The 526,367-nt window shown below is 38.6% G+C and overlaps 1 protein-coding gene across 8 annotated transcripts; it reads left to right on the plus strand.

Annotated features, from left to right (window-relative positions):
- The first annotated feature begins 25,513 nt into the window (after positions 1-25,513).
- On the plus strand, positions 25,514-476,609 carry MYT1L (myelin transcription factor 1 like). Of its 8 annotated transcripts, none has more exons than XM_063442206.1 (25): positions 30,125-30,275; positions 171,634-171,806; positions 221,245-221,352; positions 287,063-287,144; positions 314,401-314,455; positions 314,639-314,672; positions 314,962-315,024; positions 356,556-356,893; positions 383,357-384,328; positions 399,708-399,842; positions 401,720-401,810; positions 402,409-402,516; positions 403,863-404,074; positions 405,130-405,380; positions 431,794-432,030; positions 440,945-441,063; positions 443,078-443,146; positions 450,622-450,684; positions 451,495-451,578; positions 464,909-465,130; positions 468,351-468,442; positions 470,377-470,480; positions 471,726-471,785; positions 473,087-473,230; positions 473,597-476,609. In XM_063442206.1, the coding sequence occupies exons 5-25, from the start codon at positions 314,401-314,403 to the stop codon at positions 473,735-473,737; spliced, it is 3,594 nt and encodes a 1,197-aa protein (XP_063298276.1). In that variant the 5' UTR covers positions 30,125-30,275; positions 171,634-171,806; positions 221,245-221,352; positions 287,063-287,144; the 3' UTR covers positions 473,738-476,609. The 8 variants fall into 8 exon arrangements, with proteins under 8 accessions (XP_063298274.1, XP_063298272.1, XP_063298276.1 ...); XM_063442207.1 differs by having other exon boundaries at positions 171,634-171,801; XM_063442204.1 differs by lacking the exons at positions 30,125-30,275; positions 221,245-221,352 and adding an exon at positions 25,514-25,547 and having other exon boundaries at positions 171,634-171,801.
- The last annotated feature ends 49,758 nt before the right edge of the window (positions 476,610-526,367 follow it).

The following is a 526,367-nucleotide window of genomic DNA, read 5'->3' on the forward strand; positions in this document are numbered from 1 at the left end:
TGTGTGTGTGACTGTGTGTGTGAGTGGCTATGTGCCTGGGACTGTGTACATGTGGCTGTATTTTACAGTATATGTGTATTATTGTGTGCATCTGACTGTGGGCCTGTATGCATGTGACACTGCAAAGACAGCCACACACAAAGACAGCCACACACACACACATAGCCATACACATAGTGCAAAACTTAGATAAACACAATTGGTTAAAAAGTGGAATAAGGTTTCTTACCTGGGATCTACTGGGGCTGCTGGGCAGGCAGGCAGGCATGGGGGTGGACAGGCAGTGAGGGAACGCTAAGTGTAAGCTCTCCCTGCTCAGCTCCCTCGCGTGCCAGAGTGATGCTGGAGCCGGAGTGATGTCATATTCTGGCTCCCGGCATCACTGCGGGGAGCTGAGCAGAGAGAGATATCACTCAGTGCTCCCTCACCGCGGGCACGAGTTTGACATGACTGCTTTAGAGTCTTATTGGAAATGTATAATTATTGATTTGAATATTAGATTCAGTTATACAATAATATTTTTTAAGGACATTGTAATCGATAAATGGCCTTTCAAATTTTGACTGTAAAAAAACATAAATAATTGTTTTTAAAACAAGATGTTTCCACTAAGTTTCCACTCACAATTCCACGAGCTAGTGGGCTGCTCGCTGTCATAAAACATTAGCGACTGAGCTGCAATGTGGGCATCCCCACATAAGCAGCAGAAGGGTCTCTTATAATTATTATAACTCAGGGGGACCTAATATCCCAGCGAGCCTCCATCCATAGGTGGCAATCTAATATGTATTATAACCTGGGAAGGCCTAATGACAGTGACAGTGTGTGGGGGCTACAATTAAATAGAAAAGAGGAGTCAATATCCCATTGTACATTGTTCAGGTCCACGGTCCACCTACTCTGGGTGACAAGGGGTCCCCATGCTCTTAGACAACCCCTGATAAAAAAACAAATATAAAGGGGCAATAAATATAGTACAATAAAATGTATTTTTATAATAATAATAAAAATATATATATAAATATATATATATTGATATGACATATCACTACCCTGACGAAAGTCCCATTAGAGGACTGAAATGTCGAATCTTTTTATGTATATATCTATGCTGTCATAACGTTTTTAATTCTTTCATGCTAAATAAATAAAGAATTGTTGGATTTAAATACCATAAGTGCCTTTTATAGTTGTGTGTGTGTATCTGTTCTGAAGGTATCCAGCCATGTTATATGAAAAATAGAGACATTTATTGAAGAAGATACAAAATACAAGAAACATTGTTAATAGGACAAGGATGTCTGAGTCTCCTTCAAAGTAGGCACCTTGGGACCTCACACTGTTCTCCCAGTCTCTCTTCTACTGTTCAAAACACTCTGCAAAATCCTATGTTAGAATTTACCTGAATCTCATCGACGGTCTGAAATCTTTTCCCTTTCAGAGGTGATTTTAGTTTTAGGGAAAAGCCAGAAGTCACAGGGTGTTAAATCTTTCAACAGACTCTCGACCATCTTTGAAGCGATTGTGCCACACTTTTAATTGCGCAGCACTCATTGCATCATCCCCGAAAACCTTCTGAATCATTCAAATAGTTTCCGCTGAGTAATGTTCTAGCTTAACAAAAATGTTTATGCAGATTTGTTGCTCTACTTGCTCAGTAATTTTGAATACGATGGTCACACATTACACATGCTCACTCAACTTCATCTAGTTGGAATTATTCATGCACGCACAACTCTCCTTGGTTGCCAGGTAACATCGATGAACTGTTTTTGTTAACAATGGCTATACTTTTTCCAGACAGACCTTGTATATATGGTGTATGTACAGCTGCAGGGTAACCACATATCCCACCCAGAGCAGAGACTGAACAGTACTGGAAGAATATCTGGAAGAAATAATCATCACATAACACCAAGGCCCAGTGGCTACTAGACCTGAAAGCACACCACAGACAGGAACCAGTCACCTTCACAGTCAGAGATATCTAGCAAAGAGTAACCCACAATAATTTCTTCAGTCCCAGGACCTTACCTGATCCACACCTACTGGATAAAGAAATGAACAATGCTGCAAGAGACTCCCACCCGGACGGCTAACACAAGGCAGAACAATACTGGTCATGGAGGACCCTCACAAGGAGGCACACCATCTAACTACTGACCAATCACCTGTCTACTCACAACATGAAAGGTCATATCAGGCATCATAGGCATCCTAGCCTCATGATTGATGAGCATATGACTCAGGTCATGAACAATTCTCAGAAGGGTACCGGAAAAAACACAGAGGATCTAAACACTAACTTCTAGCAGACCAAGCAGTCACATGGGATTCTAAGACCAGACAGACCAATCTGTGCACGGCCTTGATTGACTACAAGAAAACCACAAGGCCACACACCTGGATACTGGAATTCTTGGCTCTCTACAAGGTCAACAAGACAATAAGAGCCTTTAATCAAGTACTTGATAGGCAAGTGGAAAACAACTCTAGAATCCAAGGACCAGGCCCAGGACAGTAACACAAGTGAATAGCAAATGTAGCATGAACCAAGGTGATGCACTATCCCCACTGCTGTTCAGCATAGGCCTCAACCTCCTTAGCCAGATCATCAAGAAGAGGAAATACTGATACAGGTTCAAGAGTAAAGCTATCATCAGCCACCTACACCAAGCTGTATGTCAAGAATGAGCCAAATTACAGGTGAGTGAGATTAGAAAGTGCAAAATTGCGCAGGCAGGCTACTGAAAATGGGAACAAACCTTGAATCCGGGTGCTACAGTCACAAAGTGTGAGGTATATATAGTTACCATAATGTTGGGAAAAGCATAAAACTCACATGAAAGAGAAAAATATAAAGGATCATTGTGCAAAACTTAGATAAACACAATTGGTTAAAAAGTGGAATAAGGAACATTCACAAAAATAGTGGCACAATTGAACAAAATCAATATGTGCAAAAGTGCTTGTGCCTCACTCAGGCTTAGTCCCCAGGAATACCAGTCCACAGTAGATATCTCTGGATACCAGAAAGGCTTCATCCAGCGACCTATGGTGATCAAGAGTTAGGAGTCAGTTATTTTGATAATGCTGTGCTGGAGTCCTTTCGGGGGTATTATTCTACTCAAAGTGTTTAATCTTTCTTACGACTTCTTTAGGAGTTTGTGATTCATTCTTCAGTATCCGGCATTTAAATATGCCGGGCTGCGTCTCTTCAGTGTGTCTGTGCATGCGCAGAGACGCACAAACGGGACGTTATTACGCCCCGTCATCATCTACCACGCATGCGCATTCCGCTTTTGAACGCAAACAAACTTTATTGATCTAAGCAAGAACGGACAACCTTGGGCTTATATTTTTAAGTTGAAGTATCGTACCAAATGCTAACATAAAACATTAGTGTCCACAACTTTTTTCTCTATTTTTTTAATGCTTTTCCCAACATCATGGTGACTATATCTACCTCACACTTTGTGACTATGGTGCCCTGTACTGTATTCTAACTTTGTTTTTATACAGTTCTTTTGCACTTGTATGTCAAGAATGACCTGGGCATTAACTCACTGATCCACCCTAACTAGGGTATACATCGTTCAGGCTAGATACATGTGGGTGGATGATAGTAAAGAGATGGCAGATGATCAGGACAGAAGGAGTTCAATTACCAGAAGTCCAAACAGGAGATGAAGAGAACAGCTACAAGTACCTGGGGTTTCGATAAATACATGGCGGGCGGCAGAGTTCCTGTCAGATGCGGCAAGGGAGCTGTGTGATCTCTGCTCTGCTCTGCTCCCACGCGCGCTGTTTGCTGATGCCGGGAGCCGGAATATGATGTCATATTCTAGATCCCGGTATCAGTAGACAGCCTGCGAGGGAGCAGAGAGAACACATCTCCATCGCTGCGTCTGACAGGAACTCTGCCGCTCGCCGCACTGAATCCCCACAATCCAGGTAGGGAGGCTGGGTGGACATTTAATATTAATTTTTTGTGTGTGTCTGTAAGTGTATGCGTGTGTGTGTGTGTCTGAATGTGTATGTGTGTGTCTGTAAGTGTATGTGTGTCTGTGTTTGTCTGTGAGTGTATGTGTTTGTGTCTATAAGTATGTGTGTCTGTGTGTGTCTGAGTGTATGTGTGTGTGTGGCTGTAGGTGTATGTGTGTGTCTGTATGTGTCTGTAAGCGTATGTGTCTGTAAGCTTATGTGTGTCTCAGTGTATGTATGTGTGTGTGTCTGTGAGTGTGTGTTTCTGAGTGTATGTGTTTGGCTGTCTACTGATGCTCTCGTCATCAGCAAATGGCGCGAGAGGGAGCAGAGCAGAGAGACCACAGCTCCCTCGCCGTGTCTGACAGGAACTCTGCCTCCAGCTGGGTGGGGGGGGGTTCATTAGGTGGTCAGAGGGCAACCTCTTGGGCCCCCCTTTGATAGGGGGAACACTGAGGGCACAGCATCTAGGCGGCCCACGGTCAGAGGGGTCATGGCTGAGGCCGGACCCCCTACAGTAAGGGGCCCAGTCGCAGCTGCGACCAATGCAACCGTGGTAGGTACACCACTGCAAGGAACTAAGTCAGGACAGCAGTACAGGACCTTAAAATCAGGAACTATTGTTAGCACTTAAGTGGCCTGAGGCATCTGGACCCACAAAGTTACACCCGTTGAGGAATTTTGTATCTATTTTAATGAATGCATGTCCTTTTGCAGAGCACACTAGGTAGCTTTAGTTCTTCTAACAGGCACCATTTACCAATCCACAAAAAAAGATCTCTTACACTGTGAATTTGGATTTTAAAATGACTTGTTTTATTTCAGTATATATAGTAGTAGAGTTTAAGAGGATATTTTTCCCATATATTGGAAGACTATAGTGTCAGGAATACAAACATGTATTCCTAACACTGTAGTGCTGGTGTGGCTGTGGCGTTAAAAGGTGCGTTTATTCACCTTTTTTTCCTTTTCGCACTGGTCTGCTGCTGCTGGCCTGTCTCCATGGCTGAGATCATCAGTCTTCCCATAGGAACTCAATGGAAGGCTTTTGCGCATATACGGCAAAACGCCATGCTGTGCCAATCATCATCTCCTCATAATCAATTAATTAATGTGCTCTATGGGAGATGTTTATCGTCTCCATGCAGAGTGTGGAGATGCTAAACATAGGAGATACACTCTGTGCAGTATTGAACTAAGAGGAAACTCTAACGGTTGTCTGAGAGATTGCCACTAAAGGTATTACTATACAGCAATATAGCAATAATTTCTCTGAAAAGGCAGTGTTTACATTGAAAAGGCTGCAGAGACAAACTATAGACACCAGAACAACTGTGATTCTCATTTGGTCCATACAACTTGTTTCCCGATGGCAGCTGCTATTCACGTGACAAATAATATGCACAATTCAAATGCAACTTTGTTCATTTAGCAATATTGCTTCTTCCCAAAGTCTGCAGTTCGTAAAATGTTTTACTCCAAGGAAGGACACTGACATTTATAGCAAGCAATTAGTATTCACAGACATTGTACTCAAGGGCACCTTCTAATTAAAGGAATATCTTCCTGTGACACGATGATATGTACCACCTATGGATTAATTAGTAATGCAAACATATGCAACTGCAGGACACACATTGCTAATTAGCCGTGCTACACAAAACATATTGTCATTCTTTTTCAGATATCCTGCTTTGTATACATAGCCAAAAACTATTTAGGTTGCAGAATGAGTAACTGACATGTTTTCATTCAATACAACCGCAAATGAAAATAGTTAAAATGAACAATAAGAATGCCCTTCTCAGTTTAGGTACCATAGAATACATTGAAACAATCATACCCATAATGTAATTATGAAGGGTTGCTTCTTCAATATGAAAAGTGGCAAAGTTGCCAGGGTTGGTCAGAGGATAAAGTGCTTGATTTTATACCAAGTGAGCTGGTAATCAGACTTGTGTATAACAGGAACTCTTCTAATTTGTGTTTGCTGTACTTTATATTCAATCTATTCAGTTTATATTTACTATAATTGTGTAAATTAGTATAATAGATGAATTTTGTGTCACACAGATACAGATACGCATGGATGCAAAAGCACACACATACACATGTAAACGCACACACGGACACAGACACGACAAGACACACACACCATTGAACCGTGTATTGTAGGAAAATAATGAAATGTGCCAATGAGAGGTTTTGTAGACATTTAACCTCCGTGAGCAATTGCCTTCTAGGCACAAAATCGATTAGTAAATTGCCGTCCCTCTATGCAGTTTATTAATCTGAATTTATTTTTATTCATTAAAGCAACATTCATTTCTGGAAAGCATGATTGTGTCCGCATTATTGTTCCCATTGGAGAAAGACGCCTACTGCAGAATGTGTTCCTTTATTTTAGGATGGCAACAGGACATACTTTTTCCAGCTACTCAGAAATAGGTGGGAATTACTCACCTGGGCAGCAAGCGCAAAAAGCTGGTTTGTCAGCTCCATTCTGTAAGTTACATATTTGTGTGCTACATTGACATGCTGCATAGATTGGGTCAACATTATGAAAAATGTGGCCCACAAACATCTGCAGTGTCAAAAATAAGTAAGGGGCTCAGGGTGCTTACTCGATATACCATTAATAACAGCACCTACTACCGTAAATCTAACAATGGATAGCTGACACTACAAGCATTAGCATCCTTTGACTTGTAGGGTCATTCAGTCCTTTATTTATCCTGTATATTTTTACAATTAGTTTTTTGTTTATTTCTTAGAGATATTGTGTTTGTAGCGTGTGGCTTAGTAATAGAGTATGATTTTGTATAAGGGGTGTCCTCGAAGGCACACTAGACTCTCACTCGGTAATAGGAGTAATAGCCTTTTTTGCATTGTTTCCCTTTCCTCTATACTCTTTAAGCACATTGTCACTAGGTAAACATTGTGTCAATAAAATATCTGGGCAATTTCTATCATACGAGAGTTACTATCTTGCTACACTACTAAGATTTGTTCAAACAGGGAGGACTGCATTTTTCATTTTAATTTTCTTATTTTATCCACCCTTGTATATTTTTTTATGACATAATAAAAGTTACGTTTTACTAAAACACAATTTTTGGTAGATTTTTTTCTTTAGTTTGTTTGCCATTTAAAAAAACAAAAAAGGTAATTTGTATCGAACAGATTTATGTTGCTTTTTGTATTTCAGCAAAATTGAAAAAGAGATCAGTGCTATTTTTATTCATCATCTATTTTTATATAATAAATCATAATTACTAGTGTTCTGACCACATTCCCCATATTGTTCAGCCAACATCTCATGTGAAATTGGTGGGTAATACAAAAATGGTGCGGTAGGGATATGGACTCAATTATTTACATTAACAAGGTGCTCTAATTAAAAAAATAGATGGTGGTATACATCAAAACATTCAAACAAACTGGATGGGTGGTGTGTTGTCCCATGCTTGTGACATATATACTTTTTGTTATATAATTGCAACAAAATAAAAATGTTAATACCCAAAAGAAGGGATTTTAGACTTTAAAAAAAAAATGTCTGCATTGTTCTGATTTAACTGCATTTGTTACAAAGAAATGCTGCACAATCACTAATGGGATTGTTAACAATCCATATTAAAGTGTTTTACAAAAAGAATACAGTGTGTACATTACAAGCATGTATCAATATGCAAATAAATTGAGATGATTTTTTGGGCTGCATCCCATAAGATAAATAACATGCTACTTTTTTACCTAAGCTACTAAAACCAACAAATTAATTCTAATAAGACAAATTACATTGCATATTAAATATTAATAAATAAAAATAAAGTAACATGCAGATAAAATATTCCCTAAAATTAGATCAGTCTCCAAACAACATTGCAGGTTCGAACAGAGCAATTTAGTACATGTTCACAGGCATATTGTATATAGCCACTTGTACCAATTAATGCATATTAACACTCTTTAGTTTACAGGGGCCTTTGCAAATGGGCCCCATAGTGTAAGTAACAATTTACTAAATCCCAAGCGCAACTGTTTTAGATAATTAGCATGCTAACTTTGTGGTCCCACACGTTCGCTAACATTGTCGTAGTGCTAGCCTGATTTTGTCCAAATGCAGCTCTTTCTTATATTAATAGGATATGGTTACTTTCTGTTAAAGGAAGAAACACAACTAATTATTTCTTAGCTAACATGTGGCACCCAACACAGTTATATGACTCGTTCTGGAACAGAAAAACTGCTCCATTACCTCTGCTGTCAGCAGAACACTATCCCACTGCTCTACATTGAAACAGCCAACATCTGCTGATTTTATAAATCACTGCATACTACTCTGAATATAATGTAGAGGCATGAGCACCAAGATTCATTAATACGTAAAATTAAAATGGAAATGCTGTTGCTTTAGTAGAATGAGGATCATAACTCTAAAGCACAGGTGGTTAATTCCAGTGCTTAAAGAAGGTTAACAAAGCCGGAATTAACTTTGGTCTTTTAGATGTTGTATTTGGCAGTGAAAACTAGCTTTGGCGTTGCGGATGTTCACGTTCTATGTTTCCCATGATGCAAAGTAAAAGCAAAGTCTAGCTGAATTTTATGACACATAGAGTTCTCAAACATCTGTAGTCTTGAAGATAGCCATCACTGCAGTAGGATTTCCAAAAACTATTGTCTCAATGCGCATCAGCTGCATCACCCATCATTTACCTAGTACACCTTGTCACTCATATTTCCCCAACACCTATCCTCATCTGTCTGCTTGGAACTCGATTCTAAATTGTTGTGGCATTATATTATACTAGGTTTACTTGGTTTTACTTATGTCTAAATCTATCAAAATATACCTTATCATAACCAAAATAAATATTACGCTTGCAGCCCGGAGGCAGGGTGAATAAATTCACAGGTTCTGACCATGGCGCATGTTAGGGGTAGGATAGCTGATCATTTTTTCATGCCCATGGCTTACAATTCTATGAAATTCTTCTATAAAATATAGACCCTGTGGGCTTTATAGTCTCACATTTGATGCTGGTCTATCAATGGCTGTTTCGCTTACCGTATATACTCGAGTATAAGTCGAGTTTTTCAGCAAATTTTTTGTGCTGAAAAACCCCAACTCGACTTATACTCGAGTTATTGTCTGTATTATGGCAATTTACATTGCCATAATACAGACCAGGACTGCCGGGCTCATTACAAGCCCAGCGGTCCTGTTGGGGGCTGGCAGAGAGCAGTAACTTACCTTTCCTGCAGCTCCTGTCAGCTCCCTTCTCTCTCCTCCGGTCCGGCCAGCTCCTCTGTCAGCTCCCACTGTAAGTCTCGCGAGAGCCGCGAGAGACCGCGAGACTTACAGTGGGAGCTGACAGAGGAGCTGGCCGGACCGGAGGAGAGAGAAGGGAGCTGACAGGAGCTGCAGGAAAGGTAAGTTACTGCTCTCTGCCAGCCCCCTCCTAAACAGCCATTCCACTGGACCACCAGGGAATGAGAGCCCCCCTCCCTGGCCATGAATCAAGCAGGGAGGGGGGACGAAAATAAAAAGAAATAAAAAAATATTACAATAAAAAAAATTTAATTCAAATAAAATAAAAATTAAATAATAAAATAAAAAAATACTTAAATAATTTGTTTTAAAAAATATTAAAATAAAAAATTAAAAGATTAAAATAAAAAGATTAAAATAACAAATTTTAAAATAATAAAAATGCCCTTCCCCCACCCAGTTCACACACACAAACACACACTCATACAAACACTCACTCTGCATTATATACACACACACACTCTGCATTATATACACACACACACACTCATACAAACTATCTGCATTATACACACACACTCATACAAACACACACACACACTCTGCATTATATATACACACACACACTCTGCAATCACACAAACACACACACTCTGCATTATATACACACAGAGTGTGCACATATAATGCAGAGTGTGTGTTTGTATGAGTGTGTTTGTATGAGTGTGTGTGTAATGCAGAGTGTGTGTTTGTATGAGTGTGTGTGTATATAATGCAGTGTTTGGATGAGTGTGTGTGTATATAATTATAAAAATCACAGAATTTCATAGCCCCAAGTTTTACCCTCGACTTATCCAAGAGGCATAGTATATTTCACAATTGTTGGTCACAAAACTGCACTCGACTTATACATGAGATCGACTTATACACGAGTATATACGGTATTCTTTTTTAGTATTTTTGCTATTTTGTTCTTGCTCTTCAGTTTCTTTATTTTTTGATTAGTAAACAATGTGTTCACAGCAGGAGTACAGGTCATGGGGTGTACTTTGTTGATGGTATTTTAATGCCCTTGGTTTTCGAGGAAATACGTTGCTTGCTTAATTACCTTGATTTTACTTTGTTCACTGCATTCTTCTATTCTTGAATAGAAAAAAAAAACACCAAAAAATATTAAACCAGTAAAAAAAAAATATTGGGGAGCTTGTAAAGGGGAAAATGACAGAGAAATGTAAGAAGAAATATATCTGGCTTTATTAAAGGACTACTAAATTGGCCATTTCATAAATTAAGCTTGTTACCCTTCCCCAACTGTCATTCAAATAACTGGTCCTGTTACTTCCTGGTTTGTTTAGGTCAGTGGAGCTAAACTCAAGAGGCAGCAAATGCCCAGAGCACCTGCCTTGCAAAGACTTCTCATTGAGCTGCATTGGGAAGTCTGTGATTGGACAGCTACAGAAAGTCTGGTCTGGGTGGAGGGTTTGCAAAGGATGCAGAAAACAGATCTAAATAATTAAATGTTTGCATATTTTAACTGGGGTATATCTACTAAACATTAATTTTAAAAATTGTCAGTGGAATGTTCATTGAATGTTATGAAACACATAGTGATTGGGACCTCTTTAACTATGGACAGGGACGCTAAATCTTTAGGAATACAGGTTTGTATTCTTAACTCTTTAGTGCTCCTTTAACTTTTGCCTTTCCTTTCAGTTAAGCTTTTTTTCTTTTCTACCTAAATATTTATCTCTTATTTTTAGTCTACAGAAAAATAAAATGATAAAACAAATGAGATTACCAAATTGTTAGTTTCGTAGCAATCAAATGTTGGCTCAGGGGGGACACACATGCAAGAAACCACCTTGATAGGTAAGTTTAATGAAATGTTTGCACTATATATAAACACCATGTTTTGATATTTTATTTGATCTTGAAAATGTTGGTTGTTGTTTTATATAGTGAATATATATATATATATATATATATATATATATAATAGGATTAATAATGTTGCATACACTTATACACACCGTGTACATACAAAGCACAAAATGTTCATTCTTATTGACATCAATCTCACGTGAAAAATATGAGACCGTCTTTCATATGAATATGCTGCTCATGTCATTTCTAATGGGGTACATATATATAGAGAGATTGCGTAATTATTTTGAGGAATCAGATCAAGACTTGACTTATGCAATATACGCAAAACACATTATGTGCATTCACAAAGCATCCAGTTTCAAATGTTTGAATCACCAATTCTAGGTGAAAAATACGGGTTATCTGTTACATCCTATGGCTATATTATGATGTTGGAAAGTGCGGATCACTTGATAGAGTTGCCAATTAATATTTTCTCTCTCAATGCATATGTACAATCAAGAAATACAGCTCTATGTACAATGGTAAAACAAAGTATAAGCAGAACTTACTTGTCCCATTGTGTAGGTAGTCATCTTTAAACAGAACTCAAATGAATTTCAGGTACATCACTAGAAAAAATTCTGAGAAGTATCCCATACACAGAACCAATCCTAAATTAAATACTAGACAGGCTTCATTATTGAAGAGAAATCTTGAAGAGATACAGTCTCAATTTGCACCTCATAACAGTGACTGTCGAAGATGCTAATTTGTTCACTGCGATACAGTTGTTACAGCATTAGACATTTGTGCTCATGATTCCAGGGGCAACTTTAACTGGGCTTTAAGGGAAAGGTGACAACGAACAATTACCGTTTAGCTTTTTTAATGGGCTACTTGCAGCTATGCAATTATAAGGCACTCCGAGGACATTTAATCTGGGTCCAGATGATGTGGTGTACTAGACGATTTCTGGAAATTATCAAATTTATAATAACTGAATGCATTAATGGCTTTTTCAAAGCAAAAATGTCTGGATTGTCTGTCTAGATTAGAACATACAAAACCTGCTTCCACAATTTAATAATCAATATTTTTATTAACTATATGTATTTATTTCATTTAGCAGAGAACAAAATTTAAAACATGGAACAGGCTCAATATGCTACATCCGTGATCAGACTTCCTGATGTAACAATGCTTCAGTGATTACAAATTTTCTGTAATAATGGCTTTTCGGCAAAAGTAGTTCTTAGAGATATGACATGTAACCATTACTGAGAATTACTGAAGGATTTCACAATTAAATATAAAATTGGGATGGAAAAGGTGTAGTGGAAAATTATTGTGTGTTACAATGCCCACATTGGATAATATTGAAAATGTTAGAACTTCAAATGATATTGCACTCTTGGATGTCAGCCATTATTGATTAAAACGGACAGAAGTAGTAAATAATTATATGTGTCTCAATTGCTATTAATAGTGAGGGGTGCCATTTGTACATATGTGGCTAGTATCTACTATACTGCTGCTAAAAATTGCATTTTGTAAAGTAAGAATTACATGTTAAATTCTTTACAGTATCTAAAATATTCCAAACACTTATAGGCTCTCTGAAGAATGACATTATCTCAGTTTAAAGAAGCTTTTACCTGACACAGTGGGTATGATTTATCAAAGTGTTCTGTTCCAAAGAGTGGTATAATGTACTAAAAGTGGGCCGATCACTGTGAAAACCAGTCAAACTAGCAGACACATTCAATTGATGACTCCTCCCCTTTTATATTTCGCACCACTTTCTGAACAGATAACTTTGACACTTCTCCAGTGAGTTAATCAAGATGCATCAAGCCAGTTCCCATAATAAAAATAATACATGACCCATATTTCAGATACAAATATACTAGACATAAAAGTAGGATTAAATAATCCAGGAAGGCAGAAAATGTTAGTTGAAAATGAACCTGCTATTTTACCCACCTGTCCCAATTTGGTTATATAGAGAGTGTCTGGCTGGTCTTTTCATGGTGATCATCCTATATCACCTTTTTTGCTAAACTCTTCTGGATGGATCTTTTGTTTGAGAAGATCAGATGTTTCTATGTAATTCAGATACCCAGATGAATGCTTAGAACTAGAACTAAACATGTATGCAGTAAGGAAAACACACATGTTTATGGCTCAGATGCAACCAAGACTAATCACCACAATAATGGGATACAAGTTATAGGATTCACAACACAATGAAGCGTAAGTTGTAATCCCCTTTGGTCACCAAACATCAAGATTGTCACCATAACTAGGAATATTAGCTATTTTCACTGAAGAAGATCAAAGTTTGACAAACAAATCTGCAAGACAGGTGAGCATGCTAGTTTTATCTTTATTCATATAACAATTACCTTGGACTTTATTTGTATTATAATAATGAAAAACATCTGAATTGTTTGCATTCATTCAGCCACTTGTCATTAAATTATATCCAAATCTACTGAGCTACTTTATGTGGTAGCAGAGTACTAAATAACTCAGGCACTCTTAAAGAGGACTATTCAAACTGTCATTGTAGAACTCTATATTTGCCATATTGATTTTTCTGTGCTACCTATAGGTGAGGAATAGAGCAGAAGCAAATAAGAAGTAGACGTGTGCACTGCCGCAAAAAAAATCTGCATCTGAAAATAATATAAAAATTTGGGACGGACGAATTTCGTGCATGTGGTGGTTCGACTCATCAGAATTTAATCTGCCCCAAAAAATTCAGAAACAATTTAGAAAATAGGCCCATCTTCCTGTGCATTTACCTACCATTTGGTTCACTGATCAAGCAAGACAAAATAACCAATTGAGGGAAAAAGAAGAGCACCAGTAAAAAACTGCCTCTGTCAGCCTGCCTTCTTACATAGAAACATAGAATGTGACAGCAGATAAGAACAATTCGGCCCATCTAGTCTGCCCAATTTTCTAAATACTTTAGTATTAGTCCCTGACCTTCTCTTATATCTTGGATAGCCTTATGCCTATCCCACGCATGCTTAAACTCCTTTACTGTGTAACCTCTACCACCTTAGCTGGAAGGCTATGCATCCACTACCCTCTCACTACCCTCTCAGTAAAGTAATACTTCCTGATATTATTTTTAAATCTTTGCCCCTCTAATTTAAGACTGTGTCCTCTTGCTGTGGTAGTATTTCATATTTTAAATATAGTCTCCTCCTTTACTGTGTTGATTCCCTTTATGTATTTAAATGTTTCTATCATATCCCCTCTGTCTCGTCTTTCCTCCAAGCTATACATGTTAAGATCCTTTAACCTTTCCTTGTAAGTTTTATGCTTTCATCCATGAACCAGTTTAGTAGCCCTTCTCTGAACTCTTTCTAAAGTATCAATATCCTTCTGGAGATATTGCGTACAATACTCCAAGTGAGGTCTCACCAGTGTTCTATACAATAGCATGAACACCTCCCTCTTTCTACTGCTAATACCTCTCCCTATACAACCAAGCATTCTGCTAGCATTTCTTGCTACTCTATTACACTGTCTGCATACTTTTAAGTCATCTGAAATAATCACCCCTAAATCCCTTTCCTCAGATGTTGAGGTTAGGACTCTATCAAATATTCTATACTCTTGCACATATCCACATTAAATGTCAGTTGCCACAGCTCTGACCAATTTTCTAGTTTACCTAAATCATTTGCTATTTGGTTTATCCCTCCTGGAACATCAACCCTGTTACATATTTTTGTATCATCAGCAAAAAGACATACCTTACCATCAAGACCTTCTGCAATATCACTAATAAAAATATTAAAGAAAATGGGCCCAAGTACAGATCCCTGAGGTACCCCGCTGGTAACAAGACCTTGCTTCGAATATACTCCATTGACTACAACCCTCTATTGCCTGTCACTCAGCCACTGCCTAACCCATTTAACATAGAGCATTTTGCTTCCATCTCTTCCACAGGTAAATGATGCAAATGCAACTGGCAATCCACTTGATCTAAAAGAAATCATGATTCATCAGACCAGGCAACCTTACTCCATACTAACATCAAAAGTGAAAGCACTTTTGGTAGTGGACAGGGGCCATCATGGGCACTCTGACTGGACTGTGGCTACTCAGCCCCATATGCATTGTGTGGTCTAACACAATTCTATCATGGCCAGCATTAGGTTTTTCAGAACTTTCAGTTACAGTAGCTCTTCTGTATGATTGGACCAGATGAGCTAGCCTTCGATCTCCATGTGCATCAATGAGCCGTTGGCACCCATGACCCTGGCACTTGTCTGCTTTTAGTAGGTATTAACCACTGCATACTGGGAACACCCCACAAGACTTTCTGTTACAGAGATGCCCTAACCCAGTCATCTCGCCATCACTATTTGGTACTTGTCAAAGTCACTCCAATTTTTTCGCTTGCCCATTTTCACTATTTTTAACAAAGAAAATTCAAGGACTGACTTTTCATTGACTGCCTAATACATTCAACCTTTTGTCAGATGCCATTGTAATGATATAATCAATGTTATTCACTTCATCTGTCAGTGGTTTTAATGTCGTGGCTGGTCAGTAAATATTATGTATATAATTTGTAGTACACTGTCTGGTCCTCTTGGTTTGTCTGATTTTTTTCCCAAGTCAGTTCTTCTGTACTGAAATTCTGCCGAGCAGAACAACCATATGGGCAAAATTCTGCCATCTGAAAAATCATTTTATTATTGGAAAAAATGGTCCAGCTGAACTGAATTTTCTCACTGTGCACAACTCTAGTCATTCTGTCATGATGTCATAATATGTGCAAAATCAGAAAGCACAAGAGGTCAGTTTAATAAATGGTTGCTTGGCAGCACTGCTATAGTCAAATCCATAATTGAGCAACTTTATGGGTTAGAATCTTTGAAGATCGCCTTGAAGACAGCAATGCCAGTAAAATAAAAGAAAAAGAAAAAGTGTTTTAAGAAATATTTTTTTTTATTTCTTTACCGTGGGACCATGTAACGTGAGACACTGAATACAAACTTTACTTATGAGGTGGGTTTGTAATCTTTTAAACAAAGTTCTTTAGGAATCTCCATTGGCATTGCTATGGGGTGGCTTTGAGGGCCGAAGCTCCGGATGTGGGTCTGTTCAGTTCCTGTCTCTACAGTTGATGGAGCAGGCAAAAGGACATCAGTGTTTTTGATTTTTAATTTTACATCACTCAGCTTCTTCTTGAATCAGTCTCCTATAAAAAGAAAGATGAGTAAGAGAGAGCTCCACCAAGCTACTTAAGGGGAGGTATACCTCCCAAGGGGCTGTTGCGAGGGGAACTTAACTTTGCTGTATGACCCTCTATAAATTAGGTGGTATTAGGGGATTACATTGAATACCTAGAGAGCATCAGCAGCTGATGTTCATGGGAACAGAGGAGAGGACACGCATAGAGAGGCAGGGATATGTCATGGATTATCCCCACCTCTCTGTTAGCGTGGGGGTCATCAGGTTTTTAATTTGGTATCAACCCCCAGATATTTCTTGCACCTAGAAATGTCCTGTGGATATCTATATAATTATAGTATTCAGCTATATATATATATATATATATATAGTTAAATAAAGTAAAGCAAGCTGCACTCACGGACTTTATGAATTCAAATGGTGTTTATTCCATCGAAGGTAGAAAAAAGAAGATCGACGTTTCGGTCCACACAGGGACCTTCCTCAAGATCAAGTGATAGGTATCACTTGATCTTGAGGAAGGTCCCTGTGTGGACCGAAACGTCGATCTTCTTTTTTCTACCTTCGATGGAATAAACACCATTTGAATTCATAAAGTCCGTGAGTGCAGCTTGCTTTACTTTATTTAACTACAATTTACCTCCCTGGAAGTTTGGCACCCGGCAGGCCTCTTAAGGCACAACTTTATACCTTGAGCGTGAGTGCTGAGAACTTTTGTATTTATATATATATATATATATATATATATTTTTTTTTTTTTTAAACAGTCCTCAGTCCCCTGTACATCTATTTTGTCAGCATTGATACATAACGTAATCTGTAATCTTTCTTTATCAGATTATGCCAGATGAGAGAAAAGCCTTATTGAAATGCATATGAGCTGTATCATACATGAGAAGACCACTAGGTCCATGCTGCATGTTGCAGAGATCTTTTGAAACAATGCCTCTGCTCTACAATATATATCACACCAATGAGAAGGTAAAAAGTATAAATAGTGTATGACCTGGGACAGGAACTCTCAGAGTGAGTACAAGAGGGAAACATCAGTACCTGCACCTGACAGATGCTGCTGACAAACAGCATAGCAGCAACAGCAAAAGTCCTGGCTCTGCTGGTATTATAGATCCCAAGACAGAATGTTAGCAATTGCCTTCTGGAAGAGAATGACAGGCTTGTGTATTAGTGTAACAATATTTTATTCTTTGCCTGGTGTAGGGAAACCCCCTATCTCCAGTCTTTCCACAAACTAAACAGTGACAGTCATTCTGTCCCAAAAGTAAGCAAAAAAAAAAAAATGAATAACATTTTTTTTCTTAAAAAAAAATATAACATGCTATCCATTCTGCTACCTTAGTGCATTTTTTTTTTAGTTATACCAGGTAAGCCAGGTACCCCTGCCCCGGCATTAGTAAAAGCTGCATGGAGCTGGGAAATCAGCTTTTACTGATGCCGGCAGAAAATAACTGGTGCCCACAGATGGGGTTCCACTCCAGCTATCTCAAGTTAAGGCAAGGGAGGCTGGGGGGACCTTACTGTGAAACATCTCCACCCCTAAACACCGGACATTATTTAGATGGACAAAATATGGTGAAAATGACCTAATCACAACTGTATTGGCAATTCTCATATTTACTAGACAGTGTGTGGGTTAATTATTTGGTACCTGACCAAAACTTGCTAGTCATCCATCACATTAAATAGTTAAAGGAAAAATACATTAATAAATAAAAAGTCCAAGACCCCATATTAAGCCTATCTACTCTATGGACAGCCATTGAATCCAGTTCTAAACATAATGGTCACTGGGTGAGGGACTTTTGAATTAATAATGGGGGGGGGGGGATGTGGACAGTAATCCCTTGATGCCACCAATGGCCAGCAGGTGTGGGCTATTTAATAAAATAAATGGGGAGACATCTTAATGTCCTTCCTATCCCCACCCATGGTCAGCGTGTTTTAAAGTGAGGACCTAATGTCTTCCCCCAGACCTCCACCCCTGGAAGCCTGTGTAATTTTGTAATAATATAATTTTTAGGGTGAGGACCTAGTGTCCCCTCCTACACCCCACCCATGAGTGGGGGCTTAAATTAACCAAACAAGGGGAGGTGGACAAGATATTGAAAACAATACACACGCAACATTGTTGTTTAGCAATTTATTCCATGTGCAAGCTGTATATGCTGTGTTCAAAGTAAACTATTCATGTTATTTTCCATGAAGACATATCTGTTCTGTTCTTTTATTTTATATATTTTGCTACGTAACCTATAGTGGAGGAGTAAAAAAGAAAAGTGTATAACGCGCCTAAAGATTAGTATATACAAAAATATACATACATATATTTGACAAATATATCTGAAGTAGATGGTAAACACAAATTAAAAATAAATAAAAGGTAATATTGCAATACAGTAAATCAATCCAAAAAAAGAATGAATATAGCTATACACAGTCCACTCACATTAGAATGAGCTATGACAGAGCTCGGCTGTAATGCGCTTGGACGGTACAATCCCCGTCTCAGGATATGTGGTTATGGTAGGTTATGGTCCAGATGTTTCCAAAGTGCAATAGTGTTGTTGTTATGGAGAGAGAAAATATAGCAACAAATGGTGAAGTAAGTACTAGTAATTGGATAAAAATAAATAGTAATGTACTTACAATTGCTAGAGCATAAAGCCTGCTCTAGTGTAAACAGCTTGGGTGGTATAATCCCCACCAAGGATGTACAGGATCCAGGGAGTAAATAAAAGTAGTTGAAATATAAAAGTAATCTATAAAAAGTGCTTTAATATATAACAAACAAGTATAAAATCATAACAAGTAAGACTTTTACTTTTTACTTCATACTTGTTATGATTTTATACTTGTTTGTTATATATTAAAGTACTTTTTATAGATTACTTTTATATTTCAACTACTTTTATTTACTCCCTGGATCCTGTACATCCTTGGTGGGGATTATACCACCCAAGCTGTTTACACTAGAGCAGGCTTTATGCTCTCAATAGATAGAGGATTCCGGATACAGTTAATATACAGACCCCCAGGTGATGGAAAGAGATTTCTTCAGGAACTCTCAGACCTTTTGGCTGGCCTAATCCTTGAACACCCCAGATGGCTTATATTGGGAGACTTCAACACTTGAATTGATGACAGCCTATCCCTGCTTGGGCAGGATCTCCTCAGCTTGATGAGTGCACTCAGCTTCACACAAATTGTTGCCACCTCCACCCACAGAAAATGTCATACACTTAATCTAGTATTCCAGTCTAGACTAGAAGTGTCACCAGTAACTGTATATCCAGTTGTTTGGTCAGACCACCACTCCATTCACTTCTCAATCTTATCACAATCAGCAAGACTCCAACCTCAGAACCTGGTCAAACACCGATCATTAAAAGGGGTAACACCATTGGATGTAACATTCCATATGAATCTAAGTGCACTAATGGGCACCTGTGAAAACCCCAGCTCCTTTGTCCGACTCTACAACAAAACCATGAGAGATACCCTAGAAAGCATTGCACCAACACGCATACGCCCTGTCAAAACCCACAACAATGCACCATGGTTTGATAGCACCATCAGAGAAATTAACAGAAATTAACAGGAGAGAAAGTGGCGCAGGACACATGATCCTGAGGATAAAACTGCTCTTACCAAACATCTAAACAAATATCAATTCAAGATAACTCAGAAAAAAATCTTAATTTTTATCACGTAAAATTGCACTCTCTCACAATAGACCCAGGCAACTGTTTCGCACAGTAGAAAGGCTCTGCAAACCAGCATGCATGCATATCCCCACCAACTTTTCTCAAGATAAGTGTGAAGCATTAGCGATCTTCTTCAGAGACAAGATTTCCTCAATCCGAGCCTTTATCACAGCAGGCAAAAAAGTTACACACCAGAACCACTACAAATGGAATGCTAGATTGCCTCAGTTTATAGTCCACTTTTACAAATGTGGATATAAAGGGAGTTAAAAGAACCATGCAAAAGTTACACCCTACTACATGTGACTTAGACCCTGCTCCAACTCAGCTGAAATCTGCATGTATTGAAACACTCGCCCCAGCTCTCACAAAAATAGTGCAGTGTTCACTAAAACCTGGAGACTTCCCAGATCCTCTAAAAGAAGCTGTGGTAAAACCACTCCTAAAGAAACCTTTATTAGACCCAGACTACATGCCTAATTACAGACCAGTATCCACCCTTCCATTTCTGGGGAAAATAATTGAAAAGGTAGTGGCAACTCAACTGCAGGCCCATCTATTGAGCTTGAACATCTTTGATCTTTTCCAGTCAGGTTCCATATGCACAGCGCTAGTCCGAGTGCTAAATGATCTCTTATATTTTATAAATGATGGTGAACATATTTATAAAATATAAATATATAAAATTGGCTTGCTAACCTTTAAAGCAATAAGCAATCAAGACCAACAGTACCTGAAAGAGCTCCTGACACCCTACATTCCATCCAGTTCACTTCGGTCAGCCAACAAATCCTGCAGTCGACTGCAGCTGGTGCTCACTGAGTGCAACCTCTGCCAGTGTCAAGAATAAAGACGGACTCAGGTTCCAGGGCATTCAGCCACGCTGCTCCTACCTTCTGGAACTATTTACCATGTGCAATCAGAGAGGTACCATCCTTACAGACTTTTTAAAAAAAGCCCACCTCTTCCATCAGGCATTCAATCAGCTCATCTGACCATCAGAAGCTTCGATCTATCTATGTCTTTATGTTTGTATACTTGTAAAGTGCTTTGAGTCTCACAGGGAGAAAAGTGCTATAACAATTGCAAATTATTATTAGATTATTATTATTATTAATATCCAAATAACCAGCCATTTACTGGACACCCAAAATTATGGTTTGCCCATGAACCGGTGGTAATATATTATGTCTGGACTCAACCTTCAACATTGCACTGTAGAGAGCACCAGATGGATTTTTTTCCCCCCCATGTAAATGGGTAGACATTAGGCTGTTAGAGTAGGACCTGTCAAAGATGGGGTACATTGACGTTATGGCAGGCTTATGCAATGTATGATCATATACTATAACAAAACCCCCATTATTTTTGCCTAGATTATGTGTTTAAAAAAAAAAAAACTAATAACATTTGTGAGCTTTAAAGTTGCTGTTTAGTGGATGAGTGAGTGCGCTGGATCTTGTGTATTGTATGAATTGGCCCCAGCATCACCCCTTTTCTGCATATTCAGGTAAGTGGTGAGTGCATCCCCCCGGTTGTGTATATATATATATATATACATATATATATATATATATAAAATATATAATTGCTATTATCTATGTAATATATGTTTAATATATTGTGACACCTCCTTACATTAAAAAGAATATAATCACAAATATTGAACCATACAACAGAAATGAAGAATAAATGTTTTAAGTACAATTGATATGTGACTATGAGAATCCTTTTAAATATTTTGCTAATTTATATTTCATCCATTTGCTAGAGTGCATCCGTCCGAAGAGAGGCTGGGGTTTTCAGACTTTATTCCAAGAGACACGTGAATCCAGTGGAAAGAATATATATGCCTTTCTGGAGCCAGACTAATAGGTTGGTACTTAATGTCAGCACACTGAGGTTGAAATACCTTGACAGACCGGTAAAGGAATGCTATCCTCTGGTGTTATGTATTGCTATTACAGCCTGTGCTTCAACAAAGACCGTACAAAGGGGGTAACATGGAATTTTAACCCCCCGACTGGCAGAAGGGTCCAGTAAAGCAAGAACTCATCAAATAATGCCATCTGTTCTTCCAACTGTATAAGCAGCACTTTCCCAATGCTGAACTATAATGAGGAGTACTAATTAACACATCCTGCATTGCTGGATTAGACAAATCCATGCAGATTAACCAATTCAATTATTTTTCAGCTAGCAAAATAAATGTGGTTTTCCTAAAAATGTTCTAAAAAAAAAGAAGAAAGAAAAAGAAAAAAAGAGAAAAAAATACATTATTCACTTTTATTCTCCTGACCCGTCTTCCTTCCTGCTCCTAGTTATTACATGTGCGTTCAATCCCTGTGCCTTTCTGTGGGCGTTGTTTTGATGCAGCAGTTACATAATATTCGGTGGGTGTCATATTTCACATTATAGCGACCACTAACACCCAGGAGACATGTCCTCAAATGATACTGTATGGCTGGCTGTGTGAAAAACCTATCTATCTCCCCTGTCTCCTAGAGACTAAGAAAAAAATGCAACCTTCCAATTTTAACATCTCTTCCCCCCCCCCCCCCCCCACCCCCTTCCCCTTTCTAATAGACAGTAAAACTGATTTCCATTCTTTTGCTTGGCAGAACATACGATGCGGCAGCCAATCAGGGGAAACAGGAGCACACACGTCAAGGAGGTTTTTGTTTTTTTTTCGCTGTCTTCTTGCACAGTCGACTGCAGCTGGTGCTCACTGAGTGCAACCTCCATTAAGAGAAGTTCTATTGATTCGCACTGCAGCATCTCAGCTTCAGACAGGGCGAGATGGGAGAGAGAGAGACAGGGAGAGAGAGAGAAAGAGAGAGAGAGAGAGAGATATTCTGAACGCTGCTAAGGGTTTAGAGGGATCTTATATTCTGTTCATCAAGAGCACCTCTTGCATTTCTAGATAACATAGGAGGGGTGGTAGGAAAATTTGCACAGTAATTGTTGGAAAAGCAAAATTAAATCAATAATATTGTATGTAGGTTTAACCACTGCATCCTAGGCTAAGAGGTTTAAACTATATGGTAAATATCAGGATTGCTTTCTGTTTTGTTTTGTTTTATGTTTTTTTTTTATTTTTATTAAAATGATCTAATTGCTGTTTGTTGTAATAATGCTTTGTAAATGCACTTCTATATATAGTATTTTAGTTATCTGGGTGTGAATATTTCTTGCATACAGAACAATAAAACATATATATGCTTGGAAAAAATAACCCTAGATCTATTTATTTTAGTATTCCTTTTGAAACTGTACACCTTTGTTAAATGTTTCCCAAACCTTGTCCGTATTACATGTATTGTATTCTGTATGCACTTGTCTGTTGATCTATTGAGATCCCTTTGTATTATAAGTACAATGTGTTTCTGATCATAGTTTAGACAGGGTCTGCATGCCAGTTTGACAGTATGTGTCTGTGTCTGTTTTGTTTATAAACTGTGTATATAGGTTTGTTTGTAGATATCCATGATGATATATTTCACATACATTTTGGTGGATGAATATATATATTTTGTGTATCATTCACAAAATTGATTATATATGTTTGTGTGAATAAATCTTTTGTTTACACATGTGCATGCATGTGCAATAGTCTGTGTGTCTGCCTGTATTTATTTTCCTTTCTTTCTTTCTTTCTTTCTTTCTTTCTTTCTTTCTTTCTTTCTTTCTTTCTTTCTTTCTTTTATTCTGTCTGTCCATCTATCAATTTTCTATCTGTCTGCCCATCCAATTACTGTCTGTCTATCTATCTATTCATCTATTCTTCTGTCTGTCCATCTGTCTGTCTATTTATCTATCTGTCTGTCCGTCCATCCAATCACTATCTGTCTGTCTATCTATTTATCTGTCTGTCTCTCCATCAAATCACTATCTGTCTGTCTATCTGTCTATCTATCTGTCCATCCAATCACTATCTGTCTGTCTGTCTATCTATCTATCTGTCCGTCCAATCACTATCTGTCTGTCTGTCTATCTATCTATCTGTCCGTCCAATCACTGTCTGTCTGTCTGTCTATCTATCTATCTGTCTCTGTCTGTCTGACCATATACACATACATGCACAGTACTGACTACAGTGACTTAACTGGGCTGTGGTTACTGTATTTCATTAATGAGCTGAGATATCACTAAAATTAAGGAAAAACAACGCTAGCACTGTAGGTTAGTAACAAATGTCTAGGCGTCAAGCCATTATTAGCAGAGGCTATATTGAGCATGCTTGCCAGACAAGCAGCAAGGATGAGCTTTAGTTCCGCCCAGACATGTGCCCTGCCATTTTCATTTTAATCAGTCTGCTCAGGATGGCTGCTGATTCCTTTTGCAGGACAGCCCCCTGGGAACCTAGGTGGATGTTTGAGGGTAGCTACTGCCGCCTCAATGCAGCATTCCACATCAGATAGAGAGAGAGAGGAATAGAGGGAGAGAGGGAGAGTGGGAGAGAGGGAGAGAGGGAGAGAAGGATAGTATAGAGAGCGAATAGGCAGTCAATGGAGCAGACTGCAGACTGCAGACTCAGGGCAGAATGCTCTAATTACACAATGTATCCCTTTTTATTAAAAAAAGGGCAGCAGAACATCCCTCTGCATCAGATTACACACAAAAACTCATACATACCCATACATGTCTGGATGAAGCATGTTTGTAAGTGTATGAACAAGAGCTGACAATCTATTTTTTTTTAGTATAATGCTTCTACAGAGATAATACAGAAGGACACATTGTTGCTGAAATAGCTTTACACATATAATACATCTATTAAATGCAAATGAACACAATCTCGTTACATTTCTACCTACTGAAAGCACAGCAGGTTAAAAGACAGAAAAATCCCCCACCCCCGTAGTCGTTCCCCCACCCCCTTCGTGCAACCTGGAAATATATCACATTTAAGGGGCAGACATAACAAATAACTGGTTGGGGTGGTATACCTGATTTAGCAGGAGACTTTGATTCCTAGGACTGACAACCTTATTATGCACCAAGCTTATTATTGATATTATTTTGCTCTCCGTTGCCATGGCCACCTTGTGAGAGACATTCAATTTTCTCTCTTCCATCATCATTATCCATGAGGCCATCTGTTGTGGAAAATGAATTCAGCCTCATTTGCATGACTGATAAGCTATTTTTTTTTTATCTATTTAACAGAAGGTCATATGCCGGGGATTTAGAGCTGGTGAAAAAAAAAATTGAGAAAAAAAAAAAAACATATCGAGAGGATGAGTGGGAGTGCGTGCATTAGAGGATGTATGTGAAAGTAAAGCAGATCCCTCAGGCCTGCCTGCCTATCGTACTGCATTTGTCATTCCTTGCAGGGCGACATTTTTCCCTTAAGCTTCTGCACAGTAAAAGGAGAGACACACACACAGAAAGAAACAGGGAGAGAGAGAGAGAAAGAGAGAGAGAGATATTATCCCTTGGAAGCTGATTTTTTTTATTTCTCCATATTGGTGGGTGCAATTTTATTCTTCTATCACGGAATACGGGTTCTTTATTGATATTTCTTTGGAGGAAAATAAAAAACAAAAACCAACATGAATATTCCTATGGTATGCTGATTCACACTATCTGCCTGATCCAGATATTGAAAAGGCTTTTAGATGGTGTTTTATTCTTGTGGATGGAATGTATGTAACTTTTAAGTTAGCATTTTTTGCATGTTGCTGTATACTTTGATAGCATTTGACTCGTACAGGCAAGCATGCTTTGACTTTGAGGCAAGCAGTTTTTCTAATTTAATGTGTGGTAGAGACCTGAACTTTCATATTGCATTGAAGTAGGGTTGCAGGACTGCACTTTGCTTAAATTAAGAGTGTGGGGGGAGGGAAGGGGGGTGAGGGGGAGAGCGTTAATCTGCAAGCATTCTGCTATTAAGTTTCCTCTGTAAAAAACTATTTACAAATATATATATTATTTTTCTTAATAATTTTTTTCTTTGTTTTTGTAAATCTCCTATTTCTAAAAAATTCACAATATGCAAAGAATTGTCTGTTAACAGCCACTTTGATTTGCTTTTACACTAGAAATGCTTTAATTATGAAATTGCACTTTTTAATGGCATAAACCTCTGACAATCAAAAGTGTCCTTACTTGATGTGCAAATTGAACATAGCAAATAAATATGTTTAATCATCCGGATGGGGCGGATTTCAAAGTTAAACAGGCACAATTCACCAATTTATTCTTTTAAACGCCTTTATGTGCAATTATTTTAGGTTTTATATATGTAGTATTTGAACTATTGTATAATGACGTTGATTATTATTATTTATTTTTTTACTCTGTTAAGTATAAGATACATTTTTACATGTCACAAAGTCTCTGTTAAATACATGATCCCCCTCCTTAAAAAAAAACAAAACAAAAGTTAATTACCAAGCTAAGATTCCTCCTTACCACCCTGACATTTGACTGCTGCTAATTCACTGATTAATCTCATTAATGTGATTATAGTTGGATTTGGACTTGGCTGCCATTGTTCTGTAGACACTGCTATTCAGTGTTCAGTGCTTGCCACCTCTCTGCTTTGCTGTGTTTTTTTGCTTCTAGTCTGGTATATTAGCCTGCTGTTCAGCTACCTTGACTCTTTCACTTCAGCACTAGGAGCTGTTCATTTCTAATAGCAATGCAACACTGTGTTCAGACTCATGCTACTGACTTTTAATGCATTTTGAAGTCTAAAGCCAGTAACTCACTGAAATCATTTGCTTTAAGAAGGGAACTTTGCTACATTTTCAACTGATACTCCATCGTTCTAATTTATTTTACACCTATTTTCGTCACACTGGATATATACAGACTGTAGTTAAGGAAAAAAATCCATTATAGAAGCATTACAACTGTACACAACATAAGGTGAGACTCACGAATGTGCCTGTCTGATCACTTTTTAGGATCATGTTTCATATGTTTGTTATAGGCTATTAACACTTTTCACAACAATATGTTGTGAAATAATTGCTTATTATTCATTTATCCAGCCAGCTTAACTTGGATGTCACTGTACTTAAAAAGGGCACTATTCAGTTTATTGTGTTACTAGAGAGATCTAATCAGAATAACTTTTCAAACTTCGACTTTCTGATCTTTCACCTTAATTACTAAACTAAAGAATTAACGTAGACATACATAGACATAGACATAGACAATGGACAGCAGGCTGTAGCACTGATTAAAATATGACACTAATAAACGGAACACATGTTTACTTAAAAAAAAAAAAGTTTTACTGATGTGACATAATTTATAATCATTTAAAAATAGACAATTTGTTCCATAAATGATATCCCATTTACAGTACGATAGGAGGCAGGCTATTATTTCAGAATCATTTTAAATTTAAACCATTTATAATTAATAAATGATTAGGAATACCAAAACTATTTAAATTAATCTAACATGTTTTTTTGCTTAACACTAGAATCCAGTATATGAAATATACTAGTCAAATATATATATATTAAAGTAAATTACTAATTTAAGGCCATAGTAGCCACACTAAAAACATAGCTGACATAGAGATTTTTTAAATTGACTTTGAATTCTTACTTTAGAAAAATAACACTCTGTTGTATTGTTTACCAGTGAAAATGTATTCACATTTATTAATGTTTACGTATTTTCTTTCTAATTTGCTTGATTGTATTTTTGTGTCTCATTATTTATTTAATCCCCTCCTTACAGTGTGATACTTCATTTTTTTTTTTGCATGTTCATTTTTCCTTCTCTCTTTAAACTTTTATGACCTTACTTCTAATGATGAACAGTTGTCTTGTTTATAAAATAGCATATTTCTGATATTCCCACCTACCCCATTGGTGATTTGTTCCTTGTCTGCATCTACCATTCCATCACTCCACCTACTGCTTCCCCCCATGTTTCCAAGTCACATATTCCTTACTACAAATTTTCCTTGACTATCTTGGGTTAGATTCCTGCATGTCAATCATTTCCCTGTCTAAACTTAACATGATAATATCTTACCACTGTTTTCTTCTACTGCTCTAATAAAGTCAACGTCCATACAATTTGTGATTGAATAATCATAGTTTCTGTATTTGACTTCACAGAGTCATTGTGAAAAACAAAGAGTATGGTATTGCATTCTCTATTTGCAATACTATGCCCAGTCCAATTTTACATTTAATGGTCTTTGATGCCTGAATCACCAAAAGTGTTATAACAAAAGTGGACAAATGTTAGTCCCGCTCTAGTTGTTCATGAACTATAACTCTCATTATCCTTTGCCAGCCCTTGGCCAGTAAATCTTCACAAATGCATTTGTGCAGCATTTGGAGTCTACATTTTGTTCACCCCTGCATTATAAATAGTGTAGCTAACGCAGCTCATGTAAGAAATAAACTATACATGTTATCATAACAAAAGTTTATTGGTATAGTCCGAGGAAAAGTTATATAATAACATAATATTCATGATAAGAGCTGGGTCACGCTGTGATACCATCTGTGATTCCATCTAATATCAAACCATTCAGATTTTATCAGATGTATTATGTAAACATTGGGATTGAGATATCTTGCTCTCTGTCTTTTGCATGATGTTGTCCTACACACCTTAAGCTTCTATTTTTGTCTGATACTGCAGAGTTGTTGTGTCAAATAGTTGCCAGGAGGGGCATTGTATCTTAAATGTCTACGCATAAATTACCTACAGGTGCATACCCTTCATATCCATGCAAAAACAAACTTAGATGCATGAGCTACCTTCTGTGCTTTATAAATTGGTATTGTTCCATATCTTACATAACAGATCAGGTTTGCAATATGTGCTCATCTTTCTGATGATGAACTACAGACAAATGTATGCAAGACAAATGTAGAAACTGGGGAACAAAAATAAATAAATAAAAATCTGAACTTATGAAAAGCTACAGCATATAAGTAAAGAACATGCACCGGGACATGCCTCTACAGTGTTAAGGACGGCTAATTTGAATTTCTAGGACTTTTAATCATCTGTGCCTTAACCACTTAAAGACCAATGGTATTCCCTATTATGATATGGGGCACAAAGATTTATTGTTAGAGTGTAATATTGTGTTGTTGTTTTTTGTTGTTGTTGTTTTTTTTTTATCAGGAGTTCTGCAGAGACTGTTGTGATGGTATATGATTCCACTGCTTTATAACGGGTTAACTGCTTAGTGTAAAAACCCTATGATTCTTTCCTACTTTATAAAAAATTATCTTGATGAGTGAGCTTCCTATCACTGATTGTTGTGTAACTTAAGGCACACAATGAGACAATGCAGAAAGTTAAATTATTCTTCACTTTATTTTACTGCAATATTTCTGAGTCGTTTGTGTTGGTTATTTATTTTATATTTTTTTGTTCTTTGATTTTTTTTTTTGCTGGTGGTTAATAGTATTATCAGGTATTGATAGACAAATAAGCTCTATATACTTCTTGTAAGATTCCAAACTATTTACATTTTTCATTGTAGCATTACAATTGTTGGCATATACTCTCCCACATGAACTGCATTTGCTGGCACATTGTGGTACTTGATACAATTTGTAAAACACATTCATATATCATAACAAAATAGACTATATACAGTATAGAGTATGAGAAGGATAGACAGACGCGTAGGAACATGTATAATGCAAATAAAATGTGTTCTAAATCTGAAAAATGTCAATCAAATAATTTATTTTCTCTCTTAAGACTGATATTTTCATTTATTCCATATACAAACATATTTTTTTTACTTGCACTGTACACTGTAATCTGCAGCACTATTAGTGCCAAATAATGTATGCACATATTTGCCTTACAATACCTGCTCATGGACACATTTGTTATTGTTACAAATAGCAACAAACTCCACACAACTCAAGCAATGAATATGGTATTAAGAGTTCCCGTCTATTCCAATATATACTGTACTGCACACGCTACACAGTCTGCTCCAGAGACTTAGAGGCCTGTGGGTACAATGTAAGAAGCATACAGCACACATCCCTATATTTGTCTGGCTGTGCAGTAAAGCTAAATGAAAAAAAAAAAAGAAAAAAGAAAAAAAAAAGGAGTGTTGGAGACCTTTTTTTTTTTAAAAGCAGATCTTGCGAAATACACTCAAAAAACAAAAAACAAGCATACACTGGGATTTGGGAAAGGACACGTTTGGTTCTGCTCAGAAGATGTCAGACAGAGACAGGGTAAGTCAGTGAAACGCTACTGGTGTTACTCTGCAGCAGTAATGTGGTCTCTAAGGGAGCTAGTGCTTCATGCATACTACACAGCTAAGCTTATTGCCTCACAGACAGTCTGCCGCTCTCATAATAGAGGATACAGCTGATGCATCAACCTCAGCACTGCACGCATGCCCATCTTTTCTCGGCATTTAGTGGTGTCAACTCGTTATTAATATCTAGCTTTGACTCCAGGTTCATTACGTCCTTGTCTAAAATCATCATTACTATTGTCCATGTGGCAAAACAATTAGCATACTGATGAGCAGCGATCTTGTTTCTGAATATCAGCTGGAAGAAACTGTGGAAGAGAGAAAGAGAGAGAGAGAGATAGAGAGAGAGAAGATGTGTAGTGAAAAGTTGATTGGATGAATGAAGAGATATGGTGCTCGTTCCAAACCATTAGAAGAGTTTTTAGTTGTCATGGAACAGGTTTGTCAATTTTCTTGGTTTATTTCTTACGATGGGGAAGCTACAGTGTTGTCTGCAGCTAAATTAATGCTTATCAGATCACGGCCTAGCTGAAGTGGTAAAATTGGACTCTTGTCATCTAAAAATTATCCTGGTCAGCGTCTGTGCAGTTCTGCACCCTTTAATTCCCGTGCAGGTAAATATATCTTTTGTTTTTTGCCTTTGTTGTGCTTTGTTGGACTTTTGTTTTCTTTGTTACCAATCAGTGGTGATTGTTGTGTTCTTATAGTCAGGACTCATAATACTCATATACTAATTTGAATACATGTTAACTTTCAGTCTCGTTGTAATGAACTTTATGTTGGCAGATACATATACAAAGAGAATATGTTGTTAACGTAGCTATATAAGCAGTTGCTGTACTGAGAGCACCAAGTGGATCTGGCTAGCCTAGCAATGGCTGAATATCTTTTTTTTTTTTTTTTCTTTTTTCTTGTCTAGACAATAGAAGTTGTAATGTATTTTCACCATCACCAGTGATTGCAATCTGACAGTCATTTAATCATCATACAGCATTTGAAGTAGATCTTTCACAGATGGCATTGTTCAATGTAATAGTGAATGTTTAGTATTTTCTTTTTTTATGTTAGTGAGCAGTAAATTGACTTCAATAACGTTCAGTTTTTTGGGTTTTTTTTGGAGGTGGGAAAGTGTGCTGTGCAATACAGATTGTTTACAGCTTTTTAACATCCATGGTCTGCATTCTCCTGAAGTACATTGTCACAGACTGTTTTGCATCCAACTGTAGTCTGTTCATGCAGACATTTTTAAACTGATTGACCTAATTTGAAAGTACTGCATGCTTGGAAGTGTATACGTAAAACTTGTTTTGCCTCTTTGCACATATTGCTTATCTGCCTATCGTATATGTCTATTCTTCTGTCTATCTTCCCCTTTGTCTGTCTGTCTGTTTGTCTGTCTATCTATCTATCTATCTATCTATCATCCTTTAGTCACAATCTAAGTGTTTTTCAAAACTGTTATGTTTCATAGTTTTTTTTGCGTTTAACCAAACCTCATTTACATTTTATGAGCAAAACTAAACAACACATTATACAGAAGCATATATGTGATAGGGCGATGTGAATATCCAGTAATATAGAGCAGCATGCACAGTACTATAGAGAAATCCCCAGAAACTTAGGTTTGCTTGTTAATTGTCAAATAATGCTTGTTTTAAAATGCTATAGATCAATCTATTTTAGCTGAAGAAGAACATATATATGTGTTAGTATCTTTATAGTGAATGGCCAACAATAAGAATGGCAAAAGCGTATCAGGACTACCCTTTAGTTTAGTATTAGTAATTGCCTCCTTAATAGTAAAATATGCTGAATTATACAGCAGAGGTTAATTTGTATACAGTCAGTCATTCTCTTCTAAATAATATGTTATAGCTGAACTTTGTGTCTGTACATTACACGCTGCTTGTGTGAGTTTAACTAATATGATTAGCAGATATTCTAAAACGATTCATACGTGATAATGGAGGACAAAGAACTATATTGCTCTAAGAGCTATATTGGAGTCTAGCAACAATATATAGGTCTTATAGTGAATCCAGTGGCACAAACACCATAATATATCAAATATTTAAGATGTTAATAGTATATTAGTGACAAATATGACTTCATCTGTATGAATTGTGTATCTGAATTGAAATAAATAGTTTTATACAATTTATTTATATATTTGATGTTTGTTATTTTAGTAGCTTTACAAACATTGGACACACTTGTTTGCTGCAGAATTTGAATGATGAGAGATATGAAGTCCACAGGACATTTGTACAGTATATTTACATGAACTTGAGTTATCCCCTTCTGGATAATCATCAAGCTTTGAAGACCCATTGATAATTCTTGACACTTCTACAGTGGAATTACAATTCTATTCAGACACTGAATACTGCATTGGATCTAACAGCTCATAATATACACAAGCCATATATTGAGAGATATCAGATCATGCTGGAATGGTGGGGGGCATGGGGGATGGGGAAGAAGTTGGATGCTAGATATATTTTCTAGCTAAGATAGAATTTGATGTAGGATTGAGGTAGATAAGCACAGCATGATCTCCTTAGCTGCATTATAACACCTCTCCCATTGTGTGAGAGCAGATTTTTAATTGTACTCTCTATAACATCTTTTGCCTTGAAGTGTTATAGGGGAGTTCATGCAAAAATAGTCAGAGATAGGCTGTCCAATTTCAGTGACATTTTGTATAGATCAGTAAATTGTATCTTTTGTACATATCTGCTTGGAAGATACAATACGTCCACTGCCTTATAACAATGCCAGCAAAACTGACTTTGGAAATAATCAAGGCTGCAGGCAACCCATAGAGAGCTATTAAATCAAGTCTGCCATAGAGCTGTCTGGTAGTCTGTGAACATTCTCTGGAATCAATGCTCTATCTGCTAATAGACCTTTTGCATCGTTGAAATTCCCACCTGCCTTATGCATCTGGGCAATTGGCTTCTCCTAAATAAATTTAATGCTGTATGTTCTAATCTCCTCACTGCCAGAGGGGGCTGATGCGCACACAGGATTAAATTTCAGGCCCTTTGGTTCAGCATCTACAAATTGATTACAGGTCATATCCAATCACCTGTAACATATATGTGACTGATTAAAAAAAAAAATCGAAAGACAAGAAAATCATTGGCCCTAATTTTGTCTGTTTGCATACCACCAACAATTTAACTGCAATAATGTGAAGGAAAAAATAAAGCAATATATATATATATATATATATATATATATATATATATATATATATATATATATTTATTTTTTTTATGGATATTTAAAAAAATAGTAAATGAACTAATTTTAATATTTAATTTATTTGAAACAGATGGTCTTCTTTATTCTCAAAACATAATGTACGCTGTGAAGGATATCAATATGTTTGTAGCCTAGTTTCATAGGCGAGGAAGGAAGAAAAAGCTTGCTCAGCGTCTGTCTGTGTTATGTAGAGATCTAGTTAGTTCTGTAAGATTTATGTTCCCTTTCATTTGAACGGTAAAAGCCTGGCTGCACTGGTTCACTGTTTTCTATACTGCGTAGTGCATTCTTTACTCCATCGGGAATATAAACAATGATTGGAATATGTCAATTAAATATTTTAGAGCAAAAAAAGTCAAGAAAAAAAATCAAGAATTGGGGTAATTCAGGGACATACTGAAGGGAACACGTTCTGCAATGTTTACTAGATTTGCTTAAACCTTTACACGTAAAACAAACATAACATCATACTGCAAAGTCTGGAAAGATACAAATATCCATATTAATATTGGATGCTTCTTGGTCATTTTAATGTTTAATAATTCCTGTTTTCTTGTATTTTTTTGCTGTTTTTTGCAAATGCTTAAATGCATTTGTTTCTTTTCTTTTCAGACCTGCTCTCAATAAGAAGTAAGAAAAATCCACCCAATCTTACTATTGGAGTTGTGTTAGACAGGGTACAAATACATAGATTTAAGGAGACCAAGAAACTTTCCAGTTCTCCCACTACATTTCCATAGGTCTACTGATCTAGACCTATTGCTCATTGATTGTGAGTTCAAGCTTGCATAAGAACTTAGGGAGAGTAGTTGCTATTGGTTGAGGGTCATATTCAATTAGTTAGCCCTTGTTGGTAGTATAACACATCTATTGATGCTGAAATAACTTTAATTGCACATCAAAGCAGTCTATTGGGATATCGGTTTGATTTGTCCCAGAAATAAATATATATACAAGCTAAATATTATCTTATTTATATTTATTTCTTACTTTGTAACGTATTTTGAAAAAGATGTGCTTACTAATAAATTATGTTTTAGCATTTTATATAAGTGTTTCTTGTCCTACCTAGTCTACTTACTTACACCATCTCAGGCTAATGACAATCATTCCATGTAGAAGTACTAGATCTACAACAGAGTTTAGTTCTGTCTTCCATGTGTTCTACTGTAAACAACATTTGTTTACACTTTTTTTTAGCTCACTAAAGTTTAATGTTGGGCTGAAATGAACACATGGGTCTTTTTGAGCTGGACTCTCATTTAGATGTTTAGAGCCACTACAGCCCACAAACCATTCCCTTTTGCTGATGAACAACCAACATAGGATGTACCTTGAGCAGGCCACATTGCTGTATAATTATAAAGTAATGAGACGCCTGATGAACAGGATCTATAGTGTGTCCACAGAATCTTAGATAGGGGATAACCCTTGAATATATAATAAATGTAGAGACTGGGGGTGGACCCGAGCCCAAAAGAGCTCAGGGGCACCAAGAAAGATTCTATGAGTCTACTCTTTGTGGACTGAAAATAAAAAACACCTTTATTATAGGGTACAAATTCCCCAAAAGAAGTAAAGGAAACTTATAAATAATGCTAACACATCTAATAAATTAGTGGGAGGTGGTAATATGTACATCAGAGAAAGGAGTGAGCAATTGAATCTTACACAATCCACTACTTGAAACCGTATAGTCAGGGGTTTCTTTTAAGTGTAAATGTGGTTAGTGTAGAAGATAGACAATAATCACGGCTTTAGCGGACTACAAGGCCTTTAGAAGTGATAAGAACAAAATAGTATCCCTTATGAGTAGACCTGTTAACTTAGTCACTAGTAGGATTGATACAGATAGACATTGAAGCCTTAGACAAAGTATCAATTATATCCAGAACTTGCAAGTCTTATGTGATAGATCGCTATTACTTCTAATTACTGAGCTTCACCACAGTGCCTGAGATGAGATTGTCTATGTAAGGGGTTAAATGCCCAAAAATGGCTTAGTATATTGTTTTACAGACGAGTATATAATAATAGAGTTCTGCAGAACTTTAGAACTTGTGATCTCTCCAAGTGATTCTGTAGCATAGCTTAAGAAAACTGATATTCATGCTATTGCTTCTATTGAAAAGCCACTAAGTTTCACTCTAGTGTCTAAAATAAGCTATCCATATACGGAGCTAAATGCCCCCAAGTGGTTAGTATATCGCTTATATAGACCCTAGAAAGCTCATTCAGAAATTAAAGAACTAATGATCTCTCGAAAAAAATCCTGTAGCACAGCCTTAAGGAGCAAGTATTCACATTGTTACCCCTATTGAAGAGTTACTAAATGAAACATCCTGGCCATTAACTATGAGAAGCACCAAATTGCTCTAATCTGATATCAGCATCAGTCTCCTATATTCTCATCCACCTCCCTCCACCTAGTGAACACACACAAAGTGCTGGTGATCGTTAAAAAAGCATAACCTAACGCACGTTTCGGCGCTATGCAAGTGCCTTTCTCAAAGGTAAATGTGACACTGCCGCCAGCTCATTTTTATATCTCTTTACTTTTGGCCCGGTAGCCAATCACAGGGCGCATCTATTCGGATTCACTCGCACCAGAATTAGGATGGGCGGTCTATGCGTCATAGCTCCGCCCATCCACGTCATTGGGGGCGTGTATAGATGCTGCCGTCCATGTGATGCAGTTTATATCATGACCTAAAAAGGTATGGGGTTACGGGGCAACCTTCTTGCGCTTAGTGCATCTATTGTGACGGACGGATTACATCCCAAATATGGGATTGCAAAGCATCCTTGCTGTACATGATGCACTTATTCGGAGGAGCAATATAGGACACCATTTCGATCCCTGAGATATATATATAGAGGGCGTCTGCATATATATATATAACTAGCACTCCCAATTGTATGTTAAACTTATTCATATCTTGAAAACCCAGTATTTTACTGGGAATACGCAAAAAAGATAATCACATAATGGTTGTCCTAGGGATATGTGTTATACAAATGGTTGATTGAGGTGCAGTATAACTAGTTCGTGATTACATTTTTAAGGGTACAGTCACTTAAAAGAATCATATTGACTGTACAGTAACTTAAAGGAATCATGGAGACCTCTAGTTGTTAGCCCTTTGTGATATCAGAATCACAAAGGGTTATGGCCATAAGAAGAGACATTCTTCTAAGGAAGGAATGTATAGAGGTAACAGAGTATCATAGGATACCAGTATACATTAATTATTATTTAATGTTATAAGCGGTTTTGTTATCCTCATATTTATTTGTCCTTATCTTGTATCTCTGTCATATGGTCCAAGAATGAAAATATACACTTAATGTAGGTTCCCATTAAGCTCATATACTGCCCTATTACATAATTGGGAGTGTAATCAATATGCTAAGAAAGTGTCACAATACGAGTTAGCTTGTGTTAAGTATTGTAACCCTCATATATCTTTGGTGTAGAATTATGTCACGAGTAAACAAACTCTTTATACAATTATACATATTTACAAATTTACAATTATGGATATCCTTAAGGTACACTCAACTAATGAAGGGAGTGAATGTGAACCCCTCGTTGAGTCCTTTGGGTGATAAGGTGTCTAGTTTGTGGATCCAGTAACATTCCCTTCTTTAGAGGGCCTGGTCCAGATCACCACCTCTCCTGCCCATCTGGATCTTCTCGATGCCTGCAAATTTGATGCAGCGGGGTGTGTCCATATGTTGGGACCTAACATGTCTGGCTACTGGGGTGTCCCTACTTGATGTCACTGAGTGGACATGTTCCATTATTCGTTTTTTGAATGGACGTATCGTTTTGCCAACGTATTTCATTCCACATTTACATGTTAGTAAGTAGACCATTCCAGACGTATTGCAATTAAAAAATTGTTTTATGGGGATTGAAGTGGTATCAGTCGAATCAGTGATTTGTTTAGATCCCTTAGCGATGAAAACACACGCTACACACCTCCCACATTGATATGTGCCCTGCACCGTTAGCCAGTTCTTAGATGTATGCCTAGATGTAGATAGGTGGCTGGGTACTAATATGTCTTTTATATTTCTACCTCTCCTGGCCGTGACAGACACTCTCGAGGGGATGATGTCCCTTAGGTGTGAGTCTTGTGTCAAGAGTGGCCAGAATCGGCTTAAGATCTTTTTTGCTTCCTCCCAGCCCGCATCATAGTTGGCTATACATCTAATTTGTTTATCCGTATTCGTTTTGTTGTTTTGCAGAAGTATTTCACGGTCACTATCTAGTGCCCTTTGGTAGGCTTGTTTCAGGCATTTTTTAGGGTACCCTCTTTCTCTAAATCTTTCTCTTAGTATCCTGGCTTTTATCTTGAAATCCTCAGTTGATGAGCAATTTCTTCTTAGCCTGAGGTACTGTCCCACTGGAATGCCTCTTTTCAGAGGAGTGGGATGATAGCTCTCCCATCTAAGCATATTGTTTGTTGAAGTGGGTTTGCGGAAGAGGGTAGTGTTGATCTTCAGGGATTCGGATATTGTAAATGTACAGTCAAGGAAATTGAGGGCTTGATCACCGAATTCCATGGTAAACTTCAAGTTTATATTGTTCACATTCAATATTGCTACAAATTCTTCAAAGTCTTGTCTGGTTCCTGTCCATATAACTAGGATATCATCTATGTACCGTTTCCATGCATAGATGAAGTCCATATAATGTGAATTTTGTGCAGAGAACACAACCTCACTTTCCCACCAACCCAGGTGCAGGTTGGCATACGCAGGGGCACAAGATGTCCCCATAGCGGTCCCCTGCACCTGGTGGTAGTATTTGTTCTGAAATAAGAAAAAATTGTGAGTCAAGATGAATTTCAGTAGGTCTAGTACAAACTTTGTATGGGTGTCATGTTCTGGACCTCTTTTTTCCAGAAAATAACCCACATGGTCTAGCCCACTTGAGTGTGGGATAGATGAATATAGGCCCTCTACGTCCAGGCTACAGAGTACTGACCCTCTTGGTACTGTCAATGATTTCAAGTATTTTAGAGTATCCTTTGTGTCCTTGAGGTAGGAGGGTAAAGTTTCTACATATGGTCTTAGAATTTTGTCCACATATTTGCTCCCCTTGCTAGTGAGATTATTGGACCCTGAAACAATGGGTCTAGCTGTAAGTGTTTCATATTGTTTGTGGATTTTAGGGAGGCCATAAAAAGTTGAGGTTGTTGGACATTTTATAAAGATACAACCATATTCCTCTTTCGTCAAGATGCCATCGTCAAATGCTTGATCCAGAAGTTTTTTGTACTCCATTTGGTATTTGGTGGATGGGTCACTGGTCAGTACTCTATAGGTCTCATTGTCCAGGAGGATATTTTCAATTGTTTGTACATAGTGCGGTCTGTTCATTACCACAATGTTACCGCCTTTATCCGCCGGCTTGATGATGATGTTGTCATTCTCTTTTAAGCTGCAGAGTGCTTTCCATTCTGTCTTGGATAGGTTACCTTTAGGTTTCATAGTAAGCATATCCGTGTTGATCAATTTTATCATGTTGGTGGTGGATTCTACAAACATGTCAATATTCTTGAACTCCCTTATGTTCGGGGTAAATTTACTCTTAGGACGCAGGTTTGTGTATGGAGTAGATATAACCGTATCATCATTATCCTCTAATAAGGTAACCAGTTCCTGTAGGCATTGGTACTCTCTTAGGTTAAATCCCAGTTCTTTCACCCTTTTTTCATCTTTAAGTTTAAAGAATTTATGTAGGGCTAGTCTTCTGCCAAACAGATTGACGTCCTTAATCCATTCAAAATGGTTGAATGGGGGGATTGGGACAAAAGAGAGTCCTCTCATCAGAACTTCTATTTGGATGGAGGTAAGAGTGATGTCTGATAGGTTAACTACTCTCATATCCTTGTTTAATATCTCCTGCGTGCCCTGCCCCTGTTCCTGGTTTGTCTGTAGTTCTGTGTTTCCCCCTCCCGAGGGGACTGACCTAAAAAAGTCACTCCTTTTTTGAGGATTCCTTTATTGCCCTGTTGTTTCCGATTACTACTGGTAGTGGGGGTTGGTTCACTATCTGTGTCGGACGTTTCATATTCGGATGTTTCGTAGTGGTCTGAATCCATCCTCATAGTTTTTTTGGGGGCATTTAGCTCCTTATATGGATAGCTTATTTTAGACACTAGAGTGAAACTTAGTGGCTTTTCAATAGAAGCAATAGAATGAATATCAGTTTTCTTAAGCTATGCTACAGAATCACTTGGAGAGATCACAAGTTCTAAAATTCTGCAGAACTCTATTATTATATACTCGTCTGTAAAACAATATACTAAGCCATTTTTGGGCATTTAACCCCTTACATAGACAATCTCATCTCAGGCACTGTGGTGAAGCTCAGTAATTAGAAGTAATAGCGATCTATCACATAAGACTTGCAAGTTCTGGATATAATTGATACTTTGTCTAAGGCTTCAATGTCTATCTGTATCAATCCTACTAGTGACTAAGTTAACAGGTCTACTCATAAGGGATACTATTTTGTTCTTATCTCTTCTAAAGGCCTTGTAGTCCGCTAAAGCCGTGATTATTGTCTATCTTCTACACTAACCACATTTACACTTAAAAGAAACCCCTGACTATACGGTTTCAAGTAGTGGATTGTGTAAGATTCAATTGCTCACTCCTTTCTCTGATGTACATATTACCACCTCCCACTAATTTATTAGATGTGTTAGCATTATTTATAAGTTTCCTTTACTTCTTTTGGGGAATTTGTACCCTATAATAAAGGTGTTTTTTATTTTCAGTCCACAAAGAGTAGACTCATAGAATCTTTCTTGGTGCCCCTGAGCTCTTTTGGGCTCGGGTCCACCCCCAGTCTCCACATTGCTGTATAACATACAAAAATAATGATTAAGAACAAGCAATACTACATCATCTTATAACAAAGAACAAGGGCTACTGAACCAGACTTGGTAGGGTTTGAGGTGTTTATCCAAAGAACCCTGGGTACTGAAAGATGACAAACCAAATCATCCCCCACATTTAAAAAACAAACAAACAATAGACTAAGAGAGGCAATGAATAAGGCTTAATAATATAATTATATAAATGTAAAAAATAAAACAGATATTGAGTAAGAATGGCATGTTTTAATGGCTCACTAATGATTACGATTAGTGTCAATATGCGTGGCATAACATTTAGTCATTCATCATATAAATTTGCATGAACCTCTTCCTGTTTAAGAGCTAGAAATTGCAGTACGTTTTCTTTTTTGTTATCATTCAGCTTTGCATGATGCAGGTATGTACCTGGGTATAACTCATTTAAAAACATTTCATAACTTCATCATTGATAACTTCTTCGTCCATCAGTTGAGTGATTGATAATCAGTTTGATAATCAGTGAAATATTATCAAAATGCCCTAGATTGAGTCCAACATTTATCTAGTCTGTGACTTAACTCAAGACTTCAAATTGGTAGTAACATGCAGGCCTTGAGTTGCTTCAAATTTATCCCTAGCTTTACAAAATAGAGGAACTCAACATCGATTTCAACTCAAACTGTCTTGGTCTCAGTAGGCAAACGACTCAAGAGATGTTTTCTTGTGACATAGTGCAAATTGGTGCCTTAATTAAACAGACAATATACGAATACATCTGCTTGGAAATTTCCATTTTGGACCTGTTCAAATAGCTGCCATAGCTGCCTCCATTTAGTAAACCCGTGTGGGAGTAGTTACCTTTATTTCTTTAATATTCTTCTTGACAAACAATACAAACTTAAACATGTTTATTGGAAGGTAATAATAGAAACAAGAGAGAGTTTTGAAGCTGTGCACTTTCAAATTTCTCCTGTGAGGTAAGGCAAACTAGTACTTTATTTAAATTGCAAATATACTAACATACATTTGCCAAGAAATTTCCATTGTGGGAAATATGTCCTGTGTTCAGTAGAACTCTATGCAATTAATTACTAGATTTATGCATGGTTAAAAAAGGTGTTCATTCCAAATGGAATCGGGCTAAAAATGTTTTAGTTTGGTTGGACCCAATTCTATCCATGTAGTGTTTTGGATCCGATGAATTTTGCACATGCAGTTGTTTTGGGAAAAAATTATTTGGATGAACTCAAATTATTTCTTCCTCTTTGCAATAATAACTGCTTTTTTTTTTTTTGCATAATTTTTACTTATTAAATATATAATAATCATATATAGATTTTGTACTGCTCCTCATTTTTCCCATCAATTAGTACCTTCTCACTTGATCTGTAAACAAAATCAACATTTAGTGGCTGTCCCCTAACCATTAATATGTTTTTTTAAATTTATTTTCGGCGCCACACCCAGAATTTTGAATCACAAAACAAAACGTCTTGTTCATTGCTCATTTAGATTGTTTTGTTATATGTCAATATGACGTTTAGAACGTTTAGAATATGAATGAATCACTAAACATCCACAATTCAGACAAATCACAATTTTTTTTCTAAACTGGATGCACAAGTCTACCAGTTACCCATTTATTTCTCTAATGCTTTTAAAAAACAAATCTAACAAACTCAGTTGTACAGATACAATATTTATTAGGAAGTGATATGAACAAGAGAGACCAGGAGATAAGGAGGATGAATCTAAAGACATGAAAGAAGACATATATCCACATCTACCAATATATATTTATATATAATATATAGGACTTACAATTCCTATACAGTCCTGTTCTATTAGCTGGACCTTAATAGTTACTCATCACTGCAAGCCTGGAGAGTACATGACACATTTCTACTCATCAGGGTTACATTTTTACTCACCAGGGTATTAATTAGACCAAGTATAATGGCCACCTAATAGGTGAACTATATGCTATCACTTTCTAATCCCTTTTCTGTAAGGTTGTGTTTAATTGTATAGTTATTAATTATTTGTCATACGTGTGGTATCACTATATAGCACATCGGGACATTAAGCTGGAGCCGACACACAGCATACTGATTTTTAAAAAAAACATTAATCATTATATCAATCCAGCATCCTTTGGGAATGTCATACACTTTATAGACTTTCTTTAATTTGTAAAAAGTTTGATCTACCCCTCCAGACTATTTCAGATATCACTATTGAGCAGATTAAATAGAATTAGTCCACAAGTCTACAAGCTACATCCCCGGTAATCCATTCTTACATTAAACATAATCAAAGGAACACGATCGTGTTAGGAATACACTACTAATACCATCCCTCTCCTCTATCCTTTTCCTCACCTGGTCGCTTACCAACCATGAAAGGGTTAAATAACCCTTTTTTCACTTACCCAACTGCAATTATTTCAATCACAGGGTCTATAAGGTGAAGTGGTCTGGATGCCTATAGAGTCCCTTTTATATGCCACTAATGTTACAGTCTGATCCTTAATATATCTTTAAGTGTTTACCTGACAAATACACACTTATTCCTTAACTGTCTTGTTATTTAGATATTCACTCTTAACCCCTTAAGGACCAAACTTCTGGAATAAAAGGGAATCATGACATGTCACACATGTCATGTGTCCTTAAGGGGTTAAAGGGACACTATAGTCACCTGAACAACTTTAGCTCAATGAAGTAGTTTTGGTGTATAGAACATGCCCCTGCAGCCTCACTGCTCAATCCTCTGCCATTTAGGAGTTAAATTCCTTTGTTTATGAACCCTAGTCACACCTCCCTGCATGTGACTTGCACAGCCTTCCATAAACACGTCCTGTAAAGAGAGCCCTATTTAGGCTTTCCTTATTGCAAGTTCTGCTTAATTAAGATTTACTTAACCCCTGCTATGGTAATAGCTTGCTAGACCCCGCAAGGGCCTCCTGTATGTGATCAAAGATTTAGAGATTTAGAGAAATTTAGAGATTGAGATACATTTATTTAAGGTAAATTACATCTGTTTGAAAGGGAAACCAGTTTTTTTTCCATGCAGGCTCTGTCAATCATAGCCAGGGGAGGTGTGGCTAGGGCTGCATAAACAGAAACAAAGTGATTTAACTCCTAAATGACAGTAAATTGAGCAGTGAAATTGCAGGGGAATGATCTATACACTAAAACTGCTTTATTTAGCTAAAGTCATTTAGGTGACTATAGTGTTCCTTTAAGAATAGTTTTATATTAAGTAATCTTTTATTATCTGCATGGTAACATTACATTTGGTATGTTGGTCTGCAAATTACCTTCCCACATATCTATTCTCCCAATCCCCTAAACAAATATGTGCATATAATGGATGTGTGTCCAAAGCAGATTATTGAGTATTAGAGCACATTTGATCAGCCCTTTTTAATACTTGCCATTACAATTTCAAAGTCTGTATTTTTAATCTTAAAGAAAACATCAATGTTTAAAAATGTATATTCTAATGCATATGGGCAACATATTAAGTAAATAGCGCATTTTCAATATTTTAAAAATCCATTTATATCCTGTATTACTGCCATAAATTGAAGAATTTCGTTTTGCAGCTAATTCTGATTAGCCTACAATTTTGCCCTTCACTAACTTGCTGACTTTCAAGTTAGTGCAGAGCATGAGAAATACATTTTAGACTTGTGCATTTAATTTCAAACAAATTTAATTTAAATGTGTCTGCATTTTGGGTGATCAGCTGAATTCCATGTATTATATATTTAGTAAACATATAATGCTTAAATATAGTTTTGTTTCTGCTCCTCCTCTTTTTCCTTCTAATGGTTATTCTTCTCACTTAGCGCTGGGCATGGTAACTAAATATTAGACTTTTGCATTTAGTTTGAAACGAATTTTGATTTGTACAAATCGTGGCCAATCAGGGAGTCATATGAATTCCATTGGTTTGAAAAGGCATATGGACTAATCATATGACATACAAAATGGACAATGCACACACAGTTTTGTTTGCGTCATGATTTGGAGTTTGATCCTTGGACCCATAAAACAATATATTTTTTGGGAAACAAGATGATTTATGATTAGGGAACAGGAACTAAATTCTATTGTTATTCACAGATCAATTAAGAAGTGACCAACATAGGAAAGAAAGGAGGATAAATAAATATATAATACATATTATATATTTATAGAAACATAGATAGAAACATAGAATGTGACGGCAGATAAGAACCATTCGGCCCATCTAGTCTGCCCAATTTTTGAAATACTTTCATTAGTCTCTGGCCTTATCTTATAGTTAGGATCGCCTTATGCCTATCCCACGCATGCTTAAACTCCTTTACTGTGTTAACCTCTACCACTTCAGCTGGAAGGCTATTCCATGTATCCACTACCCTCTCAGTAAAGTAATACTTCCTGATATTATTTTTAAACCTTTGTCTCTCTAATTTAAGACTATGTCCTCTTGTTGTGGTAGTTTTTCTTCTTTTAAATATAGTCTCCTCTTTTACTGTGTTCATTCCTTTCATGTATTTAAATGTTTCTATCATATCCCCCCTGTCTCGTCTTTCCTCCAAGCTATACATGTTAAGATCCTTTAACCTTTCCTGGTAAGTTTTATCCTGCAATCCATGAACCAGGTTTGTAGCCCTTCTCTGAACTCTCTCTAAGGTATCAATATCCTTCTGAAGATACGGTCTCCAGTACTGCGTACAATACTCCAAGTGAGGTCTCACCAGTGTTCTGTACAATGGCATGAGCACTTCCCTCTTTCTACTGCTAATACCTCTCCCTATACAACCAAGCATTCTGCTAGCATTTACTGCTGCTCTATTACATTGTCTGCCTACCTTTAAGTCATCAGAAATAATCACCCCTAAATCCCTTTCCTCAGATGTGGAGGTTAGGACTCTTTCAAATATTTGTACTCTGCCCTTGGGTTTTTACGTCCAAGATGCATTATCTTGCACTTATCCACATTAAATGTCAGTTGCCACAACTCTGTTTAGTTCTCTTTTACTGTTCATCCTGTTTTTTTCCTCTATTGATCACTTGATCTGTTAACCAAGGGTGTGAAATTGTGCCTCTCAGTGCCCTGCAAAATGTATACATAATATTTATATTTTGCAGGACACCGATTGGAAAATTTTCACCCCCTTTTGGTTCATCGGAATCATTTTCCCGAAAAGATTACATAGACAAAATGTTACCTTAGTTGAAACACCATATGAACTAATTTCAGACCACTCAAATTAAATGTTTTTTCTGGATGAATTGTTATTATTATTACTATTATTTCCATCATGCAAAAATCTAATAACTATATATGATACTATTAGTATAGTTTATCTTCATTTTGGTTTTTTTTAGGCAAGAGTTAGGATGTTAAGTTGTTTTCTCTTTTTTTTTGTACAGGGGTGGCTTAAAGGATAAGGTGCATCACAGATGTATCGATAGGAATACAGATATGTATTCCTAACGCAACAGTGTTCCTTTAATTTAGATCAGTAACAAGCAGGATTAAAATGGCAATGGCTCCCTCTAATCTAATATTTTTGCCTGAGATTAGGGTTCCTGAATTGCATTATTAGCCGTTCATCACGGGGAATAATTGCACGGATGACGTCACCGTCCATGCCATATGGATTCTAAAGAATGATCTGCCCACTCAAATAGCATACAGATCATGTAATATGTACATATGTAATAAAAAACAATTACAAACTGGCCACTGTTCATATTTATCAGACTTCTTTATATAAATGTGGTTATTAAAATTGGTAATCCTAAACCATCAGCTAGGTTTTACCTGTCATAGAAACCGGAAGATAATTTTGAGAATGGACAGTGTGCGCACTGCTCAAAACACATAACGTCAAATCTATTACTCATCTCTATTAACAGTAAAGCTCTAATAGAGTTTGTAAAATTTTATTTAGATTAGTTTTTCTGATTTTCCTTGACTTGCAGTTTTTTTATGGGCTGCTCTGGACATGAAAGTCTATGTTTTTTGTGTTTGTGTTGTAAAATATCATATTTTCATACTAATGGTTTTGTTACTTTTATGAATAGGTAAAAAACAAGCCCTGCTTGAGCGTTCTTTATTTTCTTATACTGTTGCCTTTTATTTGTTTGGCTAGCAACAGTGCTTCATTTGAGAGAGAAGCACCCATAATGTAACAAAATAAATGTATTTGTTCAGCCTCCTGGGACATACTAATATGCCTGTTTACTAAAATGATCATCTCATGAACAAGTTAATGGAGATTAAACTGACATTTTATTTCCCCAAAATCTGATGTTTCCCTGTGTCTTTGTGAGCGTAATGCTATAACTTCAATAGGTATTACAAATGATATGTACAGGGATCCTTGAATTCAATGTATGACATGAAGATTCAATGTTCCCTCAACAGATCAAAAAGTTTTGAAAGTGTGAACGAAATACCTCGAATAAGCTCAAATGGAGCTTGTAATAAATAAATGTATTTAAAAATTAAAATAAACATATATATATATATATATTAAACTATAATTATACATTTGTAATGTGTTGAATGTTTCTATACAATGTTATAATGATTTTATAGGTGTATGCTAAACTATGCATTCACTTGCGCAATTTCAATGATACTCTTTCAGTTTACTCAGTTTACTACACAGATACTCTCTCTCATAGAAGGGCCTTTATTTTTTTATTTTTTTGGGGGGTGGATTTCTGTCAAGGGTAAATATTATTTTGATAGATGTTAGCCAATGGGTTGTTTAATTTCATGTTTTTATTTCATTTCATTTCATTTATTGCATTTCAAAGTATATTGATTGGGTTACAAGTTTTAAGCCAAGCTTGTTTTCAATTACTCATTATTTAAATTTGAGCACCTTTTAGAAAAACGCCTGGTATTGTGTTGGCTGTTGAAAAAACAATTCAACCTACTTGTTGTTTACTGTGTCTAGGAATCACTATTGATTAAAGGGACACTATAGTCACCAGAACAACTTTAACTTATTGAATTTGTTCTGGTGAGTAGAATCATTACCTTCACGCTTTTTGCTGTAAACACTGTCTTTTCAGAGAAAATTTAGTTTTTACATTGCAACTTCACTGGCCACTCCTCAGATAGCTGTTAGAGATCCTTCCTGGGTCATGGCTGCCTAAAATGCATCCAAACATTCAGTATCTCCTCACTCTGCATGCAGACACTGAACTCTCCTCATAGAGATTCATTGATTCAATTCATCTCTATGAGGAGATGCTGATTGGCCAGGACTGTGTTTGAATTGTGCTGGCTCTGCCCCTGATCTGCCTCTTTGTCAGTCTCAGCCAATCCTATGGGAAAGCATTGTGATTGGATCAGGCTACCACTTCTGATGATGTCAGCAGACTGCTTGTTTTTTTTTAGGCAAACAGCATGCAGATCTACAGCTTCTGGCTTGAATACAGTAAGATGTTTACTATATTTATGGAGGCATGAGAGGCCCAGGGGGGCTAGATGGTGATTTTAACACTGTAGGGTCAGGAATACTTGTTTGTGTTCCAGACCCTATAGTGATCCTTTCATTTTCTATGGAGTGTCGACTTCCGTTTGAAAATATTGCTAGAATTAAATTAGAAATTGATTACATGTTGTTAAAGTATTTTCAATCCTTGCTTGGCTTTTTGACTTTTGCCGGAAGAATTATGCCAATGAGAAGGATATTTTGTAGGTAAATGGCTTTGGCTTGATCTGGTAAGAAGTTACCTTCTCATTATGTTTGTGTAAATGTGGCCATTAAAAGCATCTGTTAGTATGGAAAAGTTTTTTTAAAAGACCACAAAAGAAGAATTGCAATATTTTGTAGATGCTTCTTGATCTATTGGTTTAGATATATTTTGTTATAATAAATGGGGAGCTGGTGCTTGGCCAAAGGAATGACTTGAGGCAAGTTTAACACATAATTTTATATTATGGAGCTTTTTCCTATTGTTTTAGCCATTTGGATTTGGGGAAAGGATTTAGCAAGCAAAAGGATTTTATTTAATTGTGATAAGATTTTGGTGGTAAAGGTTATTAATTCTTTGCATGGAAAATCAGAGATCGTGGTTAATTTGTTAAGAAATGTTGTGTTATTATGTTTGCGTTGCAATATTTGTAAGCAGGTAATACTAGATTTAGTGTTAACAAATGGAGATTTGGTATCAGATATTACTGTAAGTGAATGTTTAGGATCCAGTGATCATCAGTCAGTGTGGTTTAATATAAGAACAGTGACTTAGTCACATCACACAAAAACAAAAGTTTTAGACTTTAAAAAGACTTTTCTAAAATTAGAATATGTGTAAAAGAGTCATTATCAGACTGGAACAGTTTAAATTAAGTCCAAGAGAAATGGGATTATTTAAAAGCTGCACTACAGAAGGCAACAGAAAATTGCATTAGGCTTGTCAGTAAAAGCAAAAAAAAATAAGAAACCACTGTGGTACTCCGCAGATGTGGCCAAAATAGTAAAAAAATAAAAGTTAGCATTTAGTAATTACGCTAAACAAAATTATAAATGCAACACTTTTGTTTTTATCTTAGGTCTTTGAGTTCAGCTCATGAAAAATGGGGGCAAAAACAAAAGTGTTGCGTTTATAATTTTGTTCAGTATATAAAAAAACCCAGAGTGAGGAAGATGGACAGATCTATAAGATTAGGCAAAAAGAGGCTAAGCAAGTTATAAGAGCTTCCAAATCACACACAGAAAAGAAAATAGCACAGTCAGTAAAAAAAGGGGACAACACATTATTTAGATACATAGATGAGAAAAGGAAAGTAAAACAAACATTAGTTAGATTCAAAACAAAAGAAGGAAGGTATGTAGAAGAGGATAAAGGTCTAGCTGACTGCCTCGAAGAATATTTTTGTTCAGTATTTACAGATGAAAACAAAGGAAGTTACATGTGAGTTTACAGAGGAAGGTTCTAAATAGGTTCTATTTCAACTGTCAAAAGTAAAGACAAATAAGTCAATGGGGCCTGATGGAATATAGCCAAAGTTATTAAGAGAGCTTAGTGGTGTACTAGCAAAACCATAAACAGATTTATTTAACCAATCATTGTTAACAGGAGTAGTCCCAGAAGATTGGAAGTTAGAGAATGTTGTGCCCATTCACAAGAAAGGTAGTAGGGTGGAGTCAGGCAATTATAGGTCAGTAAGCCTTACTTCAGTAGTAGGGAAAGTAATGTATAGGATTATTGAATATCTAAAATCACATGGATTTCAAGATCAGAGACAACATGGGTTTACTTCAGGGAGATCATGCCAAACTAATCTTATTGATTTTTTTTGATTGGGTAACTAAATAATAGATCATGGTGGTGCTGTAGACATTGCTTACCTAGATTTCAGTAAGGCTTTTGACACTGTTGCACATAGGAGGATTATCAATAAGCTGCAATCTCTAAGTTTGGAATCCAATATAGATGAATGGGTAAGGCAGTGGCTGAGTATCGGGCAACAGAGGATTGTAGTCAATGGAGCATATTCAAAGCATGATCTTGTGGGTACCTCAGGGATCTGTACTTTGACCCATTCTCTTTAATATTTTTATCAGTGATATTGCAGAAGGTCTTGATGGTCAGGTATGTCTTTTTGCTGATGATACTAAGATATGTAACAGGGTTGATGTTCCAGAAGGGATAAGCCAAATGGCAAATAATTTAGGTAAACTAGAAAAATTGTCAGAGCTGTGGCAACTGACATTTAATCTGGATAAATGCAAGATAATGCATCTTGGACGTAAAAACCCACGCGCGGAGTACAGAATATTTGATAGAGTCCTAACCTCAACATCTGACGAAAGGGATTAAGGGGTAATTATTTCAGATTACTTAAAGGTAGGCAGACAGTGTATTGCATGCAGTCCTGGAGACCATGTGTCCAGAAGGATATTGATACTTTGGAGAGAGTTCAGAGAAGGACTACTAAACTGTTCATGAATTACAGGATAAAACTTACAAGGAAAGGTTAAAGGATCTTAACATGTATAGCTTGGAGGAAAGACAAGACAGGGAGGATATGATAGAAACATTTAAATACATAAAGGAAATCAACACACTAAAGGAGGAGACTATAGTTAAAAGAAGAACAACTTCCACAACAAGAGGACATAGTCTTAAATTAGAGGGGCAAAGGTTTCAAAATAATATTAGGAAGTATTACTTTACTGAAGGGTGGTGGATGCATGGAATAGTATTTAGAAAATTGAGCAGACTAGATGGGCCGAATGGTTCTTATCTGCCGTCACATTCTATGTTTCTATGTTACATTTGATCGTTGTTTGTTTTCAAAGTTAACCCCTTAAGGGCTGCGGACGTACTAGGTAAATAAGAGCTTATGAGCTGTCCTATGCACTTACCCAATCGCCGTTGTTCCCCCGTCGGCGATCGTTGTTGTTCCCGATCTGTGGGGACTGCCTGACAGCCCAGACAGTCCCCCTCGGCAAATTAGGCCCCTGATCGCTCTGAGGCTTCCATAGTCCTGGTGGACTGCCTAAACTGATCTGAATCTGCTAAAATAAAATAAAATAAGTTAATAATAAAATATATATATATATATATAAATATATATATCTTATATATATAATGTTATACTAAGTGTATTTTTATATAAATATATACATATATTAATATAAAAATAATATGTATAATAACTATAGATTTATTATATAACTATATATTAACTATATAATAACTATATATATATTATAATATATAAATAATAAGTAAATAAAAATCAATTTAAATATGTAAAAATAATAATATTTTTTTTATATATATGTTTATATATATAAAGGAAAAAGAGTCCTTGCACACAAGCTAAATATAGCAAAAGTACTTTGCCCGGTGCCAGCCGAGGTTCAATTATCCAAAGAAAAACAATACATGGGGCTGCACTCACGGTTGGAGATTTAAAATCTTCAATGCTTTATTTCATTCATTTAAAAAGATCTTTTTTAATGAATGAAATAAAGCATTGTTTTTTCTTTGTTTTTCTTTGTATTTTGATATTAATATATATATATATATTTATATCAAAATGCACTTAAAATGAAATTATTTATATCTTTATGTATATATAAATAAAAATAATACAAAATATATATCCATATACATAATTACATTAATAATTTCATAATATAGATGTAGACTTCAAATATATTAATATATGTATATATATTTAAATTATATGTGCATATTTATGTAATATTTTTACATAATTAAGTAATTTTATTGATTGCAATTTGAGGGACCTGTCTGACAACCCAGTGTTAGCACTGTATTTAACCCTGTAACCTTCCATGACACCCTAAAACCTGTACATGGGGGGTACTGTTTTACTCGGGAGACTTCGTTGAACACAAATATTGTGTTTCAAAACAGTAAAACATATCACAGCGATGATATTGTCAGTGAAAGTGAAGTTTTTGCATTTTTCAAACTCAAACAGCACTTTCACTGATGATATCATTGTTGTGATAGGTTTTACTGTTTGAAACACTAATATTTGTGTTCAGCGACGCCTCCCGAGTATAACAGTGACCCCCATGTAAAGGTTTTATAGTGTTTTTGAAAGTTATAGGGTCAAATATAAGGCGTTAATTTGCCAGAATGGTTATGTTGCCTTTGAGAGTGTATGGTAGCCCAGGAATGAGAATTACCCCCATGATGGCATACCAATTGCAAAAGAAGACAGTTCAGTCTTTCTTAGTAGTCACTTAGTTAGAAACACTGGCCAAAGTTAGTGTTCATAATTGTTTTTTGCATTTTTAACACACAAACAAATATAAATGCTAACTTTGGCTAGTGTTTGTGACTAAGTGGCTACTATAAAAGACTGGTCATACCCCATATTGAATACCCTGGGTTGTCTACTTTAAAAAAAATATGTACATGTGAGGTGTGATTCAGAGATTTATGACAGATAACAGTGTTACAATGTCACCATTGATAAATTTTACAAAAATGTATTTTGAAACAGCAATGTCCTACCTTTACTTACTGCCCTATAACTTGCAAAAAAAAGCTAAGAACGTGTGAGCATTGGGTATTTCTAAACTCAGGACAAAATTTAGAAACTATTTAGCACGGGTGTTTTTTAGCGGTTGTAGATGCATAACAGATTTTGAGGGTCAAAGTTATAAAAAGTGTCTTTTTTTTTAATTTGACAATTTTTATTTTTCGATTTCTTCGACTTCAGTCGTGGGGATGGGAGGGGTACAGAAGAAGAAAAAGGGGGGGAAAGGGGAGGTAGCATTTAAGATCAATACGTACAAGTTTCAGGTCAGTAACATTTCAATGCTTACAATTTGTTGGTAATTCACAGTTTACATACATTAATGGTTGTTTCAAAGCATGACCTATGATCATGCTCTACCCGGTGCCCGCCTTCTTTCTCGTTTTCTGAATGTCGGGTGTGGGGGGTATGTCTCGAAGTGACATTGAGACTGTGCCTTGCTCCTGCTGTTTGGTTTATTGCGGGGTGTGGGCGATGGTCAAGAGGTGGGGGGTGGGGTGGGGTGCAGGAGCAGTGTATGTTGGGAGGTGTTGTAAAGGTGACCTCATTTCATGTGCAGTTGTGTCTCCAGTCAAGGAGGTTTTGGTTTCTGTCAGTTATGTGTGTTGCGTTTTGTTTCTGTTCATTTTGTTTCTGTTCAGGTTCGTGTTGTCCCAGCATTCCCATGCTGATTTACGCGCCATAGTCTCATAGTGTTTAGTAGTTTCAATCACTTCGATACATTGTTCGATATGGGGACTAGATGTTTGTTTCCACTGCCTGTTGATGACTGCGAGGGCCGCAAATATGATGTGGTACAGTAGGTACCTACGGCTTTTTTGTGGGATATTCGGGAGTAAAAGCAGTAGGAACGTTTCCGGTAGTTGGGGTAGTTGTACGTTTGTACATTGTGTTGCCAGATCAGACACTTGCCGCCAGTATCGAGTGAGCTTCGGGCAGTGCCACCAGATATGTATCATGGTTCCTCGGGCCACTTGGCATCTCCAGCAGACATCCGACATGTTGGGACTAAGTACCATCGGTAGAGTATCTTTCGGGATAGTTCTAGGTGGGTTGTGCAAAGTGTCAGATTTTGTGGGCTTTGAAGATGTCATGTCACTGTTCATTTTGGAGTGGGTGTCCAATGTCTTTTTCCCACGCTAGTTTGAAGGATGGAGGTTGCTATTGGGGTAGGGTGTGTTCGGAGGCATAGATCGTAGATATAAGTTTTATGGCTGGTTTGGTTCTTGTGCAGATCAGATCAGGTATGACGATTCGAAGTGCTTCGAGCAGGAGTGCAGGTGTGAGCAGTGTTGTTTCACCCAATCTTTTCCTATATCTGTGCCAGATCGAGAGAGTTAGTGCAGTAGTTGGTAGTAATTCTGAGTGTTTCGGTCTGTGTGTTTTAAGCAGCCAGGCCAGTAGTGGCAGGGAGAGATCATGTGCATAGTTTTTTTCTAGAGTGACCCATGCCATCGGGTCTTTTCGGTAAGATGCTGCGACCAGTGGAGTTATTTGAGCTGCACGGTAGTATCCCGCCACATCAGGCATTCCCATTCCTCCTTGGTCGAATGAGTGGTACATCGTGGATTTTGCTACTCTCGGTTTCATGTTTTCCCATACATGGGCATTTAGGAGGTTTTGTAGGTCCGGTAGTTACTTCGTGGGTAGTTTAAGTGGGAGTGTGCAGAATAAGTATTGTATCTTCGGTAGGACTACCATTTTCACTGAGGCTATTCGGCCTGTCCATGAGATGTATTTCCCTTTCCACCCTTGTAGAATGGATTTGATTTCGCTGAGCAGTTTAGCGTAGTTTGCCTTAAAGAGTGTGTTTGGTGTAGGTGTAAAGTTTACCCCTAGGAACTTTATGTGGTCACGTCTCCAGTCATAATCAAAGTTAGCTTTTAGGGCCGCCAGGTCATGGGCCGGGATATTAATCCCTAGGGCGAGGGTCTTTGCAATGTTCAACTTGTAGTATGAACATTTGCTGTATTGGGACAAGATCATGTGAAAATTGGGCAAGGATATATGTGGTTGTTCTAGAGATAGAAGGATGTCATCCGCAAACAGGGATAGCTTATATTCTCGACCCTTGGCCTGGGCCCCAAGGATGTTTGGGTCGTCGCGTATTCACTGTGTTAAGGGTTCTAGAGCTATTAGGTAGAGTAGTGGAGAGAGTGGGCAGCCTTGTCTGGAGCCGTTGGAAATGGTGAACATTTTAGATATGAATCCCCCATTTACAACTCTGGCTGTCGGTGTGGAATATAATGCTGTAATTAGCGATAGAAATTGGGGTGGGATTTCCGTAGGACTGCTAGCAGAAATGGCCAGTGGAGCCTATCAAAGGCCTTCTCCGCATCTAGGGATAGGAGGATGCTAGGGGCCTTTTTTTCTTGCATCCCGTATAGAAGATTTAGAGCCATCAGCTCCTTGTCTGCCTCCCACAAACCCCACTTGGTCTTCCCCGATGATTGTGGGGATGATGGGCGCTAGCCTATTGGAGAAAATGTTGGCAATGAGTTTGATGTCTGTTTTTAACAAAGAGATGGGCCGTAGGTTTTGACACTTGTTCAGGGCTTTCCCGGGTTTGGGGAGGGTGGCAACATGTGTCATTAGCATTTCTGTCAGCATTGTCCCTGTCTGTAGGACGTGATCGAATAGGTTTTTTAAGCGTGGGGCAAGGATGGGTACAAATTGTTTATAGTATGAGTTAGTTAGGCCGTCTAGGCCGGGTGATTTTCCGGGCGGAATGGATCGAATTGTGTCTAGTATTTCTTGTGTGGTAATCGGATGGGTGGTGCTTTGTTGTGTGGTCGATAGTTTGGGTAGCGCTATAGGTTGCAAAAAGTTGTCTATTTCCTGTGTGGTGGGTTGGTGTAGTGCTGGGTCCGTGTTGAGGTTGTAAAGGGAGTGGTAATAGTCAGCCATGTTGTCGTTTATGTCTTGTGGATTGTGAGTCTATTCCCCTGAGGATGTGAGAAGATATGGGATTTTGGAGTTGGCCTGTTTTTGCCTGAGTAGTGTGGCTAGGTGTTTCCCTGCTCTGTTTCCTTGGGTATATGTCTTCAGTTTTAGTTTTGTGAGAATGTGGGCTGTTTTCTCCAGAGTCAGAGTGTTAATTTGGGTGGTAATATTTTTGATGGTTTCGGCATGTGTGTCAGATGGGTTTAGGAGGTGTGCATTTGTCGTATATCGTAGTCTTCTTAGTAGATCTGTATGTTCCTTGTTGCGTTGTCGCTTGAGGAAAGATGCCTGGTTAATCAGTAAGCCTCTCATGACCGTTTTATGGGCCTGCCAGATGGAGGCAGTGGAGGCCTCGGATCCGACGTTGCATTGAAAGTAGTCTTGCATGTGTTGTGTTAGTGTTGCCGTGAATGTTGCATCGTGCAGGAGCGTATCGTTGAGGCACCACGGAGGCCATCCTCTGTGTTGGTAGTGGTCGTGTAGGGTCATAGTTACCGGCGCATGGTCCGACCATACTATATTCCCTATGGAACAGTCGTCGACCTGCGGAAGTAAAGAGCCTGATATAAGGATGTGGTCGATTCTGGAATAAATTTTTTGGACGTGGGAGAAAAAGGTGTACTCTCATTCACTTGGGTGGTTGGTCCTCCAGTAGTCATACAGACTGAAGTCCTGGATGAGTTTCGTAAAAGCTGTGTTATGGGATTTGAGCTTGAGGTGCCTAACAGAGTTGCTAGGAGTTGTTGAGTCTATGCGGGAGTCCATGGTGTGGTTGAAGTCCCCACATATGATCGTGGGAGTTTTTGGGCCAGCTGGTAATTTGGTAAGGACCTTGTGTAGAAAATTACGCTGTTGGTCGTTTGGGCTGTATAGGCATACTAGTATAAAGGGGTTGGTGTTGATTATGCAGTGCAGGATCACATATCTGCCTTGGCTGTCTTTTGTGATGTGGAGTGTTTGCACCATTAGGGACTTGTGTAGTAGGATGGAGACCCCTTTGGACTTGGATGAGTGTGTGGCATGGTATTGTGTGGGATAGTCTTTGGTGGCAAATGTAGGGGTGCGGTTGGTGACGAAGTGTGTTTCTTGTATGCAAGCTATATCTGCTTTGGTGTGTTTCAGGTCATCTTGCAGTATGCGTCGTTTGTGTGGCCTGTTAAGGCCTTTGGTGTTGTGTGAGTAGATAATTATTGCAGGGATGTTGCACTACGGGTTTTTTATAGTAGTCCTCCTTTCCATCCTGATAGGCATTTCTTGGCTTGTGACGGTTGTGTTGGGGTGTAGGGTTGAGGGAGAGGGGGATAGGGCTGGGTGCGGTGGGGGCTATATACAAAGACCGTATCGGTCTGGTACTCTGGTCGTACCATGGGGGTTAGGAGTAGAAACTTCCAAATGGGTGGCTAAATGGGCTCCAATTCGGATTTGTAACAAGGCAGGAATAACATTTAAAGAATAACATAACATTAAAGTACAGTATTGTAATAGGCATTGTAACGTGTAGACTTGCGCAAGTATCAAGTTAATAGCATACACGGGGTAGTATCTGATTGTATGTAGCCGTCCATTGACTATCTTTGTCATAGTGGGCATTATTAGTTAGGGGGTTCAGGCCATGTGCCCCGAGTCATCAGTCCAAGCCAGTGCCTGCATTGTTCCCTGCTTCATAGACGCTAACTTCTAATGTTGCGTGGCCGGGCTAGTTGGTCCTAGGTTAGTCTAAGTGTGGGTCTGCTATATTCCCCCATCACACACACAGGGTCTGGCCAGTTTGGAACACCACCTAAGAAGGCGATAGCGCTCCTCTGGCTCATGACCATTAGGGTTCCCCTGTACTCAGTCACCCCAGGGTGTCCCCCATGATGCTTCGTGGGCGGTTGTAGGTGCGCTATAAGTGTATGTTTTTTTTTTTTTATAAACCAACACTGAGGCCTGTGTCAAAAGTCAGCCACCCTGTGGACTCTGTCAATAAGAAGCATGTCCGCAGGGATGTCTGGGGCATAGGTGTGCAACAGGCTCCTCACATATACTTGCAGGTCCTCTGGTGAGACAGATTCAGGGACCCCTCGCAACCTTAAGTTGTTTCTGTGCGCTCTGTCTTCGTAATACGCCATGCGGGCCTCCATTTCGCCCATTTAATTTTGCAGAGTTTGCATATAGCCTGATAGATCAGCTTGTTCAGACACCAGATTTTGGCATTGTAGTTCCACTGAGGCGGTTCTGGTAGAGAGGTCTCGCACTTCTTTTTTTATCTGGTCTGCCGTGGATTGCCATGTGTGGATCAGCTTTGTTACCATTGCATCCATAGCCCTCTCAAAGTGCCCTCGTGTGAGGCATTCTGAGGTCTGGGAGGCACCCGATATTTTCGAGGGTGAGATGGTGTCCAGGTCCCCGGCGCCATCTTGTAGCGCGGCCTACGTGTTCTCTTGTATGGCGGATGTTTTTTGTCCGAAAAAGCTAATCTTTTCCGCCTTCGAGGTGGATTTCTTTGATTTAGATGTCGACATACTGTGCTCTGTAATTTGTTTTATTCCTGCGGGATTATTTACGATGTTTTAGGAACCCATGTGCCGGAGTTGATTCCTATGCGGCCATCTCGCAATATGTGTGAGTATAGTAAATATGTAAGAGGAAAATTACAGCTAAACACAAACACGAAATGTAAAAGAAATATAAAAACAGCCCTGGTCCTTAACCCCTTAAGACCGGAGGGCGTACTATTACGTCCTTTTAAAAGTGTCTCTAAACGCCGCAGGACGTAATAGTACGCCCTCCGGTTTTTAGTAACTTACCCGGTCGCCGGCGGTCCCACGCCGGCGATCGCGGTTGGGGGGACTCCCAGGGAGCCCCCCCCCCCCGTGGCAGATCTTCCTCCTCCGGTCCCTCCCGGTCATGTGAGAGTGAGGTCCTTGCGAGGACCTCACAATCACATGGCCGGGATAGCTGGCTGCAGCAATGCCAGCAGGGGGACTAACTGTAATGACAGTTAGTCCCCCTGCTGGCTGAAAATCAAATAAAATAATGTTAAAAGTGTAAAAAAAATATATACTTAGATCATATATATATATATATATATGATCTAAGTATATATATACACATATACACACACACACATACACCGTCTAGGTGTATTTTAATATTAATATATATATAATTATATATATATATATATATATATATATATATATATATATATATATATATATATATATATATATATATATATATTAATATCAAATTACACGTAGACTGATACTGATTAAATATATATATATAATTATTGTTATATATATATTTATACATAATATAAAAAATAAATATGTAAATACGTAAAAAAAAAATAAAATAAAAAAAATAATTAAAAATAAAATATTAAAAAATATATAGATGTGTTTTATTTCGTTCTAACTGTATTGTGATATTAATATATATATATATATATATATATATTTATATCAAAATACACATAGAACGAAATAATATATATATCTATATACATAAATATATACGTATATATCACTATATATATACCTATATATAAATACAAATATTAAAAAAAATTATATATATAATAGTTAGTGGGAACTAGAGTGTGTCTGCAGACCCAGGAGGGCATAACCCTTGTATGTGTACAAAATAGAAAAAACGTGAACCCAAGCTGTGGGGCAGCTTCAGGAGCACTGGAGAGGGGTACTGCAGGGATGATTCTAACCAATATGGCAGACTTAAAAATTCAACTTTATTATGGGCACCATAACCACTGTATGGTCCCAGACAAATATATACAAATAGAGAAAGGAAACTTAATATCCCACAACCACTATGAACCAAATGGGGAAAGCACAAACAAAATAAGTTGTACCTACATAAATGGCTATAGGAACCTGTGAACGCTAGCCCTGCTATATACTGCCTTTGAGTGGAGAAAGGCTGAGAATGTATAAGCAGAGGCTGGGTAACAGGTATAGCATAGTGCAGAGTTATGCTCTTGGTGGCAGCTGACCTCTAAGACAGGGATAGATGAGTGAAGAGAGCTCTAGAATGACAAGAACAGGTTGAACCAAACGGTTCAGTCCAAGTGGTGGATCGCTGTGAGTCAATAATAGAGCACACTCAATCCTGTCTATAAAGGAATCGGATGTTGCCTTTGAAAGAGTCTATACTCCGTACTGGAATAGCTCACAAGCACTTAGACAGCCGGAGGTCGCCAACTTCTTTATTTTAAACACACGATTTGATGTGATCACCAGGGGAAACACTTTCAGCACCTACTGAGCTAACAAGTAGCTCTTTAGCTACTCTATCTACTTCAGTGCAGAATCTTTTTTCACTTGGACTGAACCGTTTGGTTCAACCTGTTCTTGTCATTCTAGAGCTCTCTTCACTCATCTATCCCTGTCTTAGAGGTCAGCTGCCACCAAGAGCATAACTCTGCACTATGCTATACCTGTTACCCAGCCTCTGCTTATACATTCTCAGCCTTTCTCCACTCAAAGGCAGTATATAGCAGGGCTAGCGTTCACAGGTTCCTATAGCCATTTATGTAGGTACAACCTATTTTGTTTGTGCTTTCCCCATTTGGTTCATAGTGGTTGTGGGATATTAAGTTTCCTTTCTCTATTTGTATATATTTGTCTGGGACCATACAGTGGTTATGGTGCCCATAATAAAGTTGAATTTTTAAGTCTGCCATATTGGTTAGAATCATCCCTGCAGTACCCCTCTCCAGTGCTCCTGAAGCTGCCCCACAGCTTGGGTTCACGTTTTTTATATATATATATATATATATACACGTATATATACACATATGTATATATATACATATATTAATTCTACACATATATTTATGTAATAATTTTACATAATTAGGTATCCTAATTAATTACAATTAGCGGGACCTGCCTGACCACCCATGCCGAAAGTATAGGGAATTTAATTTGCTAGAACTATATTTAACCCTATAACTTTCCAAGACACCATAAAACCTGTACATGGGGGGTACTGTTTTACTCGGGAGACTTCGCTGAACACAAATATTAGTGTTTCAAAACAGTAAAATGTATTACAACGATGATATCGCCAGTAAAAGTGACATTTTTTGCATTTTTCACGCACAAACAGCACTTACACGGACGATATTATTGCTGCAATACTTTTTACTGTTTTGAAACACAAATATTTGTGTTCAGCGAAGTCTCCCGAGTACAACAGTACCCCTCATGTACAGGTTTTATGGTGTTTTCAAAAATTACAGCGTCAAATATAAGGCTTGTGTTTCATTTTTTTCACATTAAAATTCGCCAGATTGGAGGGGCGTGGCTACGCAACGATCCAAGATGGACGCGTAAACCACGAGCTCCTGCATAAGAGACTACCAACAGCGACTATAAACACATAAGAACGGCGAAAACGAGTTCCCAACGGACCCACCTCAGTACCTGGTCCATATGGCATACCGATCAACTAAGAAGCAGAAACAGAAACCGGCTGCAATGCAGATTTCGGCTCTCACCTCGCCGCCAAAAAAAATCCAAGATGGCGCCGACGGGCCGTCCTCTCCTGCTTCTTGCTCAGACAGGAGTGACAGCACATCTATCTCTGCACATACCTCAGCACCAGCCACAGACTCCTCAATACAAAGGATGCTGTTAGAATTGAAAAGTTCTATGCAGCTTGAATTCTCTAAACTGGCAAGGGACATCAAGGCTGATATCCAGGCAATAGGTGAGCGCACAGCACACTTAGAGGACAAGACTGACGAAATTATATCTGCACATAACACACTGGCAGAGGCATATTCAGACATTACTGCCAAACTTGAATTCCTGACAGACAAAGTGGCAGATCATGAGGACAGGGACAGAAGGAGCAATGTCAGAATCAGGGGTATCCCTGAAGATGTATCCCCACAGGACTTAGCATCCTTTGCAGCGGACCTTTTCCATGCTGTGTCCCCAGAACTGTCCCCAGCGGAGTTACTACTAGACAGGATACATCGCCTCCCACGGCCAAGAAACCTCCCGACAACTCTCCCAAGAGACACTATAGCTAAATTCCACTATTATACATCTAAAGATAAGATCATGAGAGCCTCACGGCTACTCAAGGAACTACCAGGCGCCTTTGCAAAGATACAGCTATACACGGATCTCTCGGCTGCTACTCTCTTGAAGAGGAAAGCCTTAGCGCCCATAACAACGGCCCTAAGGAGTGAGAATATCATGTACAGATGGGGATTCCCAGCCAGATTGCTCATACGGAGGAATGGTACCGAGAGACATATCCTCAACGCAGAAGAAGGCCGCAAGCTACTCAAAGAATGGAATATCCCACACAATGCTCCGACCGACAACGTCCAGCAGCGACAGACGCACCGTTCACCTGCACAGATTTCCAGGGACTGGAACACCATCCCTACGGCCAAGTGATTATACAACTCCTGGATAGACTTGTCTGGGACATAGTATACAACGAATATGAACAAATGACCACAAACAAAGTAAAATGAACGTCGCTCTCCAGTCGCGACCCACTGAAAAGAACTGTCGCAAACCGAACTTTCACCCATACCGGGATGTAGCCCATTAGCCACAGGCTACCACCCCAGGTCGTATATGTTCAAATATGTTCTGTTATATATGTTTTATTGAATGTTACCAAATGCTATGCCATAGAGATTGGCGTTGCCCAGGCCATATACTATTCCTCTCAGTTAAAAATACCAGTTCATGCCTGGCAATTGAAACGACTGCATAAAATCTTTAGAGCATCAGTCTCCTGCAGGTTCGTAAACGACCTCCCCCACCAGGCCACTACCGGCCTTGTATATGCCGTCCATACGTTTTCGTATCTTCCCTGACGGCCTACTGTACATAGTTAATGTTATTTTATCGTTTTTATGTTTTACCAATGTATTCCAATTGTCACACATTACAACAACCTATTTTGTATCCATAGAGCACAACACAGGTGCCCAACCGATAATCGATTTATCTATAGTTTATCCCACTACGTTTCCAACTGTCACTCATAAAGCTACGGCACATGGTCAACTAAATCTATTGCTATTGGTGATGCCCCCCTGTAACCGCATAATACAACATATACCCTGCGCTAAAAAGCCCACTAGAAGAAAAGGTGTAACTGGGAAACCCACAAAATGGGACTGCATACTATATACTGAGACCCCCCTCAAGATTATAACATGACCCTTACAGTCTTCTCCTTAAACGCTAAAGGTCTCAACACGCCCCACAAGAGGCGACTAGCCTTGACAGAAGCTAAGAAATCTAATGCATTAGTAGCTTTCTACCAGGAAACACATTTTAAATGGGGCCACAGACCCAAGTTTAATTCAACCCTTTTTCCCCATGACTTTCACTCGTGCTACAAAAAGAAAGCAAGGGGTGTCTCCACCCTAATTAGCAAAGACGTGTCCTTCTCCCTGGTGAAAAAAATAGGAGACAAGAGAGGGAGGTATTTGATTATTCAATGTTATCTCAACAACAACCCATATACTCTGATAAACATTTATGGACCTAATGATAACCAACATGATTTTATTGTGCGAATATTCAGCCTACTTTCCTTATACCAATTTGGAGATGTTATCATAGGGGGTGACACTAATTTCCTGCTAAACGCCACTATGGACACTTCAGCACACCGTCAAACCCACTCTAAAGCTGCCAAACATTTAACAACGCAGACCTCCAAAATTGTTCAGACCGTCCTCAGTCATGACTTTGTAGACCCCTGGAGAATACTCCACCCTACTGATATAGATTATACTTTTCATTCAGCAGTACATAACACATACACAAGAATAGACAGATTTTTGATACCCGCTAAACTTATAGACAAAATTCAGAGAGCCGTGATAGGACCCATAACATGGTCAGACCATGCACCCATTTCACTAGACATTTCAGAACAGTATCCATCTAAAGGTCGAGGCGCATGGAGACTCAATGACACATTACTTACAAACCACGACACAACACTCACCATACAAAAAGATATAGAAGCCTATTTTGCAGACAATCTTCCAGAAGATACCAGCATAGAAACAGTATGGCAGGCCCACAAGGCCGTCATCAGAGGCACGCTTATCAAGTTAGCCAGCTACCAACAGAAGCAACGCAAACAAAGATATATTAAGCTTATAAATGACATTACAGATCTCACGCATAAAAACAAACTGCAACCATCCAGAGACACTCAAAAGCAACTAACCTTACTGCAAAAAGATCTCCAGCATCTAGAGCTAGAAAAAACTACATACCTCCTGCAGAGATATAAGCATAAGTTCTTCTCTAACGGGAACAAGGCAGGGGCGCTACTAGCTGCACAACTCAGAACTCGTTCCCACAAATCGAAAATTGCTCATTTACTGAATTCCCAGGGAGCTAAAATAATAGACCCACAAAAAATAGTAGACGAATTTGCGTCCTACTACGGCTCTCTGTATAATCTCGCAGACGACTCTGCAACAGTCCAACCCTCCCCAACCTCTATTGCAGACTTTCTTCACACTATAGATGTCCCCACTCTACAGACCAATGACCTAGACGCCCTATGTTCACCATTCACCACAGAAGAAATAGAGAAAACCATTAGGGAACTACCCAAACACAAAGCACCAGGACCGGACGGGTTTACCAACCTTTATTACCAGACGTTCACTAAACTTCTCACACCACACCTGACTACCTTCTATAATGCATGCTATTCTTCGGGGCACATACCCAGTGATATGTTAGTAGCCCATATATCGACGTTACCCAAACCGGGTAAACCTCCAATCCTATGTCAAAACTTTCGGCCCATCTCACTCATCAACACAGATGTCAAACTATATGCCAAACTTTTAGCCAACAGACTCTCTCGAATCCTACCCACATTGGTCCATAACGACCAATCCGGGTTTGTTAAGGGCAGACAGGGCTCCGATAACACCAGGAAAGTCCTCAACATCCTCTCCCACATGCACGAATCACATACCCAGGGTCTAGTCCTGGCTCTTGACGCGGAAAAGGCCTTTGACAGGGTCAACTGGGAGTACATGCAACAAGTTCTACGCAAATTTGGATTCCCAGAGGGCCTTGTCAGGGGCATTATGGCCCTATATAATAACCCGAAGGCTAGAGTGTCTAACTTTGGTTTCCTCTCCAGACCGTTCAATATTACTAACGGCACCAGACAGGGGTGTCCTCTATCTCCCCTGCTGTTTATCTTGTCTCTAGAACCGCTAGCTTCCAAAATCAGACATCACGACATAATCACAGGCATCAAAATCAAAGGCCGCACATTTTGTCTTTCTATGTTTGCAGATGATATCCTACTTACAATGCGTACGCCCGACAAATCAGTCCCAGCGCTAATACAATTGCTCCACCAATTTGGACAAATGTCTTATTACAAGCTTAATCAGAACAAAACGCAAGCTCTCCCGATTAATCTACCCAATACACTAAAAACGCAACTCAAAAATACTTATTCATTTGACTGGAGATCGACTGACCTTACCTACCTGGGTGTAAAGCTCGGACCCTCTCCCGCAGACACATTTGCCCTCAATCTCCAGCCACTGATACCACTATGTAAAACACACACCCAACAATGGAAAGCAGTGAAACTCTCCTGGTTAGGCAGAATAAATACCGTGAAAATGATACTATTACCAAAAATCTTGTACAAATTTCGGATGTTGCCGATCTATGTCAAGCCGATATTTTATAAACAACTCCAGACAGTACTCTCCTCCTACATATGGGAAAAGCGTAAACCACGCTTAGCTATGTCGCTTCTTCAGAAGCGCACAGGTCATGGGGGTCTAGGATTTCCAGATATGTCCAAATACCACAAAGCGTCTTTTCTGGAAGCCGCAATCAAACTTCACTCCCCCAGGGGAACCTTTCAATGGGCGGACATGGAACATGACACCGCACCGGGAAAATCACTGCTACCAATCCTGTGGACACCGAAACTGATGAGACCACACACAACCCACATGTATCAGACCTCTATCCTCACTATCAAAAATTGGGACAATTTACATCACACTAGGGTAGTACCTAACAAATTCCATCATAGAGCACCGATTTCAGCACTAAGCTCACTAGCCCCAGCACTGACAATGAACACATGGATAAAACAAGGTGTTAACCACATTGGGGACACATTCCACAAACACAAGCTCATGTCTTTCCCAGACCTCCAACGGAAGTATGGACTAGCAAACTCAGCCGTCTTCCAATATCTCCAACTTAAAAGCATCACCACCCAACATGTGCTTACACGATCAGACATTGCGCTACACGACCATCATTCGATTGACCTCATATATGACAGATGCTGGCGGGCTCCAACGAAACCTAAGTCACTATCTATATGTTACAACTCACTACTGGACATGGCAGACAATCTACCCTTCCCTTTTGAAAGACAGTGGCAAACAGAGTACGAAGACTCTCCTACTGGAGACACTTGGCTAAGGTCCCTTAACGCGCTCAAAGGCCTTACAAACTGTCACTCACACACAGAAGCACACAAAAAAATGATTTATAGGTGGTATCTGACGCCAAGCAGACTACATAAAATCTACCCCACGGTACCAGCAACTTGTTGGAGATGTGCAAAAGCTGACGGCACGATGCTACATATTTGGTGGGATTGCCCACTCCTAACACCACTTTGGCAGCATGTACGAGATATCCTCCGATGCTTTAAGGTAGACGATCTCACCCTCAGCCCATCAACTTGTTTGTTTTTGTTACTTCCCTAACTCTAACAAAACCCATCAGACAAGTGGTGACCCTCACCATAATGGCTGCGAGGAACCTCATAGCGTTAGAATGGAAAAAACCCACTTGCCCCACCAAACAACAATTGATGGATAAAATCCATCAATACTTCATATATGAATGCATGTCAGTAACCTCACAGACACAACACAAAATACTCCAAGATACATGGAAACCATGGGCAAACATGTATACCAAACAATACCAATAATACCCCACTTTTTATTTCTGCTTTTACTTTCACTCGTTCTTTTACTTTTATTTACACCTTTATCCATGTATCCCAGCAATATCATGGGAAATACATGTTATATGAAGACAAATCAGATTAAGATTCCATGACCAAGCACTAACGACCCTACATGGAAAAAGCTGAGAGAGGTACCGATACAGAAGGGTAACAGGGGATAATAGGTCCCCACACTGATAACTGCTCTCAAATCACTCTAATGCTTTTTGGATCGAACAAACAGGAACACAAAGAGTTACAATGTGACAATAACTGTTGTAGGCCCTGGTTACTACCCTCTTTCCCCTCCCCCTCAGTTAATCCTTACCTCACTCTTACGACGAAGTTACTCCCCACATAAAGAAGTTTCACATGACACAACAGGGATGATAGACAGACCAGTATACAGCAGAAATGTATTGAAAAGGATGTATGTATGTAAAATCGTAACTTGTCATATGGAATAATGCATGTTCCCATGAAAACCTATGTCGTATCTCCCTTGATCCCCCCCCCTCCCTTCTTCATTTTCTGTACCCTATACCCACTTACCCTGATGTTTCACAAAACAATAAAATTTAAGTATTAAAAAAAAAAAATTCGCCAGATTGCTTACGTTGCCTTTATGACCCTATGGTAGCCCAAGAATGAAAATTACCCCTATGATGGCATACTATTTGCAATAGTAGACAACCCAAGGTATTGCAAATGGGGTATGTCCAGTCTTTTTTAGTAGCCACTTAGTCACAAACACTGGCCAAAACTGGCGTTTTTTGCATTTTTCACACACAAACAAATACTAACGCTAACTTTGGCCAGTGTTTGTGACCAAATGGCTACTAAAAAAGACTGGACATCCCTTATTTGCAATACCTTGGGTCGTCTACTATTGCAAATGGTATGCCATTATGGGTATAAATTTAATTCCTGGGCTACTATACAGTCTCAAAGGCAACGTAACCAATCTGGCGAATTTCATTTTCAAATGTAACACGCTATATTTGACCCTGTAACTTCCCAAAACACCATAAAACCTGTACATAGGGGGTACTGTTTTACACGTAAGACTTTGCTGAATACAAATATGTGTATATTATTGCAGTAAAAGCAAACAGTATTATGACATTGACAGTTAAAATGTCATGTAGAACTAAAAAAATAAACAAAAATCTTATTTTCTCCCATTTTTTTCATATTAAATTATACTTCATAGCTAAATATTTGATATTAAATGAAAGCCCTGTTTCCCCTGAATAAAATGATATATAATAAGGGGGGGTGCATTTAATATGAAAGAGGTGAATTACGGTTGGACAGACATATAGCGCAAATGCCAGGTTTTGTTTACATTTTGTTTCGTTCACAACTTGTACATTTGGCTGCGGTGTTAAGGGGTTAATAGTAAGAAAATTTAAAAAATGGTCTGGTCACTTAGGGGTTAAATATTAATCTGGTGGATTAGTAAATCAAAAACGGATCTAGAAAAAAATATTTCTGTTAGAGGACAAGGCTGCTTGTCTAGTAGCCTTGGTTTGGGAATAGATGTTGTTAAGACCAAAGTTGAATGGCCCTTTCTTAATGCTTTTTTCAGGTTTGCTTCTGACTTGATTCCAGTTTGTTTGTGTATTAAAGTTATAACATTTACCCATCTCTTCACAATCTTTTGGGATTTGTGCAGCTACTGAGGTGTCCAATTTAAGTTTATCAGAAGAAGTAATTCAGAGAATTGGTAGATGGAAATCTGATCATGATAAGATTTATGTTAGCCAACATTGCTTTAATCACTCTTTTAAATTTACAGATCTATTGAAAGTATTGTGGGTAGTGGGACATTAATTAATAAAAAGGGCCCAGAAGAGGGCTTAAGACAACATTTTCAGAATCAATCTTGGATATAGTTTTAAGTCATGCATAATTTACAGGTGGGATGTTAGCGGATTAAAATGGTCAAATGTCATTAATAGTATTAATGAATGTTCCATCTCCAAGCTTCTATCTTGCATGCTAGCTGTTTGAAGTCATTACTTATAATTCAAATTCTTAAAAATGTTTTTATTTCCATTCAAAGTTTGTTTCCAGGATCATGTTTGGTTTGGTCAGAAATGATCCCTCGTCTCACCTTGCTCAACAGGTGTAATTTGCATGCGTTAGAGCGAACTAGGAAGAAAATCAATCTAGCAGATAGGTAGCTCACTCTTTGGAATGCACAATTGGGCTTTCCATTTAAAAATATGTAATAATTGTAGATTATGCTAGCTTTAGTGTACCTATAATCTTAATTTTATTAATGACAGGAGGCGAGTATTTGCTTAAGTCTCTCTTTACTAGAACTCCACAGCAGCACAGAAAAAACAACCAATCAGAAAAAAGTTAGGTACTATAAAACTCCTCTCCCCATGCTTCATTTCCTCTTTCAAGCTGCGACAAAACAGAATAAAAGGCAGAGAACATCATGGGGAAGAAACGAAGTCCTAGATACGATGAAATAACGACGTCCACCATCCGAGAGTAACCGTCAAACTAGATAGTGTTGATGGACTGTAAACTGAAACGAGAGAAAAACAGAATCGAACAGGTTGATTATCCAATGAAATGTACTCTAAATAAACATGCAGGTACCCAATGTAGCAACCGAATTAACCTTAATATGTAGATATCCCAACCTACTTATGAAAAAACAGACATAAGAAACAAGCGAGAGGTAGCAGAGACAACAAACAGAGTTGCATACGTACCTGATAATCCAAACTATAACATTAAACAAGGGAGGGACAAGAATGGGTGGGAAATACTCGCCTCCTGTCATTAATAAAATTAAGATTATAGGTACACTAAAGCTAGCATAATCTACAATTTTATAACATGACAGGAGGCTTCGTATTTGCTGTTTCAAAGCTCAGTTCACCAATCCAACGCTGTTTGTGTCGCTGGTATCAATTCCAGGAAATATCAGAGTAATCCTAATTGGATATTCCAAGTACGATAAACGAAAGCAGACGGATCAAAGAAGATGCCAGCCGACGAAGCATCTCAAATACGGAAAAAAAGTACCATCCGCTGGTAAATCCATTGTACGTGGCGTTGCGACCCGTTTCCTAGTAGTCGGTTGAGGAGCTGGCCAGCTGACCTATTAGCCATATTCCCGTAGGGATGTCATATCGAAGGTCAATCTCGGACTTAGGGTCGCGAGAAGAAACAGCCACCATGTCTTAACTCATGATCCGTAAGGCGGCTTCTCCGATCGTGCCAGGGTCATTCGGTGATGCGGCCTTGCAGGTAGATCTCCAATCTCAAGGAATGCGCCTAAGTCCGCCACCAAAGTCGCAACAGAAAACTGAGGAGGATCTTCCATTCCTTCCTGTCTTACCCGGTGAGATGTCACATCCGAGAATAAATTCATAATGCAGGTAAGAGTGTGGCCAAACCAGCCGTATTCTAAGTGATCCCAATATTCCAAATGGACTGTGTAATCCTCGGACACAGCAGAGAAAAGATTCCAAAGAACCTCCATTCAAGGTTCCGAACTGAACTTGTGTGGAGGAAACGGTGGTCGACTACTCTGGGAGTAGTGAATCCCAGAAATCTTCAAAGGGATAGGAAAAGCAAACCGGAACGCAGATTTCCATCCAGAAAAATGCCCTCGCCCAAGAGTGAAAGATGTCTGTGTAGGAGTCGGGGCACATCAGGCACCTCCCTAAAGTCTCGTATGTCTCCTCGACAGTAGGTGAAAAGTAGGTTAGCGCGAATCCAACCAAACGTCTCCCGTTAGGGATAAATAGAGCAGAGGCGGAGGGTCCTCCATCTCCGAACCATGTCCACCAGGTACGCGCTCCGAGGAGACAGGGCAGTCCTGCCATCTTAACCCAAGGTCTCACCATGTTGTCAATATGTACAGTTTTACCTTCAGACCAGGTAACAGTCCTCCTTAATCCTGTCACCCGAGCAAGGCAGGGCCCGTTTGCTCCATGAAGGCCTCCGTATCTCCTGACATGGGAGAGACTGTCTTTGCAGTTTGTTCGTAATGGACTGGATATCCAAAACAGAAAGTAATTCTCTGTATTATATCGTGCAGAATATACCAAAAAAACTGCACACTCGTAATACCGGAGGACCATCCTTTAGCCGCACCATCTCCAGGAGTGTGCGTAAATAAGTGGGAGTCTCCCCCCGTTATACCTCTGTGAGTATTTCTCGCGTGTTACAGTGGTCAGGATCCAATAGGTCCATTACCGGAGATAGAATAGAGGGATCCCGTCCAAAAATGTATATATTGCATGACCAGGCAGTCCTCTAGAACGAAGTCAGTAGCATGGATGTTAGCTCTAATTGAATGCAGGAGGGACGCCCGTGTATGCAGTCCTCAAAGACTTGCACAGGTACAAGCCTGTGTGATGAACAAATGGGGCGTTGAGTGTATGAGAGAGCCGCGCTCTCTACTAATGAGATCGCATACCGCAATACGACCGGGTGCTAGCCCGAGTTGGCCGCACCCTAATAACCAACAGCAGAGTTTACCTCTGTGACCGGTTCTCTCTATGAGAATGTGTCCTCCCACCTGTCCTCTGTATCCAGTCCAGTATCAGGTTGAGGTCGAGGGAGGGGGTTGCGCCCTCTAAAACAAATCAGTATCTGGTTCTGTATATGAGAGGGATACGTCCTCTGTTCCTGAAAATAAATATACTTGGATCGAGGTGATGGAGGGCCGCACCCTCCTGTGATGCAAACTAGTGTCCCTAGAGACTCAAGGTGACTAAACTGCAGGGCACACCTCTTATAAATGTCAGCATAAGGCTGAGGGCAATCTCCGGAAACAACGATGGAAAACTATCAACCGACTATCCGGATCCCGTGCGCGCGCGCGGGGTCCAGGTAGACCGTTGGTAGTCTGAGGAAAGCTGGAGACGTTCTCCGCAATCCACGAGTGCCCGGGAGGTCGGAGGAGGTCAAATCAGGCCTCGCGACGACCCGAGCAAAAAGGAAAAGGAAGTCATGAAAAAAAAACAAAAGGCAACAATTAACGAAGATAAGAGAAAGAAACACCAATTCTATCTCCGATAGAAGGCAAATAGCAGGCCGGAAGGTGACAAAGGTAAATCCCACTGGACAGGGCCAGGAGCGAACCCAACGTGGGAAAAAAAAACTACCGACACCTATAAGGATTCCGGGAGGCAGATACGGAGTAGCTGGCAAAGACAAGGAAAAAACACGCTATCTCCTGAAGGGTCTGGGTATCGGTCCTTGGAGACGTGTCGTCGCCGGTTTGGAGTAAACCGTGGGTGTGTCCGGGGTCTTTATAAGAAACTTGCCCTACAGGCATGAGGTTTAGGGCCTTCACCCTTCCCACCATATTCAGATGGCGGTAAACTGGTGTCCACTTGAACATTATGGCAATGGTGTTGGTCTGGACACCTGCCTATCACCATGTCACTGGCGGCCACTGGGTTTTCCTCAATGATATTCCCCCAGGCCTGCGGCCAAAAAGGGGTTCGGTAACAATAGTGCAGGCCCGTGAGTAGGCCAAAGGAACGGACACAGAATGGCTAGCCAAACAAATAGGCACAGACATAGCAGGCCATTCAAGTAGGTACCGACCTAGCAGGCCATTCAATGGGGCACAGACATAGCAGGCCGTTTAAATGGGCACGGACCGAGCAGGCCGTTTAAATGGGCACAGACATAGCAGGCCGTTTTAATGGGCACAGACATAGCAGGCCGTTTTAATGGGCACAGACATGGCAGGCCGTTTTAATGGGCACAAACATGGTAGGCTGTTCTTATGGGCACAGACATAGCAGGCCGTTCTTATGGGCACAGACATAGCAGGCCGTTCTTATGGGCACAGACATAGCAGGCCGTTCTTATGGGCACAGACATAGCAGGCCGTTCTTATGGGCACAGACATAGCAGGCCAATCTTATGGGCACAGACATAGCAGTCCAATCTTATGGGCACAGACATAGCAGGCCAATCTTATGGGCACAGACATAGCAGGCCAATCTTATGGGCACAGACATAGCAGGCCAATCTTATGGGCACAGACATAGCAGGCCAATCAATGGGTGGTGTATTACCAGTATATTATTATTATCATGTATTTATATAGCGCCTTCCAATTCCGTAGCGCATTACAAAGGGTATTGAACGAGTAACGGGGGCCTCTGAGTTCGGGTAGAGGTCCCTAAAAATAGTACATCCTCATGGCATCCTGTGACATAGGACCCTTATACACCAACCCTTAGACATTGTGGTGCCGTGTGAGTAACCCGAACCGGGACTGGCAGCCCCTAAATGCCCAGCAGGCAAACAGTGGAATGCCAGCTGTAGTGGGTATAAGCGGAAGTTGTCCCAGTGACCCTCATGTCAATGAATGTAAGATACGCTGAGCGATACTCTCCTTAAACTGGGAATCGGTATGCACATGCCCACACAGGTCCGTTTGACATCTCTTAGCATCATCATAGGTTACCATCATATCACCTTTGTAACCATGGACCCTCCAGGAGTAGGGTTAAATAGCGAACTCAGTGGCTCTCCCCACGACCTGACTAAATGTATAGTAACAGCGTAGACCGGTCTCCCATACCAAGTAGTCAGAGCCCGGTCCAGGCATGTTTATATGTGTCGTGGACAGGGAATCCATACCAGAGTAGACTCATCTGATTCCTCATAACTGGGCCAGAAAAATATATACTGAGAAGCACACGAATCCTAGAATAGCTGGCGCCGCGTACGCCATGTACAGAGACCTGAACTGAGTTTCCAATAAACCTGTAAGTCGCAGTAATCGTATATATCCTGATAGCAGAACTCGCAGTAATCTGTGATATACCCTGTCAGCCAAACACACAGCAAACTGAGCGACATAATAGGTCCTGGTCCACCATGCGATAATGGGCCAGGCGTCGGCCTTGACACAGTAGCTATGGTGCATGTAGGGTACAGGCTCCCATAGGAAGTAAGCGTATGGAGTACGCCTACAGCGACAAAAAACAAAAAAGGGGCCTGTGCCATAGACAGAGCAGTACATGGATACTGCCTATAGGCATGTACTCCAGCCCAGTAAAAAATAAATATAAATCTATACATCCCAACATCTATACACACATGCACACACACAAATCTACATATATACAAATACATACACCCACATATACATACATCAACCTGGATATAAAATCTCATGTGAAAAACTGTCACTACATAGTCCCCTAAACAGAAGGTGCAAACACAAGCTGAATGCAGTCACCTAATGAAAAAAACAAACTGACATGCAGCATGGTAACAGAAACGGGTGGAGGCAGACCTCCAACGTGGCAAGTAATGACGTGTACCGACGGGGGAGGGGCCGCGAACAGTTGCACTCTCTCCCGGTCGGACTCTCCCCCGCCCGGTCGGACACACGAGGTCCGCGGGCGGAGGCGGCCGCGGTGAGCGGCCACGAGGGAAAGAAGATCCGGCCGCTGGGTACTTGGGGAAGCGCACACGAGTACCCCCGCAGCCGGCAAAGTACATGGGACCGCCGGAGATGAAATCCGCGGTCCCGGAGCTCGGGGGTCGAAGGAGGCAGATGAAGTAAGCCTCCTGAAGCCCCCGAGCGGCACACACACCGCCAGGAAAAGGCGGAAGCACATAGCATTAAAAATGGGGATACATAATCCAAGGGAAACGGACGGGGAGGGGGGGGGGGCACAAGTCCAAGAAAAGAACAGTAAGGACCCCAAAGACCCCCCACAAATATATAGGAACTTCAACGAAGTTGCAGGGACAAAGAAATCACATAAGACATAAAACAGCATGATTGGAACAAATCCAGCAAGGGCAGAAAATGTAAATACCTAAGAATAAAATCTCACATGAAAATAAATAAACGGATTACTGAAGATAAATATATCTATGACAAAATACCACAAGTGCAACCTACAAAAAAGAATCTAAAATACTGAATATAAGCAATAAAATCCCAAAGCCACCCACTATAAGCAGGAGGCAGTGGTACTCTGACCTGTACTGATGCGGAGCAGCAAAGAAAGAGGAAATGAAGCATGGGGAGAGGAGTTTTATAGTACCTAACTTTTTTCTGATTGGTTGTTTTTTCTGTGCTGCTGTGGAGTTCTAGTAAAGAGAGACTTAAGCAAATACGAAGCCTCCTGTCATGTTATAAAATTGTAATATAATTTGTATATATTTTTTATAGTTATGTGTTAATGATCTAATTTAAGATTGGTATTACTTTATTATTTAATTGTCCTGGTACATTATTGGGGTAAGGTTATTCTCATTTTATAGGGAGAATAGACTTGTATTGTGAGTTGAATGGTGATCAGTTTTTCTTAGCTGATTGGCTATTGAGTTTGGTTTCAAATATCAGGTTAATGTAGCTTTTTACATTTAAACCCTAATAAACGTTACCGCAGCCTTACCATAATCGTTAATTTGTTTCTGGCGTGTTTTTCTTTATTATTCCATGTAGCGTGCACTGCATAGGTCAGTTAAAAACAATATACAAAGCACATAAAACCTCCTCCAAATTAATTTATCATAAACAAAAATCTAATAGAAGCACTCACTCAATAACTAAATAAATATTAAACAACACATTTTTGTTTGTTGAAACACTGCTATGGCCAGCACTTTATGTTTTTATACCCTAGCATGTAAGGTGGCAATGCTATGAAAGCAATAAGCTATAAGAGATTATGAAGGTAACTGACAATAAGCATGTGTCCTTGCTATGCATTGTATCCAAATCTTTAAATATCACTGGCTAATATTCTCTTTTTATGTCTAGGTACAATGATTAGACATTGTAGATGCATATGTTGTATTCCATTTACTGACCTTTTACATCATCCTACTTGTTAATATTACACATACACAATTTGAAGTTATGCAATAGAGGAAATATTTCCATTTGAATCCTCTATATTTTTCACCTGTGCCTTGTGTGAGTTGCACAGAAAGCACATGGACTGGAGTACATAGAATTCCTTAAATTGTAATTTTACAACTTGTAACTTAAGTAAACCTAACGGAAACAAAAAATATATATAATTTAACAAATGGCAACAATTTATGATGTGCAATGTTTTTAACATGATTTTAAATGGAAAACAAGTGTTAAAATATATAAACTATTACCTTCGCTAAAAACTGTCTGCTAAAGCAGGATGACTGTTTAATTTGATTGCCTTTCCCGATTAAACTCAAGACCTTTTTTTCAAGGAATGAACTGCCCAACTAGTTCTTATCTTGTTGGAATTGGGTACTTCTATGAACCATGAAATATTCGGCACTGGAAATTGCACGTGGAATGTTCCTGGTAGTTTAATATTTACCATTGATCTCTATTTAGTGAACAACCCACATGCTACCAAAATACACAAATGCTGTGTGTTCTTTAACCCCTTAAGGACGGAGGACGATTCAGGACCGTCATCGGCATTTTTGCGTTGCCGACCGGTGACGGTCCTGAACCGTCCTAACCGTCCAATGTACTTACCCGATCGCCGTCGTTCCCCCGGCGGCGATCGGCGGTGCTCCCGGTGTGGGGAGACTGCCTGCAGCCCAGACAGTCTCCCCATGGCGGTTTAGGACCCCTGTGGCCATGTGATCGCCCAACAGGGCGACCACATGGTCACAATAGGTGTCCTAGTCTCTGCCTGCAGGGGGACTGTCTGTGCTGACAGGCAGTCTCCCTGCAACTGTAAAATAAAAAAAATTTAAAGTTATAGTTAATAAAAAAAAATAATATTATATATGTGTATATATATGATATATAGACATATATTATACCTATATAATATATGTCTATATATCATATATATAATGTCATGCTAAGTGTATTTTTATATTAATATGTACATATATTAATATAAAAATACACTTATAATTAATTTACACACGTATATATATATAATATATATATAATAACTATATATATTGTATATATATATTATTATAAAATACGAATAATAAATAATTTGAATTAAATTAAAAAAATTAAAAATAATAATAAAAATTAAAAAAATTATATATCTATACGAAATTTTATTCTAACTGTATTTTGATATTAATATATATATATATATTTATATCAAAATACACTTAGAATGAAATTGTATATATATCTATGTATATATAAATAAATAAAAAGAATGCGAACTATTCATTTGTCCATATACAAAATTACATAAATAATTATATAAATATACACGTAGACTTCAAATATATAAATATGCATATATATTTAAATTCTACGTGCGTATTTATGTAATATTTTTACATAATTAAGTTATTTTATTGATTGCAATTTAAGGGACCTGCCTGCCAACCCAGGCCGAAAGTACAGAGAATTTAATTTGCTATCACTGTATTTTACCCTGTAACGTTCTACGACACCCTAAAACCTGTACATGGGGGGTACTGTTTTACTCGGGAGACTTCGCTGAACACAAATATTAGTGATTCAAAACAGTAAAACATATCACAGCGATGATATTGTCAGTGAAAGTGACTTTTTTTTGCATTTTTCACACACAAACAGCACTTTTACTGATGATATAATTGTTGTGATACATTTTCCAGTTTTGAAACACTAATATTTGTGTTCAGCAAAGTCTCCTGAGTAGAACAGGACCCCCCATGTACAGGTTTTATAGCGTTTTTGAAAGTTACAGGGTCAGATATATGGGTCAAATATTTTTACATTGAAAATGGCCAGGTTGGTTACGTTGCCTTTGAGAGCGTATGGTAGCCCAGGAATGAGAATTACCCCCATGATGGCATACCATTTGCAAAAGAAGACAACCCAAGGTATTGCAAATGGGTATGTCCAGTCTTTTTTAGTAACCACTTAGTCACAAACACTGGCCAAAATTAGCGTTCAATTTAGTTTTTTACTTTTTTCACACACAAACAAATATGAACGCTAACTTTGGCCAGTGTTTGCGACTAAGTGGCTACTAAAAAAGTCTGGACATACCCCATATTGAATACCCTGGGTTGTCTACTTTAAAAAACATATGTACATGTGCGGTGTTATTCAGAGATTTATGACAGATAATAATGTTACAATGTCACTATTGATACATTTTAAAAATGTATGTTTTGAAACCGCAATATCCTACTTGTACTTATAGCCCTATAACATGCAAAAAAATAGCAAAAAGCATGTAAACACTGGGTATTTTTGAACTCAGGACAACATTTTGAATCTATTTAGCAGTTTTTTTCATTCGCTTTTGTAGATGAGTAAAAGATTTTTCAATTTTTCATCATATTTTTTCATTTTTTTAAAATTAAATGACATGAGATTATATAAATAGTGGTATGTAAAGAAAGCCCCTTTTTGCCTGAAAAAAACAATATATAATTTGTATGGGAACAGTAAATGAGAGAGCGGAAAATTACAGCTAAACACAAACACCACAAAAGTGTCAAAAAGATGCCTGGTCGCAAATGTACAACATCGCAAAAAAAGTCCGGTCCTTAAGGGGTTAAAACTCCTCCACTAGTCCTCTCCTTCCAAAACAATACAATGGCAATACTTAGCATTAATTTCTATTTTTCACATTTCAGATGAAAAAATAAGCTATATATATATATATATATATATATATATATATATATATATATATATAAAATTTCATGTTATAAAGTTAGTTATCTTACATAAGATAATGTAAGTCATGAAAACCTTTTTGATTTAAAATACTAATGTTCTTAAAGGTGACAATTTCTTTAGGTATCAGTTGACACTTAATCCTGTCGTTCACAGTTTTACAATTAGCACAGAGAGATATATCATTTATTACCAGAGAAGAGCTGAGCTCATTGAGGCTTCTATGCTAAATTGGGAATTGTAAAGAATTGACATGCGGTTTACACATATTAGACCAAAAAAGTTGAGCTGGGAAAACTGATGACCAGAATAATTTATCCAATGTGTCAATCTAAGCCTAAATTGCACAGTTCCATTGCTAAATCTTCACAATGTTCTGTCTAGTAAACAAACTCCATACTTAGAATTAAAGTTACGAGAATTACATTTAAAGCCAAAATGCAATATTTATCATGATGCAAAATATCTATAATCTTGCATGTTAGTAAACATATTTTCTCCTACATTCAATCCTTCCCCTGCAAACATAACAACATTTTCCTTTGTTCATAGATGTAGTGAGCATGTTACCACTTTCTAAAGTAAATGTACAGCAAATCGAAATTGGTGCCTCTTATACACGAATATATGAATGGTAGACATTGTGTGCATACTCGGCATATGTACGTCCTCTTCATTTCAAAGGGAGAAACAACAAGCATCCAATTTAATTTCCATTGGGATATCAGTGTTCAGTGGTGTGGGGTACCAACATCATGCTATTAAACTCATGGAAATGAATGCTGAGGACAATCTGCAAGAAAGGCATATTTCAATATGTGCATATCATATTAAAGGGACTACTAAACACTATAAGCTCTGTTATCACTTATGTAATGTGTGAGTTTTCCACTTGTCACTTGGCTGTGGATCCAAGTTTTGAATCCTCAAAGAGGACTTGACGAAGATTGGAGAAACACTCCTTGACATATAACCACTACTATACGTTATAGTGCTTATGTTGTTTTGACTGTGCTGTTTATAGAAGAACTATGACTGGAAGTCATCATAGAGCAGTTTTTTTTTTCTAAACCAGTCCTCATAGGCCCAGCAACAGTTCAGGTTTTGTGAGAATATCCTTTATATAGAAAAGTAAAAGCATTCATCCTGGACTCTTGCTGATAACTGATGTTAACTGTTTTGGGAACCGCTGGTCTAGAAAAAGCATATGGAAAAAGCAATATTCTTCTTTCTCCTCTTCATTTGCAGTGTTTGCCCTGGCTTTGCATTGTCTGAACTGGATTAAAATGTCATACTGTTTTGTAAATAGCTTGTTAGAAGCTGAAAAAAGCCTCCTGTGTGTGATTAAAGTTTATTGAACAGAGCTGGAGATAAAAACATCTAAAATTAACACACTGTGCTATCATATCTGATTAAACATTAAACCATTAAACCATTGTGGGCTGTATGAGTAACAGCCAGGGTATGAGTGGCTAGGGCCTCATGAACAGAAACAAAAGTGATTGAACTTCTAAATGGCAAAGAACTGAGCAGTGAGACTGCAGTGGGCTGATCTATACATTAAAGCATTAAAACGGCTTCATTAAGTTAAGGTTACTTGTCCTTGTAGGAAAAAGGTAGTTGATCTTCAATGTTCTTTTCAACTATGTAAATTCAATCTATTTGATCCATTTTGAAGTGTATAAAAAAACACAAGCAATAAGGAATGTCCCTTTGCTATTTTGCAATAATGTTAATTGTGTAATTTTATAATGGCTTGCAAAGTAAAATATTCGCTAGCATACACCATTTGCTACAGGCATAATGTAAGGTTTATACCTTAAAATGTATTTAAGCCAAACTATTATTTAAATCATGCCTTTTGCAGAGGACCAGCGTACTCCTTTTAAATCTGTTTGGGTTTTTTGTTCTCATCTACAATGCTTGTTTTTCCAATATAACTGACATTTTACCGTATATACTCGAGTATAAGCCGACCCGAATATAAGCCGAGGCCCCTAATTTTACCCCCAAAAACTGGGAAAACGTATTGACTCGAGTATAAGACTAGGGTGAGAAATGCAGCAGTAAATCTCTAAATAAAATTAGATCCTAAAAAAATTATATTAATTGAATATTTATTTACAGTGTGTGTGTATGAGTGCAGTGTGTGTGTATGAGAATGCAGTGTGTGTATGAGTGCAGTGTGTGTATGAATGCAGTGTGTGTGTATGAGTGCAGTGTGTGTATGAGTGCAGTGTGTGTATGAGTGCAGTGTGTGTGTATGAGTGCAGTGTGTGTGTATGAATGCAGTGTGTGTGTATGAGTGCAGTGTGTGTGAGTGCAGTGTGTGTATGAGTGCAGTGTGTGTGTATGAGTGCAGTGTGTGTATGAGTGCAGTGTGTGTGTATGAGTGCAGTGTGTGTGTATGAGTGCAGTGTGTGTGTAAGAGTGCAGTGTGTGTGTATATGAATGCAGTGTGTGTATGAGTGCAGTATGTGTGAGTGCAGTGTGTGTATGAGTGGTATGAGTGCAGTGTGTGTGTATGAGTGCAGTGTGTATGAATACAGTGTGTATGAGTGCAGTGTGTGTATGAGTGCAGTGTGTGTGTGTGTGTGATGCAGTGTGTATGAATGCAGTGTGTGTGTGTGTGTGTGTGTGATGCAGTGTGTATGAATGCAGTGTGTGTGTGTGTGTGTGTGTGATGCAGTGTGTATGAATGCAGTGTGTGTATGAGCGCAGTGTGTGTGTGTGATGCAGTGTGTGTATGAATGCAGTGTGTGTGTGTGTGAGTGCAGTGTGTATGAATGCAGTGTTTGAGTGTGTGATGCAGAGCATTGGTGGGGGTGGGCATTTTTATTATTTTTGTATTATTTTATTTTAATAGTTTTTTGTTATATTATTTTTTTTTATTATTATTATTTTATTATTTATTTTATTTATTATTAATATTTTTTATAATTTTTTTCGTCCCCCCTCCCTGCTTGATACATGGCAGGGAGGGGGGCTCTCCTTCCCTGGTGGTCCAGTGGCATTGGCAGTTCAGTGGGGGGAGGGAGGCTGTCAGAGAGCACTTACCTCTCCTGCAGCTCCTGTCAGCTCCCTTCACCTCCGCGCCGGTCCTTGCAGCTCTTCTGTCAGCTCACAGTGTAAATCTCGTGCGAGCCGCACTATGACCCCGCGGCTCTTGCGAGACTTACACTGGGAGCTAACAGAGGTGCTGAAAGGACTGGCGCGGAGGAGAAGGGAGCTGACAGGAGCTGCAGGAGAGGTAAGCGCTCGCTGCCAGCCCCCAGTCTGTATTATGGCAATGTAAATTGCCATAATACAGACACTGACTCGAGTATAAGCCGAGTTGGGGTTTTTCAGCACAAAAAATGTGCTGAAAAACTCAGCTTATACTCGAGTATATACGGTATGTGTTATCTCCTACATTTCAATAATCATTTCTTTTTTTATTGAGTTTCGAGGGGGAGGGGGGATTCTGTCTGGATAGTGGCTAAGAATGAAATGATCCGGTGATAACATCTTCCTCTAGTAACATGGTTTGGGCTCTTACATAATGTACGTGTTTCCATAGATACCAGTCTATTTTTGATCAGTAGGTTATGATAGGTTACGCTAATCCTATATTCTTGTGATGTATCTCTGCCTTTCAAATTGGGATGAAATGTGATTAATAATGAATGGAATTCTATGTCTTTATTTACAGCCTATACATGATTTGAGCAGGCCCTGTATGTTTGATATGAATTCTTGGTTTGTTTTAAAAGTACCTCAATAGCTTTGACAGGGACTCATATTCACACTACCAATGATAGTTTTAACCTGTCCTGTACTGTAAGTTCTTTGGGATAATATTTTACAGGAATAAAACAATCCTCTCTATTTGTGACAGTTGATTGGAGAGGAGATCCTTATACAAGTATAGTCCACCTCACAACAATCGGAGTAGTTAGATGAGAGGATAAGGAGTACATTCTCTAAATCGATAGTTCTCAATCATGCCCTTTATGATGGCTCAACTGTGTTTTTTTGGGAATTGCCTACATTCAAAGTGAATTCAAAGAAAATTTAAAATGTAAAAATGTAATAGAACAGGAAAATTTCTCCAATTCAAATATGATTTCAACTAATCAATCTGGTGCCTAAAATAAATATTCATGTTAAAAATTCACTTTAAATTGATTTAAAATTTCAATTAGTAGACCTGTTAATTATTTTTCAGGTAAATTGCAATTCATCCAAATATATGCCTATTGGCAGATTATTATTATTATTATCATTTTATTATTTATATAGCGCCAACAAATTCCATAGCGCTGTACAATGGGTGGACTAACAGACACATAATTGAGATCAGACCACTGGATGCACAGGAACAGAGGGGGTTGAGGGCCCTGCTCAATGAGCTTACACGCTAGAGGGAGTGGGTTATAGTGACAGAAAGGGTTAAAGTAGGGGAATTAAATAGTTTGTTAGAGAAGGGTTTATTGAGTGCTTGGTAGGTCATTTTTGACAGTTGCAGGAAAGGAGTGGGGTGGGGGATGAGAAGCCTGCTGACAGTTTAATTGATACGCTTTAATGAAGAAGTGAGTTTTCAAAGATTTTTTGAAGGAGTGGAGGCTGGGTGAAAGTCTGATTGAGGAGGGAAGGGAGTTCCACAGAATTGGTGCAGCCCTAGAGAAGTCTTGAAGGCAAGCGTCAGAGGTGGGAATCTGGGCAGAGGATAGGCGTAGGTCTTGGGCTGAGTGCAGGGGTCTCGATGGAACATACGTGTGTATGAGGGAGGATAGGTATGTTGGAGCAGCATTATGTAGGGATTTGTAAGCAAGCGCATACACTATTTTATAGAACCCCATCAGAGGTCATAAGTACTTACCTAACTGCTTACAGATGAACCCCTGAATGTGACCTTTTATAAAGTGTTTTCTATAAAAAGCAAGAAAGTAATTGAACTAACAGTAGGTCATCATACTTACACTGACCTAAAGATTAATAGCTAAAGCAAAGCCTAGTTATAGGTTTTATCTTAGATTTTAGTTTTAAGTTAGCTTAGGTTTTAGTTATAGGTTAGTAATTCGCCTAGTGTGCTGGATCTTGGGGCTATAAACAATCAAACAGCAAACCAAACACAGGAACTCCAGAAAAGGTATGCTGTAATGAGTTGGAAACTAAAAAGGGTATACTTCAAATGTGAAACATTAAAAGGACAAAATGGTCTGGTGAGCATAAAATAAAACTTGGCCTGAAAAGCAATGACGGTCCTTCTGCTGTTTGAAGGACAGGAAAAAAAGTAGTCTGACAGGGCACAAGGACCTACTTATAATTTTGTTTTCTTATCCTATCTGCTGATGGCACTGCCAGGGTTTGCCAGGAAAAACACATTTACAATGTTAATTAGTTTCATTCTTGTTTAAATAAACCCAGGTATTGCATCAAGTTAACTGAGATATCTATTTTTGATCTATCTATCTATTTATTTAGGATTTATATCACACTTAAGCTGGTCTAGTCCTGCTTCCATGTGTTAGGAAAATATAAGACACAAAGTAAAAAACAAACAAAAAAAAAACAGACATATATGGAAAAAACAAAGAGGGCTGGAAGAGGTTAGTACTGATGGTGGAATATTCAACATACTCAACAACAGAATTTCTCTAATGTTTATGGGCAGGTTTCTAGGGCTCTGCTTTTTGTACTAATGTAGGTAAATATCATATTTTTTCATCTTGATTAGGTTCTGGTTGATTAGGTTGATTAGGACATGAAGCACAAGGCAATAAATATATAAAACATAAATATAGATATGTATTTAGATATATGTAGGTATTGTGTTCACCAATGGTGAATTGCAATTTGGATTATGGTAAAGTGTCTGCAGGATGTAATGCAGAGAGCTAGTATAATTTCACGAATAAACATGTTATGTGTATAATATGTGTAATATGTATTTCTGGGAAGTCCTCCATGTAGGGCAATCATCAGGAGCATTCTTCTAGCTTCTATGGTTATTACACAATAAATACATTGTATGGTGCCCACATATTTATGGATGTATATGATAGCCACAGAACTTCTCTATCAACTCAATACCCATCAATGCATAATAAAATTACATCAGGGTTTGCTCTAGTACATATTTGGTCTCTGAAACAGTCAATAAGAATAAAGTATGCATAAGAAGAGATCTTTAAAAGCAAAACACTACTATACTGCATTACTCTTGCAATAATTTTGATCATTATTCTGTTTTTGTCGAATTTCAAAAGCCCTAAAAATTGAGCTCAATTATGTATTTTTTTACAGTTCATTCATTGTGTTCATGGGCAGTTATAATTGAGCTGTGAGTCTCAGTACTGCAAAATACTCAGCCTTATCAAGATGATATGAATAATTATTGTAGTGGCTCGGCATGAAATAAACATTCTATTGTATTGAAAGCTAGATTTTTTTTATTATTAGTTTTTTACTTGTCTGTAAATCTAGTGGGTTTTCATGATGCAGAATGAGAGATGTTCTTGTGCCTGAACCATGACATTTTAGATGACTGGTAACTATTGAGCTAAGTAGTTAAGTACTTAATTATGTGACCCAAATAATTGAGGCAGCTATTTATAGACACTTTTGATGTACCATAAATTAAATGGGTACAAGAAAACAGAAGATAATTATTTAATGTTGTTTAATTATTTTTATTTTATTTATTGTTGCACAAATAGCTATTATTCATCACTCATTTCCAGCAACAATTATGAAACTGACTAAAAGAAGAAGGAATGATATACGTCATCATTATATGGGTAATTTGCAGGAGATGGCATTTCAGATTGTGCATGGGTCATTTAATAACAAAATAGGATAGGAGGTTCTCCAGCATAGTTTGCAGCTGCTTCCATTTGAATTTGATGAGTATTGTTTTTTAATGCATCATATTTACAGTCGGTCAGTAAAGAAAACAAGAACAGTGGCATGGAAGCACGCATCACTACATTTAGATCTATATAGCAAAAATGAAGGTGCACTCCTGGACTTAGTAAAGTGCTTCTGATTTATTGTGCAACAAAAAAAAATGATCAACGTTTTGACCTATATCTATATATATATATACTAAGCAGCCACAACATTAAAACCACTGATGGATGAGGTGATTAACATTGATTATATCATTACAATGGCACCTGTCAATGGATGGGATATATTAGGCAGCAAGTGGACAGCGAGTTCTTGAATTTCATGTGTTGGAAGCAGTAAAAATTGGCAAGCGAAAAAATCTGATTGACTTTGACATGGGCCACATAGTGAAGGCTAGTTGTCTCAGAGCACCTTTTGTGAGGTTTTCCTGGTATGCAGTGTTTAGTATCTACTAAACGTGGTGCAAATAGGTACAACCGAGAAAGTGGTGTCAAGGTCATGGGCCCCCACGGCTCATAGATTTACATTTGTAAAGAAGGCTAGCCTGTCCGGTCCGATCATAAAGAAGAGCTACTGGAGCTGAAATTGCTGAAAAAAATATCATGCTTGCCATAATTGAAAGGAGTCATTACACACAGTGAATTGCAGTTTGCTGTGTATGGGGTTGAGTAGCCTCAGTCCATTCAAAGTGCCCGTAAGAACCCCTGACAACCGCCCATAGTTCCTTGAAAAAACTGAAACATGAAGAAATGTAAGAAGGTTGCCTGGTCTGATGAATCACATTTTCATTTAGATCAGGTGGATGGCTGGGTGTTTGTGCTGGACAATAAGAAGAAGGCAGTGTTATGATCTGGGTCCTGGTTTTCATGCAGATGTTTCTTTGACATGTCCCAACTACCTAGAGATTGTTGCAGACCTAATTCATCCTTTCTGATAATGATGCTCCCTGATGGGAGTGGCCACTTTCAGCAGGATAATGTACCTTACCGCACTGCAAAAATTGTTCAGGAATTGTTTGATAAACATGAGAAAGAGTTCAAGTTGTTGACTTGGCCTCCAAATTACCAGATCTCAATCCTCGCAACTTGCAGGACCTAAAGGATCTGCTGCTAATACTTTGTTGCCAGATGCCATAGGACAGGCTCAGAGGTCTTGTGGAGTCCATGACTTGATGCATTAGAGCAGTTTTGGCAGAACGAGGGAGACCTACATGTTATTAGGCAGGTGGTTTTAATGCTGTGTCCAATCAGTGTATATACTATGATTTAGCAGATATAATCTTATAAACTCATGCTCATTTTTTAAGAACAGTTGGTGAACGTTTCTGTCTTTCAAGCCACAATCAACCACCTATAAATATGTTAACAACCTCACTATCAACCTCAAGCAAATAAATTAATAGATACAATGAAAATCAAATCTATTCCTTCAATATGACCCATATGAACATTACCATTTTTCCTCTCATGTGGGATTTTTTGAAGTCTTTTTTTTAACTTCACATTTGCCATATTGGTTCACAATGCCTTGTGGTTTAACTTCAAAGTACCTGTTCTTGCTGCCCTCTCATCTAAATAACATGTTATCCATGATGACATGATCCTTTGACATTTGGTTTCTTTCCTTGTTTTTGTAAAATCTATATACCTAGACATTAACTCATACTTCATTTTGCTAACGTCAGCCACTCTTAGGGCTGGTATACCCATCTTTCCTTAGTTTATCTATTGCCATCCTTGTGTTTAGATGCATTACTAATCTCTTCATGTCATGTCACAAAAATCCTGCCACTTGCATTTATAGCTTTGTCTCTGTCAACAGACTTGAAAGAGCCTGGATGGTGCACCCAACAGCTATAAGTGTTATACATATGTTTGTTACAAATGCACAAGTACAAGGCCATCCCTTTCTATTATCTGAATTTTGCAGAAGTTCCTCTACTTTTGCATCAGTAAACTAGGAAATTAAAGCTTTGAAGACGTCAATTAGTCACGTGACTGACAAAGTAAAATATGAAAATATATTATGTTTAACATAAGAAGCAATGGGCCTCATTATATACTGATGAAGATAACAGGTAATTTTAGATATATCTGATAATACATGTACAATGAAAAGAATAAAATAGTATAGAAGATAACTTTTTTTTTTAAGTTATCAGAGAGAACCAGAAATGTGAACAGTACATTACAAAGTATATTTTCTGGAAATGTGTTTCCCATACTCAAAGTGTTATGGGAGTGCTAATGGAATGCAATTGTGGTATAGAGCTGTAGATGAGAAAAACCTTTTTAACATATGATGGGCTATTAGTCTTGAATAATATAAAAATCTATAACAGGTGGTTCTTTACAAATTATTGCTAATGCAATGAGAAGCATTTCTTTTACATGAAATCTTGTCCATCTTATATTATAGAGGGTTGTTGATAGAGTGACATTCCCAAATACTGTGCCTCGTGACTAAAGATACATTCTGGCTGAAATGTTCTGAAAGTGGAGCACTCTCATTTGTAACCAGTGCAATATTCCTGCAGACTGATCTATATTAATCACTATGGCTCACTCTATGGGTTTTACTTTATGTATTGTATACCAAAGACATTGATCGCATTTTAGCCTGCAGTAAACTCTTTCAAGTCTTATGTTTCCAATTGTCCTGAATATTGATTGGTGAATATCCCCCAAAACATGTAAATAACATTGATTATGAGAAACTTGTGTAGGTACTCAAACCAATGGCCAGTATTTGGACATCAGCATTACTGTGGTTATAAGTATCATGGGCAACCTGGAAAAGGTCATTGTATTTGCTACTCTCTTTTGGGTGAGATGGGTGAGAATAAGATATATATATATATATATATATATATATATATATAAAATCTAGCGCACTCTAATAGTTTTATTTAAAAATACCTCACCTAGGAAAAAAAATAATGGGTGTTTAGTTTCAGTATATGATCATACATTGCATAAGCCTGCCATAACGTTAATGCACCACATTCTTGGCAGGTCCTACTCTAGCCACCTAATGCCTGCTCTTATGGGATTAATCTACTTACTTGGAAAATACTTCCTCCTGGGACTCTCCGGAGGTCAAGGCTAAATAATGAGTCTTGGACTCCCAAATATATAAATGATATATATATATATATATATATATATATATATATATATATATATATATATATATATATCAGTTGGTAAATTCCCTGAATACAGAGCCTGTACAAAAATACAAGGTCACAGGTTCAAATCCTGGCAGCGTCACATCAGCCCTTCAGGTCAATAAAGTGAGTCCAATCAATTGGGTAAAAATTACATCTATTATTATTCATCAGCCGATTCAGTTAATTCCGAGAGCGTGCACTGAAAAGTGCTTTGAGTTTCACTGCGAGAAAGATGCTATATAAATACGAGTTATTTTATATAATATATTATATATAATAATATATAGGTGCATATAGATAACTAGAATATATATATTTTCTGATGGCATGTGAGGTTTAGAAGAGGTATCTGGAATTTGTTATACATATTTACAAATAGAATTCAGCAATGGTTAAGGTGTTCTCATTTATATGAAATCTGCAAAATATACTTATGTCAAATTGTGCATATGTAACTGTACGTTGACAGTAAGAATCAGCACCTTGTTTCTGATGTATATATATAGTTCTTGAGCCAGGTCTCCATGGACTTTAAATGAAGGCAAATTCAGAAAAAACAGATCAATAATTAGTTATATATTTATAGTGAACATGATACCTAGAATAGTTTGTTATATATATATATATATATATATATATATATATATGTATATATATATATATATATATATGTATATATATATATATATATATATATATACATATATATATATAGTGATAAATCACTAAATATTTTTTTAAAGCTGTATAAAAACACATTTTTGAGAAACACTGTACATCCATATCAGTCTGTGGGCGCTTTCTTACCTTTAGAGGTTAAGTCCCAAAGTGGGAACTCCCATTCCTTGCCCTGCTGACACTATCACTGGCTGCCCATTAAGGGTTATAGCATGCACCATTGTAAAATTATTTAATCTTTAAGGTAAGATTGTTATTATTTCTCATACTAGACATTTTTTTTTCCTTTATAGATAAACAATGGTCACATAGAGTCTCCATAATAGGAGAAGTGGTAGATTATTGCTTACCATGACTTTTCAATAGGTAGAATTGTATTCCCCAATGTATTAATTAAATAGATAATACATTAAAAAGTAAGAAAAAACTATGAAAGAAAACCTTTAAAGTTCCTAAAATGTCTACAGTTGTCGACACAAGAGTCAGCAATAAAAAGGCCAGAAAGATGCTTCACCAATCAGGTACCTCTCATTCTGGTCTACATTTTTTTTTCTTATCAAACCCCTCAGCAGGACTTTATGGAATAAGTCATTTATCTCTCAAACTCAGTTCTACTCACCATACAGGATTAGAGTAACTGCTTAGGAAGTTAAAATTAACCATACAACAGCTGCTATCAGTTAACACACAGCCCTGTTCACAGTTTCGTGAGCTTTGCTGTGCACTGAACTGGGCAAGGAAGAGGTCCTTCCTTATTGTACACGCTTGATATTTTAATGCAAGAGGCGAAGCCTTTCAACACAGCTGCTTAAGTAAATTTTTCATTCTGTAACAGTCATTTTTTTTTTGAGAATTAACTGAATAAGTTAAAACAACATAATACAATGTGTATATAAGAGATCTTTGAAAAAATCCAGGGGCACCAACATGGTTAATTTGCTTAAAGAGGCATGACAGACATATATCGTGAATATCCTTTCTATTTGAGGTGCCATAAGGTTGTCTATGGTGCTGATTGTTTTTCCCAGTAATGTGAACGCTATCAACAAAAGCTTTGTCCATCTTTGATCCATCCTAAAATAATTTATCTCTAAACAAAGTTTGGTATATAATTGGTAGAGCTGGATAACTGGCAAAAGATCCTCAATCTAGACTGTTAAACACACACACACACACAAACACACACACACACTCTTTTCTGTCCAATTCATTATAAACAAGCTCAGTGAGGTTTAAGCCTGAGTACTGTAGATGACATTTCATGATTTGGAACTTACTATTTTGTTCTTTTCTTCTAAGGCAGTTCTGGCATAGCCTGGAGGATAGTCCTGTTAAACCTAGACTGTATTTGGTCATCATTTTGCTATTGGCTGAAGCCCTGACAAACTAGGCATATACCAGTGAGAATTACACAATTCTATAGTAGATTTTTAGTTTTTTTTGCAAATCACCAACTCTGAACCAAGCAAAAGATCCCCAGACCATCACACTTACTCCTCGATGTTTGACATTTGGTGTCAAACATGGTGTCAATTAGAAACCACTTTTCACCTACAGTACCAAAACTCTGTGCAATCAGTGGACATTTTAAACTTGTTTATTGGTCCATGTAATGCCGTTTTACAGTTTCCAGTAGTGCATTAGGATGCTTCATTACGCAGGCAATACAATTTTTCTGATTTTTGCTATGTTAGCAATGGTTTTCTTATTGACACTTGAACTGACAAACTTGCAGTTTGAAGTCTTTATGTCAAAAAGTGATAAACTATGCTTGATGTTTTCGTTTTGTGAGCTGCTTATCATGCAAGATGCAGAGACTCAGAAACTTGTCTTCTGTTGTGGTATTGGGTCTTTGTGGCTTTGGGTATGCTAGAATTCTTGTCACAGTTTCCTCCATTGCCCATGTGTCCATGTGTATCTATTGTGATGATATAGGAAACTCTACCATCTAACAACTTGGCATTCTTTTCAATCTTTCCAAAGGAAAAATGGCAAAGAATGCCAATAAATATTTTAGGGTTATATTAATTCATCTTCTTTGTTAATTGCTTTTTCTTGCAATCATGATAGCAACGTACTACTTCATACAGTGCCTTACTGTCCAAATAGTGATTAAAAGGTTGTAGTACTGCATTCTGTTCCAACTTTTCCTTTGTGCAGAAAAATGATTTGTAAGTAATCAACAAAAGTTAGGATAGTTACAGGAATTGTTAAAGCGGTTCTGTTACTCCCTCACCTACCCACTCTTAAATGAGTATTTCATAAAGATAAGATTTTTATGTTTATTTTTTTTACAGCCTAGTGCATTTTTTTTAAAAAAAAGTTCTTATGGCCTGCTCTGTTTATTTAACTACAATCACACACAAGAGGCTACTGCAAGCTCAGTCAGGCAAGTAATAGAGTGGGACGTAAGAAATTCTAAATTAAACACACTGTGCAATAAGGGAAGTTAAAACCTTTGTGGTGTTTAGGGAGGCTGTGTGTCTACACTGAAACCAATTCATTAAGCTAAAGTTGCTTTGTTACTTGAGTACACATTTAAGAATGTTGGGCTTCATTTACATACAAGGACTTGGTGGAGTAGTGTTATTTCTATAGAATATAATACTCTTGTTAACAGCTCCGTATAGGTTAGATCCATCATCTGAATGTTAATGTGTTAGTTGGTGGCTCTATTACATACAGAGCTGCCAACAAACACATTATATCTGTGTGTGAGTACCGTCACTACCAAGTCCTTGTATGCAAATGACACTTTATATCATTAATTATAGTTAATGAACCAGAAAAAGCCCATCACAGTTATTTAGTTTGTATAATATTTCAGCATCCTGAAAATATGACATTTGTTGGTTCATGTATTGTATTTTCCCAATAGGTGAAAATGTCATGCTCTAAGCTCCTTCATATGACGTGACAGTGCAATATGTCTGCACATTCTGTTCAAGTAATGTAATACAGTACTTAAAGCATTTGCATTCAGACTCCAAGACTAAGTACAAAGAGCTAAGGACACACCAAAAAAAAAAAAATCAATGCGTCAAATTATAATTGTTTGGAATTAATTTTTGATTCTATAATTGTCCATATTAATTCATATTATTACGGTGATGTAGTAATTTTTGTGATATATATATATATTTAGACTTTTCTCAAAATCAACATTGATAAATGATTATATGACTTATTGCACATTTTTTTACATTATACAGCATCATAAATATTAGCACAGTGATCACTTAGAGACCAGCATAAAATATCACATAAAACAAAAAGACTAACAAAAAGCCATCACCGAATTTAGAGCACAAGATCAATTATTTCCTTTATCGTTAATCTATATATCTTCAGTTCCATTTTTTCTTTATTTAATTTTTCCCTTTTTATATGTCAACATATATATCCGAAATTGGTTCAAATATTAGAATCTATCTAAGGAGAGGATTGCCCAAATAATCCCTTATATTTTTTTAGCCAGTCCCAATACCATTGTTTTTTCTTCGAGATAAGGATCAAATTATTGATCAGCTCATATTCCATTGATATTTGAAACATGACCTGATCAATCAATAGTCGTTTATCAAAAAAGAAGTTGCAGGTTTTGTTGTATTGTAACTTCTGGTGGTTTATTTGGTGCTTGATGTATAATAATTTGAATAGTGTTTACATTATGAAGATAAGCTGTGAGTTATTATATTACTCCTCTTTGAATTGTACTGTAATCAACAAGGAATTTGGCTCACATAGGTATTGCAGGGTCCTGGCATTTTACTGTTCAGGATATTTGTTAATGTGTGCAGAAACATGTGCGAAGAATTTTAGTGGTCACGAATGCCTTACGTGCTCATGATTTCAAGGCATTCTTATCGCTGCCTGTAAATATTTTTACTCGTTTTTTTTTTTACCTATTGTAGTGAGAGCTTTGATCACAGGCATCCGATTGTCCCTTTGTATAAATTAAACTTTGTAACATTACACCCAGCTAATGCAACAGAAAAAATGTTTGGCCTGGTGTGGTTTCATTACTCAATTAAATTGAAAAATGTATTGATTTTCCAGAAAAATAAAAATAAAAAATAGTTTTGTCCGATTTGGGTCTCATCTATGGGATTTTTCAGACAGATTTGATTCATGCAATCATTTTAGGAAAAAATGATACGGTAGAACCGAACTATAAATAGTATTTATATATTTTGCATTACACTTTTTAATGCATTTTGGTTCACATATCAAAAGATATTGTTATATATATATATATATATGTTATATATATATATATATATATATATATATATATATATATATACATATATATACATTGTTTGTCTTCACAGATCAACTGAGAATTTACCAATAGAGGGGAAAAAAACTGTAAAAAATATATAATATTTATATTTACTGCTCCTCCTTTTTACCCTGTACTGATCACTTCTCACATTATCTGTGAGTAAAATCGACATTCAGTGAATGTCTCCTACCCATCAATCATCGTTTTGTCACCACGTATGGGACTCAGAATCACAAAACATACTAAATGGTTGGTTCACTCCTTGTTTCATTTGTTAAGTTATTTAGTCATGTGATGATTTAGAGTTATGGAACTGAAATGATTTGCCGATTGCCCAAACTTCCTCCAAACTATGTTTTGTTTGAAACAGAATACACAAGCCTAGTATTTAAAATTGTATATTTTTTTTCATATAAATATCCTTTTTTTTATATAGAAAATTATTGATGCCCGAATGTCCCTTTTTATATTCTACACTTAAAAAAAATAATATTGAGCTGCTAATATTTTTTAAGCAACATAATAATACAATTAAAAAATTAAACAAAGTCTGTTTAGATCTATTCTCAGATTTCGTTATTTCAGCCCTAATTAGTTTGTCATCTTACCATATTTCATTTCGTAGTGAATAAACTCTATGTAATGTTAATGTAATTTGTGTGAATTTATTTATTCTATCCATGATCACATACTATTTCTTAGTAGGAACATTTAAATGTCATTCCCTCACTGTGCATTTTCCTCTGTGTATGATTGTTACAGCACATTTTACTATTCTCTTTTTGCCTTGGAAACAAGAGTAAACAGTGAAAACCAGAGAGCTTATTTTCCCCAGGTGCCACTGCAGGAAGCAAGCCACAGCAGCATGGTAACCTCTGGGGAATGCACACTGACGTCAGCATTCACCTTAGCTTCTCAGTGTCCCGTTGACTTGCATGGAGACGTGAATGCTAGCAATAAACATCGATATCCCTGTATTCATTAGCAGTATCCAGGTCCAGAGAACCTGTTAGTGTTAATTCAAATTAAAAACTTATTTTACTGGAAAAGACTTGGGCAAAACAAAGCTTTCAGTTTAAATGATCAATGAAAGGATCGATTAGTACAAAAAAAGATTAAGAAAAACATTAAAGAAATGTTATGTTGCATGGTTTATTTTTGTTGTGCAACTGCATGTTATTTATTCTATGATTTATGAAGGACTAATAAATAAGTGCAGTTTTAAGGTAAAATGACATAGAAAAATAATGATGACAATCATAAATAAATATTCAAGACATTTTTGTCTACATTCCCTGTTAGTCATAATTCTTTAGGTGCTATAAAGTTAAGCAACACAGTAGATTTCAAAGTTTTTTCAAATAGTAGTAATTGTGCAACCAGTTCGGTAGGGTTATCATCAACACAGCATTGATTGAAACAAATTCAGCTTTAGCTTGATATAAATAACATGTTAATATTAGGCAAATTGTTTGACTGGCAAGTTAAATTGCAGTTAATTTGTTTCCAAATGTCCACAAAGTCAATTAACAACTGTCAAAGTTTCTGATTTGAAATGGAAATTCTTAGAGTAGAACCAAAAGTGTGATAGTGTATTACCAAAGTGTTCTAATTTATAGTTACCATTTGAAGAACATACTTTACATGCACAAGCCAGGAATTGCTCAAATTAGGGAACAACTGTTTTAAAAACAATTACGGAGTTCTCATGGACAATCTGTGACATCATGACAAAAGCGAAATAGTATGGAAAAAGCAACTTGAAACATTATCATCAATATATTAACCGTAGTCAATTCAATATTTGCTGAATTATTATAATTAAATACATATTGAAAAGAACCTTAAGATTTATGTGCCTTATTAAATATCTAAAACAGAAATGGCTGATTGAGGCACTCAGCTTCTCTGTTCCCCTGCTACCTTGAAATCAGAGGCTTTAGGTAGCTATGCACTGATTGAGAATTTTCGATAGCAGCAAAGTGATAATTTTGATTGTGTTCAGCCCAGCTGTTGGCCTGTCAAGCAGATTAATAGTTATAAATGTACGTGGTGCGTCGGTAATAAAAAAAAGTGTGAATTTCAAACTCTGTAAGAATATTACCCTGCTCATTTCCTTTTATTATTATCAATGATATGCTTTGTTTACCATATTTGCTAAAAACAAAAAGTGATTTACGCATTGAAGATAGTTGCTGCTTAAGGATACAAAAAATATCCTTTATATATATATATATATATATATATATAATATATATCCTTAATATAAAAGCAAGCTGTACAATAAAAATAAATATTAGGAAAAGAGAAGAATGTAGGTTTCAAAAACTAGGAAGGCAACTCACCAAAACTGTATCTGTACATATTAGTGAATCGTAGAAGCGTGTCTAAAAAAAGGACATTTGGCAACTATTTATGGAGATGAATATGAGGACAAATATATGGGGATGAGTAAAACAAAAAAGGCTGAAGTTGGCAAAAGTGTGCAAATGTAGGAGGTTTGAGAGGAGAAGGTGAGTTTGAGAGAAAATATTAGCTATGAATGTAAATGATGAGAAACCCATTTTAGGACATAGCTGGGCACGATGTGTAAACCAGATTTATCTCCCAGACCCAGATAAGAGATATGAGCCAACTTCCCATATATGCTAAAAATGCACATTGAATATGCATGTGTTATACTGGATACATATGAGTTATGTATACAAGTCTTTTAAACAAAGACAGACATTTATTGTATTTACAAATGTCAACGCATTTAACCATACCAATAATAAATGAAACTGATGATGGACATTTTTATAATTACAGTGTCTGTGATTAACAGCATTTTCTGCATTTAACCAAGAGACTATTTTTACTTGAGAGATACTTTAAAAGATCACTTAAGGTACCCAGACCACTTTATCTCAATGAAATGTTCTGGGTGAAGCGGTCCTCTAGTTTTAAACCTGTAATGTAAAACATTGCCATTTGGTAGATGTGGCATTGCTTACATTTCGGGGATAAATCTGGCATAAGTTGTTAGGTAAGTTGTCGAACCATTTAAAATGGTATGACAATTGCATCGGGAGGGCATCTGTGGGCTGTTATAGTAGTTGTGTTGTATATATAAATAGAATCATAAAACCCATCTCTTTAGGAAAGCTTATGGCCTCCAAGACTAACCCTTACCTCACATACCTGTCTCTTGCCCTCTCCTAAAGGGCAGCCCACCTTATTTGATTGTAAATTCCTGTCCTAATGTGTTTTACACCCCACCTCCTATAGAATGTAAGCTCGTTTGAGCAGGGTCCTCTTCAACCTATTGTTCCTGTAAGTTTATTTGTAATTGTCCTATTTATAGTTAAATCCCCCTCTCATAATATTGTAAAGCGCTACGGAATCTGTTGGCGCTATATAAATGGCAATAATAAATAAATAAATAAATCATAAAAGAGACAAATCGAGTCTATATATACATAATGATGATTCACCGCAGGTTGAGTGGCTAATGAATGGCTCAAGAACCTCTTGAGGGTGGAATGAAAATTATCAAAGCTGCAAATAGCTTCTGCCCACCCGCATAATTCTCAAAATTCATAGGCAGTCTGGGACATGTAAGCCAAGATAAGTAGCACCCACCCTGCACTGTGCCACCCACACTGTAAATTATAGAAAATAATGAAGAACATGATCAGTTTCTAGAGAATGCAATATTTACATGACATAAACACTTGTTTCTTAAGCATTTCCCTTTGGTAATAACTGCAGCGTGATCTAATCTGATTGGAAGTTGATTGTCGGAGCCCGGGAGGGGGGAAGCATTTGTTCATACTACAGACACTAAAGATGGTAGAAACACTTGTCTGGGATATTAGTTAGTAGCACAGGGGATTGAACAGGCAATGAAATAGTAGATACGTTCCTAATCAGACTGAGATATCTGAGAAGTTTCGAACATGTAGCACAATAGCAAAGTCAAAGGAATACAAATTTAAAACAGTGAATAAGAATGGAGCAAATAGCTGAAACAGGGGAACTTGCCAAGTTTCAGGATTTGTAAGGCCTGGAACTTTCGAGAGATAGGTTAGCAATTTATTTTTAAAGTCGTTTTAGCATAAGTAAGCAAGGTATGCTGGGATGCATCAATGGTGCTTTGTACATTAACGCGCAAGGTTAAAGGGACACTATAGTCACCAGAACAACTATAACTTATTGAATTTGTTCTGGTGAGTAGAATCATTGCCTTTAGGCTTTTTGCTGTAAACGCTGTCTTTTCAGAGAAAATGCAGTGTTTACATTACAGCCTAGTGATAACTTCACTGGCCACTCCTTAGATGGCTGTTAGAGATCCTTCCTGGGTCATGGCTGCCTAAAATACATCCAAACATTCAGTGCCTCCTCCCTCTGCATGCAGACACTGAACTTTCCTCATAGAGATTCATTGATGCAATTCATCTCTATGAGGAGATGCTGATTGACCAGGGCTGTGTTTGAATTGTGCTGGCTCTGCCCCTGATCTGCCTCCTTGTCAGTCTCAGCCAATCCTATGGGGAAGCACTGTGTTTGGATCAGGCTACCACTTCTGGTGATGATTTGTTTTAGGCAAACAGCATGCATAGTTACAGCTTCTGACTTGAATACAGTAAAATGTCCCATAACACTATGGGATCAGGAATACATGTTTGTGTTCCTGACCCTATAGTGATCCTTTAACAGTGGGATAGCTCTTTTCAAAGTAATTCTTAAGACATGAGTGTGCATGAGTGTGCATGAGTATGTGACACAGTATGGCCATGAAGAAGAACAAAATGCATGTATAATACCAAACATTCTTCAACAAGTAGGCCTGTTAATGTGCAAAACATGGGCATAAAAGCTTATAAATCCTTATCAAGACTGCATGTAACACACTGCTATTCAGTGATTAGAGGATTCTGAGGTTTTGGGATTATATGAAAACTGTCAAAAAAAGAATGCTGTTTGTTACAATGTATCTCAAAATGCATTTTGCCTTTAATTGGTGCGCAATGTGGTCATCAACTATCCAAATCAAGGCAGAGCCGGATTACCCATTAGGTGACATAGGAGATCACATAGGGCCAGGGCTGAATGTATGCAAATGTGCACCTGCAATGGGCATTTGTATTTTATAGCATTTAAGGTTGTTTCTCGGATTACATTTTGGGTAAGCTATAAACTGTGAAATTAAAGATATGACTTATTAAGACAATATAACACAAGCAACAACATTAGATGAATTATAACTGATAATTCATTGCAATTCAATTCAAACTGCAGGATCTGAAATGTGCTGACATATAAAATAGTGATATAAAATAAGTAAATTACAAATTGCTTTTGCAAAATGGCTGTTTTGTAATTTTTGCATTTAGTCGCGTCTTTTGGCTTTTTTTTTCTCTTTTGTAACATAAAGTCGCCTTGCTCACAACATTCCTCATTAGTGATGAGCAGATTGAGAAAGATCTGGTTTGCAGAGAGATTCAAGAATTCTTTCAAGAGATTCTAATATTCATGCATAATTTGGGGGACCATCTGTGTATTGTAACAAGAAAATGTGCTGGGCTCAACCTGAAATGCATTGAATCTCTGACCTTACTTAGTATGAGGTAGGCCTAGAACAATTTGCAAGGAGTTTAGTCATGACTTGGTCCCAAGTCACAGATGGCATTGTTGATGTTCACTAACTTCATGGACATAAATGTGCATGTAGCATGTGCTAATACAAAGATTTAGGGCTGGAAAATGAAACACTGAGGAGAAACAGAACTATGAAAGCAAAGGATTTGAAAAAGGGGGGAATGAGAAAGAAGGAACAGAGAATAAGAATGAAGATATACCTGAGATCTAATTTGGATCCAAAAGGGAAAAGGAGAGGGTTGAAAAGAAAAAGGAAGCTGGATGGGGTTTAGAAGTAAAGGGATAAAGGGGAAAAAAACTTAAAGGGACTCTCTAGTGCCAGGAAAACAATCAGTTTTCCTGGCACTGCAGGTCCCCTCTCCCTCCCACCACCCATCCCCGGTTGCTGAAGGGGTGAAAACCCCTTCAGTGACTTACCTGAGACCCCCGCCGATGTCCCTTGGCGGTGGTTTTGGGTCGCCGCCGCTCCTCCTCCTCTTATGAAGCAGGAAGTGCCCTCTAGTGGCTGTCTAGTAGAGGATGAGTTAACCCTGCAAGGTAATTATTGCAGTTTATGAAAACTGCAATAATTACAGTTGCAGGGTTAAGGGTAGTGGGAGTTGGCACCCATACCACTCCAAAGGTCAATCTGAGATGGAAGCGTTTTATAAGGGTAATGAGAAGGTCTAACACAAAGCAACTGAATGAATAAAAGGTGGCAGACAAAAAAAGAAAGATGGCACAGTGAATAAATTGGCATTTGTGACTCAGGGTCCTGTGGCAGCAGTGCCTCTTGTGACCTTAATTGTGACAGTGCTATTTAATAAAGTGTAAAGGAAAATAATTCACCCCATGAGAAAAACAAAACAATGCACACTGTTCTCTTTTGTAGCAAAAAACAAATCAAGCAAAAATAAATCAATAAATAAAAAAGCAGGTTAGCAGTGATCCCCCTTTAAGCTTTAATTTAAAAGTATTATATTTGAAAAATATAATACTCATTACAATTCAAAAATATATATTTTGCCTCCACTCTATGGCAATAATTATTCATTTATAGTTTATAGTTTGTTGAAATGTATGTTTTCGTATTTTAGGTGTTATTTATAACAATGTTTTTTTTTTAATTATGACCTAAAAATTTAGATTTAGTTCTGAGCCAGATGATGAGAATTTCTGGAGTGAACTGCAGGGCTCCTATTTCAGTCCTGGGTACCCATGCTGTCAGGATGGAGTCACATGGTTGCTTTTGAAAATTCCATTATTTAGGCTAGTAGCTGATTATTTACTTGGTATTTCTTGCTCATTCTCCATGCAGCAATGTGGTGATTATGTTTTTAGTCTGTTGTTTATTCTCTCGGTTCCCTTATCTCTCTTCGCCAGCTTCCTCCTGACACATCAGGAGCACAGCAATGGAACACTAGGGATACAGCTAGGGAGAGATATTGAGGACCAGCAGAATGAAGTCCAAGGTCGTGTTGGTTAACCTTGATATTCCAGATGTTTCTTAACTAAATTTCCCATAATGTAGGTTTCAAATTATGGAAGATGTACTTTGGAAACATATGAAGTTCCAGTGATATCCATCACTGCTTTAAGTTAAAACCCTTTTTGTTATTTCATGTATCCAATAAACGCGCTTCTGTTCTGAAAGGGTGTGTGGATTTTTAATTGCATTAGACAATATTTTACCGAGTATTGATTCTAACAAGGTTTAGAAACATGCTGCATGAATAATTATGGAGCCTTGGGCAGAATGACTTAATTTTAAGTTTTTTTTTATTTCACTTACATAATAAAGTCTTTATTCAGGGTTCTTTTTCCGTCAAAGGGTGTCTGTGCATGTATCTTATTGACCACCACAGGTGAAGGATACCTCAATTTCAGCAGCATGGAGCTATGAAATTGTTTTTCAGTAATAAAAAAATATATATATTTTATTTGTAAACTTGCTTGCAACGTGTCTAGTGAGGAGTACAGAGCATATCATTTCTAAACTGGTGCTATACTGTTTTTGCATGATAGGATGCAAGAATGTGGCATAAACATTCATTTACTAAACTTTTTGGGTTGCCACTAAATATTAGCTGAAGGTTTGCTATTTGTATTTAAAGGAGCATCCTTAAAAATTAGTTTATGTTAATTTATAATGTTTGTTATGCAGTGAGCAGAACAAGCAAGCTTAGATGCCGGACTAACTGAGGATCTGCCTGAACTGCATGTTATACAGGAGATTAAAAGGCCAGTAGCATTTTCTGATGAAAAAAACTGATTACCTTTTTAAATGAGTAGTACATGAAACTTGTGCTTTACTGGTCCAGTTGTTTTGCCAACCCGAGTAAGTGCCTACTGTCCTTGGACCACAGGGACACCAGCTTGGAGATCAATCACAAAGTGGCCATTTTAAAAATCTACTTCCTCCCCTTACATTAAATTCATATTAACTCTGGTAAACCACAAGAGCATATATAATGTTATACCCTGTTAAAGTCCAGGGATGGCTTATATTCTTTTTATGTGGCTCACTTTCATTATGGGATAAACTTGGACTGTTCAACTTTTCAGAGACAAATAAATGTATACATATAACATTAATGAATCTATCCATCACTCTTTTGGATTACAAATTGCATATAACACAATACAAGGCAATTTGTTTACACAAGACTCTGCCACACAAAGGGTTTAATCAGTTAAAGCATATGGGGACAAATGAAAAGTACAGCCAATGCACATAAACATAAAAACCAATATATTCTGCATGTATTCATTTTTAGTTTAATCCCTAGAGCAAACTAGTTCGAAACGCTTTGCATCACTTTTGGTGTCAATTGTGATTAAAGTGTGTGTATCTCTGTGTGTAGAAGTGCATGTTAGTGTGTAGCTGTGTTGGGCAGTGTGGATATCTGTTTCTGTGGTACTGTGAATCTGTGTGTGGCTGTGTAAGTGTATATCTGTATCTGTCACAGTTATTGAAATGTGTGTGTGTGTCAATGTGTGTATCTGCTCATTGATGCATGTGGGGAGCAAAGGCTAGCCTGTCTGGTCCAGTCAAGCAGAAGAGCTACTGTAGTTCTAACTGCTGATAAACTTAATGCAGGAAATGTTTGAAAGGTGTCAGAATTCACAGTGCATTACAGTTTTTTGTGTATAGGGCTGTGTAGCTGCAGACCAGTCAGAGTGTCCATGATGACCCCTGTCGTTACTGAAAGCACCTTAATTTGGGATGTGAGCAGTGGCATACTAAGTGTGGGGGTGGGAGGAGGGATCCATCCCGGGTGGCACTAGGTAGGTGGGTGCCATGACCAGGGCCAGCCTTAGGATGTGTGAGCTGTGCGGTCGCACAGTTTGCCATGGCAGCTGGGGCGCCATGCGGCCAACACAGCTCACACATGCAGATTCCTCTGAACTTGAAAATAGGCTGCACGTAAGAAAAATGGAGTGCAGCTAATCGGCAGTGGGGCGGAGCCAAATAAACAGTGGGGGCTGGACATCGAGGGAAAGCAGGAAGAACTCTACAGGGAGGGTCCTCAGTGCATCCACTCCTCCTTCAGCCCATAGTGTCTGTAAGTAAGACAGAGAGAGAGAGACAGTGTGTTTGTGTGTGTGTATGTGTGGGACTGTCTGCCTGTGAGTGTGTATGTGTATGTGTGTGTGACTGTCTGCCTGTAACTTTGTCTGTGTGACTCTATGTGTGTGTGTGACTGTCATCCTGTAACTTTGTGTGTGACTGTCTGCCTGTAACTGTGTGTGTATGACTGTCTGCCTGTAACTCTTTGTGTGTGTGTGTGTGTGTGTGTGTGTGTGACTGACTGTCTGCCTGTAACTGTGTCTGTTTGACTCTTGTGTGTGACTGTCTGCCTGTAACTGTGTGTGTGACTGTCTGCCTGTGACTTTGGGTGTGTGTCTATGTGACTCTGTGTGTGTGACTGTCTGCCTGTAACTGTGTGTGGGGATGTCTGCCTGTGACTCTGTGTGTGTGTGACTCTGTGTGTGTGTCTATGTGACCCTGTTTTGTAGAAGAGGGGCTGAGCAGGGGATTTGTGGAAGGGGGGTGCAGAGGTTTTGTGGAATGGGGTCAGGACATGTGTTTTGTAGAACGGTGGGCAGGAGAGGGTCTTTTCAAAGTTTACACATTTGTGCAATTTAAAAAAATAAAACATTTAAAAAAATATTGCGGGAGATTTTTACATTTGAAATTTTACATTTGGGGGTAGAGGATCCTTCCCGGGTTCCAAATGCTCTAGGTACGCCCCTGGATGTGAGTATCAAACCTGGAACATTAAGCAATGTAAAAAGGTTGTGTGGTCAGATGAATCACATTTTCTTTTAGATCAGGTGGATGACAAGGTGCATGTACATCATTTACCTGGGGAAGAATGCACAATGGGAAGAAGGTAGGCCAGTGGGGGCATTGTTATGCTTTGGGCAATGTTCTACTCGGAAACCATGGGTTCTGGCATTCACATGGATGTTAGTTTAATGTGCACTAAATATTGCTCCCACTGGGAATGAGACTCCTTATTTGTCTTTGAGCATTTCAGTTTCCTGTAATTTCTATTGTGTGACTACCTAGTGAAAGTTACATATGTCTGAACTTTGTTTTAAAGCTGAGTGTATGTTTGCTGTGGAAATTACATGGCAACTTTATTATGTCTTCTGTTAAATTTTACTTGGTAAGATTTTGATGGATTTGGGGTTTCATTGTCTAAATAAGGTGTAGGCAACCTTTGACTCCAGATGTTTACAGCCATCATCCATAATGCTCTTACAGCCATCATGCAGCAAGCCTCAGGGGAGATGTAGTCTACAACATCTGGAGTGCTGGTCTCCAGGTGAATGTACTTTTTATGTGCAATATATATGCCTCTTCTCTCCTGTTCACTTTCTGTATTAAGTTATCTAACTACTCATCTACAATTCCCATTGCTAGAAATCCTTCTTTATTTTTAATTATGTAATCATTTTCTTAGACTTACCATATGAGGCTCTCTTCAATGTGTAGAACAAATACAACATTATTTTAGTTTGCAGGTATTCTTTGTCTGTCCTTTCCTGGTGTAATATAGCTTGAGAATCCATGGTCATTTATTCCATTGTCATGTTTTTAATTAGTTAGGAATATGTTATCCCTCACACTGATATCAAATTCTGTCAAGAATAGCTCAACATGTGTCATATGCTTATAATAAATATACAATTTTCATGGAGTACTTTTTTCAGTAACCTTATTATAAGTTAGGTGATTTGTTTGTGGTTGTCTTAGCTCAGTCTTTTGGTGACCCTGGTCTTTGCCTCCATTACAAGTGATCTAGATGAATAGATACGTTTTCAGATTGCTCTTTGTTACTAAAAACATGGCCAGGTTTCTTTCTTTTGCGTCTCTGGACTTTGTCTCTTATCTTTTATTTAGTTTAAAACCCCATGCTTTTTTTATTTTTATACTGTATCCATGAATAAATTCTTTGTTAATGATATTGTAGCATACATTCTCACTCAATACTAGTTTCTGGGGCATCTATTTAATTCTTGAAGGCTGAGAAGTAATAAGGCTACTACATGTGTATTCTTTCATGCATTCCCCAATAGCACATGACTATCATTTCAGTTACTTGAAATATGTAAAGGATCCTCAGCATACAGCAATGAAAATATACAGGTGGTTTATTCAGCCATCGAAATAAAAAGGCAATGTTTCAACACAATAGGTGCTTCCTCAATTTGCTTCCACCAGCAACAAAAATAAGGATTCACAGACAGGCATACCATCCATTATTACTGAGTGAATTGCAATCATTAATTTCCCATTTTTTTCCCAGTCTCATCTTATAAAGTTTCCTTAGGCAGTATAGTTTACTATTTTTAAAGGACCGACAAGAACATTTTTGACCAAGCCTTATACTATATCAAATAAATAAAGCTATACAACATTACATGCTAAACATTGCGTTAAATGATGGCCACTCTATTTCTTGGGTCGCGTTATGCTGCTGCATATGATTGCAATATAAAATATTCATGTAAATAGTTGTTATGCTCTTATGAACCATCTTATACAAAACAATTTTAAAACATAATTATGTGATGTGGTTGTTGGGAAGAATATTAGGGTTAAAAGCAAGTTCATGTTGTTTATGCTTTGATAGTACTTTAGTTCCATGCTTGTTATCTTGGTCTGGAGAGGATACGTTTTTGGCTGTCTGGTTTGTTACATTTAATAGCTTGTGCGTCACCAATGCATGGAATGATTAGTTCATAGCTTTATGGTTTCAAGATACTGTTTTCTAAGGTTTTGGATCACTGCCTATGCAATTATCTGTATTGAGTGGATCAATACTGAAGGACATTTCATGGTCTGCATATACCTTGTTGATATATGTCATTACCTTGTCTTCTACTTGTGAGTCCTGAAATGCCCTCCTTAATAAACTCGTTTGGCTTTTAGACTGATGTGGAAACTATGAATGGTACGAATTCAAGAGTGGAGGGATTGTGATTTGAAAACAATATGGATAAAATTTATTCATTTCCTTTTTGACTGTGTAATCTCAATTACTGCCTTCGTTATAATGCCTTGCACTAAATATAAAGCACTCAAGCACAGAAAAGAAATGTGTTTCATAGAGATGTCCTGAATAGTTCACCGGCGAATAGTTCCTGGCAAAAATAGCTTGTTCGCGTTCGCCACGGATGGCGAACATATGCTTTGTTCGGTCCGCCCCCTATTCATCATCATTGAGTAAACTTTGACCCTGTACCTCACAGTCAGCAGACACACTCCAGCCAATCAGCAGCAGACCCTCCCTCCCAGACCCTTCCACCTCCTGGACATCATCCATTTTAGATTTATTAGATTCATTCGGAAGCTGCATTCTTTTTTTTCTTTTTTTTTAAGACAGAAGTGTGTTATATTTGAGCATGCTAAGCTGAACGTGCGTATATCATGGCTAGTTGCACTGAGGGTATGAGTATATAGCAGTACATTGTTGTGAAAGATGGCTGTCATGTTTAGGGTGTAGCTTGCACGTTATCAACTGTGCATTAATATCAGCAGCTCCACCACTAGTTATAAATCAAGTGTGAGTCGCCCCGTGAGATGAGACTAGTGAATAACATAATACATGAACGGTTAAGGTAAAGGCATGTAAGGAACTACGACAATAAACTCTTTAGGAGGTGAAATAATTACATGTTTAAACGCTTGCTACGTTATGATTAGTTAATTTGCAGAGAGCAGTTCATGGGATCAAAGGCATGGTGTGGAGGATCGGCTATAGTGGGACATGCTTGGCAGACTGCTGTTTACTGCTTGAGCTCATCCGATCCCTTCTGGGCGCCAGGTGCAGACCCTGGGAGTCCCTGATCCCTGGAACAACAAAGGCAAGTCTCTGGCTGAGTGCCGGGTTCACGGCTTGAGGTGGTGGAAGCTTGTTTTGTCGGGTGGTCGGATCTGTCCCGGTGGTGCTTCACGTCCGGTGTGGGATTGTGGTGGCTTAAGGTGGAGGCGAGTGCTTGACGTGGGGCAGGCTCTGCATTTCTGTTTGTGCCTCCGGTCCCGTCTTCGGTCCCGTCCCAGGATCGGGAGATCGTCCGCCTCTCCCGCCAGGTGAGCACCAGGCTACACTTGCCATGCGGAGGTAAATAAGACTCTGTCGAGTTGCTGACCGCTATTAAGCATGTCGGGTCGGTCAGGAAGGAGCAACATTGCTGGGTCATCCCCTTCTGGGGTGAAAATCGCTTGTTGATAGCTGCTTAAAGTGAGATATTGAGGGAGCTCACTAGTGTTGTCGCGAACCCGAAATTTTCGGTTCGCGAATGGCGAACGCGAACTTCCGCAAATGTTCGCGAACCGGCGAACCGCGCGAACCGCCATTGACTTCAATGGGCAGGCGAATTTTAAAAACAACAGGGACTCTTTCTGGCCACAATAGTGATGGAAAAGTTGTTTCAAGGGGACTAACACCTGGACTGTGGCATGCCAGAGGGGGATCCATGGCAAAACTCCCATGGAAAATTGCACAGTTGATGCAGAGTCTGCTTTTAATCCATAAAGGGCAGAAATCACCTAACATTGACACCTGTCCTCAAAGCCCAGCCCTGATACACACTGACACAGAGCAGAATAGAGACTGTTCCCCCTACATAGGGTCACTTGGCAGATATGGATTGACACCTGTCCTCAAAACCCCTGATACACACTGACACAGAGCAGAATAGGGACTATTCCCCCTACATAGGGTCACTTGGCAGATATGGATTGACACCTGTCCTCAAAACCCCTGATACACACTGACACAGAGCAGAATAGGGACTGTTCCTCCTACATAGGGTCACTTGGCAGATATGGATTGACACCTGTCCTCAAAACCCCTGATACACACTGACACAGAGCAGAATAGGGACTGTTCCCCCTACATAGGGTCACTTGGCAGATATGGATTGACACCTGTCCTCAAAACCCCTGATACACACTGACACAGAGCAGAATAGAGACTGTTCCCTGTTCACAGAGACCATGATACACACTGACACAGAGCAGAATAGAGACTGTTCACCGTCCACAGAGACCATGATACACACTGACACAGAGCAGAATAGGGACTGTTCCCCCTACATAGGATCACTTGGCAGATATGGATTGACACCTGTCCTCAAAACCCCTGATACACACTGACACAGAGCAGAATAGAGACTGTTCCCTGTCCACAGAGACCATGATACACACTGACACAGAGCAGAATAGAGACTGTTCACCGTCCACAGAGACCATGATACACACTGACACAGAGCAGAATAGGGACTGTTCCCCCTACATAGGGTCACTTGGCAGATATGGATTGACACCTGTCCTCAAAACCCCTGATACACACTGACACAGAGCAGAATAGAGACTGTTCCCCCTACATAGGGTCACTTGGCAGATATGGATTGACACCTGTCCTCAAAACCCCTGATACACACTGACACAGAGCAGAATAGAGACTGTTCACCGTCCACAGAGACCATGATACACACTGACACAGAGCAGAATAGAGACTGTTCACCGTCCACAGAGACCATGATACACACTGACACAGAGCAGAATAGAGACTGTTCCCTGTCCACAGAGACCATGATACACACTGACACAGAGCAGAATAGGGACTCTTACCCCTACATAGGGTCACTTGGCAGATATGGATTGACAAATCCCTGACAAACAGCTACCACATGCAAGGAAGGCAGCAGGGGCGCAAATTACCCACTCCCGACGCGGGAAGGTAGTGACGACAAATAACAATACAGGACTCTTTAGAGGCCCTGTAATTGTAATCAGTCCACTTGAAATCCTTTAACTTTGATCAATTGGAGGGAAGTCTGGTGCAGAGCCACTGACCCATGTGCAGGGCCAGCCTTAGGCCTTTGGGCGCCCTGTGCAAGAAATCTTCACCCTGTCACACCCATGTGCAAGAAATCTTCACCCTGTCACACACACACACACAGGCAGACAGCCATACACACGCACACACACAACTGCAACTGACTAGGTTTGTCACCTCCTCAAAAGGACGCATGAGCCTACAGGCATTGCACATGAGCGTCCAGTAACGTGGCAAAAAAATTCCCAGCTCCCCAGAGGCTGTCCTAGCACCCCGGTAATACAAATATTCATTAACAGCTTTTTCTTGTTGGAGCAGGCGGTCGAACATTAGGAGTGTTCAATTCCAACGTGTAGGGCTGTCGCAAATCAAGCGCCTCACTGGCATGTTGTTTCGCCGCTGGATATCGGCAAAGTGAGCCATGGCCGTGTAGGAATGCCTGAAATGGCCACACACCTTCCTGGCCTGCTTCAGGATGTCCTGTAAGCCTGTGTACTTATGCACAAAGCGTTGTACGATCAGATTACACACATGTGCCATGCACGGCACATGTGTCAACTTGCCCAACTTCAATGCCGCTATCAAATTTTTTCCGTTGTCACACACCACTTTGCCGATATCCAGTTGCTGCGGAGTCAGCCACTTTTCCACCTGTGCGTTCAGGGTGGACAGGAGTGCTTGTCCGGTGTGACTCTCTGCTTTCAAGCAAGTCAAACCCAAGACGGCGTGACACTGCCGTATCCGGGATGTGGAATAGTACCTGGGGAGCTGGGGGGGTGCCGTTGATGTGGAGCAAGAAGCAGCGGCACAAGAGGACTCAGCCGAGGAGGTTATGGAAGAGGATGGAGTAGGAGGAGTAGAGGAGGTGGCAGCAGGACTGCCTGCAATTCGTGGCGGTGTCACCAACTCCTCTGCAATGCCACGCATTCCTTGCTTGTCAGCCGTCAGCAGGTTTACCCAATGCGCAGTGTAGGTGATATACCTGCCCTGACCATGCTTTGCAGACCAGGTATCAGTGGTCAGATGGACCCTTGCCCCAACACTGTGTGCCAGACATGCCATGACTTCCTTTTGCACAATCGAGTACAAGTTGGGGATTGCCTTTTGTGAAAAGAAATTCCGGCCGGGTACCTTCCACTGCGGTGTCCCAATAGCTACAAATTCTTTGAACGCCTCAGACTCAACCAGATTGTATGGTAAAAGCTGGCGGGCTAATAGTTCGGACAAGCCAGCTGTCAGACGCTGGGCAAGGGGGTGACTTGGTGACATTGGCTTCTTACGCACAAACATGTCCTTGACAGACACATGACTGTGGGCAGATGAGCGGGAACTGCTCAAGGCGGGAGACGGAGTGGCGGATGGTTGAGAGGGGGCAAGAAGGACAGCAGTGGTTGACGTGGCTGAAGATGCTGGACCAGGAGGAGGATGGCGGCTTAGAGTAGGCGTGCTGCTTGTACTCATGTGTCGATCCCATCGGCGTTTGTGATGTGAGATCATGTGCCTACGCAAAGCAGTTGTACCTAGGTGGGTGTTGGACCTCCCACGACTCAGTTTCCTTTGGCACAGGTTGCAAATGGCATCGCTGTTGTCAGAGGCAGACACACAAAAAAAATGCCACACTGCTGAGCTCTGCAATGACGGCATTCTGGTGGTGGGCACAGCATGCGTTGATTGGCGTGCTGTCGGGCTGACCCCGGGTGCCGATGCATGCTGTCTGACTGTGCCACTAGCTCCTTGCGATGACCCCCCCCTGCTTCCAACTCGTCTCCTCCTCCTCTCTGTCTCCCCCTCTGAACTTTCGCCCTGTTCTTCTTCTTGCCGAGCGGGCACCCACGTGACATCAATCGACGCATCGTCATCATCAACCGTTTCGCTTGTATCTGACAACTCAGAAAAGGAAGCAGCAGCGGGTACAACATCATCATCATCACACCGTACCTCCATGTGTTTAATGCTGCCTGCCTGAGACATATCCCTGTTATCTACATCCTCTAGCAATAATGGTTGCGCATCACTCATTTCTTCAAACGGGTGTGTGAATAACTCCTCTGACATACCAAGTAAAGCAGCTGTGGTGCTAGTTTTGGTGGTGGTGGCAGGCGGGTGAGTGCTATCTTGAGAGGTGCCTGAAGCTAAGCTGGAGGAGGATGGTGCGTCAAGGTTTTCCGAGCGGAGGCTGTACAAGATTGGGTGTCCTGTGTTAGCCAGTCAACTAAGTCCTCAGAACTTTTCAAGTTCAGGGTACGTGGCTTCTGAAAACTGGGCATTATTCTAGGGTAAAAGGGAATCACAGCACCACGACCACGACGGCCCCTGCGGGGTGGCCTGCCTCTGCCTGTCATTTTTTGGGGCATTAGTGGTACTATGCGTGCAAGCTACTGTGAGACCAGATATGATTGGCAATGTGCACTGGAACAGTTCTGCAGAGCACACGCTGAAGGAAGGACTGACAGAGCCGCTTGAAGACAAGTAACTGCTATTCAATCTATAACAGTGAAAAACAAATTTTGGTTTTAAAAGCACGCTATAGAGACACCAGATATGATTGGCAATGTGCACTGGAACAGTTCTGCAGAGCACACACTGTAGGCCTGAGACACCCGCTTGAAGACAAGTAACTGCTATTCAATCTATAACAGTGAAAAACAAATTTTGGTTTTAAAAGCACGCTATAGAGACACCAAATATGATTGGCAACTGTCAAAGCACGCTGGAACAGGTCTACAGAGCACACGCTGAAGTAGGCCTGACACCCAGACGCTTGCAGACAACTAACTGCTCTTCTATTACAGTGAAAAAAAAATATTTATTTTAAATGTAATGCTTAACCAATTGTTAAAACAGATATGAGTGGTGGCACTGGGCAAGTAGGCACAGTATCCAATGTGAACCTCACACAGAAGCTGGCAGGCAGGCAACTGCTCTTCTATTACAGTGGAAACAAAATTTTGGTTGTAAAAGCACGCTATAGAGACACAAGATATGAGTGGCAACTGTCAAAGCACGCTGGCAGGGTTGTGCAGGGCACACGCTGAAGGAAGGCCTGACAGAGCTGCTTGAAGGACACTGACTGTCTGCTATTAGCTTACACTGGAAACCTTTTTTCTTTGTAAAAACACGCTAAAGAGACACCAGATATGATTGGCAACTGTCAAAGCACGCTGGCACAGGTCTGCAGAGCACACGCTGAAGTAGGCCTGACACCCAGATGCTTGCAGACAACTAACTGATCTTCTATTACAGTGAAAAATAAATGATTTCTTTAAAATCTTTTACATTTAAAATAAATATAGTATCCAGTTCACAGTATCCAATGTGAACCTCACACAGAAGCTGGCAGGCAGGCAACTGCTCTTCTATTACAGTGAAAAAAAATATTTATTTTAAATCTAAAGCTTAACCAATTGTTAAAACAGATATGAGTGGTGGCACTGGGCAAGTGGGCACAGTATCCAATGTGAACCTCACACAGAAGCTGGCAGGCAGGCAACTGCTCTTCTATTACAGTGAAAAAATATATATTTATTTTAAATGTAAAGCTTAACCTATTGTTAAAACAGATATGAGTGGTGGCACTGGGCAAATAGGCACAGTATCCAATGTGAACCTCACACAGAAGCTGGCAGGCAGGCACCTGCAATTACATTACACAGGAAAAAAAAAAAGCAGCCCGATGTTATAGCCCTAAAAAGGGCTTTTTGGGGTGCTGTCCTTACAGCAGAGATCAGATGAGTCCTTCAGGATTGTAGTGGACACTGAATACCCTAGCCTAGCTATCAATTTCCCTATCTAATCAGCAGCAGATAAACTTTCCCTCCTCTCACTAAGCATGCATCTTCCGAATGAATCGAAAATGGATGCTTGGAGGCAGGTTGGAGGGTGTGGAAGTGTCAGGATCGGGACAGGGATCCAACACGCAGAGTACAAAGAGTGGAAAGGTACGTATACCGGGCCTTAGAATGGCCGGACTAACGTACCGAGAGTAATAGAGAATAGTCAGAGACAAGCCGAGGTCGAGGGAACGAGAAGACAGATAAGCGAGAGACAAGCCGGGTCAAGGGATAACAGAGATAAGCAGGGTAGTACAACAAGCCGAGTCAAAACCAATAGAGCAAACTAGAATACCAGAGCACTGAGTGACTAGACAAGCTAGAACCACGACAGGGCAATGAGCTGAAGTGAGAAGTAAGCTTAAATACCCTGGCTCCGGATGGTAGACACGCCTCTGACAAGTACCGATTGGATATCGGACACTTGAGTGGCAGGTCGCTCGTGATAGCGTCATGACGTCACGTATTGAGCGTACCGCTAGAAAAGGACGTGGATTCCTCGCGGTCGGTGTTTAAGTGACTGGATGAACCGCGAGGAACGAAGGAAACAGTTCGTTTGGACGGATAAACTACTAAGTCTCTACCTCTTTTAGAGGTAGAGACCTCAGGTACCCTGACAGTACCCCCCCTCTCAGATACGCCCACCGGGCGGAAGGAACCGGGGCGAGATGGAAAGCGGAGGTGAAATGCTCTGCGAAGGCGAGAAGCATGAACGTCCTCCTGAGGTACCCAACTCCTCTCCTCAGGACCATATCCCCTCCAGTTGACCAGATATTGCAATTTTCCCCTTGAAATTCTGGAATCAATGATGGAGCTGACCTCGTACTCCTCCCGACCCTCCACCTGAACAGGACGAGGTGAGGAAACCTTAGAGGAGAATTTGTTGCAAATAAGAGGTTTCAACAAGGAGACATGAAAAGAGTTAGGAATGCGTAAGGCAGGTGGCAGAGCAAGGCGATACGCAACCGGGTTGATACGAGTGAGAACCCTGTAAGGACCTATGTAGCGAGGAGCAAATTTCATAGATGGAACTTTTAGGCGAATATTCTTAGTGCTCAGCCACACCCTATCCCCAGGAACGAAGACCGGAGCCGCTCTTCTATGCTTGTCAGCGTGTCTCTTGAACAACGAGGAATTATGTAACAGAATTTGCCGAGTCTGATCCCATAATTTCTTCAGGTTGGCGACATGATCATCAACCGACGGTATCCCCTGAGAAGAGGAAACCGAAGGAAAAATTGAAGGATGAAAGCCATAGTTCATGAAGAAAGGGCTAGAGCGAGTTGAATCACAAACAAGGTTATTGTGTGCGAACTCCGCCCAAGGAATCAAACCGACCCAATCGTCCTGGTGTTCGGAAACAAAGCAACGTAGATACTGCTCGATCTTTTGATTGGTGCGTTCAGCAGCTCCGTTAGACTGAGGGTGATAGGCAGAGGAGAAGTTCAATTTGATTCCCATTTGAGAACAAAAGGATCTCCAGAAACGTGAGACAAATTGAGAACCTCTATCAGAAACAATCTCCGAAGGAATCCCATGTAGGCGAAAAACTTCTCTCGCAAAAATCTCTGCCAATTCAGGAGAAGTCGGAAGTTTAGGTAATGGCACGAAATGGGCCATCTTTGTAAATCTATCCACCACCGTGAGAATAACAGTCTGTCTCTTGGAAGCAGGTAAATCTACGATAAAGTCTATGGACAAACAGGACCAAGGTTTCTCAGGAATGTCCAAGGGGTGTAACAGGCCACAAGGAGATGTATGGGGTTGCTTAGTCTTGGCACAAGTCTCACAAGCTGCGACGAACTCCTCAATATCTTTTCGTAGTGAAGGCCACCAGAAATCCTTGGATATCAGAGAGTATGTCTTGCGAATACCAGGATGTCCAGCTACTTTACTTTCGTGAAAACATTGTAAGAGTTCCAGTTGGAGTTCAGGGGGGACAAAGTTTCTTCCCTCAGGAGTGTTTCCGGGTGCCAGATGTTGTGACTTCAAGATCTGGTCAAGTAGCGGAGAATGGATCTTGAGACTGGTATTAGCAATAATATTGCATTTGGGTACAATGGAGGACAAAAGTGGTTCAACTGAAGCAGACGGCTCATATTGGCGAGATAGCGCATCGGCTTTAGAATTTTTTGACCCAGGTCTGTAAGTCAGAACGTAATTGAAATGGGTAAGAAATAACGACCAACGAGCCTGTCTGGAGGACAAACGCTTGGCCTCTCCGATATAAGACAAATTTTTGTGGTCCGTTAGAATGGTAACAGGATGTAATGTACCTTCCAATAAATGTCTCCACTCTTTCAAAGCCTTGATAACCGCTAGTAATTCTCTGTCACCAATGTCATATCTGCTCTCTGTACCAGACAATTTTTTAGAGAAAAATCCACATGGATGTAATGGTTTATCAACACCCAACCTTTGAGATAGGACAGCACCTAAACCAGTCTCTGATGCGTCTACCTCAAGTAGAAAAGGCAGGGAAGTGTCGGGGTGAACTAAAATTGGAGCGGAAGCGAAAAGCTCCTTGAGAGTTTTGAACGCAAGAAGAGCTTCAGTAGTCCAATTCTTAGTATCAGCCCCCTGTTTGGTCATGTTGGTGATAGGTGCGATAATTGAAGAATAACCCTTAATAAAGCGCCTATAATAATTAGAAAAACCAATAAATCTCTGTACGGCTTTAAGACCTTTGGGTAGAGGCCACTCTAGAATGGACTGGAGCTTATCCGGATCCATCTTAAATCCCTCCCCCGAGATCACATAGCCGAGAAAGGTTACCTGGGTTTGATCAAAGCTACATTTCTCCAACTTGCAGTACAAGCCATGTTGAAGAAGCTTGTGCAAAACCCTCCTGACTTGCTTGTGATGAGTCTCAATCTCACTAGAATGTATGAGTATATCATCTAGGTATACAATGACGCAATCTTGCTGAAATTCCCTAAGAACCTCATTTATCAGATCCTGGAATACAGCTGGTGCATTGCATAACCCAAAAGGCATGACTGTATATTCATAGTGGCCATATCGAGTATTGAATGCCGTCATCCACTCATGTCCCTGCTGGATTCTCACCAAGTTATATGCCCCTCTGAGATCCAATTTGGTGAAAATTGTAGAGCCCTTCAAACGATCGAAGAGTTCGGTGATCAAGGGAATCGGGTAGGCATTTTTAATGGTTATCTTATTTAGGCCTCGATAATCAATACAAGGTCTTAAAGAACCATCCTTCTTTTTAACAAAAAAAAATCCAGCCCCGGCAGGAGAGGAGGACCTCCTAATGAATCCCTTGTCTAAATTTTCGTGAATATACTCCTCTAGAACTGAGTTCTCTTTCGTAGATAACGGGTATACATGACCTCTGGGCGGCATGGTACCAGGGAGTAGGTTAATTTTGCAATCAAAGGACCTGTGTGGGGGTAAGGTATCGGCTTTCTTTTTGTCAAACACTGCCTTTAAATCTAGATACTGAGACGGAATTTGTGTCTCTGTAGGATTGTCAGAGTTAGTCGAGGTGTTGGTTAAGCAGAGAGGTGAGACCTTCCGCAAGCATTTCTCTTGACAATTCTGTCCCCATGAAACTATCTCCCCTGACTCCCAATTAATAATAGGGTTATGTCTCCTCAACCAGGAGTACCCCAGGACTATGGGAATAGACGGAGAAGAAATGAGCAGTAAGGATATGTCCTCTCTATGTAGGATGCCAGCAGTTAAGTTAATCGGTATGGTCTCACGGAAAATGACAGGCTCAAGTAACGGTCTACCATCGATGGCCTCAACAGCCAGTGGTGTCTCTTTTAACTGGGATGGAATAGCATGCTTGGCAGCAAAACCCTGATCTATAAAGCTCTCAGCAGCTCCAGAATCGATTAGTGCCATAGTCTTGACTACTCCCTTTTCCCATTTTAAAGAAACGGGTAACAGAAGCCTGAACTCTTTGTAGTTGTGAATAGAGGACAAAGTAGAAACACCCAAGGCCTGTCCTCTAGAGAAACTTAGGTGCGAGCGTTTCCCGAACGATTAGGACAATTTAGGCGTAAATGACCTCTGACTCCACAATACATACATAAACCCTCCCTTCTTCTGTACTGTCTCTCCCTCTCTGTGAGATGAGTACTGCCTATCTGCATAGGTTCAGAAATACGTAAGTCCTCGAACTCAGAATTTTGAAAGGTAGGCGCTAGTTTAAAGGAGGGTCTACGGGTCCTATCTCGAGTGTTCTGCCTCTCTCTTAGGCGTTCATCAATACGAGATATAAAGGAAATTAAATCCTCCAAATTCTCAGGGAGTTCTCTAGTAGCAACCTCGTCAAGAATTACATCTGATAACCCATTCAGAAACACATCTATATAAGCCTGTTCGTTCCACTTAACTTCTGCCGCCAAGGACCTGAACTCTAGTGCATAATCCACTAGTGTTCGATCGTCCTGTCTAAGGCGCAACAGTAATCTAGCTGCATTGACCTTTCTACCAGGAGGGTCAAAAGTTCTTCTAAACGCAGCTACAAAGGCATTATAATTATAGACTAGTGGATTATCATTCTCCCATAAAGGATTGGCCCATCTCAGAGCTTTCTCAATGAGTAAAGTAATAAGAAATCCAACCTTCGCTCTATCTGTAGGATAAGAGCGGGGTTGTAATTCGAAATGGATGCTAATCTGGTTCAGAAAGCCACGACACTTTTCCGGTGACCCGCCATAACGTACTGGTGGGGTAATACGGGAAGAAGCACCTACAGTGGCTACCTCTAGACCTGAGACTGCAGGAGAAATAGAAGGAGTACGTGTCTCCTCAGGTGGGTTACTAGCACGAGACAAAAGTGCCTGTAGTGCTAGAGCCATCTGATCCATCCTATGCTCCATGGCGTCAAACCTGGGATCAGAAGAACCAAGCTGACTGTTTGTACCTGCAGGATCCATTGGCCCTGTCGTAATGTCAGGATCGGGACAGGGATCCAACACGCAGAGTACAAAGAGTGGAAAGGTACGTATACCGGGCCTTAGAATGGCCGGACTAACGTACCGAGAGTAATAGAGAATAGTCAGAGACAAGCCGAGGTCGAGGGAACGAGAAGACAGATAAGCGAGAGACAAGCCGGGTCAAGGGATAACAGAGATAAGCAGGGTAGTACAACAAGCCGAGTCAAAACCAATAGAGCAAACTAGAATACCAGAGCACTGAGTGACTAGACAAGCTAGAACCACGACAGGGCAATGAGCTGAAGTGAGAAGTAAGCTTAAATACCCTGGCTCCGGATGGTAGACACGCCTCTGACAAGTACCGATTGGATATCGGACACTTGAGTGGCAGGTCGCTCGTGATAGCGTCATGACGTCACGTATTGAGCGTACCGCTAGAAAAGGACGTGGATTCCTCGCGGTCGGTGTTTAAGTGACTGGATGAACCGCGAGGAACGAAGGAAACAGTTCGTTTGGACGGATAAACTACTAAGTCTCTACCTCTTTTAGAGGTATAGACCTCAGGTACCCTGACAGGAAGGGAGGGAGTGCTGCTGATTGGCTGGAATGTGTCTGCTGACCGAGAGGCACAGGGTCAAAGTTTGCCCAATGATGACGAAGAGGGGGCGGATCGAACTGTTGTGTCCGCCCGCCGCGAACACGCTAATTTCGCTGGGAACTGTTCGCCGGCGGACAATTCGGTACATCACTAGAGCTCACACGAAGTGTGTCTTTCCTCCATGACAGCTAGACCCCGCCCCCCGGAAGCTGCATTCTTAGTGAGAAGAGGGACAGTGTAGCTACTGCTGCTGATTTAATAGGGAAATCGATAGCTAGGCTAGTGTATTCAGTGTCCACTACAGCCCTGAAGGACTCTTCTGATCTGTGCTGTAAGGACAGCTCCCCAAAAAGCCCTTTTTACATTAAAAGAAAACTAGAAATTTGACTGTGAAATAATAGCAGTCAGTTTCCTTCACACGTGTGCATTTCAGGGCCTGCCAGGGCACAGTGTCACACCAGTGCAACTCATATCTGGTGTAACAGTAGTGTACATAAAAAAAAAAATACAATTTTGACTGTAATAGATTGAATAGCAGTTATATGTCTGCAAGCGTGTGTGTCAGGCCTACAGCGTCTACTCTGCCAACTTCTGCCAGTGCACAGTGCCACTCATATCTGTTGTCACAGTAGCTTGCACGCATAGTACCACTAATTGAAAAAAAAATGACAGGTAGAGGCAGGTCACCCCGCAGGGGCCGTCGTGGTTGTGGTGCTGTGATTCCCTTTGGCCCTAGAATAATGCCCAGTGTTCAGAGGCCACATACCCTGAACTTGAAAAGTTCTGAGGACATAGTTGACTGGCTAACACAGGAAACCCAATCTTCTACAGCTTCTGCTCGGAACATCGACGCACCATCTCAGTCAGGCAGCATTACACACATACGGTGAGATGATGATGATGTTGTACCCGCTTCTGCTTCCTTTGCTGAGTTGTCAGATACAAGTGAAGCGGTTGATGATGACGATGCGTCCGTGGATGTCAAGTGGGTGCCCGCTAGAAGAGAAGAAGAACAGGGGGAAAGTTCAGATTGGGAGACAGAGAGGAGGAGGAGGAGACGAGTTAGAAGCAGGAGGAGGTCGTCGCAAGGAGCTAGTGGCACAGTCAGACAGCATGCATCGGCACCCGGGGTCAGCCAGACAGCACGCCAATCAACGCATGCTGTTGCCACCACCAGAATGTCGTCATTGCAGAGCTCAGCAGTGTGGCATTTTTTTTGTGTGTCTGCCTCTGACAACAGCGATGCCATTTGCAACCTGTGCCAAGAGAAACTGAGTCGTGGGAAGTCCAACACCCACCTAGGTACAACTGCTTTGCGAAGGCCCATGATCGCACATCACAAACGCCAATGGGATCAACACATGAGTACAAGCAGCACACAAACTCAAAGCCGCCATCCTCCTCCTGGTCCAGCATCTTCAGCCACGTCAACCACTGCTGTCCTTCTTGCCCCCTCTCAACCATCCGCCACTCCGTCTCTCGCCTTGAGCAGTTCCTGCTCATCTGCCCACAGTCAGGTGTCTGTCAAGGACATGTTTGAGGGTTAGAAGCCAATGTCACAAAGTCACCCCCTTGCCCGGCATCTGACAGCTGGCTTGTCTGAACTCTTAGCCCATCAGCTTTTACCATACAAGCTTGTGGAGTCTGAGGCGTTCCAAAAATGTGTGAGAGGCAACGCAGAGAGAGGAGTCTGAAGAAGAGGAGTCAGAGGAGGAAAGTGGCTTTGAGGAGGTGGAAGACCAAACACAGCAGGCGTCCCAGGGGGCTTGTTGTCACCTTTCGGGGACCCTTGATGTTGTACGTGGCTGGGTGGAGGAAGAGACCTTCAATGACATCAGTGAGGACAAGGAATGGGACATGGCTAGCTTGGTATCCAACCTTGTGCAAATGGGGAGTTTGCGGTTGTGCAAATGGACTGTTTGCGGTTGTTTGCGGTGTGTTAAACGGGCAGTTTGGTCTGTCACTGTGAAGCAGGCATATTCCTTACACTACCTGATCAATACAACATCATACCTGATGTTTTAAAGCAGGTTATTCCAAACAATTTAGGAATGTTAGGTGATGCCCTTTATGGATTAAAACCAGACTCTGCATCAACTATGTAATTTTGCATGGGAGTTTTGCCATGGATCCCCCTCCGGCATGCCACAGTCCAGGTGTTAGTCCCCTTGAAACAACTTTTCCATCACTATTGTGACCAGAAAGAGTCCCTGTGGGTTTTAAAATTCGCCTGCCCATTGAAGTCTATGGCGGTTCGCCCGGTTCGCCCGTTCGCGAACATTTGCGGAACTTCGCGTTCGCCGTTCGCGAACCGAAAATTTTATGTTCGTGACATCACTACCAGGAACGGCTTATTTCTAACCTTGCTGGTAAATGTTTGCCATTTGCTGTCATCATAAAAAAAAAAACAGGCAGAACTTGTAGTGGCTTCTTCTTACGGGTTTTCAACCTTGTCTGTATTTTGTACCATCTGACTGTCTATAACTTCTCCTTGCAAAGATAGCGACCACTGATAAAGCGACTCACTGATAAAGTACAGAAATACATGCTGTATAAGTTGTCACCATAGCAACCACAACAGGTCATAATTCAATTTTTTCAGAAATGCATGAATGGCCTATTTTTGTAAAACATTGCATTTGTTACTTAATACATGAATGTGTCTGTTATGTACTATATATAAGTAAAATGGGGGTCATTTTGCTGTTGCTGTAATATATATTCATGGTATGAATGCTAATATTGTCTTCTCAGCATGAAGAAAGTATTCACATTGTTTGTAAGTGTGGTGGATACAAGAATCCAAGTCACATTCTTGATATATTTTAAAAACAAGGAGGGAAAATGGAAAAGTTTGTACTTTATGCATTAGAGAAAACCCAAAGACCGACAGTGAAAGCTTCAGTGAAGTCTCCTTTTGTAGTCTATGATATCTACCTGTCAGCCTAGCAAATAAAGAATTATATGATAAAATTTACATGTTTATTTAAAAAAAAAATGTAATAAAAATCTAACAGCTTGATTATGTGAACCTCTATATCTCTCGATCATGAGACTTGCAAATCACACACTCTGCAAATGCATCATGCTCTCTATTAATATCAGGTCTGGGGATTTATTTACCAATTTATTTGTTTTTGTTTTTTATTTGAAAATTTAAAATCTTCCTTTATTGGAAATTTTGAGCAATGTAGAACCGTAACACATAAGTGATGGGTGAAAATTAAAAATTACAACACATAAAGTACAGGTGAAAATAAGAGGGAGAGAGTGCAATAGAGCAGAGAAATGGTGGTGTTTAAAAAAAAAAAAAAAAATAATTTATCTTGCTAGTAGAGTCCTTAAAACTAGAGAATGTTAAATCAGTAGAATTGTCCCTATGTTATATTTCTATGGGAATGCCATTAATTAGAAGATAGGAATTATTAAAGGATAGCTGACTGGGGTTTTCGATTACCTGAACTGACCATGTTCAATAAATGAAAACTTGAACTTAGAGATTTCGCGAACATAAAGTTTTCCGTTCGCGAATGGCGAACGCGAATTTCCGCAAATGTTCGCGAACGGGCGAACCGGGCGAACCGCCATAGACTTCAATAGGCAGGCGAATTTTAAAACCCACAGGGACTCTTTCTGACCACAATAGTGATGGAAAAGTTGTTTCAAGGGGACTGGACTGTGGCATGCCGGAGGGGGATCCATGGCAAAACTCCCATGGAAAATTACATAGTTGATGCAGAGTCTGGTTTTAATCCATAAAGGGCATAAATCACCTAACATTCCTAAATTGTTTGGAATAACGTGCTTTAAAACATCAGGTATGATGTTGTATCGATCAGGTAATGTAAGGGTTACGCCCGCTTCACAGTGACAGACCAAACTCCCCATTTAACGCACCGCAAACACCGCAAACTGTTGTCAGAAGCAGACACACCAAAAAAATGCAACACTGCTGAGCTCTGCAATGACGGCATTCTGGTGGTGGCAATAGCATGCGTTGATTGGCTTGCTGTCTGGCTGACCCCGGGTGCCGATGCATGCTGTCTGACTGTGCCACTAGCTCCTTGCGACGACCTCCCCCTGCTTCCAACTCGTCTCCTCCTGCTCTCTGTCTCCCCATCTGAACTTTCCCCCTGTTCTTCTTCTCTTCTAGCCGGCACCCACGTGACATCCATGGATGCATCGTCATCATCAACTGCTTCACTTGTATCTGACAACTCAGCAAAGGAAGCAGCAGCGGGTACAACATCATCATCATCACACCTTTGTAATGCTGCCTGACTGAGACATATCCCTGTTATCTACATCCTCTGGCAATAATGGTTGCGCATCACTCATTTCTTCCAATTGATGTGTAAATAACTCCTCTGACAGATCAAGTGAAGCGGCTGTGGTGCTAGTGTTGGTGGTGGCGGCAGGTGGGCGAGTGGTAACTTGAGAGGTGCCCGAAGCTAAGCTGGAGGAGGATGGTGCGTCAAGGTTCCGAGCGGAAGCTGTAGAAGATTGGGTGTCCTGTGTTAGCCAGTCAACTATGTCCTCAGAACTTTTCGAGTTCAGGGTACGTGGCCTCTGAACACTGGGCATTATTCTAGGGCCAAAGGGAATCACAGCACCACAACCACGATGGCCCCTGCGGGGTGGCCTGCCTCTGCCTGTCATTTTTTTTTATTAGTGGTACTACTGTGGCAAGCTACTGTGACAACAGATATGATTGGCACTGTGCACTGGCAGAATTTGGCAGAGTAGACGCTGTAGGCCTGACACACACGCTTGCAGACAACTAACTGCTATTCAATCTATTACAGTCAAAATTGTATTTTTTTTTTAAATGTACACTACTGTTACACCAGATATGAGTTGCACTGGTGTGACACTGTGCCCTGGCAGGCCCTGAAACGCACACGTGTGAAAGAAACTGACTGCTATTATTTCACAGTCAAATTTCTAGTTTTTTTTTTTTTTAATATACACTACTGTTATACCAGATATGAGTTGCACTGGTGTGACATTGTGCCCTGGCAGGCCCTGATATGCACACGTGTGAAGGAAACTGCTTGCTATTATTTCACAGTCAAATTTCTTGTTTTGTTTTAATGTACACTACTGTTACACCAGATATGAGTTTCACTGGTGTGACACTGTACCCTGGCAGGCCCTGAAACGCACACGTGTGAAGGAAACTGACTGCTATTATATTACAGTCAAAAAAGTGTTGTTTTTTTAAATGCAAGCTATTGTGACACCAGATATGAGTGGTGGCACTGGGCAAGAGTGCACAGTATACGCTGTGAGCCTGACACACACGCTGGCAGGCAGGCAACTGCAATTAGATTACACAGGAAAAAAAAAGCAGACTGATGTTCTAGCCCTAAAAAGGGCTTTTTGGGGTGCTGTCCTTACAGCAGAGATCAGATGAGTCCTTCAGGACTGTAGTGGACACTGAATACACTAGCCTAGCTATTGATTTTCCTATTAAGTCAGCAGCAGCTACACTGTCCCTCCTCTCACTAAGAATGCAGCTTCCGGGGGGCGGGGCCTGGCCAGCATGGCGGATGGACGTGCATGAAGTGAGCTCCCTGCATACAGCCTGCAAAGTGAGACCCACAGAGGGAATAATACCTTTGGACGTTGCTCACTGAACACTTACCTGTTCCTGAACACCAGGGAGCTTACCCAATCAAGTTTGTAGCAGCCTATGACTACGCACTGTCCTGCGGCCTATCTGCTCTGGGGGTTCTGTGGCAGGGAGAAGCGGCCGATCTCCCGGCCTGGAGCTCTCATCGTGTCTGCACCTCATATCTACAGCCCCGTTTCCCCCCCCCCCGCTCTGGACCGGTGGGGGTTATCCCGGTCCCCACCAGGGAAAGGCTAAAGTAACCCACAAGGCTAAATGGCCACTACTCACCCTGACAAAACAAGCCATCGTGTCACAGCTAAGATGGCCGCCACTCCGACAGAGCAATCAAGCCCACCCTGGGAAGCTGGAGGGCTGGGGGGTGACCAGGCATCTTCTTCCACAGTGGACTGGGCTCAGGGAGCAAGGGTGCTGATGCGCCGACCTGCTGACCCTCGTGGTCTGAGCGATACTTCAACAATAAAGAATTTAAAAAAAAAAGAATGCAGCTTCCGAATGAATCTAAAATGGATGCTGTCCAGGAGGTGGGAGGGACTGGGAGGGAGGGTCTGCTGCTGATCGGCTGGAATGTGTCTGCTGACTGTGGGGTACAGGGTCAAAGTTTACTCAATGATGACGAATAGGGGGTGGACCGAACATCGCATATGTTCGCCCGCCGTGGTGAACGCGAACAAGCTATGTTTGCCGGGAACTATTTGCCAGCGAACTATTCGGGACATCTCTACTTGAACTTAATAGTTGTCCAGAATATAGAAATGGTATACCATTTGCAAAAGTAGACAGTATAGACAGCCCACAGTTAGTGTTCATATTCATTTTTTTGCATTTTTCACACACAAGCAAATATAAACACTAACTTTGGCCAGTGTTTGTGACTACATGGCTACTAAAAAGACTGGACATATCCCATATTGAATACCCTGGGTTGTCTACTTTTGCAAATGGTATGCTATTATTGGGGTAATTCTAATTTCTGGGCTACGATACAGTGTCAAATGCAACATAACCAGTCTGGCAAATCTCAATGTGTATAAACTGAAAAAATAACCATACTTCATTTGACACTGTAACTTTCTAAACCCCATAAAACCTGTACTTTGGGGGTACCGTTGTACTTGTGCGACATTGCTAAATACAAATATGTGCGTTTTATTGTAGTAAAAACTAGAACTATTATGACATTCACAGTTAAAATGCCATGCAGAACTAAAACATTTTTTAAAAAAATCTAAATTTTTCACACTTTTATAGATTTTATTCATAATAAATCGTTTATATATAAATAGTTCATGTGAAATAAAAGCCCTGTTTCTCCTGAACAAAATGATATATAATAAGTGTGGGTGCACATAATATGAAAGAGGTGAGTTATGGTTGAACAGACATATAGTGCAAATTCCACTTTTTTGTTTACGTTTTGTTTTAATGACAACTTGTATAATTGGCTCCATCCTTAAGGGGTTAAGTTGTAGTTCCTGGTAACCGAGCAGAGGATGTAAGGCTATAAAATATTAATGTTGAAAAGGGAAATTCCAATACATCTTCAATCTTGGTCAAAGAACTTAAAATATCACTTTTTAGTTCAGAACAATATCAGGAAATCACTCAGGAGGGTAGTGAAGATAGTGTCACTGTCTGTTAAGTCTCTGTGGATTCTGTGGATTTCACCTACTGGATTTAAAGTTTCACTGTTAAAAGCTCTTGGGTCAAAGCATAAAAATTTAAATCCCTTGTTGTTTGCTCCTTCTTTTCATTTTCTTTACAAACATGGGTGTACAATTATTTTGCACAATCTATTGTTCATCACTGCTTATAAGACAAGTGCAGTTTGAATAAAATGTGGTTTGTCCAAATCAATTAATCCGAAAAAAACAAAAATTGGGTTTCATCTACGTGGCATTTTTTGGTTCAGTCAAATTTCTTTTATTCAAAATGTCTCTTATGCATTTAGAGAAAGACAATTTGAAAAATTTGAGCGAAATTGTGTGAAAATGCATCATTAATGTACTGCAAACTATATACATATATATACATCTTTGGGATTTATTTTGTCATACACTGTTAAGCGCATTTTTGCTCCATTTGATTTACAGATCAGGTAAGAAGAAGTGACCAATAGAGGGAATCAAAGGAGAAACATTAAAAAAAATCTATATGTGCATATTTTTATTTGATATATTTTTTAAAGTATATAATATATAAATATAGTTTTTCATTGCTCTTTAGTTTTCCCTCTCTATTGGTCACTTCTCACTTGATCTTTAAATAAAAGAAACGTTTACAGGGTTATTCAATAAAAAGAAAACCTAATATGAATTTTAAGTGAATTTCAAATTTAAGGTCAAAGAAGCCAAATTCGCTGCAAAGCTGACTTAGAGAATGGTTCCAGTTCGATATTTATTCCTTGAATTTGAAATTCACTTTGAATTCACCTTGAATTCATACTTTAGTTAATAACCTTGTTAGTGACTGTCTCCTAGGTGATCTTTCAATCATAAAACAAATAAAATAACTAATTCATTCCTAGTTTTCTTTGTTTTATGATTTGGTCATTTGGTGATTTGGAACGGCAGAGTTTGGATGAATCATAATTTGTTTAAAATAGAATGAACAAGTCCACTGCTTATGAATCACATTCTTTTTCTTTAGTTTCTTTTGGTAGGCGAGATGGTTCTTAGTAGTTCTGATGTCTATGGGTAGGAAATTCTAGGAGTTGAAAGGAGGAGGCAGTCAAATATCTTGAATTATTTAAATAAGCAATCGTCAGAAACATTAAATGTAACAAATATGTAATAAACAAATATAAATTAAAATATGAGATGACAGCATGTCCACCTACCCTTAGGTCATTAATACAACCCCACCTGAAGCCCATTGGGCGGATAGTTGGTAGTGTACAGTAGGTGTTACACTACTGTAACAAGCACCTCCAGTCTTCCCACTCTATTCTTCGATTTGCCCTGCTTGTGGACACTACCACAAGAATGACAAAGCTACGATTTAATGCGAACACTCAGGATTCATTGCTAGTATGCCGGTATCTGAACAGAGTGACATCAGTCACTATGTTCCTCTACTCCCTTACCAGAGCTAATGGAGTTACCATCACAACACCAGTGTACTGTCAAGGTCCTGACAGTGAAAAGGATAATGAGCTATTGCTCCCCCCAGAGTCTCAATTGAACTTAAAAATAAAGTTTGCATCCAAAAAGGAAACAAAAATAATAACTTACTCATACTGGCTGTCTGCCTTTAAATGTACATTTAATTTTTCTTTATGTATAATTGTATGAATTGCATCACTGGACTCTATTACACTGTAAGGGGAACCACTGCCCACCTTTCACACCTCCTTTCTTTTTCCTTCATTTTTCTTATTTTTCTCTCCCACATACCTCCCACCTATATCTGTCTGTCTCTTCTGTCATTTTCGCTTAGTATTCTACAGGGCCGTGCTTTCACACACACCCCCTCTTCACTGATTACAATTATCACACGAGCTGCATGAAATGTCTTGAGATGATTTTAAATTCTACTGTAAAACGCAGGCAAGTATAACATTCCTTTGTATTCAATATTACTGTTATACTGGCAAATTCTGCTTGCCTGGCAATGTACACAATTCAAATAACATTTATTTTACATATCTACTTGATGCCATTACGCTGAAATTCGTTTTTCTTGTGTTTTTTTATTTTTCTTGTAGGTTTTTGTTTCACCCATCTAACTCATTTTCTCAATACTAACTCTGTCATTGACCCTCGTCAACTTGGCTTTATCTACCTCCATTCTACTAAACTGCCCTTACCAACTTGACCAGTGACTTAATCACTGTTAAATCTATAGGTCATTACACTCTCTTAATTATTCTTGACCTCTCTGCTACCTTTGATATTGTTGACCACTTTCTTCTTCTTCAAACCCTCCACAACTTTGGACTCCCTGACATTGTACTTTCTTGGTTTCCATCCTATCTTTCTGTACAGTCATTTAGTGTCTCTTTCTCTGGTTCCACATCCGCCCTCCTGCCTATCTCAGTTGGTGTTCCCCAGGACTCTGTTCTTTGTCCTTTTGTATTCTCAATTTACACTGTCTCTCTCTGTCACTTCAGTAACTCTTTTGGATTTCATTTCCATCTATATGATGCCAATCCTCAGATTTACCTCTCCTCCTCAATGTCTCTTCCGCCCTCATGGAACATTAGAAACTGCCTCTCTTTCATCTCTAACTGGATTTCCTCCTGTTTTCTAAAACTTCATCTTTCTAAAACTGAACCTCTCATGTTTACCCCCTCAAATAGTCCTCCTTCATCAATCTCTCTGTGTGTAACTGGGACACCTACCCAAACCCCCCAAGCTCGCTCCCCTGGTGTTATTTTTGACTCAGGTCTTATCTGTAGCGGAGAGGTAGTATTATCCATAGTATCTCCACTGGGTAACAGGAAGAGCATAAAATAATCCAGGCAAAATAAGTACAGCATACAGTAATCCCGGTAGCATTGTATAAATCCTTCCTTCCCAAGAACTAGACGAGACATCGGCTGGGAGTCAACTGAGCTTTTAATCACAGGTCACAGTATTTATGTGGTTTCCCCATGCAAGTGGTTTCCCTACTGACATTACAGGGGTTGTACAGTAGGGGACTGCATGGGGTCCTTAACAACCCGGACATTTCTCCCATCATGCACTGCTGCACGAGAGGGATACTCCCACTAGAATATCCAGTTAAGTGGATTATCCCTCCATGCAGCAGAACTGGCATTTCACACAAAAATATATAACTTTCACATTATTCATCTTATATTAACGATTGACCATTCGGTAGATAGCTGGGGTCTGAGCACACATTTCGTGAAAGTACTGCTCAGATCCCAGCATAAATAACCGCCGCACGAAACACATATTATTTTACATTCACCTTAAAAGTACCGATTGCAAATAGGGGAACAAACTACCAAGGGCCTGTACTCCAGAATGGCCTGGAAGTTCAGCGGTATTCATGCCGTCGAGTAGCTGATTTTAGTTCCAGGCGCTCGACGACCAAATACCGCTGGGCTAACAAAGGATCCAAGATGGCCGACCACCGGGTGGTAGGTAGCCGAACGGCGGCCACCCTGAATCTCAATAATTACCGAAAGATACATTGTTACAATATTTAATGGGAGCCACACGACCTCCTGTGTGTGGTCTCCCATTCGGTATTTTGTTCGTTTCACAAACAGTGTTGAAATTCACTGTTTGTGAAACTACTGTATGAATGCTGGTGGCTTTCTTGCCGCCAGCATATGAATGCTCTCGTTCGCACAGTATACATATACATGTATTCACTTGGTTCTAACAGTCTTAAAGGTATAGCATCCCATTACATAAAAAGGCAGTCTTAAGTGGCTAGTTTTGCCACACTATCTTTACTCCTCTCATCCCCAAATCCTGTAATTTCCACCTTAAAAATATTTCCCGCATTCACCCTTTTTAAACTCAAGATACTTATTCATGCAAACATCATTTGCTACTCCCTACTCACTGGCCCTCCAAATATCAGAATTGCCCCTCTTCGGTCTGTAATGAATGCTGCAGTCAGGCTCATCGTCATGACTGACTCTCATACCTCACTTCTTTGCCAATCATTACATTGCCTTCTGGTATTAAAATCCTCTTAAGGATTTAATTCAAATTGGTAACATTAACCTACAAAGCCCTCTAACTTCACTCCTCACTACATTAATTCTTTACTCAACAGTTACACCCCTTCTCTTTCCCTTAGCTCTGCAAATGACCTTCTCTTGACATCTGCTTGTTCCTACACTGCCAACTCACATCTGCAGGATTTTTCAAAGGCTGACCCATTCATTTGGAATCTGCTACCCTCATCAATTCCCTCACCTACTTAGCATAGATCACTCTCTCTCCTGCCACTGTTAGGTTCTTACACACACCACTTTTAGCAGCTTATTTGGCATATTATCAATCAAGTCCTACCCTCCTCTGGCACTCTGATATTTCTCTTAACCCTCATAGATTGTAAGCAGGGCCTTCTTCACCTCTTCTGTATTTAAATTACTAAATATGCCTATTTTATAATAGTAAAGCACTGTGGAATATTTTAGCACTATATAAAATATGATAATTATAATACTAATACTAATAATAATAATAATATTTAATTCAATAAACCTCAACTGTAGAGCTATCAATGAAACTACAAAGTATTGAGTAATAAGTCCTGTTTCAATTGGTGCGATATAAAATGCAAATTCTAAATACTAAAAGGAGCAAAATAAGACATATTCAGTGTTCCACAGATCATGATCCATTAAAGATAAAAGTTCAATGGGTCACTGTAGATGGTAGGATGCAAGGTTGAAAAGCCAGAGAACAACAAGTATCAAGGCTTTGCTTCATAACAAATAAACATTATAGCCTGGTGATTTACAGTGGTTCTGATGGAAATACCACCAAAGGCTGGTTTTCATGTCATATGAATGAGGCAATCAACGTGCTTGTCCTGTCTCAAGGGTTGGTGTTGATGATGTGTCATAAAAACTCAGTGTGGTGCTGTGTGCTCTGAGAGCAGACCTGTTTTGACGTGAGCAAACTCTAGTATGAGGATTTGGTACCAGGTTTGTAAAAAACATTTAGTTGTACTTACTTTTCACTTTAGAATTAATGTTCTAAGTAGTGAATTGTGGGATATTAATGTTATAAAATGTGTTCTACTACACAACACCTAGTAAGTGTCTTTTAAAAGAACTGCATCTGTGTTATTGCGCAAAGCTGGGTTCTATTCAAACACATCAAGTGCATTTAACAACTGGGGCATTAAAACCCAGAAGTCACTCACTTATAGCGTGACAGAAATTGTAATGATATTGCCAGGTCACATAAAGCAAGACAAACAATTAAAAAACAGCTGGAACTTATATACACATTGATTTATGTAGCCTATTGAGAAACCCAATTTCTGGTGGACACAGATATTCAGTCACCAAAAACAAACCTAAAAGGAGATCAGCAATGATCCACATAGGCCATCAAGGAAAATACAAGTGTAGGAATTAAAAGCATAGTTAAGAGAATGAAGCATTGAGCACCAAAACAAGTTAAACATGTAGAAGCTAAAATGGAAACTTGTAGCCCAGTGGAAGAGACTAGATGGGTGCTATCAGCTTTCAAATATTCAAACTGTACTGTGGAGAATCTATTATCACAGGTATGTGCCTGAAAAGCAAGAAGCCAATGAAACAGGAACCTATTAACTAACAGTGATCAATATCACAAAACAATTGTAAAACTCGCATATGTAGCTCCTGTTTGAAGAGCATATTTATCACAGTGGTGGGGGTGTTGTGTGAAAGGTTCAGTATCCTTCCAACTTGACTGACTTGAAAGCGATACAATGTGTGATGCAATATTTAGTTCCAAACATGGTAAAGAAGGGTTCAGTTTGTATTATTTTGAAAATGAAACCAATCTTGTGCATATACTTCTTTGAGACAGAAGGATTAAAGATTCAGACTTGTACCTTTTATGTGAGTTTATTGAATGCAATGGTAATTTGCTGAATTAGTAAATCACCAAACATTATGCATGAGTTTTATGTGTGGAAAACGTTAAGATATGATCCATTATTCTCTCTTTCAAACCCAAACTTAATGCAAATGTACTCTATCAAATATGTGATCTCATAAAAAAAAAAAAAAATACACAAACTATGCAGAATTCCTGTCACCCTGATAAATGAATCCCCTGAGGTTCATGAATTTATTACAGCTGATAAATGTGATCTTGCAGTGAGTCCCATGGATAAGACATTATTGAATGTCACTCTTTCTGGTTTGTTTGATAAGGGGATGAAAATGAGGATTCAAAAGAAGTCAAAATTGAAAAGTGAAGAGTTAACCTAGCTGTCTGCAATGTGGAACTGTTGGAATTGCACCAGACTTGTAATAAAGTAGAAACGATATATTATCAGCATAAAAAGACATGTTTTATAATAAATTAGAAAACACAAGCCTACACAGATGCACAGCTTTATAGTATAACAAACACATTTTATATTATCATTTGTTCTGTGAAAATCCCTGAATATTTGCTTTACGACTTAAAGGAACACTCAGGGCACCAATACAACTTTAATGCATTTGACATATTTGACTTCATTAATATGCTCTATTTTTTGCATGCTCAAATCTTTTTAGTTTTTGCACAATATAAGAATAAATGTTTTGCAGAATGCTTCACCATAAGCCTGCCTCCTTAGCCGAACCCCCTTTTGCTATAAAGACATAGTGTCAGCACCGACAGCACTGAGTAAGCTGCTTTTAATTCACAACCTGGCTGCAAACGGCCTGAGAAACTATAAACAGGTAGTGATTTATTTACTATATATCTCCCTGTGTGTTCTCTCATTCTAATACAGATTGCTTTGTAGTTCAGATCATTCAGTAGTGCTAGTGGCTGAGCTTTGTGCAATAAGGAAGTATTTTTTCTGTAATAAAGGCAGGCTTATGTGCCTCCTACATACATTTGTTTTTCTTTATGCAAAATACAGCATATTAATGAAGACATAACCTATCAAATGCATTAAAGTTGTATTGATCTCCAGAGAGTCCCTTTAATTTATTTTAATATAATTCCATTTCACCTTTAGTTTTCTGCTTTTTTCAACATAGTTTATAAGAACAGTAGGAAATGTAAAAAAAAGTCATATTTAATAGTACAAATGTTATTCATTACTCCAGCTTTTCTAACTACAAACTCAGAATTAAAAAAAAATGGAAAATAAAAGTTAGATTGATATTCTCCACCTTCTATAAGTTCATTAAATTATGATTATTACTATTATGTGTGCCATAGAAAGAAACATCTAGCTTTATTTTGTACATTTTGTGTTATACTCTTTTATACTATATTATTGTAGTGTAAACATAGAACCTTCTTTATAGATGCTATTTTTACAGGCATTACTTTCTTCTGTCAAAATCACTATGTGATTTTAGTGATAGAATATCCTAGAGGTCATTTGTTATATGTTAGTTTACAGAGGAAGAGGTTCTATTTCAACTGTCAAAGGTAAAGACAAATAAGTCAGTGGGGCCTGATGGAATACACCCAAAGTTATTAAAAGAGCTTAGTGGTGTTCTAGCAAAACCATTAACAGATTTCTTTAACCAATCATTGTAAACAGGAGTAGTCCCAGAAGATTGGAAGTTAGCGAATGTTGTACCAATTCACAAGAAATTTAGTAGGGAGGAGTTGGCAACTATAGGCCAGTAAGCCTTACTTCAGTAGTGGGGAAAGTAATGGAAACCATGTTAAAGGATAGGATTGTTGAACACACATGGATTTCAAGATCAGAGACAACATGGGTTTACTTCAGGTAGATCATGCCAAAGTAATCTTATTGATTTTTTTTGATTGGGTAACTAAAATAATAGATCAGGGTGGTGCAGTAGACATTGCTTACCTACATTTCAGTAAGGCTTTTGACCCTGTTGCACATATAAGGCTTATCAATACACTGCAATCTTTAAGTTTGGATTCCAATATTGTTGAATGGATAAGGCAGTAGCTGAGTGACAGGCAACAGAGGATTGTAATCAATGGAGTATATTCAAATCATGGTCTTGTCACCAGTGGGGTACCTCAGGGATCTGCACTTGGACCCATTCTCTTTAATATTTTTATTAGTGATATTGCAGAAGGTCTTGATGGTGTTGATGATACTAAGATATGTAACAGGGTTGATGTTCCAGGAGGGATAAGCTAAATGGCAAAGGATTTAGGTAAACAAGAAAAATGGTCAGAGTTGTGGCCGCTGACATTTAATGTGGATAAGTACAAGATAATGCATCTTGGACGTAAAAACCCAAAGGCAGAGTACAGAATATTTGATAGAGTCCTAACCTCAACATCTGAGCAAAGGGATTTAGGGGTAATTATTTCAGATGACTTAAAGGTAGGCAGACAATGAAATAGAGCAGCAGGAAATGCTAGCAGAATGCTTGGTTGTTTAGGGAGAAGTATTAGCTGTAGAAAGAGGGAAGTGCTCATGCCATTGTACAGAACATTGGTGAGACCTTCCTTGGAGTATTGTACACAGTACAGAAGGATAATGATACTTTAGAGAGGGTTCAGAGAAGGGCTACTAAACTGGTGCATGGATTGCAGGATAAAACTTACAAGGAAAAGTTAAACGAACTTAACATGCATATCTTGGAGGAAAGACGAGATAGGGGGATATGAGAGAAACATTTAATTAAATAAAGGGAATCAACAAAGTAAAGGAGAAGACTATATTTAATACTGCCACAACAAGAGGACAAAGACTTAAATTAAAGGAGCAAAGGTTTAACATAATATCAGGAAGTATAAGATGCATGGAATAGCCTTCCAGCTGAAGTGGTAGAGGTTAACACAGTAAAGGAGTTTAAGCATGTGTGGGGTAGGTATAAGGCTATCCTAGCTATAAAATAAGGCCAGGGACTAATGAAAGTATTTAGAAAATTGGGCAGACTAGATGGGCCGAATGGTTCTTATCTGCCGTCACATTGTATGTTTCTATCTATGTTTCTAAATATATAATATGTATTATATATTTATTTATCCTCCTTTCTTTCCTATGTTGGTCACTTCTTAATTGATCTGTGAATAACAATAGAATTTAGTTCCTGTTCCCTAATCATAAATCATCTTGTTTCCCAAAAAATATATTGTTTTATGGGTCCAAGGATCAAACTCCAAATCATGACGCATGATTCTTATCTGTTGTCACATTCTATGTTTCTATTTTTAATAGTTAAGTTACGAACATTTGAGTAAATATGGAGAAACAATTAAGTGCAGAAGCTAGCTACTGTTTTGAGGCAGGGATAAGGAGCAAAAAAAGAGTGAGTGAGACAAAATTAATAATTACTTAGGAGCACAAAAAGATATAAAGTTACTATACAATAAAAACAACTGCCTTTCTACCTCATCCGTCATATTTCTATAGTCATAGACTTGTTAGCTTTTTTTCCACTTTTGGTAAGCCACCAAGTTAGACAAGAGTAGTAGATTCAGAAATGTGTGTATTAATCTTCATATTTTTGTAAGGTATATCATTATATTGATATTTGACACAAATTTCAGATCAGGTGGCACATAACTAACAATACCTCCTTACATCTAGACCTCTCAATGCCCACAAGAATTACACCAGCATCACGTTATAATGACAGGGCTTACTTTAATATGACTGGTCACGTTGAGTGTATAAGGTTCAGGTTGAAGTATGCTTGGTTTCCTGTTCCATTATATGACAATCTCGGACGAGCCCCCCAAAAATTATTAGTTTTCTTCCACTTGTGGTAAAACAAACAAAAAAAAAATAGACCAATGCAGCTGATTGATAAATGTATTGTTCTTAGCACAGAAAGGAAAACCTGTGATCATTAAGAGAATTCACTACATAATTCTGTCTGAGAATGTTTCCCTTGGCAATAGCTATATATACTTACGTGGCAAATCCTTATGTATACATTTTATTGGCTAAAATGTGGCAGAGTAATGCTAGTTCATGATCACAAACACAAATTCTAAACAAAAAATTTAATTGTTTCTTTAAATAGTTTCCTGTGCTTTTGATGTCTGAGAATGATAAGCAGATAAGAACTGCTAAGCGATAATCACAAATCACTTCCTCAAAATATTCTCGTATATATTTGTCTATATTCACTTATCTACCTCCACTTTGCCCACAGTAGTTCTAAAGAATAAAAAGTAGACCAAAGTTTGCTACGCAATATTAATTGCATTAAATACTTACATTAGTGTGTCTCAAGTTCCCATAACCGTGTACCCTCTCTCCCCTCCAACATGTTCCCCTTTCTAAAAAGGTTTCAAACTTATCTTTGAAAAAACATCTTCTTGCACAAATAACACATTTCATAAAAGTTAAGCACACATCATTATAAAATAATCCAATGGATTAAATAAAATAGATGTCAGGGCTGCAAGCTCTGGGTTTTGCCTACTCCAACCAGATTATCATAGACTAGCCTCGAATGCAACATTTTTGTAAAATATTACATCTATGTTAGGACATAGCACATATAATTTATATAAAATAAATTGTTTAATTCAAAAGATTATTATTATTTTTTTTAATTTTGAGTGTCCTGTTTAAATGTAAAGCACAGTCTCTGTGTTACAAATGTGTTAACAGTGAACCAAAAAGCACAGTTGTCCATTGAGGGCTCCTTGGAAATTAACTGGGCAGTTTTATCATTGAATATTTTTCTTAGGGGCCAGATATTGTGTGATATGCCATGTTATATTTACCTCCTGCCAATAAAGTCAATGCAAATAGTTCATTTTTTTCTGTTATATTATGCTGTTGACTGCTCAGTGTAATTAATTTTTACGTGGCAGCTGACATTAGCAGTTTACAGCCCAAGTCACTTGGGATCTGTCCATTTGACTTATTTATGAATGACCTTTCTATCAATGTCATTTTCTCCACTGGACTGACCAGTAGATTGAGTGCATATGATATTAATTTTCTTATTACATAAATGTAAATTTCATTAAACATTTTTATTTTTCTCTGCACATATTTTAGATAAAAAATATGTGTTTTGCTAAAAAAAAGTGTTGTTTTTTTTTTAAATATTGCTTTTGTAAAGATTTTTTTTTATGTATCCCATCATTCACTAAATATTATATATGATTGATATACATGATGACAGCTTTAAATGGAAATGTTGATTACAGATGATTATGGTGATTTAAAAATAAAAGAGTTTTGAGATTTATTTTTTTATTCTTTTTTTAAAATATGAGGCACAGGTTAGTTATTCCAGGGCCCTCTTTAACCTTGTACTGCAGAGAGCTCCAGATGGAATTTGTTTCCCCAAGTAAGTGGGTTAATCTCATAAGAGCAGACCTTAGGTTGTTAGAGTAGGACCTGCCAAAGATAGGGTACATTGATGTTGTGGCCGGGTTCTGCAATGTATGATCATATATTTTAACTAAACCCCCCATTATTTTTGCCTAGATTAGGTGTTTTAAAAAAAAAACTAATAAAATATGTGAGCTTTGAAGTTGCTGTTTAGTGGATGTGTGAGTTCGCCTGATCTTGTGTATTGTACTTAACAGTTTGTACACATTTGGAAATAAACATAGCATTCTACTAGCAACTTTATTACAGTCCCATGATCTATTGTAGGACATGATATGTGCAACCGAAACTCTTAAGACTTTGCTACATTTAACGTTACATTGATTCTTCTCTTAAATCACTTTTGCTGTTAATTGTCAGCTGGATCCAGTATTATGACTGAGTAATTTCATTGGGCACTCTAAACACCATAACCACAGCATATGACTGCAGTGATTATGGTGTCAACTGTCTCCCGATGCCATCCAAAGTCAAATACATTGGCTGTGCATGTTGGTTCCTGCACTCAGCCAATGAATGCCATCCTTATATGAACTTACTTGATACTGCTAACTTCCACCATAACAATAGTCCAAGCAAATGGCCTAGGGACCTTCAGTTTATGTTAAAAACCCTCAAAAATAGATTTGACACAGTACTGTAGTGAACTGTTCGGATTATCATGCTTAAGAAGCCCTTTTACTCAACAACGTATTATTCACATTATATGTTCAAACTTGTAATGTAAATGTTTTGAAGCCTTCTCACGGCACCATGCTTGATGCGCTACCAAGCACTTTGTTGTAATTTTAGACGTTACATATTTGTGAGGTGTGAAAAATAAAATTAACTGCAGAAATCCACACCTTATTATCCTGCAACAAGGTTCATCCATTCTAGCTCTCTGCTGGCCATTATTTTAAAGGGACACTATAGTCACCAGAACAACTTCAGGCTTTTTTCATGCAAACACTGCCTTTTCAGGTGGGTTAAACACTATAGGGTCATGAATACATGTTTGTGTTCCTGACCCTATAGTGTTCCTTTAACCCCTTAAGGACCAAACTTCTGGAATAAAAGGGAATCATGACATGTCACACATGTCATGTGTCCTTAAAGGGTTAAACTCTGTGTTTTGCACCTAGCAGTCGGCACAGATGAAGCATACACAGAAAACAAGAAATGAAACAACATTTCTACTTCTCCATTTAATTTGCAATAATTGCCCTGGCTTTGCCTTGTCTGAACTGGATTATGATGTAACTCACAAACTTGTTAATACAAATTTTAAAGAAAAAGGTAGCATGTCTTAAAAAACACAAGTTCTAAGTAATTCCATAGTTTTTTCAATAGTATTGTAATTACTTTTAGATATCTAACCTTTTTGTGCTGATATTTAGAGATGTCGCGAACATAAAATTTTCCGTTCGCAAACGGCGAACGCGAACTTTCGCAAATGTTCGCGAACGGGCGAACCGGGCGAACCGCCATAGACTTCAGTAGGCAGGCGAATTTTAAAACCCACAGGGACTCTTTATGGCCACAATAGTGATGGAAAAGTTGTTTCAAGGGGACTAACACCTGGACTGTGGCATGCCGGAGGGGGATCCATGGCAAAACTCCTATGGAAAATTACATAGTTGATGCAGAGTCTGGTTTTAATCCATAAAGGGCATAAATCACCTAACATTCCTAAATTGTTTGGAATAAAGTGCTTTAAAACATCAGGTATGATGTTGTATCGATCAGGTAGTGTAAGGGTTACACCTGCTTCACAGTGACAGACCAAACTTCCCGTTTAATGCACCGCAAACAACCGCAAACAGTCCATTTGCACAACCGCAAACTCCCCATTTGCACAAGGTTGGATACCAAGCTAGCCATGTCCCGTTCCTTGTCCTCACTGATGACAACATCATCATCATCACACCGTACGTCCATGTGTGTAATGCTGCCTGACTGAGACATATCCCTGTTATCTACATCCTCTGGCAATAATGGTTGCGCATCACTAATTTCTTCCAACTGATGTGTAAATAACTCCTCTGACAGATCAAGTGAAGTGGCTGTGGTGATAGTGTTGGTGGTGGCGGCAGGTGGGTGGGCGAGTGGTAACTTGAGAGGAGCCCGCAGCTAAGCTGGAGCAGGATAGTGTGTCAAGGTTCCGAGCGGAAGCTGTAGAAGATTGGGTGTCCTGTGTTAGCCAGTCAACTATGTCTTCAGAACTTTTCGAGTTCAGGGTACGTGGCCTCTGAACACTGGGCATTATTCTAGGGCCAAAGGGAATCACAGCACCACGACCACGACGGCCCCTGCGGGGTGGCCTGCCTCTGCCTGTCATTTTTTTTTGATTAGTGGTACTATGCGTGCAAGCTACTGTGACAACAGAAATGAGTGGCACTGTGCACTGGCAGAAGTTGGCAGAGTAGACGCTGTAGGCCTGACACACACGCTTGCAGACAACTAACTGCTATTCAATCTATTACAGTCAAAATTTTATTTTTTTGTTTTAAATGTACACTACTGTTACAAAAGATATGAGTTGCACTGTGTGACACTGTGCCCTGGCATGCCCTGAAATGCACACGTGTGAAGGAAACTGACTGCTATTATTTCACAGTCAAATTTCTAGTTTTTTTAATGTACACTACTGTTAAACCAGATATGAGTTGCACTGGTGTGACACTGTGCCCTGGCAGGCCCTGAAACGCACACGTGTGAAGGAAACTGACTGCTATTATATTACAGTCAAAACTTTTTTTTTTTTTAAATGCAAGCTATTGTGACACCAGATAGGAGTAGTGGCACTGGGCAAGTGGGCACAGTATACACTGTGATTCTGACACACATGCTGGCAGGCAGGCAACTGCAATTAGATTACACAGGAAAAAAAAAAGCAGACTGATGTTCTAGCCCTAAAAAGGGCTTTTTGGGGTGCTGTCCTTACAGCAGAGATCAGATGAGTCCTTCAGGACTGTAGTGGACACTGAATACACTAGCCTAGCTATCGATTTCCATATTAAATCAGCAGCAGCTACACTGTCCCTCCTCTCACTAAGAATGCAGCTTCCGGGGGGCGGGGCCTAGCTGTCATGGAGGAAAGACGCACTTCGTGTGAGCTCCCTCAATATCTCACTTTAAGCAGCTATCAACAAGCGAATTTCACCCCAGAAGGGGATGACCCAGCAATGTTGCTCCCACCTGACCGACCCGACATGCTTAATAGTGGTCAGCAACTCGACAGAGTCTTACTTACCTCTGCGTGGCAAGTGTGGCCTGGTGCTCACTGGGCGGGAGAGGCGGCCGATCTCCCGATCCTGGCATGCCCAGGAGCAGCTACTTCCCGGCAGGAGCTCCGTTACCCCCCCTTGGACCGGTGGGGGTTATCCCAGTCCGCCCCTGAGAGGCTGTCTGGAACTAATGGACGCATAGAGCACAGCCGCCCCAGGCTGACATACTCATCTGCGACTCGCCCAATATGGCGGCAGCCGCGTGTCCTCCTGGTACCAGCAAAGCATGGCAGGATATTGAGTCTAAGCTGGACAGACTCTTTAATCAATTTTGGAAGCAAATAACAAGCAGGAAGTCCCAACAAGCTCCACCACAGCCCCAACAAGCTCCACCACAGCTAAGCGAAGCAGTCCCCATTAAAATCCACCAACGCAAAAGGCGTCGAAGACGGGACCGGAGGCAAAAACAGAAATTCAGAGCCTGCCCCACGACAAGCACTCACCTCCACCTTAAGCCACCACAATCCTGCACTGGACGTGAAGCACCACCGGGACAGATCTGACCACCCGACAAAACAAGCTTCCACCACCTCAAGCCATGAACCCGGCACTCAGCCAGAGACTTGCCTTTGTTGGTCCAGGTATCAGGGCCTCCCAGGGTTTGCACCTGGTGCCCAGAAGGGATCGGATGAGCACAAGCAGTAAACAGCAGCCTGCCAAGCATGTCCCACTATAGCCGATCCTCCACACCATGCCTTTGATCACATGAACTGCTCTCTGCACATTAACTAATCGTAAAGTAGCAAGCGTTTAAACATGTCATTATTTCACCTCCTAAAGAGTTTATTGTCATAGTTCCTTACATGCCTTTACCTTAACCGTTCATGTATTATGTTATTCACTAGTCTCATCTCATGAGGCGACTCACACTTGATTTATAACTAGTGGTGGAGCTGCTGATATAAATACACAGTTGATAACGTGCAAGCTACACCCGAAACATGACAGCCATCTTTCACAACAATGTACTGCTATATACTCATACCCTCAGTGCAATTAGCCATGATATACGCACGTTCAGCCTAGCATGCTCAAATATAACACACTTCTGTCTAAAAAAAAAAAAAAAAAAATAATGCAGCTTCCGAATGAATCTAAAATGGATGCCGTCCAGGAGGTGGGAGGGTCTAGGAGGGAGGGTCTGCTGCTGATTGGCTGGAATGTGTCTGCTGACTGTGGTGTACAGGGTCAAAGTTTACTCAATTATGATGAATAGGGGGCGGACCGAACATCGCATATGTTCGCCGTCCGTGGCAAACGCGAACAAGCTATGTTCGCCAGGAACTATTCGCCAGCGAACTATTCGGGACATCTCTACTGATATTTTGTTCTTTTGCGGTGAGCCACCCTATCCATGTTTTCAAATCAAGAGCGAGAGGAGGTTCTTTAGGACCCTGAGTTTCCTGGAATTATTGTAAAATCAAGGCAATGAATCTCAGAACTCAATAACTCATGAGTCAAGTTGTATACAATGGCTATATGAAAATGAAAGGTTATTATTAAAGCCAAAGAATACCCAATGCATTTCTGTGAATAATAATAGTAAGATTATGGATCTTTACCGGTATCATTTGGCTTAAGTGGATAGTAGTGTTTTAATGTATATTCCTTTTTTTCTGATCCTGACAATGATACAGATCAGCAATATTATGGATATAATTAATATGCAACAGGTCAGGTTTAGAAGGCAATTGTGTAAATCGATTCTAGCAGACATACATTGGTGTAAACATCCAAAATAATACATACACATTACACAATATTATTGCAATTGTAACACTGTTTATACCAATTGCAAATGCACCCACACTAACTAAAGTTATCAGATGTGATTTAAAACTCTGGACATTAAATAGGTTGCAGTTAAATAGTCAAAGAACTAATGTTGCTGTTTTTGTGTGACTTCAACTTCCTGAAACAGATACCATTGCTTGGGGAGACTTAGGGCTAGGTTTAGAGGGGGGACCTCAACAAAGTAAATATCATTGGACTTACAAGTCCCAGCACCATAAAGATAGGTACCATTAACTCTAAGTCTCTTCATTCCTAACCCCAAACTCCCTGACCTTAAACATCCTACTTTTATTTATAAGTCCTATTTAATCTAAACCATAAATGGCTACCCACATCCTAAATTAACCGTAGGGACTTAGTGATGTACTTTTCAATTGCCATCCTTTTTATGCAGTGGTTTAATGCCAATATGTTTATATGTAAGCAGAATAATTAGTACAAGGCTATATTTATAGGACCAATTTCATATCAATAAGCAGTCAACTCCAAGTCCAGCAAATCAAAGACAGTGTCCATCTTTTATTCACCATATTAGTGCTTAAAATCAAAATCATCCTGTTGGAACTACTCTATACAATTCCCCTTGAGCTATGCTAAAGCTTCACAGTCAACACATATTGTACTTATTTTATTAGCATTATTGTTATATTTTATTTATACAGTGCCATCACATTCCAAACACTGTCCAAACACTGTCCATGTGTACAATTGGTACAAATAAAAACACAGTACAATATAACTAAGCGACACTACAACATTGAACAAACAAATACAGGTGAAAAGTCTCTATTCCCATGGGAACTTAAAAAACTACATAGGCAGGGGGTTGAGGAACAGGAGGTGGAGACTACAAGGGTGAGAATAATATTAATTAAGAGTGTGATGAGGGGATTGGGATTTACTCAGTAAAACAATATGCTTCCCTGACCAAAAATGTCTTCAAAAAGCTTTTAAAAGAAGGCGACTATGGTTTCCCCTATGGTCTGGCAGTGCAGAAAAGTGTGTTACAGAGGAAATGTATAGATTTGTTGATTGTCCTGTAGTCTTGCATGGGATGAGTTGATAATAGAAGCTGCAATGAGCAGGTAGTTGTTAGATCTTATGGGATGGGATGGGCTGGAGCATATTTGTTAATTAGTGAGAATAGGTGGTGAGGAGGAGTGCCAGTAAGGGCTTTATAGATCAGAGTACATCTTTAATTCTGCTTTGGATGGGGAGCAATCAAGAGAATCTCATAGATGTGCAGCAGATACACAGTACTATACTTGTGGTTTATAAAGTATAGACATATTTAAAGACGGACTTGTTTTAAACCAGACACCACTTTTGCTTTGCTGGACCTGGAGTTGACTGTTTGCAGTAAGCCACAGTAGAAAGGTTGATGACCCATATAGCTCCACGACAACAGTACATACTGTATATTTAATTTTTAGGCAAAATAAGTATGCAACATAGTAAACATTGAGTTTCCTTGTGGTGCAATCACGTTTTTAATGATTACGTTTAGAGGCAGGCATTTATTATTAGTAGTATATCGTGTAAATATATTCTGCAGCATTTTACAACAAAAATGAGATATTTTGAAGAAAACCCTGTTCAAACAAGCTTACAACCTGTGATAAGTGGAACATTAGGTGCCTTGCCCAGGAACACTTACTGAGGTGGCCTTATCAGGATTCAAGCCCCAATTTCCCAGTTCTAAGGCAATGATGTTAACACTACTCTAACCAGCTAACTTGTTTAAAAAACATATTTTTAAAGTTGATCTTTTCTATGAATAACATCTATGCAATTCTGCCTAATTCTGGAAAAAAATTACTCGGTTCATTAAGACATTTTTTAGCTGATATATGCTACTTATTTATGGCTCAGTGTTTCCTACCACATGGACACACTTTCCACTGCATGGGAAAAACTGTCTGCCTTAAAATGCACAGTGTTCACGCAACGTTCCTTAACCCTTTGTTGGCTTTGTGCTCGATCTGTGAATCTTGCTGCAGGCTCTAAATCAGGCTGAAGGAATGAAAAAACATGACCAGTACAAATACCTGAACAGAATCAGCACTAAGGAATAATCCACTTGTGAGTATTCTAATATCTTTGGGCTGTTAATCATTCAGGGGTGCTAAATCTAGTAAAAGTGAAAGCTACATTAAATTGCCAAGGTAATGTAGGAACATTATGGAGCTTTGGTCTGAACTGAGTATACATAAAATAATGAATTCAGTAATAACTGCACAAACAGAAATCAGGAAAAAAATGTCATCTCATTTGAAATTTTAAACCAATTTCAACCCACTTATTTAAACTCATTTTCTGCTGTTAAAGAGACCTTGTCATGTGTGTAACTAAATAGCAATGTATTGTAGGCTGATTAATACTCTACCCTATATATTAGCTAGCTAGGTAGTTAGCAAATGAATAGATTTGTTGATGTAATGAAAAAAAAAATATTGACATTCCATTCCAGAACTATATGTTTAAGCAGGACAATGAAGCTCTTCAATTAATATTTAAAGACATATCGGAGAAGATGTCAGGTTAGATGTGTGTGAAAGACTTCTGCATAGCTTCCTCTTGTGGTCAGAGTGAAACTGACAGTCAGACAAAATATTTTAGCTAAAAGGACTTAAGGACTTAAATATATCACTCATGAATTAAAGAGCACCGGCTTGCTTGGGTATAGTAGGCTTGCACACAGCAGAACACATTGTACCGGAACAATGTAGAAAATACTATACTTTATTATTGCCAACAGTTAATCGAACCATACAATAAAGATATGTTTTTTTAAATAAAATCACTTACGCATTTCGCTCTGTTACTCAATTACTTTGATAAAACCCCACAGTGAAATGCGTTAATGACTTTTATTAAATATTTTTTTATTACAATAGTACCATTTCAATACCTTTATTTTAGAAATAGATATTTTAAATGTATTTACTGTATGTGGGTATCGTGCTAAAATCCAGAATTTTTTTATATTCTGTTGCTATTTTTAGTAAGCTATACGGCTAGTAATGCCTTCAGGATCCTCACAAACACCTATAGGCAGGCTATTCAACCATTTTTATTTATATATTTTGTCACACCTAATGAATGTCAGTAAAACTGTAGTTTTTGCTTTTATACAATCATCCCAGACCCTGTGTGACATATTGGAAGATAAAGGACGCCGTCTACAGTCTAAAGTGTTTCAATCCCCTAAAAATTTCTATAAATGTATAATAATAATTATTGTAATAATTATAACAATTATAATATTTTACATTTGTGTAAAAAGCAGTGTATGCACAAATTTGTTGTTTTATTATATGTTTATGTACTAGTACTGCATCCATTATTTCAGATAAATGTTATGCTAATATATATATAATATGTGTTTGGTAGTGAAGAAGTTAAGGATCTCTACAGTAAACTGAGAACCCTGTGTACTTTATAGCTAATGGGAAATAAGCTTCTATAAAATTATATAGCTAGTTAAATAAAAAAAACATTAGCATAACAGAAATGACACATAGCCAAGAATAAACAAAATGTAATGTAATGTACGAAGAAGTAAGTAGAAGTATAGATTAGGGTTTTGCAGTGGATGTAATCTATTTGGATTTTGCCAAAGCATTTGAAACGGTTCCTCACAATAGGTTAGTCATTAAACTAAAATAAATTGGTCTAGATGATTATTCTTGTTCTTGGGTATAAAACTGGCTTAAGGATAGAGTACAACGAGTTGTCATTAATGGTACATTTTAAGGCTGGACAAAAGTGGTAAATGGTGTCCCTCAGGGTTCTGCTACTATTCCGCTACTATTTAACATATCTAAAAATGATCTTGAGATACGCATTGAAAGCCAGTTTCAGTATTTGTAGATGACACAAAACTTTGTAAAGTAATAAAATGTGAACAGGATATTGCTTTGCTGCAGAGGGATTTGGATAGATTGGGGGACTGGACACTAAAATGGCATATGAAATTTATCGTAGAGAATGCAAAGTTATGCACTTTGTGGTCAACAATGCACAATCAACTTACACCCTAAATGGTAGTGAATTATGGATAACCACAAATGAGAAGGATTTAGGAATTGTTATAGACAACAAATTAGGCAGCTATATGCAATGTTAATCTGCAGTTGCTGAGGCCAGTAAGGTTTTGTCATGTATAAATAGGGGCATAAATTCTCAGGATGAAAATATAATTTTGCCTCTTTATAAATTGCTGGTGAGACCCCACCTTGAATATGCTGTGCAATTGTGGGCACCTGTTCTAAAGAAGGATAGCATGGCACTAGAAAGAGTGCAGAGACAAGCTACAAAATTGATAAAAGGAATGGAGCATTTTAGTTACCAAGAAAGTTAAAAATCTCTTTAGTTTGGAAAAACGGCGCCTGAGAGGGGATATGATAACATTATAGAAATATATTCGGGGTCAGTACAAACCATTATCTGGCAATCTATTCATAAGCAGGGCTATACATAGGACATGAGGTCACACATCTAGGCTGGAAGAAAGGAGATGCCAACTAAGGCAAATAAATGTTTTTTTTACAGTAAGAGCAATAAGGATATGGAATGCTCTGCCTGAATAGGTGGTTTTATCAGAGTCCATACAGATGTTTAAACTGCAATTGGATAAATACTTGCAAAAACATAACATACAGGGATATCATTTCTCATTAGTGGGGTAATAGCTGCTTGATCCAAGGAGACATCTGACTGCTATTTTGGGGTCAAGAAGGAAATTTTTCCTAGTTTGTTGCAAAATTGGAAGTGCTTCAGACTAGTTTTTTTTGCCTTCTTTGGATCAACAGCAAAAACATAGGAAGGCCGAACTTGATGGATGCAAGTCTATTTTCAGCTATGTAACTATGTAACTATGTAATGGGTTTTGAGGGTGGCTGAATTTTAACCTTGTCCCTGCTCTAAGATTAGTATAAAATGTGTAAAAATTTGTAAATTTGAGTAATCTTGAGAACACAAGATTTTGCTAAACTTCTGTATAGAAACCAAACACTCACATTTTACAATTCTATATCACTACTAGTACTATTGCCACAACTCCTACTTTTATACACACAAACAAAACCATACAAAAACATTGTTACTTAACTGTCATACACACCACACATGCACTTTCTCAAATAGATAAAAGAGATAAAGTCAAATGACACTGCACAAAAAATTACTCTTGTGTTTTTGTTTTTCTAAGTTAAGATACAGATTAGATTAGATTAACTAATGTAGCAAAGAACACCCAATAACAAAATTGGAAACTACAACATACATTTCTTTTCCCCACTTCTATCCCAGCTACTACTCTCCATTGCACTGTAGATGCATATTTAGTTTATATATTATAAAAAGGTGATACATATAATCCAATTCCAACACCAAACACCACTTACTCAGTGACCTTATATCTTTGCAATTAATTTATGTTTCATGCCTGTCATATGCATCACATTGCCCATTATTTATTGGACAGCAGAAATTAATGAATTCCTGATGCCCAACCAAAGAGCTGGATAATGACACCATATCTCCTTATTCTGAACATCAAATTGATTCCACCACTCTGATGCTTATGTAATCTGTAAACGTAAGTCACATCTGCCATTCATGATCCCACCCTTTATCTTTCCATGCTACTGTCTATAAAAGAAGTAGTAAAACAATGTTGAAATACCCTACATACCTTAAACTGATCAGACAGATACAACTTCCCAAATACAAAATATAATGGAATATTGGGGAAGCCCCAGGTGACTAGACTTCTCCTTTGACTAAAAAAAAGACCTTTCTGCTTTAAACCTGCATGTCACCAGTAGAGCAGGTTAGTTTACCTCCTGAAATTTATCCTGGTTTAGATTTTTTTCCCACTAAGCTCCAATTTTACCCTTCAAACCTCACATAAATCATCCCTTCCAAATTTATCTCATTCAACTTCCTCCCGCTTTATCTAATTCATATATGTCCAGACGTATCTTGGTTCTCCATAATTAGATACAATTTTGACCAAGAGTATTTTCAATTCCTTATTTGATCTTTATTTACCTTCATAGAAAAATAGAAACATAGAATGTGACGGCAGATAAGAACCATTCGGCCCATCTAGTCTGCCCAATTTTCTAAATACTTTCATTAGTCCCTGGCCTTATCTTATAGTTAGGATAGCCTTATGCCTATCCCACGCATGCTTAAACTCCTTTACTGTGTTAACCTCTACCACTTCAGCTGGAAGGCTATTCCATGCATCCACTACCCTCTCAGTAAAGCTTTTGTTTATCAATGTATATGCTTTAATATAACTATCCTCTTGCTACCTTACTTCTAAATGTCTAATTAAGGAACTGAAACTATATAAAATACCAATTCCTGGTTTTTCAGTATAGCTGATAAATGTTGTGTAGTTGTTCAAATATGTAGCTCAGAGGCTGGAGGGAGAGCAAGTATGACCCACCCTTCAAGACCAACAATGACATATGCTGTCATAATAAACTGGTCCTTAAAGATCCTTTTCTTATTTAAAATATCTAACTTACAATGAAAATCAAGCTTCAAGAACGTGGTTGGAAATGGGTTGCATCAACCAGACCATAACAATGGCATTAAAAATTATGTTGTCATGAAGAAGTTACATTTATCATACAATGCAATCTTCAGTATTTTTAGAATGGATAGGGTATGTGCTCATGAGAGCTATTTCTTGTCTGTGGTCCTTTATTAAATAACAATGTGTTATATCTATGGTAGTTAAAATGTATGCATCATTGTATCTCTAGGTTACAAGATTTCAGTGTACTTCATTTGCTATCAAATACGTGATGACAAACATGATGAAAGTAATTGACCGAGAAGCTCACTCAGCCAAAACCTACTGAATTTATTTTGTTCCAAATGTGAGTCATTTCATATTTTTAACCATTTAAGAAAGTGGAAACATTTGACCCCTTAAATTGAGAATACCAATAAATAGGGTAATATGACCTCAACCTAGTAAAATATGAGATACACCACTAACACATTGATCTGTGCAAGATGCTAGCTCTTAAAAAAAGCAGCGACATTCAAATGCTAATAGCTGAAATGTATCTGTGTTGTGTCACTGCAATGCAATGAGTGATAGGGAGAGAAATGTTTACCTATAGGCTTAGCCTTGAGTAGACTGCAACCGACCAGCTTTAATATGAGTGATATCATTGATATATATTTTTACAACAGTTGTAAAGTAACAGTGATGCGATGCTAATTAATTGGACTAGAATGATTCCCTAACAAAGTTCTCAAGTTCTTTGCTTTTTTACTTTTTTTTTCTTTGTCAATAGCCGTTGCTTTTTCTCCCAGGTAACTGAAGACCCTCACAAGCCACTGTTTGAAAAATACGAGGTGCATGCTATAGATTCATTGTTAGCACTCCAGTGTTATCTTTAATTCCCTCACTGTCTCAGTTATTTACAATATTTCAGAACTAAAACTGTCAAATAAATATATTCACATCCACTGTCACAGTTTATATTTTCATGTCCCCTGATTTTGTGTCTTTTCTTCTACTTGACCTTGGCCTGTTCATAACTCCTCTTTGACTGTTCTCAGACATTTGTTTTGACTACACTTTGTGCTAGGCTGGCCACTCTTCTGTCCTGTCTCTATCTATTTTTGCATGTTAGAGTTGGGTTTGCTTTGAGAAAGTGAAGATCTTCAAATTCTTTATAGCCAGTAGAGGTGCATTCTTGGTAAAATTGCAATGTTTTCATTATATTAATATATAGTTGATCTGGTACTTATATTGTTTTCTAGGTGATATATAGGAATTAGGATGTGATGGATAGTTTTACTTCAATTAGACAATTATTAGATTTGTGACACTAATACATATATTACAAACAATGCAAGTATAATACTACTCCCCATTGACTGTTATCAGCAATAACAAGTCGCAGTATATATTTTGATTTGTATGTAAACCAGTGTCTGTATGCTACTGTTCCAGACAGTGCCCTTACATGACCTTCAGATTCTTAGTCTGCTTGCACAAGAAGGTTTTTTATGCCCTTGACTATGTTCAAATTTACACAGAAAATTTGTATCAGATCTTTTTTGAGTCATGAAATGTATGTGTTGTCTGGTATGTAAAGTAGCATATAAATGTGAATTTTTCTACTTCATTTCTATATTGTTTACATAATGTTTAGGATAATGGCTTCCATAGATTCATACTTGAAGTAAAATATGTGTAATGTATTTACTAAACACTGAACTGAAGTGAATCGGTAAAAGAATTGTAGATTGTAGGCAAACATTTATTGTGCAATTCAGCTTTCAATTTACTAGAATTCAGTGTTCAGCGAGTAAACTCCTATAAATCAAAAACTGCAGTGTTATATATGCTTTAAATGTGACTATGCATAGCATTATTTGTATGTCAATATCACAAACAAGACTTTTTTGTATGATGACCCGATGAGCAATCATAACGACACAGACCTTATAAATTCTTAAAGTGGCTTGGTCGCCTTAAGCTTTCTTTGCATTTATCAGTTAAGAAAATCAATTCCCAGGAGACAATATTCCCACCTATTAAAGAGCTAGAATATTGTATTGTTATTACCACTTTAATACAATGCAATATATGGAATTTTTTACATTCTGCATGATGGTGCAATAAATAAATATGGAAATAATGAAACCTGATAACAAACCCACATTAGGTAAAATAATTTGAGGATGTATCATTTTTAAAGACTGAGTACTTTACTAGTAATTTGTGGTTTAATTGGTATTGCCTGTCTCTGTTCTTCTAGGGCAGAAGACAGATTAGTTTTAAGAGATACTCCTGTTTCTCCTTGGCTGCAAGCTTACAAAACGAGATTCTTACTCTAAATTAGTCACGTGGTTCCATTCATGATACATTTTGCACACTCCATTGGTGTTTGATTCAGGGATGTGGAATAGATTGGTGCTCATCAGTCCTTGGCTGACTTATTTTCAATCGATTCTCTTGCTCAATTACGTACGTCATCAAAATAGGTCTTGTTAATAATCTTTGATTAAATGTGTAGCCTTGAAAGAAGGTAACATATTTTACTGTTTATAATTATCCCACTATATCATGTGAGGACATTCTTAAAGGAACATGCTGATTATTTTTTTTTTTATGTATTTTAATTAATTGGTGTGCTTCTATTCAGATTATTGCCTTCATCCTTTGTCAGCACTGAAAAGATTAACATAGAAACATAGAATGTGACGGCAGATGAGAACCATTCGGCCCATCTCGTCTGCCCAATTTTCTAAATACTTTCATTAGTCCCTGGCATTATCTTATAGTTAGGATAGCCTTATGCCTATCCCACGCATGCTTAAACTCCTTTACTGTGTTAACCTCTACCACTTCAGCTGGAAGGCTATTCCATGCATCCACTACCCTCTCAGTAAAGTAATATTCCGGATATTATTTTTAAACCTTTGTCCCTCTAATTTAAGACTATGTCCTCTTGTTGTGGTAGTTTTTCTTCTTTTAAATATAGTCTCCTCCTTTACTGTGTTGATTCCCTTTATGTATTTAAATGTTTCTATCATATCCCCCCTGTCTCGTCTTTCCTCCAAGCTATACATGTTAAGATCCTTTAACCTTTCATGGTAAGTTTTATCCTGCAATCCATGAACTAGTTTAGTAGCCCTTCTCTTAACTCTCTCTAAAGTATCAATATCCTTCTGGAGATACGGTCTTCAGTACTGCATACAATACTCCAAGTGAGGTCTCACCAGTGTTCTGTACAATGGCATGAGCACTCCATTAAAGGAAAACTGTCACTTCTCTGAAATTTAAACCATTTAATAAAACATTAAAAATAATTTATAACTTCAGTTATTTTTTCAGATTAGGCAAAACCAAGACAAACATTGCAAAAAATGAGGACACAGACATATTGTTTCTCGTCTTGTGTGAATGCTATCTCTATGTTGACTGCCAGGTGACCAATTTGTTAAAACTAGGGTTAAGTAAACATAATATAAAAAATATTGAAAAATGACAATAGCCCTTTAATCTCAATTTTATTCCAGCTGTTCTGCTAGAGCTCTGATCTCCCACCTGTGAGGTAATCTACTACTGATAATATGTGTCTAATCAGATATTTCTCATAGAAAAGCATTAGGACACATAATGCACGTGTGGCAATTGCCATGATTCACCAAAAATGCTTCAATGGAACGAAAAGTAAAATTAGTTATTTATTATTGTGATTGTTGAGTTATTGTAACTGTGCAATTGCAATACTAGCTAACCAATGGGGAACCAGTTATTTAAATGTACATAATACTGATTTAATTAACTATCTACATTATAATTATAGTATACAAGAATTAAAGACTTTGCGTTGCACTCTGTAGATCTCTGAATATATGTATATATCTGAGAGAAAACAAAGTGTATATATCTACCTATTAAAGGGAACCTTCAATGTACTGTAGTGATTGTGGTGCTCATTGTGAGGAGTCAAACTGTTTTGGAACAGTGTGACTTCTTACCTGGGGTTCGAAAAACACCATTCCCTGTTTCTACTACATCAGTTTGAGAGTTGGAGCTCCTTCTTAGGAGTTTCTGTTATCTTTGTTGAACTAAGCCCTGCAGTGCAGGCCAGTTCATTGTCCGAGAGTATCTGGGTCTTGCTTTTGAGCCAATGAGCTTGGCACTGCCAGTGCTTATTTATTTTATTTTATTTTATTTATAAAATATTTTACCAGGAAAGATACATTCAGATTTCTCTTGTTTTCAAGTATGTCCTGGGTCCACAAAACATTGCATTGTTACATTAGGGTATAATAAAATACAAAAACAATATTAATACACAATATATACAAAATTTAACATAGAACAGGTAGGAAATATATAATCAACCATGACAGGTGCATTCTGTTTTGAGGTATGTAGAGAGGGATCTCTTAAAGGACTTTAGGTGTAGGGAAGATTTTAAATTGTGCGGGAGGTCATTCCACAATTGCGGTGCTCTGTAGGAGAAGGAGGATCGGGCAGCTTACTTTTTGTATTGAGGTAGACTAAATAAAGTGTTGGTACTGGATCGGAGGTTATAGGATGTGGGAACAGCCGAGGAGAGCATTTTGTTCAGGTAGGGTGGGAGTTTCCCAGAAAAGCTCTTAAACACAAGGCTGGAAAGATGAAGGGTGCGTCTGGATTCCAGGGACAGTCAGTTTAGTTCTTTTAGCGTGTCACAATGGTGGGTCCTGAAATTACATTGTAGCACAAATCGGCAGAACGAGTTATACAATGTATTGAGTTTATTAATGTGGGATTGTGATGCAGATGCATATACTACATCCCCATAATCAATGATTGGCATCAGCATTTGCTGTACAATCATTTGCTTTACTGTAGGGCTTAGGCAGGATTTGTTTCTGTACAGGGCACCTAGTTTTGGATAAAGTTTAGATGCAAGTTTTTCTATGTGGAGACCAAAAGATAGATTGGGGTCTAACAACATACCCAAGTATTTGAAAGAGTGGACTGCGGTCAATGTGCCATTTGAATTTTTTTGATAGATAGGTGGGAATTGTGTAATTTGTGTAATTTAGGTACTGTTCCAAAGATCATTGTGACAGTTTTGTCAGTGTTTAGGAAGAGTTTGTTTTTTGTGATCCCCTTTTCTACCTCTGTAAACTGGTCTTGGAGCACAGCCTCAAGCTGCGGTAGATCGGATTTGCTTGCATAGATTACTGTGTCATCTGCGTACATGTGTACATTTAAGGATTTGCAGACATTAGGCAGATCATTTTCTAAATAATGTAAATAGTAGGGGGCCGAGAATGGATCCTTGGGGAACACCACACGTGGCTGGGAGAGGGAGAGGGAGCGGGTCGCTGTCAGAAATGGACACATATTGCGAGCCATCCGATACATACAATCGAAACCAGGTTTCCAGCTCTCTGGCTAAGGTATTGAAGGCACTGATTGATGTCTGGTGGACTCCAGATAAGAATTAAAACTGTTCTAAAAGATGGGTTGCATGCACTCCTGGCCCCATATCCACAGAGCACCTTAGTGCTTATGGTACTGATAGTGGTATTTTAATCAATTAGGAATACAATATGAGATTTCCCACTTGCTCAAATTCTTTTCATATTCATACAAAGAAGTACAACAAATCACTAGGAATTAATTTATAAAAGGTAATGATGTGCCTCATATAGTTGCTCTGGAAATGTATTGACCCTTTAGTGTCTTAGGACATGTGAAGTGTGTTAAGTAAAATAGAATCATGAAGAGTGGAGATTACATTCTTAAGACAGCTATATGTCACTATATGATAACATACCACTTGGACATGCCTGATTGAATCTCTCTGCTCACAACCTACTCAAGCCACTGACTCACGTCAGCTAATCCTCTGCTTCTGTGACTGTAAATTATTTAAAGTTATTACTGGCTCCAGTTTGATTATAGTACTCCTGGTTTTTATGTTTTATAATGAGATGATTTGCTTACGTGAAATAAAAATGTATAGTTTTTAAAGTTGAATATTGATTGATTACGTTTAAACAGCACTGTTTGATAATAGAAAAATAAATAGCATTTATGTAGACATCAAAATAAAAATAAAATTAACTTGGAGATTCATTTCAGTTCGAACTGCAATTTGTCTGAATTTGGGAAAATTAGGTGATCGGTCAAATTCCCAAACTCTGTGACAAAATGGCCCCAAGTGCAGAACTGATTGAAACACACAATGGCTGAGCATGTTCGTTTTGGTTTGTGATTATGGATTCCATTCTTAGCGTAAAAAAAAAGAGATGATTGAAGGAGAAAACAATATAATTGACGTCCAGAAGACATGAAGTGAAGTGATCAATACAGGGGGAAAAAAATGGAAGCGTGGTTAAAAACAATATAACATAATAGTATATTATATATTTTATAAATATATAATCTATAAACATTTAAATATCTTTACTGCTCCTCCTCTTTTTTTCTCCATTGATTACCTTTTATTACTTGTTTTGTAAACTAAATGGCAGGAAAAGACTCCTATCATTGTACCACAAAATATATACATACTATTATATTATGTTTTTTGTGCCTTTTTGGTTCACCTGATTTGTTTTTCAAACTGGGTTTTCAGTATAGAATTTCTGTCGAGACAAATCAAACTTTGGGAAAATGGTTAGTCTGTGCTGAATTTTCTTACCATGCACAAATCTACAAATCATATACATTTAAAAGTCATGTATATATTTAAAGGAGTTTGATTTTATGTGTAATGGATTTAAGCTAACACAACAGATTTTAATATGCATATATCCACAAAGCACAAGACTTATTTCTAGACTTTTGTTTTCTAGTTTTGATTTATCCAGTAGTAACAACTGGTAGCTTCTTGAGGTCAAGAAAAAGTAATTGGCAGATCTCTGTCAGACAGCCATATCCAGTGAGAAATTGATAGGGTTAAATATTTAAATAGGAAGTGAAGTGTGGGAACAAGGGTCATATTTATAGCTTGAATTCTACTGAGCACATATAGGTGAATTATGGACCACACAGTTAATAAGGGTTAAGATAGAAAGAGTGATATTGAGATAATCTACAACACAAGCAAGTAATGGCATCATTAACTAGAGGTTAACAGCTACTGATTGCAACTTATGAACAGATAACAGAGAAGAGCAATTAGATCACATAATAAGATGGCTCCTTAAATTTGGAAGAACTATTTCTAAATTATGGAAGAAAGAATCCAGAAATTCTGTATACTTGACCAACTCGGTATTCTGCATATAATAATGTTAAAAATGTCTGCCTATGATTTAAAAGGTATTTACTCTCTTTTATGGTAATAGCTATCTATCAGAGCCCTCACTCTTCCTCTATATTCTCTCCTAGCATAGTAGCAGGCATCATTTAGTGCATGCACTTTCTATTCTTTACTTGTGCGAATCACATTTTTTCAGAATGTTGGTCGACTGGCAATTCTTTGACATTCAGTAACTCCAAAACACAATATGGAAAAATCATGAATAAAAAATAAATAAAAAAAGTTAATGAATGAGCCATTTTGTTTATGTCGTGATTCAGAGTACTGTACAAGGCACTAGAAAAAGAGGAACAGAATAGGTAAAGAGTTAATTTTTTGAGAGGTAAAGAAGCAGCTTAGTTTGCCATGATGGACAAGAGGTCTGATCATAGTGTGCAATTTCTGCCAAGCTACTGGTTTGATTTCTGTCAAGCCACTGCAAATGCTACTTACACCAACTTTGATTTGCTGTTTTAGAGGTTTTACTGATCAAGTTTTTTTAAAATTTCTTGTGAGAACTGAATAGATTATTTGATTTGCAATGTGCTTCAGTGACACTTCTTATGCATTGCACATTGCAATACAGCATGTGACAGTTTACTGCACAAGTGAACCCTACCTGCATCCGTGGCAGATCATTATTTTGAATTCTAGAAACTGCAAAAAGAAAATCCTTTTTTTTCTGACTGTTCAGTATAGTGTGCTGCTGGAGCAGTAGTGTTGCAGGCAGGGTACTGTGCCATTGAAGAAAAAAACATTTTTTATTTCTCGTGAAAGACAGAGGAGATAATTAATTTGATTTTTCAGTTGCACTGTGTTGCAGAGCACCTTGAAATGCACTGTTTGAAGTGTAGTGTTTAATCTTAAAGTGAAACACAATAAAGCTACAGTAGAAGTCAATCCAGGAAGCAACAACCCACTTTTAACACAAATATTTATTTTGGATTAAGATGTGTTAATTTACAAAATACACATTCATATTCCTATTTATATTAATACTAAAAAACAACCTACCGTATATACTCGAGTATAAGCCGAGTTTTTCAGCCCATTTTTTGGGCTGAAAAACCCCAACTCGGCTTATACTCGAGTCAAGGTCTGTATTATGGCAATTTACATTGCCATAATACAGACTGGGGGGAGAGGGGGCTGGCAGAGCTGTAACTTACCTGTTCTGCAGCTCCTGTCAGCTCTCTCCTCCTCCGCGCCGTCCGGTCAGCACCTCGGTCAGCTCCCAGTGTAAATCTCGCGAGAGCCGCGGCTCTCGCGAGACTTACACTGGGAGCTGACAGAGGGAGCTGCACGGACGGCGCAGAGGAGGAGAGAGCTGACAGGAGCTGCAGAACAGGTAAGTTACAGCTCTGCCAGCCCCCCTCTCCCCCCCACTGAACTGCCACTGGACCACCAGGGAAGGAGAGCCCCCCTCCCTGCCATATATCAAGCAGGGAGGGGGGACGAAAAATAAATAAATAAATAAAATAAGAAATATAATAAAAAATAATAATAATAATAAAAAAAAAATAATAATAAAAAAGGGGGTATAAGGACCACTGTGGGAGGGGGGGGAGAAAAGGAACACTATGGGAGGGAGGGGGGATAAGGACCACTATGGGAGGGAGGGAGGGGGGGGATAAGGACCACTATGGGAGGGAGGGGGATAAGGACCATTATGGGAGGGAGGGGGGGATAAGGACCATTATGGGAGGGAGGGGGGGATAAGGACCACTATGGGAGGGAGGGGGGGGATAAGGACCACTATGGGAGGGAGGGGGGGGATAAGGACCACTAGGGGAGGGGAGGGGGAAGTAAGGACAACTAGGGGAGGGGACGGGGAAGTAAGGACCACTAGGGGAGGGTAAGGACCACTAGGGGAGGGGTGAGTCAGGACCACTGGGGGAGGGGGGTGAAGGAACACGGGGGTGGGGAGGTAAGGACCACTGAGGGAGGAGGAGGGGAGGTCAGGACATATGGGGTGGAGGCAAATATCCTTGCACCGGCCCTGCACACACTGCATTCATACACTGCATTCATACACACACTGCACTCATACACACACACACGCTGCACTCATACACACGCTGCACTTATACACACGCTGCACTCATACACACACACGCTGCACTCATACACACACTGCACTCATACACACACGCTGCACTCATACACACACACGCTGCACTCATACGCACACACTGCATTCATTATACACACACTGTAAATAAATATTCAATTAATATATTTTTTTTAGGATCTAATTTTATTTAGAAATTTACCAGTAGCTGCTGCATTTCCCACCCTAGTCTTATACTCGAGTCAATAAGTTTTCCCAGTTTTTTGGGGAAAAATTAGGGGCCTCGGCTTATATTCGGGTCGGCTTATACTCGAGTATATACGGTAATCCTAATTCAATAAATACATTGCGGGAGGGTAGAGATTGCAGAAAATCAGACAAATGGTGGCAATTTGTGAGAGAGCAAGCAGGTACCAATCTGTTCATTTGGGTTCATGGTAACTGGTAGATCTACTAACATAGTCAAAGCCCTGCAAGATGATTCCTTTGCAGGTGTTCATTATTCTGCACATATCCTACATCTTCTTGTGAAGGGTGTCATTCCTGTAGACAAAACAAAGATGCCAGTCATACATGATTGCCAGGGATTCCCAGTGTAGTGTGAAACTCAGCCAACTCTTGAGACAGGAACAAAAGAAAACGGGTTTTTTGACACTGTCTACAACAGGATGTTAGCCCACAGTGGAACTCCACATCAGACATGCTGAAAATCAGTTTGGAACAGCAGAGGGCAGTCGGTAGTCTATCTGGCAACCAGAACATTGGCATTGGGTACATCATGAGAATTAGACAAAATAGTGCAGCTAGACATGTGACAGAAAACTTGAGCCACCTTAATGGCAGTTTGGGTCAGGTCATCTTCTTGTTCACCTACCTCATAAAGTCGATACCTTCGTGAAAAATACCTTTTTCCTGGTGGAACACTCCAGACTTGTCTGCGTGAAAGAGTTGTTAACTGTCCTAAATAGTGATGTCGCGAACATAAAATTTTCCGTTCGCAAATGCGAACTTCCGCAAATGTTCACGAACGGGTGAACCGGGCGAACCGCCATAGACTTCAATAGGCAGGCAAATTTTAAAACCCACAGGGACTCTTTCTGGCCACAATAGTGATGGAAAAGTTGTTTCAAGGGGACTAACACCTGGACTGTGGCATGCCAGAGGGGGATCCATGGCAAAACTCCCATGGAAAATTACATAGTTGATGCAGAGTCTGGTTTTATTCCATATAGGGCATAAATCACCTAACATTCCTAAATTGTTTGGAATAACGTGCTTTAAAACATCAGGTATGATGTTGTATCGATCAGGTAGTGTAAGGGTTACGCCCGCTTCACAGTGACAGACCAAACTCCCCATTTACAACAACCGCAAACAGTCCATTTGCACAACCGCAAACTCCCCATTTGCACAAGGTTGGATACCAAGCTAGCCATGTCCCGTTCCTTGTCCTCACTGATGTCATTGAAGGTCTCTTCCTCCACCCAGCCACGTACAACACCAAGGGTCCCCGAAAGGTGACAACAAGCCCCCTGTATTTTTTTTTTTTTTAAATGTACACTACTGTTACACCAGATATGAGTTGCACTGGTGTGACACTGTGCCCTGGCAGGCCCTGAAAAGCACACGTGTGAAGGAAAATGACTGCTATTATTTCACAGTCAAATTTCTAGTTTTTTTTTTTTAATGTACACTACTGTTACGCCAGATATGAGTTGCACTGGTGTGACACTGTGCCCTGGCAGGCCCTGAAACGCACACGTGTGAAGGAAACTGACTGCTATTATATTACAGTCCCAATATTTTTTTTTAAATGCAAGCTATTGTGACACCAGATATGAGTGGTGGCACTGGGCAAGTGGGCACAGTATACGATGTGAGCCTGACACACACGCTGGCAGGCAGGCAACTGCAATTAGATTACACAAGAAAAAAAAAAGCAGACTGATGTTCTAGCCCTAAAAAGGGCTGTTTGGGGTGCTGTCCTTACAGCAGAGATCAAATGAGTCCTTCAGGACTGTAGTGGACACTGAATACACTAGCCTAGCTATCAATTTCCCTATTAAATCAGCAGCAGCTACACTGTCCCTCCTCTCACTAAGAATTCAGCTTCCGGGGGGCGGGGCCTAGCTGTCATGGAGGAAAGACGCACTTCGTGTGAGCTCCCTTAATATCTCACTTTAAGCAGCTATCAACAAGCGAATTTCACCCCAGAAGGGGATGACCCAGCAATGTTGCTCCTACCTGACCGACCCGACATGCTTAATAGCGGTCAGCAACTCGACAGAGTCTTACTTACCTCTGCGTAGCAAGTGTGGCCTGGTGCTCACCGGGTGGGAGAGGCGGACAATCTCCCGATCCTGGGATGCCCAAGAGCAGCTACTTCCCTGCAGGAGCTCCGGTACCCCCCTCCTCGGACCAGTGGGGGTTATCCCAGTCCACCCCTGAGAGGCTGTCTGGAGCTAATGACGCACAGAGCACAGCCGCCCAGGCTGACATACTCATCTGCGACTCTCCCAATATGGCGGCAGCAAAGCATGGCAGGATATTGAGTCTAAGCTGGACAGACTCTTTAATCAATTTTGGAAGCAAATAACAAGCAGGAAGCCCAAACAAGCTCCACCACAGCCCCAACAAGCTCCACCACAGCTAAGCAAAGCAGTCCCCATTAAAATCCACTAACGCAAAAGGAGTCGAAGATGGGACCAGAGGTACAAACCGAAATGCAGAGCCTGCCCCAAGTCAAGAACTCGCCTCCACCTTAAGCCACCACAATCCCGCACCGGACGTGAAGCACCACCGGGACAGATCCGACCACCCGACAAAACAAGCTTCCACCACCTCAAGCCGCGAGCCCGGCACTCAGGCAGATACTTGCCTTTGTTGTTCCAGGTATCAGGGACTCCCAGGGTCTGCACCTGGCGCCCAGAAGGGATCGGATGAGCACAAGCAGTAAACAGCAGCCTGCCAAGCATGTCCCACTATAGCCGATCCTTCACACCATGCCTTTGATCACATGAACTGCTCTCTGCACATTAACTAATCGTAAAGTAGCAAGCATTTAAACATGTCATTATTTCACCTCCTAAAGAGTTTATTGTCGTAGTTCCTTACATGCCTTTACCTTCACCATTCATGTATTATGTTATTCACTAGTCTCATCTCATGGGGCGACTCACACTTGATTTATAACTAGTGGTGGAGCTGCTGATATAAATACACAGTTGATAACGTGCAAGCTACACCCTAAACATGACAGCCATCTTTCACAACAATGTACTGCTATATACTCATACCCTCAGTGCAACTAGCCATGATATACACACGTTCAGCCTAGCATGCTAAAATATAACACACTTCTGTCTAAAAAAAAATAATAAAAAAAAAATAATAAAAAAAAGAATGCAGCTTCAGAATTAATCTATATTGTATGCTTTCTAGGAGGTGGGAGGGTCTGGGAGAGAGGGTCTGCTGCTGATTGGCTGGAATGTGTCTGCTGACTGTGAGGTACAGGGTCAAAGTTTACTCAATTATGACGAATAGGGGGCGGACCGAACATCGCATATGTTCGCCAACCGTGGCGAACGCGAACAAGCTATGTTCGCCAGGAACTATTCGCCAGCGAACCGTTTGGGAAATCACTAGTCCTAAACTGTTGCTAACTGCCCTGTGTGAGCCTTGAATTAATGGGAAACCTGCACTCTAATTTAACATTCTGAAATACTGGAGGGTCAGACATATAGACAGGACCCATGGTCTGACAGACCTGACATGTCTGCTACTCTCACCAGCAGTGACAGCAGCAACTCAACCCCAACACAGAACAATGGAGCATCAGTGATTTGGGCAGAAACTCTAGGCAGTATAGTGCAAGCAAGTTAAGCATCAAATAGCCAAAACAGAGTAATGCCTTTGTCTGCTAATGTTGATCCTCTAAATTACTGGGATGTAAAAAAGAGTGTGTGACTAGCTTTCTGTCTGCTTGCTTAGCAGCTATTGTCATGACCATTAATTGAGGTGTCATCAGCTGTTAGCTGAGATCCAGTTGTATACTCACCTCTTCCTTAAAAGTTGCTATACAATTTCTGAAAGTATTCTAAGAATGCAAATTGCCATCAATTTCAAAGTTTATTTCTAATTTTTATAAAATATTCTGAAATATGATGGTGGTGGTGATGGTGTTAGTGGTCAAATAGGTCTGGTATGCCTAGTGCAACACACAGGGATGAGGGAGTCTGACTTGAAGTGAAGAGCTCAAAAACTGGGTATAGGCAGAAATTTCACCAAAAACTGTCTGAAATGTGAAGTATTGTGATTAACACTGTAAATCCCGTGTCATGGATCCAGGAGCTAGTTCACTTAAAAAAGGCTGTTAGTGGTGTTTGTAATGTTTTCATGCGTCTTTCATTGTAGTGGTTTAACTCTGTCTGGTGTCTTGCGATGTGACTACGCCTGCTACCTCCACAGATGCAGTTGGTATAAGCTGATAGGGCACTGTATTTTTTCCAGTCTGAAGGATAGTCACTCAGGCTACATACTCCCATTTTCCCTAATACAAGATTGCAATAACATTATAAATAATAATAAAATAAAAATCAAATAAAAAAACATAATATATTTTTTATAAAACTAGTAAGCGCAGTACATTTTTTTTATACAGATATACTAATATAATTATGGCATTGCAAAAAATTCCTGATATTGCTAAGTCTATATATTGCTAGATTAGGTAATAGCATAGCCATCTGTGCATTGCTGTACACTAACATGTGCATTTTGGTGTCATTCTGGTTTGTCCAAATAGATTTTGCCAAAGCAGTTGAACAAATAGATAAATTTCGGTGCATCCAAATGTTTTTTTTTTTTTTTATATATGAATCGAAGAGGACAAACCAAGTTTTATTGCTGTGCATAATGATCTTACATGAATGAGATGGTAGTGAAGTATAGAACAATATAGAATAGACATGTCGGTGGAGGTGTGGAAGGAAATGGTATAAGACTGTGTTGCATGGAGGACATATATATCTAAAGCCATAAGGAAGAGTAGATCAATGAAATTAAGCAGACAGAAATTAATAAGAGATATATTCTAAAATCCCACGTTGCAAAGTGTGATGTAACACATTGCAATAGGATATAATCATAATTAACCATCTGGTGAAATTGATTGGGAGGTCACTAACCTTGTAGCAGACCATGTTCCAGACTGCCTGAGATTGTTGGGAATCTCACCTCTAGATTGCAATTGCAATATCCAGTGACAGCCATTCATTCTGTTGCCCTCTTTTTAGTAGCAGGTGGCTAAATCTTCTGGAACACAATGTCTCTTCTCATCTGGTATATCACTAATGCCAGAACGAAGGGAGTCCTGGTGTGGTTGTGTTTATGTGTCCATGTGTACATGTGAACGGCATAAAGGAATTCTCCAGACCCCTAAAGCACTTTAGCTTGATGAAATTCATTATCCGTGAAGAGTGTTTCCTCTTTTTTTTCAGACATACTCTTCACAGAAAATGCAGAATTTCAATGGAAATTAACCTTGTTTCATCCCCCCTACCTCCCAAATGTCAATCAAACAACTGGTCTTGTTACTTCCTGGTTTGTTTAGCTCATTGGAGCTAAAGTCATGAAAAGGCAATTGCCCAGAGCACCTGTCTTGCAAACACTTCTCATTGAGCTTCATTCTGGGATTGCACAGCCACAGGTAGTCTGGGCTGGGGAATAAGGGAAGGGCTTGCAAAGGAGGTAGGCACGATATGTGCAGTATTTGCAAACAGTTTTAAATATAACTCCAATTTAAAAAAAATGCATAATTAAATACATGCATGTTTTCAATGGGATTTATCTACTTTATTTGGGTAGTGGAGTGTCACTTTATTTCATTACACTTGGGAACATACTGGACTCACATTCCAGTCTGGGTTTTGTCGCTTTCTGGAAATATATATTTATTTGTGAATCTCACATCATGCTCAGGCTAATTTTTGTGCATTATCCTTTCAGATGCATGGCATTACACCTCTGATCACTCATCTGTATAAATATTCTAACCTAAGCTATGCATCTCCACAGTTAATGTGACTTTGTTAGTTAAAATCATCATTTATTCTCAAAAGAATATTCTAAATGGACCAAATCAAAATGTCCAAGATGTGTGAATCAAACGTGATATTTCCATAAATATAAGATATGAGTATTCATGAAACTCAGTATGTCATCAGGAGAATGATTATAGTATAGACCCCTAGTGATACATTCTGCTTACTAGAAAAGAATTCTCAACCATTGTAATTATTAGTTGCCCAATTAATACCTGCATAGAGCATCAAGCTTCAATAAGGTTAAATAACAGTGAGGAGGCTGGATGCATGATGACTGTTAATGGGCAATATAAAAAATTTTTTTCTATCTAAGGTCCTTTACCATTGAGAAGATATATACTGACATCTAGAGGGACTGGAAGTATTGAAGATATCTTTATTTTACTTCTATTGCTTGAATTTTGCAAATGCAGCATTCATTTACAGAAATTAAAATGGTATACAAATGTGCATATACATACATAAATATACATGTAATATGACTACTTTTGTGGCATAAAAAAGACACTTAAAATAATGATATCATTTTTAGAATATATTTGAGAACATATTTTAACAGCAAACAGTGCTGATGGACATATTATGTAGTGTAGTATTTTGTTAGCATAATTCGCAAACACTATATTTGCAATGAGAGAAGTGCAATGTGATAAAAAAAAAGTGTAACATAAGCTTTCACTAATCTTTAAACTGTGGTGAACCAACTTTGAAAATGTAGATCACAATACCACAGTTGAAGAAAAATTTCGGAACTCATCTGGTTTTCTCCTGCCTATAAATGTTAGCCCCCATTTTGGAATGAATTCATCAAGTCACCACAATTTGCCTCTGAGGTTGTTCACCAAGAGAATTCTAGAAAATTGTTTACTCATCTCTAACTTATCTTCTGTAATATAATTTTTCATATCTATTCTGATTCATAGAATAGGTAATATACTGGTGCATGTATTTAGTAGACATATATAGAATATGTTGCTTTATGAAAGAGTAACTATAGTGCCAGGAAAACTATAGCTCCCTATAGTGCCCCCTCTCTTGTGCCCCCCAGCCCCTGTGGTGCAGAAGGGGTTTAGTGCTGGTTCATGCTCCGCCTTTGCTCGGGGAGACCTAAAGCACATACGTGGCAAATGTCACGTTAGCATTAGTACTTACCCACTAGTAAAGCATTGAATAATGTTTTAAAATTACAGCTTCCATGATGCTCTGTCATTCTAAAGGCATGCAAAGCATCATGGGAGTTGTTATTTTGCAACACTGAGGGTTTAACATTTTGGGCACCCCTGCTCTACACCCTATGATAAACCTATATGTACATGGATTTAAGGTAGTTTATATAACAAATATCATAAGGTTAGATGGTTCAGCATTTAAATAAATAAAACAATATGTGTGAAATACAGTGCCTTTAATATTTTAATGAAAGGCTTTTCGAGCTTTTTACATTATTTAAATCATGTCTTTATGAAATTCTCTGATGTTTACATGACAACAAGGCGTTCTATCAAATGAGTTGTTGTGGACTTTACTATATTGTTTTCTTGTTTATCTTTTGTATATTTTATTTAGAAGTTATGTCATTATTTAAGGAGTTATTATTTGTAAAGTCTCAGGATAACATTAATTAACCCTCTAACATTAAAACTAAATGTATTTATTTTCAAAATTAGAGTATTCCTCAATGTGCTCAGACTACTCCTCCCCTCTTGTTTAACCCCTTAAGGACAAAGCTTAAGCTTACTTGTTTTGTACTTAGGGACACAAGCAAGTACAAAACTTACTATTTACTATTTTTCTCATTCCTTACACTGACACATATTATATATTGAACTTAAAAAGCTTTAATTTGATGTGAAATATACTGATCGACCACAACATTAAAACCATTAACAGGTGAAGTGAATAATATTGGGTTGAAAGCAGGAAAAATGGGCAAGCAAAATGATTTGAGTGGCTTTGATAAGTCAAAGAGTGATGGCTATATTACTGGGTGAAAGCATCTAGCATCCCCAAAACAGCAAGTCTTGTGGGTTGTTCCAGGTATGCAGTGGTTAGTACGTACTAAAAGTCGTTCAAGGCTCATCAATGCATGTGGGGGTGAGGGGGGGTGGGGGGCAAAAGCTAGCCAGTCTGGTCTGATCACACAGACGAGCTACTGTAGCTCCAATAGCTGAAAAACATACTGCTGGCCACGATGAAGCATGTAAGCTCATTGAGCTCTGTTCCTGTGTGTCCAACTCGTCTGGTTACAAATACATGTCTCTTAGTTCACCCATTCTACAGCGCTGCAGACTGTGTTGGTACTTTATAAATAATAATACGGTACTTTAAATGTGAGTGAACAGCTAGAGCATTCTCTCTTTGTTATAGTTGTATATTTTGCATTTTGGCTCATCTTTCTTAATTCAATCTACACTAACATGTAAATGACAGACCCTCACTTAAAAAAGTCCTCCATAGCACTACTTCCTCTTCTACTTCCAGCTTTATTCCAACCTATCTCTTTTTGGTCTCCTGACATCTTAAGACTCTCCATCTATCTTATAATTGTGAAGTTCTCTGGAAGATCTGCAGTTGTTAAAGGAACACTATAGTCACCTAAATTACTTTAGCTAAATAAAGCAGTTTTAGTGTATAGATCATTCCCCTGCAATTTCACTGCTCAATTCACTGTCATTTAGGAGTTAAATCACTTTGTTTCTGTTTATGCAGCCCTAGCCACACCTCCCCTGGCTCCCGTGATTGACAGAGCCTGCATGAAAAAAAACTGGTTTCACTTTCAAACAGATGTAATTTACCTTAAATCATTGTATCTCAATCTCTAAATTGAACTTTAATCACAAACAGGAGGCTCTTGCAGGGTCTAGCAATCTATTAACATAGCAGGGGATAAGAAAATCTTAATTAAACAGAACTTGCACTAAAGAAAGCCTAAAAAGGGCTCTCTTTACAGGAAGTGTTTATGGAAGGCTGTGCAAGTCACATGCAGGGAGGTGTGACTAGGGTTCATAAACAAAGGGATTTAACTCCTAAATGGCAGAGGATTGAGCAGTGAGGCTGCAGGGGCATGTTCTATACACCAAAACTGCTTCATTAAACTTAAGTTGTTCAGGTGACTATAGTGTCCCTTTAATGAATGTCAACATGTCAACTAGTTGAGACTGCACCCCAAAAAGACATGTACTCAAACTAGGACCTCCCTGCATGCCTTTAGCTACTTTCAGTCATAGACAAAATCTTAAAATGTCATTCTATGGAGATAATCATACTTCTTTTTAAATTAAGTATTATGATAATACTTTTAAATACATTAAAAGCATATAAATATTATAATGAAGGTTACTCCGTGCCACAATTTTCTTTGTTTACTCCAACCCAGCAATTTCTCGAGGAATCAGAAAGAGGCTAAGGATACTCATATAACTTTGATCACTGATCATTCTCAATGGGTTCACTGCACGTAACCCATAAATCATCGGATACTTGATGGTTATGGGTTTCAGAATTCCATGCAACCACTATCAAAGTCACAAACTAATGCTGTCATACTCTGGAAGCAAATTTAGAAGATTTTGATATGATTTTTCCTATATAAGCTGTCCATAATTCTTTCAGAAAGGTACACACATTACACCATTATGTACATTCATAGTAACTGTAACATTATATATATTTGCATGCATATACAGTCAGATAAATTATTACAGTCTTAGATATTTGCCCCCACCCACCAAAATGTACTTACCTTTGCTAACTTTTTGCACTGAAATAATGCCTGAAAGTTTAATTTGTACTACAATGCCAAACATGTAGTGTCAAAGAGAAGTGTGCATTACAGAAAATATTATATCATTAATATCATTAATCTCCCTACAGAATTCTTATTATTGTGCGTAGAACGTTGGTTAGTTTTCAAAAACAGCTTTCTTTAATTATAATTACCATTTAATTACCATGTAGCGCTTTTATAGCTTGTTAAACTTGAATTAATTAAGCCACACCTAATAGTTAGATGAGCTTTCTTTGTGATTATTGTGTAAAAATGAAAATAAATATATTACAGATATAATGAGTTATGTAACGAATCGTTGTGTAACCAAAGGTCAAACAAAGCCATTATTTTCAGGGAAAGGAAGGACAAATTTAGTTGGGTCCTCAGATTCAATGACAGAACTGACAAAAAGTACAAGTAGACCATTGTGAGAACTTAGAGTATTTAGTTTGTGCTTTATATAATTATAATGTGAGATTAATTATGAAAAATTATTTTGTTGTAAATAATATATTCTTCAGTATAGAAAAATCTCACAAGAATTAATTTAAATGATAACATGATAACATATTATTAGGATTATGATATGAATATTTGTTATTGGTTCATGCGTTTAACATGGTACTTTTAATATTTGTAAAAGGTTAGTGCCATATTTCTTAATAGTGCAAAATACTGATTTGCTTGTGTGATGATAGTACATGATTCTTTATCTTCTAGCTAAGGCATATACAATACATAGTAACGAAAGCAACTTTTGCCATAGTCACTACTTTAATTTTACTCAATGAAAAAATATTATATTATTCCAAGATGCAATTCTTATTATTGGAACTCTTACTCTATTATATTTTTACACTCTTCTTAAACTAAAATTGCCTTCCTAATTAAAGGAACACTATGGTGTCAGGAATACAAATGTGTTCCTGACACTATAGTGTTTAACTCACTATTTAGGTGACCGTTCCCCCTCCAATCACATGGGAAAGTTTTTTTTACTCATCTTTCTTCCCATGTTGCGTCAGTCTCCCCACCGGCTGGCCCCACCTCATTGGCTGAGAAAAATCCAATGCTTCATTGGCTGAGAAAAAGCCAATCCAATGCATTCACATGGGAAAGCATTGTGAGACTATTGTGCATGTGCAGCAAAATACATTGTATTAATGCATCTCTATGGGGAATGTTCAGCGCCTCCATTCAGAGCATGGATACGCTGAATGTATTTGCTGTACACTGTGCAGCACTGGACTATGAAGCACCTTTAGTGGCCGTCTGAGTGACTGCCACCAGAGGTGTTCCTAGGCAGCAATGCACACACTGCCTTTTTCTCTGAAAAAGCAGCATTTACAATGCTCAGCCTTTAAGGATAGGCTATAGACACCAGAACCACTACATTTAGCTGTAGTGGTTCTAGTGACTGTAGTGTTGATTTCATATTATATTATTTTTAAATGTTCCTATATGTTACTCTAACCTAACACATGATTATTCCCTAAGCACCCAGGAAAACCGTTTTTTACTGTTTGCATTGTTTTGTTTTGTTGTTCTGCTGGTGTGTTTTTATTACATACATCTGTATTATCCTGAAAAAGTTCATACAACTTTATTATTACATAGGAGCACTCAACCAGAACTAACCAGACCATCAAATGAAGCACCAGCTCCCCCAGTGGTCATAATGTAGTATACTATATAATAACAGATGCACACCAAAAGGTTAATAAAATACAAATCTTTATCAAGTTTACATTTACATAAAATATATAAAAGAAATCTCTTCCAAATTAGCAATGCTAGCGCATCAAAACATATTTACCATATGTATACACTAATTTCACGTATCATGTCACAATTTGAATTCATTGCATAGAAAAAAAATATAGCACAAATAAATGTGAAAAGCAAGTAAACAATAAGTACTGTTGTAACTTTGGTCGGTAAAGTGTTATACCTTCATACAAAAATGCAAGCAGAAGTGAATACCTGACATTTTGTCCTAAGATAGCCTATCTCAGTGGTTAAGACTTAAACAAAACACTATCACATATATAGAAGGTTAAATCGGAAAAACATAATTTATGTGGCTGCCAAGGCATGTGCATTCATAATAATCTAATTCGTGGAAAAAAACTAAAAAACAACACATACTTGATTGTCAAGCTAATAAATGACACACATCCTGAAACTACAAATATGGATCAGGCCCCACTAAATATGCAAAGACCCAATATAGACAAGTTCAATTTTAGACCTGTACCTATAAGTGTCATTAGGAAACACCTAAATAAACTACAAATGAAAAACCAGTCTGGACCTGATCAAATCCCAGCAAATCCCACTACAACTGCCCTCTTAAAAGTTTGCAATGACATCCAAACTAGCATGGAACAAGGAGACCTAACTGGAGCTATTTTCCTACATTTTGGAAAGGCTTTTGACACAGTAGACCACGACATTCTACTGCACAAACTAAAAAAAATCAGTTATTGGTGTGGTGTGGTGTGGTGTTCTCCAAGGTTCCATTCTCGGCCCCCTACTATTCACATTATTTATAAATGATCTGCCTAATGTCCACACATTCTCAAATGTACACATATACGCAGATGACACAGTAATCTATGCAAGCAAATCCGATCTACTGCAGCTCGAGGCTGTGCTCCAAGACCAGTTCACAGTGGTAGACAAGTGAATCACAAAAAAACAAACTCTTCCTAAACACTGACAAAACTGTCACAATGATCTTTGGAACAGTACCTAAATTACACAAATTACAAAAGTCCCATTTATGCATCAAAACAAAATCAAATAGCACGCTGACCGCAGTCCACTCTTTTAAATACCTGAGTATGTTGTTAGACCCCAATCTATTGTTTGGCCTCCACATAGAAAAACTTGCATCTAAACTTTATCCCAAACTAGGTGCCCTGTACAGAAACAAATACTGCCTAAGCCTTACGGTCAAGGAAAAATTGTACAGCAAATTCTGATGCCAATCATTGATTATGGGGATGTAGTATATGCACCTTCACCGCAAACCCACCTTAATAAAATTAATATATTGTATAACTAGTTCTGATGCTTTGTGCTACAATGTAATTACATGACCCACCATTGTGACATGCTAAAAGAACTAAACTGTCTGTTGCTGGAATCCAGGCGCACTTCATCTTTCCAGCCTTGTGTATAAGAGCTTTTCAGGGAAGCTCCCACCCTACCTGAGCAGAATGCTCTCTCCGGCTGTTCCCACCTCCTATAACCTCCAATCCAGTACCCCTGATGTACATGAAAATGGGCACCCCTGATTTGCATGAAAATTTAGTTTCTTAAAGACTGGTTTAGCAAATGAGTCCAGTTGTAATGAAAATATAAGGTAACCAAGAGTGGAAAGGGTTTAGTAAAGTTAATTCTATCATCATAAAAGTAATAATTTCTTCTTATTTTGTAATAGTGGTAATCTGTTCCCACCTTCTATAACCTCCGATCCAGTACCAGCACTTTATTTAGTCTAACTCAATACAAAAATAAAGCGTCTCGATCTTCCTTCTCCTATAGAGCGCCGCAATTATGGAACGACCTCTCGCACACTTTCAAAATGACCCCATGCCTAAAATACTTTAAGAGATCCCCCTCTACATATCTCAAAACAGAATGCACCTGTCATGGTTGATGATATATTTCTTACCTGTTCTATGTTAAATTTTGTATATATTGTGTATTAATATTGTTTTTGTATTTTATTGTACACTATTGTATCAATGCAATGTTTTGTGGACCCAGGACATACTTGAAAACAAGAGAAATCTCAGTATCCTTCCTGGTAAAATATTTTATTAATAAATAAAAAAAATAAAAAAATAACATAACTTTACCAAAACTCCTATTTTTTTCATGACTTAATGCTTAATACGGCCAGATCTTCTTTGGGTTGTACAAGCTGATAGCTGGTCTATAACTGTTATAAAACCCTGTTACACAAGGATTTCTTAAAATACAGTTAAAGGAACAGCGTGAACACAAACCAAAATACAGTTTTACATTTAACAAACCTACTTAAAACCACCTATCTTAGCAAATACATGTATTTATTTGCTAAGAATGTATTTATTTGCTAAGATAGGTGATTTTAAGTGATTTTAACAAGGCTACTTAAAATCACCTATCTTAGCAAATAAATACATTTATTTGCTAAAACAGGTGGTTTTAAGTAGCCTTGTTAAATGTAAAACTGTATTTTGGTTTGTGTGCGCGCTATTGCTTTAACTGTATTTTGTATATGTTTTGTTCTCTACGGCAGCATCACTGCTTAGGGATGCATGTTCTGGGTGTGCCCCCAATTCCCATTTTTACACAAGGATTTCTTGTCTGGTGAGAGGTTACTACAGAAACTGCAAGTTCTATAGGTTTTCAAGAACAGCAAAGGTGAGTATATGGTCCAGGCCATTTAATACTTGGTTATGCATTGGACCCAAAAAACGTTCTCAGTATTTTGCATAATGTAATTTCTAATGTGTTTCCTGTTACAATCTCCCATTATAACATAAGTGTTGGATTATTTTAAATGTACGGTACATATTTTGGTCACCCAACAGTCAATCAAATTTTATGAAACAAGTCAAACCCAAGATGTGAATCATATGGACAGATTTTCTAATATATATTTTCTCTCACTCATTCAGTATGTGGAAATTAAATAACTATCAATTATAACTACGACACGTGTTTAACTGCTGCATTCAGGTTGCGGACATGTATGTTACTTATCTTTGAATATTGTATTTTTTTTCTTTCCTTAGCTGCACTTTCAAACAGTGGTTTTGTGAAGAAATTCGAGAGAGATCAAAAGGACACCAGATTATGGTCTTGAAACATGAGCTGTTAATTTTCACTGCGTGAAATGTATGATGACAGATTTTGGAATGAAAATTTGAGTTATCACCAATCAAGAAACTCTGCATGAACATGTAAGGTAATATACTCTACATAACTATTTTTTAGGTCAGTTGTGGATTTAGTAATACAAATCAGGACTATTGCTGCCTGTTCAGATGCTGTAAAAATATATGGCCAGAGCCTCTAGCAATGAGAAGGCTGCCAGAGTAACATTGGATACGTTGCAGCATCTGGAGTGGTAGAAACTCCTCAACCCGGGTCTAGGAAAATAGAATTACTGAGATTGAAAAGTTTTTTTTCAAACTAATTAAGGGAAATTACCACTGTTTTAATTGCTACAAAGTAATTGTACACCAATCATATACTGATAAAACACGTCAACCAAATATTCAATAATGTGTGGTCTATACGTCAGGAACATGGATTCTCACCAGCATGTGAAATCTCACAAGAATCTGGGACATTTTTGTTTTATTCTTTTCAATAAACAGTTCCTCCATTCATTGACTTCATTGCTCAAGGATGTCACTGCACTCTTATAATCATCTCCTTCTCACTCAATGTCCACACTCACTGATACAGATATGCCACCCAATTCTATCAGGAAAATGAATTAGAGTTAAATGCAGATTTTACTCATCGAAAATTCCAGGCCGTGTTATATATGGTGGCTAGATGTATATTTTAAGTTTAGACAAGATGTACTTGTCTTCCCTTCCTAAGTCCTATACCTGCTTCTTATCCATCCTCCTTACTCATAAGAATCCAGTGAGGGCAATCCAACTGTTCCCTAGCTTTTCTGCTAAAAAAAAACCTAAGGACAGTCAGGGCCACACCTGTACCTACCTGTTACCATAATGAAGAGCTGAGATAAGGATCATCAAGTTTATCCATATGTGGTGCCTAACAGAAGTCTGGTCCTCTTAGTAGGCATGGAGATTGGGACATCTTCTTTTTGTATATTATGAAAACATCCATATAATGAGCTAATCTTGTAAGGTCCCTTTCTCACTATTGGTATACCTCTGGGACACACCTTAATATTACAACCAATTAAATTAATGAGCTCATATTTATATATATATATATATATATATAGAGAGAGAGAGAGAGAGAGAAAGAGAGAGAGAGAGAGAGAGAGAGAGAGAGAGAGAGAGCGAGAGAGAGAAATTCTGTTAAGATGCAGGGTGTGCAAGGACGCACACTCCTACTTTCCCAGTACTTTCCTGCCCTCTCTTCCTGCTTGTCCTCTGACCTCTCTTGTTTCATTATCTCTCTCTCTACATAGTCAATTCAATGTTGAAAATAAATCTGCACACCAGTCAAGCCATAAGACTTGCTTTTCCCACAGAAATCACAGATTTGCAGTGATGTTACTGGAATCCATGTTTAAAATGGAATTAGGGAAAAAATGTATTCTTTGTTGAACTAATTTGAGGCAAAATTGTTATTCTTTGTTGAACTGATAAATATATCACATGACTCTAGTGATGGCACACCAAATCCTTCCTGGTTGTTTACATGTCCCCAACCACCAACAAACCCAGCACTATAGATCAAAGATATTACATATATTAGTTTTTTTATATTTAATGAAATATATCTTTCTGTTTCACACTATGTTGTGGGTATCTTGCCATCTTAGTATAATTCAGGAATCTAGGGATAGTTAGTGAGAACAACTAATATCAACAACAATACGATGATGTAGAAGTTATGGTGCTTGGAGTGTTCTTTTAATAGTAAATCCTAGTGTTAATTAAGTAATTAGGAGACATAATTACATTGTAACTATTCATAAACTTCCCACACTTAAAAAAAAGTCACAGGATAATACATAGAGCATCCATTTTTTATTATTATTATTTAGAATATACAGCGCTATGATACTGGACTATTCCAAATACCATAATATCTGAAAATTCGATATCAATTCTAGATATGATTTCTATAGCTTGACACCACTTAGCACACTGGCATAACAAAATGTGAATAGATTTTCAGGCATTCACCATTATTATTTTTTTTGCAAGAAACCAGATTGATATCAGTCATTTACCCTTCCAGCCATTTTAAATGGTAACGAGGTGTATCTTGTACAGAAGCACAGAAAGCACTGATATGCTTTCCTGACACTGAATCCCATTAATGGACTGTCAGTTATGCATGCACTTAAATTATTTATCATTGGGTTTTTAAAGTCAGTTTCCTTTATTTCAGATATAATATATTTTCCAAATCTCCTATTGTTAAATAATACACGGCATGTCTTTCTTCTACATTAGCTTCATACAGAAATAGAAATTATTTGTAATGATTCACTCTTCACAAGCTTTTACTAATTAAGACCTTATCGATGGACTTCCTAAGCTGTCAAATATCTTTCCATAGATTTCCACTATTTTCAATTTCTCATTTTATTTATAATTTTTGTTGTGCTTCTGATTATATAATGATTTTTTTTTAAATCAATAGAACATTATTATTATTATTATTATTATTATTATTATTCATAAAATATTTTACCAGGAAGGATACATTGAGATTTCTCTCATTTTCAAGTATGTCCTGGGTCCACAAAACATTGCATTGATACATTAGGGTACAATAAAATACAAAAACAATATTAATACAAAATATATACGAAATTTTACATAGAACAGGTAGGAAATATATCATCAACCACGACAGGTGCATTCTGTTTTGAGATATGTAGGGAGGGATCTCTTAAAGTATTTTAGGCATGGGGTCATTTTGAAAGTGTGCGAGAGGTCGTTCCATAATTGGATCCAAGGTTATAGGAGGTGGGAACAGTTTACAACTATTACAAAATAATAAGAAAGGATTCCTTTTATGATGATATAACTAACTTTACTAAACCCTTTCCATTCTTGGTTACCTTATATTTTCATTACAACTGGACTCATTTGCTAAACCAGTCTTTATGAAACAACAAAATTTTCATGTAAATCAGGGGTGCCCAAAAGTTAGATCCCCAGATTTTGAAAACTGCAACTTCCATGATGCTTTGTCATTCTAAAGATATTCTAAAGGCATGCAAAGCACCATGGGAGTTGTAGTACTACAATATCTGGGGATTTGTGCACCCCTGATGTACATACCCCACTGTTCCGAGTTTAGTAAACCTCAATGTGCAAGACTCAACCCCCGTAGCTGTGCAGATATCATTTAGTTGCATGATTTCAATATTTTCAATATTTTTGCACCAGTATGGTAGGCAGTACAATTCTAGAATATCTCACTTTGCATCTAAACACTTGTCTTTTCACTCTTTCATGTATTTGGAAACCCGCCTGAATATTTTTTAAGGGCTAAACTATATATATATAAATATATATAAATATATATTCAAGTACTTATTCTTCTAGTGATTTTTACAAACACCCCACTTTACAGCTGAATGCAAAAGTAACCAATCTATTGTCCTTGCCCAAAATGGTTATAAAAATTACTCTAGTAAATCACTTGCTTATCTCAAGTTGGACTTTTACAAGTCTTCCTTAGGCATATAAAGTCAAAAAATCGTGTTCCAATTACTAACCCAGAGTTCCCAGCGTGACATGCAAATGAGCACAGGCATGATGGTACAGCTACCCTAAAGCAATGGATGATGGTTTCAACACATCTTTTTTTTTTTTTAAACCATAGCATTGGTTGTTATCCAAAAGGACCAGTGACCAGAAACTAGCCAAAGACTACAGTTTAGACTTTGTGAGCATCATCAGTAAAAGCAGTTATTCTTTTCTTGAAGTTAAAATCCCAGCTAGATGCCAAAAAGATTGTGGATAGGCCAAACACAATAAAAACGTCCCATGATGCAATTAGAATAGTTACTTGTGCAACATCTGCATATCTCAAGTTGAGCTTTGAAACATCTTTCTTATGCACAGAAACCTGAGAAGTCATCTTTCCACAACTATCCCATGTACACTGTTTTAAACACATATTTTTTAAACTATAGCATGGGTGGTGATCCAGTAGGATCAGGGACCAGAAAACCAGCCATAGACTGTAGTTTCCATAATGTGGGTCTTATTGGTTCTGGTCTGGAAGTTGTAGTAGTCCGTCTGAGAGTGAATAGCTAGGTGCAAAAATAATTGCAGAGGCTTAATACAAAATTTGCAACAGAAAAACCCAGATAATTTGAGAACACTGATAAAGGACAAAAGCTTAGAGACACCTCAGCAGCATGCCCTTCAGTTAATCCCTGTTGAGGTCTCAAAAATGTTTTTGATCCCACCCATTAGGACAGTCCAGATCCAAAATGCTGACAAGTTTCCTCTGCATAAGAAATACAGCAACCCCTGACCTGATAATTGTTTTGGCTTTCTTTGGGCGTCATCCATGAGATGTAGGTGATACCTCTCTAGGCACAGTGAGCAATTAGAAAAATGACTGTTGACCATCACCAGCTTCTCAAATCTGTTGGAAGAATGTATTGCTAAACCAATATGCCACTATTTAAAGCAGTGAATTTGTATTGATTCTCTACCTTTATCTTGCTTTATCAAAAATGTTTTAGCAACTATTGAAAATTTGAAGTAATCTAAAGATTATAATTTTATAATTCTAAAGAAATCACTAAAAAATTCAACAGTAAATGGAACAAACCTTAATCTGAATGGAAGTTACTTAATCTGAATGGAGTTCATATATTGTGGAGCACTAAATATAAAAAAGAAAAAAAATCTAGATTTAATTGGTGATTTACTACATATCATATCTATTACTAGTATTAACTACTTGCTCGTTTTACTTACTGGACACATATTTTTGTCTTCTAGGTTACAATGTACATGCATAAGCCTCATCATATCATTCTAATCAATATATTCTTCTTTAGCAGAAATCTTAAGATGTAAAAATGAAACGATTGCTAATTTTTGTATAATGTTAAGTGATCTATGATATATTTTAAACTTCAGTTAAATTCCATCAAATATGGATAAAAAAGCATTTAAACATAAAACTGCGGATTTCATCAAAAAGAACACACGTATTAATGTAGGAATTTAGTTTATATGGTGCAGCATTTTATGGATTGTTTCTCAATCTCAGTAATAGAATTGAACAGTAATTAATATGAAATAGAATGTTATTACATACAGTGATAAAAGTATAATTAAAAATAATTTTCAATGTCTCGCTATTAAAATAGGAATTCTACACATCATAGATACTACAGCCCACAGTAGTGGTTAAAGGAACACTGTTGCCACTATAACCATTTCATTTATTTGAATTGCTTCTAGTGCCTGGATTCTCATGTCACTGTCCCTCCATTCAGTGTTAATATGTTTTAGAGCAAGTTAACACTAAAAAAGTGTCCCTGGCCACCCACAGTCTGGCCCCTTCTTGAGGGGTGGCTAAGGCTAAGGCAAAGATCACACACTTCCTTGTAGTCATACCTATATATACCATCATTTAGAACTCTAATAGGTTAAAAGCAGTCAGCTGACACACTCAGCTAATCTGGAGCATTAAATATGTCATAATTTCAATAACATAGTATGGCCCTAAATGCCAATAATGTTGATTCTCTTTTTTATTTTTTATTTTTGTCTTGTCTGTTTTGTTAAGTCTGTAGATGTAAGATTGTATATCTTTGAAAAAAAATAAAAAAAAATGTATAAATAATAAATAAATAAAATTTGACAAAAAAACAGTTTAATGCTGAATGAAATGACAGTACCAGGGGATTCCAGACATAGTATAACTAGTATAACCACTTCGGGGAGGGGGCATCCGATGGGCAATGCTGAACACAAGCCCAGTCAGGTGCCGCGGCTCTTTAACATCATGACCGGGCCCCTGTAATATTGGCAGAGTTGGGAGGAAGTGACATCTGGTCACTTCCTCTCAGCTGCATAAGAAAGCTGTGCCTGAGGGAGGATGAAGCAGGATGCAGTTGTGGCACAGGAGGCATGGGGAGGAGAAGCAGCAGTAAGCTGCTGGAGACACTACACTCACTTCCAGCAGCAGCAGGACCTCAGGCAAGGTGTCTATCTGCATCAGATATAAACATTGGATGTGTGTAAGTGTCTATGTATGTCAGATTGTATGTGTTAATGTGTATGTATATGTCAGTGTGTGTGTTTTTGTATCTGTGTGCCAGTGTGTGTATCTGTGTAAGGGTTTATATCTGTATGTCAGGGTGTGTATATGTCACTGTGTGTGTGTTTGTATCTGTGTGTCAGGGTGTGTTTGAATCTGTGTGTCAGGGTGGTTATCTGTGTATCCAGGTTTGTATATGTCACTGTGTGTTTGAATATGTGTGGCAGGATGTGTACATGTCAGCATGTGTATGTGTTTGTATATATGAGTGTTAGGGAGTGTATCTGTGTGTCAGGGTGCGTGCATGAGTTACTGTGTGTATTTCTGTGTCAGTGTGTGTACGTGTTGTGTGTATATTAACCTGCATGTGTCAGTGTGTTTGTAGCAGGCCTGGACTGGCCATCGCGCAAACCGGGCAAATGCCGGTGGGCCGCGATGGCCACGGGCCGAGGCCGGGGAGATCCAGCTGGTCTATACAGGGCCGGCGCTATCCGAGCGCGGGCCCCGCTGTGTTCCATGAAGAGATCAAGGATCTCCCTCACTGGCCCACATGCTGTCAAATGCGGCCGCCGGCGGGGGAGAGGGAAGGAGACAGCCAGCCTGGAGAGAGGACCTGGCGGATGTCTAACTTGCAGCTCCGCCGGGTTTCTCTCGCGAGATCCGGACCGTTGCCATGGCGACCAGCTGGGTCTCGTGGAGTGAACTCTAGCCCCAAAGGGCTAGAGTTCACTTACCACGAGGACCACCAGGGATGGATGTCAGCAGCAGCAGGGGGTATAATGTCTGTTGTTTTTTTGTTTTTGTTTTTTTATTATAAAAAAACACATCAATATTGGAATTTACCTGCCTCCCCCAACACATTAGTAATACTAATGATTTAACTACTGGAGGGGTTAAAATATATGATTATTATTATCATTGCATGAGGGTGATGTGTGTTAGGGTATTATTTAGGGTACATCACCATCATACAGCACCCTAACACACACCACCCTCATACAGCATCCTAACACACATCACCCTCATTCAGCATCCTAACACACATCACCCTCATACATCACCTTAACACACACCATCCTCATACAGCATCCTAACACACATCACCCTCATACATCACCTTAACACACATCACCCTCATACAGCACCCCACACACACATACACACACTGCACACCTAACACACACAGCAGCCCCCAAACACGCTGCACCACTCACACACACACACACAATACTACACAACAAACATATATGTATAACATATATGTATATATACTACAGAACCCCTCACACACATACTGCACCCCTAAACACATTAAATTCCAGACAAACACTAGATACCTACCCAACTCTGTATATCTACAGATATGCACACACTAGATCTCTATATACACTCTGAATCCTCTATATACACACACACACACACTAGATCTCTATATACACTCTGAATCCTCTATACACGCACACAAACACTCACTAGATCTCCTATACACACTCCTGAGTCCTTCAAACACACACTAGATCCCCTACACACAGACGCTGCACCACCTACACACTCTGGATCCCCCATGCACACACTAGATTCCATTTAAGAAAACACATAGTGTCTCCAGAAATGGGATACAGTGAGTATCCCAATTGTGGAAACCCCTGAGACAATTTTCAAGCAAACAGTGCAAGCATGTTATTAAATTAACTTGCACTGTGCAGAACAAATACAGGGCCATTTACTCATGCCCTGGAAGAGCATTGAACCATCACTTTGAGATGGGGTGTGCTTGTCATTGGGGATGACAAAACACACCCTATCTGGCCCGCGCCCCCTTTTCAGTGGGCCGCTGTGAACAAAAAATGCCCGGGCTGAATTTTTTTCCCAGTCCGGCCCTGGTTTGTAGTGTGTATTTGTGTGCAAATGTGTATGTATATCTGTGTAAATATGTATGTATGTGGCAGTGTATGTGCGCATGTGCACACATCCAAGCACTTAAACACCAACACAACATAAAAACACACTCTTGCAATCTAACACAAACACCCCTTCACTCCAACACCAATACTACATAAAAATATACATTTAAAAGCCACCATTATGTCCAAACACAACCCTCCAATCAAACACAAACATTACATACAAACAACCCTTTATTCAAACATCAACAATACACACAAAAGCACACCTGCGTTTAAAAGCCAACCCTACATACAAACACACAGCTGCTTTCAAGCACTATACACAAGTACATCACTGCATTCCAATGGCAACAGTACATACAAATACACCATTACATACAAACATATGCTTTCATTCAAACACACAAACACTGTTCATAAATACAACCCTGCAAGGATTGCCAAATGATAGATCCCTAGCTGGCATAGCATCTTTGGAGTTGTAAGGTACATGGGGATCTACCCTTTGGCTACTCCTACACTAGAGGAGGGGCAAATAAAACGTTCTTGCACTAGGGCCCTCCCTTCATTAGTTCCGCCACTGTCCTGTGACCAGTTTAAAAATATGAAGCAGAAACAGTGCCTACAATGTCCCTGTAAGGTTTGGATTCAGATGGCATTCATTGTCTGAATATCTGATGAAACAGTGAGTCAATGAATGCAGTCCAAATTTGAATTGAAACTTAAATTAATATTGCTAAATTGACAATTTCAATGCATAAGTGGAACTTCCATATTTCCATATTACTAATATGGACAGTAAGAGGCAGGGCTGCGTCACTCACAGAACTCGCTGTTTGTGTCAAACTGCTCAAAGCAGTTTAGCACGGAACTAAGGGTAGGCTCTTGAAGCATGCTGGCATCATAACTACTACTGCAGGCTATAGTAGTTCTGGTGGATAGAGTTCCTCTTTCACAGTTTATTATTAATCATACCCATATAACTAGTAAACAACTGTATATCCCTCTTTATTTACTACATATAACATTTAGATTTTCTATTCCTTTTAAGTCTTCCATTTCCCTTGCTAATTCTAAGGCCAGGCAAGACAAATTCAAACCCATGAATGTTGATGGACTCTAACTAGTTGTGCATCACAAATATATGTTTCAACCAAACCACTTTGTCCAAAAAAATAAATTTGCAGGATAGATGAATTTCGGCCATATGGAGATTCAGCGCGTTGAATTTTGTTAATGAAAAAATATTGGGGAAAATTAATACGAAAATCCAGAAGCGTGCAAAAATGGGTCAATTAATGTAATGCAAAATATATAAATAATGTAAAAGTATGTATATATTTCACAGTACACTGAAAGTATGTGAAGGAGGTGAAAGTATGTGAAGGTGGTGAAAGGTTCCCACATTTTGGTACACATATCAAGTGAGAAAACTAACCAATACGCAAAAAGAGGAGGAGCACTAAAAATCATATAGTCTATCTATTTTTTACTGTTACTCCTTATTTTCCATCTGTAGGTCACTTTTGACGTATCTTGATCGAAATAAAATCTACATTTAGTGGCTATCCCATAGCCATTAATCATCTTTTATCCCATAAATCATCTCTTTTAATTCTGTATCACAAATCAAAATGAACATGCTCATCCATTGCGTGATTCGTTTAGAGTTTGTGAATTCGTACAATCACTTAATCAGCCCAAATTCAAATGAGGTGCAGTTTGTAACAAAATAAATCTTCAAGTTTTACAATCAGAAATTAATATTAAAATGATCAGCTACGCTTTACGTATAACAGCCTTTTTCTCATCATTCGATATATTTTATAGGCTTCCACTTATTCATTAAAAAAGCATAGCATGCCAGTTTTTACATTGTACAGAGCTTTAAATAGGACAGTATTTTGCATTAACCTACATTTTTCTCAGCAACAATGAAACACCAGACTGTGTAGTTTGACTAATCACTTTTTATTTTCATAAACCTTTTAACTCCTTACCTCCCATAAAATCCTCTATTCTCTCACAGAGCTCAGTCTTGTTCCTCTGCATCTCTGCAGAAGTATCACAAATGATTGACGACGCTCTTTTCCCCCAAAGTAAAGGAAGTCTATATGATTAAACTTTATTAAAACTGTATTCAGAATCCTCCATCTCTCCAATGACACCACTACTATATTAAAATATTTTAAGTTGGAGGACTCTGAATACAGTGTGAGTCATACCGGAATTATTTGTGATCTGCCATAGCAACTTTCAAAGTTCCGTACAATAAAAACAGTGGACGGAACTGTACTTACTGTATGTGGACATTCTATCCTCATATATGCATTTCTTTTACAATAAGTGATAAAAGGCCACCAGATATTTATCATTAACCATCTATTATATTCATACTAACTGTATGCGGCAAAATTGTATTTTTGCTTTTCTGCTTGTATACTAATATGCCAGATCCTGTCTGAAATATTCCAAGATAAGGGATAACATATAATCATTAAAATGATTTATCCTCACAATATGTATTTATCTCTGTGCAGCAATCTATATAAAACTTGGCTGCTTTGCATTTGACATTTCCAGTAAATGTTGTGCTAATAGTTGGAATTGAAAATATTTAAAAGCTTAAATTTTTACACTAAAGTGCTCCTATTTTCATAATCTTTAGTAGAAGTAATTTATTTCTATCAATAGGTTTGACTGTCTGTTCATGCACTTGTCTGTCTGTCTATCTAGCTGGCGTGAGAGCGTTATAGTTGAGGACTGGTGTCAATAGTTCTCATAGGAAGCTTTTTTGATCAGTGGAAAACAACATAATACAGATTAAGGGAACAGCACACACTCAAAAAAAAACAAAACACAAAAATACAGTTTTAAATTAAACAAGGCTACTTAAAATCACCTACTGTAGCAAACAGCTATGGGGATTTAGTTAAACCATGTGGCCATGCAGTAGTAAGCCCAGAACTTTGTCAAAGCACCCCAACATTAGCAGTTACTGCATTGATTTTAGAATGAAAGATAAACACACTAACTGCAATGCTTAATGCTTAACCCCTTAAATCCGGAGGGTGTACTATTACGCCCTGCAGGAGCCGTCTCTAAACGCCGGCGGGCGTAATAGTACGCCCTCGCTATAATGGCCGCTCACGTGGCCGGCGCTAATCGCCTGCTGCAGATCGTGGTCGGGGGGATTCCTGGCCCCCCAGGCAACCCCCCCTGTGGCCGGTGACCGCGATCTGCAGTCTCTGATCGCAGTGACAGGCTGTCACTGCGATCAGTATTTTCCTTGTATCAGCCCTGTGCAGATCGCGGTCGGGGGTCATACCTGGCCCCCCAGGCAGTCCCCTTGGGGTCAGTGACCGCGATCTGCACTGTCTGAGATCGCAGTGACAAGCTAATGGCTGACACATGTAACAGGCGTAATCATCCCCCTGCAGATTGGTAGGGGGTAGTCCTTGTACCACCCAGGCACTCCCCCCTGTGGTCAATTACCCAATCTGCAGGAGGTGATCACAGTGACAGGCAGTCACTGTGATCACTGATCCTATGTGTCAGCCAGTGATGTGAATTAACTGGCTGACACTGTCTCTGCCCCCTCTCCTGTAATAAAAATAAAATATTAGTTAAAAACAAAAATTAAAAAAAATTACAGTTACAAATAAAATATACTTAGATCATATATAGTATATATATACATTTACACATACACGAAGTGTATTTAAATATTAATATATATAATTATATATATATATATATATATATATATATATTAATATCAAAGTAATTTTACATATATATTTATATAATAATTTAACATAATTAGGTCCTTTTATTAATTACAATTTGCAGGACCTGCATGACAACCCAGACCGAAAGTATAGGGAATTACATTTTCTAGCACTATATTTAACCCTATAACTTTCCATGACACCATAAAACCTGTACATGGGGGGTACATGGGGGGTACTGTTTTACTCGGGAGACATCGCTGAACACAAATATTTGTGTTTCAAAACCGTAAAATGTATTACAACTATGATATAGTCAGTAAAAGTGAAGTTTTATGCATTTTTCACACATAAACGGCACTTACACTGACAATCTTATTGCTCAAATACTTTTTACTGTTTTGAAACACAAATATTTGTGTTCAGCAAAGTCACCTGAGTATAACAGTACCCCTCATGTACAGGTTTTATGGTGTTTTCAAAAGTTACAGAGTCAAATATAAGGCTTGTTTTTCATTTTTTTCACATTGAAATTCGCCAGATTGGTTATGTTACCTTTGAGACCGTATGATAGCCCAGGAATAAGAATTACCCCCATGATGGCATACCATTTGCAAAAGTAGACAACCCAAGGTATTGCAAATGGGGTATGTTCAGTCTTTTTTAGTAGCCACTTAGTCACAAACACTGGCCAAAATTGGCATTCAAATTAGTTATTTGCATTTTTCACACACAAACAAATATTAACGTTAACTTTGGCTAGTGTTTGTGACCAAGTGGCTACTAAAAAAGACTGGATATACCCCATTTGCAATACCTTGGGTTGTCTACTATTGCAAATGGTATGCCATCATGGGGGTAATTCTCATTCCTGGGCTACCATACAATCTCAAAGGCAACGTAATCAATCTAGCGAATTTCAATGTGAAAAAACTGAAAAGTGTAACATGCTATATTTGACCCTGTAACTTTCCAAAACACTATAAAACCTATATATAGGGGTTACTGTTTTACACGTGAGACATCGCTGAATACAAATATGTGTATTTTATTGCAGTATAAGCAAACAGTATTATGATAGTCACAGTTAGAATTTCACGTAGAACTAAAACATTTTAAAAAATTCTTATTTTTTCCTATTTTTCAATATTTTATTCATATTAAATTGGGTTTTATACCTAAATATTTGATGTTAAATGAAAGCCCTGTTTCCCCTGAATAAAATGATATATAATAAGGGAGGGGTGCATTTAATATGAAAGAGTTGAATTACGTTTGGACAGACATATAGCGCAAATAACAGGTTTTGTTTACATTTGGTTCTGTTCACAACTTGTACATTTGGCTGCTGTCTTAAACTGCTTCCAGAGACTCTTCTCAAAATTATGCTTTTTTGTGGTCATCTCTAAAGGAGCAGCTGGAGGGGAAAGTCACTCAACCCAAAAGGAATTTTGTCTGGCTTCCAAATACACTGGACAAAATTATAAACACAACTCTTGTTTTTGCGCCCATTTTTCATGAGCTGAACTCAAAGATCTCATACTTTTTCTATGTACACAAAAGGCCTATTTCTCTCAAATATTGTTCACAAATCTGTCTGAATCTGTGTTAGTGAACACTTTTCCTTTGCCAAGATAATCCATCCTTTTTTGTGGCCAGCCTAAGGCACACCTGTGCAATAATTAATGCTGTCTAATCGGCATCTTGATATGCCACACATGTGTGGTGGATGGATTATCTTGTCAAAGGAGAATTGCTCACTAACACAGATTTAGACAGATTTGTTAACAATAATTGAGAGAAATATGCCTTTTGTGTACATAGAAAAAAGTCTTAGATCTTTGAGTTCAGCTCATGAAAAATGGGGGCATAAACAAAAGTGTTGCATTTATAATTTTGTCCAGTGTATATATATAAATTTCACTCTTTTTTGTTGTTGAAAAAGCATGGCATACATGTAGATTGTCATAGACGAAAGAACAGAGAATAATAGTAACAAGGGCAATAACCCCTTTGATGCAGATGATGACTCTATGTTGTAATCCACAATGGCTCTTAAATGTGGAAGGTGACACATTGTGGTCTTCTGCATTTCTACATCTACATTACAATGAGGAGGGGTCAAATCAGTTTGAACGAGCAGAGCTAAAGTCTCAAATTCTCCTACAATGTAGATAATTGCCACCAAATTGGCATGAACGTATCACAATTTAAAAATATATATTTTTACATAAAATGGAAAGAATGGAGCTCCTACATTGCCATTACAAATGATGGATCTTCTACGCTACTGGGAGGCAGAAGATCACCATTACAAATGGCAATCGCTTACTTCACTGTCCATCACTACAATATTTTATAATGTATACAGGTGTTGGCAGGCATGAGGCCAACTGTTGGAGATATGAAAATTAGTATTTGCATGGCATCTTCTCTCATTGATTTGTGGGACCAGTATCAGTTAATGCTCTCAAATATGGGGCCACCAGTTTACCTCAAAATTTTTATTGATATCATCTGGCATTTGAGAAAGCAATTTGTGAATCTTTTAATAGAACCCGCTAACCATTCCATGAGTAGGCTGTGGATAAAAACACACGGAATATCAAAGTAGCCTTTTATAAGTACCATTCTATGGATACAGTCAGCTCAGTTTTTTTTGGTGATGGCAGACACAAGTGGATTTTTGCAAAAAGTACTAATTACAATTTGCATTATATTGTTTGAAATATTTTACTTTCAAATCTATATAGCAATTTGTCATGGTTTAATCTTTGTCCGTTTTATAAGCAGATGATAACACATTCTCATTTGTATGTCTCCATGTGATATTTCTGTTGTACTGAAAACAATGAAAGGTGTGGATTACCCCTCCAACACTTTGTCTATCATGTAAATAGGAATCAATCATTTCCAGATCAACCCTCTCGATCCAGAGGTAGGCGGTGCAGCTGAAGCAGCTTCCACAATTGTCTCAGTGGGAAAAGGCAATATTGTCTGAATACAAAATGCCAATCAGTTCTCTCTTTAAATGAAAGACTGCAGATATTTAACTTATGCAGTGCCAGATGAGTCTAAAATGCTGCATAGTTCACCATAGCAGAACATTTTGCTTTGTGTGACTTTTCTTTGGAATCTCTGAATGTCTCTCTGCTGACTTGTAATATATTTCTTAAATGCCATTACATTTTATTTGGCTACAGCATTTCCATATACTTTCTACTTTATCTTCATTATTAAATTGGTATATTGGTGAACTTATTCCAAAACAATGTAATGCGAATTTGCATCCCGTCTTCAATTTGAAGATTATATTTGCTTTAGTGTACTAATAATCTTAATTTTAGCAATGACAGGAGGCGAATATTTGCATATCTTTCTTTACTGAAAACTCCAGCAGCATAGAAACATAACAACCAATCAGAAAAAAGTTATGATGCCCATAAAAGGCCCTGTCTATGACATCACTTCCTCTTTGAAGCGAAACAACAAATAACAACTATAATACATAATCATATTAAACGCCAACAGTTCAATAACATAATAGAATATCCAACTCCAGTAGTTCCGTAATGTAGAGGTATGGAAGGTGAATCTTTGTCTTGTTGAGAAGACGTTCACACTGCAAGAAAAGAAAAAGGTGAAAGGTCTCTGGCGTGATAATTTGTCCGCATACAATAAACATTATGAATCTGACATAACAATGGATGCCTGAATGGGTAATAAATCAATATATTAATTCTAAATTAATGTTATTTAATAAATATATACACAACATATTCCAAGGTACATGTCTAATTATTCATCCTATACAATCCTCTCAAGATACATGTCTAAGTATTAAACATACAACCATATATCATAGGTGTCTTCCTGAACATAAAAGACGTATTCTGTTCAACTTGAGTAAGACATGGGAGGGATCCTACAGGGCAGGAAATATTCGCCTCCTGTCATTACTAAAATTAGGATTATTAGTACACTAAAGCTAATATAATCTTCAATTTTACCACATGACAGGAGACTTCATATTTGCATTTTTAAAGCTTTGAATTGACTAATGTGAAGGAAGCATGAGATGTTTGCCGAAAGTAAAACATCCTAAATGTACTCTTTCGCGTCCAATCCGCACAGCGCATAATGTCGGTTAGGGAGGCACCTGCCGTTAAGGCTTGGAAGGCTGCCGCCCCTCTGACCGAGTGCGCTCCGAAGCAAGGTTCAATGCCCGCTAACGATAATAGCCCGCGGACCCATCTAGCCAGTGTTGTCATAGACACCGGTCCGTGAGGTCTTACATAAGAAATCAGGAGTTGACCCGTCGAATTAGTTCGAAGGGGAGCTGTGATTTCTGTATACCTCATTAGTGTCCTGACAACACATAGTTTGGGGTCTGACCCAAATTACGGGTATGACACTAAAGATGAATCTGACTTAGTTCGTCTCGATATGGAAATATGGAAAAGGTAAATCCTTTCGGTGTGAGAGAGAAACCGTCCACATCGAACGCTCTGCCACCCGTCGAAATAAGACGAGGCATAACCAGAAGGCCAGTTTGGCTGAGAGTTGTTTCAGCGACAGGTAGGGGTTGTCTAGCCATTCCCTGAGGAATTTCAGCACCACATCCACCTGCCAGAGGCGTGAATATTTGGGTGCTGGGGGTCTCATAAATTTGGCACCACGCAGTAGCCGACAAACCAGTGGATCTTGACCTACTGGTCTGCCTTGTACCGGAACGTGTGCTGCCGATATGGCAGATCTGATCACATTGAGGGATCGATATGATCGCCCCAGCGAGAACAGATGAGATAGGTAGTTAAGGATCAGTGAGACAGGGGTAGTAAAGGGATCGGAATCCCTTTCCACACACCAATCACTCCAGGTCAACCAGGCGTAAATATAGCATTTCCTGGTGCCGGGAGCCCATGAGTCCCATAGGAGGTCTTTAGTTGATTGTGATAGGCCGTGGACTGACCAGGATCCCCTGAAATCGTCCAGGCCACTAGCACCAGTTGTCCTTCCAGGGCAAGGGAATGGGCTTCCCCTCGAGGTCCCGTCAGAAGTAGAGGGAAGGCAGGGAGTAGTAGGGGGTTTTCGTGAGACATCTCCAGGAGATCTGGGAACCACGGTTGTCTCTGCCAGAGGGGTGTTATGAGCAGGAGCGATATCTTGTGGGTGCGTGTGTATCGAAGCACCCTTGCTATCGTGGAGAACGGCTGGGCCACGTTTGCAGGGATTCATCCACCGCTTCGCAGTTCGGATCCGGAGGAAGAGCCAAAGATCGCTTTGCCAATCCAAGCTTGTATGTGAAGTAACCACCATCGAAATTCCGTCCTCACTTCTGCTGACAGTGGGATCCAGTGGTCGTATGAGTGACCGGTGCATAGGTATCTCGCCTTCAGTCATTGCATGGCCCTGTAGTGTAGTGGGCCCGGGAATATCGCTTGTATGGAGGAGGAGAGGAGTCCCACAATCCGGGCGAGTATCCTGAGAGGAATTGTATCCAACCTTAGAGTGCGTCTGACATCTTTCCTTATAGAGGTGATCTTTGCAGTAGACAGACGCAGAACGCAGTTCTCCAAGTCGATGTTGAAACCGAGGAACTGGCCCGACTCGGAGGGAGAAGCGATCTTTGTCTGTGTACTACAAAACCCATGGATTCCAGAAATTGAATGACAAATTTTGTCTGCAATCGTAGCCTGGATTCGCAAAGGATCAGCAAGTCTTCCAGGTATATGAGGCATCGCACACTTAAATTTTCGGGTGCGTGCCCTCACTGGTTTCAGTAGCTTTGTGAGCACCACGAAGTCGTAAACTGCCATGTTTGTCCTCTCCACTGGAATCGGAGGAAACGTCGGCAGTCTAGGGCAACGGATACTGACAAGCATGCGTCCTTGAGGTCCAGATGTGTAAAGCAGTCGTTATCGCTTAGGAGGTCTTGTAGAAGATGAATTTCCTCCATCTTGAAGTGTTTGTATACCACGTAGGAGTTCAATTGATGTAGTCTCCTGGCTTCTTCTTGACCACGAAAATATTGCTGAGGAAGCCTTTCCCTCCGGTGCATATTGAATTGCGCCCTTCTTGAAGAGGGTGCGGATTTCCTTGTCCACGTGGCGTTCCTGTGCCGCCAGCATGCATATTGGAGGTGAAGGGGCTGTGATAAAAAACTCTATGACGTAGCCTTGTACTGTCTGGAGAACCCAGGCGTCTTTGGTAATTGTCTCCCAATTCTGTAAAACAAAGACAGGCTGACGGTCATAAAATTGGAAACAGTTAGGTATGTAGGTGGACTGACTAGTAGAAAAGTGGCCGTGGCCTCGACCTCTGAAGCCTCTGGTTCTATCCGCGCTTCTGTAGGATGAGGTCCTTTGTGTAGTAGATGGGAGAAATATGAGGACTGTGTATACGATCTGGAACCTGTCACCCAGAAGCGGCTGGTGGCTCGGTTCCGCTACCGACCAGTCCTCCCAAAACACCTCTACCCGTAGGGGTGTGGAAGACTTGTTTTAGCAAGGTTTGGGCTTAATTTAGTGTGGTGAATAAATTCACGTGTTTCTTGAGTTCTGCGATGAACGCTTCGTCAAATAGTAGGTATTGTGCTTTTGGACCGAATTCTTTCGTTCCTAAGTCCAAGAGTGTGTTGTCGATGCAGACCAGTGCAGATTTGCGTCTTTCGGCGCATAGTGCATCATTTGTGTTGCCCAGGAGCCATATCGAGCATTGAGACCATTCTCTGATGGTGTTAGGGTTAGGTTGTGTACCCTGGTTGAGCGCCAGATCCGCAAAATAGAGCATCCTTGCAATTAGGCCTGGTAAATCAAGTACTTTATAGTGTGTCGACCTCAGGCCTTTCTCCCCCCATTACGGGGGTTTCGTCCCGAGCATGCAATGAAGACTACCACAGTGTTGTTGAACTCGGGCGTAACTGACACTTTTTCTGGTAGCAGTGGTCTGAGGTATTCGGCCTTGAGGCGTGCGCGTACTTCCATCTCCGGACGGTTGCGCAGCCAATAGTCTCTGAAACGTGCTAGGAGGTCCGGGAGGCTCCACTCTGAAGACCGCGGATGCAGGATGTTGCGGGGGTCGAAGAGTGGGGCCCCTTGTTCGTCCAGGAATGTTCTGTCTTCAGCTACTTTGGTTTAGTGCCGCTACTGCTATCTCTGCCTCAGCAGTCGTCACCGAGTACGTTTTCCCTAACGTACTTTGAGGAAGTGTGGGGTAGGTCTTGCCATTCCTCTTCCTCAGATGGCGAGTCATCTTTGTGCCACTCATCTACCATGTCCAAAGTGCGTGGTAGGTAAAAGTCTTCTTTGTCGGAATATTGTGGTGGATGGGGTTTGGATTTCCGGTGCTTCGGCCACTTGGTCTGTTTGATGGGCGACTTGCCCTTGACCTTAGTGGCAGGGGGGCTGGAGCCCTTCCCTTGCCATTTTGACTTGGAGACTTTTGGGCCTGAGGCCTCAATCATGCAATTTGGGGTACAGCTCATAACAGAACCTTCTCCACTGAGGCCGCTACTGCGGTGATTATCATTGCCTGGAAATCTTGGGAAGGTTGAGAGTGTCCTCCATGACTCATTCCCGTCCTGTTGGGAGATAGTGGCAGTCAGTGGGAGTAGTGTTGGAGGGTCAGTACGGAGGGGTGCTAGACTCCTGGTAGAACCGGGGATCACCCAGGTTAAACGGCTTGAATTGCCTGCTTTAGATTGTCTGAGTGTATCAATACTTGTGCCAAGTGTAGAGGGGTCACCTCTATTAGTTTAATCTGGCTACTGAGAGCCGTGGTGCAGGCATGACTGACTGGTAGTGGTGTTGGTCTGGTTAGCCGGATTCACCACAAATGTACGCCAGAGCTGTATGCACGGTTTTTAACAATCAGGCTGATTATAGAAGTGTGTGGGGCCTGTCTCCTTAAGGTCTGCAGCCGCAGGACCCTTGTGCATTCGGCTGGGGTTCATCCCAGGTGGTGTGCCATGGTAACCCAGAGGACACCCACGTTATAATTATTGGCACCTTACAAGCATTGCATGCATATCTGGGGGTCACCCCAGGTGGTGTGCCATGAAAAATTACCCAGAGGACACCCACATTATAATTATTGGCACCTTACAAGCATTGCATGCATATCTGGGGGTCACCCCAGGTGGTGTGCCATGAAAAATTACCCAGAGGACACCCACGTTCAATATGTACACTAGGTACAGTAAATATATATATATGTATCCCTGTGAAGGGTACTCCGCAATACACTCAGTTTCCTTAATGATCCTGCATTCAAATCGTATCCAGCAAGTGGAGTGGTACTGTTGCTTTAATGTAAAACTGACAGGCAGTGTTTAAACATCCATATGTGTATGTGGAGATTAGTTTAAGCTTAGCTGATTTACTGTGGAGGCAATCCTGAGAAAGGAAACCAATGCTAAGGCGCAGATCGGGTGGTGTGCCATGAAAAAATACCCAGAGGACACCGACGTTTAGAACGTACACTAGGTACAGTAAATGTATATGTATCCCTGTGCAGGGCAATCTTTAATACACTCAGTCTCCTTTAATGCTCAAATATCCAGCAAGTGGATTGTTTATTAGTTCCTATATGTGAAACTGACAGGCAGTGTAAAACACTCATCACCAGTACATGGAGCAGTTTGATATATGGAGGGCAATCCTGAGGGAAAGTGTTATGGAAAACTGACAGGTAGTGTTACACATTCATCATAAGTATATTGGTGATGTTAGATTTATAACAGTGAGTAGCAATCCTGAGGAAAAGGCAACACTAAAGGTGCAGATCGAGTGATTCTCGATCTGTAAATCAAGAGGGAAGGCGGCCGACATGGATCTAGCGAGACGCGAGATCCAAGATGGCCGCCGTTCGCACGCAAATGTCCGCAACAGTGAAAAAACGCCCCGGCCTCCCTCCACCCGTCCCCCCACAGTCCCAACCAGTGCCGGAAAATGAAATACAAGGAGAACAGGTCCGCGGAGCGGGTGCGGCACAGGCAGCCGTGACGCCCGCGGACCGAGCAAGGGAAAAAAAAACTTCTACAGGTAAAGCACCAGTGTACCAGGGGACAGTGAGATAACAGTCATGGATACAGTATAATAGTGGGTGGAATGATTCGGTTCAGGGTTAAATATGATGGTATTGAGGTAGATGGAGTAACTGTGGAGATAAAAGTGTACAAGCACCTAGTGCAATATAGTACTGTATAATAATACTTCAACATACAGTGTATAACTCAGTACTCACAAGGAGGGAGCCAATTGGAAATGGCTCAGTCCAGACGCCTGTGGGATAGTTAGAAGGGATCCCACTCCCTTCCAAAGTGCAGGTGGTGCTCCGCAACTCTCAAAAAGGAATGTCCACACCAATATAGAATTGGGGACTAAGTCCTTTTATTGATAGAGTAAAAAGTGGATGTACAACAAAGTAAAATGAAAATAAAAACAACAAACTTGATAAAATCCACTAAAATCGTAATAAAGTAAATAAGTCCACTGTGGGATAAAAAAGAATAATTGCAAAACGTGTTTCGCCCAAGTCCTGGGCTTCCTCAGTTGCTAAGGGTGTCCTTCGGATGCTCTGTTTATGTACCCACTTCAGGGGATGCTTGTTTCCGTGTTCGCGCCGGTATCCCCATTTCCGGTCGCATGTCCATGACGCACTTCCGGTCCGCGGTCCTGCTGTTGGAACGCATGTGCGTTCCAAATCATCAACAACTTTATTGTTCTTTGTTAAGTCCAATGAACATAGGGGATATCTAATCAAGTATCCACTTAGTGTGATACATAAAGGGGAAAAAAGGGTTAGCGATCTTCATAAATAGAGCATCTAAGTGACCAAAAATACATGGATAAAGTCAGTAATAGAAATATGTGGCAATAGGGAAAAGAGTATACTTATTAAAAGGATAATTGGCAAGTGTCATCTTTCATAAATAGAACATTTAAAAAATACAGCATTTAAAGATACATACATAAAGGTAAATAATGTTGTAGGAAACTTGTAATAAATGCATAAATGAGAGTAAATAATTTTATGGAGAACTTTTGACGGAAAAAAGGGGAAGTGTATTGTTAAATAAATAACTACTACATATCTTATGAAGATAATGTCTAGCCTCTTGTTCATATTTGATACTAATAGGGTCTTCAAATTCCATAGTCATCTGGCTAGTTAACTAAATGACAAATATGAGATACAAATGGGAATAGTATAATTCCTTAAACGGAATCTAAGGCATAATTTAAAATAAAACTTTTTTTAAAACGATGCATGTAGGCATAAACATATATCTAGCATTTATAAAAATTAATAATTAAAATATAGGTTGCAGAACGTCCCAATATATCCAACTAGTAATAGTGCCAGTAGAATATAGGGTAAAGATGTTATAAAAAATGACATATTTCGAAATCTGCATTGAGGCCGTTGGGTATGAGGGTATTGAAGTTAAAAATAAATCTCATCTCTTCTTTACCTAGTTTATTAATGTAGTTGCCTCCCCTCCAGTCCTTTTTAACTAATTTTATTGCACAAAAGAGTAGTCCTATGGGGTCCTGGTTATGTTGGGTTTTAAAATGTTGAGAAACAGAATGCGTTTCCAGACCTTTTTTGATATTGCGGACATGTTCTGCAATCCGTACATTTAGGGGCTCCCTCAAGAATCCCCCGGGAAGAGACAAAGAAGCATAGAAGAAGAAGAAGAAGAGCAAGAACAACATTACAGGGAGAAGAGAAACAGGAAACGGACATAAAAGGCATTTTTAATCTGACACAGAAAGATCTCACAGTTGAGCAAGAGTTAGTTTTAAGAAAAGGTTTAAAATTCGCACCGACGGCAGATTTTAACTCTTTTGATTTTTTTATTGATCTTAACCATTTTATTAGGAAGTTATCCCTGAAGAAGTTCTTCCATGACAAAAAGGAAGTGCCAACTACCACACAAGATGACACCTTCGTGCACTCTGACCTCAAAAGCAAGTCTACCTTTTTTCCGAGACATATGATCTCTGATCAGATGAAGGCTTTTGAGATCATGGTTATGAAGGATGTCAATAAAATTAAGAAAACTACCCCTTACCAGCAAAACATATCCCGGAAAGAACAAAAAACAATTAAAGAGATGAGTAAAAACAAGGACATCGTAATAAAACCGGCGGATAAGGGGGGAGGGATTGTTATTTTTAATAAAGAGCACTATATTAAAGAAGCAGACAAAATCCTGTTGGACCCACTGACGTATCGACAGTTACCATCAAATCCAATGAGTGAAATACAAAAAAAGTTTGAGAAATACATCCTCAAAGGAAAAGAATTAGAGATTACTAATGAAAGAGAAGTTGATTATCTGTCCATTGACTATCCCAAAGTACCGGTGTTCTATCACCTACCGAAGGTGCATAAAGACCAGCACAATCCACCAGGCAGGCCGATAATATCGGGTATTGACTCGGTATCCACACGGGTATCTGAGTATATCGATATCATGTTACAACCCTTAGTGGTGAAAACGCCGTACTACCTGAAAGACACCATCAATATGCTGCAAATATTGGAACAGACTGAGTGGCAAGAAGGGAATTTCCTAGTCACGTGTGATGTCAGCTCGTTATATAGTGCAATCCCCCATAACAAAGGACTAGAAGCAGCTAAATACTTTTTAGAAAAGTCATCTTTTAAGAAAGAACAAATAGAGTTCATTTTAGAAGGGATTTTACTTATTTTAACCAACAATTTTTTTTGGTTTCAGGATCGTTTTTATCTACAGATCTGCGGTACGGCGATGGGCACCAAGTTCGCCCCCAGTTACGCTATTTTGTTCATGGCATACTGGGAAGAATCCTTTATTTCTAGTGACCATGAATGGAGGGCGAACTTGGTGTCCTACCGCAGGTATATAGACGACATATTTTTTATCTGGACAGGCAGTAGCTGTGAATTAACAAGGTTTTTAGAATTTCTTAACACTAATGATTGGGGCGTTAAATTATCCAGCGATGTGAGTAACAACAACATCAATTTTTTAGATTTGAATATATATATAAAAGAATCGCGTATTTTCACTAGAAACTACTTCAAACCGGTGGACTCCAATAGCTACATCAACAGAACTAGTTGCCACCACAAGCCCTGGCTAATCAATGCCCCTAGAGGGCAATTTAAAAGAATCAGGAGGAACTGTAGAGAAGAAACGGAATATATCAAACAGGCCGAGTATATAAAATAACAGTTCATAGAGAAAGGGTATGACGAGGACGCCCTGAGGAAAGATATGGAAGAAGTTAGACTCCTGGAAAGAAGCCAGCTTTTAAAATATAAACCTAAAACGGTGACACACAATTGCAATGAAGTTCCTTTTATTAGCAAATATAATGGAAACACTAGAAAAGTACAGAAAGCCATCAACAAACACTGGCATATTCTGAAGGACGACCCCATACTTAAGGATATTTTACCTCCCAAACCAAGAATGATTTTTAGAGGCACCAGCAACCTGAAAAATGCGCTGGTTAGAAGTAATTTAGAAACCACAATACCTAAGCACTTTATTAACAACTTGATAGGATTTTACGGGTGTGGAGAGTGCCTACCATGTAGAGCCACTAAAAACAGAAAAAGACACCTTATAGACATAAGTGCAATAATAGGTCAATCGTACAAAATTAAAGATCACCTCACATGTCATTCGAAGGGAATCATTTACGTCCTAAAATGCCCATGCAATCTCCTTTACATAGGAAGAACCATACGGCCCCTAAATGTACGGATTGCAGAACATGTCCGCAATATCAAAAAAGGTCTGGAAACGCATTCTGTTTCTCAACATTTTAAAACCCAACATAACCAGGACCCCATAGGACTACTCTTTTGTGCAATAAAATTAGTTAAAAAGGACTGGAGGAGAGGCAACTACATTAATAAACTAGGTAAAGAAGAGATGAGATTTATTTTTAACTTCAATACCCTCATACCCAACGGCCTCAATGCAGATTTCGAAATATGTCATTTTTTATAACATCTTTTACCCTATATTCTACTAGCACTATTACTAGTTGGATATATTGGGACGTTCTGCAACCTATATTTTAATTATTAATTTTTATAAATGCTAGATATATGTTTATGCCTACATGCATCGTTTTAAAAAAAGTTTTATTTTAAATTATGCCTTAGATTCCGTTTAAGGAATTATACTATTCCCATTTGTATCTCATATTTGTCATTTAGTTAACTAGCCAGATGACTATGGAATTTGAAGACCCTATTAGTATCAAATACGAACAAGAGGCTAGACATTATCTTCATAAGATATGTAGTAGTTATTTATTTAACAATACACTTCCCCTTTTTTCCGTCAAAAGTTCTCCATAAAATGATTTACTCTCATTTATGCATTTATTACAAGTTTCCTACAACATTATTTACCTTTATGTATGTATCTTTAAATGCTGTATTTTTTAAATGTTCTATTTATGAAAGATGACACTTGCCAATTATCCTTTTAATAAGTATACTCTTTTCCCTATTGCCACATATTTCTATTACTGACTTTATCCATGTATTTTTGGTCACTTAGATGCTCCATTTATGAAGATCGCTAACCCTTTTTTCCCCTTTATGTATCACACTAAGTGGATACTTGATTAGATATCCCCTATGTTCATTGGACTTAACAAAGAGCAATAAAGTTGTTGATGATTTGGAACGCACATGCGTTCCAACAGCAGGACCGCGGACCGGAAGTGCGTCATGGACATGCGACCGGAAATGGGGATACCGGCGCGAACACGGAAACAAGCATCCCCTGAAGTGGGTACATAAACAGAGCATCCGAAGGACACCCTTAGCAACTGAGGAAGCCCAGGACTTGGGCGAAACGCGTTTTGCAATTATTCTTTTTTATCCCACAGTGGACTTATTTACTTTATTACGATTTTAGTGGATTTTATCAAGTTTGTTGTTTTTATTTTCATTTTACTTTGTTGTACATCCACTTTTTACTCTATCAATAAAAGGACTTAGTCCCCAATTCTATATTGGTGTGGACATTCCTTTTTGAGAGTTGCGGAGCACCACCTGCACTTTGGAAGGGAGTGGGATCCCTTCTAACTATCCCACAGGCGTCTGGACTGAGCCATTTCCAATTGGCTCCCTCCTTGTGAGTACTGAGTTATACACTGTATGTTGAAGTATTATTATACAGTACAATATTGCACTAGGTGCTTGTACACTTTTATCTCCACAGTTACTCCATCTACCTCAATACCATCATATTTAACCCTGAACCGAATCATTCCACCCACTGTATGTATGTGACTTTCTGTGATTTTTAGTGTGGATAGAGAGGTTACCACACGGGTGTTTGAGTGTTTTTGGTATCTATTTGGGTAACACGCTGTGACTCTGTACTTTTATTTGTATATGGATACAGTATAAGTCTAGGAGGGACAGGTATAGGAGAGCCAGGGGTATATTAGCAAGAAGTATGAAAGGAAAAAGAATACAATAGTCTGTTAACATGAGGTTACACAGGAGAGGCAAAATACTCTGACCTGTTGTAGGCTGGAGCAGCAAAGAAAGAGGAAGTGATGTCATAGACAGGGCCTTTTATGGGCATCATAACTTTTTTCTGATTGGTTGTTATGTTTCTATGCTGCTGGAGTTTTCAGTAAAGAAAGATATGCAAATATGAAGCCTCCTGTCATGTGGTAAAATTACTTAATCCCAATACAATGCAAATATTTTTTTTTATTATTATTATTTTGCTGTGCTATGTATATTGTTATGGAATTATTGTTGTCAAGATTTACTTACCGCAATTTTACTATGTTTATATTGTATGTCAACAAGAAAGCCGTCCCACCTTTGTTATGATGTGATATATGGGCACGTGTTTAGCAGTGTATTGCAGTAAATTGATAGATAACGAAATTTAAGATTAAATAGCTCAATAAATCTCAAAATCAATGTGTTCAGTTTGTCTATTTTGAGTTTTGAGCTTGAGCTATTTGAGAACAAATTGGTGATTAACTGTGCAAATTGTATTTTTGTAATATTACAGATAATGCTTCATCAAATATTTATACTATAAATGGACACGCCAGACCCCTAAAGCATTATCCTAGTTCATTACAGTGCCAATTTCTAAATATGCACTTTTATGAATTAACATAGGAACACTCCCTGGCAATCAAGTAGACAGTCAGGAGGATTCCCTGGTTTAACGTGCATGAACTAAAAGGAACATTCCAAGCACCATAGCACACTATAGTGTTTATGGTGCTAGGAGTGTCCTTGTGCCCCCCCCCCCTCCCCATGGTAAATAGTCAAACATTTTTTGAAAGGGTTGACTTCCTATCTGGGGTCCACCAGGCACCACCTCCACCTTCACTACATCAGCCAGAGAGTTGAAAGTTCCTAAGCATGAGCCTCCATTAGCGCTGCTAATTTAAGTCAATGGAACTTCTGTCGCTGGAATGCTGTGTGTGCTGACAACATACACAGAATTAACGTTTGCCACATGGCATTCTTGTTCCGGTGTTCTATCAAATTCCCCTACCTCGTGAAAATCCCCTACCCTCGTCACTTCCGGTGAGGGGAATCAGCTGGATCCTGTGCTGCACATGCGTGCTAGCACTCCTGCTACTCCTCCACAGCAAGGTCCTGGAAGGTAAGTAAAACTAGTTTTACACTTTCATTATAGTTAGTGCATTCACTAAGCTTAGGCACACGGGACATTTAGGGTTAAGTGAGGGTTCAAATTAGGGTTAGGTAAGTGATTCTAACCTCTCTCACTCTATTCTTAACCTAACCCTTGGGGTAAGGGTTAAAATAAAGTGTGAAAAATCACAATTTAGTTATATTCCCCTATTGTGAAATATCTCTAAATAAGAACAAGTCCCTAATCCTAACCCTAATTTGAACCCTAACATAAACCCTAAATGTCCCATGTCCTAAGCTTAGTGAATGCACTAACTATAATGAAAGTGTAAAACTAGCTTTACTTACCTTCCAGGACCTTGCTGTGGAGGCATAGTAGGAGTTCTAGCACGCATGTGCAGCACAGGATCCAGCTGATTCCCCTCACCGGAAGTGACGAGGGTAGGGGATTTTCATGGGTAGGGAATTTTGATAGAACACCGGGTTGGAACAACTCCACCAGCAAAGGCTTTAAACTCTGTATGTGCAGTGTTTTATAGCCACCCTTTAAAGTTTGAAAAAGGCGATGTCTGATACTTATACAATAATTCATTAATAAAATTAGCTCTACTTGTAATTTTCCAGTTTGCAGTTAAAAAAAATCTTAAAAGCCCTGTGACTGACAAATCAGTGTGGAGACAGAATTTGATTTTTATTATGTTTTTAAAAATAGTTGTCTGTCTGACTGTATGTCTATCTATCTAATGATATGATTATTGTATAGACAGGACCACCAAATTAGAGGCCAAGCAGGCAGAGTTCAAGCTAGGAAGCTACCATGATGATATGCCAACCACAGCCAATTATGGGTGGGTACAGGTCGCTCGAAGGCAAAAGTTGCAAGCTGTTTGAGGACAATTCACCTTGTCAGTTTGTAACTTTTGTCTTCCATCTCTGCTCCCAGACGCTGGTCGCTTAGGGACGGGACTGAATGCGAGAAGGCTGAGCCTAGTGTTGCACACCCTCCTATCTACAGAGTATGTGGCACTCACCCAGGATCCGCTGTGATGCCAACCACCTGACAAACCCTGCTCTGAAGAAAATGTTAAATTGTCTGAAAATAATGAATTGTCTTTGAAAATATTTAGGCATTTCATGTTTTTATATTTGTGCTGCTGGCATATAATTATAATACCAATTTTTAATATGATTATTTAGTAGTTTATTAATGATAAAAACGAAAGAAAAAAAATTACGTGTGCACTATCCCAAATCCCTATACAAGTTTAAATCACTGGAGGGTTTTTAGTATTACTCTAATGGCCATTCAAATGTAAGTTTACCTGCCATGTCAAGGCAAAACCTCTTAGGTGACAATAAACCTTGTGGTTTGCAGGACTGGGCTGCAGCAATCACTATAGTACACATCAGCCCCTAAACATACAATAAATACCAAAAGTTACTTGCACACTATTCCAAATATCTTTGCACATTTACATTAATGGAGATTTTTTTTAGTATCACTATAATCGTCATTCAAGTGTCAGCTCACCTGCCATGTCAAGACAAAACCTCTTAGGTGAGTGCTACACTTACAATTGAACTTGTTTCTCTCAGCTAAAAGGCACAATCTCCTCTTTTCTTTGTTTTTTATTGCATGTATTGAGTCTGATGTGTATTATTGCCGCCCAGGAGTAGTGGGAGTTTGAGCACAGGGCTTAATTTTGGGTGTTAGTAGTTTATGAATGTTTGCATATGATGTGACTTCCCTACAACTTATTCTCTGCATTTGAACTCAAATCAAAATCAGTTCAAAATTATATCCATTAGAAATATCCTCCTTTTATTCTACAAAAGCAGGCATTCTGTAGATGTGCATTAAAGTATATCAGTACAGTAAAGACTCGGTCGTGTTTTTCCTCCTGACCCATTCTGTCATCCTGTCCTGAACATTTTCCACTGGAGTGGAGCCGGGGTTCCTTATTTTTGCAGTTCATCAATACAAAATGGATTTAAAGCAGAGCCATATAATGATACGCCACACAGCAGCTGTGCTTGACACTTGCCTTGTAATTAAGGATTTGATGGCTGTGTTGATGGCAAATGAAAGAAAATGGCTTTGTTCTCAATCCCAGAGACTTGATTGCTGGTTCTCATTCTCACCTGAATTCGACCCATTCTGCATTGTGCACATGATTGCTAGAGTGTGAGTAATTGCCGCTCCGGCAGATGACATTTTCATGTAGCACACTCTGTGCAGTTTCAGACTAGAGGGAATTTGCAGAATTTATAGCAGAGGAATCTCATCAAACATGGATTTAGGAAATGCCTGTGTGAAAAGTGGGAGCCCACAACCAAATATCAAAGATTTTTTTTCTGTTGACATTTACTTAAAATAGGCTTTTCGCCTTCAGCCTTTGTTATCTCATGAGTACAGGGCAAATTTAGCCATATTTCAAGGAATGTACAATTTAATCAGTATTTTATTTATTTTTAAATGTAGTTATACATTTTGTTCAATTTTTAAACTGGAATTCTAAAAATTATATCCTCAACTGACAAGAGATAATATTACACATTAATACCTCTAAATAAAACAATCTGCAGAATAAAACGGTATTACATGCCCTGAATTTGGTGTTGTTTATTTGAGCATTCAGTTCTACCGCCATCATAATTATATTAAATCTGAACATTAATACAAGTATTTAAATAATGCCCAAAGATACATAAAAAAAATATACTCATCTTTAAAGGACCACTATAGGCACCCAGACCACTTCAGCTCAATGAAGTGGTCTGGGTACCAGGTCACCCTAGTTTTAACCCTGCAGCTGAAAACATATCAGTTTCAGAGAAACTGCTATGTTTACATTGAGGGTTAATCCAGCCTCTAGTGGCTGTCTCCCTGACAGCTTCCGCGATCCTAAATGCGAAAATCGCATTGAACTCATCATGGACATCCAATGTTTATTAGCTATCCCCTAGCCATCAAACATATTTTTTCCCCCATCAGTCTTCTCTTTTTGTGCCACCATGGGTGGATTTTAGAATATTGAATCAAAGCAAACATGCTCAGCCATTGCACGTTTAGTTTATTTTGTGATTCGGCAACATTTCGCTCGGAGTTGGGGAATTCGAATGATCACCATGCATGTTTAATTTTCAGGTCCTGTTTTTTCATCTGCAAGGAGTCAATCAATTCTCAGCATAATCTTTATAAACATTTCATAAATATTTTATTTTTACAAAATGCTAAAAAAATGTCCAGTATTAGTTCTTTGTACAGTACTATTTAGAAGCACCTTATTCATCAGTCCCGTTATTGATCCCTCATCATAATTACAGCACCCTATATTATTCACCAGCACCCCATCTTATTCACCAGTCCCCTCTTTATCAAGCCCCAATCTTATCCACCAGACCCCTTACCAAATCTACATGTAATAAAAAAAATGTTCAGACCCCCCTATTTTTTATAGCTTATCTTTTTGTGCATGCTCAGGAGTCCTGGAATGCTGAGAGTTTCTCACAGCATGAGTGGGAGGTGGATCCCTCACCTCTTCTCCGTTACAGTGTGCTATCATGACAGGAAACATGGCATGGGCTGGTCAGTCACATGGCTAATTAGTATACACTCAATTTCCAGACAGTCAAGATAATGACCTTAACTACTGGCTTTCGAGACATTTCTGGACCCTGAATAGTTTTTTTGCTGGCTGTGGCATAATTTAGACCCTTGTTGTTGTTTGGAAATAAAGTTCTGTCTTTACTAAAATGCTGAGATTGAGATTGTTGCGATAATGGCACTAAAATTAAGTCTGGTGTTGGTGGAAATGGAGGCAAAGTGCTACTGGACATCAATGTATATATAAAAAAAGGTAAGCACAGTATATACATTGATGTCCAGTAGCACTTTATCTCCATTTCCACCTCTCTCAGACTTCTTTTTATTGTCATTATCGCAACAATCTCAATCTTAGCATTTTAGTAAAGACAGAACTTTATTTCCAAACAGCAACAGGGGTCTAAATTATGCCACAGCCTGCAAAAAAAAACTATGCAGGGTCCAGAATTGGATCGAAAGCCAGTAGTTAAGGTCATTATCTATCTATGCTCATGCTATATTATACTGCACTGCAATTTTGGTTAAAAACTTACTTTTTGAATCCACTGTGTGGAGAACACTTTTGGGTTAATATACCATTTAATAAATGTATAACCAAGGAATGTTGTAATAGTTTTTCCTAGATATCCATATATTCTTGTAAAGTCGCAACATTAACATGAATGGTAAATCCTTTGGATGTCAATCAGCATTCCTGTATAGAACACATTACGTTTTGTCAACGAATGTATTTATCAAGTGTTTCTGTCGGTGTATAATGTCTGCTTAAGAGACAAATACATGTTCTGTGTGGGTTAAAATATGTAGCTCACGAGGATTATAAAGATAAACCTAAAAAAAGAGAAATCCTTGAGTAGAATGTAGGAGGTTGGCGAGTAGGAGTATAACTAGTGTTATGAATAGGTTTATATGAAGATATATTTTTTAATTGCATAGGTTTAACGGTTACGAGAGACAGATCACACATATAAATTATACTGAAAATAGAAACTGAATCAATTATAAAAATATTTTGGATAAAAATTATTTAAAAAGTGATTCCTTTGTGCTCTAAGGAAAATGCTATAAATAGTCCCTAAACTTTGATCATGGATCAAAGACAACTTCACCTGACAATCAGTGGCAGGTGAATGAAAGGCCATCTCGTAGCTTTATTTTTCAGTTCTATCAATGGAAGTCTCTGTGCTGTGGCTGTATGGAAGCTGATAAATAAAACTATATTCTTTTAATTAATAAAAAAATAAAAAATGTTCCATTATATTGTATTAATGGGACACTCCAGATCTCTAAAGCACGTCAGCTTGCTGTGTCCCCTTCTTAAAGGGATATTGTAGTCCCAGGAATACAAAGTTGTATTCCTGGCACTACCAATCCCTTTGCCTCCCCCCTCCCTCTTGCCCCTCCTCCCCATTAAAGAAAGGGTTGAAAAACCTATTTACTTCCCTGATCCCAGCGCCGATGTCCCTCAGCATTCGGGAGAAGCACCTCCCACTCCTCCGTCCCGACGAGAAGGGTCTAATGCGCATGCGTGGCAAATGCTGCGCAGTCATTAGACCTCCCCATAGGAAAGCATTGATTCAATCTGACGGTGGAGGTCCTCATGCAGAGCGTGAGGATGTCCAGTGTCAGATAACGGACCAAATTTCCATTTTGATTCAGTAAGTACCTCCAGTGACTGTCTGGTAGACAGCCACTGAGGGCAGACTTATAGCTGCAATGTAAACATTGCAGTTTCTGTGGAACTGCAATGTGTATCATTGCAGCACTAAGTGCAAAAGGGACAAAGCACCCAGACCACTTCAGCCTACAGTGTCCCTTTAATTTTACAAAAAGTGCTGATAAAAATTGGGCAAATTTATAGATGAATCTTGTTGAGGAAACTCCATATACAATCACATTCAGACAGCCTCATGCAATACACAATCACACTTGGCCAACTCCACACATGCATATCACACTTTTCAATAAAGGAAGATTTTAGAAAGACCAATGTGGAAGGTTAGAGTTCATAAGCCATCCTTCCTGCAACTTTAATATTGATGTAACAAAACTACAAAGTTTTATATTAGCTCATTTTTTTTACTCTGGAAAGGTATTATGTGGGTATCAACCTAGGTAAGTTTGTCTGAGATAATACTATGAGAAGGTTCTACAACATAAAATTAGCTACAAACTAAGATCTTACATTTTGGACATAGCTTGTAGCACCATTCTATTATATTATCAATCTTGTAGCATTTTGTGTCTATTATTTATTTTCAAATATTTTACCAGGCATGAAGGATACATTTGGATATCTCTCATTTTTAAATACATCCGGAGGGCACATAAAATGTATTGAAATTTACAAGTTTATCTTAGTTATAAATACAACTTTAAATGGATTTTATATCTTGGTGTTTTATAGAAATACATATTTACATAAATTGTACTTTGACCAAGATTTAGTAGAACTTGTTTTATTTATTAATATCAGTGGTCTTATATACTGTATAGTATTCAAAAAGTGCCTGAAATATATAGATTTACAACATTATAAAATGCTAAATTTACACATCTCAAGGTAAATGGTTACAAAGAGACGCAAAAAATGTGTCTCTTTCTCTTTCTCACATTTGTTTTTGCTGTTGATCCAAAGAAGGCAAAAAAACTGTTTTTCATGGGTGAATACCGTCAGGCCATGGGGCGCTGTTTACATTAACTTTCTTCAGTTGCTGTAACACCTTGACTTGTGTCATCCAATCATCGTTTTGGATGATGATGGCCTTTCTTGTATTATATTATTTGTTTACAAAATATTTCACAAGGATGAATACATAATTATATACACTGATCGACCACAACACTAAAACCACTGACAGATGCAGTAAATAAGGTCAAATAGTGATGGCTATGTCTCATTGATGTACATGGTTAGTGAAGGCTAGCTCATCTCGTCCGATTACACAGAAGTACTACTAAAGCTCATATTGCTGAAAAACGTAATGCTGGCCATGATAGAAAGGTGTCACAACACACAGTGCATCACAGTTTCCTGCGTATAGGGCTGCGTAGCCGCAGACCAGTGCCCAAGTGGTGACTTACTTTATTATTTTACATTATTACCTTGATATGCAAAAATAAAAAAATTCCTTATACAAAGACTTTTAAATTATTTAGAATTCTGTGCTGATATCCTGCTATCTTTGAAGCCATCAAGGATGTACTTACTAATCTCATAAGCACCATTTTACCCTTTTGAATATGTTTTAAATAGGATTTTTTTTTTATATCATGCTATATCTATCGAGTGACACTAGTTATCAGTAAAGGTAAACCACAGATCTGGAATTTATTTTTTAACAGAACTGTTTTTGACAAGTACAATCAAATCAAAAGCAGTCTCAGATGGCATTAATTGCAATGACTTTAATTAATATCGCAGAATAATAGAGTAAATTACCTTTAGACATCCAGGAGCCAAACACCTGTACTTTTAAGTGACATTTGGCAATAGAAGAAAAGGTTATAATATAATAAGATATATAGTTCCTTAGTGAAAGCAATTTTCCTTGCACATCTAATTAACCCCTAACTAATTGTTATGAGATCCTGCAGTACAACTACTTAAATATAATATATATTTTTTATGTAAATCTAGTATGTTATATAATAAATGATAATAGAGTATTACAAAATATAACACATTTTATTTATACACACATGTGTATTTTTAATAGACAAGATTTGCAACTGAAGCCATATGCAGAGCCTGTGCCTTAAACAACAGTGTTCTAATGTTTCACCCAGGAGTCTCTGCTGACAATATTCTCAGTGTATCTGTTTCTGTTAACACCTACTCCCCTCATCCTATATCACTTGGAGTCCCCTCAAGGCTGTCTCCTTTGTGTCCTTCTGTTTTCTATCTATACTGCCTCTCTTGGCAAACATTCATTCTCGTTTTATTCCACTAAGATCTGTATGCCAATGACCTCTCCTCCCCCTATCTCTCTGAGTCATCTGTTGCATCTCTTCTGTCTCCGATTGCATGTCCTTCCACTTTCTAGATCTCAAGCTGTCTAAAACTGATCTTCCTTCCTTGTAATAATAGTCATTGTCTGTCACTCCCCCTGCACCAAATTGGTAACTTAAGGGGAACAGACAGCATTCCAAGTGTATGGGGTGCAGGTTCCAGAGGATACTGTCCCGATACCTCTGAAACAACAGAAAATGTAAATAATTTTAACTGCAACACTAGATAACCAAAAGTAGGGTATTTATTCCACCACAGTGGACTTGGCAATGATCTATACAACCTGGTTGTATACACCAGTATGTAGCTAGTTCTTGAATACACCAGTATGTAGCTAGTTCTTGAATACACCAGTATGTAGCTAGTTCTTGAATACACCAGTATGTAGCTAGTTCTTGTAACCAAACAAGGCTGAACAAGTTAGTGAATTCAGAACAGACCTTTTAAAAATATATATAATTAGAAAGCAAAAGTCAGAGAACTATTATGGTAAAGCCGGAATGTAGATTATATTTTCTTTGGTCAGGAAAACAATTCAGCAGACAAGAAACATCCTCCTATAATTTCTCTGTTTTTACCACCATACAACAGTGATATGTAACATTGAGTGACCTAACAAGTACCATAATTTGTAGCACTGCTACACTAAACATAGAGGCAATAACTTGTAGCAAACATGGTACACATCAATATCTGTCACACGGAAGCTGTAAACTGCTACAATAAAATAGACTTTTCTGTCTTTCACAGCTGTTAAGCACAGTTTGAATTTAAAGCTACATTGAATTATTGTATTATAAAAAGATATGTTATTTAAAAGATATTGGGAGCTCTTTAGGATTCTTTGATGTAAAATGGTCTTATATCATATACACAAATGTAAACATACATAACATAACTAGTATGTGTATGTGTGCATCGACAGAGACAGACAGACAGACAGACAGATCGATAGATAGATAGATAGATAGGTCTTGGAGAAATCACAATATTTTTTAAGGGTAGAAGCAATTTATATATAAAAGGTTTATTGTAGATGGGTAAGCATACTACTGAATTTATATTTTTTGGGTCAAAATGGTGAAGCAGAAAGTAATCTCCAATTAGTTTACCAATTTTGTAATCCATTTATTCTGTAATTTTTCCTTGTATAAAAACTCACTCTGGTATACTGTAGATGTTCCGTAGACAATTTTAAAACGTTCTAAATCAGTTCTCGGCACTGGCAGCAAAAGATCCATATTTAACTGATTCATTTTAGACTTACATCAGGAAAGAACTGTCTGTTTGAATTATCACGGCCTGGATAAATGTGTCATCCTAAGTGAAGAACCAATGCAGTACTTTCATGCTCAGCGCCAAGAATTTATTTTACTGTGGAAAATGTAAGCCCTCGGTATTTATGACAATTAGTAAGATATTCAATGGACTTTTACAATTTCTTGGATCACTGTTCTTTGATTTTTTTTCTACCTATTGCTGGTATACATAATAAAAACCACTGTTCCAAAACTCTAGTAACTACCGCGGTAGGATAATTGTACGGCTGTTTAAGTTATCTGAATATCAAGAATGGGAAGAGTCTGCACCTGCAAGTCAGTGTTCTTAATTAGAGCACCCTGCGGCTGCCACTTGCTGTTGGATGCCCCACCATATCAAAGGTGTTATGCTTATATGCGTGCCTTTTTAAACATGAAATATGGTGTGCAACTAAATATAATCTATATACTTGTACATTGACAAATATTTCTTAAATTAAAACATATATAGTGCAAAAATGTATACACTAAGCATGGAAATCTTATAATTTGTAACAACCTATATGAATATGAGTCACGCTGCACGCAGACTGACAACGTTGGATGGCTTTGTGCCACTAAAACAGCTGCTACCTGGGTGGATCAAACCTGTGGCTATGTTGGATCTAGCAGAGGTACATCTCCAAAGGAACCAAGTCTTTATTATAAACCTGCCCATTAAAAGAACTATATAGCTTTAGGAATACAAAATACGTATTCCTAACAATATAGTGCTGAACTACCTGTCCAGAATGAAGTGAACAGGTGAGTTTTGTTTACCTTAAAGCAGGCCTGTCCAACCTGCTGCCCCCCAGATGTTGCTGAACTACAACTCCCGTGATTCTTTCAATTAAACAGATAGCCAGGGAATCATGGGAGTTGTAGTTCAGCAACATCTGGGGGGCCAGAGGTTGGACAGCCCTGCCTTAAAGGAGCATTATAGGGTCATGAACACAAATATGTATTCCTGACCCAATAGTATTAAAACCACCATCTAGCCCCCCACAGCATCCCCTTGACGCCCTAAATATAGTAATATCTTACTTGTATTCAAGTCTGCAGCTGCTGCATCTGACCCTTCTCTGCCTGTTACAACTGACATCATCAGAAGTGATTATGTGAGCCAATCACAATGCTGAGACTGTAAAGGAGGCAGATCAGGGTCAGGGTGAGCACAAGTCAAACACAGCTCTGGCTAATCAGCATCTCCTCATAGAGATCCATTGAATCGATGCATAGGGTGGAGACACTGAATGGCACCTCTAGTAGCTATCTGAGGAATGGCCAGTGGAGTTATCACCAGGCTGTAATGTAAACACTGCATTTTCTCTCTTTGATTACTGCAAAAAGCCCGAAGGGAATGATTCTACTCACCAGAACAAATACAATAAGCTGTAGATATTCTGGGGACTATACTATGGGCTAGTGGTAAGCCTGCATCACTGGCTTAGATAATCAAGATTGTTAATCTAATCCATTCCAGTGCTTCCCAGTAGACATTGTGAGGCTAGTGTGCATGCACAGTAAAACGCTGCACTGTGCCAATCAAGTGTTCTCAATAAGAGCCATTTAATCTATAACCAAGATTGACTCGCTCATCATAGCAAGACCACCTTGAGTGACTGTGAGGAGGCATGTTAACCCTGCAAAGTAAACATTGGTGTTCTTACCAAATGTCAATGTTGTAATTGCATGGTTAAAAAGAGCTGGGGCACTGCACCCACACCACTTCATTGGGATTAAGTAATCTGGGTGCCTTTAGTGCCCTTCTAAACACAAGCAAAAGGGAACGTAAGTCAGCTGTGGGGGTTGCTGTGTTAAAGGTTCCATTGTTACTTTCGCAACTATGTAAGCAGCCCTCCTTAGGTGCAGTTTCTCTCCTCAGCATTCAGAGCTTTTAGCTTGTGGAGTAAACATGTTGTGATATCAGATACTTTTATATGTAACAAACTGTAAGGAGATAATTAACAAGAGAGGTAACAACGTTTAACAAGATCATTATATAGGTGTAAATAGCATAGTTAAGATTTCGCTCTTAAATATGCTATTTACACCTATAGAATCTGTAGAGTGAATAAAGTGCCAACCATAGCCAAAAGAAACTACATTTCTCTTTTCTATTTTAACTAAATAGTTTTTCTTTGTGTAGTTAAAAAAAAATGCAATAATAATATATTGTTTCCCTTTTTATTGTGAACTATTGGCAGGGTAAATCAAAGCAAAACAATAAACTACTTCCCACCTATTTTTAAATTTTAATAGGGGTGAAAATTATGTGACCCCATATCTATAGCCAAAGACACACTATATTTTTTCATATCAATAAATCAATCAATAAAATTAAAATATTTTGCTATTTTAATCCATTGATAATGGTATGAGATTACAGCCCACACATGTACACTAGTTACCCAAGGGGGCAACTGTTCCCCTCCTTAACAGCCCTTCCAATGGTATAATACAGCCCTTCCAAGGGTATAATACAAATGTTCCTTTTTAATTTTGCTTGGTGTGCATTTTCTTCCCTTTTCTATGATCAGTGTGCAATTACATGAAGTCTATGTATTGGTACATGATAATGTTCTATTTATAATACCATGCAATGCAAAGCAACTCACAGAAGTTAATCAAAATTCCGACCCATATGATGTCACGTGATTTTACCTCTACATGCATAATATGCTAATAATATAGTTTAAGAAAAGTATGGAAGCCATTTTGGATCTTTATTAATGTTCACAGATATAATGTGATCCAGATGTAATATACACTCTTATAAGAGCTTAAAGTAACCTTGATAAGCAAATGCTTTATCATCATCATGTATTTCCCTACTGATTGAACATTCATTATTCATGCATTAGGGAGTAATGATGTCAGTTCTTTCCTGCAACTTTTAATCAGCCTCTCACATTGGGTTTACAGATTGTTGTCCTTATCATCTCCGGTGAATGCTTAAATTCCCTGATATTTATGGATTTCATAGCTTTTTTCAAGTGTTGCTGCAGCTTTTTACTGGCATTTAAGTCTGCACTTTTACTAGTGGGTAGCAAAAATAAGCAACATTTCTTCTTCTACAGCAAATCCGAATCATTCTCCTTAAAAATGATGAATCCACTATATGGGATATCCATCCACAGGAACCAAGGGTTCTGCAATGAAGCACCTATAACAAAGCATTCTGTTTATAGGAAGGCTGGTAAGAGAGGTTGAAGTCAATGGACCTCTAAACAACCAGCAATTGAGGGCTGGCAAGGTGGTTGTGGCCTGCAGCCTCAAACCATTTTTTTGAAAATGTAAAATATCATAAGGTGCGTTGGTGAGTACTGTTTTCATAGTTCTACTTGTGTGAGGCAATAGATAGATTGTCCAAGGACTTTGCTAGCCTTACATTGAGTGGCTTTTTGTTTGGACTAGTGGTCTGTGCTTTCAATGTTCTCCAGGCCTTGACTGGCACCTTGGGATAGACTGCAGTATTTGAGGCTGATAAAGTGACCACAATGAGCATGTTTCATGCAATGTTTGATAAAAGACTGATGATGAGGTTCAGAACATACAACTTGACAGCCTTTAGCTATGGAGTCAGTAAGTCCAAAGACATAGACTTTATCTCTTAGGCATGCAGTGATTTCTATAAATGCTTCTTCATACTGTTCAGATCATATAATGGAGATTACAGAGCAATATGATGGCACATCTTACAACTCCAGCAGTCTCCATCAAATATTATATGCTTCATAGTAAGACCACCCACACTGAGATCTATAAATTTCAGGCACAAATAGGGCCATTTGTTTGTACTTGCTGTTTAGGCCAGAAGTTGTCAACCCTCTGGTGATTCTGTTTTTTGTCTAAATTAATGGTGAACCTTATTAGAGTTTTTTTCACAAAACATTGAAATATAAAGTGCAGACAACTAATATATCCAAAGTTTAAAGCAAAATAAATATTTGAATAAAATCTCTAAGTTACGAGATCTGCTAATTCATGTCCAGTATTTTATTTTTGTAGGTCTTCAGAATAGTATAGGCTAGATACAATGATAGTGATACATTTGTGATCTTTGTATCCTTTTCTTTGGTTTGCATGAAGGACAAATACTTCATTATCTCGCTGTTTTCTTTTTTCAATTGTCGTTTGACATAGATGGATAACACTCTATGTATGTCTAATATATGCAGTTTGTGATCCTCTGGATAACTTGTGCAATAGGATGACACAAAGTAGACTCATTAATGTGAGATAATTCAATAACCTTTGACTGTAAAGGATGTTTTGGCCTTTATTGACCTTGTCCTGGAAGAAATGGGAAGGCAGAGTCTCAAAGCATAATGCAATTAACTTGCCATTATTCCTTAGTAAGGTAATAACCAGCAGAAATCACAGAGATTACACTGATTTTAATTTAAAGGCTATTGTCCTTTCTGATCTTGACATTAATGTATACGTTTATCAGTTAAACATGTCAAAAGAGAATCCATTTCTTGAATATGAAACGTGAATATAATATTGTTTTGCATGTTTCACTATTCTAAGTGGCCCTAAAATATATCTTATTATTTTTTTTTTTCACAACAATCTTTGCATGAACTTCTCACGGAGAAGTCTTTTCATTCTCATCTACAAAAACACATTATTCAAAGTCCCATAGTAAAATACAAACTAAAAAATTAAAATAATCATTAGCCAATCACATTGAGCATGTTATGAGCAGATTCTGGGACAGACAGAAATGTAATGCAAACGTATATATGTGATCTTAGCAGTATTATACAAATTAACTCTGTAGAGAATGTAGCACTGCATATGGATAATTTTGATTAACTCTCTTGATTAACATAAAGTTCCCCTTGAGTCTCAGAAAATGTAAAACATATATAGCAATTGGGTGGAATTTAAATAAAATTTGCAAATGAAAACTGAAATAAGAAGAATAAGTAATGTTATGTGGAATATCTTTAAAAATGCTTAGTTTATAAAATTGAGGAAAAGGTATGATAACAATCTAGCTGCTAAATATGCGTCTACATACAAGAGTTTGAATTATTTTCCAAATGTTTTATTGGCTTGGAAGATTTCAAATAATGCAAAAATTACAGTTTTCAACAAACCCTTGAGTAAAATAGTACACTGAATGTGAAATGCATTAATCAATATTAATAAATACAAGAACTGCATTATAAAATTACCACTTACATATTATGCTAAATTGTATCCTGTAAAAAGTGGCAGCTAAAGAAACCCTATAGTCACCAATAACCAGATAACCATTTCATCTTACTGAATAGGTTATAGAAACTGGAGTCCCATGGCACTGTCCCTTCATTTAATGGCAAACCATGTTTAAGTTAACACTCAATGAGGGTTCCTGACAGCTCAAAAGCCCAGTAACCATTTGGGGCATGGGTAAGGCAGCGATTAGTCATACCAATTCATGATAGTGATAGGTGCTGTGATAGGCTGGAAGCAATCATCTGACATTCTCAGGTCAATCACCACCATCATGGGCATTGCTAAGTGGCAAAAAACATTGACCTTCAGACCATACATATATTTGATAACCCCTCCCACAGTTAAACCTAAGCCCGCTCAATGCCCTACCTCATGCTCTGCTGTAGAATAAAAAAAATAGAATTACATAAGTATATCAACTTTCAAAGGAGGATAGCACTCTGTCAATGTTTCAGATTTCATATGAATGTTTCATCAGGATAAAAAGTTTACACATAAAATTGCTCATATATTTACATAATAACCAATTATGACTTAATGTGCATTTACCCCCTTCCCTTCCCACCATAAATGCATCAACTCTAGTGCATGTCAAGTAATGCGCACACACATGCATGCTCACTCCCGCATCCACTCCGCCCCTTCGGTGGGAACATGGTTGCCATGGAGCCGCAAGATGTCACAGCTGAATTTGGGGATGCTAAAGAATTAAAATGAACAGATAGCTGAATCCTTACATACACATTAGAGAGTTATTTGTCAAAGTCATCGTATCACTGTATTACAATTGTTTATTATGTATATATGAGCAATTGTATGTGTAAACTTTTTACCTGATGAAAGATTAACAGATAACCTGAAATGTTGATAGAATGAATAAACATGTTTTATTTTTTAAGAATTGGGATAGTGTTATCCTCCTTTGAAAGTTTGCACTTTTTGTCAGATCAATCACCAGGTAGATTGACGTTAAGCAACCCTGTAGTGCAGATTTTTGTTGCTGCATATATATTAAAGTGCCACTTGGCACAATGATGCACACACTCTTACAAACTCAAAAAACCCACACAATTACACATACATAATGTTAGAAATGCAAATGCACTCACTGATACAGATATATACAATCACACACACACACATGCACAAATACAAACAATTACACATATACTTATATACATATACAGAGTGATACATCCAGATACATACAAGCTAATACACATACTCAATTACACATATACACTATCAAACACTCATAGACGCACACATAATGATACGTGTACTCACAGATACACAGAAACTGTTGTACATATACATACACTATTACACACACTCAAACACTCACAGATACACACACTGTTACGTTACACATAGTCACAGATACACATACTCTGTTACAAATATATATACACACATTACATATACATATACAAAAATGCAGGGTTCAACATGAAATCTAAAACCATTTAAGAAAAACTAAACAGATTTCATACTGCTCCCTTCATGTTCCTTTTATTATATACTGCTTTCCCTCATGTTGCTTAGATTGTATACTGCAGCACTCCCATTCACGTTGCTGAACACTTTCCGTGGTGGCATAGTGTATCTGCTCTTGCGAGCTCCAGTGTTCAGAGCATTTCCGTGGTAACCTGCGGCAACTCGCAACTCTCTGAACCTCTGGAACTCACACTGATTGAGTGCGGCTGCAAGTGGATTGTGAAGTGGATTGCAGTAGTCAAAGCGGTAGAAGATCTTGGCATGGACTAGCATGATGCATCTTAGCTGCATCTGATGTTAGATAGGAGCAGACGCAAGCTATGCTTTTGAGATGGAAGCAGCAGTATTTGGTGATTGAAAGGGCCATAGGGGTGAATGAGAAGTTGGAATCAAAGAAAACATCTAGGCAGCGAACCTGTGATTTAGAGATGATGTTAGAGCCATTAAATCGGACAGAGATGACTATGGGAGTAGCGTTGAAGGAAGAAAAGATGAAAAGTTCTGATTTGGAGTGTTTAGGTTTAAGGAAGTGAGCAGCCATCCAGTTAGAAATAGCATAAAGGTATTCCTAAACACAAATCATAAAGGAACAGTGAAAAAATGAGGAGGAGTCCTATAGATATTTGCAGTGCAGAAGAAGAGCCAGAACAGGAAATACTGAAAGAGGTAGGAGAAGAACCAGGAAAGAGCAGAGTCTGTAGACTGTAGATTGTAGATTTAGATTATGAAGGATGAGAAGAAGAAGATGATGATCAAGGGCATCAAATGCAGTAGAGAGGTCACGGAAAAATAAGAGTGACCACTGTATTTAGGAGCAGGGCCTGTCTTAAGGGTGTGCGAGCTGTGCGGCCGCACAGGGCACCATGGCAACAGGGGCGCCGGGCGGCCGACACAGCTCGCAATCAGTCACTCACAGGCTGGCCTGAGTCATGTGCAGAGCAAGTCAAGTGCATAGTGCTGTGCACTTGACTTGCAAATTATGAATAGAGCAGCGGCCGGGAGAGAGAGGAGGTCAGGAGCACGGAGGAAGAGCGTGCTCCGCCTTCAAAGTAATTCGCGGAAGGATCCGCACAGTGAGTATGAGGGAGGAGGTTAGTGCTTTGCTATCAAGGTCGGCAGACTTGGACACTGTCAGGAGGGTCCAGGGAGCAGCAAACTTTATTGTGAGTCTGCTCTTGTTGTAACTACTGCTTTTTTATATTATTAAATAGATTGTTGTTTTTTTAAGGGTGGCAGGCGTTTTTGTGTGTGGGGGGTTTGCAGAAGGGGGAGCAGAGGTTTTCTAGCTAGGATTTTGGGGAAGGGGTTTTGGTTATGGGAGGAGCAGAGGTTTTATAGAAGGGGTTAGGGGTTTTGTAAAGAAGGGGAAAGGCGTTTTGGTGTAGGGTAGAGGTTTTGGTGTAGGGGAGAGGTTTTGGAGAAGAGGGGGCAGGCATTTCTGGTGACGTGGCAGGGGAAAGGATTTTGTGGAAGGGGCATGGGTTTTGATGAAGGGGGAGCAGGGGGTTTGTAGAGGGGGCAGGAGTTTAGTATAAGGGGGGCAGGGGTTTAGTATAAGGGGGCAGGGGTTTAGTATAAGGGGAATAGGGATTTAGTATAAGGGGGCAGGGGTTTAGCATAAGGGGAGCAGGGGTTTAGTATAAGGGGGGCAGGGGTTTAGTATAAGGGAAGCAGGGGTTTAGTATAAGGGGAGCAGGGTTTTATTTTAGAAGGGGAGCAGGGCTTTTGGTGAGGGTGGCAGTGGTTTTGGTGGAGGGGAAGGTTTTTAGTGATATTATGTGTACATTGCTGTATAGTAGATATATATATATATATAATTATAGCATGTGTTTGTTAAAGGGGGAGAAGGAACTTTGTAGAAGGGTGGGCAGGGATTTTATTAAAGGGGGAGCACGGGTTTTGTAGAAGGGGCAGGGGTTTTGTAAAAAAGGGGGGCAGGGTTTTTGTAGAATAGGGGGCAGGGGTTTTGTGGAAGGGTTTTGTAGTAGGCGGAACAGAGCTATTGTAGAAGGGGCAGGGGATTTGCTGAAGGGGGGGGGGAGCCACATGTTGGGCTTGCACAGGGTGCCTAATCACCTAAGGCTGGCCCTGTTTAGGAGCAATTAAATCCCTGAATACTTTGGCCAGAACTGTTTTGACAGATGATGGGGGACAAGCAGAGAGATAGATTCAACAAAGTTGGTCAGTCTTCTCCCCTTATTGATGACTGTAGATTCCGATGGTTTTGAACACCATAACATCTGAGTTCTGTTGAGACTTATGTCCACTACATGGCTTTAGAATTACTTTTATGTGGTATTATATGCTTCTGATAGAAAATCAATGAGAATTGTAACATCAGTGGTGATGTCATGGTGTCAGGGTCACATGAATTAATGGCTTATTAAGTGCAGTGGTGATTAAATTACGAATGGAGCAGACTGTCTGCAGCAATTTGACATGTTAACAAATATGTGTCACTATAATATACCTTAGTAGTTCCATAATGTGCTAATAATTTAGGAAATGATTTCAGGGACTAGCATTGACACTTTTTGTATACTGAAAAAGCTCACTGGAACCAAACAAATGTGTACAAATCTTAAGTTTTACCTTGCATAGCACATTGGACTTCATAACGATACCTAGCTTTTAGCTGATGAATAATGTTATATTTATTTCATAGCAGTGTTTTGCAATACAAATGAATATTTAAATGTATCCATCTGTTAAAATAAATATTACTCCTGATTCTTTAATACCTGTTCCCCTAAATATAGAGCACATGGTGATAAGACACTATATATTTTAAATGTATGTCAATGCATTTATTATTATTATCTAATACATTTTAAACCACAGTGGAGTCTCATTGCTTAGCTATGGTTGTCTTTAAGTTCTCAGCATACCACCAAAATGTATGCCATTGTAGAAATGTTGGAAAAATCTCCAATTTAGCTGAGTTGAACATTTTTTCAGCTGTGTGTCTTTGGACTAAATTAAGCAGCGTACTAATTAGTGATTAGATCCCTAAATATTTGTAACAAATTGGTTATAGTACCTGTATTATAACCTCTAAAGCCCTAGGGTTAAGATACAGTTTCTGTTTTTTAAATAATGTTATATATTTACTAGTTTATCCAATTCTTTAAATCGCTTTTGAAATATAAAATCTGTCTGGTTAAAGTAGACCTATGTTCATGCTGTTCTCTAGTAGCTGAGTATTTCAAAATATACCAACTTAAGCTGATTCAAGTCACTGTTATCTCATCCTGTTACTTGTCCTCTTGCTGACCGGCAACACTAAAGTGTATTATAAGAAAAAAAAAGCAGTCAAACAGTTAATGCATTCAACAAGAGACAATGCACAGAGGCTAGTGTGACTGGCTGGGCTTTATTTCTGTCAGTAATATGCTTTAATTCATTTTATATTGACTACAATGGAGAATCAATATGATAATTTGATTGCATAAAACAGTCTAGCCAATCACATTGATTTATTCAGTGATGACTCAGGGGTAAACCCAAAATTATGATCACAGAGTTAATATTTGGTGCAACTATTCTATCATTGTTTATCCGTGTGTGATCACAGGTTTTTTTTTTTTGTTTTTTTTTTAAATCTAAATCACACCAAGAATGGCTATACGGACATTCGACTTGAACATAAGTTCTGATGCAATTATCAACTGGGTTATTGTTATGGCGGCCGGAGATATGCCTTATGACTCGGCAATGTAATTAGATGACCAGAGCATCCGTCTGTGACCTTTCTGCTCTACTCGTAGTGTGTCCTCCATTTTTATTGTCTCTAAGACAACTATAAAGTTACCCCCACCCTAATTTATTTCCATTTTGCCTAGATCTTCTCAAATATGTCGAATTTGTCCGTTATATTGAAGGCCATTTGTTCAAGTGTTTTGATATTCGATACCGTCTCTCGTATTGTTTGGAATACTTGGGTTTGTGTGGATTTCCAAAGTTGGGCAATACCGTTTTTGCGGCTACCATAATTTGAATAATCAATGCGGTTTTGTACTGTAGCACTCTGTGAGGAAATATATGTAGTAGGTATATTTCTGGTTTCAATGGCAGTAAGATGTCCGTGAAATTGTATATTAATTGTAAATTAATTATTCAATGCTTTCCTATTGGGATTCTGGTGACGCTGGAGGTCCTCATGCATACCGTGTTCTAAGAACACGGAAGTCCCTCTAGTGTCTGTCTGATAGACAGCCACTAGAGGAGGACTTAACCCTGCAAGGTATTTATTGCAGTTTATAAAAACAGAATTTATGGGAGTGAAGCCGTTTTTGGAATCTGGAAATATCTTGTTCATTCTTACTCTAGGCAGAATACGGATAGTTATAATACAATGAGCCCAAAGGAAACACATATGCCCATTCCTGCTCTCTGTGGGGTCAACCCCACCTTGTTTCCTTAGGACTGTATCAGACAATGTTAACGAAAACCCACCTCTACGTAATTTTTTTTATTTAGTTATGTATTTATTTTTGTTGCATTTTTTTTTTTTACGTTATTCTTTTTTTTTTCTTTCAACTGGATTTTTACTATGGCCTCATTACCCACCTCTTGCATAATTTTATTACTCTGGTCGCTACCCTCTAACATTTATAGCAATACATATTTTGTTACTCACAAGTATGACGTGTAAGTCATTAAAAAGTGAGGAATATGGTAGCGCATTAGGCATCCACAAGAGGCAAGTCCTGCATATATTGAGTGTGTATTACAATCCCCTGTGGGGGGGTATCCTTCATATCTTGAAGTGTACTTTAGTTGCTTTTCTGAACTTTCGTCCACTCTGGTTACAGTTTTTTTGGTGATGGCGTCTGTGGTAATTCCTGGGAAGGTCTGTAAAGACCCCATGTTCGTAATGTCTCTAACCCCTTATCTGGATCCTCGATCTTTGTCATGGTGCCAAATTCCTCCAAATCAATAGCTTAGGTGGAAATCCCCATCTATAGACAATTTTGTTATTTCACAGGCATTTGGTGATGTTGATAAACTCCTTTTGTAGTGCCATTGTCATGGCTGACAAATCAGCAAACTGAGAGACATGCGCATACGTTTCTGGCATTGCTGTGGCCTTTCTCTGTGCTGTCAGAATCGCCTCTCTGGTTTTAAAGTAGGCGTACCACAATGTCTCGAGGGACAAACGCTGCTAAATTTTTGGGCTTCAGCACCCTGTGTGTTCTGTCGATCACAATTTTCTTCAGCATTAAAGAAGGCAGAATGGCTTTAAATAAATCAACCAGGTGCTGTGGTATGTCTGCTCCTAAGGCCAATTCTGGGACTCCCCTTACACGGATGTTGGTGCGTCGGGATCTGTCCTCCAGGTCTGCCAGTTTACCCAGTTAGTGCCAATGGTCAGCCTCCATTTTGTGTAACTTGTCCATGAGCTCATTATTTCACAATTCATCTGTCCTTTCCTCAAGAGCCGATGTTCTTGCTTCTAGTTCATGTACCTCTTTGCAGATTTCCTTCGAGATAGCAAGGTAATCAGCTAGAAGGGATGAGTGCAGGTTAGATAGCATTTCTGCTAAACACTTCTCAGCTAGAGACAAGTCTTCTCCCAGCAGCTGTGTTGGATCAGTGTCAGAGCCTGTTTCTGATATGTATGAGGGGGACTTTGTGCCGCCACCATCTTGTTCTGCTTTACCTCTCTCCTTCCTCCCTGCATGGAAGATATCATGACTCCTTGACATTTTTGGTGGTGCCATGTGCCTTCCCCTGCATTTCTGCCCAATTTTCCATTAAGGCAAAAGCTTAAATTTGTTGCTCTCAGCTTTTCCGTTACGGAGCTAGTCCGACATGCGAATGCTCCCTTTTGCCGGATCTCCCACCGCCAATGGGATTTTATTTATATGTACTGCCTATTCTATTTGACTACAGGACTTTGTTTTCATTAAACTAGTGAAAGATTTACAATATTCTATAACAGTTTTGTTTTTCTTTCTGTATTTTGTTGCTTATTTTTTTTTTTTTTTTAATAATGGTTGGGAAAATATCCATTAATAGAAATATTTTAGACACATAGGAAGTAAATACTAATTTTTGTTTAGTTTATATATGCATGTTTAGTGTCCCATGAGATTAGGCACCACTGACATTGGATTTTTGGGTAGTAACGCGTGGGCATTTATTTCCGGGGTCACTGAGCACTCCTCTGACATATTACTTTGTGTTATAAGGAGGTAATAGGTACTATAAGCACCAAAATAATTAGGCACTCATGGTTCCTGGAGACGTGAGAAAATTGGGTACCCTAATTACATGTTTTAACCTTCTTTATCATAAACCCACAAAAACACATTGTAGGTGAAATTGGGAATAGGAAACATGACGCAAGGTCTTCTGATTCCGAAGCATGTGCAGAAATTTACTAAATGGTCTAAAAATAATAGTTTACAAAATATCTTATTTGTACTTTTGTTAACAAAGCCAGTTTTGCTAACAGAATAAGTTACTTTCCTCTTTTCCTCTTTTTTTTAGGAACCTTAGTTAGATGAGACCAGCTGACTTTGAGACACCCTGGAACTTTCACTTTCCCAGCAGGTTCCATACTTGAAGTCTGAGTCCAAAGAACATTCATATCTCCAGGTAGTTCCTTCTTACATACAACATTCTAGTAATGGGGTTGATTTGGGTAATGTTTCTAAATTCTGATTCCAGCACAATTACATTCACAGTACCTGTTAATTCTTTCAAAACGCAAGGTCATGAAACAAAAGGACATATGCATTAAAGGGACACTGTAGGCATTGTAACTACTTCATCTCATTGAAGAGGGTATAATGTTTAGAGTCCCCTGGTGCCATCCTTCCAATCAGAGTTAAATCATGTGTAATGTTTGATTGCTTTATCAGAGTTCCCAGAAGTCCATCCATGCTGTGCTGCTGGGTATAATAATGAAGCATTAGCCTGTGCATCAAATGGCAGCTGTAAATAGCTAAGCGTGTTGGCTGATGCTGTTTAGCCTATCACAGCGCCAATTGCTCCACCAAGAAGATTAGTCAATTAGAATTCCCTCATTCTGGTTTATGAAGTTAGAGATATTCTAGAAATAGTTAATCCATCATGGCAAGGATTGAATTGGAGTTTGGGTTGATTAGATCCCATTACAAAAATGTGGCTGTAACTAACCTACAATATAACACATACCTTTAATCATAGCAAACTACCTGACTGTTTGCACATTGTGTGTGCGGGGTGAGGGGGAGAGGTTCTGGCTAGCATGTTTAAAATGTCTCTGTACACAGCAAAATTTCTGCTCACAGCAAAGGTTTCTGGGATATGTCGCTCACTTATATGCTTTACATGTGTGCCCCTTTAACACATTCACTAGCAAAACTATTTTCTTTGTACATTGACTTTTCCTTATGCATAGCGATGAATTTGACAACACGTGACAATGGACAAAGCTTAAGCAAGGTTCTGTTTTCAGTTGGCCATCAAATGTACCCAAAATCCATCAGTATAAAGAATCTTACAGATGGGCAAACAGCAGACATCATGGGCAGAGGACATTAAAACACGGTGTCCATTTATTGAGATCTTGTACAAAGAAGGAAAGATAATAATGATAATTGTTAACATACGTGGGGCTGTTTTAACTTGATCAAAGATTAGGCAACTTTATCTATTAAAAATAAATAAAAAAATAATAGTATATAATATATACATTACAAAGCAAAAATAACACTGTCGCTCTGTGTCTCATAGTCATTAAACATTCCTAAGAACACATGTATGATGTATGTATGTATGATACCAATTAGTAGGATCTCTAAATTACGTTAAGAGTTTTTTGATGACGCACATGCATTATGTACTATAAGACCATTTCTAAAGCCTCTAGAATGAGAGAGTAATGTTCACAGTTTTTGTATTATCTTTAGCTCTTTGATAACATATGCATGTTTAAAATATAAATAATGTATCAAAAATTACAATCACTGTGGCTTATTGTAAAGTGCATTCCATCCTGTTTCATCTTAATGCCAACTGGCAGCGTAAGCAGTATCAGTATAAATATTAGATTGTGAGGAATTGTCATGGAATATCTGTAGCAATCAAATCAAAGCTCAGTAAAATAAAATATAAGATGCTGTGTACTACATGGAGTATTGGAGAAAAAAAATCAAGTATTATTTTTTTTTCCCGATTCTTTATTTTTGGTTCAATCCCTAAAAAGAATATGTTTGTGTGTCTGCCAGTGTGTGTCAGCCAGCTCAGAGGGCTCCCTCGTGCCCACCCCCTGCCAGACTGGGAGCATTTCAAAGACTTAGGGGGCCCTGAGGTGGCCAGCTGGCCAGCTCTTGGGCCCCCCTTGAAAGAGATTACAGGGCATCTGCCAGGGCGTTTAGGGGGCGGCTTTTTTGCCGCCCCCCTAACAGTGCCGCCCAAGGCAAATGCCTTGTTACCTTGTGGGAAATACAGCCCTGCCCTCCAAGTATTATTTTTAAAATCACTTTTATAACAATTTTCTTTTTTCACCACGTTCTAAGTCATGTAGTAAAATTACAGTATTATAAGTTTCATACCCACATAAACTATGTATCTTGTACATCTCATCTAGATAAACACAATTTTTCATTTTATAATGATATATAAAACAGAAAAACATACAATGAATATTAATTGTGTATAATCTTAGAATACGTAATAATGAATTAAAAACTGGATGAAGACCACTTAAAATTCCAATAACTATTTTTTATTTCATATTTTATTTTGTACCCTAAAGTTTTATATATATTTCTTAATGCCCCGTGTAGTTTTTTTTATTATTATTATTATATTTCTCATTCTGATAACCCTGGAGAAATGTGTCTAATTAGCTTTACCTGCCGTGTAACTTGAGTTTTGACTGATGTCAACAGACAGACAGACAGATAGATAGGTAGATAGAATAATTTTAAAGTTGTATGTGTTTATAAACTGTGTTTGTGGCAAGTAAACAAAGGCTAAAAAGTAGCTTCTGCTGCTATTGTTAATGCTGCAGATTCTCTCTATGAGATTAACATTTATGAACTGCTAAGGGCATCTGTGAATTTTCATTTTATGCTACCAGCTATTCCATCAAAATTACTTATTCAGGTTCACATCTCTCAGTCATTACTTAACTTGTCAGGCAACATGTTATTCTTTTTTTATATGAATATATAATTTTATTTCCCAATTTGCAGCATTGCTTGCGGAGCTCTGGATGTTTGGAAGGCAACATAAGATATGATGTAATAATAATGACTATAAGGACAGTAATATAGACAAAGGAGCTTGCTTCCCAAAGCCTTACTCAGAACTACAGAAATCTTGATCTTATTACCCCAAATCAGGATTAAATTTATGTATCATCTGGAATATATTCCTCTCAAACAATACAAAGAAACATGTATTTTGACTATACTACATCCACGCATTTTGGCCTATTAATATATAAACCAACCAACCACTAGATTTTTTCATGGTGGAAAAATTTGGCTAAGCCAAACCTTTTAAAAAATAAATAAAAAGGAAATTTCGTTTGGGACTCTTGACATCTCGTTTATTTGATAGTTTGGCTTATCTGAGTATTGTCCATGGAAATTTTTAAAGAAAACAAATCAGATGAACAAAAAGGGAAAGAATATAGGCCATTCAGTATGCTGAGAAAAAAATAATATATATATAATTTAAATAGTATGTGTATATTTTGCAGTACACTGATAGGAACATTTTACCGTCCTTTGGTTTACAGATCAAACGAGAAAAAGTAAACAATAGAGGGAAAAAGAGGAGGAGCAGGAAACATTCCTATTTTTATATATAATATATATATTTATTAAACATATAATATATAAATATATAAAGGCAAAAACAAACAAAAATATATAGCGCACCAGACAGCAGTATTTGCACAAAAACAGTAGTGCATGCCATACAAAATATCTGCAGGAGATCAATAATTCACAGCTATACAGGCATTCCTCAATATATGCCCTTAAACAGAGAGGAAATCATAGACTAAAAGATCATGGCACAAGACAGTTTATTATCAAAAAGTAAAATAAAAACATAAATGGCTTCACTCACAAAGTAAAATGCACATACAGAGAGACATGTGCAGCAAGTACCTTGCCTTAATGGCTATGAACTCTGGCTGTGTTTACTTAAATAATGGAGGCACATCAACTGTGGATCCCTTGATTGTAACTCCAGGGATCCTTTGAGTCATCCAAATGTTAGTTCTTTATCTAGGGCAGCTTTCTCAGACTGCTGAGATGTTGATCTAATGCACATTGTGTGCACAAGTATCAGGCTCAATGCATTTCACCTGCTAGTCATGTAGACTGTAGTGTTTATGGTGGTGGGAGTCTTTAAGGGCATAGCTCGGTAAGAGGCAGCAGTCAATGGTTTAATAAATGAAGACTAAAAGTGGTAAATGATGTAAGTGCCCAAAAAATGCAAACACCATTTTCCACGTTTAAGTGTCAAATAAGCAATGCTTTATCATGTGGTAAACATGGAAAGTGCCTGGTAGTCCAGTAGTTCAAAAGAGCGTATACAGAGATCACGTTGTAAGTGCCAGATATGTGCAAAAAAAGTTTTTGGGTGCTTTCCCAACATTTTCGCTTTTGACACTTACTACGTTTACCACTTTTAGTGCTCAAATATTTTCTTGTGTTTTTTTTGTTTGTTTTTTAACTTTATTTGCATTGTATCACAGTATAAATAGATAGATGTATTTTTCTTACTGGTCCTCCCTTTCCCTCTATTGGTTACTTCTCACTTGATATGTGAATAAAATCAATATTTTGCTTCTGTCCTCTAGCTATTAATCTTTTTTCCCATTAATCATCTATTTTTGGTGCCACGGATGGAACTCCCAAAGCAAATTAACATGCTTGTCCATCTTGCTAGCCGGTTTCTCAGTTTAATGTACAGAGATACAGAGATTGCCCTACCCACCTATTGGCCTACATTCAGACGAATTACAATTTATCCAAAACTGTCTAGTTACCACTACTGCATTGTTTACTGTAGAGTAAAATATTCATCACAGTTATTCTCAGGTTGCCAATGACTTGTAGGGTACCTGGCTCTACTCTAAGAGACTTGATCTACACGTTTTACAATAGACTGGATAAGGCTTCCTTTCTTAGAGCTGTAAAGGAAACTCCCCATAAATCTGAAGAACACCTTTTTACATGATTCATTATGGAAACCAGTTAGAGACTTCTCATTTAATGTTTTCTGGCTTCAAAAACTCCATTCTACTGGGTAGTGCCAAGATCTTTATAATGTCAAAGTGGTTGGTTCCTATTTTTTGTGATATAAAGCATTTATATAATACATTTTGTCCCTGCTTGGCTTAAAGGGAAACTCCAGTGCGAGGAAAACGATCCGTTTTCCTGGCACTGGAGGGTCCCTCTCCCTCCCACCCCCCAATCCCCAGTTGCTGAAGGGGTGAAAACCCCTTCAGTGACTTACCAGAGGCAGCGACAGGTCCCACGTCGCTGCTTCCTCCTCCTCCCCCGCACATTAGCGCACCTCATAGGAAAGCATTGAAAATTAATTTTAATGCTTCCCTATGGGGAATAGAGAGACGCTGGAGGTCCTCACACAGCGTGAGGACGTCCAGCGACGCTCTAGCACAGAAAACCTGTGCTAGGGACCAGGAAGTTCCCTCTAGTGGCTGTCTAATAGACAGCCACTAGGGGAGGAGTTAACCCTGCAATGTAATTATTGCAGTTTAAAAAAAACTGCAATAATTACACTTGCAGGGTTAAGGGTAGTGGGAGTTGGCACCCAGAACACTCCAATGAGCAGAAGTGGTCTGGGTGCCTGGAGTGTCCCTTTAAGAATGACTGCACACAACAGCTCTTCAGCAGCCATGTGTGAACTAGCAGAACGTGTTTGATATGATAGGATGTACGCATACTTACTAGAGTGTTGACATACATTCTTTTAAACAAAGCTTCTAATTTGGCTGCTCTTGTGGCCTGCTCTTTATTTTAGAAATATACTATAACTTGTTTTTTGTTGAAGTTATGATATGGATTTCTTTAATTTACATTATCATTTTTTATTTACGTTGTCATCTAAACTTTTCAAACATTGCTTTCACAAGGTAAGCCATGATCCGTAAGTTTTTTTTTCTTAGACAGCACTTTGACTCACACAGTTCTTTGAGGAACTTTTGGATCAAATATATTAGAATGTTTCAGCTATGTTTTAAATGTGTAATTAAGATTTTATAAATAATACAGCCATCAAACTGTTATTTCACAATAGATCTGGATCAGGTATATTTCGCATTATCACAATAGCACTTAATATGCTATCAACTAGTTATATCAAGCCTAGTACTGAATAGCACATAGGGTGGCATCTTCTCTAACAATTGAATTTACAAACTATATATTGGTTTGCCTTATGTAAAGGTATTGTTGTTCACTAACTATGGGCACACAATGTATGCAGTCAAGTTCTATTAAGTAATGTCAAAAGAAATAAGAAAATTGACAGAAAGTAAAGATCTGATGACACGACGATGGGATATTGTAAACTATTGGAAGTGAGAGTTGATCATAAATATTCACAACTCCGAGATTAAATCAAAAGATATTTTGCATGTTTACTGCAATTATTATCTGTTTACCAATGCTTTGCAATTGAATATGGAAAGCATACATTTCACAATTGATTTGCATTCATTTAAAAGATTTATAGGCACAATTAATCTTCTTAAGTCTGATTTATAGATTCCCAAGTGTGCCTGGCATTTAAGCATTGATTTCTATGTTTTGAAGGATAGGCAAAGTTAAGGGACTGCATCATATTTGTAGCTGTTCTAATTGAGTAGCGATATTGCTGTAACTGGAGTATACCAAAATAAATAATTCTAGAACTAAAACTCTGCCTTTCCCTCTTCACTTCATATTAGCTCTTTCATATAGATTAAAGGTAAATATCAGCAGACTGAGGATTAATACAGACAGATCGAGTTTTAATGCTAACGTCTAAAAACATAAAATTTGTACACATGTAACTCGTTATTTATGTAAAATACAGATAAGTTTTCATACATTTTTCAACCTTTTCCTTTAAGCTGTCATTTAGCCATTCATAAGTAGACATCTAAACTATGCTTTAATGGATTATAACCTATACTTGAACACTTCACACCTCATATTTCTTTTTTTTTTTTTTTATAAAAAAAATCGAATTTTCTGTAAATCTGCTGCATTGCAGGTCTGATAATATCTGGTAAAACATCCTCTCCTCAAGGTTATGAATGAGTGCTAAAATACTTGACTAAAAAAAGGATACATCAAATCCCGGTGGCCGGTCACCTTTGTAACCTGCTTCTTTGGCCCGGCGGTCGGCGAACACTTGCTCGCTCATTAGGAATCGGCTGACCGATCCTCAACCCTTCCCAGCAATTAGTCTGTCTCACTCATGGCCCACAATGCAACTTACGTGCAATGTTTTTTATGTTCGTTTCTTATATTTGAGCATCTGCTATTGCTAGATCCTTAGACCCAGTGGTCTTTATATACTTTGACATTTATCTATAGTTCTACACTTACTACAGCGTGTATCTTTCATTCTCTCTGTTTTACCTACATAGTGCCATGTCCCTGATGTATTCCTACTTAATTACAAAAAGTGCAGTATCCCTGACATTTTATAATACATGTTGCTGTGGTTTCTGTCATTTGAGAAATGGCTATGCATCCTTGCTTTGCTATTTGATGCATTACAAAAATAAAGAATGACATAAAAAAGATACCTAATAGTGCTCAACAGTATCAAATCTGTTATATACCAACAAGAAGCATGTATCTACCTCACTGTAGGCAAATGTTTTTTTTGTTTGTCATTACTGTCATTAATTCATTAATTAACACAATTTTCACTTCTAGTTTTTTAATAGTTTATTACATTTCATGAAACTTATTATTTTTTTTTATGATGAGTTTATTGCTTTTTATCTGGCGTTTCTTACATTCTACTGTTATCTGGTCAGCTGCTTCTCAACCTATCTTGCCTGCTGCTGCAGGTTCACATAGAGCACACAGAGAAATCACAGGTTAAGCTGAGCAGCAGTTGGTGAGATAACTATAGAAATTAACTGGCTGGGCAGCCATGTTAGGTGAACAAAAGTGAAGTTTTTTTTAAGGAATACCAACATGCTTCATTTAAAAAAAATCATTAATTTTCATTACATTTCATACACTTTTTTTTAAATGAGAAGTGCAAATTTGATGACAGTTTTACTTTTACTCCAACTTCAGGACAACACATAAATATGTTCTGAAGCATTAGAGACATACTGATTATTTTTTATTCATATGATTTCGCCCGTAGCTTTCAAGAACCTGTGTATTCCAATATTATTGACCATCTGGTGCCCTCATTGAGTTTCACCAAGTACAAACAAGTTAGTTAATATAATTGAATAAATTCAAGCTTCTCTCCATAATGAAACTGTGACCATTGAAGTCACATTCCTTTTAAACAATGCCTTGTGTAATAATAGTACGGTCAAATTAAAGATTGGTGGCTAGACAATGCAATGTGGCCAGACAGTGAGGTAGGATAAAGCAATATATTGTAATGTATTTACACTTAGATGGTTTTATGAGAGGATGGTGTTTGGTAAAAGGAAAAGCGGAGATAACTGACCATTTTTACACAGTGAAGGAATACCTCGATGCTACGGAGAAGAGAATTTGGGGGTCTAATATGTGAATAATGATATAGGTAAAATAATTCATTGTGAAGAGGGTTCAAATGAAATTTAGAGGAGCACTCTAAGTACTGTAACCACTACAACTCTCTGTAGTGGTTATGGTGCCTGGGGTGCCCTAGAACTCCCCTTGTATGCATTGTAAAGAGTAAAACTGTTTTAGAATGTTTTAACTTCTTACCTGGTGTCTACTGGATGCCACTCATCCCCTGCTCTACCTCAACCAGAGACAGAATATCCTGCCTTGGAGCTTCTCTTAGCTATACAAAGCTGAGGCCTGTAGTGCCTGTTCAGCCTGAGCTCAGACACAGAGACTGTGGTGCCCAGGAGGCAGGGAGAGCAGTGTCTGGAGAACCCCATGTAAGAGGTCAACCATTTTTAAACAGTTTGACTATGTACAATGGGAGGGTGCCAAGGCACTCCTAGCACCATAAGCACTACAGTTCATTGCAGTATTTATGGTGCTTGGAGTTTTCCTTTAGTGATCAGACTGAAACAACTAAAGTAGAATAATAACATATATCAACTTCATGTATCGTTCCTCTATTGCTAAATATGTTTCCTATTAGAACTTTGATTTTTTTTTCTCCTGGATTAGTACATGTCTGGTTATTCTCCTACTATTTATCCTGTCTTTTTGGTACTGACCTATGGGTCTTGAATTGGATTTCATTACTAGGCTTTCTTTGATGATCTGGCATATCTAACCTTATCTTCTCAATATCTGCGTTAAGTGATAGATCATCCCACGTTGCATGACCAGAAATACCTGAGACTCAATTGTTTGTATCATTTTGGATCAAGTGACTGGGGAGTGATTAACTCATGTACTAGAATGCTTCATAGTGCTCTTTAATCTCTGTCTTTACACAGAGGGTCCTGTTCCAATAACAAAATATTACAGGAATAACATATTAAAGAGTAAGGAGAGTAAGGATATGTGTATTTCTGGACCTTGCATAGTTACATAGTAACCAAGGTTGAAAAAAGACTCATGTCCATTGAGTTCGATCTTCAAAAATGTAAATTCTATGAGTATGGTGAGAACAGGAACAGCTATGAAATTGCTGTAGGAAATGTACAACTAAGATATAGTTCAATACTGATAGATTTTAGATATTTAAAATAATACTGAATACAAATATTAGAAAATGTATGTATTTCAGTTTGACCAGAACTCTAAAGTCTAAAACTTTAATGAACTTAAAAAAAACAAGCCTGAGAAACTATTGTGAAAATAGAAGTGCCAGTTATTAAGAAAGCACTTTGTATATATTATGTATGTGTGTCTTTTCATTCCTTCACAAACCTCCCCTACCCCCACGTCCTTCCCCCACCCCCAGTTCCAACAGGAGGTTAAAAGTACATTTTCCGAAATTAATTTTTCCAATTATTTGTAATATGGTAATTATAAAGGAGAGGTTTTTGAGACTTTAAGAAGTATTTCTTATAACACAGTGACTTGATTTGTTAATAGTAATGATCTAGGAAGATTTTGTGAGGGAATGAGAAGACATAAAACGGGTGATAATCTGTGAAGATAAATTTTCAATGAATGGTCTTGATCCTAGCAGACAAAAAGGTTATATAAGGAAGACATGTCTAGACTAAGCCTGTGGAAGACAAAAGAAGGCAAACGGTGTGCAAGATGTAAATCGTATTGGGAAATATATATAAAAAAATAAGATAACATTCAATATTTGAGCCATGGAGAAAAATGTTTGCAGTTTATTTAAAATTATTGATATTGTCCTTTAAAATGCTTATCAGTAAGAATTCATAGACATAAGCATATGCATATATAACTAGAAAATAAAACACAACAAACCATTAAGGAATACATTTAAAAAAAACAACAACTTTATATACACTTTATTTTTTTTTCTTGTGGTATTGGGATCATTGTCTTTTATACTGCATATGATTTGCTTTACTTTCTCCCTCCCATTCTATCAGTACAATCATTTTTGTCCTTTAACATAACTTTTACATAAAGTCACCAAAGAAGATTGGCCACAAATGCCATGTTCACTCTAGATATATAGCACATTCATTATAATGTGGCGCATTTATTAAATCTGTATACTACAGGGCATGCATTTTCCAAGTGTTCTGATATTAAAATTCTGAACTGATCAAATTATATTTATCAGTTATGATGTCTCAATAACTCTTTTTTGCATATATTATTGAACTAGTTATTGCATTCATTGGCTGAAAAAGACATCAGGTTTCCCGTAACTTAAAGACATAGTAACAGCAACAAATAAAACTATCCACGTAGCAAAATAAATTAAATAAGAAAATCATATCTCTTAAATTCAATTGCTCTCTAATCCTTGTTGTTGCATTTGATACAGAAATGGAAAAATACATGCATTAAAGCTATTGCAATTCCTATCTCAAAATGCGGAAATATACAAGCGATTTCAGTTTCAAATAACTGATTGCTATGGTTGCTGTGCCGTTATTAATAATTCCGTAATAACTTTTATTGCATTTATCCTGCATTTCCCAGCAGGTGATCACTCTCCGAGAACATCTACTACCAGGAACTATTGACATCACATATAAATACTGCTCATTGTAACTGTGCTGTACTTATTTTTTTAAATGTGAAAGTACAAATGTATATATATATATATATATATATATATATATATATATATATATATATATATATATATATATTAAAATGTGAAGTCAGGCTGATTACATAGGTCTTTATTTATGTTTACTAACAGCCCTCGCATCCCCAGATTTTCTTTGGTTCCTATGTCAATATTAATAATAGTTTGACTACTTACATTTGGGAGATGCTATAGCAGTCCTGGCTCCATAACCACTACATCACTCTGTGTTCCTGGCACCATAACCACTACATCACTGTGTGTTTCTGGCACCATAACCACTACATCACTTGGAGTGTTCTTTTTATATATAGCATGAGATACTTGTAATGCAATTTAAGAATAATGGGGAATATAAAACTTCCTTAACAGCAACAAATAACTAAAAAAAAAGTAGTTCACAACATTGCAGATATATATTGATACTACTATTTAGCAATAACTCTTCTATGTGTACTAAACGTTCCTTTGTGGATTACTGCAACTCAACTAGAACATTCATCTAGGACTTCCTTTATAGAAATGCAAAACATTAAAAATCCCCCCTTTCTAATTTAAAGTAATTCAGTCTCTTATTTTGCCATGTTACTGTGCCAATAAAGTACACATACACAGATGAATGTTTATGGATGCAAGCTATTATTGATCAGGTGTATCTGTGCAGAGATACAAAGGTTTGATGTGAATAACCAAGGCTAGGAATAGATCTTTGTAAGATCTGCAATGTGAGGATATCAGCATATTGATTTACACTGGGGAAATGTGTTTAGAAACTTTACCTACGTATATGTATTGTATGACTTTTTATTCATATAATATCATTTACTTTTTAAGCACTGATTTGCTACGTTTTGTAGATTATTTTATAATTATACTTTTACAACATATTAATAATTAGTGCATGTCCCTAGTCTGCATTGGATATTTTTTTGATCAATTCTGTCTTTGTGTGGATAATGTTTGAATGTGTCTGTTTCACTCAGCATACTTTAGATTGTCTTTCTATAACTGTGATCTAATGAATTTAATAGTACATTCACTAGAGAAATATATATATATATATATTTTTTAAATCAAGAGCTATGATTGAGTTTATAATCGAGTAGCAATTTTTATGCCAAAATTGCAATTGTCCTTCACTGGATTTTTTTTATTTTTTTGCATAGTTTTTTTTTTCCAAGTCAGTTGTCAGCTCACCATAACTCACTACTTAGTAAATAGGTCTTATGTTTAAACTATGTTAACACTGTTAATACAAATGGGAAGATGTTGACATCTTCCAGAAAATAATTCGGAAGACAGCAGTACGGCATATGAGTTGTGAAGTCAAGAACATTTAATAGAAAATAACAGCTATATTTTTTTATGAAAATTGGTGCAAAGGTTTAAAAGTGACACCAAAAATTTCTGCTGGTTCAGTTGGTTTTCACTGCTCTACTTGTAGAAAACTCCACTTCTTTTCTAGCCATAATGTTTTGTTTTATGCCGTTCTGCTGGTGCATTGGATGAATATTTAACCTTTATGTACTAATTATTCTTGTTGTTCATTGATTCAAAACAGATTCTTAAAAAAAGTCCCAGAACATATACAGGGTTATTCCCAAAAGTGTGAATTCAAGATAAATTCAAAGTGAATTTTAAATTTAAGACCAGATTAGTTAATTGGAGAGAGTTTTTCCAGTTTAGCTATTTTAACCGTACATTTAAAATTCACTTTGAATTCACCTTACATGTTCACTTAAGTGAATAATCTAGAATGCAATCATTGCTAATGCCTACCAATAAATGCTATCTGCAAATTCACCAAAACCTGCTCTAAAGCTTTATATCCAGTGAACAGAAAGGAAATATAGCTATCCTATAACTACTTTATTATATTTTCTTGTAGGTAGAACTACGATTTACTATTAACAGTATATATGTTGTTAGTATATGAACACGCCTGTACACAATGGACTGGTAATCAAAGGGTAAAAAATGCCTATAAACCAATTTCATGGAAGCCGCACATTTTGTTTAAGACACTATTGATCCTTGCAATTCTGAGTTTCATTGAACAGAAGATTACCTTGGGGCAAATGCATACATTTTGTGTGCAATGTAGTTTCCTGCCGTGCAACACAATGATCAAGATTAGTATGTTGCAATATTAGTACAAAGCACAAAGAGGATTCATTTGGCATGCAAATTCAAGATAAACCAAAGCTTTCTCTGCCAACTGCTGGCTGAGCTTGATCCCTTTTCTGTATGTTTGAATTCAAGGTTTTGCTTCCCATCTGAGTCTTTTTTTAACTCTCCACTGGGAGCCATGAAAGGCATGTAACATGAGATGCTTAAAAACAAAATTCGACATCTGGTCTTACGACAGGTAGGCTGCCAATTATGGCATGGTGTGGTTTCCTCTAAGCTTTTTATATCTACCTTCAACACCTTTTGCAATTATTAAAAACCAAGAAAAAGATATAGAGAATAAACGGAACCCACTAGGGGATGCAGCACGGTGCTTTTGTACTGTAAATGATCATATAATGATAACATATAATTTTAATCGAACCATGATAACCATCATTTTTTTTTATTGGTTTTTTTTTCTCCGTGTATGTGTTTTTACCTCTTTTTATCCTAGTCAAAAAAAAAAAAAAAATATATATATATATATATATATATATATATATGTATATATGTATATATATATATAACAAACCAGGAGAGTTATGGTGGGGAAAAATAGTGATTGAAAACCCCTTCCACCTGAAGTCAGTGGATAGTCAATACATTGTTTAACACAGATCTGCACACCAGTCAAAGAATAAGACTTTCTTTCCCCACAGAAATCTCACATTTGCAATTTTGTTAATATCACAAAGGATTCTGGGTGGAGATATGCAAATTCAATAAAGAATCACATTTTTGCCTCATTAAAATATGGATTTCTTGGAGTTTATGTTTTTTGTATACAACAGCTTTGAAACGCAACTCAGGAACAGATGTAAAGCTAGTGAACCACTAATGGACAGCTGTTTCATTGTTAATGCAACGAATCAGCATGAGTATGGTTACTGGCTTGCTACATATATTGTATATGTAATGCAGTTCTTATCACCTTCAGCTCTTCCTCATGACTGCTATAAGGTTACCAATCAGTCAGCATATCAACACTAGATTAGTAAAAAATAGACATTCTTGCAAATAAAAGTACCTACCTTATATAGTATGCTAGTGCTTCTATATTTCAGGTCATGGTATTTTTGTCATCATCAATATTTTGCATTTTCTATTTAATTATTCTCCCACCCCCCTCCCGTGTCCCCTTGTCCCTCCCCCCTCTAACCATAGTTTTATTTATTTATGTACTTATTTGCCTAGTTGACTTTATAATTGTTCTTTTTTGGAGAGAGTGAGAGTCACTTATATATAGAATGTTATCTTTATTTTATTATTCTGTTTTTTCTGCCCGTTTACGGGATAAGAACTATACCTTCTTTTAGCTTACCTTTTCCATTGTATCTAGAATTATACAGCTTTCAATGTTTAATGTGGTAACAGTATCACTAACTCAGGAAGTAGCATTAAGTTAATGTATTAGTTTTATGTTATTACATATTTACTTATTCATAAAACATTTCCCCAGAAATAATAATTTTTTACCATGTTCGGGTATCTCTTGGAAAACCAATACAAATGCAATGTTATAATAGGTGACATAAGTGCAATCATAGATAAATTGTTACACATACAGCAGACGTGTAAAGTACAATTATAGATACATAGTTATACATATAATAAACATATATTACAATTATAAATGAATAATGAGCACAGTCCTTTTTAAAAAGAAAGCAGATGGATGCAAATATTTTTCATGACTTCAGAGTAGAGGAAGATTAGATTCTCTGGAGCTTATTTCATATTTGGAGTTCTGAAAAGGGACATTACTTAACTAACCTGATTTGTTGTTCAGGTGGGTACGAAGTAGGAAGTATGAAGTAGAGGATATAGGGGGTAAAAGCAGTAGGAGTGAGGACTGTGGGATTTTTTTTCCAGAGAAGGTGTGAACCAGACAAGTAAAGTGTTGATATACTACAATATATCTGGTTTTAAGGGTAAGCCAGTTGAGTTATTTCAGACATTTAAAATGAGAGATATTATGTTCTACATTTGAAGGGGGGGGGGGGGGCAGTCGAATGTTCCTTTAAGGAATGTTCCTTTAAGGACAGTCGAATGTTCCTTTAAGGCATTTGTTTAGTTTAAAAAAAACTACTAAAATAGTTCCATGCCCAAATGTATATCTGTCTCCTTGTCCTCCTCATGTCTGTCTGGGATCTTATGCCTTTCTTTATATTTGAAAACAATCCTCTAAAACGAACATATGTATTTTTGGAACCTGTATGACAATGATATATGACAAAAATCGCTTTGTATTCATTCTCTTTCATTTTACACAAGCAAAACACTACGAAAACATGCTATATCATTTGGGTCACAGAGGCTGGCCAGTGAAATGGAAACATAAAGCTTGGTGCTTTATAGCCATTTATATCACTATAAATTGTACTTTTTGCCTAACATTTAAAGATCTCTTTGGATTTTTGTTGTTTTTGTTTATGTGAGCTATTTATCATTGAAATGTTTTGTGGCATAGAAGCCTGCTCATAGATAGATGGGTCTGTAGGGAATTGCTGAAGGGAGAGCTGTTGACATGTTCAGTACCAGACAATATACAAGGTCACAGTGTATTTACCCAAAACCCAACCAGAGTGATCAATCCGGAACCTAGAAAAAAAGTTACAGAAATTTAAGGTGAACTTACTTTGCTGCAGCTTCACAGTGTCAAACTAAATCATGGGCTTAGAGAAAAAAAATTGAATTGAAAAGAACTGTCTGTTTATTAAAGTTAAGCTGGTTGCAAAGTTACCTTTTGCAGCTAACTTATACCGGTAGGCTTGGTTAAAGTGGCATGCGAAGTGCTTTTGTAGTGGTTATGGTAACAGGCATCCCCTCCTATACCAAGGAAAAAAAGGATTACCAGAATATGCATTCTCAGCCGTGGTGATGCAGTAAAGACCAAGTATATAGGAAACACAGATTGAGGAACAGCACACACAAATAAATACAGTTTTAACTCACAAGATTACTTAAAATCATGAATCATTGCAAAAAATATATAGGGATTTGGTAACACCATATTTATATATATATATATATATATTTATATATTTATATTATATAGTATATATATTACACCCACTGATATTGGGGTACTGTAATGTAGTGGTGGGCTTATGGTAAAATTGAATACTCATATTTGTTTGCTAAGATAGGTGAATTTAAATAACCTTGTAATATTTAAAGCTGTAATTGTGTGTGTGTGTGTGCTGTTTCTTAGTCTGTATGTTCTATGGCAAGGAGACAAACAATTTTAGAGTGGGTTACTCAACACTTAACTTGGTCACTCGGGAGTTCTGATATCACTTTAGCAATATCAATTGTGAGTTCTGATATCACTTTAGCAATATCAATTGTGCACAAATTGGGACATCAAGGAGGCAGAAGCAATCTTTCCCTTGCAGGTGCTGTGCCTTCAAAGGGAAGATTTCTACTTCTGTCGACAATGTGCAGTGCACACTAATGACAAACTAGCCCCCAGCACACCATTAACAATAACTCTGGATGTACAGTGTTTAAAGCTGAAACACTGCACATCCAGACTCCTATGGTGACCACTTCAAATCACTGATGTTGTCATGGTGGTTGGAGTAACAATTTAACTGGTGCATAGGTTATATATGCTTATAATTTCTTTCTTATTATAAAGTTCTATGGAACACATTCTTGTCAGATCATTAAAGTTCAGGGTTCTTCTGTTTTTCAAGTTTGTATGTCTTGGCCTGATATTTTTTTCTGGTCAATTCCTAATAATTCTTTGCTCAGTGCAGGCCCAGACAGGCCATCAGGCAAACCGGGCAAATGCCAATGGGCCAAGGCCGACATGGGAGATCAAAGGTGCAGGCCAGAGTTCACTCACCACTGAACCACCAGGGCTTGTCCCTTCTCCCTGAGCAAATATAAGAAGGGAGGGGGAATGTACAGTTTATTTGATTCATTAAAAAAATATATGTATATACTTTGCTCCCATCTGCCCAGCCCACACATTGCACCCCCCACACACGCTGCAACCTTCCCACACTGCTCCACTCAAACACACTTCTCACCTCACACACACTGTACCCTCCACACTGCTCCCCTCACAAACAAACTGCACTCCCCCAGTGCTCTCATCACACACACTGCACACCCACACTGCTCTCCCCACACACACTTCACTACCCCACACTGCTCCTGTTACACACACACTGCGCCCTCCCACACTGCTCCCCTCACACACTGCACCGCCACACACACTGCTCACCCCTACACACTGCTCCTCTACATAAACACAGAATAGACCCCCTATACACATAATAGATCCTCTATAGACACACACTACATTCCTGACATACACACTCAGAATCCCCTATGCAGACACAAGATGCCCTGTACGCAAACACACACTCTACATTAAATAAACACACTCCCTACAGCCGCTACACACACACACACTACATCACCAATACACACATACAGAACAGCCTCTATGCACACACTCGCTACATCCCCTATACACACACTATGCCCTCTACACACACACTCAATCACTCTCTACAGTTGCTAGCCACAAAGACCACAAACACAACACAACTTAAAACGGCACAAAACACCACACCATAATCAGCACCCTCTAGATACATACAATCCCACAAGCTGCCTCCATACACATTCACAATATGCTTACCTGGCCCTCTTGTTCTCTGGTATCCCACATGGAGATACCAGAGACAAATAACAAGCAAACACAGCGCACATGTGTCATTAAATCCACTTGAACAGAACGAATACAGGACCTTTTTTTCATTCGATTAGGGCTCTGCGCATGATCTGTCCTGAAAAAGCATTGAACTAACATGCTCACTTTCAGTGGGGATGTGCTTGTCATTGGAGATGGAGGCCACGCCACCTGCTCAATAGCAAAGTCTCAGCCCGGGCCTGGCTCAATGAATAATCCCAAGTGTAAACTTACATAAACATCTGTGGTAATGCAGTATGTGCTATTGGTAAAGTGCTTTGTTAGGTATCACATTTTACATAGAATCTATTGAGAGCTTTAGGTAAAATATGAAATTTAAGGAAGGATTTATATTACATAAATTCATAAATAACCTAGGATTAAGAGCTTTTCAGTGCTATGTCTTCTCTTTCATTCCTATATTCTACATCACGACTTGTTAGGATCCCTCCAGGCTTTGTATAAAATGCCTGATTCTGCATTAGCCCAAAACGTACTTGCCAAGGACTATTTTCTAAAGAAAAAGAAAGGCTTTTCTGTTAAACATCTTCTCATTTCTCTTCACAAAGATTTGATCAATACTTGCTTTTAAACATTCTTGCAGCTAATTAACCAAAGGTGGATCAGCATTCGAAGGATCATGGGAAATTTCTTGTTTTTCAGACGTCTTATGTGTGAATTCTGTTTTTATGTAGGAGGGGAGAAAACAACATTTTATAATTTATAGCTGCACCCCATACACAGTGATCCTTAATGCCATATTTGCTGGAGTAAAATGTAGTTATAGATAAATCAGTTATGCATTAATTAAATCCAGATATGATAGTTCTACAGCATGCAACACATCGAAGGGTATCTGGAGGTAAAATAATTCAATAATTTCATATAGAAATGAACTAATTTCACATTAAAGCACTAAATGTTATGTAATCTAATGTGGATCATTCAGTATATCAATTACTATGCATAATATGGCATTATATGTGTTGTCTCCATGGGAGTGTTAGACTAAAGCAGATGCAATTCAAGAATGCAGAAAAAGCAAGGTGAATTACCTATCTTAACTAATGTTAACCTCTACAAACATTGCTAGCTGTGGCGGTATACCCTCCTGAAGATGGGTTAATACCGCCTGTGGTCGCCCCTTCCAGTTATAATTAGCTCCAGAGTAAAGATGTCCTGAACAGTTCGCCGGGAACTGTTTGCCGGCGAACATAGCTTGTTCGCGGTCGCTACGGCGGGCGAACATATGCGATGTTCGGTCCGCCCCCTATTCATCATGGAGGTGGAAGGGTCTGGGAGGGAGAATCTGCTGCTGATTGGCTGGAATGTGTCTGCTGACTGTGAGGCACAGGGTCAAAGTTTACTCAATGATGACGAATAGGGGGAGGACCGAACATCGCATATGTTCGCCCGCCGCGGCGACCGCGAACAAGCTATGTTCGCTGGCGAACAGTTCCCGGCGAACTGTTCGGGACATCTCTACTCCAGAGTGATTATAGCTGCCAATGATTATAGATATCGCCGAATGGGGTAATCGCAGTATCACCCAAATGGCTCAAATTTATACAAAACTTGGTATAGTACGACACAAAATACACCCATAAACACGACCACGCAGTAATCATAAAAGTGCATTGTCATCGTGATTAAGCAATATTTACAATAACAGTCCTAAATCACAACATCAGGTAAATCTTCCAAAAGGTATTTTCAGAGTGCCCCTTGTGATCAAAAAGCGCTTGGATCGGAACTAGCTAGACCAAATTAGGTGGATGGTATCAGTTTAGCGGTATTCGGCTAGCGCCCGATCCGGCGTTGAGTTCCAGGACTTGGAGCAGTTCGGCTCTGGGATTTATTGAACCATAGGAAACTTAGGTTTTTCAAGTGGCTTTCCCATGAACTTGGTGTCATTAGACACCTCACAACCTATACGGCAATGTGGTCAAATAGTGCTGTAATCCATAAACCAGAGCCGAAAAGCGCCGCATTCAAAGATTCACCAGTTCGGGGTTTCCGACTGAGCCGGAGATGAGTTCCAGGTGGTTTCGGATATCCTTCGCTCCCTCCCCCTTTTCCCGTATTGGCTAAAAAACATATAGCGGACACTCCCTGATGCTTAGGTCCGTCACACTAGCATATTCAAGAGAGGGAATTCCAAACTTCATTTTTCACTGTACAGTGATCATGGAGGTCAGTAAATCTGAAATAAATATTATTTTAATATTAAGCATTAAATGGTCACATTAATAGCCATGACCACTTTATTTTCCCAAAGTGGTTATGGTGCGTCTTTCTGCATCCTTCCTTTTTACAAATATTTAATTCTAATAATAAATAACTTTTCTTTCTGTATGTAGTACTGTCTCAATGTACTGTCAGTCAGCCAGATGTATATTCTATTCCTAGTTGGCAATATGAGTTTTGTGTTGGTTTTGTGTCTGATGTCAGCACACACAGAACAAACAGAATGCTGAATCTAGATGCCTTGGGCAGGTGAGTTAAACCCACACCGAGTTATTTACTAAAGTGAGAATTCAAAGTGAATTTAAAATTTAAGGCAAGAGTTGCCAAACTAAAAGCATAAGCTGACTCAGATATTTTTAAAATCTCTGCTATTTTGACCTTAAATTTGAAATTCACTAAGAATTCACTTTGAAATCTCACCTTAGTAAATAACCCAAGTTGCCTGGCTCTCAGGCAATTAATTCTCGAACTAAAGAAAAATATATATATAATCAGTTCTGATTTTTTTTAACCTTCCTGGATGTAGAGGCATTAGAAAAAAATACACAAGCCACTGTGTTGGAAACTGTATGCCCATTCAAATTAAGGGCAAGATGTAGTCTGTGAGAGATAAACCGCGCCAAAAGAGAAAAGTGTATAAAGCAAATTTGTACAAATACATACACTCTATGAGGTCCAGTGGTGTATGGTTTTAGGACGACATCAAAAGAATACAAAAGATAAAAAAGGTTTATAACCCAATAAAGTGCTAACTCACTCTTTTTTGAACTACTAAGGGCTCTGCAGTTTAGCACGTGGATGGTACAATCCCTGTATCAGGATATATAGATATTTCTTGTACTGGACATCCAACTCTCAGTGGTTAAATATATAAGAAAAACAAAGAGAAAAGAACCAATGGCACAGTATTTTGTAAATAATACAAAAACTAGAAAAGGTATGTATCCTACTTACAGTTTCTAGAGCAATGACTTGCTCTGGTGGTACACGCTTATGGTATACCACCATATATACCTGTATTACAACTCAACTTTGAATTCTATGTGTCGTCTTGCTCAGAAAATGCTTTAGACTTGAGAAAGGGAGGTTCTCCTGAAAGCTTGTCATTAAAAATCTTGCCATAAAAAAGGTATTACAAGATACAAATTGTATCTGTTTTTTACATCTACATCACTTGACTAATGCGGCTACAATATATATATTTCTTTCTTTCTTTTTCTTTTTTTTTTACTGCCCTTTCTTTTTTCCCTCTGTTGGTTACCTCTCACTACTTTTGCAAATAAATCCAAATTTATGGTGGCTGTTCCCTAACCATCAATCATCTTTCTGCCTATCAATCTCTCTGTTGGTGCCAAGGGCAGAATTCAAAATCGAAGTTCAGGAAATCATCTAACTGGCCCAAATTTGGACAAATTGCAGTTCAGGCCAAAAATTCAAATCCAAGTTTAATGCCTACTATAGACTTCCAGAATGGTTATAAATGAAAAGTTAGGACATTATTGCTCAATGCCACATATCTAATCCCAAATCATGTTTGAGCTACATGGTGTTTCCTTATCATTTCAGTCCCTTTCAGTGAAAAGTAGCTACACTTTCCAGAGACAAAACCTACTGATACTTGAACATGTAATACGTTTAGGAATACTATTCTAAAGTACAGTTACCGCATCAATCTGAGCACTGAAAAATTACACAGATTGGTAATTGAAATGCAAAGAATGACCAGCTGTAGACATGCAATATAGATACGTAGATATATATTTTTAAATATGATTAAAAATAAAGACATTTCATTTTCACAGAAGGCATTGCCAGCATGTCACAGGTGTGCACAGTTAGAGAAAATGAACGCAGCCAAGAAAATATGTTCATTAACAGTGTGAAAATAGCTCTGAATGTACTTCATGAGATATTCATTGTAATATTCATATTCTGGTGTACAGCTTTTATAGTTACTATATTGTAGTTGGGAACATGCTTATTATATCTTGGCATAGAATAAAATAGTCTATGTGTGCTGAATACAGAACTAAACTGAAGATGAGTCTTATAGCAGACTATTATTTTGGCCGAACCTTGCTGCTGTCTGCACACTTTGCATTTTCCTAGATAAACACTATAGGTTAACACTCTCAACTAATATATGTTGCTTTTTGGAGTCATTGTATTACTTTGTATGATACAAATACAAAATGCTGAGCGAAATCTCTATCTGTTATAGAAATAAAATGATCACCAATCAAGAACACAGTAAACTCAGTAAACGGTAAATGGATTAAAAACATATGTTTGCTTTATGCACTTTAATTCTAGAGAGCTATATGGTTTAGTTCTTCCATTAGATCTCATATTTCCCACTCTAAATGAACACACCAAGCACCATAACCACTACAAATTGATGTTGTGGCTATTGCGCCAACAGTGCCCTGACATCCAAACAGGGAAAGCAGTTAAACCATTTCAAAACTGTTTTACCAAGTGCCTGGGGTCCATTAGGCACCTCTTTTATGGAGGTGGAAGTATTGGCAATGTTCTTCCATAAACTTCATAGAGATAGAGTCCAGTCATGAAGGTCCTGCCCATTGTCAGCTGAGCAATCTCAGCAAATTAATTATGCCCTGCCAAGCTTAGTTCAATACAGGAACTTCTGGGGACATAGCAGTAAAACTACATGACTTAGAGTGCACAAGGACACTCCTATCACCATAAACATTACAATGGACTGCTGTGGTTATGGCGCTTGGATTGTTCCTTGAATTGATATGTGGAAATATGAGGAAATGTGGAAATATGAGGAAATTTATGAAGTTGCAAGTTCAGGTACATGGGATTTTATCTGAGTTTGCATTATATGTATTAGCAATTCATTTAGAAATGGTTGCATGCTTCCATGATAGGTCATAGGCCCTTAACATGACTTCTCAAAAAGTAACAAGCTATTCCCCATAGCTTTGATGGAGGGCAAATGCACATCTGTATCACAGTATGCAAAAGAGCAAGCCGTAAATTGTATGTATTTGATCTACATTTTTGAATTTTTAGAGCATCGTTTGCTGCTTAGATATTGTAAACTACGAAGAACTGCATAAACAAAGATAGTTAACGAAATCTTATGTGATTGTACTCATGTGGTTGTACTATTACTGATCAACTTTCAGCTATAATTAACAAGTCTACAAAGCAGCAGCATGGTCTGGAATCTGAGAGCATTGTATGCAATATGTAACCTCTCGTAAAACTATCAGACACTGAGGGTAGTTTACCGACTTCAATGAGTCCCAAAGGATACAAGGGAAATCATTGTAGAGTTTGAGGTACTCTCTTGGACATTATAAAGTTAAATGTATTCCGTGCTATAGGCTAACGGCTAACCCACTCACAGTCTACAAACTGAAAATATAATACATGTTGTGCATTTTAGATCAAATACATGCAAATACAGGTGCATTTATGAAGTATGAAGCTTTAAGCTCTGTTCCAGACACCAAACCTTCAACCATATGCTTGAAAAAAAAGTGTCAGAGAGCTATGGCACTTTATTTATTTATTTATTTTGTCAAAAACATGTATTTGGTATCATGCAAAATCATGGCACTGAATATTAGATTCCCTATCGAACCGAGCTATATACGGATAAACTGATTTTTATTTACTCGTTGTTATGGCAATTAAAACATCATGCAGACAGTCATCCTGTTTCTTGCGTGATGCCAGAGTCACTCTGTACCTTAGATTCATTACAATTCTCACCATTAGCATTCTCGCCCTTGAACTTCCACCAGGCAATTTTAAATATGTTTCTATTTGGACCCAAGCATGATACTGGTTCTCTTTGCATGTCTCCCCACACCAAAAAGCAAGTGTATATAGTCACCATATCCACCATGATTTCAGGGATACTTATAATTTTGTCATATTTATGAAAACGCATGAATAGGATTGTCCTACAGTATGTATAATGCATACTCTGCAGGATTCATCATTGCCTTATTACTTAATCATATACACCTTCTTCTGAATTCTCCATACTACAGGTCAACCCTTTTCATGTGCTTCCCATTAATGTGTATACGTGAAACATGGGGAATCTGTCTATCTATCTATCTATCTATCTATCTATCTATCTATCGTTACCAGTTTTTGATATATATGCATAACTATTTAAAATTTTGTTTCATTTCATTTTTTTAAACGGGGAATTGGCATCTAGCAAACCTGACCAGCAAGCTGCATGTTTGTGAACCAGAATTCATGGGTCTCTTCAGACTTCTGCAAAAAAAACAACATTAATGGGCACATAAAAGAAGTACGGTGTGAAATGATTCCAGCTTCCCTCATCCATAACGTGTTTCCATACTAAATCTGCCACATAATAAGAGATTTACTAGAACAAATGTTATTTAACATGTCCCAAGACATAAATGCTGTGTTTTATTATGTTTAGAATTTTCTTACGAAGTCTCCACAAATATTTTAACTCCTATCTTATAGAATAAGATTCTGTAAAATTTACTAGAATCTTGTTCTATTCGACTACCTGCATGATTATTCACTAAACTCTGAAATGTAGCAAATTGAAATCAAAATGAGCTACGGCATAAAAAAGCTGTTACTGGAAGATAGTTTTCCAAATCAGCTATTGTTGCCTAAATTTTACCATTCAGTTTTAGATCCACTACATTTGGTGTTTAGAGAATAAAACCCCTTGAATCTGTAGGATTGACCATTGACCTTCCGCCAACAATCGTAATCATACTAGAAAATATCATTCTGTGTATAATAATTATCAATACGGATATTTATTTAAATATGTCTAATTATTATTGTATTACATGCAGCGGCATATTATTGAATACTTGTGTCTGTGTGTCATTGAAATGCTAACATTGACTATGACAAACACATGTGTTACATACAGAGTTTGAGTCACTAAAAAGCAAAATCTCATTTGAAGGCACAGAAAAAGCTAAAATGTGGTTATGTATTGTAATATATTAATAATACATCTGAAAGAGGAGTAGTTGACTATTTTTATCTCTTGTGGAGGTGTTGCCAGTGTGGAGTACAATTTCTACACTCTGATATCGGTGAATGCTGACTTCTAATCTTTCGTAGATATCAAAAGATAAAAAAATTAAAGACTGTGGCAGACTTGCCAACTGCCTCAAATTTGGCAGAGCAGTCATGATTTTGAGCCCCTGTTTCACCATCCAGGATATTTTCTCTTGGTGGAGCACGGACATATGTTTAAAAACTTTTATGCTGCCTTAACACTCAGGCAGAGCGGGGCTTGCATCCATCATTACATACTATCACTCTGCACACTTGCACAGACTGATGTATTGGCATGTGCACACCACTAAGAAGCACTAGGTAGAGATAGAGGTTCACCTGTCTAGGGGTAAGATCCCATCACTGCTGTGGCTGGGAGGCAAGACGCTGTGCAATTTACGCACCGGCAACCCCATAATGTATGCTATCTTGAGGGTATGGTGCGCACTATGCTACAAAAGACAACTCACAACTTCGCCAAACCCACTTACCCCTTATGAATAACCCAGATTTGTCCTGTGGCCTGGGACCCGGGAAGCTGCAGGGATTCTAACCAACATCTTGGGTTTACATGCACCAATAGTGCACAACCACCCACCTTAAACCTATTTCAGACTATTTCCCTGATAGACAACTGTCTCTCATGAACCAATTCCACTATCATCAGGTCAAAATCTATTACCTATCAATGCGAGGCAGAAGACAGATCCATAGAACATTGACACCTCTGCACAACAAGAGAACACCTCTCAAGGGGTATCTCGACCCTATATGCCATGCTGATAATGAATGACAGTGACGTACCCTTAGGGTTCACGAGTAGGTGAGAAAGAGAAACAGGGGTCACACTTACAGTACAAGAATGGGACAAGATTTTCACCCAGACACACAAATGTTCGATAGGCTCAAAATTCTAGATGCAAACTACTGACATTCTAGTACAGGACTCCGGATGTCCTTCAACGCATGCATGCTTAAGATACTTAAGGAATATTGGCGCTGCAGCACTGAAGAGAGAACTGGGATACACATTTGGTGGTCGTGCCCAGTAATTGTAATCTTCTGGAAAATTATACACTCCAAAATTCTTGAAATTACCGATACTACACTACCACTTCAACCACTGCCCATGCTTCTACACCATACCACAGTGCCTCCGAAGGTATATGAAAAATCCTTGACCCTGCGCTTACTAGCCGCAGCAAAGTCCCTGACACCATTGCTTTGGAAACAATCAGGAGCACCCACCTTACAGCAATAGGTGGCCAAAGTGGAGGAGATATAATCTATGGAAGCACTGGCAGCACTGACCTATGGGGCCGCTCTGGCAGCTATATCCAGACGTGAACACCCTGGCTACTCTTTGTTGCCAGGATGAGTGCAGATAAGCAGGGAGACCCATGGGGAGATCCCACACATGTAAACCACTGCGGCGGTCCCATTGCAGGCCCTTAGTACCCTTACTCTGACCCACAACAGGGATTCCTCAAAGCCCTGTACCGCAACCCTCTCATGACACTCTCAGACACACCTCCCCCATTTCTTTTTTTCTCTTTCTCTTTCTACCACTCCTACTCCCACCAAATAGCCTACTTGCCTCTAACCACAATAACAAGCACCAGCATCCTCACTGCATAGCCGACAACCGAGAAACACTACATGGCTCAAACCAAATATTGCTCAGACTGGCCCTGACTAGGGTGGGCCCCCTCCACATCGGAGAAAAACAAGGCCACACCCACGCACCACATTAACATTGAATTAATAGCATGTGCTATGGAGAAGGGATAGATTTAAGCTTTATGTGGCAAAGAAGGTTGTCACCATGCTGCACTTGTAACTCCGACCTCATGCACTGGATGTTTGTTATTGCTTTACATACAACTTTACTATCTTATATGAGACTAACAAAAAGAAAAAAAAAGAAAGATTGTTAAAAAAGAACATTTGTGTCCTAGGCGAGAATTCCAAGACAGTGCTGTCTGCACACAGCATTTAAGTGCTCTCTGCAGATAATGCTGCTTAATGATGCTTGCTGGGCAGCCTTTCATCCTGCTATACATTCTTATTGTGATGATGCACTCTTTCTTGCCTGTGCTTGTCATGTGTATCCCCACCTCTGACGCTCGCCTTCAAGACTTCTCTAGGGCTGCACCTATTCTGTGGAACTCCCTTCCCTCCTCAATCAGACTTTCACCCAGCCTCCACTCCTTCAAAAAATCTTTGAAAACTCACTTCTTCGTTAAAGCGTATCAATTAAACTGTCAGCAGGCTTCTCATCCCCCACCCCATGACTCCTTTCCTGCAACTGTCAAAAATGACCTACCAAGCACTCAATAAACCCTTCTCTAACAAACTATTTAATTCCCCTACTTTAACCCGTTTGTGTCACTATACCCCACTCCCTCTAGCATGTAAGCTCATTGAGCAGGGCCCTCAACCCCCTCTGTTCCTGTACGTCCAGTGGTCTGATTATGTGTCTGTTAGTCCACCCATTGTACAGCGCTACGGAATTTGTTGGCGCTATATAAATAATAAAATAATAATAATAATAATAATAATAATGTGTACACATCCAATGCCATCCCTACTGCAACTTTCTTTACGCCTATCTGGGTCTTATTTTTGCTCAAACTGGCAAGTATGATGTGATATATGACACACACACAGATACATACACAAACACACACGCACATTCCCAAACACACACACACACACACGTTAAAAAAAAGGTAAACAAAAACAGGTGTATGCAAGAAGCATACTGCTTGGAGATTAAAGGCAACAAATGGGAAAACCCAAGCAAACACATGTGAAATCTTACAGTAACTGCAAGTATGCATAGTTACTAGTGTGAAATATATACGTTTGTGCCTCTTCTTCTCTTCTCTATATTCTTCTTCTCTGTATTTAAATGCTTAAAGGGAAACTCCAGTGCCAGGAAAACAATCAGTTTTCCTGGCACTGGAGGGTCCCTCTCCCTCCCACCCCCCAATCCCCGGTTACTGAAGGGGTGAAAACCCCTTCAGTGACTTACCTGAGGCAGCGGCGATGTCCCTTGTCGCTGTCTCCGCCTCCGCGACGCTCCTCCTCTTCATTGCGTCGGCCGGTGAGCGAGACTGATCTCGCCCACCGGCCGAGGGGACCTAATGCGCATGCGCGGCAATGCCGCGCATGCGCATTACATCTCCCCATAGGAAAGCATTGAAAAATCATTTCAATGTTTTCCTATGGGGTTTTGAGCGACGCTGGAGGTCCTCACACAGCGTGAGGACGTCCAGCGACGCTCTAGCACAGGTTTCCTGTGCTAGAACCCAGGAAGTGACCTCTAGTGGCTGTCTAATAGACAGCCACTAGAGGTGGAGTTAACCCTGCAATGTAATTTATAAAAAACTGCAATAATTACACTTGCAGGGTTAAGAGTAGTGGGAGTTGGCACCCAGACCACTCCAATGAGCAGAAGTGGTCTGGGTGCCTAGAGTGCCCCTTTAAATTCATCTTGGTGTAGTCCTTTTGTGACTTATTAGAAAGGCCAGGTTTTCTTTTCCTGCTAGAATAATGAGATTCTGGAAATTATTGAAATGACATGGCACCCCCTGTCATTTCTACAAATACCGGCTTAATGTGCAAATAAGGATTAACACCCCCAATACATAAATCTTCTGTAGATTCATCAAAAGCCATAATAGAGAGTGTGTTTTAATTTTGTAGCAAAAAAATATCCTTGAATGTCTGTGATGTTGCTCAACTCTAATATCGTTAGTGTCATATGTTGGTCCAATGCATTGCAACTGATTATTTTGCAAATAATTGTCAGTAAAAAAGGAAACTAATAAATCTCATAGATTTTTATAATGTTTGTAAGGGACAATCATCTTTTCATACACCTTCTATATGTAGGTCAGCCTTTTTTGTTTAAATGGAGAACAATACCAACCTCCTTAGCAATTAAAAATAATTGTAATATCATAACGTGATATGATTATAACATGCAGTATATTTAAAAAAAAAATGCATACAAAGCCATTTTGCACTAATATACACTTTTACTTGTTATTATAGCTGTATCCTTAAAAACATTTCTAAAAAAAGTACAAATATCTCACTCATTCTAGAACACCATGCTCATCTGTTGACAGAATGTTGTTTTCTGGATGAGTGACAGATGTCTAGACTTCGTCAGTTAATTATTTGACAGGCACAGGGCTGATAATTGTCTGTACGGACTATTAAACAGTGTTCCAGAGTTGCTAATCTCAACTGTATTTAAGTAAATCTATGGATTTCAAGATCCACACTCAATATATTTTGTGTACATGCTGCAGCCACTAAAATGTTATGTCTTTAGCTGTTTGTAAATGACCATTTGTTCGTGTTCGCATTGTCAGTTGTCAACAGTTGTTAATGTCACTCGTCAACTATTTTCTTTCCTACAAATGTCTTTTAAAGGGAATCTATCATAGGGAAAAAGAAAAAATAGACATGATTTCTCTAGACAACATGAGAGCTCATTGTCAGAACCTTTCTTACTTTCATCTTTCAGAGAGTCAAACATTAACTGTATGAGTAATAAAACAATGACCTTCATAACTATTTGACATATAAAGAGTTAAGGAATTTCTCTCTATTGATGAAAAGAGAGCCTATCTCATTGCTTTACACCAGACATTAAAAACTAGTTGTTATACCATAGGAGCTAAAATGGACTTTTCACCCACAGAGCTTTTATTACATTGTTAGTTGTACTTAGTATATTGTGTACATGTTGTTCTTCAATGTGCTTCTTTCACAACCTTTTGTGCCAACCAAACTAGCTCTGCTTGGGTCCAGCAAAAAATAAAGGGAATCTTCTCCCTTTTACAATACCTATTTTAACACCAATTGTACTTTATGGCCTCAATTTAATATTTTTGGGAAATGCTTTTCAAATAATTAAATATTTTTTTTCACATCTTTTGATATTTTGATATATTGATTGATATATTTTTTTATATGATATATTTCTTAATATTTTAATATTTTACTTTTTTTTTATTATCGAACAACATTAAATGCTTTTAAAAAACGGGTCCAATAATATTAAATCATGTCCTCTGTTCTATTTTCACCTTTTTCATCTGTTATTTCCACATGTATGCATAATAGGTCTTATGCTTATATAAATCGAATTTTGATAAAGTTCTCTTCATTCTGTTTATAATGTATGTTTCTCACTTTGTTCCTGCTAGACTGTTTATTCTGTCATTTAAAAAATGCGGTTGTTGTCTCTCTCATATAAAAAACACAAAAATAAAATGAAACCAATGATATAAATATCATTCCTTGTTTGTACAGTTTATAAAATTTAATTAGTACCAAGCTACAGTTCAAAAATGTGCTTTTTTTAATTAAAAAGTTCTATTTTTTTCTAGATTTCCTTATTTTGCTTAGAGAATCGCTTTTTTCCATTTGCCAGTTAAATTGTGGAGCTATACCAATATTCACAAATAATTTTTAAGTAAATTTTTAAAAATGTTTCAGAAATAAAATTAGAGGTAAACATAAATGATGCAATCAGGGGTCTTCTCTTTTAATTACAATGAGTTATAGCCTGAATTGTTACTCATGAACTTAGCTGCATGTTTTACTAGATTTTTGTGCTGCTCTGTAGACAGGCAGATCTGACTAATGTGCAAACTTCTATTTTGGCAGCAACAGTTTTAAGCACTTTAAAAAAAAATGATCTTACAAAAACAACGTGCACAGCTCCCAAAGATCAAAATACGCTGAAGTGATAATGGTGCTTGGAGGTCCCCCTAAACTTCATAGGTGCATAGATGCACAGATAGTTAAATCAGAACTAGGCAAATAATTCTTACTAAGGCAAAAAGAGACTATTTTTGAACAGCCCCTTATGAAACTTGGCCATATAATAATGATAAAGCCTAAAATCTGTGTAACAGAAGACATATCAAGACTGTTATAATAGCTAGTGATTTACTTGTTCATTATGTTGAAGAGGTTAATTTAATTAGTACATTATTCCTCCAAAGAAGATATTCTACACAATTATGGAAACCAGAGATAATAGTTAATTAGGATGTTTTTCTTTTTCTTCTTCTTCTTATTTTTATAACACAAATACATTTACAAAATGGCAAGAAACACACGTTTGCACATACATTCTGAACATCCTTCTCTTGCTCTAGACAGGTATATAGACAGGTATATATATACACACACACACACACACACAGACACACACACACACATACACACACACACACACACATACACACACACAGACACACACACACAGACACACACACACACATATATACACACATGATTCCTGTAATTTTAACCTGTTTGTTTCATTAAAATTTATCTTGGTAATGTAAGAACTGAAATTGCAGATCACTAATATCCTGCTGGAGTTCAAGTGGTAGAAGGGGATAAAAATGACAAAGTGTGGTTTAAGCAGAATAATTATTCCAACGCCTGGCTGAGCTCTTTGAAAAGAAATGATAATGAGTGCTTTTAGCCACCTAAAATTGTGAATTATATGCACACTGCATCTAGTCTGAAAGCCTTTACACGTAAGCTTCATACTTTTCTACTAATAATGAGGTACTACGTTGCAATGCTACTTATTTCATGTGCAAGCACAGAGACGGTTTTTTTTTTTCATATTTACATGACAGCCATATGTATGCCCAGATAATCATAAATTGTTTGTTTTACAATAATCTATGCAGAGTTCTAGTAAAAATCATAACAACCAGTAGCAATTATTTTCATGTAACAATAATATAAATGTGTGACAAGAGAGTTAGTTTAGATGCTGGCTTTTTAATGGCTACATTTAGTTTATTTTTTATACTTATATACTTTCTACAGTTTATTTTTCCCAAGATTAATGTATGATGTGCACAACACACTTTTAATTGCTAAGAAATGTGTTGTGCACAAATTTGTAAACTTTGTAATGGAATTTATGATGAAAAAAATAGAAGGTTAATCCAAGAACCATGACAACTTCAGTGTTCTGAAGCAGTCATTGACGAAGGACCATGTGTATGCATCATTTAAGTACGAAATGCAATACTTACTGATATTTGAATGTTGCTGTCAGAGGTGTAACTCCACCTCTGGTTAATACAATATGAATAAGTACACAAACTCACAATTGGGATTATAGTTAGAAAGAGATGTACCAAACAAGATCAATACATATGGACAGGTACATTATAAACAATTACTATAAGTAGTAGTATTGAACTGGGTATAAGTGATAGTCTTCAAGTATCTGCAGTCCTCTGTAGAAGTTATTATATGGTCCCATTTGCCCTCTTACCTGATCATGTCTGGTCACCATCTGTCCTCTGCAGAGATGCAAGCTGGATGCTGATCCTACCACCCATTCAGAGGCTGAGAGCATCATCTAACTGCAGTCAGCTAATGATTGCAATACTGTCCACAGGGATATGCACAGAATTGACATTAGCTGTTTGATGACACTCGTGATGATGCTTGTAGTGGAGTTACATTTGCAGTAGCAGAAGGATTAATCTCTGTATGTGCAGTATTTCTTTGGAAAAAGCTGCTCATACAGACTACAGGTACCATGACCACTTCAGATCACTGAAGTGTTTGTGGTGATTTGACTAACCCTTTTACAAACAAATCTCAAATACCAAGAAAACACAGGAAGTGATTTTGTGTTTTTGTCTCTACAAAAATTCATTCTACACATTGTTACTGTATCCAAAGCTTCACTACACAGTTAGAAAACCAAGCATACAAAAATAAAAATAAAACATAAAAATGAAATCATACATTGTGTCAGCTCGTATATGAGGATCTGGGTTTAGGTATTTTTTCTGTTTCTATGCACAATACTCTTTTTAGAATTAAATTTACAATTTTTGACTTTAATATACATTGTTATATCATTCTTACCCATAGCAATATTGACACCTTTACATAGGTTTTATGGACTTTGTAATTGTTATTATACTACATTAATCATACAGCACTATTAAACTTTAATGAACACATACAGCAGCAAACAGCAGAATCAGAGCAGATCAAGTGGTGGTTGGGGTTATAATACTTGTGTGGAGGTGGGAAGAATAGAAAAGAGTAATAAAACAGATGATGTGTACTGAATGGGACTCACATGAAGAGGAGCAATTGGGGTCAAGGAAGAGATCAAGGAGAGCGTTTGTGAATAGATGAGTTTTTAAAAGTTTGTGAAAAGTGTTGCCTTTATCTGTCAAGATATTTGATGGTTGGTTCCATCTAAAAAAGGGTATTAATAGGGATGAATATAGTTCCAAAAATGTTTGTAAAGTTTGGTAACTTGTGCACATCATTAATGAGTCATTTTACATTTAATATTAATTGGATTCCAATGTTGACATCACAAGTACATGCAGTGACTTTACTTGAACATGTTAGACTCACTGCCAAATTAATCTTGGAAAATTAGATGACAATGAAACACAGATTAGTGAACAAATAAGGTTATCAAATATTAGATCATTACCATTAAATTATCACTAGGATTTCAGATGTAGAAACATAGTTATTGACTTATTGATGACTTGCCTCATTTAATTGACCATCAGTAAGAAAGCTGTTTGATTTGAAGAGACTTTTACATAAACTAACAAATCACAGAGTATTAAAGCTGACCCTCAACAAATTTGTTACTATCATGGGATCCAAAGGATTAACGTGCATTCAAAAAGTGTCTTGCAACTCAGATTCTTTTAATGTTGTGGTGGATTCGTGTATCAGTGTATGTTGTGGGAATGCCTTATTGTTATAAGATGTTAACAAAGATTTAGAAGTTTGATCACAAGTGGATTTGGTAGGCATGTCTACCTCATTCTTACTCTTGTTCAAATCTATGGAATTGTTCACAACAACAGATCACAAACCATTTATCAGAATGACACTTGTAGCTAAACACATTGAAGCAGGGATCATCCTTCCGTACCCCCTGGGAACATCAGTAATCCCTGGGAAAGATCATCACCAAAATCAGTGTGAATTTAAACACCCAGCTGAAAATATATTATTAGAACACAAAATCTTAAGGCCATGTCACAACTGATCTACTGATATCTAATACTCAAATGTTATGGCAGTATTCTTATACTTTTATTTTGCTTTCTCTTTCCCTCCTTCCTTCATTTGTTCACTAATAGTAACTTAAACTTGTCATTCTTCATATTAACAGTGTTTCATTGTTCAAGACAACATATTATTGCAGTGTATTGTATACATGTATTCTTGACTTTTAAAGATTTGTTTGTGTGTACATTTTTTCTTATTCACTAACTAATGAATTTAAAAAAAGGTCCCACTGAAAGTTTCATTCCCCATCCAAAACATTGATGTGCAGTGTTTCAGTATCTATCTATCTATCTATCTATCTATCTATCTATCTATCTATCTATCTATCTATCTATCTATCTATCTATCTATCTATCTGTCTATCCGTCTATCTATCTATCTATCTATCTATCTATCTATCTATCTATCTTTCCCTGTATTAGTAATTTTTCATGGGATCTGTGAATAAACTCAACATTTAGTGGCTGTCCATTAGCCATTGATCCTCTTTTTTTTGTATCACTCAAGTCTTTTTTTGGAGCCATGGGTGGAATTCTAAATCAAGAATCAAAGGAACATTCTTGTTGGTTGCACAATTTGTTTGGTTCTTGATTCGGCTACATTTCTGTTCAGAGTTCAAGAATTCTAAGGATCACCCAATTGGTCCAAATCCAATGAATTGCAGCTCGTAATGAAACTTATCTCCAAGTCTAATAAAAACTACTGAACTGTCCATGAGTAAATCATTATTAAGAAAACATATTCACATTATTTATAAAGTTATTGCACTTTTTATGCTTTAATTTAACATAAACATATACGTGGAGAAAAATAATGACTACATGTATGTTTTAAATAGAAGTTAAATAGATCTACACCAGTTGTAATGTGCCATAGTCTAACAATAATGATAAAAAATTAAAAATTAAAATAAGCTAGATATTACCTCCATATTTTAAAATGAAACAATATAACATAAAACAGATTTCTCTGAATGTATCCCTGCTGCAATAAATCTCTTGCTGAATGTCTTTCTTCGGAGATGACTAATTCAAACAATAAGTGGATAAGAAATCTCAGCAACACCTTGGCCTCTCAGTTATTCCTATGGAAATATAATCCCTTTTTAACTACAGCTCGCACAGAGCACCCCATTTTTATATATTAAACAAGGGAACTAAAAACATTTTTATAAAAGGGGGAAAAAAGAGTTAAAATTCTTAAATCCCTTTCCCCCCCCTAAAAAGAAAATTTTATCCCTACAAGCATATTTTAAATTCTAATAGGATTATCTTAAAAGGATGACAAAAAAAAAATATGAAAAAAAGTCTAAAAAAACAAAAAACAATAATCCTTAAAGAGACGTTAACAAAGATAGATACTGACTGGTAATAAGAGGGTGCCAAAAAGTCTTCCAGTTTTTGTCAGTTGAAAAAAGTGAGTCTGCACTATTAGCTGTAGTGGTTATGGTGCTTGAAGGGTCCCTTTCTTATACCAAAACAGACCCATGTGTGTTTGATGTATGTTTCTTGAACATTACTCCAGGCAGCGGCGTACATACCGCGGTTGCAGGGGTCGCAGCAGCGACCGGGCCCGGCACTCCAGGGGGCCCGGCCACCCTGCGGACCCCTGCGACCGGGTACCAAGCCTGCTGCCAAATTTTGCGGCCCAGGTCCGCACGGCAAACCACCGGGGCCGCATATGGAGGGGTCCATCGGGCGGCCCATGCTGTCAGGGCCACCCGATGGACATGGATCGTAAGGGGGCCTGGTCAGCACTGGGCGCTTTAAGAGCACGACCAGGCCCCCTGTGATTACATCAGAGCTAGGAGGAAGTGATTCCCCGGTCACTCCTCCCAGCTATCAGCCCATGCGGGAGGAAGGAGGAGGGAGTCAGAGTGGGAACTCTGACTCCCATCAGGCTGAGCCACTACTGGACCCCAGGGAAAGTAACAAGGTAGGAAATATTTTGTGTATGTGTGTGTGTTTCTCTGTATGTGTGTGTGTGTGTGTGTGTGTGTGTGTTTCTGTATGTGTATGTGTCTCTGTATGTGTATGTGTATGTCTCTGTATGTGTATGTGTGTGTGTGTGTGTGTGTGTGTCTCTGTATGTGTATGTGTGTCTGTGTCTCTGTGTGTGTGTCTCTGTATGTGTGTGTCTCTGCATGTATGTATGTGTGTGTGCCTGTATGTGTGTGTGTCTCTGTATGTGTGTGTGTCTGTGTCTCTGTATGTGTGTCTGTGTCTCTTTGTATGTATGAATGTGAGTGTCTCTGTATGTGTGTGTGTCAATGGAAGCAGTGGCGTACACACAATCCATGGGGCCCCGTATGTATGTGTCTGTGTCTATGTATGTGTGTGTGTCTCTGTATGTGTGTGTGTCTATGTATGCAGTGGCATACACACAATCCATGGGACCCCATAGGTATGTGTCTGTGTCTATGTATGTGTCTGTGTCTCTGTATGTATGTGTATGTGTGTATATATGTGTGTGTGTCTGTATGTATGTGTATGTCAAGGGATGTATGTGTGTGTCTGTCTGTGTGTATGTTTGTGTGTGTGTCTGTATGTATGTATGTGTCAGGGGAGATGGGGGCACGGATCGGGGGAGAGAGGGGAACACGGATCGGGGGAGAGAGGGGAGGGAGGGGGGGCCCACAGATCAGTTTCGCACCGGGGCCCCATGGATTGTGTGTACACCACTGACTCCAGGGCTGCCCAATAGGTAAATCCCCAGATGTTGTAGAACTACAACTTCCATAATTCTTTGCATGCCTTTTGAATGCCTGCAGAATGACAAAGAATCATGGAAGCTGTAGTTTTACAACATCTGGGCGTCTACCTTCTAGGCACCCCTGTATTACTACAACTGTGGGGACTTCCTTCTTCCAATTGATTTCTCAGGCAGGAAACTGTAGGGTCTGCAGGAAACAATAATAATGCAAATTGGTAGTGCACCTGATATCACAAGCTCAATACAAGTCCGAACTCAAAATATTGTGTTCCTTATTGAGGCAGCATATTCTTCATGCCAGTACCGCCTCTTTATATAGGACAGCTTTCAGAAAAGAATCAGCTAAATGTTATGCTTACTAACCAACTGAACTGTGGCCAATTAGTAGCACAAGGAATTCGGGTATACCCTAATTAGTGGCAGGATTGCATTTGTTTCTTGCCTTTTTATGCACTAATTGCTGGCCAAATCTGACTTAGCTTTCCTAGAATTTCCATTCAATATGCCTGCTTAGTAATAATGCAGCTTTGGCATTCATACCATTTTTAACTCTAAAATGTCAGTGTTATATTTAGAACTACATCTGAGTGTTTACACTACCTATTATATCTGGAATATAATAACAAGGTAACAAGTCATATATCATTACCATTGTGTTTGCTCATGTCACACAAAAGGGTCATGCGGGTGGATGGACAAATGGAGAAAAGGATAGGCAATTTTTTCCTAGTTTGTTGCAAAATTGGAAGCGCTTCAGACTGGGTTTTTTGCCTTCTTTTGGATCAACAGCAAAAGCATATGTGAGGAAGGCTGAACTTGATGGACGCGAGTCTCTTTTCAGCTATGTAACTATGTATGTAACTATGTAACTATGTTGATTAGACAGCATGATTATTACACAGGTGTGCCTTAGGTTGTCCACAATGAAAGGCCACTTTAAAATGTGCAGTTTTATCACACAGCACCATGCCACAGATGTTGCAAGTTTTGAGGGAGTGTGTAATTGGCATGCTGACTGCAGGAATACCCACCAGAGCTGTTGAATGAATTGAATGTTCATTTCTCTACCATAAGCCATCTCCAAAGGCGTTTCAGAGAATTTGGCAGTACATCCAACTGGCCTCATAACCGCAGACCACGTGTAACCACACCAGCCCAGGACCTCCACATCCAGCATCTTCACCTCCAAGATCATCTGAGACCAGCCACCCTGACAGCTGCGGCAACAATCGGTTTGCATAACCAAAGAATTTCTGCACAAACTGCCAGAAACCCTCTCAGGGAAGCTCATATGCATGCTCGTCATCCTCATCGAGGACTGCAGTTCATTGTCGTGGGCTTGAGTGGGCAAATGCTCACATTCGATGGCATCTGGCACTTTGGAGAGGTGTTCTCTTCACGGATGCATCCCGGTTTTGACTGTACAGGGCAGATGGCAGACAGCATGTATGGCGTTGTGTGGGTAAGAGTGTTTGCTGATTTCAACATTGTGGATTGAGTGGCTCATGGTTGCGGTGGGGTTATTATATGGGCAGGCGTATGTTATGGACAACGAACACAGGTGCGTTTTATTGAGATACTGTGATGAAATCTTGAGGCCCATTGATGTGCCATTCATCAACAACCATCACCTCATGTTGCAGCATGACAATGCACTGCCCCATGTTGCAAGGATCTGTACACAATTCCTGGAAGCTGAAAACATCCCAGTTTTTGCATGGCCAGCATACTCGCCAGACATGTCGCCCATTGAGCATGTTTGGGATGCTCTGGATCGGCGTATACAACAGCGTGTTCCAGGTCCTGCCAATATCCAGCAACTTCACACAGCCATTGAAGAGGAGTGGACCAACATTCCACAGACCACAATCAAAAACCTGATCAACTCTATGCAAAGGAGATGTGGTGCACTGCATGAGGCAAATGGTGGTGACATCAGATACCGACTGGTTTTTGGACCCCCCGGACCCATCCTACACAGTTAAACTGCACATTTTAGAGTGGCCTTTTATTGTGGCCAGCCTAAGGCACACCTGTGCAATAATGATGCTGTCTAATCAGCATCTTGATATTACACACATGTGAGGTGGATGGATTATCTCGGCAAAGGAGAAGTGCTCACTAACACAGATTTAGACAGATTTGTGAACAATATTTGAGAGAAATATACCTTTTGTGTACAAAGAAAAAAGTCTTAGCTCTTTGAGTTCATCGCATGAAAAATGGGGGCAAAAACAAAAGTGTTGCGTTTATAATTGTGTTCAGTGTATATGTCTATCTCTATGTCTGTTTCTCTGTCTGCCCACTTATCTGTCTGCAACACTGGCTTGTATGTTCAAATATAAATAATAGTTCTATCTTTCAATGCTTATTATGCATATTATTTTAATGTTGTGTTCTTGTGTTGGGTTGACTGGTTATATGCAGTTAAACCTAGAAAAATACATATATACACCCAGAGAAAAGGTAATATTAATCGATTTTATTGCATATTCAATTTTTAAAAAAATATGTCATGTACCAAACTATGACCCATAAACTATAAAATTACAAAACAACCTTTAAGGGTATAAGTGAACACTTGCAGATTGAGACACATTCAGATTCTGTACGTTCTTTTATATTTTTATATGGCGTCCTCTCCTTTTACTGTTTGTTCGATTACTTAAACCAATATATGAGAATAGGACCTGATAGGACTTCATGAGCAATAAACTCCAATTGATTTATTCTATGAATTTGCTGAATGGCTCTTGGGAGCAAATTCCAAACATTTAGTATGGGCAGAAAAGTTAAAACATATATTCCTAATACTATAGTGTTAAAATCACTCTTTAGGTCACTGGCCCCCCTTGCCTCCATTTAAAAAGGTAATTTTATTAATGATTTTTCCAGCGCTGCGCCATGACTGGCCTGCCCCACTGCGCCTCCATGGCTGAGATCATCAAACTTTACCAGGTTATTGTGCACACCTGGCAAAATGCCATGCTGCGCCAATCAGCATCCCCTCTTAAAGATGCAGTGAATCAATGCATCTCAAAGGGCTGCATTCAGCATCTCCATGCAGAGCTCTCTGGAAAGGCAATGTTCACAATAAAAATCCTGCAGAGACAGGCTGTAGACACCAGCACAACTGCATCAATCTGTAGTTGTTCTGGTGACTATAGTGTCCCTTTAAACATTGTTACACTTAAAAATGTACAGCAAGCAAAGCGTAAACCTTTGATAATGTCTACTTTCTGAAACATCTCCCTTATACAAAACCTAAATGCAGAAATTGGATTTTATTTTGATTATAACATTGCCTAAAGGTGAAACAATTTGCTTATTTTACAAAATAAAATAATCCAAAGGTATTTGTAGTATACCAGTTTCAGATTATATGTTAGCAGCCTAAACTTTCATTATTATGTGAGTAGGAAACTATCCATCATATGGAGCCCCAAAAACAATATCCTGTATATATTTAATGCCATAGTACATTACATCACTGTTCTATAAAGTGAAAATAATTTCTTGAGAAGGTATCATGAATTCAATTCTACCTTACTTATTGAAATGGACCAGGTTTGGGGTAATACATAGCTAGTAACAATCATGTGTCTGGACATCAATGACTACTGACAGATTTTGAATTAAAGGAACACTCCAGATACCATGACTAGTACTACTTATTTTGTGGCTAGGATGCAAAAATACTGTGGTTGAAATCCTTCAGTTGTTTTCCAACTGTTTTCAAGTAACGACAGAAATACAGAGAGATTCTTGATACTGAAAGCCCACCTCTTCTGCTGGTTATATCATAATGAGGAAGATTGCTGTCAAAATATTTATAAATGCAAAAATAGGAAACGAACATTATGGCATTGAATAATTCAGTTGCACTCACTAAACAAGTCATAAACCTTTTTGGCTTGGTTGAACCGTTATTAACCCAATCAGAACTGCTGAATTTACACAGGTGGGCACAACCTAGTGAATGTTTTGTCATTTTCTACATGTATACTTTGTTATACTCCTTGATGTTATTCAGTCAAACATAGCCGTAATCACTCTAATGTCACTCTAATGTTGGAAAATAAAATGTCGAGCATAGAGTGATGTTCAAGGACGCTTGATATTAATATTATTATTATTTTTTAAATTTATTTGTTTATCTTTTATAAAAAATTATCCGAGAGTAGACGTTTCTATAAACCGTGTGTATTGTAATGACTCCATTAGTTGCCTGTTACCAGTATGCTATATGTGCTGAAGATGCCTTTTGTGTACTCTAATTCTGGGCTGCTAATGACTCTATCAGGGGTGGAATTATACCTATGGCAGCAAAATGCTATATTACCATATGTTCAGCTTTTCAAACTGAATATTTGCACATAAAGATACCTAGTAGCATAACCACCTCAAATTACTGAAGTGGTCATAGTGCCTTTAGTAGCATTTTAGAACATGTATGCACATTGCTAAGAGGGATAGGGTAAATGTCTGGCCTGTTAGTGGGTAATAAAATCCTATATGGTGTCAATATATATTTATACTCATTGTTTCAATAGTAGATAATGTTTTGGAATCCCATACTCCCATACAGCATGGATGGTGATATCATGTGTGACATTATTCTCTGTAATAAATGTTAATAATGCACTGACCATCTCTGTGTATTGGTACCCTAATCTCAGGCAGAATCAAGACATTCATATCCCAAGTCAGCTATAGCTTAATGGAAGTTACCTGCCACCATTTGAATGACAGCAGCTGAAATAATCCCTGCCCAACACCATACATTCCACTAATTACTGGCAGCACTGTAACTAGTGTATCCTTCTGCTGCTGTTATTATAAGCTCCGACACTAACCTAACACGCTACACTAATCCCTATACTACACTAACACAAAACAATAACCTGTACACTACACAAACTAACCCCTAGAACACTTACATTAACACTAATCTTAACTCAAAAATATAATGCAATATAAATAATACCTAACAGAGAAACAGACCCTAGGGGGATATAATACCATAATTTAAGGAAACATCTATGAACCACCTTTGGTCTAGTATTTTATAATCATGTGTCCAAAACCCTTCGATGGCATTATTTTCTTACAATACCCATTTACCTTTCACATATCTTGTTTGTGTGAAATTATATAGTAATATATCATATGTGTATCCAATGAGGTATCATATGTGTGCTATGATAAAATATCATATAAAAGAAATGTTTTGCTATTTCCTGCTTTACCTAGACAGTGCAATCATCGGGTACTCTTAAAAAGAACTGGATTAAACAAATTGGGATATTCATTAAAATCTACTATAGCTGAATAATTTTGTTTGCTGTGTAGACAAATATTCAAACCTCACGATAAGTTCTATTACAATGCAGTGTGAGACTGAGGTTAGCCAATGAGGCAACAACTTTATTTTCTAGAGTACAATCAGTGTAAGTTCATACAATGGGCAATTACCTTAACTGTGTGCCTCAGGCACTAACACAGTTGGATAATCAGTCCATTGCCCAAGGTTGATCACTTCCCACTACTTGATTAACCAATTTGCATTATGCTACATTAGCTGTAGCAACCTGAATATTAACTTTTTGAAGTTCTGAAACATCTATATACCAGAGTCAGCAAATGTATAAATAGAATTCTGAAATGTGGTGGAAACATATGGAAAGCCCAGACAACATTTCACTTTATCGGGTGCAATGACAAACAGTACAAATTAACCAGTAAATGCTATTTTTCTCTATAAATTTAGATTAAATAGCTATTTTGGAATCTAAAAGCATTATATGTTGTAAATTGTTCTTTGAAAAGTAACGCTACACAGGAATTTAAGAGAATATATCTGGGAGATCTTTTACAGGTAACATCGAAATGTTATTGAGAGATTATTATCATATATATCATAAACTTTGTGGATGCAAAGTCCAACTTTGTAGAAGGACTGTAAATATAGTAAAATTGAACGTTAATACTCATTTCAGAAGCATTTTATGCATATGTTTCACTTGGCTTTTCAAAGGATTTAATAATTTATGGAAAACTTTTAAAATTATTTTTTTTTAAATAGAATATCAAACAATGTATCATATATAACACTTTTGTCAAAATATGTATCCAAATTTATATAAAAAAATATTGTATTGAGGCCATAGTATCAAAAATAAAAATATATAGCACGTTATGGATCGACCATTTTTGTTTTCTAGCATTAAGATCTAGAACATATGTTTAAGTTCTGATTTTACAACATCTTCTCACTAGAAACAGCCTTCAAATAAATAGAATTGTAATTGTATTATATGAAGAGTATGCACCTAACCAATGTCTCATAGCATCGTATTTAGAGAATATATATCATCTCTCAATATACAACTCCTTATAAATATAAGCTCATTGGTATCACAATACTGCCATTTGCATAGTAAGCCAGCAGTTAACACTGATATACAGTATAAATTATTGGCAGAAACTGGCAGAACCTGATGGCAAAAATATTGCCTTTTGCCAAGTTTTGTCAAACACTGATTTTACTAGACTAGGAAAAAAAAATTAAACCAAAATAATTTCAAAAACGAATCAGATGAACCAAGAGGTCAAGTAAAATCGGCCAATCAGTGTACTGCAAATGATATACAAAACATAAATTATAGGTATATATTTTACATTACACTACTAGATACATTTTCATGCCATTTGACTCACGGATCAAGTGAGAAAAAGTAACAAAAGTAACTGATGCAGTAAAAAATATGTACTTGTATATTAAATTATGATTACATGTATAATATATAATTATTTTTTTAACAATCCTCCTTTCTCCTTCTTTTGCTCACTTCTCACTTGATCAGTGACTAAAATCAACATTTAGTGGCTGTTCCCTCAACAGTCATCAACCATTTTTTTCCCCATCAATCCCCTTTTTTTGTTTTGGCAACAATGGTGCAACTCAGAATAACATATCACTCCCTCTACATGAGTTATTCTTTTTTGATTTGTGTGACGTTTTCCATCGGTTTTCAGGATTTGTGGGTGCTTGATCTTAAGGAATCAATCAGAATAGTTTGTCTTTGTTGAAACATTTAATGCTTAAAAAAAAAAATATATATATATATATATATATATATATATATATAAATATACATATACATGTATATAGCTTTAATTTGAAATCAAAAATTGTACAGATCTAGAATAGATCTCAAATCATATTCCAGAAGAACTCCAATAATAAATGGAATGTCAAGAGTTCAGTTCCACTGAAACACCTAGTTTGAAAAAAATAAAATAAACAATCTAGTTGCCATAGTCCAATAATCGTCTGAATATTGTCTATGCAAAAATATTCAGGAAAAGTATTCAGATGAACCAAAAAGGTGTGAAAATTGGCCAATCAGTGTGCTGCAAAATATATATAAATACTATGCATATTTTTCCCAGTATATAAAAAGGAATATTTTCACACAATTTTATTCATAGATAAAGCAATACAAAGTAACCAACAGAGTGGAAAAGTAAAGAAGCCGTTAAAAGAAATCTATATTGATATTTATTAAATATACAATTTATAAATATAGATTTTTTTACAGTTCCTTTTTTTTCTCCTTATATTGGTTACTTTTCACTTCATCTGTTAATACAATTTAGTGTCTGTCTCCTGATAATCAATAATCAATCATCTTTATTTCCCATCAATCTTATTTGCCACCACAGACAAAACTCTAAATCACGTCCATTTTGCAAGGTTTTTTTTCAGTTTTAGGTCCATATAGTGCTTTGGAGTTACGGAATTTGGACAACCAGCCGATCAGTCTAAATTTAGATGAATTGTCAGTCTATAATTAAAATATATATTACATCACTTATAAGATTGCCAAAATTACACAAAGCACATGTGGAACAGTCTAGAAATATTGTATCTAAAACATTGATACAATACTATGTTTGGACATACCATCTCTCGTGATGCATTCAATGTTCTGTTTGTATGAGACAATCTGAATGTTTTATCTGTATGAGGGATTCTGAACATCTTTACTGGGAAACCCTATCTACTAATAAAAAAGTGTGTGAAGTAATGGGGACATTCCATCAGAGTGAGTTAGTCTGGATCAATATGAATCACTAGTCATGTGAAGAAATGTATGAATTCCATCTGCGGGATGGAATCTAGGTATCCCATCTCTGTTAAGTATTCTAGATATTCCATATATCTGAACTAATCCTTGTGTTCCATCTGTGTAAATACATTTTAGTGTTCTACCTCTGTGAGTCAATCTGTGAAGCAATCTGGAAGTTCTGTCAGTGTGAAGCAATCTGGACTGTCCATCATTGTGAAGAATATTTGTGCTATCCATCTGAGTAACACAATCTTGATATTTATCTTATGTAAAATAATGTGGACATGAGGCAATCTAGACATCCCATCCCTGTTTGAGACAACCTGCATGGCCCATCTGCAAGTACAATCTAGATATTTTATCTGTGAGAAAGCAATTTTTACTTTTCATTTTTTTTTAGATATTTTGTGTGTAACAACCCAGACTAATCTGTCTGAAGCAATCTGGATGTTATGTCTACATGAGGCTATCTGGTTGTTCCATCTTTGTGAAACAAACTGTGTGTTCCTCTTGATGCTCACAACAATTGTATTTATTTATTTTAAGACCAAAAATACAAATATTTACCTATTTTGACCAGATATGTTTTGTAGCTGACAGAGGAATTCCACCTTCCTGATTGGCAGCTCTGGAAAGCTCTCTTATAAAAGTGGCAATAGAAACATATAGAAACACAGAATGTGATGGCAGATAAGAACCATTCGCCCCATCTCGTCTGCCCAATTTTTAAAAATACTTTCATTAGTCCCTGGCCTTATCTTATGGTTAGGATAGCCTTATGCATATCCCACGCATGCTTAAACTCTCTCACTGTGTTAACCTCTACCACTTAAGCTGGAAGGCTATTCCATGCATCCACTACCCTTTCAGTAAAGTAATATTTTATGTTACTATATTTAAACCTGTGTCCTTCTAATTTAAGACTATTTCCTCTTGTTGTGGCAGTTTTTCTTCTTTTAAATATAAAGTATAAAGTATTTAAAGTCTCCTCATTTACTGTGTTGGTTTCCTTTATGTATTTCAATGTTTCTATCATATCCCCCCTGTCACGTCTTTCCACCAAGCTATACATGTTAAGTTCCTTTAATCTTTCCTTGTAAGTTTTATCCTGCAATCCATGAACCAGTTTAGTAGCCCTTCTCTGAACTCTCTCTAAAGTAGCAATATCCTTCTGAAGATATGGTCTCCAGTACTGCGTACAATACTCCAAGTGAGGTCTCACCAGTGTTTTGTACAATGGCATGAGCACTGCCCTCTTTCTACTGCTAATACCTCTCCCTATACAACCAAGCATTCTGCTAGCATTTCCTGCTGCTCTATTACATTGTCTGCCTACCTTTAAATCATCAGAAATAATCACCCCTAAATCCCTTTCCTCAGATGTTGAGGTTAGGACTCTATCAAATATTCTGTACTCTGCCCTTGAGTTTTTACATCCAAGATGCATTATCTTGCACTTATCCATATTAAATGTCAGCTGACTCAACTCTGACCATTTTTCTAGTTTACCTAAATCACTTGCCATTTGGCTTATCCCTCCTGGAACATCAACCCTGTTACATATCTTAGTATCATCCGCAAAAAGACATACCTTACCATCAAGACTGTCTGCAGAGATCCCTAATAAAAGAATAAAGAGCAATAATTACATTTTGCAAAAATGCTAAGTTCTGGTGTTTCAGTTGACTCATTCAAATTTTCGTGGAGAGTCATGTGTTCTCTAAGACTTTATATGCCGTGCGTAATATAGGGTTATTCACTGGAGTGAGAATTCATTCTCACAGTGTGAATTTATAATGAATTTCAAATTTAAAGTCAAAATAGTTAAACTGGAAAAAAAATCTCTAAATCAGCTATGCTTTCAGATCAGCTACTGTGGATTTAAATGGGAAATTACCTTGAATTCACTTTGAATTCTCATTTTTTGGAAATAACCCTGAAAGCGATACAACATAGAATTCTTGAAGTTATTCGAAAATGAATAAAGGTAGTGATTAAAATATAGAAGAAAAAAAACAAACATTTCTGCTATGGAAACCTTAAGTAAGATCCTTCATATATGTATCTGTTTCATATACTGCACCATTGGAATTTTCTTTTGGCTTAATAGTTTCTATAGACTGATTCAATCTGCAAATTGAGGACATCAGTTACCATTTAGTGATATATATCTAAGGAAGAAGATTATACTATCTGTGCCACCAAACCTGAGCTTGGTTTAGCTCTGCATAGAGTAAGTGGGTTTTTAGTGTATTATACCATTACAAACACTGCATTTTCATATTGCCCTATTACTTGTTTTTGTATTTTTTATTCTGTTCCCTAAGAACTTTCTTTATTCGTTTTTGAATAAAGTAAATAATTCTATGTATGTATCTATGTAAGGTTTATTTCAGAGAGGTGTTTTATTGATTACGCATTATATTGGCAATATATTGATTATTAATTTTACTGGTTTTTTTTTTGTTTGTTTTCTTAAAAAAAAGATTTTTAATGTAATGCCTCTACGTTCCATTCAGAGCAAGTAGACATCTAACAGATGTTGCAACTAACAGTCACACACTGTGTTGATGGATAACAAATGAAAACATTTAGTAGATTACCAACTTTTAGACTCACTGTCTAGTGATTTCAGTTCAACAAATGGATATTTTCTCCTTAAAAATCCTGTTCATTTTTTTTAAATTGTCCATTCTGATACAGAGCTAAAGAAACATTGCTTTTATATAGTAATGAATAATTCATTGAAATAATTCCAGTATTTAATAAAATATGTCAGGAAAAATAACTGTGATCATTTGGTTCTGTCTGACAGGAAATCAGATGGCCAGAGCAGGCAGCCTGAGGGTTTGTAATTCCAGGATGTGGCAAGGACGCAAAAAAAAGTAAATCTTGTTAGAGTCATCTTACAATCTAGAAAAATGACTCCTGTGTAACAAAGTATAGGACAGTAAATTAATTAAGCAAGTAAATTTATGTTTAATAAATGGTGCACTTCAGGGAGAACACTCAGGATTAGTTTTTTTTTTTTTTTACTTTTTCCCCCAGCATGTTGAATTATAGTTTACAGCAGAGAAATATTTTTTTTTCTATTTTACATAAACTCATAACTTTTCCAACACTTTAAGGTGCATTCCCTAAACAGTGAATTATAATGAACTGAAAACAGAATTATAAAAAAAACAATAATTTTAGCTGATTATTCCCCAACAACTATTTTGCTTTTATGTTGCAATTTATTTTAAAATTCACTGCAATTCCCTATTTGTTGAATGAGCCCCTTCAGAATATGGAAAACAAATGTGTTTACTGACCAGAGGCACTTAAGTAAATCGAGTGAAATTAATGTTCTGTAAAATGCAAAATATTTTAAAATACTTTAGTTTATTTTAAAGAATAAGAAAGTGAACCATGCATTATTCTGGTCAAACTACTAACAATTGTGTATATTGCAAAAATATCACAAGTGTACAAGGTGGTCATGCAGCCTCAAAATGCATTATTACCACACTGTGCTATCAAGTATAGTACATTAAAAATACTGGATGTTGTTCTTCACCAGTATGAGTGCAGATGTGCTTGAAATGTGAAACAATAATATATTCAATCTATTGTCTAACAATTTTAGTCACCTATGTAGTGTAGTAAGTAGATAAGTAGAATTGCACTCACATCTAGTGGAGCCCCCAATGGCTCCTACTAAACAGTGTGACATGATATAATCCCCACTCTGGAACATATTGGTAGCTCTTTATATTGTAAGTACACCTCTTCTGCTCTACCATACTATACACTACATACTACACCATTTACTCCTACATTGTCCCTACCTCCCTTCCTCTCATTTCATATTGTCTGAAGACATTTCAAGACACCACTCCCATTTCTACTTATACACATCCTATATCTGACAGGAAAAGATAGACTCTGTATTGGATTGTTGAGCTGCCTCTTCCACTACACCAGTACCTTCCAGCAATAAACCTATTGTCCTCTTTTTTCTATAAATTATACTTTGGCACTTAACATGTTGTGGACTACATCTCATCTGATGCTTTCCAATCATTATGGCTGTAAAAGCATTATAGGTGATGTAGTCCATAACATCTAGAGTTGCCTACTACTACTCTACATGTTTCTAAATTAGCATAGCAATACGTCTAACTTGATAGATTCAAAAACATTCACATGAGTACACAGAAAATAGCCAGTGTTTGTGATGGTGATTTTTTGAGTATGTCCAGAAAGTCTGACCTGTTAGAAGATGCATATTTACCATAATTCACTTTTAAAATTATATGAATTTAAAAATTTTGTGTATAGCGTTGGCTTTAACAAGTGTGATTTATCCAACAAAAGAGCTCATTAGGTTATAGAAATGATCGTTTTACAAGATTTATCAGGAAGATATTTCTCATATCTGGTTACATTTGTTTCATTATGTTCTTGAAGATTAGTTTTGTGGGGAGTTCTGTTATTCCACAGATAGAGGTGTTGTGTTATGAGATTTTATACCTGTGGCTCAGGAATGTAAAAAAAAAAAAAAAAAGCATTATTTATTTTTTTAAAAATCTGAACAGTAAATTAACCCGACTGTCAAATATTTTAAGTAAGATAAATAAAACAACTTAGATTAAATAATATGATTCAGTCAGATGAGGTAATATTTAGTAATGTAATATAGTGTATAATCTATGATAAACACAGTATATATGTACAGAATTATTTTTATTGTGCTAAATAAAGGTTAAAAAAAACATGAAATATATTTTTTTACATTTTACAATTTCTTATTTCAAAGCGATGAATTTAATGTGTAAGATAAAAGTCCTGCTATTTGTGGAGCAAGGTATTTTTTCTGGATGCAATTTTTAAGATACAAGCACATTCTAAATAGGTTTGAATTTATTTTTATCCACTGTGTGAACTCCATTCATTTGGAAGATTAAGATCTTTGGTATATTTCACCTTAATGCATTCTCAAATGGTGTAACAACAAAATAATTACCCAGCTCCAATGGCCATATTATCCCTTACTTTTAGCAAGAGATTATTCATTTGTTTAACAGTTGGCTTTCAAACGGCACTCTGCCTTGTCACTGCTATTCTTTGTCACCCTCTCTTGTATTATTACACAGTTTTAAGAGATATGGAGGCAAATACTTCAATTGTTTTCATATAATTACGCAGATATCATTCGAAGTAAAAGGCATATAAGAGCCTATCTTTCAAAAACTGTTTCTTTACACTTTAGAAGTCATTTTAGAATGCTGTAAAAACCTTCCTGTAGACAGATTGTTCATAATAGAAGTAAATGCTGTTAAAGTCATGTGGTAGTTTTCCGTAAAGAATCATTTTAGCTGTAACATATACAATAAATGCGTAGTTCCATATGCATGTACACATATACATTACATTGATACTCAAAGCCCTAAGACAACTTCATCGTTTAATGCATCTAAAGTTTATTGGAAGCTTAATGAATGAAGTATGTCATGTCACATTAGTAGTATTGCTTGCTCAATTCTCTGCCATGTTGGAATTAAATCACTTAGTTTACGCAGCCCTAGCCAGACCTCCCCTAGATGTGACTCACAGCTTTCATGAAAAAAAGGTTTCATTTTGACAGCCTTGATTTAATATTTTTGGATAAACTTACGGTAATCAAAACTTTTTGGATAAACTTGAATGACAACATTTCTCAAATTAGTAAAATATAATACAAATATATTATATTAGAAGACATACTAACAATTGTATAGATTTTTAGAAAAAGGTTTAGAAAAAATATGGTCCCTCGCAAAATTATCAATTATTTCCCAAAAATATCTATGCAAACAATTGAGTGGCAAGGAAGAGCAGGAGAACCCTCTAAACAGAAATGTATCTTGTGCTCTGTCATAGGACCTGCAGAATGTAGTTGCCTTGAGTAATCCTTTAGCACGTACATTGTGTTTGGTAAAGGAGTATAAAACTAGTGCGATAGATTCAATTCCATTTTAATGCTGAAGTTGATACATTGGCAATGAAGGAAATTCATTAGTATCTGGGGGAGGTTTAATTGCTTAAGATGATGTCTTTAAACAAGTCCAACTGGGTAGGAGGGTTGAAAGGCAGAAGGGACCAGCATCTCCATGTCACAGCATCAGTAACAACAGTAAGAAGGAGGTTAGTACTGTATTGATATATCATCCCCTTATTAAATAAATACTAAATTGTAAATGATCTGATTTAGGATCTGTTGTCAATTAAAGTGAACATACCGTGACTTTTACCACGTGTGTGTATACTATCTGGTAGCAAAGTACTACTCCTGAGTGATTACATCTGCATTGTCCACTGAACAATGTCTTTTATTGGCTATTTAAAGGGATGTCATGTGAAAAAAATTATATTGGCTCAAGATGACTGATTTTACTATCTTGTACTCAGGTATATTTAATCAGAATACATTACATTAATTGAAAAAGCCAATCACCATCGACAATACTGTCAGGGAAATAAAAATCAATGTTAGCAGCGGTGAATTTAAAACTTGAAAACAATGCAATATCAACAAGTGCAGAAACTTGATGAAACGGTACGCCCAATAGCCGCTTCATTCTTCTGGATGTGGCGTACTGTACTTTCATTGATGTCATAATGGCGGTCTACTGCAACAAAGTTCTTCTTTTCACAAAGCATATCCAACAATTCCACCTTCTTCTGGAGTGTCACAGTAGCCTTCGGCCTCTTAACCTCCTTGCCAGAAGCCTTAGAAGTTGCAGGGCATTTGGGAGTCATCTTAGGGTTTGCAGAAAACGCAAATAAAATACCGTACACACACACAAAGCTAACACACTCCACGACAATACATGATACTGTACATTTCACACAATGACATTGACAAAGGCATCACAGGAGAGCGGCCAATAAGAAGCAAGGAAAGATTGAAGATTGAAGATGCGTTCTGATCGGCTACATCCATGCAAGCACATTTTATCTTCTTCGCGAGCATTCTCAAAGTGTATGAGCATTCTGTTCTAATATTATGAGGGGCCTTACTGTTTCCTCTATGATAGGACTAAAATAATAGTCATTTCAAGTGTTTACAGGGAAACAAATACGCAAATTCGTGAATCCGCAGTTCAGAAGCCTGAATCTTCGGGATATCACTGTATATTTATAAAAATAAACTAAAGTCTTAAAACTTTCTTTTAATATACATACATACATCTACTTTATTTTAAATAACCATCCCGTATGATTAGCATACCTTTACATTGATATGTAGTTGCATGTACTTATTGGGATACAGAAATATTCAGGAGGACCCATCATGTATTAGTACGTTGTACACATGTTTTTTTGCCTTAACAAAATGTCAGATTTATTTTTCCTGGACAAGCCTTGTTTCCTTCAGTTTCCTAATGAGCAATGAGTCTGGTGACCTTCAACAGAGCTTGACACCAAGCATCTAACATTACTGGTACTCTTTAATGTATGCACCTTTCAAAAGCCCTCTCTGCATGTGTCACTCAATGCTTTTGTTTAGGCAAGCATGAAAGCAGAACTTCCTGTGCAGGCAGTTAAATGGAGTGATAGTTTGGCACACACGTCTTTCTGCTTTAAATTTGATTTTTTCTTTTGCTTCTGTTCCAAATAGTGATGGAAAAACCTATTTCTTTCGGTCACAGGATGATTCACAAAAACAGGCAGATTGGTCATGTTATTTTCCAATGAGCATTAAAGTGGACCCAGAAATGTATAGATTACATAATCAGCTTCACAACATGACAGAATCATAACAATGTGTATAAATTGCAGAATCTGAACTTGTCTTCCATAGCTCAACAGTGAGATACATGTGTACCAAATTGCATTTCTCTAATCCTTATAGTACATTCTGGAATAGAACCTACATCTCATTTTCCAGATTAACTGTAGCCTAGAACTCTATGCCAGTTGCACTGAGGGGTAAGCTGGAAAGAAGTTTAAACTTCCGTTTTAGCACAATCTGGTCAACTAAATTAACTTAATATAGCGATTAAAACAAAAAAAACAAAAAAAAAAAGCATATGAGAACTCTGAGAACAGACAAAAGCTTAGATAAACTCAGTAGCTTGCCTTTCGGTAAATCCCCGCTCAGGTCTCAAAATAATTTTTGCTCACTTTATGCTATTACGGGGAGAACCTATTCTAAAGCATATCAGACTGAACCCACCCATACGGGCAGTCCAAAACTGAAATGCCAGCAAGTTCTCTCTACACCAGTGATACAGCAACCCCAGACGATCGTTTCAGCCTTTTTTTGTGCCTCATCAGTGAAGTGAAAACTGATACATTTTGTCATAGTTTGTGCTAATTAATATATATATATATATATATATATATATATATATATATATATATATATGCAAATTTGTTAACACTTGCAGTGCTGAATTTGTGGTACACACACACTAAAAATACTGCTGGAGAAAATACTGAGTGTACAGGCATGTGTACACAATTTCTCTGTTATTTTCCCAAGCAAGCATGCACACTAAAATACAACGGAGGCATTGCCTGTAGGGAAATAATGCGGCACTATAACTTGTTTGGAAGTAACATTTTTGCAGGATGTGATCTGTTTGCTTTAAATTGCATGCTGATATTTTGCCCATTTTGAATCCCTAGTAGTTGGTATACTTTGCACATCTACTGTGGATTGATGCATTGACTGATTCTCCTCTGTAGCTTGGCAGACCTCAGCAGCAGACGCCTTGAAGAATTTAATTTGTCGCTTTCTTAATGGACCATAACCTTCCATGACAAGGTCATTTACTGCATATTCATTTAGGACACAACAATTGTCAGAATATAAACAGTGCTGACTGCAAAATAAAAAAGGGACTTTTTTTTAATTGGGACCTTAAACATCCTTGTAATTACTAGAACTGGAACTTGAACTTAAAATGTTTATAAAAAATACTTTAGCTGAACCGTCACTGTAGACATTGATGCAGTCTCATATCACTTATTAGTTTAATGTCATTTCAAACAGGGCTCTACGTAGTTGGATCTTCATAAAGAGAGAGATAAATAAAAGGGAGTTGTACCCCTACAGCAAATGACAAAGAATGATTGTGAGAAATTCGAAAAGTAGGATTTTTACAAAAACTGAATAGAAAACACAATTGGACATGCTGCATCTTCACAAGTTTTGAATCACAGTTTTCAAATTCAAAATACCAAAATACTTTCACCACGAGCAAAATGCTGGAAGCCTCCTTTATCTAGTACATAGGGATATTTATTTAGCATTTTACACATCATTGCGCTGAGTGGACCATGCATAATTCTGTTCATTCAATATACTGTAGAATGGGCATTCATTGCTTTTTAGTATTTACTTTTTGTTTATTTTTTTTCCCTAACTTTTTTGTTTTACTTTTTTTGCTTTTCAAAATGATAACAAATTAATGTGTTAGAAACATAGAATGTGACGGCAGATAAGAAACATTCGGCCCATCTCGTCTGCCCAATTTTCTAAATACTGTTGGATTTTCTTTTTAAACATCACAAACCCGAGACATACAAAGCTGATCTTATCCCAGCCTGTGTATACATTTGTAACATTTCTAGCCTATAATTAGCCTATATATATATATATATATATATATATATATATATATATATAGCCTATATTTGTAATAACATTGTATATTTACATAATTAGATGTCTCTTAAAAGTTTTCTTATGGGTGTATGGAAGAATAACTGATGTTTTCTGGTTTTATAGCAATATTTCCAGTAATGTCTAGCAGCCATGTGACAGGTTCAATAACTCTAATTATTATATATTTGAATTGTTTTGAAAATTCATTCAGGGTGTTATCACTTCTTCATATATTAAGAGTTTGCCAATAGCCACATAAGAGACATACTCAATAATCTATTTGGAGAGGTAAATAGTTTAGGATTTGTAGTTTTGGGATTGTAATGACTTCTAGTTGAAATGATGTTAAGAAAAGACTATGTAAAGAAATTGATTACATTACATCTCAAAATATAGTTATGGTAACTTTGCATAATTTAGAGAGCTGATCTAGAGACAGCATTGTTTCTCTGCCTGCATGATAGCATATTGGCTATACACGCTAGAAAAGACTAGTAAATGGGAAAAAAATAATTATACTAAAAATGTCTTGTTTTACACTGAGCACAAGTAGCATTGTATTATAATTATTACTTTGTACAAACTTTATAATTGAGCAGATATTGTTATATTTTCAAAATATATATTAGTGTTAGTACATTGGCTAATCAGATATTACTAATAATTCTAACACTCAGGAATGATCCGATAGTCTAAATCTTCATATTACTATGTTCCCTGGTCTTCGTGAGCAGTAGTATAATCTTTTTTATTAGTTTTATAGTCACTCTGCCCACTAAGAAGAAGTCTTCATTAAGAGGACTCTGACTGAGATCTGTGCTTTTCTAGCCAATTAGGAAAAATACTGCCTAGGAAAAACCAATGCCAGTTAAAACAGTCAAAGCAATAGTAAGTATTGTATTTGCAATGGGCAGCCAATGATAGGCTGAAAGCATCGGCTGAAGTGTGAAGCTTAGGAGGCGAAGATCCACAATTCTAGGTAGAAACTTCAGCTATATAAAATGCCAAATCTCACGTAGACATTATGGCCTACAATAAACTCTTTACATCAATGAAGTGTATGTACAGGGAATTAGGACTTGAACATTGAATACCATGGCAAATGACTTTTTGTTTTGTCTCTAAATTTACCTTTCAAAGCCAGGATGTTTTCAGCAAGTCCCGCAGGGCCTTTGTCAGAATCATTTAGAGATCAGAATATTTCCTTGTCAAAGTATTCCTTTAGACATGTGTTATCATTGCCCCATCAAATGCTGCGTTCTATTTTTAAGACTAATATTTTTGCAAAAGACAGAAAGGAAGAAAGAAAAGAAAGAAAGAAAGAAAGAAAGAAAGAAAGAAAAGAAAGAAAAAAGAAAGAAAGAATAAACCACTAACAGGGCCTTTGTAATCCCGTTTATGATTCTAAAAGACATATAATTCATGAAATAGTGTACATGAATTTGCTTATAGGTTTAATCATGGTATCTAACCTTGGAACTCTATCAGTTACTATATCTCCTGGAATTCTCTCCAAGGCTTTAGGAATTAAAGGAAATAGAATCCAATAAAAGCTGTGGACATCTGACTGTGTTAATAGGAGCAATGGATCATCCAAATCTTCCCCTGTAAGCTAGGGTTACTAACTAATTCTTTCTTCACACATAAGGACCATTGACGGCCTACTCCATCAAAGCAATTTAGTTTTCAAAAACCCTATTCCAAGAGGAGAAACTCACCTTCCACTTACAGGGTTATTCTCTAAACAATTAATTTTTACGAATGAACTCCAAATGGCAAAACTTGGGCAAAAATAGCCAAGTTGTCATTATAGCTTAGTTTGAAAGTTACCGTATATACTCGAGTATAAGCCGACCCGAATATAAGCCGAGGCCCCTAATTTTACCCCAAAAAACTGGGAAAACTTATTGACTCGAGTATAAGACTAGGGTGGGAAATGCAGCAGCTACTGGTAAATTTCTAAATAAAATTAGATCCTAAAAAAATATATTAATTGAATATTTATTTACAGTGTGTGTATAATGAATGCAGTGTGTGTATAATGAATGCAGTGTGTGTGTATAATGAATGCAGTTTGTGTATGAATGCAGTGTGTGCGTATGAATGCAGCGTGTGCGTATGAGTGCAGCGTGTGCGTATGAGTGCAGCGTGTGCGTATGAGTGCAGCGTGTGCGTATGAGTGCAGTGTGTGTAGTAGTGCAGTGTGTGTGTATGAATGCACTGTGTGTGTATGAGTGCAGCGTGTGTGTATGAGTGCAGCGTGTGCGTATGAGTGCAGCGTGTGTGTATGAGTGCAGCATGTGTAGTAGTGCAGTGTGTATAAGTGCAGTGTGTATGAGTGCAGTGTGTGTATGAGTGCAGTGTGTATGAGTGCAGTGTGTATGAGTGCAGTGTGTATGAGTGCAGTGTGTGTAGTAGTGCAGTGTGTGTGTGTATGAATGCACTGTGTGTGTATGAATGCACTGTGTGTATGAATGCAGCGTGTGTATGAGTGCAGCGTGTGTAGTAGTGCAGCGTGTGTAGTAGTGCAGTGTGTGTATGAAGGCAGTGTGTATGAATGCAGTGTGTATGAATGCAGTGTGTATGAATGCAGTGTGTATGAGTGCAGTGTGTATGAATGCAGTGTGTATGAGTGCAGTGTGTATGAATGCAGTGTGTATGAGTGCAGTGTGTATGAGTGCAGTGTGTATGAGTGCAGTGTGTATGAATGCAGTGTGTATGAGTGCAGTGTGTATGAGTGCAGTGTGTGTATGAGTGCAGTGTGTGTATGAGTGCAGTGTGTATGAGTGCAGTGTGTATGAATGCAGTGTGTGTATGAGTGCAGTGTGTGTATGAGTGCAGTGTGTGTAGTAGTGCAGTGTGTGTGTGTATGAATGCACTGTGTGTGTATGAATGCACTGTGTGTGTATGAATGCACTGTGTGTGTATGAATGCAGTGTGTATGAGTGCAGCGTGTGTATGAGTGCAGCGTGTGTAGTAGTGCAGTGTGTATGAATGCAGTGTGTATGAATGCAGTGTGTATGAGTGCAGTGTGTATGAGTGCAGTGTGTATGAATGCAGTGTGTATGTATGCAGTGTGTATGAATGCAGTGTGTGTATGAGTGCAGTGTGTGTATGAGTGCAGTGTGTGTATGAGTGCAGTGTGTATGAGTGCAGTGTGTATGAGTGCAGTGTGTATGAGTGCAGTGTGTGTATGAATGCAGTGTGTGTATATGCAGTGTGTATGAATGCAGTGTGTATGAATGTAGTGTGTATGAATGCAGTGTGTATGAGTGCAGTGTGTATGAGTGTGTATGAGTGCAGTGTGTATGAGTGCAGTGTGTGTATGAATGTGAATGCAGTGTGTGTGTGTGTGTGTGTGTGTGTGTGTGTGTGTGTGTGTGTGTGTGTGTGTGTGTTGAAGAGCCTTGGTGGGGGGTGGGCAATTTTATTATTTTTGTAAAAAAATTATTTTAATTTTTTTTATTTATTATTTCTTATTATTTAATTTAATTAACTTTTTTATTTTATTATTATTATTATTTTTATTATTTATTATTCATTTAATTTTTTTTTTCGTCCCCCCTCCCTGCTTGATTCATGGCAGGGAGGGGGGCTCCTTCCCTGGTGGTCCAGCATTGGCAGTTCAGTGGGGGGAGAAGGGGGCTGTCAGAGCTGTACTTACCTTTCCTGCAGCTCCTGTCAGCTCTCTTCTCCTCCTCTGCGCCGTCCGTGCAGCTCTTCTGTCAGCTCCCAGTGTAAGTCTCGCGAGAGCCGCGGCTCTCGCGAGATTTACACTGGGAGCTGACCGAGGTGCTGAACGGACGGCGCAGAGGAGAAGGGAGCTGACAAGAGCTGCAGGAAAGGTAAGTACAGCTCTGACAGCCCCAGTCTGTATTATGGCAATGCAAATTGCCATAATACAGACTATTGACTCGAGTATAAGCCGAGTTGGGGTTTTTCAGCACAAAAAATGTGCTGAAAAACTCGGCTTATACTCGAGTATATACGGTATTCTAGATGAGCTATTTTTACCTCAGCTTGCCATTCAGATTTAATTCACGAAAATTTAGACTTTAGTGATAACCCTGTTAATGAAGATCATGTCAAGAAAACTTTGGCATTTGGTCCATAAGGGGTTAAACTACTTTATATTATGTTTACTGAAGCAGGTGCATGAAGCATTTATCTCAATTCTCAATTATTTTTAGTAGTAATCTTTAAGGGGTTAAATAGCTTTTTTGATACTAGACTTTAAGTAATTCGGTGCATTCGGGTTCTTCCAAATGGTGATTCATCCAAGTTTGGACTGATTTCATATTCAACAATATTCCGTGCTTCTGAAGCACCATACCGATGTATAACGGAACCAATAAATAGCACTATATTTACATGTTCGCTAGATTCAGTATTTGGACTTCTGCCATTGGTACAATAAAAAAGAGGTGACTGACGGGGAAAAAGATGATTAATGGCTAGGGAACAGCCAGTAAATGTTGATTATTTTCACAAATCAAGTAAGAAAAAATAAGCAAAAGAAGAATAAAAGGAGGAGCAGTTAATGAAATCTATATTCTTTATAGTATTCTAATATGTATATATGTATAAATGCCCAAAAAGACCTCTTTGTAGACTCAAAACGTTTTGCTATTCTGAAGTTTTTAACCTTTAAATATATATTCACCATGCAGAAAATGTCTAATATTATCCTCCTCTGTGCAACAACTGCTTACAAATGAAGTGCCACCATCTCTCCACATCTGTTATTATATTGTTTTAAAACAGGATCAATAAAAAAGCAAAATCTATATATTATAGTATATTAACTTTTTATCTTTTTATATTTTTTCCCGTAGGGCTAATTTTTTTACTAATCAGACTTCACTTTGTAATTCACTAGATGATGTCAGTTTTCTTACCTTTGCTAAAGATTCAGAAGATTTAGACATCTATGGATGTCATTATCAGCTATTATAATTGATAATAAGCATAACTTCATTATACGGGAAATAAGTCAGACCCTTTCTATGTTAAGCAGTCTTTCCCATAATTAAAGATATATTAATAAGACAAAGAAATGCAACTGCTGGTGTGTACATGCACAATGTACATTCACTAATTATAAATAAATGTAAGACATAAATCTAAAACCACCTTTTGTAGACAAATGTAGCCAGATTTTATTCTTCGTTTAATGCAGGTGAAGTGGAAGTGACCTTGTGAAATTCAATTGTAGATGAATAAGGGGCATCCATAAGAACCAACTTCATATGTTTAAATAATCAAACTTTTAATGCATTTGACATTTCCATGGCAACTTGAAACACCTAGCAATTATCATTCTCACTTGAAGGAAATAGCAATAAATCATTCCAGCCATTTAAACTTTGTATATACTACTGAGTACACTGAACTAAAGGCATGTTGACCTTAATCTGGAGTATGTTTGCTTTCCAATATTTAAATAAGTATAAGTTATAAAGATAATTGAATTCAATAGATATCTTATCTTGAACATTTTACCATTTGTAAGTCACCTTGGGCAGGAATGTACCCCAAAAGCCATTAAAGTTTGTAGATCTTGGCTGCTACAGGCAACTATTATATGCTCTACTTCAGTGGGAGGGAGCCTATATTATGCTGCAGGTATCGATCACTCAAAAGGTTTGACTTCAAAGTGAGAAGAAGGGATGAATGTAACTCTGAAGTGGGATAGGTAATAGATAAGTTAAAATAAGATGGAACATGTGATGGCAACACTGGAGAGATGGGAAATGGTAAAACAGATGTGGAGAGGTGGTGACACTTCATTTGTAAGCAGTTGTTGCACAGAAGAGGATAATATTAGATTCGGTTAAAAACTGCAGAAGAGCAAAACATTTTGAGTCGACATAGAGGTTTTTGGGGGCAAAATAAAAACATACAAGTCGTGGATTCTGCCAGGTTAAAGGGTGAAGTTGAATAGGGGCAGTGCTAGAATGGCCATCACACTTTGTTAATGTACTAACTATGTTATTAATGCTCAAAAAGCACTGACACATTTAGCTTTTCAAATAGAAAATAATACATTATATTCAGGTATATGCAATATTACAAGTTGTGCATACAAATATAAACTGGAATTGCTGATGCATGTAGATGCCTCTCTGAACACATCTAGCATTTATTCTTGGAATGTGATTGCTATAGTCCCTGTTTTAAACTTGTATTTTATTTGTTTTACAATACAATGACATGTACAGACATATATATGAATAACAGTAGGCACGTAGGACCACAAAATACACATTACAGAACAAGACTCATGATTAATATGCAGATAAGTAATACGTGTGTGTCGCAAACACCACAATGTCTTAGCAAAGATAGTGGGCGCATAGGTAGTGTTATTGGAAGACACCATAAGTCATATGCCAGTCCATAATACCCAAAAGAAGACAGATAAGAAAATAAAAAAAAAATATAATAAACATATCATAATCAAGCACATAAAACAAACAGGCATGACTCTACTACACCATTAAGTATTTTCCGAACAAATGCTTACTCAACACTGTCTGGTATATCAACAGGTCAGCAAAAGCATCCAGAGAATACAAGCCTTGTCTCACATATAAGGGAATGAGTAAGCTAGTCACCCTTCAGCAAATCACCTATATTCTGAATAGTGAACGTCTGTAGCCTAAGCTAAGGAGTTAGCAGGGACAGCATGGTTATAGGTGCCTTTCTAGGTAAGCATTTCCTAACCCCACATTTCACCAAGAACTGATCCCATACCTTTACTGCGCAATGTGAGGTTGGAAGAAATGTAACTTTGCGTGTCAAAAGGTTCATAGGCATTCAAATATAACTCAAGAGGTCAATGCATAGTCACAGACTGGTCAGAGTTCCCATGGTGACCCCTGTCCACCACCAAAAGTGCCTTCAATGGGGACGTGAATGCCAGAACTGGACCATGGGGCAATGGAAGTAGGTTGCCTGGTTCGATGAATCTTGTTTTCTTTTGGATCAGATGGATATCTGGGTGCATGTGATTTATTTACTTGGAGAAGAGATTTCAGCAGGATACACTATAAAAAGAAGGAAGGCCCTGGGATGTTCTTCTGGGAAATCTGGGTCCTGGCATGCATGTTACATTTACACATACCACCTACCTATAAATTGTTGCAGATCACATACACCCCTTCATGGCAATTGTATTCACTGATGGTAGTGGCCTTTTTCAGCAAGATAATGCACCCTGTCAAACTGCAAAAATTGTTGAGGAATGGTTTGAGGAACATGACAAAGAGTTCAAGGTGTTGCTTTGGCCTCCAAATTCCTCAGATCTCAATCCAATTGACCATCTTTGGGATGTGCTGAAACAACAAATCCTGTCCAAGGAGGCCCCACCTTGCAACTTGCAGGACTTAAATTATCTGCTGCTAATGTACTGGTGCCAGATACCACAGTACACATTCAGAGGTCTTATGTAGTCCATGACTTGATGCATCAAAGCTGTTTCGGCAGCATGAAGGGGGCCTACACAATATCAGGCAGGTGGTTTCATTGTTGTCACTAAACAGTGCATGTGAAAAAATAACTGCCAACCTGGTAGCAAATAACTTCCAATATATTTTGGCATCGCAGTTTATCTGTGAGATAGGTCTAAAGAGTAGACAAGGGGTGTTTACCAAGCTTAGGTACAGTAATTACATGTGCCGCCAGCATTTCAGAAGTCAAGGAGCAGGACTCCACCCCTGAGATAATTACTCTCACTAGGTATGGACTTCAAACATCAGCAAATTTCTTGTAGTAAGTCCTGGAATGGCCATATAGAACTAGTTCTTTTCGTTATGACGGAGAACAAATGATAACTAATAATCAGCATCAGGAGTTGGCCCATACTGAATATGCCCTTTGGGACTTTAATTTCAACCATTATGCCAATGATTTCCAGAGATAATTGGCTCACTTTATAGTGCCTACTTATTTCGTCTACCTTAACTTATGTCTATAACTGCATCTGAGTGTTTCATTTTATTTATTTGCTCATTAATGTATTTATTTTATATACCCCATTGCCCCAACCAAATTGCCTTCCCTTACAGTATTTCTTTGGGCCATTGTTTGGGTCATCCCGATCATGTTTTCCTATAGATTTTGTCTAGTAACATTTTACTGTTTTAAGCGTAATCCTTGGCTAACTTAAGCTAGTGCAATGGTTCCCAACCCGGCCCTCGTGCCCCCCTACTGATCCAGGATTTAGAGATTAGCCATGTTTATTATTTCTAAAAACACCTTATACAGAACTGGTTAATCCCTAAATCCTGAGGATTGTTTTGGAAACCACTAATCTGGTGTATTGTATTCTCTACATATTTCGAAAATGTGCTTATACAACTGTCCCTATGTTTCCGAATATTTTCTGTTATGTGACTCACACAAAAATGAAGAATGTAAAAAGAAAATACAAATGATTAAGCAGTTGTAAACTAATACATTCTTTATTACGTATAAAAAATGATATTATAGAATAATGAACTATTTGCCATGACCAGGAATTTGTAAATTTTACAAAATATTAATACAAATTATTTTCCTCACTACATTTGGGTACTAAAGCAATATATTACAAATTCTGATTCGACTGAATAAAAAATATTGTATACTGCTGGTTCAACACCCATCAGCCTCAACAAAACCATAGAATCACAGTCTGGTTGCTTTTGTAGTGTCATCCCTTTTCTCCCCCTTGTTTTCAGGTGTACATAGAACATTGAATGTGTTGCAGTTATAAATCATTCCATTTTGCCAAACATATAGCGGCTAATAACTAAATAAATGATTGTTGGCAAATGAGCAGCCTGTCATTCAGATACCTGTATCTGATATGTCAAGCTAATGTGGCGGACATGGTATTTCAAGAATGCAGACAATCAGATTTTTAAAAATTGCCTGATTTGATTTATTATTACACAAATTACTCAGTTATTCTCCTACCATATATCACATCATATTCCACCATATTTCACACTATCACACAGAAACATGTGAGCTTAGATAGCATGTGCTGTCAGTTATTAATTTGATTGGCAGCCTTCCTCCATCAGATGCTATTGTTAGGCTGATAGTTATGCAAAACAGAGCCACATTCTTTTTATTTTCACGGGTGTATTGGAAGGAAACAGCATTGAGCGCACAGACTGTATCTCTTTTAGCTAATAACACTCTGTAAAAATGCAATTTCTATATAATTTCTATATAAAAAAAATTCACATATATTCAAATGCGACAAAATCCACATCGGGGATTATTTACTAAACAGCGAAATTCAAGTGAATTGAAGACAGAATTACAAAATGTACATCAAAATAACTGATTTAAAAAACTCTGAGTCAGATGTCACAGCTTCAGTATTTTATTTTAAAATGTGTGTGTGAGGGTGTTGTATGCAGATGTATGTCAATAAAACCTGTTTTATTTTGTGATTAAGTTATCTTAAAGGACCACCAAGATCATCCGGGCCACTTTATCTCAAGGAAGGGGTCTGAGTGTAGTGTTCCTGTCAATTTAACCATTCAAGGTATAACATTGCAGTCTAATATAAACATCAATGTTTATCTCGAAGAGTTAACCACACCTCCAGTGGATGTTACACTGACAGTCACTATCACGTGGCATTGAAACCACCATTGTAAAGCATTGATTTATTGCTTTCCTATGGGGAAACTTGCATATGTGTGCTCCACTCAGCATTGCATTGGACCATCGCAGAGGAGGGCATGCCTCCTCCATGACGTCGCGGAGAAGAAGAGGTACACCTTGGTGTTGAAAAAAGTTAAATAAAAAGCATTATTTTATTATTTTAAAATAGACATTGAAGGGCTACATAATCAGGGACAGGGACACTAAAGCATTAGGAATAGGTTTGTATTCCTACTCCTTTAGGAATGTGTCCTGCATTATTTTGTGTCCTGCATTATTTTGTGTAGCTAAATAGTTTATTTTTTATTGTACAAGACTTCTCCAAGTAAATGACTTGCTAGCAATAGGTAAAAAGATCACTGTCGTTCATTGACTCTAAATCTTCGTTTCTGCCACTCCCCCTTGGTAAAAGAAAAAAAAAAATTACCTACCTTGGTTCTCTAAAATGATTGATAGCATGGTTAATGGACTGGAACTATTTCTCCCAAACTGTTTTGGGTGATCAGCCATCAGTAAAAAAACAACTATGCAGATTAGTGTAATCTTGAACGATTTGGTAGAATCCAATTTTGCTTACGATTATGTTTTAGAAAGTGTATTTCTTTTACAGTATGTAGGTAGTGTGTATAGAATCCCCATGATATAATAATTAGCAAGGTTTTCAATTTACTCATTGTTTAGAGAGAAATAAAACATGTTTCTATTTCCTCATCAGTGTAGCGGGATTAACAGCTTAGGGTGTTTTAATTATATGGTTGGTTTACAATTCTACATTTCTACTTATCGAAATTTGTTTTTTTCTAAATATTTTTTTTTTTCATATAACTAATGTTTGAATATGAAAATGCCCTATTAATCTTTATTACTTTTGTTGGTGATCTATCAGAATAATTATTCTGTTACAACCTTAGTGGATTGTAAAACAATTGTTAACTGTGGACTATTTAAAATGGACATTGTAGCGGCCATTTCTAAATAGAGCCTTTAAGCAATAAATTAAATACAAAAGGAACGGAGGCTTACTAATTTACTTTTACCAAGTTATACATTGAAACAAATGCTTGATGACCAGATAAAGGAGGACAAATATAGGTAAGCATATATATGTTTAAGTACAAGATGTTCTTGTGTTTCCTTGCAATAATTGCGTAACATTACCTATGCACCTTCATCATGCTAAAATATCAGTCCTTGACCATTTCTACATCATTTGCAACTCAACGCACTTTGGAGATAGTTCAGTAAAAAAAGGTATAAATGTAATTGTTCAAGACACTGGATTTTGTAAGAATTGGATACATCAAGATAATGAATATCTTTGTGGTACAAAGATACAAGTTTTCCGATATCTTGCTGATGCATATTAAATGATTTTTCTTCATATGGCCAGAATCATATTTGATGCATCGAAAAAAAAGACTTCATATAAAATAATATCAAACAATACTTCTAGGTCACCTTGTGCCTTTCTGCTTTTCCCAGGTATTCCCTGTGGCCTCACCATTGTCAGGTCATTCATTCCGCTGAATCCACCAGACGAGCCGCCGAAGCTTCAAATGCTCAGGTACGCTACAGATATTTATACAATTCTATTACACTTGAAGAAAATGCACAATATTCTCCTGTTCAATTCTCAGTTCATCTAAATAGGGATATTTACTAAAATATACCTTGCACAAGTTTATACAAACTTGGAATCCACTGACAGAAGGCCAAGTTGATGAGCATATGAAAATACAATACCAGCCAAGTAATTGTGGTGAGTTTCCAATGAGTTCTTCTCCAGGGCAGACTTCATTTAGAAGCCAGCAATTTAGAATGCTTACATAAACTAGGTGAATTTGTTAAACACTAAAATCTGAATTCTGTCCATTATTTGACAAGACTAAATAAAATATCTAGAACTCACCATCTGCCCAGAGTCGACATTCGGTCTTTAGTTATATATTTCTTCTTTTTCTTCTCCTTCTTCTTCTTCTTTTACATAGTCTGTTGTAATACCATTTTTAAGTCACACCACCTTTTGAGATATTATTTGCATTAAGTACCTGAAAAGCCAGCCAAGTGTATTTTTATCAATGCTTTAAGCGATACAATGCTAGTTTTGCCAAGCTACTTTTGGCAATATTATAACAGCAAAAACAGTATGAGAACCCTGCTACATTTTTTTGTATTAATCGCTACTTGGATTGCTAATCATTATATTGTAGTTTAGTAAGATTTGATTGTGGCAATTTCAATTAAATCATCAGGTATGTGCAATTCCAATGCTTTGTTTTTTTTCTTGCCTTGAATATCAAAGGGCTATTCTGGAAAGACTTCATACACTCTAGACAGATTATTTGTGATTTCAATTTTAGTTCTATTCATTTGAATTTGTGTAATTGACTATATTCAGCAAATCATGTTGCAAACAAGTAAACCATTGTTTATGACTTCATCTTCTATTCAGATACTACATTAATTTGTGCAGAAAATCTTATTGAGTCTCATTGGTTCTATTTCTTAACATAAACTATTTCGCAATAGCTCTCAAGCCTGATTTAATATTATAATTATTATTCATATTTTAATTTAAACTACTTTTTACAATAATTAATAAATGGCAATGTCAATGGCAATCTATGTCAGAAAAGAAATATAAATTGATATATAACTGTACACTTTAAATACAACAGCTGGAAAAATAGATGGGTTAAAATGCAATATTGAACTCTCACAAAAACATTTAAATGTTCCACAGGTAAGGTGCTTTAGATGACAATGAAAAGTGAAGTTTGTAAATCTGAATACAGATGCACAGCACAATGTGATAGCCCAAACTTGCAGCAGAGTCTCAGCCACCCATATTGGAGAAAATTGCATTCATGTTGTGAGATTTCTGAGTATAGTGTACAATAAGGAAAGGAATACATGTGTGTGTGTGTATGTGTGTGTGTGTGTGTGTGTGTGTGTGTGTTTTCTCGGCTCTTAATACTATTATAAAAAACTATATTATAAAGAGATAAAGAGAGAACGAATTGACAGTAGCACAATAAACCATTTTAACAATTTGCTTTTATTTTTTTATATTTAAAGTTTTCAGCATAGAAAAGTCACCATATTCATATCATACAATGTATTGGGTTTGGCATTAGGTTGCTACAGACACTGGGACAGCTGAATATACAAAAATTAAAGAAACAGAGAAAAATAAAAAAATACCTATACAAATGCTTGTCTTACTATATTGATGAGTACTTTAAATTAGGAAAAAGATTTGTTCATGTATTCAGTGTTATTGCATAATATTTCGACCATGGGCATTTATGTACACCTACAGCTGTGCAAGCTGAAGATTCCAGAGATAAAATGCTATCAAGTAAAGCAAACAGTTTGGATAATTTAGGAAATGAGGTTTGTTTCAATATTCTCGCTATCATTAATCTAGCTGTCTGCGATCAATATTGTGGAACAGAGGATCTTAACTTCCCAAGGTGTATTTTCAGGAAAAAAACAAAACCAAATAAAAAGTGTAAAAGCACACACATAGAAGAAGTCTGCTGTTGGCTAATTTGTTCATTAAAGAAAAGATTTCTTCCGAAAATAGGGACATAATAGGGCAAGACCAAAATATATGCACAGCAATGACCCTGTAACCACATAGTCAACAGCAATTCGGAGATAAGCTCTGAACAGCTTTTGACAATCTCTTCTGTGTAAGATACCAGCCATACAAACATTTTAGTGTGTAAATAAATAGCACATTTTGTGATTTGTTTCATGAAGAGGTATGAATTATGCCATTGTGATGGAGTATAAGTATTACCAAATAATGAGTTCCATTTGTCAATATGCGAGAGGGATAAGGGAGCTTTAACCAAGAAAAGAAGTGTATAGCAAACCGAAATTAGGGACTAAACTACAAACATGCAGAGAATTCCATAAATGAAGCAGAGTAGTCTCCCTAAGAATAGGATTTAAAGTTAAAGAGTGGCTACATGTATATATCTATACCAGTACAAGTGGTTGTACTTAGTAATTCAATACGTACCAAATTATGTAACGACCCTTGTTTGTCCAGTATCAGAATACAAAGGTGGATATTTATGATTGGTTGCCAAAAGAGCAGCAAATGTAAACTTGTGATTCAGTAAGTATAATTTCAAAAAACTTGACTTCAGAGAAAGGCTTATTTTCATGGTAGGAAGGAAGAGGGTCGGCTTAAGACGATCTTGAGATTTTGTTCCTATATGCTGTTGTAATGAGCGGAGAAATAGAAAAGCATTCTCAATAGCACTGTGGCATCAGTTGCTTGGGCTTGTAAAGTTTGAGAGAGTTGAGCAACTTTATGATATAACATAAAATTTGCAAAATGTAATCTTACATTGGGGTCCAGAAGTTGATTGAGAAGTTCTGGGTTTGCGATTATGCCAAATAAATTTGGAAATCCCCTTTTGAATAATTTTTAGTGTGGTCTTAGTAAGAGCATGGTGTGAGAAAGAAAAAGTCTAAACATCATTTGCTGACTGCTGATAATTTATTAAACCAAGACAAATTATATAATGACCAGGTATAAAGGTCTTTTAACATTGACTTCCACAAAGCCTTAGTTGATGGAATTTGAATCCCCAAGTAATCATATAATCATTTTTCTAATCACAAGGAAATATTTGTTACAAAGGAGCAAGTTCTTGTGAAAAAGAAGCCATTTTTTTTGTGGAAGAAACTTTACTCTATTGTGCTCAACAAGACTCTAAGGCTGGCAAGGACAGTTTCAGTTTTGTAATAGCTAATAAGCTATCATCCGCTAAAATGCTCCATTTTACAGTAGGAACATGTGGGAATTGAACTCCATGTATATGAGGAGAAATTCTAATAGAGCAGGCAAGGGGTTTTTAGACAAAAGACAGCCCTGACGAGAGCCATTGGTGATTGGAAAACTTTGTGAAATAAAGCTTGATTGTACCACTTGCGTGGTAGGGTTTGTAAAATGTGTGAATGGCAGTAACGATTGCTGGGGGGAAATTAAATTTTATAAAGCAAATAAAAAAATCCAATCTTATATATAAAATATCTTTTCGACATCTAAGGCAATTAATAGACAGGGAGTCTTGGGGGAGGCTGAACCATACAAAATATTGAACACTTTGTGTTTATGGTCAGAGGGTTGCCTTCTAAGAACAAAACCTTCTGGTGTTGGTGTAACAAAGTACATAGAAAGGGTTTGATATGTGAAGCAAGAACGGTGGCTTGGGGTTTGACATCTGTATTAAGTAATGCTATGGTCGATAATTAGAACATAAATAGTTTGGCTTCCCTGGTTTGGGTATGATTGCTAATCAGGGCCACCATTTTGGGGACTCTAACACAGCTCAGGGTCTGGGCCTGTAGGGGCCCGCCTCTAAATCCCATCCACAGGAATACACACACAGACACAAACCCACGCATTGAAACAAAAGGACACAGATACACACATACTGACACACACACATACATACTAACAGACACACATACTGAAACAGACATACACACATATAGGTATACATACTGACACACACATACTGAAACACACACACATATACATACACACAGACATACATAGTACACATACTAACATACATACATACAGACACACACACACACACACACACATGCACGCATAAGAACATACAGACACACACACACACACATACATGCATACATACTGACATACATACAGACACTGAGATACATACATACAGACACATACATACAGACATACATTCATACAGACATACTGACATACATTTATACAGACATACTGACATACATTCATACAGACATACTGACATACATATATACATACAGACAGACAGACATACATACATACTGACATATATACATACAGACATACTGACATACATACATACATACATACAGACTTACATACTGACATACAGACATGCATACCGACTTACTGACATACAGACATACATACATACATACATATTGACATACATAAAAAGTAGTATCATCCTGTAGATTGAATGAAGCACCATGACCCACCTCAATGGACAGGCAATGCTAGCCAGCACTCAGAATGTTTATGAACCTAAATGTGTTACTAGCCTGCATCTTTATCTCTTTAAAAAAATTGTGCGGTTAAGTTATGCCATGACTATGTATGCCAATGAAACACCTGTAAACACTGTCGTGGTGCTACAGGTCTCTCTGTTATAAAATCAAATGCACAAGAAAAAAAAAAAAAAGTAGTATTGTTTTTCAAGAATTTTGTCAAATGTCTGAGAATAGACTAGTAATGTCTTTGTGATAATATACTTTATTCTCATCTTCATAAATATGCTATAGATGATTTTAGATTTAGCTGTCATCTTCCTAATTCTATTAGCTAAATGTTTACTCACCTTATTTTTGTTAGTATAGAAGGTTTGACATAATCAAGTCAATAGAAAGAAGGTTTTCTCCCAATAGAGGGTATGCAGTTTATGTTTAACTTTCTTATTTCTTGTAAGGTATTAGGAGATAAATAAAGTTTATGTTGGGTCTGAGTTTTTAACTGAGTAAGGAACTTGGCTTCTTCAGCCTGTTTGTGACTTTTACTTTAGGAGGATAATTGAATAAAATTAGCACTAATAACAGTTTTGTGAGTGGCCCAGAGTGTTTCTGTTTTGTTGATTTTAAAAATAAAAATTTAAAGAATCATCATGTATTGCCTATTAGAAGCAGAGATTTAATCTACAAACTCTTCTTCTCTCAATAGGAAATCTCTCTGCTATGTCAATTAAGACAGGACAATTGTCTGACCAGTCAATATCTCCAATAGAGGAATCAAGGATATGTTGTAGGGATGATTTATCAGTTGGCAGTCATCTATACAGTGGAATGTGAGGGTGAGCAATAAGGGTTGTCATGGTGAATAGGGTTGGAGATTCTCCAGGCATCATATAGATTGAATTATTTTAATAACTTAGAAAATGTACAACCTTGTTTAGATAATTGTTTAATATTTCCAGAGTCTCTAGCAGTGGTTGAGTCCAAAAACGGATCTAGAGCGAAGTTAAAATCTCCACCAATAATAATTTTCCCATTTGGAAGGCTAGCCAATTAAAAAACAAAAAACAAAACTGCCCTAATAAATCCTGTCTGGAAATTATTGGGTGCATATATAAGAGATTAGATTTTAATTAATATTTCACATATTATAATTAAATAGCGACCCTTGGGTCAGAGATTGTCCTATGTAAAATGAAAGAGACATCTTTTTGTATTAAAATTTATGTTTTTGGATGTGTTCTTAATGTTTGTAGAGTAATACATTGTAGGTAGGATATAATTTCTCTGACTAATTAGGCATTTTGTTGCATGCAAAGTGTGTATCTTGTTGAAAGGAGATTTGAGTCCCCTGTTCTTTACCTTCTTCTATGAGAAGCCTTATCTTGTAAGGTGTACTTAGCCTCTTAATATTCATGGTAATAAATGTAAGACAGAAAGTACTATATATATATATAGATACATTTCTACATGGCTCACAGTGTAGTTTAGGATTAAAGGGAATTATGGTCCCAAGTAGTGCAACATCATAAAGTTGATTGCATAACTAAGACCGAATCATATAAAAATAGTAAATAAAGTTAAAGAAAAAAATGGATAGCAAAGCAAAAAAAAGCAGTATATGCATATTTTGTCAATATTTTGGACTCACTTCAATTGTGTGAAGCATGAAACAGAAGTAAAAGAATATATAGATTTCTAATGCAAGAGTATTGTTTGACACCAAACCAAAGAAAAATTATTTTGGGCAGCAGACCCATATTTATCTTAAAGGCAATAGAGGAGGTTTTTATTAACAGGGGAGGTAATCTCCTCGGGGAGAATGAAACTAGCCCTTGCAAGTATATGCAAGATCTAATGTTAAGTGCAGTTACAAAGTACTGCTGTAATTAACAAAGTAGTAGTTTACAAAAAATACCAGCATTATTAAACAAAAATTAAATCTCAACTACTATATAACCGTAAAGACATATAATGGCCTATACAGGTAAAATGTTTAGCATTACAGACAGTAATAGGTATCATATATCAATCAAAAAATCTATTACAATTGTAATTGAAAAAAAAATGTAAGAGAGATCAGATTACACCGCTCTAGTCAATATTTAAAGAGAGCATAAACTAAAGTAAAAGAAAAATATTACGTAGCGCCAAGTGTTGGAAGGAGATACTGGTTCGGCTTTGTCTCTTGAGTCTCACTGGACGAGCCGGAGTAGATATTTTGGTGAATCCTGAGGAATGGAAAACCCAGGATTTAAGCATCCATAGGCCTTCTTCTACAGAAGATATCATGATTTGAACATCATTCCAGTAAATCAGCAAATAACAGGATATACCCAACAATATTCAACATTGTGTTGACGTAAGGTAGAGGTAATAGGTTAAATTTCAGCATTTTTGTAGAGTTATTAAAGAGAGTGTAGAGTAATTTCTCCTTGATGAGAAGCCTCTGTGTTCTGTCTAGGAGTAATTGGTCAGATGGGACTTGCGGCAAAAGTGTAGAGAGATGACTGTGTATTAATGCTGCTAGGCCTTCTGCTGATATTGTGACTGGGATACCCCTGAGTCTAATATTATTGTGCCTTGCACATTCTTCAAATTCCATTTTTTTTACTTTAAGAGCAGTTACCTCCTCCTCAAGGTTGGAGATGAGGGTAGAGTTGGAGTTATTGGTGTTAATATGGTTATCCATTTTACTTTCCAACTTATCTGTTCTATCACCTATCTTTTGGAGGTCTATACGTAGTTTCGACTATACAATATGGCATCTTACTTAATTTGCAAGCGGAGCTCCGTAAGGAGTGATTTTACTTCGCCAATCGGTAACAGGTTGTGTTGTCGACCTAATAGAGTGAGGTGAGTTTGTATTTTCATCAGAGTCGTCAGGAGTACACATGCGTCTGCCGGCCGGCTCCATCTTGACCAGAGTTCATTCTGGCGTGCTACAGTGAGTATCTATTTTGAAGATAAGCCTTCATCGAGCTTTGATTTTTCCTTACTGATGATCTCATCTGAGATAACATAGAGAGCGTATAAAAAATTGTCGTAAGTATTGGCTAAGCAATAGTATGTGTTGGCTAAGTAAGCAATAGAGTAGTTTCCCTCAGTGATGCCGGAGATTCACTCAGATACATTTGACATCAAGAATTTCCTGATATGCCCCCTTCACCATTTTGTTTTAATGATTAATTCATTTTTTTTTCTACCTGAACCAGACCTAAGTGTCCCTTAGACCTAATTGTCCCTTGTGCATCTAGCTATCTATTTAGCTACATTTCTGACCATCTATCTCTATTGCTTAGTTTTGTCCCAATACCTTCGATGCTTTTGCTACTTTATAACCCCATTGTAAAATGGCAATGCACCTATATGTTGACACACTGTAAATGATAAGAATAATACATTTGCATAGTTGCACCATATCGGCAGGATACCTTCAAAATTATCCCTACAAATCTATAAATCCCTTTGAAAAACAAATTGCAATATACATCTACTTACTATTGAGATATATTTATGCAGGTGCTCCACATATGCTACCCTTTCTTGTGAAATAATAATTTTGAATATGTTATGGTCACTTAATAGAACATAGAAACATAGAATGTGATGGCAGATAAGAACCATTCGGCCCATCTTGTCTACCCAATTGACTAAATACTTTCATTAGTCCCTGGCCGTATCTTATAGTTAGGCCTTATGCCTATCCCACGCATGCTTAAACTCCTTTACTGTGTTAACCTCTACCACTTCAGCTGGAAGGTTATTCCATGCATCCACTACCCTCTCAGTAAAGTAATACTTCCTGATATTATTTTTAAACCTTTGCCCCTCTAATTTAAGACTGTGTCCTCTTGTTGTGGTAGATTTTCTTCTTTTAAATATAGTCTCCTCCTTTACTGTGTTGATTCCCTTAATATATTTAAATGTTTCTATGATATCCCCCCCTGTCTCGTCTTTCCTCCAAGCTATACATGTTAAGATCCTTTAATCTTTCCTGGTAAGTTTTATCCTGCAATCCATGAACCAGTTTAGTAGCCTTTCTTTGAACTCTCTCTAAGGTATCAATATCCTCCTGAAGATATGGTCTCCAGTACTGTGTACAGTACTCCAAGTGAGGTCTCACCAGTGTTCTGTACAATGGCATGAGCACTTCCCTCTTTCTACTGCTAATACCTCTCCCTATACAACCAAGCATTCTGCTAGCATTTCCTGCTGCTCTATTACATTACCTGCCTATCTAATAACCATATTAGAACCTTTTTGAGTAAGCTGTAAATGCTTATTTACAAATCACCGGCAAACAAAGCTTTGATGAATGGATCTTTCAGGATTGAAGTTATATGCTTAATGCTAAAATAACAGACTATGTAATCCTATGTATACAAATATAGAATGATAATGTTCTTATCTGTACATCATCCTGTTATAAGAAAAATACCACTGTGAGTATGATGGACTCTATTTGGCCTATATGTAGTTGGGGGGCGGAGGACATACATCACTATTGACTTACAAATACAAATAGGTTTCACTGTACATAATTTCATTCTTACAGTATGCATTTATTATACCTTTATTCTATTATTCTTTACTCTATTATCTCATGCATACCATATGTGTCTGCAACATAGCCCTAGATACAATGGTTTCAGACCATCAAATAAAACAGCTCATGTTTGATCTAACTGTATCTTGAGCATAATCGAGGAAAAAAAGAAGTTACAATTTTCTGCTTCGTAGCAAAATGAAAGGATGTGCAGATCCTATGTAATATTATTTTTAACAAAAATATTGGGAACAGCATGAAGCTTCACCAGACCTGTCAGTGTGATGACTTTCTAAATAAATCACGGCAGGCATAAGCTAGGCTTTAGAAATTGCTTCTGCCCTGCACCATATTCTAATGGATTTTTTGGCTACTCATAGGTGATTACGATAAACTGCATTCACAATTATAATCCTGGCTTGTGTGTCTATTATTTACAAGAAATACAAGGAGTTCCTTTTGACTGAGCCAAATAATGGAATGGCTCTGGGAATTCCACTGAGAATATATTTATAAAAATTGGCCATGCATTCTCATCTAAATTAGGAGAAAATCAGACTAAACACATTGTTTTAAAATGCTATAACTGTTTCAAGCCTAAAATACTCTGAACATTCCCTGATGTAAAATTGCACACTATTGATTATTGGGAATTAAATTATTACACTAATGCTTCTAAATATTACATTAAAAGAAAATATCTCACATATTTCGTGTCTGTCAATATTGAATTCTGATAAAGACTAGATATTTTCAAGTGGAGGTACAGTTTATTTGGTACTTGTTTTTTGTTTTTTTTTTTCGTGTACCATTATTTATTACTTTTAAAGGGAAACTGTTACGTCCCAGGACTGATAACGATATGTTTTACATATCCCAATAATTAACAAGTATAAAATAGCGAGGAGTGAAAAATAAAATGAAATGCACAAATCCACACCTCTTTATCGTAGAACAGGACACTTCCATTTCAGCTCCCTGTCACTCGTGGTTATAAGATTTCTCTTTTTTGCACCTTGCAGTCAACATAGAGAAAACATTCAGAGAAGAGAAGAAATTAAAAAAAAATTCAATTTCTCCTTTTCATTTGCAATATGTATTCTGGTATTGCCTTGTGGGAACAGGGTTATAATATAATTTGCTAAATCATAGAAATAGAAATTCAAAAGAAAATGGAACATCTTGTGAAAAAAGTTGAGATGAGTTATAGGTAGACATTGTTTTATTCATGTGTAAATTCCAAAAAATGGTCGGTTTTCTTTTAATATAAAGAAATTTACAACAAGCTTTGGGGACAGTTTCCTATTATTAAATAATTAAAATAAAACTGCACACAACACAGTTTAATGCAGAAAAACTGTAACTTTAGCTCACCCTTAATTTTAATATTCTATGCAATCATAAGGCTTAACAAATGATGTCTTTCTTTTTTATTTACTTAGTTGTTTCATTCTATTTCATATGAATTACTCAATCTCTATACAAAAATCCCACATTTCATAAAAAGTATTTAAAAACGTACAGTATGTTGCATACATATATTTGAAGAAGAAACAAAAAATCAGTATTTGGTAAAGAGGGCAGAAAAATAATATCTAAAGGGTCTTGTAGGACTTGCTTATATAGACCTTAAATATCAATAAATCATTGATTACCCAAATGTCACGGAGGGTCATATTTGCCAGATAATCTATTTCAGCAGATTTTAGTCTCATGAGATCTTTCACTATGTTTGATTGATTACTTAGAAAGATGCTGGTTTCTCTTTTAAAGGGTTGAAATCTTCATTCACAGATAGATAATCTGCTGCGGTGTTAATGTTTGCTCAGAACCATATAAAGTTGATTGTAAAAAATTCAATGATTTTCTGCAAAATAAATCATTTGGGTTGATGTTGAAGGATGGGTATTAATCTGCCTAAGCAGTTTTACGAATGTTTGGCGGTAGAATGTATTTCATAAAAATATACATGGTATTATTATTTTTGTTATTATGATTACTGGGATTTATATAGTGCCAACAGATTTCGTAGTGCTTTACAATATTATAAAGAGGTCTATAACAACAAATGAGTTGAACTATTACACATGTTGACAGATTTAATAGGTTGATGAGGATCCTTTTCAAATGAGCGTACAGTCTAAAGTAGCGGTAGGCAATCTTTGGCACTCCAGATGGTTTGCCACCATTACAGATGCAAACGTATTATGGAAGATGCTGACCACAACATCTGGAGTGTCAAAAGTTGCCTACCCCTGGTCTAGAGCAGTGTTCTCCAACCCAGTCCTCATTGACCACCAACAGTCCAGGTTTTGTCAGTGTGACAAATTCCCTTTCCCACGTGAGTTTGCCACAAGCTCCTGGAGGAGCCTGCTTGCCAGTCTCCTGCCCACAGACTATGGGCCTGCAGGGAAACCTGTAAAAGACTACCAAACTTGACCGACCATTAACACTGATTTAATGGAACTGTTTTGGGCATAGGACCATGTGCATGGTCAGTCAAAATTATGACTTCCATGAAAATTCTAAACCCCTGAACCAATCTGGGTGATTTTTGGATATGTTGATAACCCAGATCGGGGCTATCAGGGGGTGTAACTTTTGTGGGGGTTTTATGTATTTTAAAGGTATTTTTGGGGTTTTGTAATATTGTATGTTTTTCTGTGCCTGGAGATATTTGAATTAGTTCAGTTCCTGACTCAATAATCTCTCAGACACAGAGGAAGAGTTTGTAACTTGTAATTAGTTCCCTCACAGGTCCAGGAGAGGGATTATCCTGTTTGTGTGGGAGTGTCAGGGGCGTGTTTAACTGTGTCTGAAATTGTATAAAAGCAGGCTATCTGGTCAGATTAAAACATTCCAGCTTGTACTACCAGAACTATGTGTCGCCTGGTTACTGGGAGGGGAAAGGGCTAATCACTGTTCCAGGGAAGAGGATTCCACGGGAAAGTCCTTGTAAGGACAAGAGCTCCCAGGACTAAGTGTCGTCCAGTGCCTGGGGGTGGATAGAGAGAGTTCCCCATTCGGCTCCAGGAGGGAGCGGTTCCAGGGCCTCTGTCAAGCCATGGCGACTGTGGGCAGAGGTGTTGCGGTTTGTCCCCTGTTCCAGCTAGGAAGTGGCCCTTGGCGGAGGTACCCAGCCAGAGGTACAGGGAGATCCGTTACAGTCAGTTTCTCCATTGGGATAGAACAAGGAAATACAGAAATCCTGGACTGTTGGTGGTTCATGAGGACTGGGTTGGGGACCACTGGCCTACATGATATTTAATATGCTAAACATTTTTTTAGTGAAGAAACTAATCAGTCATATCACAAAGGAGGAAAATATCATATTTTTAAATTTTGAACTTAGCATTTCTTAATACTACTGAGAGCCTATAGTTTAAGAATGTAAACCTTTTACTAAATCTGCTGTTTATAAAAGTGGACACTTTTTGTAATTTCAGATTATGATGTGTTGAACATCATGCTAAACCTTTTTACTTTTTTATTCTCTTGCTTTACCATAATTGGCTTATTTTTGTTTTTATTTTGCTATGTGGTTTTGCGTGATCAACAGCACCGATTTCTTATTTGGATTTTTGTTTGTTTTTTTGTTTAATTTCCAGAAGAACTTTTGGTTTAGAAAAAGAATGTTTCCACTAGGATAACCTTGTTCTTCCTAAAAGAGGATGACATTTTTGTGTCACTTTCCAAACGCAATTATCCTTGATTTCCTGCATGAGTCAGTGTGTGACCTTAAACTCAGGGCAGAACAAGTCACGTAATACGGCACGATGTAAGACTACTGACTTTTTTTTTCTTCTTGGCTTAATCTTAAACCTTTCCCTGGGAACAATGGAAACATATGGCATTTAAGACATGTCCTCAGAATTAAACTAATCCTACCATGTAAGGATGTAATTAAAATAGTTGGATATGAAAATGTGATTTTTGCATATCCAATAGAAGCTTTTTAATAATTGTCAGTCAATGTTAACATTTACCAAAGAAAATTATTAAACATTTTAAAGTTCCCAAAATGTAGAACCTTGTTATTTTATATCTATTCTTAAACATGTACATTCTAAACCTTTTGCTAATTATCTGGCTTATGGAAGAGTAGGTTTTAAAGGGTAAGGTGTTTGTGTTTTTACCTTCCAGATAAAGCAGTAAGTAAATATTATATTTATTAGAAATGTAATTTAGTTTTTTTAATAAAGATTGCACATTTTTACAATATTTTTTTTCACTAATGAATGGTTTAATCAATTGAAGTTGTCACGTGGATCAGAAAACATATGGGTTTTGTTCAAAAGTCATTGGGGAGTGGTGGCCTAGGGGATGCAGTGGAGGTGAGTCATACTGCCTCATGGGTGCCCCATCTTAATTTTTCATCTCCTGGCATTTCATCCGTCAGAAGTCCACATCAATGCTGTACTCTCACACATGCATTAGAGTACAATATTGATGTCCATTTAGACCACTGGAGAATCTATATATAGTTTCTCAAGGAGCAAAACAATGCCTTACTCCTACAACTGTCACCAGCAATGGCTGTGGGAAGTGACAAAATCTAATGGCGGTAGCTATCCTTTTTGTCAAGTTTTTTTTTAAGTTAGGCATATACCATGAGACAAATTAGTCCATAATTTGTCCTATGATATATTTTGACAGAAAGAGTCTTCATGAACATTTCATAAAGATTGTTCAATTTTTTTGTGGATGACAAAACCACCTTAATATATGAAATCACAAAGAGATGTTTAAGAAATTAATTCTCTACTTTATTCTTGCTATCCTGTTTAATGAATAGATAATTCAGTATTGCTGAATAGAAGGTAACTCAACACAAATATAACACTGGATGTTTTTGAACATTCATTGTGTTTACTGGTTTAATTTAACCAAATATAAAGAAGTTACCATCATTTCCTAGCTTCTAAATGCTACTCCAGTGTCACTGCTATCTTCCCTTGTTTTCCTCTTCTCTTCTCTTCTCTTCTCCCATTATTGTCTCCTCACTCAGTTTATTATCACCCTCTCACTATTGGTGTGGACCCTCTCATATTACTATATCACTTATCATGTTTCCTGTCCTTCTCTCACTTAACTCTTTTTGTTCTCACTGTACTATGCTTTCATTGTATTGATCCCTCCTCCAAATGCTATATTACCTAAATCCAGATTGGCTTGAATAAGAAAAGATATAAGGATAGGATTATTGGGTTGTTAGATAAAAATGATAACAACTCAAATTTACTTGGTATTTCATACTTTCAAATATATAAACATACTATTTTTCCAAATATTCTTTTGTTGTTTCATAATGCAAAAACAGGATGTTAGTTACATAAGACATACAAAGGAGCAGTTATGTAAGATACAAATATGTGTAGAACCGGTTGCTTGTGAAATATGGATTATTGCACATGACATTGTATTTACCTCTTCTGTTTAGTATTTATAACCATTACTAGTGTCTATACATTATTTTATTGAACTAAATATTTGTGTGTTTTTACTTATTCTTCGATTTACCAGTAATATTCAGACTTGGAATTTCTCTTCTTTTTGCCATTATAAAGGCATTGTATTGTAATATACTAGAATTGTAATTAGATGACTATTCTTTCCCTAGGACTTATACACTTGTATAGCTTAAACTGGACTGTAAGCGCTTCTGTAAATAGGGCTTTCATAGAATAAGAATACGTTGGCAAATAAATATGGGAGCTATTTGCCAGCAAGATTAATGACCAAGGTTGGACACTGAAGGTCAAAAAAAAAATCCTTAAGGAACAAAACCAGTTTTACTTTAGTTATAATTGCAGTGTCATGAGTACAATCTTAACCAGGATGCTTGGTTTAAAAGGTTGATCTAGTGAGTTAGCCCATTTAGTAGCTTAGCTTAAGAAGACCAACAGCAGGATATTTTTTGTGTTATCCATTAAACTTGTTGTGTGAGAAAGCTAGCTTAGTCTAAGAAATGTATCAGCCTCTCTAAGTCTAATATTCGCAAGCTCAAGTACACTTCCACAATAACCACTTTTCACCGATTTACATTATGATTCACAGTAGACATGTGCAATTTGTTTTGTTCCGAATGTACATTCGTACGAATTTCATGCCATTCGGACATTCGGATGCTTACGAATGTCCGAAGTGCCTAGACTCCGAAGGGCCGAAGTGCAAAGTTCAGTAGTTCAGAAGCTCCGAAACTCAGAAGAGGCGAAGCTCTGAAGCTTCGAAGTGCCGAAGTGATTCAGATTTCTGAAAAGTGGCAAAACAAGAGAGAGGAAGGGAAAATTATGTGAATAATGACAGGAATCTTGACCAATAAGCTAATTCATTTTGTGCAATGTTTGCTTGCCCAATTACAAAGTTGTAATGTTTGCTTGCCCAATCCGGTTTCACTATTCCCTGTCCAATGAAATTGGCTAATTTTTGTGATTAATGTTAGAGGACAGCAAATAATTGTGATTTTGTCACTGACACTTGGCCAATGAAGGCACACAGAGTCATTGAGGTGGGATAGTATATAAATCAGGCTGTCAGGGTGTTGGCTTGCATTCATGTGAATTACTACCTTCCCTCCCACCACCCTTCCTGCCCCTTGAATGGCTACCTTCCCTCCCACCACCCTCCTTGCCCCTGGAATGCCTACCTTCCCTCCCACCACCCCCCTGCCCTTTGAACGCATACCTTCCCTCCTATCACCCTGCCTGGGCAAATTTCCCACAACTATCCCACTACCACCACCACCACCACAACTCTCCCTGGGGGACCCTACAATGCTCTCCCTACCAGCCATCACTTACTCTCACGTTGCTCTCTCACACACTCTCACTTGCTTGTTCACACACAAATTGTTTTCTCTCTGCTCTCACACTCTGCTCACTATCTGCTCTCACACTCTGCTCCCTCTCTGCTCCTAAACTATCCACAAAGATGGTGTCACAGGGGTGGGATTATATAGTGTGCAGAAGTGTTGCATGCTGGTAGTGCTCCCTGATTGGCTGCACTATCTGTGCAGTAAACATATCATTTTGTAAATTGCATATATACTAAACTAACACTACTAATTATTAACTAAACCCAGACCACGTCTTTAAGATAAAGTGGTCTGGGTGCTGCTGTGGTCCACTATGAAATGTAAAACATTGTAGTTTAAGAAAAAAAACACAAATGTTTATTTTTCAAAACGAACGACATTCCGAACTGCCGAATGCCTTAAACTAATTACATATCGAACTGATGAATGCCCCAAATAAATGCCCGAATGCTGTGTTCCTAAATGCTGAATGTCCAAACCGAATGCCATTCGGCAGTTCCGAAGAGCCAAACCCGAACCGAAAGCCATTGCCGAAACGAACCAAATTTTTTTAACTTACCTGAATTTCCGAAATGAACCAAATTTTTTGCCCATGCACGTCCCTAATTCACAGACAGTCGTGCACGCAGTTGGTCTTTTTTTTTTGCATATCTTGAACTTGATGGATTTGAGACTTTTTTATTTTTTATAACTTAGATTAAGTTACTATGTAGCAATTTAGGTAGTGTTCTCCACAATTCAAAGTTAAGTAAATAAACCTCTAGTTCAGAAAATTAAATCAATGAGTAATGAAATAATTTATTAAATCATATATTAAATATATTCATAAAATGTATGTGTTAATCTTCGATTCAAAACAAGACTGGATAGGAGAGCCATGTCGGTCTTATGATGTATGTGTTAAAGCACATTACGTGTGTGATGCCGCATATAATCATATGGCTATAAATACAAACTGTAGGAGCAGATCTTCAAGAAGCCACACATATAACATGAACACTTGATCAGATGGCAGAATATATTTCCAGTATTATATTTATTTCTGAATCCAAATGCCTATATATTCAGTCATATGTAGTTATTTTATTCATTATTGAGTTGTTTCTCTTACATTTTGCTCATGTTTTACATTGTATACTGTTATTCTGGAGCTATCTAGAACTTTGTTGTATATGTAGAATAGATGAATTGGATATAGACATTGCAGGGGGCGCTTCTGGGGCTGAAGCCTCAGATGTGGGACTGTTTATCCATAAATCTCTAAAGATGGTGAAAGAGCATATAAGTGTTTTTTTGTTTTGTTTTTTTAAATCAGGTATTTACTTCTGAATGCAGTTATCCAAAAAGAAAGACTAGTATAGTGTTCTGCAAAGTCAGATGACAATTATAACCAGGTGACAGTCAGGAAGATTATACAGGTGAATGTCAGGAAGATTGTACACCCCTATGTAAGGTAGTATGATGGAAATGTATTTGAATAACTAGTTGTGCATCAGGAGACTTTTTTCCAACTATACCTTTATTGATATTCCACAGAGCATAAGCAACACGAGGAGAGGACATAATATAGAGAGACAGGGATAGGACTTTGCATGTCCCCACATCTCTGTTAAGTTAAGGGTTTTCAAGATATTTCTCGAAGATAATAGGTTTTATGTCTTATCAATGCATAACAAAAAAATAAGAAAATAATCTTTTTTTTTCAATATTAAATATAATTTATGATATAAAAATCAATTGAATGGTCTTATAACAAGTTGCAATCTGTGCAAACCTTTTAAAACAAGTTGCTGTGATATCTATTTAAATATGGTATTCATTTTTTACACTGTATTACTTAGAAATGAAGGTGATTATTCTCTTTTTGTCACCTAACCTTTATGTGCAATGCAGCATTGACCTGGTGAACTTTCATTTCGAATGTGAAAGTGCCCCTAAAGGAAACTAAAGATGAATGTGATATCCAATGACTTTTAAAGGTCACAGAGTAACCCCCTTATCTATGAATACAATTAATTGATCATAATGGACCTATTTTACATTGTCCTAAGGTTACTGTAATGCATTAATGTTAAAAAAAAAAAAAAACGTAATCAAAACAATATAACCTATCCCTACTGAATAGCAAAAGTACACCTATATTGCTGGAGACACCAACCTGCAGGCTTAGATTATTAATGCTAGCTTTGTTTGTTACTGACATGTAGTGTTGACTGAGCTAAAACAGCATTGCGTGGTAGTAGGCTTAGAACACAGTTGCAACAGTTTTGATGGAAAAATATTGAATATGGCATCCTGACTATCCTTACTATGCAAATATTCTGCAGCTATTATATTAGATAGCTAGATAGATAGATAGATAGATAGATAGATAGATAGACAGAGAGGCAGACAGACAGACAGAGCAGAGAGAGAGAGAGATAGATAGACAGACAAACAGACAGAGCAGAGAGAGAGAGATAGACAGAGAGGCAGACAGACAGAGAGACAGACAGAGCAGAGAGAGAGAGAGAGATAGATAGACAGACAGACAGAGCAGAGATAGATAGATAGATAGATAGATAGATAGATAGATAGATAGATAGATGGATAGATATATAGATAGATAGATAGATAGATAGATAGAAGGACAGACAGACAGAGACATACAGGCATACTTATAGCTTTTACAAATACTGGGTGAATTTTAACCCTAGGTAGTAGTTTTTCTAGGACAGTGATACAGTGGTGGTGGTGGTCATTTTTTGGTCTTACACCTTAACGTAAGGAGGTTATTCTACAATAGCTTTTGCATGCACAGATATAATCATTTCCCTTACTCATTTTGTTAAAGAGCAAACTAAATGGGGGAGGCAAACAATTCAATCCTTCTTTGATTCGTAAATATAAGACACAAAATAAGAAAAACAGATATCAAGACTCATTACTTAATTATATTTTATTGGTTAATCATTTAATAAACGAACTGTGTTGCACCTCCCTGGTGGTCAATCAGACAGCTGGGAGGTGTTTCTAAATTTGATATTTTAGCTTGGTGAAGCGAAACTTAAAGAAAGGTTCTTGCTCAAGGTGTCTGCCTTAGAAAGACTTCTGTCAGGACTACAACCAGTTTTGGTGCTAATGCATCGAACTCTGGTACTAAAATTCCAAAGCATAGCAATAGCATTGACACACGTACAATAAAACAGCATCAACACTCTAAGAATGGTACAGCTAAGACTTTTCATTCACTCACTTTTAAAGCATGCTTAAAGTCAAGTCTCCTTGTTTCAAACTGATTCAGCTGCATTAAATTCTGGTCATGATAATTCTACTAACAGTACTGTCTTTACTAGGTTGCTTTAATTTGGCCACAACTTAATTTAAATGAGGAAAGCTGCAAACTTTGCACCTTTTTTGTATTTTATTATTTTGAGCTTTTTGACCCGGCTTGCCCTGACAGGATTTTCGTTTTTTCCTTTGTCCTGGTATTTTTACTATCTGGCATGTTACAGTTTACATAACCCTCTTACTACATATTTGCAAGCTGATCTGTAAACCCTGACATTTTATTTCCAGTACTACGCCACTACCATTCCTACTGTGCCTTTGTTTGGGGTTGGCTTGTACCTTGCCTTGGTTCCAATGTGTTCCTTAAAACATCTTAACGCTGAAATACATTTGAAATGCCGCTAATTAAGAAGTCTGTGATTGGACAGCCGTGTGCATGTGTGGGTGATCTGTAAGGCTTCGTAATGAGAGGACTCTGATTCTGTGCCAAGGGGAAGTAATGGAGGGCTGGCAGTAGCTGCAAATACTAGATCTGAAACTATCGCGAGACAACATTTCTTATATACATAAAGAAAACATGCAAAAGGAATTACAGTATTTTTGGAGTTATACCTAATAATGCGTTATTTGTATTTATTTATTTATTTTAATTTTTTTTATGGAGTGTTCTTTTAGCAGGTTTATTGACAGTTAAATTGTAAAATTGGCAGAGGGATCAGTTATCATCTTTAATCACTGGTTGAATGATAGCTTACTAAATGCAGTGGAAATAATGAGTTAAAGAGCTAGGCCTTGCAGATATAGCATACATTATTTTACTTATTACATTTGTCAGATTCTGCCAAAGAATTAACACTGTGTAATGAACATGTTTACATTGATCAATTTACTTCCTACAGTATAGGTGCTACCATCCAACATAGGAAGTTACTGGGGTCAGGACCAGGGCTGGTGCAAGGAATTTTAGCTACACAGGTGAAGATGCATTTTGATGCCCCTCCCCCCCCCCCCCTTATAAAAATGTGTCTTCACCTGTGTCTCTCGTAACCCCCAAAGGAGATACCTGTGTGTATTTTTTAGAAAAAAACATCAGATACATGTTTCAAATGTATTACTGTTTAATTTTAATACAAATAAAAATATGTGTCCCTGTTTATATTACTACACATAATAACAGTTATAACTGTGTGCATGTGCTCAAATCTTTAAAAATGTAACAAAAAAAATGTAACAACAGATAGAACATCAAAGGAACACTACAGTCACCAGAACAACTACAGCTTAATGAATTTGTTCTGGTGAGTAGAATCATTACCTTTAGGCTTTTTGCTGTAAACACTGCCTTTGCAGAGAAAATTCAGTGTTTACATTACAGCGTAGTGATAACTTCACTGGCCACTCCTCAGATTGCTACTAGAGGTGCTTCCTGGGGCACTGACATCTCCAAACTTTGCATGGAGACACTGAACAATCCTCATAGAAATTGATTTAATGCACCTCTCATAGGAGATGCTGATTGGCCAGGGCCAGTGGCGTACATACCGGGGTTGCAGGGGGCCCGGCTGCCCTGCGACCCGGTATGTACCCACTGTGGCCAGCCTCTTCTCCTGGGGGGCCCAGGGGCTTACCATCTCAGGGCCCCCCGAGGCTGGCCCTGGTGTCACCCGGCGGTTGACAGCTGCTAGAGGAACTTCCGCGATTCTCACTGTGAAAATCACACACACATTTACTGACAGACACACACTCAGTGACAGACATACATACACACTCACTGACAGACAGACACACACTCACTCACTTAAAAAACACACACTCACTAACAGACGCACACAAACTAACACACTCAGTAACAGACACACACTAACACACACACTCTAACACACACACACACTAACACACACACACACACACTAACACACACACTCTAACACTTACACACACACACACTAACACACACACACACTCTAACACTAACACACACACTAACACTAACACACACTCTCTAACACTAACACACACACACACCTACTAACAATAACACACACACACACTAACACTAACACACACTAACACACACACACAAACACACTAACACACACATACTAGCACTAACACATACACACTCTCTAACACACTAACACACACACTCTAACACACACACACACTCTAACACTAACACACACACACACACAAACTCTAATATATACACACACACACTAACACACACACACACACTAACACACACACACACACTCTAACACTAACACACACTAACACTAACACACTCTAACACACACACATATTTTTATTTAATCCCCCCAGCCTCCTTACCTTTTGGAGAGCTGAGGGGATTCCCTGGGGTCCAGTGGTATCACCGGGCGCGCGCGCAAGGGAGCACTCTCCCCTGAGTGCTTCCTCTTCAGCTCCCTCGCGCACCGCACTGATACCGGAGCCAGAAGATGATGTCATCTTTCGGCTCCGGCATCAGTACGCGGCGCGCAAGGGAGCTGAACAGAAAGCACTCAGGGGAGAGTGCTCCCTCGCGCGCGCGCCCGGTGATACCACTGGACCCCAGGGAATCCCCTCAGCTCTCCAAAAGGTAAGGAGGCTGGGGGGATTAAATAAAAATATGTGTGTGTGTTAGAGTGTGTTAGTGTTAGTGTGTGTTAGTGTTAGAGTGTGTGTGTGTGTTAGTGTGTGTGTGTGTGTTAGTGTGTGTGTGTATATATTAGAGTTTGTGTGTGTGTGTGTGTGTGTTAGTGTTAGAGTGTGTGTGTGTGTGTTAGAGTGTGTGTGTTAGTGTGTTAGAGAGTGTGTATGTGTTAGTGCTAGTATGTGTGTGTTAGTGTGTTTGTGTGTGTGTGTTAGTGTGTGTTAGTGTTAGTGTGTGTGTGTGTTATTGTTAGTAGGTGTGTGTGTGTGTGTTAGTGTTAGAGAGTGTGTGTTAGTGTTAGTGTGTGTGTTAGTGTTAGAGTGTGTGTGTGTGTTAGTGTGTGTGTGTGTAAGTGTTAGAGTGTGTGTGTTAGTGTGTGTGTGTGTGTTAGTGTGTGTGTGTGTTAGAGTGTGTGTGTTAGTGTGTGTCTGTTACTGAGTGTGTTAGTTTGTGTGCGTCTGTTAGTGAGTGTGTGTTTTTTAAGTGAGTGAGTGTGTGTCTGTCTGTCAGTGAGTGTGTATGTATGTCTGTCACTGAGTGTGTGTCTGTCAGTAAATGTGTGTGTGATTTTCACAGTGAGAATTGCGGAAGTTCCTCTAGCAGCTGTCAATGAGACAGCCACTAGAGGCTGGATTAACCCTCAGTGAAACATAGCAGTTTCTCTGAAACTGCTATGTTTTCAGCTGCAGGGTTAAAACTAGAGAGACCTGGAACCAAGACCACTTCATTGAGCTGATGTGATCTGGGTGTCTGTAGTGGTCCTTTAAGTGTATGTGTATCTGCATGCACTGGCGTACATACCGCGGTTGCAGGGGTCACATCCCTGCGACCACTACGACCAGGTGCCCGCTGCCATGTGTTGCGGCCCCAGCCCGGGGCCCCATGGGTTGTGTGTACGCCACTGGCCAGGGCTGTGTTTGGCTTGTGCTGGCTCTGCCCCTGATCTGCCTCCTTGAGTGTCTCAGCCTATCCAATGTTTTCCTATGGGGGAGCTTTGCGCATGGCTCTGATCTTTACTTCTGAGGATGTCACCCTAGCAGGCAGATCCAGGGCAGAGCCATCAGCAGCAGACTGTAATAAAAGGAAGACTTTACTATATTTTGGGAGGCAAGGGGGGTTGGATTGTGTTTTTAACACTATAGGGTTAGGAATACATGGTTGTAGAAAAAAACTGAAAGAAAGAAAAACAAAATGTTATATATATTAGATCAGATTTTTCCATGTTGAGGGTTAATCCTAATAACTTCTTTTTCTTGAATCTCCTTGTATGTGTTTTCACACATTTCATTGATCTGTTGCACCCAATGCTATGTTTTATTTACAGCTGTCACCTTGTTATAATCTGCTTTTATGGAATTTAACTTCACACTTGGTCTAGTTAAATAGCACCCTATTCACAAAATAAAAACACATTCCAATGAGCGTGAATGAAGAGAATGCAAGATACTAAACTAGAAGCTTATACAAAATAGGTACCGGGGTACAATGTACTTACAGTAGGCTCGAGATATAGCAGTACAAATACTGCAGTATATGAGTGTGTTCAATTCACTGTGTTCACAATATGATGGGGTGAATTAAATGTAGATCTGTAAACGAATGTCAACATTGCAAATATGGGTTAGAGATTTTATCCAATATGGCTATTTCAGCATACAGTTTGAACGTTTATCTGCAGAACTTGCTCTTTAGTAAAAAAAGCTCATCAGCATTAGTGATGTCCCGAACGGTTCGCTGGCGAATAGTTCCTGGCGAGCATAGCTTGTTCGCGTTCGCCACGGACGGCGAACATATGCGATGTTCGATCCGCCCCCTATTCGTCATCATTAAGTAAACTTTGACCCTGTACCTCACAGTCAGCAGACACATTCCAGCCAATCAGCAGCAGACCCTCCCTCCCAGACCCTCCCAGACCCTCCCACCTCCTAGACAGCATACAATTTAGATTAATTCTGAAGCTGCATTCTTTTTTTTGTATTCTTTTTTTATTTTTTATTTTTTAGACAGAAGTGTGTTATATTTGAGCATGCTAGGCTCAACGTGCGTATATCATGGCTAGTTGCACTGAGGGTATGAGTATATAGCAGTACATTGTTGTGAAAGATGGCTGTCATGTTTAGGGTGTAGCTTGCACGTTATCAACTGTGTATTTATATCAGCAGCTTCACCACTAGTTATAAATCAAGTGTGAGTCGCCCCATGAGATGAGACTAGTGAATAACATAATACATGAACGGTTAAGGTAAAGGCATGTAAGGAACTACGACAATAAACTCTTTAGGAGGTGAAATAATGACATGTTTAAACGCTTGCTACCTTACGATTAGTTAATGTGCAGAGAGCAGTTCATGTGATCAAAGGCATGGTGTGGAGGATTGGCTATAGTGGGACATGCTTGGAAGGCTGCTGTTTACTGTTTACTGCTCTGGGCGTCAGGTGCAGACCCTGGGAGTCCCTGATACCTTGAACAACAAAGGCAAGTCTCTGGCTGATTGCCGGGTTCGTGGCTTGAGGTGGTGGAAGCTTGTTTTGTCGGGTGGTTGGATCTGTCCCTGTGGTGCTTCACGTCCGGTGCGGGATTGTGGTGGCTTAAGGTGAAGGCGAGTGCTTGACGTGGGGCAGGCTCTGCATTTCGGTTTGTGCCTCTGGTCCCGTCTTCGACGCCTTTTGCGTTGGTGGATTTTAATGGGGACTGCTTCGCTTAGCTGTGGTGGAGCTTGTTGGGGCTGTGGTGGAGCTTGTTGGGTCTTCCTGCTTGTTATTTGCTTCCAAAATTGATTAAAGAGTCTGTCCAGCTTAGACTCAATATCCTGCCATGCTTTGCTGGTACCAGGAGGACACGAAGCTGCCGCCATATTGGGAGAGTCGCAGATGAGTATGTCAGCCTGGGCGGCTGTGCTCTGTGCGTCTATTAGCTCCAGACAGCCTCTCAGAGGTGGACTGGGATAACCCCCACCGGTCCGAGGGGGGGGTTTACGGAGCTCCTGCCGGGAAGTAGCTGCTCCAGGATCGGGAGATCGGCCGCCTCTCCCGTCCGGTGAGCACCAGGCCACACTTGCCACGCGGAGGTAAGTAAGACTCTGTCGAGTTGCTGACCACTATTAAGCATGTCGGGTCGGTCAGGTAGGAGCAACATTGCTGGGTCATCCCCTTCTGGGGTGAAATTCGCTTGTTGATAGCTGCTTAAAGTGAGATATTGAGGGAGCTCACACAAAGTGCGTCTTTCCTCCATGACAGCTAGGCCCCGCACCCCGGAAGCTGCATTCTTAGTGAGAGGAGGGACAGTGTAGCTGCTGCTGATTTAATAGGGAAATCGATAGCTAGGCTAGTGTATTCAGTATCCACTACAGTCCTGAAGGACTCATCTGATCTCTGCTGTAAGGACAGCACCCCAAAAAGCCCTTTTTAGGGCTAGAACATCAGTCTGCTTTTTTTTTTTTTCCTGTGTAATCTAATTGCAGTTGCCTGCCTGCCAGCGTGTGTCAGGCTCACAGCGTATACTGTGACCACTTGCCCAGTGCCACCACTCATATCTGGTGTCACAATAGCTTGCATTTAAAAAAAAAAACAAAAAAACTTTTTTGACTGTAATATAATAGCAGTCAGTTTCCTTCACACGAATTGCAATTAAAGAAAAATATCAAGCATCAACAAAAATGTACTGTTGCTATAACTAAGTGCAATGTAACATACGTACTAATATGCAGGAAATAAAAAAATAGCACCTAATAATATTTACATAAATCCAAAAATGGAAGTGGTACAATGTTTGATTCTTGAATTTGATTCTCTACATGGATGTGGATTTTTTTTAAAATAAATCAAGAAATAAAAATATGAGTGAGTTATCTAATAAAGCAATTGCATAAAACAGATAAAAAAAATCTCCTTGCACTAAGCTTGAAAGAATTCTCTTGTCTCTAAGAGCCGTATAAAACCATTCCGGTGTGTATCCAGTATGTCTTTTGAACTATTCAAACCTTGTTGGCTGCAATCCAAATGTGTTAAATGCGGAAAGGTTTCCACTGTTTCCCTTAATATATCATACTGTTTTCTTTTCCAAATTTATGTTTCAACAAGGATTATGGGGCTTTCTCACTAAACTCCAAACTGCAGAAAATTGATAACCAAATGTAACCTAAAGGATTCTGAGTCTGATTTATTGCTGATGGCAAAAAGCCACCAGTGTATTCTTCTGTACAGAAACAATGTGGACTTCACATTTGGTGACATGAGTTTTGGGTATTAGTTCTTTGAGCAGTGATTTTTCAACATAAATTCTGTGTCTTTAACATGATAAATCCATTAAAAGGCTTTGGGCAACATGCTTGCTGTGTATAGTATAGGACTAGGCAGTGGAGTTAATAAGTTGCTCTAAGTCAGCAACCTTCGGCACTCCAAGTGTTGGGGACTACAACTCCCCAGATGCTTTGCCTGCATTTTGGCATATAAGAGCATTATGGGAGATGTAGTCCACAACATCTGGAGTGCCAAAGGCTGCCTACCCCTCCATCTAAGGTGTAAGTAATGGGTTACTTGCTGGGTAGAGTGGGTTCTCTGGCAAATAAAGTAGTCAGGAATAAAGTTACGATAGGAATGAAGCTGTAGCTGTGATTTGTAAGCCTTGGGACCCTTGCTGGACATAATGTATTGATCATCTGGATATCTAGTTCTAAAAGAAACACATAGGCCACTGAGTGAAAGCTCTTTATTTGGTATCTATTTTTTTTAACAGCAACAATTGATTAAATCCCTCTTATAACATTGCTGGATTGTGGGAAAACAGTTCACAAAAATAAGCATGAAAACCATCGGTAGGTGGGTTACGTGTCAATCTTTCCATGCGACGTCTACAAAAAAACTACTGATTAAGCAAATACAATGTCAAAGGAATTCATTATACTTTATTGTCAGTGGCAGATAATGTACAATTATAAGCAGTAACCGTTTAAAAAAATATAACATGGTGTATTCTCTTACATCCTTTTTTAATTGCAAAAAAGCTTGTTTTTTACGTATGGCATATAGAGGACGGTCTAAATCAAGGTCTCATAATAAATGTATACTATGGGGCAGCAGTCAGTAAAAATGCAAAAAAGTAAAAAAAATCTCTAATATATAGAGTAAAATAACGAGGCAATGAAAAAAATGCTAATGAAGCTGTCCATTTTCTTAATTTAGCATAATTATTTAAAAACGTCACTGTATATACATATGTTTATGTTGTTGAAAATACAACGTTCTATAAATACTGAAGGTTTGCCATTTGTTATTACACCATACAACGCTGTATGCATCTGTTGGCCCTAGTAAATATGAATATGACAACCTAAACAATTAATGTGTGTTTTAATAAAGTTATTAAGCTCGTCACAGGAAGACTTCTGTGTTCTGAAAATGAAATAGGATGGAAAGATTTTGTCAGATCCTGCACACGACAGTGCATTGGTAGTCTGTGCATGAAGTATATGGATATTCACTGCCTGCTAATCTATTCCCAGATGGAGGTGGATACAGACGAGAAGCGTCATCGCACTCGGTCCAAAGGTGTTCGAGGTATGTTCCTTGCTTCACTAAATCACGTAAGGCCTTTACTCTGCAAATAACCTTCATCCTGCACAATCTCTTTTCACAATTCATTCTGGCCCTTGCTTCTTCATAACCTTTTGGCTACTTTTTGATAGCAGAGCGTTACACGTGATAGATGATAAATCTTTTTATTTTTCCATCTCTCTACAGTTCCTGTGGAGCCAGTCATACAAGAGCTGTTCAGGTTAGTGCTCTAAGTGTAAAATGTGTCCCCATTAGCAATTTAGAAAATTCATGCCTTCCGCTCTCAAGTTCATTGGTGGCGTGATCATGCCCTATTGCATTGATGAAATTAATTCTTCACCGAACTGCTGATAAAATCCATTTGGCATTGCCTCTTCTCTTCATTCAATCTTTTGATTTGTCTTTCTGTCTTTTTTGCCCTCCATTTGTCTAATTTGCAAGCCAGTATTTCTATCTTGTCTCCGAGCATAAAAGGAACAATTTTTATATACGTTGTTTCTTTCCTGCAGCTGTCCCACTCCTGGTTGCGATGGCAGTGGCCATGTTAGCGGTAAATATGCAAGACATAGAAGGTAATTATAAAACATTATAAAAATGTTTAAATAATGAATTTGGTGATCTATTTGTTTACTTTTTTAGCAAGCCATTTTGTTAGAAAATATACTTTTTAAAATAATTTTTCAAAATATGCAGAATTTTGCCACTGAAGCAGATATCTATTTGAACATAAAAATTATTCCATCAACATATCACACGTTATTTTTTGTTTTTTTGGTAGACTGGGTACTTTATGGTAAGGATGACATACATTCTGGCTTCCTCTAATTTACACGTCATGATGACACTGTCTTTATTTTATTTATATAAAGCCTTAATAGGTAGAACCATCTTTTGATAGACTTAAAAGGAGTCTGCAGCGAGGAAGGTATGAAAAATAAGGGAGAACTAATATTTTTTTGAAGAGCCAGCCCTTTAATTTTTATGTGAAATCTGATATTTTGTTCTAATTCTGATACCTGGAGGGAACGTACTCCATGGCTTTGCATCTACTACAGGCTTGGCAACCTTCAGCATTCCAAATGCTCTGGACTACATTTCCTACAGTGCTTTTATGGCCACAATCCTGGCAAAGCCTCATGGTAGATGTAGTTCACCACATCTGGAGTGCCGAAGGTTGCCTACCACTGATCTAGTGCAACAACTGTGCAGTTTTCTAATAGGTTGCATACAGCAAAGTCAAATGAGGAAAAGCATTGGGTCAATTGAAGAACATCTTTTATAAATACAATAAACTTAAGATCCTTTAACAAACATTCTATATAAATACAGTGAGTCACTTTTGCAGATTTCACTGTGTACTATTGTATGATGTTTTAACTGTTCTCCTGACATCACTATTGCTACATAGTCACATTCCAATACCTACATTAATTTCAAAAGCTTTCTCAGTCAATAAGTTACAGCCACCTGATTTTGATTTTTAAATATTATCTGTTCATCTTTCTTGGTGCTCACAATTTTCCAAACTCTCATGTGGCATGCATTCCTTGCCGTGCTACTGGGTTTTACCTTCAAACACTGTTATATTTCTGATGTTGCCTTTTAGCTCCCACCTGCTTTATAAATTTATGTATAACTTCATTGTGCTGCACCCTTACCCTGTTTTATATTTATTCAGTATGTTTTAAGAAAAATGGTGATGGTGTGTATCATTATATGAGATTTATGATACATATTCAGTTTAAGTGGCCATTTGTAATTGTAAATTTATGTACTTATTTAAATTTAGTGTAACGTTATTGTATAGCCAGGTAGAACAGATTATCAGTGGATTTTTTATTTGTAGACCTTATGACACATACTAGTTCAATAAACACAAGGATTCCAACTTGCATCATCTTTTTTTGTTCTCAGAACAACATTTTGAAAATTTGTGCATTTGACATGTGCATTCGTTTTCGTACGAATATAATTTCATCAGAAAATTTGTTTTTTTTTTCAAATTCGTTTACTAAAACATAAACAAAAGCCCTACAAACGAAATATAAACAAAACGAAAGGGCAAATGCTGAATGCGTTACCTTTTTGTTTCGTTAGTTTAATAGACTCCTTGCTGCAGGGTAATTAACCACCACAGCACGGAGGAATAACAGAGTACATGCATTAAAATCTATGGGGGTCACTATGACCCCCATATTAATAAATGGGAGGTTAAATCCTCCCACAAGCCCCTACACGCGGCATGGGTGGGGACCTGGGGGGACACTAGGTCCCCCTGATTATTTATTTATTTAGGGTCCACACCTGCCATTAGGCCCCCCCTTTAATTAATTAGGTTCCCCACCCACCGCTCATGGGGTTCCCCACATTTTAGTTAATTGTGTTCACCAACATGGGGAAACGGGGGGATCTGGGCCAGGTCCCCCTTATTGCACTAGCGACTGGGCAGTGAGCAGCCAGTGGTGACTGGTTAGGCAACATGCATGCGAGTAGGGGCATGCGGGAGGATTTAACCTCCCTTTTATCAATATATATATATATATATAAAATATATACCCCATACTGATTTATATTTAGTTTTATGACAGCAAGCAGCCAGTGGCTGCTCGCTGTCATTTAAAACTGGATATAAATGTATCTTATATAGAAGTGTTAGAGCTACAGTAAAAGTACATGTAAAAAGTAGCTATTTAGATCTAAATAGCTACTTTTTCATATTGCAACATTGTTATAGCTTTTGCTATAACTTTTGGTCACATACTCTTACTGTAGCTCTGTATCACTTCTATATAAAATGTTTAAGCGACATGCCCCTACTACATGGGGCTGACCTGAGGCACAGGTAGGGGCATGCGGCAGGATTTAACCTGTGCCAGGTGCCCCCCTTATTGCACTAGTACTTTTAAATTTGTTTAGGTGACATGCAGTATGCCTCAAGTAGGGGCATGCGGGAGGAAGTATGCCTCAAGTAGGGGCATGCCTCAAGTAGGGGCATGCGGGAGGAAGTATCCTCCCTTTTATCAATATGGGGGTCATAGTGACCCCCATACTGATTTATATTTAGTGGTAAATGACCTCCAGAGTATGAGTCATGTTTGGCAAAATGCCCCTACTTGCGGCATGCAGGAGGATTTAACCTCCCTTTTATTAATATGGGTGTCTTAGTGTCCCCCATAGGTTTTAATGCAGGGGGGTAGGAATAGTTATTTATTTTTTACAAGGAGGGAGCTGGTAGAGCTGCCGGCTACCTCTTTGCTTTTTTTTTTTTTGGAGCATGTGCAGTGCTATTTTCGTCCATAATTTTTTTAACAACTTTCATTAGAAAATGAATCATGAAATTCGCGATTGACTAATTAAATTTTTATTTAGTACGAAATCATTTGTACAAAACGGAAATTTGACTGGTGCACATGTCTATTTAAAATCATTTATAATGATTGAGATATACTTGAAAACGAGAGAAATCTTAATGTTTCTTTCCTGGTAAAATATTTTAGAAATAAAAAAATAAATAAATCTTCTACACTAGCAGATCAATCATCTGACCTTCCTTTCTTTCTTTGTGTAACTGCATTACTATAATTTAAAGTGTTTTAGAAGTTAGCAAGACGAGCTGTAGTTACATTAAAGGGACACCCCACTGATGAAATATAAAATAAATAAAAATCACTATTTAGTGGAAATACCCCAAATGAAAATTGCACACATTTAATTATTCATTTTCCCCCCATTAGAGTTATAACTAGAAACAGCCTGCATAAACTTCAGATCTCTTGTTTGCTGCCTTTGCAAGCTCCCCTCTTCTAACCCCGCCCAGACTTTCTGTGACTGTCCAATCACAGACTGCCCAATGCACGTCAATGATAAGTCTTTGCAAGGCAGGTGTTCTTGGCAGTTGCTGCCTGTTGAGTTTAGTTCAACTTAGCTAACCAAACCAAGAAGTAAAATGACCAGTTGTTTGATCGACTGCCTGGGGGAGTCGGGAAGAAGGGGGTAACACGGTTAATTTAAAGAGATGAAAGAGTTTACATTTAAAGGTAGAATTAGATGCACACATTTTGTTAAATGACTCTCCATTGCCCAATTAAAAAAATATACATCACTGTCTAGTAGATATGCCACCAATAAAATCATGCATTAATTTAATTATGCATTTTTTCATTGTTGCTATATCTAAGACCAGCTTGCAAAAGTTACTGTTTTCTTGTCTGCTGCCTTTCTCAGTCATCCCCTTCTTCCCCAGCAGGTGCTCTGAGGAATTGCCCAACTGCTGAGTTTAGCTCAACTGAGCTAAGCAACCAGGAAGTTACAGAACCGATTGCATGATTGGCAGGCAAGGGGGTGTAACAAGGCTAATTTATAAAAGTGTCAATCTCTATTGAAATCTGCACCTTTTGTAAAATGAAAAAAAAGGGTACACTCTTTCATATTAGCAAGCTCTAATGGGCTTTCGCTGAGTTTGTCACAATAAATATGGTAACTCCATTTATGAATAAATAATCACTCTGTCTGCACCTAGAACATTTTGTTAGCTGTTAGTGGGTTTTGGTACAATATGTGTTGTTTTATTTTTTGCTAAATAAAAAATTTGGGAAAAGTAGTATTTGTAATATTATTTTAAAGTCCATTCCCCAAATTTTCTAGATCTATGTACATCTGACTAGTGATGTCCCGAACGGGTCACAGGCGAATAGTTCCTGGTGAACATAGCATGTTCGCATTCGCCCCCTATTCTTTATAGCATCCATTTTAGATTCATTCGGAAGCTGCAACCATTTTTTATTTTTTTTAAATTTATTATTATTTTTTTTTGTGCATATAAATGTTACAAGCAGATACTCCCCCAGACACTCTGTGTTACTGCAGATACTCCCTCCAGACACTCTGTGTTACTGCAGATACTCCCTCCAGACACCCTGTGTTACTGCAGATACTCCCCCCAGACACTGACACTGAGCAGAATGGGGACTGTTCACTCTACATAGGGTCACTTGGCAGATATTGATTGACACCTATCCTAAGGATCCCTGATACACAGAGCAGAATAGGGACTGTTCCCCCTACATAGGGTCAGAATAGGGACTGTTCCCGCTACATAGGGTCACTTGGCAGATATGGATTGACACCTATCCTAAGGAATCCTGATAAACACTGACACAGAGCAGAATAGGGACTGTAACCCCTACATAGGGTCACTTGGCAGATATGGATTGACACCTATCCTAAGGATCCCTGATACACACTGACACAGAGCAGAATAGGGACTGTTCCCCCTACATAGGGTCACTTGGCAGATATGGATTGACACCTATCCTAAGGATCCCTGATACACACTGACACAGAACAGAATAGGGACTGTTCCCCCTACATAAGGTCACTTGGCAGATATGGATTGACACTTTTCCTAAGGATCCCTGATACACACTAACACAGAGCAGAATAGGGACTGTTCCCCCTACATAGGGTCACTTGGCAGATATGGATTGACACCTGTCCTCAGGGACCCTGATACACACTGGGGGGGACCTACTGTCCTCCCCCCACCCCCACCCCTGCACGGTGGGTGGGGGCCATAAAAATAATGAGGGGGGGACCTACTGTCCTCCCCCCGGCCCCCACCCCTGCACGGTGGGTGGGGGCCATAAATCACAATGGGGGGAGGACCTACTGTCCTCCACCTGCCCCCACCACTGCGCGGTGGGTGGGGGACATAAAAATAATGAGGGGGACCTACTGCCCTCCCCCCGGCCTCCACCCCTGCGCGGTGGGTGGGGGCCATAAATCACAATGGGGGGAGGACCTACTGTCCTCCCCCCGCCCCCACCCCTGCGTGGTTGGTGGGGGCCATAAAAATAATGAGGGGGGCCTACTGTCCTCCCCCCGGCCCCCACCCCTGCGCGGAGGGTGGGGGCCATAAATCACAATGGGGGTAGGAACTATTGTCCTCCCCTGCCCCCACCTCTGCGTGGTGGGTAGGAGACATAAAAATAATGAGGTGGGACCTACTGTCCTCCCCCTGGCCCCACCCCTGCATGGTGGGTGGGGGCCATAAATCACAATGGGGGGAGGACCTACTGTCCTCCCCCCGCCCCCACCCCTGTGCGGTGGGTGGGGGCCATAAAAATAATGAGGGGGGGACCTATTGTCCTCCCCCCGGCCCCCACCCCTGCGGGCCATAAAATAATGAGGTGGGACCTACTGTCCTCCTCCCCTGGCCCCCACCCTGAGCGGTGGGTGGGGGCCTTAAAAAAAACAATAAGGGGGGGACCTACTGTCTCCCCCAGCCCCACCCCTGAGTGGTGGATGGGGGCCCTAAATAAAAATCCCCCCTCAATCAAAGGTGACTAGGGGTCCACAAGCCCTTAGTCACACACCCCACCACCCCCCAAAAATTACCCCCTACCTACCCCCCTCACCCTAAAAAATAGTGAAGGGGAAATAAAATAACTAACCTATAAAGAAAAATTCAACTTACCATTTGACGTCTTCTTTTTTCTAAAATCTTCCTTTTTCAGCCCCAAAAAAGGCCAAATAAAAAGCCATAAGAACCGACTCAATTTCCATCTTCACCCATGGAGGGCTCCACGCAGACTGAGCTCTGCAGGGCGGAGGAAGGCTTATAAAGCCTTGCCACACCCTGCAATTAGGCTAAGAACACTCTGATTGGCTGGTTTAAGCCAATCAGAGTGCTCTTTGTCATTTTACACAGCGTGGGAAAATTCCAAAGAACTTTCCCACGCTGTGTAAAATGACTCAGAACACTCTGATTGGTTAGATTCCAAGCCCACCGATCAGAGTTCTCTTTGTCATTTTACACAGCGTGGGAAAATTCCAAATAACTTTCCCACGCTGTGTAAAATGACACAGAGCACTGTGATTGGTGGGCTTGGAATCTAACCAATTAGAGTGCTCTGTGTCATTTTACACAGCGTGGGAAAGTTCTTTGGAATTTTCCCACGCTGTGTAAAATGACACAGAGCACTCTGATTGGTTAGATTCCAAGCCCACCAATCAGAGTGCTCTTTGTCATTTTACACAGCGTGGCAAAATTCCAAAGAACTTTCCCACTCTGTGTAAAATGACACAGAGCACTCTGATTGGTTAGATTCCAAGCCCACCAATCAGAGTGCTCTTTGTCATTTTACACAGCGTGGGAAAATTCCAAAGAACTTTCCCACGCTGTGTAAAATTACACAGAACACTCTGATTGGTTAGATTCCAAGCCCACCGATCAGAGTTATCTTTGTCATTTTACACAGCGTGGGAAAATTCCAAATAACTTTCCCACGCTGTGTAAAATGACACAGAGCACTGTGATTGGTTAGATTTCAAGCCCACCAATCAGATTGCTCTTTGTCATTTTACACAGCGTGGGAAAATTCCAAAGAACTTTCCCACGCTGTGTAAAATGACACAGAACACTCTGATTGGTTAGATTCCAAGCCCTCCAATCAGAGTGCTCTTTGTCATTTTACACAGCGTGGGAAAATTCCAAAGAACTTTCCCACGCTGTGTAAAATGACACAGAACACTCTGATTGGTTAGATTCCAAGCCCACCGATCAGAGTGCTCTTTGTCATTTTACACAGTGTGGGAAAATTCCAAATAACTTTCCCACGCTGTGTAAAATGACACAGAGCACTGTGATTGGTGGGCTTGGAATCTAACCAATCAGAGTGCTCTGTGTCATTTTACACAGCGTGGGAAAGTTCTTTGGAATTTTCCCACACTGTGTAAAATTACAAAGAGCACTCTGATTGGCTTAAACCAGCCAATCAGAGTGTTCTTAGACTAATTGCAGGGCGTGGCAAGGCTTTATAGACCTTCCCCCGCCCTGCAGAGCTCAGTCTGCGCGGAGCCCGCTATGGGTGAAGATGGATTATTTTTTTATTTTTTATTTTTTAAATTGCGTCGGTTCTTATGGCTTTTTATTTGGCCTTTTTTGGGGCTGAAAAAAGACAATTTTAGAAAAAGGAAGACGTCAAATGGTAAGTTGAATTTTTCTTTACAGGTTAGTTATTTTATTCCCCCTTCACTATTTTTTAGGGTGAGCCGGGTAGGTAGGGGGTAATTTTTTTGGGGGTGGGGGATGGGTGACTAGGGGCTTGGATTTGGGGGGGGATTTTTATTTAGGACCCCCACCCACCAATAAGGGGTGGGAACTGGGGGGGACAGTAGGTCTCCCCCCTTATTGTTTTTTTAGGGCCCCCACCCACCACTCAGGGGTGGGGGCCAGGGGGGGGAGGACAGTAGGTCCCCCCCTCATTATTTTTATGGCCCCCACCCACCGCGCAGGGGTGGGGGCCGGGGGAGGACAGTAGGCCCCCCCCTCATTATTTTTATGGCCCCCACCCACCGCGCAGGGGTGGGGGCCGGGGGGAGGACAGTAGGTCCCCCCTCATTATTTTTATGGCCCCTCACCCACCGCGCAGGGGTGGGGGCGAGGGGAGGACAGTAGGTCCTCCCCCCATTGTGATTTATGGCCCCCATCCACCGTGCAGGGGTGGGGGCCGGGGGGAGGACAGTAGGTCCCCCCCTCATTATTTTTATGGCCCCCACCCACCACGCAGGGGTGGGGGCGAAGGGAGGACAGTAGGTCCCCCCAGTGTGTATGGATCCTTAGGATAGGTGTCAATCCATATCTGCCAAGTGACCCTATGTAGGGGGAACAGTCCCTATTCTGCTCTGTGTCAGTGTGTATCAGGCTCTCTGAGGACAGGTGTCAATCCATATGTCAGGGTGTCAATATGTCATATGTCAGGTGTCAATCCATATTCATTGTGATTTAGGAATGTCAGGTGATTTACGCCCTTTATGGATTAAAACCAGACTCTGCATCAACTGTGTAATTTTCCATGGGAGTTTTGCCATGGATCCCCCTCCGGCATGCCACAGTCCGGGTGTTAGTCCCCTTGAAACAACTTTTTCATCACTATTGTGGCCAGAAAGAGTCCCTGTGGGTTTTAAAATTCGCCTGCCCATTGAAGTCTATGGCGGTTCGCCCGGTTCGCCGGTTTGCGAACATTTGCGGAATCTCGCGTCCGCCGTTCGAACCGAAAATGTTGTGTTTGCGACATCACTACATCTGACATATGCTGTAAATTGGAGATAGTTGGATCTAATTGGGTTATTTCTTTCAGAAAGAAATGCCAAGAGTATAGTTTTGCTCATTTTTCATGCATAGTGTGTAAAGTCTATTCTCTTCATATTTTATGAATACATAACACCAAATGTTGACATAACTGTTATACACATCCAACAAAAATACCAACATTATATGTAGTAGGTTGTTCTAGTGATAGCATCCCAATACGCAATGCTTTCATATACTCAAAAGGTTAATTATGGACTGTAATACACCATTTATCCTTAATTTTTAGGACCATCATTTCATCCACCGGGGGATTTACAGTGACATTTGTGCCTAATATAAATATCATAAACTTGTCTATATATAAAGGAACATTAGTACACAGACTACACATGCAGCATATCTCAATTTAACGGAGAATATCTGTTATTCTATTGTCATGATACTGTTGACTATTGTTAAAATATGAATAAAAAACATCCAAAAATAGCAAATTATATATTTTCACACATATATGACAACAAGTGCTGAAGGGCAGTGGTCAACAAACAGATAAGCAGATTACTGTTACCTAGCTTAATAGGTGGGCAATATAATCACACAGTTGCCCTATCAAGAAATATCCCTAACAGCCCTCATAACATTAACTGCCTGTTAAGTAGTACTCCTTAACATCTGACTTGTAAAAGTTGCATTGTTTGTGATACTGAGAAACTCAATAAACAGGGGCTGTGCTAAAAATAATATTAGAGTAATAAATTAAAAGTCCTCATGGATGCAGCATTATCTGCATCCATTATCTGCATCTGGTGCAAAAATACTTTTCATTGCCAATAACCCTCTATCTGTGAATAGAGAAATGTGGCTGGTGTGAAGCAGGTGGCCTGAAGTGACCTGAAGTTTTACTTTAAAAAGCCATTGAAAACTCAGACATTTCAAACGCTGATCTATTCCCTGACATTTTAAGGATGACAACAATTTAATACAGCCAGCCGATCACCACAACACAGAGGTCTGGAATCATGTACATGTGTGTGACAATGATGCCATCTAACTATTTTGAGAAACTGTATTTTAATACATGTATTTTAATATGACATGTGCTTGACACCATTTGGCTGGGCCCTGTGTGCAAAACCAGGGCTAAGCTACATAAGATGATATAGACATTTAAAAGAAAAAAAACAGACGTGTACTTCTAACTCTTGATGATTTAGCGAAACGTACATGAGTGGCAATATATTCCTGTTCCAAATACCTCAAATTATAGCTGTGCATTAGCAATTTCTGGTACTGTGCCATTACAACTAATAACCATGTATGTGGAGGTTAATGGATGCTAATAGAGATGTGATGCATACCTAGTTAGATCCATTATCATACAAATACATTATGTTCTTCTGACAGCTCTCTGAGTGCCAGCAGTGTATGCAAAGCATAATAAGGCAACTTAAAGGGTTAAAAATCATTTCCACTAAGCAAAAGTGTAGACAGTTAACACTTTAGTTAAATCTCTATCATCAATGCGGTTATCAATGCAGTTTGATCAGAGCTGGAGTTTATTAGTGGCACCTCATCCAGATTCCGATGAGTTCAATTCGTATTCAGATTGATCATAGCTGGATTTAATTAGTGGGACCTCATTCAGATTCTGATGAGTCCAATTGTAAGTTTACATTTTTTTTTTCAGTACTTCAAACTGACAAAACCCTACAAAAGTTGCTTGAACCTTGCAATTCTCCACTTAATTAATATTCAACTCAAACCGTTTGCCTTATCCAATTCATTCCCACCCATGCTACTTAACCGATTTTATTAGTAATATCCACATTGAGAAATAACAGCTTTGGAGTGACTCAGAAGAGATCCTATGACTTAAAACACTTATGGTTTAATATATTGTGATATTTATTATGATATAATGTATATAGATTTTATACAGTTAAAACATACTTAATGTACAGTTTGCTTGTGCACTAATTCCTCAATTAGTAGTGTGATGTTGAATAAGAAGTAAGAGTCATAATTATGGCCGTTTTCTGATGGGGGTGATGACCATCGCGTTTACGTGCAAAAGTCGTTGATTTCTTATTGATATTTCAAAAGAAAGCTTGCTGACTTCATGATACTAAATGAACATTAAAACTTCAGCAGATAGTGCATTCGACTGCTCTATGTTGTAGCACTGAATCAGTTGACTACACAACCAACATCTGTTATTACTTGCTGGGGTCTCATGTTATTGTCTTCTATCAGTTACTTTTCAAGTGTAGTGCAAAACCTACACTTACGCTTGGAAAAGGACCACAATGACAAAACTGAGTTATGTTTAAATGTCAGCATGCAGGCTGTTAATGTAAATAACATAGATCATTTTAATATGACTTTCAATAGTAATTTGTTTAAGCAGCAACTGTGGTTTCACCGCCACCTAGTAGCTAATTAGTAGCTGGTAAATAACAAATAACTGCTCTGGTAGTGTAATCAGACTATTTCACAAAAAAAATATATATATTATCTAAAATGTATATAGAATCAACACTTACTTTTTGTATGCAATTTGTTAACATTACATCTGCCCAAGTTACACCTATGGAAATGTGGATTAATCAATATTGCTACAAAGCCCATTTTTCTTCTCATTCACTCTTATTAATATCAGTATTGATGCTCAGGTTTTACGTACTTGTAGAACACCAACTTGAATTTAAATATCATTGAGGCATTTGTATCTTCTAGTCTGCTGTTGGGAGTACAATGAAACATTTTAATGATGAAGAACAAAATAAGATGCATTCATTAAAAAAAATAAAATGCCAATGTGGCTGCTGTTACAAAGAAGCCCCTTAACACTAAAGTATATTGGCATGTGCAAAAGTGTCAAGCTACAAAGCTGTCCCTCACAATATCCAACTTGAAACATGCATGATGTCTGATTAACATAAACAAACAAGGGGGAAATAGGCTAGAGAAGGAAGAGTATTGCACATAACTGAAGCTCTAAGGACTTTGTTAACAATGTAAATAACATTTTAATTGGCTGCTGACACACTGTGGATGCCAACACAAGTCTCAACATACTATTAATGGGACATAAAGATTCATAAAGTTGGCACGTCTTTCGTATTCACTGTTGTCTTCACTCCAGAAATACTCTAGGGCATGTGGTTGTTTTTTAACCTAAGGGGTTGCTTGGCATAGGATTCTTTGCTAAATAAATACAAAAATAGTGTGTTACATTTTAATACAACCGTTATCTGCATGGCAATCTCTAGAGTTCCTAATATGGTCTTTCAAGAAATCATGTTGCAAATGCAGACATTAGTATATTAGTAAAGTAAGAGATAAGTATAATGTCAATAACTGAATGTTAAGTTGACATGGAGTATTCTTGTAAGTTTACTTTTTTGGTCTGAAATGTAAAAAATTTTAGCATTTAAAATCACTATACATTCCCAAACATTCAATCTTCAGTGAATATCCTCTTCAAATGTTTCAAAATAAATATGGGACAACCTAGAAAAACAGGAAGCAAAAAGTTAAAAGGGGTCCCAGGAACTTGTAATGACTAAAGCATATTTATAATTGTTTTAACTTAAATTCTTGTTATCAAAGTAGTGGGAAACCTCCCCTGAGACAAGAATTAATCATTTGGCCAGATCAAATAATAACACAAATAAAGTAAACCCCAAGGATAATTGCAACAGTAAACTCATATGAGTAACCAAACCTCCAGAGTATGAGTCAAAGCTTAAAAATTTGACTTAAAAAGTCTTTAAAAATATTGTCCAAGCCGATGATGCTATAAGGGTCATTTTGTAAAATCTTAATGGGCAGGCATTAGACGACCTTGTACAGTGTGTAAACCAGTATACAAATGCTTGCAATCTAATGTCAGATTTATTCACTAAATTGAAAATTGTTGGGAATTCAATCAGGGAACATTTAAGACCAAAATAGCCAAACTAGAAATATTTTCAAAATCAGCTATGCTTTCAGTTCGACTACTCTGGCTTCAAATTTTAAATTCACTTTGAGTTCTCAATATACCAAATAATGCTGAAAGTGAATGAAAAGTGAATTTCAAATACAAGACACAAATAGCCAAAATGGAAAAATTGTCACTTTGTATTCACATTAAATTCCTGACAATTCTCACTTTAGTGAATACAGGCATATATTGTGTATAAGGTGAGCAAACTAACATAAACAAAAGAGGGGGACACAAAAAAGGAATAGTAGGTTATTGTAAATTGAACATATAAATAACTTATCAATTAAACAACTGAATAAAAAGTATTGAATGACAAATAGTAAAACAAGCTTCAGTAATAAAAAACTAAACAAAATAGGATCCAGAGAGTCCCCAAGTTTATAAAATGTGATTGAGTTATAAACACATGTCTAGCTTAGTTGATGATAGATGATAGCAACCAATTTGAAACTAGTAATAAAAAGCATATGAAAAAGAAGTATCTAAACCAGAAATCCATAGTGAGAGATGGATGCAAAAGGAACCTTCATGTTGCAGGTTAAGATCACACCCAACAAACGTTATTCAATAAACCCCAGACTTTTGGAATCTTTTTAGATTTTTGAGAATTTGTGCCATTTAGGTTGAAGTCTCTTGAGGATGGCATGGTAGAGGATGTCAAGATCTTGTATAGCATATTCATATTTTTATAGTAGTGTTGCTTAATCCGACTAGGATATCTGACTAGAATATCACCACATGGGTATCACTATTTCTTCACATGATCACTGGTTTTGATTATGATAATTTGCATTCAATCTTTTCATCCTTTAGAGCCATTATCACCACTTGCATTGTAACTGTGCCATTTTTGCATTAATTGTTACATAGTTACATAGTTACAAAGCTGAAAAGAGACTTGCGTCCATCAAGTTCAGCCTTCCTCACATATGTTTTTGCTGTTGATCCAAAAGAAGGCAAAAAACCCAGTCTGAAGCGCTTCCAATTATGCAACAAATTAGGAAAAAATTCCTTCTTGACCCCAAAATAGCAGTCAGATATCTCCTTGGATCAAGCAGCTATTACCCCACTAATTATAAATTATATCCCTGTATGTAATTCTTTGCAAGTATTTATACAATGGCTGTTTAAACATCTGTATTGACTCTGATAAAACCACCTCTTCAGGCAGCGAATTCTATATCCATATTGGTCTTACTGTAAAAAAAAACTTTTCTTTGCCTTAGATAAAATCTCCTTTCTTCCAGCCTAAATGCATGACCTTGTGTCCTATGTATAGCCCTGTTTATGAATAGATTTCCAGATAATAGTTTGTACTGGCCCTCAATATATATGTATAATGTTATCATATCCCCTTTGAGGTGCCGTTTTTCCAAACTAAACAGATTTAAATGTTGTAACCTTTCTTCCTAACTAAAATGCTCCATTCCTTTTATCAATTTTGTAGCTCGTCTCTGCACTTTTTCTAGAACCATGATATCCTTATTTAGAACAGGTGCCCAAAATAGCACAGCATATTCAAGATGTAATCTTACCAGTGATTTAAGAGGAATTGTGATGCTGGACATAACATACCTGTGTCCCTTTATATGTTCCATGCTGCACGTTATTATGAGGATGACAGGTTAACCTGTGTCATTCCAGCGCCAATGGGTGCCAATGTTCAGGAATCATGCAGAAAGTTATTATGATGCCAATCGGTATATAAGCCCCTCTAACTCTGGAGCACAGCACCCTGTTGTGGTCCATTTATGATTCCAATAGCATGTTCTTTGTGGTTTGATTATTTATGTTTTGACAGGGATTGTTCTTGACACTCCTGGTCTGTCCCTTCTTCTCTCATTGATGTTCTCTGATGTCCCTCAATCTTAGCCTGTCTCTAGTTATTCTCCAGCCATTCTAAGGACCAGCAATATGCTTCTATCTTTCTATACATCTAAGGATAGTATGTGTTCATGTACTGCGCGTTGGGGTATACTGTACCATAATTCATAATAAGTGCACAAGGAAGGTCAATGCTGTAAATGGAAGATTGATGTAAATATAGATGTATCTATATTCTTTTGTTAGTCTCCCAATTGACTGCTCTTTTGAAGAAGTGTTTTTTTTGTTTTGTTTTTCTTAAATAGTGCATATAAGTACCTACAGTAACTTGGTGTTTTAGGTGGGAGGCACCTGGTGTGTTCAGTCTAGGGCTAGTAAATCTGGGTCTGCCTAAGGAAAAAGTAAGTATTCTGATCTGGTGATTGTACTGTCTCCTGTATTTCCCTATAAAGCAGGTTGATTCTTCATGACCTATTTTCTATGGCATTTCAAAAGAGCTGAAAAGTCAGAATGCAGGTATCTACCTATTAACTCCCAGGGCCGAACCGGGAATGAAAACCAGGCCTCTAAACAATTGCATACCAGCCCAACAGCATACAATTTAATACACTGCCCTTCCTCTTCCCTATTCAATACACTGCCCTTCCTCCTCCCTATTCAATACACTGCCCTTCCTCCTCCCTATTCAATACACTGCCCTTCCTCCTCCCTATTCAATACACTGCCCTTCCTCCTCCCTATTCAATACACTGCCCCCTCCTCACAACCTCCTCACAATGTAATACACTGCCCCCTCCCCACAATTTAATACTGCCCCGTCCCCACAATTTAATACTGCCCTTCCCCACAATTGAATACTGCTCCCCTCCCCACAATTTAATACTGCTCCCCTCCCCACAATTTAATACTGCTCCCCTCCCCACAATTTAATACTGCCTACCCCACAATTTAATACTGCCCCTCCCCACAATTTAATACTGCTCCCCTCCCCACAATTTAATACTGCTTTCCCCACAACGTAATACTGCTCCCCTCCCCACAATTTAATACTGCCCTCCCTACAATTTAATATACTGTACTACAGCTCATCTTCCCTTACCTCAAGATGAGCTTTCCACCAGTTCCAGCCTGGCCTGCACAATCTCTTCTCTGCTCAAGCAGGTACTGCGAGCAGGAGGGAAGGAGGAGTGAGTTGCTGGCCTGGTCTGCAGATAGCCAGCCATTCTGCGCACTAAAGCGCAGCTGGCGCGCAACCGCTGGGTATGACATCATACCGGCGGCCGGTGTGGACAAATACTTTATGCTCTTATGGCCGTGGCTGGAGCAAAAGCATGCGATTGGCAGCGAGCCGTGGGAGCGCAGGCTGATCGCAGCACACAGCGGCCCCTGGGCAGACGGCCTGCCAGGAAATCTCCCGGTATCCCGTTAGGCCCTTCTGGCCCTGTTAACTCCTGTCTGTTGTATAAAGCCCCATTGGCTCTACACAAGTTTCATCCCTCTCAGCATGGTGGATATTGGAGATGCCATGATGCCCCAGGCACTGTTCTCCACATATGGTGTCTCCACATATGGTGTAACCAGATAACCTCCTTCTGGAAGAAGATACATGAAGTCATCAAAACGTTCACCAATCACCCTCCTCCATTTCAGCTGGCATCATTCCTCCTCCACCATACCTGATAGCTTAATTTCTGTCTGTTGGAGAGTCTGGGTTGCCTAGAAGAATAGGATGGTTCATGGAGACACCTTACCCGCTTGACTTTTCTGTTCTCCAAATAAACATAAATTCACAAAAAATTTACTTTGGCTAAAATAAGTTATTTTTAGGTTACAGTTGTCCTTTACTTTAAACAATTGTAGCATAAAGCTGCAAAGTAACAATTATGAAAATGCGGGAATACTTTCTGAAAGCACTGTACAAGGGTTTGATGAGATTGTTTATTGTTTCATGATAGTAACAAGCTTCCAGATCAGGGTGATTAAATTACAAGCATGTTTGTTTCTTTCATAAAGAATGTAAAGGAAAACTAGTAAACTAACTGCAATCTTGCAGGGTCTTTGTTGTAATTGGCTTCATATATATTTTTTATTTATATATTCAAGGGGTTGATGGACCATTGCAAATTATGAAACTAAAGTATGGATAGCTATGTTAACTAGTTGTTTAAAATTTATAGATGGTATCACTTCAGCATTAATTCTGTTACTGGAACATTTATCAGATTTAACTTAAAATAAGGCAGTGAATGAAAATGGAAAACAAACAAAAATAATTACTGCAAATTTCCATTGAATTCATCTTATCCTAGTTAGCAGTATCATTCCTGTGGCAGAAATGCCTCTTCCACATATTCTTGGAGGGGCCCGCTTGCCAGCCTCCTGCCAAAAGACTATAGGCCCTTTAAAAACGATATGAACAGACTTGGTTCATGGGATTTTATATTTGGTTCGGGAACCGAACAGGCACACAAACCAGAGACCACCCGGGAGCTTGTTAAGCCTAATTGACAGTTTGTAACAATTTCCACCGCAGTGTTCTAAGTGTTCGCATGGGTGGCACCTGTTTGCATGAATGACCACTAAGTGGTGGCCATCTTCTTCTAAAGTTCATGGAACTGTTTTCGGACACTATGTTCGGTAGTTTGTTCGGTTTTTAAACTACCAAACTAGACCGACCACAAGCCCTGATTCTCTGGAACTGTTTTGGGCATGGGACCATGCTTGCAGTCGGTCGGTCAAATTATGACTTTGAGGAAATTATGTTGGTCACCCAGATCGGGGCTGTCAGGGGATGTGACTTTTGTGGGGGGATTTGTGTGTTTAAAGGTGGGGGTTTTGTAACAATTTATGTTTTCTGCATTTGGAGATAATGGAGTTTAATACAGTGCTTGATTCAATTATCTCTTGGGCACAGAGGAGGGATTAACCTATTTTGTATGGGAGTGTCCTGGACCTGAGAGCCAATGTAATTGTGTGTATGTTTTTACTGTAGTCTACTCTCAGGTCCATTGGTAAGTGCCCCTTGCATGGGGACCTGCATATAAGACCAGTTGTGGCTGCCAATAAACAAGTTCCTCTTCACCCTCGACATAGAGGGTCTCATGTGTGGAGGGGACAGCTATATTCACTCTGGAGATTGCTATACTCTGGAGATTGCTATACTGCCTTGGATTATAATCACAAGCTCTTGTAAGAGCTACACTGCTATACTCTTTTGGAGAAGAGGTCTTCTCACTCGGAGCTGGGACGGCAAGACCCCAGCCATGCTGCAGTGGCTAAGGGGCTATGGTGCTTATGGTGTCAGTTTCAGTGCTTATGGTACTCGACAGCTAGGAAGCAGCGATTGGCGGAGGCACCCAGTCGGGGGCCAGGCAGTCTATCACAATTACCATTCACAAGTATATTTAAGGACTGTTTATACTGAATGAGCTCAGAGACTAGAAACATAATATTTGCCCTACATACCCGGTGCCATTGTAAGCAACAAAAGCAAGAAGGCAAAGTCCAAATTGCAGACTTACCTCATACAGGACTCCAGAGGTTTGGACCCTCGAAGCAGCACCAACTCTCCTACCTCCATCCCGCGGAGAGATGAAGACCATGTGGTGGGTAACTCCCTGACCGCAGCAGAGCTCTTAGACTCTGATGCCTTCACACACAAAATGAAAGAAATACTACAGGATCTGAGAAAATATATTCAGACTGATTTTCACTGTATTACCAGTGAATTACAAAAGTCAGTCACTGATCTGGGTGAGTGCACAGATAAGGTGGAGTCTTAAATGGACTCCTACAACTGCTTGGCCGATACTTATATACTGTTGCAGATAAAGTGACGGAGTGCCATCTTAAATTAGCTGATGTTGAAGACCGATAGCGCCGCAGCAATGTGCGCATCAGAGGCATCCCCGACACAGTTCCCACCACTGAACTTGAAGACTATTTCAAGGCCTACCTGACTTGAATGATGCCGGACTTCCCTGCTTGACAGAACTTATTTGGAACAATATTTTACAGCATAAAAGATTTATATATAAGTATTGTCCTGAAGCTCTTATGATAACTTATTGTTGATTCAATACTCATATAGTCCACACTAAATATGTAGTCACCCCTTTCAGACTCCTCCAACACTCCTGAGGGTATAGTTCAAATGGCAATCTGGGGGGAATAAAAACTTAAGATGGTGTAATATTATCGAGTGAGAAACCTACACCATACACACTTAATGTGGAGATCTCACCTTGTAAGAGTGCACTTGCACTGCACTTGTGTCAAATCCCAGTTGTTATCTTGGTTACAGGCACTGATAGCTAAGGGAGCATTCTGGCTCATTGCTTCCAGCAAGCATGGCTGACAAACTCTGATTCAGGATCCTGGTCTCCTAGTGAACCAACACCTCGTCCCTCTGGATATTTAATGGCTATGCATGCACCTGTCTTGGTGGCTTGCTGTGCTCCCTGGCCAATGCTGTGTTCTGCATTTTTCAGTCAGTGACGGTTCAATCAGGCTCCGGCTCCCCATCCCATCTGCAGACAGCTGAGGGCAATCACAATAGAAGAGAGCCAGCAGGACCCGCAGGGGGCCTCTGGGTAAGAGAGGGGTGATGGGCAGTGAGGATGTGGAGGTAGCAGGTGCCAGTGCTGACACAGTATCAGGTGAGATAGAACCTTGCAGGGAAATAGAATTCAAGGCAGCTAACAATGCAACTGAGGGAAACTTTTACAAACAATGATACGAACACAGACTGACATAGACAATTTCCTGGCTGACATAAACCTTCCCAGGTTGATATTCGCAGACATTGACTCTCTAAAACGGCCCTTTTCCCTTTAAGAAATTACCAAGATAATCTCCCAATTACCTGCACATAAGTCCCCAGGGCCAGATGGCCTATCCAACAAATCAACAGTTCTCTGCCATTCTCTCTCCACATATTCAATCCCTATTCAATCACTGCACAGCGCTGGGTACCTTGCCAGAAGAAATGTTATTAGCTCATATTTCAACCCTCCCCAAAACAGGCACACCCCTAAGGCAATGCAATAATTCCAGGCCGATCTCGTTACTCAAAGGAGAAAAAAAACCAAGCACTTCCCATTCATCTCCCCTCACAAGTGGTCACTCCACTGCAAACACACCCCTTTGACTGGAGAACAACATTCCTAACCTATTTGGGAGTACAAATTGCACCCTCCACTCAAAATATAGTAACACTAAATTATACCCCTCTCCAATCGCTAAGCACAAGGGAAATCCCCAAATGGAAACACCTTACGCTCTCCTGGATGGAGAAGATGAATGCTTATAAAATGATGATAGTACCTCGTATACTTTATGTCTATAAAATGCTACCACTGCCAATTTCACAGACTCACTGCAACACCCTGCAATCTATCTACAGTTCCTTCATCTGGAACGCCAAAAAACCCTGCATACCGTTTGCCCTACTACAAAAATATCCTCAACAAGGTCGTGTGGGACTACCTAACCTTATACTTTACCACAAAGCTGTTGTCCTATTGACAGGCATCCTCCTACACAGCCCAGAAAACACACTACGGTGGGTAGATATGGAAAAATTTCAACTCCAAAACCAACAACTGATAGACTATATGTGAACCCCTAAATCTTTTAGAAAACAAAACCTGCCCACTCTACTCCCAAGAACCCAATTAACTATACAAATCTGGAATGAACACCTCGCTGCAATAGGATGTAAACAAAAATTCCCCTCTGGCAACCCTTAGAATAGTATCACCTGACATTTCTCTTACACCCTGGCTATCTGCCGGTATAGCACACATTTGTCACTTAATTGACAAAGACAGCATTCATTCCCGTCCCTGCAACTACACCGGCACATTTCCAACCATGCTATATTCTCCTACTTATGACTCAAAGGCATTATTTCAACCAAAGCTGACCTTACCCCACCCTCAACCACTCAGGTTCCATCACAACTACTTTTAAAACGATGTTGGTCTACGCCAAATAAACCAAAATCATTATCCTTGTGCTACAAAGCATTGCAAACCATGTTATCGGACAAACCTCCTCACTGCAGAATCCAATGGGGCACAGATGGAGCAGAGCCACTGTCAGATTCAGAATGGCTGTCTGCACTTAACGGCCTCTCACAATAGACAAAAGGCTACTTGCATATAGAGGCACATAGAAAACTGCTATATAGGTTGTATATGACCCCACACAGATTACACAAAATATTCCCGGTAACAACGGCCGAGATGCACCTCAGCAGTGGGGTATTTTCTCCATATCTGGTGGACCTGCGAGGGTATACACCCGCTATGGCAACAGGTAGACAATATTTTCAGCTACACTAGGCATTCACAACTTCCCCATGTCCATCACAACTTGTCTCCTTATGATATTCCCACCTACCTTAGACAAAAATAGTAGATCCTCCGGGCAGTCCGGAATCTTCTGGTTCTAATTGGAAATCATCCAGGTGCCTTTCCCTTCCTTAGCTTTGAGATAAAATACAACAATACTGCACTTATGAATGCATGTCACTGACTTCTAACAAAGAAACTGTGGTATTCACTGACACTTGGAGGGTTTGGGAAGAAAGATACAGGTCTAACCAGACAATGAAACCATCTACCTGAGCTTGTCCAGGTGAACTGGCAAGAGGGGATACTCCTCCCTGCCCTTGTTACTTCTACACTCTGAGTTAATACTACTCTGGATTCTTCTTCTTATTCTTTTATCTTTCATCTCTATCTTTTACTTACCTCTCTCCTCTTTCATCCACTCGTTACGCTTCAAACGTTACGATATATACCATTTGTTATGGTACTATGTTTGATCTAGAATTGACAGTGCAAAACCGGTACCCTCTAAACGCGCTGCTTTTTTACTTCTAATGATTGCATGTTACTTATGTTGCACAATCTGTTTACAGCCATGTTACTGATTATGACTTCATTACCGCCTGTACTGTTTATGACTGTTCGTCGTGTATTTACTGCTCCGACAACACAAAGCTAATACAGAATACATTAAAAAAAAAAAAAATACCAGGTTGCTAAAAAGTAATTTTGAAGGATAAAAACATGTGCCGAAGAAAAGTTATTTACAGCAAGGGATGTTACACTGTAACATGATATACACTGCCAAGGGATTCCTGATGGAAGGTGCCCTTGATAATTTTAAGAGAGAGTTAGCAATATTTTTGGCAATGGGTAACACTAATTTAAATTGATGAATGCATTGTGTCCAGGGAGCAGTCCAACTGATGTTTTGATTGTTTTCCCCATGATGAGAAATTGGCAAAAGAGTCAATGTTTTTGTATTTTATTTTGCTAAAGAAATTTAACCATTTGAGGAGCACTTCACATAGGAACTGAGGACTGACGAAGTCTTTTCCATAAATACTGACATCATATAGCCAAAGATGGCTAGGATTGCACTCACCTGAACATGCATATATTATAGGGTGCTGCTGGGGCCAATTTATACAACATACAAAATACACAATCCAGAGCACTCGCTCATTCACTAAACAGCGATTTAAATACACCGTACGTGATCATATATTGCATAAGCCTGCCATAATGTCAATGTACCCCATTCTTGGCAGGTCCTATCCTTGCAGCCTAATGCTTGCTCTTATGAGATTAATCCACTTACTTGGGAAATTCTTCCTCCTAGGACTCTCTGCAGGTCAAGGCAAAGTAGGGTACTTGAATAAGGCACCTGTGACAGGGAGGAGTGCAAGACTAAGGGGTTGGCTTGGAATCCTAAATATATAAATAAATGAAAGCAAAGATGGCTAGGGCTGCCCTCACCTGAACATGCATATATTATAGGGTGCTGTTGGGGCCAATTTATACAACATACAAAATACACAATTCAGCACACCTGCTCATTCACTAAACACTGATTTAAAGTCTCACAGATTGTAATAGTTTTATTGAAAAAACACCATACCTAGGTAGATTATAATAGTTTTATTTAAAAACACCTCACATATATGTATAACATAAAGCTAAATAACACCTGCTGCCAGTTTGATGAGGCAGCTGAAGTAGCTGCTGTCCAGCAACACAACTCCCACTAATCTAAGCGAGCATGTGTCCCAGTGCTGATCTTACAGTAAATAAATCCCCTTAAAGCCTACATAACATTAAAACACTATGCTAAACATTAACCCATACACTACAATAAATATTAACTCTTACACTTCATGATAACTAAAAATCACCTCTACACTACCTGAACACTTACACTGACTCTAACCTAAAACTATAATGCAATACAAATATATATTACAGCAAAGTGTGTATTAGGGGGGAAATAATATGTATATCTTATCATCCATTCCAACATACTGATTTTTATAAAACTAGCACATTTAGTGATCATGAGAGATTATTGAGAAAAATATAGAGGTAAATAATTTCTGACCTTTAACCCCTTAAGGACATATGACATGTGTGACATGTCATGTTTCCCTTTTATTCCAGATGTTTGGTCCTTAAGGGGTTAAAAGAAGATCTTTTGTATTAAATACAGAGATTCTGATTAACGTTTGCTTGCAACTAATGTTTCACTTGTGATCGTAAGCGTGGAAGCTCTGTCAAGTTATGTTTTTATTCAATGAGCTATGGAACATTGATTCATTTCTATATTTTAGTAAAGCTGAGAATAAATTTGGTAATGAATAATGAGTGTTTGCTTAGTTTTAGAAATGCATAAGAATGTGTAGGCTGAAAGATGATATTATTATTATGTAACTTAATAAATTCTGAATGCATTCCATCCTCAGAGCTTTCATGATCACCCATGTCTCTTCTTCAGACGTATTATGAATGAAGATAGAATCTCTTTTAAATACACTGTTTAGATGTCTACCAGACTGAGCAAGCACTTGTCAAGGAGGCATATCAGGGGCAGAGCCAGAACAAGCCAAACACAGCCCTGGCCAATCAACATCTCATCATTGAGATGCATGGAATCAATGCCTCTCTATGAGGGAAGTTGTGTTTCTCTGTGCAGAGGGTAGAGACACTGAATGGCAGTGCTGCACATTGTACAGCACTGCCACAGGAAGCACCTCTTGTAGCCATATAAGAAGTGGCCAGTGGTGGTATCCCTAGGCTGTAATGTAAACACTACATTTTCTCTCAAAAGACAGTGTTTAGTGCAAAAAAACTGAAAGGCATGATTATACTAACTAGAACATATACTATAAGCTAAAGTTGTTCTAGTGACTACAATGTCAATTATGTTTTACCATCAGAAATTATATACTGATTAAAGACAGGAGTCAAGATTACCCTGCAGTAAAGGGTCTATAAAATAATCAAGATCAAGAGTAAATAAGAGATAAAAAGGTGTAAAATATAACATTTACCCCTAACCAAGGGGGTTGTGGAGGTTAGAGCGTGAGACAATTCACCAAATAAGGTGATCTGAGCCTTAACTATCTTAGCATAGAGAGTGGTATCTTAGGCAATATGTGTAGACTGTATATCCTATCTAATGCCAGATGCAGCAAAGGTGCTGATTCATGCCACTATCATCTCTCGCCTTGACTACTGCAATCCACTTCTCAGTGCTCTTAAACATTCTCAGCTGGTCTCATAACAGTCCATATTGAATGCAGCTCATCTTCCTGTTGGCCTGCACCTCCTCCCTCTGTCAGTCCTTAGACTGGCTTGCCACAAAATATAGGACTCAATTTAAGATTTTGGTTGTTGCTTACAAATCTCTGAACAATGCTGCTCCTACCTACCTATCCTAAGTGATACACAAGTATGTTCCATCAAGGCCATTGCACTCTTCTGTAGTTCTACGTCTATTGTCTGTTCCTACTCGCACCTCTGATGCCCGCATCCTAGACTTCTCTAGGGTTTTATCATCCCTAGAGAACTCCTTTCCCTGCTCTGTTAGGCTCTCACCCAGTGTATACAAAGAACGCTATTGTGCAAATAAATGCCTAATAGTGCAAAAGAGTGTGGAGCGCTTTGGCAGTAAACAAAACACTTACTCCTGTGTTATTCAGGAGATATGTAGAAATAGTCCAGAAATCCTTGTTTATCCACGGTAGATTAACAACCTCGGAAATGGAAACAAAAGCAGAAAAGGGAAGCAGTGCTAACCCTAGTGTAGAGATCCTTTAAACAATGATATAGTTAAATGTTGGTGACAATTAGCTTCTCACCTTGTCTGGAGCCAGTAACCAGGCTCCAAGTATGCAGACTTGGTGTCAAATATAGAGTGACACAACCCTTCTTTGCAGCAGCTTAAATATTGCACTAATCCACTTGATTTAAAAATATAACATTTATTGTGTATACAACTTTAAAACAATAAAATCAATACTCAAGTGTCAGTGCTCCGTCCAAGACGCGTTTCGCCTGTGTAATTCGGCTTTATCAATTGGTACAAACATGCTGCAAGTGTAAACTTTAAATATCACCTACTGGTAGTTAATTGGTGCATGGCGTCCGTGATACATCCAATCACGGCGCTCATGTTAGTGGGAGTGTAGGGACACAGCTGCTGCTGATAATTCCGGTATCGTGACGTCATCACGCACGACGGCTCGTGCATGTGACGTCACACGCGGAAGTGAAACCTCTTGTGTGCGTCCGTCCCACAATACTGATAAGTCCGAGGAGTATTGTAACTCCTCCAAATGTCCGAAAAACGTCTCCTCCTGCTTTCTATCGTGACGTGAACGTGTCGATCCGCACGATAGGAGTCGGCCATTTTTCTTGAGGGCAATGTACTGGAAGTCGATGTTCATATGTAGTCCAGTATAAATCCAATATTAAAACATGTTGTTTAAATATGGTGAATTCTCAGAGAGCATAGTCATAATAAGAGAGGGGAGATAAAAAGAAAGAAAAAGAGAAGAAAGGAGTTGGTATTTTATCCAAAGTAAGGGAATGCAACAATAGAGAATACCTTCTCATATACATATCCCCACTGTGTAAATATATATCATAGTGACATCATTATTCAATCATTACAGAAGTGCATAGTGTGGAACTGGAATGGTGACTTCATACATTTAAAGGCATATACAAGTAAAAAAAAATATATATATTAAAAAATATATATATATAAAAATATATGTATTAAAAAATATATAAAGAAGTTAAAAAATCACTATTAATATGAATAAATAAAATTATAAAAAGTGACAAATCTCAAAGTCATCATTCAGTTCGTGGGGTTGCATGGTATCCAAATTAAATATCCATTTCATCTCTGTTTGTCCTATGGTCTTAATTAAATCACCCCCTCTCCAGTTTGTGGAAACCCCTTGAAAACCCCTTGAAAAAAGTGCCTTGAAAAGATCATTAAAAAACTCACTTCGTTAGGAAAGCATATCAATTAAGCTGTTAATAGCTTTCCCTCCCCGTACCTTAGTAACCCACCCTGCTTCCTCTCCTGCAAATTTGTTATCAAATAAATTAACCCTTCATTGTAAACTATTCTAGTACCATACTTTCTTCACATACATTAAATACATCTTAAAATATAGATGCAGTGCCACAAAATATACTTAAATATGATGAATATAGTGCATAAGTATCAAAATATACTTATCTGAAATTACGAACCAAACAGCCTCTCAAGGTCGTGACCCAATTCCCGACCTTTTACAACATATACAGATATACAAAAGATTCTGAGATACGGCTGTATAAAATCTAAATAAGGAACAAAAACATATACATAGAGTGATACAGTAAACAAAATGATAATGCGCTGTGATTTTAATACACTCACAAGATCAGGATGGATAGTGTGCTCAAAAGGTGCCTGCCCCGATATTGATGGGCGGCTAAATCCCTCCACTCTCCACTGGTAATCCAAGCGGACCGAATGTGAAATGAGACTCCGGTGGGTATAAGTTGTATAAATGTATAAATTTATTATAAAAAAGGGGCCATATACATTAGCCACCCAAGATAAAACAAAAGGTCCATTAAATACATCCTAACCTTACCTCTTGTGCCACTTTATCCTACTCCCTCTAGAATGTCTGCTTGTTTGAGCAGGGCCCTCAACACCCTCTGTTCCTGTGCGTCCAGCTCGTCGTGTTGCAGTTTGTCTCATAGTCTACCTATTATGCAGCTCTACTGAATTTGTGGCCCCTTTATAAATAACAATAATAACAGAAAAAAAGAAAAGTAGGTGCATACAACCTCATAATAAAATGATGTATACACAGTTTTGTTTTTATTGTGTTAATCTATATTGTTTTCTGCAACTTTTATTTTGAACAATTGTGGGTAAAAACACTTAATCTAAAAAAATTTTCAGAGCTTCTTAACCCAATAGGTACAGTTTTATATATTACTTTTAAAAAGAAGGACTAAGTTTGTTTTCAGAACTTACAACCATAAGTTTGGATTGTATTGCCTCATGTGAGAGCACCAGTTAGGTTGTTAAAGCTGTATACACTTCATTTTCATTCTTACTGTAGAAGAAATACAGATAAATCTTGATGAGGAATGTAAGATCTTCCCACTCAAACATTTGTTGGATTCCAATTCCCTTACTTCCAACTACAGTCCCCACTGCTTGCAGTTTAAGGTTGGACACATATAGTCTAGACCAGGGATAGGCAACCTTCGGCTCTCCAGATGTTGTGGACTACACCTCCCATGATGCTTTGCCAGCATTATGTGTGTAAGAGCATTATGGGGGATGTAGTCCACAACATCTGGAGAGCCGAAGGTTGCCTATCCCTGGTCTAGACAGTAAAATATCATCCACCTCCTACGATTACTATATCAGATCAACCCTTTAAATGCCAATAGGTGTCATGGAGTGCTGATTGATGCAATGCAATGTATCATGTCACATCTTCCACTCTCAAATATCTTTATCTCATTTTGAGGTTAAAGAAGTTAATGATTGAAAAAAATACATATTCTAAATTTGCTAAATTAAGGGCTTCCACTTTCATCATTAGGAAATGATTACATTTTATCGGGTTTGCTGTCGTATTTCTTACTCTTTTTTTTTTTTTTGTCCTATTTTATATACCTTTTCACCCACCAGCTTGATTGCCATGGCTGCATCCGTGGGTGAATAATTGCCTGTCTTCACAGGAGCATGTTCTGGAGCTAAAGTCGAGTGCTTTTTTTTTTCCTGATGTATGCTTCATTTGGATTCAGCCGACAGCCTTGGGGCTGTATTATTCATGCTTTGACAGATAGCACTCACTAAAAGCATTGGAACAGGGCCAGGTACTGGCAGAAAGATAGTGGAGCATTGCAACCTGCAATGGAGAAGGATGTGTATTAGACAAAAAAAAAAGGGGGAGAAAACTCCTACTTCCCTTTTGCAGGTTTCACTTTGATGGAATATTCATTTGCATCCAAATAAAATATCCTAAAAATAAATACATTTTCTTCTGAGTCCACGCTTGAAAATAGAACACAATTTTTCACATTTAATTGCAAAGCTGATTTTAATTAGTATGGCGCTGTGTGTGAAAAATGAAGATTCACTTGGATGCGTGTAACACATTGCAGTGTCTGCTGAATGCTCTAATTAATGTATGGCTCCTTTACAACAGGATGCACTGTGGGATATTCATAAAATATTCTGTACACACTGTCAGGCTTTCTGTAGTTTAGTTCACAATGCCTTGGAAAAGGAATAATTTTCTTGCTATTTGCCTCTCCACAGCATCTTGGCTTGTGCATACGTTTTTCTTATCTTTAGGAATATAGGCCGAGATATTTTTTTTCTGCTATAAATATAGAAGACAACTGATACACACATATTGATTGATGTTTGAGTTTAATGACATTGACATGGATGTATACAATTTAATGCTACACAATTACTGTATTAGAAGTGTCCTGTTTACTTTTTTTAATCCAAGAAACACACAGGTTAAAGGTTCAGCCTAGATATAATGCTTAGAGCACCTTGAGCCCACTTTCACTTTTGACAGTGGCTTATAGCAGCAGATATATATCAAAATCCTCCCCTCCAGGGCTATGAGACAGCCCACCAGGGCTGTCAATGAGGCAGCCATATACAGGGCCAGTGCAAGGATTCTTGCCGCCCTAGGCAACAATCCATTTTGCCGCCCCCTCATGAATGCTACTACATTCTCTTAGGGGTTATTCACTAAGTGATTTATTGCAGTAAGATACATACACACTTCCCCATACATACACACACTGTCTAATACATACATTCATAGTGCCCACTACATACATCCATACACATATACTGCCTAATGCATACATCAATAGACATACTGCCCAATACATATATCCATAGACACATACTGCTTAATATTTATATCCATACACTTATACTGCCTAGTACATACGTCAATGCATTTGGTGGGATTTAATTTATAATAATCGTGGGATTCAATTCATGTGAACTTTAAGTAAAAAAAAAAATGTAAATATCATTTAATAGATAAAAATCCCTTTACATGGTAACACACACTAACACACACACACTCTCGCTGACATGCACACACAGTCACTTACACACTCTAACTGACGTATAAACACAGTGTCACTTACGCATTTATTAACACACACTCACTGACATACAGTGTCACTTACTCATTCTCACTAACACAAACTCTCACAGACATACACAGTGCCACATACACCCTCTCACTAACACACCCTCTCATTAACATACACAGTGTCACTAACACATTCTCACATTCTCACTGACATACAGTGTCACTTACAAGCTCTCACTTATGCACACTCTCACTCACATACACAGTGTCACTCACACACTCTCACTAATGCACACTCTTACTCACATACAGTGTCACTTACACACTCTCACTAACATACACAGTGCCACTAACACACACACTCTCACTCACATACAGACACATACACACTCACTAACACACACACACTCCAACTGCAATACACAGTGTAATTTACACACTCTTAGTAACACACTCTCACTCACATACACACTCATTAACACACACTCTATCTTACATACAGTGTCCCACACACTGCCACTCAAACACAAACTCACACCACTTTACATAAAGTCACACTTTATTTACACACACAGCAATTCAGTACACACAGACACACCAATTTACAATTATGTACAAAATAATCAGATGCTCCTAAGTGCTGTGACAGGAGGTGAGGGGTCCAGCCTGCAGGAAGTGTTCTTGTTTCTGCTGGGGGAGCAGGAGAGTTGTGTACTCTGAGCACAGGATGCTTCCTGCTCCCTGCAGAGTGTTTCCGGTGTTCACAGGCAGGGGCAGCTTGGATACCAAGCCATGTTCCAGCTTCCCCTGCCTGCAGCAAGCAGAGTGTTCTTCCTGGGAGGTGAGGAAAGGAGCCCAGCAAATAAATGGCTGTGCTGGGGGGTGGCTAAGGAGCCGCTCGCCCAGCACAGCAGCAGCCAGGGCAGGCCATCAGGAAACCTCTTGGTGGGTGCCCCCACCTCTTGGTGGGCCAGAGCCTAATGGTAGCCTAATGGTAGCCCTGGCTCTGGCCATGAACATTTTGAAACAGATTTACTCATATTTGCCATATAGCACAGTCAAAGTTTGCACATACAAAAGATAAGGCTCTCTCTAACGGCAAACATATCTCAATTCACTAAACAGCAGTATGGTTAGCTGGATTTAATGCACCTCAAGTCCCTAATGTGATCATAAGAGCTGTGTACCAAAGATAGGTTTATGGGATAAGCCATAAACCAAAATTAAATCTTTATAATTGAAGGATCTCTAACAAGGTTATTCACTAAGGTGCGAATGGCCCTGTACTGAACAGGGCAAAATAATCCAGTGCTGTGATGGGCATTTTGTACTGCAAAATCCAGACTTTGTTCATGCTATTTAACAATGTATGGACTATGCAATTCAGGATCTGAATAAGCTTCAATTAGGTCCAGATATCATCCGGACAAAACACTTCCAGGTTAATGAACTTACTAAATGTTTTAAATGCAGGACTGTGTTTAAAAAATCCAAAATATTTACCCACTGGCATCCTGAACAAATAGGTAAAGAACACATTAATAAGTGGCATATCTCTTAAATACTTTGAAACTCGTGATTGGGCAGGCATTGCTGCTCAGTCGATAGAAAGCCTTCTTCCCAAAAGGATTGAGGAAATAAAATAATTGGGGGAGGAGGGGTGACTGTACCACCATTTGGTAGGGCTCTTTAAAAATAATAATGTTTCATTTTATGATAATTGACTGTAATATAAAACGTTTTCCAAATGGGCTTTTGATAAGATAAAGATTAGCGTTCGATGTATCTGGATAAAAAATGGTTGAGAAACACTGGACTACAAGATTAAACTCTTTATATTCTTTAAATATATGATAAAAGCCCTACCTATTTTTTTTTTTATGAAAGTAATAGTAAACACATGATTACATGTAATATTGAATACTTTTCAAAAAACATGTCTTCTCTTTTGACAATACACTAAAAACCTTTAAGGAATGCTCAAAAACTCTAACTTATTATATTAGAGAAATGTCTCAATGTGTGAAAATATATTTATTTATTATTTATAAAGCACCGATATGATCGACGATACTTCAAAATATATGTGGGTTAAAAGAAGTCAATGTGCATTGAATTTTATGCATGAAAAGTATATAGAGCCTGGTGTGTCACGACATTGAGGTCTGGTGAAGGTGACAGCTTCCATGAGATAGAAAGTTATGAATGAATTTATACAAGTTTTATACAAGTTTCTTGTGCTACTAGAGTTTGCAAGAATAGAGCAGTTAGACTTTCTTAAATTGAGGGTTTTTTAGATAACAATGCACAGTTATAAACATTTGAAGAGTTGAATGTATCTCAAGGAATTCCATAAACAATGTATTAAAGGTATTGTAATTGTGCCAGAAGATCTTACAAGAAGAGAATGGACATATGGATTCATTGAATAATTTAGCTCCACATTGTGAAATCCTGTCCATGCAAAATTGTGGACTTGTCCACACATTATCAAGTCCGTCCAGCAGTTCTATCAGCCAAGCCAATCTCAGGATGCAGGAGGGGGCAGGTCAAAAGGACTATACACATGCATATGAAAAGAAATGCCAGTTGACTAAAACTGAATCATTGCTGCCTTTGTGGAACATCAATAAAATTGTGCTTTTCAGAGTGCATTTCAGATGAAGTGGAGGAGTGATGGACTATTAGTTACACCCATGGTCTGCCTTCGGGTAGTGCTAACAACTTTGTGGGTGAACCCATTCATTTAGTGTGCGGGCCCACCCTGCTACATCAAAGCCTGCTACATTATCCAGGACAGAGGTTGGCAGGCAGTGTTGGTAGATATGATAATATAATACAATGCATTATAAAAATTATTAATATATTATATTATTTGTATAACCCTTCCTTACTTCCCAAACCAATATTGACAGCATAAGTGAAGAAAATATTACTCCAAAATGAACCTCATTTAAGGCAGGTAAACTGTAGCTGATTTCCAATATGCTCTGTCCAACTGCCTAATAATTTAAAAGCAAAATTATAAAAACTGAACTCGTGCATCTCGGTCCATTCCAGTTTATTGTGCTAATGTTGTTTGCTTTCTGATTATAATACATCATGGTCAAGCTAATGTATAAAGAAAAAAAATCATTCATTCCTGGTTGGGGGTTTTGATATAACAAAGAATAACTGATGAACTCATACAATAGGAAAAATAACATTGTCAAGGCTTCTGGACATTATGGCATTGATCTCATTGACAATCAGGCTTCAAGGATTCTATCAACAAAAGACAGAATTTTCAGATTGGACATATGATTAGCATGTACTGACTTTTACTGACTGACTGAGGTTTACTGACTGAAGTTTAAATCCAAAATAATGCTGAGGGTCTACAAGTTAAAGCAGAACTGTTATTTTTTTTCTCTCCATTATCCTTTCCTTATGTCCTGCATATCTTAATGGTTATACTCTCCCAATTTCCACTTGTATTTATTTACATTTATTTCCTTTTATTTACTTGTGTTGGATCTCAATATCTGGATGCCTCCATTTTGTTCTTCTCTTTTCATGATGTCTACAAAATACCCTCATGTGAGATAATTTTGACTGTTAAATGATGGATAAATTTGCTTTGCAATTCAATTGAGATTTTGCCTAAGCTCCACCTATTGCTGAAAATTGCCAAAGATCACACTTCGCATAAGAAAACATATTCGCTACTTTTTCTTATGTATAACAAAAAAAAACAAAGTGAATAAAAAAAAAAGCTAAATAAAAACAAGGTAAAATAGGGGGTGGATGAGAAATAATGTAACAGTAAAACCTGTAAAGTTGACTGAACTGCTTTAAATATTGAGTTGTGAGGAATAGAGAACATATCTTAACATTTAAGTCAGAATATATTTTTTTTAAAACAACTCAACTCAATAGATAATTTTTCCAAATCAAATTTCATGGCCGACATTTTTAAATCACTGAATCTCATTATTTCATGAGTAGATCACTTGTTTATGATGTATTTTTTTAGAATCAGAGATCCAACGTCTTCCACCTATTTTTTTTATTTTTCTGTCTACGTCTCCTGTGTTTGGAAATACAAAGTAATAAAAACATATATATAAAATAAAAAATAATGATAGAAATATATTTGAAGATGGGGATTTTAATTTGGCTGTGCTCCTGCATAAAGGAGACAAGTCTTTATGATAATAATTTGACTAAGGAAAATAGCAATCAATATACCTCACTTTCCCACAGGCAACCATCACAATGTATCATTACTGCAAATAGTAATTAAGATGCACTATAATTTTGCTAAACACCAACTATGTACCACCTTATTATGTTATTATTAGCATCATTATTTAGACAGTCCGACGTACTCTGCAGCTTTGAACAATGAGTTTATAAACCACATAAATTATGAGAAACGAGGCTAGTATGGATAGGAAGAAAAGGTGAGGATGACCCTGCTTAAATTAACTTATAATCAAACAGATGATAACTTTAAGTAGCTGTTCTTCTGGAAATATCCACTGACATCTTTTCACTTCTGATCCTTGAAATGTAGGAGTAAAATGTATTTATGAATTGTAAAGTCATCATGACTTGAGTGGTTATTGCTAGTTTTATAGTTTGCTGTCAAATTCAAGAGAGCTACTACTCTGCTTTCTTGGTGAAAATATGGGGAGTCAATTATTCAACTCTACTAATTTAACTTGATATATTATTACACAAAACATTTTTACAAACAAACTTATAAACATTACTTGGAATGATCAATCGTAACCAATTTACCATTCTTGTCTGGCATAGTTTAATGGTTTTTACCATTTCTTTTTTGGCCCAGTGATTCTCTTTCCTTCTTTCCTTTTTTTCACTTCCACTTTTCTTTCTTTCTTTCCTTTTTTCCACTTCTACTTCTTGTCTTTCTTCCATCTTGTCCACTTCCTCTTCTCCTTTATATTTTTTTCTGTTTCCACTTCCCTTCTTTCTTTCTTTCTTTCTTTCTTTTTCTTTCTTTCTTTCTTTCTCCGTGGGAATTATGTAAATTATATTCCCATATCAGTAAAAAAAAAAAGTGGCAAATATTAAAATACGATGGTTGGGGGGGGGGGGGGGGGGATTTTTTTATCATTGTTGCCAAAAATGAAGAATAGAAAACTGATTTAATAAAAAATATATATTAATACATATATTTTTAGTACTTTTCAGGATGCCACAGATCCGGTATGTATAAATAAATAAATAAAACACAGAAAAAATTCTTTATCTCATCTTCTCCTATATTATTACTTTTTATAGAGAGATTGGAATGCACACTGTAACAGCAGGAAGTTAAAAGTATTATGAGGGAATGAATTTAAACTGCTTTTTTCTGTAACAAGAGCAAAAAATAAATAAAAAAATAGATTTTTCATATAAAACAAGTCCTATTGAAAAAGAGAAAAAGAGCTGAATAACTGGCAAAAATAAATAAATAAATAATGAGTTCAATTAAGTTAAAGATTTACTATATATTACCCTCCTTTACATAGTAAATTAGATCTGTACTTGTGTGCAAAAAAAAGCAAATATTAATAAATAATTACTACTTGTTTGTTTCTAGCTTATTAATGAAATAGCGAGTTTATACATTTCATTAAAAACAAAGTAGAGATTGTAGCCGTATTAGTCCAGTGATGTAGATGTAAAAAACAGATAAGGACTAATTTATTAACGACAAGCTTTCGGGAGATCCTCCCTTTCTCAAGTCTAAAGCATTTTTCCCAAAAGCTTGTTGTTAAAAAAATTCTGTTAGTCCAATAAAAAGGTATTAGAAGATACAAATGTTATTGTTTTTTTACATCTATAATAAGCAAATATATCCATGAAACAGAACCATTTTAGAATATTGGAGCATTTGACATTAAAATTACACTCTAATATGCTCCTTTAACAACCTAGATATTTATCTAGTGATAAAGTGATATTTTCTGCATTCGATTTTCTTCACTGCGTGTGATGGCAGTGCAAATACATTGCATTCACGATATAGATTTTTGGTGGCTGAAGTGCAAATAACACATTTGTGATAAAGTACCTTATAATGAATAGTATTTTATTATTTCAACAGTAATTTTCCTAGCCAAGCCCCAGATAATGATTGACTACAACTCCCAGAAGTCTATTCCATTCGTAAAATCAAAGAGAATCTGAGAGATGAACTCCAACAACATCTTGGATAGGTGGCACAATTTAGAGCCCCCTGTACTGAAGTGAAATTGAAACAATGGTTAGATAAATACACACAGTTATATAAATGTACTCCTTGTCCTTTAAAACAACATTTTTTTTATTGAAAACAAGAATTTCAATGAATGCTTCTTGATACAATATTTTTTAAAAATAAATAAATAACCTTTTATTACCCAATAAATCTCTATCACTCGCCTACAGGAAAGCTTTCTACCCCAGGCAAAATGATGATTCAATACAGCACAGAAAGTTTAGATTTATATTCTACATAGGTATAATATGTTCAGACTTACACTGGAGCAAGCAGACTAACTGTATTTATTACACGGATGTCCTTATTTGAACTTTACAAAGCTATACCGTATACATCTTAAAATGGATAGCTCGTATAGAGCTCATGAAATCTATTCTGAGGCTTAATACACAAGAAAGAAAGAAATTCTCCACTAGGAAAAAAAAAAGGATAGAGGGAATAGGGGATCTATATATTTTGAAACTGAAGTTTCAAAAAAATGAAGTGTATTCAAAAAATGTGGGAATCGATTTTTCGACCAGTAGGTTTTGATCTTGATAAGAGGGAGCCCTGCTGACATTTTCTATGAAGAGGGAGCCCAGGAGTCTAAACCTCCACCTCCAGCAGCATCAAGTCCTTTCCTCTCACAAGCTGTGAAACCGTGGCTAAGGTTTGCCATGGCAATGCTCCGGCATGAATTGTGTGCTATGCGGAGTGTTGCCATTGTAATCTGTAGCCAGGCTCTCGCAGCTCGTGAGAGTAGGACCTGCTGCTGGAGGGGAAGATTAGACTTCCTGCCCCCCCCCCCCCCCTTCATTGGAGAAACATGCTGTGCCACCGGACCACCAGGAAATCAAGTGTTCCCCGTCCCTGGCCATAGGTAAGTGGCAGGGAAGGGGAAATAGACTATGCATTAAAAAACTGCTCATTATTCACAGCCTCTATCCAAACCCAGAAACATGATATAAACACAGACACTGCTCCCACCACATACACTACATGCACAACACACACTGCACAGACACTGCACCCACACATTTAAGGACCAAACTTCTGGAATAAAAGGGAATCATGACATGTCACACATGTCATGTGTCCTTAAGGGGTTAAAAAACTAGTAATGCAATATGTGAAAGAAAAAAAAAGTTTATTCTCCAAATAGTTTTAAAAGTTAATGAACCTGTGGAGAGTGTGTACTCTGACAATCAGCTGTAATAATTTTATATGTATATTTAGTTTCCCTTTTTTGTTGTGAATGATTTGAATGAAATTTTGATCATTTTAAATAGTGTATAATTAATTATTTATGACTGTTATGATAATTTAAATCATCTAATATACTTCATATGATTTTTTAAATCAGATTTTTCAACGAACACAAATAATTTTGATATTATTTTTTTATTTCAATTAAATGTTATTAATAGAACTAATGCAATATTTAATTATCAGTTACATTAAAAGGACAATGTAGGCACCCAGATCACTTCAGCTAATTGAAGTGGTCTGGGTGCTGTTACCCTTTTGCACCTAGTGCTGCAATGTAAAACATTGCAGTTCAAGAGAATTGCAATGTTTGCATTGCCGCTCTGAGTCTGCCCTCAGTGGCTGCCTAACAGACAGCCACTAGAGGGCCTCCTGGAATCCAAACAGACTTTTGGTCTATTATCTGACGCTGGATGTCCTCACGGACCTCCAGCATCAGATTTTCCCCATAAGAAATCATTGAATAATGCTTTCCTATGGGGAGGTCTAATGCGCGCGCGGCCATTACTACGCATGGGCATTAGGTCTCCCCCGCCGTCTGAAGTCAACGGGGAGGAGCGTGGATGGAGCCTGACTTAGGTAAGTGGCAGAAGGGGTTTTAACCCCTTCAGGCCTGTGGGAGTGGGGCCCCGAGGTAGGGGGGACCTATTAATCCTATAGTGCCAGGAAAGCAACTTTGTGTTTATGGCACTATAGGATCCCTTTAAGCTTTTTTTTTATTTTTTTAAATAACGATATGTTTCATATTAAATATTATAAGTATTGTTTGGTTTATATGGATCTGTATTCACAATGAACTGCTTTCTGTTTTATTTTATAGTTCAAACTGAAATTACTTACTTTATTTTACATGTCTTTATTATATGAAAACTTTTCAAAATGATCTATCACAGCATCATAGGTTAAGTGCATTAAATGTGGCAGTTTGGTAGAATTTGTGTTGTAGAAGTTTTAATAGAACACACTTAAACCATCCTCCAATCTCCAGTTTTATTCCCTTTGTTATGAATAGCTGGGAAATATTTGAGAAATGCAATATCAGTGTAAATGTGGTATTATACTAGTTAACCCCTTGAGAACACAACTTCTGGAATAAAAGGGAATCATGACAGAATATTTCCGTCATGTGTCCTTAAGGGGTTAAAAACTACTAAACATTTACTAAAAGTTTACGTTTTCAGAATTTATTTTTGCTTCATCTAGAAATTATAATTTTAGCATATTTTAATAAAATAAAACACCTATTCATTTAACAGCATATTGTGATTTTGGAAAAAAAATTCTAACTGCTCAATTTCATAAGTTGTTTTTTTTGTGAGCAAAATGTTCAAATGTGCATTGCAAAATTATATCCATTACTACAGAATATCCATAGGTGTCAACAGATGGCACGGTGCAAAATAGGAACTCAGCAAAACAACATAAACATGTAATCCATGCATGGGTGTCCACATTATTTTTTCCAGAGGGTGGGGGCACATTGTAATGATATCCATACTCTGCCCCTTTTGGAAAATGTGATGAAGGGGAAGAGCATAGTCATTATTACATAAAGTGCAGGCATGCAAAGGGTTGAGAAACCTGATGCAAAAGTTGAATAGAAGAATTAAGTTGCCATTTTCTGATTTGATATACACAATGACACATACACACACATAATCATACACACACACAGATAACACAGACTCATACACAGACACTAACACACAGATACATACACAGACACTAATGCATACACACACAGATACATGCACACTGACACATACACATAGATACACACTGACTGACACTACCACACATACCCAGTAACACACAGATACACACTGACACATACCCACTAACACATACCCAGTAACACACACAGATACACCCTGATACATACACACATATACATACACATTGACACACACTGACACAAACACACAGGTATATACACACTGACTCATACACACACACACTAGCACACACAGATACACACTGACACACTCAAACACAGATACATCCACACACATACACATTGACACATACACACAAAGATACATAAACATACACTGACACACACCGATACACAGTGACTCATACACAGACACTAACACACAGATACATACACAGCCACTTACGCATACACACACAGATACACACTGACTCAAACACATATGAATTAGCACACAGATACACAGACACACTAGCTCATACACACACATATACACACTGACATATACACACAGATACACAGATGTGCACATACACGTATACACACTGGCACACATACACACACATATAGACACACACATAGACACACACAGATAACACACATAGATTTTACACATACATATAACACACACACACACATATTTTACACTCACACACACATATAACACATATATACACATACATACAGAATTTACACACTTTAGCCACCCCACTCCTATCATGCCTTTTTGGTGCTGAGCATGCCTTTTTGGTGCTGAGGGGTGGCTTCGCTGGGGTCCAGTGTGATCTGGCTGGGTCTGATTTTTTTAGGTATGTTGCAGAGATCAAATTTTTCATGATAATAGAAGAGAGCAGAAGTCCCCACTGGGGAACAAGAAGACAAACATATCTTTCTTCTTGTCATCATCAAGGGCATTTCTACATCTAAATAAAAAATATCTATTTGAGCATAATAAATCAGCAGAAAACACCCCGAAATTATTAAAGGAACACTACCTCATAAGGAATTTAATATTCCTACGCTATAGTGTCCTAGTCACCATTTAGGTGATCTGTGACCCTGCTGCCATGTTTAGAAAGGTACTTACCTTTTCTCCCACGCAGCACTGTTCTCCTCGAGGAAGCTCTGACTCTTTGGCTGACATCATAGAGATTGATGAGCCCAGCCAATCCACTACTTTCCCATTGGAAAGCTTTGTGAGGCAAGACCATCTGATTGGTGGAATTTTACTCCACTTTTTTGTGGTAGCACCTCTAGTAGCTGCCAGTATGACCACCACTAGAGGTAGGTTAACCTTCCTATTAAAACATTGTGATTCCTGCAGTACTGCAATGTTTTTCTGCTGCAGGGTTAAAACGGGAGTGATGTGTCACTTAGATCACTTAATTGAAATGAAGTGGTCTGGGTGCGTATAGAGTCCCTTTAAGAGTTCTAGAAGAACAAACAATTACCTGTGCACAAGTAATCAATATCAATAAGATGTGTGATAAAAAATAATAATTTGTCTTTGGGCTAGCAAAAAACCCAATACACTATGGGAAATATGTAGAAAATCGATGCTGAAAATGAGGTAGAACTATTGCAGCCCAATTAGAATTTGCTTATCTATGAACAAATTAGCACCAGAACAAAAAAAAAGAACCAGCAATAAAATGTATATTTGACAAATTATAAGGATGTTGTCTTTGATGCAAAAGTGTCATTACTTTTTAAGTTACTTATTAACTTATTATTTAAGTTCACATCATAGTTTTATAGTTGTATATATCCCTTTCGTTATCTGCAGTGGTGACTGATGAAGTTTAATGATAGTGGGGTGTTAACCCCCTGACTTATTGGGCTCTACACACCTTACCCCATGAAATGCCCAGCTGTATTGTACCAGTTGCATCTCCAGTCATCATTAAAGGGAAGAATAGAAACTGCAGATATTAAAAATGTCAGACATATGTTTTTTGACAACACACATGTATCAGTAGTACTTACAAAGACACTACATAAGATTTTTTTGTTGTTGTTGCAAATATGGTGGGGAGGGGGAGGATGGCACTACCCCCACTTGCCTATATGGAGCAGACTCTACTTATCTGTAATGTATACAAATGATGACATGTGAAAAGTAGTTCAATAGTTCTATATTTAATTGTAGTTTAATAGTGCTATATTTAATTGTAGTTCAATACTGCTATATTTAATTGTAGTTTAATATTGCCATATTTAATTCCTGTGCATAAACCCCTTTCAGAAAGTTTAAGCTAAAAGACAAATATTTGATAAACAAGGTTTATTCAAAAAGTGGATATTGGTGAGTTGATTATCAAAGTCCAAAATTTGGTCCACATAGCTTCGCTACAAAAAAAATACCACATTGGAGATTTTTAATTCCAACTCATCTATTTTACCTTAATTTCACAATTTACCAAAATGCTTTGCTTTTACAGATTTAGGCACTATAACAACTTAATTGAAATTAATTTGTTATCATGCTAAGTTGCTTACTTACCTGAAAGGGCTAAACCATTCTCAAACAGTTAAACTCCACACTGGGTTGCCTGCAGTGTCCGATCTCCAATTTCCCCAGCGGCATTTGGCTTCTGCAATTGACCATAAGAAAACATGGATTGGCGCTGATTGGCGACAGCTGTCAGCTGATTCTCTAAGCCAATCATTAGCTCCCCATTTACAAAAAAGTTATATAATGTTTTTATTAATGGTGAGTTACTGACTACTGAGTGCCAACTATATGACTTGATGAAGAAAGGATAATAATGTAGGGCTGTTTTTTTTTATAGTTTAGTGTAGGCCACTTAGTTCATATCATATATGTGAGATTTTAATTCTACAACTTATAGTGAGACTCTAGATAATTTAGGTTCCCGTCATTGTGGTAACAGCTTAGAAAATATATTCATGTTTCAGCATGGAAATTACTATGTGCACAAATGAAGATCCATATAGAAATAGTTTATGGAGATTTGTCTGTGCTACAGAATATATATATGGATAAATTGGAACAACCAACTGAGAACTAGTCCTAATCACCTCCAGCTAAAATGAAATGCATTCCCATACCAATCATTTGATATCTAGGTTTCAGAAGATTGGAGGCTGTTATGGGAGCAAAGGGAAACCAACTCCATCTTGATGGCCAAGTTTTAGAATTACATTTACATTCAGCAGGTGTTCACATAGGTTTGACAATGTAGAATATTTGTTTTTTCTCAGTTAAAGTTTGGTTTTCAAGACAAGTACAATAACATTATGTATATTTGAAAAAAACAATGTGTTGTCATTTTTTTGCTGTTATATAACTTGGAATTTTTTCTAACATACATTTCTTTCTTTATGTTTACTTTCCCTAAAGGCTATTTATTGACTATAATATACAGACAGCAGATGTACCAATTAGTAAAAGTGAAATAAATAAATTAACTATCTCCTGATATTACACTTACCATGCACCTTTTTTTTTTATTCAGTGTTTATGGCTGCCCTTTGGCTAAGAAACGGAAAACTCAAGATAATAAACCCCAAGAGCCAGCTCCAAAAAGAAAATCCTTTTCAGCCAAAGCAGACAACTCTTCCGTAGATGAATGTTATGAAACAGATGGGACGGAGGACATGGATGACAAAGGTGAGGAAGATGACTACTCAGAGGACAATGAAGATCAGGATGATGAAGAGGATGAAGAAGTAGATAGGGATGATGAAGAGGAAATTGAGGAAGATGAAGATGACGATGATCTGGAGGGGGATGACATAGATGAAGATGATGATGAAGAGGAGGAGGATGAAGACGATGATGAAGATGATCAAGGTAATGATGAAAGTGTTTGTGAATAGAAATTTCTGATGCGTGCATATTTGATAAATGACCCGTAGATTGCTTTAATTAATATACATTAGCCATGAACTGGAAATCAAACTAACTGGCCTAATGATATAATAGACCATATTAATGGGAGAATATGCTATATTTATTTAGAACTTTATTTAGCTCTCTCCAGTGGAGAATTGTGCCTTTTTTAATGTATGCTCTCAGAATTTATCAAATTGGTAGCAGATTAATAAAATAAAAGAGGAAATCCAAACATGAGGTGACGTGTGTGTTGACTTCTTCAGATAAACATATCACTGTACTGCTCTGATATGTTGTACAACTGAGAACTTTACTAAATTGGCAAATAAAGAAGGATCAGAACATAGGGAGTAGGAAGGCAACACATAACTTAAATAAAATTTGTAAGTTACAGTCAAATTGTAAATTTCTGTTTAATGTAACATGCAGTAACAGTCATCAAGTGCAATAAACATCAACATAGACATACACCCACTATAACTGTACTAAAATTAAGTATGTTTGAGATAAAACTTGCAATAGATGTTGTACCAACTTATCATTTCCATTTATGCATTCACTGCATAAATAAGAAAAAGCTAAATTATAGTGAATACAAAAAATGTATAGATGACAGAATTGAAAAATGAAGATGTGAAAAAAAGTGTATTATAATTATCACACATTATAAATGTTAGATTTTTATAAATTATTGTGAATTATTTACAGTATAAAATGCATGCCTTAAGATCTAGCTATAGCAATATAATTGTGCCATAATTCTCATAGATTTGTTTTTCTGTGATAATTGTTTGATTATTTTCATAAATATACTAGTGGTACAGAACATGTATCCCCAGTATGGTGATGTTGTCATTTCAGAATCATATTTTATCTGCCAGTACATTAGTATTAGATATACTTTGATAGAAAACTGAGTGAGGGAATCGTCCACCAGAAGTATATTGCACAATATATACATACATTATCAGTAGAAATTACCAACAATTTTGTTTGCGTTTTATTATATCATTGTTGTAATATTTTATACAGTAAGTCATTTATTTACATAAACAGTGGCAAACTAGTCTCTGTTCATTATGGGAAATAATGGGATGGACAATATCACCATAGATCGATAGAAAGACAGACCGACAGTCAGACAGTCAGACAGTCAGACAGACAATCAAAGAGACAAACCTACAGATCAAATATGTATTTTTGATAGGTGGATAGACTTGACAGAGTGATATGTAAATTTGATAGATAGACAGACAGATTAGACAGATTGCTATGTAGATTTCACAGACAGACAGATTAGACAGAGGGACATGTAGGTTTGATAAACAGACAGATTTGTGCAGATGTGTGCAAGCAATGAGCATGATTTAAAAACTATAAGAGGTCAATGTCATTTTGCTTTTCTAAAATTAATTACCCTTTATTGTATGTGTAAGTACCAACAAAATAAGCTCTTAAACAATAAAAAAAAAAACACACATTACAAAGCAGGGAAGCTTGATTGTTTAGTAGCTCTCCAGAAAGAAAAAGATAAAGTATTCTTCCTTTGATGAGTGGATTATTGAATCGATCCCCAAAATGCCCACCTAATTTTAATAGAGGATTCTGAAATAAAGGCCTGACTTTTACAATTAACAAGCTATACTCGTTATTAGTTTTGCAATTTAGATGTAATTTATAAATGGGAAGCCTAGAGTATTCTAACATCCAAAATATATCTTTCTCTGCCATATCTGTTGTCTGCATTAGAATTTCAATAGGTGATTAAAAAAAGTGGTGGATATTTCTTCACTTTGGCCTTTATTTGACAAGTTACTTGTCAAATCAACAGTTAACTATATAATGAATAGCCAAGGGAGATACATATTTTACTTTAAGCATAGTATCAATGGAGTTAATCTGTTGTACACAATGACAATATGACTATTGGAGGCAGCATTCTAGGATATTCAAGCGTGTTCCACAAACTAATTGGAATATATGTATTACCATAATCTTATTTAGTAGTGAACTAAACATAGTATATGAACTACATGTACATCATAAATCAAAAAATGTATTGTATCTTGTCTAGAGTATATGCTAGAACATGTCATAATATGACATGTTTTGTAAAGAGCTGTTTCGAGTCTTGAAGCTCACTGTACAGAGCATCACAGGCTTGTTTTGCAGCCTGCAAAAATCTCTGTAGTGTACTTTGTGTGTTCAGAGATTTCCCACCCCTTCCCTGCCTGCCTAATTGTATAATGATGTTAAAGCACAGTCTTCTAAGGACGACTAAATGTACTAAATGAAATCCTGTCAGATTAAAGCATTTCTCTAAATGGTCAAAATCAGCATTGAAGCAAAAGGAAAATTTGGCTTTGAATTTTAAAAACGTGTACACGTTGTTGAGGACTGAAAGGGTTAAATAACAAATAAAACGTAAAATAATATGAATAAGATATAAAATGATCAGAAAAAAATTCCACTTTAAACGGCTCGTATAAATTATCCCACAACTCTGAATAGCTTTAACTACTACTAAGAAAAGATGTTATGAAATACAAAGTAATGGGTATGCTTACTAATGATGTATCATTTTAGAAAAAGAGGAGGAAGAAGACTTGTATGGCATAATATCTTATCATTAAATTCTATGGGGATAAGCAAGAAAAGACACAAAGTCCTTGCCTCTGTTTTTCATCATTGATCTGGTCAAATCCCTAGGGATATATTTGGAATAGACATAGAGATTCAGGCAGAGAACACACATTGCTAGCCTGAAAGGTAAATCATATAAAAGATGCAGTAACAAACTAGCCTAGATGATATTAATATATGCACAGATTCACCCATACAAATATGCTTACTGTCCACTTTATTAGGTAGAACTTTACAACTGCCCATTAATCTTGTATAAAGCCAGTCATGGCAGTAACTCACAATATAAAAGCATGCAGACTTTGTCAGAAGGTTCAGTTATTCCTCAAACCAAACAGAATGGAGAAGAAATCTGATTTTAAAGACTTGGTAGATATGGCAATTTCAATATCTTAAAAATTGCTGTTATTCTGGGTATTACACATACTAGGGATTTTGAGTCATTCCTACTTCAACTTTAAGTAGAAATGGATATACATTTTGTAAATGTTTGTATCATAATTTATAGCCAGAAAGTTCCAAGATTTAATTTTTTGCCAACAACTAAACCTTAAAGGGACACTATAGGCACCCAGACCACTTCAGCTCATTGAAGTGGTCTTGGTGCAATGTCCCTGTCTCCCTTAAACATTTCCATTTTTGAGAAACTGCAATGTTTACATTGCAGCACTAACACAGACTCTAGTAGATGTCTACCAGACATCCACTAGTGGCGCTTCCGGGATCTTACCAGACTTTAGGCCACCTAACTGACGCTAGATCGTCCAGCATCACTTAAATCCCCAAAGGAAAGGATTGATTCAATGCTTTCCTATGAAGAGGGCGTAGTGTGCCCGTGGTGCTTGCTGCGCGCACATTAAGTCTCCCTACTGGGTGACATCAAAGGAGGTGGAGCATCAGCCCAGCGCCGAAATAAAACTGGTGCTGGAATGGGATGAGTAAATAAAAGGTTTTTAACCCTTTATGTGCCGTGGGTGGGGGGACAAGAGGGCAGTTATTATTCGTAACACTATATAAACCCTATAATATAAGGAGCAGCTCATCTTATGCAATGTGTCTAAGTGTGGCTAGGAGCTATACTAAATACATAAGAGACCTCTGCTGTAAAGAGGGTTACGGGTTAACACAAAATCCTATACACCAGAATTAAAGGCAACTGATTGCTGCTATTTTAGAAACATTGAAATAGGTATATTTTTGCCTTTAAGATTTTATTTTTTTCTTATGTATTTTTTTTGTGTGCAAATTTCTTAATGATTGTTGTCACTAGTAAAATGCATGTTACATCTATCCATTGTGCAGCAATTAGCTCTGTACAAATAGTGATAATATTAACAATAAGAAAAATGCTGGAATTTCAAACTCCAACAAAACAGTGCAGTCCACACATACATAGAGGTTATATTAACAATGCTTATTTGCAAATTAATTTTAATAATGCACAAAGATGAATATTACATACATATTTTTTTTGCAACGGATGCTTAAGTGTGAAAATTTATAAACGAGGTCATTTCAGACTTTCAAACAATAAAGGTGTAGATGTAGGAAATACAGCTGAAAGTGAAGGTTCCAGTGCCCTCTACTGGCTGCACTGGTATAATAATTTCCATGTCTCGTTATATGCTTTCATACCCTAAAACCACTATAATTAATTTCAGCAAAATATTCTGTTTTATACCGTGGTGTATATTTAAATATTGAGAATTGTACTCTCCTGCTTGTTGCCTTTTCTGGAATTACACAGAAAGCACTTTTTTTATTATTACATTTATTTAATATCATCAACATTTCCCGCAGCACTGTTTGGTGGGCACATTGACAAAGGGTACAGAGTGAAAGCAGTACGATATGTATCCAGAAAAAAATGGTACAAAAATGAAGTAAATTCAGTGAATAAAAAAATCTAACATGCAAACAATTTAATTCTTATAATTTGCAGAGTGCAGTGCCCAAGAGCTGACAATCTTGTAGAGATAATGGGGAATGGGAAACAAGTATTTATTTAAATATGCATGGTGTTAGAGGCAGAAAAAATCCTTAAACTGCCAGTAAGCTCCCATGGTAGGATTCTGTAGCTGAGTGATGTAGGTAGGTTGTTGTTACAAACTGCCAGTCAGTCCTCAAGTGGGGTTGTCTATAGTATTATGTTAATATTTTAAAATAGCTAATCAAATATCACCACAATCAAATAAAACAACAAGTAAATACATAAAAATGGTGAATACACCATTTACACAAATAAAAAGTATACAAATAAAAAGTTAAAATATGCCAGAAATTCAGACAATAAGATAAGGGTTGGAAGCAGAGAAGTTTGAGACTCCGTATTATTCTACAGAGGTGAGCACTGAGGAACAACTGAGCAGGGTCACAGAGAACACATTGGAAACATCAGAGAAAGTGTAGGGTTCCAGTGCAGGTGTGAGTATACTTGTGCAGAACTTTGCCACATTACTTCTGTTACAAACAATAGATTTTTCATTGCAGACTAATTTCGTCCATAGGGTAGATTGGCTTGTCCAAATTTCTTTGACGAAAAAAGATTAGAAAAAGGAAACAGATATACAAAAAAGGTTTGAAAATAGGCCAATTAGTGTATTGAAAAATCTATCTATCTGTCTATTTATCTATCTACAGTCAGGTCCATAAATATTGGGACATCAACACAATTCTAATCTTTTTGGCTCTACACACCACCGCAATGGATTTGAAATGAAATGAACAAGATGTGCTTTAACTGCAGGACTTTCAGCTTTAATTTGAGGGTATTTACATCCAAATCAGGTGAACGGTGTAGGAATTACAACAGTTTGTATATGTGCCTCCCACTTTTTAAGGGTCCAAAACTAATGGGACAGATTAACAGTCATATATCAAACTTTCACATTTTAATACATGGTTGCAAATCCTATGCAGTCAATTACAGCCTGAAGTTTGGAACACATAGACATCACCAGTTGCTGGGTTTCATCCCTGGTGATGCTCTGCCAGGCCTCTACTGCAACCGTCTTCAGTTCCTGCTTGTTCTTGGGGCATTTTCCCTTCAGTTTTGTCTTCATCAAGTGAAATGCATGCTCAATTGGATTCAGGTCAGGTGATTGACTTGGCCATTTCATAACATTCCACTTCTTTCCCTTAAAAAAACTCTTTGGTTGCTTTTGCAGTATGCTTCAGGTCATTGTCCATCTGCACTGTGAAGCGCCGTCCAATGAGTTCTGAAGCATTTGGCTGAATATGAGTAGATAATATTGCCTGAAACACTTCAGAATTCATCCTGCTTCTTTTGTCAGCAGTCACATCATCAATAAATACAAAAGAACAAGTTCCATTGGCAGCCATACATGCCCACGCCATGACACTACCACCACCATGCTTCACTGATGAGGTGGTATGCTTTGGATCATGAGCAGTTCCTTTCCTTCTCCATACTCTTCTCTTCCCATCACTCTGGTACAAGTTGATCTTGGTCTCATCTATCCATAGGATGTTGTTCCAGAACTGTGAAGGCTTTTTTAGATGTGGTTTGGCAAACTCTAATCTGGCCTTTCTGTTTTTGAGGCTCGCCAATGGTTTACATCTTGTGGTGAACCCTCTGTATTCACTCTGGTGAAGTCTTCTCTTGATTGTTGACTTTGACACACATACACCTACCTCCTGGAGAGTATTCTTGATCTGGCCAACTTTTGTGAAGGGTGTTTTCTTCACCAGGGAAAGAATTCTCCGGTCATCCACCACAGTTGTTTTCCGTGGTCTTCCGGGTCTTTTGGTGTTGCTGAGCTCACCGGTGTGTTCTTTCTTTTTAAGGATGTTCCAAACAGTTGATTTGGCCACACCTAATGTTTTTGCTATCTCTCTGATGGATTTGTTTTGTTTTTTTTCAGCCTAATGATGGCTTGCTTCACTGATAGTGACAGCTCTTTGGATCTCAAATTGAGAGTTGACAGCAACAGATTCCAAATGCAAATAGCACACTTGAAATGAACTCTGGACCTTTTATCGGATCCTTGTAAATGGGATAATTAGGGAATAACACACACCTGGCCATGGAACAGCTGAGCAGCCAATTGTCCCATTACTTTTGGTCCCTTGAAAAGTGGGAGGCACATATACAAACTGTTGTAATTCCTACACCGTTCACCTGATTTGGATGTAAATACCCTCAAATTAAAGCTGAAAGTCTTCAGTTAAATCACATCTTGTTCATTTCATTTCAAATCCATTGTGGTGGTGCATAGAGCCAAAAAGATTAGAATTGTGTCGATGTCCCAATATTTATGGACCTGACTGTATCTATCTATCTATCTATCGAAAAAGAGGAGTAGTAGTAAAATAATCTACATTAATATATTTTATCTTGGCAGCAGGTAGGGGCCCTAATAATAATATTCAAGGGGAAGGACCTATAGCCAATATGTGGGGGTGGACAACAGCATGTCCATCCATCCTGTTTCATTAAAGGATCACTATAGGCACCCAGACCACTTCAGCTCAATAAAGTGGTCTGGTGTGAAAACAGCAGTTTCAGAGAAACTGTCTCTAGTGGCTGTCTCCCTGACAGCCACTGGTGGCCGCTTCCCGATTTACACAGAGTAAACCTCACTTATGGAGTCCAGTGTCAAAAAAAGATCCCCATAGAAAATAATTGAGTAATGCTTTGCATGCGCATTCGGGTCCACTCAAGAGCTGATGTCGATGGAGGAGGAGAGGTCACTAGTGCCAAGGGCGCTGGATTAAGATAAGCAAATAAATGGTTAATTAACCATTTATTTGCCACGGAACAAGGCCCTAGTCATATTTGTATTCCTAACGCTATAGTGTTCCTTTAATTAGAGCAGCCACCCACCGACCACTAGCTCAATCAGTGGGCAAATAGCACGTAAAATTATAATACGCTTGCATAAAAGCAAGTAATCAATACTTTACGAATGTGCATCCTCCCTATTCAGTTTAAAATAATTGCATTTAGAATTCTCTGAATCCAATACTTTGTATAGGATGCAGATATGAAAGCACGGATTTAATTCCCGACATCAAGTGCCATTGCTGCACAATTTGCTTGTTTTTTCCATTGTGACTGCCTCCTTGCCATCAGTCATCTTTTTCCATCAAACATCTATTTTTGTCTGTACCATGGGTGGATTCAGAATCACTGATCAAACCGAACATGCTTTGCCATTGCGTTTTGATATTTTCATCATTCGAGTACATTTTGTCTTGGAGTTAGGTAATTCGGAAAATCACTTGATCGGCCAAAATTTGGAGGAATTGCAGTTCAAAATGAAATCTATTAGTCTAGTTTGCAGCAATATTGTGTTCTTACTACTCAGTTGATGCACGCAAAGATGATATAGCACCAAGCACTTGGGTGGCTACTTGACTATGCAAGTATATGCATGACATATGTGCACAAAAGACTGCACTCTGAAGAGTACATGTACTGCACAGAACAATTCTTAATCTCAGAACATTCAGTTTTTTCACTATTCTGTTTTCAACTAATATGATACTGGTTTCTGGTGTTATATCTCTGGAGTCTGGGGGGGAATGCAGGAAGTAACCCTTGTGAGAGTGAAAGTAATTCAGCAACTTGAGAGAGCAAGGATTACTATTAAACATGTTTTTTTTTCCCTTAACCGATCTCTCTATATTTCACAATCATTTAGACTTATCCCCTTCAGATATACTTCTTTTGCTAATAGCATTTCCCATTATTTTTATTATTTGTGTTTTCAATGTCTGCCCTCAATTTCCTAATATTCTGTTGAGCCCTTGGTATCTAGCTCTTTCCTATACAGAATTTATAGTATATATTCAAAGACAAAACATGTAATTAAACTACATAAGAATATTTGGGTGTATCTAAAATAATCTATATTTATATAAGGTTAGTATACATATTGTAATTATCATATATCTCAGCGTTTCCCAAACCAGTCCTCAAGACCCACCAACAATCCAGGTTGTGTTAGTATCTCCATTGAAATAAAACAGGGAAATACATAAATCTTGGTTTGTTGGTGGACCATGAGGACTGGTTTGGGAACCACTGATATATCTTATTTATTTATTGGTTTTACCAAATTCCCATTACTATCTGTGGTGTTGTTGCCTAATAGCTAAGTACATGAAACCATTTTGATAGATCCCCAAACCTGTCCCTATGTTAAACCAATAAATGGACTTTGACTTGACAAAATTAATTTAAAGCAAGATCATGGATGTTTGGTTCTAAAAATACCTTACTGTTTCAGCACAACTGAAAAATATGTAGAATTTTTATGATGGTCTACTAAAGTTTTATAAAGGGGGGAGTGTTGGTGTGTTCTCATTTATTTAAAATGTCTTTAATATATAAAAATATAAAACATACAAACATGCTAAGACCTAAGAAAACATTATTGTATTAAGGACATCCTATGTTTGATACATTTTTATTTGTAAGATCTAACCAAACATATAAAAAATTTATAGCATTAAGTGAAATAGTTAGTAAGAGGGTATTTGAAACATCTGTGAATGAAAATGTTAGAATGCATATGTTTCACAATCTCTATACTGTTTATTAGTTTGACCAACCAATGCATGGAATTCACATTAAGCTTTAATTAGTATGAATGCTTGAGTCCTGAACAATCCCCTGTCAACACAAGCTTATTAGCATTTTAATTAATACGTGCAGTCAAACAAACACTCTGCATGTTCATTGATAAACACAGTATTTTCCATGCAGTAATACAAATGTAGTGCTATTTAAAAAAAAAAAAAAAAAGGATTTATTTTCCATAGGATAAATATTAACCCGTTTCCTTCAAAACCTTTGTAAACGGGAAATATTCCTTCCCCTCCACTCCAGGATAGACCTTTTTATATCTCACAGGGACTCTCATAAATTTCTCTGCACAATGCAGAGAGACTGTACTGATATGCATGCAGCCTTCCTCTGTCACTTGACAGGAACCTCTATGGCTCAAGTATAATACTACATTCTAGTCATAAATGAGAGATAGAGGATTATAGGTACACTGTACATATCCATTATATGCTGCAATTTAACCTGTGATTATTTTTAATCTCTCTATATATGTGACCTACTGCCTGTTCCAAATTTGTATTTTTGCTTCTAAATTCCGATTTAAAACCCAGTTTGAAAAACTGCAAGATAAGGGATACCGTATAATCTCTATAGATTATATTTTAATATCCACGTTATTTTTTTTATAAAGGATGAACGAATAAACGAGATACTAAAACTGTGCAATTTTGTATGGGTTAAATGTTTTAACTATCCCTGAACAGCGTTCTATATATAACAATTGCTGTCATGTCCTTAAAAGCTTACGTTTCATCCCATGTTTCACATAAATTCAAAGCAGTTTTTTTGGTAAAAAATAACTTGTAAGTAAAAGATATATGTTACATGTGTGAAGAAAATGTAATTTTGTATATTTCATAATGCTAAATTCTCTATTTTTATCCATGCACAGTTATGTTCTAGTTATATCAAAAATGCAAAGTAAATTATCATTGTAACAAAAAGAAAATGAAAAAACAAAAGGAAATTCTCTCAAAGTCCTTTCCCCTTTTAACCTGTTCACCGCTAAGTGACATACAAAAAGAGACCTACAGAAATGGGATGGGGGTAGGGGCAATGTTTTGTGTTTTGTAAAGTAATATGAATATATATGTTTTATGTCAGTATGAATAGGTAGCATGTTTGTTAATGACAAAAATAAAACACTTTTAATCATTGACTCCATCAATTTGTATCATTCCCTTCTCTTCCCCCAGCCCTCCATGTGTATAATTCCCTCACCCAAGCTCCTTCATGTGTATCATTCCCTCACCCAGCCCCACCATGTATCCCATTTCCTCCCCCCAGCCACTCCACGTGTCTTATTTCTTCCCCCCAGCCACTCCATGTATCCCATTCCCCCTCTTCCCCTTCATATATCTGATTCCCTCATCCCTTGTGTCTTAATCCCCCCTCAGCCCCACAAACAGAGTCAATTTGTAGCACTGCTTGTGCCAATAGGATCTACATCTGAACATTAACAGAGAGTGTGCATTCCATTCAAGCAGATAGTTGGAGAGCCATGATTCATGATGCCACTATTCTACAAATTGCCTAGAGGGACATTTTTAAGTTAATTTGCAATCATGTATGTACTGTGTAGGGGTATAGAGATATATATTTTCAACTGCATATGCATAATTTTGGTAGTGAAGTGGTGTTCATTTTAGTGTAATTTGTATAAAATGCACTCCCCGCACCAATACATTAGAACTTTAAAGGAGAAAAGAAAAGTAAAACAAGGATTAGTTAGATTAAAAACAAAAGAAGGAAAGTATGTAGAAGAAGATAAAGGTCTAGCTGACTGCCTCAATGAATATTTTTGTTCGGTATTTACAGATGAAAATGAAGGAGAGGGACCTCAGCTAAGAAAAAGGATAAATTAGTTATTTATTACACGTGAGTTTACAGAGGAAGAGGTTCTATTTCAACTGTCAAAAGTAAAGACAGATAAGTCAATGGGACCTGATGGAATACACCCAAAGCTATTAAAAGAGCTTAGTGGTGTACTAGCAAAACCATTAACAGATTTATTTAACCAATAATTGATAACAGGAGTAGTCCCAGAAGATTGGAAGTTGGCGAATGTTGTGCCCATTCACAAGAAAGGGGAGGAGGGAGGAGTCGGGCAACTATAGGCCAGTAAGCCTTACTTCAGTAGTGGGGAAAGTGATGGAAACCATGTTAAAGGATAGGATTGTTGAACATCTAAAAAAACATGGATTTCAAGATCAGAGACAACATGGGTTTACTTCAGGGAGATCATGCCAAACTAATCTTATTGATTTTTTTTGATTGGGTAACTAAAATTATAGATCAGGGTGGTGCAATAGACATTGCTTACCTAGATTTCAGTAAGGCTTTTGACACTGTTGCACATAGAAGGCTTATCAATAAACTGCAATCTTTAAGTTTGGATTCCAATATTGTTGAATGGGTGAGGCAGTGGCTGAGTGACAGGCAACAGAGGGTTGTAGTCAATTGAGTATATTCAAAGCTTGGGCTTGTCACCAGTGGGGTACCTCAGGGATCTGTACTTGGACCCATTCTCTTTAATATTTTTATTAGTGATATTACAGAAGGTCTTGATGGTAAGGTATGTCTTTTTGCCGATGATAATAAGATATGTAACAGGGCTGATGTTCCAGGAGGGATAAGCCAAATGGCTAATGATTTAGTTAACTAGAAAAATGGTCAGAGTTGTGGCAACTGACATTTAATGTGGATAAGTGCAAGATAATGCATCTTGGACGTAAAAACCCAAGGGCAGAGTACAGAATATTTGATAGAGTCCTAACCTCAACATTTGAGGAGAGGGATTTAGGAGTGATTATTTCTGATGACTTAAATGTAGGCAGACAATGTAATAGAGCAGCAGGAAATGCTAGCAGAATGCTTGGTTGTATAGGGAGAGGTATTAGCAGTAGAAAGAGGGAAGTGCTCATGCCATTGTACAGAACACTGGTGAGACCTCACTTTGAGTATTGTACGCAGTACTGGAGACCGTTTCTTCAGAAGGATATTGATACCTTAGATAGAGTTCAGAGCAGGGCTACTAAACTGGTTCATGGATTGCAGGATAAAACTTACCAGGAAAGGTTAAAGGATCTTAACATGTATAGCTTGGAGGAAAGACGAGACAGGGGGGATATGATAGAAACATTTAAATACATAAAGGGAATCAACACAGTAAGGGAGGAGACTATATTTAAAAGAAGAAAAACTACCACAACAAGAGGACATGGTCTTAAATTAGAGGGACAAAGGTTTCAAAATAATATCCGGAAGTATTACTTTACTGAGAGGGTAGTGGATGCATGGAATAGTCTTCCAGCTGAAGTGGTAGAGGTTAACAAAGTAAAGGAGATTAAGCATGCGTGGGATAGGCATAAGGCTATTATAACTATAAGATAAGGCAAGAGACTATTGAAAGTATTTAGATAATTGGGCAGCCTAGATGGGCTGGTTCTTATCTGCCGTCACATTCTATGTTTCTATGTTTCTATGTTTCTATGTTTAAAGCACTTAAATTCTCAAAGCTTTCCTTACTGAAAGACTTAAATTTCCTTAAAAAACAGGTTATACACATTAATTTTACATAGTCCTGTCCCCCTGTCCACTCTACATCCCTGATGAAGTGGCACTTATGATGCGTCATTCTCCTAGAAGGTAATGGGTGAAGATAGGAATCGAAATGCATTAACATAAGTGTTGCACAAGGTAAAAAAATATATATTTAGAAGAAGGACGTAAATTTCTGATTGCCTACGGAACACCTAGCTTAACAAATATATTTCTTTCCCTTATATAGGTAGTGGATTACTCATATTTCCATAGTTTTTCTCTACATATTACCATTTGCAAAGGCTCTGCAGAATCTTATTGCTGAAGGTATAGTTAAAGCCCTTAGATTATATCATTGTATTTTAAAAAAATACTGCAATTTATCAGCTGTTAAAGAAATGAGGAGTAAAACTTATATTTTAGCATAACCCATATATTTCACTCTAGCCAGTATTTAACATCAACATGCAAAGTTCACAAAATATAGATATGCTTGCTACAAAATGGTTTAAGAAGATTAAATTAGATTAAAAAAATATGAACCTAGCCCCTCTTTGTAATTTAAAGTAACTTTAACGTTAAAGGAAAAAGTATTATATAGATTGATATCCTGGCTATATTCTATTGTGGCATTTACTGGAATAGCTAAACTGCAAACTATAAATCTGTAAATCTAGGCTAAAACAAAGTTTTCAAAAAATTCTCCAACTTACTTGCCTCGCCAGTTTGGCTATTATAGCCTGACGTTTTCCTTCTGTCCTATTTTTACTCACTAACTTTTTTGTGTTTGGTGAACTTAAATGACTTGTAATCTGCCAAGCCAACAATACAATAATTCTACTCTGGAATAATTTTGAATCAAAGTATTTGACCATATCTACTCTGTGAAATATGGCTGTTCTATATATGTAGTAGAGTCGCGACAGGTTCACTGTAGGTTATGAATATATAATGTATCATAAAGATGAATTATATATGTATTTATTAAGGAAATCCTGAAATCCTGACTAAAAGCTAATCTCTTCTCCAAGTTTGCTTGCACAACCATGATCCCAGGTTTTTCTCATCCATTCACACTTTATCGCATTTTTAAAAAAAACTAACTTCCTACAAAGACTTTAAGAAGGCTATTAACTAACATATCGACTGCTATCAGTAGCCTACCACTGCCTCACTTCACACAGCTTATCCTACCACTGATCCCACTATTTATATTTAAACTGCAGTTCCTGTATGTTTCATATAATTCTTCTTTAAAATGTACATCTACATTATTTTACATTTCCCGAGGACACTACACATGGCAGTCTACCACCATTTTTAGATATACTCCATAGTTACCTTTCATATACCTCCCTATTTTAGACTATGAACTTGTTTGAGCAAGGTTCCATGGCCTTATTAATCTGTATGCAGAGATGTATCTAAGTTATGTGACACTAGGGCAGAAAAATTAATTTTGGAACCCCTCCAAACTGTGAAATTATTCTTATTCTTATTAGATTGTCTCTCTACAATGTCCATTTTGTTAGATAAATTTCACGAACACATATACATATTTATATATGCACACACATACTCCCATGTATTCACATTCATATACACAAATGAACATTCATATAGACAAATGCTCACATCCATATACATGCACACAAACATTCATAAGCACACACGCTCGCACTCACATACACAATAACACTCACAAACATTGATGCACACACGCCCATACTGATATCCACATATACACAAATATTCATACTTACACACATTCACATTCTGATACACACACTCAAATTCATCAACTCACACACATGCATATTCAAACATACATTCACATTCATGTGCATGCACGCACATATTCTCACACATTCATGCACACTCATATTCATATACACAAACCTACATTTAATTTTTATATAGATCTTTATCCCTGGTGTACAGTGGTTTGCTGTTGGGATCAGTCTGTTCACTGACTGCACAGCTCTCTACAGCTCTGTACTGATGTTAAATCCTGGCTCTTGGTATCAGCACAGGGAACTGTGAAATCAGAGCAAAGGCTGATCACAGCTGCCTGTGAGGTCTGAATCTTCAGAGCAGATACTTGCTGCTCGGTAACTGCCATCAAAAGGCAGGTGCCTGCTTTGGCTTTAATGACAATATATTCTACCTCTTTTTGCATAGCACTTCCTTCTTAATGCTGGGTATTGTCAAAAACCTTTATCATAGACAAGCCCTGAGGACATTTTACCAGTCCAAAGCTTCTTATAGCTATGGATAGCTTTATATTAAGATTTATGGATTTGAATAAAGGAATTCACATTTTAAGGCTGTATTAATTAAAGTACAGGGGTTGAAACCAAAAAAAAAAATCTTGAAAAATTAAAAACAGAGGTTCGCTTATTTCTTCACTTAGCTCCTTAGGTACTTGTGGATGAATACCACCAGGACCTGGTTCTTTATTCATATTAATTTTCTTTAGTTGTGCAGCTTCTTGAGTCTTGAGTCATCCAATCACGATATTTCTGCAAGTATTTTGCAGCAATGATTTAAATAATTCTTGCCACAGATTTAATGTATACTGAAGAAAAACAATTATACAATTTCTGCCTTTTCCTGATCTTAATTTACTAACACACCCATCTCTGAACATACTTCATCTACACATTCAATTTTGTAATTTATATTCAGGCAATAATAATAGTCAAACTGTAACTAAAGCTGAGTTGTAGAATTTGTACTTATTCAAATTAGCTTTTTTAGACAAATTTTAGACTTTTGTATTTTAGAGTTCAGAGTGATTAAGTGTATGTCTGCATTTGTGTGCGTGTGTAATTCACCAAGCCATTTGCAGCCTGTCTGTCCACTGTGTCTGTCTGGGGTATACATGCTGTGTGTGCTAACATCAGACACAAGAGTGGCATAAAACAGATATTGGCTGCCAATAAGGCAGCCTTACAAACAGCAAAACATGCATTAACCTTTGAAATTTAACATTTAAAAAAAAAAAAAAGAATGGCTGCAGGGAGAGGGTATTTGCACCATAACCACTTCAATAAGCTAACGTTTTGGGACTTAAATTGTTTGTCTAATGGGAGACTTCCAACTATAGCTTAAATAAATACATACATACAGCAAAAAAATACACAAATTCATCTGAACATTTTAGACACGTTTTCTGAGTACGATACCCCCAATGCGTTTGTGACTATTCTGTGAAGCTTCAGTGTCATATAATGGACCTGATCATTTTAATTTTTACAGTTAGAATTTGAGAGACAGATTTGATGGGCTTATGAGGCATTATAGCAGTTTTATTATTCAAATTACCCCACAAAGGCTAACCATTTGTAAAAGTAAACTTCAGGGTATCTCATATGGTGTATATTATGCCATAATACATTGCCATTTTTTTTTTTTACCAGTTCATGTCAAAGTTTTTTATATATACATTACATTTTAACCAGACACTTTTCAAATCTGATATGTGCCACTGTGATCAACCCCCCAAATTATGCTCAGCAAACTCCTCTGAATAAACCAATAACCCTACTGCTTTTGGTACTATCGTGTGACATTAAAGTGTCATATAAGAGACCTGACTATTTCAGTTCTTACAGTTAGACTTTTGGTCGATGAATTTGATAGGCCTATTCTGCATTTTTGGGGCATTGTAGTAGTTTGACAGTTAAACTTACCCCATAAATGCATACTATTTGTAAAAGTAGACCTCACAGGGTATGTAATATATTATATTTTGAGCCTTATTATACAGTTATCTTAGCATCATTTTCAAGTTTTATGGTATTATTCTATTTTCTCATGTTTTTTCTTGCACACTGCAATTTAGCGGTATATTTTACGAACTTGATATGTGCTTTTGTAATTAAAATCACTAAATTGTGCCCAACTATATCTCCTGAGTACAGAATGATCCCCTTTGTTTAGCCTTGCCAATATTGTGTGAAAATACAGAGCTGAATATATTCACATATTTCAGTGACTTCATTTGCAAAAGTGAACACAGTAAGGACTATCACATGATATATTTTAAGCTTTATTGATGTTCTGTTTTTTCACCATTTCTTTTTTCAAAGTTTGTGGTTTTAATTTATATTTTTAATGCAATTAATTTATATTTTTTCTGGCTATTTTTTTAAATCTCGTGTCCCACTGTAATAACATGATTATAACTATACTTAGCCTCATCTATTGAGTATAACAATACCCCATTTGTATACCTTTACAAAGTAACAATCATATTCATAATCCCTGTCTAAATCCTTAATCCTTAACCAAACCCTAATTCTAATCCAAATCCTAGTCCCGAATCTAGCCCTAAATCTAAAATTTAAGCAGAGTAAATGGTGAGAACCGCACTCATTCCCAACAGCCAAGGGTGCTCCAGAGCAGGACCAGCAATCCCAGAATAATAGGTAGAGAAGAAAAACTCACAGGCACTCCAAATTCAAGCCGCAGGCAGTTTTATTGTAACAGAGTGTAACGCAACGTTTCGACCGTAAAGGTCTTTTTCAAACTTGAAAAAGACTTTTACGGTCGAAACGTTGCGTTACACTCTGTTACAATAAAACTGCCTGCGGCTTGAATTTGGAGTGCCTGTGAGTTTTTCTTCTCTACCTAAATCTAAAATTTAACCTCACCTTAATCTTAACCCATAACCTAATTCTATACCTAACCCTAATTATAACCTTAAGTCTATGCCTATAAATAGTGTCAGACGGATTCTCTCTGTTGATGCCAGCAGATGAATTCCTTTATGGATTTCAGCAGAGGAATTGCTGGGTCTAATCCTAACCCAAACCCCAATCTGAAACCTAATCCAATTGAAAGACCAGCACTGATCAAAATGTTATTGGGGGTGGGGCCTTGATTGTTGGATGTGTCCCTCTGTAGCTCTTACTTAACCAAGCTCAATTCATGCATTTAAAGCTACTTCAATGGATGCTGGAGGGTTCTAAGTTGGTGGAATACAGACCTTACCAACTCGTGCATCTTATTCCGAGCGATCTGGGACTTCTTGCCAAGCAGTGATCCTGCCTAATTTTGAGGCCTATAGAGACTGCTAAACCATCGGAGTGGAGACGCAACTGATCTCACCCAGCTGAACCCGCAACTTGACGCAGAAACTAGCTGCCCTGTTACACACCCCTAGACTGGTGGGGGATATCCCACTGCCCACTGGGGTTTATAGAACCTGTGGTGGACTGTCCTAGAAGGAATCCTTGACAATCCATGCCTCATAGGGCAAGAGTGGGAGAAAGCAATTTCTGGAGAGGCCACCCTGTTTGTGCCTACAGTCAGGAGCCATTTTCCATGGTCACCCACAGTCATTGACTCACTTCTCATGAAATTTGACAGCATTTGTGCATCCTTCAGGGCAAGGTTTGGGGCATCTGTAGCCCATGTCGTGGACCTACAGGTCAGTCCTATTGGGCCAGCATTGCTTGGATGGGTGTCCTCCTTATGTTCCAAGAAAGAAGCAGAGGCAGAGATGGCATGAGAAACCAATGCAGTGGATGTCTATACACCATCACTACAAATCACACTGGCACAGGGCACATGTGTCAGTTCACTCCCGACAAAGCCTACCTGTTCCGGATGCCTTCTACCCATATTGCCAGCTGTACATTACTTGTGGCCAGCCGACAAAAACCTAGCTAAGAGTCAGGACGTACCCTGAAGAAGTTAAGGCCTGCCAGTATAAATGATTGGGATAGCTGGAGGAGCACTGTTGGGATAGATGAGGTTGACAGAGGCTGGATCTGTCCCTTGATGGGCATAGACTAACTGGCCTGCTGGTCCTGCCTGTGACTTGGCTGTCTTACCCACAACTATGCTATGCACAATAAATGCACTGCTTTCACTATTATTTTTATTTACTATACCTTTGTGGTGCACATGTCATAGATAAAACTAATCCAGTGTTTTCCATGCTTTGCAATCTTATACAGTTCTTTCTTGCTGCTTGTATCATTCTCTGCATAACCTAGATAGAGCTATTTTCCTGACACTTATTCTTCTTTCCTACAAAAAAGTGAATTTTTCAAGACTTTTTATGCCTACTGTCTATTCATGTATATGCTTAAGACATGTCAAATTAATTTTGTCTGTTAATCCATGCAAAAATAAAAATTAAAAAAAAAAGTTATTGGGGTATGAAGGGAGACCCAGGGTGTCTCCCAATCACTATACCCAGTGAAATAATCACTGTGACTGAGCTTGATGGCTCAGCTGCAGTGTTCTCTATGAATTTAAAGGGCTACATGTTCTCTATGAATTTAAAGGGCTGTCTTTCAGCACTGCATGCAGCTCATCAAAAAGTGTGGGGTCACTAAAAATGAGCCTCAAGTATCTATTGATACCTAGGTTTCCTGGTGTGAGCAGGGATTTAACCTTGCTAACACTACACTGCTGTCCACTAAAATTTAAATCCCAATTGAAAGAACTGCATGCTGATCTCACTCTAAACTCTGCTTGCAGCTCACCTGTCACTCGGGGGCGACTAAAAACAGCATCAACTAGAGGGGGGATCCAGGTATCTACTGATGGCTACGTTTCCTGGTGTGAGCAGCGATTTAAACCTGTTCACACTGCGGTCCACTTATAAGCATTTAAATGCCTATTTGAAGAGTTGTTCAGCTAATCAAAAAGTGTTGGGCACTAAAAACCCGAGCTGACAGAGGCGAACATGTATCCATGGCTACCTGGGACTCCATGGTGTGAGCAGGGAGTTAATATACAGGGCATTCTATGCCGCCCAACAGTCTTTAAAGCCCAATGTCACGATTACTATATGACCCAACACGCAACTATGTAACATATAATAGAACACACAATGAACAAGGACAACGTATACCAGGCATTAGAATGGTCAGACTTAACCTAAATAAGAATGGTCAGGGACACAGAAAGAGAAACAATGAGGAAGCAAGCCAAAGGTCAAGGATACCAGAATAAGGGAAAGTCAAAATACAAGCCAAAGTCAAATACGAAAAATAACTAGAACAAGAATGCATTCTCTGACAACCAACTAGTGGAAACCACGAAAGGGCACTGACCAAATGCTATTTTGAGTTTAAATAACCCTCCTAAGGTTATGATTGGTTGTACATTGCCTTTGACCCCAAAACGTGCATGCACGTCATTTGTGTGACGTTACACACACGTCGGCACCATCTTTGTTGAGGACAGAGGTGGTGCTATAATGCTTTGTGGGACCACAGCAGCTGGCATTCATTATAATGCCGTAGCAGCCGTGGATCGCTCCACAAGGGTGCTGGATGGCAAGCTGACTTGCCTCAGGTAAGTAATTTAATTTTCTAACAGCGTGACAGCAGCAATCAGATGCAGCCACGCTTTATGGAGACGAGAAGGACGTGACACACACTTTATGTAGGATGGCATAAAATGCCCTAATGACATTAATGGGTTATGAAAGAACAAACAAGGGAAGTATATAAATGTAAAAGAAAATACACCTCACAGGAAACAGTTCTTCACTATAAATATATAAACTATAAGTTCTGCATCTGCAGTGTTTAGTCATAGTACCATAACATGTAAATCATCAGTTGTATAATGTGAATATTATTTGCCAGACTCCTTCAATACATCTCAAATCACTTTTGAAGTGCTAGGGCTTATCCAGTTCATATTGTAGGACTTTCACTTATTCTACAGTGGGCTTGTTTTGTGTTCAGTTCTGTTTACAGTACTATTTAAATGTAGGCCTGCATAGTGATGAGATGACATCCCAAGACACATAAAGGATATGAATAATATAACCAACAAGCATATAAAATGTGAGATTAGTATACGTTTTTAAGCTTAGTTAAAAAAGATAGGTCATGTGCTGCATTACATTTTGGAGGTATGGAAAGTCTTTGAATAGAACTCCGAAAATAGATTTTATACTGAATTGTAATTTTAGGAATATGAAGTTGGGTGCCTCAATAACATAACACAATGAAATGAGAATGGTGAGACAGAATGTAATGGGTATCTTTATCTCCAATGTATATCCGATTAAGGCTTTGATTTAATATTTTTAGGTAAGCTTTTCAAATGATTTTATATTTTTAACTAAACTTTTAAAATATGCTTTTTTTAAATAATAATATTAAAAAAAGATATAATCAAAAAAATATTTCACTATATCAAAATATTAAAATATGCTTGCAAAATATTAAATAATTTTAAAATTGTAACCAAAAATAATATCAAAAACGACATGTGCCTGTCCTGTGTATGGTGTCTTTTTTTCAGCACTTTTAATGTTTATTTATCTGGCTCAAGTGGGCTGATAGGGAGAGATAAGTATCCTATGTAATCCAGTAAGCCTCCTATGTTTGATAGCAAAACTGCACGAACAGTTACAGAGAATGCAATACTCAGTGCTGATCAGTTCTTCCAGGGTCTGGGTGTGATGCTGGACAGGAAGTACAAGGGAGCACTTGCCATCTGACAATTAACAGCATTTCACACAGGAAATGGCTTGCAGAAGTTGCAGGGACATCATTGAGTGATGCACATTGTATAACAGCCCCTGCATCTCTGGTATCAACAATAGGAATGCTGACAGAAATGCAGAGGAGGATGCGTACTTAACTAATAACACTTTAATCTCCACATGCCCTAAATACCTCTTTCCCCTTACTGTAAATGTAGCCCCTCCCAAAACCTAAACAAACCCTTTGATTTGTCTGTCTCACATAAAAACACTCAAAGCCTAAACCCTGAGAAAACCTTTACCTTAACATTATGTTTAATTGTTCTTTAAAAGAAAAAAAGAAAACACGCCATGTACAAGCAATTGAGAGGGGGAGGAGGCTTAGTATATTGTGCCTACTGGTTCTTTCCATGTAAACCTGGCCCTGCAGACAGCAAGTCTGCAGCATTTAAAACATGCACAAAAAATACATTTCAAAGCAGTTATTCACAGAGCTGCTTCACCAGTTTAAGCCTTGATATTATAAGCCAGGGATAGGCAACCTTCGGCACTCCAGATGTTGTGGACTACATTCCCCATAATGCTCTTACACCCTTAATGCTGGCAAAGCATCATGGGAGGTGTAGTCCAAAACACCTGGGGTGCCGAAGGTTGCCTATGCCTGTTATAAGCTTTTCAAATTATCCAATACTGTTTAGAATCTCGATGGTGATGCCATTAGTCCTGTTGGTGTTAATTTCCAGTCACAGAACTTGTTCAAAGTCCAGGGTTGGAGATATGATAGGGTTAACTCAGCATTCCACCATTTTAAGAATGATAACATGAATACCATTAAGCATTGTTGTAATGCCAATTATGAAAGTGTATTTCAAACAGTGTTCTCAGTAGATGAATATTACTTTACTCTAACCAAGTTATGGTAAGTTTAGCTGTAATAACCACTTTTAGATCTCACTGAAATGCATTCACTTAGGAAAGAATGTAGATTTTGCTCAATATTCTATTTTTAAGCTGAGAGTTTTCAATGGTTAAAATACTACACATCTTATAAACATGAGAACATGGAAAATGGCACTTAAAGAGCATGATGTCAGCAGCCAATCGAAACCAGATATTGCAATTAATAAGTACTCCCCTATGAAGGCATTTGGGTAAATGGTGGTTTAGTGCTTTTTGGGTATTAAGGAAGTTCAGGAAACTATACATATTTTATTCAGTTTCAGTAAAAATAACTTAACAGACTGAACAATTATAAACTCAAAATAAGCATATTTTTAACGTATAGTAGTAATAATGATATTATGGATGGATTTGTATGGAGTGTCATTGTGTGTTCATGTGTGAACACGTGAATATATTTGAGCAGTCATGTCAATGTGATTGCTGACAAATCTTGTGCTTATTGTATATCCGGCAGTACAAGTTACAAAAGCCCTCATCAAGTCCCCCAACAGCTATTGATCATATGAATAAACAAAGTATTGCAGTACTCAAACCACCAGGGCCAGTTTAAAAGAACTAAAATGTACACACAAGTCACCTGGGATGACAACAATTCTGTACCTAGTGTCAGTTGGATAGCATTAGCAACATAACACAGAAAAAATACAGGAAAGTACAACGCCAAATAAAACCTTTTAGTCAAGTGTGTACATTGATTATCCACAACATTAAAACCGCTAATTATGTCATTACAATGGCACCTGTCAACGGGTGGGATATATTAGGCAGCAAGTGAACAGTCACATTTTATGTATTGAAATTAGGAACAATGAGCAAGCAAGTGACTTTGACAAGAGCCAAATAGTGATGTCTAGATGACTGGGTCAGAGCATCTACAAAACAGCAAGTTGTGTAGGGTGTTCCCAGTATGCAGTGGTTAGTATCTACCAAAAGTAGGGTAAGGATGGTCGTGGTATCCCAAGGCTCATTGATGTGGGGAGCAAAGGCAAGCTTGCCTAATCTGATCACACAGAAAAGCTATTGTAGCTCAATTTGTTGAAAAACTTAATGCTGGCCATGTTAGAAAGGTGTCAGAACACACAGTGTGTCACAATGTGCTGCATATAGGCTATGTAGCAGCAGACTAATCAGTGTACCCATGATGACCCCTGCCCAGCAATAAAAGGACCTTCAATGAGTATGTGAGCATCAGAAGTGGGCCATGAACCATGGAGCAATAGAAAATGATTGGTATGATGAATCACGTTTTCTTTGCGATAAGGTGGATGGCCAGGTGCATGTGTGTCATTTACGTGGGGGAAGAGATGGCCTTAGGATTCACTATGGGAATAAGGCAGACCAGCAGAGGTAGTGTTATGCTCTGAGCAATGTTATGCTGGGAAACATGGGTCTTGGCAACGGTGTTCCTTAATAACACAACCAGTCAAACTGCTAACATTGTACAGGTATGGTTTGAGGATCATGTCAAAGAGTTCAAGGTGTTTCACTGGACTCCAAATTTGCCAGATTTCAATCGAATTACATCTATGGGATTTACTGGAACAACAAATCTGATCCATGGAGGGCCCCACCTCGCTACTTGCAGGACATTCTGTTTCTATTGGCTTGGTACCAGATACCACAGGATATGTTCAGAGGTCTTGTGGAGTCTTGACGCATCAGAGCTGGTTTGGCAGCATGAGGGGGACCTCCACAATATTAGGCAGGTGCTTTTAATGGTGTGGATAATCAGTGTATGTATCACTGTTTTCTGAAAAAAATTATAAACAAAGTAAGAAGAATATTTACATATTAAAACTATATATCCCTAAATATTAAACATCCAAGGCCTTGATTTAATATTGTTGGCTATGCTAGCCAAATAGGGTAATATTTTTTGATAAACTTTTAAAATATATTTTTTCAAAATATTAAAATATAAAAAAAACATAAAAAACACTATATATCAAACACTGTCAAAATATTATAAATGTAAAATATTTCTCATAATGTAATGATTTTAAAATTGTATTTAGAAAAATGAAATCATTTGGAAAGCTTTCCAACAATGTTAAATTAAGGTCCATGGTGGGGACTCTCATGGTCATGGACCTATCATGATCATGGACGTATCATGATCAAAGTACCTCAAACTACTTAATTGATATAATTGTCAATGAGAACACTGTTAGAAGCCATAGGTGGATGAGGAAAATGGGTAGCAGGGTAGTCCTTGTCCCTCCCTTAGTACCTCAGTACCAAGAGAAAAATGTAGGTCCTTGTGACCTATGGAGATGCTGGGTTTCCTCATTAATATAGATAGACCAAAAGAGATACCAGAAAAACATAGCACGCTTTAAAGGAATTGGGATATCTGGGAGAGAGCTAAAATGTACCAAAGCCCTATCACCCTTGGCTTGGGGTTGGAAGTGCTCCACTCGAGAGGGATAACTCCCATGACAAGGTATCCAAGTGGTATCTAGGGTTGATAGGGCTCTGGTACATTTAAGTTCTCTGGAACATGTGATATCCCCTATACTTTATGTTGTTTTATCAGATAGTCTGCACTGTATATATTTATGTTGTTATTTTTAGAATATCATTTGAAGAATTTACATCCACTTCAGTTTAGGAGCGCTACATTTTTCTGGTATTTTTTTTATTATTGTGTCTCACTTTGGGGGAGTGCAGCTATAGCAGTGGACACGTAGCTTTTATTTGATTCTTAAGCACTTGTACACTTCTTTTGGTTTTATAGACCAAAAGAGGGCTACCATAGTGATATAATAGCAATCATAATAGTGCACATTAAATAGTGCAAGTGTAAAAAAAATGCATTTCACTTTTTTGTTTTTTTTGTTTTTTTACACTTGCACCATTAACTAAGCTTTCACTGAGTTAGCTGTTGGCTATTAGATCCGAGTAATGTTAGGACTCATTGATTTCCCTTCCCTCCGCTCTTTTCTGCAGCCCTCCCACACCCCCATTCAGCTCAGTTTTTTTCCTCCTCCCTCCCTGATTCCACTCTTTCACCACTTCCTCCCTCCCCTTGCTTGCTGAGAGTGTGTGCATATGCTCTTAGCCAGTTAATGGTCCAACCAATGGCATATCTATGGGAAGCCATTGATTCAACCTCACGCAGCTTCCATGACATCAGGAGAGGGGGTAAAGGCAGCATAGGGGCTTCACCAGGTGCTGGAATTTAGATAACTAGTAAATTTTTTTTAGTTATCATGGAGGAGACCCAAAAAATAATGCCTAATAAGGCATTATTCATTAAAAAACCATGTGCACTAAAACAAGTTTTTGTAACCTTTGAGTTTATTGAAGACTTTTTCACCATCATTCCCAAATGTCATTAATCATTTTATGTTACCTTGAAACTCAAATAATAATTGCAAATATGCTCTCCTCAACCACTAGATAGATGACAGCTGTTGAATTGTTGAAATTACTGTGACTGTGTTCCATGGAGCGGCTTCAAGTAATATGAAGTAACTGGATGAAACAAAAGTTTTCACATGTGCCCCTTGTCTTCAGAAAATTCCTTTCTTGCCTCAGCATGGGCAGATATGCCATATTTACCAGTGAATGCTATCAGTAAATTTGTAAGAGAATCATCATATGAATCTTTAGAGTACAAATTCAGTTCTGCATTCTTACAATTGTTCAAAAATGCAGTATGATAGTTTACTTAATAATCATTTTATTTCAATTGGGTACACCTATATCTATTCTCATCTCCATTGCCTAATTGCAAAACAAAAGATGCTTAAATGGCCACATAGTAATATACATTCTAATTTGAGTTACCTGAATTAAGCTTTGATATAAATAGATTAAATATAGTATGTTTGTGTAAAATAGAAATGTACATGCAATAATTTAAAATTAGGTTTATATATATATATATATATATATATATATATATATATAAAAAATATATAATATATTTACATGTTTTTACATGGTGTGTTTCTTTAATAGAAATTATAATTATACAGTCACAAATGCTGGATTAATTAAGTTGATGAACTTGATCAATACTCCATTTACAAAATACAATTACTATTGAATTTAATAGAGAGCATATGGTTAGACATTGATAGATTTTCATTGATAGCATGTTGTTGTAATGACACTGTAAAACTTTCTCATGAAGACTTGTGTTCTGTTTATTATATCACAATGGCGATATATTTCTAGCTATTTTTTTCTGTTCGCTTTTTAGACCATCATCCAATGGATACTCACAGTGGTCGAATAATGCATGACACGGAAAAAGATGATAACAATAACGATGAATATGATAATTACGATGAACTTGTGGCCAAGTCATTGTTGAATCTTGGCAAAATAGCTGAGGATGCTGCATACAGAGCCAGGACAGAATCAGAAATGAACAGCAATACATCTAATAGTATGGAAGATGATGGTGACAAAATTGAAAATATGGGACGTAAAACTGAGCTTAGTTTAGATTTGGACAGTGATGTTGTTCGGGAAACAGTGGATTCACTTAAATTGCTGGCACAAGGACATGGTGTGGTGCTTTCAGATAACCTCAATGACAGAAATTATATTGACAATTCATCGCAGGAAGATTCAAGGAATATGAACTATGTGATGTTAGGAAAGCCAATGAACAATGGGCATGCAGAAAAAATGGTGGAGGAGAGTGATGAGGAGGTGTGTTTGAGCAGTTTAGAATGCTTGCGGAATCAATGTTTTGACTTAGCACGAAAACTAAGTGAAACAAACTCGCATGATAGGAGTCAACAGCAAAATGCAGCTATGCGAGTGTCTAGGCAGGATGAAGACTACTCTGATCGAACACCAGACAGGAATTATTCAGATATGATGAACTTAATGAGAATTGAGGAACAACTGAGCCCCAGATCAAGAACTTTTTCTAGTTGTGCAAAAGAGGATGAGTGTAATGAAAGAGATGATGATACTACCTCCATCACCTCTGACAAGTCAGAAGAAGTCTTTGACATGACAAAGGGCAATTTGTCTCTGCTAGAAAAAGCCATTGCTCTAGAGAGTGAAAGAGCTAAGGCAATGAGAGACAAGATGGCAATGGAAGCTGGAAGAAGAGACATGAGGGTCTGTGAGGATCACACTATGAGACACCTGTCAGGGGAAGAAAGAAGGCAAAAATCTAATGATGGACATGTCAAAAAGCCATGCTATACAAAAGGTAATATTTATCCACATATCTGCATGTGCAATGTTAAAAGAGCATGCATTATTTAAATTACCTTGGTTACTCAAAGGAACATGTTGTTTTCTATTTATGGTTAGAAGCAAAATGTTCATCACATAGAGTGCCTATTTAACCATGCTACCTAATGATAGTTGAATCATGAATTACACTAATCAGCTTTTTATTATATGTATAGTGATGAATACAAAATAAGGCTTGATATAGTGAGCAGATAAGGAGTGATTGTTACAGAATTTGAATGCCTTGCTGTGTGTGAGTTGCATGAATGAGGAGTCTCAAACTCAGCTTAAATAATGAGTGATTATTTTATATATTAATTGATGATCCAATTACTTGTTCATATAATGTAGTTGTGGGAGCTGGTAGGTAGTGAAACAAACACAACATTTTAACTGTGTAAAAGAGAAGAAAAACATTTACATAATCATGAAGATTTTAGGTCACATATAATAGTGATAGATGAACAGAATTAAGTGGGCTATTAGCCAACATATAAACTATATTCAGTAAATATAATGGCTATATTTGTAGGACATGGAGTTTAGTTAATTTATTATGTTTAATTTCTAGTCTGTCCTGACTAATTGTGCTTTAAATTGGTTCTAGATGACTTGTGACTTTCATTCACATTTATTTCTATCTCTAATTTAGTGATCATTCTTGTTCTGTACTACCTCTGTTTTGAATTCAATCATATTTTTATCTCTACTTTTTTATTTATTATCGTTCCGGTTCAGTTTGGTTCTTCAAGGCAATTCTACTGCTGTTTTAGTTTAACTTATATCATGGGTAAAACACATAAGGTTTAGATGTTACCAAGCTATGAACTATCTACGTAGTAATAAAGAAAAAGATAGTGGAGTGTGCATATTATTTGATGTACACTACATTTTTGTTTATGTACTTCCTCAATCTTCACTTTCTATCTGGTAGAAATAGTCAATTCCTGTGTTGAGAAAATGTAAGATGGCATGTTAAGGTGTGTCTAATCTGTTTGTAATTCCTCATTATCAATATGCAGCAATAGTACAGTTTTAAGGATTTTTCGGTTGTCGTATAATTGGCTGGTGCTCATCCAATAAGAAAGTACCATTGCAGCAATAAGTCTGTCAAAAGCAATTGTATGATATCAGCTTCAGTAAATTTTCAGGCTCATTGGTGCGTGTACGATACACTCAAACGTGCATGCCTAGTGAATGTGGAGGAAGTAGTGACACAGTATAGTTTGGGTCAAATTTCCTTTCTACAACTTTAGTATATAAAGAGCAATAAACTGAGAGTTACTCTATCACTATGAAAATGGTGGATAACCCAGAAATTAACGGTCTATGACAAGTAAAGTGGGTGTATAGATTAAACCTAACTTGTAATGATAACCTTGAAAACACATAACATAATTTAAACTTCCATTGTGTATGGAGTATATGATAAATTACAATCATCGATGATGAGCAAAGGTGAAATTTGCATTTTTAAGGAGATTGCTTTATAATTGATTATTATTTGTTATAGCCCTCATACATAAAGGATGTTTAAATTACCTTATGTGCTTTTAGGTTTAAAGAAACACTATAGGGTCAGGAACATGTATTCCTGACTCTATAGAGTTAAAACCAGTATCTAGCTCGCCCTGGCCCACCCCCTTGCCTCCATAAATAGTCAAATCTCACTTGTTTTCAAGACAGCTGCTCCCTCTGCCCCTGATCTGCCTGTTTCTGCTGACATCATCAGAACTGGTTTCTGAGCCAATCACAATGCCTTCCCATAGGATTGGCTGAGACTGTCAAGAAGGCAGATCAGGGGAAGAGCCAGCACAAGTCAAACACAGCCCTGGCCAAACAACATACATCTCCTCATAGAAATCAATTGAATCAATGCATCTCTATGAGGAAAGTTCAGTGTCTCCATGCAGAGGGTGGAGACACTGAATGGCTATACTGCACAGTGTGCAGCACTGACCCAGGAAGTACCTCTAGTAGCCATCTGAGGAGTGGCCAATGCACTTATCACTAGGCTGTAATGTAAACACTGCATGTTGTTTGAAAAGACAGTGTTTACTGCAAAAAGCTTGAAGAGAATGATTCTACTCACCAGAACAAAGGCAAGGCAAGAGTGTGGTAGCCACAGGCCACACGGGACCAGAAATCCCGGCACAGTTCATCAAATCTGGCCTCAACGCTTCACCCAATCTGAGGCCTCTGGGGCCGTTGGTTGTAGTGGAGGCCCCAGCGCGGCAGCCATCTTTGAATTGCAACTTGGTCACAGAAACAGCAGAGATCAGGCTGTCTGTTGTAGGGCAGTGAACACCCCTAGAGGGGACCGGGATAACCCCACCGGTCCAAAGGGGGGGCAGCAGGGCTTTGATAGTTTCACAGTGGGATGTGCAGTCCCGAGCGGGAGATCGGCCGCCTTTCCCAGTCGACAGACCAGCCACCCAAGTAGGCCGCAAGACAAGATGGCAGGATAAGTATGCGTAAACAATAATCTCAGGACCTTTGTTGTCCTCTTTAGTCAGGATGTCTGGTGTGTCTAGTTCTGAGCCTTTTGCTGGTATAAACATGCAGATGTAGCTGAGTTAAAGCTGGCTCAGGCAGGAGCTCCTGGAAAGCATGTCTTGCCTGCTTGAGAGTCAGGCCCCGCCCCCCGCGGCTTCACTTTATATCAGCTTTAAAACTGGGTAGTTTTTTTTAACATTTATATCTAATAAAATATATCACATCTACCCTGAGAGAGGTTTAAGAAGGGAAGACGGCTGATGCGGCTTTCAAAAATATAGCTTATATTTCTTATTCTCTACATATTTTATGTTACATTACCATAAAACAATGGCTAAGGTATAAAACTTATTTTATGTTTCTACCTGACACTTTGAAATCTGTTTTACTATAAATGTTTTTTTTTTTCAATTTTAAATCAAACACTAAAACATCAACTTTTGTTAAATACATACTAAACACATAAAGAAGTAAAAAATAAAGAGCAGTTATCCTTCACCAATTTAAAGAAGTGCACTTATATTTGTTGTTTTGAAGATACCAATGTATATCCATACCAATGTATAAATAGAAATAGCTATTAGCATAATACATATAATATAATTTTATAGACCAACAAAAAAATTAAACATACATGATACAATTGTGCAAAACATAAACATAGAAAATACATGTTATGTTATTGCATCTAAAATCAGATGCTGGTACAACCCTCTGTCTTGTTTCTGGCCAGATGAACCCCAGGGATACATCCTCACAATGATTGCAGTAGATATTTTGGATCTTGCTAGTGCAATTAATGGGAAAAGAATCAGTGGAGTCGGTGGTCCAGTTAAAACAATCAGCACCAAGGGTGCTTTAAAAAAAATAAATAAAAAAAAATAAGCAGCCGTAGGAAACCTGTTAAATTAAAATATATAAACTTATATATTATATAAAATATTTTGAGATTTCCAAAACATCTGATAAATATAATGGTGGCTGTGTTTGGTATGAGTAGTTGTGATGTGTTTCTCCAAGAAGTGGTTAGTGTGATGGGGGGGTCCTATTTTATATAATTATTATGATTTATATATAAAATATAAAATAATATAATTTATATTTTATATAAAATGCAGGCATGCAATATGTGCACAACATTAATGTATTTTTATTTTTACTTTTTATTTTTGCTTCAATTGTGATAAATTGTGAGAATTTTGGTGGCTTAAGAAACAATGAATTGTGGGGAATTAGAAATGGTTTGCAAATTAATATTAATAATGATAAATGATCATCAAAATAGGATGCACAAAAAAAAATCATGTGGCATCTTGATATCTGCAATAGAAACCATAGATGTTTACATTTAAGTATTCTATTTAAACAAAATGGAAATGACAAGTAATAAAACATAGGATAGTGATTTCTCAATAATTGGTCTTAGATTTCTTGTGGAAAAGATTCTAAATGTAAGTCATGATGTGTCTTACATGGAGATCAATAGCAATTTGTTTCTTTGGTCACCTTGAGTAAAACAAGAAAGGTCAATTTAAAAACTGTACCTGAAATTGCATGTGTTACAATACTCTCTGATTAGAACCACAGAAGTAAATGCTGTGAATATGAGTAATATTCCAAGAATAAGAATCATTTTAGTAATGTGTAAATAGTATGCATGCTGTGTAAATGTTGTTAGTTATCTCATCCATATGTCTATTGAGACTTGGGATATTCCTACCTGTACCTGTCAAAAAAATTGGATAACAACCTAATTTCTGGACTTGGGCAGTCATATTCATACGAACCACGCTTCTTACAAAATTTGGCCAATTTAGCTGTACATTCAAATAGCAAACAATTAGAATGACTGAATTAAATGACTGAGTCCAGAACCGTATGAAGGTTACAATTCTTCCATGCAGTACAATCATTCATTGATTCGGAGTGGCCAATATACGATTGCGAATGGCATGAATTTAATTTGCAACTGAATGAATGCCATTCAGAACGAAATGTATATGGCCAGTTACCTAAGTTTGGTCTCCTAAATATGGTAATCCCACATAAGGATACAAAATTAGGGATTTAGCTACTAACAGCTGAAATATTAAAGGAACTCTGCAGATCTGCAAAGTGATTTTGCTTGTTGAAGAATTTTATGTATGAAGAGTGTGTCCTCTCTTGGCACTTGTATAAATTGACCTTGTTACGTCCCTTAGCTGTCAATCACACAATCGGTCCTGTTACTTCCTGGTTGTACCTGCCAGAGCTTGCCAGAGCACCTGCCTTGCCAAGACTTCTCATTGAGCGGCATTTAGAAGTCTGGGATTGGACATACACAGAAAGTCTGGGGCTGGGGAAGAAAGGGAGAGCTTGCAAAGGCTGCTGAAAAGAAATACAGTGGAACCTCGGAACTCAAACTTAAACCTTTCCAGAAGGCTGTTCGAGAACCAAATCAACATTTCCCATAAGAATAATGTAAATTTGATTAATTCATTCCAGATCCCCAAAATTAAAGCATCTTAACACAAATTTTACAGTTTAATAATGCCTTACATGCATTAAATCAAATATATAAAAAAAACACTATGTACAGTAAATGAAATGGAAATGTCACTTTACTTTACCTGTAATGATGAGAGTTGATGTAAGTGGAAAGAAAAAGCGATATTATTGTTTGAATGTGGATAGCTAACCATTCTTCTGGCATTTAAAATGTTTCTAAAGTGTGTCTAATTGAAGATGTTTGTGGCATGATTTGTTCGGGTACCTAAGATCGTTTGCGTACCGAGACATTTTTTACTCAAAATTTTTGTTTGACTTTCAAATTGTTCGAGAAAGGGATCATTCGAGTTCCGAGGTTCCACTGTTTGCAGCTTTTGCATATTCAACGAAAAAAATGCATAATTAAAAGCATACATGGTTTCATTGGTTGTGTATCTACTAAACAGCATTTAAAACAAATATTTTTGCTATAGAGTGTCCTTTTAAGAAGAGCCTTTTTCTTAATTTTTTTTATCCTTTAGCAGTTTAGTAGACAGTTACCTAATATGGAATCCTTATGTGGGATAGCCATATTTACGGATTTGAAATAAGGAAGCTATCAAAAAAGTGTATCGTAGGGGATCCTACCTATTTTGTGGATATGGACATATGCATCAAGGGTTAGTAGGTGGTCTGTGGAACAGCACCTTTTGGGAGGCATCTGTATCACTGCCTTAGTGGTTATCATAGGTCCTACTAGGTTCTTAGATAACCTATATCCTCAGCTAGTATTGTATGTGATATCTCTAATCTGGCTGCACTCAACAATGTGCGGAGGTAGGGCTACTTCATGGTTTAATGGGATACTGCACTTCTCTTGTTCCTCACAACTAGGGAAATTCAAAATAGAATTTCCTTGGAATCTGGATTTGTACATATGTTTTATTTTTTTTGTAACTCATACTTTTTCTTGTTTTGGTTACTCAATCTGTATATGACCACTCTGCTAGTTGAGAAAAGTAGTTACACTTTTGTATATATTTTAAGTTAACTTTAAAACAATGTTTGCATTTAAAAAAGCAAACAAATAATAACACAATTTTAAATCTTTTGTATTTTGATCCTGTATTTGGACAGATACCCCTTCTAAACCCTTCTATACCCTTCTATAGCACCTTGATATAAACAAATCGCCAACATGCTGAGAGAAAGGTCAGCATTATCACTGTTTGTATTGATTTAAACACTAAATACAATCAAACTAATGGAGCAAATGATTTACCTCTCTGCTCCTCATCATCATTCTGTTCTTGCTCACAAGCTTAGCCCTGAAATTGTCCATTTGGAAAAGAAACAAACTCTAACCAGATTGCAAAAATCTCAAAAAATGACAGAAGCCAATTTAATTTCATGAAAAGCATATGATAGGACATACGTCATCAGAACGAGTGCAGCTCAAGTTAGGAGACTGTCTCAGCATTAAAACAAACATTTGTTAACACATTTAAATCCCAAAATGGGGGGAAGGGGAGCAATAATCTAAACAAATTAAGAATCATATCATATCTATGATTTATCATTATTAGTATTTGTATTGCAGTGTTCCATTTATCTTAATACTACTTAATACACTACTTTCCGTAGCTTACTCACCTCCTAATATTAACTAATAGAAACTGTAAGTAATCCTTACCTTAAATTTGTTATGCTAATCCTAATTTTGTTTAAAGGGGCTCTGTCACAACCCTGCACACAAAAAAAATATATAAGCAGGTTATAAAGATAAATGTTTTAATGAAATACTCATAAGGACTGTCTTGGAATTTTGTTGTTGACATTGTTGTTGACATTGTTCTAATAGTTTTATTTGATTTGCAAAAAGAGCAAATCTTTACATGGGACATATGTGTACTCAGAGAATGTAGGCAGATACAGATCAGGGTTTTTATTGTCTTTGAACACATCATGGGCATGACATTCACAACAACAAATACATGTATTTATGTGTATAAGAAATACAAGAACAACTAATTATTACTGTACAATGTGGAGATAACATGTCAGAATAAAAAAATTATCTAAATATTCCAAGCTTAAAAGTCTGGGGTGTCTTCTTAACTTAAAGTTATGCCTAAAGAGGCGAAATCATATTTCAATCACGTGAATAAAAATCCCTTTTTAAACACGAAAGCACATTTCTAGCCTTTACAACGGCAGACCGGCATTGCACACCGTTGCTTAGTTTGTGATCTACAGTTGTTGCCAAGTCCTTTTAATTTAAAGTTATACCACACGCTATCCCATTTAATGTACCTTTTAGTTACAATTTTAAAGTCATTTGATAATTATAATTCTTACACACTTAGCTTATTTATATTCGGACAGCATTTTTAGCACTTCTTCACTTCTTTGTTTTGATGTTCTATTCAGACTAAATAATAACATATAATTGTTTGTAAGGTAAAGAGAACTACACAGCCTGTCTCTTAGAAATATATGTTTCTTAAAAACTGCATGCGCTATATCAAAATATAGAGAGGGTAACATATGTTAATCTCGATTTTGTATAGTTTTTAAATACCCAACATTTTGATTTTATTATATTGACCTGGTCACAGTGTAATGTGTATTGTGATGTTATACACTTGACTAGGTGTTTGCATGTTTGTCTTTGAATTATTTGATCCGTTCTCTATGTGTATGTACATTTTTGAATCACTTTACTTGATTAGGCTCAAAGGAGGTCACCCAATACTGAAATGTTGCCTGCGTCCATTTTGATAGAACTGCAAAATATTAAATACACATTTTTCTAAGTATAAAGAGTATTGTCTGTTTTAGTGTTTGTTTAAATACAACATCAAATCTCCAATACTGTTCCACAAAGTCACCCTGCCCTTGCTCACTGCCCAAGCACAGAGTGTTTTATCTTATATTGCACTGAATGGCTAAGCGTAGCATTGTTAAAACAATATATATTCTTCAGGCTGCTGTAATGGTTAAGGGCTCAGGAATGGTCTGGCACCATCCCAGTGCAATTGTGAAATCGCTTTAGAACAGCTTGACAACTTACCCGGGTCCTCAGCCACCACAACACTTTAGGCATTGTCCTGCAGGAGAAGCCAAATCGCTCTAATCTGCCTAGGTACAGGACCCTGCACATTGCCTGAGAGTGCTTGGCTGATGCTTCTAGCCAATGAGCGCAGCCGATTGTCAAATTCTCCAGCAAGGGAGCTAGAAGCTAGAATCAAAGGTGCCTGGTGTGACCCAAGAAAGTTGTCAAACAATTCTAATATGCTTTGACTAATTACATCAGTGACACAATATTAGAAATTATTAGTCACGGATTGCATTCAGTAGCTCTTGTTTCCAATTTCTGTTTCTAAATTTCAATCAAAATAAACATTTTGTTGATGAACATAAAATTAAGTCACCACTCATGGTCAGTAATTGATCTGTAATGACTCCATAATAATTCATCAAAAATTCTGTTTTTCACGCTTCCAATGTTTCTTTTCAGCAGTGGGGACTGTGGAAAACTTACAAGGAAAATAAAAATATGTCCAACTTGCCCATTTTTCTAGACTGGTCATTTTGGTATATTCTCAAGAGAAATAGAAAAACTACCCACAGGGCAAACAGAAAAAAATACTCTTATGCATCACTTGCATGTCTCAAGTTGGACTTTCAAAAGTCCCCATTGGGCACAGGAATTTGAGAAATCATGTTTCACAAATATTCCAGAGTTTCGAGCTTGACAAGCAAATGGACACAGACAGGCATTTTGTTTCAAACTCCACCCTGCATTTCTGCAGATACGCCTAGCAATGGACACTGTTTTTAACAAAGAATGGCTTGTGATCCACAAGGACCATTGACCAGAAACTATCCATGCCCTGTACAGTTTTGACCTTAGGTGGCCTTGTTAGAAGAAATATTGTCCCTCCTTATTATTACATAGCTGACTAGGTTGAAAAAAAAGACTAAAGTCCATCAAGTTCAACCATGAAGCCCATTGTTTTATGCTGTTAACCCAAACGAAGATCAGATTTCTCTTTGGACTAATAATCTGTTTACATACATATTAATTATAACCTTGAATAATCTGTCCATGAAAAAAAAAAAACAATCATTTTTTAAATTGTCTATAGAATCTGATAAATTCCACATCTTTATTTTTCTTACTGTAAACATCTATTTTCTCTGCTGTAAGCAAAAACGCCTTTCTTCCAGTCTCAATAGGTGACCTCTTGTCTGTTGTATATTCCTGCTAGTCAGCAGGTTAGCACATAGCAGTTTGTATTGACTCTGCATATATTTGTATAGTGTTATCATATCCCCTCTGCGGCACATTTTTTCTAAAGAAAACAATTCAATTTTTTCTAGCCTTCCCTCGTAACTAACGTTCTCCTCTGAATTTTTTACAGCTCTGCAATATCCTTCATTAAAACTGGTGTCCACAATTGCAATGCGTATTCCGGGTGGGGTCTTACCATTGATTTCTAAAGAGGCAAAATTATATTACAATCACGTGAATCAAAATCCGTTTTTATACATGAAAGGACCTTACCAGCCTATGCAATGGCAGACTGGCATTGCATACTGTTGCCTAGTTTGTGATCTATAATTGTTCCCATGTCCTTTTTTTTATTTAAAGTTATACCAAATGCTTCCCCATTTATTGTTTAAATGGTTTGTGAGTTCCTGATTCCAAAATGCATGACTTTGCATTTATCTGTATTGAAACTCATCTTCCACTTGCCTGCCCAGTCCCCCAATTTATCCAAATCCCTCTGTAGAGAAGTATTTTGTTACCTAGTTTTGAAACAGTTCTGGAATACATCAAAATCTTTAAGCCATAGATATTAGCTGTAACAGTGAACATTTTTCCAACAGTTGTAATAATGAGGCCATCTCCTCTATTCACTCTGCACAAATGCAAATCAATCCTTATTTTGACTGTGATTTATTTTTAGAAAAATTAGCTTTGAGTGCGTTTCACCTTTAGGAACATTGACTCAAACCAATTCTAAATGAAGATAAAGAGCTAATAGTTTTACATTTCCCTAATTTTGTAAGAAGGGAGATAATGTAAAAAAAAAAAAACCCTATCATATAATAGTAGAAATTGCAATTAATATGAGTTCAACTCTAGTAGATTCACACACAGGTTGACTCAAAGTCCTTATCTGAAAACCATTGAATGATACTTGGGAGTTAATGCTTTTTTTTTGCAAACTGTTTTTGCCTAAATTGTGCAAGTTGGTTGTCACTAACACCAACTTTCTTTCCATAAAAAAGACTTCAGAGACTTTAATCCAATTGGGACAGCAGTAGAAACACAACTTACTAAGAAATGTGTGTAGAAGCATAGCGGTGACATTGTATATAAAAAATGGATTCACTATACTAAAAAACAGCCATTATTGAATGGAAAGGCTTTTGTAACAATTATTTCAAACTCATCAAATGCATTTATTGTAGGTATTCAATAAAATATTTTGAACTAAATAATTTCTGTTTAACAAGCCTTCACACAGTGAAGGTGGCCTTGTTCATATCTAATAAGTATAAAAGATTTGGCCTTTGTACGAATCTTGAGTTAAGAGAGTACGGTTTAAAAGAAATTGTGATTTTTAATGCTGATCCTGTTCGTCTTACCAACAAGAGTGATGAGACACTGCTCCTGACCCAGCAGGGGAGCACATGCATGATAATGAGAATGTTCCCACTTGGATGTCTGAATTATTACTCCCCTGTCTGAGATGAATACAAATTGTTCGCAAAAAAATCTTGCTGGTCAATTATTTGTTTGAAATCACAAGGAGGGATTGTTAATAATAACATGTTGTCTAACGAATTGAATTGGATTTATCTGGAACTCCATAAATATTCTCATTATATCATAATGGTAAAAGAACAGCAGAAGTTGCAGGTAAATCAAGGCAAGGCTTAATGAGGCATTTGTAAGCGTAAGTCAGGAGCAATAACCTATACTCTGTTACAATAAATTCCAGCATGGCATTTAAAATATATATATTTTTTCTAGTTTTTTTTTTTTTAATGTGCCTATCAAACACATTTTTTTAAATTAAATTTAGTTAACTCAACCCTGTTAGCTATATTATTTCTGAAATACGTGCTATGTAACAATCTTTGACAGCTAACCGCTCAAAGTCTTATGTCAAGCAACAATCGACATGAAAAATGAGTGCCTTCATTAAAAAAAGGATATCTTGAAAGTTGATGAATTTAAGTAGAGGGTTACTCCAAGCACAATTACACTACTGTGATTTGAAGTGGTCATGGTGCCTGAAGCCTGTATGTACAGCATTTCACTAGGAAACACTATATAATTTAATTCCCCTGCTGTGGGAGTTGTAACTCAACCTCTGGCAGCATAACTGGGACACTATTAGCTAGCCCAGAACAAGAGATAGAGACTGGCTAATGGTAACTTTTTTCCATGCACAGTGTGTCATTCATTAGCTTAGAGTGGTAAGGTGATGCCAATGAATCGCCAGCAGAACTTGCATTTAGGTTCCGTAGCTCTGCAGAAGTTGGATATCGTAATCCTTTTTTCAGAGCAAACTAGAATGCCAGCGAGACCCAGGTAAGAGGGCAAACCACTGCTAAACAGTTTGCCCAGTTACCTGGGAAGGGGGCCATGGTATGATGCTTGTAGTAACCCTTTAAAACCTGTAACAGAGCTCCTGTATTCAGACTGACTACCTCTGCCAGGTCGACTCCCTCTGTTGTTATTGTTTGGATTTGATAACCTTTCAGTCTCATTACAGTTATCGTCAAGAGTGCCTATCAGCTGCTTTGGATGGGTTTGATATTCTTCAAATCCTATCACCATCTTCACAGAGAGAGATTATAGTCCTTCCCCCTAAACCATTGGGCACGATTTAATAGGGGTAAAACAGAACTGCTTTATTAAACACACACATGTATTTATACCCCACAGATGTAGATTCACCCTGCAGGGAGTAATCCATACAAGCCAATATAATTCTACACAGTCCCCTTCCTGGCACTACTCTGTCTGGATGTTAATGTGATCAGTCCAGAGTTATTCACACCCTTCTCCCTCCCCCTTCCCCCGTTTTTCTTTCCCAGACAGGACACAAGGGAATCTGAGCCCCAAAACTCCCTTTCCCAACATATCACTCCACAAGACAAAGCCCCTGACTAGCTCGCCCTTGAACTACCCACTGCCAAACAAGCACCTAGGTCAGAGCTGCCCAGCCCAAGGTACAATATTGTAAAGTTCTACCTTTGCTGTCCTCCAATCTGGTGCAGATGTCTGTGCAATTTCTTGGTATTGTTCCTGAAGTCCTTAGGAAGGTAGTGCACCAACTTCTGGGTATCTCCAGATAGCTCATCACCTTCCCAATATCCTCTCCAAAGAGTGCTGTAATTGGTGGTTGGGGACTAAGCAAAATTGATCAATGATTCACTGGATTGCAGCACAGTTCTGATCCAGCTAATAGTTCCATAGTGATTCAGGATATCTCCCAGTCAGCTACTCAGTGTAAGAATGGATCCATGTGATCCCCAGAGATCATCCAGCTCCAGCTGGTGGATACCCCTTCCTCAAAGTAACAATAGAACATTTTCAGTTATTTAGAGGGTCCGGGTCCATAGTTTGTAAGCAGGAGGTTGGCCACTGTTACGGATTCGTGAGTCTATTGCTGTTATTCCTTCAATCCTCCACTAGTTCTAATTCCAGATTTGCTGAATATAGTGAAAGTATTCCCTTTGTGTAGAGTTTCCCCAAAATAATGGGCGCAACAGTCGTATTGGGTAAAAGCAGCAATCTGAACTTTATTAGGCCACACTCTGTTTTTTATGCAGTGCCCCTAGCATGGGGTTTCCAATACAAAATCACAGGTTTCCTTCCCACAAGCCATTGTGTTTGAGAGATAATTGAGCTCCAATTAAGCTAATAGAATTATCTCTCAAATAGAAAAACTTACATACAATTTTTACATATCACAAAAATACATGACAACAGCATCGGAACCCTACAAAAATATATTCCCGAATATCTGAGCGCACAACAAAAAGCGCTCAGATCGGTTTGGTAAAATGAAAGTTATGTTTGTGCATATATGAACTGGCTGCCTAGTAGAGGTGGTATTGTCAATTTCAAAAGGGGTTAATTTTATTGCATGGGAGGTCAGAGCTTGCAACCTAAATTCCTCTTTGAAGCTGGGACCCCAGCAGAGTCACACATAAGTGCCTATGAAGTCTGGTTTCAGTATAAACTAACTCTCTCATTTGCCATATGTCTTGATTCCCTCTTAAATAAGGAGTCCTTTGATATGAACAAGACTTGTGTTCCAATATCATATCCAAAAGAGACATTAATACATATTCCCAGATTAATACTCAAGACTAAGTTTTATCATATTTGGAATGGGACAAGCACAATCTTCCAATCAAGCCTAAACATGATTTGCGAACAAGGGAACCCCACAGAATCTGTTCGGTAACCGAACAGAAGGGAACAATTCCATTCGAATGCAGGGCAACGTTAGACGTTACAAAGTATAATTAAGGGAACATGTACGAGGAGTCCCATCTCCCATGACAGCCTCCAAGCCACTCCAAGAGCCTGGGGCACAGGGGCTTTCCTCACAAAAACAAATAGGCATCTAAACAGATTCCACCCACATCCCAGTTAAAGCTGATTAATCAGGGTGTCAGAAGAAAGTTTAATCACAAAATAACCAGTAAAGATATGGTGACATTGCACTAGGTAACATGTTTTCTATAAAACGTGGAATGTGGAATGTGGGCTAGTGTGAAGAGCAGGTGCATTATGTCTAGATATATCCTACTCTGTCTTCTTCTGTGGTAGTCTTTTTCTTGAGTGTCAACTCATGGGACAAGGGGTAATAAGTTCTGTATCACTTTTTTTTACTATAAAGCAAGCATAGTAACCAACCTCATGCTGATGAGTTGCATTAATAATGAAACAGCTGTCCATGAGTGGTTCACTGGCTTCGATCCACTTCCTGAGTTGTGTTTCAAGGCTGTTGTGTACAGAAAACACATACTTCTAGGAATTCATGTATAAAGTGGAATTGAGGCAAACAAAAATATTTTTTTTAGCTCATTTACATATGCCTACCCAGAATCCCTTGCAGTAGTGAGAGCACTGTTAAAGTGAGATTTCTGTGGGAAAAGCAAGTCTTATGACTTGACTGGTGTGTGTATTTGTGTTTAGCAATCTAATATATATATGCTAAATATATTAGATTGCTAATCACAATATACTTTGTTTATATATTTTAAACAAAGTATAAAAACTAGACAATGTAATATGGATGCATTAAGCTAGGCTATGCAAAAGAATAGGAGATGTGTTGAAAGTAGACGAGACTGTACCATAATTTAATAAATTAAGCCAGTCCTACACCATGAGTAGTCATGGAATCTGGATAGGGAAGATGAGCCAAGATAAATTAAATAATAACTATAAGACTTTCTTCAAACACATATATCTCTCAATTCTAAGCAGTAATCTGACATTCCCATCATATTGATGAGCCAACGCATTCAGGTAGTGCAATAAGTTGTTAAAGGTAAACTGTTTAAGCTGTTTTTCTATTGTTGGTGCTCATGTGATGGATGAAGGTGTATGTAAGCTAGGTAGGTTTGAAAACATGGACTGAGCTATGTCGTTAATAGTATAAAAGAACTTGAAACGTTACTGAAAACACATTTCTATCAATTAACAAATCTCAATCTTTTTTGTGTGAGAAGTACTAACATTATAATCACCTCCTTTGATTTGATAAAATTTAAAGCAATATCAACTAACCTTAACTATAGATAAATTAAACAATTAAACCAATTAAAGGTTTAATAAACTGTGGAAACAAAAATAATGAAATGGGTAACAAAACAAATGCATATGCGAGCAATACAAAATAGTCTGTTTAGACGGATGTTAAAGAGACACACAAGCAATTACAATGTCCATATTGAACATAATATGTTAAAATGTCACCTATAAGGATCATCAATATACTTGGCTGCATGTGACCTTTAATATGTGATGTAATCAAAAAGCCTATGAAGGTGGCATTTTTTTTCTTTAATCTCCTGGGATCATCGTAATGAGCTTGACATTGGATTGTAATTTACCCCAAAGTTAATTAACCTATACCTATTTGACATCAGATTTCTGAATTAAGATGAAATGCAAGATATAACTATATTGGTTTCAAATACTTTTATTTTAAAGTTGAATTCTATTTAAAGTTGAATCAAAATAGTACATTCAATGTTTTATTAAAATGTTTTTTATTTCTTAGTTTGTTTGCTCTGCTGTATTTTTGAATGCAATCATTGTGGGTTTTCTTTTATGGTTACAGATCTATCTCGAACAGAAAAGAAGGAAAGCAAATGTCCTACCCCAGGTTGTGACGGTACAGGACATGTAACTGGTTTATATCCACATCATAGGAGCTTATCAGGGTGCCCTCACAAAGACAGGGTACCTCCAGAAAGTAAGAGCATCTCTAGCATCATAACATAACGTTGTTTCTCTAATGTAGATGTTTTGCTGGGAAAATGTTGGAATTGAGATTTTTTTTTAACAATTTAAACAATGGCATGTTAGAGAGTTGTAAAGAGCAAATTACTGTCTAATAGTCCCTAATGTAAATTCACCAATAATTAACTTCAACAAGGATCTACGCTACTATTTACTATCACTAACACAAGAGTAGTGGATGCTGTTCTCAATTGTGATCACTGATAGAAATCCGTTAGACTTGTGTGTGTTGCAAATAAATTGGTTCTTCTGAATCGATTTGTCTTTAAAAAATATTTTTTTGGGGTTGATTACATTTTCCTTCATGGGATTTTCGTTTTGACAAATTTTGTCAATGCAATTAGTTTAGGTAAAACAATTTAGTGGAACCAAAATGGCACCAAAGATTTGACTATTTGTGTATATATTTTGCAGTACATTGCACATTTCCATACATTTTGATTGAGAATAATTTACCAATAGAGGGAAAAAAGATGAAAAGATAAAAAAATATATACACATTTTTTTTCATACATTTTATATTATATATTTATGAAATATATAATATATAAATAGATTTTTTTTTTCTCTTAATTTTTTTTCATTCTGTTGGCCACTTCTGGCTGTTAAAGTAAATTAAAAATTTAATGGATATCACCAAACCATCAAGCATCTTTTTTTCCAACAAGCATCTCTTTTATTGGTACCTCAGATGGAGCTCAAAATCACAAATCAAACAATATGTCTTGTCCATTGTAAATTTCATTTGTCTTGTGATACACTATTATATAGCATTTTGGAATATAGGCGTATTGCCAATCGGCCAAAACTGAATCGCAATGCTCTTGAAAATTAATTCTAAAATCCATAATGATTATATTTCTTTATTTTTCTTTTTCTTCCTTTCTTTCTTTCTTTCTTTCTTTCTTTCTTTTTCCAATGCTAACAGACCACAATCTACAAACATTAGTTGTTGTTTTTTTTAATAAAAAACTTTGCAATTTTTCTGATATTTCTATATTTATTTATTTTTCTACATGTTAACGAAATATATTCTATGACTTGACTAGGCAACCTTTAGTATTCCGTTATTTGTCAGCATTTTGCCTGAAATAACATTATGGGAAATGCAGCACACAAGAACTGGAGTGCCAAAAGTTGCCTACCTTTAGTCTATAACATTGTTTATTTTGTTATATAGATCTTCACAATTCCTCCACGAATACAACTGGTAGATATGGTCAACTGTGAAGAAACAATTAATCTTTCCATGATGGGAATGGTTAGATGCAAAATAAGGAATGTTATGGGTCGAATTGAATGATGCAATGATGAATTGCTCAACCAAGTGATTAGAGTTAATATATATCTAAACTTATGTAGCTCCTTTGAAGTCCCTGAAAAAGTTAAGTGAAGTGGTCTAACTAGGATTGGAACATGAGTTTACTAGTTCTAAGTCAGTGTTTTTACTAGTGCTCTAACCAGTTAACATATTATAATATAATATATCAATATAACCTGAATAGATACACTGCAAAGTGTGTTATAGGAAAATAATTCTGTCCAGTAGACATTAATAAACCACTAAATAAATGGAGCCAAATGCTCAGAGTTTAAACTAAAACACTTTCACTAGACTTGGGTAGTAAAAAAATAGATTATTATGAGCTTGTTAGAAACATATGCATACCATTTCCATGTTAGATACTTCTTTCAAAAGTCAAATATATAATTTTGTGTTTTGGTGAAAAGATACAAAGCCTTGTAAAAAAAAGTCTTTACCATCTTCTTTACTAAAAAAGAAACTAGTCACTTATTCTCGTTATTTTTTTTTTCTATGTTTCTGCCAAGTTCTTGCAATGCATGAAAACGTTCTTAAATGCCCTACGCCAGGCTGCACAGGGAGAGGCCATGTGAACAGCAACAGGAACTCACACAGAAGGTAGGCCTCTGGAACTGCTACAGATAGACATTTCTACAACACCAGCACTTTTTGGTAGTCCCTCTTGAATTAAAGAGATGACAGCTGGTGCTTACGATGCTTTCTTGTACTACTGAAATAAGTTTCACTTTGTCATGCAACAAGATCAAAACAAAAGTACGCGATCTTGGGAATATTTGGCACTGAATAGAAAGATGTTTTTGACTATTGCCTGTCAAATTAATTGTACATTTTTTTCTCACTTAGAATGGTAAAGTTAGATCTTCTTCCTTTGAATGCTTTATATTTCAGCACGTAACGGTTTATAGTATGTGAATAGTCATTAACACATATTCTGAAATCTACATGAAAAATTATAATTAATGCATGGGGTGACATCACACGTTACAGTTATTCAATGATTTTCAAACAAAATATGAGGTGTTAGATAATTGCACAGGGATAGGGATCCTTATGTTTAATATGACTTTATTTCACTGTCAGAAGGAAGGACAAGGTGGTCATGGTTCTGGCTTTATCTAGTGGGGCAGCATACATTTCATTGGTTGTAATAGGATCAAATTATACAAAATGTTTAATTCTTTTTTTAAAAATATAGTCTTTCAGGGTGTCCTATTGCTGCAGCAGAGAAATTAGCAAAAGCTCAAGAAAAACATCAAAGTTGTGACGTGTCAAAATCAAATCAAGCATCGGATCGTGTTTTAAGGTGGGCACAGAATAAATTACCCAACCTAAGCAAATTCCTAACAAAGAGGACACTTTTTCTAGACTATAATTATTGTTCTGTCATACCTAAACATTTTTAAGGCACTTAAGGTATGTGATATATATCCAAAATTTAGACACACTTATTAAATACACTATATAACATCTGTCATTATTGATTACACAGTATATAATTTATAGTACTATATTAGCTGATAGTTACTCTCTTTCTCTCTCTCTCTCTCTCTCTCTCTCTCTCATATATCGAGAGATGTATAATTTTGTTATTCTATGCAATTGTATAGCTTACATCATTTATAAAAGCTAATAAAACCTTATTGGAAATGTTATATAATATTATATAAGATATATATATAATAATTTTACATAGAATAACAAAATTATACATATAATTTAAAGTGTACTTGTCATGGGCCCAACAACTTATATTGTACAAGTAGAGTTGCTATTAAATATATAGTTCTTTAAAAAAAAAATGGAAACAAAGTTGTCCACCTTCCTCTCCCAGTCAGTCATTGTGATATACTTCTATGCCATTGATGTAGTAGTGATTGAATTAGTACAGGTTCAGCAAACCTTTCAAGCAAGAGAGGCCTCCTCTAGGCTTTTATCTTGCTTACCTTTAAATAATTATAGAGTATATGAGTGGCAACATAGTGTAGCTGGTGCAATATTTCCTTACTGACATCAGACAAGAGTTTTGCACTTTGCTGTATGATAAAAATAAATACAAATGTAGTTCCATGATCCAATGCAACGGCAATGATGCTAAGATGTTGGAGAGCCATATTTTGGAACATACTGTTGTAACTGAGTACAAAATGTCGGGCTGGTTATATGATTTTATCCTATCATTTCCCAAGCTCAATCAGACATTAGATGAGATAGTCAGTTGTGACTTGGAGGTGGGTGAAACATCTAGTTTAGCTCTGACAAAATCAGAATAATAGAGATTGCAACAGCATTACAAAGGGGGCATGGTGTGACTTTAATAATATATACAAGTTTAAAAAAAAAGACATTTTGAATAATTAAAACATTTATAGAAATATGATAGTACTGAAAATTGAGCTGGACAAGACTAAAATGATGATCCTTTAACTCATCTCTATTTTCTACTCTCATATCAAGTTAAACAACACACATAGCTTAATATTTTAAAAAAAATAACTATAATTTTTGTGATTAACTGTTATAATAATTATATGAACATCTATTTGCACTCAAATACTTCTAAATGATTTAGAAAATACCTTATTGGATTATAAATAAATAATAATAAATCACATATACTAAAACAAATGTTTTATTTTAAACTTTTTTTAGGCCCATGTGTTTTGTTAAGCAATTAGAAATTCCACAGTACGGCTATAGGAATAATGTATCAACAACAACACCTCGCTCCAACTTGGCCAAGGAATTAGAGAAATATTCAAAGACCACATTTGAATATAATAATTATGAAAACCATGCCTATGGGAAGAGGGCTATAGCTCCCAAGGTACAGTCCAGGGATATTTCTCCAAAAGGATATGATGGTAAGATTAAAAGATAAAGCAAAGGTGAACGTCTTCCTTTTATTGTTTCTAAATCATGTGATTTAATTTCTAAAAAATGTGATTCAATTAAGTGTCGGAAAGAATCAGTCATAATTATGCATAGAAACAAGCGTGAGGAAGAAAAGAAAAGATGATTAAAATGTAATAATAGCTAAGTTCACAACTTGAAATACATTTGACGTGAAGACTTGAATGTGGAAAAATACACAAATAAGTAGATAGGAGCAAAATGTGAATTTTGGTAGGATTGGTAGAATTTTGTGAAAACTGGGCTAGACGCCATTATTGTAATGCCGATATAAAAAATATGTTGTGCTAAAAAAAGAAAACTGTAAATAAAAATGGAAAGAAAATTAAGGTAAAGATATATACTATGTGAATATCTCTGAAAAAGCATTAAGAATACAATAGTCATCTGGAGAGGAAGATCATATAGGTGAAATTGTGAAAAATGAAGAAAGGATGAGAATAAGAAAGTTAATATTAAATATCAATATCCAGTTTAAAATGTAGAAAGCCATCCACAGGATGTATTTAAATTCTCATAAAAAATGCAAATTTGGATGGTTGATTAAATAAGTTAGAGGTGAATCAATAAAGATTTCAGACTTAAATGTGTGTATCAAATTTATTTGAACACAGCAAAATGATTTTTGTCAGAACCTTACATATTGGCCTTTCCCGGGTTCTGCTTTCTCACTATTTTTGTTTTTTTATTTCTTTTCTATGTGGATTACATTTTGGACATGTTTATTTTTCACCTGTTTAATGTATTCTACATAAAAATTTTTTTTAAAAATAAGATAATATAAAATATCTGTTTTTTGGCTAGATTAGAAGAAAGTGAAAGCAGGGGGTTCTGGATTACTATAACATGGTTTTAAATAAAACAACCTGTTTGATTCAAAGAAATAAATTCCATTTACTAAATTTAAAAAAAAATATTGGCAAATTGTTGTATGTAGAACATCGACTACCATGTTAATGGAATTATCTTGGAGGTTTGATGAATAAATGCATATTTCCTTCTACAGCTAAACGTTACTGTAAGAACTCCAGTCCAACAAGCAGCACAACAAGCAGCTATGCCCCCAGCAGCAGCAGTAGCAATATGAGTTGTGGGGGAGGCAGCAGTGCAAGCAGTACATGTAGCAAAAGCAGCTTTGACTATTCCCATGATATGGAAGCAGCGCATATGGCAGCCACAGCAATTCTGAACCTATCAACTCGCTGCAGGGAGATGCCTCAGAACCTTTCTACCAAACCTCAAGATCTGTGCAACAGGGTAAATAATATGGAGACCATTATATTCCTCAATGGTGTGGACCTCTTGTTAGTACGCATCCTCTGAAGCAAAAGGAGGATGTTAGTAATAAATAATGCTGTTTACCGATGCTTGATTTATTTTCAGATGATCTTTAGGGTTTAAACATAATGAAATATGCATAGCATGTATATTTTCATATAGAATATAGTTAGATTTTACAGCTGTTAGTGTGACCTTTTTCACTTTATACCTAGCTGCGCAAGATTTTACTCAAGAGTTATTCCAACCAAAAAAAAAAATATTTTAGCAAACAATGTTTTTGGTTAGTATGGCCCTTCCCATGCTGGTCCCCTCCCTCAGACTTAAATAAATACATAAATAAATAAAGCTAAGACTTACCTGCATTCCATTGTGAAAATTATAAGTTCTCATGGCAGCCTGATCCTCCTCCACTAACATCACTCCAATTCGCTGGAGGGGAGGACAGTTCCACTATTGGATGCCTGTTGCCAGTATGCTGTGTGTATCGAATGTAGATATCCAATATGCAAAGAACTGACATTAACAGCCTGGAACCTTTGTTCTGGGCTTGTGAATGATGCCCCAATGACACTACATCTTCAATAGCAAAGGTGTTAAACTCTGCATGTTCAGGGTTTCAAAGAGAAACACTGCATATACAGGCTACAAGCATTATGACCACATTAACTGATTGATGTGCTCATGGTGCATGGAGTATCCCTTTAAATTTGGCGAGATAATGGTAGACAATAAAACCTAGCAAATAGCAAGGAAACAAGACAGTAAGAAATGCTTAGTATCTCCTATCATTCATCGAATACCAGACGTAATTGTTAACATTTTACGGTATAGAAACTGGCGCTACTCGCTAACATAAGTGACACCCTTTTTAATGATCAGTGGATTGTCAGTAACACTTAGAACACTGGAAACAAGCCCTTAGTTGGGTAACAGTAACGTCTATTAAACAACTATTGATTTGGTAAAATCCAAGAGCATGCGAAAAATGTCTCGAGGTCCTTTGGGGATGAAAGTGCAATAGAAATGTGAAATTGAAATGATTATTTTAACCCCTTAAGGACACATGACATGTGTGACATGTCATGATTCCCCTTTACTCCAGAAGTTTGGTCCTTAAGGGGTTAAACACATATTCAAAATACGTGCAATTGCAGCAAGTGTATGAAGGTTAGATTATTATTTCTGAAAAAATATGATATGGTATAGATACAGATAGACGTGGACATCCTGATGTTTAAATAGCAATAAATAGTGGTACACAATTTAGCGATAGTCATGATTTACTTGTAACTAAAAAGGTGTAATTTTGAATATAATTTCTTTCCAATCCTCCATTGTCTCAATCTCCTTTCCTGCCTGTCCCCTCTCTTGGTCAACTCAACATTTTTGTTGTTTGCCTCGATACCATTCTTTTGTCTTCCTTCATGTTTCATTTATTGGGTGATGCTAGCATAACGTCTTTCATTTTTATCATAATATGATGACTACAAATATGATGATTCTTCTGATTAGAAAATACATATAGTGGATTAACCTGCTTAAAAAGTCAAACAAAGGTCTTCTGAATTTAATAGATGTGCATTATCTGCTGGTTGAATAAGATCTAGTATTTCAGCAAATATTACGTAAATATTTAGCAGTACACTGATAGGTGCATTTTCACGCCATTTGGTTCACAGATCATGTGAGAGGAAGTAACCAACAGAGAGAAAAAAAGCAGGGGCAGCAAAAATCTATATTTATATACTTATATATTACATATTTGTTAAATGTTTAATATAAAAAATATAGATTTTGTTTTTACTGCTCCTCCTTTTTGACTTCTTACTTTCACTTTTCACTGAATCTGTGACTAAAATCAATATTTAGTGATCATAAACCATCTTTTTTTCCACCAATCACCTTTTTTGTAGCACCACAGATGGAAATCCAGATCTAAACGGCTCATTCATTGTCCGTTTCATTTGCTTCATGATTTAGAACTTCGAATCGCTTATCGCCCAAAATTCTGATGAATTGCCCTCTGCTTTTATAATGCTCTCATTGAGTATGGGCTATCTGATATATATATATATATATATATATATATATATATATATATATATATATATATATAAAAAAAATAGAAAAAATCCCATGCACTCACGCTTTAATGTTCCTTATATGCCGGGTGCCAAAGCCTGGACTCCAAAGATACATAGAACGCCAAATGATAGCTGCTCACCGGTCTTGTTAAAATTCAAAAGTTTTATTTAATCATATTAAAAATCTGTGACCAACGTTTCGGTCCCCGCTCGGGACCTTCCTCAGGGTCAGACAATAAATGATAGGACAACACATATTCCTTGCAATGTATGTCAATATATAGCCATAACAATAATGAAAGGTGACTCACCCAGGTGCATGGTGTCCTCGGCGTTTCCGCCGTGTGTACTTCCGGGTATGCGCATTAGGTATCAGCCCAGTACTGCCCCTTTCATCTACGTATCAGAAATTCCTATATCTCGAATAGGGAGTGGGCTGGCATATTAACCGTGCGTGTAGCCTCGGCTATGCTTCCGGGTGTGCGCGAGCACTCAACCCGTGGCTCCACCTTCCATATGGCACGTGACGCGTATCGTCACGTGACACGTGCCGTGTCAGAAACGGCAAGCGGGGCGTTGCTGGGCAACGTAATGCAAATCTTACACCGGTGATATGTAAACAAACTCGTAGTGTGAGTTATAAGGGCGAATGCATGTGGATGTAATGTGATGAATATATTATAATATTAGATGTGACATAGTCAACTAAAGAACCAATAAATATTTATCTAATAAAGACATGTAATGTATATGGATCAAACCATATGGCACAGTGAAATAGTGTCACTAAGGATACATCCCGTTATAGTGAAATGTGTAATTATTATAGTGCTGTAGAAAATACTACGCCAAGTTTAATCGTTAAAGTGATGACGTGCAATAAATAAAGTGCAAAAAATAGTGCTGAAAACCATGCAAGAATAATAGTGCAAAGCTTGGGTGTAAAAAACATAACTCTTAACGTCATAGCCATAACATATCAATTATCACTAAAATATAAGCACATGTCTACAACACCCAGATAGGGGGTAATAGCTTATATGTCTAAAATAATAAAATAATACTGGTACTGCGTTTAAGGAGCTAAATAAATGAGTAATAGGGGATATTTTCATTTAAACCCCTAGGGGCCACCGTATCTAACTGGTGTATCCAATATGCTTCTTTCTGAAGTAGCATTTTGCCTCTGTTGCCACCTCTCTTAGGAGGGGGGATGTGGTCTATACCCACAAATTTCAGGGATGCTAAAGGATGTCCTTTGTCAAAAAAATGCTTGGCCACTGGCTTGTCACTTAGTCCATCCCTATAGGCTAGCCTAATACTGGAACGGTGACCCCTAATGCGTTCACATAATTGCGTCTCCGTCTTACCCACGTAATAAAGCCCACATGGGCACATAAGTTTATAAATGACGTGGGTGGTTCGACAAGTGATGGTATGCTTGATGTCATATACTCTATTAGTGTGTGGATGATTGAATTTTTTTGACGGAATCATGTGTCCACATGTCACACAACCAAGGCAACGAATGCATCCTCGTATATTGCTCTTGGTTGTCTTAGAGTAACTGGCGATCGGATCCGTGTGCATCAATATGTCACGAAGATTTCTATTGCGTTTATAGCAAATCATCGGAGGTTCTTTGAAAATCTTAGGAAGCTGATCGTCAGTAGCCACCATCTTCCAATTTTCTTTAATCATTGTAGAGATCTGATGTGAAGAATTGTGGAACGTCATGGGGAACACCATCCTCTGTATCGGTTGTGCTTTATCTTGATTCGTAGCTGTTTTGGCCATATTGAGAGCGTCCTGAAGAACCCGACTTTCATAGCCTCTATTTGCGAATTTCTGTGTCATGGTGTCCAACTGTGCTGTCATCCTAACCGGGTTTGAATTGATGCGGATCACCCGTTGGAACTGTGCTTTAGGTATCGATCTTTTAAGTGCAATGGGATGAGCGCTGTGGGCATGCAGGAGGGTATTTCTATCGGTGGGCTTTGAGTATAAAGAATACTCAATATTATTCTGCCCCCAGGTTAACTCCAAATCAAGGTATTGTGCCTTATCCGCACTTATGTTAGCCGTAAACCTGATAGGTGATGGTAGGTGGTTCAATGCAAGTACCATTTGTTGTGCCTCCACTTGTGTCCTTCTCCAGATTATTAGCAGATCGTCGATGTAGCGATAGTATCCTATGATGGAGTCCCCATATGGCAGTAGAATGTGTTCTGTTTCGTATACATACATGTATGCGTTAGCATACATTGGGGCTACTGATGACCCCATAGATGTTCCCGCCACCTGGAGGTACCATTGTTCCTCAAATCTGAAATGGTTGTTATGGAGAATGAGGGATAATAACTCCAAAACAAACTCTATGGGTGGACCATTATAAACTGGAGAGTTACATAGGACCTGTCGCATAGCCTCTATTCCTTCTGTGTGGGGTATGACCGTGTAGAGGCTGGACACGTCCATTGTAATGAATACCAGTGCAGTGTGGTGTAGTTCCAAGCCCTTAATTCTGTCAAAGAGTGTCTGTGTGTCTTTGACACAGGTAATAAAGGCCTCTACTGGTTTTTTAACAACATGATCAAGCCATTGTGCAATGGGTTCTAATATCCCATCAATGGCTGACTCTATGGGGCGTCCAGGCGGTCTGTTGGCGTTCTTGTGTATCTTGGGGATACTATAAATCACCGGGGTACGAGGGTGGACTTTATTCAAAAATCGGTACAGTTCTAATCCTATATAGCCTGCTCTTAAGGCCATATCCAGGACCTCCGTGATTTTCCTCTGGATATCTAAGGTAGGGTCCCCAGGGAGTGGACGGTATGTATTTTCATCCTGAAGCTGCTGTCTAAGATCTGCTGCATAATCAGTGTAGTCCATGAGGACTATGCCTCCTCCCTTGTCCGCTGGGCGAACGACAATGGTGTGATCTTTAGCCAAATTGGCCAACGACTTTCTTTCTGGTTTCGTGATGTTGTATTGCGCTGTAGGATGTTTCATAGCGATATTCTGTGTCATCTTGGCTGTTGTCATAGAAACATAGAAACATAGAAACATAGAATGTGACGGCAGATAAGAACCATTCGGCCCATCTAGTCTGCCCAGTTTTCTAAATACTTTCATTAGTCCCTGGCATTATCTTATAGTTAGGATAGCCTTATGCCTATCCCACGCATGCTTAAACTCCTTTACTGTGTTAACCTCTACCACTTCAGCTGGAAGGCTATTCCATGCATCCACTACCCTCTCAGTAAAGTAATACTTCCTGATGTTATTTTTAAACCTTTGTCCCTCTAATTTAAGACTATGTCCTCTGGTTGTGGTAGTTTTTCTTCTTTTAAATATAGTCTCCTCCTTTACTGTGTTGATTCCCATTGATTCGTCATAAGGAATGTCTTAATGGAATGTTTATTACTTGGTGGGTCAAATGTTGATTTCAACCTAAATTTATCAATGTCCGTATCGTACCGGTTTGTAGAGACTGGACCCATGTTTTGAATAAAGCCTCTCTGGATCTCATGTTGATAGCCATCAGGGATGTTAGAACGGATCTGGCTGATGTTACACAAAAAATATTAGAAGCTGAAACGGAACAGGCTGCTTTGTTGGCTTCCACAGAAGGCTTAAAAATCCAACAGCAGCTTAAAAGTGAACTCCTGAAATATAAAAATGAGCTGGTAAAGTTCAAAAAACAAAAATATGAGAGGGTACAGCAAGATTACCAAGATCATCGTGTATATAGGTGGCTATCTGGCGACCGGCCACCCAGACCAAGACGCTTCCGAAAAAGGGTCATACGCCCAAATATACCCACTATAGATATTACATCGGGAGAATCGGCGTCAGACAACGACATCCCAGCTCATACGGTACCTTTTTTAGATATAGCCGAGATGGGCGCGGTAACCAGGAGCCGCATACGAAGCGAAGAAGGCACAGAATCAGGAGAGGGGGCAAGGGCCAAAGTAGCACCCAGGGGCAAACCACCTCTCAGGAGATAACGCCCATCTTTAATCTCTCACATAGACATCTAAGCGACTCAGAAATCACCATCCTCAGTAAAGGACTTTCATTTGTTCCTACCAGCAAACTCAGCCCATTTCAATGGAGTACCGAACTTTTCCAATTTGGAAGGCACATGAGACTCAAGGACCACTTTCATCATGCTGCCAAAGACACCACCAGGTCCAATGATACGGACATTGATAAATTTAGGTTGAAATCAACATTTGACCCACCAAGTAATAAACATTCCATTAAGACATTCCTTATGACAACAGCCAAGATGACACAGAATATCGCTATGAAACATCCTACAGCGCAATACAACATCACGAAACCAGAAAGAAAGTCGTTGGCCAATTTGGCTAAAGATCACACCATTGTCGTTCGCCCAGCGGACAAGAGAGGAGGCATAGTCCTCATGGACTACACTGATTATGCAGCAGATCTTAGACAGCAGCTTCAGGATGAAAATACATACCGTCCACTCCCTGGGGACCCTACCTTAGATATCCAGAGGAAAATCACGGAGGTCCTGGATATGGCCTTAAGAGCAGGCTATATAGGATTAGAACTGTACCGATTTTTGAATAAAGTCCACCCTCGTACCCCGGTGATTTATAGTATCCCCAAGATACACAAGAACGCCAACAGACCGCCTGGACGCCCCATAGTGTCAGCCATTGATGGGATATTAGAACCCATTGCACAATGGCTTGATCATGTTGTTAAAAAACCAGTAGAGGCCTTGATTACCTGTGTCAAAGACACACAGACACTCTTGGACAGAATTAAGGGCTTGGAACTACACCACACTGCACCGGTATTCATTACAATGGACGTGTCCAGCCTCTACACGGTCATACCCCACACAGAAGGAATAGAGGCTATGCGACAGGTCCTATGTAACTCTCCAGTTTATAATGGTCCACCCATAGAGTTTGTTTTGGAGTTATTATCCCTCATTCTCCATAACAACCATTTCAGATTTGAGGAACAATGGTACCTCCAGGTGGCGGGAACATCTATGGGGTCATCAGTAGCCCCAATGTATGCTAACGCATACATGTATGTATACGAAACAGAACACATTCTACTGCCATATGGGGACTCCATCATAGGATACTATCGCTACATCGACGATCTGCTAATAATCTGGAGAGGGACACAAGTGGAGGCACAACAAATGGTACTTGCATTGAACCACCTACCATCACCTATCAGGTTTACGGCTAACATAAGTGCGGATAAGGCACAATACCTTGATTTGGAGTTAACCTGGGGGCAGAATAATATTGAGTATTCTTTATACTCAAAGCCCACCGATAGAAATACCCTCCTGCATGCCCACAGCGCTCATCCCATTGCACTTAAAAGATCGATACCTAAAGCACAGTTCCAACGGGTGATCCGCAACAATTCAAACCCGGTTAGGATGACAGCACAGTTGGACACCATGACGCAGAAATTCGCAAATAGAGGCTATGAAAGTCGGGTTCTTCAGGACGCTCTCAATATGGCCAAAACAGCTACGAATCAAGATAAAGCACAACCGATACAGAGGATGGTGTTCCCCATGACGTTCCACAATTCTTCACATCAGATCTCTACAATGATTAAAGAAAATTGGAAGATGGTGGCTACTGACGATCAGCTTCCTAAGATTTTCAAAGAACCTCCGATGATTTGCTATAAACGCAATAGAAATCTTCGTGACATATTGATGCACACGGATCCGATCGCCAGTTACTCTAAGACAACCAAGAGCAATATACGAGGATGCATTAGTTGCCTTGGTTGTGTGACATGTGGACACATGATTCCGTCAAAAAAATTCAATCATCCACACACTAATAGAGTATATGACATCAAGCATACCATCACTTGTCGAACCACCCACGTCATTTATAAACTTATGTGCCCATGTGGGCTTTATTACGTGGGTAAGACGGAGACGCAATTATGTGAACGCATTAGGGGTCACCGTTCCAGTATTAGGCTAGCCTATAGGGATGGACTAAGTGACAAGCCAGTGGCCAAGCATTTTTTTGACAAAGGACATCCTTTAGCATCCCTGAAATTTGTGGGTATAGACCACATCCCCCCTCCTAAGAGAGGTGGCAACAGAGGCAAAATGCTACTTCAGAAAGAAGCATATTGGATACACCAGTTAGATACGGTGGCCCCTAGGGGTTTAAATGAAAATATCCCCTATTACTCATTTATTTAGCTCCTTAAACGCAGTACCAGTATTATTTTATTATTTTAGACATATAAGCTATTACCCCCTATCTGGGTGTTGTAGACATGTGCTTATATTTTAGTGATAATTGATATGTTATGGCTATGACGTTAAGAGTTATGTTTTTTACACCCAAGCTTTGCACTATTATTCTTGCATGGTTTTCAGCACTATTTTTTGCACTTTATTTATTGCACGTCATCACTTTAACGATTAAACTTGGCGTAGTATTTTCTACAGCACTATAATAATTACACATTTCACTATAACGGGATGTATCCTTAGTGACACTATTTCACTGTGCCATATGGTTTGATCCATATACATTACATGTCTTTATTAGATAAATATTTATTGGTTCTTTAGTTGACTATGTCACATCTAATATTATAATATATTCATCACATTACATCCACATGCATTCGCCCTTATAACTCACACTACGAGTTTGTTTACATATCACCGGTGTAAGATTCGCATTACGTTGCCCAGCAACGCCCCGCTTGCCGTTTCTGACACGGCACGTGTCACGTGACGATACGCGTCACGTGCCATATGGAAGGTGGAGCCACGGGTTGAGTGCTCGCGCACACCCGGAAGCATAGCCGAGGCTACACGCACGGTTAATATGCCAGCCCACTCCCTATTCGAGATATAGGAATTTCTGATACGTAGATGAAAGGGGCAGTACTGGGCTGATACCTAATGCGCATACCCGGAAGTACACACGGCGGAAACGCCGAGGACACCATGCACCTGGGTGAGTCACCTTTCATTATTGTTATGGCTATATATTGACATACATTGCAAGGAATATGTGTTGTCCTATCATTTATTGTCTGACCCTGAGGAAGGTCCCGAGTGGGGACCGAAACGTTGGTCACAGATTTTTAATATGATTAAATAAAACTTTTGAATTTTAACAAGACCGGTGAGCAGCTATCATTTGGCGTTCTCTATATATATATATATATATATATATATATATATATATATATATATATATGCTAATCCATATAATACAATTATTATCAAATATATTTGATCCCTTCCCTTTGTTGTTCTGATCTCTTTTAATGACCTTCTCTAGCTGAACATTTAGCATAATGCTATTTAGACTTCAAAGAGGCTAGCTCTAACTGCAGGTTAATTAATTCATAATGTTTTAGTACTCTCTTTCACACTCTAAGTCTACACATTGAATTGATGAAAGTCTTACTTAAAATTGTTAAAATGTTTCTATATCTCTTTCTCTCAAGAATTATGGTATCATTTTTATGTTTTTTAATATACTGAGTGGTTCGCAGGGAGGTAGTAAGAAAGGAAACAGATCTGGCAGAATAGAGGGTAGTAACTAGTGGGTGTTCATTTTTGGCTGTGGGATACATTGATGGGCAACTCCCTTTTTGGAGATATATTTGTTGGAATGCAAACACTGGTTCTTTGGTTCGGTATTATCACGTCCCGTGTTCCTTTGTTCCTTTACCAGTTATTCAGTTTGAGTCCGTAAAGGTGGAGCTAGTTATCCTATTCTGACTTGCTCAGTTTTCTTTTTTTGTGGCCTCACTATAGCCCTTTGCTTTTTGCTAATGTGATTTTCTCATTAACGTAGTTCAGATTTTTTTACCCTACTTTTTTTCCATTGGTAAATTTGTCATAATCAAATGGATGTTTCAGGTTATGATTGGATTGACTTTTCTTCTTGATTTTGTTTTAGTCTCATTGCTCGCTTGGTTGGCAACTCTCCCTTCCTAGTCTTTCTCCTACCTTATTGGTACTTTTGTGCTTTTTTCTAGATGGTTGTTAAGTAAATCAGCCATAAAATTAGGATGGCAACTGGTACGATATCTTCTGTCCCTTCTTGCATTCTTTCTTTGCTCCACACTGCACACTTGATGCAGTCTGAGAATATCAAAACTGCACCATCACATCAGAGTCAGAGGAAGTTCTGGAAGAACCTCCTTCTCTCTAAAAGTATTTCAGGCTTTGAGACTCTAAAGAAATGGAAAATGCAAATTATGTAACAGAGCATACACAAAATACAGTTTTAAATTTTATAGGGCTACATAAAAGCACCTATCATTAGCAAACAAATTGGGCATTCAGTTCCACCATGTGACCATATCATGTTAAGCTTACCACTAGTACTGAAATACTGACACTATGTAAGTAGTACATTTTGTAGTTAGCATGTTTATTTCTCATGTTAATAATAGTGTAGAATAGTGATGTCGCAAACATAACATTTTCGGTTCGCGAACGGGCAAACGTTCCGCAAATGTTCGCGAACGGGCAAACCCGGCGAACCGCCATAGACTTCAATGGGCAGGTGAATTTTAAAACCCACATGGACTCTTTCTGGCCACAATAGTGATGGAAAAGTTGTTTCAAGGGGACTAACACCTGGACTGTGGCATACCGGAGGGGGATCCATGGCAAAACTCCCATGGAAAATACAATAGTTGATGCAGAGTCTGGTTTTAATCCATAAAGGGCATAAATCTCCTAACATTCCTAAATTGTTTGGAATAACGTGCTTTAAAACATCAGGTATAATGTTGTATCGATCAGGTAGTGTAAGGGTTATGCCCGCTTCACAGTGACAGACCAAACTCCCCGTTTAACGCACCACAAACAACCGCAAACAGTCTATTTGCACAACCGCAAACTCCCCATTTGCACAAGGTTGGATACCAAGCTAGCCAAGTCCCATTCCTTGTCCTCACTGATGTCATTGAAGGTCTCTCTTCCTCCACCCAGGAAGCGGGAGATGGAAAAAGATGCTTGGTCGCTCCTCCTACTTCAAATTTGGGGCACTGCGCGTGCAATCTAATGTGCCACCAGATAGGAGTGGTGTGTTAAGTAGTACTATTCTTATCAGTTTAATCCCTGTTACGTCCCCTATCAGGGGACGTGTATATAAGGCATCGATTTTAGGAAGCGGGAGATGGAAAAAGATGCTTGGTCGGTCCTCCTACTTCAAATTTTTGGCACTGGGCGTGCAATCTAATGTGCCACCAGATAGAAGTAGTGTGTTAAGTAGTACTATTCTGATCAGTTTAATCCCTGTTACGTCCCCTATCAGGGGACGCGTATATAAGGCATCGATTTTAGGAATCGGGAGATGGAAAAAGATGCTTGGTCGGTCCTCCTACTTCAAATTTGGGGCACTGCGCGTGCAATCTAATGTGCCACCAGATAGGAGTGGTGTGTTAAGTAGTACTATTCCTATCCCATCGATTTTAGGAAGCGGGAGATGGAAAAAGATGCTTGGTCGGTCCTCCTACTTCAAATTTGGGGCACTGGGCGTGCAATCTAATGTGCCACCAGATAGGAGTGGTGTGTTAAGTAGTACTATTCCTATCAGTTTAATCCCTGTTATGTCCCCTATCAGGGGACGTGTATATAAGGCATCGATTTTAGGAAGCGGGAGAAGGAAAAAGATGCTTGGTCGGTCCTCTTACTTCAAATTTGGGGCACTGCGCGTGCAATCTAATGTGCCACCAGATAGGAGTGGTGTGTTAAGTAGTCCCCCTCATCAGGCCTTTTTTAGCCAAATGTATCGCCCACTGTCAGTCCCTTCAAGATCCATCCCTCTTTCATCTTAATAAAGGTGAGGTAAACTGACTGCTATTATATTACAGTCCAAAAAGTTTAGTTTTTTTTAAATGCAAGCTATTGGGACACCAGTGAGTGAGTGGTGGCACTGGGCAAGTGGGCACAGTATACGCTGTGAGCCTGACACACACGCTGGCAGACAACTAACTGCTATTTAATCTATTACAGTCAAAAAAATGTACACTACTGTTACACCAGATATGAGTTGCACTGGTGTGACACTGTGCCCTGGCAGGCCCTGAAACGCACACTCGTGAAGAAAACTGACTGCTATTATATTACAGTCCAAAATGTTTTGTTGTTTATAAAAGCAAGCTATTGTGACACCAGATATGAGTGAGTGGTGGCACTGGGCAGGCCCGGAAATGCACACCAGTGAGGGAAACTGACTGCTATTATATTACAGTCAAAAAAGTTTAGTTTTTTTTAAATGCAAGCTATTGGGACACCAGATATGAGTGGTGGCACTGGGCAAGTGGGCACAGTATACGCTGTGAGCCTGAAACACACGCTGGCAGACAACTAACTGCTATTCAATCTATTACAGTCAACATTTTTTTTTTTTAAATGTACACTACTGTTACACCAGATATGAGTTGCACTGGTGTGACATTGTGCCCTGGCAGGCCCTGAAACGCACACTCATGAAGGAAACTGACTGCATTTATATTACAGTCAAAAAGTTTAGTTTTTTTTAAATGCAAGCTATTGTGACACCAGTGAGTGAGTGGTGGCACTGTGCAGGCCCTGAAACGCACACTAGTGAAGGAAACTGACTGCTATTATATTACAGTCAAAAAAGTTTTTTTTTCTTTTAAATGCAAGCTATTGTGACACCAGTGAGTGAGTGGTGGCACTGGGCAGGCCCTGAAACGCACACTAGTGAAAGAAACTGAATGCTATTATATTACAGTCCAAAAAGTATTTTTTGTTAAATGCAAGCTATTGTGACACCAGATACGAGTGGTGGCACTGGGCAAGTGGGCACAATATACGCTGTGAGCTTGACACACACGCTGGCAGACAACTAACTGCTATTCAATCTATTACAGTCAAAAAAAAAAAAATTTTTTTAAATGTACACTACTGTTACACCAGATATGAGTTGCACTGGTGTGACACTGTGCCTTGGCAGGCCCTGAAACGCACACGCGTGAAGGAAACTGACTGCTATTATATTACAGTCAAAAAAGTTTTAGTTTTTTTTTAAATGCAAGCTATTGTGACACCAGTGAGTGAGTGGTGGCACTGGGCAGGTCCTGAAACGCACACGCGTGAAGGAAACTGACTGCTATTATATTACAGTCCAAAAAGGTTTTTTTTGTTAAATGCAAGCTATTGTGACACCAGATATGAGTGGTGGCAATGGGCAAGTGGGCACAGTATACGCTGTAAGCCTGACACACACACTGGCAGACAACTAACTGCTATTCAATCTATTACAGTCAAAAAAGTTTAGTTTTTTTAAATGCAAGCTTTTGGGACACCAGTGAGTGAGTGGTGGCACTGGGCAAGTGGGCACAGTATACGATGTGAGCCTGACACACACGCTGGCAGACAACTAACTGCTATTCAATTTATTACAGTCACAATTTTTTTTTTTTTTTTTAAATGTACACTACTGTTACACCAGATATGAGTTGCACTGGTGTGACACTGTGCCCTGGCAGGCCCTGAAACGCACACTCATGAAGGAAACTGACTGCATTTATATTACAGTCAAAAAGTTTTGTTTTTTTTAAATGCAAGCTATTGTGACACCAGTGAGTGAGTGGTGGCACTGTGCAGGCCCTGAAACGCACACTAGTGAAGGAAACTGACTGCTATTATATTACAGTCAAAAAAGTTTTTTTTTCTTTTAAATGCAAGCTATTGTGACACCAGTGAGTGAGTGGTGGCACTGGGCAGGCCCTGAAACGCACACTAGTGAAAGAAACTGAATGCTATTATATTACAGTCCAAAAAGTATTTTTTGTTAAATGCAAGCTATTGTGACACCAGATACGAGTGGTGGCACTGGGCAAGTGGGCACAATATACGCTGTGAGCTTGACACACACGCTGGCAGACAACTAACTGCTATTCAATCTATTACAGTCAAAAAAAAAAAAATTTTTTAAATGTACACTACTGTTACACCAGATATGAGTTGCACTGGTGTGACACTGTGCCTTGGCAGGCCCTGAAACGCACACGCGTGAAGGAAACTGACTGCTATTATATTACAGTCAAAAAAGTTTTAGTTTTTTTTTTAAATGCAAGCTATTGTGACACCAGTGAGTGAGTGGTGGCACTGGGCAGGTCCTGAAACGCACACGCGTGAAGGAAACTGACTGCTATTATATTACAGTCCAAAAAGGTTTTTTTTGTTAAATGCAAGCTATTGTGACACCAGATATGAGTGGTGGCAATGGGCAAGTGGGCACAGTATACGCTGTAAGCCTGACACACACACTGGCAGACAACTAACTGCTATTCAATCTATTACAGTCAAAAAAGTTTAGTTTTTTTAAATGCAAGCTTTTGGGACACCAGTGAGTGAGTGGTGGCACTGGGCAAGTGGGCACAGTATACGATGTGAGCCTGACACACACGCTGGCAGAGAACTAACTGCTATTCAATTTATTACAGTCACAATTTTTTATTTTTTTTTAAATGTACACTACTGTTACACCAGATATGAGTTGCACTGGTGTGACACTGTGCCTTGGCAGGCCCTGAAACGCACACGCGTGAAGGAAACTGACTGCTATTATATTACAGTCAAAAAAGTTTTAGTTTTTTTTAAATGCAAGCTATTGTGACACCAGTGAGTGAGTGGTGGCACTGGGCAGGTCCTGAAACGCACACGCGTGAAGGAAACTGACTGCTATTATATTACAGTCCAAAAAGTTTTTTTTGTTAAATGCAAGCTATTGTGACACCAGATATGAGTGGTGGCAATGGGCAAGTGGGCACAGTATACGCTGTGAGCCTGACACACACACTGGCAGACAACTAACTGCTATTCAATCTATTACAGTCAAAAAAGTTTAGTTTTTTTAAATGCAAGCTTTTGGGACACCAGTGAGTGAGTGGTGGCACTGGGCAAGTGGGCACAGTATACGATGTGAGCCTGACACACACGCTGGCAGACAACTAACTGCTATTCAATTTATTACAGTCACAATTTTTTATTTTTTTTTAAATGTACACTACTGTTACACCAGATATGAGTTGCACTGGTGTGACACTGTGCCGTGGCAGGCCCTGAAAAGCACACTAATGAAGGAAACTGACTGCTATTATATTACAGTCCAAAAAGTTTTGTTGTTTTTAAATGCAAGCTATTGGGACACCAGATATGAGTGGTGGCACTGGGCAAGTGGGCACAGTATACGCTGTGAGCCTGACACACACGCTGGCAGACAACGAACTGCTATTCAATCTATTACAGTCAAAATTGGTTGTTGTTTTTTTTTTAAACGAACACTACAGTTACACCAGATATGAGTTGCACTGGTGTGACACTGTGCCCTGGCAGGCCCTGAAATGCACACTCGTGAAGGAAACTGAATGCTATTATATTACAGTCCAAAAAGTTTTGTTGTTTTTAAATGCAAGCTATTGTGACACCAGATATGAGTGAGTGGTGGCACTGGGCAGGCCCTGAAACGCACACTAGTGGAGGAAACTGACTGCTATTATATTACAGTCAAAAAAGTTTTGTTTTTGTTTTTTTAAATGCAAGCTATTGTGACACCAGATATGAGTGAGTGGTGGCACAGGGCAGGCCCTGAAATGCACACTAGTGAAATAAACTGACTGATATTATATTACAGTCCAAAAATTTTTTTTATTTTTTTTTTAAATGCAAGCTATTGTGACACCAGTGAGTGAGTGGTGGCACTGGGCAGGCCCTGAAACGCACACTAGTGAAGGAAACTGACTGCTATTATATTACAGTCAAAAACGTTTTTTTTTTTTTTTGTTAAATGCAAGCTATTGTGACACCAGATATGAATGGTGGCACTGGGCAAGTGGGCACAATATACACTGTGAGCCTGACACACATGCTGGCAGACAACTAACTGCTATTCAATCTATTACAGTCAAAGTTGTATTTTTTTTTTTTTTAATGTACACTACTGTTACACCAGATAAGAGTTGCACTGGTGTGACACTGTGCCCTGGCAGGCCCTGAAATGCACACTCGTGAAGGAAACTGAATGCTATTATATTACAGTCCAAAAAGTTTTGTTGTTTTTAAATGCAAGCTATTGTGACACCAGATATGAGTGAGTGGTGGCACTGGGCAGGCCCTGAAACGCACACTAGTGGAGGAAACTGACTGCTATTATATTACAGTCAAAAAAGTTTTGTTTTTGTTTTTTTAAATGCAAGCTATTGTGACACCAGTGAGTGAGTGGTGGCACTGGGCAGGCCCTGAAATGCACACTAGTGAAATAAACTGACTGATATTATATTACAGTCCAAAAAGTTTTTTTTTGTTTTTTTTTAAATGCAAGCTATTGGGACACCAGTGAGTGAGTGGTGGCACTGGGCAGGCCCTGAAACGCACACTAGTTTAAGAAACTGACTGCTATTATATTGCAGTCCAAAAAGTTTTTTTTTGTTAAATGCAAGCTATTGTGACACCAGATATGAGTGGTGGCACTGGGCAAGTGGGCACAATATACGCTGTGAGCCTGACACACACGCTGGCAGACAACTAACTGCTATTCAATCTATTACAGTCAAAATTGTATTTTTTTTTTTTAAATGTACACTACTGTTACACCAGATATGAGTTGCACTGGTGTGACACTGTGCCCTGGCAGGCCCTGAAATGCACACTAGTGAAGGAAACTGACTGCTATTATATTACAGTCAAAAAAGTTTTTTTTTCTTTTTAAATGCAAGCTATTGGGACACCAGTGAGTGAGTGGTGGCACTGGGCAGGCCCTGAAATGCACACTAGTGAAAGAAACTGACTGCTATTATATTACAGTCCAAAAAGTTTTTTTTGTTAAATGCAAGCTATTGTGACACCAGATAAAAGTGGTGGCACTGGGCAAGTGGGCACAATATACGCTGTGAACCTGACACACACGCTGGCAGACAACTAACTGCTATTCAATCTATTACAGTCAAAATTGTATTTTTTTTTTTTAAATGTACACTACTGTTACACCAGATAAGAGTTGCACTGGTGTGACACTGTGCCCTGGCAGGCCCTGAAACGCACACGCGTGAAGGAAACTGACTGCTATTCTATTACAGTCAAAAAAGTTTTTTTTTTTTTAAATGTGTCAGGGTACCTGCGGTCTCTACCTCCGAAAGAGGTAGAGACTTAGCTGTTCCTCCATCCAGACGGCCTGATGGCTCCCTTTCCCACGGTCTATCCGGTCATGCAAGGCCGGCCGCGAGGGAGTGACTGCCTTTTACAGCATCTAGGCAGGAAGTTGTCATCAGGACACTCCTCCGGAACGACCTGTCACTCAATTGCTGCAGGACCAATCAGGACGCCTCGGAGGCGTGGTTACTGCTCTGAACAGGGTATTTAACAGAGCTTCTTTCATTAGCTCATTGCCCTGTCGTGGTTCTAGCTTGTTCTAGTCACTCAGTGCTTGTGTATTCTATTATCCCTTTTGGTTTTGACCCGGCTTGTTTACCTTACTCTGCTTATCTCTGTTACCCTTGATTCGGCTTGTCTCTCGCTTACCTGTCTTCTGTTACCCTCGACCTCGGCTTGTCTTTGACCATTCTATACTGTACTACTTACGTTAGTCCGGCCATTCTAAGGTCCGGTATACGTATCTGGCTACTGTTTGTACGATCCTGACATTACGACAGGGCCAATGGATCCTGCGAGTACAAACAGTCAGTTTGCCTCTCCTGATCCTAGGTTTGAAGCCATGGATCACAGAATGGATCAGATGGCGCTTGCGCTACAGGCTCTATTATCTCGTGCCAATAACCCACCAGAGGAGATACGTAATACCCCTGTTTCTCCTGTCGGTTCAGGTCTAGAGGTAGCCACAGTGGGTGCTTCTTCTCGCATTACCCCCCCAGTACGCTATGGTGGGGCTCCTGAGAAGTGTCGTGGTTTCTTAAACCAAATTAGTATCCATTTTGAATTGCAACCTCGCTCTTATCCTACAGATAGGGCAAAGGTAGGATTTATTATCACCCTACTTATTGAGAAAGCTCTGAGATGGGCCAACCCATTATGGGAGAACGATAACCCATTAGTTTATAACTATAACGCCTTTGTAGCTGCTTTTAGAAGAACATTTGACCCTCCAGGTAGAAAGGTTAATGCAGCCAGATTACTGTTGCGTCTGAGACAGGAGAACCGAACACTGGTGGATTATGCACTAGAGTTCAGGTCTCTGGCGTCAGAGGTCAAGTGGAATGAGCAGGCGTATATGGATGTATTTTTGAATGGCTTATCTGAAGTAATCCTTGATGAGGTTGCTACCAGAGAACTCCCTGAGAATTTAGAGGATTTAATTTCGTTCATCTCTCGTATAGATGAACGTTTAAGAGAGAGACAGAACACTCGAGAGAGGAACCGGAGACCTTCTTTTAGGTTAGCCCCCGCTTTTCCAAGTCCTGACTCCACGGTATCTTTGCTTCCTAAACCTATGCAGATAGGGTATACCCGCCTCTCTGAGGAGGAAAGACAGTACAGGAGAAGAGAGGGTTTGTGTATGTATTGTGGAGCTAAGGGTCATTTACTCTCGAACTGTTCTAACCGCCCGGGAAACGCTCGCACCTAAGTCTCTCTAGAGGACAGGCCTTGGGTGTTTCTATTTTGTCCTCTACTCCTAATTATAAAGATCACAGGCTTCTGCTACCAGTTTCCTTAACTTGCGGGAGGGAAGTAGTAAGGGCTATGGCTTTGATAGATTCCGGTGCTGCTGAGAATTTTATCGACCAAGCCTTTGCTAGTAAAAACAATTTCCCATCCCAGCTAAGGGAGACACCCTTGGCCGTTGAGGCCATAGATGGTAGACCACTACTAGACCCTGTTATCTTTCGTGAGACCATACCCATTGAGTTAAATGTTGGTATCCTACACGTGGAGAATTTATCTCTTCTGCTCATTTCGTCTCCTTCCGTTCCCATAGTTCTGGGGTACCCATGGTTGAAAGAACATAACCCTATTATTGATTGGGAGTTAGGGGAGATACTCTCGTGGGGCCAGGGCTGCCAGGATCGGTGTTTGTGCAAGGTTTCTCCATTAGCTAATATTAACATACAGGAGAATCCTACTCAGTCCACAGAAAGACAAATACCAGACCTTTACCTAGACTTAAGGGCAGTGTTTGACAAGAAGAATGCCGATTCTTTGCCGCCACACAGGTCATTTGACTGTAAAATTAAGCTTCTACCCGGAACTATGCCTCCGAGGGGCCATGTATATCCTTTGTCTGTTCAGGAAAACTCAGTTCTAGAGGAGTATATTCAGGAGAATTTAGAAAAGGGATTCATCAGGAGGTCTTCTTCTCCGGCCGGGGCGGGGTTCTTTTTCATTAAGAAGAAGGATGGCACGCTGAGACCTTGTATCGATTACCGAGGCTTGAATAAAATAACTGTCAGAAATGCCTATCCTATCCCACTGATTACCGAGTTATTTGATCGTCTTAAGGGCTCCAAAATCTTCACCAAGTTAGATCTCAGAGGGGCTTACAATTTGGTGAGAATCCAGCAAGGTCACGAGTGGATGACGGCATTCAATACTCGGTATGGCCATTACGAATACACTGTTATGCCATTTGGACTATGCAATGCTCCTGCAGTATTTCAAGAGTTGATTAATGACGTACTTAGGGAGTTTCAGCATGATTGTGTTATTGTTTACCTGGACGACATACTAATACACTCTAAGGAGATTGAGACTCACCATAGACAGGTCAGAGAGGTGTTACACAAACTTCTGCAACATGGTCTATACTGCAAATTGGAAAAGTGCAGTTTTGATCAGTCTCAGGTAGACTTTCTTGGGTACGTGATTTCTGGGGAAGGTTTTAAAATGGATCCTGGTAAACTCCAATCTATTTTAGACTGGCCTTTGCCCAAAGGACTCAAGGCTATCCAAAGGTTTATTGGTTTTTCCAACTACTATAGGCGCTTCATTAAGGGTTACTCCTCTATCATTGCGCCTATTACCAATATGACCAAACAAGGGGCTGATACTAAGTTCTGGTCTGAGGAAGCTCTTGGTGCTTTTAAGACTCTCAAGGAACTTTTTGCCTCAGCTCCCATTCTAGTTCATCCTGATACGACTCTGCCTTTCTTGCTCGAGGTCGATGCTTCTGAGACAGGAGTTGGGGCTGTTCTGTCTCAAAGGTTAGGGGTGGATAAACCGTTACACCCTTGTGGTTTCTTCTCTAAAAAAAATTCTGGGCCTGAAAGCAGATATGACATCGGGGAGAGGGAACTGTTAGCGGTCATTAAGGCTTTAAAGGAGTGGAGACATTTACTGGAAGGGACACTACACCCTGTTACTATCCTAACGGATCATAAGAACTTGTCTTATATTGGGGAGGCTAAGCGCTTGTCCGCCAGGCAGGCTCGCTGGGCTTTGTTCCTCACTCACTTTAATTATGTACTTACGTATAGACCTGGTTCTAAGAACTCTAAAGCCGATGGTTTGTCTCGTCAATATGAACCATCCACTATAACTGAACCACTTCTGTCCTCCATAGTTCCTAAGGGGAATATCATCGCGAACACGAATCTCAGGATTCACTCTCCATTGCTGTCTGAGATCATGAAGTTTCAGCATTTGGCACCCAAACAGACTCCTGGGGATCGACACTTCGTTCCTGCCGCTCTCCAACTGGAGGTGCTACGCTGTCTCCATAACAGCAAGGTGGCTGGGCATCCTGGCATCCGCAAGACTTATGCGCTGGTCTCTAAAGATTTTTGGTGGCCTGACTTACGCAAGGATATTAAAGAATTCATCGGGGCATGTGAAGTTTGTACCAAAACCAAGCTACCCCATTCGCTTCCATGCGGATTTCTGCACCCTTTAGAGGTTTCTGAAAAGCCTTGGGCCTGCCTGGCTATGGACTTCATTGTTGATTTGCCTATCTCTAAAAAGCAGACTGTCATCCTCACTGTGGTAGACAGATTTACTAAAATGGCTCACTTCATTCCCTTACCTAAACTCCCATCTTCGCCCGAATTAGCGGAGATATTCGCCAGGGAGATTTTCCGTTTGCATGGGATACCTTCCCAAATTGTCTCTGACAGAGGCTCTCAATTTGTTTCCCGTTTTTGGAGATCATTCTGCTCCCAACTAGGCATCAAATTGAATTTCTCCTCTGCCTATCATCCTCAGTCCAATGGAGCTGCTGAACGCACTAACCAAAAAGTTGAACAATATTTACGTTGTTTCGTTTCAGAACACCAGGACGATTGGGTCGGTTTGATTCCTTGGGCGGAGTTTGCACATAACAATCTCATTTGTGATTCTACGCATTCTAGCCCTTTTTTCTTGAATTATGGCTTTCATCCTTCCATCCTTCCTTCGGAGTCTTCTTCTCAAGGGATACCGTCGGTGGATGTTCATGTTGCCAATTTAAGAGAGTTGTGGGATCAAACTCGACAAATTCTTTTGCACAATTCTACGCTGGTTAAAAAACACGCTGACAAACGTAGAAGGGCAGCACCGGTGTTTGTTCCAGGCGATAGAGTATGGTTAAGTACTAGAAACATTCGGTTAAAAGTGCCGTCCATGAAGTTTGCTCCTCGATATATTGGACCTTACAGGGTACTGTCTCAAATTAACCCAGTTGCGTATCGTTTAGCGTTGCCTAATGCCTTACGCATTCCTAATTCATTTCATGTTTCCTTGCTAAAACCATTAATATGTAACAGGTTCTCCTCCACGATCGCCCTCCCCGCTCAGTTCAGGTGGAGGGTCAGGAGGAGTATGAGGTCAATTCCATCGATGATTCTCGAATCTCCCGGGGGAAACTGCAATATCTGGTCGATTGGAAGGGTTATGGTCCTGAGGAGAGAAGTTGGGTACCTCAGGAGGAGGTGCATGCTCCCCGTCTCCGCAGGGCGTTTCACTCTCGATTCCCTTCTCGCCCTGGTGTATTCCGCCCGGTGGGCGTATCTGAGAGGGGGGGTACTGTCAGGGTACCTGCGGTCTCTACCTCCGAAAGAGGTAGAGACTTAGCTGTTCCTCCATCCAGACGGCCTGATGGCTCCCTTTCCCACGGTCTATCCGGTCATGCAAGGCCGGCCGCGAGGGAGTGACTGCCTTTTACAGCATCTAGGCAGGAAGTTGTCATCAGGACACTCCTCCGGAACGACCTGTCACTCAATTGCTGCAGGACCAATCAGGACGCCTCGGAGGCGTGGTTACTGCTCTGAACAGGGTATTTAACAGAGCTTCTTTCATTAGCTCATTGCCCTGTCGTGGTTCTAGCTTGTTCTAGTCACTCAGTGCTTGTGTATTCTATTATCCCTTTTGGTTTTGACCCGGCTTGTTTACCTTACTCTGCTTATCTCTGTTACCCTTGATTCGGCTTGTCTCTCGCTTACCTGTCTTCTGTTACCCTCGACCTCGGCTTGTCTTTGACCATTCTATACTGTACTACTTACGTTAGTCCGGCCATTCTAAGGTCCGGTATACGTATCTGGCTACTGTTTGTACTCTGCGTGTTGGATCCCTGTCCCGATCCTGACAAAATGCAAGCTATTGTGACACCAGTGAGTGAGACGTAGCACTGGGCAAGTGGGCACAGTATACGCTGTGAGCCTGACACACACGCTGGCAGACAACTAAATGCTATTCAATTTATTACAGTCAAAATTTAATTTTATTTTTTTTTTTTTAAATGTACACTACTGTTACACCAGATATGAGTTGTACTGGTGTGACACTGTACCCAGGCAGGCCATGAAAAGCACACTCGTGAAGGAAACTGAATGCTATTATATTACAGTCCAAAAAGTTTTGTTGTTTTTAAATGCAAGCTATTGTGACACCAGATATGAGTGAGTGGTGGCACTGGGCAGGCCCTGAAACGCACACTAGTGGAGGAAACTGATTGCTATTATATTACATTCAAAAAAGTTTTTTTTTTTTTAAATGCAAGCTATTGGGACACCAGTGAGTGAGTGGTGGCACTGGGCAGGCCCTGAAATGCACACTAGTGAAATAAACTGACTGCTATTATATTACAGTCAAAAAAGTTTTTATTTTTTTTTAAATGCAAGCTTTTGGGACACCAGTGAGTGAGTGGTGGCACTGGGCAGGCCCTAAAAAGCACACTAGTTTAAGAAACTGACTGCTATTATATTACAGTCCAAAAATTTTTTTTTGTTAAATGCAAGCTATTGTGACACCAGATATGAGTGGTGGCACTGGGCAAGTGGGCACAGTATACGCTGTGAGCCTGACACACACGCTGGCAGACAACTAACTGCTATTTAATCTATTACAGTAAAAAAAAATTTTTTTTTTAAATGTACACTACTGTTACACCAGATATGAGTTGCACTGGTGTGACACTGTGCCCTGGCAGGCCCTGAAACGCACACGCGTGAAGGAAACTGACTGCTATTATATTACAGTCAAAAAAGTTTTTTTTTTTTTTAATGCAAGCTATTGTGACACCAGTGAGTGAGTGGTGGCACTGGGCAGGCCCTGAAACGCACACTAGTGAAGGAAACTGACTGCTATTATATTACAGTCAAAAAAGTTTTTTTTTTTTAAATGCAAGCTATTGTGACACCAGATATGAGTGGTGGCACTGGGCAAGTGGGCACAGTATACGCTGTGAGCCTGACACACACGCTTGCAGACAACTAAATGCTATTCAATTTATTACAGTCAAAATTTTTTTTTTTTTTTTAAATGTACACTACTGTTACACCAGATATGAGTTGTACTGGTATGACACTGTACCCTGGCAGGCCCTGAAAAGCACACTCGTGAAGGAAACTGACTGCTATTATATTACAGTCCAAAAAGTTTTGTTGTTTTTAAATGCAAGCTATTGTGACACCAGATATGAGTGAGTGGTGGCACTGGGCAGGCCCTGAAACGCACACTAGTGAAGGAAACTGACTGCTATTATATTACAGTCAAAAAAGTTTAGTTTTTTTTTAAATGCAAGCTATTGGGACACCAGTGAGTGAGTGGTGGCACTGGGCAAGTGGGCACAGTATACGCCGTGAGCCTGACACACACGCTGGCAGACAACTAACTGCTATTCAATCTATTACAGTCAAAATTGTATTTTTTTTTAAAAATGTACACTACTGTTACACCAGATATGAGTTGCACTGGTGTGACACTATGCCCTGGCTGGCCTTGAAACGCACACTAGTGAAGGAAACTGACTGCTATTATATTACAGTCAAAAATTTTTTTTTGTTAAATGCAAGCTATTGTGACACCAGATATGAGTGGTGGCACTGGGCAAGTGGGCACAGTATACGCTGTGAGCCTGACACACGCTGGCAGACAACTAACTGATATTCAATCTATTACAGTCAAAATTGTATTGTACAGTCCAAAAAGTTTTTTTTTTTTTTTTAAATGCAAGCTATTGTACACCAGTGAGTGAGTGGTGGCACTGGGCAGGCCCTGAAACGCACACTAGGGAAGGAAACTGACTGCTATTATATTACAGTCAAAAAAGTTTTTTAGTTTTTTTAAATGCAAGCTATTGTGACACCAGTGAGTTAGTGGTGGCACTGGGCAAGTGGGCACAGTATATGCTGTGAGACTGACACACAGGCTGGCAGGCAGGCAACTGCAATTACATTACACAAAAAAAAAGCAAACTGATGTTCTAGCCCTAAAAAGGCTGCCTTACAGCAGAGATCAGATGAGTCCTTCAGGACTGTAGTGGACACTGAATACACTAGCCAAGCTATCAATTTCCCTATCAAATCAGCAGCAGCTACACTGTCCCTACTCTCACTAAGAATGCAGCTTCACAATGAATGTAAAATGGATGCTGTCCAGGAGGTGGGAAGGTCTGGCAGGGAGGCTCTGATGCTGATTGGCTGGAATGTGTCTGCTGACTGTGAGGTACAGGCAGGGTCAAAGTTTACTCAATGATGACGAATAGGGGGTGAACCGAACAGCGCATGTGTTTGCCGTCCGTGGCGAACGTGAACAAGCGATGTTCGCTGGGAACTATTCGCCAGCGAACAGTCCGGGACATCACTAGTGTAGAACCCACCAATACTTGTTGCTCTTTGATGGTAACTCGTAACTATGTAAGTGGTAACACAAATAATATTCTAGAGCTGAAAGTAATGGCAAGAGCAATTCTGTGTATAGGTGCGATGATGTATATATGGAGTGATTAGCTTATTGTTCTTGATATTACTGCCATCAACACGTAATATGGTGTGAAATTAGACTTTCGATATTGTGAAATTGGTCCTGTTCTATACCTATCCTTTTACCTTATCCTGTATTCCATTAGAATTAATAATGAAAGAAAGGATTTGTATCAGAAAAGTACTTCTATTTCTTGGTATTCCAATACTGAAGTTCACTCTATCAGGATCTGGCTGGTTCTTTATTTTATATTTTGTAAGACCAACTTACCACAAAAAAAGAAGCCTTTAAGGTACCCTAAGATTTATTTTTCCTTGTGACGCTTTTCTTCAGCATTTCATATTACCAAATAATTTGGCTATGGCATGTTAAAATCCAATACCAAACAAACTCAAACCATAAAAATAACAACAATGATAAAAAAATATATATATTATTTAATGAACATACATTCTATGTTTAATTAGAAGGAAAAATTATCAGAGGCTCAGTTTATTGCTGGAGATTACTTTTAAATAGCAGTAGCATTTTCTTAATATAGTGCTCATAAAACTCATATACTTAGACACAATAACTGATATTTAAACAATAAATACTCTTTTACAAGATGCTTTTGCATACCTCATTGAAAAAAATCAGCCCAGGGTTGGCTAAAAGATTAATCTTCCATTGTTCTGAAGTATAGCTCCCATTGCTAGTATTTAGGATCATGCTCCAGTAGTAGTTTGTAACAGCATATAAGGAAAATAAATAAGGAATACAGAATAAAATAAGGAAAATATACATGGTGACATACACAGTTTACGTTTGTAAGTCTTTGGTCGTCCCCAGACTAGAGTTTTTTCAACACATATGGATGCCTGAAAATGTTTAACCTGATATAGTCTTTTCCTCCTACCAAATTATGTAGGTTGCTATTTAATATGTACCTTTTAGCCAGCCCTGATTAAATCGTATTTAGTTTAAATAACAGCTGCTGTATGGGGTAAAGTGATAGTAACGTTATGCAGAAAACCTACAGGATCCTCATAATCCAATATGCAAGTATATAAAATAATAAATAAGAAGAAGAAAGAATACAAAAAGAACAGCTAATTTCACAATATTCATCCATTCCTTTCAGAATCCTGACATTGAAGTTGATGAAAATGGAACACTGGACCTTAGCATGAACAAACAGAGACAACGAGATGGTTGCTGCACCATTCTAACTCCACTGGAACCAATGTCACCACAACGACAGGCTGTTATGAATAGTCAGTGTTACCAAATGAATGAGGGAGACTGTTGGGACATACCAGTAGACTACACTAAAATGAAACCCAGACGGATAGATGAAGATGATTCCAAAGAGCTTAATGTATGTCGTCTCCCTATGATGGTCATATTTCCCACCTAATTCACTTGATTCCTGTAGCTTTGTCTAATATTGAATTGAAATAATTTTATAGATAAAAAAGTAACTCCCCCAGATCTTATAGTTCAGGTTATTTAAACATGGATATATCAAATATCAATAATGCAATACACAAGTAATATAAATCAGCTTGTCAAACGTAAATTGCTTTATTTTTTATTTAATTTAGTTTTGGAAGATAGCTGCAATCCCATTCAAGATGTTCAAGGTGCAAAAAACAGCAACCATAAGAAAAAAAATGAGAAAACAAAACTAAATATTCACTTTTAGACATAACTAAATATATACTTTTTTTACATAATGTATATTAAGGTTGCAGAGGTCGCTTTTCTATGTTATTGTTTATTTAGTGAAATAATGGGTTGTGCATGCACTCCTGAACTTATACCACTATTGTATCTGGTACTCTGGCGTGCAGAGCTTAATTAAACACTGTAACATTAGGAATACATACCTGTATTCTTAACGCTACCGCCCAGATGCCTCTTATCAATCATCCTCCCCATGTGAAATAAAATTTTTAAAAAATAAACAAATTACTTTTCTCCAGCATCAAGTCTTTCTCCTCACTGTCACGGCCTCCTCTTTGAGATGCATCAACCTGGAGGTGTGCCTCCAGGGTAACTGGTCAATCCAATGCTCCTAATAGAAGAGGACTGAGGAACGTTGGTGAATGCTTGTTGCAATGTGCCTATGATTCCTGATTGTATTTAATGATTCTCTATGGTTGACTGTGACCGCACTTTGCATTCATATGTGATATCCCAGTATGAGCTGGGAATAAAAACTCCTGGCTCTCATACCCAGAGGGCTTTGAGGCGTAATTTGACACCACACTTCAAAGCCTTCTATTTAGTGAATTAAGTGGTTTTTTTTGGGGGGGGGGGGCGGGAAAGGACAGGGGAGCAGAACTGCAAGTACTATAACAACTTCAACATGATGATGTTGTTAAAGTGCCTACAGTGTTATTTTAAGTTAAGGCCATGGTCATTTGCATTCTGATCTGTAAGAGCCCAGAAAACCTGCTACCATTAAACTTCCTTTATCCTCATAATTACTAATTTAATGCATTTATTCTACAAGCTCAGTACTATTCATAGAATATCGATTCTGCTTTCTGTTAGGGAGAAATTATTTTTAATTCCACATACTCTACCCCAGCCATTCCAAGGGTGGCAATCCTTCACCCACATATAGGTCAGCCATTTTCGGGATAATGTCATCACCTCTTCATGCCATCTTCTTTCCAGCACCAGAGGAAGGGGTAGATTACTGGGGTAGATTACTGGTCTTTCTAATGTTACCGTATTTGGTCACCTTAGATGGTGGGATAGATGTCTCCAATTTCTGCTTTCTGCTAACTGTTTCTATTCACAGTTTAAGTGATTATTTTGACAGTGTTTGTAGGAGAGTAAAAAGAAACCCTGGAAGCTAGGACTAATAAGGGCATAGATGCAAATCACTTAACCACAGTCGCCTATTAAGTTGAGTAAATGTAATAATATAGATTAAACCTCACATGTATCTTTCCCTTTGCTCCACTTCTGGCTATCACCTGGCAGAGAAACTATAAATTCCTCCCTTCTTCCATGCTATAGAAGTAGCACAGTTTTCGATGTCTTATTTAAAGGAACACTGTAGTCACCTAAATTACTTTAGCTAAATAAAGCAGTTTTAGTGTATAGGTCATTCCCCTGCAATTTCACTGCTCAATTCACTGTCATTTAGGAGATAAATCATGTTGTTTCTGTTTATGCAGCCCTAGTCACACCTCCCCTGGCTATGATTGACAGAGCCTGCATGGAAAAAAAAAACTGGTTTCACTTTCAAACAGATGTAATTTACCTTAAATAATTGTATCTCAATCTCTAAATTGAACTTTAATCACGTACAGGAGGCTCTTGCAGGGTCTAGCAAGCTATGAACATAGCAGGGGATAAGAAAATCGTAATTAAACAGAACTTGCAATAAAGAAAGCCTAAATAGGGCTCTCTTTACCATCGCATTACCTTTGAATACGTATAACCGAGTACTAGCTATTAGTTCTGTGTTGTATTTGAAATTTTAAACGTATTAACAAAACTACGCATTAATGAAAGGTAATAAGAGTTTGCCCAAGGTTATATTGGTCTTAAAAATGTCTCTTAGAAAAGGTGATCAATGCATTGATTTGCAGTGTTGCAAATTTGTTCATAATCTTTGCGTTTTCTAATTTTGTGGTTTCAGCTGCATATTAAAAAAACTACCGTGCAAAACCACTTTCCTAGATTTAAAAAATGACCATATACAAGTAATAAAAAAGTAGCAATAAAAACCAATAATGAGCCTATATGGGGCAATAAGATATATATATTAGATATTTCTATATATTTTTTTTAATTAATTATTTTTTGTTGTTTTGTATAACACTTTAAATATAGATTAAAACAGACATCATGCAGGATTTGGCACATCTTCAATTTAAATGAAAATGTGCATTTCATGTTTGCATTTTATTTCAGAAAAGACTATTATGTTTACTTTGTTCTTGGAACTGTTACTTCTGAAGAATCTAAATTTGAACCAAACCAGCAAAAATAATATATTTCCTCTAGCTAGTCAGCCATTCCACATTTAAAAAAAAATATTTTTTTAAAGCTCCAACAAATTCTGCAGCGACCTGTTATGCATGCATTACCAGTATTTTTTCAAAATGTCGAAATACCAATTTTTCCCCTTTAACCTCATGTCATGCCCATTTTTTGTACTCAACCATCTCAACCTTTGTTAAACCTGTTCATGTATCTGACTGTCTCTGTTATACCATCTGCCTTTTCTCACACAAACTGTATATGTTCAGGGCTTGCAATATAGAAGAGTTAAAGAGTGTGGAAGTATAACACCAACAACTCAGACATGGCTAATTACATTAAACGTATTTGATTTATTTATTTATTCAAGTAGAAATGGGATGTGAGCGCTCCAAAATAAAATTCAAATAGGAATACTCATCTCAACCAGCAACTTATGAATTCAAGTGTAATAAAGTATAAGATACGTTTAAATCTCAATATAGCAATATATGGAATATTTGCATCTAACAATACCCACTAAGTGCATTTAGCCAGATTCTTCCGAAGCACAATAAGGGAAGATCCACTAAACTGCCAAATGTAAACAGACATACAATATATGTTTACTGGACTGTGGACTGGAAAATGTGAGCTAAAAAAAATTCAAATCAACTGAATAAATACAAAGATAAATATAAAAGATCCATAAAGAGAAATAACAGTCAAAGCACCTTTGGTGGGGGGCCCTGTCCACTACACAGTCCAGGATATATGCTGGGTATCTGGTAACACTTGATGTGATGAAAGTGATGATCCGCACAGTCTACACGGCAGGGAGCTCTCAAACCCACCGCCCATGTGAGAATGCTAGGGGTGCTTCCACTATAACCCAAGTCGGAAAAACTCTGGGACAAGCAAAAAGCAGCTTACCCTGTTCGCATCTCAACACGCCAGGCTGGGGGAGCACGCTAAATTGCCCACCAATCGGTGAACACAGATCCAAACCACGGCCGGTAACTTCAAAAAAGGCTGTGGCAAAATGGGCAAGATAGCTCTGGAGACTCTTTGAGAGTTCCCAAACAAATGGACCTAGAATCTATGTGTTTTGTCTCGTAATTAGATTATGTGTGTCCGATACTGAGATTGGTAGGAGAGGTATAGGAAGGGCTTCAGCTGCAAAAGATAAATCAAAGAGGGACTTCCTATTCATATTTCTAGCTTTATTTTTAAGCATAAAGAATCGAATTAGGTGCATAGGATTATGCCCTTCCTATACCTCTCCTACCAATCCCAGTATCGGACACACCTAATCTGATTATCTCTACATTAGAAAAATGGCAGCTGAAGTCGAAGAAACAACAGAACAAATTTAGCATCAGCACCAAAGATGTGCTAATGGTCAAACGTCCCATTTTTTCTATGGGTTTTTAATAGTTCTTATAATTAAATTATTGGGGTTTTACGTAAGCATTGTGTGACGAAACCAATCTCGCCACATTGTATTGGAGGAGCCTGGTTGCCCGCCTGCTGCCTTTGGACTATGGCCCTGGGAGATTGGGCCCTTTAAAAACAGTGTTCGGCACCTAAACTATGGTACTATAAATGGACACTTATCTGCATGAACACTGCTGAGCCGTCCGTCTCCTGGTTCCCATTCGTGAGGATGTAGCTGAACAGCCATACCTTCGGTATTTCTATGTGAACTGTGGTAACCCAGATAGCTATGCCATGGAGCCTATTCGTGTGATTAAAGACTTTGGCTCCATGGCGATTAAACTTGTAATAAAAACCAGGCTGGGTGTGCCAGCATCTCAGACCACTGCTTGACCCTCAACACGGGGCCGCCCTTTATATGTGGGACAGACCCCTTAAGATCCCTTAAGACTAGGTTTAGATAGCATAGATGGGCCATTCTGCACAAGGACAGAAAATCACTTGTGGCATGGCATTTTCAGCTAACACATGAGAGTGACCCCTCACACATCTAAGTGATGGGGTTTCAACTGATACCAGAAAATATTGATCTTTTAAATAGGAAAAAAGCGCTTACTACTGCAGAAACCAAATGGATCTTTAAATAAAATACAATAAACCCTTATGGTTTGAATGAGGAACTAGATTAGATACCTTAACAACCCACTGACAACATAATGTCGAGCATGACAATATTTTAGTTGTATTTTATTTATTATATTTTATTGTTTAATACTGTTGAATTTGTTTATTGATTTTATTCAGATATCAGGATTCCTCATTTTTGTATCTGGTTTTATGATTTAGTGATTTATCTGTCATCTAGAGACAACCAAATATATATATAAGGACTTCTGATATTCTAATGCATTTTATTATAGTTCCCACATATATATTTTATTATTAATATATTCATTCTCACTTACATATTTATAGTTTTGTTGGTTAGATCATCTTTATGTGTAGTGTCTATATACTTTTATTGTTATTTTGTTTATAATCTTTATTTCCAAGTGAATTATTTATTCTGGGATTATTACCCGCTACGCCAATTTCTTTAGGAGTTTTATTCCAGATTTTTAATATACTGACTAAGGGTATATATACATAGTGCTTTTCTTTTGGACCTCAGTCTTGAGAAAGTCTCATTACGATATGAAACGCATAGACTCTAGGTCCATTTGTTTTGGGAACTCTCAGTCTCCAGCGCTATCTTGCTCATTTTGCTGCAGTCTTTTTTGAAGTTACCAGCCATGGCATGGATCCGAGTTCACCGATTGGCAGGCAGTTTGGCATGCTCCCTCAGCCTAGTGTGTTGAGATGCGAACTGGGTAAGCTCCTTGTTGCTTGTCCCAGAGTTTTTCCAACTGGGGTTATAGTGGCAGCACCCCTAGCATTCTCACACGGGCGATGGGTTTGAGAGCTCACTGCCTTGTAGCATGTGCAGATCATCACTTTCATCACATCAAGTGTTACCAGATACCCAGAATATATCCTGGACTTCGTAGTCGAGGGGGCCCCCCACCAAAGGTGCTGTGACTGTTATTTCTCTATATGGATGTTTTATATGTATCTTTTTTACCTTGCATTTTCCAGTCCAGTGTCATTTATATATTTATATTCTATTACTGGGGGCTGATAGTTTGAGGTGTTATATATATATAATAATCATTTATATTATATCTGTTTACATTTGACAGTTTAGTGGATCTTCCCTTATTGTGCATCTGAAGATTCTGGCTAAATGCAGTTTCACTTAGTGGGTATTGTTACGTGCAAATATTCCATATATTTCTATATTGATAAACATTGTATCTTATACTTTATTAAACTTGAATTCATTTGTTGCTGGTTGAGACAAGTATTCCTATTTGAATTTTATTTTGGAGCGCTCACATCCCATTTTTACTTGTAATTATACTATTGTTAGACGCACTAACTTGTTGTAAAGCAGCCCACTATTTTTATATTTTTTATTTCTTATCCATTTTCCTACTCAATTTAACTACATTTATTTATTTATTTAAATTCAATGTTATAACACAGCTTTTGCCACTGTTATGACTTGTCATAAGCTAACAGTTTCTAGGTTTCATGATTCGTTATTCCTTTTCCATCATTTGTGCCCACAATGCTGCCTAGAGGACATTGCAATATTTATTATATTAATTTCTGATTTATTAATATTTCCTGATATCCAATGTATATTTCAATAAGGCTTTAATTTCAGTTATTTTACACTGTGAAAATGCATGCAAATGTAGTCAATTTGAAAATCTGTTTGTTTGTTTGTTTTTTGTTTTATACAAACTTATTTTACTGTCTGCAGAAAATTCTACAATTAATAGTTACATATATTGTCTTATTATACATGATGAACAAATCTGTCTATATGACAGGTACTAAAATGAAAGAAGACCCCACAATTCACCTTGTGTATTACTACTAATAATTAATCTAATAATAATTAGCCATTTAGGAGCAAAGTTCTAAAAGTGAGGCATTAACTACGGGAACCAATTCAATGTTACTGATGATTTTCTACTTTTAGAACATAAGCCTAGAAATAGATAAATACAAACAATAGATAATCCACACCTTAGAAAATGTAAACCTTTCAGTGAAATCACACATAAGAAGTATGTAACAATGTATTTTGTTGTAGATCTCTCAAATAGAAAAAAAAGATAACAGATAATAATAGTGCAGTATGTTTTGTTGTAGATCTCTCAAAGAGAAAAAAAGAGAACAGATAATAATAGTGCAGTATGTTTAAATTGTCTGATCTCTCATTGTTTTCTCTTTGAGAGATCTACAACAAAAAAAGACCTTGTTAACATATGCATGCATGTACCTCTGATGTGGGATTTCAAGCAAAGGTTTTAAGGTTTTAAGGTGCAGATTATCTATTGTTTGTTTCTATCTATTTTATATTTTCACAAGGTTGGTAAATCCTTGTGTGGTAAACTGCAGCCTCCATTCATTTTTTAAGTATATAGCGAGCACCTATATTCTATATTTGTCTATTATAATTCTAGAAATGTTATTTTACTGAATATAAATCTGTGTTCATGAACATGAATCTGTGTTCATACATTGGTCAATATGTATAAATAATGAGTTTTGATGAACAAAAATCTGATAAGGGAATTTTAATATAGTAGGTGAGCAAATATAGGACAAAACAGATGAGATGGAAAAAAATCAAACTTGGGCCTGGAATGCAATCCAGATGATAACATTTATTGGCAATGTATTGGCTCCTGATAAGCCTTTTTATCTGTTTCAATCTATTTAATTCTTGCCATAAAAGTCTTACTATAATAAATATTGCTTTAAATAAAATTAATTTTTGAAAAATATTGAGAATGTATATTGTAATTATTATTGAAATTATCTGATTTAGTGATTCAATGACATTAATCGAGGATATTATTCTTGATATTAAAGGGCCTTGAAAATAACAACAAAAAGCTAAAAAAAAAGCCTGTTTGTCCAAAAAGACCCTTAATACAAGCAAAGTTTAAACTCTCCCCCCATGCCCCCACCATTTATGCTGCTAGTGGGAAGCTATTGCTGTGCAGCTAATTTGGCGCCCCTTATTTAATGTATATTTATGTAGATCCTCCACCTGCTGCCCATTTGTGAATGCTTGTCAGGGACATTAGGTCCCCTCTGCTTATTAATATTAGAGCACACACCTACTGCTTGTAGGTAGGGGCCTGGAGGTACATTAGGTCTCACCTGCTTATTCATTTAATAGCCTCCACCTTTTGTCCCTGGGTGGGGTCTATGAGAAGACATTAAGTCACTTCCATGTATTATTAATCTGATTATTAGCCCCACCTGCCACCTATGGTTGGGCCTGGAGGGAGCAATCGACCCTTCCATTTATTATTATTGTAGCCCCTACCTGTTGACCAATGACCAGAAACTGTACATGTCAAAAGCTAATTATATTTAACATTGCCTTATTGGATTGCATAGTGAGATGTGTGCTTGGTGTGTTTGTGATTGATTTAAAATTCTAACAGTAAATACACATTTATTTTGTTCAATCTAGATATTTGCTAAGAATGTTGTACAAACAAAAATGTATTTAATTTTAATGTAACGTTGAGATATTTGCATGGCAATTATATTTAAAAAGAAAGTATTGTGGCTTATTTTTATTGAGCATTAAATTCATGATCCTACTATTTTGTACTTACACAGAGCAGAAGGAGAGATATATCTGTGTCCTGAAGAATGGACTACCTCTTAAATTGAAGTTCTTTTTACAGATACACTCCACTTCCCAAACAAAAAAATAAATAAAATAAAAATACTGTTGAGTAGATATACCCCAAATAAAACATGTATGCATGTAATTATTTATTGGGGGTATATCTAAAAACAGCTTGCAAAAGCTGCAGATCACTTATATGCAACCTTTGCAAGCCCTCCCTTACTTCCACAGAGTTTCTGTAGCTGTCTGATCACAGACTTCCCAAATGTAGCTGATTGAGAAGTCTTTGCAAGGCATACACTCTAGGCAAATTCTGCCTCTTTAGTTTAGCTCCAGTGAGCTAAACAACCAAGACTGGTTGCCTGATTGACAGCTAAGGTGATATAACAAGGTAAACTTATAAAAGTGTAAAACAAAAAAAAGGAACACATAAAACACGTCAGGAAGCTGAAGTTCTGTAGTTATGTGAAGTGTCTCTTTAACAATGAAGGTGTGTCCTCTTTCACATAGTTAAAAAAAATATTTCTATTTTGCTTATGCTTAAATGCCAGGGACTATATCACAATGCTTGTTTCAGAAGAGATTATTTTTTATGTGTCCGCAGGATGATTTGGACCCATTCCATGATCCTCTCGATGAACGAAGATATCCTGGAGAAGTTACAATTCCAAGTCCTAAACCCAAATATCCTCAATGTAAAGAGAGCAAAAAGGATTTAATAACGTAAGCATTGCATGAGGTGAAATAACTTTTTTTTCTTCTTGCAGCTTTTCTGTCACTTTTCTAAATGTGAAAATGAGGCCGTTCTGTTTCGGTATAAGCTTGCTACATTTGCAAATGCAATTTTTAAAGCGGAATTGTCACTTTTCTGAAATTGACATTTTGTTATTCCCTCACACCAATAAGAGCTACTGAAGTGCTTACCAGGAGAGTAGTGTAATGGAGGTAAGTAAAATGTGCACTTACCTCCACTGCCCCGTCTTGCTGTGTGACAACTTCTGGTATGTTAAAGCACGCTGCGGATCTGCATAGAAATGGCATACAATCTTGTTTGAAATTGGGTATTCATGCTGTAGTGCCTCCCACTTGTATATAGGGTTTACACTAATTTGCATAGTCTGCCCTGGGCATGCAATGCAAATTATAATAAAAAATGGGTAGGAGCTAAAAAAAAACCTGAAAAAAACAACAGCATAATGTTGTTAGCTATCGGGTTATGCAAAAAAACAAACAAACTTGTGACAGTTCTGAAAGTGACATTTCCTTATTCCCTCACAACAGTAAGAGCTACTGAAGTGCTTACCAGGAGAGTAGTGTAATGGAGGTAAGTAAAATATGCACTTGCCTCCACTGCACCTTCTTGCTGTGTGGCAACTTTAACTACATGATGCTTTTGGTATGTTAAAGCCTGCTTAGCATCTGCAGAGAAATTACATCCAATCTTGTTTGAAATTGGGAATTAATTCTGTAGTGTTTCCCACTTGTATATAAGGTTAACACTTATTTGCATAATATGCCCTGGGCATGCAATGCAAATTATAATAAAAGATGGGTTAGAGCTAAAATAAAAAAAACAACAAAAACAGCAACATAATGTTGTAAGCTATCAGGTTATGCAAAAAACAAAACAAAAAAACTTGTGACAGTTCCGCTTTAATTTGCAAGGCAACTGGTGAAGTAATGTGATGATGCCAATGTATTTGCTTTTCTTTTTTTTTTTTATTAAAGCTTTAGTTTCATTTGTTATCATTTGTCTGCAAGCCAAAATTAACTGCTTACAACCTAAAGCATGAAAACTATTTTCGGTGTCCAGGAGCGCTAAGTACTAAACAGTGAGTTGTTGAGAATTGAATTATGGCAAAGAAGCTTGTTAGAATTTTATAAGAAGTCAGATATTTGCATGAATTATAAAAAACAGTAGCCAGTTAATTAAAGCTCATTGTTTAGAAATGGTTCCATCAGTTTGTTAGTGCACATAAAGTATGTTGAAGGTTAATTATATGCTCAAGTAGGCAATACTTTGACATATAGGGTAGTAAATGTAAGCTAAGCCTTGCTTACTAATGTAAGTTTGATGGTAGTACCACTGACCTGAAGGGAAAGGGGAAAATTGTGTTTGAGGGAAGAAAGACAGATCTTCTGTTTTTAGGTTAAAGGCAGTCATATAGTTGTAGTCAAAGCATATATAGTTTAGTCATACAATCAAGGAGAGAAGAAGAGCAGACAAGACAAGACATTAGAAGAAAAGAGAAGAGAAGAAAGGAGATTCGAGAAAAAAAGGTAAATATGGCTTTTATAGCATATCAGTGATACTAGTATCCTAAGGATATTAAATTGATGGGGAGAGGTAAAAAGAAGACTAGGAAAGGGTTGAGACAAGAAAATGGGATTGTAATGTGTCAAGTGGTCCATGATGTGAAGAGATGTCAAGAAGAGTTGCCAGGACACCTCTGGACTTATAGTAGCAACAAGATAAAAAAGAAAAGTTTTCTAAACTTGCATAAAACCCTAGTTATATGAATACTGATTAATAAAAACAAGGTGGTTAAAACTGTGATATGTGTAAAGGACAGGTAAATGTGCTTTCATAAGGAGGATTCATATTTCATCTCAATGGCAAACAATCAATATGCAGCACTTTCTAACATTGCAGAGCTACTATGTATGTATGTGTATTTATTAAAAAGTATGCTGCTTTATGTACAAGAGGTTACTTATCTCTTCCCTCTTTCTGCAGTTTGTCTGGTTGCCCACTAGCAGATAAAAGTATTCGGAGCATGATGGCCACAAGTTCCCAGGAACTAAAGTAAGTAGAAAGTGAAAATCTTGTCATGGGGTTTTAACAGTACATTTAATATTGCATGAACAAAAGTATACTGATGACTCTTTCAAAAAAGTTTGGTGAAGTATGAACTGTCTTGCAGTAGTAAAAAAAAACAGAGTTATAAAAATATTCAAATTCTTCTGAAATTGCAATTATTTCTCTCATCTTTGCTATTATATATTTAATTCTCTTAATTTTGAAAGATAGACGTTCATCAGAGTGCTGCTAATGGATTACCAATGATCAATCTTATTCATGCACAAGCTTAACTATAAGCTAGAGTTAGATAGTATATGGCATCTTCTATTTTTTAGACTTTTGCAAGCAGAAAGCGTTGGTTTGTCCGTATTGGTTCGTCTGAAAAAAAAAACAGACCACATTTTCATCTAATGGAAAAACATTTGGACAAACCAAATTGGTGTGACAATGTGCCTATTAGTGTACTAATAATACAGCTAAAACAAACCAGCATCTTCTCCATTCATTCCCTATTTTTCTGATGCTGTAGTTGGAGCTCTAAATAAAAAAAAAAACAATGAAACAGTTAGTCCTTAGTCCATTTATCATGTTCTGTGATTCGGCCATATGGCAACTTGGAGATGCTGAATTCGAATGAATCTACAATCACCCAAAATTCAAATTAATCTTTATTCATTTGAAACCGAACATAGGTTTCAAATAATTTAAATTTTTATTTTTACTAATAGTAAGTATGAAGAATGAAGATGAAAGTAAAAAGAGCCTTCTACCCCTCTCAGATCCACAAGTCTATCCCCCTTTCATGCACATCCTTAATCCCACACACTTGCAACCCCAAACATTCCAACACCTACAACTCTCATGCGAAGTTCCCCACGTATTCACACACAAAACACTATAGAGACACAGCTCCCATCTCATTCATGCAGTTGTACACACAATTCACATGACATGCTCAGTCTCCACATATTCACACACAACTTCCATCAAGCACATGCAGCTCACTATACTATCATACATAATACCCATCTCATATACCAGTGATAGAATGAAAGCAAATGGTGTAGAGACAGTGAATAGTGTTAGTGAGGATTGGGAAATAGAACTTGGTGAAGTAAAGGTGAAATGGGCAGAGTTAGTGGAAAACGATTTAATGGAGATGGGAATGAGACCCAGGAAGAGAGTTGGAGAGTAAGCAATTGAGAGCTGAAATTATGAAAAACAGTGACTGAGGGCAACAGCTGTTACATAAAACTGGAATAGTCTATGACATTTAGATAAAAAGTAAGATAGAAAGACACTGAAAATAGACTGGGAGAAATAAATACAGAGGCAAAATAGATGAAAATAGGAGACAGCAAACCAGAAATTTTATTTGCATTTCCCAGAAAATCCACCCTAGTGAAAGACTAGGGCCAGATTGAAGAGCAACATCTCCCACTAATTTTCAAGTCTGTACAGTAAAGTAACATACTGTAAGGAATGTATTAAACAATATAAGCTAAAAAACTATAGTATTTAAAGGGTTGCTCCAACCCTCCAAAAAAAACAGTCTTTTAATAAAACACTGTTTTGGTTACAGTAATTCCTTTTTACTCTGGTCAATCCTTCCCTCCTCCACCGACTTAAAAAACAAACAAAACAAAACTAAAGCGACCTCAGTTCCTGTGCCAAAGCCAAGTTTTCTGGGAAGTTTGATCCTTCTCGAATGACATCAGTCCCCTCCCTAGAGAGGGAGGGCTGTAGGGGTAGGACAGACTGAGGGAAGGACATGGGTGGCCCAATGGAGTGTACTGTGCCGTATATTGATTGTTGCCAGAATGCTGTGAATGCTGATGTCAGATTCCAATATGCACAGAAGTGATATTAGCCAGCCCGGAACTCCTTTTACAGGCTAGCTAATAATGCCCCAATAAGGCTTCTAGAGGTAGAGTTAAACCTCCAGCAGCAAAGGGTTGCTGTTACACTACTGAATAAAACATTTATAATTACTTATGTTAGCCTTTTTTCATGAGCTGCTCAAATTGAACAATAATTCAGTTCAGACCAGGCAAAGCTACAGCAAACATTACAAATCAAGAAGAGAACGTTTATTTTCTCATTTTCTCTGTACGATTTGTCCATGCTGACCGACAGGTCAAATACAGAGATTATAACCATGATTGACAGAGAGCTATGATGGAGGCCCTGTCTGTTGCAGGAAACGGAGGTGTGGATTTCTACATTTAGTTTATTTTTTTATTCCTCATAAATACATATTTGTTATATTTGCTCAATGCAAGGATAAGTAAACTGAATATTAAAAATCTTGTGAAGTGACATATATTTATTTTTGTTTTGCAATTTGGTACATAAAAAGTGCAGAATAATACAGGATGGAAAAATGTATCAACTGAACACTAAATTAATCATAAATTGTAAAAGAAAAAGGCTAGTTTATATTTATTCAAATTATATTGATGTTTAATACATTTCTCTTGATTTGACATAGGAACATTGTATTATAAGGTTAGAACACGGGTCTGTGCAATAACCAGCCCTGACACCCCCTTGCGCGTAACTTCAGGAAAAAGTATTGGAAGATTTGCTCATGTTACATGTTCTTACTTTTCATTATTATCCTTATTATTAATATTTTGACAGTTTGGCCGTTAGGAAAATTTAGATCTTTCTTTGTTTGGATATTCATAACATCATGAACATCTGACACATTATCCCCAAATTAAATAACAGTTCAGAATATAGTCTCAATTTAATACTTTTAGGTATGCTTTAACATTATTTAATATATTTGGATACATTTTCAAAATTAATTAATATTTAAAGAAAATAAGATTTTGATAATTTTATATATTGATATAATTTTTATATAGGATTTTTTTATTTTTAATAGTTTGAGAACATTTGTTTAAAAATGTTACCAAAAAATATTAACTAATTTGAAAAGTTTATCCAAAAGTATTATTCTTATTATTATTACTGTTATTTATACAGCGCCAACAATTCCATACCGCTTTACAATGTTATGAGAGGGGGGATTAATCTATAAATAGGACAATTACAAGAAAACTTACAGGAACGATAGATTGAAGAGGACCCTGCTCAAACAGTCTATAGGAGGTGGGGTTTAAAACACATTAGGACAGGAAAAAGCAATCAAATAAGGTGGGAGTGAAGCAGAGCTGGAGGAGAGAGTAGAGTGCTGCCCTTTAGGAGAGAGCAAGAGACAGGTCTGTAAGGAGTTTACTCTGGGAGGCCATAAGCTTTCCTAAAGAGATGTGTTTTAAGGCACTTCTTAAACAATTGAAGACCAGGGGAGAGTCTGATAGTGGTAGGCAGGCTATTCCATAGGAAGGGAGCCGCCCGCAAGAAGTCCTGCAAGCGTTAGTTGACTGTACGGGTGTGAGCAGCGGACAGGAGAAGGTCACAGGCAGAGCGGGAAACTGAGAAGGGGCATACTTATCGATCTGTGAAGAGATATAAGAGGGGCTAGAATTGTTCAGTGCTTTATAGGTATGGGTTGGTACTTAGAATTGACTCCTATAGGATACAATTGCCAGGAGAAAGTCTGAAGGGTGGGAAAGGCATAATTTATGTGTGGTTGAGGAAGGGAAAGGCAGGGTGGGAAGAATTATTTCCTTAGCTGTTAAATCTTGTCGGTAAAGTAACATGCAAAGCTATCGGCTGTAAGGTTAGTTTGGGGGGTGGTCACAGCAGGGTGAAGAAGAGAATTTAAGGTGTCAAAGAGATGCCTGGGATTGCGGGAGCATGAGCTAATGAGAGAGGAATTGTATTACTGTTTGGCGAGGGCAAGGCTGCACTTTTTGAACACAATATGAATCTATAATGGAGAAAGTCTGACTGGGTGCAAGACTTCCTCCAGGAGACTGCAGCACAACGGGAGCATCTTTGTAGGTAGCGTGCTGATTTAGCATGCCACAGTTGGGGGCGTGTCCTTCTCAATGTGCATGTTTGGAGCAGGGCTGCAGCGTTCAAGGCAGTGGTGAGGGTAGTGTTATATGTGGAGATGGCCAGTGAGGGACAGGAGAGGGAAGGGATGGATAGAAGTTGTGAATCAGTATCAGCTGACAGCTGTTGGAGGTCAATAGAATTAAGGTCCCTCCTGAGTTGAGGGGGATTAGGCTGAGGTTGTTTGGTGAGCGGGTACTCGAGAGTAAATGATAAGAGGTGGTGATCAGAGAGAGGAAATGCAGTGTTGCAGATATTGGATACTGTACATGCATAAGAGAAGATGAGGTCAAGGGTATTGCCAGCTACATGGGTGGGAGAATCAGCCCACTGCAATAGCCGAGAGGGAGGAAGTAATTCAAAGTAGTTTAGAGGCTGCTGAAGTCAAAGGTGGGTTAATGGGAATATTGAATTCCCTGAGAATTAGGGATGGAATATTATAAGACAGGAAGTAGTGTAGCCAGGCAGTAAAGTGGTCAAGGAAGAGGAATCAGTATGTTCACACTGAAAAATGTCAGTGGCAAAATGAAAATTTTTATAAGCTTTGTCACTCATAACTTAAATCAGAGTTATATGTAACACTTCAAATAGAATCCAACCCTTTGAGGTAACTTCCACAAACTGTAATGTGTTTTTAAAGCTCAATTTTCTAAATAATCTACTATTTACATAATAGATTATGTTGATGCATGACATCTTAGATTTGTTAGAGTTTATGTATAAACCATGATGATATTTCTAGTCTCTCTGAGGTGCCAGCAGGTTGCAAGACAGCTGTGTGTGTTGGCCATGACATGTTTGGAGAATTCTAGTGAGGTATAAAATGTGTCATATCTGCAATTGTTGGCCACGGTCTCAAAGAAGGTCTGCCTCTCTTGTGCAACCAGAAGAAGGCTTGTTCATTATGCATAACATCATCAACAAATTGCATTTCTTTCTATTCAATCTACGGGGAATATGCCACTCTTAATGGACATAGAACATCTGTACAAGCTGTGCCTCGTAGTTAATTCATTAAGTTAGGGATTATATTTCTCTTACCAACCAATGAGTCTGCATTGAGTTATTATCTTTATGGGTTATCTTGCTGTCCGAAATAAATACAAAATACTGAGCTGCAGATGGTCGATTTCATACATCACAACCGCCACCAGGAGTGCAAAAAAACTGTAGCAGATCTTGGCTAACATTGCCTTTTATGCTGTGTGACTCCACCCAGCTTGGCAAAATCATTTTATAAATCTCTCGAGAGAGTAAACACATTTTTATTAAATTAACTGACTTTATATTTGGGGTAAAACTATACAGACATATAGAACTCATATGTCTTTTGGCTGAAGGAGATATGAGTTTCAAGCACCATGTTACAATGTCAAGTAGAAGTGCAGAGGTAGATAGGTATCTAACATACTTGGAATTTATTTTGTTCATAAACAAGCAAAGTTTTAATATTTATATTCTATATATTGAATGTTTGCTGTTGTGCAAGGCAGCCATGTAACCTGTATAAGGTCACATTGGATCTAAGAGTCGCCTAATGAAAATAATTTGGTTAATGCTTATAAAAAAAAAATCTGGTTGTGCAGTGTATAGCTTTTTTCTTCTGCCTCATCACCTATTGTTAGAGTCAACTGGATTATATGCTCTTTTTTCGAATAGAGTGAGTAAGACACAGAGCAGGTAGATCTAGTAATACTACTGTACATGTCTGGAACACTATCTACAGAAAAAAACTCTGTACAGGATTCAATTCTGTATTGTTATGGTGAATGGAGAAATTGAAGTAAGTTTCATATGCGCTCATTCTTACAGACAGTGTAAGTTTAGAATGATCACATAACGAACATTCCTGTTCTGTTCTGTTCCCCAGTACCCATGGGTGTGTCTCTCTTCTCCCCATCCCCTCTGTAAGTCTCATTGTCCTCCCCAGGCTTCTGTGTGTCTCCGTGTCTCCCCAGCCCCTCTGTGTGTCACTTTGTCACCTCCCACTCCTCTGTGTATTCACCCAACCCCTCTGTGTGCTTCTTTGTCCTTCTGTGTGCCTCCCCCCTCTCTCAGTTTTGTGTGCCATGCGTGCCTCTTCCCCTCTCTCAGTTTTGTGTGCCTCTCCCCCACCAAAACCCCTCCCTTGGGGTCTCCATACCCATGCCAGCTCATCTCCATCTTCCATGTAGCATTGCCGAGCCGTGGACCTTCATAGAGGAGCTCCTGTAACCTCTACCTGGTCTTACATCAGCAGTTCAGTGCTCCCTTTGTGCACTTCCTGTCAGACCGGGTAGAGGAAACAGAAGATCCTCTACCACAGTCCACCGCTCGGCCACTCTACATGCAGTGACCAGGAGGAGGGGAGTGCTGTGAGCTCTCCTGCTGCCAGTCACCCAGAGCGTGTGGCCCCCGAGGGCCGCTGCACCCTTTGTGGCTGCCTAATCCACCTTGCCATCAAACCAGCTCTGGTTAAGATTTCCATCACTACTAATTATGCAAGCCAGGTACATGGCCAAGCAAATACACAGTCCCTTGGAACTAATAGTGGAAACATTTACCAAAAATAGTGGTACAAAAGGTACCCTGTTCAGTTTTAACATTTGAAATCTCTATCAGACACAGTGCCAGGTTGTGTCAGTAGCCATTACTACCTTTGATGATGGTAGCTTTCAAGGTGTTTTGCTTTTTTTTCCAAATATCGAAAAAAAATCCAAATTTAGTGCTGCTTAATGAAAAACACATTAGAGTTACTTTTTATTTTCTAATAATGTGAATCAAAACATGTAAATCCACATGAGGAGCTGATCACATAATTCCCAATCCATGCTCATGTCATGCCGAATACTAGAAATAAATGTCTCGTGGGGAATGCTTTGGCAGTGTCCTTTACATGGGATCTCCTGTTTAGTGATAACACCTTCCCAACCTCAAATGTGATGTACTGCAATAATTTCTACTTATTTATGCATCTGATGAACTGACAGATGGTAGTTTGCTCTTATAGATTACACAATAAACATGGGCTTTATGAAGCAATGCTGCCATCATATGGCTTAGCTCAGTAAAACACCTATTCAAAAAGGAAATTGCTGGGAATATGAACTCCTGCTTACAGGTTAAATGTGCTGGTCAAATGATAACTGCAACTGTTTGCACAGTTCATTATACAGTGCTATGAAATATATTGTCACTTCATAAATAATTTTAATAATTATAGCAAAATCCTCATTTTCTATCAGGATATAAAGTCTCCAAACAATAAAAAGAGAGACAAAAATTCTAAATCATCATAATCAAAAGTTCTAGCTACCAGTCTAGTGGATGGAAACATAATACAGACAGCAGTAGAACCTTGACCTGCATTGTTTGGCTAATTGTAGTTCCAGGACTTACCGTCATTCACTGTCCATTCTTTAGCTACATTTATATGGGGTTTGCAGAATAAGTTTCCTCCACTGACTTCAATGTCCATTATATTTTATGGCATTTACTGAATAATTCTTTGTATGTGTGTGTGATTGCAGATGTCCAACTCCTGGCTGTGATGGCTCTGGACATATTACTGGAAATTATGCTTCCCATAGAAGGTATGAAGGTTTATGTATGTGAATTGTGTGTTGAAATTCAGTATTACAATCCATTCCCACACAGACTGGATAAGATGCCACGGAATTCACATACTTACTGATTCTCCATCCAAATACACCCAATTATTCACTGAAACACAACAAAAATACATCCCACAATTCTCACACATACTCTCCATGCTATAGATAATGTGAATCAAAAACAAAAAAGATGTTCTTGCATATTTTTGATGGCTTCTAATATTTAGGCCTGGCTAATCAAATATATAACTAATAAAATCATCAGTCTATATCTAAGATAATAATTAAGCAAATTTTGGCATATATTCACTTTCTAGTAGCTATCCTTCAGGAAGCATACCATTTCGTGCATGAGTTGAAAGATCTCTTATCGACACTAAGGACGAATATGCAGAATTCATGTTTTATGGAAAGGGCTTTAGACTGCATGAAGATATTTCAATTGGAAATGCAAACATAGCAGATTTTCCTGATCAACAATTACAGCAGGCTTTATTCACTAAAAACCAAGTGGTGGTAAGCTAACCCAAATTGCAAATATCAAGCAAAAATAGATGTAACTGTCAGTGAAGTTTTTAGAAATCAGTTATTGTGGCTTAAATTTGGCAATGTGATTTTCATTTCACTACAATTTGCTGTTTTGTGAATACACCTCTTTGTGATTATGTTGATTGCAGTCAGGAAAGCCAAGACAGGAATTTTGATGTTAACATGTACTACAATCTATGAACTGTGTGTCTTTTCTACATCGATAATAAATCAAAATAATGTCCTCTCTATTCTGTTTAGCCTTTCAGGTTGTCCGAGAGCTAAGAAAAGTGGGATCAAGATAGCACAGAGCAAGGAAGACAAAGAAGACCAAGAACCAATCAGGTTATCATTACTGTTCTTATTCTCCATAACTAATATATGTCAAAATAATGACTATCATCACTTTCTTGTTTTCTTTGAGTCAAAAAATAAAGATATGCATTTATCAATATCAGACATGTTGACAAGGGATATCGATTAACCAAATGGAGTTGCCAAGTAAAGGTTAACCTTAACAGATGTGTGAACTACATTCCTGTGATGCTCAACCAGATTTAATTTTTCATAAGGCCTAATCCTACTTTTGCACAATCTGTCAGATACATATGGCCAAAAGTTAGATCTCCAGAAGTTGTAGAAGACGAGTTGCCATGGCTATTTTCAGGAGGTTTTGGGGAAGTTATTTGAAATATGTGCAGGGAGCAAATGTAGGATGATATATCATTGAATTGGACAATAGTTGCAATGAATAGTTGTCCTAGAAGCCACATTTGAGATTTTTTTTTTTTTTTATTCTTTATTTTTGCAGTGCATATAGTGGTAACAGTCAGGCACGTGGTACCCCAAAGGCAATCCGCATGCATATTTCTAAAACAAAGAGTGACAACATAGAAAGCATTAGGGTATGGTAGTACAATGCACTATTTTTATATTTATGAACAGGCTTAGATCATGCTATTTAGTCGTATTATAGATTATAAGATAGCTTTTCAATAGTGGTAACAAGCGCTGCCAACGTTAGGTATTACTAGTAGTCAACGCTACCGACAACAGGTATCCGAAGGTCTATGTAAATTAGCGGTTACACAACATCACTGTTTATAGTTTAGGTATGCATGTTTACTAAGACAGTCTGCGAGGCATTACTGGTAATGGTAAAGTGTAGCTGGAACCCCACCTGGCAAGGTTACTGCCCCTTCCCCACTCACTGACAGTAAGGGAGTAACAGTAGGTGAAATTAAATGAGCGGTGCCCGACCGGCTAGTTATGTTAGCATTGCGATGTGGGAAAGGTAACTTAGATTTAGTGCACTTCCTCTGAGAAAACCAACCAAGTACTCTGAACTGACAGGTTATACGTGTTATTTAGTGGATGTATGTGCAAACGAGCCGCTAGGGTCGAAGAACGATTATTAGTGTAGCCCTATGCCATGTTGCTAGTATTAGAAAATGATGAGGGCTTAAAAGTGGCGGTTAGGTATACATGCTAAGCCAGACTAGCGAGTCTCCAGTGTGGGGCGCGGTGTTGCGCTAAACGCCAACCTAGTGGACTGAAAAGCCTGATCATATTGTATATCATGCTAAATTAACAAGCTTGTGAGACAGGCCTACAAGAGTCCACAATATCGCACATGAATTAGGTACTGGTACTGACAGTGTGGTACTCAGAGAAGCTGCACTTTTTTGGTACATTATAACAAGCTAGTAACAATTTTATGATCGAGAAAATATAAACTTAAGTCCATGTAAGCTGGATCATATCAGGTGACCGCCAGGTTAAACCGGGTCTGCCAGCGCCATCACTGGAACTTGCCTGCAAGCCGTCCGGGTCTTCATATCCCTGCATTCAATGCCCAGTCTATGGGGAGGTCGTCGATCGCTCTGCAATGGGCATGTTTCATGCAGATATGCACCTTTCTTAAGAGTAGGAGGCTGCACTGCGTCTGGGTGTCTTGTGGTGCACCTGCTCGATGATCCGCCATCTTGTGGGGTTAGGACTTTGGGCACATGTGGAGGCCAGAAATGCCGAGTGGTCAAAAGGGATCCATTTGTGGTCAGTGACAGCTAATGCCTCTGCGCCAGCTTGCCTGTCATTGAACCGCACCGCCTGAACAGTCTCCTCAGTGGGGGCCTCCCGTCAGTCAGCTTTGACCGCTCCAGCTCATACCTGTTGCCGGCGGGTGACGGCCATTTTGGGAAATACCGCTGGTGAGTTTTCTGCAGCAGGGTGGTTGTTTCGTCCCCGCGTGTCGGAACATGACAGGAGTTGCTGCTTGTGCGGGCAGACCGGGATGACCCCCCCGGTCCAGAGGGGGGGGGGGGACGCCGGACACCGGCTGGAGACCCCGGAGAGCGGCCGTCTCGTCCCGGCTCAAGCTCCTCACGCCTCGGGTCTTCATCGGGTTACGGAGGGCAGCTTGTGGGGTATCCCCTCGAACCCCAGGTTCTGGGGATCAGGGTGGTAGTTGGTGTGGGTGGCTATTAAGATTTGTGCCCCCAGTTTGCTCCGTTTTCGGGCCTCAAAGCGGGAGCTCAGACAAAACGTGTCTGATCCCGTCGGCGGTCCGGCCCCGCCCCCCATTTGAGATTTTTTATGCATTACAAAACAACCATAAGAACTTTGTGTCTGACACTACAAGGATGTCCTATGTCCATTTACAAGAGTTAATACTCCATAATACCCTTTAATGCTAAATGTACATCTATATGTTTATATTATATTTCACAATTATTTATTAACAAAATATTAACTTCAGTATTTTGCTTGTTACGTCATTTGTGCTAAATAAAGTGACTCAGTTCTGTTACATACTGGCCATTGCTCACTACACATAACCTCAATGGACCTCTTTGCAAGAAAGGTGATTTCAAATGTAGAGCCACTATCAATGTCACATCTAGGAACAGCTGTGCAAAGTCTAGTTTCTTTATCATTACAGTGATTTATTAAATGTAGTTGTCAATTTTTTTTGGAATGAAGTATATTTGATTATTCTATGCCATTTTAGAATAATTAAGTATGATGCAAGACTATTTTACTTTTATTATACTATTTTTACTATTTTTTTTACTTGAGCATTTTCATGACCTCTGGCATATAAATCCAAAATATTAAGGATTAATGGCACACAGGCATTAGCATTGATTCTAAGCATATCAGTATATGACATCTCCATAGATCAGCATTATTCTGACTGGATCACGTAAAGTAGATATTACAAATTTCAAGAAGAATTGAACTGTTACATCAAACATGCTTCATAAATAATTCATCAACCAAAATAGGTATAAACAATCTTTAATCTATTCAAGGATATTTCATGAAACTATAACTGCATGTAAGAGCAAGGTCAGAAATTCTAAATCATGAAATCAATAATAAAGTCAGGGCTCGAGTCCTGCAGGAACGCATGGGAACGGCGTTCCTGCACTTTTTTCACAGCAGGAACGCCGTTCCCCCTGCAGGCACTCAGGCCCAATGCCCTGTATTCCCCCTGTCATGGGGGGGCCGCCTGATTGCTCCTCTCTCCCCCCCGGCGGGCGGCTCTCTCCCGGTCACACACGGCGAGGGAGCTGTGTCCTCTCTGCTCCCACTCGCCGCGTGCCGTTTTCTGATGCAGGGAGCCGGAATATGACGTCATATTCCGGCTCCCTGTATCAGCAGACAACCCACGCGGCGAGAGGGAGCAGAGAGGACACAGCTCCCTCGCCGTGTGTGACCGGGAGAGAGCCGCCCGCCGGGGGGGAGAGAGCCGTCCGCCGGGGGGGAGAGAGGAGCAATCAGGTGGCCCCCTTGACAGGTTTCCTAAAAGGTAGGGAGGGTGGGTGGGCAATATTAATAATATTAATTATTTGTATATATGTGTGTCTGTTAGTGTATGTATGTCTGTGTGTGTCTGTTAGTGTATGTCTGTGTGTGTCTGTTAGTGTATGTCTGTGTGTGTCTGTTAGTGTATGTGTTTATGTCTGTTAGTGTGTGTCTGTTAGTGTATGTGTGTGTCTGTTAGTGTATGTGTTTATGTCTGTTAGTGTATGTGTTTATGTCTGTTAGTGTATGTGTGTGTCTGTTAGTGTATGTGTTTATGTCTGTTAGTGTGTGTGTGTATGTCTGTTAGTGTATGTGTGTGTCTGTTAGTGTATGTGTTTATGTCTGTGTGTGTATGTCTGTGTGTGTCTGTTAGTGTATGTGTTTATGTCTGTTAGTGTATGTGCGTGTATGTCTGTTAGTATGTATGTGTGTGTATGTCTGTTAGTGTATGTGTGTGTGTGTCTGTTAGTGTGTATGTGTGTATGTTAGTGTATGTGTGTGTGTATGTCTGTTAGTTTATGTCTGTTAGTGTATGTTTGTGTCAGTGTGTGTGTATGAGTGTACTTACGTCTGTTAGCGTATGTACGTGTGTGTATGAGTGTATGTGCTTCTGTTAGTGTATGCATGCGTATGTTTGCGTGTATGTGCTTCTGTTAGTGTATGCGTGTGTGTGTGTATGAGTGTATGTGCTTCTGTTAGTGTATGCACGTGTGTGCTTCTGTTAGTGTATGTTTGCGTGTATGTGCTTCTCTTAGTGTATGTTTGCGTGTATGTGCTTCTCTTAGTGTATGTTTGTAAGTGTCTGTCAAATCAGTGAGAGTCTGTCATTTTGTGTGTGTGTGACTATTAGTGTGTGTCTGTCAGTGTGTTTGTGTGTGTCTGTCAATGAATTAGTGTGTGTCAGTGAATGTGTGTGTGTCAAATCAGTGACGTCTGTGTGTTTGTCATTGAGTGTGTGTGTTACTGTCAGTGTGTATCTGCCAGTGTGGGTGTCTGTCAGAGAGTGTGCTTAAAGGGACACTATAGGCATCCAGACAACTTCAGCTCATTGAAGTGGTCTGGGTGCAGTGTCCCAGTCCCCTTAAACCTGCAAGTGTAATTATTGCGGTTTCTCAGAAACTGCAATAATTACCTTGAGGGGTAACTCCACCTCTACTGGCTGTCTACCAGACAGCCACTAGAGGGACTTTCGGGTGGTTAGGTGACCAAAAGTCGCCTAACTGATGCTGGACGTCCCCACCCTGTGCATGAGGACATCCAGCATCTGCTAATTACCCATAGGATTTTAACCCCTTCAGTGTTGAGTGGGGGACGGGGGCACTATGGGGAATTATAGTGCCAGGAAAACAGCTTTGTTTTCCTGGCACTATAGTATTTCTTTAAAAGGAGCAGGAAAAGGTGGAGTCTTAAGAGGAAGGGGTGGGTTCTTAATCAGGAAGCGGTGCGCCCTTGCCAGGAAGGGGTGGTAAATTTAGGTTAGGGGGGTGCTCAGGTATAGTCATGCCTATGGCAGCACAAAATTGAAATACACCACTGTGTGAGTGTCTGAGTATGTGTGCGTCTGTGAGTGTATGTGTGTGCACGCATTTATATATGCATACAAGTGTTTTGTTTTTTTTTTTTTGGGGGGGGGAGGGGCGGGAGTTCCCACACTTTTTTCCCCAGGACTTGACCCCTGAATAAAGTAATATATACCCACTACCATTTTATACCCATAGCATAAACAAGTTCATGTTTGAATAAATTAAAAAAATAATAAGATTAAAATTTCTTCAACAATAAAAGATAAACATGACGTTTGGAATCATACAGCAAAAATGAAATTAAATAAGAAAAGCCTAGAAAAAATATAATTCATGTTTTCCTTATCATGGAGTTAGACAGTTAAATACCTGCAAATTTTGACACTGAGTGTGCAACAGTGTTATTTTTGTTGACTAACAATTTTAGTCGACTGACATTTGTGAGATTTAGTCGACTTTAACTAAAACAATTAAGATTACTAAAACTAAATTTTATTAAAGACACGGAGGCTCATATTATGCATAACTCTTTCTTTATTTCCTCAGCAGCAAAGATAGAGGAATATAAATATTGTCAAAAAATGAAAGAAAAACTGTATAGGCATAACGGGTAGCCAATCACATGGTAGAGGAAGTGGCTATATAAGTCCTGTGTCTCCCACAATCCTCCTCTTTCTTTGCTGCTTCCTCAGACAGATAAGTGTTTTTGTTTCTCTCTGACTCAAATTTGATGATCGTTTATTTGTATGATATTTCATTGTATACTATTTATGGTTGTTCAGTTTTACCTGTTACCACTAGCGTTCCCCCTGGGACCCCTTAGTGCTTTTCCCCCCTACCCGGGGATTTCTATAACCTGCCTTTCTCTCCTCCTCGTGCTCCCGCACGACTCCCGGCTCTGTGCTTTTGCCGCAACCGCTCTGTTGTCGGCCACGGCTGCGCACGCATCCCTCCCCGCTCGCGGGCGGGCTCGGCGGATCGGGTGCACGAGCCCCTTCCCCCGCCGGGTGCCCGGTCGCGTGCGCCTTCCCTCACGTGCGGCGGCCATCTTGGGCGGACCTCGATCCTTCCCCTGTGCTGCCGTGTGGTCACCTTTGCTTTGCCGGGTCCCCTGGGAACGCTAGACGGTCTGTGTGTTTCGCTTTCTGTGGGTTACTCAACCCTTTGCTCTCCTTCATCCACCTTAGTGTCATTTAGCAGTCTATTTTCTTTAATTGCCCACTGCAGCTTTACATCATGCAGGATAGGGAGGATGGGCCTGCGGGTCCCCCTGGGGACTTCCACTCAGACAGTGCTGAGGGTGCTATGGCCTCCCAGGAGTTTCAGGCCATGCTGGAAGCCACTATGGCCTCCTCCATTCAGAAGGCTATTGCCTCGGCCATGGGAGCTGTTACTACTTCTTTTTCACAATCAATGCACTCCCTGGTTTTGCCTGCTCTGGCCTCCCCCGCCCCTACGGGCGTGGGGTCCCCCTCCCCTGCTCAGACTGTGCCTGGAGCCCATAAGGCAAAGGCCAAGTCCAAACACGTCGGCTCCCACTCCTCGATGCAGGTTCTACCTGCCATGACTGACACGCTTGAGGCGGTCACAGATGGCGCGCACCCCACGCGCAAAAGAGCCCCTGGCCGGGCTAAAAAGGCTAGATTATGGAAACGGGCTAGAGCCCTTGATGATGGGTCGGATACCGACCGGAGTGTGGAGGAGGAATCCGACTATATGGAGTATGACTCCTTTGGTGATGATGATGTATCTGGCGAGGATTTGCCCCTTACGGGCGTTAACCCATCAGAGTCCTCCGCCAAGGCCCGGGGTCCAGTTTTAGGCCCCTCCGGGGATGACAACACTATTCTTGATCCTCAGGGTAACCCCCTGTTCGACCCAGACGACCTACGTCACCCCCGGTCCGCTGAATGGGTCCCCCCGGATCATATTGCCCAGTATGTGGCCAAACGTATCCGCACACCCCTTTCCAAAGAAGGCCGCAATAAGCTGCGGGCCGAATGCCCTCGCCCTTCTCTCCCGGGCGCTGCGGGTAAAACACCAGATATTGACCCACAGATTGCCCAGTTCCTGGGTAAGTCGGGCTGGAAGCCCAAAAAGGGTCTTGACAATTCCCTGAAGGGATGCCAGGACAAGATCCTGGACACACTGGGGCCCCTCTCGAAGCTCTATGAGCTTCTGGATACTGCTAAAACTGGGGATTCAGTTTTGGACGTGGACGTGGCCATTGGTTGGGTCCAACGGGCCATATGCTTGCTGGGGAACGCCAATACGGCGATATCTACGGAAAGACGTAAGGCGATATTATTAAAAATCGACCCTAAACTGGCCACTATGACTGTGGCGGAGCCTGACCCGACAGAAGAGGGTTTACTGTTTGGTACCTCCTTCGTTAAAGACATGGGGTCGTATGTCAAGACCTTCACGGCGATTGACAAGGCGCAGGCGAGCATGAAACGTGTGTTCGCGCCTAAGGTTTTTGGAGGGGCCGGGCGTAGCAGGAACCGTCCACCCGGCCGGAGTTTCCGAGGCGCATTTCGCGCTACCAGAGGTTCCTTTTTTCCCTCCCGGGGATTTCAAGACCAAAGAACCCCTCCCTTCTTCCCAGCCAGAGGTCGAGCTTGGGGCTCCAGATACCCCCGCAGCGGTGCCACCAGCAGACGTCCTTACGGTGAGTACCCTTTCTTTCCCTCCCGTTCAGGTAACAGGGAGGCTGGCCTTATTTTACCGAGAGTGGGCGAAGCTCACCTCGGATGCTTGGGTTCTGCAGTGTGTAAGGGGGTATCGCCTAGATTTTGTTTCAGTGCCTGTCCAGTTTTATTCCCCCAGAGAACTGTCCCTTCCATGGGAACAAGACGAGATGATCTCCGCGGAGGTATACACTGCCTCAGGGACCTTCTGCGCCAGTCGGACTGGCTTGCCAAACTAGACCTGAAGGACGCTTACTTCACGGTCCCCATTGCTCTAGAATTCAGAGATTATCTCCATTTCACATGGCACGGGCGGCGTTGGCGTTTCACCTGCCTGCCTTTCGGTCTCTCTTCGGCCCCCTGGTGCTTCACCAAGCTTCTGAAGCCTGTGGTGGCGTTCCTCCGTACCCGAGGGGTTCGCCTCATTGTTTACCTGGACGACATTCGGATTTTGTCCCAATCGAAGGAGGATCTCCTTCTACACCTGGAATGGACTACCACCCTGCTACAGAAGTTGGGTTTTCTGATCAACTGGGACAAATCGGTCCTGGATCCCGCCCAGTCCATAGAGTTCCTGGGGTTCAGAGTGGACTCCGTCCAACAGTTCCTGTTTCTACCAAGTTCCAAAGTGAAAGCCATTCAGAAGGAGATTCGAAGAGCTCTGCGTGTCGCAGACTTGTCCATCAGACAGCTGGCGAGAGTAATTGGCCTTCTCGCGGCCTCTATTCAGGCGATCTTCCCGGGCCCACTACACTACCGGGCCCTCCAGCGACTCAAGGGGTCACACCTTCGGTCAGGTCACTCCTACGAGTCTCGGATACGCTTGGACGCAGAGTCCAGAGACGAGCTGGTGTGGTGGTTAGCACACATGGAGGCGTGGAATGGGAGAGCCATCTTCGGCTCCATCCCGGACGTGGTGATCGAATCAGATGCCAGCTTGCACGGCTGGGGTGCTCGTTGTGGCGACGTTTCCACAGGAGGCAGATGGTCCGACGTGGAGAAATCGTTGCACATCAACTGCCTGGAACTCCTGGCCGGAGCTTTCGCGATCCGCAGCCTTACCCCAGGACGGGCGAATTGCTGCGTTCTCCTCAAGATGGACAACGTATCAGCGGTCCGCTACATAAACCACCTGGGGGGTACGAAGTCCAAGATGTTGGCAATTCTGGCGAAAGACTTCTGGCAATACTGCCTCTTCAACAACGTCTCGGTAACAGCGGAACACATCCCGGGACTAGACAATTCGGGAGCGGACTGGTATTCCAGACACTTAAGAGACTCTGGAGATTGGCGTCTACACACTTCGGTGTTCCAGCGCCTGGACATGTTGTGGGGAAAGTTCCAGATGGATCTGTTCGCATCTCGTCTGAACACTCAGCTACCGAAGTTCTTCAGCTGGAGGCCGGATCCGGCAGCGGTGGCGACCGATGCCTTCCTTCAAGAATGGCCACGGGGTCTGCTATACGCATTCCCTCCATTCAACATGATAGCGCGCACGATCTCGAAACTGGTTCGCCACGACTGTCGTGTAGCACTAATCACCCCGCTTTGGAGATCTCGATCATGGTTTCCCCGCTTGATGGAGTTGTCGATCGATTATCCTCGGTTGATTCCAATCTTCCAGGACCTCCTTCTAGACCCGGATGGGAACCCACACGAGCTAGTATTACAACACCAGCTACCCCTGATAGCGTGGTTCCTTTCAGGGGACCTTGGATTGTCCCAGACGTTCCGCAGACAACTCTCCTACTCCTCGATAACGCTTGGGCCCCAGGCACTCGAACTGCCTATCGAGCTTCATGGAGATCGTGGTCTGGTTGGTGCTTGGAACGGGCAGTGGATCCCGTATCTGCCCCTTTGCCTTTGATCCTAGAATTCCTCACGTCCCTGTTTGACTCAGGCAAGGCGTACCGCACGATTAACCTCTCCCGCTCGGCTATCTCGGCCGGACACAGGGGTTTGGATGGTTCCCCTGTCGGCAGGCATCCTTTTGTATGTCGTCTTCTCAAGGGTATCCGCCTTGCTCGTCCTCCTCGGCCTCGCTTCTCTGCCTTTTGGGACGTTAACATGATGTTGCAGTTCCTCTCCTCATGGTACCCTAATCAGGAGCTGACTTTGAAACGTCTGTCATCCAAGTTGGTGATGTTACTCTGTTTGATCTCTTGCAAGAGGGTCTCTGACGTCAGGGCCATGGATTGGGACGCCATTGCATTCACCCCAGAAGGTGTTACTTTTGATATATCCAGGAGGACTAAATCTTCATCCAAGTCTTTTTCGTATCCCAGGTTTCCTGGCTGTCCGGCGCTCTGTCCGGTGGATTGCCTCAGAGTTTATCTGGATGTCACGAGTTCCCTTCGCTCTGCCGATCTACACGATTTGTTCATATCTTTCAAGTCGCCTCATCGACCGGTTTCTACACCTACCCTGGCACGTTGGATACGTGAACTATTATCCTCTGTGGGTATAGACACCTCTGTGTTTACGCCCCATTCTGTACGGGGAGCGATGGCTTCTAAAGCCTCCTCAGTCGGATGTCGTCTGGAGGATATCATGCGGGCGGCAGATTGGTCCAGAGAATCGACTTTTAGAGATTTCTATTTCAGACCTATTGAACACATCGCATCTCGAATAGTTGCACAGCTTTGAACTTGCATAATATGAGCCTCCGTGTCTTTAATAAAATTCCCAGATTTTACTAGTAACATGACGTAAAGTCATGATTTTATTAAAGACACGGAGGCGAGTATTATTCCCTCCCGCCCTCCCGGTGTGGAAAGGCGATACGAGATGCTTGAGACTCTACGGGTTTTTCCTGTTCAATAGGTATGTATTGATTATATATGTTTATTTATATGATTGGATGGTTTGGTACGTCTTATTATGTTCACTAACTATTTATCTTTTGTATTTCAGAATCCAGTTTCTTGTTTGTGACTCCTTATGATGCTGTTTGGTAAGTCTACAGTTTTGAGTCTGGAAATTACCATATTTCTCTGTCTTTTTTAGCTTGATGTTATCGCATTGTTCCTGTTTCCTGTGCTGATCAAGTAGGACATCGTTTCTTCTTACCTGGTCTTCGGTTTTCGCAAGAAAGAGGGGGATTGTGGGAGACACAGGACTTATATAGCCACTTCCTCTACCATGTGATTGGCTACCCGTTATGCCTATACAGTTTTTCTTTCATTTTTTGACAATATTTATATTCCTCTATCTTTGCTGCTGAGGAAATAAAGAAAGAGTTATGCATAATACTCGCCTCCGTGTCTTTAATAAAATCATGACTTTACGTCATGTTACTAGTAAAATCTGGGAATTGAAATTTGCTGCCAAAATTAATACTGCACAGAGGGGCTGTGGAAGGGACCAAAGAGACTGACCGGTCTGGGAGAGAGACACTTAGAGAGGCTGGGGGGACACAAAGAGACACAGAGGGGCTGGGTGTGGGGCAAAAGAGTCAGATATAGACTTTAACTAACCCATTAGATTTTAGTAGACTAAAATCTACTGGAGATTTAGTAGGCTAAAATCTACTGAAGATTTAGTATACTAAAACTAGACTAGACTAAACTAGACTAAAACGAAAACGGAAACATTTCAGATAAAATAAAATGGCTTTTTAGTCAAAAGACTGTGACTAAAACTAAACTGAAATTTGCCGCAAGTTAACATTGGTGTGTAACTCACATGCCTAAGGTATCTAAGGTGCTGTGTGTTGGCACCAAAACTGATATATGCAACTAGGAAGAAAATAATGTAATCCAGCTGGGTGATTGACAACCAAGGAGGTGGCCCTATACATAGGGAAAAAGGTATGAAACATTATTAAAAAGAAAACCTCCAGAACAAGTTATTTGTACCATAAACACTTCACTAAGATTAAGTGTTTTTTATGTTGGTGTGATCTTTGGAAAGGAGAAAAAAAAATTTGGGAAAAATAAATACCCTAGTGATACCTACTTTAAAAGCTGTATTTTCAGTTTAGAATAATTTGCATATATAAAATATAATTAACTTGTAAAAATAAAAAAAAAAGAAATATCTAACCTTTGTTTTCTACTTAATTAATTCATAATAATTTTATTTAAAAAAAAATATATATAGGTTAAAAAAGTGAATGGGCACATTCAGTTAATCTAGCCACAACCAACAATGCTGGATAAGAAAATAATTCCTTAAACATTCTACAGCAGCCTCATGAATGTGAACTAGGAAAAATGTTGCAGGCATGAATTTCTTTTCAATTTCAGTAAAAAAAAAATATGAACTCATCTTAATAAATAAACTACACTAAATATATGATCTATTAAGGGTTCCTTCTTACATGGCTAAGAACGATTCTCACAAACTATTATCTCTATTATCATTTTCCAGCAATTTGAAAACCAATTTACATATTGTACTTTTCCATTTTGTTCTGGAAAGCAAATCATTATTACAGAGCTATTAGCTGCAATCATCCTTTTGTTACTCTCTATTTTGTGCATTTATGTTAGCCCAGGGATGTGAATGCAAATAAATGTGTATTTTGAGTATCATACATACTCCAAAAATGTTACAACTCTGAGCTTCTGTCTAAAATGATGAGTGTGAGTTATGTCTCATCACAGTGATAGCAAATTGTGATGAGTTTATTTATTTTACCATACTAATATACAAAGGTGTCCAAAAGTATTGGTACCCTTGTATTGGGACACTTGCATTTTAATCAAATATTATAATGCACCATTCACCCTAAACTCCAACTGGAGTTTGCCAGCATGCATATTGACAAAAAACAGTCCTCCTGAGAGAATGTCCTATGGACACACAAAACAAAGTAGAGTTTTTGGGCAATTTATGTTTCCCATTACAGAAGTATGTGTGCGCTGAATGCTTGTGCAAATGGAAAACTGAAATAGTTTCAAGATAATTTTCTCCCTTTCCTGGCTAATTAAACGGTATTGCCATATTTTCATTTAATACAAACGTGATTGCAAGCTATATTATTTTGCCCACATATATTTTGGTTTGCCTTTATTTTATTGTGCCTACATCATTCCACATAGCCCACATGCAGCATTGCCTACATTTATATCAGTTTGCCATCATTGATTATGCCCACATCCATGTCACATTGACACATTTTATTATGGCCACATCCACTCCATGCCGCATCGCCCACCTTTATTTCACCTGCATTACCTGATGTGAGTCTGCGCTGTTCTCTCTTATGTGCACTGCTCTGTGATTCTTGATATCTCACCGGAGTGAGGGCCGAAATTCACAGAGCCACGCATAAAGAAGCACAGGTTCCACAGTCTGTTTGCTTACATACTTTTGTTATGTGCACTGCAGACAAAACCGGTGTGTGAGAACACACACGAACACCTCAGACAGAACAGTGCACACAAAGGTAGTTTTTATTGCAGTGGATAAGCTTATCTCATTATCAGCATTTTTCTCATAGGTGTCACCAAGTCAATTGCTATTCAATTTCCACGTTTGTTTTTGGTAACAGAATCCTGCATATAGCATGGTGTACAAAAAGTGTATTCAATTTATTTGTTAAGTTTCTTATAAAAACACAGTAAGGTTTTTGGTTTGTTTTTTTATAGTTTTATGTATGTCTACTGACCAGACGTCAATAATTTCCCTTGTCTGATTTATAACTAGATGTCCAGTTCCTGGTTGTGATGGCCAAGGTCATGTTACAGGGAAGTATGCTTCACATCGTAGTGCGTCAGGATGTCCTCTTGCAGCCAAGAGACAAAAAGATGGCTACTTGAATGGATCGCAGTTCTCCTGGAAATCTGGAAAGACTGAAGGCATGTCATGTCCTACCCCTGGATGTGATGGTTCTGGACATATTAGTGGTAGCTTTCTCACTCATCGCAGGTAAGTCTGTTGTTCTATTGAATATCATGTTTTGCTTACATGCATTGGGTTTCTAAATGACTATTTTTCAATTTTCAGTTGAATTCTATACTTAGATTTTGTAACATCTTTGGAGACTGTCCGTTGACTACTGACAGAAAAAAAAGTGAGAATATGCATTGATATTAATTGCAAGGGTGCATGTAAAAACCTTTTAATTTCATGTGGCTAGCTAGAATTTAGTGTAATATTTTAGGAGAGGTGTTACCACTCAGTAATCCAAACCTGTGTATATAGTAATTCTTGATATATATCAAAAATAAGAAATGAAAAAGAGAAACAGCAAGCTAAGAGAACATTCAAGAGCATCCAAAGAATGAGTGTTTCTATTTAACTGGAAGATAAAGGGAATCTCATAAGGAAAAGAAATATAGAAACCATGATTAAATGATAAAATGGTCAGATTATGAGAGGGTCACATAGCTGCTACAGGAAACGAGAATAAGGAAGCACAGCTGGGTGAAATACTGACGATGGGTAAAACAAGAGAAAACGTACAGCAAACAAAGATATAAGGAATGGAAAAATTCCGGATAGAGAACAGGACATCCCTGTTTAAATATATATGGACAAATACAGATCCTCAGTATGAAGAGTCAGGCACCTAAGGGAGAATCAGTTTGTGTAAAGCCATAAGAAAATATTTTGACACATAACCAGAGAATGATGCTAGGGGTAAAATATTTTATTCTTGCTATTATACTTTTCTATGAGCAATACTATGTGTTTCAAATGATTCTCAAACAGAACCTATTATTATATTTACATCACACAAATTCCTCAACAGCCCACAAACACGTTCTACTGGTTATAGAGTGGTTAAAGGAACACTAAAGTATAGGAAATACAAATATGTATTCCTAATGCTTTAGTGCTCTTGTCACCATTTAGGTGACCATGCCAGTACTGCTCCAATTAAAAAAAGCGATTTACTTACCTTTACCGCACTGGTCTCCTCTGTGAAGCTCCACCTCAAAATTGATGATCTCAGCCAATCCAATACTTTCCAACATGAAAGCATTGGGAGGCTAGTGCACACGCATGGCAAAACACTGTGCTGTTCCAATCAAATGGTCTCTCTGTCACCATTTTATTAAAATAGAGTAAAAAAGAGTTTTACTCTGCTATTTTATGGAAGAACTTTTAGTGACTGTCATACTAACTGCCACTAGAGGCAGATATCTCCTGCCGAGAAAATATTGCCATTCCTCCATATCAGCAATGTTTTACACTGCATGGTTAAACAGGAGTGGGGCACATGGCAATCATACCACTTCATTGAGATGCCATGGTCTGCATGCCTATAGTGTTCCAGTCATTAGGCAATGGGATTGCCAGATTAATGTGTGAATAGCAAATAAGATAACATAACTTTGATGCTGGTGCATCCAACAATAATCGGTTTTATCAACAGAATGGTAGTTTAATATTTTTTTACAAATATTTGGCTTCAAAAAGATTAACATGTTGCTGTGTAATAAACAGGTAAATTGAATGTTCCTGGCCAATTTAGAATATTATTAAAATTGTTGAAATCAAGACACGTGTACTTAAAGGAACACTCTAGTGTCAGGAATTGGGTCCCCATATCCCCCGCCCTCTCTCATGTACAGCCTCTTTAACATTTTGAACCCATGCTTTCTATTTTAGGATGAAACAACCCTTATTTGTGTATTCCACAAAAGGGTCAATAGAGATGCATGCACTGTTAGTCTGGTAGGCAGTATTTCTAAACCCTGCCAATATGGCAGATAGGCCAAAGACTAATAGGAACATTATACTGAAAAAAACCAGGAAACTACTCCGAGGTGTGTTTTACTTTAAAGGAACACTATCGGGTTAGGAATAACAAATAATAATGATTTAGATTATCGGGCTTCCCTTAAAACGAGATGATTTACTCACTTTTATTCTTACATCCTGCTAATCTCAGTGCGGCTATCCCACCTCCTTGCAGATATTATCAATCCTGATGATTTCAATAAATTCAATTCCAAGCCAATACCAAGCTCTAGTGGTTCTGTAGCATATAGTGTAACTTTAAAAGGAAAATAGTCAACATATGTGAAAAGGTTTGGGCATTTTGTTTGCTAGATATCTAAACACTGATTGAAAACTACCGTACTTGAATTACTGACTGATACCAAAATAAATTGTAAGGTTTGCATTAAAAATAAATAAATGATATATCTGTGTGCGAATAAGTGTGAGTCACTTTATGCAGGAATATTTTCTGAAAATAGCTAATCAACCCCATAAGCATCATTCTGTAGTTGATAACTCAATATATTTTGGAGGGTTTATGCATAGATTATCATTTCTATACACTTTGACAACTCACACCTTGTTATACCATACCTACTAATAGTGCTTAATGTAGTGGTTCTATCCTGATTTATTCTCCAACACAAAGTCTGGGACTGGGAGGTCAAAGAAATTTCCTAAAACAATACAGATACAAGATCATTTGTGGACTGCTTACACAAAAGATCTTCATTCTTTGCCCCATGTGGCCTTGTCTTTTCAAAGAAAAATAAGACATTTCAACAAAGTGAGACAGTGGCACTGAGTGAGAACTTTTGATAACTAGAGTACAAATAACAAATTATTGGTTATAACCAAAAATAATGATTCATTACCTACTCAAAAGCTATGATTAATTTACCAATTAACCCACCTGTGCACACACAAGGATAAAGTCTAAAAGGTGTTTAGAGAATGGTGATGAAAAAAGCAAAAAGTCCAACACTCCTCAACAATTATAAATTCATTTTATTATGCACTCACACTGCTGCTGAGTGAGTGTACAATGAAGGGAATTTAAATTTGTTGACAAGTGGTAGGCTGTTTCCTTTTTTTCCATGTACTTACTTTGGCGATTGTTGGAGGGGACTGGAAGGCCATGGACACCCTCTTCAAAGATTTGTGATGGGTTTTGGTCCATGTTGCATATCTACCGAATAGAGAATGGTGAAAGAAATAGGGGCAAATCAAAATAAAATCATTAAATAAAACAAATTTTGTTACAAAAAAAGGAAGATTTATGATTATTCCAAGGTAACATAAATTAGTCATGAAATAAAAACAAGCAAAAAAAATTAAAGTTTCCTGGTTTCTCAATTTGTTATTTTTTTCCTGTCTTTTTTTTTTTTGTTGGTTGTTTGTTTCCTAATTTTAACAGTTTATCGGGATGTCCTAGAGCAACATCAGCAATGAAGAAAGCCAGGTTATCGGGAGAAGAGATGCTAACAATAAAGCAGAGGGCAACTAATGGTATGTGTTATTTTGAACATGCTCTTGGCTCCGTATAAATTGTCTTACTATTTTGTATACAATGCAATGACATAATAATCAACTAAATATGTATTAACTTTTTGTATTTGATGGGACAGCATCATAAAATATTGTGTTATTTTAATTCATAATTAAACTTCACTAAACATTCCTGCAATATCCTGTTGTAAAGGAGTTAAGAATACAACGTTAACCAGCCTTATTAGAATTCTCTCACGGTTAACCAAACTTCAGGCGATATTAAAACTCCGTAGGTCACGGGGTGCAGGAAAGAGCAGCACCTTCAGAATGTCCTCAAATTTAAGTAGGAGTAAAGCAATATGAAAGATATGAGAACAAGGGAACAGAATAAAGTATTTATTTAGGTAAATGGTGAATTAAATAAGAAAAGTAACATGTACAATTTTCTGGAGCTTACAATCAGCTCCAGATATATGCGCCTGGATGGTACACTCTCAGCCTATGGATATGCTGCGGGTCTTGGCCCTTTGATGGAAAATATTCCAAGGCCAATGGGTAGCTTCTGATGTTAAGTGTATGGGAGTGTTCACCTTCAGTGCGCACTAATGTAACAGTAGAAGTTCACCGTTATATACAATGAGAATAAAACAGAATATAGCGCTTTCTGTGTTTGTGAAGTAAAAATAATCAAAGGAGATATACTCACAAAAGAACAGCAAAACAAATTTTGCTCAATCTTAAAGGGAAACTCCAGTGCCAGGAAAACGATCCGTTTTCCTGGCACTGGATGGTCCCTCTCCCTCCCACCCCCCAATCCCCAGTTACTGAAGGGGTGAAAACCCCTTCAGTCACTTACATGAGGCAGTGGCGATGTCCCTCGTCGCTGTCTCATCCTCTGCGCCGCTCCTCCTCTGTATTGCATCGGCCGGTGGGCGAGACTGATCCCGCCCAGCGGCATGCGCATTATGTCTCCCCATAGGAAAGCATTGAAAAATTATTTCAATGCTTTCCTATGGGGAAATGAGCGATGCTGGAGGTCCTCACACAGTGTGAGGACCACCAGTGACGCTCTAGCACAGGTTTCCTGTCCTATGAAGGAGGAAGTGACCTCTAGTGGCTGTCTAGTAGACAGCCACTAGAGGTGGAGTTAACCCTGCAAGGTAATTATTGCAGTTTATAGAAAACTGCAATAATTACACTTGCAGGGTTAGGAGTAGTGGGAGTTGGCACCCAGACCACTCCAATGGGCAGAAGTGTTCTGGGTGCCTGGAGTGTCCCTTTAATTACTTAGGTATTATATTCCCCACCAAGGAAATCAGATTGTGAATCATCCAGATAAAATTTTCAGGGATAAATTCAGGGATTTGAATAAAAAATAGTTTTATTGAATAACAAGTAAAACCAATATATACCATAAAACACTTGTAAAACACTAACGATTTTTACCAAAATGTAGGCTTTTTCAAAGTGTTACAGTGAAAGGGACCTAACCTGTTTAAATATCTACACAAATAAAAAAAAAAAAAAACAGTCAGATGATGTGACCAAAATTCTATTAACTCAAAACTATTAAAATGCTGTAGCTCAGATTAGCATGTTCCCCTGAATTCCATTGTCAATGGCAGCTGTCAATGCCATACTATTGAATTTCACATGGTCCCACATGTAACAGGACCCTGACAATTCCATATGATAAAACTAACCTTTTGGGAAAGTAGTCTTAGATCCTGGTGATTGTTGCATGCTTTGGATCTTCAGAGATGAAGATCAGTTTGGCAGCTTTGTTTAATGTTTGTTTTATGTTGACATCTAGACTTCCTATGCTGGGCTATAATACAATGAATAATGAATAATGAATGTGTTTTCAAGCATTTTGTGACAAACCTGAATGAAGATGAATTGCAATTAGTTGCCCCATATGAAATAAACCTGTAATATATTGTATTATTTAGGTATAGAAAATGATGAGGAAATAAAACAACTGGATGATGAAATAAAGGAGCTCAACGAGTCTAATTCCCAGATGGAATCAGACATGATCAAACTAAGAACTCAGGTAACAGTTTTGTTTAAACGTGATTGAAATGTTTTTATTTTATGTAATCAATATCGTTTTTTAATGTTGTAAAGACAAGTATATCATGTACAAGATCCCTATTTAAGATGCCACTAACATTTTCTAAAATAAACGGACAAAACAAGTCCAGAAAGCTTTTATTCTCATACTCACCTATACTTCATGCATGCTCAATTCATTATTACAAAGTGAAGTTCTCTTTTTTTATTGAAGGATGAAGTTCACTTGTGATTATTTTTTAAAATCGTAGGCTAATTAATCAGATGTAATGGTATGCATTAATAGAAATAGTATAATATGAAATCATCATCAAAGTAACATTTATGAAAGTCAGTACTAACAATGCTTTGTGAGGTGCATGTGCATGAGATGTCTAAGTTACATCATTATGTGACATATGTGAACGCATCTGTACTTTTGTAGATACCGCATTTTGTGGCCACATGATCATGTTGGCTGCATGGTATTCATCAACCAAGATATCAGATGTACTTAGATGTATATTAAATGTTTAGACTAAACTTACATGGAGGGTAAGGGTGAGGATGAGAACTCTTTACCTATAAATTTGACGTGTTACATTCAATTGTGTGGCACTATTTAAATACAATGATATTTCTATTTATGTAGAACACTTAATGGAAATCTGATATACCGTATATATATATGTGCATAGTAAAGAAGTGTAAGCAAAAAAACAAATAAATATAAAAGTAATAAAAAAGTAGTACATGGATCATGAGTTTTCTTTGGCATATTAACGAAAGACTTGTGATTCTTTAAGACAAATGGTGAATGATGTTTTCTTGTTTGCTTTATAGAATTTAGTGATTATGATTTTACAACAAAAAGAGGTGGAACTAAAACACATACATTTCTGATTAATTTAAATTCTCAATCTAATTTAGAATTTTAACTTAAGTGATATCAACAAAATGGTTAGATTGGCCTGATGGCTAGTCTAACGATTATCTCTATGATTTCTCAAGCCAATCCTTAAGTAACACTAATGGTCTATAAATTAGGACTTACCCAATTGCATTCAAATATGGATATTCATATAACCTGGGCTTTTTGTGATTCTTCAGGACTGGCTTGAGGAGTACTCGTGAAAAATGCCTAAATTTACTCTTCAAACACCTATCTTGTTTACTTATTCAAATAAGTTCCACCTCTTTTGCCTCATTCTCTGCCCCCTTTTCAGCTTCTGCTCCCTCCCAATAGGTACTGGACGAGCGTCCTGTTGCTTGCCAAGAACCCTGTGTTGATGAATACCAATTTCATGTAAGTTACACGGGAGGGGAGGTTGTGTGGTTTTTCCATGTAACTTACACGAAATTCAGCCGTTGAAGAATAAAAGTTGTTCATAAACAGGAATTGACTTTTAATCCCATCACATAGTTGCACAACTTACCATGATAGTTTACCATTACTTACAAAACAAACATGGTCACATAGTACCAAATGCATCAAACACTCTACAAATTCAAACAATCACCTGTGCAAGATAAAGTCATACATTGTCTTAGAATACTTAGAGGTCTATTTGCAGTGAATTGTATTAATAAAAGGTAAATAGAATACTAAGTTATATAATCATATGAATGGTAATTTCAGATCTTTGTGTTTTTGTTGCTTATCATAGGATCCAACACTCTGAATTCTTAGCCCCAATTAAAAACTGCTCATTTAAAAAACTAGGCAGCCTAATCATAATAGGAAGAAATAATAATAAAAACAGTTAATTATGATTATACTCATTATATAGTCCACTTATATATCAATTTACAACAAGAAGGCACTAAAAGTATTGAAAATATAGCAAGAATTCCATTAAGATGCATATTTTTTTTCTTCGATGAGGAAATTGCTTTTCGATAACAAGAGTTGAACTTCTCTCTGGTGTTACATGGATTTCTATACAGAGCATTGAAAGTTAGTTCATACAAGCTATATAAGGCATAAGACATTACCTTATGCTATATACTAAGCAATTTGTAATACTTGAAAGAGTATTTAGTTTAGTTCTATCCACATTTATTAGAAAACCTTGCAGTTGAGGTAAACCTCCTTATAACAATAAGAGGCAATTTAATATAATTTGCAACGCAACCATTTACCACATATTCAGAATATTTCAACATATTATGACTTATTTTGATCAAGGCAATAATGGACAGATGGAAAGTTAGATGGTTAGATGGAAAGCAAAGTGTAAGAATCTACATTTTATTACGTTTATTAATTTCCACATTTCACTACATATAGCATTACTATTTTATTATGTATGTCATAAAAAGTGTATTTTCCTTTGCTTGTACTATTTTAGAAAAATTATGTATATACCAAGAAGAGGCAAACATCTATTTTTTTTTTATTCATATAAAAATTTTTTTTCTTAAATTAACATGAATTGAAGTATTCTTAGTTGTCTAACCTTGAAAACCACATTTCTTACACCAAAAAGCATGCACACTAAAGTCCAGTTTAATAATTTAACTGATCCAAGTGTAGTAGTACAAATTAGAAAGTATATTCTGCATAACCTTCTATGTTATATCTTGCACACGTTTTGTGCATTCTAGATTACCACAATGGAGAGCAACTTGAAGACCATCGAAGAGGAGAACAAAGTAATTGAACAACAAAATGAGTCTCTTCTCCATGAGTTGGCAAATCTAAGTCAGTCATTAATCCATAGCTTAGCTAATATACAGCTACCACATATGGTAAGTGAATTGAACTATCGTAATTTGATACTATTAATTTTCATACTCTGACGCTTTTTCATTACTTGTATTTAAACGTTGCATTCTTGTCAATGCAATACATTTAAAAAAATGTATTATTATTATTATTATTATTATTATTATTATTTGTTCAAACATACTGTAATAACATAAAGTCTACAGAGAATTAGACTCAATTCCAGCATTGACCGAATTCAATAAATTGATTTCACTGTCAATTATGAAGTCATATTAAAATAAATAAGAAAATAAATAGGCAGAACTCGGCATTCTAAATTTAAAAAAAATGATCATTCAAGTTTAGTAAATCATACTTTAGATTTATGTTGTTTTTCTTTTCTTTAGGATCCAATCAATGAACAAAATTTTGATGCCTACGTGACCACTTTGACGGACATGTACACAAATCAAGATCGCTATCAGAGCCCAGAAAATAAGGCACTTCTAGAAAATATAAAGCAAGCCGTACGGGGGATCCAAGTCTGATAAGCTGCTCTTTTTGGTGAAGGGTTTTTTTTCTGGTTTGTTTGTTTTTTGTTTGTTTTTTTTCTTCTTTTAATTTTTTTTTTGCTCGAAAATTGAGGATGCCTCTTTGTTTTCTGCTGCTGTAATTTACCGGAAAGTGTTTAATATTTATTTCATTTTAAAACAGTGTTATGCTTACAAGACTTCATCAATGATTTTATGTCTTGCTTTAAAAATAGTAACTGCTGAATAGTTTTTGAATACATTCACATTTTGTACGTTTTCATATAAGCTGACATTGTGTGATATGCCATGTAATGTTATAGCTGCTAATGTATGCACATTTTTGAGGTAAATATATTTCAGAAAAAGGGAAAATGATGAAGAGAATCACAGTGTAGATTTTTTTTAACTTTGGCGAATCAATGTTTTAGAACTTTGACTTGGATAAGACAAAGTCATCAAATGATATTGTCATCTGCAACCACTTTCTAAAAACATTTATTGGGCCTCTGGTTGTAGAATTTTGTGAGGTTTAAGAAATTCATATGGTGCGCATCTTGTTTCACAGCAAGAATCAATGTGAAAATGCTTTATTTTTTAAGAATGCTTAAAACATAAAGAGACTTACTGTTTGAAAGTCTACGTGCAGTCGTGGCAATTAAATGAGTTTTTTTTAACTCCACGGAAGAGGACGCAGGATAGTTTGTAAAATACATGAAAGGTATCTTGCTACGAAACATCTGATTCTGAAAATTCACATGGAGAATCAAAGCAGCTTAAAAGCACTTTTCCTTTACATTTAAGCATTATGTGTTTTGAATATGGGACATCCACATGATCTATATAAGAAGAAGTGGACAATGAAATGATTCCTACTGATCTTTTTAAAAAAAAACTAAAAAACTTTGGAGAAATAGCCACTAATCACCCTCTCACTCCAGGATCGATTAGTTTCCCTCTGAACTGCTTGCTAGAAGAAAAAAAGAAAAAAAAAAACACAAAAATGTACTTGTGCTGGATTCCTGCATTTTTGATCGAGGATGAAAGACAATATTTTTAATACATGTTATGTTGCCTTTTTCATTGTTTTTAATTTCATGGGGGTTTACAATCAATGCAAAAAAAGTTAAAATGAAACCTGATCCCTTGAATAAAATATCCAACAGTAGATTTAGAAGAAAATCTATAACATCTAATTTTGAACATTTTAACAGGAACGTATAGTTAACAGAACTATTTATTTATCATTAATTGTGCTTTCTGCTTTCTCATTGAACAATATAGGATTGTTGGTTAAATCTCCTATTTGGATACGTAATGTGAAGTTATGTTGTATTATCAACTTCAAAACAGCACTTATTTATTTTTTGTCTAGCTCATTTTAATCCCTTGTGTCCAAAATTAAAGGCAACACAGAGGAATGTGTTGCTTATATAGTTGTGACGCAAAGGGGTTAAACACATATTTTTTAATTATTTATTTTCTTCCAAAACAACTGCACTATATGTATGCATAAGACCACTTTTTAAGTCATGTCTGAACATGTGTTGTGTTTATAAAGGATGTCGAAGTTACTTTTAAAATGGAGTATCTTTTTCTTTTTTTTTTTTCTTCCATGTCTTGATGTTATGCAGAAAAGTACAATGTACTTTAGAATTTTGCTATGAAAAAAAAAAGATGAGTTTTTTTAAAAAATGATTAAAAAAAATATTTTTAGCAGAATTTAGGACTTACAGGGTCATTGTCCCCACAATGTGCCAGTTGACTATTTGCACTTACCTTGTCCTATATATCCATAATATACGGAGGTGTGCAATTTTTTTTGTGTCAATAGCCTTGTGACACTAATTCTGAACAAATTACACTGGAAGCCATGATGGCTATATCAATAAAATGGCTAAGGGAGGTTACAGGGATCTCACGACAAATATTCTAATACAATATTCAACCTCGCTATATATATATATATGTATAAATATATGTATATCCCAGCGGCACTTTATAATATTCACTGTACAAATGCTTACAGTTTTCCAAGAGGACTTTAATAACTAGCTGGGAACAGATTATGTAATTACATTGGGGCTTTGCAGTATATAAGCTGCGAAGGACCACTTTTTTTTTTGTGCTATTAGTTGCAGCTGCCATGCTCAGAACTGCCTTTTCAAAAGCTGACACAAGGTGTCATTATTGAGCACCTTCTGCCATATACATGTTGTACTGCGCCCTAGCCTCTTTTTAGGGATCTCATTGTTAATAATGCCATACGCCTTTTCCACTGCATTGTGTCTGCAGCTTCTTTGCCAATATAGTAATGCTTTCAGTAGAGTAATAGATAGTATCAGTTTGGAATATTAATGTTATCACCTATTTACAATGGAAAGAGATTTTAAGCACAAACTTGCTGCTCATTTAACGGTGGTACATAATATCAAATCAAAACTTATCTGTGACTATTATATAGGGATCACAAAAGGTGTCACATAATAGAATGCTGACCTTTCATATGAAATTATTGTGAGTCATCAAAGTTTATTTATTATAACGTATTGTTCATATTCATTTCTAAGTTAATTTAAGTAATCATTTATTAAGACAGAATTTTGTATAAACTATTTATTGTGCTCTCTGTGGAACTGAAGTTTGATTTATTTTTGTACTACACAGCATGGATTTGTTGATGACATTTTAATTTTGCGATAAATGTGTGGAATCACAAGTTGCTGTGATACTTCATTTTTAAATTGTGAACTTTGTACAAATTTTTGTCATGCTGGATGTTAACACATCTTACTCTAAATAAAAAAAAAAAAAACGTGTTGCCACAATTGTAGCACAGTGGATCTGATCTGTCAACATTCTCACCTTACTCAATGTACTGGCAGCAAATAAATATTCAGCTAATATTTTTAGTCTTCATGTTCTTTGTTTTTTCTTCATATATGTTTTTCATTATTATTTTACAAGATCAATCATTTATTATGTATTAGCTATTTTATGTAATGTCTAGATGTAGTCCGTGTTACTCAACATACCTTGTGTCAAGAAAATCTGAGTTCAGGGCAGCTTTGCATAACCTTTTTTAATGTCATTAACATAATATACAGGGTTAGGAGATCTTTGGCACTCAGGATGTTGTGTACTACAGCTCCCATGAGGCTTTATCAGCATTAAGCTTTAAGAAAATTATGGGAGATGTAGTCCATAACATCTGGAGTGTCGAAGGTTGACTACCCCGATATAGAACATTAATGTGAGGGGATTCACTTTGATTACAAATAAATATGACTTAATGTCTGCCCTACCTCTCTTCCAGGAATTGAGTCCCCAGTTTCAAATTAACAAGGAAGATGGAGGGAGTAGGTATATTATTTGGAGAAAGGTTGGAATCACAAAGCATTTATGAATATAAGCAGGACATTCTTTAGAGCAGTGTTCTCCAAAGTGGCCTTTAATTCTCACCAACGAATAAACAACAAATTAAATGGAAATTGTCAAATTGAGAGCTTTACTAAGTTGGATACATAGTTTGTACAAAACGTTAAGGTAGGAACAAGATAGCTAATATTGAAGACTAAAACATATTGTAGAAAATGTTTATAATTTTTGAAGATGAATGTGCAATCCAAATTTAATAAATACAGTATAACCAAAATAAGATCATGCAGTAAGGCAAGTATCCCAGACTACATATAATCTCTTACAAAAAAGTATTATCAATTGTATACAATACATCACAGATGAAGCTGCTATAAAAGTTACAATCACATATAAAAAAAATGTTCATAGAGCTTGCAGACAAGAGGTTCTGTTTTTGGGGAAACAAATGAAAGCACACAGTTCAGTGACTGACAGATAGATATACTCAACGATATCTAGTCAAAGAAACATATGACAGTAGGACAGACTATGACAGTATGACATAATGCAGGTACATCAATGCTAATGAAAGAAAGGCTTAAGGAAAGAGTCTGCTGCTCTGCTTCAGTTATCTCATGAAGACTGAAAAGGTTAGTTTTAAAATATGAGATGTCTTCTTTGTACGTTCTTACTTCACTTTAGTTTTTTAAGCAGTTTTTGTAACAGAAAGAAAAAAATAGTAAAATTTTTCCTTTAATAATTATTTAACGGCAAATTTGATTCCCCCTGGGTCACTATCTCTATATTGTATAGATTATTATTTATTTATAATTTTTTCATAAGTATTAATAGAGTGGACCAGGAATAAAATTAGATTTTTTTTTCTCTGTCTCCAGTAACTGCACAACATATTGTATGTTTTTGATTGATCGTTATGAAAAAGTGTGGGGTGATTGGGCTGGGTGGATACTATGCTCTCGTAGTCCAGAGTACTGGTAATTATATAAAGTGGCTCTATTCATTAATCACTATATTTTGGTTTACTCTCCCTGTCAACCAGTAAATCCAAATGCAGTATCAAGATTTCATTCTATAATAATAATAATAATAATAATAATAATGATAATAATAATAATAATGATAATAATAATTAAAATATAGTCCTGGAGATGTTTAGGTGTCAAGGGGGGCTTGGAGTAATAGAGAAAAGTAGTTATACTTACGTTTAAACTCTCTATGCACTGCCTTTCTTGCTGTCAATCACGTCTCATTGGCTGTGATCATCAATCTTGCTGATCGAAGCAAATCCAATGCTTCCCCTATAGGGAAGGTTTGGGAGGGTAGTGCACATGTCCACACTACACCAATGGAGCAGCACATTGTTTGACTCGGATCTTAATGTGAAAGTGCCAATGGCAAACACACTTATTCAAGACTGCACATGTATTGCTAGATGGATCAATTCGTTCAGGCATAGATTGAAAGGAATATGATTTGTTTGTACCAGCTGAAAAGAATTTGTGCACAAGTCTATTGGTATTTTTTTGGAGCTTCTCAAACCAGTCATAACACTGTATGTTAATAGAGGAGGGGAGAGTATCAGTCTCCCCTATTGAGGGCGCTAATCACTGTGACAAAAAGAATATAGTGTAAAAAAATTACAAATTTATTAATAACAATTCATATAAAATTCATGATTGTAAAACAGTACAATTACAAGACCAATACTAAAAGCCACAATCACCAACCACTAGCTCACAAGTATAAAGATGTTACCAAAAAACCCTAGGTCGCGACTCTATGGGCTGAATATACTTGCTGCTTATTAGTGTAATCGTGATGGTGAAGTGGGCGGTCTCTGGACTGCAGTAAAAATGAAAAACAGGCTCAACGCGTTTCGTCCCGCGCCTTTCGGGACTTCCTCAGGAGCTGTGGATGCTGCTACTTCTCAGCCGGCTTCTCTTTTAAATCTTCGGAAATCTTCTATCTTCGCGCCAAAAACGCCGTCGCGCATGCGCACAACGACACGGAGTTCCGTTCAGCTACGGGTACCCTCGAGGACCAGTAGCTTTCGGGAAGTCATCGATGCGCATGCGTGGCAGATCTTGATCGCACCAAACTTTATTGGCACTGAGTATTCGGACACAATGTAACATAGCTAAAGTTACAAGTGATCCTAGACTCATCACATGTGTGCCTAATTTGCAACATTATAGGGAACCTAGAGATTACCACAAATTTGACAAATAAAATAGATTTAGCAAATAAAATAGGAGACTAATATCTTAGTCATTAACTAAAAAGACTATTTGGATGTTGGGTGTATATTGCATTTGCAGTAATCTTTACAGCCTAGATGAAATGGTATACATAAATCAATCTAACAAATTGTTAGATGCAATAAGTAAGGTAAAACAATTTTGATTCCGTTAACCCCTTAGTGGTTACACAAACATAATATGGACCAAAGATAAATGTACTTATAAGAGAGGTTATTTCTCGTAGTGTGAATTAATGAAACACTAATCTTAATAACATAATTTAAATAACAAATACATATAACAAATGCATAAATAGAAAATTGAAAATAAACAACAGTGCATAAAAAAATATATATATATGAAAGAAAATAAAAATGTGATTAAATAAAATAAAGTAAAAATAAATATAAAAAAAAGTAAAAATAAATATAAAAATAAAAATAATAAAAATAAAAATAAAAATAAAAATAAATATAAAATAATATAAAAAAATATAAAAAATATATTTTTTTATATTTTTTTATATTTTTTTATATTTTTTTTTATATTATTTTATGTTTATTTTTATTTTTATTTTTATTTTTATTATTTTTATTTTTATATTTATTTTTACTTTTTTTTTATATTTATTTTTACTTTATTTTATTTAATCACATTTTTATTTTCTTTCATATATATATATTTTTTAATGCACTGTTGTTTATTTTCAATTTTCTATTTATGCATTTGTTATATGTATTTGTTATTTAAATTATGTTATTAAGATTAGTGTTTCATTAATTCACACTACGAGAAATAACCTCTCTTATAAGTACATTTATCTTTGGTCCATATTATGTTTGTGTAACCACTAAGGGGTTAACGGAATCAAAATTGTTTTACCTTACTTATTGCATCTAACAATTTGTTAGATTGATTTATGTATACCATTTCATCTAGGCTGTAAAGATTACTGCAAATGCAATATACACCCAACATCCAAATAGTCTTTTTAGTTAATGACTAAGATATTAGTCTCCTATTTTATTTGCTAAATCTATTTTATTTGTCAAATTTGTGGTAATCTCTAGGTTCCCTATAATGTTGCAAATTAGGCACACATGTGATGAGTCTAGGATCACTTGTAACTTTAGCTATGTTACATTGTGTCCGAATACTCAGTGCCAATAAAGTTTTGTGCGATCAAGATCTGCCACGCATGCGCATCGATGACTTCCCGAAAGCTACTGGTCCTCGAGGGTACCCGTAGCTGAACGGAACTCCGTGTCGTTGTGCGCATGCGCGACGGCGTTTTTGGCGCGAAGATAGAAGATTTCCGAAGATTTAAAAGAGAAGCCGGCTGAGAAGTAGCAGCATCCACAGCTCCTGAGGAAGTCCCGAAAGGCGCGGGACGAAACGCGTTGAGCCTGTTTTTCATTTTTACTGCAGTCCAGAGACCGCCCACTTCACCATCACGATTACACTAATAAGCAGCAAGTATATTCAGCCCATAGAGTCGCGACCTAGGGTTTTTTGGTAACATCTTTATACTTGTGAGCTAGTGGTTGGTGATTGTGGCTTTTAGTATTGGTCTTGTAATTGTACTGTTTTACAATCATGAATTTTATATGAATTGTTATTAATAAATTTGTAATTTTTTTACACTATATTCTTTTTGTCACAGTGATTAGCGCCCTCAATAGGGGAGACTGATACTCTCCCCTCCTCTATTTTCTAGTTTTTGTCTATAGGCTTTTTGGGGTGTGCCTATTATGAGTGGCAGCTTTTCTACTGTTGGATTTATCTGTAGAGCCTAGAGTCTGGATCTCCCTCTCATTTTTGTATAACACTGTATGTTCCTTGTGTATAAATGTCTTTTCAGTCTGTTCTTTTTTTGTTGTTGCTTTTTTTATCATCCCAGATCTGTTGTTTTTTCAAAACTTACAACTTTAATCTCTTCTGTCTGTCCGGTGGTTATTTTTTTTTTTTATTATTTATTTTTTTTTTTTGATTATTGATTAAATGAAAAATGCAAATTGTATATATTTGCACAATATACATTTTTTATGTTCATCTGAAAAGCAATATACACACACAACTGCTGAATTTCATACCTTTATGTGTTAACTTTGCATCCCATGTTTTAAATTAATATTATGCTAATACTTTCTCAAACAAAAGTTTTTGGTAGTTAAGAGGTTAAGAGGAAAACAAGAATCAAAGACATGGTAGAGTATTCAATAAATAGTAGTGTCTGGAAATGTAGGTCAAAACAGCCAAAAGAAAAAAATAATTTGAAAATACAAAAATTGAGACTTTCCAAAATCTGTTTTAAGCTGCATTTTTCAATGATTCAATGATTTACTATTTTAGAAATATACCCATTAGACAGAGAAAGAAAAGTCAGAGGAGACTTAGGAAAAAAAATAAAAATGGAGACGAGATTTAGAAAAGGAGACAGGTCGGAGAAAATTAGAAACAAAAACTTAGAGGCTGGCGCAGAGAGCTGTAGGAATGTAATATGGATTTTTAGTGAAGGAAGTCTGATGCAGTGCGAGACTCGTTCAAGAAACACACAGCTACATTGGAATGAATATATTAAGTTTTTGTTACTAGGTTGAACTACACTGTTCACAATCCATAGCACAATGTCCATAATTGTTCTTATATTGCCAAACTATATTGCCAAAGTTCTAAAGTAAATGTTGGTGCTAATAAAAATAAAATAAATGCTAATAATAAATAATACTAATATTAAAAATAACAGAGCAGATACAATTATTCATTTTATTGTTATTGGTATTTTATTTATATAGCGCCAGCTTATTCCGCAGCGCTTTACAATGAAAGGGGAATTAGCATATTTTATATAGGGTGGAATACGGCAGGGTCACTGGCAAACAAAGAGATGACAAATAGCACACAGAGACGGCTGAGAGAGGATATACATATTTATACATTTTACATACACAGTAATTGCAATAGGGATTCCAAGGATCGGTATGAGCACCTTATAGGCTGGTTAGACCAGTGGTAATGTAGCTGTTTCAGAACCAGATGGCTCAGGTTTGATTCCTGATCAGACCACCACAACAATTGGTGTCTCAAGGCTAGACACATAATGAGATATACTGCTTACCTTAAAATTCTCATAGATTGTATGCTTGTTTAAGCAGAGCCTCATCACCTCTAAAATATATCTGTTCTATAACTGCAAAGAGCAACAGAACATGTGCTGTAAAGCTGCTAATAATATTAACAATATACTAATGTAGTGGTTATGGTGAAACCGTTTAAGGTAGAGTGATGAAAACTGCAAGTCACCTAGATACCCATAGCCTGACTCCATTACTCTTCTAATGCAGCATTTATATGTTTGGATAGTCTTAGAAAGATGAGTGCATCAGCCAATAGGCTATCACTGTAATATTGTGTACATAGTACCAGGGGTCCAATGTTTGTAGTATACTCTTAACACAGTCCTATTTTGGACTTTTGATTCTTATTACTTATTAAAAGTTAAGTCTTATTTCAGATATTGTTTCATTCATACAGTATTCCATCTTATCCTGCATCCTCCTCTTTCGCTTTTTGTTTATTGTCTACAACAGGGATAACCCCCCCTCCCCACCCCCTCTGGAGGTATGCATAGGCTTTAATTAATTTATTTCTGTTCTTTCCTTTTTCTTTTCTTTTCTGTACAAGTCTAATATGAGCTGATAGATCGCTGCACAAAGCACCCCCAATTGTGGTGAAAAGCATGGAGATCAATGTCGAGGAGTGTTTTTTTTTTCTTAAAGTTCTTAAAAGACAATTCTGAACATTATTACCACTACATCAACTGAAGTGGTTATGGTGCTAGGGATATATTGTGGCATCCTCCATTTTTGGCACTCCATCTTTTTTAGCAGTTTGATGGTTCCCATAGACTACCCTATCCTCAGCCGCATTGATAATGTGGAAGCTACACTTCGATACCTTGTCTGGAATGATAGGCAGAGAGAACTGGGTTAACATGCCGCCAGAACTCTAAACAGGAAACTGTACTTTCAGACTGATCATTTCCATAAGAAAATCCTGAGAATTAAATAAGCTACACAATGGATTAAGAATAGTCCAGGAGACAAGCATATGATACTACTAATCAAGTAAAAGACATACAGGGTTATTCACAAATGTGACAATTCAAGGTGAATTCAAAGCGCATTTCCAATTTAAGGACAAAATAGACAAATTGGAAAAACCCTTTAAGTCAATTTTGCCTACAGTTTGTCTATTTTCACTTTAAATTTGAAATTCAGTTTGAATTCACCTTTAATTCTCACTTTAGTGAATAACTCTGAATATAATACAATTAATTAAACAAACTCATTGGGTGTGGGTGAACTTTCAACATAGGCTACAAGCAGGGCCGGACTGGGGACACGAAGCAGCCCTGGAAAAAAAATCTATGGCAGCCACATAAGTCATTGTGCTATGTAGTGTGTGTTATATAACACACACTACATAGCATATATACACACACATATCTATATATACACCGGTGTATGTATGTGTATATATATATATATATATATATATATATATATATATATATATATATATATATATATATATATATTATTGGAATATTTCTTTTTCAATTCAAAATATTAGTCCTTTTAGGGTAATTAAATTATACAGTAAAGTATACTGACATGCATACACAGACAATCTTATGCACACAAATAGGCTCATTGACAGACAATCTCAATGACACACACAGACAAGGTTACTGGTACACACACAAATGTAGTACAGACAAACTCTGATACACACACAAGCTTCCTACAGACAAGCTCACTGCACACACATGCTCACCACAGACAGGAGCAGACACACCCATGCTCCCTACAGACAAGCTCACTAAAACACACACGATCCCTACAGACAAGCTCACTGACACACATAAAAGCTCACTCACTAGCAGGCACATACACAAACTCACTAGCAGGTGCACACACACAGAAGCTCACTCACTAGCAGATGCGCGCACACACACACAGAGAAGCTCACTCACACACTAGCAGATGCACATACACAAAGACATCCACACACACAGTGGCAGGCACCCCCCCACACACACAGAGGCAGGCACCCCCACACACACACACACACACACAGAGGCAGACATCCACACACACACAGAGGCAGGCAGACAGCCACACACACACACCAAAAGCCACACACACACACACACACGGGCAGACAGTCAAACACACACAGGCAGATAGCCACACACTCACACAAGCAGATAGTCATACACACACAGGCAGATAGCCACACACTCTCACACACACACACACGGGCAGACAGTCATACATACACACAGAGGCAGATAGTCACACACACACACACACAGTCACAAACTCACAGGCAGTGTCACACACACACACACACACACACAGGCAGACAGTCATACATACACACACACAGAGGCAGACAGTCACACACAGACAATGTCACACACACACACACACAGGCAGAAAGTCATACATACACACACACAGAGGCAGACAGTCACACGCACACAGGCAGTGTCTCACACACAGGCAAACAGACAGTCATACATACACACAGAGGCAGGCAGTCACACACACACACACAGACAGTCACACACACACACACACACACATGCAGACAGTCATACATACACACAGAGGCAGACAGTGACACACACACAGACAGTGTCACACACACACAGGAAGACAGTCATACATACACACAGAGGCAGACAGTGTCACACACACACACACACACACAGGCAGACAGTCATACATACACACAGAGGCAGACAGTGTCACACACACAGAGGCAGACAGTCACACACACACTGGCAGTGTCACACACACAGGCAGACAGACAGTCATACATACACACAGAGGCAGACAGTTACACACAGACACACAGACACACACACAGGCAATCACACACAGACACACTGACCTGCTTCTTACCTACACATCCCTTGGAGCTCCTGGAGTCTGGGTGTTGGGGAAGCCGGGACTCCTTTCTGCTTCCCATGCTGCATTAACCAGGCCCCCCACCGCACGCTAAGCCCCGCCCCTAAAGCACACTAGGCTCTGCCCCGCCGCAGGCTAAGCCCCGCAACCACCGCAAATATTTTTATGATCATGGCCGGCCATGTGTGAGCTGTGCCGGCCGCCTGGCTCCCCTTGCTCCCATGGGGTCCTGTCCACAGCTCACACATGTCTGGCCGGGATCACAGGAGCCTCTTCAGTTCTCAATGGGGCTGTCAGCCCACCAGAAAATTTCCCGGTATACCGACAGCCACACAAACACACACACACCAAAAGCCACACACACACACACACAGGCAGACAGTCAAAGACACACAGGCAGATAACCACACACTCACACAAGCAGATAGTCATACACACACAGGCAGATAGCCACACACTCTCACACACACACACAGGCAGACAGTCATACATACACACAGAGGCAGACAGTCACACACACACAGGCAGACAGTCATACATACAAACACACAGAGGCAGATAGTCACACACAGACAATTTCACACACACACACAGGCAGACAGTCATACATACACACAGAGGCAGACAGTCACACGCACACAGACAGTGTCTCACACACAGGCAGACAGACAGTCATACATACACACACACAGAGGCAGACAGTAACACACACACACAGACAGTCACACACACACACACACACACACACAGGCAGACAGTCATACATACACGCACACAGAGGCAGACAGTCACACACAGACAGTGTCACACACAGGCAGACAGTCGTACATACACACAGAGGCAGACAGTCACACACACACACAGACACTGTCTCACACACAGAGGCAGACAGTCACACACACACAGACAGACAGTGTCACACACACACACCCAGGCAGACAGTCATACATACACACACAGACAGTCACACACTCACAGGCAGTGTGTCACGTCTAAACATTTGTTATGAAGGAACACAACTGCAGATTTCTTATAGTTTGAATATTTATTATCAAAAGTAAAAGGTATTGACTTTAAGTCCAATTACAGGTACTGTAGCTTTAATTAATAAACGATAACTGAAGTCCACAATTACAGGCACTGTAGCTTTAAGTAGTAAACGATAACTGAAGTCCACAATTACAGGCACTGTAGCTTTAAGTAGTAAACGATAACTGAAGTCCACAATTATAGGCACTGTAGCTTTAAGTAGTAAACGGTAGTAATTAGCAGACACTGAATCAGAAAGAGTCTCTTTAGTAGTATTAATGAATTAGGTGATAAGAAGTTACAATAGCTGTTCCATAGACTTTAACTGAAGCAATATAGATGCCGCTAACTGAGACAAAGTATGAGTTGAAGTTAGCTGTAACGGTTTTGTTTTATCGAAGGACTTTGAAGACAGGAAATAACAGCTTTGAAAGGTAACGCTTATCACAGAGGTTTTACTTAGCTTCCGGCACATAGAACACTGGTTCCCGAGATCTCCTCAGAGGTGGTTATCCTGGAAGGAGAGAGTTCAGCTTTAGTCGTGGAAGAGGAGAGGTGAAGGGAACTTAAAGTCTTCTAGTCCGGTCCGGTAACAGAGGACTTTCACAACGATGTTGTAGCCGGTTCGTGAGTACGGAACGTAGTTCAATAATCCAGCGTCGATCAGCTGGTGCGGTCGGACTAAATAGGGAGACTGTGTCATAAAGGGGTGTGGCTAAGCTCCGTGGAACCAGGAAGTAAGAGGATACCATAGTTAAGGCATGACAGTACCCCCTCCTTAATGAGCAACCTCTGGGTGCTATTGACTTGGTTTAGAAGGGTAACGCTTGTGAAATTTGGAAATCAATTTGTCAGCATGAACGACAGAGGAGTTTTCCCATGTATCTTCATCAATTCCATATCCTTTCCATCTGATGAGGTATTGTAAAGAGCCACGATGGATCCTTGAATCCAGTATACTTTGAATTTCGTATTCTTCTTCGCCCTGGACCAATATGGGATCAGGAGAAGTAGTGACATTTCTTTGGAAAGGGTCAGGATGATGAGGCTTTAGCAAGGACACATGAAAAACAGGATGTAGCTTCAAAGTAGGTGGAAGTTTCAATTTAACAACATTACGGTTGATAACCGATAGTATCGGAAAAGGACCAAGGAAGAGGGAACTTAACTTCTTTGATGGACGGTTTGTAGAGATGTTCTTTGAGGAAAGCCAGACAAGATCACCGATTTTATAAGAGGGTGAAGGTTGTCTTTTTGTATCAAAAAACTTCTTTTGATTGGAGGAGGCCAATTCCAGATTTTCATGTAATTTCTTGAATAAAGAGGACATATGAGAGATTTGATTCGAATCGGAGAGATTAGATGAAGAAACTGTCTGAGCAGGAAATGAGGAAGGATGAAATCCATAATTGGATATGAATGGAGTCATTTTGCTGCTGGTATGAAAAGAGTTATTGTATGCGAATTCTGCCATGGGTAACCATGTTATCCAATCGTCTTGTAAGTGCGAGCAATAACAGCGTAGATATTGTTCTAAGCATTGGTTGACTCTTTCAGTTTGTCCATCTGTTTGAGGATGATATGCAGATGATAGTTTACGTTGGATATGAAGAGTGGCACATAATGCATTCCAGAATTTGGAGGTAAATTGAGTTCCTCGGTCTGAAATGATATCGTCTGGCAGTCCATGAAGTTTAACTATGTTGTCAAGAAATATTTTTGAAAGTTCAGAAGATGAGGGTAACTTCTTTAAAGGAATAAAATGAGACATTTTCGTGAAGCGGTCTACTACCACTAAAATGGTGGTATGATGATGAGAAGGAGGTAATTCCACCATGAAGTCCATAGAAATGGATTGCCAAGGTCGTTCAGGAATCGGTAAATTCAATAATTGACCGAATGGTTGTTGATGGACATGTTTGGATCTTTGGCATACAGAACAAGATTTGACATAAGATTCAATAGTTTGGTCTTGACGAGGCCACCAATAGTATCTTTTAGACAATTCAAGGGTCTTTTTTATACCTGGATGACCTGCCAGAGGAGAATCATGAATAAATTCGAGTACTTTAGTTCTGAAAGAGGGAGGTACGTAAATCCGGTCTTTAAAATAGTAGAGACCGTTTTTCTTGGATAATTTAATTGATTTAGGAAGTTCAAGAGCATCATCACTGAGACCTTTAATGTCGTCAATAAGAGAAGATAAGATTCCAATAACTGTAGACGGAGGAGGTTCAATTTTAGTGTCTTTATGGATCCTGGAAAGGGCATCAGCCTTTTTGTTTCTAGACCCAGGTCTAAAGACTATTTGGAAGTTGAACCGGGAGAAAAAGAGATTCCATCTTACTTGTCGAGCAGACAGTGTTTTATTGGAGTGAAGATATTCGAGATTTTTATGGTCAGTATATATGATTAAAGAGTTCTGAGCACCTTCAAGAAGGTGTCTCCAGGTTTCTAAAGCCACTTTGATACTTAATAATTCTTTTTCCCCTGTAGGATAATTCTTTTCGGCAGGAGATACTGATCGTGAGAAGAAGGCGACAGGATGAAGAGGTTCTTGAGGAGTTTTGTGTTGAGAAAGGACAGCTCCAATTGCAAATTCCGAAGCATCCGTTTCAAGGACATAAAGATATGAAGGATTTGGAAGTTGAAGAACAGGAGCTGTTGTGAACTTTCTCTTTAATTCATTGAAGGCAGTTTGAGCCTTCTCGTTCCAATTGAAGGGATGTTTTTTACTGTTAAGTTGATTGAGTGGGTGAGCTATCTCAGAGTAGTTTTTAATAAATTTTCTGTAGAAGTTGGCGAACCCTAGAAATCGCTGTAATTCTTTTACTGTAGAGGGAACAGGCCAGTTGATGATACAATCGACTTTTGAATTATCCATACCTATTGAATGAGGGGAAATAACATAACCTAAAAAGGTTATTTCTTTGACGTGAAATATACATTTTTCGGGTTTAGCGAATAGTTTGTGAGTTCTGAGTCTGGATAACACCCATCTGACATGTTTTTTGTGTTCATCAGGAGTGTTGGAGTATATGAGAATATCATCTAAATAAATGATGACACAGACGTCCAATAAGTCTCTAAAGATATCATTTATGAAATGTTGAAAAGTTGCAGGGGCGTTGCAGAGGCCAAAAGACATCACCAGATATTCAAAGAGGCCATATCTTGTTCGGAAAGCAGTTTTCCATTCATCATTAGCCTTTATCCTGATGAGATTATATGCCCCGCGAAGGTCAAGCTTGGTGTAGATGGTAGCAGTTTTCAATCGTTCAACCAGTTCATTAATGAGGGGAAGAGGATAACGATTTTTAACTGTTATTTTGTTTAAGGCTCTGTAATCAATGATAGGACGTATCGTCTGGTCTTTGTTTCTCACAAAAAACATACTTGAGGCAGCAGGTGAGCTAGAGGGTCTAATGAACCCTTTCCAAAGGTTTTCATCCAGATATTCTTTGAGAATTTGCAATTCAGCCTCAGAGAGAGGGTAGATGTGCCCAAAAGGTACTGGGGCACCAGGTATGAGGTCTATAGGACAATCGTAGGAACGATGAGGTGGGAGCGTTTCAGCTTCTTTTTTACTGAATACATCTGAAAAGTCTGAATAACAAGAAGGTATAGTTGGTTCTTTGGAGATCTGAAGAATAGGAATTTGCTGTAAACATGTTTCTTTACAATAATGTGAGTTAAAGGTGATAGAGAAAGGAGACCATGAAATTTGAGGGTTGTGGTTCCTTAACCAATTGATCCCTATTATAACGGGATAGAGAGGTGATGGAATAACATCAAATACTAGAAATTCAGTATGAATTTGATTGGTGGTTACCTTTAGAGGGATGGTTTCATGAAGAATCGGTCCCGAGGATATAAGGGAGCCGTCAATCACTTTAATAGGAACAGAAATGGCTTTTCGAACACAAGGAATTTTATTCTTTGTTACAAAGGTTGAATCGATGAATACTCCATGTGCACCAGAATCGATGATAGCTTCAGTCACAATTCTCACCTTGTCCCACTGTAGTATAAGAGATATAGGAGTGAACGGAGTGGTTGGTGTAGAAGGGAGCGCACTGAAGATCGCAGGGTTATAGGCTTGCCTACCGGTCTTTGTCCGTTTTAATAAGGGACAATCAGAAACCAAATGATCTTGAGAGGCACAATATATGCATAGGTTTAATTGACGTCTTCGGTTCTTCTCTTCAGGAGTGAGAGGACTTCTTATTACCCCTATTTCCATAGGTTCACTTGGTAAGGAAGTCTTTTCTGGAGCTTTTGAGGGAGTGACAGGTTTGCAGTCTTTAGAATGTAAAAGGGCTTTTTCGGCCTTTCTTTCTCTTAATCTTCTGTCAATACTGATTGATAAGTATATTAGAGCGTTCAAAGTAGTAGGGAGTTCTGTTCTAGATAGTTCGTCTTTTACAGCTTCAGATAAACCAATTCGAAATTGGTTGCGCAATGTGATGTCATTCCATTGCGTTTCTACTGCCCATCTTTTAAACTCAGCAATGTAATCTTCAACGGGTCGATGCCTTTGCTGTAGTGTTCTGATTGTTAAATCAGCTGTTGCTTGTTTGTTAGGATCTTCATAGAGAAGAGACATGGCTTCAAGAAAGTCATCCAGTGAACCTAAGATGGGGTCATCATTGTCCAAAAAGGTATGGGCCCAGAACATAGGTTCACCTCTTAGAAAGGAAATAACTGAGAAAACCTTAGATCTTTCTGTGGGATAAGATCTAGGTTTTAAAGCAATCAATAATTTGCAGGAATAAAAAAACTCCTTATATTTGGAACGATCACCATAGAATTTTTCAGGGTTACATACAGCAGGATTGCTAAGTGAGTGCAGAACAGTATGAGGAGGATGAGTCTGTAAGTCTTTGACATAAGTGAGAATTCTTTCGTTAGTAACTTGCAGGTCTTGCACACCTTGGGCTAGTGTATTAACTCTTTGATTCAGCGTAGTTATCGTGGAATCGAAATCTGCTGGATCCATTACAATGGCTGGATTATTCTGTCACGTCTAAACATTTGTTATGAAGGAACACAACTGCAGATTTCTTATAGTTTGAATATTTATTATCAAAAGTAAAAGGTATTGACTTTAAGTCCAATTACAGGTACTGTAGCTTTAATTAATAAACGATAACTGAAGTCCACAATTACAGGCACTGTAGCTTTAAGTAGTAAACGATAACTGAAGTCCACAATTACAGGCACTGTAGCTTTAAGTAGTAAACGATAACTGAAGTCCACAATTATAGGCACTGTAGCTTTAAGTAGTAAACGGTAGTAATTAGCAGACACTGAATCAGAAAGAGTCTCTTTAGTAGTATTAATGAATTAGGTGATAAGAAGTTACAATAGCTGTTCCATAGACTTTAACTGAAGCAATATAGATGCCGCTAACTGAGACAAAGTATGAGTTGAAGTTAGCTGTAACGGTTTTGTTTTATCGAAGGACTTTGAAGACAGGAAATAACAGCTTTGAAAGGTAACGCTTATCACAGAGGTTTTACTTAGCTTCCGGCACATAGAACACTGGTTCCCGAGATCTCCTCAGAGGCGGTTATCCTGGAAGGAGAGAGTTCAGCTTTAGTCGTGGAAGAGGAGAGGTGAAGGGAACTTAAAGTCTTCTAGTCTGGTCCGGTAACAGAGGGCTTTCACAACGATGTTGTAGCCGGTTCGTGAGTACGGAACGTAGTTCAATAATCCAGCGTCGATCAGCTGGTGCGGTCGGACTAAATAGGGAGACCGTGTCATAAAGGGGTGTGGCTAAGCTCCGTGGAACCAGGAAGTAAGAGGATACCATAGTCAAGGCATGACACAGTGTCACACACACACACACAGGCAGACAGTCGTACATTCACACAAACACACAGAGGCAGACAGTCACACACACACACACACACAGACAGTCACACACTCACAGGCAGTGTCACACACACACACACACACACACAGGCAGACAGTCATACATACACACAGAGGCAGAAAGTCACACACACACACACACACACACACACAGACAGTGTCACACACACACACAGGCAGACAGTCATACATACACACAGAGGCAGACAGTGTCACACACACACACACACACACACACAGACAGTGTCACACACACAGGCAGACAGACAGTCATACATACACACAGAGGCAGACAGTCACACACACACACACACACACACACAGACACACACAGACACACACACACATAGGCAATCACACACAGACACACTGACCTGCTTCTTACCTCCACATCCCTTGGAGCTCCTAGAGGCTGGGTGTTGGGGAAGCAGGGACTCCTTCCTGCTTCCCATGCTGCATTAACCAGGCCCCCCGCTGCACGCTAAGCCCGGCCCCCGACGCACGCTAGGTTCTGCGCCCGACGCACGCTAAGCCCCGCCCCCGCCGCAAATAGTTTTTTATGATCATGGCCGGCCATGTGTGAGCTGTGCTGGCCGGCTTGCTCCCCATGCTCCCATGGGGTCCTGTGTAGCCGCACAGCTCACACATGGACGGCCGGGATCACAGGAGCCTGTTCAGTTCTGAATGGGGCTGTCAGCCCACCGGGAAATTTCCCGGTATCCCGATGGGCCAGTCCAGCCCTGGCTACAAGTAAGGGATAAATGTGTAGAAATATGTAGCAATCTTTTGTCCAAGTCAGGTCTAAGTTCTAAACTGAAGACAAGGAAACGAGACACCGGTTAATTGTTGTGACCCAAGTCTGGAGTTCAAACGAAAGCCCACATGCAGGGAATATACCAATAAGGGATCCACAACAAATGAAACAACAGGTTTTATTTACCTGTTAACACAGAAATGCAACTGTTTGGAAACAGGTAACTTTGAACTCAACTCTTGGAAACAGGTAGGGAATGCACAGGAACTGTCTCAGATACTGTATTCTAAACTGACAATTCAGGTAAGGGCAATATGTAGTGATGTCCCGAACTGTTATCTGCAGTTAAGGCGAGGTAGTCTGCCACCTGTCGGTCGAGTCGTTCTCTGAGGGTGGACCCCGAAGGGCTGTGGCGATGCGTAGGACTTAAAAAGCTCTGCATGTCCTCCATCAACAACACGTCTGTAAAGCATCCTGTCCTTGCCGGCGTGGTCGTGGGAGGAGGAGGATTACCTTAACCTCTTCCCCTGTTAGATTCCCGTTGTGCTGTGACATCACCCTTATACGCTGTGTAAAGCATACTTTTTAATTGATTTTGGAACTGCTGCATCCTTTCCGACTTGCCGTAATTCGGTAACATTTCAGGCACTTTCTGCTTATACCGGGGGTCTTGTAGCGGGACATCCAGTACAGGTCGTTCTCCTTCAGCCTTTTTATATGAGGGTCCCTCAACAGGCACGACAGCATGAAAGACCCCATTTGCACAAGGTTGGATGCCGAGCTACTCATTTCCCTTTCCTCCTCCTCAGTGATCTCAATGAAGGTATGTTCTTCCCCCCAGCCACGTACAACACCACGGGTACCAGATAGGTGACAACGAGCACCCTGGGATGCCTGTTGTGGTTGGTCTTCCTCCTCCTCCTCAAAGCCACATTCCTCCTCTGACTCCTCTTCCTCACAATCCTCTTCCAGCGTTGCCGCAGGTCCAGCAAGCGATTCTGTTAAGGCTGTTTCTGGTGGTGATGGTGACCACAACTCTTCCTCTTCCTCTTCACGCTGATCTACGGCCTAATCCAGCACTCTTCACAGGGCATGCTCCAGGAAGAAAACAAATGGTATGATGTCGCTGATGGTGCCTTCGGTTCGACTGACTAGGTTTGTCACCTCCTCAAAAGGACGAATGAGCCTACAGGCATTGTGCATGAGCGTCCAGTAACGTGGCAAAAAAATTCCCAGCTCCCCAGAGGCTGTCCTAGCACCCCGGTCATACAAATATTCATTAACGGCTTTTTCTTGTTGGAGCAGGCGGTCAAACATTAGGAGTGTTGAATTCCAACGTGTAGGGCTGTCGCAAATCAAGCGCCTCACTGGCATGTTGTTTCACCGCTGGATAATTGCAAAGTGCGCCATGGCCGTGTAGGAACGCCAGAAATGGCCACACACCTTCCTGGCCTGCTTCAGGACGTCCTGTAAGCCTGTGTACTTATGCACAAAGCGTTGTACGATCAGATTACACAGGGTCACTTGGCATGTGTCAACTTGCCCAACTTCAATGCCGCCAACAAATTTGTTCCGTTGTCACAAACCACTTTGCCGATATCCAGTTGCTGCGGAGTCAGCCACTTTTCCACCTGTGCGTTCAGGGCTGTCAGGATCGGACAGGGATCCAACACGCAGAGTACAAACAGTAGCCAGATACGTATACCGGACCTTAGAATGGCCGGACTAACGTAAGTAGTACAGTAAAGAATGGTCAAAGACAAGCCGAGGTCGAGGGTAACAGAAGACAGGTAAGCGAGAGACAAGCCGAATCAAGGGTAACAGAGATAAGCAGAGTAAGGTAAACAAGCCGGGTCAAAACCAAAAGGGATAATAGAATACACAAGCACTGAGTGACTAGAACAAGCTAGAACCACGACAGGGCAATGAGCTAATGAAAGAAGCTCTGTTAAATACCCTGTTCAGAGCAGTAACCACGCCTCCAAGGCGTCCTGATTGGTCCTGCAGCCATTGACTGACAGGTTGTTCCGGGGGAGTGTCCTGATGACTACTTCCTGCCTAGATGCTGTAAAAGGCAGTCACTCCCTCGCGACCGGCCTAGCATGACCGGATAGACCGCGGGGAAGGGAGCCATCAGACCGTCTGGATGGAGGAACAGCTAAGTCTCTACCTCTTTCGGAGGTAGAGACCACAGGTACCCTGACAGTACCCCCCCTCTCAGATACGCCCACCGGGCGGAATGAACCGGGACGAGATGGGAAGCGAGAGTGATACGCCCTGCGGAGACGGGGAGCATGAACATCCTCCTGAGGTACCCAACTCCTCTCCTCAGGACCATATCCCTTCCAATCAACCAGATATTGTACTCTCCCCCGGGAGATTCGAGAATCAATAATAGAGTTAACCTCATACTCCTCCTGACCCTCCACCTGAACGGGGCGAGGAGGGGCTATTGTGGAAGAAAATCTGTTACATATGAGTGGTTTCAGCAATGAAACGTGAAACGAGTTCGGGATGCGTAAGGTATTAGGAAGAGCTAAACGATACGCAACTGGATTGATACGGGTCAGCACCCTGTAGGGTCCAATATAACGAGGAGCGAACTTCATGGAGGGCACTTTTAAACGGATGTTCCTCGTGCTCAGCCATACCCTATCACCTGGAACAAAGACCGGAGCCGCCCTTCTACGTTTATCAGCGTGTTTCTTGACCAACATAGAGTTGTGCACAAGGATTTGTCGAGTTTGATCCCACAACTTCCTCAAATTGGCAACATGAACATCAACCGACGGCACCCCCTGGGAAGGGGAATCCGAAGGAAGAATAGACGGATGAAAACCATAATTCATGAAGAAGGGGCTTGAATGAGTAGAATCGCAAACGAGATTGTTGTGTGCAAACTCCGCCCAAGGAATCAAACCGACCCAATCATCCTGGTGTTCAGAAACAAAGCATCGTAAATATTGTTCGATTTTCTGGTTGGTACGTTCAGCAGCTCCGTTAGACTGAGGATGATAGGCAGAAGAAAAGTTTAATTTAATACCAAGTTGAGAGCAGAAGGACCTCCAAAAGCGGGAAACAAATTGGGAGCCTCTGTCCGATACAATTTGAGAGGGTATCCCATGTAGACGAAAAATCTCCTTAGCGAATATCTCTGCCAATTCGGGAGAAGACGGGAGTTTAGGCAGGGGAATGAAGTGTGCCATCTTAGTAAACCTGTCAACCACGGTGAGGATAACAGTCTGTCTTTTAGAGATAGGTAGATCGACAATAAAGTCCATGGCCAAACAGGACCATGGTTTCTCTGGAACCTCCAAGGGGTGCAGGAATCCACATGGAAGCGTATGGGGTTGTTTGGTTTTAGTACAAACTTCACATGCAGCGATGAACTCCTCAATATCCCTCCGTAAAGCAGGCCACCAGAAGTCCTTAGAGATCAACGCGTAAGTTTTGCGAATACCAGGATGTCCCGCCATCTTGCTATTATGTAAACACTGTAACAGTTCCAGTTGAAGAGCAGGAGGAACGAAATGACGGCCCGCAGGAGTCTGTTTAGGTGCTAGATGTTGCAACTTAATGATCTCGGCCAGTAATGGAGAATGAATCCTGAGATTCGTATTAGCAATGATATTGCATTTCGGAACTATAGAAGAAAGAACTGGTTCAGGTACAGTAGAAGGTTCATATTGGCGAGATAATGCATCGGCTTTAGAGTTTTTAGAACCAGGTCTGTAAGTCAGTACATAATTGAAGTGAGTCAGGAATAAGGACCAACGAGCTTGTCTAGAGGATAAGCGCTTAGCCTCCCCAATATAGGACAAGTTTTTGTGGTCCGTCAAAATCGTAATAGGGTGTAGGGTCCCCTCCAACAAATGTCTCCACTCCTTTAAGGCTTTAATGACTGCTAACAGTTCCCTTTCCCCGATGTCATATCTGCTCTCAGGCCCAGAAAATTTCTTAGAGAAAAAACCACAAGGGTGTAACGGTTTATCCACCCCTAACCTTTGAGACAGAACAGCCCCAACTGCTGTCTCAGAGGCATCGACCTCGAGCAAGAAAGGCAGAGTCGTATCAGGATGGACTAGAATGGGAGCCGAGGCAAAAAGTTCCTTGAGAGTCTTGAAAGCACCAAGAGCTTCCTTAGACCAGAACTTAGTATCAGCCCCTTGTTTGGTCATATTGGTAATAGGCGCAATGATAGAGGAGTATCCTTTAATGAAGCGCCTATAGTAGTTGGAAAAACCAATAAACCTTTGGATAGCCTTGAGTCCTTTGGGCAAGGGCCAGTCTAAAATAGATTGGAGTTTTACAGGATCCATTTTAAAACCCTCCCCAGAAATCACGTATCCAAGAAAGTCTACCTGAGACTGATCAAAACTGCACTTTTCCAATTTGCAATATAGACCATGTTGCAGCAGCTTGTGTAATACCTTTCTGACCTGTCTATGGTGAGTCTCAATCTCCTTAGAGTGTATTAGTATGTCGTCCAGGTAAACAATAACACAATCATGCTGAAACTCCCTAAGTACCTCATTAATCAAATCTTGAAATACTGCAGGAGCATTGCATAGTCCAAATGGCATAACAGTGTATTCGTAATGGCCATACCGGGTATTGAATGCCGTCATCCACTCGTGACCTTGCTGGATTCTCACCAAATTGTAAGCCCCTCTGAGATCTAACTTGGTGAAGATTTTGGAGCCCTTAAGACGATCAAATAACTCGGTAATCAGTGGGATAGGATAGGCATTTCTGACAGTTATTTTATTCAAGCCTCGGTAATCGATACAAGGTCTCAGCGTGCCATCCTTCTTCTTAATGAAAAAGAACCCAGCCCCGGCCGGAGAAGAAGACCTCCTGATGAATCCCTTTTCTAAATTCTCCCGAATATACTCCTCTAGAACCGAGTTTTCCTGAACAGACAAAGGATATACATGGCCCCTCGGAGGCATAGTGCCGGGTAGCAGCTTAATCTTACAGTCAAATGACCTGTGTGGAGGCAAAGAATCGGCATTCTTCTTGTCAAACACTGCCCTTAAGTCTAGGTAAAGGTCTGGTATTTGTCTTTCTGTGGACTGAGTAGGATTCTCCGGTATGTTAATATTAGCTAATGGAGAAACCTTGCACAAACACCGATCCTGGCAGCCCTGGCCCCACGAGAGTATCTCTCCTAACTCCCAATCGATAATAGGGTTATGTTTTTTCAACCATGGGTACCCCAGAACTATGGGAACGGAAGGAGACGAAATGAGCAGAAGAGATAAATTCTCCACGTGTAGGATACCAACATTTAAATCAATGGGTATGGTCTCACGAAAGATAACAGGGTCTAGTAGTGGTCTACCATCTATGGCCTCAACGGCCAAAGGTGTCTCCCTTAGCTGGGATGGAAAATTGTTCTTACTAGCAAAGACTTGGTCGATAAAATTCTCAGCAGCACCGGAATCTATCAATGCCATAGCCCTTACTACTTCCTTCCCCCAAGTTAAGGAAACTGGTAGCAGAAGCCTGTGATCCTTATAATTAGGAGTAGAGGACAAAATAGAAACACCCAAGGCCTGTCCTCTAGAGGGACTTAGGTGCGAGCGTTTCCCGGGCGGTTAGAACAGTTCGAGAGTAAATGACCCTTGGCTCCACAATACATACACAAACCCTCTCTTCTCCTGTGCTGTCTTTCCTCCTCAGAGAGGCGGGTATACCCTATCTGCATAGGTTCAGTAAGCAAAGATATCGTGGAGTCAGGACTTGGAAAAGCAGGAGCTAACCTAAAAGAAGGTCTCTGGTTCCTCTCTCGAGTGTTCTGTCTCTCTCTTAGACGTTCATCTATACGAGAGATGAACGAAATTAAATCCTCTAAATTCTCAGGGAGTTCTCTGGTAGCAACCTCATCAAGGATTACATCAGATAGGCCATTCAAAAATACATCCATATACGCCTGCTCATTCCACTTGATTTCTGCCGCCAGAGACCTGAACTCTAGTGCATAATCCACCAGTGTTCGGTTCTCCTGTCTCAGGCGCAACAGTAATCTGGCTGCATTAACCTTTCTACCTGGAGGGTCAAATGTTCTTCTAAAAGCAGCTACAAATGCGTTATAGTTATAAACTAATGGGTTATCGTTCTCCCATAGTGGGTTGGCCCATCTCAGAGCTTTCTCAATGAGTAGGGTGATAATAAATCCTACTTTTGCCCTATCTGTAGGATAAGAGCGAGGTTGCAATTCAAAGTGGATACTAATTTGGTTTAAAAAACCACGACACTTCTCAGGAGCCCCACCATAGCGTACTGGGGGGGTAATGCAAGAAGAAGCACCCACTGTGGTTACCTCTAGACCTGAACAGACAGGAGAAACAGGGGTATTACGTATCTCCTCTGGTGGGTTATTGGCACAAGCTAATAGAGCCTGTAGCGCAAGCGCCATCTGATCCATTCTGTGATCCATGGCTTCAAACCTAGGATCAGGAGCAGCCAGCTGACTGTTTGTACTTGCAGGATCCATTGGCCCTGTCGTAATGTCAGGATCGGACAGGGATCCAACACGCAGAGTACAAACAGTAGCCAGATACGTATACCGGACCTTAGAATGGCCGGCCTAACGTAAGTAGTACAGTAAAGAATGGTCAAAGACAAGCCGAGGTCGAGGGTAACAGAAGACAGGTAAGCGAGAGACAAGCCGAATCAAGGGTAACAGAGATAAGCAGAGTAAGGTAAACAAGCCGGGTCAAAACCAAAAGGGATAATAGAATACACAAGCACTGAGTGACTAGAACAAGCTAGAACCACGACAGGGCAATGAGCTAATGAAAGAAGCTCTGTTAAATACCCTGTTCAGAGCAGTAACCACGCCTCCAAGGCGTCCTGATTGGTCCTGCAGCCATTGACTGACAGGTTGTTCCGGGGGAGTGTCCTGATGACTACTTCCTGCCTAGATGCTGTAAAAGGCAGTCACTCCCTCGCGACCGGCCTAGCATGACCGGATAGACCGCGGGGAAGGGAGCCATCAGACCGTCTGGATGGAGGAACAGCTAAGTCTCTACCTCTTTCGGAGGTAGAGACCACAGGTACCCTGACAAGGGCGGACAGGAGTGTTTGTCCGGTGTGACTCTCTGCTTTCAAGCAAGTCAAACTCAAGACGGCGTGACACTGCCGTATCCGGGATGTGGAATAGTACCTGGGGAGCTGGGGGGGTGCCGTTGATGTGGAGCAAGACGCAGCAGCAGAAGAGGACTCAGCCGAGGAGGTTATGGAAGAGGATGGAGTAGGAGGAGTGGCAACAGGCCTGCCTGCAAGTCGTGGCGGTGTCACCAACTCCTCTGCAGAGCCACGCATTCCATGCTTGGCAGCCGTCAGCAGGTTTACCCAATGTGCAGTGTAGGTGATATACCTGCCCTGACCATGCTTTGCAGACCAGGTATCAGTGGTCAGATGGACCCTTGCCCCAACATTGTGTGCCAGACATGCCATTACTTCCTTTTGCACAACCGAGTACAGGTTGGGGATTGCCTTTTGTGAAAAGAAATTTCGTCCGGGTACCTTCCACTGCGGTGTCCCAATAGCTACAATTTTTTTTTAACGCCTCAGACTCCACCAGCTTGTATGGTAAAAGCTGGCGGGCTAATGGTTCGGACAAGCCAGCAGTCAGATGCTGGGCAAGGGGGTGACTTTCTGACATTGGCTTCTTACGCTCAAACATGTCCTTGACAGACACCTGACTGTGGGCAGATGAGCGGGAGCTGCTCAATGCGAGAGACGGAGTGGCAGATGGTTGAGAGGGGGCAAGGAGGACAGCAGTGGTTGACGTGGATGAAGATGCTGGACCAGGAGGAGGATGGCGGCTTTGAGTTTGTGTGCGGCTTGTACTCATGTGTTGATCCCATAGGCGTTTGTGATGTGCGATCATGTGCCTACGCAAAGCAGTTGTACCTAGGTGGGGGTTGGACTTCCCACAACTCAGTTTCTTTTGGCACAGGTTGCAAATGGCATCGCTGTTGTCAGAGGCAGACACACAAAAAAATGCCACACTGCTGAGGTCTGCAATGACGGCATTCTGGTGGTGGACACAGCATGCGTTGATTGGCGTGCTGTCGGGCTGACCCCGGGTGCCGATGCATGCTGTCTGACTGTGCCACTAGCTCCTTGCGACAACCTCCCCCTGCTTCAAACTCGTCTCCTCCTTCTCCTCTCTGTCTCCCCATCTGAACTTTCGCCCTGTTCTTCTTCTTGCCGAGCGGGCACCCACGTGACATCCATGGACGCATCGTCATCATCAACCGCTTCGCTTGTATCTGACAACTCAGCAAAGGAAGCAGCAGTGGGTACAACATCATCATCATCACACCGTACGTCCATGTGTGTAATGCTGCCTGCCTGAGATATATCCCTGTTATCTACATCCTCTGGCAATAATGGTTGCGCATCACTCATTTCTTCAAACGGATGTGTAAATAACTCCTCTGACATACCAAGTGAAGCGGCTGTGGTGCTAGTGTTGGTGGTGGCGGCAGGCGGGTGAGTGGTATCTTGAGAGCTGCCTGAAGCTAAGCTGGAGGAGGATGGTGCGTCAAGGTTCCGAGCGGAAGCTGTAGAAGATTGGGTGTCCTGTGTTAGCCAGTCAACTATGTCCTCAGAACTTTTCAAGTTCAGGGTACGTGGCCTCTGAAAACTGGGCATTATTCTAGGGCAAAAGGGAATCATAGCACCACGAACACGATGTCCCCTGCGGGGTGGCCTCCCTCTGACTGACATTTTTTTTTTGATTAGTGGTACTATGCGTGCAAGCTACTGTGCGACCAGATATGAGTGGCACTGTGCAGTGGCAGAGGTTGGCAGAGTACACGCTGTAGGCCTGACACACCCGCTTGAAGACAACTAACTGCTATTCAATCTATAACAATCTATAACATATTTTTTTTTTTAAATCATATTAGCTTACAGTGAAAATCCTTTTTTCTTTTTAAAGGCACGCTATTGTGACACCAGATATGAGTGGCAAAGTACACTGGCAGAGTTTGGCAGAGTACACGCTGAAGGCCTGACACCCAGACGCTTGCAGACAACTAACTGCTATTAGCTTACAGTAAAAAACTTTTTTTCTTTTTAAAGGCACGCTATTGTGACACCAGATGTGAGTGGCAAAGTACACTGGCAGAGGTTGGCAGAGTACACGATGAAGGCCTGACACTCAGACGCTTGCAGACAACTAACTGCTATTCAATCTATTACAGTGACAATTTTTTTTTGTTTTTAAATGCAAGCTTAAGCTATTGTGACACCAGATATGAGTGGTGGCACTGGGCAAGTGGGCACAGTATCCACTGTGAGCCTGACACAGAAGCTGGCAGGCAGGCAACTGCAATTACATTACATAGAAAAAAGCAGACTGATGTTCTAGCCCTAAAAGGGGCTTTTTGGGGTCCTGTCCTTACAGCAGAGATCAGATGAGTCCTTCAGGACTGTAGTGGACACTGAATACCCTAGCCTAGCTATCAATTTCCCTATCAAATGAGCAGCAGCTACACTTTCCCTCCTCTATCTAAGAATGCAGCTTCAGAATGAATCTAAAATGGATGCTGTACAGGAGTCTGGAAGGGAGGGTCTGCTGCTAATTTGCTGGAATGTGTCTGCTGACCGTGAGGCACAGGGTCAAAGTTTACTCAAGGATGACGAATAGGGGGCGGATCGAACCGCGCATGTGTTCGCCCGCCGAGGCGAATGCGAACACGCTATGTTCGCCGGGAACTATTTGCCAGCCAACAGTTCGGTACATCACTAGTCACAATAGCTTGCATTTAAAAAAAAACAAAAAACTTTTTTGACTGTAATATAATAGCAGTCAGTTTCCTTCACTAGTGTGCGTTTCAGGGCCTGCCCAGTTCCACCACTCACTCACTGGTGTCACAATAGCTTGCATTTAACAAAAAAAAAACGTTTTCGACTGTAATATAATAGCAGTCAGTTTCCTTCACGAGTGTGCGTTTCAGGGCCTGCCAGGGCACAGTGTCACACCAGTGCAACTCATATCTGGTGTAACAGTAGTGTACATTTTTTTAAATAAAATACAATTTTGACTGTAATAGATTGAATAGCAGTTAGTTGTCTGCCAGCATGTGTGTCAGGCTCACAGCGTATGCTGTGCCCACTTGCCTAGTGCCACCACTTATATCTGGTGTCACAATAGCTTGCTTTAACAAAAAAAAAAACTTTTTGGACTGTAATATAATAGCAGTTTCCTTCACTAGTGTGCGTTTCAGGTCCTGCCCAGTGCCACCACTCACTCACTGGTGTCACAATAGCTTGCATTTAACAAAAAAAAACTTTTTGGACTGTAATATAATAGCAGTCAGTTTCCTTCACTAGTGTGCGTTTCAGGGCTTGCCAGGGCATAGTGTCACACCAGTGCAACTCATATCTGGTGTAACAGTAGTGTTCATTTTTTTAAAAAAATAAAATTTTGACTGTAATAGATTGAATATCAGTTAGTTGTCTGCCAGCGTGTGTGTCAGGCTCACAGCGTATACACACTCAATAACATACACTCACTAAGATACACTCACACTAACACACACTCACTAACATACACTCACACTAACATACACTCACACTAACATACACTCACTAACATACACTCACACTAACACACACTCACACTAACACACACTCACTAACATACACTCACTAACACACACTCGCTAACATACACTCACTAACATACACTCACACTAACATACACTCACACTAATATACACTCACACTAACATACACTCACTAACATACACTCACACTAACACACACTCACACTAACACACACTCACTAACATACACTCACTAACACACACTCACACTAAGATACACTCACACTAACATACACTCACTAACACACACTAACACTAAGATACACTCACACTGACATACACTCACTAACATACACTCACACTAACACACACTCACACTAACACACACTCACTAACATACACTCACTAACACACACTCACACTAAGATACACTCACACTAACATACACTCACTAACACACACTCACACTAAGATACACTCACACTAACACACACTCACTAACATACACTCACTAACATACACTCACACACACACGTTTTTTTATTTTATTTATTTAATCCCCCCAGCCTCTTTACCTGTGGGAGAGCTGAGGGGATTCCCTGGGGACAGTGGTGTCACCCGGCTGGCTGGTCCTGCGGGCGCGCGAGGGAGCACTCTCTCCTGGGTGCTCCCTCTTCAGCTCCCTTGCGCGCCGCGTACAGATACCGGAGCCGGAAGATGACGTCATCTTCCGGCTCCGGTATCAGTGTGGTGCATGAGGGAGCTGAAGAGGGAGCACCCAGGGGAGAGTGCTCCCTCGCGCGCCTGCAGGACCAGCCAGCCGGGTGACAGCAGGGCCAGCCTCGGGGGGCCCTGAGGTGGCCGGCTCTTGGGCCCCCCCAGGAGAAGAGGCTGGCCCTGTGGGTACATACCTGGGTCGCAGGGCGGCCGGGCCCCCTGGTGGGCCGGGCCCGGTCAAGCCGCGACCCCTGCGACCCCGGTATGTACGCCACTGGCTGAACTTTAAAAGTTCTGAGGACATAGTTGACTGGCTAACACAGGACACCCAATCTTATACAGCTTCCGCTCGGAACCTTGACGCACCATCCTAATCCAGCTTAGCTTCGGGCACCTCTCAAGTTACCACTCGCCCGCCTGCCGCCACCACCAACACTAGCACCACAGCCGCTTCACTTGATCTGTCAGAGGAATTATTTACACATCAGTTGGAAGAAATTAGTGATGTGCAACCATTATTGCCAGAGGATGTAGATAACAGGGATATGTCTTAGTCAGGCAGCATTACACACGTACGGTGTGATGATGATGATGTTGTCCCCGCTGCTGCTTCCTTTGCTGAGTTGTCAGATACAAGTGAAGCGGTTGATGATGACGATGCGTCCGTGAATGTCACGTGGGTGCCCACTAGAAGAGAAGAAGAACAGGGGGAAGAACATACCTTCAGAGAGATCACTGAGGACGAGGAACAGGACATGAGTAGCTCGGCAACCAATCTTGTGGAAATGGGGTCTTTCATGCTGTCGTGCCTGTTGAGGGACCCTCGTATAAAAAGGCTGAAGGAGAACGACCTGTACTGGATGTCCACGCTACAAGACCCCCGGTATAAGCAGAAAGTGCCTGAAATGTTACCGAATTACGGCAAGTCGGAAAGGATGCAGCACTTCCAAAATCAATTAAAAAGTATGCTTTACACAGCGTATAAGGGTGATGTCACAGCACAACGGGAATCTAACAGGGGAAGAGGTTAAAGTAATCCTCCTCCTCCCACGACCACGCCGGAAAGGACAGGACGCTTTACAGACATGTTGTTGATGGAGGACATGCGGAGCTTTTTAAGTCCTACGCATCGCCACAGCCCTTCGGGGTCCACCCTCAGAGAGCGACTCGACCGACAGGTAGCAGACTACCTTGCCTTATCTGCAGATATCGACACTCTGAGGAGCGATGAACCCCTTGACTACTGGGTGTGCAGGCTTGACCTTTGGCCTGAGCTATCCCAATTTGTGATAGAACTTCTGGCCTGCCCCGCTTCAAGTGTCCTGTCAGAAAGGACCTTCAGTGCAGCAGGTGGTATTGTCACTGAGAAGAGAAGTCGCCTAGGTCAAAAAATTCTAGATTACCTCACCTTTATTAAGATGAATGAGGGATGGATCCCGAAGGGACTGACAGTGGGCGATACATTCGACTAAAAAAGGCCTGATGAGGAGGACTACTTAACACACCACTCCTATCTGGTTGCACATTAGATTGCACGCGCAGTGCCCCATATTTGAGGTAGGAGGACCGACCAAGCATCTTTTTCCATCTCCCGCTTCCTAAAATCGATGCCTTATATACACGTCCCCTGATAGGGGACGTAACAGGGATTAAACTGATAGGAATAGTACTACTTAACACACCACTCCTATCTGGTGGCACATTAGATTGCACGCGCAGTGCCCCAAATTTGAAGTAGGAGGACCGACCAAGCATCTTTTTCCATCTCCCGCTTCCTAAAAATCGATGCCTTATATACACGTCCCCTCAGAGGGGACGTAACAGGGATTAAACTGATAGGAATAGTACTACTTAACACACCACTCCTATCTGGTGGCACATTAGATTGCACGCGCAGTGCCCCAAATTTGAAGTAGGAGGGCCGACCAAGCATCTTTTTCCATCTCCCGCTTCCTAAAATCGATGCCTTATATACACGTCCCCTCAGAGGGGACATAACAGGGATTAAACTGATAGGAATAGTACTACTTAACACACCACTCCTATCTGGTGGCACATTAGATTGCACGCGCAGTGCCCCAAATTTGAAGTAGGAGGACCGACCAAGCATCTTTTTCCATCTCCCGCTTCCTGGGTGGAGGAAGAGAGACCTTCAATGACATCAGTGAGGACAAGGAACGGGACATGGCTAGCTTGGTATCTAACCTTGTGCAAATGGGGAGTTTGCGGTTGTGCAAATGGACTGTTTGCGGTTGTTTGCGGTGCGTTAAACGGGGAGTTTGGTCTGTCACTGTGATGCGGGTGTAACCCTTACACTACCTGATCGATACGACATCATACCTGATGTTTTAAAGCACGTTATTCCAAACAATTTAGGAATGTTAGGTGATTTATGCCCTTTATGGATTAAAACCAGACTCTGCTTCAACTATGTAATTTTCCATGGGAGTTTTGCCATGGATCCCCCTCCGGCATGCCACAGTTCAGGTGTTAGTCCCCTTGAAACAACTTTTCCATCACTATTGTGGCCAGAAAGAGTCCCTGTGGGTTTTAAAATTCGCCTGCCCATTGAAGTCTATGGCGGTTCGCCGGGTTCGCCCGTTCGCGAACATTTGCGGAAGTTCGCGTTCACCGCTCGCGAACCGAGAATGTTATGTTCGCGACATCACTAGCAATATGGCATTTTACACCACGAATTGCAAAAATATAGACGTCCAGCTGTTTAACTACAGCAAACGCCTATCAAAGTATCATGGGAATTGTGCTACAACAACAGATGTGGGTTGACTCACATGTGTGGCTGAATTAATCTTATACTAGAGATTATTTTTTAGGTGGTGTGTACTAACGGTTCCAGTTGCAGTTAGTTGAACTTTATTACCAGTGAATTCAATGAGCAAAACAGTCTGCCACCAGTGTTTATGCATGATTTGCCAAGCATGACAACTCTGGCAGATAGCAATGGAGCAATGGATCTGCAGCTGCCTTGTGTGGGCACCAAATCTCCCTAGTCACAATATCACTTTAATATCAGTTTAATGATATTTAATGAGACACTGGTAGAGATGACACTGGGAAACTGGAGTCCGACTGACTGAAACCCCTTTGCTCAATGATATTAAAAGTCTTTAAGCACCAAAACAACTTTAGCTTAACGGTGTACTGACCCTGCATATATTTGTTTAGTGCTATAATATCCTCTCTTAGGCGTTTTTTTCTTCTAAAGAAAACATATCCAGTTTTTCTAGCCTTTCCTCATTACTAAAGTCATCCACCTTCGAACACCTCTAAATTTTTTCGAGTTTTGCAATATCCTTCTTTAAAACTGTTATCCAAAATTGCATCACACATTCAAGGTGGGGTCTTAGCATTGATTTGTAAAGATGCAAAATGATACTTGCGTCACTTGAATCAAAACCCCTTTTTATACACAAAAACACCTTACAAGCTTTTGCAGACCGGCACTGCATATTGTGTCATAGTTTGTGATCTAAATTTTGTTCCCAACTTCGGTTCATTTAATGTTAATCCTAACTCAACTCTATTAAGTTAATTGAACTTTTGTCACAAACAGGAGGCTGCTTATGGTTTTAACAGGAAATTAAGTGAGCAAGAGATCAAAACCTTTTAAATTAAACACACTGTCACAAAGGAAATTTTAAAATTAGACCTCTTTTTCAGGAAGAGTATGAGATGACTGTGTAAGTCACAGCCAGGTGGTGTGGCTAGCTATGCATAAACAAATTGAACTCCTAAATTTTAAAGACTTGAGCATTGAGATTGCTTTTAAACTTTTGCTATGTGCTTGTTCCACCAAATTTCAATGTTTACTTTTTAAAAACTGTTATACAATTTTACATAATTTGTAATGGACAGATAGAACTTTGTTATAATACCCTATATGTGTAAAGGTTTTCAGATTTGGAAGATATAGGACAATTATTGCAAGGAGTGGATTATTCTATTAAACCTTTGAAAAATGTAGTATGCAGGAACTTTCACTTTAATAGCAGTCCCAGAATTAAACCCACTATACAATAAAGGAGATATCGGGTATATAGGGTATTTAGATTATGACATTTAGACAGGTTTCATTAAATAATTTTTATCACCACCCTCTACCAAACTGCAATTTATGTTTAATTTTTGCTATTCGCAATTTCATAAGAATTTTTTTTTTGTTTTCACAGTTATTTTCATAGAGAATTTCACTACTGTAAAGTTCTATTATTTGTATTTTACTGTCTCTGAGTACAGCAATACTCATACTAGACACAGGGCTGGTGCAAGAATTTGTATCTACACTGGCGAATATGCATTTTGCTGCCACCTTACCCTCACAAAAAAAATCTTTACCTGTGTGTCTTTTAATCCCATTTGAAAGTCTTACCTCCTTTTGTGTTTCTTACCCCTTTAGTAGTGTATATTAACCACCCTGTGTGTCTTACACTTCTTTAGTGTATGTTATCACCCATTTTTCCCCTTTGTGTGTCTTACATCCCCCATGTGTGTCTTTTACAACCAGCCCCTTGCGTGTCTCTTACTTTCCCCAACGTCTTTGTGTGTCTCTTACTTCCCTCAAGCCTTTTTTATATGTCTCTTACTGTTGCTGTACTTACCTGATCAACACGCTGCTCCAGCCTTACTGAGCACATTGCTTTCGTCATTTGGGAAGTAACCCCTCCTGTTTATCTTCAGACATCCTGATGCTATGAAGCATACTGGATTACAAAACAGACGAATAGGCCCAAAAAGGACATATGAGTCCTAAGATGGAGATCCCTCCAATAGATAAAATAATGGTAGAACAACTTTATTAGAATATACAACAATGGGGCGTGGCTACCAGCGGAGCAGGATGGACATGTAAATCTTAGCTACGGCACATGGGCTCCGAAAACAGGCGACTAAACCCAGTAAACCCAGATACCCAGCAAACCAGCATGTCACAGCCTAAACAAAAGAGGCAAACGAATAAAGCCGAAAAACATAATTTTTTTGGCCAAAATGCCACGCCGGCAGAGCACGCGACTCAACCGCACCAACAAGATGGCGGAGAAAGTTCACACGACGGTGATCATATTAACGAACCGTTAATTCATTTTCTAGAAGAACCGGTCACTAAACAGTTCCTTTTGGAGCAACTTGATGCATTCTCCGGCAAAATGATGTCCGGATGGAAAACGGGCCTGGCAAGCCTGAAAAAGGACATAGGAGATTTTGCGCGAGAACCTCCCGAGTGGAGGAGAAAATGGAGGAGACTCAAGACGCACACAACCAACTAACGTGCCAGGTCGACTCCTTACAGTCTACCATCTGCACACTAGAGAACAAAATTATGGATATGGAGGATAGAGCAAGGAGGAATCATTTGCGGCTACAGGGCATACCAGAAACAGTAGCCCCAGCGGACCTCTCGGCCTATCTGCACAAATTCTTCCACGCCCTGTCGCCAGACACGCCGTCGGATATGCTGCTCTTAGATAGAGCTCACAGGATACCTAAGCCGCGACATCTGCCAGATTCGATACCTCATCCTGTGTGCCCACTATCACCACGTCAAAGAGCTCATCTTAAAACAGAGCAGAAACAACAAGGACGTCCCCAGCAAATATGCCGACCTTAAGATATTCCCTGACCTGTCAGCAGCAACACTGCGGAGGAGAAAATCCTTCCAACCCATCACCACCATCCTCAGGCAGCACCAACTTGCATACAGATGGGGGTACCCCCTTAAGCTTCTCATCTCCAAAGACAGCACGACAAAAGTTCTACTTTCACCAGATGAAGGGGAGAAGCTTCTCCGAGAGTGGAAGCTCCCTCGACCAAGCAAACCGCCAAGAGAAGCAAATAAGCTGCAGCAAGAGTGGCGACAGGCATAGAAGTCACGGACTATTACCAGCCACATTGCGCCTTTCATTTACTTCAGCATGTACTGGCTGGTGATGTATATCTGCCACATTGACTCTGTCTGTCATTCTGACTACTGTTTATCTGTTATGATGTTATGAATTTTATTTTCATAATTATGGTTCACTATGTTTAGCCAAACCACCCCGTGATCTTTACTGGAACTTACCCATATAGCACCAAGGCACACCTGAACCCTGGACTGCCGAGAGCTCTACCCCAACTTCCTTAGGTATATCTTCCCTCTACATGAGGGATTACCTGTCACTTGCACTATCTGACAATTAAAGGTTCTGACAACCTGCTTAACCCTACTAAACCCAGACGGGAAAGACACCCACTCCCTGAGATGACGATTCAGGGGTCCAAATAACAGATCTAGCCCTTAGTGGACCGAGTCGATAGACTGGACAAGTCTCAAAAAAAAAAGAGAGCTCATGAAGCCCCAAAGGCCAGAAGAAGCTTCAGACAACTTAGTTTCTGACGCTCAAGGGAACCTGACTTACTTTCAATGAGGCTACCCAGCTGTATACTAATGTATTGTGCAACTGTATAAGTGTATGGTATGGGCCCTATATATTCCTCCATCCAGTTTCCACATCACCTCCTCACACCTGTAACCCCTCTGGGGTCAGCCTGAAGTGGGCTGCATGTTCGACGCCCAGGGCAAATATACACACACCACACCGGGGAACACAGCCCGGCACGAACCCAGGGTCCGCTTTATAAACTAAATAATGAAGGAGCCCAGGTAGCCTCCTTAGTGAGCAAACCACGCATGCTCACCACACCCCAGGTACTAACAAGGAGTACCAAGCCCCAATCTAGGGCACAACTGTACATAGTTAAGTCCCTCAAAGGACTACTGTTTATCCCTACCTCCCTCCCTAACCCAGGTTGCAACACACGTGACTGTATACGGCATCTCGCTGTCCACAACTATGAACCTCAGCCCCAACGCTACTTATCAATAGCCGCGCAACGCACATCGACGCTGCCTACTCGCAGCCTACTACTGCACCACCTGATACCAACTAAGACCTTATCTCAATTACGATTAAGCCTAAAATTTACTTTAAACACACCCCATAATGAAGATATACTCCCATAATGTTCGGGGACTAAATTCTCCCCACAAACGCCAAATGCTAATATCTGAACTAAAAAAACAAGATGCTGATGTGGTATGTCTCCAGGAGACCCACTTCCAGAGAATGAAAATGCCGTCCCTTGGCCTTAAACAATTTCCACACCAATACCACTCCACATACAGCCATAAAGCCAGAGGAGTCAGTATCCTGGTGCACAGATAACTGGCATTCGAGACAATTAAAACAATCAAGGACAGTAATGGCCGATATCTCATTCTGATATGTAACCTCAATAATGTCACATACACCATAGTGAACATTTATGCTCCAAACGACAACCAGAGACAGTTCATGCAGAGCCTCCTGACCAAAGTAAGCAATATACAACAAGGCACACTAATATACTGCAGAGATATAAATCATATCCTAGATCTCGATATGGGCACGACACTAAATACGACTACACCTAGATCAAGATCCCTCACATCTGCTTGCGCCTTATTAAATAAACTTCTAACCCAACATAACCTCTATGACGTGTGGTGCACATTGCACCCCGGGGACAAAGATTACACATACTATTCTCACGTACACAAAACTCACTCTAGGATAGACCATTTCTTTGTCACTGGCCCAACGCTACCACAAACGCATGGGTGCACACACGGGGACATTACATGGTCAGACCATGCCCCAGTGATACTGCTCCTCAATGATGCCTTCTCCTACAAAGGTAGAGGGTCCTGGAGACTGAACAACTCGCTTCTCTATGACCAAGAATTTACCTCCACGCTAAACCAAGAGCTTAATCATTACTTCGCCACAAACGCAGACCCCCAGCTTCTGGCCCTAACCCTGTGGCAGGCATATAAACCTGTAATACGGGGACTACTGATCTGCAGGGCCTCATATCTCAATAGACAAAAACGAGCAGCACTTATGACACTACTAAGCGAGCTCAGAGACACTACCCAAGCCTACTACCAAACAAAGCAACAAGACCTCCTTACTCGCATCCAAGCACTAACTACAAAAATCAATGAACAGCAATTCCAAAAAACAGCGTACACCTTGCAAAAGTTTAAAATGACCCACTATGCACAATGAAACAAAGCTAGCAAACTCCTGGCCAACATGCTGCGCAAACGGCAATCCAACGCCAAAATCCCATACATTCTCTACAAAACTAACCAAAAACTTTGGAACCCACTAGATATAAACAAAGAACTAGTGGCCTTTTACAGCGCCCTATACAACTTAAAAACTGACACAACCCTATATCAGCCAACCACTGCGGAAATCGAAGAGTATTTGAAGCAAATACCGTTACCGACCCTGACACCTAAACAAAAAGACACCTTATCCGCACAAATCACGACGGAATAGATAACAATTGCTATCTCCCGATTACCCACTGGGAAGTCCCCAGGGCCGGATGGCCTAACGAATTATTACTATAAAACCTTCGCAACTACACTCATTCCGCACATACAACAAACTTTCCAACACATAATCAAAACAGGAACAATGCCAAAAGAAATGCTTATGGCTCATGTGGCCACTTTACCCAAACCAGGAAAAATACCAGACAAAGGTCAAAACCTACGCCCCATATCACTTCTCAATACAGATATCAAACTATTAGCTAAAATGTATTCCAACAGGCTAGGCCCAATACTACCCACAATAGTACACGAAGATCAGGTAGGATTCGTAAAAGGCAGACAGGGCACAGATGGCACCAGAAAAATATTAGACCTCATAATTCATCTACAAAAACCTTCATAATTCATCTTTGATCGGTTAAACTGGGACTTCCGAGCCACGCTAGAGAAATTTGGATTTCCCACAGAATTCATGAATACCCTGCTGGCACTCTACAGCAGCCCCACTGCAAGAATCACCAATAGTGTTGTTGCGAACCCGAAATTTTCCTCAAATGTTCGCGAACCGGCGAACCGCGCGAACCGCCATTGACTTCAATGGGCAGGCGAATTTTAAAACCAACAGGGACTCTTTCTGGCCACAAAAGTGATGGAAAGTTGTTTCAAGGGGACTAACACCTGGACTGTGGCATGCCGGAGGGGGATCCATGGCAAAACTCCCATGGAAAATTACACAGTTGATGCAGAGTCTGCTTTTAATCCATAAAGGGCAGAAATCACCTAACATTGACACCTGTCCTCAAAGCCCCTGATACACACTGACACAGAGCAGAATAGAGACTGTTCCCCGTCCTCAGAGACCATGATACACACTGACACAGAGCAGAATAGAGACTGTTACCCCTACATAGGGTCACTTGGCAGATATGGCGGGGTCGTGGGAGGGGGAGGATGACTTTCACCTCTTCCCCTGTTAGATTCCCGTTGTGCTGTGACATCACCCTTATACGCTGTGTAAAGCATACTATTTAATTTGATCAGCATGGCCACTTGAGTTTTTTATAGTTTTCACGCTGCTTGTAGTTTATATATGGTTCACAAAAATCAAACAAACGATAAAGTAAACATGTAAGGATTCAGAATATTCTTTCAAACCCTTACACATTGTGTGTACATACTTTTTGTCTTAAAGGACCACTCTAGTGCCAGGAAAGCATACTCGATTTCCTGGCACTAGAGTGCCCTGAGGGTGCCCCCACCCTCAGGGACCCCCTCCCACCCGGCTCTGGAAAGGGGAAAGGGGTTAAATCTTACCTTTTTCCAGCGCTGGGCGGAGAGATCTCCTCCTGCTCTCCTCCTCCGATCCTCCTCTTCTCCTCCCCGTCGGCTGAATGCGCACGCGCGGCAAGATCTGCGCGCGCATTCAGCCGGTCACATAGGAAAGCATTCATAATGCTTTCCTATGGACGCTGGCGTGCTCTCACTGTGAAAATCACAGTGAGAAGCACGCAAGCGCCTCTTGCGGCTGTCAATGAGACAGCCACTAGAGGACATAGGGGGAAGGCTTAACCCATTCATAAACATAGCAGTTTCTCTGAAACTGCTATGTTTATGAAAAAATGGGTTAACCCTAGAAGGACCTGGCACCCAGACCACCTCATTAAGCTGAAGTGGACTGGGTGCCTAGAGTGGTCCTTTAAGTTTGTGGCTTTAAAGAGGTTCACGTTGTTTCTATGATGTGCATAACATGTTCTTGTAAATGTTTGTTAAATTTTTCCTGGAATTGTAATTTTTGAATCTGAATAAAGATAGTCAAATCCCTGATACACACTGACACAGAGCGGAATAGAGACTGTTCCACCTACATAGGGTCACTTGGCAGATATGGATTGACACCTGTCCTCAAAACCCCTGATACACACTGACACAGAGCAGAATAGAGACTGTCCCCCCTACATAGGGTCACTTGGCAGGTATGGATTGACACCTGTCCTCAAAGCCCCTGATACACACTGACACAGAGCAGAATAGAGACTGTTCCCTGTCCACAGAGACCATGATACACACTGACACAGAGCAGAATAGAGACTGTTCACCGTCCACAGAGACCATGATAGACAATGACACAGAGCAGAATAGAGACTGTTCCCCGTCCACAGAGACCATGATACACACTGACACAGAGCAGAATAGGGACTGTTCCCCCTACATAGGGTCACTTGGCAGGTATGGATTGACACCTGTCCTCAAAGCCCCTGATACACACTGACACAGAGCAGAATAGAGACTGTTCCCTGTCCACAGAGTCCATGATTAACACTGACACAGAGCAGAATAGAGACTGTTCCCCGTCCACAGAGACCATGATACACACTGACACAGAGCAGAATAGAGACTGTTCCCTGTCCACAGAGTCCATGATACACACTGACACAGAGCAGAATAGAGACTGTTCCCCGTCCACAGAGACCATGATACACACTGACACAGAGCAGAATAGAGACTGTTCACCGTCCACAGAGACCATAATACACACTGACACAGAGCAGAATAGAGACTGTTCCCCGTCCACAGAGACCATGATACACACTGACACAGAGCAGAATAGGGACTGTTCCCCCTACATAGGGTCACTTGGCAGGTATGGGTTGACACCTGTCCTCAAAGCCCATGATACACACTGGGGGGAGCTACTGTCCTCCCCAACCACTGCGCGGTGGGTGGGGGCCATAAATCACAATGGGGGGACCTACTGTCCTCCCCCCCTCGGCCCCCACCCCTGCGCAGTGGGTGGGGGCCATAAATCACAATGGGGGGCCTACTTTCCTCCCCCCGGCCCCCATCCCTGCGCGGTGGGTGGGGGGCATAAATCACAATGGGACGGACCTACAGATAGGAGTGGAGTATTGTTCATATCAGTTTAATACCTTCCGCGTCTCCTATCAGTGGACGTGTATATGGCAGCCATTTTAGGAACCGCACACCTGGGACCCGAGCAAGGTCACCTCGTTCAAGCTGCTCTGGTTCCTTGATGAGCCAGCTGCCCGTGAGTTAACATGTCCCGTGGAGAAGCACTCTGTCCTGTAAAGCCTCACCACAAAAAAATTAAATAAATAACAGCACTCGGAGTGGTGAGTTTAGTAAATGTTCATATCAGTTTAATACCTTCCGCGTCTCCTATCAGTGGACGTGTATATGGCAGCCATTTTAGGAACCGCACACCTGGGACCCGAGCAAGTTCACCTCGTTCAAGCTGCTCTGGTTCCTTGATGAGCCAGCTGCCCGTGAGTTAACATGTCCCATGGAGAAGCACTCTGTCCTGTAAAGCCTCACCACAAAAAAATTAAATAAATAACAGCACTCGGAGTGGTGAGTTTAGTAAATGTTCATATCAGTTTAATACCTTCCGCGTCTCCTATCAGTGGACGTGTATATGGCAGCCATTTTAGGAACTGCACACCTGGGACCCGAGCAAGGTCACCTCTTTCAACAGGCAACATGATTTGGCCCTGTAAAACTATCCTGGATATTCTCTACAAGTTCTATGGATATGGCATTGATTTATGTAACAGGGAGATGGAAGAAGATGCTTGGTCGGTCCTCTTACTTGAAATTTGTGGCACTGCGCGGGCAAGCTAATGTGCCACCAGATAGGAGTGGTGAGTTTAGTATTGTTCATATCAGTTTAATACCTTCCGCGTCTCCTATCAGAGGACATGTATATGGCAGCCATTTTAGGAACCGCACACCTGGGACCCGAGCAAGGTCACCTCTTTCAACAGGCGACAAGATATGGCCCTGTAAAACTCTCCTGGATATTATGTACAGTTTCTATGGATATGGCATTGATTTATGTAACAGGGAGATGGAAGAAGATGCTTGGTCGGTCCTCTTACTTGAAATTTGTGGCACTGCGCGGGCAAGCTAATGTGCCACCAGATAGGAGTGGTGAGTTTAGTATTGTTCATATCAGTTTAATACCTTCCGCGTCTCCTATCAGAGGACATGTATATGGCAGCCATTTTAGGATCGCACACCTGGGACCCGAGCAAGGTCACCTCTTTCAACAGGCGACATGATTTGGCCCTGTAAAACTATCCTGGATATTCTCTACAAGTTCTATGGATATGGCATTGATTTATGTAACAGGGAGATGGAAGAAGATGCTTGGCGGTCCTCTTACTTGAAATTTGTGGCACTGCGCGGGCAAGCTAATGTGCCACCAGATAGGAGTGGTGAGTTTAGTATTGTTCATATCAGTTTAATACCTTCCGCGTCTCCTATCAGTGGACGTGTAAATGGCAGAGATTTTTAATTGTTGAATCACCTCCCCTTTTTAGGCCAAGGTGGGAAGATGCTTAGACCACTGGTATATTGGTGCCATCTTGGAGGATTTTTTTTTGGTTTGGTTTTTGAAGCCACAGTGCTGCACCAGTGGGCCTAAAAATTAGGCATGTACACATGCCTGAAAAATGTGGTATTGTTGCAGCCGCTGCTGTAGCAGCGGCCAGAAAAATTGATGTTTGTTTCACAGGCAGAAAGTGCCCTAAAACATGGCGGCTTGAACCCTAGTTGGTGGCGGATAAGTCACGCAAGTCAAACGTCATTCAGAGCTAAAATACAGCAGCGTGTGGACCATTTTTAGCCCAAGGCAGCTCATCTCATCAGGCCTTTTTTAATCGAATGTATCGCCCAGTGTCAGTCCCTTCGGGATCCATCCCTCATTCATCTTAATAAAGGTGAGGTAATCTAGACTTTTTTGACCTAGGCGACTTCTCTTCTCAGTGACAATACCTCCTGCTGCACTGAAGGTCCTTTCTGACAGGACACTTGAAGCGGGGCAGGCCAGAAGTTCTATCGCAAATTGGGATAGCTCAGGCCACAGGTCAAGCCTGCACACCCAGTAGTCAAGGGGTTCATCGCTCCTCAGAGTGTCGATATCTGCAGTTAAGGCGAGGTAGTCTGCTACCTGTCGGTCGAGTCGCTCTCTGAGGGTGGATCCCGAAGGGCTGTGGCGATGCATAGGACTTAAAAAGGTCCACATGTCCTCCATCAACAACACGTCTTTAAAGCGTCCTGTCCTTGCCGGCGTGGTCGTGGGAGGAGGAGGAGGATGACTTCCACCTCTCCCCCTGTTAGATTCCCGTTGTGCTGTGACATCACCCTTATACGCTGTGTAAAGCATACTTTTTAATTTATTTTGCAAATGCTGCATCCTTTCCGACTTGTTGTAATTCGGTAACATTTCCGCCACTTTCTGCTTATACCGGGGGTCTAGTAGCGTGGACACCCAGTACAGGTCGTTCTCCTTCAGCCTTTTTATACGAGGGTCCCTCAACAGGCAGTACAGCATGAAAGACCCCATTTGCACAAGGTTGGATGCCGAGCTACTCATTTCCCGTTCCTCCTCCTCACTGATGTCATTGAAGGTATGTTCTTCCCCCCAGCCACGTACAACACCACGGGTACCAGATAGGTGACAACGAGCACCCTGGGATGCCTGTTGTGTTTGGTCTTGCTCCTCCTCCTCCTCAAAGCTTCATTCCTCCTCTGACTCCTCTTCCTCACAATCCTCTTCCAGCGTTGCCGCAGGTCCAGCAAGCGATGCTGATAAGGCTGTTTCTGGTGGTGATGGTGACCACAACTCTTCCTCTTCCTCTTCACGCTCATCTACAGCCTGATCCAGCACTCTTCGCAGGGCACGCTCCAGGAAGAAAACAAATGGTATGATGTCGCTGATGGTGCCTTCGTTGCAACTGACTAGGTTTGTCACCTCCTCAAAAGGACGCATGAGCCTACAGGCATTGCGCATGAGCGTCCAGTAACGTGGCAAAAAAATTCCCAGCTCCCCAGAGGCTGTCCTAGCACCCCGGTCATACAAATATTCATTAACAGCTTTTTCTTGTTGGAGCAGGCGGTCGAACATTAGGAGTGTGGAATTCCAACGTGTAGGGCTGTCGCAAATCAAGCGCCTCACTGGCATATTGTTTCGCCGCTGGATATCGGCAAAGTGAGCCATGGCCGTGTAGGAACGCCTGAAATGGCCACACACCTTCCTGGCCTGCTTCAGGACATCCTGTAAGCCTGTGTACTTATGCACAAAGCGTTGTACGATCAGATTACACACATGTGCCATGCACGGCACATGTGTCAACTTGCCCAACTTCAATGCCGCTATCAAATTCTTTCCGTTGTCACACACCACTTTGCCGATATCCAGTTGCTGCGGAGTCAGCCACTTTTCCACCTGTGCGTTCAGGGCAGACAGGAGTGCTTGTCCGGTGTGACTCTCTGCTTTCAAGCAAGTCAAACCCAAGACGGCGTGACACTGCCGTATCCGGGATGTGGAATAGTACCTGGGGAGCTGGGAGGGTGCCGTTGATGTGGAGCAAGACGCAGCAGCACAAGAGGACTCAGCCGAGGAGGTTATGGAAGAGGATGGAGTAGGAGGAGTAGAGGAGGTGGCAGCAGGACTGCCTGCAATTCGTGGCGGTGTCACCAACTCCTCTGCAATGCCACGCATTCCTTGCTTGTCAGCCGTCAGCAGGTTTACCCAATGCGCAGTGTAGGTGATATACCTGCCCTGACCATGCTTTGCAGACCAGGTATCAGTGGTCAGATGGACCCTTGCCCCAACACTGTGTGCCAGACATGCCATGACTTCCTTTTGCACAATCGAGTACAAGTTGGGGATTGCCTTTTGTGAAAAGAAATTCCGGCCAGGTACCTTCCACTGCGGTGTCCCAATAGCTGCAAATTTTTTGAACGCCTCAGACTCAACCAGATTGTATGGTAAAAGCTGGCGGGCTAATAGTTCAGACAAGCCAGCTGTCAGACGCTGGGCAAGGGGGTGACTTGGTGACATTGGCTTTTTACGCTCAAACATGTCCTTGACAGACACATGACTGTGGGCAGATGAGCGGGAACTGCTCAAGGCGGGAGACGGAGTGGCGGATGGTTGAGAGGGGGCAAGAAGGACAGCAGTGGTTGACGTGGCTGAAGATGCTAGACCAGGAGGAGGATGGCGGCTTAGAGTAGGCGTGCTGCTTGTACTCATGTGTTGATTCCATAGGCGTTTGTGATGTGAGATCATGTGCCTACGCAAAGCAGTTGTACCTAGGTGGGTGTTGGACCTCCCACGACTCAGTTTCCTTTGGCACAGGTTGCAAATGGCATCGCTGTTGTCCGAGGCAGACACACAAAAAAAATGCCACACTGCTGAGCTCTGCAATGACGGCATTCTGGTGGTGGACACAGCATGCGTTGATTGGCAAGCTGTCGGGCTGACCCCGGGTGCCAATGCATGCTGTCTGACTGTGCCACTAGCTCCTTGCGACGACCCCCCCCTGCTTCCAACTCGTCTCCTCCTCCTCTCTGTCTCCCCATCTGAACTTTCGCCCTGTTCTTCTTCTTGCCGAGCGGGCACCCACGTGACATCCATGGACGCATCGTCATCATCAACCGCTTCGCTTGTATCTGACAACTCAGAAAAGGAAGCAGCAGCGGGTACAACATCATCATCATCACACCGTACCTCCATGTGTTTAATGCTGCCTGCCTGATACATATCCCTGTTATCTACATCCTCTAGCAATAATGGTTGCGCATCACTCATTTCTTCAAACGGGTGTGTGAATAACTCCTCTGACATACCAAGTAAAGCGGCTGTGGTGCTAGTTTTGGGTGTGGCGGCAGGCGGGTGAGTGGTATCTTGAGAGGTGCCTGAAGCTAAGCTGGAGGAGGATGGTGCGTCAAGGTTCCGAGCGGAGGCTGTACAAGATTGGGTGTCCTGTGTTAGCCAGTCAACTATGTCCTCAGAACTTTTCAAGTTCAGGGTACGTGGCTTCTGAAAACTGGGCATTATTCTAGGGCAAAAGGGAATCACAGCACCACGACCACGACGGCCCCTGCGGGGTGGCCTGCCTCTGCCTGTCATTTTTTGGGGGATTAGTGGTACTATAAGTGCAAGCTACTGTGAGACCAGATATGATTGGCAATGTGAACTGTAAGAGTTCTGCAGAGCACACACTGTAGGCCTGAGACACCCGCTTGAAGACAAGTAACTGCTATTCAATCTATAACAGTGAAAAAAAAATTTGGGTTTTAAAAGCACGCTATAGAGACACCAGATATGATTGGCAATCTGCACTGGAACAGTTCTGCAGAGCACACACTGTAGGCCTGAGACACCCGCTTGAAGACAAGTAACTGCTATTCAATCTATAACAGTGAAAAAAAAATTTTGGTTTTAAAAGCACGCTATAGAGACACCAGATATGATTGGTAATGTGCACTGGAACAGTTCTGGAGAGCACACGCTGAAGGAAGGACTGACAGAGCCGCTTGAAGGACACTGACTGGCTGCTATTAGCTTACACTAGAAACCTTTTTTCTTTGTAAAAGCACGCTGAAGAGACACCAAATATGATTGGCAACTGTCAAAGCACGCTGGAACAGGTCTACAGAGCACACGCTGAAGTAGGCCTGACACCCAGACGCTTGCAGACAACTAACTGCTCTTCTATTACAGTGAAAAAAAATTATTTCTTTTAAATCTAAAGCTTAAGCTATTGTAAAAACAGATATGAGTGGTGGCACTGGGCAAGAGGGCACAGTATCCACTGTGAACCTCACACAGAAGCTTGCAGGCAGGCAACTGCTCTTCTATTACAGTGGAAACAAAATTTTGGTTGTAAAAGCACGCTATAGAGACACCAGATATGAGTGGCAACTGTCAAAGTACGCTGGCAGGGTTGTGCAGGGCACACGCTGAAGGAAGGCCTGACAGAGCCGCTTGAAGGACACTGACTGGCTGCTATTAGCTTACACTGGAAACCTTTTTTCTTTGTAAAAGCACGCTAAAGAGACACCAGATATGATTGGCAATTGTCAAAGCACGCTGGCACAGGTCTGCAGAGCACACGCTGAAGTAGGCCTGACACCCAGACGCTTGCAGACAACTAACTGATCTTCTATTACAGTGAAAAAAAATTTTTTCTTTAAAATCTAAAGCTTAAGCTATTGTTAAAACAGATATGAGTGGTGGCACTGACTGTGCAAATGGGCAAGGCATCCAACCTGACACAGAAGCTGGCAGGCAGGCAACTGCTCTTCTATTACAGTGAAAAAAAATGATTTCTTTAAAATCTAAAGCTTAAGCTATTGTTAAAACAGATATGAGTGGTGGCACTGACTGTGCAAATGGGCAAGGCATCCAACCTGACACAGAAGCTGGCAGGCAGGCAACTGCTCTTCTACTACAGTGAAAAAAAATGATTTCTTTAAAATCTAAAGCTTAAGCTATTGTTAAAACAGATATGAGTGGTGGCACTGACTGTGCAAATGGGCAAGGCATCCAACCTGACACAGAAGCTGGCAGGCAGGCAACTGCTCTTCTATTACAGTGAAAAAAAATGATTTCTTTAAAATCTAAAGCTTAAGCTATTGTTAAAACAGATATGAGTGGTGGCACTGACTGTGCAAATGGGCAAGGCATCCAACCTGACACAGAAGCTGGCAGGCAGGCAACTGCTCTTCTATTACAGTGAAAACAAATTATTTATTTAAAATCTAAAGCTTAACCAATTGTTAAAACAGATATGAGTGGTGGCACTGACTGTGCAAATGGGCAAGGCATCCAACCTGACACAGAAGCTGGCAGGCAGGCAACTGCTCTTCTATTACAGTGAAAACAAATTATTTATTTTAAATCTAAAGCTTAACCAATTGTTAAAACAGATATGAGTGGTGGCACTGGGCAAGTAGGCACAGTATCCAATGTGAACCTCACACAGAAGCTGGCAGGCAGGCACCTGCAATTACATTACACAGGAAAAAAAAAAAAAGCAGCCTGATGTTATAGCCCTAAAAAGGGCTTTTTGGGGTGCTGTCCTTACAGCAGAGATCAGATGAGTCCTTCAGGATTGTAGTGGACACTGAATACCCTAGCCTAGCTATCAATTTCCCTATCTAATCAGCAGCAGCTAAACTTTCCCTCCTCTCACTAAGCATGCAGCTTCAGAATGAATCGAAAATGGATGCTGGGAGGGAGGTTGGAGGGTGTGGAAGGGAGGGAGTGCTGCTGATTGGCTGGAATGTGTCTGCTGACCGAGAGGCACAGGGTCAAAGTTTGCCCAATGATGACGAATAGGGGGCAGATCGAACCGCCCATGTGTTCGCCCGCAGCGGCGAACGCGAACACGCTAAGTTCGCCGGGAACTGTTCGGCGGCGGACAGTTCGGTACATCACTAATCCCCAACGCAGGATTTCTGTTAACCCGTTCAACATCACGAATGGAACCAGACAGGGATGCCGCCTTTCCCCCCTTTTATATGTCTTAGCACTTGAACCCCTCACAACACTCATTAGACAACAACCTTTAATTGCGGGAATCAAAGCATACACTAGAGAACATAAACTCACACTGTTTGCAGACGACATACTAATGACACTCCAAACCCCGGACGTATCCCTGCCGCACTTCCACTCCATATTGGACAACTACAGTAAAATGTCCTACTACAAATTGAACATATCCAAAACGCAAGCCCTAAGCATGGGATTACCCCAGGAGATAACGCACAGACTAAAACATACATACCACTATGACTGGAGAAATTACCACATCACTTCCCTAGGCATACGTTTCACAAAATCACAATCCACGTTGTTCAGTGCTAACTATGGCAAATTGAGTATAGATATAAAACAACAATTACAAGACTGGAAATCATCCTTCATATCCTGGTCAGGCCGCAAAGCGGCAGTCAAGATGATAATACTCCCCAAACTATTATACCTCTTCAGATCCCTAATGATCCACATTCCCTCAGTCTATTTCACCACATTACAATGCTGGGTGACCAGATTCATATGGAATGATAAAAGGGCGCGAGTAGCCCTAAAAATTATGCACATGCCGCTGAGAAGAGGGGGCATGAACATGCCAAACTTCCAACAATACTTCCATGCTGCAATACTTAGCAGTATAGTCCAGGCGAGACCGGGGGCGCTTGAGCCTCAATGGAAACTCTTAGAAGCAGAATGGGCTGGGAATATTAGCACTGACAATTTTGTGTGGCTTCCATCACAAGATAGACTGCCAACTCCGAACTGCCTCCCAACCACTGTGCTGTCCCTAAAAACTTGGGAAAAACACAGAGCTACTCTAACAAATGGTTCATTAATATCTACAGCTATACCACTTAAAACACTCAAGCTTCTTATCACAGATTTCAACTATAGAATTTGGGAAAGACACGGTATATACCTCCTGCACCAGCTGCTTGATAATCAGAGTTTAAAAACATTTAACACACTAACAGAAACCCATGGCTTACCGACAACAGCAAACTATTCATATTGCCAATTAGCCTTGTGGTTCCACATACAATGTCAGAAAACAATAGTTCTCGAGAAACAACAATTAACGGAATTCGAGACTATGTACGCAGGAACCAAACCACCCTTAAAAACCATATCCTCCATCTATACAGCTCTACCTGCGAAACAAGCTCTGAACGAACATAGCTTCACTAAAGCGTGGGAAAAAGAGATTCACAAAACATTCACAGAACAAGAATGGGAACGTATGTTCCTAACCCCCAAAAATGTCTCCCTTTGTTCGAAACATATAGAGCTAGCCAAGAAACTTCTGTACAGGTGGTATTTAACGCCAGTTAGACTGCACAAGTATAACCCGAAGATCCCACAAATATGCTGGAGATGTAAACAGGGTATAGGAACAATGGCACAAATATGGTGGACATGTCCGGTCCTGAAACAGTACTGGGAAGACATAGCCGCACTTATTAAAAACTGCACGGGGAGAGCCTTGCCCCATAGATTGGAGCACTACGTTCTCTTTGATATTCCGGAATCGATACCTAAACCAGACAGATATCTTATATTCCATATAAATATAGTGGCTTTAGGTGCTCTGGCAAGGAGCTGGCTCTCGCAAACAATACCCCCCATCCCCATGTGTAAAAACCTCATAAGTCAATCCAGCCGCTTTGAAATCATAATGAGGCGACAAAACACTCCCTCCAACAAAAATTATAAGCAATACAGAAGATACTGGGAAATAGCCTGGGAGAAATGGGAGAGGCACAACGAGACAGGCCAAGACATGGATTACCTTATGGGCCAATCCGTGAACACAACCTCAACGCACAGAGGCCTCGCTCATACACAAAATCTACAGGACATGAGGTAGCTGTGTTACACACTTAAGATAACAACTAGATTACTTTACAACCTGCCTCAGCTGAACGACACTACGCTATACCGCATAGATGAACACTGATAATATTGGCATGGTAAACTGTCTGTACCTTTACCTTCACAATAATATGATAACCTGTGCCACCACTTGACCCACATGTGAATGTAATGTAATATATGTGCAATGGTATTAATGCAATAAACAGAAGCGATTCTGTAACGTCTATGATGTACATGCAACCCCCCTTTTCCCTTTTCCCTCCCCTATTCTTATTTCTGTATCCCTATACTCTTGAAAAATGACAAAACAATAACAATTGTCAAATTATAAAAAAAAAAGAATATACAACAATTAGAAAAATTAGAGTACATGTACAGTACATATGCACATTAAAAAGCCATAAGGCTGTGGTGCATGATGGAGGTTATGAAACACTGGGTTTATCTTTCAGAAGGTACATTTAAACCAACCATTTCACAGTAGGAGCAATGCAATAGGCTCTTAGGCAGGGATATCCTCTGATGCCACAAAGAGAAGGACAAAGGGTCTTACAAAAATGGATTTTAAACCTCTTTGAAAAAACTACCACTAGAGACCGCTCTTCAAGAATGGTTGGTTTATATGTACTTTCTTAAATATAAACCCAATGTTAACCCCCATCATGCACCACAGCCTCATGGCTTTTTAATGTGCATATGCACTTTCTCTTACTCTAATTTTTCTAATCATTGCATAGTCTAATATAGTTGTTCAATTGTTCAATTTTTAATAATCAAATTGTTCTGAGTTACCCTCACTTGCAGCCTCTTAGGCACGGTTATTTGGTTCCTTTTTGTTATTTTTTATTAAGCATACTGACAGAGAGAGGGACAATGCACACTCACTTTTGGCTTGCTAACTTACTCCTCTGACTTCTGTAATCCTGACTGGCTAGTTATATCATATTTCAACATTTTGGTTATCTGATCTGGGTTTGTTTTACATTCATGCTTTCTATCATTTTTACATTAAAGGCGGCCATTCTTAGGTCCAGTAATGCATCTTTTCTGCTATATTCCTGACCTATACTTATAAGTTGGGTAGGGTAGCCATAATACTTACTTTCCTTCAACTCCTTTGTGTGTCTCTTACTTTCCACCAGACCCATTGTGTGTCTCTAACTCCCCCAGCCCTTTTGTGTGTCTCTTCAACCCCAGAATATTGTTGTGTCCCTTCCTCCCCTCAGCCCCTTTAGTGCCTTATTTACTCCATTCCTTCTGCTTGTCTCTGCTTCCCCATTCCACAGCCCCTCTGTGTGTCTCTTTCTCAATTCCCAGCCCTTTTGTGTGTCTCTTCAACCCCATAATATTGTTGTGTCCCTTCCTCCCCTCAGCCCCTTTAGTGCCTTATTTACTCCATTCCTTCTGCTTGTCTCTGCTTCCCCATTCCACAGCCCCTCTGTGTGTCTCTTTCTCGAAGCCCCTTTGTGTGGCTTTTTTACCCTTC

This window comes from Pelobates fuscus, chromosome 2, assembly GCF_036172605.1.
Source record: "Pelobates fuscus isolate aPelFus1 chromosome 2, aPelFus1.pri, whole genome shotgun sequence".
Lineage (NCBI taxonomy): Eukaryota > Metazoa > Chordata > Amphibia > Anura > Pelobatidae > Pelobates > Pelobates fuscus.

Coding starts and splice junctions, on each gene's coding strand:
- MYT1L (XM_063442204.1), top strand. Junction 315,025..356,555: donor AAATATGCAAGACATAGAAG/GTAATTATAAAA, acceptor TTTTTTATTCAG/TGTTTATGGCTGCCCTTTGG. Junction 401,811..402,408: donor AACAGGAACTCACACAGAAG/GTAGGCCTCTGG, acceptor TTAAAAATATAG/TCTTTCAGGGTGTCCTATTG.